Consider the following 571,354-nt stretch of genomic DNA (forward strand, 5'->3'; position numbering starts at 1 on the left):
ACAATCAAACATCGGGATTTAAGTCGTGCTGCCCATGAGCTATTGTTGACGGGCCGGCATTGGCAGTTTGAAGGGTCCTCAGTGTGGAGGTATTGTAGTTGAACCCCCATGTGACCACACGCTGACACCCACACATGCTTCAGTTACAGTGTTTAGTACATGGGACAAGTATGGAATGATTCAGTTTACTGCATAAAAATAATCCAAGTCCAAAGAAAATAGCAACACCTGCTGCTAGTAATGAATAGAAATCATAATATGAAGGCAATAAGGAAGCACAGTCTGCACACACACACACACACACACATACTCACTCGCATGTCTTTCACAATGAAAAACCTTTAACAGAGGCCTGTGGTGAGGAGGAGAGAGGGTGAACAGGCTTTTAGTTAAAAAAAATTTTTCTTTTATTTACCATTTAAAAAAGAGTGAGAGCTCCTCACTGTCAATGAAGGGATTTATTTTGGACTTTTTTAAAACTTTAAGTATAAAAAACCTGCATGGGACACATTAAAAAGGCTGGGTATTGTTTCTGTCTTTTTTTTTTATACTGGTTGGTTGGGGGGCATGTTTATCTGACGCCCAAACACTGCACGGCGGTTTACAGTACTCACAAAGTGCATTTCCTGGCTCCTATTTTTATGTAAAAGCCAGAAATGTCAAAATAAGGGTGAAAAATTGAGAAGAACATAACATGGTAAAAAACACGGCAGAGTCGGCCGGTTAGCTGGTAGAGCATGAGACTCAATTTCTTGGGGCCATGGGTTTGAGCCCCACTCTGGACGGCACCCCCTCTCATGGGCTCACCACCTGTGGGAGGTGCCGTAGGACTTTGGTGCATTGTGGACTGGGCGGGCGTTGCCCCTGTGACCTGGGCCTGGACCCAGATAAGCTGCAGATGATGACATGACAAAACATGGTGGCTCCTCCTTTACAACAGACCTCTGCTATCACAAATATTGACATACAATACAGTTTAAATACTATTCCTTATATAATAGCTGTTATAAATGATATAAACGTCTAAACATTCTCAACATTAATTAATTCCTGTGTTTCTTGAACATGGAGTGTTTGTGAAAAAGAGGGTAAATGGTGTCGTTTCTTAGGCACATCGAGGTACATTTACATTCATACAGTGCTCCACCTTTCATCCACCCTTAACAACCACTAAACGCTGAAGATAAAACACGCTATGACACGATGTAATGCCCATGCTGGATTAAAAATCTTATTTCTGTCACATAAAGAAAACATCAGCTGACAGCATGCAGGATTATATCTCAGTTTGGTGCCATCAGACAGACTGGATGTGCGTAAATACAGCTGCTAAACTCCACTACAACACACATTGTAAAAATAAAGATTGTGCTTTACATTATTTAGAGAATAAAGTTAACACCTAGCATGCGATTCAGCTAATAAAAATAACTCATAGTCCCTTTAAAATCCTGTTTTTGTGATGCACTTAGTAATATAGTGAAATCTATAATCTCTGCACTTGTGTATAGATATATAAATGGCTGCAGCAACATAAGGAAAAAAGAATAAATAATTCTTAAAAAATATCTGTGGAAAGAACAGGTGATTTAAAAGCATCAACATCCTTGGACAGCAGTGCTAAAGCTGGAAACCTTGTCATGTAAACCTCAGTATCAGTAGTTTTCTGCAACAGATGGATTTCCTTCCAAATTACAAAGTTCCTTCCAGGAAACCTTTAGAGAAGTATTAGGAAATGATGGACCTCTAAAATAAAGCATAACCAAAACCTCAGTCGCCTTCTGAAGAAGCTGCATCGCATTGAGTGTCCATAATATTCAAAAAGAAATTTTGCAGAAACTACAAAGAAAATGTCAAAATTCAAATATCAAGGAGTTGTTTTTTTTAAAAGACAGTAAAAAACATTGTGTGTACATTGTGTGCTGTGTAATATCAGAGGCACCGGATGTGGAGACCCAGTCAATCAAAGACATAAACAATCCAACACATCTACTCTCTGACTTCTAACTAATCTCAGCCTCAATCATTAGATACAATTTCACCCAAAACACACTCAGAACTGTTGCTGGTCTGCACTTGATTTGGCCAAATTCATCCCGTCGCGTGCTTGATTGCAATATTGTCATTCAAATAGAGCCATTTGCATGAGACCCCCTTATTTTTTTCCCCATTACCACCTTTAAAGAAGAAGCAGCTGAAGGTTTTCTTGGCATCCCTGAAATCCTCCTCGTCTCCAGCTCAGACTCCACCCCCGCTTCGGTCCACTGTCACCGGGCCTCTCTTCTCCAGAGTCTCCTCTGCCGTTTTCATGAGAATGGCCAGGCGGCTGTCTGACACTTGTCCCTTCTTCACGGCGCTCATCAGCTACAGAGGAAACAGCAGAGAGCGTGGAAGAGCGTTCTGGTTACAGCGGAAAAGGTTAACTTGTCAAACCAACTGCTTTCCTCTGGTAGAAATAATTATCTGTACGACACTGAAAACACCTGCTGCCACACAGTGAAACTTAGAGCTGTCTCTTCATGTTTTAGAGCTGAACTCAGTGGGGTTTTTTTTTTATTTTTAAATGAAAATGAAGATATTTCATCAGCCAGTGCTGCTGCAAGAACACATGCAGCCCTTCAGTTTCTGTAACTACACAAAACAGGTTTGACCACATCAGATTCTGGGAGTAAAACCCAAACAGGAAGATGAACTTGTCAATATTTGATCTCATCTGTGTGGTTTACTAAACATTTCAAACATTTCATTTGAGGATATCTGCAAAACTGAGCAAAGAAACAATAAATATAAGATTAAATTAATTATGGCCATTTTAAGTTTATACTTTTAGATTTTATTTGCTTCAGTGCATTGTTTTGTGTTGCATTTACAACAGATCCCTGATTTACTTTATTAATCAAATCCTTCTTTTAAACATCAGAGTTCTGATATTTTCTTTGTAGTAATTCCTCTAAATTCAACTTGTGCAATTTAAAACTACCAATGCATGAAGCCACCGAGTGCAGCTTTAACACTTTGCCATTCAGACCTAATGGCTGAAAGGCAAAACTGTTACAGAATCTGTTTCCCATCAGTGCAACACTACCTGCTTGTTGTCCCATGAGTCATCCACGTGCAGGTCAGGCGCACACACAAGCATCATAAAACACACAACACGCATGGTTAAATAATGTCTGACTTTATTGTCCAGCTATGAGCTGCAGCGCAGTGAGAGGCCACTAATGAAGACTGAATCATCGACTGTCATCAAGCTCCGTTATAATGACTCTGTGAGAAAGTAATTTAGCAGCAGACGGACGTGGAGCTCTGGACTCACTTCAGGCCTCATTACACAAGTCGCTGACAGAGGTTCTCCTCGCTCATTAGCTTCATCTACTCAAACCTGCTGGTTTAGTCTTCACACCTTCTGTTTGCAGCAACGGATGTTCACATGCTCTCACATCTCAGGTCAAGACAATGGTCTTTTTTTTTTTTTTTAACGACTCCAGGTTTGGTGACCAGATAAAACACGTACGAGGAGGAATATGTTTTTATCTTGTATTATCCAGCCTTCATGTCCTCAGTGCTGTTGTTCTGCTCGTATGAGAGGGGGCAGGCACTGACACACGTGTTAGGTATTAATAGTTCCTCTCAGTTGAAGATGCACACACTCACACCACAGTGCATACTGTGTGTGCGCTCAGAAAAATTTTACTTTCATTGTCTTCAGCATTTGTCTTTTCTTCCATTACTACATTTTGTTTTAGGAAAATACAGTTCTAGAATTAGAAACTAAACAAGGGTGCAAATAATATTTTTTTAATCAAATGCACTCTTGCTACAACTGATTAATTTAAATGGAATGAGACACTGATTTTTGTGTCATCACTCCATGTGTAAATTAGAGCTGTAATTTACATCCTCAGCTTACTGTAACACTGCCAGTGACCACTTCAAATCTCTTTTACTTTTAGCTTGAATTCTAACTTTTAATCCATTTCTAAAAACTAGAGTGGTGATTGAAAGTCGCAGATTTTACTGCAGTATTGAGGTAAAATGTATGTGCTGATCTGAATGTGTAATTATTTGTCGTCTGCGAAAGCCTTGATGTCGTAGATCACTCTTCTCTCTGAGTTATCACTGTCTGCATGTTACATACCTGCAGGAATTCATCAATTTCAACTTGTCCGTTCTTGTTGAGGTCCACCTCATTAAGGATTTCATGGAGCGCATTTTCATCAATGTGGACATTGATGCTCTGCAGAGAAGAAAAAACAAGGCCAGGGATCAATAAGATATAATGAAGACAGGTGTGTAAAGATGAAAGAAAAAAGAAAGACAGAGACCGAGAGAGAAGCCAAGAAAGAAAAGGAGAGGCGATGAAAGAACTCACTTCCAAAACTTGCTGGACATCAACAGTGGTGATGAATCCTTTGCTCTCTTTGTCAAACTTATGGAAACGTTTCTTGTATCTGTCAGACACATGAGAAGTTATTAACTGTCACCTCTTTGCATGTGATTCAACAGCATTTAGGATCAAAGATCATTTTTGGTCCCTTTATTTGATATCGATAGTAGAAATAAAGACAGATTATATTATCTGGTTGTATAATATCCACACTGGATGCTCTGTGTTGTGTTTACCTATCCACACACAGGGAATGTCTGAAACTGCAAGACCATATGGAACTCACTGAGAGCTGTTCTTAGTAAGTAATACTTGAAGGTGACTCAGATGACATTTTTACTTCTTTTATCTGGATTAAAGTGGCTGGAAGGTCGGGGGACAGAGTTCAGGTAGGTTTTAGTAAGAAAGTCAGTCTGAACCAATAAAAGTTGGGCTGGCGTCTCCAGAGGAAAGTACACTCCCGACTGAACCGATCACCAGCTCATCTGCAGGAATTCAACTTCGATCAGAAACAGAAAATGAAGGACTTGGGAATGCCGGCTAATGTTAATTACCTGACTACTTCCTGGTAGTCTAAGTTGATCTCAGTCGTCTTGGTCAGCTGCTCAGAGCGAGACCTGTAACCCATCTCATGATACAAAAACTTCCTAGCTGCTTCGAGCTCTGCCTGGAATACACATCACCATTGAGAGAGAGGAGTCAGAAAGGAGCTTATAGTGATGATATGAAATTGATTATAAAATAAAATCCTGTTGTAAAATCATACTGTCTTCCTCTCCTGACTCCAGTCTAGCTCTTTCCCCATGATCTGGACGATGCGTGGGAGGGCTTCATCGGCCGCCTGCACGTTCAAGAAGCCCAGGCGTGTTCGTCGGGCGATGACATCAATGGCGGTGCAGGCGTACTCCTTAATTGCATACAGCACCTGAGAAGGAAGACACACTCCCAAATGAAATAACAAAAAGCCTTGAGAGAGACACACACACAAACATGCTGTTTGCATGAAATCCAACTTTACCTCACTCTCAATGTAAGGAAACTCAGACACCAGCCTTTTCCCGACGATTGGCCATCTTTGCCCTGTGACCTGAGCCATCTTTGCCACGTCAAACGCCTTTCCACCGTATGTCGAGGCCAGGTGCTGTGCTACCTGTGCACAGGGAGGAAGAAAAAAAATTACAAACAAAATGACGGAAATTGTCAGAAACATCTGAAATTTACAAAAAACATTAGTACAACCCTAAAAAATATTAAACAATATTAATATATGAATAGCAAGTTTGCATTATAACCTTTTATTAAGAACTTACTCAAATAAATAGAATGAGTAGGTAGCTTTAAACTGGCTGTGGAGATCACATGATCGATTTCACCTCTTCGGAGTTAAACGATAAACGTTACAACGCCACTTTGTCAATGAGGTGTCACATGTTTACAGAACACAAGAGGTCTATTTGCTATTCAGATCGTTGTCTTGCCGATCGTGTGAAAAGGGCAAACGCTGTCCAAATATCAACAGTGACCTTTCAGGAATATTCGCGAGAACTCCAGAGTCAGTGCTGAACGCCTCTAATGAGGAGTAAGTATACTGTAGGCGCTCGGGTACACGAGTACTTTTTCTTCATGAAACAATGTCCTATTGGGTTTAATGAAAACGCTCAGGCTAATTATTGGAAAGATGGCGTGTAGCTGATGTAAATCAATGTGCCCTTACTTCATGCCATTGATAAATTGTTCAGCATACAGTGCGTTTTCACGTGTGTCCAGTCCTTTGTGTAGTAGAAATGTCAGCATTGTTACAGCAGCGGCTTTAATGTCAGCTCCATTGCCGCTGCTGGTGAAGAAGACAGTGAATGCGTCTGAGTGAGCAGGCTTTTCCAGGTTGGTTTGCAACAAGGTTCAATCCACTTACTTAACCAGAAAAACTGTGGTTCTCTGATTCCGTCCACTGAGGTTTAATGAGATGATTTGTGCCCTCAGAGCGATTCTTCCTCTGAGAACTGTCCCATTCATCCAACTACTGCTGCTCCTTCTGTGTTTCTTACCTCATTCTCCAGGCCGTAGTCCTGCACCAGGCGGATGTAGAGGGTCGGAGTCCAGCCCTTTGCCCCCTCCAGCATTAGACCAACAGTCTTGCAGGGCCCAGCTGAGAGGCCGTGGGCTTTGATGGCTGCATCCAGAGTTTCTTCAGCCATGGACCTGTAGGTAGTCCACTTCCCACCTGGACATAGACAAAACTGTGCATTAATATGAAAGGTAATCATCATCAAATTTCCAAACACTGAAAAGGAGACTTGACTGACCAGCGATGGTGACCAGTCCACTGTCACTGATGCTGACGATGTGGTTCCTGCAGATGGACTGAGTGTCTTTGGAGTTGGGGTCGGTCACCAGGGGACGGATGCCGCTCCACGCCGCCAACACGTCTCCTCTGCGTACTGCACACACAAACACACAGTCACATTTCACAGATTCACCAAAATAATAGAACCTGAGCGGAGAACTTAAAAGAGTATGAGTTGTGTATATGTGACAATAAAAACAGACTCCAGTACCTTCTACGTCAGGGCTGAGGTAGTTGCGAACCTCCCTCAGGATGAAGTTGATGTCGTCCTCCCCCGGGATTGGGTGAGCGGTCACGCTGGTGGGGGTGTCGGTCGTGCCGGCGATGGTCATCTTCTCCCAGGGCAGGAAGAAGATGACACGTCCGTCGCTTGTAGCCGGATCGAGTAGACCCATGTTGTCAGGACTGTTGGTCAGAAAAAACAAAAAGAGGAGGATTCATCATTAAAACACATACTAGTAGCAGTTTGTATTATATGTATTTTATCATTATTACCGTCTTGTGTTTGTGGCTGATATGACAGTTCAATTTTCCTGTTAAGTAGATGTTCTAAGTCTATTTTACTGAATTTGTGTCTGAGAGAAGAATCAAGGGTTGTGAGGAGGAGGAAAAAAAGGAAAAAGGAAAACTAAAAGCAGAGAACAAGTAAAGAGAAGAGAAGCAAATTAAGGAGGTGAGGAGTTAGGAAGAAAATAGGAGAAAAGACGGGGGGAGGAAGAGGAGGGGGGCGGCAGATAGTGGCAGGAGGAAGACGAGAGAAAGGGAGGAGGAGGAGAATTAGGTGGTTGGCATTTCTGCGGCTGTTCAAAGGGCTCGCGCTCCCTCGGGTTTCGCTCAATAAGCTTCGCTGAACTTTAAAAAACCCCGACTTCAACAAAACCACTCTATTGCTCTGCTGTATCTTAACCAGTATGCATGTAAGTATAGGTCAGATAATAGTTTAGCCAGCTTAGTATTTACACAGAGAAATGAGAAAACACTGAGGAATAAATATGAGCAACTTAATGCATTTGAAATCGTCTCCACAACTTAAAGGAAAAAACAAAAAGAATCATGTCTTTAAAGCACAGATTATTCATGTGTAATGTATGACAGTGTTATGCTGTACCTGTAGTAACCAGGGATGACAATGTGAACTCCAGCACTGGGCTGGCAGATGTTTGTGGTTTCCTGGTTGTCCATCTTCCTCAGCGAGTCTGTGAACGGTCCAGTGGCGTTGATCACACACTTGGCCTTCACATCGAATTCCTGTCCTGTTAAAAAGAGAGAGAAATCAACTGCATTTGGTTTTTCAGTGAAAATCATGACATTACTTGATTTACTAGACAGAAACCAAACAAATATCCCGACAGAAGTTTTTGTTAAAAATGAATCGACTGATTTTACTTCAAAGCTTCACCTCTCACTGGCCTCTTAAAATACAACAGCATCTCAAAATATTTAAATCAGTGTAAAACTAAAACCTAGAAGCCTGAACTGTTTTACCTGACATTCATTTTAAAATGACAGTTAGTCAGCCTTCTGTTTAACCCCAGATATATATTGGCCTTTCAGGTGTTACAGCGCTGAGGTAATCGCACTGCGTGCCTCACCTGTGATGACGTCCCTGCAGCGGGCGCCACGCACCTTCTCCTTGCCGGTCTGCGGATCCTTTGTCTTCAGTAGGTGAACCACCTCGGTGTAGTTGGCGATGGCGGCGCCATAACGAGAGGCAGAAAGGGCGATGGCCAGGTTCATACGGGCGTCATTGTGCTGCCCTGAGGGAGGCAGACATGTGAGACAGGGTTTTAGGCATCCAGCTGGATTTCTTACTCATTTCTTATCCACACTGATTTGCAAATATGTGCAAGATGGCTGCTGGTTGACTCAAGATGGCTGCTGGTTAGACACACTGTGCTGGCCAGCTTGAACAATCCCTCAAATATCATGAAAACAGTTTGACATCTAAGCTTTCTGTGAAGTTTTTTAACTTTACAAGGAAGTGAAGTTTAACCTTGAAGTAGCATTTTCTGCTATTTTGAAGTTTTGAGCACTTTTCATGACATGTGCTTGGCAACCAGCATTACTGGATTACCTGGAATCTCAGCAAGATACTTTTTTTTTTTCTTTCTTCTTCTTCTTCTTTCCCTCATTTTTCTATAATTATTTAAAGAAATGGCAACTAAGAAACTGGCAGAAGATGTGGAGGAAGTGAAAAAGTCTCTGAGCTTTATGTCAGAGAAACTAAGTAAGGTGGTGAAACAACAGATGGGCCTACTGGATTTAATTGAGGAAGTGCGATAACTGAACGCTGTGATCAAAGAAAAAGACAAGAAGATTGAAGAGATGGAAAGAAGAGTGGAAGATTTGGAACAATACACAAGGATGGATGATTTGGTGATATCTGGCCTTGAGACAACCCATTGTACTTATGCACGGATCATAGCAGTTGACAAAGAGGGGGAAGATGCACCAAGAGGTGAACTGCACTCACTTTAACAGCAAGTTATCCAGTTTTTTATTAGCAAGTAAACTTTAGCAAGTAAAAATATAGCTGGTTGTTACACCATATCAAAAAACCAAAGCAAAAGACCAAACATTGTCATTCGCACAAAGAGAAATGCTGAAATTGCACGACAAGCAAGAATTCGGAAGAAGGAGAGGCGAATTCAAGACACTTGGACAAGAAACTGTAAAGTAATGATAAGACTGAATGGTACACCAGAACAGGCCAAAGTTATAGTCATTAGAGACATGATAGATCTTGATCAGTATAAATAAGATTATGGTGAAGAAGGGGAGTAGTGGGAAATGTCTTTTCTGTTGTTATTGTTGTTGTTTTGTTTTTTGTTGTTGAGATAAATGAGAACAAATATTTTCAGTAGGTGATAATTGAAATTAAGGTGGAAAGATTACTTTCCACCTTAATTTCAATGGTTAGACATTAGATTACTTAAATTACTTTATATTAATTAGTTGTATTTATAGAACTCCTGGATCCTGTATCGATCAATTTAATAAGAAGATTTCTGAGTTACAGCGGGGATCGAACGTTTGGGCACCCCAGGTAAAAATTTGTATTAATGTGCATAAAACAGCCAAGGAAAGATGGAAAAATCTCCAAAAGGCATCAAATTACAGATTAGACATTCTTATAATATGTCAAAAAAAGTTAGATTTTATTTCCATCATTTACACTTTCAAAATAACAGAGAAAAAATGGCGTCTGCAAAAGTTTGGGCACCCTGCAGAGTTTGTAGCAAACACCGCCCCCTGTGGAAAGCTGAGACCTGACAGTGGCATGGATTGTTCTCAATCATCGTCTGGAAAGACCAGGTGATGTCAATCTCCAAGGTTTTAAATGCCCAGACACATCTGACCTTGCCCCAACAACCAGCACCATAGGTTCTTCTAAGCAGTTGTCTAAAAAACTAAAACTGAAAATAGTTGACGCTCACAGAGCAGGAGAAGGTTATAAGAAGATAGCAAAACGTTTTCAGATGCCAATATCCTCTGTTCAAAATGTAATTAAGAAATGGCAGTCATCAGGAACAGTGGAAGTTAAAGCAAGATCTGGAAGACCGAGAAAAATATCAGACAGAACAGCTCGCAGGATTGTGAGAAAAGCAAGTCAAAACCCACATTTGACTGCACGATAGACACTGGAGTTGTGGTACACTATTCCACTATAAAGAGAAACTAGTACAAATATGGTCTTCATGGAAGAGTCATCAGAAGAAAACCTCTTCTATGTACTCACCACAAAAAACAGCGTTTGAAGTTTGCAAAAGAACATATAGACAAGCCTGATGCGTTTTGTAAAGTTTGTAAAGTTTGTAAAGAGAAGAAAGGGCACAGAATTTAATGAAAAGAACCTCTGTCCAACTGTTAAGCATGGGGGTGGATCAGTCATGTTTTGAGGTTGTATTGCAGCCAGTGGCACAGGGAACATTTCACGAGTAGAGGGAAAAATGGATTCAATAAAATTTCAGCAAATTTTGGACGCTAACATGATGCCATCTGTGAAAAAGCTGAAGTTATAGAGAGGATGGCTTCTACAAATGGATAATGATCCTAAACACATCTTAACGAGTTGATTAAAAATAGTTACAATAAGGATTTTCCAACATACATTGTTAAAAATGACAATTTAGTTATTGAGAATAAAGAGGAGATTGTTGATGAGTTTAATGATTTTTTTGTTAATATAGGCCGGAATCTAGCAAAAGAAATTGACCCTCCAAGAGATGGAGATATTAAATTTGATAGTGACTTCAATAATTATAACTCAAGCATTGATGGAATTTGTAGAACATATATCTACAGCAATAGATAAGAAAGAGCATGCTGTGGATGTGTTTATTGATTTAAGTAAAGCATTTGATACTATCGATCACTCCCTACTTATGCAGAAATGTGAACAATATGGTATAAGAGGTGTTGCACAATGTTGGTTAAAAAGTTATTTAAGCAACAGGTTTCAATATGTAAAAATTAATAATATTGAATCACAGATGAAAAGAGTAACCTGTGGTGTTCCACAGGGTTCAGTATTGGGACCTAAGTTATTTATATAAATGATATCTGTAGAATTTCAAATATATTAAAATTTGTTATGTTTGCTGATGATACAAATTTATTTTGTTCTGGGGAGAACATGACTCAGTTATTAAAAACTATAGAAAGGGAATTGATCATGTTGAAAAAATGGTTTGATTTTAATAATGATATCACTAAATGAAAATAAAACCAAATTTATGGTGTTTGGTGGATTTAAGGCCAACTGTGACATAAAACTGAATTTAAATGGTGTTGAAATTGAAAGGGTAAATGAAACTAAGTTTCTGGGAGTGATTATAGATCAGGGGTGGGCAAACTGTTCCACAAAGGGCCAGTGTGGCTGCAGGTTTTTGTTCCAACCAATGAAGAGCACAGTTTGACCAATCAACTGTCTGAAGATTGAGATCAGTTGATTAAATGAGTCAAGTCTGGTGTGCTGCTGCTTGGTTGGAACAAAAACCTGCAGCCACACCAGACTTGACTCAGTTGATTAAATGAGTCAAGTCTGGTGTGCTGCTGCTTGGTTGGAACAAAAACCTGCAGCCACACCGGCCCTTTGTGGAACAGTTTGCCCACCCGTTATAGATCATAAACTGTGTTGGAAGCCACATATAGATTATATCAAACGTAAATTATCTAAATCAGTTGCTGTTCTTTATAAAGTAAGAGATTTGTTAAATAAGAAATGTCTGCATGTACTGTATTCTTCACTTGTTCTACCTTAAAGGTCATATTGTGCTTTAGTATGGGGAAATTCATATAAAACAAATATAGACCCAATTATTAAACTCCAGAAAAGAGCCATTAGAATAATAAACAAAGTTGGATACCAACAACCAACTAATCAATTGTTTATAGGATCCTCTATTTTGAAATTTATGGATATAGTGTATTTACAGACACTTGAAGTGCTTTTTCGGGTGGTGAAAAATAGTGTTCCTATTTCCATTCAGACTTTATTTAAATTAAGAGAAGGAAATTATCATTTAAGAGGATTGTTTATGTTTGAGACATGTAAAGTGAGAACAAATATATAATATAGATGTTTCTAATTTTTGTAGTTCTCATTTATATAGATGAGGGGGCCAGAATATTAGAAACAACCCTGGAAATGCACTGGCAATAAACATGTAGGAAGGAGCATGGCAGCAGCATAAACACACTGTAGCTGCATTTTCCAAGGAATATAAACAAACATAGCACCCTGCCAATTCAAAATGAGAGGATTAGGCCTCTACGTTTGCTGTCCTGTGTTTGGGAGAGTAAAAGAGCCTCTGCTGTTGTTGGTGGCAGCCAGATCAGCGGTAACCAAGACAGCGGGAGAAATAGCTGTTGCTCAGTCGGTCCGACGACGACGCTCTTCTGCGCTCTACACCGCCGGGAGAGAAGGTCAGATTTCGAAATGTCACGGGCGTGATTGTTCCAGACGGCATAATTGGAGAAAAGACGCCCCACCCCTCCACCATCCTGGCCCTGTCCCCCCTCAGAGCAGATGATGGTGGGGAGTGGGAGGAGGAGGAGGTGGAAATCAAACATATGCTGCTCTGCACCAAGAAAATGCTCGTCCCTTTCTCCGACCTGCAGTAAATCCAGTTTTATCTGACCACTTACATTTTACATTTGGAGAGAACAAGGTTTTAAAAATGCAACTGCATATTCAGAGTGCTGTATTAATACAGCACAAAGCATCTGCCAAGATATTACTGCCATGTAAATTAAAATGGAGAATTTCTATTTCATGAAAACAACTAATAAGAGTGAGAGTCGCATCTTTTAAACTGCAGAAAAGAACAGCACAGATTTCATTTTTGGCAAACTCATCACTCATCACACAACCTGTAGATTTTGATAAACAGAATTTTTGAATAGTTTTGAATACCATAAATAAAAGAGCCTCTGTAATTGGCATCTGATCTAAAAAAAAGAGGCTACCTGTTGTGATTGGACATGACGAGGTGATACTCAGTGAAGCCTGCAGTAACAGACACATCACCCACAGACACAAAGTTGTTATTTTCAGTGGCGGAAAGGAAGCAATGCCTGCAGCACGAATCTCCTCACACTCAGCTGGACGCTCAGCATATGTTTGGTTCTCCTCTGCACCCATCCAGGCAACACGCAACCTTTACTGCCACGGGGAGGAGAGGGCATCCTACCAGCCTGTCAACACATTTTGTTAGGGACCAGTGGACATGTGAACGCCACAGGCAAGATTTACATCTGAGGCCTTTTTCAGCAGAGGGTAATCTTTCATCTCCTGTTTAGCCTCATCACAGAGATTCTACACAATTTCTATAACATGACAATTTTATTAATTCATTTTTAATTTGCAGAATTAAAATCCTGTTCTTTTTTTAATGTTGCACAGCTTTACAGGCGCAGTGCTTGTTGATGCTGATTGTGCAACTGTCAAACTGTACGACACAGTTTTCCCATAAAAGAGAAACCACACTCACCACGCTTTAAACTCACATATATAATAATATATCATATATATATATATAGATAGATCGATAGATATAATATTATCACATACAAAATAAGTGCATCGAGAGAGGTAAAGGTTTAAAACTGTCTAAATTTCACCTCATAAACAGTTGGATTTCATTAATTTTAAAGGCTTGAAATGTTAAACTCTCCTGTATTTGAGAAGAAAAGGGGAATAATCAGAGAAAAGTCGGCTGAACTGATTTGTTTTTGATTATCTTCTATCCCTTTAATCTTCTCCTGATCCCTTTGATTTGTCTGGGAGACCCTGGCTCTTGGGAACTGCTGTGCTTTAGGAACGTTATATTTTCACAAGGACACTGAAGCATTTTGAAAACATAAAGCATGTTTTCACAGTGTTTCAAATGCTTATGTTGTTACATAAATAGCACAGAGAGGCTCCTCTGTATACTATCAGCTCTTAGCTCAAGTTCCAGTCACAGAGCTCTATTTGAGACCATGGTGTTATATTGTGCTTTTTTAGTAGTTCATACTAATGTTCTAACTGATTTCCCAGTGGTTAGAAACAAGAAGGGAAAACACTGAAAAGAAATGAAATGAATCAACAAACAATGTGTGCTTTAGATGACTGTCCATACATGGCGGTGTCTGTGTGAAAACATCCACTTTAAAGCAAAGCAAAAAAAAAAACAAAAAACAGCCGCCGCAGGCGTTAAACGACGGAGCACTGACTCACCGTCGTAGTAGACGATTGCTCCCACCAGCTTGTCCTTCTTCAGCATGGGGAACAGCTCCAACGCCTTGGTCTTACTGAGCACGTAGCTGCTTTTCAGGCACTGAGTCCCAGCCACCAAGTCGTACATCTTGATCCCTGCCCAGTAGTAAGGCAACTGCCACCATCTTGGAAGTTAACGCAGTGATTCCAGTTAGATACAAAATTAATTCATCTGCCATTTTCATCCTTTTTGGCCCATCAAATCATTTTAGGTCATCAAAAGCCACAAACACAAATTCAGAAGCTGGTGTTAATTTTCCATCCAGATAAATATGAAATAAAACTGAAGTCTTCTGCAGTTAAAAGACTAAAAGCATCATGCTAACAAAAAATAGCAATTATCACCTGCTTGTTGGTTCTGTTTTTCCCCACATGTCCTGAGCTCCCTTGTGGAATTTGTCTTACTGTATGAATCTGACACTTACTTGTAAACAGGAAGGAAGCATGATGGGTAACGGAAGTCTTCTTCAGTTAAAAGACTAAAAGCATCATGCTAACAAAAAATAGCAATTATCGCCTGCTTGTTGGTTCTGTTTTTCCCCACATGTCCAGGGCTCCCTTGTGGAATTTTTCTTACTGTATGAATCTGACACTCACTTGTAAACAGGAAGCATGATGGGTAGTGGCGCGGATAGGTGAGGTGCAATGTCCAGGAGGTTGGCTCGCTCGTGGAGGGCCTCTTTCACCATCATGTACTGTTTCAGACGCAGAATGAGAACAAAAAGATGAGGACAGAAGAAAAGCAACAAGATAAGGATGAAAAATAAAACGATGAAGATGAACCTGTTCGTAGTCTAACTGCATGATGGCCTTCTGAAGGTAACGGACTCCACCGTGGATTAGCTTGGTACTCCGGCTGCTCGTCCCCGAGGAGAAGTCGCTTCTCTCTACAAGGGCAGTCTTTAGGTCTGAGGAAAATCATACAAGATGAAGCAATATGTTTACTAGTATGTGTCTTAAAAGCTTGTAGTTATTACAAGATGTTTAACAGTTTCACAAGAGTACCAAACCACAAAAAATACTATAAATTCTCCTCTCTGCAGTATATTTATTTCTACCATCTTAGCAACTAACACTTTATAATTAAACTGGTCGTCATAGCTTCCCTCAGTCTGACAAAAGAATGAGAAAAGCTGAAATCAAATTTAGTTCCACTGACACAGACTGTGATACAGGAACGCTCTATTTATGTAAATAAACACACACAAAAAAAATAATATACAGCATGCAAGACAAATAGAGTTAGTCACCAAAAATCAGTTCGTCTCTCAGGAACGCTATTTTTGCTGCATTAGTTTTGATTAAAGTTTAGCTGTAGCAGCATCAGATGATTAGAAAGCCAGCAAGAAAGCCCACACACAGCTGTGAAGGTAACCTAGATGAGTGTATCTGTATTTTCAGTATCAGCTGAGCGTTTGTGTTTATGAGCGAGACCACTGCAAACTGATACGAGCTGGTTTTGTGCCAGCCTGCGAGGCGTTTCCCTCCTTCAATCATAACTCAATAAGGACATTTACAGAGCTTGAAACCTGCTACATCCCAGGAGAGTGATGCACTTGAAAGCAGAAAGGAGCTGTTGACAGTGAGCTTACTGCGTGTGACAGCGTCTAAGGCACATCCTGCACCCGTGGCCCCTCCTCCGACTACCAGGACGTCAAACTCCTCGGTGGTTCTCAGCGCGGAGAGCTGGGCCTGGCGAGAGGGAAGCTCGTCCGCGAAGGGAACCTTCAGCTCTGCTTCTGCTGCCACGTGGGCTAACCGAGCCTGGGTGTGACAGATACACCAACACAATGAGCACAGCACCTTTCATGACTTAACGATTACTCTGAATTCAACTGTGCCATTGTGTAGTTTTTTGTTAATTTCTATGTTAAAGTCTATTTTAAATGTTTTAAAATGATGCAGATACAGCAACACTTTCCTTGCGGTGCATTCTGAAACATTACAAGCACGCTGCATGCACATTCACAGTGTAACGTGCTTATGCATTATTCTCTTATCATAATCGCCTCATAAGATAACGTGAAGTAACAGATAATGACTTGCAATCATGTTCATACATTATGGATTTGATGTGACTGCATAATGACATTACTGTAAGACATACGCTGGTATGCCTGCTTATAATGTGCATTGCTGAGCTTTAATGGATGGAATATAATGTGTGTGCACAATAGCATAATGACCAGAAACCAGCATTGATCAGTGCCTCATGAGTGGAGACCATAATCTCAGGTAACATGGTTGTTATGAATATGGACTGAATGATGTCAGCTGATGTGACTGTGACTTCTTGATGCTTGATTGGCTAAAAGAAACTGATGCAGCCTGGATACTGATACTGAGTTATAAAATATGTGATAATTAAATATTGGCTGGTCCTTTTTTTCTTTTCTTTTAAACATTAACACATACATACACAACATTTCTGACCTTTAAAGGTCATTTCTTTGGTAATGTTCTTTTTTTTTTGCCTTTGTTGTAGCAGCAATGAGACAAAGTTTTAACTCTGCCAGCAACAATAAAAGAAAATAATATTTAATAACATCACAGCTGTTAAAGGAGTACTTTTGATATTTTAAGTATATATATAGTTACACACTGATCCAGAGGTAAGGTTTTGAATGCAGGACTTACAGGACTTACAGTAACAATGAGATTATAATGTGCTTATGATGTCTCATTTCACCTTTACAAGTGAAGTGTTGCTTAAAAAAAAAACAGCTGATATTATTGGCTATTGGTCACAAAGCAAAGCGTGATGGGGGTTACTATCTGCTGCAACATGCTGCTCACCTTTGCAAAACCCAGAAAAAGCATCTCAAACCAGATAGCAGTCTTTAAACACCATTTATACCTATTGTTTGATTAGCAAAATAATTAATTTAAAGAAATAATCACAACTCCAATAAAAAAAACAAAAAAAAAACACACAGCTCCCCTCTGATACGAGGATGTGGGATTTTACTTCTAATGAAATATTTATTCATTTTTCTATTTAGCAGTTCGGGCTAAATGATTGCATCAAGCTGCTTTGAAGCCAGCGCAGCATTTGACTTGCAAATAGCCGCAAGCGTTTGTAATTTAGGCCTGCAACCGCAAACAAGACGATGATATAATCATTGTCTATTTTTGATGATGCATACAGACAAACACCGCCACAGAATTAAGTGCCAGCGTGCCCCCTGTAATCAAGTTAAGTCAGAGAATGGCACAGCAAGGCCCATGCTAATAGCCAATCGGCCGCTGTCTTGAAAACTTCTCCAAGCCACATGCCCTTGCTAAAGGAGACAAGACGGACATTCATCTCATCAGCATTGCAATTACTGGGATTAGACGCATGCATGATTACAAACTATTGTGAAAATAATTATATTTCATCAGGGTCGACTTCTTGCTTACCAATCCATGCTTGGTTGAGAGGACGACGATGGGCAAGAGAAGACATTATCGCGCCAGGACACAAAACAGAGTTCACATTAGGTTGTACAGTCAAATAAAGTCTGGTATGTAGTTGTGTGGCATGTCTAAAATAAGCCTACGTCAGGTCAGAGGTCAGGGGAAACACAGCTGCTTCTCCATCTTAAATGAGGCCAAGCCGTGTGGTTGTTTATGGGTTTGAGCAGATGATCAGTGGCTCAGTTTTGAGAAAGTGCTGCATTCAAATACTCTAAGAATCAAGAGTTTTGGAGAGCTTTGGGATTTAAGTGTTAACATGACACAAAACTTACCATATACAGGGAATCTACCGGGTTTACCAAATTAAACAGAATGTAATTTAATATCAGCTTAACAGTCACAGTGACTGAGCACATTAATTTACTGCCATTTTTTTAATGTGTATAACAAAATATGTATGACAAAACAATACCCTTATCTAATCATTAAACACAAGCTGGACCTGGATAAGCAGCAGAAAATGGATGGATGAATGGATGGATGGATGGATGGATGGATGGATGGATGGATGGAGTTCAGGAACAATGGTACTGGGGATTTTAGAGTTTTCTATTTTCTTTTTTTTTTTTAAATCAGATACAAAAACATTTTATAATAATTAACATTGCTGTCTATGTACAGCAGGCAAGGAAAAACATTTTAGATGCCCAGAATATATCAAATGTTTTTAAATTCTACAGACTTTGCATGATAACTGGGAGAAAAACATGTCTCTTAACGCTGTGTTTGGCATTACTAGCTTTTTTTCTATACTCAGAAATTTCATAAACAAAAGGAACTTGGCTAAGAGCTTGGTTATGTGTGGCTGGGTTGCTGAGACAACCATCACTAAGAGAGGAACCCCCCCAATCAGAACAAGGGACAACTTTGACGCTACACTTATTTGCATTGTCATAGTTACATGAGAGGACTGAAATCACTTTAATGCCTCATGTCTTAACTGCTGCTGCAGCTTCAAATTTACCTTACACATACAGTATGTGAGGTTAGAATATGTCTGTGACAACAGGCTTTACATCTACTTCTCTAAAACATTTGACTTTATTACAAAAACAACCACAGCTCACAGGGCTCACAGAACAAGCTGTCCTCGATTCCTCAATTGCATTTTCTGAATATAACTCATTCTATTGGACCAGAAAGTAGAGGGAAAACATTTGGATGTGGATGCGTTTAAAAACTGCAAAAACCTTCTGGTACAAGAAAACGTGTTCATTTTATCATCACTTCTATGCAGAGCAGGACCCAGTGCATGCTGGCAACCGATATGCCTCCTGCACAGCAACTGGTAAACAATACAAAAGAAGAAAACACACACCTTGGAGACAAAAGCAAGCGCATTCCAAAATCCAGACTGAACATGCCCTGAATGTCCCTCCCTACTATGTAGACTTTTTTCCTGAGTTGCAGAAATAAAGGTATTATTTTCCAAAGTTACAGCGTGTTCAGCACGGACACAGTCTGGAGACTCAAAACGTCTTGGACATAACATACACCTGCAGGAGAGCACTAACAACAACCTCATAAGTTTTGTTAGCATATTTATATTTATACATTTGCTTGTATTTTCTGCATTTTCCCACAGTGGTGTGAGAGAAATTCTTGTTAAAATCATGTGTTTGTCTTTTACTAATATAAATAGATGTGTCATATATAATCCACATGATAATACAATGTTCAAGTTGTTGAGAACCTAAATACAAAGAAACTCATTATGAAGGAGTTTAGTCTAGAGGGGGATGGAGACCTCTTTCTATGTACATGTGTTGTGTGAATGCACACAAGAACAGGACATGCGTCTGCGGCAGTTCAAAGTCATAGCACGGTGTAAGACAAGACAAGCTTTGTATTATACTGTGTCATACCCAGAATCTAATCTTATACATAGTTTGTCTTGTCTTAAACAGCTGCCAGGGTGGAAAAGCATCTCAAGCATCATGTACAGGAGGCCCCTACAAATCAAACATTTGATGGAATGACTCTTAAAATCGACTTACCTGCGTCTTCCTGTACTCAATTAGGTGCGAGAGGCCAAAAACCGTGGCGACCGCCCCACCCCCTATGATCGCCGTCCGTTTCAGAGCCTTCCTGAATGCCATTGGCCCTGTGGAAAAAGTAAAGTGCAGTGAGGAGGCAGAGCGGGGACAGCTGGGTTATAAGACATTGACATGACAGATGATCATGTGAAAGACGCATGCAAGCTTAAGAGAAGGAGCACCACATGCAGGGTGGAGTGGGGTGGAGGGGGCACGGGTGTGGGTGTGGGTGAGGGTGAATGGGGGAGGAGGATCTAAAATGCCGCAACACTAGGACAAAAGTTCACGTGAAGAAGACATGAAGAGACGGAGGAATGGTGTCAGTGTGTGCTGGTGACTGTTTACACCTGTGGAATAAATTTCCTTTCTCAGACACAGACCTGTAAACTGTTACTGTGACAATTTTGTTAATATATCACATATTTAAGTCGACAGCTGCAACTAAACTCACACAAAACTCACAGAAAACAAGAGGAAAAACTGAAAACTCACATTCGAGAAGCTGGAATCATCAAATATTTGGCATAAATGTTTGAAAAAGGACTTGAGTCTTACTCTTTTGTGTCCTATCATTATGAAATTCATACCTTTTAGCCAGTTCATCAGACTAAATAAGCACTTAAAGGACAGCACACTCCCTCTGGTAACTTGTGATGTCATTTGTTATCATTTTTGACATTTAAAACATTTCGTAAAAACACTAACTGACAGATTAATCAATGATGAAAATGATTGTTAGTTTGCACATCTTACAAAATCATTATGTGTCCAACTATACAACATTAACACATTTCATTCACTCTGCTTTGATAATTAGCTGCTGTGTGCAATGCATGAAAATATCTAGAGATATAAAATGAATAATAATATTTTATAACAATTATTTCTACGATTATTTTGATGGAGAAACTCCAACACTCAGTCAGCCTGCCGAGTGCTGGAGTCATGAGCGTTTTGTGGGCTGGCCACACTGCTGCAGTCCAACCAAAACAGAAAGCAACATATGGTAAATACACCAAATTATTTTTATTTGGTAAATTAAAACATACATATAATATTTAGATTTGTGCAAGGACAGACTAACTACTAACTTTCTGCACAAATCTACAAATTTGCAAAGGTGGAAATAGGGAATATTTGGCTTTTTTGCCTGAAAAATGAACTAAAACCATCAAGAGACGCTGTACAACAAATAAACTCTGCAGCAAAACATGAGTATATTTGCAGTTTAGTGTTAAGCAACTGTTAGAATACAGTTTCCACATCTTCATAATGACCCTGTGTCCCATAATGAGCAGAACATGATACCAGCCCTGCCTGGCAGGGTGGAGGGCCTCAATTCCCACCGAGGGCAGCCCAAAAAAGTATTTGCATTCCCAGTGTAACACACTTTGAATAAAGGTTTCCAGGGAGTGGCATACGCTGAGGCAGATTCTAATGCATTTTAATAAAACACAGCTACAGATGGCACAAATGTCAATAACCAGTCTGGTCTAACAGATGACCTATTAAAAGTACAACACTGTTGTGTCTGCTAATATTAGCAGCAAAAATCAGTATAACACTCCTGCTGCCAACTTTTGAGCAAGTTATAAATTGTAGTATGTCGCTTAATACAACTGTTAAACTGCAACAATATGTAAAAATATTATTTACCTTAAAATTACCATAAAATGGGTAACGTCTGACCTGTTTTTTTTAACAGAAATGACCAAAACAAATGCACAGTTGGATTGTGGGATGTCTGTGCGCTCCTCATTATAAGAGCCTATCCGAAGGCAAACAGCTACTTAACCTGGTTTAGGAAAAACAGCCTCTTTTATTGCTCGCTATAAAGACGTTCAAACAAGTTCTCCACAGAACTGAAAGCACACTGTGTAATCTATCGCACCACAACTGCATACGTTAGGTGCTCAAGCTGTGAGATACAGTATGTGACCATATGACTGAAATAATTATAGCTCTCTCTCTCAGTATAATTGTGGCAGAGGGTTTCTGGAGGAGCGTTAATGTCCCTTCATGGCTGAAATAGCGTTTCAGTTCCGTCAGATCTAAATATCAAATGTTTTTGGTAGCAACCAAGATGTGAACATTGCGTTTGGCTGTGGAAACCTCTCAAGTGCCAAAAGCTGATCTGGTCAGATTAGTAATCTTGTTAATGTATTCTTTGATTGGACAGTTCTTGGTTTTAGTCTGGAGCTGCTTTAAATACGAGGTTTGACACCTGAATGTTGTGGTTTCTAGGAAGCAGTAATGGCCATTTTCACCATTCTGGCATGTTTCATAAGCTCAATGAATCAGTTAATCGAGAAAACAATGAGAATACTAATCAATAACTAATCAATAACAAAAATACTTTACCTGTAGCCCCAAGTACCTCACTCATAATAACTCGTATAAAAGAGTATTTCTCAAATTTCCATTGTTCACTTGAGAAAAAAATGAAATTACTATTAAAATAGTCTAAAATTAGCTTTATGTGTTATTCAAATCAGGAAATATCAAATCAAAGATTAAGTAAACATGATTTCTTCACAACATACACCATACATTTTCAGTCCTCTGTGTTACACATTACACATTTTGGTTGTTACCAAAGGCTCCACACAAAACCCTGGTATTAGACTTTTATATTCAGGCAAAGACAACGTTTAACATTTGAGAAATCCGCCTTCTTTTGCTAAATACAAAGAGCTTTTTGTTTTTTGTTTTATTTCTAGTATACTTTAGGAATACTCCTACCAGCACTGTTATTGAACATTTGTAACCCACACCGAGCCCTACACTGTGTACTGGCCTTCCAAACCCAACGTAATCAAAGCTGACTCAGTGGCATACCACAGGCTTTCACACTCTTTCACAGGCTGCTCATTACTGAACACCATAAAGGGCAAATATGACAATAATTAGCACAGAGGAACCTCTCTGACAGGAATCTGCTGATGGCTGTAGTTTAGCCAGCTGAACCACACGGCTGTCTAATTGTTGTGAGCGAAACTGAAGCACTGAGTGAGAAAATGTGACTTATCCCTGCTCCTGGTGATGCTGGGACACCCCCACTCCTCATTCACAGTTTGGGAGATCACAACCCAAGCCTTCACTCCGATCAGCCTACACATTATGAGTCAGCAGGTGTGGGGTGGGGTGGGGGCTTCCTGGTTGCAATGTGGGCTGGTATTTCAGACACACATGGCGAACTCCATTGACATTTTTGCTCTTTTAAAATGTATTTCCTGATGAGGGCGGGGAGCCCTGTTTGTAGTAATAACAACGATAGGATTTCTGATGCCAGGTCACTGACTAGTTATTGCTGTGTTATCTATCACCACACAAGAGGAAGTCGGTGTTATTTTAAACTGACATCTTGCTATGGATTAAAATGTCAGCTCAGTTTGGTGTGTGAGAGAAAACCGACAACAAGCTCCGTCTTAACAGTCACGAATAAGCTCTTTACGTTATAACAAGACGAGTTGCGCCTTGACAGGAAGGGCTAACGTTATGGGGACAATTTAGCTGTATATACGATTGCAAAAGAACAAAAATATGTACATTAACTGACATGTCCTTAGCCAAAACTGAGGAGAAGAGGTTATTATTTCATCGTTTTTCAGACACCAGAAAAGAAAAAACTTGCAGATGTTGCCCCGTTTTTTGGCTCTTTGCCAAAAAACACGGGGTTAAACCTTCCGTTTTCAAGATTTTAAAACGTCCAGACAACACTGTGTGATACAACAGACATTCCCACTTACAGGATTTCTTGTTTTGTGGCTGAATAAACGTCGCTCGGAGCGATGCAGGACGGCGACTGAGGACATCGGCTGTTATCCAAACCTTAGCCTGTGTTTGACAGCGACAACCAGGAAACCAAGCGACGCCGAGTGACGTCGCGGAGAGCCAATCGAAATACAGAGCTCGACTACGCTCGTCCAATTGTGTTCGAGCCGAGGCGGTGCCATGCTGTTGACGTTAGGAGAGAGCAAGCTTGCACAACGCTGGTCTCTCTTCCATCCTCTTCTTCCTCCAGAGTATTAATGAAGAGGGAGAAGTGCTACCAGCTCTCGTTTCCTCTTTCCTTCAGCCATGGATGCCCAGGCACAAACCCAGGGCCCCAAAGGGTCAAGGGGCCCCTGAGTTTCACCTGAACTTCAAGAGACAGAAAGCCTCAGAAAGAACTACAAAAAGCCTAAAAACAACTTCAAAGCTATGCAGCATCACTGCAAAGAGATACAAATCAGCCACAGAGATGTCCATAATGTCCACATAAACACAACACAACCACAACCAGATGCATGATTACTACAAAAAACAGTGACAGAGACACAGAGATGCAAAAAGACCACAAAAGATGCAGAACAACTACAAAGAGACTACAAAGCACTACCAAAGACATGAGCCACCTTTATCCAGTCACGCCCAGTGCTTCACTGTAGTTTCCCAACTACCTGGAATATTATTCCCACAGCTCACAGACTGCAGACCTGCAACTGCCTGTCCTGCTCCAACTTAGAGGCTTTATTCATTTATATCCTGTTCAAAATAAAAAGACTGGGTTTAACTTCAACTCATGGTCTCTGGCTCTGAGCTCTGCATTTTGGGTCCTAAAGACTTACTAAACATTACCAAAAACAAGAAAGAGCACAAAAAGATGCAAAATGATCACAAGGTTGCACAAAATGTGTGGCCTCTTTCAGTCTAGGATGGGGTCTTGCTCCCATTTCAGAAAGGTGTGGGGTTTTTTACATCCGTGTGCCCAGAGAGAGGAAAGGAACATTAAAGCCTTCAGCACATAAAGAAACTGACAGGTTAATATTTTTTTGTGTCTTCAGATTAAAGCTTGAAGATGACTTTGAATCTTAATACCAAGACATACTGCATTGTTAAACAGCCACAGCCCTAATAGTTTATTAAATGGCACTAAAATACTTAAAATATGAGGCAAACTGCAAGAAAGTGGGCCACGAGCATTATTTCCAGATTACATGTGGCGCTTTCTGTGCCCAGACCAGTCAATGGCCCTCACACACACGCACGCACACACTACTCCACCCCTCTGTGGCTTGTGCGTAATAGGGTTTGGCATTTGGTACGCACCGCGTAAACAAAAGCACATTGTCGGTGTCACTGGCAGTCAGTCTGCAAGCCACGAGTGGGAGAAGTGAACAGTCATTTCCTTTGCTCTCCAGACAGCGAGTGGACTTTTCTAGTCGCAGCTAAAGTTTGAACAGATCCACAAGCAGCACTTCAGCAGAGATGGGAATATTTACCACCGCCCTTCTGCGCTGGATGGAGGTTTAAGGTATTGCCTATTCAACTTTTTCCTCAACCAATTTATGAAGAAATCAATGGCTTCATGTCAGTGTAAAGCCTGCAAGGGATGATCTGGTGCTTTTTGTTTCATAACCAGAAAGATTCCGACGGGAAATCATCTGAAACGTCAGACTTTTTACGCCCTAAGGTAATAACTGATTAAAATTCAGGTCTTCATGCATCTCAATTTCATACGTCGTTTTAGACTATTCAAAATAGTTTTATAGTCGTATCTCTCTCTCAGCAAGTGAAAATTTGTGCATAACTGGGTGCGCAACTTGTTTTCAATGTACATTTCATATTAATTTCCTCAGTAAAATCATAAAGAAAACATAACACTGTTTAATGCTGGATACAAGAGACATTTTCATCTCTATTTTCAAATTTAATCACTTGTTGAAGTCAAAGAACTAAAGTGCCTCAGTGCCACAGTGATTCCAGTGTGCCTGCTGTCAACTGACTGCATTATGTCCATGTTTGCAGAGACCATGCCGTGTGTCCAGACCCAGTGCGGCTCCTCTCCACAAGGAGCCAGTCCGGCGTCCCAGAGCGCCGGCGGAGAGCGCAGCTGCGACTTCCTTACCCCGGAGTTTGTCAAATTCAGCATGGACCTCACCAACAGTGAAATCTCATCTGCAACGTCGGGCCCCAGTTTTGGCCCTTTGTCGGACACATACAGCTCCGGGTACGACGTGAAGCCCCCGTGTCTCTTCCAGATGCCAGTTCAGGGGGAGCTTCCGTGCGTCAAGGTGGAGGATGCGCACGGGTGTCCGCGGTATCAGCCGACTCAGCATCCCTCCCACCAGTCAGACGAGCTACTCTCCTCCCCGGGCTCCGTTTATTATTACCGCTCTCCCTCTCCGCACACCCCTATCACATCCAGCTTTCAAACTCCACCGGGACACATCTGGGATGACTCCGGTTCTCTGTACAATTTTCGACAAGACTATTTGGCTGCGGCGCACAGGAAAAACTCACTATCCAGATTTTCCCTGTTTTCCCTCAAACACGCGCAACACGGCGGTCAGAGCTTGTCCACCTGCCAGATGAAATTTGACGGATCTCTCCATGTGTCCATGAACCTGGACGCAACCGGAGCGCACCAGCAGCTGGACAGTCCCGGAGTTTTGGGTTCCGCCGGTTTGGGAAAGCAGCCCGGTGTGGGGTTTCCTCACCCGCTCCAGCTCGCCCACAGTCATCACTTTATGGACTACCAGACTTCCTCTGCCCCCAGCCGAGGACCGCTGAGCATGGAGGGGTTGTGCGCGGTGTGCGGAGATAACGCAGCGTGCCAGCACTATGGAGTGCGCACCTGCGAGGGCTGCAAGGGCTTTTTCAAGGTTTGTTCTCAATGAAAATATATTTAAAACTGCATGAAAAAGTTCAGTTTTAACGAGGAAATTTGCAGGAAGCTGATGGACAAACACGATGCAGGCACTAAAAAAGTTTAAACGGACTAATGCTGCATATTTCTATCTAAAAAAACTGCTTCTGACACCGCTTTCATGAAAAGTAAAATTTGAAAAGATCATTTTTTTAAAAACCATGGATATATTCACTTTATCGACATGGCCACACTCTCTCCTAATGAAACCCTAATTTCGAGTAACAGGCTATAATGTAAAAAATTCCACTGGGACCCTGACTGGCCTCTTAAAGTGGACATTATACTTCAGATGCACGTTTTGATCCCCTGACACACGCGTTTTGGGGGCGAATGCCCTGTATGGAAATGGCCACCAACGTGCCATGAATAAAAACCTTCCCATTCTTCTCTCAGAGGGAGATTCCCGGGGGCTATTCTCCAAATTATGAATGACCACGACCCTGTATTTACCCAGACTGGCCTGTCCGCCTGCTGAATGCCTTATACTGCCTACCCTGGCCCACAGGAGCAAGAGTGTTGCTGTTAATTTTCAAAAGACCATTTAAGGGTCTTTATGTGGATCCATTTCGAAAGAACCCCTCAAGATAGGTTCTCTGTGACATTATTGTGCATAAATCGCAAAGTTGCTGTTCTTCTTTTATACAGACCATTGCAGAACCCTTTCAAAAAGGTTCCTCGTGCCTATAGATAAGCTCATCTCCCACAGGCTTGTAGAAAAAGTATTTTTTGCCATATAAAGAACCATATGAGAACAGCTCTATCATGATATTAGTTCTACAGAGACCAATATTGTGATTCAGTGGTCTTTTAAGATGCACTTGTACCAAAGTGCAGCAAAGAGCATGTCCAGAAAAGGTTCTGTGTGGTATATTCAGACAGCTCCATGTGAAGATTTATATGAACATTCATTAAAATGAAATATTAGGTGTAATCTCAGCCAAGTAAGCACCAGTTTAAACTTGATCTCTTTAACACTTTAACACTCTTTAACTTGTATATTGAAAAATACCTACACTTTTCCCTGTTTTCATGCAGCGCACAGTGCAAAAAAATGCCAAGTACGTGTGTTTGGCTGCCAAAAGCTGCCCTGTGGACAAACGCAGGAGGAACCGATGCCAATATTGTCGCTTCCAGAAGTGCCTTGCTGTGGGAATGGTCAAAGAAGGTATACAGATACACCTCAAAACCAGGTTTCATATCTGACACTGGGGGTGGAAACTTATTCATTTACACAGGTGGAAAAAAAAACAAAAAACAGATCAAAACAAAAACTGAAAAGTTTCCGTTTCTCCTCATGCTCTGCAGTGGTGAGGACAGACGGTCTGAAAGGTCGAAGAGGTCGCCTGCCATCTAAACCCAAAGCTCTGTCAGACTCATCTTCTCCTGTCAGCACCCTCCTGAGTGCCCTCATCAGGGCACATGTGGAGTCAAACCCTCCACCCTCTCGCCTCGACTACTCCAAAGTAATCACACTTTACAAGCATCACTTCATTATTAGCATAAATACAAAAATAGCATAAAATACAGTAGTAAGAGATGATATTTTAATCAGTCTTACCTGATGCTGATGGTGACCTTTTCCTGCAGTTCAAGGAGAGTCCTGGAAGTCCACCAGGAGACGAAGCACAGCACGTCCGGCAGTTTTACGACCTCCTGACCAGATCGATGGAGGTGATCCGAGGGTGGGCGCAGAAGATCCCGGGCTTTACCTCCCTTCCCAAACACGACCAGGAACTCCTCTTCTACTCAGCTTTCCTGGAGCTCTTTGTTTTACGACTCTCATACAGGTAAAGAACAAACCTTTCATCACACACTGAGGTACTGGCTGCTAATAAACACAACAAAAGTCACTAATGACACGTGGGTTAGAAAACCCAGAAGGACATAGGAACTGATTGAAGACAAAGCCTTTCGTCAAAAAAATCTGTTTTTTTGTTTTTATTTACAAATGAATTTCTGTGTCTGATAAGAGACGCATGCAGAAGTCATCGAACAGGCTTCTCTGCACCAATCTTATGCATTAAAGTGTAACCAAGCAGTTTATACCTACCTCTGCCTCTCAGCTTTTTACTTTTAGCACAAGCTGTCATAACGTTTCAGATCCAATCCAGAGGAAGGGAAGCTGATCTTCTGCGACGGGTCGGTGTGGCACCGGCTCCAGTGCCTGAGGGGCTTTGGGGAATGGATTGACAGCATCGTTGAGTTCTCCGCCAACCTGCAGAGGATGAACCTGGACGTCTCCACCTTTTCCTGCATATGCACCCTCGCCCTGGTCACAGGTGAGATACTGAAAAACATTTTGTTTATGCTCACACCTCATGATTTCTATCATCCCATATCGATGCTACTTTCAAGTTCTCCAACCGGAGTCATTTCCTAGTATTTGGAAATTAGAATTGTGCATGTTTGTGGTCTGTTTGGTGTGAAATATTAAATAAACCAACCCATTACAAAAAAAAAAAATGTAGCTCAGATTTACATAGCTAAAAGTTTATGTTAAAAATCAAATTATACTTCAAGTGAAATAGCTTATTCTTGGTTGTGAACCACATTTAGTGGGTTTGAGATCATGTACTTAGTTGATTGTAATGATTTAACCACAAACTGGTGGATCAGTGATTCCCAGTCAGGGTATTTCTGCAGCTGCCATAAATTCTTGAAATGTCCAGACAGATGAAACTTTCTGTGTAAAAACAGCCTTTGAATGTGTTACTGTCTGAAGTCGCCCCCACATTATAAACCATGTTAACATGTGTTTTTGAAATCTGACTCACGGACCTGCAGAGAGGCACGGACTGAAGGAGCCGAAGAGAGTGGAGGAGCTGCAGAACAACATCGTCAAGTGCTTAAAGGACGGCGGGATGTGCGCCGACGGCGGCTCAAGCTGCTGGTCTGACCATTTGTCCAGACTCTTAGAAAAGCTGCCTGAACTCCGCACTCTGTGCATCCAAGGCCTGCAGAGGATTTTCTATTTGAAGCTGGAGGATCTGGTGCCGCCGCCTGCAATAATAGATAAGTTATTCCTTGACACATTGCCATTTTAGAGACACAAGAGAATACACAGTGATGTTAAACTACTTTTGCTTTAATCCCAGCAGTCATTCCTGACAGTTTGAGCTCTGTGCACGACATTAAAAAAAATTCAGAAACTAATATTGAGCAGTTAAAATCATATTTTCTCAAGAACAAGTGAAATCAGAGAGATCCCATTTGTTTCAACAATTGTGACTCCTCAGCCTACCTGTAATTTTCACAATATCAAACAACGTGCTTTGGAATATTTTACAAACACTTCCTGAATCTAATGAAACTGAAGCAGGTGATGGAGAATTTTTTTAAATCCTGTAGATCAGGAGAGGACCAGTTTCATTAATTGTTTCATTAATGCCTCTAATTAGATTTTTTTTTTTTTTTACAATGTGATTTAAACAGACAGTCAGGACAAAGCTGTGGACTGCAAGTGAATAAAACTAAAGATTTATCTTACACCCTTTCCTGCTTCTCAGCATTTTGATACGAGATAAGTGCGTCCCATCATGTTTAGGTTCTTTATAACAGTCTATATTAATCATATAGTGATTAATATAATATTCAGTAGACTCTCTCATGGTCTTGTGTTCTCACAGTAAATTGTCATTGTCCATGTTTTAATAAAAGTTACTGCTGCTGAAGTTTGGTTTATTTAAGGTTTGATGTGGTAAATTATTTTTGATGACAGTATCATGACTGTAAAATTATGTTTGGCTAGTTTTCTGAATATAATTTTACTAATATTTCTATCCTAAAATACCCATTTCAAGACAACTCATTATTTTACAGTGAAATTGAATATCGGTGCCTTTGCATGGAGGTTGTGTTAAATAAACTGTCAAATGTTGATTCTGTCCCAGTTTTGAGATCTGTGTTTTCACACAGAGATACAAGGTTTTTCAACAAATTGCCTGTATTTTTTATTTTATTATTATCAGTTAATTATTTTAAGCTCATAGGTTTTCTGTAAAGAGTCATTCTGTATTTTCAGGTCATTTATAACCTACTAGATATTTTCTTTTACTTTTAACTATTTAAGGATTAGCTAAACCTCCTCGTTTGACACTTTAAGTGAGTACATATAAAATAACACCAGACACTGGAAAACACAACAGTACATGTTTATCCAAGTTATAATACAAATTAGACTGTAAGACATTCACTCTAAGAAATGCAGAGTGTTTTAGAGTGTTTTTCCTAAACTAGACTGATGTGCTGGGATTTTTTTTTGGTCATTTTTAATGTTAAATGACAAAAAAAGAGTAAAAAAAAAAAAAAAAAAAAAAAACTCTGCAAAGGAAGTGCCACCATCAACATATGCACACGTATGTATGCACGTTTGAGTAAAGGTCATAGGTCACATGAATCCTCAGTATTTTACAGAGAGAAAATAATGTTTCAGAAAAGCAAACCAACTGTTCGTTATTTGGCCAGACAACAGGAAAGCGTGTGTGCGTGTGTGTGTGTGTGTGTGTGTGTGTTTCATGTCCGTTGGCTGCCTGACATTTCTGCAGCCCTTTGGTTAGATCTGGCATTAAAGAAGTCAGTTTCTGCTGCTGCTGGCAAAGATAAAGGCCACGAATTCAGCACCTGCACCGGGAAAAGTCAAACAGGGGAAATAACTACAGCTGCTGATCACTGTGGTAAATAAAACCTAAGATAACCTACGACAACAACCTCAAATGTATGTTAAATCATAATCAGGTCATTGGGGAAAAATTAAATCATTAGAAATCAGCCGAGCTGATTTGTCTGCTACAACGTTTTCTCTTCTATCTGGCAAAAAAGATAATGTTTTTTTTGTGAATTAAAAGTCTTATATAAAAATAGAATGATGTTCCCAAGGAGGTTTTAATAGGCCCGCAGATCAATAGTGGAGGCTGTTTAATGCTCCAGCGTGGCCGGCCGAGATAGAAATGAATCGATGATAATATCGGAGAAATGTCCAATTTATTCTGATGCTGATGGTGATTGACAGGTAGAGAGAAAGTGTAGCACAATATCAGACATCTCAAAGCACAACTGCAGTTCCAGCTGCTATAGCTCCTATTTATGGACATTAAAAGACTCCATTCAGTGCAGTGGTCACTACTGATACAAAACAAACTCCATAGGAATATTAAGCAAGACCTGCAGTTTTCAGAAGATTAATGCCCACCACTCTGGAATGACATATAATGGAATTAGGTGAAATGTTCGGGTGTCTGCAAAGTTTTGGCCATGCAGTGTACGTCAAGTCATTAAAGGAATGAGTTACATGCAAAGAGGAGCTTTGGCTCCCTGTACAATAGAAATATGGGAATATCACAGTGGTACCATGGGACAAAGAGCTGTTCAAGATAAAGAGGTCAGATCTCAGCTGCTGCCCAAAATACAAACATCCTCACCCCTCTGTTGTCTGTCTGTCACTCACTGTCACACAACTCAACCTGCACCACAAACAGGTTGCATTTTGGGGGCTCCCGAAGACTCCCGGCCCTCAGGCTTTGCCGGCTGCGGCCGTACAGGAGCATCGAGTATTTTTTATCTCGAGAGCACGATTTGTGGGATTTTTTTCTGAGGCTCTGACTGACGACTTTGATCTCTGCATCCATCCAGCTTCAATACAGCTTAACCGTTATCGCTGCCAGCCCAGAGACCGCGAGCATCAAGATGGGCTTATGGGCAGGGACCCCCCGCTCACTTTCAACATGTAATCCATTACAGATTATGGCAGATTACTGATCAGATGCTTCAATAGCTGTTGTAATTATACATGAATTTGTTGACAGTCAGACACATAAGACTGGACTGATCCATCTAATAAATCACTTGAAACAACAGCCAAACCAAACATGAACTTCCCAACTGAAATATTCTCATGCTGTTTATTCTGTGGTATCCTGGGGGTTTGACAGGAAATCAAATAATAATATTTCTTCATGGCAATATTTCATTTTTAAAATGAATCAATCTGCTAAATTTGCAGAGAACAGACATGTTATAGTCGTTTTATTCATGAACAGATTCTCAACTAAGTTTCCTGAAAGTTTTCTACTATATACTAATATCATTACTGTGTTACCCTGTGCAGTCAGACAAATCACATTTAATTTGACCTACATCCACACACATCTAACCACATCACAACCAGGGACGAATCACTGAAGGGGCCTAGAACCAGGGCTGAGAGGTCAGGGGGGTCCCTGGGACAGAGGCTCTGTATGAAACAACTGTCAGTGTTTCAAATGACCACAAAGAGATGCAAAACAACCAACAAAAGACAAAAAGATGGCCACAGAGATGCAAAATGATCACAAAACGTACAAAATGCCTGAAAGCAGAGGCACAACGACCATAAATAGATGCAAAACAACCACAAAAAGAAGCAAGATGTCACAAATGAGACATAAAGCAACCAAGCAGGGACACAATATGTCCAAAATAATCATGGCTGTGGGTCCTATTTACAAGGAGTGCGTATCATTTTACTTTATAATCCATTCATGATCATAACTAAAATTTTTATGTACATTAATTATTCTGAGTGACTGTAACCACAAATATCTTAATACCTAATTCAAGCAAGCTGGACTTGCACCACCATCACTCTCTAAAACAAGAAACCTGCAAGGAACAGCCACATACTCCAGTTAGACCAGTACTACACCAGCATGACTGTTTAGAAATTGTTTTAAGTAAATTTAAAACTGACTTTCTGTGTCAGAGCTTCGTTTGTTTAGGAAAGCGAGCGGATTTTGAATGAAAACAGATTAGTGTTTTGTCAGGATGAAGAGTCCACTTAACAACTCTTGCTCTAAATCTTCTTGTCATCAAAACAACAGATAATAATTGGGAGGGATTAGAGTCGGCTATTTCTGAGGGTAAATCCTTCAGGGAGCCCGAATCTCTCTCAGCGAGAAATGAAATTAGCATTCTCTGCTAACAGGACAAACAGTCGTCTAAACACTTGAATCAGTGGATTGGATTATTTCAGCCCAGAGACAAAGGACAGAATACACACAGAGGATCCCAGGTGGTGCATCAAGCACCCGAAATATCCCACTTCAGTATTTTAACCCCAGTTCTGAGCTAATTTATTAAAAGGAATTTGGTAACACTACGTGGAAGAGAGCATGTTTACTTTTTATAAAATTATGTTTGACATCAACTGGTTACTCTCTCAGTTCATCTGCTCTCTTTTCACATCACAACCAGGCCCAAACATCTTTTTTTCCTATACATTAACAGTTATGTGGACCAATCACATCAATACTGAAGACACAAAAAGTTTTGTCTGCCAGTGTTTGACTGTGTGTTTTGCAGATCAAACATTAGATTCTTGACAAAACATCACAGCCTTACACTGGACTTGAGTTTTTACAAACACACACACTTCTTCTTGCCAACTTGCAGCTTAGCACAGCAGCTAATGTCACACCCAAAATGCACAAATGCACAAATCACCTGACACAACATTTGTCTCCCAGCAAGACAACTTTATATCCATCAACAACAACAAGTTGCATCAATGTGGACGATATGGTCTTTGAAGCACTGTTCATGCATTCATGTATTATTAGTATTCAGAAGTGGCATCTCTGTGCTGCAGCAGGGTATTTTTTTGCAGCACTTTACATATTTATTACACACACTGCAGGATATTATACAGATATAAAAACACAGCAGTGTGGGTCAAAGCCGTCTTCTGCATTTGGCAACAAGTTCTCATCCATATAAAGGCTTTTACATACCTGATCCATCTTCTGCTGGGACATCCAGGCGTTGGGCATCTGTCATTTATCCTGTCCAGTCTGATGGACTTGACACCTCCATGAGAAAAACAGTCCCTCTGCGTGTGTTGCTGACTTCTGCTGTGAGAAATGTGTTTTCCCACATATAAAATGTAAATAAAATAAAAATAAAAATAAAAACATTGAGGAAAAAGAAAATTTCTGTCTCTGTCTGGCTTCAGCTTGTGTTTGGGTTCCTCACAGAGTGCAGGTGTTGCTAATCACACTAACGAAGGCTCTCCTCCCTCTCAGGGTCCCAGTGAAAAGCTTACTGTAAGAGTTTCTCTCTGAATACAACACAACAGTACAATTAAAAATAACTACACATTATACAAACTAAAAACAATCAATAAATATACTGTATCTTCACTGATTTCATAATTTTTTTAAATAACATTAAGACTCTTCAAGCCCTGGAGGACATGGATATTTCTATGAGATATTTCAGTTTTATGTGAGCGTCACACCACTGATTTAATGTACTATGTACTTTCAATGTAGACACTTGATTGGTTGAATTTAAATAATGTGTAATGTCACATGCATAAATCAGATATACAGTTTCTGAATAAGTCTACAGCAGGACACACTGTACAACACAAGCAGTAACTTTCCCATTTACAGTAAAGTTTCCTGCTGGGTTATTGATTTAGTTTTAATTTGATTAAAATAATAACATTAAACACAACATTTAAGGATACAAGGCAGCTGTGTTTGCAGTGGCAGTTTGTGCATTTGCTGTATTGCCGTATTTGTTTTATTGTTTTTTGCAAAACAGAGTTTTTCTCATCAAATTCCAACTCGAGCCACTGCAAAGAAGAACAGGGCAAAGAAAAAGCTGCAGTGAGGAGAAACAAGGGACAGAAATTGTTCACAGTCTCACCACCGAGGAAGGTGTAAAAGAAAAGTAATCTGTGTGCCTCCGTGGGGAGGAGGACGAAACACAACACTTGAAAAAGATCTCCATTATCCGTCTATCGCAAGCTATCTCTCCTTTCCAAAAAAGATGCTTAGGGGAGTGTTTGAAGAGGAATGAGCGGTTTAGGGGATGAAGCTACAGGCTCCCGAGGACTATGGAGTTTGTTTGAGGATTATGAGGGCGTTTACATTCAGGGCTGAAGGCCTGGTGCGATGAGCTTGGGCATCTGAGGGCTCCTGGATCAGCCTCACATTCCCGTAGAGAGTGATGGACAGGTAAAGTTCACAAACACTGGTGGACCAGAAACGGAAAACTTCTGTGAAGTGAAAAATTTGAGGGAGAGAATCAACCTGTTTTCCCAAATGCACAATAACTCTTCTTCTCTTGTACCAAATGTAATGATGCCTTACATCCTGCAGGCATGTACAGTAAAGTGTAGTAGTAGTTTGCACACTTCTGGCCTCAGTCTTTAAAATATACAAACAGGATGATAAATACATAAGCAGTAGTTTTCTGATGATGACAACAGATGTGAACAACACTTTGTGCAAGATCTTGTGTCACTGAGATGGGAAATATCTAAATAAAATCATAAAACATTGACACACAGTCAGAAAAACTGTGGTCCGCCTCTGTGCAGTTTCACTGTTGGAGACAATGAAAATAATGAGGGCTCCATCTAGTGGCTCTAAGCTGCATCACCATTTCAGGTGATAACAGCAATTTAATCATTGCTGAAATTCCTGAAGCAGCTGCAAATTAAACAATCGAGTCGCATAAATGGAAACAGAAAAAAATATATATGTTAACAACAATACTTTCATTAGTTCAAACCAAAAGACTGATAAGTCCTTGTGCCTGTGGTCAAAATTAAATCACACTGTCTAAGAATATCCTCAGAGGTACATCAAATTTATTTTCTTAGCTGTTTTCAATTTTTAGCCCACCACAGATAAGAAGTCCTGAACGTGGTCAGAACAAACGGAAGGCCTGACTGATATGACTGGTGTTCCTTTTATTCTGAAAAGGCCAAAAAGGAAGTCTTCTTTCACTCTAGATAAAAAAAAGGGACTTTAAAAGAACAAAGTTGCAGCTGTTGATGGCTCCACCTCCTCTCCTCCGCCCCCTGTAGTAGCTATAAAAGTGTGTGCGTCACACACTGATGGGACTTCACTCACAGAGATCTCATTATAGGTGCACTGTGAGAACCTACAAGTTTGAACCTCCTCTCCAAAAAGGACAATCAAAGCAGCAGAATGGTGAGTATTAAGTCTTTATTATGATTAATAACAATTAACCTGATATTATTCCTCTGATTACTTTTTTTTTTTTTTTTTAAAGCTAAAGTTGCAGCATTTTATGTGTTAATAGTAAAAATTAGGAGTCATTTCTGACATGTGACACAGAAAACCTTTAATAATCACAGTTTCCTCTTGTATCTGCAGACATTTTCCCCTAAAAGTGTTACAAACCCGAGCTTTTGTCCATTGTTTCAACTTTAATGATCCCCAGGCTGCTTCTGGAAAACATTCTGGCAATGCCACAGCACATAAAACAGAGCGGCGGAAAACTTTTACATGTTTGACATAGTGAAAAACATAAAGTCAGTCGGTGGAAATGTGCTACCAGGCATGTGGCTCCGGCTCCAGTAAAGGTTAACTGCTTCCATATGGGGACTGGAGGACTGTCTGTCAGGAGGGCGTGCTTGTTTGCCCGGGCTGGTTGGGAATGCTGATGTGGCTTCCAGCGGCCACTTGTGTATTTTACATTTCTATTTCTGCCGTTCACCACCGTGCTGATAAGCTGCTGCATGCCTGCAGACCTGAAGCTGCTGCTTTAGGGTCTTTTGAATACATTAACTTTACGGAAAAGCTCTGTTCAAACACAAACAGGATCAGAACAACATGCAAACTAACACGCACACGTTTCTGACGTGAAACATGAGGTGAAGCACATGATATAAATCCTTGAAGCCTTGAAGGATCAACATTTTTACAACAGCTGAAGAGTCTTAAGTCCATTCTTCAGTTTGAGTTTAAGACGCTGACTTTTCCCCTTTGACTTAGTTCCTTTATAACATGGTTGCAAACCGTGTGTTGAAACGCTTGTGGGTCATTTAGAAACGCAAAAAGCAGAAGTGAATAAAGAGAGTCCGTTAGAGAAGTTTAAAAAGTACAGTTAGTCTGAGTTTAGACAGTCAACATCTTGTGTCCTGGCTTTGTTTTATTCACATTACATTACATTTTGGTTTTATGGTTTGCGTCTGTGTGATGTGGCCCTCTGTGGCACCTCAGCTTCACTTTCACTCTGGAAAACTTGAAATTCCAAATTATTTCTCTGATTCATCGCCACTTTTCCACAGTACAATGCTCCTCTGTGTTTGCTCTCCCCTGCTGGGATCCTGACGTCAAATGTGACGTATTTCACTTTAGGACAAGATACAGGAAGTAGATAATGACCCTCCCCCAGCCCCCTACCCTCTTTCGCCCAGCATAAATTTCAGAGGCTGTTTGCCTTGTAAACAACCAGTGTGGTGTGATGCAACACCAGTGAGCAAACAGACCCCCACTCCCAGCAAACACCAGCAAACAGAAGCTTCATATTACTTTTGTAATGTTGTGGGCTATTCTCTAAGCATGTTGCATTTGCAGAGAGACTGTAGATGTTGAGCAACATTGGTTATTTTAGGAACAGTCTACAGCTTTAGCATACTGTGTCCATGATATAAGCTGCTGTCTGAGTTAAAACAGGTCAGTGGGTTAGAGCTGCCATGGGTGTGTGTGTGTGGGTCGTATGATTGAAGCCTCACTCAAAATAGCTGTCTGCTGAGCTGGCTGCCATCACCATACTTGGCAGCTCCCATGTCATTGTGACCCCTCCTCCGTCCTTAACACAAGCTTTTTTGGGGGGGTGGGGAGGCCTGGGGATCAAAGTTCAAAACAAGCCCAAAGCCACGCTGGGAGAAAGAATTCAAATCCAGCTTATTCACTGTTCAGGCTTTAAGTTGTGGGTTCTGGAGGTTAATATCTGTGGATATTAAAAAAAAAGATCAGTGGTTTAAATTTGTTTTATATCATTCAAAGAGCAGTCTTAAGGAACGTGGACATCTTGAAATAAAGTCAACATCACACTGTCTCTTTCAGTTCCTGAAAAAAAACTCACAGTGAAGCAAAAGTCAAAACATATGTCATGAGTGATTATCAAACTCACTCAGACAGAAATTTTCCCTCCAAATAATGAGCCCAAACTTGTTTCAGTCCATGCACATGCTCATCGCCTTCCTCCACCCTCCTCCACCACCCACATAATTTACAAGGAACTAGAAATACTTCAGCAGGGTGTGGGAGCACTTTGGCCTCTACAGACACTCTGACAAGACTGTGCTAATCACCACTGCCTGCTTATTTAGATCGGCGACTGCTGATTCGATGTGTCACATCCCGTTTGTAAGACTCTCAGCAAAAGTTTGCAACAGAAAACCGGAGCTCTGATCTCAGAGAAGTCAGGCTGTTGTGCAAATGATGTGACAGCACAAGAGCAACTGAGAAATCATCTGAACATTTTGACTCCACCCAGTTTTGCTTGTACTCAACTGTCATTTTCAGCAGGTCAAGACAGGTTTAAAAGCACATGTGCTGGCATTAAACTATCCAGCGAAGCGGTCTGACCCATTTGTGCTTTGAAATGTGGTGGTGTTTTTGATTTGCACGATGAATTCAGCGATAATTTTGACATTCAGCAGCTGGAAATGGGAAAGATACAGTTGAAATTGATCCTAATCTGCAGTGTGACATTAAATAACCTTAAATCTTATTGGATTTAGTCAAGAATCATAAACATTTCAAATCTAAACCTTCCTTATTTTTCCTTCTACAGCGTGAGTGTATCTCCATCCACGTTGGTCAGGCCGGTGTCCAGATGGGCAACACCTGCTGGGAGCTGTACTGCCTGGAGCACGGCATCCAGCCCGACGGCCACATGCCCAGCGCCAAGCCCAGCGGAGGCTACGACGACTCCTTCACCACCTTCTTCAGCGAGACTGGCACCGGGAAGTACGTCCCCAGAGCCATCTTTGTCGACCTGGAACCCACCGTCATCGGTGAGGAGGAAATCAAAGCATTGTCATTTATATGAACTCATATTTTAATCAAAGCTCATTTCAGGTCTGCAAAGTTTTACTGTGTCCCCACCCACCTGAGTTTAAATAAGCCAATCAAAATGTTTTTGCCTCCAACAGCTCAGTCTGCACTGTAAGTTTTTAAAGTCTGGTAAAAACTGCATGAGCATTCATCTTTTTCAGCTCTGAATTTATTGAAATATTTTTAAAAGCACTTGTCTGTGCAGCATATCTCTCCTTAGACCATTGAATCACAGAAGAAAAACTCCACACACACACACACACAATTCTCCTCATAAAGTATTAACATTCTATCTCTTCTGTCTGTTTGTTAGATGAGGTTCGGACAGGCACGTACCGCCAGCTTTTCCACCCCGAGCAGCTGATCTCAGGGAAGGAGGACGCCGCCAACAACTACGCCCGCGGCCACTACACCGTCGGAAAAGAGCACATCGATTCTGTTCTCGACAGGATCCGCAAGCTGGTAAGAAGAGCTGCAAGAGGACTTAAGTCATTATTGATGAGAGGCCGGTCTTTACAGCAGTTTCACAACATCCAGCAGATGTCATTAATCATTCTGTCTGAAGCGGAGAAAAGCCCGTCAGCTGTTGTTCAGTGATTTGTTGCTACTGTGATATGACTGAAAAGCATCATATCAAGTAAAAGAGAACAAAATTCTCGAGAATTTTTTTTTAAATAGTTGATATTCTTGATGTTATAAACCCTAATTACTAATCGGCCCTGTTGTTAAATTGTAAATTCTTCTCTCGTTCAGTCTGACCAGTGCACAGGGCTCCAAGGTTTCCTGGTCTTTCATTCCTTCGGAGGAGGAACCGGCTCAGGCTTCACCTCTCTCCTGATGGAACGTCTCTCAGTAGACTTTGGCAAGAAGTCCAAGCTGGAGTTTGCCATCTACCCGGCTCCTCAGGTGTCCACAGCTGTGGTGGAGCCCTACAACTCCATCCTGACCACTCACACCACCCTGGAGCACTCAGACTGCGCCTTCATGGTGGACAATGAGGCCATCTACGACATCTGTCGCAGGAATTTGGACATCGAGCGTCCATCTTACACCAACCTGAATCGCCTCATCAGCCAGATCGTCTCCTCCATCACTGCCTCCTTGCGCTTCGATGGTGCATTGAACGTGGATCTGACTGAGTTCCAGACCAACCTGGTGCCTTATCCTCGTATCCACTTCCCTCTGGCCACCTATGCCCCAGTGATCTCAGCTGAAAAGGCGTACCACGAGCAGCTCACCGTAGCTGAAATCACCAACTCCTGCTTTGAGCCATCCAATCAGATGGTGAAATGCGACCCTCGTCATGGCAAGTACATGGCCTGCTGCCTGCTGTACCGTGGCGACGTGGTGCCCAAAGACGTCAATGTGGCAATCAGCAACATCAAAACCAAACGCACCATCCAGTTTGTGGACTGGTGTCCCACAGGCTTCAAGGTGGGCATCAACTACCAGCCGCCCACCGTGGTTCCTGGAGGAGACCTGGCCAAGGTGCAGAGGGCCGTGTGCATGCTGAGCAACACCACCGCCATCGCCGAGGCCTGGGCTCGACTGGACCACAAGTTCGACCTGATGTACGCCAAGAGGGCCTTCGTCCACTGGTACGTCGGGGAGGGAATGGAAGAGGGAGAGTTCTCAGAGGCTAGAGAGGACATGGCCGCCCTGGAGAAGGACTACGAAGAGGTCGGCATCGACTCATACGAAGAAGATGAAGAGGGCGAGGAGTATTAAAAACAAGGGCAGAGCTGGATGAAAGAAAGTTCCCTCAGATTGCAACAAGTTTTCATCTTTTTAATATCCGACAGTCACTGAGTCGAGTCTCCTCCAGAGGCAGTCTGAGTGTTAACGTGCAGTTTAACGACTGGTATGTAAGGCCACTAATAAACACTAATGTTCCTGCCAGGCAGCAGTCCAAGCTCAATCCCATGGTGTTTGGTTTTATTGAAAAATGACTCTCCAGTGAGAGAGGATGTATCATTACCGTCTTTTCTAAATAAAGCTGTTTACACCTATTTCTCTGGATCAAACAATTCTTCATCACAACCGTACCCACAGCATTATTCCTTTAAGTATCTGATTTACAGAGCACTACTTGAAAGTTATCATGAATTAATCAATAAGTAAAGTTATTGGCTATTAATTTGCTTTTGGGTGATTTTCTTCAAAAAGTTTATTAAAAAGTCTCTTTAAATTTACAGAACAGAAACTCAGTTCATTTTTCATAAATTTTTACCAGAAACGAAACAAAATCATCTCACAGCTTTTACACATTTGGTTGAGCTGCACGCCGTCCACCACAAGATGGTAGTGTGCTGTTATTTTGAAAGGAACCTGAGCCACCACAGCGATCAGAGCGACCCCAGAACTGCAGCTTTTCTCTGATCGTTTCATCCAGAGCATCTGAGAGACTGTGACACTGAAGTCCACTGACATTTTGTATCTGCATTTAATTTCTTATTAGGATCTACAAACAGTAACCTGAAAAACAATTCTACAAGACGTAGAATGAGCAGGACCTGCTGTCTCCTCGTCTGTCCAAGAGAACTGAGTAATGTTTTATACAGCAGCTCCTCCATCTTTGAGGCCGTGGTTTTCCCACAGGTTGTGAAGAAGAGCCTTCACCTCAGCTTCATGCTTTAAAATAAAGCTTGTTTAAAACTGAGATGAATTTTTCTTTTACTACAGTAAGAAATGTAGCAAAGGCTTTTTTCTTCTTTGTAGATTTTCTGAGCAGAACCACCAGAGACTGACTTATTTCCCGGTTCAGGTCTGAACTCACAGTTTCTGAAGTTGCTGTTGGACTTTTCCCTCCCCTCCTCAGTGGATGCGGCCTCCATATTGACTCTGTAATTGCTTTGATGTAATTAAGGCTCAATTTGAGCTGAGTCTAGGCAGCGTGGACAGGGGATTTATGAAGGTCAGGAAGGACAGAGACAAAGATAAATGTTCTTTCCCTTTATATTTCATGAGTACAGCAAGATTTTTTTTTCCCTTTATGTTTTGTTCTCAGTTTGGGTGAACGTGGCTTTTTCAGAGTGCTGGCAGGGTTACACGCTGCCACACCTACGCAGCATGACAAAGGGAAATTAAAAGGTGCTGATATCAGTGTAGGGTTGGGACAGATTGCTGAATGATAGTGGTGCAAAGGGTGGAGAAAAGCTTTGCATTTTCAAGGCTGAGGAGTGGTATCACTGTTGGATGGTAGAAAAGACCCTGCACAAAAACACCCATGCACACCATGTCTTAGCAAAGTCTACAGTATGGAAAGCCTAGGATATAAGGGATTAAGCAGTATGCAGGATTTTATTAATTAGTTTGTTTAGCACACTTCATTGTCCATTGCAATGATTCTGTCCAAGTGAAATGATTTTATAAAGTGCTGTCTCCTCTGTCATGCAGTGTTTGGAGCCTTCACACCCTGCTGCTCTCAGGGACTAACAGTAACACGAATATAAAATGTTAAGAAATTATTCTCGTATTGATGGTTTTTTACTCTTTCCATTTTCTTTCCTTTGTTCACCTCAAGGTCCGAGGAATTTATGAGTTCAGGACTTGGCTGGCAACTTGTCACATTATGTTTTAACTTCTTTCTGATTAAAAAAAAAGTTTCCTTTAAAAAAGAAATATAAAAAGTACAAGTTCTTGTGCAACAGAGTCTGGTTGGAAAATTTGCTGTCAATACTGCCCTTGATTCAAAACTCAGTCCAGAAGTTAATAAACACGCAATCAACATTCAGGTGAGGAGCTGAGTGAATGAGTGAGGGTGTGTTCATCAGGTGACTGAATGTGGGGGACAGCAGAGGACACCTGAGGGACAAGCAGGGAATGGTTGTAGCCATGAAGGGAACTGTCCTTAACCTGTGGCAGATTTTAGGTGAACTTTTGGTCTTTAAACACATTGTGATTCTTCAGGATGAATGTAAAGCTCAGAAATCTCAGAAAGAACATCAGGTTGTTATTTTTCAAACTCCTCAACCACAAAATTAAGTCTCAAACATGGTTTCTTCATTCTTCTTTAATATTAAAACAGCCAAAGAAAAAAAATAAATACAACGAGCTTGTCTTTACTCAGCCCACATTCACCCCCCCTCACCGCCAGAGTTAAATCAAGTTGAACTCACAGTACAAACTCCAACAGAGACAATAACCATGACTTCACATACTGTTGCTTTGAGTGGGGCTCAGTGAGGCAACAGTGAGTTACAAAGCACAGTGGGGTGGGTTGGTTGGTGGGGGTCCGGGGGGGTTGGGGGCAGCAGCAGTGTGATATCTTAGCAGATAAACGCGGGATGATGTTGCATCAGCAGCTGCTCGGTCCGGGACGTGCGAAAAGCGCACGACGTTTCATCTCTAAGCGAACTGAGACACTGTAGCCGTATCCAAGGATACCAGAGGCGTTGGCATGGCAACCCGTTGCCAGCTCGCAGTGTCATCACCGACGGCCTCACACGCCGACTTTTCTCTCTTCGTAACTCGGGTTTCCTCGTGCTTCGTGTTGCTGTTTGCATATGGCAGGTATGAAAATGAAACCGCAGACGCTGAACACAAGTTGTCTCCTCTCCTCGGTCTAAGAGCCTCAGCAGCGCAGAGGACATTCATCACTGTGATTAAGGGCACTTGTGTGCGGCCGACAGTAATTGTCTGAATCACTCTCACACCCATAATCACAGTGAAGAGCGCTCTCAGGCTCTGTGTTGCCATAACACTTACGATGCCTTTTAGTGCAATGCTTTGTGGATAACACTATAACCTGGGAGTATTTCCAAACTGTTTGCTACAGGAGAAAGAAAATGAATAAAAAATAACAACACATTTAAGCAGCTGAATGTGCACAAACTCGGCTGCAAAGTGAAGAGCAATTGCACTTATAATAATTCACCCAGAACAGTACTCAGACAAATTTCAATTAATGACATTTTACATGAGAGATGAACACATTACAGCAGAAATTATACATCTAAAGTTATATATCACCAAGTAAACGTCAATAAACCTGTTTTCCCTTTATGATGTTCGCTTTGTTTCCAGAAAAATAGTTAATTTTAAAGAACTTTTAGGCTAAAACACAGAACAGTCAAGGCTATGAGCAGCTAGTGGGTGGTAAAGTAAGGTTACGTTGTTGCGAAGATGTATTCTTGGTAGTGTGTGTTTGTTTTCTTCCCTTGGCTTTAAAAACTGGATGAAATGCAACAGGTGAGAAAGTGTACAAGTATGCAAATTAGCCTGCGCCAGGACGAGGTGCTGATTGGTGAACCACATCTGCTGCGGCAGCTGATTGGCTCCTTCTAGATCACCGCGTCTAAGACGGTACCGCCGCGCTACAGGCAAACACTCGTCTCCATTTTGGTAGTTGTATGTTTGTTTTCATCCCTTGGCTTTAAAATCTGGATGAAATGCAACAGGTGAGAAAGTGTACAAGTATGCAAATTAGCCTGCGCCAGGACGAGGTGCTGATTGGTGAACCACATCTGCTGCGGCAGCTGATTGGCTCCTTCTAGATCACCGCGTCTAAGACGGTACCGCCGCGCTTCAGGCAAACACTCGTCTCCATTTTGGTAGTTTTGTGTTTGTTTTCATCCCTTGGCTTTAAAATCTGGATGAAATGCAACAGGTGAGAAAGTGTACAAGTATGCAAATTAGCCTGCGCCAGGACGAGGTGCTGATTGGTGAACCACATCTGCTGCGGCAGCTGATTGGCTCCTTCTAGATCACCGCGTCTAAGACGGTACCGCCGCGCTTCAGGCAAACACTCGTCTCCATTTTGGTAGTTTTATGTTTGTTTTCATCCCTTGGCTTTAAAATCTGGATGAAATGCAACAGGTGAGAAAGTGTACAAGTATGCAAATTAGCCTGCGCCAGGACGAGGTGCTGATTGGTGAACCACATCTGCTGCGGCAGCTGATTGGCTCCTTCTAGATCACCGCGTCTAAGACGGTACCGCCGCGCTTCAGGCAAACACTCGTCTCCATTTTGGTAGTTTTATGTTTGTTTTCATCCCTTGGCTTTAAAATCTGGATGAAATGCAACAGGTGAGAAAGTGTACAAGTATGCAAATTGGCCTGCGCCAGGACGAGGTGCTGATTGGTGAATCACATCTGCTGCGGCAGCTGATTGGCTCCTTCTAGATCACCGCGTCTAAGACGGTACCGCCGCGCTACAGGCAAACACTCGTCTCCATTTTGGTAGTTTTATGTTTGTTTTCATCCCTTGGCTTTAAAATCTGGATGAAATGCAACAGGAGAGAAAGTGTACAAGTATGCAAATTAGCTTGCGCAAGGACGAGGTGCTGATTGGTGAACCACATCTTCTGCGGCAGCTGATTGGCTCCTTCTAGATCACCGCGTCTAAGACGGCGCCTCCGCGCTACAGGCGAACACTCTTCTCCATTTTGGTAGTTGTATGTTTGTTTTCATCCCTTGGCTTTAAAATCTGGATGAAATGCAACAGGAGAGAAAGTGTACGAGTATGCAAATTGGCCTGCGCCAGGACGAGGTGCTGATTGGTGAACCACATCTGCTGCGGCAGCTGATTGGCTCCTTCTAGATCATGACGTGTAAGACGGCGCTGCCGCGCTACACTGGTCTCCTTTTTGTCCGGCTAGGCCGCACTCTTGTTCGGATACTTTTTGTCCTGACCAGCCGGTGGCTTTTTTTTTTTTACCTCTTTAGCCAAATTTGTTGATACCTAGAAAACATCTTGAAAGCACATTGTAAATAAAGACAATAGTTATAAACTACCAATATCACCCCCCCCCCCCCCCCCCCCTCCCAAGACAGAGCATAACATAATTAGGACATAGGTGTGGTTTAAGAGGTGCTTTTTTAAAGTATTACAAAGTGAAGTACTAAATTATAAATATCTACTTTTAGAAATAAATACCAACAACAAGGAGACAGTGTAATAAAAAAATGGAATGCAATGTTAAATTCTGCATCTATTTAGAACTATTGCTGTCTAAAGGACGGATAACTACAAATCTGCAGACTGACATGACATCTCTAAGAGTCTGTTTCAAGATGAACCAACAAAATCTGCTTTTTGGTTGGTTGCACATGTTCTACTATGATGCCTTGAACAAGTTAATCACGTTTATCCACGAGAAATGTTGACATTAGGCAACACAGTTATAGTATAGAGGATATGAAGGTACCATAAGCCTAACAATGTGCCACAGAAAAGTTTTTTCACTCAAAACAAATACTAACTTTTCCTAGTGGACGTTTTGGAAGCACAGTCACGCCTGTGCATTTTAAAAATGGTTTCATGTCCCACTGACAGGCCAGATTGTCATAATCAGGAAGTAATGCTCTGTTATGTTTTGTCTTGTGTTCCTGTGGTCTTGTGAGTTCTGCTTTTATTTTGAAATTTTATCTCCTCTTGTTTCAGGTTGCTTGCCCTTCCTCTTGTTTCCCCGCCCTAATTGTTTCCACCTGTTCCCCATTACCTTGTGTCTATATATTGTCTGCGTCTCCCTTTGTTCTGGTTCGTCTTGTCTTTAATCGAGTGAACCAGCGCCTATTCCTTGTCATTGATCTCTATGTCAGATTTTTGTGTTCTTTTGTGGCATCAAAATGAAATATTATACTTGGAGACAGAGCTTGTAATCAATATACTGGGCTGCTAAAAAAAATCAATTTAAAACCAGGCAAAAAAACCAAAAACATAATGACGGGTGATTTCAAACCATCAATAGAAAACCACCTTCCACAAGACTGTGTTGTATGTGGCAGAATCCCAAATACTGTTAACAGAAGCAGCCAGGTCTCACAAAACTTAATGATATGAGGTGCAAATGAAGCGCCCCCTACAGGTGAACACTGCATCGTGATATTTGACATTAGAGCCGAGTGTCTGAGCTTTATTCTACTGAGATGATGAGCAATGGAAACTAGTCTGATACGTTGACGAGAAGCTTGTTTTGTCCATCAAACATTGTGCTACAGGTATAAAACACACACACACACTCACTCAAATCAGTCTACCAGGGGCACAAAGGCTCATAAACACACAAACTGACACACACAGTTGTCGAACACGGTCCAGTAATAACCCTCTCACTCATCGTCCCGCTGTTGGTCGAGTAACGATGACGCATCGAGCAGACATCCTCTGAAATAACCAATTAGGGAGTGAGTCAGCTGAATCCGGCTGCGTTTTGACAGGAAGTGTCCCTCGTCTGGATAAATCTGAAGAGACGAAAGAGTAAACAACATATAAAATTCACACAAGAAAAATTTTTTTTGGGACTTTTCAGTGTTTTGTGGACAAAAATATTCCAAACAAACTCTTTCAAATACATCCTAACGTGTATAATTTCCTAGTTACTTGCTGGAAATCAGAATAATTCACAAGCTCACTGAGCTATTCCACTCAAAGTCCACTTACGTGAAATGTAAAAAGTCTCCTTTATCTGAGCGTATTATGTACCTGCATAGTGTAGTTGGCTCCGATCTTTATTAAGTGTTTGATGAGCTCTGCTGAATGCTGGAAGTGAACGTTCGCTGTGCAGGAAAAAAAAACAAAAAACAGAACAAGGTCACGTTTTAGTGCTCTGCCTCAACGAGAGGCTCTTTTTAAAAAGAGTGACGCCTGCCTTTAATGGCACACACTGTGGGTTCCAATGAAAATCACATCGTACCGTCAGCAGTCCCGTGAGCCAGAAACAGAGTTCCTCCCTGCAGACTTCTCATGCTGGGCAGGAGTTTGGACGCCTGGAAGAAGTTGTATGATATGTTAGAACAGGGCCCCTGTGATTGGTATATTAGCTTCTGTAGTTTAGTCAGGCCCCTCCAATGGGTCAGCACGTGTACATGGAAATGAAAAAAAAAAAAAACCTCAGCTCCACATTGGTGCATCTTATATTTCTCTCTGAGACAATTACCCAGGTTGCGTTTGGATTCATTGCTCAGGAGAGCGTAGCTGTGATCTCTCAGTCTCTTACTCCCATTATTCAGCTTTTCCCAGCTGGGATTCAAACTGGACGATTTTCGGGCCCCAGTCAGCCGCCGCACATCAAACGCCCACACGTTTTATAACCCATTTCTCTTTGGTCTCATTGAGTCTCTGAGGACAGGATGAGTGATGAGGCTTCAAAGATTATTGTTTGATCAGATCGTGCCACACGTCCCATCTTTGGATCTCATTTAAAGCAGGACCCCCCCAGCACCACCACCACTCGCCACCCCTCCCTCACTGTGAGAGCCACAAAAATAGCATCCTCTGGCCCAATTATAAGCAACCCACTTAGGAAGAAAAACACACTTTGACTGCAACCTTCACTTGGAGGACAATTGTGTATATTTTTTTTGTTTTAAGCCTGCACCTCTGGCATTTTCCTACTGTTCATGTTTGCGTGTTTGTCTTTTCTTCGCCGCTGTAAAAGACGAGATTTGGAGCGTTGCCTAAAATGCTGGTGGCCACGTTCTCTTCTTTATTTTTAGCGGAAAGGCGAATGTTTTGTTTGTGAAGTGAACCAAAGACGTGTGTGTGTGTGTGTGGCCTGCTTTAGAAAGCTGTGCAATGAAAGGATTCTGTGAATCTAAAACTGACATTTCACTACAAAGAGAGAAATACATTTACACTGCGTTGTAGTATTTGAATTCATAAGCTGTGCACCAGCAGCCTCTTAATTATATCTCTATTACAGTCAGTAAACGCAGAATTGATTTTATTTTCTGTTTCTACACTGAACGTTTTGAGTCTGGTCACTGGAAAAAGATTCAGTAGATGGCAAAAAATAAAAAATAAAACCAAGCTCAGCAGCAGATGGACGACTGGTAGAAACAACTCACTTGGTATCTGTTCTCCTCAGTCGAAGGCAAGCCGAAGTATCTCTCAGAAAATGCCGAGGCTGGAAGAAAGAGCAGAAAACAAAGAGGTTTGTTAAGTAGAACGAGGAAAAAGTGGAGCTTTAGGGAAGAAAACAAATGTTGGAGCTATAGTCAACAACTGAAGGGTTTCTTCTTTATACTTTTAACAAATACAGGCAGAGATTTTCCATGTTTGACAGCAGAAAAGAATCCTACACAGTAAGTATGGTGTGTTTAACATGTCTGTGTTTTCAGCTTCTAAAAAAAAAACAGACTGAATTCCTCATTATACTCTGAAACACAAGAACTAGAGGTTTTACAGACACACTTCAGTCTATTAAACTCTAATCACATGCAGTTGTAGCTCCTCAGCGACTCAGCAGCTCTAATACTGTCCCCAGAAATGAAAGCTTTTCATCCCAAAATTCAATAAGCCTGAATTCCCGAAAGCACAACCTGAGGATAATTAAAGTCACCTCACTCAGACAATACAAGCCGGACAAAGACGTCGTGAATCAGGGAAATGAGGAGGAGTCGGTGCTGCAGCAGCAGAAGTAATAAATATTTCCACGTCCGTGCGGTGTGCAGTAAAGAAGAAGATGATGTGAGGAAGTGCATTTGAATTCGACCTCTCGCTCACCGTACATGGACCAGTCAATGACCGGAGCCTGAGCCGCGGCGCATCTGATCAGCCCCTCCGTCGACTTCAGCATGGTCAGCGCGAGGAAGCCGCCGTAGTCCTGACGGAGAGACATCAAACTAGTTAGGAAAGACATAAAATGAATGTTTCATGTGGACACCTCACAGGAATGATCAAACCAGGAGAAGACTTAACACCAGGATCCTTGTTAACATGCAGACACACTCATTTCTAAATATATTAATATACACATTAAGTTTTTTTTCTCATTAATAATCTCATGGAAATCTTAAATCAGGAATATTCCCAAAGTTCACATCATTACGAATGGCCTCATAAATGATTGTGTGCATGTTAACAACTTGCTCGGAGTTGGAGGAAGCCTCATTGAGCATTTCAGCCACACGGCCGTCACACATTTATTCAGTCGGCTGAAAAATCAGGGTCTGATTAATTCACCGGCAAAAACACGAACCTCTCCGAAGACTCCCACACGGGTGCGATCGATGAACGGCAGCTTCACCAGGTATCTGAAGGAACATGGAGGGAGAGGCATGTTTATTTAATGTGAGGCATTAGCTGTGTCTGTGGACTTTGTATTAGAAAGGATCAGAGGAAGTTACACTTTCAGCTTGAATGTACAGAAAGCCACGTGACCAACACTAAGGAGGTCAAAGGTTAAAGCCACAGGGAATTACTGACAACACTCCTGAGGTGCCTCGACCGATCAGGTGTGAGAGGGATGCTGGGAAAAGAAACCAGAAAACCAGGTAGAAGGTATTTTTGAAGCAGATCACCAAGCACCATGAGTGTCATCACCCCCCACCCACCCCCAAAAAAATTCAAAGACGGCGTCTCTGAAATTCTAATGAGAAGAACTTAATCATACAGAGAAACGGGAGGAAATGGTGCAAAGGTCTGTGTTACGTACTCAAGAGCTGCTATCTGGTCCTCAGCGTCCACTGTGCCGAGGCTCTGCTGTAAAACCCTGTGATGTGAAAAAGAAAAAAAAAAAAAGAGACCACGAGGTCAGGAAGGATTAACGGAGACCTTACATGAAGAACAAAGTCTAATCCAGAGTCAGAAAAGATAAAAGCTGTAGGAATTGTCCATAACAGAAACTTCTAAAACCAAAAATAACTTTTTGTTGAATCTTTATGAATGGAATGTACATAACCTTTGCCCTCTGAACCCCGACCCTCTGCCGTCGAGTCGAGCCACGACGACCTGCTCGGATCCCACCAGCACCCAGTCCCAGTCCAGCCTGAACTCCTCCGTCACTGTCTGGTCGCCTGGAGAACTGCCACTATCAGGACAGACGGGGACAGACACTGGTTCAGGGAATAGTGTCTACAGTATTAAATGTATTACAGCTTCACCATGGAGCAGAGTATCTCTTTATTTAACTATTTTTAGTGTTATTGTTGTGTATTTTATTCTAATTCATTTTCAGTTTGCCTGATTTTCCAGTGCTGACCATATTTGACGCTGCCAGGCTTCTAAAAAACATCTATATGACTGTTTCCTGATCAGCTCCGTGTTTACGGCTGTGACAGTGAAACACAGAATACAGCCTACAGCAGTTTAACCTCAAAGAACACGGGAAAAGAGGAAAATTCTTGCATTGTATGCATAAAGAAAGGATTATAGGACATTAAAATTGTAGCTATGATGTGAAATTTTATGCTAAATTTACATTTTCTCACCTAACATCCATTTTATATTCATTTATTAGCGCTGTTGATATATAAAATGTGTTTTACGGCCTGCAGGTATGGAGGAGGGAAGCGTTTCACTTTCAGCCGTCCTCACTGAATTTGGCCTTTGAAGCTCGCACCGCTGCACCAAGTGTAAATGAAAAAAATGTAAATGTAATCAAAGTGGAACGGGTTTACATAATAAGGAGAAGGCCGTAGAGGTAGGACTCGGAGAAGTCGGGGGGATAGATGAGCTTCAGAGGCAGCTCTGTGGGAGAAGAGACAGAAACATGAGCTGGGGGAGACGGAGGAAAAAATAAATAGAAATCTGGGAAACACGCAGATGACGGACAGGTGCAAACACATTTAACACTCGTGTCATTCGCCCTCTGAGTAGCTCAATTATCTCGTGACGATCACACAGCTGTTAAGTGCAGATCATTTTGTACCAAAGTTGTCATTAGTGATCATCCGGATGTCGGTCTGAATCGTCCTTTTAGTCTCCAGCGCAGACCGCAGAGGGAGGTTGTTCTCCAAGATGAAATACGCTGTGAAGGAAGAAATCACATTTATTTAAAGTGAGTGAGCAGAATAGTGATTTATTAGCTCGAAATGAAACTTCTTTTTTGAAGACCAAGCAGAGCCTCAAACAGAGAGGAGACTGTGATTTAAAAACCAACAGTTACTGTTAATATAAGAAGGGAAACCTTAGCCTCACTGAGAAGCTTATAGGGAAGCGATGCACTGCTCTTTAACAGATGTGGGGCAGTTAACCAGACGTGCATCTACCAAACCAACTACTTACACAGAAAATTCACCTTCCTATCTCACTTGTCTACGTTTGTTTTAGGTGCTGGCACAGTGGCACATGTAAACTTCTAATTTCACATATTTGCAGCTTAGAAGTTGCTTATAATTTTTAGACGCACATTTGCATGACACAGCCTATAGTTTTGGTTAATGAGCGTCTTGTTTCTACAGTTGTCCTACAGTTATCCTGCCTCAGCCTGAAGCCAAATGCTCCAGCATGCACAGCTCATGAACACTGAGAGACATCTGAGGAGCATATCTCTTCTCATGCATTCATGTGTCCTCGTGGCGGAGCAGCAAAGGTGAGCTGCGAGGTCATGTAGGAGTAAAGACAATAGAGAGAAGGGGTCACATAAAATATTCAGAACCTCATCCAGAAACCACAGCACTGGAAGCACATTGCTGCATTTTTATTTTATACTCACCTATACACATAGTAGGCAGGCTTCCTATACATGGACCATTAAATAAATAATACTTTTCAATGTTTTAGGTTGAATGGTGGTTAAATCTCTGTTTATTTAGGTGAATAGTGTCCGATTAAAGTGTGGTAAGAAACACATTAAACTTCTTGAAATGTACAAATTACCATTGTAGTCTGGCACAGATTCACATCCAGCAGCTGCTAATGTTTTAAGAGATAATGACGCTTAATTGCTGCAAACTGTTTTCCATTTCAGAGCAGACATGAGAAGAAGCTGCCCACGCACAAACCTCCCATCAACACAAACTGGTTTCATACACTAAATATAATAAATACTCACAGTCCACGTCGTCCAAGCTTAGAAGCAGCAGAGCTGGAACTCCAGGACCTGAAAGGGAAAATATCTTTGTTGGATATTTTCTGAATTCTCAACAGGAGCTTCTGATAAACTCCCACCCTGTTATGGGCTGTGTGTTGACAGATTATTTAGGATTTAAAGCTGAAATGTTGATTCATTTTGCTGGGGGTTAGGAGGTGTTTTTTTCTAAAACCTCGGTGCCGTCATTGTGCCATCAATAAAAGCAGGGAGACTAAATCAAACAGAAAAGGCAGTAAGTTGCATATGATTTAAAGTGGGACAGAGTTACTGCTCCCAGAGTCAAAATTTAAACCCAGAGAAGCAGCATTTAATTTCTGTGAGTGATACATCAGGAGCCAGCCCACAGAAAACTTGAATTCTACTCCAACTTTCCAATTTAAAACTTGTGGCTTTGTGTTTCTTTCACATCTTGTCTAAATGTCTTTTTTGGTCTGCACTGATGCTGAAGGGTGATAATCGGAAGAAAAAGAAAAAGCTTGCATCGCCTTGTCTCCCATCATCAAAACAACTCCACCTCCTGTGGATATTTGTCCCTGAAGGCTTAAATGGTGAGCTGCTAAAATCATATTTAACCAGAATTTCCTGTGAAACTTGATTAAGATTATTTGGGAAATAGCTTGTTTACTTGAAAAAAGGGTCAAAAATCTTTTTTATCATGCAACAAAGGAAATATTATTTCATCTAGATGTTAAAAAGAGTTTTTAAGGATTCTGGATTCTGTTTTTAAAAGATCTTCTAGGTTGCCAGATATTTATTTTCCATAAAATCAGATGGTATGTTGGAAGCTGGAAGCTGATGATAACACATGAGAGGCACAGAGAAGTGGAGACTCTGTGTGTGAGACTGAGAGAAGTTTATTTTCTGCAGGATCCGGTTAATAAATTTAAAGCTTTGACCTTTACAGTGCAGGATGGCGTGCTGCGCATCGGGGCTGACGTCAGCGTCGAAAAAAGTACACTCCTCCTTCAGTCCACAGGTGAGACATCGCCGTGGAAACAGGCCAATGGTGGACACACTGTCAGAGGAAATATTTAATAATGGCTGTAGAAATAATGAACATAATACTTTTAAGACATAAAATAGCTCATCTGTGTGTATGAGTGTATTTCACCTGTGTAAGTGTCTCTGTTGTGCAGAGTCCTCTGTGCTCAGAAAGTATCTGTGGAGAAAAGCAGAGCAGCTAAAGTAGGACAAGGTCACGGATCCATTATACATCTGCCTTCTCTAGCTTCTGCACATCACAGCCGCCCAACCATAAACCCTGCGCCTCACAAAGCATGTTAAACAATACATGTTTCAAACATGTGACCTTCATTGTCTCCTTCAGCAGAACAGAATCTGTGGTTATGGTAAGAAAGTTCAAGTCAAGAAACAGAACTGAAACTTACATGATCTGGTTGTTTTCGTCGTACGCTACGATTTTTGTCACCTCCCAGTCCCCTGACGTTAAGTGGCGCACTTCGTCCTGGTCGCTTCGTAACTGGAAGAGAATCAGTTTGTAGGATTGGAAACTTGTTGAGATCTTAACATGTTAAGATGCAAAAAGAGACTCATTACATGGACATTTTCTGCGCTAAGAGACAGAGAAGGACAGAGTATGTGTAGGGTAAAGAGAAACAAAGGGAGAGTCCTTCTGGAGTCACCTTTTTGGTGAACATGGTGATGTGGTGGAAGTCTCCCTGACCTCCTTGTTTCACGGGCAGAGTGAGTAAAAACCTGCTCCTGTCCTGGGAGAACAGCGGCTCCTGTCTCTGCAGGGAGGAACACAGACTTCAGAGGTGACACTTCTACATGCATGAATGAGTCTGACTGTATTCTGCCTCAATAATAGAACATATATATATATATATATATATATATATATATATAGCTGGAGATGCACAGACACAACAGGAAGGTCATTTTATATGTGGGGCCCAGATGGAGACAGTTTGTGAGCAGAAAACTGTACCTTATTGTTGTTAAATACTGTTATGAGAAATGTCTGTATTCAGGTTTACCTGTCTGGAAATCCATGTCTCTGAGGAGTCCTCGTGCCTCTGAATGAAAGGGAAGAAAATTAAATCCGCTTTGGTTGTGAAAAGTGAAAAACATATTGAGCAGGTGTTGGATCGCTGCAGAGATTTTTACTTCCACCTGAATTTTATATGCTGCTGCAATACAAATGACTTGGACATTTGGTTTGCAAAGAATCACAGCGACATGGTTGTTTTCCAAAGAGGTGCGTGATGGATGTAGTGTCCAATCAAGCAGAAGTTATTTGCATTTAACAGTCCATGTGGCAGCTGATTGGCATCCTCAAAGTTGCAGTTTTTACTATGAAATTTTCTCTGTGTTACTGCTCTTTGCACTAAAAAGACACTTTTGCAGCCTGTTGAAGTCTCAATGTTCCACATCTTCAACAGAAAAATCCAGAGTAAGTTTATTATCTGCGTTTGTGCTCAGTCATTTGTCAGTTGCACCTCTGTTGCAACAGAGGTGGCTGCTGGGAGGCAAACACTGTGCCTGGCAGCACACATCTCTTCCTGATCTAACCGGCTTCCACCCCAATCCCACTCTTCAAGCCAAAAACACCCACCTGAAGACAGGCTCCTAAGGTGGCGTCACACACCGTCAGCAGTGAATTGTTCTGGGGCCGGTTGAGCCACCGCACAGCAAGGTGAGTATTACTGATCCACTTCACCATGGTGACGTAGAAATCTCTGCAGAGGAGATGAAGAGACAAATCAGACTGGGGATTTAGTGCACACTGAAGACTGTATTCATGTGTGTGTGTGTGTTTGTTACCGGTGTCTGAGCTGCTCAGGAGGCTGCAGCTCCTGAGTGTGTGTCGCTCCAAACAGGTTGACCACCGACAACTTGACCACAGGGTTTGTCTGACCAGCCTGAAGAGGTAAAATCGAGACAAGCAAAAAAAACAAAGGAACAAGCAAAGACACTTTCACAGGAACCTGAGGGATCATCGTTTAAACTTTATTCTTACGCTTGTATGCAGACTAATTTCACATCTTTGCATTTGATTTTATGCAGAGACTAAAAGGTTAGAGCCACTTAATTGGAATTAATTAATTGGAAGCAAACCAATTGAACACTGCTTCACTTTTACCTATAATTAGTCCTAAATTAGTTTTTTTTTTTTGGGTGTGTGTCAGGAAATTTATGCATATATCACTGACCCTTAACTGAGGAGCAGCAGCAGCAGGGTCCAGGCTTACCATAGGATACGGGTACTGTAGTCCTCGGGGGTAGGCGCTGCCAGTGAACTGGGGCAGAGACATGTTGGGCACCAGGGTGTCATCGATGGTGAGGAAAGCCAGTCGCTCTCCGTCCGGCGACCACCAGTGAGCCAAGTGTGAACGCAGAATCTCCTCTGATGAGAAAAATCAAAAATCATTTGCTTTATTTTTCTTCATGTTCTGATTCTACAATGCTCAGAGGTGCTCATGAAAGATGAACTGTGCCGTTTGTTGGTTTTATTTCACTTTTTTTGGAAGCTGTTTACACATGAGCCTCTGCAGTTAAAACCTGGTCAAAAACAGACAACTGAAGGGACAAACATCTGGCTGCTCATTTCACTGCTGAAAGAGGATTCACAGTAAGAGAATAATACTTTCCTTCACTGTTAAAACATCTGAAGTAAAAGCAAATCAAAAGAAAAGGAAAAACACACAGCTCACAGTAAATCTACAAACAGAAATTATTCTATAATGTTTCCCATCTGCCCCAGTCTGTGACTGTGATGTGCTGCTCTCTGTGCAAACTGCAGAGACCATCACCACATTACTGAATTTGTTTACACAGGGACTTAATGGATTGTAGAGGCTTGCTGTTGATTTTTCATTGCCATTCTGTTTAGTTTGTCTTGTCTGCTCTGCTGCATTTTTAATGCCGGAGACAAATCTTTGAAACATTTTAAACAGCTGAACAGAGGATACACAGTGTACCCTGCCACTGTATCCTTGACCAGAAGATCAAAGAACATTTCTCTTTTTGCCTCGTGGCTTCTGAAAGGAGAGGAGAAATCTAAAAAAAAATAAATGTTGCAACTGGAGCATAATGGAGTCTGAAGCTTTATAGACTAAGAATTTATAGACTTGTTTGCATAGAAAAACTACTTACTACATGCTGCTAACCACTACTTACTCAAACATTTAATTAAATATTGCATTTAAATCATGAAAAAACCTGCATCATTTACATGTGTGCATGATTTCATGTTGCACATTTGGTGAAACGATTCAGTGGACTGAAGCATTTATGTTCAGCGTTCTCTGACTTCTCTGAACTCACCCTCATACAACCAGTCAGCGAGTCCGTTGAAGATGACTCCTTCCATCCCAGAGGAGGTGATTCTCAGGGAGATGCTCCTCACATCTGACTGGTAGTAGATGTTATTTTCAAAGATGTAGATCTGAGGGGAAAGAAGAGAGGATGAGGGGATTAATCACAAACTCACACATACGCATAATCCTTTGTTCTTCATCACATTTTTGCTGCTGTTGTCAAACTGAAACTTTTGCTTTTGTGCGTCTGTTTCCTTCTGTTTTTCTTTTTTGATTTCCTTTCTGATGAGATTTTGTTTTTTCATATTAAAGCCCCCGGTTTATCTCACCATGCAGCAAACGTGTGTGTTTGTTCTCTCTCTTCCATCAGTGCTTTAACATTTGCATTTGCAAAATCAAACAGGATCAGCCCGACACATCCTGCATGTTCACCAATATCCTGAGTCCACCTGAGTTCATTGTCTCCGGTATGGACAGCATTTGTCCTCTTCCTGGAGATATTTGTTTTGGGGTCAAATGCTGTTGACTGCAAATAAAACATTTATCAGTTTACTTTCACCATGGTTATGATAAAACATTGGTGGCTTAGAGTGTGTGTGTGTGTGTGTGTGTAGGAAGAGACTGGAGGATGAGTGCACTGGGAGAACAGGTGTGACTCACTTTAAACACTAACACCGATTCAGATTTCCTGAATTTACAATCCACAATGTTTAGGACTGTAAAGCAGTTTGGAAACTTTGCTGTGAATCAGTTTTCCTACTTTAATATCAGCGATAATCACGATTATCACTGGAGGAGGATGCTGAGTCAGCTAGAAGCTCCATTTATTTACTAGTTTTGAAAAATGGTGATTTAGCAGTAATCCCTCAGTGTTGTTTTCAGGTAAGCTTCCCGAAAATTCTCCTCATTGCTATACAAGTAAGAAAAATAAATAAATTATGTAGGAGTTCTGTGAAAAATAGTTCAAAAACATCCAGAAATACCCAACTGAGTTTCCCAGAAAGACTTCTCGAATATAACAAGCAAGAACTTAATAACTTTCTCCATGTCCCTCATAATTAGTGCCAAACTGTGTAGGCCTTTCTTGGAAAAATCCAGCTCAATGCCAAATAAGTTTTAGGAAAGTATGAGGAAAGTTTCCATGAAATTACAGGAATCCTAAAATAAAGTTTTACTCTCACTTTCTCCCTAAAAACGTATTTAAGTTATGAAATTCTGGTGATAAAGAGCTAAAAGTTTAAGGAGTGGATAACTGACTTTTTAACCAAGCCCTGAAATGATCAAGAAAAGCAGCAGTAAAATAATAACATACTATCTCGGCTCAGCTAACGGGTCTGTTGTAGAAGTCCTCACTCATGTGTATAAGAGGCCCCCTGAGTGTAATGTAATGTAAAAATGGTCACAGTTGGAATTAGGTCAGTGGCTGAGGAGATGGACGAACACAGAAAAACAGGCACAGTATGATGTAAACAGCCCGTTCTATAAAAAAAAAACAATGGCATCAGAGCAGCAGCATCATCGCTGGATCAAATCCCTGCAGAGAGACGAAGCAGCTTGAAAGACGGCGAGCAGAGAGAAGAGATGGATCACATCAACACGCACATTTGCAAACACACTCAGCCTTACCAGCTGTTGTCCTTGTCTTCCCCATGCTGCGTGTTGGAGCACTGCGTTCTGAACCTCTGGAGGGTTTAGCTCCCAAACCTCCCTGATAGCACACACACAAACACACACACATATATATTAACAACCACCATCTGTTTGCGAACAACACCACGCACATGCATCAGGGAGCAAAACATTTAAAAACATGAATGGAAAAACAGTAGGGTAAAGGTAGACTCGCGTACCTCGTGTAGATGTTGTAAACGATATAGGACGCCGTGTATGAATATCTGTACACCTGCAATGAGAATTCAAACCATCACGTCATGCAAATATTGATCTGTGTCTGATACCTCGTGGCAATGACAGCGTCTCAAAGTCAAGAAAACAACAAGAGAGACTCACATGAGGAAACAAAGTCACTGGAGCAGCTAATAACCAACAACAGCAGGGAAACAACAAAAACAGAGCGAGAAAATGGAAACTGGGCTCACGGAAACAGACAGAGAGGAACCAACAACTTCCAGACATAAGTGAAATAGAAATACAAAAGCCTGAGTCCTGTAACGCTGCTGAAACAAAGAGGACCTAATGGACATGATGGGAAAAGGACTCAGAAGGGGGTGTACTACTGGTGCACAGATACATATACATACGGGTGTGGTGATCATCAAAGTTGTGTGAAAGAGAAAACCTCTTATTTCGTTCCCCCCAAAAATAGCTTTAAAGTTGGAACAGTCGTCTCGCTCCACGCTGTCTGACAGTATCATACAGTCTGTATTCTGTAGCAGCCTGTTGCGTCTCTCCATGAAAGCTATACAATGTTTACGCTGAATGAAATATTTAAACCCAGGACCGTGTGTGTGTGTTTGTGGCTGCACCATCCCTTCAGATTTACTGTGCATCGCTTCATACACATTTCCCCAAAGCTCAGGCTGACATATTGGGTATTTATGGAAATTTTGGGGTCTTCACTTGTATTTAAAATCAAGTTTGTTTTTTGCCTAAGCTCCCAGAGACTTCATCCATTGCTTCAACCTGTTTTCCCCACTGCCAGGTGAACTGTGCTACGTGCATCCTGCACAGCTGATTTCCCTTCACGCATGGCGGTGCGCTAACTGAGAGAAATTCAATTGAGAGCAGCTAAAAACCACAGGGTGTGGTGTTACTTGTACCTCGAGGGGGATTTCGCGTTGCCCCGGCAACAAATAAAACTGGAGTGCAATCAATTAGGCCTTAATATGCAGAAGTGGAGTGAAATGATGCTAAAGAATTAGTTTTTTTTTTTTTAAAGTGCATACTTGAATCTTTTTTTTTAATATCAAACAGTGGGATAACATCCATCCCACTCAGAGGCCCTTAAACCAAAAAGCGGTTTTGCCTTTGTCAATCACTACAGGAGTATATACTCCAGGACACACGTCCTCCTATGGTTTTTCAGCTGCTGCAGTCTTTCTAAACCTGAGCTGGGATCCATCTGTTTGCAAACAAATCTAAAAATCAATGGAAAAACCTTGACTGCAAGGCTTTGTTGCAGATGACTGAGCATTAACATGCAGAAAAGTACACTATGTACTGTGGAGTAAGTCAAAATGCACAAGAAGCACAAAACACACACACACACACACACAAAGGATAACAAACTGAAACACAACAAATAAATCCACACCTGTTCAGTGCAGGTGATGCAATTTGTTTTCAGAGGGAAACAAAGTGTGTGTGTTCATGTGTAAGTATTCATTCTTCCCCAACATTTGGCGTGAGCTTGGTCCAACTCTCAGTTATCCTAATTAGCCAAAGCATCAAAGTTGATTGTCGATTTTATTTCTATGAAGCACAAAGAAGCAGAGTTCTCATCAGAGAACAAGAGAGAAAAAATAAGAATAAAATCAAATACAAACCCATAAACCTGAAGAACAGGGCAAAAGCCTGTGTGTGTGTGTGTGTGTTTGTGTATGCAGATGAGTGAGTGACAGCCTGCCAGGAAATAAACAAAAGAGAAAAGAAAAGAACAGCTGGTAATGTTTAGGATGATCCACAGCTCCAATCACAGCCTGTGAGGTCGTGAGAAGGACGCAAATCAAAACCCACAAACAGCTCTGTGGTTGGTTTTTATTGTGATTCTGATTTGTCGTGTTGTTTTGAGAAGAAATTCTCATTTGAAACTCACCTGTTTGACATCGTAGGCGAAGAGTGCGTACTTCAGATCTGCAGAGAGCGAGTACTTTGCCACCTTGAAAGCCACCTAAAAAAAATTAAAAAAAAAAAAAAAAAGGTAGCAAATAGAACAGCCGAGAAGATTTTATTTGGTGGGGGGTCAAACCAATGGCTTCCTAAATACAAGGCCCCCTCTGCTTTTTGAGTTTGCACGCAGAGTTACCGCAGGGCCTCCAATCCTCATCAAATCCCCTTATGCAATCATTAAAACTACAAGCCAGAGCAGCGTGGAACAGCTCTGCAAAATTCCTGCTACATGGCGAGAAGGAGGCAGGAAAAGAGCCAAATAAAAGTGCTTCACAGAGAAGGTGAGGGAGGGAGGATAAAGGGCTTATCATTTTTCACAGTATATGAGTGTTGTGGAATAGCAGCCTAAAACACGATTATAATGATGCAATTAGAGAACAGCTAAATTTGGCCTGCTTTTGATTACATTTGTCATTACTGGTTGGATTTCACTGAAACAGCATTTAAAGGATAATCACATTACAAATACTGACATAATTTCATATTCCTGGTAGTAATATGTGGGAAACAACTGCAGACGATGATGGTAAATGTTCACTTGACAGCCAGAGTTAGAAAGCTTAAAAGCAAATCTGACCATTCAGTGATTTGATTGCATTACAAGAAGGCAAACGCTAATCTGAAATGATATTTGAAAAGCACCAAATCACTCTCCTCCAGGCGGGGTGAGGTGAACTGATTTGGTGACCCGAAATCCCGAGTTCGCCCACGGTGAAGACAGCTGAGCACACAGCCGCCCTCAGCAGGATATTATCGCTCTCTGATTCTGCAGGTAACAGAGTGACGAGATGCTGCCGGCAGCTTTGACATGTCTCCTGCAGCCTCTCGGGATCCAATCACAACAGAGAGAGAGACGAGAAGAGAGCAGCTCCGTCTCTCTGTTAAAGAAGAGCGCCGAGGACTGGCCAGCAGCAAGGTTAGGAAGCCTTGTCCTACATACAATGTTCTGTCTTTTATGGAATTCCTGAATTTGATTATTAAAGTGTGCACACAAGAGGCTGTGGACACGTGTGGGGCTCTGCAGTTTTAAATCTAAAACGTTAGATTTGTGGGGGGAAAAAAAACACAAATTCTATAGCAGTAAAATAAAGATAGAATAAGATAATGTTAGAATGAATGGAAACTGAAAAGACAAAAAAACAAAAGCTAACCACAAAAAAAACCTACAAACGTGCTGTTGCTCAGAATGACTTCGGTCTCGTTTGAGGCGAAGTTGAACTTGATGACGTGACCGTCCCGGTTCCTGTACACCACCTCTGAATCTGAGGGAGAAATCAGAAAAAAAAAAAAACATATGATTAGCAGAAGATGAAAACAGCCAGCAGAACCTATAAAGGTCACTGTACTGCACATAAAGAGCAACCGGAGTGAACTGCAAGGCATTAAAAAGTGACCTCACCTAATAAAAAAGCAAAGGTTAAGTTACTGTATGTGGACACCAAAGTTAGATTCAGTGTAGCCTCAGTCCTGCTGCTGCTAATTGTGCTCGTGAGACATGCACTGCAGTTTTGAAGTTGGAAATCCACCTGACAACAATTATTTAGGCACAAATAGACACAAAAACAGAGACGGAGCCCTTTGGAAAAATGTCTGCTGAGCAAAATGTCTCTCAGAAATGCATCAGAATATACTGTGACTGGGCAAATGCTGCTGTGCTCATGTTACACACTTTGGAAATGACTGTGTTTACCTGTTTCTGACTCTGTTCACTTTAACATCAAAGTGGTAATTACTATGACAAATTTACTTTTTACTTTAACTTTTTTTTTTTAAAGCTTCAACATGTCTGAGCTAAATAATACTGAGGTGTCTGAAAAGCTAAGGCTTATCTCAGTTTATCTCAGGTCTAATTAGGCAGAATAAGCAGAGACACCTGTGTGAGGGGACTCTGCATCCACAACCCTGGTCATTACCAGCCATGATTGACAACTGGCCGATAATGTAACATGTTAATGGCAAATAAATCCATGTAACACTTACTCATTGTGTTTAATTGACTGAAACTGAATGTGTGTAATAATAATAAGAAGAAGAAGAAGAGATGTGGAGTTTAATCCTGGTTTCCAGTATCTGCACTGTGACACTGGTGTATAAATGCAACATAAATTGAAAGGGCTTGATTGTCTAAATGTGCATCAAAATGACATCAATCAGCAGGAGAGGTCAGATATATGATAATGAATGTTGTTCCTGTGGGTGTTACCCCCCCTCACACACACACCCACCTCACCCCCGACCCCCTGATTTCCATTAAACAAGGGATTCAGAGACTGTCAGTTCATTAGCCACTGATCTGAACCGGACTGCCTGTCCACTGGGAACATTTGTAATTCACACAAATAGCCATCCTTGCTGGCACGTAACCACACACACACACACATTCGTGCTGTCCTGGATCTCTCGTATCACACTTAGGTCATAGCTGCACCTTCCAGACCTGCTGCCACATTAATTCACCGTGTGTGTGTGAGACGTGAAGTCTTGCAGCAGCTACTGTGGTCATTTCAAACAAAAGCAGCTTCTGCCACACACGTTCAAAGAGCCGCTGTGTCAGAAACCTGCTGGGAATCATGGAATCGAATTGATTTTACTCCTGTTGGATGAGCATAAAATTTACATACGGGCACCAGCTGATAAAACAGGCCAACTTAAGTCCAACTTAACTGTCTTTGGCCTCCACATAAAACACACACACACAGCAGATAACGACAGGAACGACACTGATGTATTACTAATCCAAGGACTAAAATCCTTGAAGTCAGTCTCCCCTGTTTCCTGTTTTGTGTCCATTCTCGCCAAACTGAACCAGGAGCAGCTGTGCCTCCACGCCCCCTCCCTCCTGATGAACTCCTGAAACTCATTTGGAATGAATTTGTGGCTGATTGCAGGGGAGGCAATCACTCACTGCTGCATGAGGAGAGACAGCTTTCAGGCGAAATATGCATTAATAAAGAAGTATAAAAAAAAAAAAAAAGTTTTAAAAATGCCTTCACATCGTTAGGTGGCTGGTGGTGAGGTTCATGTGGAGAATGCATCAAATGAAAAAAACATGACTCAAATTTTAACTGTTTAACTGGATTTAGATTCAAACTACTTTGGATTTTGGGAATTTTCACCTGCACGTGACTTCAAAATAAAAGCATCTCAAATGTCGTAGGTGCCTGTGGCTGAATAAGAGAAAATCTCTGCCCACATATAGACACATATTGGTGTATTTATCAGTAACAGATGAGTTACAGTGGATCTATAGGCGATGTATTATTGAAGAGAGGGTTCTGCTTTTGTTGTATTGTTTCTAAACATGATTTACTTACTATACATAATACAATCATAAATAACGCATCATTCATTTTGTTTTATTCATATGGGTCACCGCTAAAGATGCAACCTATTGTTTGTACAACTCTCACTAGCAATCATGTATGACAAGCCAAGCAGCGTGAAGCACTCATCCATAACACACTCTGATTGCGCACACTCACGCACACACACACACACACACACACACACGCTGGTTATGTTTCTTTCTTATATAACTACCTGGATGTTTTCTTTGGGTTAATCTTATATAAACAAGCTCTCCTTTACATTAGCCATAAATTAAACAAAAACTCCATGAATAATTCACTCATATATATTGTACATCTCAGCTGTGGCCCTATAAGCATGGAGCATATAGAAATGTCAAACTAGATATATCGTAAGCAATGAAACCATCTCCGCTGAAAGGCGATTATACGGTTCCCTTGGTAACATCAAAAATCAGCGTAGCATCCATAATGCTGATGATGATGCAAGAAAATCATTAATAAGCAGAGAGAGCAGTATAGAATACTGATGGAGCAGCTTTCTGCCTTTACACTGCGCCCCACCAAAGCCTGCAGAGACTCCACAGCGTGACATACACTATTTATCTGTTTTCTTTATTTTAAGTTCATCTCCGCCGCTGAACACGTTTATCGATGCGGCGTTTTCTCTGCTGCAGCTCTCAGACATCGCCTGTCAATCCATCAGTGTGAGCACGACTTTGACATCTTATCTCTTGGTTGATTTTCTCTGTCCAGCAGCTTTTGCTTCTAACGACCGTGTTTTTTTCTTCTTTTATTCTTAAATGTATTGACATAACAGAACAGACCCCAAAGATCTGAACCCTCACAGGGTGGTTTATGGTCTGTATTTATCAGACTTCTAGAATTACACGCAATAAAAAAGTTTATGAAGTGGCCTCCTCCTCCTTACAGCTGAGTGGAAAAGTCACACAGCGCTCAACTGATCATATGTTTGATCTATATATATCTGCCGTATCGTACCTTATGTTTTAATCAGGAATAATTAACAACAATTTAATAATGTCTAAATATAATGTCTAAACATATATTCTGCATGTTGGTAGATGAGGTTCGGAGAATTTAGGGACTTTAAATCAAATCAATGTCAGATTTATTCTTGTTTGTTTTTCATTCGAGAAATTACAAAAAAAAAGAAAGAAGAATTGATGTGACATCCGCTCAAATGTTTAAATCAAATAACAGACTCAAACTATTCTTAATAGATAAAAAAAAGGTTGGATACACCCTTTTTAGCTGTGTCTACATCATATAGGTAGGTTGGTGGAGATGGGAAACGGCCTGTGAGCGTTCACGTTATTAGAACATGTTGAAAACTATGGTCATATCATGCTTTCACGCCACCAATACTCAGGATCTAATCTATCTAATACAACAGGGTGTGAGCTCGATGACATTATTTATTTGCATTCATCCTTCATCTGTGTTTGCGCTGCCTTTCACTCAGGAGGAACGTGCTCTGTGCGGTCAGGAAACAGATTTGGCCACTGATGTGTTTGATTGTTTGGCTCTGGTTTCCTGATGGGGTTGAGATGAAATATTATCTTGATGTTATTCAGCTCTTGTTTAGCAGCCACTGAACTCAAGGAGCTGCAATCTCACATCTTAATTTTTTTTTATGTTATTTAGTTTTTTGAAGTGTTTGGACGTGACTGTGGCTTCCTGAGGGTTGGAATTTCACTGCCTCTTGCCTTGTTTCACTCAATTTATCAACAGTCTGGTGTTTCTTGAAGTACTATTATAAAAGATCTGATGTAAGTGTCCCTCGTGCTATTAAATTAGGGTGAGCAGCTATTGAAGCCTGACTTGGATGTTAGAGAAGAGAAGAGGAAATGAGTTGGTGGTGGAGGGGGGGCTGTCAAGGAAGCAATTTTCATTACAGACGTGTTTGAATTACACCCACAACACCTCCAGGAGGCCCGGCAGTAAATTCAGGCCCAGGCTCTCAGCTCCCATCACACCCAGCCGACATTAGATTTACACCACACAACATGTCAAGGCGGTAATTTCCCAACTTTATCATCCATCTCAACAAAACAGCTAATGGGACGGCTGACCCTGTTGGGCTGAAAAATTCAATATTGTGGTACTAAAAAACAACTCACTTCTCACTCTCGTAGGTGATGTAATGCAGCCTCTGTAAAACCTGAGCTGACAGCTGCCTGTGATTCTTCAGCATTATGCAGTTTGTCCATCATGTCATTCCTACTCCTTCTATCTGACCTGACTGATCTTGACTGTGCTCGTTAGATGGGTGAACACCGGGTCAGTTAAATGCATGGGTGCTTTCTCATGCCTGTATCTCGGCACTTACATAAACACATACTGCCTGTAACCTCTTCAGAAACTAAAGAAAACCCACTAAAGTCTGTGTGGCTTGGTGCAGAGCAGGTAGCGCATCTGCCTAAAAACCAAAATGACAAGTTTAAGGATGCCATAAACCTGCAGAGCTGGGTGATAATCCTTTGCGTATCATCACTTCATATACAACTAATCATGTGATCGTTGTTTGTATAAAAATACTGATTAAAGCAGCTTTAAACACCACATGCTGGATAATTTTATTTGCTGATTGTAAGCACCAACTGGCAAAGCTCAAACTAATTCGGTGGGATCAGTCGTGACGCCCGAATCACATTCAGATCAAATGTGTGTCCCCGCTTTGAGGGAGTGAAATACGGTCCTCACAAGCATATGTATACATCTGTGTGTGTGTATGTGCATTGGAGACCATCCCAACCAGAGCCCATAATGAGAAGCCACAGGCCACAGGACTAGTCATTAGTATTATCTCCCTGTGGAAGGAAAGGACACAGCAGGCGGTGGATTTCTGTTTCATATCCAGAGCAGGAAGGCCATCTCTCACTGTCTCCCTGTCCCTCCACTTCTGTCCTTGTGTCCCTCTTTCCCTCCTCTTATACCTTCTGTCACTCCCAGCAAGTCTCCATGAAGGTGTTATGGAGGTATTTAGTCACCTTCTCTTCTGAATTTAACAGTGAAGCAATAATTTAGCTGTCATGTTGTCAACAAACCGCTGCAATTTTCCTTTTTTCTGCTCAGCTCTTCCAGCCATTGCTGCTGTTTACTGTCTCCCTCTTTCTTCCTTGGATGCAAATGCAATCTGTCACGCTGTGAATGAACCAGTTAAACAACTGGGACATTTCAGATTCTCCACTTTTGGACTTGAATACGAGGAAGAACACATGGAGGAATAGCGTTTGGTCATAGATACAGCAGAGCTCATCTGTCTTACGTAACATGGGAAGACAATGTGATGAGGAGGTGTCGGCGATGTGGCCTGGAGACAAGATCAGGGAGGAGAAAGGTCAGTGAACTGAAGTGGAGGGATGTGATGGGAACAACACTGGTCGTGATCAAAATATGGTTGGAGAGCTGTGAATTTACTGCATTGACTTGGATTATTCCCCTCACATACACGCACATTCAGTAGGGAGCAAATTGGGGTTCAGACTCCTGCTCAAGGACACGTTGACAAAACCCTACAATTAATGGCCGACCCCTCCACCCCCTGAGCTACAGCTGCTGAAAAGAAGACCTCTAACAGCAGGACTGGGATCCCAATGTCCCCTGGATGTGGCGATGCACGTCCAACTTAAAGCTCTTACAGCCACTTGCATGTTTGAAGCATTAAATTCACTTACGCATATAAAAAAAACTCCTATTCTTACTGACAAATTGACTTAAAGTTAATGTTAAACAATTACTTTTATTATTTTGACAGCTAAAAATGTCAAGTATTATTATAATTATTATATTGCTTAAATCTGGTTTATCACAGGGTGGGAAGATATCTGACCCCGACTCGCTGTAGGCTGTCATGCTCTTGATTCAACATGACACTGTGAGGCCATCTGTGTTTGGACATGCAGGTCAGCAGGGGTCGCTTCAATTAGCTCATGTGTTTGTAAGGAAACGCATGAGAAAAAAAGAAAAGAAACAAAAGATCGGGAGCTGTATTCATTTACAAATAGCATAAAAAATAAAAAATAAAATTCAATAAAAAATTCAATTTAATTCAATTTATAAGTGTGTTAAAATAATAAATAAAACATTGTCCAGAGTTTTGGAGCTGCAAATGTGATCAACCTCTCTGTCAAAAGTCAAATGAAGGCATTTGTTTTTGGAACAGTAGGAATATGTTAAAAATACAAACATCAAAAGCTTTTGTATGAACCACTGTGTCTTCTTTACCTTATCTGAGTTTTTACCTGCCTGTAAAACTTCTTTAATATGAGATCATGAGGATTTCACTGTAACTGCAGACAGTTCACAGTTAGCAGCTCCTTCCAGAGACTATAGCCTCGGTGAATAAATGGTTTTGATAAATGCGGCATTATTACTGGCTGCTTCTCTTCACTGACAAATGTGTGGAGCCTATAATGAAACCTCAGGTGGAGAGATTCTCATTTTCTGCTAATGCACTTCCCACAGTGCTCTGAACTTGTTTTGTCTCCCCTGATAGGAAGATCATGTCCATCGTGTGGTTAGATGATTTTATCTGGACGGTACTGTTGTGTTATTAAGCTCACATCTTCGCCAGTCAGCATCGCCTAGCTCCAAAACAATAGAACACAAATTGTTTGATCTCATTTTTAATGATGGGAAAAATTAACCTCACAATCTTTGAATTATCTATTTGTTTCTTTTTAAGTTAATTTCTTTATTTTGTACTGTTTATCCCAATTTGTTGACCTTTATTTTGGTGAGTAAAATTCAGAATTAAATTCATCAAGCTCGGAGCAAAAATGAACCTGAACAGGTGCAGCTGTTCCCAGTGGAAAACAGGTATAAAGGTGCTAAAACACGCTGTGTTCAAACCAGCTCTCAAACAGTTTTGAATTTCTGTAGGCGACAAGAAGAAGCCAGACATGTCCGGCTGTTCCATCCACACTGAACAGCAGCTGACAAAGGAGCTCATATATTTCATTACTAGAGGATAAAAATACCAAACCGTGTCTTATCTACCTTCTGGAACTCACATACTGTCCCTCAAACTTTCACTCAAACGTCACCTCTCTGCTTTCTCGTCAAAGTCTCACCGTTTTGTTCTCCTCTGTTATATCATCATCGCACTTTCCTCACAATGTCACACTGTCCTCACCTCCTGATTCTCTTCCTGAGCTACGTCAGCTTCACCTTCATTCAATGCTCACATTGAATGCAGCGGAGGTTTCACTGTCTGACTTCTTGCCTTTATATCCCCTAGCTTGGTGTTTTTGGCTCCATTGTGTGGTGAGGTGATGTTCTTTTTTCCATGAGAATCTAATTAAAAACCATAAATTCATTTCCTGAAAAAATCATAAATGTTTGCAGACCTCCACCAAGGCCAAACGATAAGAATGTGATTTAATACCATCTTCACCATCACACTGGTCTAAGAATGATGAAAAATCAATGGTGACTGAGGAATTTCTTTCCTGATGAACTACTCACCACTGATCCAGGTGGCCTCAGGGTCATGAATGCCAAACTCTGGTTTATACAGATCTGCCACAGTCAGCCTGGATTTGCTGCTGCCAGGAACCTCCACTGGGAAAACACACAATCAAATCCAGTCTGTTTCACAGATTCATCAGTGAAGAACAAAAGGCAAAGCAAAGAGACAATCAAGAGCAAACACAATATCAAAAAGGTGCCTGAAAAGACATTTTAAGATTTGAGGTTTTCTGATTAAAGGGAGGAGAGAAGCTGGGAAACTCACTGCTAAAGAGATGCAGTAATTATACATATTCATCCGTTTACTTCTGCATGAATGCACACATGACCACTACACAACCACTGACACACACTGGAGTGGTATATTTTATGTTCCATTACATTTCATTAAAGATTTTAGTGCAGTATGCAATGCTGTCAGAATTCAGATGATTTTATTTTGTGGTATATCTATACTTCTATCAACTTTACTGTCGTGATGCTTCCCTTCATCTTAAACAGCTGACGTACCGGGTGTCAGGACGACCACAGACATGGTGATGAGTGAGCAGACCACCACGATCACCAGCAGAGAGATGGCAATGCCCTTCCAGTTCCTCTGCGGCGGGCTGACGTCCACAAACTCCTGCAAGACACGCACAGAAACACACTGATCAACACCGTCGCTCCACACTGTGATTCCACGTTCAGCCCCCACTCTCCTGGTTTCAGGTTTTGGGATTTAATCCCATTTAGACAATCAAACACTAACTCAATGAGCAGTATACAATACAGAGGTATAGTACAGACTTTAGTGTAACTGAAGGATTATGATGATAAAACCATTTTGAATGAATGTGTCAAACACTGAGGATCAGAGGCACAAATGTGCCCAGAACAATCTGCATCACATGTACTGCTGGTGAGGTGGAAACTATTTAATTAATGAAGCAAGAAAATCTGATTCACACCCACGCACACACACACCCACACACAGACACACACCCACACACAGACACACACCCACACACACACACAGCAGTGGGTAGAGTGTTCTTTGCACACCACTGGGCCATCGACTTCTCTCTGAGTATTAGTTCAACATCTCGGAGCTAATTCTCTGCATGCTACGTGTGTGCGTGTGTGTGTGTGTGTGTGTGTGTGTGTGTGTGTGTGTGTGCATGCGTGTGTGTGTGTGTGTGTGTGTGTGTGTGTGTGTGTGTGTGTGTGTGTGTGAAGTGAGCTTCGCCAGACATAGTTCACTGCAACAGTCTGTTGATCAGACTCACTTCAGTGGAGAGTAAAGCAAGCGAGGAGTTCAAGCATGTGTGTCAGTGTTTGTGTTTACGAGTGCGTTTGATTGTGTGTTTGAGAGCGAGAGGCACAGTTAAAGGCATTAAAATGCAGGAACAGATCAACAGTGTTTTTACTTTGCTCCAATGAGACTTAACAAACACATTATATACTGTTTATTTAGGAGTAAATATTTTACAAGCAATTTTAACTTGCTCAATGATCTGAAAACACCAAGGAAGGTGGAGTTTCTATTGTAAGCTGTAAAAACATCTACAGACCTAAAAAATTAATTTAAGCAATTTTACTGCAAGAAGCTGATGAAGTAAGACTGTGAGAAGTGGGTTTAACACCCAATTGAAACTCACTCGCACACTAAAAATTGTAACAACATCCTCAGAGTCCACAGAAACACAACAAACAATGGCTCCAAAACAAAAATCTATTAAAGTGCACCAAATAGAGGGTACAAAGTGGCAGATTATCTGGGCAAATGGAAAACAAGAAAGACTTAAATACAGGCGGGTGAACAAACACAAACCTGGCAACCCAGAGGAAACAGACTGTCAAGTTCTGCAAACAAGCAGAGGTCGAGAATGAGCAACGCTCTCTACTCGCTACCCTGCAGCATGTGTAAAGCCATAACACCAAGTTCTTCACCAAAATAAAACCAATGATGAAAAGCAGAGGACTGCTCACCAATTAAAGCTCATTCCTCTCAGTAAGTTCGAGGTTTTACATGCTGATATTTCAAATAATGTGTTGATTATACAGTAATCAAGGCGTCTGTAATGACTGGTTTTATGAGACTGATATTGTATGTGTGCAGATTGCAGTATGTTTGCTGATGTTTTACAGACCAAACATTTAATCGACTGATCAAGAAAATAATCTTCAGTTGCAGCTCTATATCTATATGTGTGTGATTCTCACATTCTCAGGTCTCTCCTGCAAAATGGATCCTGAATAGAGTAAATAAAGCTCAACTCTCAAACCAAAACGAAATTCAGTATTTACTGGAGGAAAATCTGACACTCCCATGGAAGCAGCAAAATGTATTAAAGCGTGCCTGAAGGAAAACCAGCAGAACAACACATGAACCTGCAGCAAGCTTCATCCAAGCATGTGCATTTATATAGTGTATTCTATATAAGGTATTATATACTTAATATTGTATTGCAATGCTTTGGTCAAAGCCTGATGGATGTGACTATGGCCTGATCTGAGTGTCCTCCTCGTGTCAGACTTTAATGCTTTGCAGCGTCCAAACAGGCAACAGTTCCTCTTCTATGAGAGATGATGACTCCGTCTGAGTCTCTGTTATGCAACTCACATCACAACAACATGAGATTACACAGCCTCAGCTCTCACACCTGCTCAAAACCGACATCAAACATCCTCTGCGAAGGATCAAAATCTGACTTCACGGAGACAGAAATCACAAGTTTGGCGAGGAGAACTGTGATCCACTGAGACTGAACTAATTCCCCCAAAACTCTCTCAGTTTACTACAAAGATTTAGAGTCCAGAGTGATAAACCCACACCCAGTTATAATCACTTCCACAGGCTGTAGTCTGCTTCACAGAGGTGGAGTGAACTCTGTGAATCTCATGCAGTTTGTACATAAAATGCAATCAACAATAAAAAAGGAATCTCCTGTCATAACCACAAAATCAGCTCAAAATTTATGTAACATGAAGGAGCAAAACAGCTCAGAGAAAAATCAACATATATGCCTTAATATTCCTGTCGCCACTGTGAGTTGTGCTTTGACCTTACTCTACTTTATTTTTGATCTTATTTTGATCTCTAGTCAATAATCCCGTAATATTCGAAGCAAGCACCAAGCAGAGCGCATCTAGTAACCACAGTTTTTCCATACGTCCTTCCAAAATATATGATGACTGTCGCCTGTCCACACAGAGCAGATTTATGTCCTCACAGCTGAAGGAACAGAAATCAATCGCTCATGATTTGCATGTACCTCATCCTGCTGCGCCTCTTTCGGTTTCTTCTTGGTCGGGTCTTTGGACGCTGTCATTGTACCCGAGCCACAGTCTCCTTTCTCAGCCTGAATCCAGCGGCTCTCCCGGTAATAACATCCAGACCTGTCGGCGCGTCAATTTAGCAGCAGGAGAGGCAAGCTGGTCGGGATCAAGACCACGACGACTTCCTGCTATGGCTTTCAAAATAAAGGCCCCTTCACTAGGTACATTAACAAGTGTTTATCTGGTAAAACCGAATTATGGAGGTTAACTTTATTAGGAACCGAGATTCTCAAATAAAGTCCATTGTTGTATTATTTTTCCTCTAGCACTGGTTTGGTTGGTTTGTTAAACCTGTTTTTAAGGACAATACTCCAGTATAAGAACTGTTTTAAACTCGCTTTATGGTTACTGAGATTCACATTTGAGAGAGCTTTTGTCATGGGCTTTTATTTTTGTAATTGATGCAAACATCCGGTGTCATTTTGCATATTTCTCATTAACTACGAGAAGTGTCCACATTTTATACCATGCAAAAATCTATCTATCTATCTATCTGCTGTGTGGATGTCTGTAGCGCTGTCCATGGTACTGAATGTGTTCAGGAGGGACTTTAGCGCTGTCCATGTGACTGAAAATCATTTCATCCTCAGTATTTTATTTATTTATTTAAAATCTGGTTGTATATTTGTTGTTTCATATGTCATTTCCCCATTAGCTAGAGAGCTCTAACAAAGTAACAGCAGATTATGTTACTGTAAAACCTATTTGGCAATAATGGATTATCCACACTCAGCAAACAGTGACCTGTTTCAGTGGGTCTGAAGGAAAATACTGTTGGTTTGTACAGGGTGGTTTACAAGAAGATTTTCCTCAAAATATGACTTTTAAATATCTCATACTATAAAAATATGTTTACAAATGTGACATAGTCTGACAGGAAGATTCAGATAATTACTTAAAGTCTTTAGACCAGTATATTAAACAGCCACATTATGACCTCCCGATTAATTAATGCTGCAGCAAGAAATTAAAGCAATCTAACACGTGAACTCAGTCATTAGTTTGACTAAAAATCATGTATGTGGTTTGATTAGCAATCTGCTTGCTGACAAATTATGCAGCACAGGCCTTGATTAAATAAAAAACGACTCAATCAACCCATTACATTCTTTGAGTAGTTTGAGCACATGTCTAATACCAAGTTGTTTACAGCAACCATATTTCTGGTTCTTTTAAATCTGTTATAGTAAAACAGTAATACACGTGTCCTTTTCCTACAGCCAACACAAAAGCAATAAAAGCAAAAACACAGAGGCTCCTATGCTAACTGTTGGTATTTATAGTTTTCTTGTGAATTAGTATTAGTAAAGCAGTGTAATATTCCCATAGGGAGTTACAGTGTTACTGCATGTAGCACTTTGTGGTATTTTTACCTCTCCTGATGTCACTCTACTATTCCTACAGTATCACTTCAGGGACTAAGAGCCCTCCTGTGATATCTAGTATTAGAATATCCCTCAGAAATAAATTATAGGATTATAGCTCTGCATGTCATCGGACCGAGGCTTCATCTGAAATCCCTTCAGAGGAGAATGAAGCGAGACAATCAAGCAGATCAGTAGCCAGCTGGCCTTTCCTGCTGCCAAGTGACTGAATGCAAACTGATAGGTGTCACAGAGAAAGCCCCCGAAGACACAAACCCCACCAGCACACACTCTACACACACTGTGCCCACTATCCCATCTAAAAATAATGACCATAACAGGAGGGAGGGGAATGAAAAAAAAGCACTCACAAATGAAGATGGAGGAGTAGATGCCAAAAGACAAACAAGCCTGCGGATATGTGTCTCCTTGTGTGTGTTTGTGCATGTATGTGTACACTTATGAGGACCACATCCTCTCTCAAAGACTGAAAAAAGCAGATTTTTCACTTGAGGTGAAGCAGCATGTCCCAGCCATTAAAGTTTGAAGACAGGAAGACAGGAAAATAAAGAACAGCATTGTTTTTTTGTTTGTATAAAATGCTGCTAGGCCTTGGAAAGCTTAATGTTTAGTTAAGTAGGGTTGTGACTGTAGCTCTTACATGCTTTTGAGAAGAATGAAAAACAAAAATTCAGCATCTTCCAGCCCTATGCACAGCATCAACATGTAGAGAAACAGTTGCTAACCTATGATTGGTCAACTTGAGGTAAAACTTTACGTTTACATGTGCAGAAAAGAGACCAAACGCTTCGTTCTACTGCCAAAAACACAGTTGTAACAGAGCAGTTCTATTCTCTCGGCCTGCAGCGAGATGACTGATTAGGTTGTCAGCTGAAATTTCTGTTGGATCTCTGCTCTGATTCACTAGCTTACCCCTCTTTATTGAAAATGTGTGACATTATTATACATGTCACTTACACACAGGTAGGCTGTGCCAGAGATTTGTAGGGACTAGATAAGCTCTGCCAGGGGTTTTACAAGTCCTTCTGGTGGGTAACAGGGCCTGATGTGAGCCAGAGATTAATTAACATCCCTTTAATGTTAGAATTAAGAGCAATACGAGTACTATGGCATCATGGGAAATGATGCCATAGTACAGGAGTAGTATAGGATCCAGTGTTTTTGGAGCTTTACCCATGTTAGAGTTTAAAAGTTATGATATCAGCAGTACTTTGGTCACTCTTTTTAAAATCTGTCACTTGCAAGTAACCAGACACAAGTTGCTATAATTCCCCCATGAGGATTTTCCAATCAGTGGTTGCCCTCTGTATGAAAGAAAGATCTTACTCTGCTATTACAGAAACTAATCCTGACTCACAGTTGTATCTAATTTCACATCTTAAGATATGAAATGCTAATTTGCTTCTTTTCCAATCAGAAAAAGGTAAGAAATCAAAAGCATTTCTTCTCTGCTGTGTGCTGTGGGAAACTGAATGAACCGTGTTAGCGCTCAGATGAAGACGGGAGGAAAGGCTTGAGGTCAACGAGCATGGAGCGAGGGAAGAAAGTGACCGCACACTGAAGAAGCAAAAGAGAGAGAAGCTGAAGATGATGGAAGTTGTGGAGGAATGGAAGATAAGAGGGGTTGCAGTGAAAGAGAAAGGGGTCAGGAACAGAGGAAGAGGGAGGAAAAGATCCTCAAAGCTGGACTCCCTTCCCTGCCCCATTAAATATTTAACAGGTGGAATCAGAGACCACATGGAAATGATCTCTTTCTCTCTGACCTCTGCTGATGTTTGGGAAGTTCACTAATGTCTCTGAGGCTGAAATCTTCTCCAGTCTTTTCAGACCACAAGCCAGTTTGTGCATCTGTGTTTATGTGTGCACATGCATTATTAGCTCTAGCATTTGTGCATGTTTGCATTCTCTTTGCATGCATATATTTGTGCACCAGCCTTCATGCCTTTTTCTGTCTAAACTGTGCAAACAATATTCACATTTCTGCTGTGCATTGAGCTGGAATCAGACTGCAGAACCAAATTATGTGTTTTACTGTCATTGTGAGTTTATTAACTGGATAGGAGATAATGCATTAAGCAAATGTTTACTGTTATATGCTGTTAGTCTTCTCATTAATCTTTTTGTGTTTGTTTTCCTGTAAAATATTAAGTAGTATTAAGAATATTTCTTTTTTGGCTGAGTCAATACCTCACAACACAAGTTTTACTAAGGCTTAACCAAACCTTATAACACCACTGGGATCAATACCAAACCAAAAAAAAAGACCAGAATATTTCCACCAGCAGCACTCAGCACTGTGCGGCTCGTGCCAGAGGCAATCAGCAGGCAACACTTTGTTTTAATGGGTCACGAGCCAAAACAGTTGAGATTCCTCCTCCTCTCTGATCTCCAAATGCTTCTGGGTTTCACTCCTGCTGTCTAATCAGGGACTGATTTACACCTGGGATGCCAGGTGAATGTAATTAACCCGCTGCCAGGATGGAAACCTGCAGGGCTCGAAGTTTGGTACCACTGATGTTTGGTGGAAAAGTGTTTTTTTGATAAGGAAACCTCCTAAGTGGGTTAATTGACTTAGAGGGTTCCGAGGCAAAGTCCTGATAAGAGCAGGTTAAAGTCACAAAATACTGAGGAAAAGTGGTTCACTGCTTCTCTTCCTCTCTGGGATACATAAAACAATCCAAAGACACGTCATCTTTTCATTAAGTAGCCTAGTCTTACTTTAATTAAACGAATTACAGTCACTTCTTAAGATTTTGTTTCTTTATAACTTTTCCTTCAGATTTCAGGGCAATCTGCAGGGAGAAGGATGTCATTTTTTTAACTATCTGCATTTGAATTGACTACGAAGAAAATATTTATGCTTCTGATGTGTATTTCAGATTATTTCTAATTACTTTTAAGTAATTGGGTCTTTCACTTAGCAGCTTGGAGGCAGAAAGTCTCCATATTTCCTTCAGTTTCTCACAAGGAAAGCAATTTTAAAAAGCGAAGGAAGACACATGACCTATTGCTTGTCATCTTTTATCTTTCCTCCATCTTCCAAGTTTGTCCTCATAGTCATACTAGTCATAAAGGAAGGAAATTTACCCAAGAACCAACCTGTAAATAATCATAAAAAAAGAAAAATGCTACACTCCGTCCTGAAAGTCTGCTCCTTGAATATTAATTTATATTTCAGTGTGTTTTGCAGCAGAAGGGGCCTTAAACCCTGAACTATGGGAATGCTTTAAATCTCCTCAAGGCCTAAATATCCATTTATAGAAATGCAAAATTGCAAACAGCACAGGCACAAAGACAGTAAGCTGCGAGTGGGAGTGTAGTGCTGCTGGCAGATGAAAGCCATGTACCTGCAAAACACATTAGTCATCTCCGTGATGATACACATGGATATTTTAATCTATACACAGGGATTTCATAAGGTTTCCAAAGCTCAGAGGTGCATAAATGAAAGATTAAACTCAAGAATAAACAAGAGATCATCTTGCAATGAGATCACACCAGCCACAACACCCATCAACATGTTGATGTTCTGACCCACGAGGACTCAGTAGTCATTAAAACATCATTACAGTACTCAGTACTCAAAACACTCAAATAAGTAAATGGACACTGGTGGATAACAAGACACAAAAACCAGCAGGCGCTGCAGAAGAAAAACTGAATCCACAACCTTGACCTAGAAAAAAGTAGGGCAAGGTTTACAGACTGACCAAGTGTGCAGCACTCATTAACCAGCGTGAGGTCCTTGCTGGGCTTTATCCAAGAGGACCTGAGAATGAGTATTTGGTCGAAACAAGCAATTTCAAGTAGAGCTGAAATGATTAATGTGCAACTATTTTGAGAATGGATTAATTGTTTCAGAGATTTTTCAGGCAAAAATAGTGAAAAACTGCCAAATATCTGCAGATTTCAGCCTCTCAAAAGGCAAGACTTTATTTCATTTACCGTATGATTGTAAAATGAATATTTGGGAATTTGGGGGGGTTGTGAACTTTTGGTCAAGCAAGACATTTAAAGATTTCCCTTTAGATTATAGTTATAGTTTTTTGAGGTTCCATAGACTAAACCACTTAAATTATCTGTAGATTAATCAGTAATGAAAATAATCATTAGTTGCAGTTGCCAGTAATGTGAAGATGTCACCCTGGCCTTTATGAAACAATTAACCTGGAAAATTAGACTTATTGTTAGTTGCAGTCATACAAAAACTATATCAAAATTTAGTCTTTTTTAAAGCGTTTTCCTAATGTCATGTGTAGACGTCCCCGGATCATAGACCATCAACCGGTGTAATGTCTCACTTCAAATCCAGGTATGTGATTACAGCGTCACAACTTGATGCTGTTTGATGCTACTTAGAAACAGCATGTAGCTCTTGTTTTGTTTATGTCAACTTCATTATTTTACCTCAGTATTTATGGGATGTGGACCATATTCTGGCTTCGTCTCTGTAGCTAAAAACAAAAGCAGTCTCAGATGAGTGTTTTCTGGTTTTCCATTGGCTAAAGTCTGCACCATATAACCCCAACATCCTGTGTTCAAATCTCAGAGAAACACACTCTGCAGCCCATTCATCACTCACACTGACAACAATAATATGAGTCCTGACACACTTTGAGTCTCAGAGGGGATGTTTCTCAGAACTCGACTCTCCCTGGAGGCAGCAGGCACTCCTGGGACTTTATGATAAAACACACAGACGTCACTACTTTTGACGAAGGTCTATCACCTCATCACAAACAACCTCATGTCAAACTGTGCATATTAGAATCATCTGATTATATACATATTACACTTTATTCATTACTGATCACCAAGATATTGAGCCGCCAGCTATGAAGGAAACATTAGGATCTTTTTTTTTTTTTTTTAAATATTCAGTCAACGCTGAAGGCAAGGCCCACATATCTTAATACTCACTTAGCACCTTCCTGAAGAACCACAGTGCTGTGGGTTCTATAAATAAAAGTATGTTGACACCTCACCTCTTGGAACCTGAGCTCTGGGTCCATCATGTTGATGTCTCTTCAGTAAAAACACTGAATTGTCAAGCGTAAAACTCAGGCAACGAGACGATCCCTCCAGCAAATCCAACTGTTTCACAAACTCAGAAGTGGGCAGTGCTGTCCAGAAACAATACAAAATGCATTTGCTGTGAACTGCAACTGAGTAAAAAACAACAATAAGCAAGTAAAAGATAGACTGCTCTCCTTCTCTTGCCACCAGCATGTCTGTCTGGCTTTTCTCCTCAGAGTAAACAGACGTCTGGCACACACACGCACACACACACAAACCCCTCTGTTCTGATTTTACTACATAAAAAATGGTGTCATTCATAAGTGAAATCAGTCAACCCAGTTTCACTTGGCATCATTAGTCTGATAATCTAATTCTGTGTAAAGGGAAATTTGTCTGGTGGTGACACCGAAGCCCGCTGAGCTGAATTGATTTGGTTTCTGTGTTAAAAAGGACAATCAGGCAAAAATGGGTTTCAAAGAACCCTGAAGGAAAAAGTCGAAAACTATCGATTTTACATATATGTCATCTTTTCTTACCTTTATTTGCTACGACAAACACACCTGCAATCACTTATTTATTGTTAAGACAGTTAACAACAGGCCTGAACTCACTTTGGACCAAAAACTGTATCTGATACTTTTTAGGCAAATACACAGCACATTAAACTGTGTGGTTTTATTGTTTTCACTACATTAAAAACAAGCTGTAACATGCAAACATGCAAATTTCTTATTTCAATGCATGATTAAATAATAGAACTTGAAAATCATTTGTATTCATTATAGTAAAATTCAACTACCGCCTCCCCCCGTACACTTGGTTGCGCCCATGCCAAGTTTGCCAGTTAGCATGGTTAGCTAGCTCAACAATTCGGTATTTTGGTTTAGAGTGTCGTTTTTTTTTTTCACTGGTGGTAATTTGACCGTTTTTTTCTTTAAATTAGGTCATTCACCTGAGGTGAACAAATGAACAAAGTTACGGCAAAAAAACCTGACGAAAAAAGTACGTAAGTAAACGCCTGAGTAGGTAACATTAGCTTATAAAGTTAGTTAGCAGCTAACCATTCCGCTAATTGTTATTGTCAGTGGAAGAAAGTAACTAATTTAAATGCATTTACTTGTACTTCACTCGAGTATTTCCATTTAACGCTGCTTTATACTCCACCACATTTCAGAGGGAGATTTTACACAGTGTATAATAAAACAAGCTTTATAAATACAATGCATTGCTAAAGATTAAATTAGTGGTTTCTAACCTTTTTGTCTTCTTACAAACAGCAGTGTGGGTTGTCTCGGTGGGTTGTCAGCAGCTTTTTTGTTCTTTCCTATCCCATTAATCAGATTTATCTGGTGTCCCTGTGTATTAAACTGTATATAAAGCAGTTCAAACTGGCTCCACCTCCAACAGCTACAACAGTAACATGCTGCTGACACACTGATGCTTCAGTATTGATTATCTAGTGATGTCACACATATCAATATATCAGCCATAGCCACTGTTCTTTACATTCTTGCTATGTAGCCAGCTAAAAAGCATAATGATGTTAAAGTAGATAAAACTAGTAATACAAGTAGAACAGTGATATTAAAATAATCATCAAGGTCAGGCTTTGTTCCTCTGGTAAAATAATGGTATCTGGTCCCATTGCAGGCAGCAAAGAGAGACAGGAAGAGGGAGAGAGATGCTGAAAGCAGTGGCCAGACACAGGACATTCTCTGGAGACACAGTTGACACAGTAATGGACTACAGGTAACAGCATCTTGTGTATGAATGACTGCGGTGACATAAACAGCAGATATCCCAAGCTTACTCAGATTAAGAGGATCTATAAAGAAGCCTTCAAAATTTCAGATAAGAAACTCAACTGAAGTGACTGGAAATATCTAGACATGATGTCTAGTCATTTATGATCTTCCATTATTATTATTCATTACAAGAATCAAAACACACCTATTGACAAAGTAGATTCAGAAACAGAAGGGTTTTTTGGGGTAACATTTTCCTTTAGCACCCATGACACTGCATGAGCTCACTGTTCAACGACCTTAAATTTGCCAGTAAGAAGATTAAAAGCTGCAAATTTCCGACATTTATAAATCAAGGCATCAGCGAGCAGCAGGAAGGTTGACAGACAGGAAGGAAAAGCCTCGAGGGGTTTCAGTCTGGGGGGGTCAAATCACAAAGTTGACTCTGCTGCAGAGCAGTTCAAAGTCAACTCAACCTGCTTAGACAGATTATAGTAAGAGGTGCAGCTGTGCTGGAGGAGACTGTTAGACTGACGCTGACTGTCACTGAGTGAAATGCTGTCTGAATCGAAGCCCATGAGCAAAGATGACTCTTTGTTATTAATTTACTTTGACGTGACGCTGCAGTTCTTTTACCTGTGTGACATTTTAGTAAAAATAAAAAAACTGAACAAAAGTTTAAAGGGCAGGTTGTAGATACAATTATTTGCTTTCTTGCCACAAGTTAGATAATAAGACTGATACCACTCTCATGTCTGTACAGTAAAAATGAATCACTGTCCAGCAGCCTGTTGGCTTAACTTATGGTTAATGGCTCATATAGCTTAACTGGGTGCTAGAAAGATAGCTTCATTTTTATTGACAGAGCAAGGCTGACCATTTTCTCCTTTTCCAGTCTTTAAACTAATATTAAAGTATGTTAAAATAAGTATAAATAATAGATACTAAATATACCGGACAAACATGAGAGTGGTATCAATCTTATCCACTAAAAAACTAAATTTCAAACTAGTTTTATAAAACAACTTGGTTTGGAGTTCATATGATCAAACATAACTGAAGCTCAAGACTTAAAACATATCTTTTAAAAAAATGTCTTTTCCACAAGAGCTCATTACAGCTTTTACATCTGCACATACACAAAGTTTTCACCTTTTTCTAACCTCCCATTTTAGCACCTGGAGAGAAACTGTGGATCACAGAGTTCATTACTGATTAAGAGAAAAGCTTTTATTAGTCAGAAACATCACAGAGCTGCTTGGCCCTTCCTTATCTCTGCCTCTCTCTCTGTGTTTTTTATTCAGCTCCATACTGGACCAACTGTGACTGGCCGACCGTAGCAATTAACTGAACATTTTGGTTCTTTTTTTTCCAGTTTTCTATGTATTTATCTTTACACTGAACTGACAAAAACCTTAGTCACAAGACTTCCACAGTAATTTTTGTTCAGAGACATTAATTAATAATGTTTAAACTAAACTCATCAATTGTGGATTAAATGCTCTGTGACAGTGCCAGGCCTACTACTGGGTGAAATGGGTTTGACTTTTCCAAAGTAACAATCATTTCAGTTGACACCCAATAAGGAGGGGGAAGGTGTCATTACTGAACAGTATGTGGCTGGCTGTGGTAGCACCCTTGGGAAGTTAAGGCATCACATAATGTTTATTTTGTGGTTAGGCAGGCAGGTTACATGTGGTGACTGAAGGTACCTGTTGTTTCCAGTGATTAATTCTAAAAGTTTCTAATGATTATTAGTTGTGTGTTTATAGCTGTTAATTGCAGCTAGAAAAAATCATAACCGATTATATAATGTCTAAAAAAGGTATTTTATTTTTATTTTCACATCCTGCAGGTGATGTTAACAAGCTGTAGCACAATAGCTGTAGGACAAATTAGTTCCCCCTACAACATTAGGAGGACACCTCATATGTGGGGTAATAGCAGTAGACTCAGTTGCTAGATTTTATACCCTTGAATTTTCTGTGTACACATCGCCTAGTCTCCAGATCTGGTGTTTGCAGCTGCTTCTGTGAAGAGAAATACAGTAGTTTTCTCCTTGTGCAAGGATGTGAGCAGTGTGTAGCCTGTGGGCTGCTGCCTTGTGAGCAGTGACCTTGGTTTGGACAATTATATTCCAGAGCAGTCTAACCTGAGATTATTCCTCGTGGTACTTGGTGCCATATGAGCTGCTGTGACTCACTGACATGAAAATAAAACACTTCAAAGTAAACAGTGGCGGGAGGATTGTGAATAAAATAAACAGTTCTTCCATTCCCTCATACATGTTCATTGCTTTATTTTTTAGGTTTTGGTTTATTATTAGGGATAACACCTTAACTCATACTCGCCTGCCTATTTTTGTATGTCTTTGTGGCATTAATATAATGCGAATACGGTCAAAATTGGGATAGAATAACAGAGAACAGGGAAATCTCTTTATATTTCTTTTCTATGACTTGTGTGAGGCTGTCCTCTAGTGACAAAAGGTGGACTTGCATTCATGTGCACCTAATTCCAAATAAACTCAGTCACTTTCTGTTGGTCTGTTACCCACATCCTGAGGGGCCAAATGGCTTTAGATTTATTCTGTGTTAATTCATTTTTTAGCAGTTTATTTAATAATATCTAATAATATATAACAATAGGGGGGGCTGTGCAAACTCCTCTTGTGTTCATTAAGTAAGGAATTAATACACATAACCAAATTAAATATGAAAAACTGGCAAATGTTAGAAAGCAACAGTGAATATTAAGTTCAGGTTATGACACAGTAATTCACAGTTTTGTTCTCTGTTCTGTCACTCTTCCTTGTTTTGAATTGATAATGTTCTTGTGCATTACATAGCTGGAAACTTGGCAGTGTGACTCTTCATCTCACACACAGCCTGGCTTTCACAAGATAACAGTGTAGGCTGTGCAAATGCAGACAGCTCTGCACTCAGCTCTGCATTTAGGATTTCTTAACAGCAAATCTTGGTTCTGCAAATTTAAAGTTGTGAATCTATTCAGGCAGCAATGACTCAAAGTGCCTTTATTATGTGACACTGTGCACTGAGGCTTCAGTATGTACTTAATAATATAGTTTAGGTATAGGGGCTTTATTGAATGAGTGGGAGATGTTAAAATTAGCCACTGAAGCTCATGTGCTTCAAGTCAACATGCGTCAACATGCTAATGACAGGTTTATGAGTATCTTCAGCGCAGTAAAGACAGTGATAATGAGCATAGGATTAGTCACCTTCCTCCACTGCTCACATGCTAATGAGCTTCTTTACTCCATGTCCATCTCCACGGTAACAGATGGCAGTGACGACACAGGGCTAATGTTAATATTCAGTGATTTGAGTGTGATTGGGAACTGCGCAGGCTGTTTAAACTCTGTTATGATGGCAGTCTGTTCACTTTCACAGGTTTTAGGGTTGGGAGTTCAGCCCAGCGCAGGTTCTGAGCTGTTGTTGCTTCCAAAAGAATAAACCATGTCAGCTGAAACCCAGCTTCTTGCTATAGAGGGATGTTTTGGTTTCAGTCTCTTACATTTTACATTTATAACTTAAACGAAAGGCTCAACAACAATTTGGAAGATGCACTTAACAGCTAGACTGGAAAAATCTAGCTGTTGTGAGTCAGTGTTTGAGTTCAGATCGGATTTATGAAAAGACAATTTCAGATGTTTTCTTATATGTACGAGCAAAAAAAGGAGCATACTTCTCGATGTCAGCAGACCGTGAAAGATGTTAACACAAGCTGAACGATAAGAATGTCTTGTCATTTTAAAGTGATGCTTGGCGCTTCTGCAACTGACTCACTGCAAACTCTAGTGTATGAACACACTCCCACTCTCCTGACCCTGTGCAAATGGGATTTGACTGATATATATATGATAAAAATGTCCTGGATTAACAAGTTACTTAGCAACAACCAGCCTGATCATTGCAGCAGAGGGAGTGATTAACATAATGATGATAAAACAGCAAAAAATTCTAAGCTGAAATATACTTCTCTAAAATGAAGTAAAACGAGCCACTGTTCAACTACAACAGAATAAATGTGCATTGATTTTAAACAGTGATTATTGTATAACTCATTAATAAAGTCAAACTCAGCAACTTGTGCCAGTTAAAATTTATATCCCCCAGCCAACTGCTTGGACATAACAGTGAATCTGGCTCAGTTACACTACGTTTATAGTCTCAGATTTCATATAAAGGCATTATATTAATATATAATAAACCCTTCAGCACGTTAGATTCACCTTTCACCTGCCTCCATCTGCACACTCTCCCTCACATACTAGAGGAAAGTAGATTATGATTATTTTAATTCAAAAGCAACAGAAGAAGCTACTGCTTCTGCTGCTGGGGAAACAATTACTAGATGACTTGTTCCCATTTATCACTGACTTGGTTATGAAAACAATCCAACCAGACTCTGTGGAACCAGCTGGACTTTGTCAAAGACTTGGCTCCACAAGAAACAAAGCTCTTGATAAACAAAATCACCATGTTAGAAGGGACATCCAAAATCTGGAGACCTTTGCTTATCATGAGTCATGCTGAGAATTAACCAGGCCAGAGGAAGTTTTCTCTCAAGTTTAAAAAAAAAAAAAAAATAGCTGGAAGCCCGAACAGATCAGACCACAAACAAAGATATGCATCAAAGCAGTGCTATTACTGAGCTGATACATGGCGAACAACGAAGACAGCCACATAGAAAATGCTGACATTTACAAACAGCTTCCTTCAAAGAGGTGTACACATCCAACAGCCAGACACCTTTAGAAATGCTGACCGATCAACACACAGAAGAACATTACCAGGGGAAACAGAGGAGTTAGAAAACCTGGAACACAACACCCAGAAAGTGTTGTCAGATATAAGTGGTGATCTAACTGATCCTGCTAAAGTCATGGAGTTGAAACTGCTGAGCAAAACAGGCACTAATGCTCCACTAGTTTAGATGAAAAAGATCTTGACAGTGAGATAAGAAAAGATGTTAGCAGTGCATACATGCATATTTATTTTCCCCAGTTAAATGTGAATCGGTTCAGATCTATGATTTCTGCTATAGCAGTGACTATATTTAGATTTCACGCCTCCAGAGCACCTTTGATTTGAGACTGCATTGAGAGAGAGATGATTGACGTGCTGTAAAGCTGTCTGCCGGATGTTTTGTCACAGATTATGAATCGAGGGTCACCACAGCTGCTCTGTTCGGCTTCGGTTTCACAGGCAGTGAATTTCCCTCAGTCGCCGTACATCCCAGCAGGTCCTGTGTGGGTGGACAGCCCGATACATCCTGTATGGAAACTTTTATATCCCTTTGAAATGTTATTCAAACCTTTCTCTTTCTCTTTCTTTGTGTTTCCTTTACTTATTCTTCATTTAATAGAGTTACAGTGATGTTTCGCAAATAGTTTTGGGATTCATCAAGGATGGACTTTGCAGTGGATTGGGACATTATCAGGGCCAAGGCTCAAATTTAGACTAATGAATCCAGAGAAAGAAGAAAGCCTGTATGTCTTCATAAGCCTGAGCAGAATTTTCATATACAACCACTGTGCCTCAAAAGGCAGCAGCTTATTTATGAAGCGCCTGAAACCAGGTGGCACATGAGGCTGGATTACTGAGCTATGATTTATGGCACAATTAAAACCACTCAGGCTAAATAATGCAAATAAAAAGCAACAAGGCATCCATGGTCATTTTTTACTGTTGCCGTGTCTCTTTGGTGATTTGTAGTGGTTGTAAAGTGAAATTTGAAGAGGACAGCTTGTGGATAAAAGGGAAAACTCAGGCTACAGGAATGCCTGTTGGAAAAATAGTATGAGCAGCATTAGATCTCATATATCTGAGGAAATACTTCTTCTTTCTGTGCATAAGTTGTACCTCTTATTGAAGCCACCTCCCGCCAGATTACTCCCGTCCTGCTGCTACAGGGCTACGGCGGCACAGGATTGTACGGGATTATACTTTGGCTGTTCGTTTCGCTGTCTGAGGGATCTGCTCGCAGCTAAGAACCGCTTTGCATAAACTGCGAGCAGTAATGAAGCTCTTTAATGTTGGAGCCTTTATTCCACTTGCTGCTGTCACTGTGTCTCGGCTTTGTCTTATCAGCCATAAAACATGAGGAGGTCACAGGAAACACACCTTCACTTTGATCATTCGGTATCTCTCACATATGGAGGACGTTCATTTTGCCAAATAAGGATTTGAATAACCTTTTATATGCTGAATAATCGCCGTACTTAAAATTCCCAGTTTTAGAAAAATCTGTACATATATATTGTTGTGTATTTTAAGACTTAAATAAGAGCTATAATTGTTGGAAACCCACACTTTATAAGCACATGTAGAAGACAATGCTGTATTTTTGTCAAACAAAAGAAGACGCGGTTTAACATGCAGACATCTACTAAACTTTTACTTTTAAACATGAAGCGCTGAATAACTAAGAATCTTTTAATCAGCTTTAAAATTCTGTATGGGATCAGTGGATGAAATGATCAAATGAATAAATAAATAAAAAAGAAATATCAATTAAAGTCAGTCTGTATCTCAAAAGAAAAAGAAAGAAAGAATGAGCACAATCCCACATCACACTCGCTGCGTTGTGGTCATTGCAGAAAAAGTTTATGTCATTCTCCCATTCTGCTTTCAAAGTGTCTGAGTGATCGTTCACTTCGAGAACGATCATCCTCATCGTCTGCCGCCACATTTTCATTTTCAGACAGTGAAACTCGCACACCATTATGTTCCTGTGACAGATCGCAGATTGCTAACAGTGTGACACTGCCTGCTATCACCTGATACCAGGAAAAACAAGAGGCACTTGGATTGATTTATGCTCAGTGTACTAGTAGTTTCTAACAGAAGTTTCCAAAAAAGAAAAAAAAATCAGTTTTATGTCATTAACATGCAGATTTATGCAGCAAGGCACATCAAAATCTGATCAGAATGAAGTCTCCACTATGAATTGTTCTTTATTTATCGTGTTCACAGCAATGATTCTACAGAGGCAGACACCAGCACAATGACATGATGTCCCCACATACCGTACACCATGGTGGCAGGACATAAAGACTGACATTACAAACCTCAGTTCCCCAAAGACTGTTCAAAGTTTTAAGAAGAAAACCTTCAGAAAATAATGATTATCAATCATCAGTAGATGATAAAAGAATTTCATCTAGCTCACAGTGAGGGATTGATATCGTTTTAATTTTCTCTCATATTTATTAGTGTGAAGCCATTTGATTGTATGATAAAGCCTCAAACAGATAAACTTGATATAACTTTAATTTAAAAGCTGCATATCCACCTTTTGAAGCTGATTAGTTATAGACAGTCATCACTGACACAGCCAGCTCTTAACTGTTAAATCCATCTGGATATATGAAAATGTTTTGAACACCTGAACTATTACTCAATATTTGAACTCTGTCAGTGGAGTTGAAGATGAGTGGTGCAGTGATGATAAAAAATGAAAAAAAAAAAAAGAAAAACATAACGGGGATAAAAAACATCATATCACATCATGAAGACATCAGTCCCACCTTGGTATCCTTGGCTGGCTGACACTCAATCTGATGAGAGACAGATGCAGTTTGATTCATCTTTGCTCCTCAGTTTCACCGAATGCTCCTTTATCTGAAACGCAGGATGTCAAAATAAAATCCCCAGCGCTGCCGTCAGTCGTAGGCTCCCAGCAGCTCAGTTTTGAAGTTTCCTGCGACTTCCCCTGGCTGACCAAAGCAGAGACTGATGCTATACTGAGAACTGAAGGCTGGAACTGCTCTCCCTCGTCGTTTGCTGAAGCTTCACCCGAGGCAACACATTTAAATACACAATTTATTTTCCCTCCTTTGTTTCTTTCTCCAGCAGAAAATGGTCTGAAAGCCACATTCAAACGCAGTCCCTCCCTCTCTCCTCTTCCCTCTATAGCAAGTATGTGCTGCTTCATATGAAGCTGACAGACAGTTCATAAACCAGGACGTTTGCCAGTGCCTCCCACATGCGAAGACGTCTCTTGATCAGAATGCAAATTTGCTCCAGGCACAGATATTGCAGGCGTTTGGTTTTGAGCTTTTACATGTAAAGCCTTTTTTCCGATGCTTCTATTCAAAGCATCTTACAGCAGGGGTTTAGTGTTTGCATGAAAAGTATTTTCACTGGAAGTGTTGCTTTCTTTGAAGGACTCGCACTGATGAATTCATGTTGAACTAAAGACTTTGACCCCTCATGAACCAGCTGCTCTTTGTTTTGAACTAGATGAGCTGAAAGATGTTTCTTTTTTCAGTTTACAAGGTAAATCCATGTTATTCAAAACCAGTAGATGTAGAAGAAGAGAAGCAGGAAGAAGGAAAGGTCTTTTTGACAATATTTATAGAAAGACACTATAAATATTGCAACTAAACTGCAATAGCAAATTCGTTTTTTAAGTATCCTGCTGCAGTTTAGTCCTGTATAAACATAATTTCTTGGAGACAGGGTTGTCCATATGGTCTTCTGCTGTACCTGCACTGAAGGCTGTGTTATAAGATGTTAAATAGTCAGAGCAAACACAGGCAGCTGATCATAGTTGGCCACCATAATTAGATTTTTGGGGAGGTGTCATAATCAGCCTTTACATGAACAGGCTGTCAGGCTGAATGATAAAGTGAAAACTAAATGGCACATCAGCGTAGGTGGGTGGAGGACATATTACCTGACGTTGTAACTGATGTAATGTAACTACACATATTTTAGCTCAGGTTTTAGTAAATATAACTGAACATGGTGATTATCAAAAAGCAGCATAGCTGTTCTCATCCCTGTTGAAAGCTCCTTAAGAATTTATGACCGACAATTATTTATTGATGTTTGAATGGTGGAACTTGAATTTTTACTATCTGGAAATTTTCCGGAGCCTTCAGTCACATTGGTGAAGAGAAAATGTCCAATAAGTTGATCTTGTGCTAAGAATTTTAGACTAGAGATGGTGCAGTGGATTTAGTATTACTTACAAAGGACTTTGAGTAGCAATAATTTGGTGTCATCAGTCATTTTGTAAGAACTAATGAGATTTATTTAAAATATTCGACATCTGTTAGCGTGATAAAACTCCACATGTGCAGATCATGAATCAGTTCCTGACGGGATATGAAAGATTTATGAATGTCACCGTAACTAAGCCTCATCTTCTTATTAATGTGTGCAAGTTAAATCTTCATCCCTCTTCCCAGATTTGTTGTTATCTGTTACAGTAAACTGTTGTCCCCATTAAAAATGTATGTCCTGGATGCATATTTGATGAGCTGTTTTCCATGCCACTAATCATATTTATTATCCAGAATATGATCGCTTTCATTGAGCAGGCATAGCTTTTAACATCAGAAACTCTCACCAGCCAAGTTTCTATTGGTTTTCCAGTCAATGGTTTCCTATCTCAGTATTACATTTAACATGACTTTTTTTCAATGGAAATTGTTTGTTCACTGCCATTTAATTCCATGCAGACTGTTTAAATTAGTAATTTAAGTAATTTTAATATTTTATGGTACCAGTGTCTTCTTCAAATTGACCATAATTCTGTGATGTTAAGATCAGAAGTAATTCCTGTACTTTTAAGGCGTTACCTTTGAGTTCTTGAGCTTCTGTTGAACACACACCACTGTACATGTGATAATAATAATGCTCATTGTCCACATTTCTCTTTGAACCAACATTATGTACTGTATTTTAATGCTTGCAAATCCAAAAAAATCCCTCTGCGTGTAAAAGCACAGTGGTCCAGACGTGAGAAAAGCCTGTTCTGCTGCAGTAATTGCTTGAGAAAAGGCAAAATTACTTAACTGCAAAGATGTCTGACCAAAAAAAGACAGAATATGTGAATGTGTAAGTATTTCTTGAAATTCCACTGGTCTTTTCCCATATTCCCTCATTTCTTTCATAGTATTTTAGTAATTTAAGAGGCAATAAACCTTTAAGAATGCCTGAAAACAACTGACATGTAGAAAAACACGTACAGAGACTACAAATCACTGTCTAACGAGGATCTGACAGATTTGGATTTTAATGAACTGTAATGGCTCTCTCCTCTAGTTTAATTGGCATATTTATCTTCATATTTTCACCATATTTATAATTCCCACTAATCACAATATTCCCAGTTTGTGCATTTATCATGAGTTTGTTATTTTCTTCTTTACGCGTTGCAAAAATAGTTAATTTCATACTGTGGTGATTTTCAGTAAATAATGAAATGTTACTAATCACAGTGGAGCATCTTTAATTAGAGCAGCTGTGCAGGAGGCGAAAAGCCCAGAGTAACCAAGACAAACCGTTTTCCAAAGACAGCGTGGAGTGTAATGAGCCTCCTGTCCAATGGGGAGGATTTACACTTAGTCATGACATGAAAAATTACTTTTGCACCTTGTTAATGTAGACGATTTCACAATAAATGCCAACACATTTATAACAATTGTGTTTTTGTTCATTACAACATAAACATTACTAGAAAAAGATGGATTTTTTTTGCAGTGTTAAGTAAAATCATTAACTCATATTTGAACATTTCCAGCCCTACACTCCTGCAATCATGTAGAATTTATTTTTTATGAATTTCTGGAGTGTAAGCAGATAAGTAAAGTTGTTTCCAAAATGCAATTTAAGTTGGACTTCAAACACCGTCATGTGTTAGTTCTTGAATTTTTTTTTTTTTTTTTTTTTGCTGAATTTCAAGGGGAATCAATTTTCTTTGGAGCACCTTTTAAGAAACAAGATTATCGCAGAGCTATAAAGATGTAAACTTTGAAAGATGATACTGGGTGTGGAAGGCCATCACAGAGTCGGATGGACTAATAAAAGAGGACATTAAAGCAAACGAGGGAGATTGTTTAGAGCTCTGTCTCCTCTCTCCTGAGTTTAATAGCACCTGTGGGTCCGCTGCCTGGTTTCAAATGCATTGGTTAAATGGAAGAATACAATAGTGTAATATTACTCCATGTCCATATGCATCAGGTTTATAAATGGACCTATATCCTGAAGGAAATCCATTTAAATGTAAGACTAAGGGTTAAACAAATAAGCATTAGACCTGTAGTGATAATTGATGGCTTGCCATGTACAGCTGCTAAACCAAGCTTAAACCATCTTCACCATATTTTCCTCTTGCATACGAAACTTGTATGAGTGAGCTATTGGCTCAAACCCCAAGCTTAACTTGCTAATTTTAGCGACACTGCAGAGGCAATGTTGCTGCCATCTGTTTAATTGGATAAGGGATTATTAGTGAAATATAAATAACCAATATTAACCCTAATAATATATATTTTTTTTTAGCAAAATTGGAATTTTGATACATATTCTTTGGGCATCTCCCTCTAACAATTTTAACATACTTATACATATTGTATGGAAGTGACCATGAGGCCGGCCTTGTTGTGTGCGACTGATTGGCAGCTCAGCTAATCGCTCATTAATCCCTTTGTGTTGTTGCCTTTGGAGTGCGGAAAACTGTGCTATTTTTACTAGAAGACAATGGAGATCATGCAGAGCTAATGTTATACTTCTGTGTATTGCACAGATGGGAAGGCAACATTAAGATAAAGAACAGGGTCTAGGTTTGTTGCATTTATTTTCATACACTGGCTACATTTAGTCATTAAAATCACAGTACAGTGTTTAAATAAAAATACTACTAGTAAACAATTTACTGTATACTTATTTTAAATATTACAGTCATTTAAACTATTGACCTTCAGGACTTCCACACAATTATACCCATGCACACATATAAAAACTGACAAATTAAAAAGGTCTATGTATGTGCAAATACACATGTACCATGCAGAACACGGCAATACGTGTTGCATTGTAGCATTTCTGATTTTATTTTACAGACATAGAGAAAGATTTCAGGAGGAAGTAATAAGGCAGAGTGTCCATAGTCTGGGTTATTGCTCCTTTGTGTTATGATGCTCAAGCTTGTAAATTATTTAGTTAGTTCATTTGGCTTTTAACACTATCCCCTTTTTGATCAACCAAAAAGAAGGACTCAACCTCCAGAGCAGCTCCACTTCGTCGGGAAAGGTTTACAGTATATGTCTCATTTCACCAGACCCGAAATACTTTCCTGTGTCCTTCTCACTTCATCATGATCTCCCTGATCCTCGAGGCCCCTGTGAGGAGTGTCTAAGTAAGGGATTTCCCGCCCCGTTTTCTCTGGGATCCTGGTTCTCGGGTAACCAGCCACGAGGTGGTGGTAGCTGGGGAGGACGAAGTGGTTGCACCCCTCCACTTGGATGTTCAAGGTCAGCAAGGTCTTCGTCTCCTTCTGCCCAATCTGAACTGCGTCTCCTGGGTGCAGGAACTGGTGCTCTCCTGTGTGCTCCAGGAGATGGAGCATGTGGGTAGGCAGAAGTGGCTGACTGCTCCCCTGCACTTCCAGACTCCTTGATGGTGTTCAACCTCCTCATAGGTACTAGAGAGCGGGACGAGGAGCGGAGCGACACACCAGAGGACTGGAGACGAGCCGAGAGACGGTCCACCTCACCACCACCTAATACAATACCAGTAATTGAACACAGTTTTAAGTTAAAACAGTATTTGGATTAGTCACCTTTTAATCACCAAATTTCACCAAACGTCATCTCTCTGTGTTTTATTCATCTAGAGAAACAAACCAGATTTCTATAAACTCACCGTGACTTCGTCTTCTGAGGGCAAAGGCAGACTCCAGATCTCCACCAGGTTGGAGGGAGTAGTACTTCTGAGACTTGGGGATATTCTGTGCTGGCTGACAGAGGAGGAAGAATGAAGGTCGATCAGGTGAGGAAAAAAAGGTTGCAACATATTTTTAATGTTCGCCAAAAAGCAAAAACCCACCATCTCATGGAAACTTCCTGCACGAAGGCTCCGCCTGATGCTCGCATGGCGGCGGATCAGAATCTCCCTGGTTCGGCTTTCGTCGGGCAGATTGTACTTGTTGGTGTATGCCATCGTCTGGAATACAGTGAGAGATATTTGTTATGAGCTGACTTGTTTTTAATACAAAAAGCTATGTTAGGATGTACATCAATATTTACACTGACAGGACCCGATAAAACCAGGGCAACAACAGACTTCATAACTGCTCCTTTAAGAATAAGTCTGTATTTTTCAAAACAAAGAACTGACCCTGCTAATAAGTGTAATCTAACTTATTCCTTCTAAAAATAACATATCTCTGCAGCTGTGGTGTTGACAGTACCTTCTGACGGATCTTGTACATGTTCTTTGACAGGATGTCGTGCATTTTCCTCACGTCAGCTGCCAGGAACTTCTTCTTGGGTCGAGACATCTCCTTCTCCATCTTCTTCTCATCACTGATTGGAGATGAGAGCAATTAACAGTGAAGGAGAGACACTAATAAAAGATAATGCTTTATTATTAATATTGATATTAAAATTGGCTGCAGTTAGGAGCTTGCCATCTGATGGAAAACAGCATCATCAGCAGGAGATAAATTAGATTTAGTATAAAGGCTTCATGCATTTAGCTGATGCGCTGACTGTTAAGCAGATACAGTTTCAGTTGTCTTACTTAAAGACTTTACCTGTTTATCAACAGAGGAGCTGAGTTAATGCAAAAATAACTTTAACTTTTGGGTTGCCAGTTGAAGCTTTTAGGTTGCAGAGTATCTGAGTCAAAAACATTTATTCATGACTTACTAACATCACTCTTAAACATGTTTTACCATGTTTTTCCACTTGACAGCAAAAAGACAGTATTTTTAATAAATAGGGCTAAAACCAGTCAGTCTGTTGAACTTACTGTAGAGAAACAATAGATGGCGCAGCACTGATGTCTCCCATAGGTGTGTCCAGTAAGTCAATGGCATTCTGCAGCTCCAGTTTCTTATACAGAGACACAATACTGGACTCAGCCCTGTTGTCTCGAAGCAGGATGCGCCTCAAAAAACGATCGTTGAATTTCTTGAACCTGGCACACAGACAAATGAATAAAGATTATTAGCATATTAAGCTTTATATTCTCTTTCTTGATCTAAATGAATGAGGAAATAAGTCTTAATCTGCAGGATGAGACCAACTGGTTCACATTAAAGGAGAAGAGATAACAAGAAACTGTTCTATAAATGAGAACTTGTTGTACTTTCAATCCAATTGCATTAAAATACATGATCACATAGACAGTGACATAGCTCCTACTTGTCTTTCCAGTAATAGTGACTCCACTGTCCACACAGGTCCTCAATACCACAAACAACATGCTCCATCACCTGACAAAACACATATATTCACAGTCCATTAAAAATTAAGTTAAAATCAGTAAATTTGACAAAACAGCAACAGATGATACTTACCCTGGTGTGAATCTCCACATTGATGGTGTTCAGGTCTTTGTTGGTCTTCCTGATGTTTAAATACTCTAGTATGGGACGGATGCTGATGCCCTGGAAAGAAGGCAGAATAAAAAACACAAGATTTTATTTCTTGTAAAAGGGGTCAGAGTGGTTGTCTTTAAAATGCCTTTTGTTGAGAATGTATAGATATAAACTGTCTAAGCCAAATTAGTATCCTTTTAACGTGTGTTTTTCATTTACTTAAATACATATATAAAAAGGCAACACGTATATTGTACTTCAATTTGTAGGACAAAGCCCACCTGTATAAAAACAGTAAAAATAATGATGGCGATTGAAGCCGTGACAAACAGGTTCCTTCTGTTGATGTTACTGGGCAATGTGAAGACCAGGGCGAAGCAGATTGCCCCTCGCAGGCCTCCATAGGCGAGTCCAAACTGGTCCTTGAAAGTGAACTGGATGGTGCGGAACGGATTGATGATCTGAGTCAACACCAGAATTCCTGCAGGACAAAAGAGACATCAGTTTCATAAACCTGTTAGAATGATCAACGTCTTGAAAATTAAAAGTGTCTGCTTTAAACAGGGGAGGAAAGAGCTTTTTCCCCTCCTGCTATCTTCCATATATATTGAGCCTCTCACCAAGTCCTCTCCAGATGAAGGCAAAGAGCAGGGTAAACAGGATGTAGGCCCAGTTCCACTCATGTTCACTTGTTATTGTAACAACACCCAGGAAGAAGAAGATGAGGGTTTCAGAGACGGTGGACAGCATCTTCACAACATGGCGAATGGTGGTGCAGGATCTCTGAGATACATTCTCCTCCACGTAGTACTTCATGGTTATGGCACATGTTATAATGCTGCATGGAGGAAAAACAACACAAGTGTGTGACTGAATGCAATTTTGATTGTCCAGTCAAAGTGAAGGATCTCAGAATCTGGATATATTGAATAATAATGTTTATTCTTTGTGTATCTGAGACCTCTGTTTCATTATCTCAGCTGGACAGTTTGCGTTTCTTCTCTACTCTTTTATTTTTAGACACACTCATGATTTTGTCACATACTTTTTCACCAACACTTTGTTACACCCTTGTGTAAGTGAATCACACCTATGTTACATGATGCCACACATGTCAGTTTGAGCTTGCCTCACACTCAGGGGGCGGATAAGTATGTGGAGGAGCAGGTTTGTACAAGTTACACAACATGAAACTACAGACATGCCAGGGAACCATTATCTCACTTTCTATAGTGAAGAACATATTTCCTAACCTAAAGGAGGTAGGAAAGAAAGCAATGAAGCATATTTCCTTGGTATTTAGAGAAGCTGAATAGATACCCTCATGGCTGTAATGTTTGGATCAGTTGCATCAAATTCAAATATTTCAAATATTTTTTCTTAAATATAACAACTGTAAAACAAGAAAATATGTTGTCAATAACTAAGATGGAGATTTTTGATATTGATACTCTTACTCAAGTAAAGGGTTTGAATACTTCTTGCATCACTGTCTGTGTCTGTGTTAGATGCTGGTTTGTGAGTATTGTCTCACTCATCTGTGTAGATTAACCTGTGTTTGTTTGTTTACACTCACGCCAAGACGCTGGAGATTGCAAACAGCTCAGCTACCAGATACGCCAGGTAGCTGTACATGAAGACGAAGAGGGGCTCGATCTGACGGACGTTGTGGGTGAAACGTGTGGTGAAAGCAGCCACGAATCCGAAAAGAAGGCCAAAAAGGACACCCCCAAACCCCACCACGAAGAACCTGGCCACTCCCAAAAACACATCACTGGATTCAACAATGGGTAAGTCTGCCAAAAAGGCAAACATGCTGTAAAGCACCTGAGGAGAGGGAGAGACAAAGACAGAATACAGAGGAGAAGTCAGCTGTTGTGTATAGGGTTTCCATTAGGGCATTCTTTTCACACTAAATAACACACAAATACACTAACAGTAAACTGGAGATCTCAGCTAGTTGTTGTCAAGCAAGTTAAACTACTCAGTCAAGACTCAAAGCAAAGGCGGGCTGATTATGGTTGATAGCCTCGTTTAACAATGAGGAACTGGCCAAACAAGACTGAGGGGAGAACTGCAGGGGCACACAGATCCAGTCTCTGTCATCCCCCCAGGCGTGGCAGGTTATTCACAAATGCACAGAACACCAGCTGCTTTTTGCTGAAGCAGTGGTAAGAAAAGAGTAATTCACTGATATAATGTTATACTGGGCATTAGCAGACCCCAGTGGGTACTGCAGACAGCATTTGCCGTAAACAAATATAAGCAAAAAAACACGGCTCAGATTGCAGCCCAGAAAATCAAATCTCTTATTAATAAGCTTTGTTTATTGTATTTTGAGGTAGGTTTGCTTGGCTCACACACAAGCAAAAAAGAAAACACATATCCCCAGTAGCTACTCACCACAGTGACAGCATCGTTGAAGAGGCCCTCTCCAAATATGACTATGTAAATCTGTTCATTGACTCCAATGTCCTCAAACACATTCAGAGCAGCCACTGGGTCCACGGCTGAAATGATGGAGGCAAACAGCAAGTTCTCCTGTGAAGTGAGTTAAGAAACACATGAAGTTCAGTCTGTCTGCCTAAATGACAAAAGTCATTTAGGCTCAGTCCATCACTTAACACTTAGTAGCTGCTGCAGTAAAGTAAATTTATTGTAGAATTGCATCACATGATCATCATCAGCAGATGGAGAATGCCCAGTTGTCTTTGAATTGTAGATGTTTGCTTAAAAGCTGAGCTTCACCTTTGACACAGCAGTTTTCAATCATGTGACATAGTGCAACATGTGATATGATTAAAAGCTCCAGAGCAGCTACTAAATTAATCTTAGGGTGAGATTGTAGTGAGTTTGCCTGAATTGTGAGTCCCAAATCACAGGGGTGGTTCACAGTATAGAGAAGCCAAAAAATAAGGTTTACTTTTCCAGACTTTGCTCTAATGTTTGAACAATTTTATGTGTTCACTGTTTAAATTATTCAAGTTAAACAAGGAAAAATTACTCTTTGTTTAAGGAGTCACAGGCCCATAGACGTGATGATTAGTTGCAAGGTAGACATTGTCTTGTTTTAAACAGTCTTGAGCCAAAAAGAATGGGAACTGTGGCCACACATGACATTACAATAGTGCCACTTTTACAAATATTACAGACCATGTATGGGTCCAAGTATCAAAATAAAAGATCAGCTTTAGAGTAAAATGTCATAATCACATGTGTAAATATCACTTGCATTGAGCCATACACATAGATATCACTTTTGATCTTTCAATCAGAAGAAGCCACTTTCTTACTGTGTCAGTTTTAATCTATGATTGGTGTGATACACACCTCCCTGTCTTTCCTGTGACTTTAACTGACCTGCAGGTTGATATCTTGCACTCCAAACACTTCAAACTGGCAAATGGCGAACAGAGAAAGCCCAATGCCAATACTGTTCCACAGAGTTCCCACCACGGCGTACCACAGCACCGTGCCAATGTTTTCAAAAAATGGCCTTGTGGGCATAAAGTAACCACTGTCGAGGACGATGGGTGGGAGCATGTAGAGGAAGAAGACATTGGAGCTGAGCACAGCGGGGGGTTCCTCTTTGACGGAGTGCATGATGGCACCGACGATGAGGCCAATTGTGATCAGGAGACAGGACTCTGGGATCCAAATGGTGATTTTATGGTAAATGTGGAAACCTGGAGAGAGGACAATGAGAAGATTGGACTCCAATCTCATGTGCTGTTATCTTAAGTAATATTGCTGCAACTGTTCTGGTTGCAAATCCTTATACAAACCCTGTTACTGCACAAATGTAAACCTAAACATGGTGGTTCATCCATACATACCAATTTTGGCAAAGGAGGCCAGCAGTACCCACAGAGTAAACTCAAAGGGGACCTGAATCCGGGGGTAGTCCATAGTAAACACAGGGAGGCTGGCCCTCTCTTCTTCTGGGAAGGCCTGAGGTGCATTGATTTGGTTGTGGAGAGGTTTCACAGTGGGGACGTTAGCTGGCGTTGAAGGTTTTGATTCCTGAGGCTCACATTTCCCACTAAAGCAGCAGAGCAAGAGGAGCAAAAGCATGCAAAAAACTCCTCTTTGAGTCCAGACTTCAGATAAAATCGAGGTCCCCATTTCCACCAGCCAGCACAGGTCTCAAGTTATTCCAATGTGAGATATACAACACTCAAAATATGAGCCACAAAGCATTGAAAAAATGTCTTTTGTGAACCTTCAGTAGGTTGTTGCAAATAAAAAAAAGTATTTTAATTTAAAAATTAGAACTAACATTTAGTTAGTCCTATAAACCTTAACTCTCTTACTCCTGTCCATGTCCAGTTTCAACTGAAGAAAGATGTCATAATGAAGTTCTTGTTTGATAAAATAGAAGAAACGAAGACCTCCTTCTAAACAGTCTTAACAGGAATTGGTCTGAGCCACAACACAATTCTGGTTTCAAGTGTCGCTGAACCTGCTTGTCAAATGTGCTTTGCTTAATGGGTGGAGCCCCTTAGGACTACATGTCCTAAATGACATGAAAAGAAAACAGCTAGACAATGTTGTTGCAAAGTTTCCATTGGTCAAATTCACCCGCTACTCTGGTTTGGTATAAATCAGTATTCAAATTAATCATAAACACAGACAGGTTTATGGGTGTGACTTAGGTTAGGGTGTTCAAAGCTGGAGCTGCAGGTTAAAACCTGCAATACCATGTAGTTTCCACATGATGGCGGTAGAAGGCAATTTAACACTGGCACTGTGGCATCCAGTTTCCACATGATGTCAGGTCAAGCACAAATAGACCTGTGCCTAGGTCAGGTTTACATGTTGTGTGTTTGGTAACAGGAGTAGCAGTTGTGGTGGAAACAGTAATGATGGTAGTGGCTCTACTAGAAGGGTATAGTGGGGTGTAGTGGAAATACAGAGGCAGCAGCTTTACTGTTAGTAAGTCTGTATGAGATTTGAGTTAACTGTTAAGCATAGTTTGATTTCAGGCAGGACAACGGATTGCAATAATTTGCATTATGGGGGTCAAAAACTAAAACTAGTAGTAAAATTAAAAGTATTGTGTTATGCAGAAAAAAAACTACTGGTGCATTAATGTGTACAAAGCTTTGTAATCCTGGTGATACTGATTTTAACGACTTTATTTTGCTGGGTAATCAGTAATGTATTAAATGTACTGGACTGATAGTATGTTCTGTGGAAGTGGGTGTGTTTGTTGTTCTTGTTTTCTGTAGTTACGTAATATTTATTTTCATTTTTTCATTGTTTAAAAACAAAAATCTGCGTAAGCTGCGTAATAGCCGGCGTGATGACGCAACCGGCGTGATACGCTGGAGGGGCTTGGCCAGCGGCAGCCGCTGCTGCGGCTACGGCAGAGTGTGATAGAGTCTGAAACAGTGCGGCAGTTTGAAGACACTCCTCACAGCTGTGTGATTTTTTTTTTTATTAATTAAACGGATATTTTATCACCACACAACACTGAATTGGTAAGTCGTGGTTACTTACAGTGGATTTTAATTCAAATGGCGCAGCATAATGACGGGTTTATGCGCTGAAGTGAGCTAACGGCTGCGGCTTTGTCAGTGTTTATCTAGCGATAAGTTTGGAAACGGAAGCGAGTTGAGTGTATTGGTAAGCAAGACAGGGTCGTCTCATATTATTGTCCCATGACTTAAAAAACAGGAAGGAAAATATAGCATTTGATTACATGAGACTAACGCCGATCCATGACAGGACGTGGGGGGTCAGCAACAAGGACAGACAGCGCACTTAAACGGGCGGAATGTTGGTTATAATTGGGGTAATGTGTCATATAATTTCAGTGATCACACATATTAAAATGTGCAAGGGGCTTCTTAAGTGTGGCAGCCGGGTCACAGCCTGAGAAACACCGCTGCCACTGGTATTACGTAACTTAGGAAACGGTGCATTTTCCTCCGAGCCTGTGTGTGAATTCAGACACACAGCTGTAATTGCTGTGTAATAGCTGGGCTTGCAAATGATGTTGCACCCACAGATCTTCCTGTGAAACACACACACACATCAAAACACACTTTGTGTTTTGGTCATTTTGCAGTGTAATGTGTGAGTGCACTGCTTTTGCTGTGAGTATATATGTGTGTGTGTGTATGTGCAGCATGTCCTGTCTGGATGCTGACTGTGGCAGTACACATGTGCTGAGTGTGTGTGTGTGAGTGTGAGTTTGCATGTTGTCCACACAGTTCACTGCAGTCTTTCTGTTGGCCACGGCTGGTTTTGAGTTTCGCTGTGCAGGAGTCAAGGTCAGCTGGACACTGACTTCTAAGAGCTGATGATGCTCTTTACGCGGAGGAGAGTGACCTGTTTGAAAATGAGGCCTTCAGGTTTTGTGTATAACCAAATTTTAAATAATGACACTGAGGATAGCTTCAGTGTTGTAAAGCTTTGCCTTTGTTCTGCTGCTGGGAAACCAACTTTATGATGTTTGCTCCATTTTTTTATGGTATGAGATATGAAGCTATGACTCTGCAAAGTTAAACCAAGTTACTTTGTGTTTTATACTGTTTATCTAATAGATAACATAGTCAACAATAATTCAAACTGTACCAACCAAAGACAAGACAAAGATCTGTTTTTAGACATTTAGAGATTTTGTAGAGAAATTTAATATCTGTCAGAAAGGGTGCACTCACCCAAACCTTTAGTTTGAAGTTCTGCATCTTTGCCTTATACCATCCAAAGCTACTTTTTTCCTGTGCTGTTTTTTCTCCCTGTAGTCTTGGAAAACCCCACTATTTCCACTTCCTCCTGCATTTACATGTAAATCATTGTTTGTCACTCTCTGTCTCCCCAGCCCAAACAGCAGTCTCGTAGGTTTAAATACAGGATGATTTTAGCAGCCAGGTTTGCAGCAGGGGAAATTCTCAAAACTGATTTGATGTGGGAACTGGCACTTTGAGAGATGAGGGGAATGTTTAAGAGGCTTTTTCTACCCTCACAACAATAGTCTTATCATGGTGTGAGGACGTTCAGGATGTACAAGGCAGCTGATAGTTGCAACTCTAACATGTCTAAAAATCTGAGATGTAAACCAAAACAGAAAATGTTCAGTTTACTATTACTGATTACAAAGAAAACCAACAAATCACATTTGAGAAGTTGGAATCTGTAATCTGTCTGTTGTTTTATGGATTAATCAGCTAATTGTTTGATTTCCAGTAACTTTGGTTGTCATTTGGTTTGTCTGAACAGGTTTCAGATGTGAGGCGAACCATATTTAGTGGCAGAATTTAGTAAAACAGGCCGCTGACACTGTCTGATCCACATTGATCAGTTGGAATTTGATTTGAAATCACACGTCCAGTGTTTTCCTCTATGTCCATCATATTTGTGTGTGTGTGTTTGTGTGTGGTGACTCATCAAACTCTCCCACTCAGCTCCAGAGGGTCGAGCAGAAGCCTGTTGATTCATCGTCATCTGTGTCTTCCTCTGTTTCTGCTTTTCTTGCTCTTCTTCATGCGACATATCACACGTACGGAGTTAGCGACAGATGTTAGCCTCTTGCTGCATCTTATTGCCCGTCTCTTTTTTATAGGTGGATGTGGAGAAGCATATAGCTTACATAATGTGGAGACTCAGGCGGATGGACATTGGACATAAACATTGTTAGGCTTTTACATTGTAAGCCCATATGTTAACACACACTCAGAGGGATGTTGTGTGTGTTTGAGTTTGATGCCTTTTTACTCACAACTCCATTTTCTCCAGTGTCTCACACAGATGCACACACCTCGTGTGCATGTATTCAGCTGTGGTGCTCTGACTAACAGTGCATAGACACACCAGTCTCCTGATGACGGGAGCTCCCATGCAACTGTCCATTTAATTATTGATGAGCACGGGGGAAAATGGAGAGGCATCAAAAAGAAGAGTGAAACCAGTGTGTGTGTGTGTGTGTGTGTGTGTGTGTGTGTGTGTGTGTGTGTGTGTGTGTGTTTGTGTGTGTGCTGCCAAAGATGGGACCACCACATGGAGCATGGCAAAAAACGTGATTTGTCTCCCTAAGGTTTCTGTGTACAAGTCAGCTCCACACTGTAAAGAAAAAAATCTGTGGCATCAGATGATTGAGTCCTGTAAAAAAAAAAATGTGATGTTGCATCAGTGCACTTTTAACGCAGATGTCTGTAAAGTGTATACAGCTATTCATACATATGTAAAACACAAAAAACTAACACAACCGTCCTGCAGTAAATCATCCTTTCGTGAAGGTTACCCATTAAAGCTGTTTTGTAGAGTTTTATAGTGTTGATTGAACCAATTTGGTCACTTTTGTATTTCGTTATAGTGACAGGTCTTATTATTTTGTCCACCCCAAAAGGGCAGGCTATATATAAGAGAAACCTCCACTAGGGATAAATACATCCCTACTGGAAGAAGTGTTTTTACTGCAGACCAGGCAGAGGAAGAGTTAATTGGCTCGAATGTTTGGGAAGCAGCGAGCTGTCAGAGAGAGAGAGAGAGAGAGGTGGAACGCACGAGGAAGAGGAGAGGGCGAGGGCTGGCTGCAGTCTCTTTGCCTCGTGACGGCGTCTGCAGCGTGAGTTTGTTTACATCCGTCGGCAGCAGACAGAGCGGAGCAGACGTCCTCGGGTATGTGTGTAAACTCAGGCTGCTATCAGCATCACCCTGAAACGCACACATTTGGACAGTGTGATTCTGGTTTAGTGCTGTGACAGTGACATCTGATCTGTGTGTGGGCATTTGGGAGAAATTGCACCATCATGCTATGATGCTAATCGGTTGTCTTTAACCAGTCGTGGTACGACTTGTTGGACTTACGCAGCATTTAATTGCAAAAGGATGCTGTGCTGAGACATGGAAGACACAGGATGGTTTCACTACCTCAGCCACTGCTATAGTGCAATATTGGTTCTAAGTAAAGGGACTTATACCATGGTTTACAGCAGGTTACACTGTCAGTGCAGTGTAAAGGCAGGTGAATGATGGAGAATTAATAAGCCGGGAGAATGTGAAAATGAATGAAGATTAATGTTATTGTACCTTCAGAGTGGCTTAAAATAGGGCTGCAGTTAATGATTATTTTAATAATCAATTTATCTGATGGGTATTTTCTCAATGAATCAATTAAATGTGTGGTTAAGAAAATGTCAGAAAATAGTGAAACATGCCAAACATCCCAGGTAACATGGTTAGAATCTGGTTAGCATCAGATATTTTCCATTAATCAACCATCAGAGTAGTTGGCCATTAGTTTTCTCTCAGTCGACTAAATGATTGATCCACTTATCTTTGCAAGTCCCTTTGTTGCAAATATGATCAAGGTGCTATCACCTCTTAACCCTTTGCCTTATTGATTTTTCTTTTTTTGCTGGTCATAAGGGAACTATGTCTGATTTAGGAGCTGCTCTCTCCACGTGACCTTTGATCTGAGATGTAAACCAAAGACTGGGAATTTCAGCCACACTGCATGTGCCCAAAAAGGCTGTGTCACACCAACCGATCAGCTTGCCAGGGCAGATATGGGCCTCATCCAGACAACAGCACAGTTGTAGTGGGATAACATCTTGCATAATTAAAGAGCATGTGCTCATACTGTTTTGTTGTTGTTGGTTTTATTTATTTATTTTTTTTGCATGTGTCTTGTTAGTGAGAGCACCCTGCAGCCCTGAGATGTTAAACACGATGCCTCAGACAAATGAGGCAGACAAATGTCCGTCCTGGCAAACAGCATCACTGTGGCACAGGTGGCTGAAACTCGATCACTGGCCTTTCATGCAAACCAGGGACAGAGATGTGAAACAGACCTGTTACACTGCATTTTTCACTGCTTTCATTTTTAAAAGCTTATTTTGTCATTTGATATAACAGCGTTTCTCTGTGTTTGAGGTTTTAGGAGAAGGATTTCAAGCCCATAAAGCAAAACAGCATATCCCTAAGCAACTGGAGAGAAACCTGTCCTGCACTTACTGTCGTCTCTAATCAGACTATGTGACTTCATGGACGTGACTCATTGGTCATAGTCACATGTTTTGTTTTGTTTTGTTTTTTTCTCCTTTCTCTCTGTCTCTTGATTCTGATGATTCAGACCACATGAGGTCATGGTGGTCTGTTTGGTGAGCAACTCAGGAATCCATAAAATCATCTTTTATTTAATTTAAGGGAGAACACGTGAAAGTGAGGTTTAATAATTTCACCCTTCAAGTGATGACACCTTGAAATAAACCGAACAGTGTGAGATTCAGGATTCATAATTAAAACCCTGGACAGAAACAACAACCAAACCATCCTCATAGTATAAAAACACAGAGTGAGCATCTTTGCAGAGATGCAGCTTGGAACTTCAAAGACAAAAGTACGTTGGTGAGATCTTTGACTTTATCAAAAGGGAAGAGATTTTGTTCCCATACATCCAAAAGGAAGCGAGAGAGAGAGATACAGCGTTTGGGACTTGTGTTCTAACAAATCCGTCTTGAACCGGCGGCTTAAACCTTTTGTTCTTCATCAGCAAGTCTTCATTGATTACTTCCTTCATATTGTGGGAACTGATGCTTGCAGTTTCTCCTCTGAGCCAGTCAAAGAGAGACTTGTAACTCGAGCCTGCCACCTCACTTCTGCTTTCAGCGTCTCTGCAAACTCTTCAAACTTGTTTTTTTTTTTTGTTTTGTTTTCTGCCTCCTGCGTCACTTCACCGCAACAGAGTAGGCCCGTCTGTTGTTTAAACCCACACTGACTCTCTTACAGCTGCACTGGAAGTGATTTAAATGTGTGAAAGTCCACCCATATCGAATGGCACCCTGCACGTTTGCTTTTGCTGTGCTTGTGACATTCCTTTTTAAGTGATAACGCTTTAGCAGATAGAACTGCACATCCTCACCTCTCGTGTCATTTTATGTTATTGGTTTTTTTTTGTTTTCAGGTTTTTAAAATAAAGTTCATGTTTCGTTTTTTTAATGTGATCTATTCATTAGATGTCTAATTATGTTCCTAGTGTGAAGTTAATGTCTCATTTTATTAAGTGATCTCCTAAACAAGATGATTTTTCACTGTACTCAAGTAAAATGATCTGTTGCATAACAATAGTGAAAGCGATTGTGACTCTTACAAGGTGGCTGCAGAGTTTCTCTTCATTGGGGAACTGAGTGGTGTGTGTGCGTCTATGCTTGTACTTCTGTCTTTATGGGGACCAATTTCAGTTTTGGACTGTGAGAGTGAGGATGTTCCAGTGGCTTTTTGAGAGCTAACACTTAGGTTTAGACTCCTTTAAGACACTTCCTGAAAAAAACAACAGGAAGTTATGCCAACTTGAGCAAGAAACACGCACACACTGAGTGAGGTTTGTACTCTTGTTCCATTTTTCTTTAGCAGTTATCAGGTGAAAAAGTATTGGGCTGTGCAGGATCTCACTTTGTCTTGCTTATACTGGAACATTACACATTGTTTGTCTGTGACTGTTTAAGCTTAGTTTGACTGAAATTGTCCGCCTGAAGACTTTCGATGCTGGTTGACTCAGTGACACGTGATTACCATGGTAACAGCAAGTGAAGTCTAAAGGGGACGGTCACAGCAGCTGCTCATAAGATCAAATTTAGCCTAGTTGTGATGTTAGTTTGCTAACTGAACTCTCTATGTATGCTCACAGATGTTTCCAGATGTTTTGCTCCTTCTTGTATTTTTTTTTTTTTTTTTTTTTTTTTGTGCATTAGCAATATTTTATTTGGTTTATATCTCATCAATATCATAGGTTTTTATTTCCAGTCAGTAAGGATAAAATCTTCTGTCATAGAATGTGTCATTTACTATTTCTGAGTCAATATCTGAATTGTTTGAGGTGAGGTTTATTAGAAATTTCTATGTGATAAATATTGTCAAGTTTAGTCATGCAAGGTCAGGAAACTGTCGTGGTGTTTGCAGGGCTGCCGTGGAAACTCTTGCCAGTAATTTTTGAAGATTGTGAGTCATTGTTTTCAAACTTAAATTCGAAAAGAAATGAGAAATAGCTGGTGGCGTGGCGAGACTCATGGCTGAGAGTGAGGGGGAGAAACTCAATATAGCTGTGTGTGTGTGTGTGTGTGTGTGTGTGTGTGTGTGTGTGTGTTTTAGGGTGTGGGCAATGCTCATTTTCATGTGAAAGGGCTACAGCTGCTCTGTCCCTCTAAAGAAATTATTCATGCTTTATTCTAATGCTGGTCCCAGGGGGTCCACACACACACACAGAGCAATGTGTGTGTGTGTGTGTGTGTGTGTGTGTGTATTATTGACCCAATTGAGCAACATTGGGTTAAATTTGTGTTTGACAGAACTGTTCTGTCTTTTCTGTTTTTTAAATTTTGGTACTGTGATAGAAAGTGAGCAACAAGCCATTTTTATTGCACAGTGAACACAGCTCATTCCCCATTTTAGTCTTATAAAGATAAAATTATGTGGACAAACAAGCATGAACAAGCTTTAAATGAACTAGACTTGAATTCAAATTTAAAACCTGTCATTTCATGTCTTTTCAGGTTGTGAACTTCTGCTGCCCTGTTTGGACGATAGTCCTCACTGAACCTGGACAAGCTCCCTCCTTCCCTTCATCCCATCCATAGACTGTGAGTAGGCACAAAATGATCCTGCGACCCAGCCTGCACCCTTTACACCCTCAAAATGTTATATTACTAGGGCTCCAGCTAATTACTCTGTTGCTAACATTTTAAAAACCCAAACCTAATGCAAGATTTGTTTGAATCATTTAGATGAGAAAGTAGTAAAAATGGTCAAAATTGTCTTTTGCACAAAAAAATGTTGTAAAAATTACAGAATCCAGAACAAAAATGTCTTTCTTGGTCTAGAGCCTGGTTTTACACCACATTTTATCAACAAGTTTTAGAAATATCCTGCTAACAAGAGACAAGATTGCAAACATAACATCCTGACATTTTAATACTATGACTGAATATTTTCTTGATGAACTTACATTGCTTTTTAAAAAATGTTATCCATTCATTTGAACGAGTATAGCTCATACATGAAAGCTGGAAACATGAGACAGATCTGTAATCAGATACTGGCTGTTTTGATGAATCATCTCTTCATATCACAACATGATGCTCTGTAAACCAGTTATGCAGGAGGAGAGATCATATTTTGACGCTCATGTCATTGAGGGTTTCTCTAATCTGGCCGTGAAAAGATAAAGAACACAGAGGTCAGACAGCTGCTGTACAGTTTCATCACGTTTGCCATGTCAGTCTGAGCACAGTGGACGCAGTGATTTGTTGGTATGAACAGACAAGGTCTTTGTATCAGAGCTGATATAGAGCTTATAGCAGGGATGAGGCTGAGTAACTTGATGAATAGATCCTTAGTCTGAACTTGACAACGTTATACCGTAGCTTGAGGATCATGGATGCAATGTAACTTCCTTGTGCATTGTGCCTGGACTTTTAAAGGTTGGTATTTGTGTAAGTTCTTGAAAGTTCTGCATAGTGTTAGTGTCCTGCAGGCACAACAGTTGGTGGCAAAAGGTTAGGAAAGGGCAAAAAATCAAAATGGTTTGCTTTGTGTTGTGTTCCAACATACAATAGATTCCTTTTCTACTTTGAGCAAAAAGTAAATTCTCCTGTAAACCTGTTTTTAATCTGAAAGCTGAAGTGAAATCAGAACTTACAGGCTTTGTTCCACAAGTAAGAAAACCTAAAATGGTAAGTTGTGTGACCTTATAAGTTTAGGTAAGGACAGTTATTCAATATTTCAATTTTCTATTTCTATTTGATATTTTTAGTAACATTTAACAAACTCCATTACCCATAACCACTGGACTAAACGTCTCAGCTCTTTCAGACACGTCTGTAATAACACTGGGGATGACATCTCAAGATGTCGTCCTGGACTCTGGGAAACTGGATTGGATTGTTTTTACTGTTTTATGACGTTTAATAGAGCAAACAATTAATGGACTGATCAACACAGAAAGTTAGTTAGTTGCAGCCCTGAACCAAACCTTGTAGCAGCTCAGTTAAGTGATGATTCCTTTATCTCTGTTGCAGAAACACTGGTATTTGTTTACACTAAAACCCCATGCATTACTTCTAACATTTTTATAATATTGTTAAATGTCAAAAAGCAAATTATAATTGCACCAATAGCTGTCAGAAGAACGTGATATCTATCTGAGAACAGAAAGTGACTGGATACATTCACACGCTTAAGCACAGAAAAAAGTGTGGTGTGATGCCTTGTCTTCAGTGTGTTAAAGGTCTCTTGGCAGAGAGGAAGCTTGAAAATGGGGTTTCACCATGTATGGTCAACTGGACTCTCACTCTCTTTTGCTCTGCCTCTCTTTCTCCCAATCTGTCTTTTCTTGGCTGTGGATGAAACTAAGACAGAAGCTTCGAACACATGGACGTACATGCAGCCAGTCTTTTCCATAGGGAGCGTTGAAGCAAACAAACAGGTTTAGAAACTTAAACCCATTTGTAGCTGCCTCCTGTCTTCACTGCCTCCAAAAAGAAAAATATGTTTTTTTCCATTTATTAAAAGCCCGCTGTAAGATCTTCATACTATATTGAATGACCTTTCATGGATCTTGTTTCCCTTTGTGCTTTTAATGATCTTGTTTTTAAAGATTTGATTTCACAGCATGCTGCAGATTTACACGGCCAAAAAAACTCTCCTCCAACCTAAACAAGTCATTCGTCATGACCTTCAAAAGATTAAAAGTTTGTTCTTGACCTTGAGAACAATTTTCCATACAAGGTGTTGGTGTGTGGCCTTCAGTTGTACTGCATGATCTACTGCAGCAGATTAAATATTCAAGTCAATAATTTAATATTGGCAAATTTTACATTAGTCCATAGAAGTTAATCCAAACAAATACTGTTTAATTTTGCAATCTCAAAATCACTTGACAGTAACTGTAAATTACAGCTGTGTCGCTGATGTAACCAGTTAAAGCTTGAAGTTGAAACCCATGTTCTTATGCTGGTGACAGCAGAGCACAGATTCAGAAAACTTGTCTTGTTGTTAATGAATCTTTAGGTCTGTTTATAACGCCAACAAACCGAAATCCACTTTGTCAATCCTGGATTGGGGTTTTATGTGTCAGGAGCTAAGGCCCGGATTTACCTAACCCTAACCCTGTAGAGCTTTTCTGTGTGTGTGTGTGTGTGTGTGTGTGTGTGTGTGTGTGTGTGTGTGTGTGTGTGTGTGTGTGTGTGTGTGTGTGTGTGTGTCTGCCCCAACTCATGTGACTCACAAACCTACACAAACTAACATGCTATGCAGGCTAAATTTGGAGCTTCCTTACACGGCAGCTTTTCATGCTCAGTGAAATTTCTGTTGAACCATTGGTTTGGAGCAGAGTTTGACTTCCTCATTTTTGCTGCTCATTTAATATATATATTTATTTATTTATTTATTTTTTAATTTTATTTTATTTGGCATCCTTGTGCTGGTTTGGCAAAAGAGTGAATTTCCAGATCTGCCAAATCCCTTAATTGAATTGAGGTGTTAATCCGTCTGTCACACACGGCACAAATGGATTTGCAAAGAATGTGAGGTGGACGTGTCTTTTTCAGGATGCATGGTGAAGTTAAACTGAGAAAGAAAAGTATTCGACGTCACTGTTGTGCGTTTATAGATTTCAGCTCTTTGGGTCACCTAAAATAAAATCAGGAAGCTAATTTCCATTAAAAGTATGAGGCTTGGAAATGGATGATGTGTAGGAACCCATTTTTGATAAGGAAAGTTGGAAGCAAGTACATGTCTTAAGCCCTCTCAAACCATGGTGTTTTTTGGCTTTGGGAGTGGAAAATGTGACTCCTGTTGGCTGAGAGACTGGAAATTTCTTTCTAGGTTTAGGAACAAAGACCAGAGATATATTGAGTCTGGTAATTTTCTTATGAGCATTACTTTTGCTTGTGTGCAATCTGAAAAGCCGATGAGGACAGCATATTTACAATTTTCATTGTTCACTACTGTTTTAGCAGGAACATGCTGCTTAAATATCAACAGTGCTTGCTCTGTGAGGTGGCTGTGTTCGCCCCAGCACACATGTGCTTGTTTTTGCCTTTAAACCCGTCGTCAAAGCTCATGTTGTGACATTAATATTGAATAATTGTACAAACAACGCGATGTTCCATCCACAGAGGACAGGTATGTCTCCTGCTCAAGAAATATTTAGCTGTGCTGCTCACCTTGTCTTGCAGTCTTAACATTTTCTGTCTTACTTATTCATCCTCCTGTTCCTGTGTCCATTATCCAAAGACAAGATAATCCCAGAAAGTACATAAAATAAAAAAAGAGCTCCATGATTAAAATGTATGGAAAGATTTTACCACTTAAAATTAAATGTCATGGATTGGACATAAAGACAAGAGGCACATGCAGACCTGCAGGAACAAGCATTTCAAGTGCACATAGATTTTCCCCCATCCAGAGAGGACTTCAGGTAGTGTTCCAGATGTTTGCTTTGACAGATGTAGGGCACGTGTATCTGAGCTGTCCAAAGTGGGGCATATCTGGCACTGCCAGGAGATCAGTGCTGTATACCGTATATGAGGAAGTAGGCCACCAACTATTAACCCAGAACCACAGTTAAAATGAGATCACTCTGTGGGCCTATTTGTAAAAGATGTAGAGTTGGTTTCAACAGACCCCCAGAAAAAAAAAACAACTTTAAACTGAGGGTTCACCTGCTCGTTTTTTTATGCTGAATAATTTAAATATTCTATAAATTACATGAGGAAAAAATCATCCTCAGTGGGTGGAACATGACTGTTGATGAGCATATTAAAGAAAATATAAAGAATTGTGTTCAGTGTAACTTTGACCTCAATCTGAATCACTGAAACACATTTTTCTGAAGTAAATAGAGCACAATTCTACCAAAATAGACCACAGAGATCTCCAGCCGTGTATTGTCTAACTAGACCACGGTGCTTCTCCATTTGAGTCCACTACCGTCCCTTGCGCTTGCTGCTTTGCTGCAAATAGGCTAATTGCTCTTTAACAAAATGGGACAGAGGAGAGACAAAACGAAAGCAGGAGAGACTGCAAGAGTGGGACAGTTTGTTTCACCTTCAGGGACACAAATCCCAAAAGATTTAGATGGGCAGAAGAAATAGAGCAAAAAACTTGTAGATTTGGGGAACACAACAGTAATGTGAGCCAGATAACAGACCTCAGGTGAAAAACACCCAATTTAAAAAAAAAATAAGGGGGGGGGGGGCATTGAAGGGGAGACAGATGGGCATCAAGAAAAGACAAACAAAGGGAATGAGGAGGAAGAGAAAAAAGTACAAAACTGCAGAGGACCTTATGAGAGACCTACAGTCTCTTAGCAACATCAACATATGGTGATACTTGCTCTTCTAGTGAGCAAGAACAGGCACATGAAATGCAAATTTGTGGGATGACACACACAGATGCAAATAAACACCTTTCTGAAGCAAGCATTAATTCTCTTAGACAAACATATACATTCCCCAGTTGAAGGATTGCTTGTTGAGAACTTGTCATGTTGCAGATACCACCACCCAAAACATAAAGTTTTTCATTTATCTAACTCCCCACGCTCTCTTCTTCTTCTCTCCATTTAGAGAGGTCAACTGCTTTCTGGAGCAGGTGTAGATTTACGCAGAAAGAGGGGCACATCACATGGGAGTGTGTGACTGCGTGTGTGAGGGTGTGTGTTCAGGCCTCCTGCCGTCGCCTGCTCTTTCCGGACAGACATGGCGGGAGGCAGAGAGCGCGGCTCCCGGACACAGAGGCCATGGTCCGTGTACCGGGCCAACACGTTCGAGCTGTCCAACGAGATGATCGGCCTGGCCCTCGCAGGTAAGGCAGAGTTTGATGCTGATAGAGGTTTAATGACAGTAAGTCAAGTAAAACAGAATCTGGCAGAAAAAAAAACATTGACAATGTCAAGCATTGTCAATGTTTGAAGTTATCCATGCTGAATTTAAAGTAGGATGTTTAAAAATATATATATTTTCATCAAATGATGAATCATTTGTTCTAAAAACATTCAGAAAACAAGGACACATTCAGTTTGACAATGACATAACAGAAAATTTTTAAAAGAAGAAATGCACAAAAATAATATACATACTTTCAAATGAATTTAGTAATTTGACACATACAGGAACTACCAGATATAAACATAGCCTGGCATTAATGTTGGCCTCTTGCAGCACCACTGAAACTAAAATTGCACACTTACTGATCAGCACCCTCTCTCTCTCTCTCTTTCACACACACGCATACACACTTTGTGTTGGCAGTGTATTACACTTGTGTGGGAGCCAATAGCCTCTACAGCCACTGAAGCCAGCGATAATGAGGCCTGAGGGCTGCTCTTCATCTGTCAACGTATCACACTGAGAGCCAGTTGATATTACTGTTACTTGAGGCTTCATAGGCTGTTTTTTTGAAAACTAATGGTGACTTGTTGATTGTTTTCCAGGAAATAGTCAGGACCCAGATGAACCTGTGCTGGAGTTCAGCGTGGGTGAGTAACACGCGCTTCCACAACAGTTTAGGCTTTTAACTGATGCTGCCATCCCGAGTAACTTGGACTCAATTTAGCAATATCTGTAATTTTAAAAGTTTATTTTTTAAAAGTTAAAATAATTAAAGGATAGCTATGGAAAAGTTGCTGGGATTTTAGCTGCATGGGGACAGTAATAAGCAAAATTATGATCGTCTAGTCACAAGGCAGTCAGTGTAATTATTAAGGCAGTCTGGCATTTGTCTGTGTTGGTGGTTTTAGGGATCAAGTTTATTACTTTTTTTTTTGCAAGTCAGTTTGAGTTCTTCCAAAACTGCTGGACGGGTTTCAGATAACCTATTTGAATGCCTCTGGGCTCTCTCAGTATTGACTGTATAACTGCGTGTGTGTTGTCCTCCAGCCTGCACAGACCTGGTGACTCCTGCTTTGGATCGAAAACCCAACAGCTTTGTAGCAGTGAGCTGCACGACACCACCACAGGCCTTCTGGACCAAACACGCCCAGACTGAAGTCATAGAGGTCAGACTCTTTCTGCTCCCAGTCACCCTCTGTTTTAAAGTCACAGTGAAATGGAAGCTAAAGCATTTCAAGCTTCCATAATCTCACGTATTTTTAAGGGATTTTATCAAATTGTTCAGGTGTTTGATTTTAATGCTCAGGAGTAGGCGTAGCTTAGCCACCACAGAGTCTCTGGTGGACCTGCAGAGGACTGTTCGCCTCCACCTGCACCTCCCTCACCCACATTGTTAGATCAGGAGGTGGAAGACAAGGGAGATGTGAATAAATTGAACTGCAAGCATGCACTTTTTGCCTACTAATGTCCAAACACACACCTCTGACCCCTCATATTTAAATCCATAAGCTAACAATCCCGGGCAGTTTGGGGTCAGCCGGATGCTTGAAATCTGATTTCATTCGATAAATTCACAGTGAGCACACACCCACGAGTGTGCAATGAGTCATCAAATTATCATTTTTAATTTTAAAAACATTTTACAGGAAAGGCCAGAGAGATGATTTCGATGTAGAAATATTCAAAAAAAGCTTTTTTGGTTTATAAAAAGAGGGAAAAAAAACAAATAACAGAGGCGAAGGATGATTTTTACTCTCTTTAATGTTTATTGTTATACATTACAGAATAATTTTTTGATTATTTTCTACTGTTACTGTTTAGTCCATTGTTTTATAAAATGTCAGAAGATTGTGAAGAATATCCTAAAGCCTAAGGTAATGTTTTCGAATCGCTTGTTTGGTCTAACGAGCAGCTAAGAACCAAAACATATGCTGTTAACTGTCATGTAAGACAAAGTCATGTCACAAAGTGATATTGATTCACCTTGTAACCGGCTCTGTCCACAGGGCACCAGTAATCCCATCTTCCTCAGCAGCATTGCCTTCTTCCAGGAGTCCAACATCAACCAGCAGACGCAGGTGAAACTGGCCATCTATGACGTCAAGGACCGCTCGCAGGGCACGGTACGATTCCAGTTAGTGTAACTTCAACAGAGACAAGCATGGTCTCATTTGGCTTTTGTCCTCTTTAGTTCACACCAGTTAAGAACAGATGCAGGAGTGGTTGTATATGAACACCAGTGTAAACAGTTGTCTGTCTCTCTCTGTCTGTCTAGATGTATATGTTGGGCTCTGCGCTTTTTCCTGTAAAGGAGTTGTTGCAGGAGAAGAGCCACAGATTACAGCTGGAACTGAGGTAACACACACACACATTTCTGCTTTAGAAAAAATATGTGATCTTGCCTACATTATGTACCAGTTGCTCTGCTTCAGTGTTAGTTAATAGTGGGCAAAAAAGACTGTGATGTACAGTTTTCACATTTGTTTTGCATTTTATAGCTAAAACGTTTAATCTTCAGACTAACTGACAGATTAACTGATAATAGAATAATTGTTAGCTGCAGCCCTAATGCATTCATTTGAAAAAAATCTGTAAAATGTGTTTCACTGGACAGATCAGCGGAGAACCAACGAGTGGGGAACATCACCATAGCTGCATGGCAGATGGAGGACAGGGCAGATCATAGGATGTCGGTCAGCCGCCTGCCAGACAGCGTCAATGGCCGGGTAAGCAGTAAGCTGATTGGCCGGTTAATTGGCCCGATGAGCTCTATTTTTCATATTGATTGTAAATAAATGAATTGAGTCCTGTGGACAGTTTAAGCCTTAAAAAAACAAAAGTATTTTCCACAACTTTAAGTCTGCTGCCCCAGTTCGACCATAATGGCCACAATAAGTCTCAAAAACAGATTTGAATTGGATTTTTACAATAAGAGACGAGGGTTCATTTACAACCACTGGCTCCATATTTATTGTTTTTAAAGGGACAGTCAAATTGGACGAAGCTTATTTAATTATTTCAGATTTTACAAGCTGTGAGTCAGATTTTTGGCACCTGATGTAGATAAAATGGTTTCATGTGAGTCTCTGAGGCTTCCTGTTTGCCTGTGTTTATGTATAGTGCTATATAAAACTCCCTCAACCTGCTTTATGTCAAAATAAACATGTCACACAGCCTTACACATGGCGGTAAAGTGGTTTATCCCTGTGGATTTTGGTTTGTGTGGGAGCTCTGTCAGCGTGGTTAGAGTGTGATGGTTAGAGTGTAAGTTTGAGAGTGGACAGAAAGGTGGAGGTGGTTGTTGCCCACCAGAGTTTACTTTCTGTGTAACGTCGGTTCATGTGTGTGTCCTGCAGACGGTGCTGCCTGTTGACGAGAGCCTCACGGAGTCGATGGGAGTCCGAATCAAGTACGCCTCGCTATGCAAAGACACCCTGCTGCGCTCAGGTATGACTCTTTTTTACTGCTGGTTTATTACATATTCATTTAAAACCATTTTTGGATCTTAACAACCTTCATCACATTTATAAATAAGCATCACAACAGTTCCATTTGTAGACATAGATACTGAGTAGATCATCTGACTTTTAGGAAACCAGGTAATCAGGTAAACAATGTGTCATTTATATACAGACAGATTTAAAGGTGACTGTAAAATCTGAGCAAGAAGAAAAAGGTAATTAAAGTAAAAACAGCAATGCTAATCTTAAATAGAAATCTCATTAACTGCTGTAAAACTTGCTTCAGATCGGCCGAACTGAACTTGACCTTTTGCTCTTCAACCATCCCTCGGTTATCAGCCTCCTCCCTCTTTGCTTTCTCCTCTTTCGTCTTCCTCCATCTCTCTTGCCCACATGGCTCCATGTTTACCGATACATCAGGTCGTGAATCTTATTATCAAGTAGAAATATATTGATTGTCACCGCTGAGTGGGAGGTATCTGTTTACCTCAGGGATAGATTGCAGATCCAGAAATAACACATGAAATGTTTGAGAGTGTACAATAACATTTGTATTATTAGAGGAGACAGAAAACTAACTAAAAACTGTCTTTACTTAGGAAAACTCAGATCAATCTAATTTCAAAACTAACTTAAGATTTCACTTCACACAGGACACAAACATAATGCAGTCCAGGCTAATTGAATTTTCTGTGGCTTCAGTTTTTGGAGGCACAATGTCCAGGATGTACCGCTTCCCCACAACTGATGGGAACCACCTACGGGTGCTGGAGCAGATGGCTGAGAGCGTCCTGTCGCTAAACATTCCCAGACAGTTTGTCAAACTGCTGCTGGAGGAGGATGCAGCCAGGTACACACATAACACACATTTAGCTTTGGTTCTTTTTGCAGCACAATTAACGGAACGGAATAGAATCGAAGTGCCACTCTGGTCACCAGTTTTTATGATAAATCAAAAGTTATTATTTCTCAAATTATTGTTAGTATTTCCTCTACGTCATAGGCTGGTAGAAGTGGATTAATAAAGCATAAAGTAGGTGTGATATTTGATAGAAGAAAAGTCTCATCCATCTCAGCAGCTCCTGGATTCAGAAAGTGTTTTGCCACTAACAATTATTTTCATTCTGCATATTATTTTCTTGAGTAGTTGACTGATTGTTTGGTCTGTAACATGCCAGAAAACTGCCTAATGCCTAACTCCCACTCTCTTGAACAACTCTTTCTCTGTCTCCAGGGTCTGTGAGCTGGAGGAGTTGGGAGAGTTATCCCCCTGCTGGGAGAACCTGCGGCGACAGATTGTCTCTCAGTACCAGACCATAATACTCACATACCAGGAAACACTGTCAGACCTTAACGACTACAGAGGTTAGTGTCCCACAGTAGTTTGCAGTTTCTATGTGGTCTCTTGTCAACTGAGTTTTAAATTAAGCTATGGCTAAGCTTCCTGTTATGTTTGTCACACACAATTATTCCCCTTTCTCCTGTTCTCTTCCCTCTCTTTCTCTGCCTACTGCACATCAGGTCCATCATTCAAAGCCAGCAACCTGAAGGCAGACAGGAAGCTGGAGTTCATGCCAACCAACCTACACGTTCAGAGGATGAGGGTACAGGATGAGCTGGGCTTCGGTGAGACACGTAGACACCAACATGCCAAAATGTTCTCCCTTTTCAGGTCATGGTTCTGGTTATTTCTTTTTACACAAATGCCTTTCTTATTCTGAAAACCTCTGGTTCCATGTGCACATTTTTCCTCCAGAACACACATATGATGTGATAACTATTGGAGCTCCAGCTGCTCACTGCCAGGGTTTTAAAAACAGCGGTCTGAGGAAACTCATCCAGAAGTTTGAGGAGGCAAAGAAGCAGTAAGTTCAGACGTCACTAGCTTGGAAAAAAAACGTGTACAAAAATGGCTGATCTAATAGAAAAAAAAAAACATTTGCATGTTTTTTTCCTCTCTCAGTCGCAGTGATATCTGCTCTTGTCTTGAATTTTATTCTTTGCTTCATTCATCATTTGACTTGTTTCAGATAATTCAAACAGGTGATTCATTTGATCCAAATGAAGTTATTTTGTGTGAAAGTTTGACCTACTTTGATTTTGGCATAAAATGAATGCATTCTTTCTTCAACGTTTGCATTGATTCTGCGGTTCGGTTTTATAGCTCCCTCTTAATTTTGTTTTTGTTACTTTTTTGATCAGCGTATATGAGGAGGGATGGTGAGTTGTTGCACTGCTTTGCTTGTTTTCATTTGTTTGTACACTGTTTGCCTCTCACTGCTTTATACCACCACAAAATATTACACGCACAAAGGTTTATGACTTAAGTGCATTGCAGACGAACAGGTGAGTAAGTTTAGGGTGAATGAATGTGATTTGCAGACACCACAGACACAACTTAGATTTTCAGTCACACGATGCATTTGTATTAACAGTGTTGTGTTTGAAAGTAACAAAACTGTATGTTGTCTAAAACCAACACACTTATGTGTGAAACCCAGATATTTTGTAACACAGCACACCAGGTCTGGTAAAATACCGCTCATTTTGTAAATTCAGGCGTTGTTATTCTTATAACATATATCTACACGTGGGAAACTGTAAAGCTGACATTAAAGCATTGATAAGAATTTCTTACATGTGCATAAAGCTCTATCTGAATTTCTAAAGTGAGTGGTATCACCTCCAGCCCTTTTTATTGAAGTTTCATCTTGTCTTTGTGTTTACCTGTAGCATTTTTCTCAAAACCAGTTCAGACCATTATTAAGAAAAGGCATGTGCATGCAAATGCTATGTTTATGTCTGTAGTATTAATAAAATTGCATTTTAATTCCATAAAAAGGCCAAGTAAGAATTCTTCCCCTCCATGGACATAAATAATTTAGAAACAGACCTTGGACAGAGGTTCCAAGACATTAGTCAGCCTTTTACATATTGATGATATAAGAGTGTCATCAGCATCAGTTATTTACCGGCAACCTGCTAAGACCTTGTGTCTTTGCTTTCTGCAGCAGCGCCCTCTCCAGCTCGCAGTCCATCGTCTACATACCCCAGGATATTGTCCGAGCCAAAGAGATCATCGCCCACATCAACACGCTGAAGACTCAGGTCAGCTACTACGCCGAGAGGCTTTCCCGAGCCGCCAAGGACCGATCGGCCAGCGGACTGGAGAGGACGCTCGCTATTCTGGCTGATAAGGTGGGAGCCTGAAACACAACAGAATGTGGAAAATCTAGGTGGAAGCAGAAACTTTGTGTAGAAGTTTGAGTTAGAGTCACTTTATATCTCAGTGGAACAACCACAATGTACATAAAGACATAACATTTTGGAAAACCTACAATAACAGCATTAAATTACTGATGGAATTCAAATCTGCGACTTTGACGCTGTGTAATTGTTGTTCAAAAACTATTTTTGTGTTGTTCTGAAGTGACATTTCTTATCAGACACTGATACCTACCCCTCTTCCTCTCAGACTCGTCAGCTGGTGACGGTGTGCGACTGTAAGCTGCTGGCTTCAGCTATTCAGGCCCTGAACGCAGCACGGCCCGAGTACATTGCCTCCAAAGCATCTCCTACCGCCGACTCAGAGCAAGTCGTCCTCCGCAACGACCAGGACACGCTGTTGGCCAAGTGGAGCGGCCGCAACAGCCGATCCTCACTGCATGTAGACTGGCATGAAGAGGAGTGGGTAAGTTAATTAGGTAGTAAAGAAATAACAAATACAACCCGAGAGGGACTGCTAAGATTACATAAATCATCATTAGCCAAAATTGTGGCGTGCTCCCTGATTTGCATAATAATGTGATTCATCTCACATCTTTTCTCGCCTCTGGTTAAAATCTGTTCCTGTGCTGATATTTCTCTAATAGCTTTTTTGCCTTTTCTTTTTTTACTGTGTCCAAATTTCTAACATCTGCACACCGTTCAAAGGACACATAGCACACAGTTCTGTACATTACCTCTCACTTTCTCTCCTCCAGGAGAAGGTTTGGTTAAATGTGGATAAATCTCTGGAGTGCATCATCCAGCGTGTTGACAAGCTGCTTCAGAAAGAGAGAAGACCCAGCGACGCCAGTCAGGACAGCACCCAGAGTGACCTGCAGAGCAGCAGCAGTAAGAAAGGTAAATGTGTTTAAATTTTAATATCAGAGGGTTTTTTTATGTTTAGACTTCAGTTTTATTTGACAGCCTTTATTTAAACAGATGGATGGTGATGCTTTGTTTTCAGCTGTACATTTACTACATCACTCACCCATAAATTTCAAAGTTGAAATCTGTTGAATTAAGTTTTTCATTTTGTTTTGCTTGCTCCCTGCTGGTTTCATTTGTTGAATTATTGACAAGCAGAATAATTTAGTGGCTAAAAATGGTGAGAAATATCCTAAATTATAAGATCTGAACAAAATGAAAATAAAGCAACGGAAAACAAAGATTAACAGCAAAATTTGTTGATGCAACATAAATAGACAGTTAGAAATGACATGATGTTTAAATGCATAGAGTAACACTGCTGTGTGTGGCTATGAAAAGGTGGCGGAAAAAGACGAGCTTTCTGGATCAACCCAGGAAGTATGTCGCAGGAATCTCCATCATTACCATCATCATCATCATCATCATCACCTCCACCACCATCCTCTTCCTCTCTGTCTGCCCTCTCCTCTGCACGTCCTCCCAGCCCTGAACAAGAATCCTGTATGTTTGTTTTATTGTTTATTTTTCTTCTGTTTCTTCTTCTCTTATCCCTCCATTGTCTATTTTCAGTTGAGTTTTCTTTTTGTTGCATAATTTTATTCAGTTGGAGAAACTTCGCTTTGACAATTGTTTCATCAGTGGAGCTGTGACTTGCTTCTCAAAGAGAGTTCCCTTTGAAGTCCTACCACAAACTGATTTTTCCTTCACCTACTCATCTGTAGCAAAATCACTCATCATCACCTGTTATGAGACAAACTGTAATGTTAAGCATTTTGTTTTGTGCGCGTTCTTTGTCACTGTCTTTTTGTTCTGTCCAAAGTCCACAGTGTTGCAGCTATAAGCAGAAAATTAGAAACAGTTGTTTTATTCTCTCCAGCTTTGCCGGTGTAAGTGCTGCTGTTACTGCTCCGTGGTTCAGCCCCTCAACCAGCGGATGGGTCTTAGAATTTGTGCTCACTGTATATGTTGTCCTGGACCAGGGTCAAATATCTATTCAACAGAAGGCCAGTTAGAATCTATCAATCCTGACTGAGGCTCTCAACTTTTAATTAGCTTTACTTCTTGTGTTTTGAGTCTCAGCTTTGGGGCTCTCCACACTGAACAAGCCTCAGCTGCACCCGACAATCTGTAACCGTCACAGCTGACAGATTGTGTTGCAGTAAAAAATAGACATGTGTAGGCAACGAGATGACATAAAACACTGGTGTTCTGTTTTCCTAGGCAGGAAATCTTGAACCCACATCCTGAGTTTCAGGGTGGGCTTATGGCTGTTTGCAAGCAAGAGCAAGCATTAGCTGGTCAGACCAGTTAGATAGCTCTGTTTAGAGCAATGAAATGGCGTTACATAACAGGCTCTTCTTCTTCATTCTTACATCTGTGTTTTGCATTGCACAAGATGGAAAAACATCCCATAACTAAATAAGAAATTGCAAAAGAGGCCACCTTTATTTTGATCACTAAAGCCAAACTGGTTTCTGAATAGATGATTCACCCTGGTCTGCAGTGTTCTGTGTGTCTCTGCTGCCCTGTGTGGCTTGCAGCGCCCGCTAATCATGCATGTTGCACCTCCATCCCCTCTTCCAGATGGAAGCCCCGGTGCTGAGGAGGCGTACCCAGGTAAGAGCTGCCTCCTCCACCCATGCTTCTCTCTCTCTACCCCACACTCTCCAGGACTCTGACTCATCAGTAACGTGGAATTTGAGCAGAGATTAAACCTAACTTGATTGTAGTATATGCCTCTTTATTAAAGAGAAACTTAAACCCCCTCTTAAACAACCACATATTCAAATAATGCTTTTGAACCATAGACCGTATTGAACCCAGAGCTCCCACAAGACGGCCACAGAAAGTGGATAGTGCCAGCATCTCCACCATATGTTAGTGAGCAGACTCTCCACAACAGAGCTCACCTTGGTTTTTAAGTCTTAATAGAGGTGGTATCACCTCATACTTAGGCTGTGTAGAGCACAGAGACAGCACAGTTTTGGGCATTGAAATTAGATGATTTTGAAGAAGACTCTTTGATTGGTTTTGATTCTACTGTGATTTCCCCTGAGGGAATCTTCAGTGTTTCGTTTCTTCTTTTCATAATGGTTTTTAGAAGTGGTTGCTTCTTATGTTCATGGGAAATTTAGGGCATCTCGAGGATAAAAGGAAGTTGGTTGGGGTTTTCCTTTTTTCCAAATTTCCTGGTAGTTTGTAAAGAAACTATGGTCTCTCTCAGTGCTTCTGCGCTCCCTGTTGCTTCTCTGTTCCATCTGTTTTCTGTTTCTGTCTTACAAAGCTCAAAGTGAAGTCACCGATTCACCTTAAATGGCATCATCCTAAATTTTGTCTAATCTCTCTAATGTATTTATGTGTCCATACCTGTGCTTTATATGCCTGTACGTGTGTTTCCCAGGCGAGTGGAGCGAGGCGTTGTACCCTCTCCTCACCACGCTCACAGAGTGCGTCGCCATGATGAGCGACAAGGCCAAAAAGTCAATGGTCTTCCTGCTGATGCAGGACAGCGCCCCGACGATAGCCATGGACCTGTCGCTGCAGTACCGCCGTGACGTCGTCTTCTGCCAGACGGTCAGCACTCACGCACAAACACACAAAGCGGCTTGACATTTACTCAGACACACTTGCTGTCACCCTCACCCACACACATTTATACCTGCATTAACTTAAGTGTTCTGTATATTTTCAGTGTTTAGCTAATGTGCTTATCCCAGAATGACTCACAGTCATGGAGTCAATAAAACATTTTGTTAAAATCTGTAAATATTGCGAACATGGGGAGAACAAAGTTCCAGCGCTTAGTGTCTTGGCAATATTTATATGGCTATTAAACTCTTGTACACTTGTGTAAAAAGTAAGGGCAAGGAAATAAAAACATAGAAGAAAGTGAGACAGAAAGAGAAGGGATTTCTTTACACCTACTCTCCTGAGCTGCCGGAACAAACCTCAAAGATGTGTCAGTTCTTTGGGCCACAGTTAAAAAGAGGATGCCCAGAGGTAGTCGAGGTAGTGGATTTCTTTTCTTGCAACTTTTCATTTTTACAGCCTCTTATTTTTGTAGTTCTGGCAAACGTTCTTATCAGTTAGAGTAAGAGGTGCATTGGCTCACAGGTTCGTAGAAGATGTTTTGGACAAGGGATCAGTTTTACAACAGCATCATGGCCATAGAGCACAAGTGTGGGACATGTTTAATCCAATCAGGTTAAACCTGTGAATCTAATCCACGTATTTAGAGGTGAAAAGCACAGACAGTTCTGTGTAGCTTTAGTTGTAAAACTCTTAGTATTTTCTTAGTATTCACTGTCGGCCAGTTACATAAAACTCTTCAACATAATGATTTAACACACGCACTGAGCTGCACAGGATTTCCTTTACACATGGATGCACAGAAACATGCATCCACTTACATAATCTCATAAGCAGTCACGCTTTACTGTGTCTAAATATAAAACCATATGTTGATTTGAATCACAGGACAATATGCAGATATAAGATTAATGCTTGTGTAAGCACATGCCATCATATCTAATGGACAAGCTTTGCCATTTTTCTAATGGATACAACTTACTCTGCAACCAATGACCATGTTGATGAGATACTTTTGTCTTATCACACACAAACACTCAGCAGAGAATACAAAGCAGCTTCCCCCTTGTTATGAACTGATGTTAATGTTGGTGTGTTAATGCAGATGTGTGTGTGTGTGTGTGTGTGTGTGTGTGTGTGCGTGTGTGTGTGTGTGTGTGTGTGCGTGTGTGTGTGTGTGTGTGTGTTGCAGCTCACCGCCCTCATCTGCGGCTTCATTATCAAGCTGAGGAACTGTCTCCGTGACAACGGATTCCTCCGACAGCTCTACACCATCGGCCTGCTGGCTCAGTTTGAGTCCCTGCTCAGTACCTACGGTACAAATACACACACATACACACTCTCTGCAGCTCTTTAAAAGTCTTTAGCAGAAGGTATTAAAAAGTCTTAAATTTAATTCTCTTATATTCTCTACATGTTCTCTTTCCTGTATGGGCAGAAATATTAGTTTTAAGATGGTTTTGTATCCGACTGCTGCTGTCGAGAGTCGTTACACATCACTAAACTAAACGTGGGATTGTTGTGACAGTGGATTATGTCGCAGTTTCAGTCAGCACAATCAGACCTGTGGCAAACACTGTCACTATTGCTGTTTACAGTAGGAAGCTCATTGACTCATAATAGACAAAACAGAGCTGAAACAGATTTATCATTTTTATGCGACAGACGTGGCATCAACTCCATTGGTTTGTGAACTTACTCTCTGATACATTTCTGCTGCTCACCCATTATAAATGTGTGTGTTTTAGGAGAGGAGCTGTCCATGTTGGAGGACATGAGCGTCGGCATCATGGATTTGCGTAATGTTACCTTTAAGGTAAAAAGACGTGATGTGCAGTAGTTTGGTTTGGCTCTGTTTTCAGCATATTAATCATTCTTCGTTGCTCACAACACAGAAGAGTCACAGTGACAACATCAGTGACACATGCAGCCCCTGGCATTAAGCAGATATTACAAAACTGAAGTTGTCATATTATTAAAAAAGTCTACATATATTTTACCTTACTCGCAGGTGACCCAGGCTACCGGCAGCTCAGCGCCCGACATGTTGCCGATCATCACCGGGAACCGGGACGGCTTCAACGTCCGTATCCCGCTGCCAGGAACCATGTTTGACGCTTTACCACGGGAGATCCAGAGTGGCATGTTGCTGAGGGTTCAGCCGGTGCACTTCAACGTCGGCATCAACGAACAGCAGACGCTGGCTGAGAAGTGCGTGAGGAGGAGAAGAAAAGATGGATTAACTGTGGCGTGTTTCAGTGCAGCCTCAGGTCGATCAGTGAACAGAGCGATGGCAGTTTTGTCTAAGAAAAACTTGTCTTTGTTTTTGTTGTTCAGGTTTGGAGACACATCTCTGCAGGAGATCATCAACTTGGAGAGTCTGAGCAGGCTAAATTCATACTATGAACAGTTCAAAGAAGTCCTGCCTGAGGACTGTAAGTACGACAGTGTGCTAATAACAGAGCAAGTTACTGGTACACTTGATTTTTTTTTCTTATAGAGGACATAGAAAGATTTATTTCCCTTCTTTTTTTCCCCCTTATCCACATTTCCCATCAACCCCCCTCCACCCCGCAGGCCTCCCGAGGTCTCGTTCTCAGACTTGTCTTCCTGAGCTGCTGAGGTTTCTGGGGCAGAACGTCCACGCCCGGAAAAACAAGAACGTGGATATCCTCTGGCAGGCTGCCGAGGTGACGTTTCTGGAACATACTGGACAGATTTTCATCCAGTGTTTACATATGTTGTCCTAAAACATGAAGCAAATTATTGTTGTAATATCTAAAAAAAAAAAGTCAGGAGTATCCTGGATTTGTATGCTAATGTCAGCAAGTCTGTGTTAATTGTATCAGTATATAAATCAGATATTAATCATATTATACAAATGTAAAAATACCCACAATTGTATGCTATTATTTTAAGGCAAAGCTGCTCTTTCCTGTTCACCCATAACTCAAACGTGTCTTCCCTCCTGATCTCAGATTTGTCGCCGGCTGAACGGGGTTCGTTTTACCAGCTGCAAAAGCGCCAAAGACCGCACGGCCATGTCGGTGACTCTGGAGCAGTGCCTGATCCTGCAGCATGAACACGGCATGGCGCCGCAGGTCTTCACGCAGGCCCTCGACTGCATGCGCAGGTAGGACGCCATCACAGTGAATGAATACAAAACACACCACTACAAATCACACCTGGGCAAAAAAACAAAGAAGCCAGCTTTTCTTTTCATCTGTACTATAAAGCCATTGATTTATTTGAGTTTTTTTAATAGCTTTAATCGATGATTTAATAGTTTAGTTAATAGTTTTAAAATGAAGGTTTTGCCCACGTGCGATTTAAAAGGTTATGCCATTGCCTGCTTTCTGAACTGAACTGGAGTTTCTGATTCGTCTCAAAGGGGATGCTTGAATATATTGAAATTCAGTTGGTTACGTACTTCACCAGACTCTTGTCAAAAAACTTGAAATTTAGTTGATAACCATTCTTTTTTGGAGACAAGAATGTGACAATGGTCTGGAGAAGAGTTACCTAACTGAAATTCAAGTGAGAGGATCTTCCTTTGATTGTGTATTTTGGGTGTTTGTTGGTTTGTCTGCGTCTTTTTTGTCTGTCCATCTGTCTGCACAACATTGTCTTGTCTGTCTTTTCTGTCTGTATGTCCAAGGCTAGCCTACGCCGTTTCAGAGTCTGAGTTGCTGGCAGAGTATTTATTTGTATTATCGAAGCACTTGACCAACCATCGTCATTATCTTTTTCTTTTCTTTAATCCCTCCTTTACTTTTCATTCATTCATGTCCAAAGTATGTCGGAGCCCCCTCCTGTTGAAAGGGGATAAAGAAAGATTTAGTTTGTCTTTACATCACAGTCACGTCAGAGTTTGAGTAAAATGCTGCCCTCTTAAAGCAAAGCAGCAGCACTTCACCACTTCAGGCTGTGCATTTTAAAAGGTTGGTTCGCCCAAATTACAAAACACTATTTCACCTCTTCTGGTATCTAGGTATCTATGTTCTGAGTTCAGTTGAATATCCTGTGTTTGGGAAAAAGACATTATGTATTAACAGAAACAAAAAACAAACAATATATGAGACAGGAAACTGTGGCTGATGAGTTTAGGTGTGCAGGGAATTTATGGTCTCAAACACAATGTTATTGATATTGATCCACAGAGTTAAATGTGATTTCCCACTAGAGGACAGTCACAGTATTTATGGCCTCTTTTAAAGTTCCTGCTACTCTCAGTAACAATATGATAAGGACGTAAATTTATATTCAAGTGTTTGTGATTTTCTGTGTCAGAACAGTTGTGTGTCCAAAGTGGAGTTTTATGTGGCTTTATGTTGTAGATATTTTGTTGTTAAGCCCGTGTAAACGATGTAATCGCACCTGTACCTGTGCTCAATAAAAGCTGCACTCCCACAGATACTCGCATGATACAATGTCTCTTCACCTTTTCCTCCCCCTTTTTCTCCTCCTCACATTTCTGCCTTTTCCCTCCCCCTCCCCACCTCATCAGCCGACGAGCATGAAAATAGCTTCTTGATCATTTTTAGAGTTTGCTTTATTTCCCCGTGGAATGGTTTTAAACTGTGATGCATGATGGGAAAAGCTTGGAGATTTTACATCCCTGCCCTCCAGACGTCCCCTTCATTACCCCTTTTTCCTTCTCATCCATAAGTAGTTGAAAATGAACAAAGTAAATGGACAATACACCCTTAAAAAACATTTTGAAGTTAAGTTTGTAACTTTTTGGCGCTTACTGCTTTCTAAGCATTTATTATTGAAAAAGGTAACACCTCTAACAGCATGCTAGCTTTCTATGCAAACTGTTTGAAGTCCCAAGTTCCTTTTACCCCTTCCATTTAAAGGATGTTTTTCCTGTGAGCGCTTGGTTTTCATTTGTCACAAGTGAAACGTTTTTCCTGTCACTTTTCCCTCCTTTCCCTTCTCCTTCTTCACCCCATGTCTTAGAGTATATAAACATGGAGAGCCATTGCTGTGTTTTCTTATCTTCTTTCCTTTTCTGATAGAAACATCTTTCTTAATTTTCTCTTTTTTCTCTCTCCTCTCTTCCTCGTTTTCCTCCTCCTCTGTTTCCCGTGACATGATTTCTGTTTGTTTGATCGGCTCATATTTGCGGGATTGATTTACTGTGGTTGGTTCGTAATTCATTTCCATTTGTTGTGACTTCAATATGATTTTTTTATTACTTTTTGAAATGTGGTTATTATTTTCCTGCCACACCATGAAATCTGTTGCCCCTCATCGTGGCTGTGGCTTCTTCATATCGTGATTTGTGGCCACGTCTCCCGTTATTTTGCCATTCCACCTCTGTGCATGCCATCTGTTTACTTTGGCTTTGGTGCGACACATGCTGCTCCTTCCCCTTTAATCTCCCTCCCTTCCTCTTCTTCTTCCTTCCTTCCTTCTTTTATCTTCCTTCTTATTTCCTCCTAACACTCTCCTTCCTCCTCCATCACCTTTTTCCCTCTCTCACTGCCCCCATACTTTTTCCTCATCTGTTTCCCTCTTCTGTGCATTTCCTAACCTCTCCCCCACCACCTCCCTTCCTCCAACTTTTTTTGCTGCTCCACACCTCCTCCTCCTGTTACTCCTCTTCTTCCTCCCACCCCCGTGGCACGGCAGCATTGGGACGAGGGAGGGGGTGATCCAGAAGAACCTAAGCGGCTTGCTGCCGGTGCGTGACTTCCGGCTGGACCCCAGCCTCCTGTACTCGCTGCCCCTGCTGGCCCTCAGCCCCAACCTCCTGGTGGTGTGGATCTTCCTCAGCGTGGCTTATTTCCTGGCCAAGCTCCGCTGCAGCTGAACGGCCACGAGCAGCTCTCTGGCAGGAGTGACTGACCGAATGTAAAACGTAACACACGTCCGTGGTTTCTGAGGAGGGGTGGGAATACTCCACACTGAGTCCTGAGGGTGTTTCTGAAACTGTGCCACTGTCCTGTGAGTGTGCATGGAATTCATGCACACTAATGCTGTACAGTATGTACACACCGTCCCACCCTGACTAAGGGCTTTTCACAACTAATGCCCCATCGATCAAGGGCCACGCCCTGCCCTTTTTTGTTTATGGACACGTTCTCATGGTTTTTTTTTTCTCTTTCCAACTTAACATGGTTGGCGAAGCCTGGAAAAGTATTATAATCAGTTACTATATCTCAGTTAAGATATGATGATTTACTTTGTGAGGCTACAGACATCATAGGTTTGACATTGAGATTATAACCACACTAAGCTGGCTAAATCTGAAAACCCAGTTTACACGTGTGCATTTTATGCAACTTTATACGTCTACTGCACCACGTCAGGGGCAAATACTGTACTTTTTACTCCTCTACATTTATCTGAAACTTACTAGTTTATTTGTAAATTATGATTTTACACACAGGCTGTGACATTAAAATGCTGCTTACCTGTTAAAGCATCAGTAATAATATTACAATAATATGATATATATAGTAATATAACACCCTGAAATCAGGCCAGTGAGTACTTATACTTTAAATACTTTCTAGTGTATTTTGCTAATAGCGCTTTCTAATGAAATCATTATTTTATGATTGTAAAGCTGTGTGACAAAATTAAATAAATAGAGGTTAAAATTATTATCCTCAAGATTTCAGCCCTGGTGGAACAGTCGCAGGTCTCTGTGATAAATTTCCTGTGACTATTTCACAATAAAAGTCATGATTAGGAAAGCAGTTCCCTCCTTCCTTTCCCATGCACACAAAAACATCAGATTGGATCTTTTAAAAAAGTGAGAAAGACCGAGATGGAGAGAAAAAGCTGTATTCAAATTCAGCCAGCTTAGTGTGAACGTAGTCCGAGTCATTTCATGTGAATAATCTTCAGATATAAACATTGTGGCCTCGCTAACAGCTGTACTGCACAGCCGCCATAAGCATGCATGTCTGGATGATTATGGCAGACAGTGTTCACGACACTGACGATGAACTCTGGGGAAACTTTGCTTCTAAACTGTACCAGTGTCAGAGAATCTCCATGTTTTTAGTATACAGCGCCCTCTAAAGGACAGATGCTGTTCCACCATTTCTGGTCTGTGTGACTGCGAGTGAGTGCTCTGCCTTATTCTTTATTGTTACAACAACAAACACTCACTGATAACAAACTAGAAAGCCGCAGTTTGTGAAACTTAGACCAGAAACCCTAACTGAGATGTGAATATGTATGAAAATAAGCAGATTATATATTCATTTTGATTTCAGGAAAGAGTTATTGTTGATAGTAGCTACCATTATGAAAAAATATCCCATTAATATTTTAAGCTTGGCACAAACAGCTGGCTCGTTTCATTTTGTGCAATACATTTAGCTTGTTTGATTTCTCATTGTCTTCCATGTGCTTTTGCACTTACCTGACAAGCTAAACTGGAGAGAGCAGAGGCTTTTATTTTGTGCCAAAATGAATCAAGTATACTTTAGCTTATATATATTTTTTCAGACAGTATTTGCTGATTTTATTTCTTTAGGTCTTCCTGCTTTTGTAGACAGTAGACAGAGCTTGTTTGCTTCTACTTCAGCCTTTGCACTTACCAGCAGATCTGGGTCTGATATTACCTCTCACTGACTGAAATTATCCAGACTTAAGCCTTTACCTGGGAGTTTGAACAGACAGTATTAGTATTAGGAATACAAGAATAATTAAGAAAATTATTCAGTCTAATCAATTATCTGTTTTCCACTATATCACATCAGTGGATAATTGATAATAAGTATCTTAAAATGCTGATGCAATGTATTTATAGCAGGTATATAATGAAGTGAACTCATATAAAAACCTCAGCCAGACTAAGATGATTATACCAGGTGCAGTTCAATGAAAACTTGGGTGCATAAATGTTATATTCCTTTATTTGCTGCATACAAGGCGCCTCTGCACCCTCCTTTTCATGTGGCTAAGAGCGTTTTAAATACCTTGCATTCCTTTACATAAGCAACAGAGCAGAAAGCCCAGGGATCAGGCCTCGTGACATGCGTGATCCATTTCACTCATTTCTTAAAGATAAGGAACTGTGTGATTGAAGGGAAATATGTGCATTTTCCTGTGTAGCAAGTTGTAGCAGAAAAAAAACCACCTTCAGCTTTATATTTGCACACTGTGTCTGCTAATCTTGTATGCACTGTAGTCATGTAAAGTGTTAACGTGTCGGGAGCAAGCGTTGTTTGTGTGACCCTGCGTGCAGAACAGTATTAACGCAGGAAAAATAATATGTGACGTCCTCATGGAAAAATGGGGAGAAATACCTCTCGACTTGTCCTTTAAATTTAAAGACCGTTTCCACATCACTCACTTTTTTTAACACCAGAAACCCCTGGGCTGTTCTGTCCTGACTGAGGTTTAAGTTCAGTTCATTTGTAAAATCAGTGACAAGTCACTTAGTTTTAACTCCCCGAGGCCGAGTGTTTGCTCTCACCCTCACTGAGAGCAGCCAACAACGGCACACTGGGTTTTTTTCTGGGGGGAGGCTGGGGGGCACTTTAATTGATCCCAGTGTGCCTCATCAGATACAGTAAGTCGGTAACTCAACCCACATCTGCTCTGCAGCTTTCATGCCAATGCAGTGAAGATTAGCTCTGTCTTGCCAATTGACAAAGTTAAATCTTTGTGTTTTCTAGGATGCAGTTTCTAATTGGCTGATGTTGGAATGTATTACTGTAGGATATTCAGGGGAAATGAGTTTGATTATGCAGTGTAGTGCTGAATTTATCTGTACCTGTTTACATTCATCCAGATGTTGACAAACACAAAGACAAACTGGTACAGATGCAGTTATTGTAGTTAATATTAGCTTTACAGAGTGGAGTGGTGTAGAGCGGAAAAACAGATGTTACTGATGGACCATGTGACGAGTTGACTTAGTTTGTAGTTAAGCTGTAAGATGAGTGAATGAATGTGTCCATGTTTGTGCCAAAGGCGTCAGTCAGGTGTTTATCAGGTGAATTCAGGTGTGTGGGATCTGTGTTTGCGAAAAGAGATCAAATCAGAATACATGTGATGTGTTTGTCTGAATTCAGTCCTCTACAGTGTAGTTTCTGTGTCCTAGAAAGGAGAGAAATACACTAGAAAATGAGTTCAGTTTCTCTTGTTTCAGTCGTTTTAAAGCCACAATCCTGGAATATAATCTGACTGAATTATTATTTTTATTTTATCATTATTTTTGTCTATAAAATGGTGAGATGATGGTGTTCAGTGATGCTGTACGTATGCAAACACTTCTTACTTCTCATTGTTGTATTTTTGTGGTAAACAGTGTTAAAGCTCACAGTCGTATTTCCCAGCTACTGTCACCACCTGTACTGCTTCATACCAACTGATTAGGAATATTGTGTACGTGTTGACACTGTTTAGAGCTACCTCTGTGAGACAGAAGTTACAGCATATTACAGAACCTAGAGTTTATTTTAAAATATTATTAATACAAAATGCATAATCACTGAGCAGCAGGGATGTGAGAAAGTGGTAGTTTTCTGTAAAACGTGTTCAAGAATAAGTCCCAGTGAATTAATATTTTCAACTTCAGATGCACTTCTGATTAATGCCCCATACTTTAACATGTAGTTACACTAAAGTGCTTCCTAAAAAACCTTCTATCATTGACCTTATAGAGAAACATCTCAGTTTTGCCAATTTTTTTCTTCCTTTATTTTTTTTATTCTTAGGAATCCAGATGTATCAGAGAATATATTTGTACCGCTGTACATAAATTGTATTTAAATGCTTGTATTGCCTAAATGCTATTGTCTTAAGTTATTCCAAAGCAGATATATAAATAATCTATAAAATATGATTACTATGCTTGTGCCATAACTGTCATGCTGTCGTCACTTTATATCACAGCATGTGTCTGTGTGGTTACTGTAATATGCACATTTATGTGTTTTTGTTTATCGCAACTATTAACTGTTAATTTAATTACATATTAGTGACATAATAACAGTTTGCAGTTACTTTTAAACCCCTGTTAAAACTTAAATGACAGGATAAATATGATGTAAACTGGTTATTTGTAATATTTGAATTAAAAACTAACAACAAACTGTTATTATGTTAAAAGGAGGTTATTGCATTTACATGTGTAACCTGACCTGAGGAGTTTCCTTTCAGTGTTGACCAAACCGATGGATTTTGGAGTCAAATATCACATTTTTGGTTTCTGTGTTTCTTTTCCACATTTATTTACAATCAGTGCTTTTCTACTGAGACTCAGCAGCAGTTTAATGTCTAAAGCTTTAGCCGCGCTGTGTCCCATGCTACGTGTTGCACTAAATGTACCACAAACCCAAGAGAACCTCCAGTCAGTGAGTCCTGAAAGCCGCTGTCCTCCTGTAATAAATGTTTTCTGCCTCCAACTGCAGAACATAAACAGATCCCAGTGATACTTTGTGGTCTTTAAAGTTCATTTGATTTTGTGCTGGAGACAAAAAAAATCGCTCTTTCTCTCATGTTTTTTTTAATTTATGCTTTGAAAAGAAGAACAAGGCTCTTTTCTTTAACTTAAACTGGTTTAGATTCTCACCGGTTATATGTCAGTGTCAATGTGTGTGTTTGTGTGTATGTCGTTGCATGTTTGCATAATTGTTCTTTGCACTGACCATATCTCTGGTTGTTCCTCATTCAGTCTAAAGCAGCCTGAAGATATCTTTGAACCTCCACTGATCATCAGTTAGAGACGCAACAACACCACCAGTAGCACTCAGTCTGTCTGCCAGTCATTTTAAAATCTGTCTGTGAACATCCTCCCCCTCTGTCTCCTCCTCCCTCCCCCTCTGTCTCCTCCTCCCTCTTCCTCTGTCTCCTCAGTGAGGGCTGCAGACGAGAAAACACAGTGAAGAACGTCGGATGCCGAAAGTACGCGTTCAACTCGCTGCAGCTCAAAGCCTTCCCCAAACACTACCGACCACCTGACGGCACCTACGGCAAAGTCGAAACCTGATTGGACTGCAGAGAGCTGTAGACCAGGATGTTTGGATATTATTGGACTACTGTGTTTTAGGAAGACCAAGATCAGACAGGGGACAATCAAGACACTGTTCACAAACAGAATCTGTTTTATTTGACCATCAGGTCACCTGGTTACTGTTTCAGGTTTTAGATTTGAGTTGTTTGGACGTGTACTCAGTGATTCTGTGTCACACTAAACCCACAGATTTCAACAAGCTTATTATAATTACTGATTTTCGGTGCTGTATTAGTTGCTTATGTCATATTATGCATAACATGCTGAATATGAGAATATGTTTCCAGGTAGCTAAATGGCAAGCTCCTGAGTTTTTTTTTTTTTGTTTTTTTACAAAAATGTGCATAACCAGCACAGCCTCATTCAATCAAGCACTGATATAATCAATATTAACCACACAAACATTTATATTTATGTTCTTTTATCCCCTGTCGACCCACAGTATTAGGACAGATGTGTTTTCACATTATGCCTTTCATGTATCTATGCAGTTAGGTTGTCCTCTACTTTGCATTAAATATTTAGGCTCATCAAAACTGAAAAAAAACTGTTCACCATAATGAACTGACCCTTACCAGCTTTAGAGCAGCTGACCCTGACCACTGACCTCCTCATGGTGACTGGAAAGGAAAATTGAAGTAAAATTTAGAACAATGTCAAAACTTTTCTCAAAAGGAGGCGAGAAGATGGAGAACAAGCAGTCAAATTTAAAATCAAAGGATAAAGTTGGCTGATCACAGTTGGAGAAAGTAAATCTCTCAGCACAGTGAGACATAACGAAATCAGAAAAAAGTAAATATGAATATGAAATATGTTTCTATGCAGTTTGTTTTCATACTTATTTTTGATTTTAAAGAACATCTGCAAACTGTAGACACATTTCTACTTGAAAATGTCAGATTGAGACAAGTGTTGTGGACCTTTTCCTTCACTGAGCAAACAAGACTATCAAACTGCCACGTTAATCTGCAATGACCTGTCTGTACCACAAGGGGGAGATATTTCACTGTAAAGCCACTTTGCAGCTGTTTGTACTTCACATTTCAGCAGTTCACCACCTCATGTGACATATTTTTGAGTATAATGCTTCTTACTGTGACATGAACTACACTGTCAGAATCACTGCTGATGGAAAGCCCACTGCAGTCCACATTTATAACTGTATGTACATGTTCCACTGAGGGAGGATGAGGTATTTTGTTCTGTCAGCATATCGTGTAGAACATTTGCCATTTTATTTTAAGACTGCAGTAGTTTCCGTTCTCACACACTGAAGGAGATCTGTGAAGGTTTTAATGTTGCTGTGTATTATAACTTGTCTATCTGACACTGAAATAAATATAAAATGGGTTTGTGTTTGGTTTTTTGTTGTTTTCAAATTATAAATATTTAAATATAGATAAACCTACTGAGTAAAAATTAAACCCTTTTATAAGGGCAGAAAAGTTGCAATAGAAGATTTAGCACCACATGGTCAAAAGTATATGGACATTCATGGCAGTGTGACGGTGATCATCCTGAACGACACCGGAAACACACCTCAGAGTTCAGTCCTCATCAGTTACACCTGAGCTTTTAACAGCGCGACAGGTCAAACTGTCTTCGCTGGAGAATAATCACTGAGAGAGCAGAGCTGATTCTCACACTCAAGTAAGTACCTTTATTTCCGGTTGCTGATATTTATTCTTTATTCTTTATTCTTTATTTACGCAGCGCGCACAGTTCGCTTTTCTCGGCCGAAAGCGAATATTGTTCGCCCAGCCTCTTGGCGGCGCCAGTGGTTCGTTCATCGTGTGCGACAGGCGAAGGAGAAGGGTGGGTGGGGAAAGAAGTCAAGAAGCACCAGAAACAGTGCAAAAAATATTAACTTTAATTATATTAATTATATTTTAATTTGTTTTAGTTCGCAAAATGTCAGAAAATAATCAGTAACGTTTTCAAATGACTTGTGTTTTTGGATCAACAGCCTAAAACTCAGATCTTTCCTATTTAATCCACAGTCATACAAAACAAAGCATCAGAGCTTTACATTTATGAAGCTGTAATTGTAAAATGTTTGCTTTTATTTTGCTATTTTTTTTCAATAGTTACCAAAACTGTTGCCAATATCTTTTCACCTTTAAAAATGCTGCAGTTTAAGTTTAGCTTCTCAGTTTTTGAATTGGCCTGAAAGCAAAAGCAGCAGGGGTGTCCACGTACTTTTGGCCACACAGTTACTGTACGGTAACAGGTGCAAGATAATCAGAGAAACATCCGGTTCCTCTGTCTAATTTTTAAATTAGATTTTAGTTTTTTCTTTTGCACAGAGTGAGAGCTCTGCTCATGCATCAGTGGGGTCATCTAATGCTGCTCATCATCTTTTCCTCCTCACTGTACCACAAAATGACTAAAAGACTCACAACTGCTGTTTTAAAAAATTCTGTAATCATGACAAACATCATAATTCTTATCATCCTTCAGCAAACAAATTGACCTTATTCACACTAAAAAACAACAACAACACAGTTTATGTGTGTTTAAATTTCCGTCATGTCACATGAAAACCTGAACAAATTGTGTGAAATTCACTCCAACACATCTAAGGGAAACCCAAACAGCTCTCAGAATGAACTGCTGCTGTGTTGTGAATGGGTATATATTGTGTGGAAGGCAGCACTAGCAGACAGTCCTCGGACACGGTGGTTCAAAGAAGCTTCACCAGCATGAACACGATTTTCTTCATCAGCCAAATCGTTGGCATCGTCCCCATCTCTGCTGTCCTGCTCTTCGTCCTGGCCAAGCTGGTTTCCCGCCGCCCCAGCAGCCATTTGCAGGACGGCTACGGCTACGCTGTGCTGATAACAGGCTGTGACAGCGGCTTTGGACACCAGCTGGCTCAGTGTTTGGACCACAAAGGGTTTGTGGTCTTCGCTGGGTGTTTGTCTCCAGAAGGAGCCGGAGCCCAGAGCCTGGCCAGACAGAGCTCCAGTAATCTGAAAATCCTCAAACTGGACGTCACCAGTGATGAAGAGGTGCAGCAGGCAAAGAAGACGGTCCAGGACAACCTGCCAGAGAAAGGTGAGAGTTTAGCACAGTGGGGAAAAAAACAACTTTTATTATTATTTCTAAACTTTTTTTTTTCCTGGTGTAAAAGTTAAATATCTTAATTTTGCAAAACTAAGAGAGTAAGTATCTCAAAACTTAGACTTATCACATAAATGTGACTCACAATGTGAAAACTCTGACTTAGAGTGAAATTCTTTCAGTTTAACATTTCATACAGCGTCTGAAGAAATAATTGTTGACTCAGATATTTGAAATTGCTTGATCACATTGGATGCAAACTGAAATATTTCATCCTGGCTGCTTGTTTAAAGTGCTCATTAAATCACATGTAACACCATCTGTGTAATGCATACATAGCCTTCATGTTCTTTAAAGTTCCGTCTTCTCTTCCTGGAGAATGACCTGTGACCTTTATGCTTCCTCAGGGCTGTGGGCCGTCGTGAATAACGCTGGGATCTCAGACTGGGCCGAGATCGAGTGGAGCACCATCGAAGATTTCCGCAAAATGGTCGACATCAACCTGTTTGGCTGCATCAGGACCTCCATTGCATTTCTGCCTCTGGTTCGTGCTGCTAAAGGTAAGAAAACGTGAAACTCTCTGCTCTATAACCTCACTCTCTCACTGCAGTGGATGAAAATACAGTTTTGTTTTTTCTGGCTGCCACAGGTCGGATGGTTTATGTTTCAAGCATCTTTGCCTTCTTCAACTGCCTGAACATGGGAGCGTACAGTGTGTCAAAGAGGGGTCTGGAGGCGTTTGCGGATTGCTTGAGGGTTGAAATGGCCAGTTTTGATGTGAAGGTACAGTGATTCCGGAAAAACCACACACAAACAAATCCTGTGACACTGTGAAGCATGAGGCGTGACACAGTGGGAATTCTGCGGTAGATAAAATGAGACGCCTGCGGGCGAATGGGAAGGAAACTAACTTTCAGAGTTTGCAGGCTTGTTTTTTAATTTATTTTATTAAGTATAAAATCCGCATGAGTTTTATTATAACAACACTGTGCAGAGCTGAGTGTGCTATGTCATTGCTGCGCTCACACTAAGACTGAAAACAAGCCTTTCTTTGTCCTAAGATGATAAAATCATTTCTTTGAATCTCAGACAAATGCAGCATCCAGCTTATAAGTTTCCCTTTTTCAGGTCAGCATCATCCAGCCGGGTAACTTCGGCCGAGCCACCAACATCCTGAAGATGAAAACAGGTTCAGACATCTGGGAGAAACTAGATGACGAGCGGAAACACATGTTCAACCGACAGTACATCGACCTGGCCAACGACTACTTCAATTCAACGTGCAAGGCGGGATTCAAGGACGCCGACATGGTCATCAGGGCCATGCTGCACGCAGTCACATCACCTCAGCCGAACTACAGATACCTGCTGGTCTCTGCGATGGACAGGTTTTTCTTCCAGCTCTTCCCTTTTCTCCCCACCTTCCTCACTGACGCTGTGTTTTCTCTCAGCCCCATTTTCACTAAAAGAAAGGAAATGCTTTACGCTATGTAGGACAGAGGTTTGTTCAGAGTGAGGGACGGTGTCTCTCTGTTGGAATAAAAGTTAGATTTTTGTCATGAATCATTATTTTATCTTTATTTCTTATCATTTACTTATTTATGTACTTATTCTGTTATTATTGCTTTTGTACACTCTCTGCAAATGCAAATGTTCTTCCCTCAATTATTAAATAAAGAAAAAATAATTGACATATATATAATAAAAATGTGTGTGTGTGTACCTGTATAGTCATATACATATATGCCCTGTAGTTGCCAATAAATTAAATAATGATAGAAATTAAATCATAAATAAAAACAATAAAATATTTAACAGATGCCAAGAAAAAATGAAAATAGTGAATACATTAATAGATAAATACATAGATGCATTTTTCAACAAATAGATCAACAAAATCCTCAAAAACAAAATACAGTCTTTGTATCAGGCCTATATAACATCTGCAAACTTCCCCCATTTTAATATTTCATGGTTAAAGCAGCTATAATTGATCAATAAGTATTTAATAAAGGGATCAGTCTTTAGTGATGAAACTACAGAGGACAGTCGCTCACTTCTTCTGAGTAGGTTACGTTTTGGTAAAGATTTGAGAGTCTGGGGTGAGCTGAGGTTTTGGTAATAACACTTATCAGAACATCTTTCACTTCCTGGAAAGCAATAAAACAACAACAAAAAAGAAGAAACTACGCATTGAAGCTCTTGTGATGAAAAGCTGAATTCATAAGAACTAAAACATAGATGTTGAAGTTAGCACTCTGAGGTTAGCAGCCGCAGCTTCACTTGGCCTGGAATGACCAACAGCTTTCTCACTGTGCTGTTCAGTCAAAGAGCTAAACATGACAGAAACAATTAGTTGATGATCAATATAGTTGATATAACAGGGGTTTAATAAACGATGGAGACATGTCACAGACTCACAGCCGTTTTTTAGGAAATGAAAAATAACTATTTAATGCAAACAGTGGTCTTTTTGAGAGGTGTTTTTCTCACCATCTACATATGCAGAAAATACACAGCTGGAACTGTTTGTGTGACTGCAGATCTTAAAGACAGCAGACATTATAAGACATACAGATTTGATTCCATGCTGCTTTTGTCCACTTCTGTCCTCTATGACACTCTTGACTTTTTTGCTTTTACAGGGGTCACTCAAATGAACACGACTCCTGATGCTCGGCTTGTGGCAACACTGATGCTAGCTCATGAGGGCGGTTTCAAGTAGTCAACATTGGACAACATCCTGGTCTGATTCACCTCTGATGTCCTCACTGAGCTCGCTGGAAGATGAGTCACACTCCACTGAAACCCTCGGAGGCCTGAGTTCTCTGAGAACAACCAGCATGTTTGTTGATGTGAGTATTTGGATTATTCTTGTCACCACTTTCACTCACAAGCTCGGTGTATGACAAGCTGATGATGAAGAGCAAGCAGAGAAGTGCGATGATGTGCATTTATCTCGGATTTGTCTCTTTCATGGAAGAACTGAACAGGGAATTAGACTTTTTGAATCCGACAGTGTGAGTTAAATAACAAAGCATTAACTCATAGCTTTGTAATCACTGTCTAAAATCTAATCTGAAAACTTGACAAATTGTGAAATTTACAGCAGAGTGGAAAATCACTTAATGTCCACGACGTCCCGTGTTCATGAGGTAATTTCTTGTTTCTGCTGGATTCAACCAAAACCTGGGTCATGTGAACAACCAGGGCTTTATAGAAAATGCACTGACATTTATCTCCACGGTGATAAATTAAATGTGGCAACAGTGTGAAAGTCAGACAACAGGCAGCTGACACAGACCGTGTTGTGTATCTGGAGGATTTTAAGTTTTGTCTCCGTTGCAGCCAAACATGTTCATCAGTTCCACGTTTTGAAGAGATAAAAGCATGAATGACCTTCTTCAGCCACCTTCTTCTTCTCAAACGAGATAAACGACCTGATTTAGGTGAATAATACTGTTTGTCTCAGCTGAATAAAACCAAATTCATGACTTTAGTCATCTGAGCATGAAATAATAAGTCAAAGTCAAAGAGGATTTTCATTTTTATCACACAACTGGCAGAAATGTTTGGCCAGACATCAAATAATACGAGTTAGTCAAGATGACTGGATGATTCCTTGTTCTGAGGCTTTTATGTGAGTTAAAAGGACAAACTGAGAGTGATGCAGTGGTTTTAGTGATGTATGATGCTGCTGCACCCAGCTGGTAAGAAAATTAATTGCTTTTAATACAATTTAAAGGCTTAGTTCGCCAAAATGTCCCTATCCCTAAACCCTATCCCTAAGTGTGTGTCTCTGAAATTGTTACCTCCAACCGCAAAACTATGGAACACAATTTTACCTCAGTGTCTTTTTATTAGTTTTCCATTTTCAGTTCAGTTAGACATCACAGGACTTTTAAATTTAAAACACGATGAGGACAGAGCATGAAAGAACCACCTCACTACAACTCACTGCGTTCGCCTTCATTGATGGATGGTACGAGAGGTCAAATAAAAGAGATCACAGTGGTGGGATTAAGTCACCACGTTTATAAGAAGTGCTGTGTTCTTGACCTGAATATATCAGGTTGAAATTCATGGAGAAGACATGATAGTGAGGACCAGACAGAAACTATAAAATCTTATGACTGACAGCTACTTTAATTCAGCGTAACTATCAGTAATACTTACATGTTAATGGACTATTTCTTCTCTCTCGTCCTTCCACATCTTCTTTCGTTTTCAGGATTTCGCATGTTCAAGTGTCTCTGATCACTCTTCAGATAAAAAGTCACAATTTGACTCCTTTATGTGACATAAATGTATTTTTTAGACAGTGTGGAAGTTCTCTGACCTTGCCTTTAATAACACAAGGACTAGTTACATCAGATTCTTCATCCCTTTTCATTGTCAGTCTTCTTTTCTCTTTTGTGAATATTTGCTGATGGACTTTGACGCTACCTGTTAGCAGACCAGTATCACAAGAGGCAAATTCGGACTCGTCTCAAAAAAATTGACACGTTCTGCAGGAATTAAGAGACACACACACACACCATGCGACAGGATGTGGAAGCTTTCAAAATGACATAAAGGAAGTTTAATCCACTTATTTTAAAATAGTTTCATTCTAAATAAGTTTTAATAGTTTTTGTTGTGCATCTTGAAGACTGTATTCAATTCATTGTATTCAAGTGTCATCTTATTTTAAATTATCATCATATTTGTGAAATTTCAAAAACAGAAGGAAATTAAGGTTAAAAAAATAAATTCTTCCTTCCTAGGAAACTTAGGAGACATCTTTCCAAACTCACACAACATGCCAGTCCACCTTCTCTGAATCATTTAATCATTTTATTCATGCTTTTGTTTGTTTTGTCTTTCAGTCTGGATCTAAATCATCCCAGAGAGCCACGGAGGCAGGAAGAGTCCCACTGTCCCCAGCAAGCACACGATAATGAACATCCACAGGAAGATCCGGTCTACAACCATGGCGACATACTTCCAGTCCTCCTTCACCTGCAGAGACAACAAGAACAGGAGACTCTAAATGTCCCAGATATTTACAAAACAGTCCAAACTTCATTCATTCATCTTTCTGATCAACAAAAAGGGGCCACACTCGCCGAAAAGTCTGCATCCTCTGCTCTCAGATGCTCTGCGATGTAGGTGACCCCCTCCAGGGCGGATACCACTGCTGGAGACAGAACAGAGACCGACGGGCTCTGGAACGAGCCACGCTCCACAGGAGGGGCATCCCAGTCCAAGCTGAGCCTGGAGTGTCTCTGTGGCAGGAGGGAGTATCCAAGAGATGGAGGGGGTGGAGGAGAGAGGGGAGAAACCCTCGGCCGACCAGCGATCTTCAAACCAAACCTCGCCAGGTCGTCCGTGTTCGGGTGATGATCGCAGTTGTGAATTTCATCTCCGGCATCCAAGGAGTCCAGCTGGTGGCTGGTGTGGCAACCGCCGTCATCCTGGTAACCATGGAGATCGATGTCTGACTCCTCGGTGATCCAGGTGGACGTGATGTGGGAGGGGCAAGGAGTCTGCACAGGGAGGAGCTTATCAGTCAGGTGGCGCCTCCTGAGAAAACAAAGAGAGTTTGGCAGTGAGTGGCATATTTTTCAATGTGAATCTCAGTTTTCATTGCTTTTTGTCCACAGCACTACACCTGTCAGTGACCATGCACAATGATTCTTACCTGACAGGCCTGAGACCGTGAAGTGGACGCTTCATGCACAACCAGCGTGGCACCGCTGAGAGGAAGAGCCTCCGGACCCATCGAGGCATGGTGTGAGTCGCTGACGAGCGGTGGTGCACGTTCAGCACGAACACGGTGATGACGATGGACAGCGTGACGAAGATCATGGTGAAGAGCAGGTACTCCCCTATCAGAGGTATGACCAGCGACGTGGACGGGATGATCTCTGTGATCAGCAGCAGGAAGACGGTGAGCGACAGCAGCACGGAGATGCACAGGGTGATTTTCTCGCCGCAGTCCGACGGCAGGTAGAAAACCAGGACGGTCAGGCAGGAGATGAGGAGGCAGGGGATGATGAGGTTGATGGTGTAGAACAAGGGGAGGCGGCGGATGACAAAGTAGTAGGTGATGTCCGGGTAGATCTCATGGCAGCAGTCGTATTTCTTGGTGTTGTATGTGCCCACGGCGTTGACAATCGCCCACTCGCCACTCTCCCAGTAATCCTAGAAAATAGATTTCTTTATTTAAAGCCATGTAAGTGATGTGGTTCTGGGGATGGCCCTGTTGGTCAGTCCACCTCTGTGGTCCAGACTAAAACATCACAACAACTGTCTGATGAGAGTCTTTGGAGTCAGGTCATTATTTAGCTGATATCTTGTAGCCTGATTCTGGCATCTGAGTCTGCAGCTCATGCTCAGAGGAAGGGTCAGAGGATTACTGAAGTCATGAGGCCTGATTCTCCAGGAACCACGAACGTCTGTGCCAAATTTCATAGAAATCGGTTCAGGTGGTGTTAAGGTATTTAGACCAAAGTGGTGTGACTTTGGCAGCCCTAAACCGGCTACAGGTTCACTGGTGAAGAGCAGAAAACACAAACCCTCAGCATCTAAAACCTGACAAACCTCTCCAGGTTCAGGCATTTCCTCTCTCCTGCTGATCTGAAAAAAACTAATCCACGCATTTTGTTTCCTCAGAGCTTAATGCTGCAATGCAACAAGATGCTGAGAAATATTCTGTTAATTAAAAAGTGAGCAGCCAGAGTCTTTAGTTGGCATCCTGCAGCAAAACAAAACGTTGAAACAGAGCAAGTGTGAACCGTAGATAAGAGAAGGTAAAGAGGCAGAGCTGGCGGTAAGTGGCAAATCACAACAGAACAGAGATTTGTGACGAAATGGCACAAACTCAGAATAAAAATCAAAACAGAGGCAGACGGAGGAGCAAACGGTCCAACTCCCACATCCCTCCGTTCTCACCTTCAGGTCCACGGTGTTCTCAAAGGGCTCCAGGTCGATCTTGGCTCGGTCGTATGTCCAGGAGCCGAACTTCATCTTGCAGCTCTGCTGGTCGAAGGGGAAGAAGGTGACGTCGATGGAGCAGGACGACTTGTAGATGGCCGGCGGCACCCAGCGGACACGACCTGTGTGAAACAGCTGGGCTTTGGTCATGTGGGTGACGGCGAACTCTCCGTCTGCACTGGAAAAAGAAGAAGGTGAGGGGCAAGAAAGTTGAGTAAAAGTTGGAAAGGAGGAGTGAGAACTGACAAGAAAGAAAGAAAGACAGAGGACACCGACACTGGAGTATTACAGGGAGAAAAAGGACAAATTTCTCTGTATATGAAATGTATACAAAGATATTTTATTCAACAAGGTTCCCCAGTTTCCCGTCTCATTAAGTTTCAAACTCAAAAGGTGAATCAATAAACCTGGAGCTATGCCCATTTACAGAGGCGGCGTTAAATAATTGATCACTGAATGTTTGAGACACTCGGTTCATGATGCAAGCTCATTTAAACAAATGCTGGAGGAGGAGAAAGTTTCATCTCCTTCCAGACAAAATTTCAGAATTAATGCTTCCTGGAGCCCTGAAGGGAGGAAACGAGACTTTGACTAAAAAAAAAATCGGGATGATGCAAGATCTGTGTGCAGCCGCAACACAACCAGGGTCATTTATTCAACAGGATAATTTGCATGTTTCGCCAATTGGTATTCAGGAATATGCAGAAATGCTGTGGGTCTCATCACGCTGTAAGAGACCTTCCCTCCTTAGATGCTCTTCAGCCGATGAGCACGTTGTTATGGATCAAGCAGGTAATTGATCACTACAGATAATTTGCAGCTCCACCTACAGAAATTCAAAATCATCTCCGTGGAGAGTGGAGTGTACGCGTCCTTGGTCGCCTGTGCAGGCTCCTGGATTTGTGTGTGCACTGAAAAACATCTTGAAAAGTGACAGTTTGCAGTTTTTCAGGGAAAAGTCAAGTTAGAATAAATGAAAAAGATACTTAAAGTCCCTTCAAGGTCTCTTTACTTCTTCCTTTTTCTGCTGATGATTTTGTGTTGTGTGCGTCGCCTAAACACTTAAACGCCTAAACTTTGTGTAACAGAACTGAAGGAAGCAAACATGAGTTTGATATGACAACCCAAAAAACTACAATTATAAGAAGTCTTTTTGTACTTGTTGTACAGAACGATGTCGGGCACCCAGATGAGCTCAGAGGGAACTCTGATGGACGTCACGTTGTCAAAGTCAGAGGGACTCCACTGCAGCTTGTAATCCGTCCACTCCTGTCAGGACATACATTGAGACAGATTTAAGACACAAGTCTTGTTTAAAACCACTTTTAAATTTGTTTTTATTTCTTCTCAGTGAACATAGGCCAAATCAGCAGATGATGAATATTAGTACAAGCAACTTTAACTCAGCATTCAAGGACTGAGATTTGTCTCTTCCTCACCTGTTTCAGCCACACGTTGGTCGTCATCATCTGATTTTTCTCATCCTAAAAGCCAAGAATTTAGAAAAACAGCTGATAAGTGTTTTGTGGACCTCTGGTGTTTTTAGTTTACGACCTTCCAAACATTTCTAGTGTTTGTTCCTACCACGTCTATCAGCTGTGCGATCGAGAGGCCGAACTTGACGATGACCACGTCGGTGACGTTTCGTGCCGGACGCGTCCACTTGCTGTATCCACCAAACAAGCTCCTGAAGAGCTCGTCCTCAGTGTGGACACGAGTCCAGTCTTCAGCCAGCACTAAGAAGGAGAGAAAGAGGAGGAGAATGAAGGAGAGGTCAGACGGAGGTCACAAGACGATAAACAACATGTCAGTGTCATTTTATTCAATTTAGTTTTTTATTTTAACCTTAATTTAATCGAAACTATTAGAGATACTAAACTTCACTCTTTGGTGTGAATTATTATAAGGACCTGTTATATTTGAATATGTGACACAGGTGAGACAAAAAGGCTCCAAAGGCTGTTAAAGGCTCTCAGGTGAAAAAGCCTTTACAGGTGAGAGAGCTGCTGTATCCACTCTCTGGAAAGAAGCAATTACCTGAATTTTATTATTCATTAAAATGTTCTGGATTCAGACAGTACACGGAGGATGTGATCTACTGCACTTTGTTTTAATTTTATCTTACAGTCAGAGATAATTGAACTCTGTGTAAAAAACCAACATGAATCCAGGTTTTCCGGCAGCCATCGTTCTGTAGAGGCGTCATTTCATGCTTGGAGTAAAGCTCCTTAATTCCTGATGTCTGACCTTCAGTGCTGGATGTGATTTGGTCTCTTGCAGGTTAAATGAACACTGGTGGAAGAAGCTGCGTGTGGTAAAATGTCTCCTTTTTCTCTTCGCTTTAAGACCATCAACCTCTCCCTCACTCTGCCTCTCCCTCTGTCTGTCTCTGAGCTCACAGCTTTGAACTCTGGCGAGCGATCTGGCATCACCAGCAAGCAATTTAGGATTAGCCAGTGCAGGAAACAGTGAGCCAAGAGCGCAAACTGTGCAAATGTATGTGTTATGCCAGTTTTTGTGATTATATTGGTTATTTATAACCGACAAAATGATGTGTTCAGGTGAGGCTCTGCCAGTGGAGGAGAGACAGATAACACGTTGTGGGATTATACTTCAGTTTATTCAGCATTGAGACTTTTTCTCAACACTCATGTCTGCAGACAAACTCCAGGTTTCATTATAGTTACAAGCAATTTATTTTGTTTAAACCCTGACAGGATGAATTTACTCCTAATTATCATCAAGCTGTTCTGTCCCACCAAGGACAGAAAAGTATAGGATTCCTCCAAGAATATGTTATGTCTAATTCTCATACTACAGGAGGTAAAAATGCCATAAAGTCAAGTCCCCAGTATTATATAGCACCTCATCCTATGAGAGATCAGCATGATTCATGGTGCTCAGTGAGTGAAGTAAGTAAAAACAGTTGGTATTGTGGGCATTTCAATGAACTGTTCTCGTTTTACCGGAGACATTCAGTGGCATGATGGACATGTGATTTGGCCTTTGACTCAAACTGAGACTGTCCATCCCATTTCAGAGACATTCATCCTCTTTAAGTATTTTTTAAGCTTTTAATCAATCACTGTGTTAAATGTGACTGTGTTTCATAGGAAACTGAACTATACCAAGATTCATCAAGTCACTGTAAAAACTCACCATTCAGTGTTTAACTACACGCCTCAAGTACCACACTGAATGGTGTTAATTAATCATATTATAGCAAAAATAAGGATAAAAAACAACTTAAAATATTATAAAGTCGCTCCAGAAGCACTATCAGATGGCAGTGCTTTTCTGTTCAAAGTTTAAAATGAACAAATCTAACTGATGGAAAGGCACAGAGAAGAGATTAATGTTGCTGCCTCACTCACCGCAGCTGACGAGGATCCAGCAGCAGAGCAGCGGGGTCGGATCTCCTCTCCGCTCCATCTGGAACTAACACAAACCGGAGTCCAGCGTTGCTCCGGTGAAGCTCAGGCTGAGGCAGAAGTACCGAGCCTTTGTTCCCCCACCGATCACCTCCACACTCTGTCTGCTCCGCTCTGCTTCAAGCAGCCTCAGACCCCCCACAGCCCTGTCTCCTTGCATCAGCATCACATCACAGGCGCTTCTGAAATAATCATAATAATAATAGTAATAAGAATACAAAACAACATATTACTTAGCAGGGACATGAATATTCATTGTACATCAGTGATAATGAAATGAGTGCAAAAATCATGCCAGATACACAACAACAACAACAACAACAACAACAATGCCGCCTTGTCAGTACTTTGTTGTATATTACCTTGTAATTATGAGAGTCCAACATTTCCTCTTTTTTTGTGAATAAAATAAAACAAATGTCAATAGAACCATTTTCTTTCCTGAAACCAGAACAAGATCCAAACTAACTGGAGAGACCAAACACACACAGACACACACACACACACACACAACCAAGGTCGATAGTCTCTCACTTTCAGTCAGGTGGTGTACCATACACTCCTCTGACCCCAACTGCCTTTCTCTATTTTGTATGAAGTAGCGTCTGCAGTGTGAATACATCATTACAGTCAGACATGCAAAGTGCTCAAATCAGCAGATTAAAGTGCTCGGTGAGTGGAAATGACACCAGCCAAGTAGAAAAGTGAACTGGAAGAGCTGGAGGAAGTTAAAATATAAAGTTTGACTCAGAGCTCACTGCCATCCTGGGTCCTTTTAAGGACAGATACTGTTGAGGACACAGAGGACCTGTGGTCAATACTTTTTTTCTTGGACATTTGGGGGTAAGGATGGTCTTAGGATATATATTGAAATTTTATAACAGCATTCAGGACTAAACCAAGTCAAAAGGCAGCCAGAGCCAGACTAAGACTAAAGCTAATCATGGCTGTGCCCCATGTCTGACTACATGAGATATGGGAGACGATCTGTGTGCCCGCTCTTTGATTTAACCTTCAGACCCCAATTTAAAGCTGAGGCTGCAGGTTTAAAGTTAAAGAGCAGAGGAGACACATTTTTCCTTATATTTCTTATAGACATTGTACTGTGCATACACATCTTTGGAAAAAAAGCACAAAGCATTTTTGTTTTTTGATTGATTTTATATGACTAAATCTAACTGTGCACAGACCTACAGTTTCACTCCTTTCTAGGAAACATTTCAAACAAATCTCTGCCATTAAAGTTGTTTCCCACATTAGCACGGATTGGTTTTTACTTGTCATGCTGTGGAACAGAGCAATCGACTCATTCAATGACTTTAAAAGTTGCACAATTTCATTTATAAACAGAAATACGCCTTCGCTCTCTGTCTATTCTGAGTCCTCTCGGAATCCGTCGAACTCCAGCTGAGAGGCACCTGAGAGCGAGAAAAAACTGAGAGGTCTCACTCTGATAATATTTTGGTGTACCGTCTCGAGAAAAATGCGTTAATGATTCATATTTTAGAGAAAATTTCCACAACTTAAGTACAACATATAAGGCGAGTCTTATATTTTTGGCTAATTTTGTAGGCAGGTCTTCTTGAGGACCTTCTTGAAATGTTAATAGGTTTGTTATTTTAGTTTGTTGTGAGTGTTTAATCAAAATTTTTTTGTGTGTTTAATCTGTCCATGTCTAAAAATAATGACATATATATAATATAATAATGACAAAATTCTCACCAGGCTTACACACATTTCAAGTGCACAGTGAGTGAGTATTTGATGCGTAGTATGACTTTAAGGCACGTCCTCATACTCGCTGCTGAGTCAGATCTCTTGCCTCGTAGACGATCTTCGTCGTTAGCAGCGCCTCTCCGTGTCAACATCAGGAGATGAGCAACAACAACCAGCGGCATTTAGCTGCGAAACAACGCAACAGACGTGTGTGTTACTCATCTGTGTGAGTGAGCATCTCAAAGAGCGGTGAGTGGAAACAGCTGGTGAGAAAGATCAGGTTATTATTTCCAAGGAAAGACAGAAGAGACACCTGTGATTGGGGCTAGCTTAGTTAGCTGGATTGATTAGCTGATGTTAGCTAGCAGGATTAACATTAGTATTTACCACCTGTCAGAGGTTTCATGTAGTAAATGCAGGTTTTTGAGAGTGTGTTTTGGGTGTCAGCTGGTTAACGAGGAGTAGAAGGAGTCTGAGAAGGGAGGGAATAGCTTAAACCCACGAAAATGAAACCACAGCTGCTTTCCCTCTGACATTTCACATGGTTTCCTTATCTGTGCAGTGAGTTGTTGGGGTTTACTCCTGGGTTTTTCCCTGCAATTCGTGCTTTGTTTGCACAACAAGATGTGTTTGCCGGCTCCCAGCTAATGAGGCGTGTTTTGTTTGTGTTGTAGGTTTGCATTCAGGAGACAGCAGCACCGTCAGCCCAGAGTCTGACCTGCAGATGGAGTAACAAACCCCCACTCATGGAAACCCAGAGGAAGAGGTAGGTCTCTCCAAAGTCCTCCTAAAGAGGATTATTTTGCTCCACTCAATTGCTGCTTCTACTCTGGGTGCCTGGATGTGATCACCATGTGACATCGCCTACGGATGGGCTGGTTCACACTTCTGCTTTCACCCACAAAACATCTGTTGTTCAGATGAAATGCTGCTCCAGACTGAGAGAAGTGTGTGTGTGTGTGTGGGGGGGGGTGTGGGGGGGGGGGGGGGCTGAAACACCGGCTCAGGCCAAATCCTGAGGACCTGCCGGCAGTTTGGCAACTTCTGCCAGCCACGCCTCCTCACCTCTAATCCCTTTCTCTTTCAGATTGAGTCGCCTTTTTATTGGATGTTTTTCTGCACTTTCACTTTCGTCCTGTCCAGCATTTGGACGGAGTGTTAGGCAATTCATTTATTACCTCACAGACAGAAATCTGCAGCTATTTCTGAGTCTCATATGGTGGTAAACAGAATACATTTGGGTTTTGGACAGTTGGGTGTATAAAATAAGAAATTTGAACATTATAAATTTAATTTTCTCTTTTTTCAGAATCCTATGTCCTGTCTTTAATTTAGACAGTTTTAGAATTAGTCTGCATTAATCCTCATTTGTCATTTGATAGTTCATCAAAGGTCAAGGGTCACACTGTTCAGATTTTTTTTTCTTGTTGTCAACAAAACCTACTATGAATTGATCCTACTAATGATTAATCTCCCAGCTCTGGGGATGACGGCGGTGGCGAGCGAGGCCTGCTCCACACCTGGAAGGGCTACTCCTGCAGTGTCACCCCAGAGAAGCTGCTCCTGCCCCGGTCGGTCCTTCAGGTCGCCCTGGGCACACGACATGGAGTTCTGCTGGTGGAAGGTAAAACTTTTTATTGATTGTTTTGGGTATTTTTATTAAACATATACATATATACCTAATAATCACTTGATTAATCACAGCCTTCAATCAAAATCAAATCTGCATTGACTTGGTTAAAGAGTATTACTGTTGTGTGGTGACAAAATAGTTCCCTCTAAATGTCAGCTTTTCTGGAACTGAAAACACGAAACCAGATGTGAGAAAACTGCCATGTTCCTCTTTGTGGTGTTTTTACTTCCAACGCAGGAGGTCAGGTGTACAGTTTTGGGGAGCTGTCGTGGAAACAGAGTCAGGTCCCTGAGCCGGTGAGACCCACCCTGGAGAGTGCTCTCAGCGGGCAGCGTGTGGTCACTGTTGCAGCTGGAAGTTTCCACAGTGGGGCGGTGACAGAGGATGGTGGCGTTCACATGTGGGGGGACAATGGTGCGGGACAGTGTGGCCTGTCGGGCCTCAACATCGTCCCCAACCCGACTCCGGTGGCCCTGGTGGACTCTGATACTTCCCCCCCTCAGACGGTGCCGGTGCTGGAGCTGGCCTGTGGGAAGCAGCACACCCTGGCTCTGTCTGTCCAGCGGGAGGTGTGGGCCTGGGGCAGCGGTTGCCAGATGGGCCTCAACGCCACCAACTTTCCTGTGTGGAAACCGCAGAAGGTCGAACACTTAGCAGGAAGGTATGTACTTCAGGTGGCCTGTGGAGCTTCTCACAGCTTGGCTCTGGTTCGCTGCCTGGGCCCCCAGGATGTCCACCGGCCCCCTGTGGACAAATGCAGACAGTGTAACCAGCTGCTGTACACCATGACAGACAAAGAGGACCACGTCATCATCTCTGACAGTCATTACTGCCCCCTTGGTGTGGAGCTGACTGAGGACGAGGGGCGGCTGGAGGCACCTGCCCCCACCCAAGGACTCAAAACATCCCCATCTGAGCCAGTCCTCCCCTCCCATTTCTCCACCTCAAACTCTGACTCCCCAGCACCTTCTAAAAGTGCTGACCCCACCCCCAACCAGGACGTGGAGAAAGGGGAATCAGCCTTGGCTAACGGAGTGCTGCCGGGCTCAGACTCTGACCCCACGGCTCAGTCCAAATGTGGCAGTGGCGCCGTATCTGTGGTCAAGAGTTCACTCTATCCGGACGAGCAGGCTGTCAAAGACTACCTGAAGAAACTGTCAGACAACACACAGGCGGAGGCAAAGACAACTGCTGGAGGTCTGCACGCTCTGCTGGTGAGTTTCCCTGTTCTATGGCATAATAATGAGAAAAAAATACTTTTGATCTGTATGGAGATGTCAGCATCATTTTAATATTTGACCTGTGAGTTTAAACCTGATTCTTCTGTTTCTTGTCCAGCCTTCAGCCGGAGGACTCACCTCCACCCCGAGCTCCACACTCAACAACCTGGTGGCCTCCTGCGCCTCCGCAGTGGGCGAGCGGGTGGCCTCCACCTACGAGGCCTTGTCCCTCAAAAGGATGATGAACTTCTACCTGCCCTCAGGGGTGTCGAGGTCAGGCGGGCAGGCGGGACTTACCGGTGCTGGCGCGGGCGATAACACCGCTGAGCGTGTCCGCCAGGAGGACTCCATGCAGGGCAAGAAGAGCTCCAGCACAGGGGACATCCGCGAGGAGGAGGCCGAGGGTCTGCGGCGCCGCCTCTCGCTGCCAGGACTCCTCTCACAGGGTAGATACGCTGTTCACCTCTTATCCTCCTCCTATGCCCTGCTGCGTAAGTACACCTTGCGCATGCACAGGTCGATGTGTGCATGTGTGTGCACGTGCGTCGGCTTCAGGCTTCACCATCCAGCTTGTGGGCACTGCAAAGGCTTGTCAGTGTGGCATGCTCTGTGCACAGCTGAGTCTGTCACATTTTGTGTGCGTCATATGCAGGTGTCAAACAGCTCGTCACAGAACTGTAATCCAAATAAACAGTAAAATCTGCGAGGTTTTCGTTCTATTTCACAGCAGCTAGAAGCTTAAAACAGCACAATAACTGATCAATAGCTGAGGCAAAAACTGACAATGAGTTAGGACTGATAGAGTTAAGTATTTTTTTGTGTGTGCAGCTGACTTCTCTCTGCTATTTTAGTCAGCGTAATTAAACATAATGAAAAATAGCTCTTGAGTCCACACAAGAACACGACTCACAGCACACTTACGTGTGTTAAGGCCGACTGGAGAGTCATAATCCTCCTAAAGGAACCGACAAGTCACTGTCAAGTCATTTCTTCATTTTCAGTCTCTCAAAACTGATCCAGCAAACTGTGACGCAGGGCTCAAGCTCCGTGTCCTACTTTGTGCTTGTGAGTGCCAGTTGGAGCCAGGTTAGCCTGACTGAATGGTCGCCTTTGTGTAATTAAAAACACAGAGGAATGCAGATTGATTTTTTTTTTTTAAGCCTCCAACTTTGTTAATGTGCCTCCAGTGGGGCAGGGAGAAGGGACAGAAAAAGCATATCTATGCTACGTTTCAGCTGTCTGACAGGCTTTTTCAGTGATGACGAGCATTGGATGGCACAGAAGGATTTAGCAGATTTAACAGAGCAGAATGACGGTTTTGGGTGTTAATAATGAGAGAGAAGGGAGCTACTGTAGGTGCATTATGGGATTGGTGTGTAACCCCGAACAGAAAAAAAAGCAGGCGTAGAAAATGAATACGTGGATGGAGTTTCCCCCATCTAACATCATATCTGTCATTCCTCACAGACGACCCGAGATCATTTGCTCTGCATTTCATCAGCTCGTTTTGAACTGACCTCTTGAGGGTTTTCTGAATGTCGGGTTTCGAGGCTGAAAGATCAGGTTTGATGAGGAAACTGGGAGACGAATCGTGAAAACTCACACGCAAGAAAAACTCCCCAAAAAAATCATTGGGTTAGACACATGAAGAGCCACCATCAGCCAAAATCAAATCCAGCTAAGAAATTACAGCCTGGATAATGACCATGTTTAGGTCTTTAAACACACTATGGTTTATTTTCCCTGGATTCTCTGAATTCATCGGTGGATATTAGCAGCTGTAGCTGTGAGAAGTCTGGCTGCTGTTATTAATAAAGGCTGGATATTAATTCTCGCCCAGTGTCCCCCAGATTTTCCATGTCTGTGTCCTCTGGGTCACCAGATGGCTCCCTCCTGGAGGCCATGGAGATATGTGTGTTAGTGCTTTCATGCATGCTCAAGACAGTAAATTAGCTGTTGTGTCCATCAGATATTTAGTTTCCAGCAATGGAAAAAGAACAAGATTTTTTTTGTTGTGCACAAGCTCAAAGAATGACTTAGCCTGCTATTTTCTAAAAAAAAATATATTTTTTTAAATTTAATTTAAGTTCTGTTCCTTATTTTACCCCAGGTTTGTGAACCACTGGTCCAAGTGACACTGATCCAAATTTACAAAAGCAAAACTGTGATTTAAATATATTTCTTCTCATTAGGAATTATGTTATGATGCAGTAACATCAGATCCAGTAGGCCTCTCATCCGTGTTCCCAGCCACTCTGTCCTTTCCCTGATCAGTGTTTGTTCTGTCTGCTGGCTGCAGGCCTCCCCTGGTTGTTTGTCTGCTGTGTGACAGCATGTGTTTGACATGACCTGGCTGATGTGATCTGATCTGAAAGTCGCTGCTGTCTCTGTGCAGGCGTTTGCTATGTTTTGGATTACATTCATTGATTTGTGCTGGACTTTGGACATATTCACTCTCGCTTAGATAGTTTCCGTGGCTTAATGAAGACGTTCTTTAAAGAGACAGGAGCAGGTGAAATTCAGCATTCAGTAATTTGTTCATGAGGTGACAAAGTCTTAGGCCAGTTAAGTATCTTTGCAGTGAAGAGAAAAAAAGGAAGAGACATTGAAGAAATCCTGTTTTATCTTTTCTGTATTCACAGTGTCCCCCCGGCTGCTGAGGAAAGCCGGTCGTCCCAGGATGCGTGCCGTTGCCCTCACCCCCCTGGGAGGGGCGGTCCCCGAGGCCCAGGAGGTGCTGCCCACCCTGCAGACGGAGGTGTGGAGCTGGGGCCACGGCGAGCACGGACAGCTGGGACATGGAGACAACCTGGCCAGGTAGGGATGCAGCCTGTTAGCAAAGCTATGACAGTACATCTGTACATGTGTGCTATTAGTTTCTGACAGTAGTGTGATGTGTCAGATTACAGCCGCTGTGCATCAAGAGTCTGAATAATAAGGAGGTGGTGCGGGTGGCGGCCGGCGCTCATCATTCCCTCGCTGTGACCGCTCAGTCTCAGGTCAGTCAGTAGCTTCAGTCCTTCTCCGTTCGTTTACCTGTCCAGCTTAACTCTTTACTACATATGTAGTACCCAGGTTCATAAGTCCTTCTGTCTTCCAGGTGTTTTCATGGGGCAGAAACAGCTCTGGGCAGCTCGGACACATGGAGTCACCCAGCACCGTCCCCCGCCTCGCAAAGGTGAGGAACCCACCTCCTGTACAGCCGTACTCACACACATAAGCCCTGAAGTTTGTGGGGTTTTTTTTTTTTTTCCTCATCTGAGCTTTTTGCCTCCTGGTCCAGCTGTCGGAGGGCATCCGGGTGTGGGACGTGAGTGCTGGAGAGAGACACAGCCTCCTGCTCGCAGACGGAGACTGCATCCAGCCCATCATTTACTACAGTGGGCAGCAGGTGAAAGACGGGGAGGAAGAGAGCCAGACCAAGGAGCTGGCTCGGCCGGAAGAAGGAGAGGAAGAGCAGGAGCGGGCAGGAGGCTACACCCCTCAGCCTGTACTGCTTCCCTTCTGCATGAACGTAAGGGCGAAGATGAACAGGATCCACAGTGTTTGCCTGTGTAAATTTGGATAGTAAACTTTCAGCACCAACACTTTCTTTGAGAAGTATTAAGAATTCCATCAAGATCCATTAACATAGTTTAAAATTCTCAAAATTTTCATTTAAATCACAAATAGTCTGATTGAAGAATAAACAAATAAGATTATTTATCTGATCAGACATTCAGTGTGCCCGTGTTGTTCCATGTGTTTTCCAGCTGGGTTATGTCAGCAGCGTGTTCGCAGGCGGCCGGCGGTGCGTGGCGCTCTCAGACAGGAACGTGATGGGCTTCATCGCCAGCCTCCACGAGCTGGCCGCAGCCGAGAGGAAGTTCTACTGCAAGCTGTGTAACGTCAAGACACAGATAATACGCCCCCTGCTGGAGCTGGGTAAGAGTGACACAAAGGGAGGTCCCAAAAGTTTAATTTCTGGATCAAAAGACACAGGAGCCATTTTTATCATTTGTTTTCACTTTAGCTTCTGCTGATTTTTTTCTGCTCGTGTTCCGTCCTTCTCCAGAGTCTCTGAGCTCGGCCCTCGGCCCGGTGACCCTCGGGCTCCTGCAGACTCTCGCGGGTAATTTCAGCCTCCTGTGTCACCTGACCGGGCAGCACGCCGCCAGCCTCACCGCTAACCTGCGCCGTGGGCGTGATGTCAAAAGTCTGCTCATCCTTGACCACGCCAGCATCTTCCTCGACTCTTATAATGAGTACGTCTTCACTATTGTGACTCATTTGATTACTTGCAGGACTTAAAACAATAAATTCACACCCATAAAATGAATTTACACAATACTAATACTAATTACTTCTCTGTTTATGTCAAGGTACTGCAGCTCGCTGGGCAACTTCCAGGTGATGGGAGGTATCCAGGCCCTGACCAAGCCCTCGCTGTGAGTCCACACAAATCCACAGAACACAAAAAAACAGTTGTTGGTTTGAATATTTAATAACTAGTAATGCTTTTTCTTTGAAGAGATTTCTTTGGGAAGAGTCCTGAGCTGCTCCAGAGGCTGTCAGAGTGCAGCGAGGAGAACCCCGCCATGGCCGACCTCCTGGCGGCGATCTTCTACCTCCCAACTCACCACCTTCACGAATACGGCCGGCTGCTGCTCAAGCTGGCCACCTGCTTCGAAGTGGTAGGGGAAACGAACACAAACAGCAGTCACACATTTCTCAGTGTTACACTGATTCATTTTAGTGCCAAATTAAAGTTCAGGAGCTTTTCTAAGAATTCAGTTAAATCCCATTCATTTTTTTAAGGGAATTATTAGGGAACATGGGACCTGTTAAACAAACAGTGGTTTTAAATCATTAAAAGTTTGTGAAAATGTCTTTAAAAGCCTTGAAAAATGTTTGGATTGTGAGCTTTAATTTTCCTCTGTGTGTATATTTGCTTTGGTACAATTAACAGAATCTGACTCTGTTTGAAAAACCACATTACACATTTCATGGTAAATCTTTTCCGTGTGTTGTCAGTCCACCAGTGACTACCAGAAGCTGCAGGACAGCTGCTCCAAGTTCGAAGCCTCGGTCCTCCAGCTGAAGAGAAAAAGAAAGGAGGCTGAGTACACGTTTCACTTCTGGAAGAGCTTCCCTGGCAAAATGACGGTAAACTCGCTGAGTGTATGTGTTTCTTGTTGTTACCACCAACTTAATCCTTCACATTGATTCCTCGAGGTGTCACGTGATGTCACATATGGCTGAATGGTGTCATTGTGCGTCGTCAGGACTCTCTCAGGAAGCCTCACCGCCGGCTGATCTGCGAGAGCAGCAACAAGGCTCTGACCCTGCAGAACGCCGGGCGGTTCTCCGTCAACTGGTTCATCCTTTTCAACGACGCTTTGGTCCACGCGCAGGTCAGCTCCACTCACACTCTTTTGCTTCTTTTGGCTCTTTCACCTGTTTTTTTTTTTTTTTGTTGTTTTTTTTAAATCCGCCATATTTGAGACACTGTAACCTGGTGTGTTTCAAGCATTTGTGTGTGTGCTTGCCTTTCGTGCTGTCAGGGCGTGGCGCCTTGTAAAAATCTTGTAAGTATGCAGTCAGAAGCAAATGTCAGCAGAGCGACCCCGACTCTCCCCCTGTCCCACTCTTCTTCTTCTTCATTATGTGTGTGTGTGTGACAGGCTTAGGGCTCTGTGTCATAAGATTCAGCCATGTTGGAGCTGTTTCACATTTTCACACATGACAAACACTTCGACACACACACACACACAGGAACCTGTAAATGAGGTGAAGTCATAAAATCTGAGATAAGTATGAATGATGCTGAGCTAATGATGGCTGAAGTATCTGCAGATATTTAGGATTTGGTTCATTTCCTTGTAAAGAAAACTTTAAGCAACAGCAGCACATCAGTCAGCCGATACAAAGTCACGCTGTGAAGCCAGATTTTGATAAAACCCACTTTTTTTTTTTTTTCAGCTTTTGTAGAAAAGTTTCCAGAGACATCAAGTACATCAAGGAAAGTGTTTAAGATATATAAGATATGATACTGCCAGATGGCGGAGAATAAGATGATTTCATTCATTCAACTTTGTCTCAGAGGGTTTTAATCTGTATAATATATAAGAGTAAAACTAAACAAGGACAGAGACAAAATTTCAGTTTCATGTTTGAACAACATGCAGCATCCACTCAGATTTTCCCAGTGATACGCAGCCCTATCCCTGCCTTCACTGTCTGCCTGCTCTCTACCTCTGTGAGACTGCACCAGAGGATGAACTGGCTAAAACCAAGGCTCAGTTGTTTTTGTGTTTTACTGATCTTATTCCTCCTTTTGCCACGTTGCCGTTGGCGGTTTGAAATCCAAAACATGCCGAAACCTTTGATAAATGTTTCATCCACCGTCTTCTCAGAGTATTTGTTCCCTGTTAAAGCCTTGGTTCACATGTAAACAGAGGTCGGACCACTGAGTTTGAAAGGATAGAATAAACAGTCTGCAGGAAATCCACTTCAGCTGAAACACCTGTTCTATCCTTTCAGATTCTATACCTGCCAACAGCTTCTGGTTCACTTCTCTGAAGCAGTTTCCCTCCTGCTTTCCCTGCTTGTCTCCCTTTTCTCTCAGTTTCCTCTGTGTGTTTTCGTCCCTGCCCGTTCCTCCCTCTCTCCTGTAGTCTGCATCTATCCTGTGGTTGTCCTGCACATTTCTGTCCCCCTGCTTCCTGACTGTGTGACTGTGTGTGAAATTGCTGCTGTGTACAGTCACTGAAAAGAACAATTGAAGAAAACAAATTTAAGGTTTGTCATAGAAAATAAAGTTGACGCTGAGCCTCAATGACAGTGTCTCCATCAGTTTATAGACCTGTGTTCTGTTTAATATCCAAGTGCAGTTGTATTATTCGTAGCATTGTTCCCGTCCAGTCTTTCTAAGTATTTCTTCTTGTGTACTTAGAGCAGCATGTGGTTAGATGTTTTATGAAAATAACAATGTTCCCTTCCCTTTCTAAACACTTATCCTTTCTTTCTCTTCTCCTCTCTGGTAATCTCTCTGTCCTCCTCCCTCCATCTCTTCCCCTTTTCATGCTTGTGCCTTTCTTTTTTTTTTTCCCCCTTGTCTTTCCCTTTCTCCTCAACCAGTTCTCCACCCATCACGTCTTCCCTTTGGCCACGCTGTGGGTGGAGCCCATCCCAGAGGAGAACACTGGCATGTGAGTCTCAGTTGTCTCCATCTCCGTCCAGATCGTGAAACGTTTAAGGATTGGAGAAAACCTTATAAATATTTTGGAAAATAGGACATCTCAGTTTTATCTATAATGTGTATTTTATTTGTTTAAAGCCGCAAATCACTGTGTTTTATACATTTGTATTTGTTCCCAGTTTAAAACTGTGTAAATGTGTTTGCTTGCATGTGTGCGTAGATACGGTTTAAAGGTGATCACACCAGAGGAGACCTTCACCCTGCTGGCCTTATCTCCCATGGAGAAGGTAGAGCATCTTTAAAAGCTACTGACTGCACGTCCATCACTGGCCTGAATTACACTTTAAAGGTATGTGTGAATTTGTTCCCAGGCCAAGTGGCTTCGCTCCATCAACCAGGCGGTGGACCAGGCCCTGAGTGGGACCGGGCAGGACACGTCATCTGTCAGCTCGGGGTCAGGGCAAAAGTTGGAGCCTCCGATCTCCAGGACGGCCTCCTACACTTTTTATAAGGACGGACGTCTGAAAGAGGCCAAGTACGAAGGCCGCTGGCTCGCTGGAAAACCCAACGGCAGGTAGGACACACACACTGCCTGTCTGCATTTTGAGAGAGCATTTTAAATATTAATGTTGATATAACTTATGATTGGGATTCATTATGTTTCTCAGGGGAGTGTTAAAATGGCCTGATGGGCGAATGTACACAGGGGAGTTTAAGAACGGACTGGAGGATGGGTGAGTGCTGGCTGTTAAACCTGAAAGCTCTGATTCTTTCATTATCTTTGATAAGTGTTTTTAAAGCTTCTGTCCTTTGCATGTTTGTATGTGTTTGTGTAGCTTTGGTGAATTTGTGGCTCCCAATAAAACACTCAACAAGAACGATTACTATCAAGGCTACTGGAAAGAAGGCAAGATGCACGGCCTGGGGACATACAGGTGAGTGTCGCGTGGGTGTGTGTGTGAGCAGTTTACCTACATGTACTGAAGCCCACTCTCCTCAGAATTAACGTCCTCCGTCTGCCCGCCAGGTATGCCAGCGGTGAAGTTTACGATGGATCCTTCCAGGACGGCATGCGACACGGCCACGGGATGCTGCGCAGTGGCAAGCTCAACACCTCCTCCCCCAGTGTCTTCATCGGCCAGTGGCAGCAGGACAAGAAGAGCGGCTATGGCGTCTTTGACGATATCACAAAGTACGCTCGCTGCCACTGTCAGACTTGTGCTTCCTCTTTCATAAGAGGATGTAAGTTAGAGCTGTTTGTCTGGTTTTTTTTTTTCTCAGAGGGGAAAAGTACATGGGCATGTGGCAGGACCACCTGCGGCAGGGCACCGGGATCGTCGTCACGCAGTTTGGCCTGTACTATGAAGGCGCCTTCAAGGATAATAAGATGATGGTGAGAAGTACTTTTCTACTTCTAAACAGATTCTTTTTGGTTCTGTCAAGTCCTCAAATTCCCCAGCACTGACTTTTATTTTGTTGTTATTTAGTCAGGGTTTTAGAACAGACAGGGAGATTGAAATAATGGTTATGTGTGAAAGTGTCTAGAACATTTGGAACTAAAGTGGTAAACAATGCTGTCCTTTTCAGGGCACAGGGATCCTTCTGTCGGAGGACGACACGGCGTATGAGGGGGAATTCTCTGACGACTGGACCCTTAACGGGAAGGTGACTGATAAACATTAGGGGCAAAATAATGCTAATTGATACTGGCAGTAAAATGTACATGAGTGTAGTTTAATGCACTGACTGGCTGTTCCTCAGGGTGTGCTGACCATGGCGAACGGTGACTACCTGGAGGGCTCCTTTGGTGGTGAATGGGGCTCCGGCCTCAAGGTGACGGGGTCCTACTTCAAACCACACCTGTTCGACGCCGACAAGGACAAGACCCGTGTTGTGTAAGCTCACAGAGTGTCTGAAATTATTATTATTATAACTTTATTTATCTGGTCTTGTTATAGTTTATATATTTTGTGTGTGATGTTGCAGGAAGCTTGGGCGTCTGTGTGTGTGCGCGGAGGATAAGTGGCAGGCGGTGTTTGACGAGTGCTGGAGTCAGCTGGGCTGCGAGGCGCCGGACCAGGGAGAAAACTGGAAGGCCTGGGAGAACATCGCCGTGGCCCTCACCACCAGCCGACGACAGATCCAGGACAGGTACGCACAATATGTACAATATGTACACACATCCATACATTAAGTACGATCAGATTCCATCTATGAATAATGGCCACAATATCTTAGTTAAGACGCTGATGAATCTTTGAATCACTAAGTATTTCACTGACTGAATATATGAATATGTTTGTGTGTGTGTGTGTGTGTGTGTGTGTGTGTGTGTGTGTGTGTGTTGCAGTCCGGAGATGTTGTCTCGGACTCACAGCAAAACCCTGGAGAGTCTAGAGGTCATCCCGCAGCATGTAGGACCCATCACTATGGAGAGATATCACACCATCCGCCTCTACCTCCTCAAGGTGAGTCCGCCCACCACTCCCCACCTTCACGGAAAGCGTGTTCATTATTGGGGATAGTAAAAATATTCCCTCCCCACCCTAGGCATGTGACACCCCCCTCCACCCACTGGGCCGGCTGTTGGAGACACTGGTGGCGGTCTACAGGATGACCTACGTGGGCGTTGGAGCCAACCGGCGACTGCTGCATCAGGCCGTCAACGAGATCAAGTCTTATCTCAACCGCATCTTCCAGATTGTCAGGTACTTTACATACGGTACAAACACCTGCTGCTTGTAGGTTACTGTCATTTAATGATGTTTTAATATATATTTTTTAAATTCTTCGTAGGTTTCTGTTCCCAGACCTGCCAGAAGAGGGCGGTCTAATTCCAGAGCCGACCACCAACATGCAGGACACGAAGGAGCCAGACTCGGCTGATGCCCCGCCGGAGTCTCCCAAACCTGGGTAAAAACTGAGCACTGCCCCTCTGAAGCTTTGGTTGGGTATCATCAGGTGCCACTTGGTCACATTAACCTCTCCTGTGTGTCCTGTCCACTCAGCCGTGTGGTGAGCAGCTCGGCTCTGCTGCTTCCTGTCCTGCTGCCTCGTCTCTACCCACCGCTCTTCACCCTCTACGCCCTGGACAAAGAGAGAGAAGACGACGTGTACTGGGAGTGTGTCCTCCGCCTCAACAAGCAGCCAGACCTCGCCCTCCTCGCCTTCCTGGGCGTCCAGCAGTACGTCACACACTGGGATTCATTTCATTTTTTGCATGGAAATCCTAAACAGTTACTTCCTCTGTTTTTTTTCTTTCCTCCCTCAGAAAGTTCTGGCCTGTTTCCATTCCTGACTCCACACTTGCACTGGGGGAGAAGCAGCAGGTACATTCACTTTATTTTTATCTTAAGCACAAAAAAAAAGGCTGGGACAGAAAACAAATACAATCTAGGAAGTCCAGTTTTACAAACTGTAAGACAAGATTTTATATGAGGTACTGCACTGTTTAAAGTTGTAAATAGTGGCTGTCCTGGCCTGTGTGTGTGTCCTCCAGGTCCTCTCCAGCACCAAGGACGCCTGCTTTGCCTCTGCAGTGGAAACACTGCAGCAGATCAGGTACAGCACCTGTAGGACAAATTAAATGTTTATTCTAGTCTTCAGTGCTAATGTGGTTTTTCATCTTAAATAAACCGCACCGTGTTTGTTAAACTGCAGTTTGCACCGAATATGAACCAGTTTTTCATTTGCGGAAACAAAGGAACAGACCCTCGGTTTGTATCAGGAAAAACAGTTTGAGATACAGCCAGAAAATTCTACAAATATATGAACAAACAAAATAAAGAAGTTAAATTCTAATTGAATTTAAAACACTCGAGTAATGCTTGCTTACTCAAGATCTTTGTTCCTTGTACTTTGCGTGTTTGCAGCACGACGTTCACCCCGTCTGACAAGCTGCAGGTGATCCAGCTCACCTTTGAGGAGATCACACAGGAGGTTCAGTCACTGCTGAAGCAGGACTTCCTGTGGTCCATGGACGACCTCTTCCCCGTCTTCCTCTACGTTGTGCTGCGAGCTCGGTCAGTCCCAAACCCAGAGAGCATATTGTTTTGTTGTAGCTGTCAATAGTGTAATCTAACAATTAATCCGTTATTATTTTCAGTATCTTGTGACATTTACTGGACATTTGATTTCCCCCTTTAGTATCAGGAACCTGGGGTCAGAGGTCAGCCTGATCGAGGACCTGATGGACCCCTGCGTCCAACATGGCGAGCATGGAATCATGTTCACCACGCTCAAGGTAACACACAGCAAAGCCTTATCTCACGTGTCCCACAGTTTCCCATCATTTCTTAGAAGGGAGCTGATACGTAACCGTACATTCTTATTCCTGGAGAGGATTATGGGAAAATGGAGACAGTGTTCAGTTACACTGACACCAATTAATCACTTTTTAGTTGTAGCACAAAATTTGGAACGTGTCTGCAGGCAAGTGGACTCTTATTCTGAAAGTCTACATGACTTGCAACGCACCTCCAGCTTTAAGGTGAAGTCTAAAATAAGATTATCCAGTCACTTCCTGTTTGAATTTTATTGACTGCACTGGCCTGTCGTATGTCTTATCCACCTGCAGGCCTGCTACTACCAGATCCAGCATGAGAAGATCACTTAAAGAGGCCTTACATCCTCAGTGATCTGCATGCTGCTGTCCCACCTGCCCCTCCCCACAGCCAATCGCAGGCCCACGACCAGCCAGGCTTCAGGATGACGGATGTGTGCAGTGGCCAATGGGAAGTGGAGGATCATACGAACAGGTTCCCGACAGCTCCATCTTCTGCTGTTACAGAGATGGGATCACCTCTCCCTCTCTGACACACACACACACACATATACCAACTCTCTGCGGAGCGTTTTGCAGTTTTAGTGACCTTTACCAACCTCTTATCTACGAATCATTAAGGTACATGTGAAGATTGTTTTACTGTCGGAGATAAACCACTTCATTCCGTCCAATGTGAAATGACGAAAGACTGACTGACTGTGGGGAATCCTGATGTGGGCGGTGCTGGAAAAAACAAATGAATTTATATCGTCATTCGCTCTTTCAATGGTTAACTGGGAAAGAGTAAGAAGTTTATACCAGTGTTTGTTTTTGTTTGTTTGTTGGTGTTGGTGCCAATGGGATACACGGTTTTCTGCTCACAGTCTGCGTACTGAGAGATGCCAGAGCTCATTTTCTTCCTTCAGACGAGTCCGATTTTCAGCATGAAAAACAACTTTTTGTGGGAGATTAATAGATTATTTGCTGAAACATGAAGTTTTTTTTTTTACTCACCTGACACCTACATGAAGACACCGACATAACAAAGAAGGACATCGTCTCCTAAAAGCACGTGGCTTTTAGGAGAACTCGACAGAACATTTTATTTAATGTCTTTATCATCTGAGTTAACTGTTTGTTTACAGCCAGCTCAGTTCAGTGTCTGATCCACTGCATGGGATGTTGCAGTCCTGAATGGTTGCCATAGAAAAGCTCAGGGAAGCAATTTAGCTTTCACATGTTCATTAAAGCAGTGAGTAGATTTGAATGAAGGAGGAATGAAGGTTTGATGCTGTATTTATATAAGAAATCATGCACAGCATGCAGTGGGTAAATGTAAACTGACTTGACTACAGCTCTAAATGACACTAATGCTTCATTCTCCTGTTGCACCAGCTGGTAGTTGAATACGGTTCAAAGCAGTTGGCAGCCAACCAGCTCCTCCAGTTTTCCTTTTCAAGAAGAGGCGTTGCTGGGAGACGAGTAAAACGCAGCGCTGACAGTTTCTATCAGACTGATCATCACCATGACTTGTTTCTGAAGATCCAGTTACACAAATGTGAAATGACGGGACTGTTGAACACAAGCTTTGGCTGGATTATTGACTTGAAAGCACACACGTTTTCCAAATGCACACTTTGACTGTTCTGGTAGACGGTTAGCTTCCTGACTTTAAGAGAAGGCACAGGTCAAAGGTCAGTCACTGTCCCTCTAATGCAAAACCAGGCTGAGAAAAAATACAGTGAAAAGAAATGTTCAGTCTCCTTACAAATCTTTTTACAAATAGAATTTTTCCCCCAGCTGCAGGTGACGTGTCAGCAGAGAGGCCGGCAATCAGCTTAATGCAAACACTGTTATTATAGATGTGATGTCCAAAGCTGATTCTCTGCTCTGTCTGTTAATACTGACTGTTCTTTTTTTAAACCATTTACAGCACTAACTGTCAGACATTGTTGCTTATTTGAGATTTGTGAATTGCGTCACACGCCAGTTTATAAAAAGAGCTTAAGAGAGGATTCAGAGGATGACCCAGCCTTTTTTTTTTTTTTTTTTTCAATATCATGGCTTTTGTTTTCTCAGACGGTTTAACAATAGAAAAGCCTTCAGATCACAGGCCCCTTTTTGAAGGGAGTAAATTTAAGTGAAGCTGCAGGACTTTTGAAAATCTAGCTCCAGAAAATCTGTGTTAAATGGTTTGAATTTACATCCAGACCGTAAAGCTGCTGCTGTTACCTACAGCTTTGCTCTTCTGAACTTACACTGGTATAAGGGTGAAGTTGGATAAATTTTGTGTGGACAAATAGTTAAATTTTTACAGATGAATTTAACAGAAAAACTGAAACAAAAACAGTGAAATAATCTTTTCAGCTGTTGTAAAATGCAGGTAATTTGCAGCAGCTACTTTTGTAGTAAACTCCTTAGAGTATAACTATTTTCAATCAGGCCACTCTTGTAGTTTTGTGACTGAAAAACAGACGTATTAACACTCTTCAGTCACAGAGTGTGAGCTTCTGTCACTGCGGAGACCTTATGTGCCTGACGCTCAAAAACAGTGAAGCAATATTGTCTTTGTAACACAGAAGTTCAAACATGGATGCACTGTACGCAAGAAAAAAAAACATTCCCCAGGTTTGACATGATTTTGTGAGTTGTTTTGTTTGTTTGCATCTGACCTCTTCAGTATTTTGTGTAGATGTTGATGTGTCTGACACAATCTGAATGGTTTCTGCTGCCACTTACAACGAAGGACAAACCAGTATTTTCAGCAGACGACACAAATGACTTGTAAATCCAACCACTAATGTAGAACGGGACATTTATTGTGATGGTCGCACTCTAACTGAGTCCCTGACATGAAGTGTTATTTTCAGTCCAAACTGACCAGTTATGTAGTTAATATAAACTGAAGAAAACCTGGTGACAACTGACTGGTTAATGTCCTGACCTCAGCAGCTGTGTTGTGTTTAAAAATAACTGTTGTATCAATGGAGTTTGGTGTTTCCGGATTGACATTTTGTGTTTCAGCTGGCTGACATGGCGCCCACCTGTGTGTCTTTTATGTCAAATGAATTGTACCTTTTAAATGATAACAAAGGGCAATAAACTCATTTGATGGACATTGCTAACTAATCTGCTCTGACATTTTTGTTGTAATGCAAAAACAATGCAGAATTTTTAATTGCAGATGGGATTTTTTTTTTTTTACAGGTCAGTAGAAGCCTCTCAAATGTCAGAGGTGCTGTGGCACCAATAAACCATCTATTTTTGAGGCTTGAGTTTGGTGAGAATTAACCAACAAACACAAACCTTTTTGTCAAGTGCAAAGGGATAATCCCAGTGTTTGGGGAACAATACAGCATCTTAGGATTTTGTTTTCGGATGGAGGGAGGGGAGAGTTTGTTGAATTTCCTTGTCATTGAATTAGATTACCAATCAGGAGATTATCCCCATTCCTGACAGATTTTTGGGTTTGAGTAAGGAGACTAAAAGATTGCTTATCAGAGCATCATGTCCACTCTTCATTAACTCATTAACACATTAGCAGATCTTTTAATTACTCACTAAAGGCTTCTTCAACCTTTGTAACTCCTTCTGGCTTTTTTCCTGTCAATTTAATTACACTCTAAATGTTCTGTTCTCACCCTGAGAACTGAAATCATGAAGCACTTTACTAAACTGTGAAGACAAAATGCACAGCATGCAGTGGGTAAACATATGATCTTGAAGCCTTTCTCTGGTTTTCTGAAGTAACACCTAAATTTTCTCCCTTTTTCTCAGTCCTTTGCCTCTTCTCCCTGCAGCTCCTCCTGCGTGCCGCTAAAAGCTGAAAGAGTTAAGAAGATTTGGCAGCTCTGCGGCAACCAGCCAGCCGGTGAGAGAGGAACTGGCTTCCGGTGGCCAGAGGCAGGCGGCTCACTTGCCCGGGATTAAGTGGGATCGGGAGAGATTACAGCCCTCTCTCTCTCTCGTTCCCTGTAGCTCGATGAAAGCCTAGTGCTCCGTCCGGTGCCCTGGGAATATTTTCCCACCATATTTACATGTTCCTGTACCCATAACTGTGCTAAGACCTGCAGGAGCTGGAGGATAAAGGCTTGTGGCTTCCCTAAGGCCTTCAACGTGGAGGTAAGATGCATCAAATTACTTTTAAAAAAAAGAGCTAGAGAGAGAGAGGGCTTGGAGGAAGGCCAGAGGGATCATCCTCTTCCTCCTCTTTAACTACAGAAATTTCTCAGATGGGTGTTTACCTCTTGAGTAGCTGCATCTGTTCCAATCACTTTTTTTTTAAATAGGTATTTTTTGCTCAAATACAACAAACCTGTCATCTTATCATAGTTTTTACAGTCCTGGTCAGGGATATAAAGTAAAACCTGCTTAAACATAGTTTATTAACGTGTTTATCCCCTGTTTTGGTCTTTAATGTCAAATAGACCAGATGCAGGTAAAAATAGCTTCACAGCTGAAATATTTCCTGAAAATATATCAAATATTTGTTGATGAAAGTGTTTGCTGTCCTGTGACGGCTCACCAGCCCGAGATCATGCTTCACACATCTCTGTATTTACATCACTGTTGCTCTTCCAAGTTGCCGTAAAGTGTGCCATTAACCCCTGACCCCATTCGCACTAACGACTGGTGGAGTAGTGACTGCACCTCTACACTACCTGATCCCTCTGCACGCTCACGACTGGGTGGATTACCAGCAAAGGACAGTGGACAAGTGAAGCCACAGAGGGGGCCGAGAAGTCTCTGGTTCACTGCACGTCAGTCGGTTTTGGTAGTTTGACTGAGTGAAAGTGTGTTAAGGCTTTTGCACCTTTAAAGTATCAACTAAAGCAACTCACACTGTGCTCTCATGGGGCGTACTCCTGAATAAAGTTGTGTTGGATCAAATTACCAAACATTAACTGACACAAATCAGTGCTGTAATGCTGTAGCCCAGCAACAGGTGACCCTCATCACACACTCATGTTTCAGTGTTCCTGTATTTTTTAGGGTATTAATCAAACCTTTAAGCCAAGGCTTTGTTGGGTTTCCTTCACTTTTCCAGGATTTTTCCTGTCCTGGTGAGCGGTCGGCGAGGGGTCGGGGTGAGAGGTCAGAGGTCAGGAGTCCAGTGACCATGAGGCAGGCGGTGGAGGCTCAGGTGTTAAACCCCCACTGTGAACTTGGAGAACACGGTCAGTATTAGCACCATTAGTGCAAATGAAATTTCTAACTTTGAAGAGTTGATGATTTATTGTGAAGACTGAAGCACTTTGGGATTATTTTGGGAGTTTTTCTGAAACAATCATTGTCTTTCTTTCCTCTGATAATAATCCATTAGTGTGTGTCTGTGTGTCGTAGGCCTGCGTCAGATCCTGACGGATGTGATTGAGGAGGTGCAGCAGTCTGTAAATCAGGACATTGATGGAGCAGAGATTCTCCACAGTTTGCTGAACGCGCCCTGGCTGCAGTCACTGCTCAAGGTCTGCAAACTCTCTCCTCTACCAGAACTGAAAGTTTACTTTTGTTCATTAATTTGGCTTCTTGCAAAATGTTGACATCAATAATCAACTTGACACCAGCTCCACCATAACATACTGTTTATTTTTTGTTTAATTCATTCTCTTTCTGCTGTTGAAACATAGTTGTCATGCAAGCTTGGCAGCAAAATTACTGTCAGATAAAGTTTTTGGGAGCTAAAGTTACTTAAGTTACTTAACTACTTGCTGGAAATACTATTATATTAGATTCTGACATTTTAATGATCTGATATCACTGTTTTCAGGTTTATGAGTGTCTTCAGAGGTACCTGAGGGATTCCCCAGCTCCGGCTCTGGAATACGCTTCAGGACTCTCACTTCAAGTTACACTTTGTTTCATAATATTAAACGGTCTTTCTCACAATCAGTTTGTATAGGTCTTTTTTTTTTTAAATGGTGAATATGTGGTTTCCTGTCTGTGTAGCTGCTGATCGACATCAGAGCGTTACCAGGCTGCTCTGAAGAGGCCAAAGAGCTCTACCGCCTCCTGCGGCAGCCTCACCTGCAGGTAAGAGACCATGTCTGGGTTTGTGTGTTTATTCTTTGTATTTCTATACCATGTACAAACACATGGTTTTTTTTGTGTCTGAAATAAAGCATGCCATGTGTGTTTGGCACAGTTTGTGATGAAAAATCTGCCTGATCTTCCTGTTTTGCAGGCTCTTCTCTCGGCTCATGATACGGTGGCCCAGAGGGACTATGAGCCAGTGCTGCCGCCGATGCCCGAAGATCTGCCTGACGATGAGGAGGCCACCAGGATTGTGTGCCTGGTCAAAAACAAACAGCCTCTGGTGAGCTGCACAGCTAATGCCTCCTGATTACTCATTTACAGTTTAAGCATTGTTAAATTATAAAAACTGCAAATGAAGTTTGGTGTGCACAGTTTTTTAATAATTCAGAAGACCTTCTTTAGGCCCGAGATGACTGACAAACCTTTGCAGATTCAGTATTTAGGCTCTACGTGACCTGGACATGAGGCCACATTTTGATGGGATCACCCCTTTCTATGTATGAATTTTAGTTTTTAATCCCTCTTGACAAAAAAAAGGTTTGTAGGGATTAGGGAAACCCATCAGACAAACCTCACAGAGCATAAAAAATGGCATCAGAACATGAAGTAATACAACAAAAAAACTAAATTGTTTGGTCGAGCTTTCCTTTCGAGGTAACCACAGTCAAGAAAGTTCTGATTCACAGATATTATGCTCAATATTTGTATTATTTCTTTGATAGAAATCGTTCTAATGAAAATTGGTTTGGGTGAACTGACCCTTTAAGCTTCCCGTAGTCTTTAGAAAGAGTTGAATATTTTATCTGAATGATGTGTGAAGGAAGAAGAAGTTTTGTCTGTAAGTAACAGCACATACATTTCAGTGCATAAACTGGTCCACAGTGGGGTTGCTTTTTTTCCACTACTGTCTAAGCAGATGCTCATGGGTATTTTAATATGCAGGCTTTTTTTTGCTAAATATAAATCAAACAGCTGACTGCATCCAGCAGAGACCAGATGTTTGAACTTTATAATCTCTCATTTGTTTAATTGTCTGTGTATGCTACAGATGATTTCCTAACAGCAGAGCCTCCTGGGAGAGAAGGATTTTTAAGAAGAACAAAATGGTTTGGAGACATCTGACACTCATTTAATATCAGTCTCTGCAAAATACTTAATATACTTAGTTCTTTTAACAGGAAGTACAGTGGACATTCTTCGTCTCCAGTTGCTGTGTTGAACACTTCCTCTACCTTTGAGTGACTCTCTTGTCTCACAGCTTTACAACCACCAGAGAGTCGGGCTGCCGCTGCCTGGTTCTTCCCCTCCCTGTGCGAAAAGCTCCAGAGAGGGGCTTCACAGTCACTGGAACACCCTGAGGCGCCTGACCCGGCAGGGGCCTCACCGACATGGCGCCTCTGGAGTCCAGAGCCTGGATGTCAAGGACTCATTGTGGTGTAGCGTTCGGAGAGGCAGCTACCCTCCGACTGAGACACTGTGCCACTCAGCAGGGGCTCGGCCGTATCCTGCACCTCAAGATAAGCCGATGAGAAACTGTCAGGTGTGCTGTGGCAAAACCATGAGCCAGTGTAGAGTTTGTTACACCAACCTGCTCTGGGAGCAAAGTCTGAACCGCTCTGCGCCTTCGGTCTACAGCTCTGTTCTGATTGGTAAGAAAACATCTGGGCCTCGTGTCGCGGCAACAATCGACTGTAGAAGTTAGAAACTATTCTAAAGTTTAAAGAGCGAGAGCAGACACGTGCTGCTTAACGCTGGGTTTTTCTTGGTGCTGAAGATGATACTGAACACACTTAAAAGTAATTTCACTTATTGATAGTGGCTAAAATCAATATTTTAAAAAAGAAAATAGATTAAAAAATTAAAGAAAACAACAAAACGTGTATAAAACGTAGTTTTAAGTTCGATCACTTCTGAAAGCACCTTCAGTTACAGCCTCTGCGTCAGTATAAGATGCTTTTATCAACGCTCATCATCTGTCATTCACCCTCTTCATCCATCCTTCATCACATCTGCTCGTGGTTTTTCATGGATTAATAATGTCTGTTTTCTCATTGGAGACAACATCGTAGAAGAGCTAGACAGCGGAAACGAGGATGAAACAGGAGAATCTGCTGACGCTCCATCCCTGCGTCCCACATCCCAGCGTTGGACCGTGTCTCCTCCATGCCTCACTGTGCCCTACTACTCTAACACAGATGATCGCTTCCGGCCAGGCATGTCTCCACCACTCCGAAACAAAAGCCCTCGCATCCGCACAGCTCCCCCCAGCCCCATGCGCCCTCGCCGCTTAGTGGATATGCCCCCCGTGCCGCCTGTGGAGCTCGCCAAGCAGGAGAGTCTGGACGAGCTGAGGACGACTGTGCAGCTGGCTGCCAGCTCCATGGAGAACAGCACCAAGGACATAAAGATCCTGGGGGAGAAGATGGCAGCCGCCACTGAACGCATGTCAGAGACGGTGCAGGACAACTCGCATGCCTTAGTCCTCCTCACTCAGGTGGTGGACCGGCTGCAGGCGTTCCTCACCACCACCAGGACTGAGATTAACGCCCCAAATCCTGCAGTCGATGAGCAAGACGGCACACCCAAGAGAAGCCAAACTCCAAAGATTCGAGGGCAGCGTCCATCTTTGACACACCAGTCCAAATGTTCCTTTCCCTCACTTCTTTCCTCCACCTCCTCCTCCAGCTCCCTCAGCACCTCCCTTGATACTCCCTCCACCTCCCAGGGCACCGGCTGTCTGTCTGTATCCTGCCGCGGATCACCTCGAACTGCCCAAAAAAACAAAAACACCCCTTTGCCACAGAAGAAGCACGTCCATGCTGATCTCCAAGCGTCCAAGCATCCTCTAACCAACGGTCTGGTGGATGAGTCCAAGGAGACATCCAACACTGTGAAAAGAGGTCGCTCAAACCAGAGGAAGAAGAGAAAGAAGGCAACATGAGAGGTGCCGAAAAGTGTCCAAGAAAATGGACTTCTTGGGTCCTTTGAAGGCGTCTCCACAGAGTGGCTGACCTGCAAACGTGCACAGCGGTAGTTCACATTTCAGGTGTTTTTCGTTCATCATGTTGTTGTTGTTTCTGTAGGAGAGGGACCATCTCATTCTTTCACTCCACATTTCCATTCTTTCCTATCACCAGCGATGTCTCTCGTCTGGAGCCTTCATTTCAAGAACTCCCCCAGTATTCATGTGGAGCTTGACTTTCACCTGTGTCACTGTTTTGTTTGTGCCTGGATTGTCATGAATTAAACTTTCCAAACTCTTTTTCCATTTCACACCCAAGTGTTTACATCCTGTTGCTGCCTCCCCACTGACTCCATCAACCTTCTTCTTCTTCAGTTTATTTATTCAGTGCTTTCGTGTTTTTTTGTTCTAGGGAGCAACTATAAAGAGAAACGAGATCACGGGGGAGATTTTTGTTGCGCGGGTGATTCACGGAGGGCTGGCTGATCGAAGTGGTGAGTGTTTTCTACCTCAAGCTTGAAGTGTGAAACTACACTTGAAAACCTTAGTTTTAGTTTCCTTTGTGTTTACCAGTGTGTGTGTGTGTGTGTAGGTCTGCTTCATGCAGGGGACAGGATCATAGAGGTGAATGGTTTTCCTGTGGATGGGATGGAGCCTGAGCAAGTTATTCAAGTTGTGGTGAGTTGTGTGTGCTTTAAAATGCACATTATCTTCTGTGAACCATGTATATCTGCTAATGAATCTATGTTTTTTCTGTACACACAATCAGCAAGCGAGGTCGCAAGGCACCATCATGTTTAAGGTTGTTCCCATCACAGAAAGGCCAGTCCACAACCAGACGATGGTAAATCATCATATACACCTCCCAGATTGTTTTGCCTCATATTTCTGCCTAAAAACTCCAACATACTGGTGCTGTAAACAAACCTGTCTTGTGTTAGCTCTACGTGCGGGCCATGGCTGACTACAGCCCTCAGCAGGACCCGGCCATCCCCTGCGCCGATGCCGGTATGAGCTTCAGAAAAGGCGACGTCCTGGAGATCGTGGACCAGACGGATGGCCTTTGGTGGCAGGCCAAGAAACTGCCCAGCAACACGGCCTGTGCCGGCCTCATCCCGTCCACCAACCTGCTCAAACGGTCAGGAGAGAGTCAAGTTTGTCAATATCTTTTCTAATTTTCAGATTTCTGACACTTCATCAACCTTAACTGATTATTTGAGAAAGTAATCATCAGAAATGTAAGCATGTTGCAGTACGTGTTATGATGTGGCTTCATTTAAACCTGAATCTGCATGTGGGAACAGGAAGCAGAGGGAGTTCTGGTGGTCTCAGCCTTATCAGCCACACGCCTGCATTCAGACCTGTAAGTCAGACCCAGATTTTCTTTAACTCAAACTTTGAATAAAAGTCCAAACAGTTTGAGAAGTGACAGTCCCTGTACAGCCTGGTTTCACAGTCGGGTTTTCATTGTATTTTACTCCACGCTTACTGAAGTGAGCACTGTAGAGGAAGGTAAGGACAGATTACACTTCATGATTTAGGCAAAACTAGAACCCACACATGTATTTTTATATGTTAAAGAGATAACAGTTTATTTTTCCTCCACAGAGGAGGACATGATGGCCATCGATGAGAAATGTGTTGAAGCAGGTAAAGCCTCACCTGTCGTGCTCTTTTAATCTCTTATACACAAACTTATTGTACGTCTTTGCCGCTTTGTGATTAATTTCCCCTGCGTGTTTTTCTTTCTGACAGATGAGGAGGCATTTGAATCTGGTAGGTAAGTCTTTGTTGATTTAATCTGTTCTGATTCTGACTTGTTAAAAATGCAGAGCGTCCCTCTGTTTGCTGCCCTTCATCTGAAGCTTCTTCTGTTCTTTCTCTCCCAAACCTTTCTGCTGTGCGATGGAAATGTTAGAGGAGCTCAGGGAAGGTAAGAAAACCATGGTTTTACAATCATAGATCAGTGATTCTGCATCTCTTTTCCCTCTGATGTAGTAAATTGCAACGTCTTGTGAATATTCCCTAAGTTGCTGTGTATTTAATTACTATGAAACTGATTATTCTTCAGTGAATCATGCAGCTCCTCAATATTTTCTTTTTTTTTTCTCTCTGTGCTTCTCTTCATGTCAAATCAGAGGAGGATGACTTCAGTAGCAACATTGAAGGGATGTATTTAGGTAAGTCTTCAAACATAAATATCACATCAGATCCTTTATGTTTTATTAAAAGGTTTCTGCGTATGTATCATGGATCAGATGATGATTCTTTTTTTTTTTTCTCTCAGCGGGTTTCAGGCGCAGCATGCGTCTGTGTAGGCGCCGTTCTCACAGCACCACCCAGCCCTCCTGCCACACCCGCTGTCCCAGCAGCTGCTACAGCGCCCTCAACAGCCCCTACGAGGAGGTGGTGCGCTACCAGCGCCACCCACAGGACACACACCGCCTCATCGCCCTCTTAGGTACATTAATCATTTGAGTTTGGTGGTTTTAAGAGTCTTATTTTGGACAAGGAAAATAAAACATTACAGATGCTTAGAAATTAGCTTTAGGGCGACATTAAATTAGTTTAACTCATAAAACATGACTTATATTTCTAACCAAACATGTTTATACATGAGAAATTACCGTTTCATCCATCAAACTGCAAATCAAAAATGAATAAAAGTTTGAGATGTTTCCTGTTTTTGCTCAGGCCCATCTGGTGTGGGTGTGAATGAACTTCGGAGGCGCTTGATTGAAATGAATCCCAACATCTTCCAGGGAGCTTTACCTTGTATGTATCATCCAATTATTATCATTATCATCCAACAAATTTACACTGAAATAAATGGTCAACAAAAGTATTTTTGTCTGTCTCTAAGAGAAACAACACATTTTGTTTTACAAACTGTGAATAAAAATCTTCTTTTCTACTTGATCAGACACCACGAGAGCACCCAAAGCATACGAGGAGTCTGGGAGAGAATATTCCTTCACCAGCCGAGAAATCTTCGACAACATGGTTTATAACAACAGGTACGACTGATTGATTTTATGATTTTCAAAAGGCAAAATGTTCATTTACTAAATCTAACAACTTATTTCTGAGCATTTTCCTTATTCCTCCCGTCTGTAAGATGATCAGAGTTTAGAATAGAGTTTATAATGCTGATTTGATTTTGAAAAAAATCTTGATGGACTTTTAACTTTTAATCTGAGCTTTAAAGAAATAAACCGACGACATTCAACAGGTTTCTGGAGTACGGGGAGTATAAAGGGAATCTGTACGGCACCAGCATCGACTCTGTGAAGGACGTGTTAAACAGCGGAAAGATCTGCATCATTGACATCGAGCCAAACGTAAATACAACATGGAGATTCAAGTTTTAAAGTCTCTTTCCCAAACTTATGTTTATCCATTTAAAAACTAATGACATTATCATTATCTGTTATGTATAAATTCACTGATGTTTTGTGCTTCATGCCACTTTTATAACATGGTTTTATTTCTCTGTTTAGGCCATTCAGGCAGTGAGGACCCATGAACTGAGGGCCTACATCATCTACGTGAAGCCGCCTTCTCTGGAACGCCTCAGGGAGACCAGACAGGATTCCTACATCACCACCAACTACTACGTCAACCGACCGTTCAAAGTAAACTGTCCCATGGCCACATTTTATCTTTCTGGTCTCTTATAGGTCTGGTCTTCATACATCAGGCTGCGATTGCCTCTGTCACATTTGAACAGTATTTCTAAGCAGGGTGAAGCTGGAGTCTGATTTTTGTGTCCTCCAACAGAGTGAAGACTTCCAGGAGATGGAAGAAGCAGCCCGGAAGCTTGAGTCCCACTATTGCCAGTTTTTTGACCAGGTGATCATCAATGATGAGCTGCAAGACTCCTGCGTCCAGCTGCTGACAGCGGTAAGGAAGGCGCAGGATGAGCCACAGTGGGTCCCTGCCAGCTGGATACGACCCACCTCCGAATCGTAAGGGAGGACGGAGGAGAAAACAAGGGGACAACACAGATGTGACCCCTTTTTATTCAGGCAGCAAGTTTTGGAAACTGAAAGTCTGGAATATCATCCCAAAAAGCTTTACGTTGAAATCAGTTTGTTTAATGTCTAATACTGAATGTTTTAGGGGAGTAGGGCATGAAAAAAATCCAAATATCTTGATCTTGGTGTTTCTGGCGGGCTTCGTCCGGTTCTTAAGTCGTTTCAAATCCCCAAAGACGAAGGATGAAGCTGGACTCAAGCCCAAAGAAACTCTGGCAGTTTGTCACCACTTTATTTTCTTATAACTAGTAGTAAGACTGCTTTGTTTTTAGACAAATATAGTAATTCTACAACCAGGGGCGCCTTCCTCCAGTGTGTTTTTGGAACTACAGGATGTTTAGATTATAGTGAGAGAGTTCTTTTTGAAAAGGTAGATTCCTGCTTTGCATGTGGCTTTAATTTTAACAAAACAGGTTAATTTCTTGCCCTGCTCCCCACTCTTGTAACACAGACCTACAATAAATAATGTTATCTTTTTCTAATTGATGTTTACATATTAGAAAGAAAGCTGTTTTTTTTTTTCAATCTTGTTAAATTTTGTCATTTCTATCATTTCTTTGTGTTTTACAATAGCTAACATGTGTCACTGCATGCCAAAAAGTTGTTCAAGATTTACAAAAAATTAACAAGATGCTGTGTTGAGCAAACTCTTGCAATAATAACACTTTGTGTCCTTATTTCATTCAAACAATGGGATGAAAACCACGTTTTTCAGGGTGAGATGCAACTAAAGTGCAAAGCAAAGCAATGACATTTTAATATTTGTACATGTCTGTCACATTAATAAACCAATTCTCATAGTAATTTGTTTCACATTCATTTATTAACCCGATTTGTCACCTTGCCTGTTCTCGCTATGTATGGGACCTTTTATTTTGATGACACCGGAAGTCTTGCGTGCTACTCGTAAATACGTCCGGGTAGCAGCTCTCTGCTCGCAGAGCGTAGGTAAAATAACAACCAAAGGAACAGTTTATTCACTTGTGAACGGTTTCATCCTTTAAACACACTTTTAAACTAAGGATGAATCAGTCTTTGTCCTGGATGAATATTTGAAGGCGCAGTTTTAGAGAATTTCGGAGAAATGGATCCGGGAGGCTCGAAGGTAAACAACATGTCAGAAATAACGGAAACGTTTAAGTGGCTATAAGACTCACAATAAATGTAATCTCTGTGGCAATGTTTCAGAATCAGTCAAGCTTACAGTTGTTATAGTTCACTGTACTGTTGGTGTGAACTACATTATTGGTTTAAACTAAAGCTAGCGAACAGTTAATGGCCTCGGGAATCTCTGTGATAACATTATACGTTTATACATTTAAATAGAAACACCAACTGGAAAGTTATTTGTTAATATCGCTAATAATCAATATTTTTGTCATTGTAGAAAATGCGATCCAGGGAGCTCCCGCCTCTTCCACAGGTTAGTCAGTCAGATCCAGGTGACCTTAGTTCCTTACCCTTATTTATTACATCTGTACCACAATAAGGCAACTTAACATTTGTGAAACTGTAATCAGGAAATATTTGGAGGTTTTACTAAATAAATGAGAGAATAAACAAATTTAGTCAATAAGAATATGTTGTTTTGCAATTGAGTAAATAAATAATTATAGCACAATTTGGATTTCAGACATATTATAGCATAAAAACATAAACTAATGCTGCAACAGTGAGTCATTCAACAATTTTAATAATAAATGAATTGTTTAAGTAATTTAACCATCAGAAATATCAATCATGTGAAGACTTTTACTCCTTGATTGTCAACAAACAAACCTAAACAGAAGTAGAATTGAGTTTTAGTGACAGTGTAGTTCACTTTGCACAGCTCTGAGCGTCGTCAGAAATATCAAACCAGACTCCACAGACGCACTTCCTTGGCTTTTCAAACAAATAGATGCATAAATAAACACACTGCCTCTGCTCCAAGAGTTTGAAAAAAGATTTGACCTCTGCCCTGAGTAATCCTCGGTCCTGGCAGATGTATGAACACAGATTTAGCCGAGGATTTAACAGCCAGGATGTTATGTGTGGCTTCACTCCGCTCTTATTGATTCTTGGGTGAAATGGCCAGAAAGACGACGGCAAGGTTTTGATCTTGCATGTTCTATCTGACTTTACGCTTTAACTTCAAATAAAACATGTACAATGCAATATTAAAATCCAGACCAGCTCAGCTGTTATGTAAGTGTCCATGACTTAAGAAGCTTCTCAGCAGCTTCCCAGTCACGTCACCGTGTTCATGCTCTTTGTAGATAATTTAGTTTCGTTATCAGGCCTTTGAAAATGAACATTAACAAATAAAGAAGAAAACTGACTTGTGCTTCTCCTTTTGTCTCAAGCGAGGCCAGCGAACGCTTCCCACAATGGTGAGGTAGGTAAATGTTTTTATTTATAACACTGACTGATATCATTTTGTTTTTATCTTTTGCTGAACAGTCAAACCAAGTTTTCTCTTTTTTTCTTCTCTTTTTTTTGTTGTATGCAATGAAACATGAAGTCAAGACACAGCTGGTGAGTCAGGATTTGTACAGAAGAAGTTGTTGATAATGTTTATCATATATTCTCCTCATTTTCGTCCTGAAGCTTTTTAATTTAACTTTTCTTTTGTTTATCTTCTTGTGCAGGAGAAATGCCAGCAACAAAACACAAGAAGAAGAGGGTGAGAAAGGAGACAAATGAAGTCGATGATATGGACGGTATGTGTGGAGAATTAGACCCATCAACATAAATCAGTTTTCAGATTTGCTACTCCCACTTTTTTTTAACCCCATTTCCTCCCACCTCTCAGAATAAAGTGTCAGCACTCAGTCTTCTTAATTCCACCTTCCATTTTTAGATCAGGGGATGGAGATGGGAGGCCTGGGCAGCAGGAGGGCCTCTGAGGTCAGAGAGCAACTTTCCCTTGAACCCACAACTGAATCTGCTCCACAGAGGAGGAAGAAGAAAAAGAAAACTGCCACTATAGGTAAAACCAGACAACACACTCCTCCTGTGTTTGTTGCTTTTCTGCATTGTAGAGCCACTGACCCTCACATGCTGTAGTTTCATCCGGATAAAAACAACAGGTATCTGTGTAATGTAACCAGTGCTAATGTGTAACTTCATGGTTGTGTCGGGGTTTCAGATCTTGAAGATGATCAAGCTGATCTAGTAAATGGAGATACAGCAGATCAGACGACTGATGGAGAAGAAGTGGTCAAAAAACCTAAAAAGAAAAAGTAAGAAACACAGAAAATAATGACAGTAAATTTTAGGAATAGTTATGGAATCTGGTGCATCTTTCTCTGTAACCTCTATTTTTGTAATTTCAGGAAGTCAAAAGTCGTTGAATCGCAGCTTCCTGATGAGTTGGATGTAGAAGAGGATGATATTATCACTGACACCCCTCCTGCTATCCCCCAGCATTCCCTGTTCTCGGCCCCTCAGGGTCAGAGCCAGCCGGTCGGGAAGGTCTTTGTCGAGAGGAACAGTGAGTAGCGAAGGAGGAAGATGAAGTGTTCAAGCCTTTTACGTGTCCATGTGGACATTCTAACTTAAACGTGCGTGTCTTCCCATGCAGAGCGTTTCCAGGCAGCGGAGCGCTCAGACTGGAGGAAGACCAGTGACCAGATGGATAACCTGACGGACTTCCAGCACATGCAGCCGCTCTGGACCACCAGAGACGTTTCTATTAGAGTGCACGCAGGTTTCAGGTGAAGGAAAAGTGCCTCTTTATACAAAACAGTGTATACATGGACACATTGTCCCCCCTTTTTTAACGTCTTTCCTCTCTTCTGTATCTGGTTCAGGGTGTTCGGTCTGTACTGTCACGGCTTCCTGGCGGGCTACGCTGTGTGGAACATCGTGGTGGTTTATATGTTGGCCGGGCAGCACCTCACCTCTCTGTCCAACCTGCTGGAGCAGTACCACAGCCTGGCTTACCCCTCGCAGTCCCTGCTCTACATGCTGCTGGCCATCAGCACTGTGGCCGCCTTCGACAGGTGAGGAGCGACTAGATCAGTGTAGTTAAAGAAACCGGGGCTCATTCTCGCTAATGCTCAGTTTGAAGAACATTCCCAGATAGATACATTACTTAACATTACGCTTCCTGTTAGTCAATCAGTCGTCTGTGTATATTAAACCTCCTCTGCTTCTCAGAGTGAATCTGGCCAAAGGTTCCATGGCTCTGCGGGAGTTCATCACGCTGGACCCCGTCGCTCTCGCCTCATTCTGTGAGTCCACACTGTTTTTATTATCCAGTGACGTGAAAGTCCACAAATCAAACAAAGGTTGTTGAGGGTTAAACAGATGGTGTCTGTTTGGTTCCAGGTCACACTCTTTGTGTATTTTTCTCCCTTCTGCAGTGTATTTCTCAGCGTTGGTCCTCTGCTTGAGTCAGCAGATGACCAGCGATAGAATCAACCTGTACCCATCCCTCAACACGACGTTGTGGTGAGCTCACTCAAGCTATTTCATGTTAGGTTTCTATCTTATCACGAAGCCTGGATATGAAACCTGAAACCTTTTCTGCTCTAGGCCACCAGGGTCAGAGCACCAGATTCTCCACCCATGGGTAACAGTCAACCTGGTGGTGGCTCTGCTTGTTGGCCTGGCCTGGATCTTCATTGCCACCCAACCTGAGACAGACTATACTGAGGGTGAGAGAATAATCTGTGCTTATTTGGGGGTTTGCTTCAAAGGAAAATCCTAAAACAACTGAACATGAAAAGGTAAATTTTATTGTCTTGTCCTTCCTCCTCAGGTTATCTGATGGCCATGGAGATTGAGCCGCCCAAACCAGAGGACAAATCAGAAATGACCGCCTGATAAAAATGGCTGTCTATCGGCTCTGACACTACAGCTTTGTTGTCATTTTGCACATATTTTTGAGCTGTGTTTTGGCAGTGAACTCTGAATGTGTTTTACTGTGTATTATTTTTGTATTTTTGAAATGTGAATGTGCTCGTTTCTTTTTTAAATACAGGGTTTTACCAACAAATCCAGCAATGTGTTTTTATTTCATTAAGAGGGAATTCAATAGTATCACCGGGTAAACCAGATAAACTCAGCATACTCAGGTTCCCACCTTTATAGTATATTTATTAGGTGCAATAATTACATGTAGAGTGGAATGAGCAGCAGTGGAAGAGGTATTAAACTCGTTTTCAAGTAAAACTAACAATACCACAATATAAAAATTACTCCATTACTCTTGCTTAATAAAAGTACAGAAATATTGGCAAGTTGTTCTAAATAATGGAGTAAAGCTGTTCCATAAAATCTTAGTAAATTATTTATTAACCATTCATAAAGACAGAAATAACACTAATCGATGAAACCCCTTTCGATTAGTTTCCTCTGCCTTCCGTTCAGACCATGTAGTCGAACACAGAACAGCTTCTTGCCCCTGCTGTCTCTGTTGACGTGGAGACGGTGGCTGTGAATGGGTTTGGGTGGAAATCTCCAGATATTCATGAGTAAAAGTTTGTAAAATAGGGCTGTTAAAAACGAGCAGACATGCTGGACTTTGCCATCTTTGCTGTCACGTTTGTCATCATTTTAGTCGGCGCTGTTCTCTACTTGTACCCGGTATGTCACTGCAAGTTTCAAGTTAGCTTTAAGTTAGCTACTTAGCTGGTTACCTAGTTAAATTATTACGCCAGTTTCCTCCAGTAAATCTCTTGATTTAATGCTGCCTTGCTCTTTGACAGGGGGAAACATCTCGTATAACCCCATTTAAGAGATACACTGAATCGTTGCTATCTTTTCCTTATTCCGTTATTCATTTTAGTACACCAAACAGGAATCTCTTTCACTGAAATGCAACTTTAAGAGTTCACGGTGGGCGGCAGCGAGCTCTAATCTACTTACCTAAATTAGCTACTAAAGTGAAAAAATAAAATCAAATGCCACAGAGTGCACCAGTTTAATGCCGATTATATCCGAAGGCTCCAATAATTGATCTAGGGACCGTGGATGGTGTCTTACAATGTGTGTGATTGCCACTAAGCAAAGAAGCTTTAAATTGGCATATTTTTCAAAGTGATTCCATATGAATGAATGGAACACGAACTTATGGGTGCTATCTGGTTTTAGGTCAACCATAGCCGATCTGTCAGCTTATTGGAGAAGACAATTAGTGCATGAACGGATATGTAGATAGTACACATGTGCATATATACTATCATAAATCGTGTTTACAATATATTGCTTATTTTACTGACATTAACAGCACAGTCCCATTTGTAACCATATTTTCAGTCATCCAGAAGAGCCTCTGGCATCCCAGGTCTCAACCCTACAGATGAGAAGTAAGTCAATGTATTTAACTATCTTTACAGCTACTGTTAACTTTCATTCTGTGAAAGGATTAATTCATATACCCCAGTTAACCACCCTCCTCTTTCTAGATTTGTGCGGTTGACAGACAGACAAGAAAGTGACCAAATGTGCTTAAATAGCTGTTCATATTAGTTTCACATTCATGGCTTTTTGCTCTCTCAGGGATGGGAACCTGCAGGACATCGTGAACAGAGGCAGTCTGCACGAGTTCCTGGTCAGTCTGCATCAGGAGTTCGGGTCTGTGGCATCATTCTGGTTCGGCGGTCGGCCGGTGGTCAGCCTGGGCTCTGTGAGCCAGCTACAGCAACACATCAACCCCAACCACACCAGTGAGTCCACCAGCATGAAGGAGTTAAAATGAGAGTTTTTGCTACTTGTGATAACTATAATAATAATACTAGAGTAATAGATTTTGATGCTTGACATTTTGTACTGCTGATCCCCTTCAACAGAGTATCCGATGCCAAACAAAAACAAACTGGACTCTTTCTCTTTGCTCCTCAGCTGACTCCTTTGAGACGATGCTCAAGTCGTTGCTAGGTTACCAGTCAGGGATGGGAGGCGGGGCCAGTGAGACCATGATGAGAAAAAAGGTGTACGAGAGTGCTGTCAACAATACACTGAAGACCAACTTCCCTCTTGTGCTCAAGGTGTGTACCTCTGTTGAAAAGACAGTAACAGTAACACTACCCATTCATCTATAATGTATAGAAGTTTTAGGCATTATGAGATGTACCCTCTGTAATCGACTGCTGTTTCCCAGCTGGTGGAGGAGCTGGTTGGGAAGTGGAAGTCGTTCCCAGAGGCTCAGCACATCCCACTGTGTGCCCACCAGCTGGGTTTGGCCATGAAGACCGTCACCCAGCTTGCCCTGGGTGAGCGCTTCAGAGACGACACGGAGGTCATTTCCTTCCGCAAGAACCATGACGCGGTGAGGCGGTCTGCCTTAAACACCTTAAAGATCACACCATTTATTTTTCTCATCTTCTAACTCACGTTGATGCCAGCAGATCTGGTCAGAGATCGGGAAAGGCTACTTGGATGGCTCCCTGGAGAAGAGCTCCAGCAGAAAAGGACATTATGAGAAGGGTGAGTGAGGTTTTCATTATTTGTTTTTTTTTGTGCAGAGTGAGCTTACGTCAACTGCTCTGCGTTATTGAAGGATGAGTGGAAACACTGAACTACTGTGTGGCATTATTTTCTGAGTCTAGTTTTTGTCTTGGTCTTTGTGTTTGTTCCATTTCTCCCCCTCACACCTGCTGTGTGTTGACATGTGGGAGCAGCAGTGGGCTTCTGGTATTGTTCAGCTGTGGAGAAACAGGAGGAAAAGTTTACAGAGGCTTAGATATGATCTGTGTGTAAAGCTGCTTGACAGACAGCAGAGACAGAGTCTGAGAACAGAAAAAGACGTGTCCAACACATGCAGTGTCATCACCTTACTCTGTGAAAAGCCACTGTTTTTGGAGGCTTTTATTGATTTCTCTGCCAAGGACAGTTGTTCCAGGCACTCGGCTGAAGGACTGGAAACAAGATGGATGCTTGAAATGCAGACTTTTTAACCTGTAATCTCAGTATGGATCTTTATTTCTGTTCAGCTCTGTCAGAGATGGAGTCTGTGCTTCTGTCAGTGGCTAAGGAGAGAAAAGCCCAGAGGAAGCAGACGGTGTTTGTCGACGCTCTGCTTCAGTCCAGCCTCACAGAGCGACAGGTGAGTGCTTGATGAAATCTCCTAATCTGGTTTAACGAAATGAAAGATAACGAAAGATCCTCACTATTCCCACAAAGGTCTAAAGAAGTACAGAAATTCATTTTCTTTTTTTAATTTCAGATCATGGAGGATTGCATGGTTTTCACTTTGGCCGGATGCGTCATCACTGCCAACTGTAAGTGCCAACTATCAAAACAGTTCAGATCAGATCTCTCAATCAACTAATCGATTAATAACCGAATTAGGGCATAAGTGTCTACTGAAGCGTTCTAGACTAAAAATGCTCCTTTTTCATGGGATTCTCTAAACTTTCAATGTCAAATGTTGTGATGTGGCAGTGTGTATCTGGGCACTTCACTTCCTGTCCACCTCAGAGGAAGTTCAGGAAAAGCTGTACCAGGAGCTGGAGGACGTTTTGGGTTCGGATCCAGTTTCCCTGGACAAGATCCCTCAGCTTAGGTAAGATCTTTGGACCTCAGACTAGACTAGACATCTGACATTGGACCAGTTTTAGTGATGGATGGATGATTCATACAGTCACTGTGTTTCAAATTTCAAACATTTAAAGGTTGTAAGTGCTTCACCACTGATTCAACCTGAACATTTAATGTTCTTGTTACACAAAGGAGACAGATACACAGCAACACTCATGAAGACGTGGTTGGTGTGTTTGATAAACTTGATCTTATTAAATTTCTGTCCTTGAATAGATACTGCCAGCAGGTCCTCAACGAGACGGTGAGGACTGCCAAGCTGACCCCCGTCGCGGCTCGGCTTCAGGAAGTGGAGGGCAAAGTCGACCAACATGTCATCCCCAAAGAGGTGTCTGGTTTCCAGCTGTCTGTTTATTTCTGTTCAGCTCTTTGTTACCTTATTGCAGCCAGACAAGTGGACAGTTTAGTTTTTATTAGGTTTGAGAAGCCTTGAGAAAGGAAACAATAACCATACAGAAAAAGATATCAATATCAATATTGAGGAAAGTGTATGTACTATGTTGTTGCTGTCATATTTCAGACTCTGGTGATCTACGCTTTAGGAGTAGTCCTGCAAGATTCTGACACCTGGAGCACCCCATACAGGTGTGCTTTACATGTGAACATTGACTGTTTAAACAGAATAACAGCATCACAGGTTTAAAATATTGATCAGTCCTGTGCCTGACATGGTGGTTACTGTGACATCCTTCAGGTTTGACCCAGATCGATTTGAGGAGGAATCAGCCAGGAAGAGCTTCTGTCTGCTCGGCTTCTCTGGGAATCAAACATGCCCAGAGCTCAGGTAAAGATTTAACATTAAAACACAAACCGAACGATGAGAGCATTTCCTGCAAACTTCAGTGATTCACAAATGACTGTATTTGCTCTCTCTGACAGGTTCGCCTACACCGTAGCCACTGTCCTGCTCAGCTCTTTGGTGCGGCAGCTGAAGCTTCACAAGTTGAAAGGACAAGTCATTGAGGTCAGATCTGAGCTGGTGTCCTCACCTAAGGACGAAACCTGGATCACTGTCAGCAGAAGAGGCTAGAACTAGTCCTTAAAACCACTGGAGACCGAAGAGCTGAGTCCTGACTCGTAATGGAATAAATTTAACAACATTGATTAAAGAAATAACCAGCAAAGTATCTGTTTGAAAATCCAATCTGTCAGAGAAACATCATTTTTTCAGCCCATGACTCACGTTACCTCCTGTCTTTAGAAAAAGCACTACGGTAGTTGAGACTTGTGGGAGTTAAACTCTTACTTTGTGTCTTTCTTAAAGGCTTTTTCTTAACTGCCCCGGTTGTTTTTCTGGTCCTTTTTCAGCTGAAGAGCATTATTACCTTGTCTGTCCACAGGTTAAATTTGACTTATTGAAAGACTCCATCTGTTACAGGAGGAAAACTCATAACATTAATATTCTACGATGTAGAGAAAAAAAAAACTTCTCGCCAGAAGTGTTTCTATAATTCTTAGAACAACTGCCTTAAGTCCGTGTTTCAAATGACACAGGGCTTGTTTGTATATTAAAACAGGCCAAATGGTGTTTAGACATTTCATTCCTTTTTTGTAAAGACATCTTATATTATGATTAAATATGTATGAAGATTCTGTGTGACTCTATGTCCTTCCTTTCATTTTATTTTGTGTGTCACTGCTTCACTAACAGGCAGATCTAAAATAATTCAGTTTTAAATTGTGTGCTGCATCAGATCTTTTAAATGTTTCCTGCCTACACATGGAAATATTTAACAAAATTAAATTAGGCCTGAAACTAATGATTGTTTTCATTATAATTTTTTTATTATTATTAGATTAATAGTTTATCTGGGTATAAATGAAAACAATTCAAGTTAATCGCATTATGGAAAAACAAATCGTGGAGTCTGAAGCTTTTTGGAGGCATCAGGGCAGTTGGCTGCTGCTCTGTAACTGCATTAAAGAGGGAACACCCATGGGAGATAAATGAAGTCTCTTTTTTTATTGCAAATATTTCATTCACTGATTTGGTGTGGATCTACAATATTCCTGAACTCAAAGCTAATAAAAATATAACAAGAATAAACATATTACAAGCAGTTTCTCCAGTATTTTGCAAACCCCATAGTCTCAAACGTGTTTAAACAGTGGTGAATCTGTTTTAATGCGTTTCTCTTCTAAACATTATTAATTTTGGGAACCCCTGCTCTCCGCCAGCTGCTGGGAGAATCCCTGCAGTACCGCACACGGCCGCGGTGGCGCCAGTGAGCTCCCCCACACATTCACACTGCTCCGCTAAAGATGTGAAAATGGCGGAGCTACAAATGCTTCTGGAAGAGGAGATTCCAGCAGGACGAAGCGCACTATTAGACAGTTTTACCAATTTGGAAAGGGTCGCGGAGTACTGCGAGAGCAACTATGTCCAGGTAGGCTGTCGCCTGTGTGGAGGAGAAAAACGGTGTGGTTTTTGTGTTGGCGACACCACGGAGGGGCGAACTGATGCTGGGCTAGCTGTTGCTAACGCTGGCGATGTGGTTAGCTATCTTCGGCTAAAGCTAAAACAACACGCTGTCAGAGTATTTTGTTCACATAACTATCACATGATTTGTCATTCCCCAAGCTGTGTTCGTGCCAAGAGGCATCAGCGGTGTTTTGGGGGCGTATTCCCATCGACATAACGGTGTGTGTGTGACTTGTACATCCACGGTGGGCTACAGCGTTAGCCAGGTAGCTCGCTAGCCAGCTGCTCGGCATCACCCACGGTCTAAATAACCAAACAGGCACCGTGAAAATCAATTTCTCTGCTCTCCGTGGGATCAATCACTGTCGCTACAGCAGCCAGCTGATCAGGGTCCGGCCGGAGATGTAGGACGCGATATCAAGCCAGAGTAATCTCCGATGAGCTTTGGTTGACAGAAGATAAACCACTGATTTATGATGTTGCATTCTTAATGCTGCAGCCATATAAATACACTGAAATTGTGCCTATAACCCATTAAAATGCTGAAGTTAAAGGCTTTTTAGCTATGATGGCTTATTTCCTTTCATACCTTGAGCTTGAGGTTAAAAAGGACAGTGTAATGTTGCATTTCTGTGTCAGCATCTTTAAAAATTGTTGATTTGCTCAGCTTTTTTGCCTTAATGTGTGTATGAGAGGAGTCGATCAGCCCCATTCATACCCTTTATTTGTGATATGCTGCAGGTGTGATCTCACTTTTTCAGCGGTTTTGTGTATCTGAGCTTTCTCTCATCTCAGACTTTACAGGCCAGGTTTGATAGGTGTGAAATTTGGGACCACAGTGTTTGCCAGAAGAGGTTTTGACAAGGTGTGATACTGAAATCTGACATCCTTGATGAACAGGGCTGATCAGGTCTGACAGGTTAACCTGTGAGGGAGGAGGAGGTGGCGGCCGTGGCCCTCGGATGTTGGCAGCTTGCTGTCTGGCAGGCTGCCCTGGTTTCTTCTCACCCTGCAAGGTTTACTCAGCTGCTGTCAGATGGGTATTACACTAATAGATTAGTTAGACAGAAGGAGTCATCGGGGGGATAGTCAGTGGGATGCTTCATCTCTCCTTCTCAGCTCAAATTCACATCTTTGCCCTGCCATGGCTGTCTCTAAATCTTGTAAAATAAGTCATGTAGGCATGGACACTTGTTGAATTTGTGCTTGAAGAGTGCTTAATTTTACATTTTTTAAAGCTTTGGCTAGGATACTATACTTCTTTGTTTTTTCCCCACCTGTAATCCACATGCTACAGGTGTGTGAACTAAAACTTAAACTCAAATCAACTTAGTTTTATTAATGTAGCCTAATGTCACAAATTTGCGTCAGAGGGCTTTACATTCTGTACAGATTTCAATGCCTTTTAACTTAAGACTCTTGATTCAGAAAATTAGTCTGATGCTCAGGGTGTTAGTACTTTTTTTGTGATATGTTGAACTGTATGCTAATGTTTTTTTAAAATTACAAGTCCCATATTTTCTCGCTAATTTCCTGGAAACTTAAGTCATAATTTTCTAAAGAAACCTTGCATTTAGTTGTTAATTATGAGTCTATTTCCAAGAAAGGCCTTTGCATTTTGGGACTAATTAGAAGTGTTACATGTATTGAGTAAGAAAATTATGGAGTAGGTAATTGAAAATAATCATAATTTATAAGCAGATGTTTGTATCCATCTGTCTTTCTTAGAAAGACAAAAAAAAGAACAGAAAATATTTCCTTTCTGCCTTCTGGGCAGAAGCTACAGCTACACACCTGACTTTTGCCACGTAACTTGTTTGTCCTCATATTTTGGCAATGCTGCAACCTCCACACTCCTCTTAAATGATGCTGTTTGTTTGCAGACTGCCTGATGATTTGTTAGAATGGATTTCACTTCGTGATTCCTCTGAATCTTGTATCACAACAAGATATAAATGTGTGTGTTTTCAAATAAAAGGGAACTGACATGTAACCACTGAGGATGCTGCTGTTTCAACTAGTGGGACACCCCTGCCCGTTGGGTATATTGTGCTGTTTCTTATTATGACTTTTACAGTTTTGTGTTGTCTTATACCAGTTTAACTATAAATGTCAGAGCGGGCATCAGCATTACTCAGCATCAGCTTACAGCTTTATGGTTAAAAACAGCATAACACAGACTGAGTTACGCTGTACAAACATTTGACAAAGCAGAAATCAAATGAAATCAATCAATCAATATCCAATCATGACCCAAAGGCTGCTGTGTGCTGAGTGTGTTTATGCTCCGTCAAGTAATCAGTTTGCTGCTATGCTATGCATACAAAAAGAAGGGACAACTGTTTTGAAAACAGATGATTAATGGTTTTGTTTTAAGGTTGCAACTGTTATATTCATTATTAAGTGCTCTACTTATTATTATCCACATTAGTAGATTAAGACATGAGAAAATAGTGAAAAAATTTCCTTCAGTTTCCCCAGATGATGAGCCTTTATGCATCTTTGTAAAATAAGGAGTGAGGTACTCTGTAAGTATTCTCCTCAGTTTCTAAATTAATTATATTTTGGTTTATTATTACTATTATTATGTTATTTATTTTGATTATTGACTAATCACCTTGGCTGTAAAATATAAAAAAAAAACAGTGAAAGAACGAAGAGAAAGAATTTTGTGACATTTTTGTTTGAAAAATGACCAACGATAAAATGACAAATAAGTTGCTTTCAATTTTAAAAATTAAGTACTTGTAGCCTGTTACAACCCAAACCTGCATGCAGTGCTACAGGCCACAGTGTCAGCAAGGAGCACCGTTTCCCAGCAGAAACATTAGCTGATTCATCTGCCCTTTGATGTTCCTGTTGATGTGCCCACGCTGAGCCCACGGCCCGACCAGCAGCCTCACAAGACTCCTTTTACTCTGGCTGCAGCTGTATTTATTACCTGCGACTCACTTCCAGGCCATTAAGGTTTTTTTTTTCTAACTTCACTGAAATGCTTCTTCTTGGCACTGAAACGTTGAAGCAGCAGTTTCCCTTCATGTTGATGCCACAAATTGCACATTACACGCAGACACCCTGCGTGCGATGTTTACATTGAACATCTGATATTGCAGTGTCACAGCAAAGCAAGAAAGTGGTTTTAACTTATTTAACATCCTGTCAAAAGTACTTTAGGCCAGTTTAGAGCTGCAAAGATTAAACTGTTAGTTGATTATTAACTTTTCAGTCATTTTTCAAGCAAAAAAGTTTAAAAAACATCAGTTTCAGCTCCTCAGATGTGAAGATTGCTGCTTTTCTGTATTATATACAATAATAAACTGTATATCTTCGGGTTCTGGACTGGTTGTGAGATTAAAAAAAGAAAATTAAAAGCGTCACCTTGTTCTCGGGTGAAATTACCATAGACTGCTCTTTATTATTTTCTTATATCTCATAAATAAAACAGCAATTATGAAAGTGGTGTAGTTTCAGCTTTAGGACTGATACACATACGCTTGACATGGGTCGCTGTTTTTCATGAAATGTAAATGCTTAAAATACTTGACCAAATCAGAAGCTGCTGTGTTATTCGACTGACTGTTAAACTGTCACCTGTTTGCCATTATTACTGTTGGCAGTGCTGTTATAGTAACTTTCAGTTTTGCCTCTAATTTCACAATATCACAAAAAATAAGAATGTTGGCAATATCCATGCTGAGATTTATTTTACCCACAGTGTTAATCGGTAGCATGTGTTTTTTACTGCGTCTTAACGGGCAACAGAAAACATTTCAACACGTAATAAAGTTTTTATGTTGAAATCACTTATCTTCATTGCATTATGCCTGCATTACAGGACACACTGATTAGAGATGGATGTCATTCTTCTCACTTGTCCTTTCTCTTTTTCAGTCTCCAGACAAGCAGAGGGCGCTGGAGGAGACCAAGAACTATACCACCCAGTCTCTGGCCAGCGTAGCCTACCTGATCAACACGCTGGCCAACAATGTCCTGCAGATGCTGGACATCCAGGCCTCACAGCTCCGCCGCATGGAGTCCTCCATCAACCACATCTCACAGGTCAGGAGCTGACTCACAGAACTGAACACCAAGAATAACGATTACCCCACCTTTCCTAAAGACATTATGGTTTAGCCATCTTAAATAACTGTTAACACAGTGGTCAAGGTGACAACAGGCCTTGGCTTGTGAGTCAAAAATAAATGATGAAATTAACAAGAATGTCTTGTCCTTTGCTTCTTGTCCTCAGACGGTGGACATCCACAAAGAGAAGGTAGCCCGGCGGGAGATTGGCATCCTCACCACCAACAAGAACACATCCCGCACACACAAGATCATCGCCCCAGCCAATCCAGAGAGGCCCGTGCGCTACATCCGCAAGCCCATTGACTACAGCCTGTTAGACGACATGGGCCACGGAGTGAAGGTGGTCATTTCCTTCTTTTCCCCTGTATTTTACCAAATAGGTTTAATTGTGTGGAAGAATCACTGCTGCCAATCCCCCAGAAAGGTCTTAATTAAGTTCATTTGACTTTTAGTGAAACAAATGTGTTTGCACCAGGGTGGATAGGAAGATTACAAGTAGTAAATTTGGGCAGTAGTGAAATAAATAGGAAAAGGACTTTTAGAGGTCAAGCAATCTCTACTTGGTTTCTGTGACAAGTAATGTTAGAAAAAAATCAATGACTCAGGCTTCACACCACGATGGGAAACTAATATCACCCAGGACATAAACTCTGCTAAACACACTGCATCTTCTGTTGTTGGAAATCCTTCACCTGCTTCTGCTAACAGGTTCCTGTCCTGGTAATGATTTTATTTAATAAAAAGGTAAAAGTGATTTTGCAAAGCTACTTTCCCACTGACTTTGGGAACAAAGACGAGCTTGTTCCCCCTCAAATCAAAGGCCAAGCTTCAACCTTACAAGGGTCTCAAAGAACAAATTCCTTCAATCTCAACACTGAGCCATTGTTGCTTGAATCTTACCATCTTGGCTCTATGTACCACATGCATGAGTAATTGTTGTTTTTCCTCTCTTCCTTCACACACTAATCCCCTGGTTTCTTCTCTTTCTCTCTTTCTGCTTGCCTAATTTTATCTTAATAATCAACCGTAGTGGTTGCAAAGGTTTAAGGTAAGATTTTTAAAGTAAGAGCCTCAAACAAGGGAGGTGGTTTTGTGTTTTTTGAATGAGTTGTTTTGTTTTGAAGTGCTGTGGGAGCAGTCTGTCTTTATGTATTTATCTTTTTGGTTTTTACATTTTGTTAAATGTTCTAGGAGCATGTTTGCTGTTAAAGGAATTGTTTGGCATTTCATGAACTACCCTTATTTACTTTCTTGTCAAGGATGAAGGGAGAAGATCGATACCACTTCTCATTTCTGTCTCTTCAGTATGACACTGGTTAGCTTAGCAAACCGTCTCCTGGCTCCAACTTTATATTAAACTAATAGATGTGAGAGGTATTGATCTTCTCATCTAGCTTGGCAAGATGTGAACTTCTCCTTTTAAAGTACTGTGGTTAACCAACACATATCCTCACTCATGTCTTCCTGCCATAGGCCAGCGCCCAGAACATGAAGGCTGGAGGAGGCGGTCTCCCTCGCACCAACCCCCCCACACAGAAGCCCCCCAGCCCGCCCATGACAGGCAAAGGGACCCTTGGGTATGTAAACTGTGCCGGCGTCTTGATGCGTGTTCAGATGGAGGCCGAGTTGTGTCCGTCAGAGGCTGAATGTGTGTTTGTGGCTTTGGGAGAGAAACCACGAGCCCCTCAGATGGGCCTGGTTGCTCCCAGTTTCATCATCGCCCCTTCACCTCTTTGTTTAATTAGTGTCCTTGGGGTGGTTTAAAATGCATTTCAGTGCCAGTTCTCATCACAGTGGTACTCTTTGTTTTTTGGTCTGTGCTGGGAAGACTGGATCGGGCGTCTCCCTTTTTTAAAAAAATTGTTTAATTTTCCCATTTTCTCTTCATGGAGCAGAAATCTTTACATCAAGCATAAACCTCCTCCCTGAGAATACTAACCATGTAGCCACCATTCTGCTCTGGGTGAATGCTAAAACATTTACAAAAATAAAGGGTTTATGAAACTCCAAACTGTCAAATTTCAGCATGTAGTTTGATTAAAATTTAAAACAAGGCATGTAATTGGGTCTGGAAAGTCCCTTCTGTTGTGACTGAGCCAGGGTTTTAGCAGAATGTTTTACAGGTGCTGAGCTCTCAGATCTCCCAGTCTTCAATCTTTTATTAGCATTTGTCGAATGCCAGGGCACAGGAGGAACTTTATCACACAGTCTACAGTCAGAAATTCTACTCCTCTCGCTGGCGGTGCGAATCAGGGTGGCAAATTATCTACAGCTATCAGTCAGATGGTGTTAAGTTTTTACTTCACTGAAAGAAAATATTATTATACAAGATAACAAAAGGCAGGAAACCAACACTTTGTAGGAGCTTGAAGCAGAGAATTTTTGATATTTTTAGATTTAATTTATTATTTTTATACATTTGACTAATATGTTTTTACTGTATTTGTGTTGTTTATGAAGTTTTAGTATTTTTACAGAAGTTTTCTGTATTCTGTCCAGGCTATAATCTGGATACAAACTCTTGACTGGCCACGGTAGTTAAAGGAGACAGAATACTGCCATGTGACCAATAGCGTGTGGTCATTTCCCACCCTGATTGTGTGTGTGGAATAAGGGTAGAGTTTAAATGTTGTTTTTATATTTTGTCTGTAAGAACTCATGATCCCAGAGCTGTAGAGGTTTTTGATGTTTTTTCTGTTCTGTGTCTGACTGTTGAAGGTATCTCTTATCCCACAGGGACTCTGCTAGTGCAGCACATCAATGTTGTGTTCTTGTCACCCTTGGGACCTTCCTGGGCGTCAAGTTCTGTTTGTGTTTCTCTGTGTTTGTGGGGAAAAAATGTGTGTGTGTCAGCCCCCTCTCCATCACCTCCAGAATTGTCTGTCTCTGAGTCCTCTGAGGGTGATTTGTGTGTTCGGGGGTGTGTGTCGGTGTTTGTGTCCCTGTCCCTTCAAGACGCATGCCGATCAACCACAGCTCCAACCTTCCATGATGCACCTTCTGCCGCAGCCTGTGGCTTCGGACGGACATCTTATTCGTGATTTTAATTTATCGTTTCTCTTCTGTTATTCAACTTCCTCTTCGTTTGTTTTTCAATTTTACTTTCAGTTGTGTGTTTTTGACCCAGCCCGCCCACTCCTGGCTGCCCCATATTCCTCATAGCAACGTTTTGCCATAGCAACAGTGCTCAGAGATGGGTCACCCCACTGTGTCAGCTGGGAAATTTACATGCCAGTACATCTTTTCAGGCCCAGATCAATAAATCTCAGGGTTATATTTTTCGCCCCCTTTTCGAAAACCGAGGACGTCATTAGCATAGCGCTGCTGTTGGGTTAAAAATCACTTTCTGCGTTTTTATTTAATGAATTTGCAGGTTTCTAGTTCAGAATATGTAGGCAGGGATTCACCGTCTTCCTCAGGGACACTGGCAGAACAGATGGGAATTTAATTCAGTCGATCTAACGCCCTTTTCCATTACTTTAGGCTCCTTAAAAAATCTTTTATGTCATTTCAGGATCATTTGCACATAGCGTTTGCTGTCTTGTCTTGTTGTTTTCAGGGCAAAACACATTTATCTTATCCGGAAAATTGTCATTTGGATTTCTATCTGGCAAAGGGCTCACTTTTATCTGCTCCCTACATGTAAAAGTTTAGCTTTTCAGCCCCAGATTGTCTCTTTGCCAGGGACAGAAGCATCTCAAGTAACTTAAGTGAGGGATGTGGCCTCCGTCGTCTTTATATCTTGAAATACATTTTGTCATTTGGATTTATGGACGTAGCCTTCTGTTGTCTTACAAGTCTTTGGAAAGCAGAAATAAGAACAGAGATGGCAAAGCTGTGTTTGAGGTCCTTTAGAAACAGTGTCCACCAGAGAGCTCTGAGTTTTATTGTCCAAAATCCCTCAGCACATATCTTGGCCACAGTCCTTTAATAAAAATAAATGAGGGAATGAAACAAATAGTAATAAACGTACGAGCTCAGAGCGTGTTACTTTGTCCCTGGCCCTTTGAGTGTATTAGATAAAAGACATTTCTTTCAGTATACTAGACCAGGGACACAGTGCACGTTATGGAAGTGGGGTTTTTAGGTGACAGCAGTGATTGCGTTTCGTCCTGACTTCGCCTCTGCAGTTTGTCCGACAACACCTGTGGACCCCAGCCGACCCCGATGTTCCACCACCTGTCATACCCCATTTTTTAAGTTTGCACTTGTTTGTTTCTTGCTCTCCTCCTACTCCTCCCCCCTCCCCTACACTTCTCTGTGGATGCCCCCTCCTTCCTCCTCCTCCCTCGACTCCTGTCCTCCTGACCCTCTCGCAGGCGCCACTCCCCCTATAGGACGCTTGAGCCGGTGCGTCCACCCGTTGTCCCTAACGACTACGTCTCAAGCCCGACGCGCAACATGGCGCACCCCCAGCAGAGCCCTGCACGCACTGCATCCGTTAATCAGAGGAACCGCACGTACAGGTACCCCCCTCCCCCTTCCCAGCATGCCTCTCTACACTTATTAAACAAGCCCCCTTTTTCCTCTACCTCCTCCCCTTTCTTCTTCTCCTCTCCTACACGTAAAAATGCGAGCCAGCATCTGAACATCTTTCCCGCTCTTCCTCTCTGAAATGACTCATCGTGGACAGTGTAATCACCTTTACTCCCCCTTTTTTTTTTTTTTTTTTTAATTCCACCTAAACTCACATTTTTGACCTCTTCCTAACAGTGCCAGCTCTTAGGGAAAGCCCAGATTGGCATTTTATTTGGAAATCCCTCACCTGTATGCTCTCCTCGCTGCTCAGATAAGGACAAAGAAATGAGGACGAGGTAGAGATCCAGAGCTGTATTTAGCACGGCTAGACGCAGGTTCCTATGGTAATAGTCATTAAATAGGCAGCGACGCCCCCACAGTCCTGTCAGCCCAGTGTCAGCTCATCTTCCAAGATGATGCTCTTTCATCCCAAACATGGAGAGATATTCATAGATTTCCCTGTCTGCTGTGAGAGAAGTAAAAGCATGGGGTTAAACGTTGGGGAGGGGAGGAGGGGGTGGGTTTCGTCATTGCGCCCCATCTGTTGGCCAAATGTTTTTAATATTTCTGGTCTGGAAATAGACAAGATAACTTTCCCTGACTCTCCTCTCAGCACGAGTATTTATCCGCACCGCTCCATCCACAGCATATTTTCTTCATCTCTCAGCCATGCGCTCTCTTCTGTGTAACAGAAAGTCTGCCCCATGTGTCTCGATGCTTCCTGCTTTTATAGCGTGTCATATCTTTGTCTTTGTCTTGTGTCGCTGCTGCGTCACCTGTGTCATGTGACCTTGGTGAGGCTTCTAGCTGCTTTTTTATCACTGTGACATTTCAAAGGCATAACGGCTCACGCTAACACATCAGTGCTCATGAGGGTGCCACGTTGTTAATCTGAGTTATCGAGAAGAAAGGAAACAGGTTAGGACTTCGAGATCCTGAACACACTGTACCTGAGCTCAGTCATTCCAGGCTGGTTGCACATCTGTAGTTGTGCAGCTGGAATACAAGGCAGGAGAAGAGAGATGAATGCCACTCATATGGTGTAAAACTAAACTTAGCTGCATTAAAGTAGATAATTTCCTTAATACTTCAGCCTGTTTTCACCACAGCAGCTTATTCAGGGGCCCAGGAGCTCAGGAAGCTTACCTGCATAAATTACATTTCCCTGCCAAAGTTCCTGGTGCCAAAAATTTGCCTGCTCTTTGTGATGGCCCTGGAATGATCAAGCAGAGTTTGCAATGTCTGATGTTGCCTCAATGGGACTTTAATTTCATAAATTCAGTTCCTGAGTGTTGTTCCTGGGGCTCCATGGTCCCTGTCCCTGAAACTGTTTGGTGGAAAAGGGCTATGTATTTCAGGTACCGACCTTTTTTAAAAAGATGTGTAGTATTGGATTTAGTGTAGTCTAAGAAGAGCTAGGGCAGAGGTGCAGCTTCTGCTAGAAGGCTGAATGTGTGACTGCGTGACAGTGTGTGTGTGTGTCTGAGTGCTCGAGCTCTGACGTGTTTGCTGCCCTACCACCAGCAGTGGGAGCAGCGGAGGCAGCCACCCCAGCAGCAGTCGCAGCAGCAGCCGAGAGAACAGCGGCAGTGGCAGCGTGGGCGTGCCCATCGCTGTGCCGACCCCAGCCCCGCCCACTGCCTTCCCAGGTAACGCCTGCTTCCTCTTTCCTCTGTCAGCAGATGACTGCAGGATAAATGAGTGCCTGAAACCAACTAACCTTACTAATCTTTGTTCAGTATTCAGGAGTGCTGCATACTCTAGGTCTCAAATTCAATGTTTCTTAGTCAAATGAGAATGTGTGGAACCCTGGATCTGCTGCAGTCCTTTCCTCCCTTCTCACTTTTATCTTGTCTTGACCTCCCTCACTTATCTTTCCTCTCCCTCCTTATTTATTTATTTTTTTACCTCTTCAATGCCCTCACCTTTGACCCCTCAGGTTCAGCCCCTCCCCAATCCAACCCAGCTAAACCTCCCCCCAACACCGCCACCTCTGCCACTACCCCTGGGCCACCCACCTCTGCCCTAGACAGCCCCCCACAGGCCCCAAACCCCCCTGTAGAGATCCCGCCTGTACCCCCACCCCCTCCCCAGCTACCCGCCTCTGTGGCCCCCACTGGCACGGGCCCCGCTACTTACGGCAACCCTGCACAAGGTGAGTGTGACCCGGTGGGAAAAGCTCACCCGTTCCTCTGCACACCCTCCATCCCGCCTCCCCTGCCATGCATCCTCCTGCTTGGAGACCCAGATGTTGTTCATCCACCAGCATGTCATCACCCAGGATATTCAGTGGTATTGTCTGACAGCTTGTAACGCTTGTTTATCATCCCTGCTCAGATTTGGATCAAGCTTCAAATTAAGCTTTAAGTGTAGTAAAGAGTAAGTGTTGAATACCAAGTCATATCTAAGTCAGTAGTAGCAGTAAAATTTATATTGATATTTATCCAGATTCAGTAATCTAGAAATCTTTTGAAAGGAACCTCATGGAGTTTTTCACCACTGGTTGCACCATGGAACAGCATGTTTTAAGGGTGGATCCCTGCCATTCATCTCCTGACAGGCTGTTCCACTGAGTGACAGACGGTGGCGGTAACGTGCCAAGTTATGTAGCAGTGTGGCAGCAAAGGGAAGGAAAACAAAGACTGTAAACCAGTGAACATGGATGTAAACAATTCTGGTTTTAAAATATTCAAGAAATCGGCTATGCAATTGTTTCTTTGTCATACATACATACATATATACTTTTTTAAATGATTATTGCAAGAACCCAAATCTGTCAAATCTGTCAGATGTCAAAGGAAAATCCTCAGCAACTAAGTCTCGTTTCGCCACCTATCCTTTCCCTCCAAACAGCTGAGCACTGAATCTGAGCACTGAATCAGAAATCCAGCTCTAAAGGTCACTGTGGAGAACTTCACCTCCGAATGTTTATCAAAACTGTCCGGACCATCAGAAGTCTGGATAACGTACAGCAACAAGTCTGGTTTATGTGCAGCTCTTCTGCTTCTTCCTCAGGCTGTGCAATTTCCCTCTGCTGCTGGATTCTCCGCTCTCCATTCTTCACAGCATCTCATCAGCTGCCTGTGTCTGTGTTGATGATGATGATGTTCTGATCTATAATGCATGAGCTGTGTGGTGAATTCTTTGTTTCATGTGTATTTATTTGGCCTTTTCTTTGTGTGTAAGTTCTGTGGCTGCTGGGTTATTGTAATTATCAGTTAATGTGCAGTGCTGCTCCGCAGAATAGAAAATTAACACAATTTACCAAATGTTAATATTGATGCATTATGGAAATTGAAAGATTAATCTGCTGGTGTGTTATATTTAACCCATACAGTCATTGAGTCATTGAAATATCTTCTGTTAACTTATCATTTCCAATATCTAGATGGTTTTTTGGCATCTTCTTCTCAATATTTTGGCTTAGACCCAGACTTAATCACATTTTATCAACAGTGTATGTGATTAGAAGAAGTTAGAGAAATCATTAATAGTTTTAGAAATAGAAGAGGGTTTCAGATGCACAGCTAGAGGAATGCAGAAGTGGATTCTGGCAAAGCTGGTTTGTTGTAAAAATTTTAACAATTTCATGCATTAAGAGGCTTTGTTTCCTCAGACAGTTTCATTCACAGCCGTAAAATATAAAGAGGCATCTCCTATGAGTCACTGAGTCAGACCTGATTAGTCCAGCACCTTCCATTGATTGTTTTACACGTTACTGCCAAGGCTAATAATAACACAGTATGAATAGAAGCAGTAAAGCTGTTGGAGAACAGTGCACATGAAGGCAAATAAATTTAACAGTTAATCACTTACAAAGTTTAAAGGTTATCGTCAACTGACTTTTCCAAGCACTGCTTTAGTAGCTTAGCTTGAAACTATTATTCATAACCAAAGGCCGTTTTTTTTTTATGATCATTATCAAATATGCCTATAAAAGACACACATGGGAGGATTATTTTTTGTAAGAGAACCATAAATCATCCTCTTCAAAATTAAAGTAGAAAGTAGCATTAAGTGTAAACACAGAATGGGAAGAAAAACCAAAGCTTTCCTGCTGTGGAATGACTGTTTGCTGCCCCCTGGTGTTCTCTCACAGGTGCTCCTCAGTTCTACAGCATGAACCGCCCGGTGCAGCAGCCCCAAAACCCGCAGGTGGGTGGCTCCCTGCCGTACCGCCGACCCTCGTCTGTCACCGGTCAGCCCAACATGGCCCACAACCAGAGCCAGCTCAATGGAGGACCGCATTTCGCCCAGAACCAAGGTATGTGTGAGTGCAAGAGTGCAGGAATGCAGGACTGTAATAAGGTTTTAAATACACCTGGCTTTATGTGCCATATGAAACACTGCAAACTGCTGAAACAGTCAGAGTTAAAGTACTGTTCCTGACCAGAAGAGGAACTAATCGTGAAACCGAGAGATCTCTTATGTCTCTATCTGGGTGCTGCTCAGGTGCCAGTGTTAGAGCTGCACACACAGAAGTACCAAAAAAAATAAATGTTTGTGTTTTCTCCTTTGTTTCAAGCTTAATCTCATCGTCTGTTTAATGTCCACAATTTAAATGAGCTGTCTCTGATCCAGAGCAGAGTCCAGCTCCTCTGAAGACCTTTAGATTTCAGAGGGAGTCTGACTCTGCTGTCTTGCATCTGCATCTTTTGATAAGATCTGTTTGATTTTTGTGGTTTGTCACTTTCCGTTATAACTTCACCTCTGTACCAGCTCTCTGTCTTCACACCTCTTTGTGGTCTTTGATCCTTCATCTGTGTCTTGAACTGTCTGCTTAGTGCCATGCTTTTACTGAAATCTCAGTTTGTATTAAAATGATATCTGTGGTACGTTCTTAAGTTATTTTCTAAAATTTTCTAAATTCATCAGTCAATATTTTGACTTCTTCTTTTTTTGAATGGTTATGAAAGTCGTTGTCAGTTGCAGCCCTAGTCAAGAACTGCCTGCCTGACTGTACTGTAGCAACAGGTGGGAGGAAAAATGAGTAGTTATGGACGTCTCAGGTCTGTGCTGTGGTAAAATTGCCCGCATCCTGTAACTGTTGCAGTCATTCTCTGCATTTCTTATTCCTGTTCTGTAACTCCCTTCTGAGCTTTTCTTGTGTATGCTAACCTCATTTTCTCATGTCTTTGCTGTTCTTATTTCTGACACACCTCCCGTCCTCCTACGTCTCTGTGTATTGATTTTGTTGGGTGGTAGCAGGCCCGCTCGCGCCCCCTCCCCCCTCCATGCAGATCACCCCTCAGCTGCCTCTGATGGGCTTTGTGGCCCGAGTTCAGGAGACTAGTAAGTGGCTTTTAGCTCCTCGCTCCCTCTGCATGACCACCGTTTGTTTTAAGTCCTCTGCCCAGCACTTACCGTCAGTGGTCCGTCCTCTTTTGGTGGAATGTTTTCTTACTGGAGTAAACGAGCGATCAACCACCAGCATCAGCTTGGACAGCGAGCTGCTGTCACCACATTCAGGTTTCAGATGGTTTTCTTTTCTTTGATCTTAAATTATTAAGTGTGAGACGAATGGAGACATTATAATTTCACCTAGTTCCTCACCGTGGCCACAGAGTGTTGCCACACTTATTCTTCATGTAGTGTTTCCAGCTGATGGTGATTAACCGCTCGTTAACTGTAAGATGTGTGTAAATAAGAGTGTAAAGATTGACTGAGCAATGAGACATGTTTGCGTTTGTTCATGAGCATGATGTGTCTGTAATTTTTTTTTTGTGTGTGTGTCCTCTCTCTGATTTATCCTGCACGTTGCATCAGTGTGTGCACCGCTGGCTGCACTGTTCTTAGAGTTCAGCATCAGTAAAGCACGATGGTTATAAAGTTTTCCTTTCTATGATGAGTAAAATGCACAGTACTGAGCATGTAAGCGTGTCCAGCATGAGCTGTCTGTTCTCTAATGCATGGTCATTTCCAATCCGTCACCTGTGTCCTTGACTAATTCAGTCGTCTTCATGCTCCAACTCTCCTCTAATTGGCATTCATTTCCTACCTGCCTGCCTAAAAACGACTTGTAGTCTCAGATGTGCCGCCCCCACCTCCGCCTGCCGACGAGCCGGTGTTTGAGGAGCCTACACCTCCTCCTCCGCCGCCAGAGGACTACGAGGATGAAGAGGACGAAGAGGAGTCGGCGGTGGTGGAGTACAGCGACCCCTACGCCGAGGAGGACCCACCCTGGGCCCCACGCAACTACCTGGAGAAAGGTCTGCCATCACTGGGGGGACTTACATATAAAATTTGCAGCTAATTGCAATTTGTTATTGTCAAGTCATTTTGGAAAACACAAAGTCACAAAAAATATACACTATACTAATGGACTCCTTCTCTCATTTTCCCTCAGTGGTCGCCATCTACGACTACACCCGCGACAAAGAAGACGAGCTTTCGTTCCAGGAGGGCGCCATCATCTACGTGATAAAGAAGAACGATGACGGCTGGTTCGAGGGCGTGATGAACGGGACCACGGGCCTCTTCCCCGGAAACTACGTCGAGTCCATCATGCACTACGCCGACTGAACAGTCCCCCCCTCCTCTGAGCGGAAGAGGAGCGGGAGGAGCGTTTGTTGGGGAAGGGAATGGGGAGGGAGGGGAGCCAAGGGTTAAAGGTCAAAGACTTTAATCAGAGTATAATCACCTCCGGGCGAACAGAGAAAAGAGAGGTGGGGGGGAGGGGAGGCAGTTTTTAAAGGAGTTGCAACGTGACAAACTGATGCCCAGTCATTCTCTCGACATAGTCGCCATTGTAAAACAACCACTACTCTAGATATATCCTTCCCTGTAATATTTCTTTCTTTGTTTCTTTATTTGACTGAGGACTGGACGGTGATGGATTTATTGTCTTTTGAGAGTTTTGTGTTACATTATGAGGCCACTACATTGATTTTGCTTCTTTTTTTTCTTTTTTTTTTTGGTTACCATTTTGCCCTTATTTTAAACAATATTTATTTGGATTTTTGTAGTGGGATAAATGGTGAGCAGGTAGATGGGGCTGCTGAGAGGGATTTAGTCTGGATTTCCATGTCGCAGCCTCGGAGAAAGGGCTGGAGGAGAATGTCTTCATGTGTGGATATTCTCCTTAACACTCCAGAGACATTTTAGAGAATAATACACCTCTCTATATATAAAGTATAATGCAACAACAATATCCTCGGTGGGAAAAAAAATAGTAGTTTCTGTACTTGACAAAACTTTTAGTTGGGTACCTCAGCAGGGAGTGTGCCAAAGCTGACATTTACTAAGATAAGCACATCAAATGTCTTACAGTGACACACACAAAGCTAGATTAAAGTGGGTCAGAGAAGACGTCTGAAAGCAAAGAGGAAGTCCCAAGAGTGCTTTAAATCCAGACCCCCCCCCCCCCTTTTTTTTTTTTTTCCAAGGTTTATTTAATTATCTGAAATGTTTTTGCGCCGCGCAAGTCTGAGGTTGAACTTGAAGAGGCGAGTTGAGACACTACACGCTTCACTTTGCTGGCCAGTGTGCGTTTATCGGGGGAAGGAATCGTCATTCAGCCCTCAAACGAGAGAGGAAAGCGAGAGATCCTCGGTTGCACAGTGACCTGGATTTTGAAGTCTTACTCTGCAGCTCCTGTCATGAATACAGGAAGAAATATATTAGCTCAACTGGCGCACCAGTCGTTTGCAGTGTTCATGTGCATTCGAGATGAAGATCTTTTTTTTTTCTTTTTCTCCAAACGTTTTTGGTGTTGTACCAAGGGGTCCAGAATCGAGTTTTGCTTGCAGAGTGGCAGACTGCATGTTTCAACGAGGAAAAAAAAAAACTTTTCTTTTCTGCTCTACTGACGATTAATGTCTTAATATTTTTAAATATGGTGTGGTTTGGTTTTTTGATATTCACCCACAACGACAACAATGCATTTAGGTCATTTCTAAGATGCTTGTGCCATATTGAAGTGTGTGTTGCTGTTCAGAGGTCATCACTTCATTTGCAATAAATTGGCCAGAGTTGGGTGGATTGTCGTTGAACTTCAAATCTTTATTTTTTTTCTTTCATCAGTTTTCCCGAGTTATTTTAAATCAAAAGCACATACATTTGTAGTAAAAAAGGTGTAGAAGAAGAAATAATCTAAATGTGAGATGTATTATGTCCTCGAAACAGGACTTACTGAATATGAAAAGAAGCCAGCTGTTGTGTTGAAATGGTTTTAACCGTCGCAAGCCCCCGATACTTCTTAACGGCGTCAGTTTAGGCATCGTTCGTCCTCCGTACAGTTTCCAATATGCTTGGCTGTTGGGTGTTTGCGAGGGCTCAGTGCTTGTACTTATGTCAGAATCTTTATTTTCTATTAAAAAAAAAAAAAGAAATAATAACAAGTGGGTCTGTATGTGAGTCTTGCATGCCATTGTTCTTATCTGTACTGGTGTCCCAAAAACCTTCGTGGCGAGATCACCCATTCTTTAAAAGACGAGCAGCCCTGCAGCTCTGACCAGGTACCACCAGCCTCATCCAAAGAGACTGTACGACTTTACTTCAAGCCCACGTCCGAGGAGTCTGTCTCTGACCTGTGGGGGAGGATGGAGGGGAGGGACTCGGCTTCCTCCCCCCCTCGACAGTAGCTGTCATTGCGTCAGTGGTGAAAAATCCTTGTGTGTAAGCTGCTAGTGAATCCTGCGGACAAAGAAACCCAACGGGCTCGAGGGAGATGAATGAATGAATGATGATAAATGTAACACTAAATATTAATTGCAAAGCTTGACTCTTGTTTTTTAACACTCACAGGATGACACTGAAAAAAAAAAAAATCCCAAATAAGGCCATTGGTCTGCAGGATTCACAGCCCCTGGAGTCACAGACGTCCCTCGGGATGTCAAGTTTAACAGTCCATAATGCCATTGTGTTGCACAGTTAAAGTTGAATTGCAGAAGTATCATATTTGTAAAATCATGAGAACAAAGACAATAAAATTATTAAGATTTATGGTGTAGTTATGTCTTGGTTCTTCTTTTTATGTGTTGACGCCATGTATAAATTATTGGGAATATTAATCCAGAAAATTCAGAGGTGTCTGTTGTGTCTTTCTGAGGCTGATAAAGCTGTTTGAGTCCAACAAGATTAAAATTCAGGCTGGTTTTCAGGATTCTTTTATATTTGGCTTCATGTGTGTGTATATATATATATATGTGTGTGTGTGTGTGTGTGTGTGTGTGTGTATGTATATGTATATGTACATATAGTCTGAGAGTTCAGTGCCATGCTTGAAAGGTTATTTCTAAGTGTTAAAGAGCAGTGGTTTCCTACTTTTCTATTCAGTGAAATATATGACATTATTAGATGAGACATCTTCTAATGTGTATCTAATCTGTCATAAATATACACTCAAACTACAACATTTAAAATGTACAAGTGAGCAAATGTAATTCTTTCTTTTTCATCATCAAGACTCAAAGGGGCTCCAGCACCTCCTTCAGGATCATTCACCTTAATTTTATGTATCGCGATGATAGAGGAGGATAGGACTTTTCTTTTCCTTTCGCCTTTTATTACTTTCGTTTTTGACCGCGGCGCATTTTCACCTTAAAACAGCTTTCAAAGTTTCTGTATCCGTTAAATGCTTTTAAATAGCAAGAGCAGAATCGTTGTTGTTGTTGTTGTTGTTGTTGTTGTTGTTTTCGTGTAGTTTTTTTTTAATTTACTGGCGATGTCTTGGTCGAAGACTCTCTTATTTTTCATCGTCGTCATCGTGTCAGGAAGTATAACGCCATCCAGCTCAGGTAGGTTTAAATAATACTAATTTTATTATATGTACTGTATATGTAGTGTATATGTAAGATGTAGCCTGTCTGTACAGAATTTAAATTATATTTTTTGCATTTATAGTTTTAATCCACATGGAACACACCCAATTACCAAAGTACGATCGCACTGCGAGAACAACGAATTTAATGCATTATTATTATTATTATTATTATTATTATTATTATTCGTAGTAGTAGTAGTAGTATTGATCCTATCAGAAAAGTGAAGAGCTGCCAGTCAGCAGTTTTCTAATTCAAATGAACATGTGACGTAGATAAGGTTGGTGTAGATTTAGAGGTCATTCATCAGTATTCAAAGCATTTCAACTGTTATTTGTCCTCCAGATAAACAATAGAATGTAATTAACTGCTTTAACTTGGGTACCCTGCTTAAACACAGTGTTGAGGTACAACAGAGGACACAGCACTTGTCTGGTTGTTATTTTGTAGATGGACCACTCTACAAGCAAGTGGGTGACACAGCTGTCCTCTCACCGGGTGTTGTGACGAACCCCATCACCAACATATTCTGGAAACATGGATCCAGCATCGCCGTGGAGTGGACCAGTAACAACATTGAATCCTACGGGCAATTCAGAGGTACTCTGGACGTCCTTCACCTCAGATTCAATGAGACTGAATGTTTGTATAAAACAGCATCTTTAGACAAAAGCCCGTAAACTCATTAAGAAACAACAATCCTTTAATTAGTCCTTGATTTAGTCTTGAAGACAGAGAGAAACTAACTGTTGCTTGCTGGTTTTTGGTGACAAATATTCTGGAGAACTAGACGACAACTAAAGCTTTGAAGTTAAATCTAACCGTCTCTGTTCATGTTCTTAGGACGTGGCTCTGTGAATAGTTTAAGTGGAGAGCTGACGATCACAGGACTGACTAAAGAAGACAGCGGCAGCTACACATCAGAGATCAACTTCAGTGTCACCAGCGAGATTGAACTTCAGGTCATCGGTGAGTAAGTTGTATGAAGTCTGGTAAACACAGAGGCTGTTTGTGTTTCCCCTGAACACAAATGAAATGTGACTGTTTTTTTTTTTAACCAGCTCCCGTGTCTACACCCAATGTCTCAACACGGTGTGACAAAGAGAAGACCCACTGTGTTTTCACCTGTGAAGGCGGCACCTCAGAGGCTGAACCCATCACATATACGTGGAAATCAGGTGACATGCACTGGGATGGAACCAAGGAGCACAGTATAACCAAGGTACAGAGGTGACAGTGGAGTTTGTGGATGAATCTTGCAGCAAAGCTGACTGGTGGATGAGCCTTTAGCTAATACTGTTTCACTCAATTTGTAGACAGAGAAGGAGCCTTGGTTCAGCTGTACACTGCACAACCCCATCAGCAACAAAAGCAGTGAAGAAGTCGAAAACCCCTTCATCTCCAGTGAGTTGTCTCACCAACAGATGTGTAGTTTGACAGCACACTAAATGTCAGATGTACAGTTGAGTTGATTTAATATGCTGAGAGCAGCATTTACAATGTAAAAAACACTGTACCTCAGAGTGTATTATCACACATAAGATCAGCCAACAACACTGGAATATATTGGTAGTTTTATTTATTTATTTGTTTGTTTCCTTTTAGGTGACTGGAACCTGTTATACCTCTGGTTCATACCAGCAGTAGTATTACTACTGATGATTGCATGTATCATCTTCTTTGTCATGCGCAAACGCAGAAGAGGTAAGTAGCTATGAAAGACTATATTTGTAGATTTTTTAGGTTTGGTATATCACTGTAAATCTGACTCCAGCTGAGACTCAAAGAATGAATGATTGACAATTTTTGTATCTTACTGTGTCAAACCCCTTTGGAATGTGAGGGAGGTGGAGGAAAGGCAAGTCAAGGATTTTTTGATATGTTGCTCAAATATAAAGAAAAGTAAAAAAAAAATATGAATATGTAAAATACAAGTTCAGAGCTAAGCAGTTTTAGTCCAACCACAAACCACTTTATGTGTTACCCATACACGTTACTCAAGTTTGAGTTCCTTCCTGTCACTGTTTGGTAACCTGCCTCTGTAATGCTAAAACAATGACTGTGGCCTGACTGAGCCCCATTCCTTCCAGTGTAATCACAGCAGGGTGTGTCTGAGCCCAGTGCTGCAACAACTGTGCCCTTAATGTAAAACAAGCCAGAATTACAACGCAAAGTTTGTTTTTTTTTGGCCATGAGTTTTATCAGTTTTGCAGCAGCTGAACTCCAAACAAATTATCTGTAGCACTTCATTTAAAATGAACATTATTAACAAAACCATCTTGTGGATTTTTTAGTTGCAGTTCCAGACCATTTTGAAACAGAAGAGTGTGCAAGATGCTTTGTGGTCGTGACTGTTTTTTTTATTATTTGACAGGGAACTTACTAGTGATGGGGAATGGCCAGGTATATTCCAGCCAGGACCATGGAAACCAGGACCTTCCATTAGTTGCGTTCTCTAATGCCAACAGTGTAACTGGTAAGCAAAACATTATTGACACCAAATAAAAGTGATGGTCAGAGCCATGAAACCAGATTGTAAAACAAGTTTTCTTTTTGTGTAGCCATTTTGAAATAGGATTTAGAAAATAGAATAATTGACATATAGACAAAACAACTTATCGATAATAAAAATAATCATTAGTTGCAGCTCCAGACCAGTTTGAAAGGGAAGAGTGTGGAAGATGCTTTGCGGTTGTGACTGTTTTTTTAATTATTTGACAGGGACATCACAAAAGATGGAGAATGGCCAGGGAATACCCAACCAGGACCAACCAGTGCATAATCAGGTGCCGGCTGACCCAGGAAACCAGGCTGCTTCACATGAGCTGAACAATGTAACTGGTAAGTAAAACATAATGTGTGATGCTCACTATTTTCTGACATTTTCTCATTTTCTGACATTTTGTAGACAAAGCAAATTATCAATAATGAAAATAGGTGTGGAAGATGCTTTGTGGTCTTGAGTGTTCTTTTATTTTTTTTACAGAGACAACACCAATGATGCAGGAGAGCCAGGAAGCACCCAACCAGGTCCAGCTGGTGGACAATCCAGCAGCAGCTCCACACGATGACCAAGGAATAACAACCCAGGATCCAACATTGGTTGTGTCCGACAATGCCGACAATGACATGAGTGAGTAAAATAAAAGGGATGGTCAGAGCCATGAAACCAGATCGTAAAACAAGTTTTTTTTGTGTGTGACCATTTTGAAAAAGGATTTGTGATTAGCTGATGCACAGAAAATGAATCTGCAAGTTTTTTCAATAATAGAATAAAAACATTTTATAGACAAAACAACTTAACAATAATAAAAATAATCAGTAGTTGCAGCTCGGACTGTTGACTGTTCTTTTACTATTTTACAGAGACAACACCAAAGATGGAGACGAGCCAGGAAGCACTCGACCAGGACCAGCTGGTCAATAATCAGGTACCAGCTGACCCAGGAAACCAGGCTGTGTCCCATGAGCTGAACAATGTAACTGGTAAGTAAAACATAATGTGTGATGCTCACTATTTTCTGACATTTTGTAGACAAAGCAATTTATCATCATGAAAATAGATGCTTTGACTGTTCTTTTATTATTTTACAGAGACAACACCAAAGATGCAGACGAGCCAGGAAGCACTCGACCAGGACCAGCTGGTGGACAGTCCAGCAGCAGCTCCACACGATGAACAAGGAATAACAACCCAGGATCCAACACTGGTTGTGTCCGACTATGCCAACAATGACATGAGTGAGTAAAATGTTGTCATACTCAGCGGCATGTGTTGTGAAATAGTGGTGTCTGTTAAAACTGTACTTGTCAGACTGTTATTGTTTTGTGAAATAATCTTGTTATCACTGTGACAGAAGAGTCAGCACTGTTGATGTCAAGTGGCCAAGAACCATCCAACCAGGACCCACCGGTGGATAATCAGGAAGCAGAGCCACAAGAGCAGGAGCAGAGCTGATGTACTTTTGTGTCTGCTTACGTGAGTGTGCCGAAGGCCCTCAGGGGCTTCATCACTGCTGTGTCTTCCGCCATACAAAAGCTGTGATAGGTGCTAACTGTACCAAATGACTGCTGCAGTTTTTTTCAAGCAGAGTAATGGGTATTATTAATGAGAGTACTGAATGTAAACCAGTGTTTTTAGGCTGCTGACCTGTGTTTGGTCTCTGTTTCTGTATGAATGTTAGGGCGTTCCTGTTTGGAGGTACAAAATACACGAGGCTAACTCACCAGCTACTGACATTTCACATTTTGGAAAAGCAGGTTTAAAATCTGTGGCAGTGCTTTTGTTTTTGTAAGAGACATTTGGAAAGAGACAGACCATGAAACAGAGAGAGTGAAGGACACACTGAGTGAAACACAAATGAGAGGTTTCCCCCAAAGTTACTGTATCAGAGCTCAGTTCAGCAACACACGACAAGATTTTTATACAGCTTCACATCTCTGTTATAATACTGTGTAGTGCTTTTGAATTTCTAATATCAATACTACACATGAGCATTTGGTGGGATGGTTTATGCACATCCTTGTTACTTCACTGAACTGGCTGTTGTATATTTTTAGTATCAGGTTGTGCTGAAAGCAACAGTTTGAATATTATAATTAATGGTGCAAAATGAACTCTGAGATGAGATGCACTGATCGATGGCTACAAAGATCATTGTGGCATTTATTAATTTAGGATGGTTGTTACAACCAAGATATTTTTCAGTCAGAATACTCTATATATTTTTATTTATTAATACTTGTCTTGCTCTGGTTCAAACTCAACAGCGTATAAAACCAAGAAAGCTTCTAACAAGCCAAAAGGGAGAAACATAAAATGGACTTTCTCTCTACGTCAAGCAAGGCTACAAATGCCAGTGGATGAACAGCTAATTCATTTTTTTTTTTAATTAGCGTGCTTCATAAAATTATAGGCATTTTGTTTTTTTATTTTGCATTTTGTTTTGTTTCTGTATCTGCCAATGCCCTGCCATTCCCTATCTGTCCAGCAGAGGTCCTCACACACTGTTAATGAAGCAGCTGTGCCCACATCAGTGCTCCCCTGTGTGAGCACAGACGACACATTGAAACTAGAAGGATGTTTGTACTGTTTATTTGTAAGCATACAAGAACTTTTTGCTGTCTGAGCTTTGATTTGTTTTGATGAATTAGATGTGACTGCACATTCCTGTTTGAAAGGATGCTGGACTTCGACAAACACTAATGCTGTGTCTTAAATTCATACTATGCACTGACTATGTTTCCTTCAGGGACCACGAGTCCAGTGCAGTTTGGAAGAACACTGATTTAGTTGCAAGGACAATTCAGGTTGTTCAAATGTATCACAGCTGCAATTATAACACAACAAAAGCGACACCACACCCACAATACAGGTGTCCCATAGGTTACTGTCACAGTATCACTCGGTACACTATCATATAACATCAGGACTGAAGCTGTTCTACATGTTTGTACTGTGAAATCACCTGTGACACTGTGATACACTGTTCTGTGTAGCAGCTGGTTAGAGAAATGAATTATAAATTATTTTTTATTGTATTTGCCTGGATGTATTAATGTATATTTTGGATAAATAAGATATTATAATAAATAGGTAATAAATTTCATAAGTGGATGTTGGATGGATGTTTTCATGGATCAAAGTGTTTGTGACCATTTGGAAATCTACTTCCTGCCATCAAGGTGGAATAGTTACTGTCACCTGGCAGCTGTTGGTGGACAGAGACACACACCCTCATATTCTTCTGGTTGCAGGTGAGCGAGAGGAACAAGCTTATGTTGTGCGTTCAGACAAAAATGACAGATGTTTGCAGAGAGCTGCACTCATTTACAGGTCGCTACATAAGTGCTACCTTCAAGATGAGTCTTCCTGAGCTTTGACAGCCGAGAGCAGGAGAGAAGATGGATGGAATTTAAATTTGAAGTGTGTGAATGAGGAGGTGGGGGGAGGTGGTCTTTACAACAACACATGCCCTGAGAGAGAATACAGAAATGACAGAGCAGCGGTGGTGAAATCACAGTGAAGAGTGGACTTATCTTTACGTGTGCAGACAGGATTGACACTGAGATGAGAAGCTGGGATACCACAGGGAGAGAGATGTGTCAAAGGGATTTTTCTATTCAGTCGTATGGCTCATGACTTGGGGAGGACATGTTCTAACAAACCCTATCACACTGCACTGACACTCACTTTCCTTCTGCCCACTGAGCTATGACAAACAGACGCTTCTTGGCTTTTTTGGGGTTTGAAATCTTCATGGCTAAAACTCTAAACTTTGTCTGGATTTCATGCAGAAAGACTGAGCAGCTTTATGTAAGAAACAAGGATTTGTGGGTTAACTAACATGTATGACCCTTCAGTGTATGTGTTATGTGCAGATAGGTGGTGGTGGATCGTTATGGGGCATCTGTCATCATGAGGAGCCTTTCTCTCTTTAAGGAATGCAGTTTTTAGTCCGGACCACAGACAGGTGCCACACTGCAGGCAACATGTCTGAACAGAGACTCAGTCGAACACATGGAAAACTTTTTGATCCTCAGATGGAGATTTTCTGACTGTTTTACTGTCATAGGACTGCTCTGACTTTATTTTTTCCAAGATCAAAAATCTCTACAGGACCTGAGGATGTGAGCTTTTACACAAGTGCTGTATTTACAAGCACTTAAACTTTCATTTTGTGCTACTTCATACAACTTTCCTGCATTTCAGAAGTCACCAGAGAAGAGGAGGAGAAGAAGAAGAGAAGTTACATGTTTGGGGCTGTAATTATCTGAATAAAGGCCGTCATTTCCCCTTTCTGTGGGCCAGTTTGTCAGGGTGGGATGCTGCTGGGTCAGTGGTTAAAACTCTGTCCTGGTTTGGTTCCCACTGGGAAACACTTTCCCGTCAGATGATAGAAATGGGCTTTTTGGTTGATTTGCAAACTTTTGGTCTCTTTCAAAAGTACTGAAGCACCAAACTTTGTTTTTCTAGTTCTGTCAGCTGCCACACAAGAGCTCATAGATTAGACATAGTTTCACAGCTTTGTGGAGCCTGAGGGGAAGATTTTAGAAGCTTCAGAAAACTTATGAGAAATGTGGTCTTCAAGCCTCAAGGCTCTACTGTAAATCCACTGAAGGCAGATGTGTCAAGCAATAGTTTGAGTTCTACTGGATTAAAAAGAGATGCTTTCAAAATAAAGGTAACTTCATGTGCTGCTAGTTTACAATCTAAAATGATGTATCATAATTTAGTAGTTTACAGATTTGAAACAATGAAGTTGAGTAACATCAATCATTTAGAAAAATAATAATAATAAAATATAAAATATAAATAAGAGTTTCAGGGCCCAGTTGGACTTGTGGAACTTTTACTTTGAAAAACGCTCATGCAGGAAGTTGTTGTTTGATTACTTCCCACTTGACACCTGTCGCCTTGGCACAAAGCTATGCGTAAAGGTGCGCACATCCATCGCAGGTAGGGAAGAGACCGGTGGAGTTGTCCTCACAGCGACTTCTTTTTCTCCAGAAGCTGCCGAATCTGTCCGCTGGAAATGAAAACTCCTCCTCTGACCCTCTGAAAGGATTTTAAGTCTTTTTACTTTTCCCAAAATCAGCAGTTTCGTCAAGGATGCGTCGACGCGACAGGTGGTCGATAATGCGCCTGCAGACCTGCATCTTCAGCCTGTTGCTGGTCTCGCAGACAAAGACACAGCGAAGAGGTAAATGGATGTTTCATGCTTTATTTAATCTGTGCAGCGTGGTTCCTCCTGTTTATTCAGCTTTGTGTTTAAAAGACAAAATCCCAACAAAACCTTAAGTTCCTGCAGAAGTTTTGTACAAAACGTGGAGAAAATAAAACAATTTTTCTTTTTGACAATGCTCTAAAGCTTTTGTATTTTTTAAGCAGTTTATTGTCTTTAATTGGCTCCACAGCACATTGTACCTTTGAAAATTCCCCATACATTCATTTAAAATTTAAATTCTGGCATTTTCATGGACTTTCTCTGAATAATGATCTGGCTGTGAGCTGACACATGATCTCAAAGCTTGGTTTTACAGGCTGGAATGAGGCTGTGGTTGACATGAATGTCTGGACTTGTCTGTTGGGAATTATGAACAACTCACAGCATCTCCTCACTGTCAGAGGCTGCTCTGTCCTTTATTGTCTGGTTCAGGTTTGTTTGGCTTGGAAAATGCACTGAAGTCAGAAGGATGTAGTGTCTGTATCCATCCCTCCATTGTGTCACTGACATGTTCTTCTTATTATGATCTCAGGTGTTTTGTATTTCTTGTATTTGCTGCCTTTGTCTGGTGTTGTGTTGTGATTGAGCTTCAGGTTTACTCACAAAGCTCATTCACCTTGGTTGTTTGACATTTCTTTGTGGTAATTTGCAACTCTTGCAGCTCATTTTGTGTCTCTTTGTAGTCGTCTTTTGTCTCTACGGTCGTTTGTCTCTTAATAGTTGTGGTCATTTTGCGTCTCCTTGTAGTTTTGCATCTCTTTGTGGTCATTTTGTGTCTGTTTGTGGTCATTTTGTCATGAACAGTTAAGGCCACTTGCAGGTGAGGATTGCTACTTGTGCCAATGCGTGTTGGTGTGTCGTAGTGCAGCGCAGTAGGTTGAGTGTGCGTTGCTGTGTGCGCGTGCAGGGCAATGATTTGTGGTTTGCTCAGAGTTTCCCTTCTTCAGGGCTCGTCGGTCCCTCCCAGAGAAACAGATGCAGTTCATTTTACCTGACTGTGGTTTCCCTCCTCTGCTGTCTGCAGCCTCAGACACACACACACACACACACACTCTACACACTCTACACAAAATACACAAACACTATGCTGACATTTAGGCATGTTCACACATTCATGTAGAGACATAGTACTGTAAATGCAGAAGTGCTTCTACAAGCTTGATACAAGTATTCAGGCCTGTGCTCTGTGTGTGTATAAAAGAAGCTTGTCTTTTGTTGTTCTGGTGATTTGTCTTGTTTCTGTTGACACTGAGATATTTACGGTGCAGAAGAAGAAGAAGAAGCTTTTTTTATGCAATTAAACATCAGATTTTAGCATCAGACTCTCAGAACTGCAGAGCGAAGATTTTTCTCTATACTCGGCTGCTGCTCTCAGGTTAAAGTCTTACCTTTAAACTCAAAGGTACTAAATCAGAAGCACCTCACATCAGCAGAGTTTAAATGCTTATTACCACACGTGCACATCACTATATCACCACCACTGCAATACATTTCCTTTGGTTTTGTGTCTGAACGTAAAGATTCATTCATGCAGTGATGATCTGGTTTGTTTTGTGACCCCTCAGGTACCCCTCACTTGACCCATAGGAAAGGTCCTGAACCCCAGAGTGGGCACCACTGCTCAGGACTGCATTATTTATATTTATATTTATAGTAATAACAGTATATTCATTACTTTGCCATTAAATCAAAGTTTAGAGCTGTGTAAGGTGCAATCTAAAAATGTGATGTTTATTTTAAGAGTTTTACTCACTGACCAAAGTGTCTGTAAAATACTGGTTTGAAAGGCTTTCTGGGAAATGTAGGAGATCTTTAACTGAAGCAGAAGAGGATGAAGTGAATCTACCAAATAAGGAAACAGCAAAACTCCTGTTAAACTGCGAGCGTCACAAACTATAATTTACTGTCTCTCAGTGTCTGAGGATCTGAGGGTGGATTGTTCCTCGAAGCAAATCTTCAGAATTTACATCCTCTTTGTTTTCTTTGTCCGCATTTAGCAGCTGTATCACTGCTCAGATTTACTGTAGCTGTGTTTACATGGCGTGTGAGCTCAGTTTCCCCTGGGTGGCCAAACAGCCCCGTTTCCATTACATATGATCCTATGTTTTATCAAAGGAGACAGCAAATGGGGCATATAAAACCTGTGTGCTGTAGTGTCTGTACACATAACTGTGAGCTGTACCTGCAGGATGTAAGAGGACTGTAATACAGAGGATCTCATGGGATAATTAGAGCAGGGGGAAAGTTTCAGGCTGTTTATTTCACCTGATTTTACACTTTCTTTCCTGAATGCAGCTGCTTCAGCCTGTCTGAACACGAGGCCCGTTTCTGTCGTCAAAAATGTCTACGTTGCATTTTACGGGGGAAATTTGCCGGCTGATATTTTCTAGCTGTTGATGCCTCGAGCCCATTACATGCAGCCATGTGTTGAACCTTAAAGCCTGCATCAGTGTGGAAAAGTCACCTGTGTATATACATTTGTGTTAGAGCTGCAGGCTAAGTTAAAGATACGTACTTCACATGCCTTCTTGTGCACAGAGAGGCAGGATTATGAATTTATATCTTCGAACATTTCTTTGAAAAGCATGTTTCACCTTCTGAATCTGAAAATGAATCTCTTTATCGACTCTAATTTCCCTTCTTGGGATTAATAGAGTTAATATATTAAGCAAAAAAAATTCAAACATTTACTTGTCAGCTGTCAACACTTCAAAGCATGGTGATGGCATTTAATAGACTAAATGGTGACAGATTAATTGACAGAAATAATCATTAGTTGTTGGTTTAGTTTTTCCCACGAAAGGCTGCGGAGGACATCAAGACGGATCAGGGTTAAATCACTGTTTGATTGTTATCAATTGGGATGAGAGAGACGCAGGGGGGACATTTATTTACATAAAAACAAAACAGGTCTTTACTTTAAGTCGCTGTGGTCTCTTGGAATGTAATTCATGAAAACCTCACTCTGTGGTTTCTTCTCATCTGAAACACTAATTACAGTGTAAACCTGCTTGCTGCAGCGAAGCCGTGATGAAGACTCACTGTTTGGGTTTGGCAGGAAAACATGTCTGAATCAGCTGCTTGAGATCTGATAACATGACGCACAGGTTACATATATACACCTGTACCTCTCTATAGTGTAGTTTACCTCTTATGAAATGGGTTTTTACACAGAGATGCTGCATGTTACATAATTCCTGTCTCACTGATCATTAATATATCTAATCTGTACTCACTGCATTTCTTGAATTATTGTTACATATATTTACTTATCTCATCTTGACTTGATTTTATCTCGATTTGTCTTTATTGATTTTGTTTTGACTTATCTTGACTTATAGTTCCTTATAGATTGAATTATCTCCGCTTATTTTCACTTATGTTGACCTAGCTTGACTATCTCATCTCGACCGAGCTTGACTTGCCTTATTATCTGGATTTGGTTTTTGTATTTTTTAACTTATCTCAACCTTTCTTGTTACTTATCTTGACACATCGTAACTTTTTTTGACCATAGATTTATCCATCAGAGACGGAGTTGCTGTGTCTTCAGGCTGAATAAACAGTCTGTCTCCCGCCCTCTTGGCTTCTTATAACAAAGCTCGTCCTTATTCTCTACATAGCCTCAAGGACATTTCTCCGGCGTGGTTAACTCCCATTTTTATGTGTAATTACAGCTTTTATCCAGTGTGCGACTCAAATTCAGGAGCTCTGACTCAGCCTGGCCCCTTCAGACTGATTAGACCTGATTAGACCTGCAGACAGTAACAAATGAAACACCAAAGCTCTTTACTGTGGCGTGCAAATGATGATGCCTTCCTATGGAAGACTTTAAAAGCCCCATAAAGGCAGCTGTGGGTGTTTTCTACCTGTACCCGTCTTTTTAAAGTTGACAGCGGAAGTGTGGCGGTGTAGGTATGATCTCACGCTGAGGGGTGAGAGGATGTTTTGCTTTCCATCTTCCATCTTTCTACGCAGCTTATCTGACGTGCCATCTAAACTGGCCGGCCAGAGGGTGCTCTCTGTTTTCCCAGCTGCGGTGCTGGTGGCTTTGAGGTGGTGAGGCGGTGATAACGGTGGCTGTGGTGTGCGTCTCCCACCTGCTCATCTCTTTCAGCAGTTATCGTCCACAGACAGCACGTGAGGATTCAGCTGGATTTCTAGATGTAGGAATCAAACTCAGATTTCTGATTCCAGCCAGCCCGCTTCCTGTCTTGTGAGGGGCCCTTAAGCAAGACATTTAATACCTCCACGCTGACTGTAAGTCTGTGTGGCTAATGACATCAGCTGAAAACATACAGTAAACCTGCACGATTGTTGTTTTTCCTGATGGTAATGACGCCTTTGGTGATAAGCAGACAGTGAATGGGCAGGTGTGCACTCAAGTTTTGATACTCGCTCAGCAAACTGGAGTGAAAAGACACTGTTTTTCCTCTATTTCAGTTTGGTGTAAACTGTGGCGTCATATATTTGATCCAAACCAGCTGCTGCTTTTACAAAACATTAAATAAACCCTCTTACAAATGTATTGTTCCAAAGCATGAAGGATACTACTACTTTTGCAGACAGCATGCTGTTTACTGAAGTCGAGCTGTCAAGTGTGCAACAGGATTTTTAAAATTCTGTAAATCTGTAATCTGGTTAATTTTAAGGAAAGAAACGAAGGAGAATTCAGCAGCGTCACTTTGTTTATCAGCGTCCGTGTGATATAACACCACAGGTCTGTGGAGGCCAAAGAGGCAGTTGTTAGCAAAGAGATATACTGAAGTCCAAGCATCGGTCTGAGGCTGGTTTCACATAAAAGACTTTAAGTTTCCTCCACACACTTGAACGCACAAGCACAGGCTGTGATAGCGAGGAGAAAAGCTTTTTGTTCCCTACAGAAAAGACATTAATCAGTAGCTTTATGTTGAGGCTCACTAATTTCTAACTGACATAAAAAGTTTACTGGCTGTGAAGCTGCTTCACAGTGACAGTGTTTGTGTGTGTGCAGCCTGAACTGCCCTCAACCCGAACCAGGGGTGACTCTCATGGGGACTCCATTGTCATCTTTTCCATTTAGGCAGCGATATGTTTTGCATGGCACATTCCTTGAGTCTTGAAAAGCTCGGGGAGAGCGACGTGAGGAAGAAGAGCTTTGAATCATTTCCACCGTGGAGGCCAAACAGACTCTCTGCCCGTATCATCCAGAGGGGCAGGACCGGCTGCCAAGACAGAGGCCGCGAGCCTCTTAAGACTGATTCACGCTGCTGTAAATCAGCCAAGAGGTCACACGGACAAAGACGACGCTCGGAGGCAGGTCCTCACGTTGGTGTTGGTCAGAGTTTTACTGACACACAGATTTACTGTGCAGAGACTGATGACTGAACCTCACTTGAGCGTGAAGTTGGTTTACGGTTGTTTGTTGTGCTTTGCATTCCAGGATCAGGTCAGATCAGGGATACAAGGGAAGCTGATGAGAGTTGTTGTCTTAATACACCTTCTGATCTTCAACATGTCTTTGTGTGTGTAATGAGCATGATCACACATTGTAGGATATTTGATATCAAAGTCATCTCAAAGAAGTAGAGATGAAGTTGAGTTTAATGGTTTTAAACCAAAGCAAAGTGTCTGTGTTTGTAAAATTTCACTGCTGCTCACAGTTACGCTTTATGAAGAGGAGCAGATCATCAGATAGGCACAAAATCCGCCTGGTTTGTAGGGTTTAACCATAGTTTAAACAGAATTTTGAAACCAGTTATTTGAAAGTGAAAGAAAGTGTTGACAAATGTATTAGGTGTTTGTTCGGTCTGACACGTGACCCACAAGGATTTTCTGCTTATTTCTTCTTACAAAGAATCAACTATTGAATATTTCTCAACGCTTGTCAAAAGTTTAGATTGATTACACCCTGCTTGTGGAGAAGGGTTCACACCAACTCCAGAACATTTTCCTCTCTTCTCTTTTGCAGGATGCATGAAATCCGACCTGATGAGGCTTTGATTTGTGTCTTGACGTCATGTTTTTGAGCAATGTTGAGTTGTTAACTTTCTTTTGTTCACTGACACAGTAGCTGCTCTAGATGAGTCTCTGTGGTTTTTGGTGAGACAGAGTGCGGTTTGCCCTTTTATGACTCACTGTAAGCATTTCTGGGGTAATGAACAGGATTTGCCCTCGAGTGCAGAATCTGGGCTGCAGGAATTTAAACTTTCCCGCAGAGCAGAGGCCTCAAGTTACGAGGCCTTTGCACTTGACTTGAATGTCACGTCCCTTCAAGTTCATGCTGCAAAAATGTACCTCTGACAGGTGAGATCAGCAGAGGGCAGATGGAACAGAGGATCATGTATGTTAAACAGTTTTAATTTTGTTAACGCAGAACAGAAATTAACTTTAAACACTGAGAAAGCTCCATAATTGCTTTAATTTTCTGCCGTCAGTCAGTCCATCAGAGGAGGCGTCTTCATCTCTTTGTGGAACAAAACTTTTCATTTATTTTGGCTTTTTCTTACATTTAGAAGAAGCTACCATGTTCACCACCACTCACCCGTTTTTTTCTTTTTCTTTTTCTTTTTATTATTACTGCTACAACAAATGCCCTCATTCAGCGATGAGGATTCTCCACACAAGGAACCGACTGTCTTATCTTCAAGCTCCCGTGTTGCGAAATGAATTGAGCATTGACGCTCGATAAGGGACCGGCTTGAGAGGTCTCACACCCTCTCGTCTGAAAATGCCCTGCTTTTGTCCATGCCAAAAACCCACTTCAACATACCGCAGGGTGTAAAGATGGAGGAGGGTGGAGTGTCATGGGTGTTGATTTCTGCAGAGCTTCTGCCAAGATGCCCCACAGGGGACTTTTTTTTTTTTCCTTTTGCTTCTTCGCTTTGAAGAATGTGAGTTATTTGGTAACTGTAAAGCACAGCAGGTTTAAATAAAAACGACAGGAAGATTTAGGTTGTAAAACTGTGAGAAATAAACTATATCACACATTTAAACTCATATGTCATTACAGATTTGGTTTGTTACAGATTTATTTTTTGTTTTGTGTCCTTTAGTTTGTCTCAGTAGTTTTACATACGTTCAGACAGCAGGTGGCAGCATTTCATTAAAATTTTATTTTTTGAGTATCTACCTTTTTACAGTGAAATAAATGCAGTAACTTATAGCAGCTCTGACCCCTGTAGCCTCTGTGCTGCTGCTGCCATCTGCTGATTCATGTGAGTACTGTGAGTATAAGAATGGATAACTGCATCGCCAAAAGTATGTGGACACCGTGCAAGACAAAAAAGCACCAGAAATCATTGTTTCACAGCCAAACCGTTTAGAATTTTAGTGTGGTTTGGCCACTTTTGAGAGCATGTGTGTTCACTCACCAGTATTTTGTGGTTAAAAACAAAGATCTGAGCATGTGAACTGCCCTCTGGGAAACAGAAACATGCTACACCAATTAAACACAGGGATGGTGAAGCTGCTGGGCCTGAGAAACCCCAGAAGGGACAAATACACGCTTGCTCTTGTGATCCCAGATCTGTATTTCTATTTCATAAAAAATGGAAAATGAGAAGAAGAGTGGCAGGAGGCTTTGATGTCCCATCATTGAGATAAAAAAGTTATATGAGGCAAAGGATGTGAAAATGTTTTGGTGATTAATGGCTCTGTTAACCTTCAAGCTGGTGGTCTGTGCAATTACTGTCTTTGCGCAGCAGTTGTAAAGATGTAAATGCAACCAATCACAGTCTGAGTTTCAGCTGGTGACAGGTATGAACTCTGTACGTCCTCCTCACCACGTCCCACACAGACACAATCCCATATATGGAGATTTAACCAGTTCAAACAGAAAAACCTTAACGAGAAAACTCTTTAAACAAAAAACGCTAAAGTCATTTCTCTGTGTTTTGCGTTTGGCCTGACAAATTCAGACACTCATAAGTCTCCTGACGGTCTCTCAGCTCGGGAGGAATCTTGTTGCCATGGCGATTAGTTGAGGTTGGGGGAGATTTAGATGCTCCACTGGTAATTTAGCACAGCTGCAACTTATACACTGCCTCTCTTATTTCACCTCTTTTCTCTTTCTCTCCTCCACTAACATCCTACAATCTATCAATCTTTCTATCCGTCCTCTGCATGGCCATAAGCATCATAAAGGAAAGTTTGTTATTTTTGGAAAATATGCTAACTCACTGTCTTGCTACAAGTTAGATTACCAGTTTAATATCTGTCTGTACAGCAAAGAGGTGGTTAGTTTATCTCAGCACAAAGACTGGAAACAGGGGGAAATAGCTAGCCTTTCTGTGTTTGAAGCTGCATCCCGGTAAATCTCCCTACAGGATCCCACATGTTATATTATCTGATCTTATTATTCCTTTAATAGTACATGCTTTCTTTAGAAGATTTCCAGAAACGATCATTTTAAAAAGGAGCAAAAAACATCCTGAGGGCTTCCTTCCAAAATAAAATCAACATGTTCAGGCCATGCATATTTTCCAGGGGTTGCTGAAAGGCATTCTGGGTAATTTAAGGACTCATTAACTAAAGCAGGTTGCGAGAAATATTTTCTTTAAGTAGACAGATTCCCACTGGAGCTCTAATACGCATCTGTAGCTCACTAGACGCCCCTGCAATGTGCTTTGTGTAACTGCATATGTAAATGTTGGTGTGTAGTACTGCAAATGGAAAGCACCAGGTGACTTCATAAACTGACATTCACTGACTCACTGAAGCATAATAGTGTGGCGTGTTTACTTACCCTGCTCATGGCCCTGTGCAGGTCAGAGCGGCTGACAGCTGATAGTGATGAAAGGTGTTGGAAACACCAGAGGGAGGTTAACATGTATGTGGGAGAGTCTGCAGGGCATCTATGGTGATATATGGACGAGTGTGTCGAAACACGAACACGACATCTAGGAACATAATGTGTAAAAGAAAAAGTCCTCCCAGAGTTTTAATATTCAAAGTCCAGATATCTGTTAAAAATATAATTTGGTTAAAACTAGCTTCCTTTATAATACATGTGCAATGTAATACAATGCAAATGGAGCACCAGTTATCATTCATTAACAAGCTTTGACAATAAGGAGCATCTCACATCTGTGACAGCTGATGTTCACATACTCCCCAAAGCGTCCACACTGGTCCCCGGACGGAGAGACAGCTCCTTCTTTTCACTCCGTCCTGCTCAGCGTCTGGCTGAATGTGCCGAGCACATATGCTGACAGCGGTAGCCGAGTTGTGTGAATGCACGAATTATCAGAATGTGGCAGTTTCCAAAGCTGCGAATGTCGTGCAGCGTGGGTGTGGGAGGTCTGAGGACTGGAATGTGTAACAGCTGGATGTCCTAGCTTGGCAGATGCGACGGGTAGCTGGATGATGGGGGCACTCAGGGCCGTGTGGAGGAGGAGGCCTGGGAGAAGAGGGGTGTGTGGTAGAGAGAGGGGGGGGTGCTTCTCTCCCTTATCGCCCATCTGTGAGAACCTGGAAGTGGTACATTTTCCGAGGATTTTCTGCGATGAGGCAATGGAGTCGGTTCCCGGGGGGAAAAGCTTAAGACATCGATCCAATGAGACACGCCCTCGCTGGCTGCCTCACTTTCTCAGCTGCTATCTTTCATTCATCCCTCACACTGCTGCTGCTCTTCTCTCCAGCAGGCCCCATGTTCATTTATTCACACTTGTGTTTGCCCTGTTGCTTTTTGGATTCATCACCAAACTATTAATCACCGCAAAACACATCACAAAGCACCAGAAAGTTGAGTCTGCAGCAGTGTAGTCGCACACAATATCACTGTCTAGGTTTTTCCTCTATTTGAAACAAGGCAATAAATCAGACATGTCAGCATTGTGTAACTGAACACCACATTTGTTTTGCTGTTTTGTGAAACAGTAAAGTAAATCATTTTTCATTTGGATGTCACTCAGTTTAAAGCTGATACTCTCACAGCGTCATCACAACCTGCCAGCTGACCTAAAGTATTCCTTTATGTATGTAACTGTATTACTGACTCACCGGTTGGTCAAATGTTGATACAACAATGTGCAGAAATAGCTGAAGCTGTGCTGCAGTGACACTTGTGACACTTCTACCTGTGTGGATTCGTTAACTAAAAGGCTGAAGTAAACTTTGTGCTGTTCTGTAAATACTTTTGCTCAAGGACACTTCTTCTGAACTTGAGGTTCTTGCCCACTTCGATGCGCATGACAGCTTGGATTTTAGACACTCAACACAATGGGAACAAAACCTGTTTATTATGGTCAAAACATATTTGAGAACTCCATATTTTTTGGAGGTTATTTCTGTGCAGGATGGGTGTGTCGTTGTGGTAACAGGAACGCTTGCATGCTTTTTCTCCATGCAGCAGAAATGGTCTTAGTTACTGACTCATTTACTCACACAGGGGAGGGGTTTTAGTGTGTGTTGGGGCAACTCAGCATCACTATTACAAGCCTGCCTCCACACATGGGTCTCCCCCTGTCCATGTAAGTGCTTTTGCATGAGGGAGTTTGCAGCAGCCGTGTGCTGGGAGCTCTAGAGGGAGGGTCTGCAGAGTTTATATGTCTCTGCTTAAACTCAGTGGATGCTCAGTGGTCCTTGAACAGTTTGGATCTAACTGCTGACCTGGCTGGCTAACAGGTGGTGCTTTGGGGAAACAGTGAGAGCACTGTGTGGAGTGCTGCTGCACGCTAAGACTCTTTGAGGACTGTTGCAGGAGCCAGCAGCATGTTGAGGATCCAGACATGGTTGCTTCTCTTGGTTCTCTGTGCTGGGAGCTTGGATGCCTGGTTCTGGTCTTCAGTTCCCCACACAGAAATCCCAACAAAGGCAACGGCAACCGAGACAAGGGCAACAGACACAATGGCAACTGAGACAGCGGCAACAGGTACAGCTGCTACACAGACAGCAGCAACAGAGACAGGGGTAAAAGAGACAATGGCAACAGAGACAGCGGCAACAGATGCAGCTGCAACACAGACAGCGGCAACAGAGACAGTTGCAGCAGAGACAGCTGCAACAGGGACAGCGGCAAAAGAGACACCTCCAACAGAGACAGGGACAACAGAGACAACGGCAGCAGAGACAATGGCAACAAAGACAGCTACAACAGAGGCAGCTGCAACAGAGACAGCAGCGACAGGGACAGCAGGAACAGGGACAGCAGGGACAGCAGGAACAGGGACAGCAGCAACAGAAACACCGCCAACAGAAACACCGCCAACAGAGACAGAGGCAACAGAGACAGGGGCAACAGAGAAAATATCAACAGAGACACCAGCAGCAGAGACATTGGCAGCAGAAACAACAGCAGCAGAGACAATGACAACAGAGACAGCAGCAACAGAGAAACCAGCAACAGAGACAATGGCAACAGTAACAACAGGTGCTGCCACAACACCCAATAGCACAAAGAAGAGGGAGGAGGGAGAGGAGGAAGACAACTTGTCTGGGGTTGGGGAAGAAATCATCCTCGGGGCCACAGTAATCCGTAAGTTTGTCGAGGCGTGGGACGTGACCCCGACTCCCGGGACTACTAACGGAGGCCTGACAGAGAAGGTGGAGAGAATTAGCCCTAACACACCGGGTAATACAGATAGGTTGAGAGGGGAGAGGGTGGAGGAGGGGTCTGGTGTTTGGGCAGGGGATGGATCTGGTTCAGGATCAGGGTCCACAGCTGATCTTGAGACAGATGTAGAATCAGTGATGGTCTTGAGAAGTGTTAAAGTCCTGCCTAGCAATTTAACCGGTGATGCTTTTAAAATGAATGGGACTCATGAGGATGTTCTGGATTCAAAGGTAACTCCCCCTGATAGTCGCATCAATGCTTCGGACTCACCTTGTCTCCCTGTGCCCTCTGATTGGCCCATTTGCTCGGGCAAACAGTCAAGGTTTTTCATGCTGCCCAACTTTTTCAACCACACATCTGTGGAAGAGGTGGGGGCGGTCCTACATGAGTGGGCGTGGTTGACGAGGGCAGGGTGTCACTACGGCGCAGAGTGGTTCCTCTGCCTCCTGCTGACTCCCAGGTGCCTTTCACCCCCTGCTCCCCTGCACGTGCCCTGTCGCAGCTTCTGCCACGTTCTGCAGGACAGCTGCTGGACGTCCATGGAAAATGGGCGCCTCCCGGTGGAGTGTCACCTCCTGCCTGAAAGAGCGCAGGAGCCTGGGCGTCCGGCATGCGTGTCAGTTAGTAACTGGAAAGGTAACCCCGGCGGGTTAGAATGTATCCTGTGTGGTGATACATTTTGAATCCGATGTCATGTCACTTTTCGTGGTTGACGTTTAAACGTTAGTCTGTGTGTGTTCGTGCAGAGCTGTTGATGCCATTTTGGACATCTTTCCCCATCACATGATTCACTTGAAACATGATTTTGCATGTTTTTGCCATTTAAAAAAAAAAAATTGCAAACAAATACTTGCCATATATGCAACACAGCATATATCCACCACTGTGCAGTAGGACTTACCATTATACCCACCTAAAAATAGCCAGAGACACATTAAAGTGCACATGTTGCTAAGCAGAAATACAAAGAATATTTTCTGTGCACGGGAGACTTTTGTTCCCTGACGTTAGCCTTGAGGGCAATGTCTCCTCCCCTCCACTGCCTTCAGGCAAACTCAGGGAATAAAAGTCTGTTTCCTTGCTGGTGTTCCAGGGGAAAAATGGCCTCTGGTGTCGTACTGTTATAATATATTATCGGATTATTATTACTGATGCATTCATTAATATCACTGTGCAGACTGATTTGGTTACTGCACAGATAAGTTAACAGACAAAAATAAAAAATATCAGTATTTGCGGTTGCCAGTAATGTAAAGCACAAACAGTCTGCAATTAATGGTTAAAACATGCAAAAACACTTGGTGTGGTTGTTGTTGCTGCTCCTGTTGTGGCGTCACTTTCTGTCCAAAGCACGTCTACAGAAGGTTCATTAGCACGAAAGCGCATGACGCAATGCCTGAGTTCACGTCACTGTCCCAGGATGCATGCCACTTTTCATGTGATTGTCTCGTCACGGTGCAAAACTGCATTTGCAAAAGCCCTGTTTCTGTGTGATAAGTCAGCAATGGTCAGCAACGTTACGTTACAGGTTCTTTGAAAATAGTTTTTTCAGAAACATTTCCCTGGGAATAAACACTTAAGATAGGAAATGCTGCAGAGACCCCTGTCCAGAATTTTAGTGCCATCGTAAACTTTGCAATATGGATTTGTCTTTTGGGGGTTAGCAGTATGAACTTTGCTACATTAAACTGTCTTTATCTTGTGTTTTCCCACAAGAATTTTTAAAGTGTTCTAGGTTTAAGTGGGAGACAGTTCTGTTACTTATGTGCCATGTAGGCTTTTTTGTTTGGATGACCTTTAAACTCAGACATAAACTGTGCTTAAAGCTAAAATTTGGAAGGAACTCAGCCATAGAAAATACAGAAGTCTGTGAAATAAATGAATATTTTACTTCCACAGTGGAGTCTTACAGCTGAAGTACTGTACATGGTGTAGAAGTTTGTTTTTCCATGAATAATTATTATCAAAATCTCTTTACATTTGCTGCTCATGCAGTACAGGATATGAAATGTCACTGTGCTTGTCATTGGGAGCAATGAGACGTCTCAGCTTTTCTCAACCCTGGACTACAGTAACTTTGCTACGTGTTTTAAATTTTCAAAGGACATTTAAGGCTCTTATAATATTGTATTTATGCTTTATTCTCTTGGCAGGACAAGGCAATCAGTGGTTTCCCACCTGCAGCATCAGTGTGGTCAGGCAATAATCACTCTGTGGCTCTCATCACATCCTACTCTTGCATGCTGGTCACCATTTCTGTCCTGGGTTATCTCGCTGTCATCATATTTCACGATTTCTGATCAACCGGCCTGGAATTTTGTGCGGATTTAGAGGCGAGCGGGGGACTTAGTATCTAGGATCCCAAAGAGGGAAACAATTGGCCCATCTGTGGTTGGGAGGGAGGGCTGAGGATGGCATTCATGATCACAGCTGTGGGTGGGAAAGTGGTCTGTTCGGTAGAAAGAGTGTGGCAATTGTGTGCTTGGTTTGGGAGAAAGGGCAACGGTCTTGCACTCTGTAACAAGAGAGCCTTGTGACCGGGATGAGACGGGGCGGCTCAAGTCTCTGCCAGAGGTCAGAGGGCACAGCCAGTCGCCTCCACTCTCCAAAACCAGTTACACTTGATGGGTGGTAATTAACTGTTCGGCCAACTATTAGAAGATGTGCAGAAAGACACAAGAGTGGGACAAAATGTGAGAGAGACCTTTATGCCGAAGGGGAATTACCCACTCTGTTCTTCAAAAACACTGCATGGCGTCACTTTAATCACTTTAATTTCTATTATTTTCATTAATCAGTGTCTAAAAAAAGACCCTGAGTCTTTTCTGTTTGCCTGAGATGAACTCTTTTTCAGTTAGTGGTGAACTGGGTTCTGCTCTTGCAGCAGCAGCAGCAGCAGCAGCAGTGGTGGAAAACAGCGAGAGAGGAAGTGAAAGCACCAATTTTACATAAACGTTCAGTTAAACATCTCAGCTCTGGCTGGGCTGCATACGTTTACCCAGTTATGTTGTATAATGCAGATAAGTCTATGTATGTGATTCTGCAGCAAAGCAGAAGATCAAGGTCAAAAAGATAATAGTTTCAAAGTGTAGTTTTTAAGGGTGGAGAACATTAAATATAAAGAATTAAAAAGGAGATAAAAGTTAAACATTCACGTGTTGCGTAGCTTCTGGTGTCTCTCACAAATCGGTGGTATTTGTGCAGCACACGTTTCTGGTTTCTTGGACCGCAGCCAAGAAACCATGACTATGTCAAATTTTGATGCTCTATGAAAAGCGAATCCATCTGATGTCATCTGATCTCAAAGAGTCGCTTTCTCCTCACTGATCCCCCATCAGTCAGCCTTCGTTGGCTCTCAGCCCTCAGCTTATTCAAACGTGGATTAAAGTCTGACTGTGTGGCAGCTGCGTGGCCTCTGTCTGAAGTGTTAACTGATGCCTCCCTGCTTCTCAGACGTGTAAAGTCCAGTTGGTTTGGTCCCAGGAGGACAGAGCTACAACCGTGGGAGCTGATGGATGAAGCCACCGGCTTAATTAACAGTGGGCATCTCTTGTTGTTGTAAATACTGAGTGTCTCCCCTTCCTGAAAGAAACACTGAGTTTAAAGGCTAAACATTTTTTTCCTGTCTTGTTTTAAGGTGAAGTGTCAGACTGTCTGAACTGTAGGAATACCTCAGATTTACACAGTTAAATTAGTTTGTTATTGCAGTGCTTTCTTTTCCAAATAAGGGCTGCAGCTTTCAGATGGAGGTACAGTAAGCTCTAGTTGAGCCATTCTTTAATGGTGGTGTAATGTTCCTGAACATTTCTGCATGCAACAAACTAAACTGACTAAAAAGTCTGACATGCCTTTCATGTAATTACACATGAGGAATGAGTTGGTTTTGTCCAAAAGGGCATTTCAGGGCAACCAGAGGAGGACGGTTGTTGCAGCTGCAACAATTTTAGTTTCTTTAATTCCAGGCTTTTGTATGAGAAGCTCACAAATAGCAACCCAATACTTTTCCTCGTGTTAATAAGTAATTTGTTTCTACCTGAAGGGAGAAATGCCAGTGTTAATATTCTTGCAGGGTTTGGTTTTGAGATTTAACCCGATGAGTCAGTTGTGTTTGTATCTGCTGTGATAAAATCTGGCCTATTGTAGATTTTTAAAGAAACCCTATGTGTTTTTTATGTTTAGCTTAGTCTCCAGTGAAACAGCTTTTTTCGTCCCTGGGGGAGACGCTCTACCCTCCTAAACCTCTGGAGGAGTCCATTAGTTCCACAACGACATTTCAGCCTGTTTTAACTGGCATGTTGAGTCCGTGCAGGCTTTTGGGACTGATTCTCTGTCTTCCTGCTTCATCCTATTAGTGTCCCTCATGGTCCACTTTCCCATGGACATCTGACACGCATTTCCTTCCTGCCTCCGTCTGTTCATCTGTCTTTCTCTGCCTCTCTTCAATGACAGTATCTTTTTTTTTTCTTCACATAGTAAAACAGGCAGTGAATTTTCTCCAGGGTTACATGTCGGAAAATACAGACATGGCACTTCAGTAATGCTCTGTAACAGAATTTTTTGCCAGTGCCTTCAGGGCTGAGAAACATTGCATGTTTTTCTTCCGTTCAATGGATCCTGTTAACACAAAGAAATGGAGTCAGAGAGGAGACAGAAGCAGACATGTGGGTTAACACGATGATGGTTTGCAGGCAAAGTTCCCACGTGTGGGTGTCATGCCAGCTTCCATCTGTCCTCTGGATAACAGCTGATCATGGACTTGAGCTTTTAATGGTCAGTATTTGTGGTAGAAATAGTGATATTCATAAGCAGTAATAGTAATGTAAAATTTATTTTCTTCCAGTTTGATGTGGACACAGCGCTCACAGCTCCGACCTCAGCCCCATCCAACACCTTTAGGATGAACTGGAACAGTGACAGCATCAGTGTTGAGCAAATCCCTGCAGCTGGGGTCCAAACTCGAGTGGAAAACCTGAAACCAGTAGAGCGGAGGCTGTTATAGGCGCAGATTAATGGCTGTAGTGTGCAAGTTCTTTTGTAGTGAGCTGGGAAAAGCATTTCTCTTTGTGCACCAGGGAACTGTGATGTTGAAACAGGAAAAGGCCAAACTGCAAAACTGCTGCCAGAAAATTTAAAGCCTGAATATTGTCTAAAATAATGAATACAGTAGTGATCCTCAGCCTTCTCAGCTTGTGACCCCATAAAAGAGGAGCTTTGCTGATTTTGCACATCAAAGTGTGAAATCAGGTGTTGGGGAGTACTGCTGGGAACTGAAGTCTGAGAGATGTCACCTGGGTCAGCATCGTTTGGGTCTGAAGTTTGAAAAAGAAAAAAATCAGAGTGTGGAGACGGAGAGAAGTGAGATATCACATCTCTGGTTCTGCCGCATTGATTCTGATCCTTTTTTAAGCTGTTCGTCGTGAATCTGAATCGGTGGAGTTCTCTTTTAAGATCAAGATATTTTTTCTCCTTGTTCATCACCAGCTGTGACCAGTTCAACCACAAAACAATTTATTTGTTTTATTTTTAGTTGCCTGAAGAGTTCCGGTCATTTGCTAAAAAAATAATAACGATTACGGGACAGTCTAAATAAAATAAACACAAGATAATTTTGTGTGCAGAACGCTTTTTCCTGGTCCCTCTCCTCTTAATGTTCTATCCCTAAGCTTGATATTGTGACCCCTTGTGCAGCCCCAAGGTTGGGAAACGCTGGTACATTCCTTGTTCTTGCTTTGCTGATGGTTCACAGGAAAAACAGAATTAAATTCAGAGCCTGAGACTGAGATTGAAACTCTGATAAAGAAATTAGTAAAGTGTGTGTAATTGTTATGTTATGGTCATGTAGCCACAGCGTTGCTGGTTTAAAAGAATAGTTGGCAGACATTGTTCATGTTCATCGGGAGACCTGTGGTCGGACTGGACGGCTTCCAGATGTGAACGCGGACGAAACTGAAACAGAACTTGGCCTGAGAAAGTAATGTTCAAGGAAGCTTCCTTGAATAAAAAGTTGGAAACAAACTCACATGAAGTTAAAAAATATATATATATATACATACATAATCTGACCCACCTGATTCATGTAACAGCTGCAGCAGCTGTGTCAGTGTGAGATTAACCAAGAGCAGGTGCCCTCAGTGGGAAGCTGACCACCCGCCGTGCCCTGATCGAGCTCCAACTGGACGCAGTTCTCGCAGGATCCAGGCTTAGCTGGAGCTGTGCAGGTCGAGACAACATAACACCCACCATTCATGAAAAAGGGACTGTGTACATGAGTGTTTGTGTGTGAGAACATGTGTTTGGGATTACTCCCTGCCAGCGTTGGGCTGGCGAGTGCAGATGTGCAGTTGGTTATGAACTGGCTGTCCCATAAACAGCTTTCCAGGACGGACTGTTGCTCAACATAATGTGACTTTCCTCTCAGCAGGTAGAAGGTGAGCAACACACACCACAGTCAAGGACTGGAAACATTACTCAGCCGTGCATTTCACGAATCGTTAAGAGCATTACAGAGAAAGTTTTCTGGTTCAGGTTTGGTGAAATATTTCAGTAAATTGTTTTATTAGATGCCAACTACATTGAGTTTAGCAGCTAATTGGCCTTATTTTCTGTTTCATACCTGACTAGTACAATAACTAAGCCACTATTGTACATTTATTTTTTTTATCTTACAGGCGTCTCCCAGTTAAGCTGGTCTGTCTTTGAGTTATCGTTTCCTTTACACTTAACTAAGCGCCATTCAGTACTTTCACATCATTTAGGAACTTGGGAAACCCCTGCGACCGCTGACCTCTGTGACCCTTTAATGCACAGATTGTACTTTTTGGTCAGCTCCTCTCATGAATCTGCGATGACAGGCCGCCCTCAGGAGATCGCCGTGTCGAAGTGTCTGCAGGGCCAAAACGCTTTCTCCCTTGTGAATGGCAATTTATGAGAACGCGGTCATACGTCTCACGGCTGCTGCTTCTTTCCCTTTGGGCTATTTTAGACTATGGGAACTAAAATATCAGCGATTTTTCCATTAATTTGACCCTTTCCTCTGATCTCACACACACTGTAACATAAATGAAGAAACATTATAAAGCTGTCACCAGTTAAACCACCTAGTTGGTCAGTAGTTGCTTGATTTAAAGACTTTTTCCAGCTTTACCAAATGGACACACTGGAAAGTGATCGTTCATTTGGACAGAAAACAAGTGCACACGTTCTCATCTCAAAGGCATTCATGGTGCTCGTGTTTGCACGTGCAAAAAGTCATGAATGAAAAACAAGAGTTCAAATCCTGCTTGCTTTCTCACTCCTGCACACCTGGTCAATCGCTGCATGAAGTGGAAAACTGTCAGACGTAGCCCCCCCCCCCCACCGCCTGCAGATGTACAGGGTGTTCCTATAGACTGGTAAAGCACTCTGGTTAGTTTGCCATTCAAATTTTTTGCTCTTCAACACTAAAAAAAACTGTTTAAAAGATTTCCTTTCCAAAGAACTTGTGATTTGCTGATCATTTCTGGGCTTCAAACAGACTCTGACTCTGTGGAACTCGTGCTGCCTTCAGGTGCATCTCATCAGCTCCTTCCTCTGACTCAGAAATGCAACCTTTTATGCAGATATCTTAGATCCTTTTGGAGGAAATAATAAACAACTAAACCAAACAACAACAACATATTTGGCACAATTTCTCACTCATTTAATCTATGCATTGAATTATTGTGTTTTCAGCTGCACTTGAAGGCAGAGTGTGTCTGGTTTCTCTCTTAAAAGTATGTCCACTTACCTTCAGACTCTAAATCTTAATTTCCTGTCTCTCTCATCTTGCAGAGGAGAATGGTGTCTCCTTGCTCCAGCTCATTGGAGACCCTACACCTAGTGAGATCACCAGGGGCTACGGTCCGAGGGGTGAGGCCACCTACGTATTCACCTCTGCGGCGGTGTCGGGCCAGCCGGCTCTGACCCACGTCCCCAACCCTTTCTACCGCCACTTCTCCCTCCTCTTCCACCTCAAGCCCTCCACTCCCGACGCCTCCGTCCTCTTCTCCATCACTGACGGGAACCAGAGGTTCATGTACGTTGGTGTCAAGCTCAGTGCAGTGAAGTTTGGCCGTCAGAAGGTGCAGTTCTTCTACACCGAGCCGGACTCTGAGGCTTCGTACGAGGCAGCCAGCTTTGACGTGCCGAGCCTGGTGGACACCTGGAGTCGCTTCTCTCTGTCTGTCTTTGAGGAGCAGGTGACTTTCTACCAGGGCTGCGACTCTGAGCCACAGGTGGTGAAGTTTGAGCGTTCCCCGGACCCCATGGAGCTTGACGCGGGAGCTGGGATCTTTGTGGCTCAGGGAGGAGGAGCTGACACTGACAAGTTCCAGGTAACGTCTGAATTAAAAGTAAATGTAAAAATAAAGCGTTGAACCCCTTAAACTGAACACTTTTGTGTGTTATTATGCCAGCAGAGGAAGTATCATGACTAAACAACTGTGGCTGAACCCGCAATTAGATCCACCTGCTAAAAAGAAATGTTTTTTTATTATAAAAACCCCTAAAATAATAATTTTTCTGAAATGAAATATAGCTGCAAAAGTATTTTTGCACAAGTGCTACAATCTACAAGTGCAGAAATACATTTCTGCTGTGTGACTTAACATACACTGTACATGCATTGATCCCTTTTGCAAAAATGCCTTTTAAGACACTAGAGTTTGGAATGAAAGTCCATTTTCTAACCATAAACTCCAGAGTACCAACAGAGGAAATGCTCAAGTGCTGAAGAGATGATTGCTCATCACAAAATGAATGAAAAACAGCAATGAATCCTCCTCCAAATGTCACCCACGGGACCTGGAGAGTAATACACTGTGTGCTAAAAGAGCAGGTGTGTGAGTGCGTGAGTGAGTATTTGTGTGTGGAAGTCTGAGCTGTTCGTGGGGTCAGATCCCTCTTTAATATTTCCCTGTGGCACCTCATGGCAGGTTTGTGTCTGGGTCACTGGCAACAGGAAGGGCAGGCTTAACCCTCCTCTTCCTTGTAAATGTATTACTTGACTTCTTTCACCTTTGACCTCTGACCTCTTAGCTTGCACCCAGTCAGTGACCCAGGTGAACACATGTGACGGTCACATGGCTTTTGAAGTGGAAAGTGGAGAAGAAATGGATGTAATTTATGTGAAAATTTGAAACTCTAAATTTGTTTAAAGACGTCTTAAATCATGTCCCATGTTTAGCTGCATCCTTGGACGTTTTCTGCCTAATTCATCCAAAAAAAAGTGTTTTTAAAGGGCACAAACTGGTCTCTGTTGTAATATTTTCACTTGTCAAGCGTTGTAAAGTCCACCTGGACTCCAAGCTGTCTGTATCATGTTTAAGAGCCAAAATACATGCTGTTGCATATGATTTAAGATCATCCAAAGACAGAGTGGCAAAGGCAGCTGACACAATATTTCATTTCTCTCACATTTTCCATGTCTCTGGAAGTTTCAGAGGAAGCTAAATTCCTGCCTGACAAATAATGAATCTTGTCATCACGGTGAGATAAAATGCTTTGTGTGTGCTGTGTGTGCGTTTTCAGGGGGAGATCGCAGAGCTGAAAGTAGTGGGAAACCCTCGGGCGGCTGAGCGTCTGTGTGACGACGAGGACGACTCTGATGCTGTGAGTGTTCATGTTTGAATATTTTAGTCAAAGTGTCACAATAGGTTTGTGTAACATCTTTTTCTGGTTGTGTCTCAGGCCTCTGGTGACTTTGGCAGTGGTGAAGGCGAGAGGAGACTGACGGGACAAACTGTGAGTGTCCGTTTGTTTCCTCATTTGTACACAGCCAACTGCTTTTTGGGACTTTTCAAATTAAAAATCTGCTCAGTATAACCCTATCCAGACATTAGATGTGAGTCAGCTCACAGCAGCTTTGAAGTTGTTTTGTTGATCTTATTTTCTCCACTGACTTTGCACATAAAGCACATCAGATCAAAAGAATAAAACTGGACTGCAACACTGAATAAATATAATATTAATACTATTAGCAACTTCTCTGCAAAAAATACTTTTTGGATTCTTCCAAAATTTATGTCAAGTCCAAGTTACAGCTGCTCTGCTCTGTTGTATTCTGTTTCCAGGTCACCCCCGCACCGTCCCGTCCAGTACCTGAACCCCCGCTGATATCCTCACAAGGAGAAAAGCTCAAGGAAACAGGTAAAATAACTTACATGTGCAAATCCTCAGCGTGTGCCTGCAAAGGTGCTCCTCACACTAAACACACTGTGGACAATGTGATGTAGGTTTTTAATCATGCAGCAGCTGCAGCCAAAGAAACGTCGTTAGAATCTCTTTGCTTTTATCCAGAAATATGTGCATAGAGGTTCTTGTCTGGACCTGAGAGTGTGATAAGTTTTGCTGCAGGGTTTCAGTCTGTAACAGGAAAGTAACTGGAAACTCTTTAGCTCCCTCAGGTGGAAGATTAAAGTAGAGCAGTTTTGGTTTTGTACTGTTACTGAGCATTGAAAAAATGGCTCACAAACTGATAGTGAAATGTATAATAAACATATTAGATAGTCCCATGTAGTCTTTCTTCTTTCGTCACCTCTTCATAAAAATTCAGACAGAAACGAGGCTCTACATTCCCCCGCTCTGCAAGCCAGCACTTGCAGGCCTCGTGCAGCCGCTGAGCAGCAGGTAAAGTTGTGTTTGTGTTGACTTCAGACATCAGGTATAAGCAGCCGTCGGTGGACTACAGCCGGTCTGGATCACCAGGCCCACGAGGTGGGTCACAGGGGGCATTTAGTGCAGATTAAGATTAGGATGATGTCCTAATCAACATGTGGCCATCCTATCACAGCATAGAATGAGCGCGCTGACTCCTGCGGCTGATCTCTCTTTATGTTGAGGTGGCTGTGAGCTGTGAGCATGTTGGTGGAGGTTTGTTGACGTCCTGTTGCTCATTCTATGCTGTGTCCACCTAAGTTGTATCTGTGGGACACACACAGAGTGACTGGAGAGGACCCAGTTACAAGGGAGAGTTATGAATAATGCAACAGCGCCCTCAGCAGAGCAGATGGTCACACTGCTCCTGCTGACCAAAATGATCAAACCTTCACTTCAGATCTGATAAGAAAACCATCTGTTCTTTAATACTCTCTCTTTCTAATTCTAATCATCACTCTTTGACCTTTTATTCCTTCTCATAAAAAGATCTTTTGCATTTTCAGTTTCAGTTTGGTGAAGGTGGTGGAACTGATGGTGATTTTGCTGATCATCACTGGATCAGTGTGACCTGATCTATGTACAATCAGAACAATAAATGGTTTTAGTTTAGTTCATGTTGCCTCACCTGATCGGTGCTGATTACTATCCTCTGTGGTTTACTGAAGCTTGGCTCAGCATGAAGTAAGGTGCTTTAAAGTGAAGTTCCTAACTTGCTAACACATTTCATGTGGGTCCTCCTTCAGGTCCTGGTGGTGCTAAAGGTGAGAAAGGTGACAGAGGAGAGAAAGGCACAAAGGGGGACAGAGGCCCCGCAGGGCCGAAGGGAGATTCAGGGTCCACCTCTGGCTTTGGTGTGTCCTCTCAGGGTGGGGAACGAGGACAGAAGGTAAATGGGTCTGTGTGTGTGTTATTCAGCTACACAACACAGATAAGTGACCTATGACTGGCACAGTAATTTGTCTTTTTGTATTTTTTTCAGGGTGAGAAAGGTTCAAAGGTACGTTCACTAAGAATCCAGAATTGTAATTTTAAACTAATTTATCCGAGCTATAAAATTAGAGACAGTTTTCAAGACTCAATATATAAATGATTTTTTCCCTATGTTTTTCCCTCCTCATCAGGGCAGCTCTGGCTTTGGGTACCCTGGCAATAAAGGAGAACGAGGAGCTTCAGGGCCGCCCGGGCCCCCCGGTCCTCCTGGCCCTGCAGCTGAAGTGGTCCGACTCGGGGATGGCTCTGTTGTACAGCAAGTGGCTGGACCCCCTGGACCTCCCGGACCGGCTGGGTTGGATGGTGCTGCAGGACCTCCAGGAACTGATGGGGAGCCTGTGAGTCACTTTGCTCACACATGTTGAATGTTTTTGGTTTTATTTTTAGATCCTTGTTCCTCACTGAGTGTTGATTGCCTTTCAGGGTGACCCAGGAGAGGATGGAAAAACTGTAAGTTGCTTAGTTTTTATTCAAAAAGTTGAAATAATTTTATAAAAAACTGAATCAGTCATGTGCTTTTCTGGATAATTTGAAAAACTCCTGTTTTCAGGGTCCTCCTGGGCCACGAGGTTCCCCAGGAAGTCCAGGAACACCTGGTGCCAAAGGCCAAAAGGTGTAGTACAGAGTAGATAATGATGCAGTATTATATCATATCACAAGGCTTTATTTGGCCTGATAATGTGTGGCCTGAATCTTTGCAGGGTGAGCTTGGAGAGGGTCAACCAGGACCCAGAGGCCCCCCAGGTCCACCAGGACCTCCTGGACCTGGCACTGGTGATCGCCCAGTATGTCCACACTTGCTTTTCTTTCAGTATTTAAGTTTTCAAGACATATTTGTCACTGTATTATATTGAATTATCTTTTGACAGACGTTTGTTGACATGGAGGGTTCAGGATTCCCAGACCTGGACAAAATCCGGGTATGCTGATTGTCAGTAAAATTTAACTGGGATTTAATTTGAAAAGTTGAGCTCCTACACAATGCAGCCATTTTATGATTTGATATCCAGGGTGCCCGCGGTCCTCCTGGTCCCCCAGGTCCTCCTGGTCCTCCTGGGATCCCTGGTACTTCAGTGGCACTGGGAACCAGTGGTCCTATAGCCTTTGGACCTCCTGGACCACCTGGACTAGACGGAGTTCCTGGTCTACCAGTGAGTATTTTCACTTTGTTTGACTGTGACTCAGTTTTGTGTGGTGTATGATTTTTGGTGTATGATGTAGAACCAAAACATTTAGTTGATTAATCAATTAGTTGCTCAACCAAAAATGTATTTGATTTTTCTGATAAATAGAAAAATCATCCGATTAATCAATAATCAGAGTAATTGTTTAGAATATTTAGAATATTCGTTATTATTTTTTTCAGGATTGTGATGAGTAAATAAAAACTGATTGTTATCCTGTCTGCTGTTTCAGGGCCCTCCTGGTCCTCCTGGTGCACCTGGTCAACCTGGACTCAGAGGAGAGAAGGTGAGAATGCACAGATGGACATGGAAATCCATTTAATTGTTGTTGAGATGTTTGCTAACAAGGCTAATACTCATGTCTAATGTCCTCTTCATTGTTTTTTTCCTGTTATCTGTTTTTGCTCCAGGGTGACTGTGGTGAGCTCGGGCTTCCAGGAGCAGCTGGTGAAAAGGTGAGTTATATCTGAACTTTTATTTGTGGCTTGTCTTTAAAGACATGAATGTGTTGAATCAAGGACAAATTTGTGGCGGGTGCATCCAGATAGATTCTCTCCTCCATTGTTTGTCGCCTTCCTCTAGCAAGATACACAAGGCACCGGCTTTTTCCCCGGCCTGTTCTCTTACTTTACTCCATCCTCTACGGTGTGTAATGGGTCGCAGGTACTGGGGGGTCTCCGCTTTGGTGATTTCCTTTCCTTTTTCCAAGTTTTTATCAGTTTTCATTTCACATTTTAACATGTTTTTTCCACCAAATGATTCCAGTTTCTGACATTTTAACACACGTCCTTTAACAGTTATGTTTTCCTAACCTTACAGTGGCATGAGGACAAAGACTTTTCCTGTCCATATGACATCTTATTTTATCTAATAATATTTAGAGATCGCTTCACTCAGCTTAACCTCTGGTTTTCTAGCTCTGCATGTGTCTCTTGCACACCACCTTTTTCAGCATCATCCTTTTTTCCCCTCACATCTGATTCTGCTGCGGCTGCACTGAAGCTATTTCTTTTACACAGGTATCTCTCACTAAGCCAAAACATCCACATTTTTTCCCTGCCCACTTCAGGGTTCTCAGGGTGATCCAGGACAGACAGGTCAACCAGGGCAGACTGGGCTTGCGGGGCTTCCAGGTCCCATGGGACCAGTTGGTCCTCCAGGACCCCCTGGACCACCGGGGCCACCTTACCGCATTGGCTACGTGAGTAGAAGCTTCTTCAAAATCTGGATCATTAGGTGAAAATGCAGCTGTTGGTTGTTTTCCAATATTTAAATAATAAGAAAATAAATTATAAGAAAAAAAACTATAAGAAGTATCAACAAAATGTAAAGTTTATGGTGAAAAGACGACTAATTTTCTCCTTACAGGGTGACCAGGATGGATATGAGGTGATCAATGGCTTACCTGGCCCACCTGGACCACAGGTACCCATCAACCCCTACATGACATTCCTGTCCTTTTCTTCACAGTGCATGTTACTATCTCATGTTATCCTGTGTCATGTCTTCCAGGGTCCACCTGGTATTGCAGGTCTACCAGTAAGTACTACAAAGAGTTTGTATGGCTTTGTGTTGTTTGAATGCAGTTGTTAGTGTCAAAGTCGTTCTTCTGGAGTCCATAAAAAAATCTACAAATCTGTTGGGATAATCGCTCAAAATGTTAGTATAGAACAGTGCTGTTGAAGTTTCATTAGTAATGTATTAATTATGAATTCTAGGGTAAGCCAGGTTTGCCAGGCATCCATGGAGACAAAGGAGCAGAGGGACCAAGAGGAGCACCTGGGCTCTCAGGCGTGGACGGGTTCCCTGGACAGCCCGTATGTAGCTGGATAAACTGGGCTTTGTTGCTCATTTGCTTCATAAATACCAAATAATATGCAAACAGTACAACACTACAGTTTTAAGACCAGACTGTTTATTTTCATGGCAATAATAATCTCTTGTGTTCAATGTTTAGGGCCAAAAGGGAGAAAGAGGAGCGAAAGGAGAGGTGGTGAGTTTCATGGAAAAGAAAAACAAAACATAAAGATTATATGTCTTGTAATATTCCAATATATTTATTTTTTTTTTTACGTCTCTAAATAATGTTTAATGCAACAGATGTACATGTATATATATTTATTATGTTAAAAACGCCTCATTATAATGCCACTACCACTTACTCTGACCTGAGAGCGAAAACATACTGTATAACAGCATCAACAGACACTGAGCATTATATTAAATTATAAATTCAAATTGAGTCTGATGGGAATGTCATTTGTTTTTTGGTATTTGGCTGTTAATAAACATATTCTCTCAGTCAGTGTGTGTTTTTAGCTCTTCTTAAGGATGATTTTGTGTCTCTTTGTGTTGCAGGGTCTACCAGGCCGAGATGGTGGACCACCTGGCCCCCCAGGCCCTCCCGGACCTCCGGGACAGATCATCTACCAGACAACACGTGACGTGAGTCACAGGCCCAGTCATTAACAAGGAGAGATGCTCTGATCCTTTAAAATATCTAAATACGTAAATCAAAATAACCCACACCTGACAGTTTGCCACTTGTTTGTTCATTCACTAAATCACTCATTCAAGCTCTGAGTTACTGTTTGAGTTACTCATGTTCACTAACCGTCACTAGCTTGCTTGATCGTTTGTTCACCTCTGTACTAATTGACCTAACTTTGTCTTGCTGTAGTATAACGACATAAATTGGAACGAAGGGTATCAGGTGAGTGGACATACCCTGCGGTCCTCGAACCGAACCTCACTATAAACCTTACTAAACTAAAATCTGAAGTTTTTAACATGAAAAGAACATTTTATCTTTTTTTTTTTTTTTTTTAATACCTTATTATTCTTTCTTCTTTAGAGAGGACCTGGTACTCCAGGTAAAGCAGGATTCCCAGTATGTATATTGCTATCACCATCAAACACTTAAGCATGAAAAAATCCAGTTAATGCAGAAAAATGCAAGTGAGTGATGTGTTGTGTTTTGATTTAGGGGCCCAGTGGACCAAAAGGAGATAAAGGAGATGCAGGTCCTCCAGGATATGCACCTAAGGTGGGATAATGCACCTTTAAATAAATTATTAATTAATAGATGTGCCAACTTTGTTTTCCTTTTATCTTATCAGCCGTTTTTCAGTAAACTTTTGTGTTAAAATGTTGTTTTTGTTCAGGGAGAGAAAGGAGAGCCTGGCATCATCATGGGGCCTGATGGGAGACCTATGTATCTGGGTGGCCTGGCAGGACGGCCGGTAAAAACCTGTTTTGTGTTTATGAAGTACCAGATGACCGTTTATTAGGATTTATTCACCATTTTTTGCATCACACCTCAAATTATATGACATCCAACACGATTTCATTGCCTAAAATGTTAGTGTTTACAGTTTCTATTTGTTCACAGGGTGATATGGGACCCCCTGGCCCTGTGGGACCTCCTGTGCGTACCACTTTATTATTATTACATAACCTAACAATATCCCATCAGTATAATAAAACCGTATGACCTTTTATTTATTTATTTTTCTCCAGGGTTTGAATGGTCTTGCAGGCCAGAAGGGAGAGATTGGGCTTCCAGGCCGACCGGTAAGTAGGTTACTTGCAAATGTCAAACTACATTTTTATGTCAAGTCAGTTTAAAATGGTACAAACAAGTCCACACAAGGAAGTCAAGACCTTTTTGTATTATACTCTGTTAATATTTTATGTTGAAGAACTTGATGAATATGATTGTGAATGCGGTGTGTGTTTTGCTGTAGGGTCGGCCGGGACTGAACGGCGTCAAAGGAGAGAAGGGAGATTCAGGCAGTGGATCTGGATATGGATACCCTGTGAGTATCACAGATTTTGGCTTATTTTTCCTTTCGGGGGAAGTCATCAAAACCTAAACACGCATATACACACAGTGATCAATATTCATTGTGTCCCAGGGTCCTCCAGGTCCACCCGGTCCACCAGGACCCCCTGGACCTCCTGCTCCCATCGATAGACTCAGAGTGAGTCGAGATATGAAATATTTATCATGGTGTTGTAACAGTTGCGTGTCCTGTTAAATTAGAAAGAAAGGACAAGGTGGAATAGAAATGGGATAAAAATAATTGATTGATGCTTCATACAAAGTTACTCACAGTTATTATGGACGTGACCTTTGTGTTTTCTTTTCAGGGATTTGAGGATTATGCCAGATATTACCCCGGTGAGATGCACTTCACATTATGAATGTTGTCTGAAAATACACTTACTCACTTTCCTACCATTAGTTGGATGAGAAGACTGATTCAGGACACAGACACGAGAGTGGCATCAAACTTATCATCTAACCCTCAGGAAGAACGCAAGCTACACCTGTAAAGGTAAAACTGCTCATGTTTGATTTAATACAAAGTTGTTTTTCCCTTCGTTTATAGCTGTCAAAGGAGAGAAAGGGGACCGTGGACCACCAGGGACCATCCAAATTACAGGTAGCTCCACGTTATCTGTGCACATAAATGCTTAAAAAGCTCAGAGGAAATGTTTTATATTTTCAGCATTTAGTCGATTTTAAAGCAAGGCATTTTTTTTCTGATCCAGGTGTCGGCTCAGCCTATGACTTTTACACTTTAAAGGTAATCCTCCTAAACTTTATAGACTTTCAAATCCTAGTTTATAGTTCAGTTATTTATATCATTAAGACTTTTGTTTGTCTTTCTTGACGTTTATGTGTCCAGAATGAGTTGAAAGGTGAAGTGGGCAGTCCTGGATTGAAAGGAGAGAAAGGAGAACCAGGAGGAGGGTATTATGACCCCCGCTACGGAGGGAGTGGAGCCCCAGGCGTGCCTGGACCTCCGGTAAGATCACAGTGTCATAAATATAATGCAACTTCAGGATTTATCAGCTCCATCTTAAAATATGTTATTCTACATAAAGAAAATCACACTCTGTCCTCTTTTGTATCCTTGTTGCATCAGGGACCTAAAGGTGACTCCATCATTGGCCCACCAGGCCCTCAGGGGCCACCTGGTCCACCAGGAAGAGGCTATGATGGGCAGCCTGGACCACCGGGGCCACCTGGACCTCCTGGACCCTCTCTGCCTGGAGCTTACAGAGGCACACAGAGTGAGTTGTAATCATTAACGCACACAAATATTCAAGATTAAGTCTGAATTTAGTCTTGTTTGAGCTCATATCACTGTCTTTGAATGACAGCTATCAGCATTCCTGGGCCACCGGGACCACCGGGAGCACCTGGACTACCTGGACTCTCCTCTGGGGTGAGAAAACCTTTGACACATCTAAAAGAGCTGTATTTGCAGCTCCAAGACAAAAACCACCAAAGCAAAGACACTGTAAAAAGTCTAGATAGTTTAGTCCCACCCTGAGACTCCAGGAGGACTCTGGGCCAAGGTCTTAATACACCTCTCCTGGACTTTGGTTAATGACTCATGACTTCTTGTCCAGTTAGATAAACAACAAGTAATTGTGAATTAATCATTAATCTCAGGAAACAGACAACTCATTACAACAGTTCCGCTGTGAAGCCAGGGTTTTGCATCAAACGTCCCGATGGACAGATTTCCCGTCAAACAGCTTTTGGGTTGCCAGATTAGTGTTTGTCCTCAGCAGGACACTGCATCCATTTAGTGTGCGTTTAACTGTTTGATATATCAGATAGAACATACCATCCAGTGGAGCCTTTGACCTCTGACCTTCTCAACTGAAATCGATTTATCAACAGCTGCAGACTTTATGATTATTATAAAATGTTAAAATAAATTATTTATCAACATTAATAATTTCAGATCACTTACTAACCTTTGGAGTGTTCTTATTAGACCATGAGGAACCATCCATTACTTTACTCAAAAACAGAATCTATCCAATAGTAGATGGACCAAAACGCCACTAGCATGGTTAACAGCAAAATCAGAAAGGCATCGATCCTTGTGTTTTTGTGTTTGTAGGTAACAGTGCTGAGGTCTTATGATACCATGACAGCCACGGCTAGAAGACAACCTGAGGGCTCTCTGGTGTACATTATAGACCAAACAGATCTCTACTTACGGGTCCGAGATGGAGTTCGACAAGTCCAGGTAAATATTTTTAACTTTATTATGAACATTAATCAGCCAGAATGACACAGAAATACTTGAATAGTTTGGTTTTCTATCTGTATTAATGCAGCTGTATCCCTTCTTTTTCAGCTCGGGGGATACATTGCTTTGCCCAGTGAGGATGTAAGTGTAATTTTTCCTTTTTTCTCTTCTCCTGCACATAGAACTCGTCCTGTTTTAATACCTGATCATGCACATCATTTGCAGGGTAATGAGGTTGCAGCTGTGGAGCCCCCACCGGTCGTCCCCTACTCCCCAGACCAACGCTCCAACACTGACTCCCGAAGCCCACCTGACAGCGGGTCACAACCTAACGTGCATCATACAACACGCAACCCTGATCCCAGATATCCAACTCACCCTGACCCCCGGTATCACCCTGATCCCCGATATCACCCTGATCCCCGATATCACCCTGATCCACGATATCAGCCGGATCCGCGGTACCCGGCACCGACAGATCCGAGGTTTCCAAGTTACGCAGACCGAATAAACCAACCAGATGATAGGTATTATGTCCATACCACCCAGGAACGCCCCGCGTACCCGGATACTCCCTATGCAGTCACCCCTCAGCGAAGACCACCTCGTCCTGTGCCCCAGACTCCAGTCCACCATCACACTTCAGGCCCAGGGGTATGAGAGGCCACTTTTAAACTTTCATACTCACATCTAAAGCTGAACTTGGTTTCTTCACAGAAGTGCATCATGTTACCAGGTATGTTGGTGTTTCCACAGCTCCACCTGATTGCCCTGAACAGCCCTCAGACCGGCTCCATGCGGGGCATCCGCGGTGCAGACTTCCTGTGCTTCACCCAGGCTCAGGCCATCGGGATGAAGGGAACTTTCCGAGCCTTCCTGTCGTCCAGACTCCAGGATCTCCACAGCATCGTCCGCAAGGCAGACAGAGACCGTGTGCCAATAGTCAACCTGAAGGTACTTAACATAAGGTTTTCAACCATTTAAAGGCATCGTTTAACATTTTAACAAACACTGAGTATTCCATTTTAAATGAAGGAAAATAACTTAATCACACAACAAATTGTCACTTGTGGTTTGTCAGGATGAGGTTCTGTTTGACAGCTGGGATGCCATCTTCAATAATGGCAGAATGAAGGACAATGTACCGATTTATTCCTTCGATGGCAAGAATGTTCTCAGTGACAGCACGTGGTGAGCAAAAATCCTGGATGTACAGATGAACAATATTCATATATACACTTTCATTCCAGGACATGTTGCAAAACTTTTTGCTTACTGTTCTGAAAACAAAGCAGCAAAAATTACACAATAAAAATATTGGAAAAGTCACAAAAACATCATCTTTACATTCTACCTTTTCTCTGTCATCCCAGGCCGGAGAAGATGACGTGGCACGGGTCGACCAGCACCGGTCAGCAGCACGTCGACAGCTACTGCGAGGCATGGCGCGTCGGCGACCGGGCGCTGAGTGGCATGGCGTCGTCGCTGCAGAGCGGCAGTCTGCTCCAGCAGAGCTCCAGCAGCTGCTCCAGCTCTTACGTCGTGCTCTGCATCGAGAACAGCTACATTGGCCAGACTAAGAGATAGACACACACATAAACACACACACAACACTGGACAAAAAGGAAATCCGAAAGCGGTCAGCCAAGCTTTTGTCCACACACACTCTTTTCTATCTTTGCACCGTATGTGGTGCTTTGTAAATACATTTTTTGTTTCTAATTGATAAATTAGTTTGTGTTTGTTAGCCCTTCTTATGTGGTGCTATACAGGATTATCCCACATGTTGAACCTAAACTAAGCTCAGGTGACATACAGTAACACACCCTCTGGCAGCCATATTATTAGTCTAAACCTTTTAAGGCAACAGTGTCCTTAAAAGCCGACTGTGTTTCCAAAGGTGCAGCTTTGTTGGCCTTTCTTTGGTGTTTGTGACTTGTCAGCTACGATGTTGATAGAAATATTGAAATTACCATGCTTGGTGTCAGCAAAGCCAAGGTTTTATTTGCCTAGGTCATTTTTTTTGTCTCTGCTTTTCACAGTATTGAAAATTCAATTTATAGAATTTAACAGTTTATTTTCTATCTACAGAACACAGACTGATCCAATGTTTTCATAAGGACTATTTCTTTGGTAGAAAGCTGTTAACACTGTGGTGAATGGATTGTCCAAAGTAACAAGGCCTTTTACGTATTATCATTACATTTGAGTCAGTGCCTGAGTGCCTGAAAATCAGTGTTAATAACCATTTAAACAAGGTTTCCTGTGATTTAAATGTCATACTTCCTTTTTATATACAGTGTTTGGCAGAGCTGGAGTGAAAAGTGGAGTGATTGAAATACTTTTGTTTAGCTTCTTTTCCTTTCCACTGATGTTGACGCTGTAACCCACAGCGCTTGAGTAACGGCCTCTTAATTTTGCGACTGCCTTACATGAGAAGATATTTTCAGGTCGTATTTTTAGCAATAACAAAGGGATATTTATTTTTTATAAACTATGCTTTGTCTAGTTTAGCTCTAATGTGTGATGTGAATGCTTTCACAGACAATAATAACATTTCCAAATATATCCAGAAAATGCAAAGCCTACACAAAGAAATTTAATATGTGTTGTAATCCTTAAAGAAATTTAGGGATGAGTTTCCCTCTGACATAAAGTCCGTGCACATAGTGAGCTAATAAAATGTCTGTACAGGTATCTGGAAAAGATTCAGCCATAAATGTTTTGTGCACTGTTGCTTGTTAATTGTTTTGCTTTTTATTTGAGAGCAGTACAGTAAATGCACTGCAGCTCACTGGCGTCTCCGGCGGAGAGGACACAGACACTGGGGTGAAACCTAAGTGTCATTCATCAGTTTCATGTACTAACAGAGCCGTAACTAATGCAGTAAGTTGTGTATTACTCCTGCAGATTGTAATCTGTCTCCTTTGTTATGTGAGCAACATTTCTGAAATGCTGCATCTTACTGAATAAATGTGTGGAAATTGTGAGTTCCGGTCTCGGGTGATGGTGTGGTGCTTGTCTTAAACTGATCTGTCATTCCACATCAAGATTAGCAAAACCAAGTTAAACATATCTACAAGGTGCTATTTGCTGCAATGATGGGCAATTACAGTATTAACACAAAATCTCAGAAAAGGGGTTTGGACAAAAGATGTTTTGACAGTTCTCTGTGTGTTTTTGTCCCTCTGTGTGGGACACGTTCCTACAGAAGTGTTTTCCTGAGTGAGTAAGTTGTAATAGTCTGTTGCTGGAGTGTTTCATTTAGCTTCTTTATCTGCCAAGATCCAGATAAGGAGCAGTGACTCAAAAACACATGTCCCTGTGTGAGACAGCAGCCCTGGTAATGTCATGTGACTCAGAAACAACAATTGTCTTCCAGGAACATAAGTGTTTTCCCTGCAGGATGCATTTAGAGCCACCACAAGAGCTACATCAATATTCTGAGCCTTTCTGCTGTTAAAAACACTCGTAGTGCAACAAGGCAAAAGTTCAAATCAATGTATTTTGTAACTCCTATTTTTATTCTTTGTCTTACTTAAGCATGTTCAGTTCCATAATTCGGAGGCAGGAAACAGGAAGTATAATTGCCATGGAGACAGTTACTCTGGTTACAGCAGATATGTTTCTACATTTTTACAAATTAGCACCATTAAAAGTACACTGAATTATCTATTAGCAGTTCCAGTTGATGTTGAACACATGGATATACATATATATACCAAATTAACTTTCAGTTAATTACTCATCAGACGCTTCAGCTGTAGGATTCACAGTAAGTGTAAGTGCATCTTATTTTCAGCTGGAGGGCAGAGCCTGGAAATCTGCCTCTGTTCTGCAAAACCCTGCTGTGACCCAAATCCCACTTAACTTAAATGCACTTTGTGCTGATGTTACACTTGAGGAAAGGTCACCAGAGCCATGAGCAATCGTCTTCTGCAATGAGAAACAACAGAAATGCTCAAACTGTTCGATGAGTCATTGCAAATAATAGGAAGAAAGAGGCAGCAAGATGGAGAAGGTAATGAAAGAGGAAGCTCAGAGTGAGGAGTGCAGGATTGCTGAAAATAATTAGCTGTTTTCAAGAATTAAAAATACAGAAGAAACAACTCTGAAAGCAGAAAGCATCAGTGCTGTGTTGAAAAAATGTATTTTAGAAAAGAAGAGGGTTTTAACCACTTCTCTGTGCATGTATATTTTTTTAAATGGAAAATGAAGAAATCTGAAGGCACAGTGTTAATATGAGCACTGATGGCAGGTACAATTTGTGTCATACTGATTTGCAATAAGATCATTTGAACACTGTAATTCAGCTTTTGTCACTGGTCTCGTGTCTTATTGCTTTTTTTGTTCTCCTGTCACAGTGAAACTCTAAATGACACTTTCAGTTTCACCTTTCTGACTCACAGCTCCTCCTCCAAAACTTTTTTTTTCTGTTTGCCCTGAGTACAGCCTTCAGGCAGACCTTACCCTTCAGACTACCTACAAACACAGGGATCAACATGCTCTAACCAACACCCCCCCCCCCCCCCCCCCCCCCCCCCAAACTTCTATCTATATTTTTAATAGATGTGATTACTATTAGAGTAGTAAGACGCGTCAGTCTCGGGGTTAGACCAGGATACATCCTTATTGGATGCCTGCATTGTCAGCTCAGGGCGCCAGCCTGAATGAAATCACTCCAGATAAAGTTGAAACACCTGGGTGTGTCGCTGGAAACTGCGTTGAGTTTTCCGAAAAGGTCTGATAGCGTTGTTTGACAGACAGGCGGACTGACTCTAAGCTGAAGCTTCACTTCAGTTTGGCGCAGATGTTTTCACCATGGAAAAGGTACTGAAGCAGTCTCCTTTCTTTTTATTGTAATTAAAGTGTCCCGGTTACTGAGCACTGACAGTAAATTCTGCACTATTAATGCCATTAGCTGCCTGTGTGCTTTCATTCAGCATCTTTTGACGAACAAGTGTAATAATTGTTATTTTATTTTTAGGATATTATTACTCATGATTTAGTTTGTTGCCAAAACAGACGTGACCAAAGTGACCAAGCGTTTGTCTTGAGTCATCGTCTCTTGCTGCCAGACTTGTTAGAGCAGTTTAACTTTCAGTCTGACTGATGCAGTGTTTTTTGTTATGTTTGTGTAAAGGTGTGAGCTCTACTATGGATTTGCCTGAAGAGTTAGATGAGGGAATCCTCCCCTCAAAAATCTCTCCGTTTGATGAACATGACTGGACCAAAGCTGAGAGGTGAGCAGCAGTTGCATCATTTTGCCTACACATACCTGTATATGCAGTCCACCTCCCAGTATTTTACATATAGATCACATTCTAGGTAAAGGTAAAGGTAAAGGTCAGAACTCATCCCGTCCCTGATTCCCCTCTTTTAGGTGATTTAAAATTTTCAATTTTCCAACAGAACTTTATCCAGGACCTTGAGCTGTTAGTCTTAGTCTGACTTTCCCATCGTGAATCTTTCTTGAAAAAGTAAAAACTTTGTTGTGTTGAAGCCCAGAGCAGCAGCAGCAGGAGGAGGAGGAGAGACCAGTCTGCTCTGTACCCAGCTGTGTGTCCATGAAGAGTAACCACTCCCTGGAGATACCTCTTGCTTTTAAAAGACATCCTCCTGAAGCAGAGTAAGTCAGTGCATGATGTTAGCATTAACAAAGCAATTTATAGGGTGAAACTGCATTTCTTTGTCCATTATTTGCCTCTGTTAGGATCCAGGAGAAGAGACCCAGCTGTGTGTCTGTGAAGAGTGACCAGTCCATGGGTTGCATTGCAGAGTTAAAAGATGGACTCCACTCCGCTCGTCAGAGGTAAGCCTGAGATGATTTGAACCATTGTTTCACACAGTCTTTATTATGAAAAGTAAAAGCTGTGTTTGTGTTACGTTAAAGACCAGAGTCTCCTGCACCCAGCTGTGTGTCCATGATGGACAACCAGTCAATCGAGCCACCTCTTGCTTTTAAAAGACAGCACTCTTCTGAAAAAGAGTAAGTCAACATGTAACTATGTAATGTCTGCATTAACAAAGCAAAGAACAAGACATGTATTACTGATAACATTACAGGTCAAAGACTCCCCAAAGTGTCTTGAAGCACTTCTTTAACTCCTCATACTTCTCTTAAATGAATCTTTATAATCTGTCCTCTCTTTAATGTGAAGAATTTTTTAAGTGTGTTAAAAAAAATAGGAGTCACAAGATAAGTGGGAGGGCTCACGAGATAAATAACAGGAAAGGAAGGAAGAAGCCTGGTCACAGCCTGTTTGCAGACTGTGACAAGTGGTCCTGAACAGACATACCCCCCCCCCAAAAAAAAAGTTGGAAAACCAGCACTGTATCCACAGGAAGTAAAACAAGAAGTAAACCAGCATGAAAATGAATATCCTGTATACTGGTTCTCCTTCACAGACTACTACAGATGAGTTCAGGAGTTCACAGCGGTCAGTCTGCCCTGGAACATGAGACAGACATGGACTCCGTATTTATGGTGTGTACACATACAAGCACATTCAAAGCAGGCTTTCACTGTATGACAGATGGAGCATTTTCTTTGAGTTTACATTGAAAGTTTGTTTGTAAATCACTGTTTTCCAGCTACTGGAGGAAAACATCGTTAGCTTCATAAAGAAGGAGCTGAAGAGGATGCAGGGGGTTTTAAGTTCAGAGTGTTCGGATGACGAGGTGATGATGGGCGAGGAGGACGAGGATACGAGGAGCTGCAGAGGGGCGTTTCTGAAAATCGCACTTCTCTTCCTGAGGAGAATGAAGCACGAGGGACTGGCTGAGTCTCTGCAGAGCAGTAAGAAGTTTGTTACAGCTGTTACAGGGTGGAAAAGGGGAATAAGTGGGTGCAATGAAAGCTGATATTTGCATAACTGCAGTACATGTGCATTAATTCACAGAAACTTGACTACTGTTTGGAGGAGGCTTTTAGCAAATGGTTTTATATGCAGTTGACATTTGTGGTACAATCAGCTTTTGTTAATTTTTGCTCATGCAGAGTCTCCTGCCACGTGCCAGGGTAAACTCAAATCGAGTTTAAAGCAGAAGTTCCAGTGTTTGTTTGAGGGGATTGATAAAACAGGGAACCCAGTCCTTCTGAATGAGATCTACACGGAGCTCTACATCACCGAGGGAGGGAGTGGAGAGGTCAATGACGAACACGAAGTCCGACAGATTGAAACAGCATCCAGGAAACCAGCCAGACCAGAAACAACCATCAGATGTGAAGACATCTTCCAGACCGTGCCAGGGAAAGCTCGACCGTGCAGGACAGTGATGACAAAGGGGGTCGCCGGCATCGGGAAAACGGTCTTAACACAGAAGTTGACTCTGGACTGGGCTGAAGGCAAAGCCAACCAGGACATACAGTTCACATTTCCATTCACCTTCCGAGAGCTGAATTTGCTGAAAGGCAAGAAGTACAGCTTGGTGAAACTTGTTCATCACTTCTTTGGTGAGACCAAAGAAGCAGGACTCTGCAGGTTTGACAAGTTCCAGGTTCTGTTCATCTTTGATGGTCTGGATGAGTGTCGGCTTCCTCTGGATTTCCACGACGCTGAGATCCTGACTGATGTTACAGAGTCTGCCTCAGTGGATGTGCTGCTGACAAACCTCATCAGAGGGAAACTGCTTCCCTCCTCTCGCCTCTGGATAACCACACGACCTGCAGCAGCCAATCAGATCCCTCCTGAGTGCATTGACATGGTGACAGAGGTCAGAGGGTTCACTGACCCACAGAAGGAGGAGTACTTCAGGAAGAGGTTCAGGGATGAGGAGCAGGCCAGCAGGATCATCTCCCACATCAAGACTTCACGAAGCCTCCACATCATGTGCCACATCCCGGTCTTCTGCTGGATCACCGCTACAGTTCTGGAGGATGTGTTGAAAACCAGAGAGGGAGGGGGGCTGCCCAAGACCCTGACTGAGATGTACATCCACTTCTTGGTGGTTCAAGCCAAATTGTGGAGCGTGAAGTATTACGTAGGAGCTGATCCACACTGGAATCCAGGGAGCAGAGAGATGGTTTTGTCTCTGGGAAAACTGGCTTTTGAGCAGCTGCAGAAAGGAAACCTGATCTTCTACGAATCAGACCTGACAGAGTGCGGCATCGATATCACAGCAGCCTCAGTGTACTCAGGAGTATTCACACAGATCTTTAAAGAGGAGAGAGGGTTTTACGAGGAGAGGGTCTACTGTTTTGTTCATCTGAGCATTCAGGAGTTTCTGGCTGCCCTTTATGTCTTCCTGACTTTCATTAACTCTGGCGTCAATCAGCTGTCTCAACCAAAAACCTGGTGGTCTAATCTGATAAGAGACAAATCTAAACTGTCATATCTCTTCCAAAGTGCTGTGGACAAGGCTTTACAGAGTCCAAATGGGCACCTGGATTTGTTCCTTCGCTTCCTCCTGGGCCTTTCGTTACAGACAAATCAGACACTTCTAGGAGGGTTAATGACACAGACAGGATGCAGCTCGCACACCAATCGGGAAACAGTCGAGTACGTCAAGAGCGTGATCAGGAAAAATCTGTCCCCGGAGAGAAGCATCAATCTGTTTCACTGTCTGAATGAGCTGAATGATCGTTCTCTAGTGGAAGAGATCCAGCAGTACGTGAGTTCAGGAAGTCTCCTCGCCGCCAGCCTCTCTCCTGCTCAGTGGTCAGCCCTGGTCTTCATCTTGCTGTCTTCAGATAAAGAGCTGGATGTGTTTGACCTGAAGAAATACTCAGCTTCGGAGGAGGGTCTGCTGAAGCTGCTGCCAGTGGTCAAAGCTTCGAATAAGTCTCTGTAAGTACATGGAAAATCACCCAAATTTAATACATTAACCTGTTAATCCTGAAGAGCAAAGTAATAATAAGGATAGTATTTCTCAAATGATAATATTTGCAATGAACATGAATCTTTTGTGCAGGTGAGATATTATGTGTATTTAATTTAAATGTATTTAATTTATTTTTTTTTCTTGAGGCTGAGCGGTTGTAACCTGTCAGAAAAAAGCGGCGGGGGTCTGGCATCGGTTCTCAGCTCCCAGTCTTCCAGTCTGAGAGATCTCGATCTGACGAACAACAATCTGAAGGACTCAGGAGTCAAGCTGCTTAGTGCTGGATTAGAGGATCCACAGTGTAGGCTGGAAAAGCTGAGGTTAGATCATATAAAGTAAAATTTCTCATCTCTGTGTTGTGGTGTGTATCAGTCAAACCTCCTCCTTTGTTCGAATAGTGATTTGCTCTGAAAAGCTGAATCTGTAACATAATGAAAAATGTCTCTGTTTGTTTTTCCAGGCTGAACCAAAATAACCTGACTGAGAAATGCTGTCAGGAGTTCTCAGCAGTCCTCAGCACCAAGTCCTCTGGTCTGCGAGACCTAGACTTGAGTTATAATGACCTGCAGGACTCTGGAGTGAAGCTCCTCTGTGCTGGACTGGAAAGTCCATGCTGTGCTTTGGAAACACTCAGGTCAGGATAAATTATCAGTGGCATAACGTTCACATTTATTTTTAAAGAAATTGTTTTTTTTTTATATTCAACATGTGATTTGACCGTTTGAAATTCTTCTTCAGGCTGGTCGGCTGTAATCTGTCAGAGAGAAGTCGTGATGCTTTGGCTTCACGTCTCAGATCCTCTAGTCTGAGAGAGCTGGACCTGAGTAACAACGACCTGCAGGATTCAGGAGCGATGCTCTTCTCTGCTGAACAGGAGAATCAGCACTGCAGACTGGAAACTCTGAGGTAAGACCACATGTTGACACCCTTGTTTAATCCAAAATTATTTGTGCTCCTATGGTTCCTGCTTTGATCTCACAAAATGTTGTATTTTGATAAGGTTTGAATTCTTGTAAATTTAGGTTAAATAGGTTTAAAGACTGAGGAGTAACTGAATCCATACTTCTATCAACACTTGAAAGACAAAGATATATTTTTAATCATTTTATCAGGTTGATCCAAACCAGGCTCACAGAAAAATGCTGCCAGCACTTCTCATCATTTCTCAGCTCTGAGTCTTCACGTCTGAGAGACCTGGACCTGAGTAACAACGACCTGCAGGATTCAGGAGTGAAATTACTTTTTACTGGACTGGCAAGTCCACACTGCACGCTCCAAACTCTCAGGTGAGTCTCAGGACTCACGTGAGTCATATTCTGTCCATTGATAAAACACTTTTTATGTTTTTTATTATATAAATTCTTCTGGTTTCTATTGTATTTCTTCAATTCCACTAAGTAAGCAACTTATCAAACACCCTAAATATAATATAAAGGTTAATGTTTCTGTCTCTTTGTCAGATTAAATCAAACCAACCTCACAGAGAAATGCTGCCAGGAGATTTCATCAGTTCTCAGCTCGCAGTCCTCCCATCTGAGAGACCTGGACCTGAGTAACAATGACCTGCAGGATTCAGGAGTGGAGGTGCTGTCTGCCGGAATGCGAAGTCCACACTGCTCTCTGTCAAGTCTCAGGTCAGGATTTAGCAGATTGTGAAGTGTTACACTGCATTTTTTGGCCTGTTAATGAAATCAGTCACCCGTATCATTTCTTGATACGAGTGACTGACATTTCTTTTTCTTTGCTGCAGCAAATCACACTAAACTGAGATTTAATTCTGTACTCAAAGCTCCACTACCACTTCCACTTCTTTGCATATTTCTTAAATCACTGCTACTTTTAAAATCATTACCTAACACTTTCTAATAAATCAGACTAAAAATAAGCAAGCGTATTCACATTTCCATCAAAACCTTTAGTTAGATTTGTTCTCAGTTAAATGTTTTTATCCAGTGAGTAAGTTTACTGATTGAAATCCTTCAGGATGAGTGGCTGTAAGTTATCAGAAAGAAGCTGTGAAGCTCTGAACTTAGTTCTCAGCTCCCGGTCGTCTAATCTGAGAGAACTGGATCTTAAAAACAACGACCTGAAGGACTCAGGAGTGAAAGTGCTGTTTGCTGAACTGAGGAATCCACAATGTACACTGGAAACTCTAAGGTCAGATTTTATTTTAATAATTACACTAATCTGTCTTGTGTGTTTGTGGTTAGATAGAAGCTTTTTGCATCAATCAAAACCTTTTTTAGATTTTTTTTTTTGCTAAAATACTGTAATATTCTTGTAGAGTGTAAATGCTGAGCAGTGCATGTGTAAGATGAGATTCATCTCTTGATATTGTGTTTTTATTTATATAGTTTATAATTTAAAACATATTTTTGCATAGATGAGGGAGCTACACAATGATATGCACATTGCTTGTAGTTAATGTAGTTAATCCATTAGTGGAGTTATTCTCTGCAGGACAGTTAGGTGATGTATTAACAAAGCTTTTACTTTTATCCATGACTGAAAGTAGTTGTAATGCAGGAACTATCTGGTTACAGTTAACGCTAACACAAACCATGTTTGAGCTTTGAAACTTTTGTCCTGACTTTCTTAACCCTTTTTTTCTTTTCACTGCTAAAACACCACATACATAATGTTTTCCTTTTTTTTTTTAGGTTGGATCACACCAGGCTCACAGAGAAATGCTGTCAGAATGTCTCATCAGTTCTAAGCACCAAGTCGTCCAGGCTGAGAGACCTGGACCTGAGCAACAATGACCTGAAGGATTCAGGAGTGAAACTGCTCGCTGCTGGACTGAGGAGTCCAAACTGTAGACTGAAAACATTCAGGTAAGCAACAGTCTTTATTATCATTTACACCTGTGCTTTTCCTGCTATTACAAATCAGAATGTCCACTGTGATTCAGGTCTATAGAACCTGCAGGTTTTGCAGCTGCAGCCACACATCAGCCATCTTTGAAACCAGTGGGCTGAAACACGTAAAGAGAAAATTGTTTTAATCTGGGCTTATTTTATTTTTTACAAAACTCCTTATTTTGTGTTTGCGTAGGTTGTCCGGTTGTTTGATCACAGAGGAAGGCTGCATTTCTTTGGCCTCAGCTCTGAGCACAAACCCCTCCCACCTGAAAGAGCTGGACCTGAGCTACAATCATCTGGGAGAATCAGGAGTGAAGGTGCTTTCTGCTGGGCTGAAGGATCGAAGATGGAGCCTGGACTCTCTCAGGTATCAGGGGAAAAAGAGAAAGATATCATAAACGGTGTTTATGAAGGTTAATTGTCTCCATGCTGATATGACTTTGTTTCCTTTCTTCCAGTGTGGATCATAGTGGTGTTCAGTGGTTGAAATCTGGTCTGGCAAAGTGTAAGTGTGCAAACTGAATATTTAATCCATTAATGTGACATCAGTTCAGTCCAAACCTGCAGATCTGCTTCTACTCATGTTGTTTTCTCCCCATCAGATGTCTGTGAACTCACACTGGACCCAAACACAGCACACAAAAACGTCCTCCTGACCGAGAACAACAGAAAAGTGATGCTGGCGATAGAGAAGCAGCCGTATCCTGATCACCCTGACAGGTTCGACTGGTGCTACCAGCTGCTGTGCACAGCTGGCCTGGCTGGTCGCTGTTACTGGGAGGTGGACTGGGAAGAAGGGGTTGATATTGGAGTGACTTACAGAGGACTGAGACGGAGGGGAGCTCGTGATGGCAGTAGACTCGGGTGGAATGAAAAGTCATGGAGTTTGGAGTTGACTGATAAATGTTACTACGCCTGGCACAATAACATAAGGACAGCTCTTCTCACTAATCCCCACACTGCCTCTAACAGAGTCGGTGTGTTTCTGGACTGGCCTGCTGGCACGTTGTCCTTCTACAGCGTCTCATCTGGCTCACTAAATCACCTGTACACCTTCTACTGTGCATTCACTGAACCTCTCTTACCTGGATTCGGGTTCTTATCACTGGAGTCTTCAGTGTCCTTGTGTTAGAAACTGGATGGAGACTCACCTTCTTATTTATCTTATTTATTTAGGAAACACAACTTGGAATACCTTGATACAGCTCGAAGTGGAGACTCTCAGGACTCTCATCAACTCCAAGAAGAATTACCCTCACCTTACCTTTTAATACCTTTTTATTTTAATATCAGAGCCTGTGTTTAAGGTAATTATTAATATTTCATGGAGCTCAGACAGTAGGGATCATGTTCTTTTTCTTTTTTAATATTGTATATCTGCCAAACAAATCAGATTTTATAGCTGAACTACAAACTGGGTTTACAGCTTCCTGTGCTTTCTTATAATATAGAATAAATATTAAGGTTAACTCTAATCTCTTTTGATACCCTATGATTACCAATATCTTGAAACAAAGAGAGCTGCAAAAAGAGTTTAAAAATAAGGGATCAGAATGTATGAAAATTATTTATTTACATAATGTATTTCAAATGACAAAATCTTCATTAACATCCAGTAAAATGAAACAAAAACCTATGTACAATACCAAAGTGCACAAGGATATGTGAATACAAAATATTTCACATTATCAGATGCATCTGTTGGTGTGCAGTGTGCTGTCTCTGACAACACGTTCACAGTTTAAAGGGACAGTTATTGAGTGACTTTTTTTTAAATGCAGAAAACAGTTAAAGGTGTTTTTGTGTGTTTGATCTCACACACCGCCCTCACCAGTTTGGTTGCTGTGGCAACTTCCAGTGGCATCTCCCGGTGTCCTGCAGACAGGACGGGCAGAGAGCGTGCTGGGTCCGCGCAGCAGTTTGTAGTTCAGGCCGATCACAAGCGAGCAGAACTGACTGACGCCCACAAAGTCGCAGCAGACGATGTTGACTCCGTCGTCCTCAGGCCCCGGTCTCTGCTCGCTCACCCACCCGAGCAGCAGTGAGAGAGCCTTCGTCGTCATCTTCCTCATGTTCTGGAAGGGATGGAGGAGGATGTACGGAGCGTCTTCCGTCAGGTTCAGGCCGCTGACGTAAAAATCAGCTGGAAAACAAAAGCAGATAGTTAATTTAGTGAAAGTTACAGACTAATGATCATAAAACCAGAAGTTAAATAAAAAGTCTGTACACCAGTGAGACCTGTAATCGTACTGCACTTAAATACAGTCTCATTTATTTCCATTTTATGCCACTTTTTAATTTGTTAGCTAAAGATTTGAGCTCTTCTTCTACCACTGCCTACCTGGTCTTCCTCTGCGCCTCTGCTCCTCCAGGTATGCGATCACCTTCTTTGGGTCTGGGCTGTCAGCGTACCTGGGGACAGAGCGCCGCCATGAGGCCAATCAGGCTGATGTTTAAATTATTTTTCTATTTGATTAACAGACAGAATTCTGTGTTGTGGAAGTTAGTGTAGAACATAAATGAGCCAGTCTCAAAGCGTGGAATATGGTGCAGTGTAAAATGGTTCCACTGTGTACTTACCAGTAAGGTATTCCAGTCCACAGCTCTGGGTGCTGCAGCACCACTTGCTGGTTTCCATAGGAAACAATGACCTGCTGACCTCTAGACCAACAGGAACGCAGAGTGGGAGTCTCCTGCTCCTATATAGTAGGAAGTAGTAAAATAGTATAGTAGTATAATAGGAACATCTGTCAAGACCAGCAAATTTTGCTTGAATGACTCCAGTAATATCTTTTTTTTACCTGTGGGGAGCAGAGTTTTTCTCTGAATAGCATGTTGATGTACTCCACAAGGCAGGTGTGATCTTTGTCAGTCAGAGATTCAAAATGTGAGCAGGAAATCATTACAATCTCTTTAGGATGAGCGTCCAGCCAGGTAGCCAGTTCATCCAGAGCCTCCTGCATAAAGACAAATATTCTTATAACTAAAAACTGCTGTAAATCAAGCTCGTACTCTGCTCTGTTGAGTTTTGATGAGTGTAGTTTCAATGGTTAATACTGTTTATTGCCTCAGATTTTTGCATTCAGTGTAATTTGTGTTACCTTGACAGTGATCAGTGTGTAGATGCCGTGGGCAAAAAATAACTGTCTGCCTCCAGCTGACTTCCTGGCGATCCGCAGGTCCAAGAAACGAATACCGAGATCACATTGATCACTGAGGACTGATTGCTACACAGACATATTGAGAAGGTGAGTCTTTGTAAATATACAAAGATGAAAAAAATGTGCAACTATAGACAGCAATAGCAACTTTTTTTCTTGTCTTTCTCAGGCCAGATTGACTAATTTGCAGAGGATGCTCAGAGTTCGGCTGCACCTCTCCTGGCCCCTAAATTGGGCTCCGGCTTGCGGTATGTGTGTGCTCCTTTACCTGTGTGGTGGCCCAGCGGTAAATACAGGGGCGAGTACAGCAGGGAAGCAGCCTGTCAATCACTCTGAGGAGGTAGGGCTGTGATCTCAGCACAGGAGAGGAGACATCCAGACAGAAAGACATGCTGTCGTGGCTCCCTGGAAAGATGGGACAGACAGATGTGAGTGTCCATTTACTTTTGGCCATGCAGTGTGCAGGGCAGGAGTCACACAGGCAGGCAGACACAGAAAAGCTAAAAATATAGATTTTTATTGCCAATTTAACAGGAAATAATATATAAATATATTAAAACAAAATACTAAAACGTGTGTTTATAGTCAAGATTGTTTGTTGAGATTATCCCAGTTTACCCTGGCGTTAGTTTTACCGGGTATGGCCAGGTTCCACAGCGGGACATCCAGCAGCTCCTCCGGCAGACAGGACATCCAGTCCGTGTTCTCTCCGCGCTGTTCGTCCTCCATGTTCTACCGCTGAGATATTTCGCTGTCTTTGCTGTTATCTCATTACGGACGTTTAACATGCTCCTTTTCCTTATTTTGAATTCAAATGCCGTTTGTTTACAAAGTCTTCCGGACATAAAACTTCCGCTAGCGTCGATAAAAAATAACACTTCCCCTTTCCCCTTTTTGTACTTTCAAAATAAAACCGGATAAACAAAAGGGCTTGTTTTCAAAACAAAAGACGCGTTCACAAAGAAATAAAAGCTAAATGTTTGTTGTCATTAAATCTTCCATCCTGTGGGTGATGTTCTTTGTTGGTATATTATGCCAAAAGCAGCTCCAGTTGTACCATACCATATTTAGGGTTGTTTCAGTCAGTTTACTGTGAAAATTAAATAAGATGATAAGAATATACAGCAAATAATTGTGAGAAAAGTTTTAACAAAATCTTTACTGATGGAAAAGTGATGGATGTTTTAACCCCACCCCCCCACTAACCTCCTGCTTTACAAATGTTTACTTGTTGACTTGCGGATGTTAGCAAGCATACCCCAATTAAACAAACTAGATTTAATTCAGTTGACTCAATTGTGATCCGAGGATCCTCACCCAGTGTGACCCCAAGCTGCTCCGTGTGCACCACATTTCCAAAGACATGAATTAAAGCTCACATGGAGCGCTCACACACTGTCAATTTGAAAAATTAAAAAAATATTCACAAACATTTGCTTTCAATGAACTGACCTTGTTGATAATTTACAATGATAATAATTGACAATTTATCCCATAATCTAATCCTGATTATTGTCTATCTCATGACACTGGCTTTTTAGGATGTTGTATTTCAATTTATCAAAGTGTTTTTCTTGAGTCTACTTTTGTTTACCCAAGTTCTCAAAAAATTATGAAGGCCTGAAAAATTAAACAAACAAAACAATAAGTAGAAACACTATACAGTAAATATAAATTAAAACTCTATTAGAACGAGTGCAACATCCAAGAGCAGTGTACGTAATTGTTTTTTTTATATACATTAATATGATATTTGTGCAAGAAACTGATTTCAAGCAGAGATAAAAGTATATAATGTAATAAATGGCAATATACTGTAACGAAACACCGTAATAAAATAAATTATCAAATTCATAGAAAAAGTTAGAAGATCAATATTTATAAAATGCATATGTGTTTTACTTTGCATATATATAATCTGAATTAATAGGACTATATAAATATAGTATATGTAGATATATAAGTGTTAGACTGACAAGGAAAAGTAGCAGAGCCCTGCTGCACCATCTCCCTCTGCATGATCCCCATTACTGAAGCTGTACTATTAGATTATCCTAATATATTTACACACTGTGTGTTGGTGCATTGTTGTGTAAAGTAAAATGCATACAAAACACTAAAATTGTGTTGCTTTATTTTTGTCCAAGTGTTAAATTTGGACCAACATGATTCAACAGAAAATCTAATTCTCCATAAACCACAGTAAAGTCTTTACTTATGACTCAGTTGAAAGTATTTTCTCTCTTTGGCCTTGTAAAAAAGCAGCGCACACACTGGTGCTCATTGGAGTCACACATAGACAGATCAATCCAGCTTGAATGTCTTAGCCGCAAAAAAATAAGGCTAAGGACAAACGAGTGGCTGCTGTTTAACACTTATATGACATGACGTTTCTCTGAACCATTAAAGGGAAGAGTTCAGCTCTCTCCACCAGCCAGGTTCAAATCAGGCTTCAGTTGCAGAACTGCTCCTGTACAATAGCAGAGGAGCATATTTTTCATGATGTAACCTAATTAAACCTTTATCTAATCAGAAAATCTTGTTAGAATGGAAAGCCTCCTTATTTGAAGAGATACTGATCGAGAAGGCACCTGATGAAAGGTATGGAGACGGAGATGTACGAGCAGAGCAGTCATATAACATCATCATATAACATCGTCACATGAACCCCGTAGTGATAGAATGGCAAGGTGAAGAAAGTGGGTCCCATTAAATTCAAATTAAATCATACTCAGTCATACTCTTCTGTTTATTTAAGGAAAGTCTCTAGCATGAGCCACGAGAATAGAAAAGGTAGCATGTGAACATCGTTTTAGATTTGATCCATTTTCATACCACAGCTAATTCTAACAACAATGTGAAAACAGTGTGTTTCCCAAGGAACACACCTAGATCTCTTCGTCTCTGTCTTCTTTCAGTTGGCAAATATAACCATGTGAATAACATCCAAAAAACAGGTTACAGAGTAGGACAGTCTGGTTACTCAGCTGGTTAAAATGCTGTAGTGCTGTATGTATTATGAACTATGTACTTTAAAATCCCAACAAGGGCACCTTACCCTAACCCTAATTCAATGTAGGCATAGACATACAATCAGTCTCAGATCCAGACATTTATCTGAACATCATCTTTTCAATTCAAATAAATAAAATTTTCTGTCAGAATAATGCACCATCGAAATTAGTAGATCATGTGGATTTTATAGTGTTGTTATGTGGTATTGGGCACCATCAGTGTCTCCCTGCGTTATCATATTAGCTGCTATGAGTGTCCTCCAGTCCAATTCCTGTGAAGTTATTACAGCCCTGAGTCATTACTCTAGCGTTGAACCAGAGCCGGCAACAGAAGCAAAAACACCACAGATTTACTGTCTACAATGTGGTGCCAGACGTGGTTCAGACAGTCTGACAGCACTGGGTGACTTTATAAGTAAAAGTCAATCGCATCTCATCAAACCATTTAATATTAGGTAGACACGCAAATACTATCTGTTTATCTATCTATATCAAGTTCATATGTCACATGTAGCATTTAATTTGGCAGGTTTCATTAGAAGTTTGCTGCACAAAACAAGGTTTCTCAGTAAGATCATATCATTTTGATACAGTAAGTCTCCACTGGTTTATTCTTAGTTTGAGCACATTGGATAAACTGAATCATGGTTTATGCCATGCACCAGCAGATTATGTTTCTTTATCATGTTACAGCATTATGTTTTCAGGTTCATCCATCTGTCCTGTTATGGAGCTGCTGAAGTTGAAGCTTTCCGTTTTTCTGAATGCTTCTAGGACTTCTCATCCATCTGCTGATGAGATCATGTGATATGGTCAAAAGCTGTTAAAACAAATGAGTAAGAGGACCTTGAGCTGAACTGAGCCAACATGGACAAAAAGTCCTCAGAATGATGGAAAGTTTTAACATCATCAAGTCCATGATAACTGAGCAAACTCTGTATCAAACTACAGTACGTCTGCTGTGTATAAATTCCACATACTTAATGTACTAATGTGGTAATGCAGAGAGGACGCATGACCCGCTTTCAGTCATAATATAATGAGAAATTTACAGGAGGGGAAAAGAGCAGGGGAGCTGACCCTTCATCCTGGCAAACACTGTGAAAATCCATTCCTCGCATTTAGTGTCCATCTATGTGACAGTCCATATGGAGGACTAAACACAGTCTCTCTCTTGGTTCAGGACCCCCAGTGAGTCTACGGTGAACCCAGGACATGAGGCTGAAGGGGAGGGTGATGGATTCATAATTAGATTGATGTCTTCCACTTAAGTGTCGGGAGATTTATGTCCCGCTTCATTTCATTTAGGGTGATTGATTTACTGCTGCAGCTACCTTTAGCTTTCTCACTATCACAGTTCTCATACTGTTACAACATTAGTTTGAGGCCTTCTACCATAAACATTGTGCGTTTAATAATTAATTCCACTAATGTCTCAGGCCATGAGAAAGCAACTCATGACCAGGATCCACAGGGCTGTCCATGTTACACACACTGAGTGTATCAGTGCTGTCATTCATTTTCTAGAAGCATGTATTTTATTTTTTGGTGTAATGCTGTTAGCCAGAGTTTATAGTTTTGTTTTGTTTCTGTATAAATGGGCATTGTCAGTGACTAATGAGCCACTGAACTAAAACTCTATAAACTAATTTACAGTATCTAGAAGCATTGTTAAATTCTTCTAACTGTAGGTTCATAATTACCTTAACTGAGCCCTATTGTTAAGCAATCACTTTAGTGAACTTGTGATCTGCCTTTTATGCCAAGGCTGAGCAGTCAGACACAATAAACTCAGTAAACTGAGAGGACCACAGATCCCTGACAGTGGACCCATTCACACCAGGCGAGGGTTCTTCTCAGGTCTTTATTTCAAAGAAATGTTTTTGTTGTTGTTTGTTCCCTTTTTTTAAAAAAAATTTCCGTCTCCTCTTTTTAACTGGAGTTGATCAGATTATTTGTCCTCATCATACGGTTTTCTAAATTCTTGTTGAGTCAGCTGCTGTGTTTGCCAGGCCTTCATTTCGAGGGACTTTCTTCATGGGGCACAAATCTGGATAATCAAAGCCTAAATGACATAACAAAATGGAATACTAGAAAGCACCTGGAAAGCACATACCTCTGCCAGTCTTTAGAAAGTTTCCATCAGCACAGGAATCCAGGTCTGCACTGGATTCTGAAATAGCTGGTTTTGGCTGTTGGATCATTTTATACATATCTAAATAATGTCTGGGAATCTAAGATCTTTACTAGCTCTTCATGGACAAACTACACAGCATTTCAAGCGAGTCACACCCATGGTTACTGTATTATTGCCTTTAAAAGTTGAGCAGTACATCCATCATCCGGAGACGACAGATAGCTCTTTAGAAATGATAGATTCATCTCGCAACAACAAGTCCTGTAAAAATTACTTTAAAATTACTCTAAGCTGTAATACAAGGATGCTATGGATTCGGTTGGGTCACTGTTGGGTGTGGTCAGAAGTTTCCTGGGTAACCACATCCAACAGTACAGCCTTGAAACAGACAGAAGGTCTTGATTTTACTGACCTTCTGCTGCTGTTAAAGCTAAAGTGTTTTATAAATGGATGGACTAAAAATACCTAAAAACCAATCGCTAATTCTTCAGTTACTGGCAAACAGATTTCACTGAACTTGGTTAAAACATGTTTAAAATCCTCATAAATTATAGATGAGACTTGGGATTTCTAGACTAAATGAGATATGCGTGCCTTACACCTGATTTCCCTTTTCTGTGAGGTGTTTTGTTTTGTTTTGTTTTTTTTTTTTGCACACAGACGTTGTATTCATCTTCATGATCTGTGTCCATTATGAGTGAGAGCGTGTTCAAGAGTTCCACATTTCACCGCGGGATTTGTCGCTTTTTAGCTTGAATTTATAGCAGTCTGAATATAACCTGACCTGCCCACTCTGGTCACACCACCGCCTCCACCTTCCTGCCCCAGTGTGGGTCACATTCTGCTCTAATTTTATAAAGCAGATGGACTACAGCGCTTGACAGACACTGCTGGTATCAGTCTGCAAGAGGGCTCCTGACAGGTAACAACTCCTTTACTTATTTTCTTTACTGTCTTGTCTTTAGTCTTATTTTCTGCTGTCTTGGCCCAATGTTCTTTGTTTTTCACCTCTTTATTTCTGGTTTTCTCTCTTATTTTCCGGTCATTCATAATTATTTCACAGAACTTTGAGGATTTTGTGATGGGTAGAGAAGCTTTATAAAAGGAGTATAGAGGGATGCTGAGGCATGATAGTGGAGTATAGGGGGAAGAGAGGGTTTACAGTGGAGCACAGAGTGGTTATGGGGGTTTATAGGGAAGTATAGACGGTCTGTAGAAGGTTTAGGGAGGAGTATAGAGGGCACAGATGGTTTATACACAAAAAAGATTTATAGAGGAGTGCGTATAGGGGGTACAGAGGAGTACAAAAGATTTAAGGATGGGTTAAGGCTGGTAAATGAATAACAAGGCGTATAAGACAGTCAGGTCGGTGTGATCAGTGTAAAATGTCTTTGCTGTACCATTAGATTTCCCACCTTCCTTGTCACTAGTTGATATATTTTCCTCCCAGTTCAGTTCTCCTTTAATAGTAAGTTGGACATTGTAGTGTTGTTTACAACATATTTTGTATCCTAAAAGAGAAAATAATGCTTAAATACGTTGAGTGTAGTCCAGGTTTGTGGAGTTTGAGAGGTTTTTTATTTGGAGCAGCTCAGTCACGTCTTCTGAAAAGGAGGAAAGTGGATGGCAGAGGGGAAGAGATGATTTCCTCATTAAAATGTGCAAGCACATGCTTACACTGTTCTGTCCAAACTTTAATGTCCCAGATTAAGATGAAAGTCATTTATAAAATACCTGCCAATGAATTAAATCACCAGCTGATATGTTCAGAGCGTCTGTAAATGAATTAGCAGTGACTGACAAGAGACAAATGTGAGTACTCTGACTGTGCTGCATTTGATCACATGTCTGGTCAAAAGCAGCCTTTGTGTTTTGGCTAATACACTTTATTCAATTACTCTCAAAATACTTTCTTCTAAAAATCCTGATGCTGTAGAATACATGATAATGCAAATATCTTTCCTTCTTTTCTTCTCGTATGTTGCCTCTTCTTTGATGGATTGTTCCCTTTACAACATCTTTTTTTTAATTGTTATTTTTCCCCTCATTGCTTTTCCCCTCTTCCATTTAACCGTCCTTGGTCATGGTCTTACTCAGAACATCTGTTTGCTGCTTGGTGCCGTTAATTAAGTGGAATCTAGGTTAATTTAGACCTCATCAACCTTTAGATTCAAACCTTTGGAGCCAGTAAATCAGATTTAAAAGTCACATCATGTCCATTAATAATAAAAAAGTGGAAGGCATTTTCTCTGCAGTGTGTGCCCATTTGGAGTCTGTTTGTCACATTCCTCTGCCTAATTTGTTGTTTGTAGTACTCACTTAAGTCTCCAGGAATCTCAGAAGGGCTGAATTCTGTACCTGGTACTTGGTCATGATGGCATGATGTAATTTATTGGTCCATGTGATCCTGATATGGTACTGTAGTGCGTTTGTAGAAAAAGTCAGGTCTCCAATTACAGAAATCTAAGTTTCAAATTTTGCATAGTGACTGAATTTGTGAACAGCTCCCATATTTTGGGAATTTCTGACTCCAGTTTCATCTTTATGGCACTGTGTCTTTATCCCACAGGAAGGAAGACTCGGAGAGGACACTTTAATCAACATGGCTGAGCGCTATGAGTGCACAGATTGTAAGAACTCCCTATATGGGCTGAAATACATCCTGAGGGAGGAAAGCCCATATTGCATTAAGTGCTATGAGGCGCTTTTCTCCCACAACTGTGAAGTGTGCCAGAAGCTCATTGGCTGCACCAGCAAGGTAAACTAAATTAACTTCTTCTTTGACACTATTAAATGATGAATGAAATGATTAATTTTTTTTGACAGAAAAGTGTCCAAGGGTTCATTGATCAGTCCACCACTTTCTGAAATAGCTCTACAGTTATTGTACAGATTACCATTATTATTATTATTATTATTATTATTATTATTATTATTATTATTATTATTATTATTGCGCACAGTCTAAACAGTCCTCCTCTCATTTCCAACCAAACCAAACATTCTCTCCTTTCATTTACTCCTCAGGATCTGTCGTACAAGGACCGCCACTGGCACAGCGAATGCTTCCTCTGCATCAAGTGCAGCCGATCTCTGGTGGAACGGCCCTTTGCCACCAAGGACGACATGCTGATGTGCACCGACTGCTACAGCAACGAGTACTCTGCCAAGTGCCATGCATGCCTGAAGACCATCATGCCAGGTGAGGAGGGCTGACACAGACAACTTGTGAGGTTAACATCTTACTTAACATCATAAAATTACCATTAGCTGTAAATGTGTTAAGCTGAGCTGCGAGTAGACACAAAAACCCAGGTATACAATGGCTTTTTTCTGCAGAAAGACATCAAAATTGATGACATAATATAAATGTAATGAGTGAAGTTGTGAAAAGCACTGATAAGCTTACATGTTATTATTGTTGGAGGGCTGTTAAAGTAATTATAGCTTTAGTGAGTTGGAGATTTGTCAGTGTGAGAACTCCTATCTCGCTCTTCCTTCTCTTTCCCTCACTGTCCTCACACATTCTCTCTGCCTCCTCCACCCACCAGGCTCTAAAAAGATGGAGCATAGGGGCAACAGTTGGCATGAGAATTGTTTCACCTGCAACCGTTGCCAGCAGCCCATCGGCACCAGGAGCTTTGTCCAGAAGGATGCGAACAACTACTGCCTGCCCTGCTATGAGAAGCAGTTTGCTCTGCAGTGCGTCCAGTGCAAGAAGGTAAAACACTTCACTGACTGTGATTTACATTCACTTTTCTTACCATTTACAAGAAGCTCTGGTTGCTTGGATGCTTTTTAACATTTATCTCCAGCTACTATCAATTAAAGGAGATCATAAATCAATATTTTTTTTTTACAAATGCTGATTTTTTTGTTGTTTAACGTCTGTAAGGTCCCAGAGAGGTCACTGATGAGCAATTCCTCCATTTTTCAGATAATAACAAGATCAATATTCTGTTAGAGAGATACTTAAAAGCCAAGTTAACCTCTTGAACCATGATGTTTGCCTTGGACGTTCCCTGGGCGGCTTTAAGGTTAAAGACAAGATGTGATGCTGATGCTGAGTGAAATATCCAAGTCCAAGAGGTCATGTTTTTCACAGCTGCACAAGTCTATTAAATAGACATATTCTAGATGTGTTGTACATAATTTGATTTGAATTTGAAGACACGCAGTGATGGAGGCAAGAAGGCTGTTTTATGGTATGTAACAGTTATGGGCAGGAAACAGATGGTAAAGCAGGCAAGAATCGGAGGCGTCTTTTTGAGCTGAGAGGTGAGACAGCAGTCATCTGGCTCGCCTGTGACTAAGTCAGCAACAAACAGCAGAAATACCAGAGAAATTAAGCAGTTTGAAGGTATGCATTCATGCATTCAGGCTCTGCATCTTTAAATGAGCTCTGTGTGGCATTTTAACAGCAGCAGTCTTTACTGAATCCTCAGTTAGAGCTTCCAGAGTACTAGAAGGATCCATGATTTATTTTTACATGTATGTGATGTGGATAATATATGATCCAAACTTCTGTTTCCCTTTCACTCTCAGCCAATCACCACTGGAGGAGTGACCTACCGCGACCAGCCCTGGCATAAGGAGTGCTTCGTTTGCATCGGCTGCAAGCAGCAGTTGGCCGGCCAGCGGTTCACCTCTCGGGACGACTTCGCCTACTGCCTCGACTGCTTCTGCAACCTGTTTGCCAAGAAATGTGCTTACTGCACCACCCCTATCAGCGGTAAAGGTCACCCTAATGTTGTATCAGGAAAACTGCCCTTCAAAACTAATTTATACACATCCTCTGAATTGCAAGTTGGGCAGGAAGACAAAAATCTAAAAAGTAAACTGAGCTGTGATCCTTTAAAACCTCTGTCAGTTGGAACAGAGACTGTAATGTCTGAATTTTGCAGTAAATATCAATAGGAAGCTCAATAATGCCATTGTTTAATGGCAAATACTTACAGTCATAGGACCTTCATCTGAAACTAATTATAGGCAAAATGTTTGTACGTGATTAAAACAAGGTAAAAACAACACAAGATCTAAACTGCATGTAACAGGAGTAACCACAGTATAAATGACACGTTTAACGTGCACTGAACCTTTCCCAGATCATATGCTTTCCCCTGCATCCCGTGTATCCAATCACCATCAATTACAGGGTTATTACATTACAGAGATCATGAGACTGTTAGGGACAAGCTCATTTTGTTGCCTTTGTAGAGTAGATCACAATGCCTCTGCTTTGTTGCTTTTGTCGCAGGTCTTGGGGGTAGCAAGTACATCTCCTTTGAGCAGCGCCAGTGGCACAACAACTGCTTCAACTGCAAACGGTGCTGCGTGTCTCTGGTTGGCCGAGGTTTCCTGACGTGCAAAGACGACATCCTCTGCCCCGACTGCGGCAAAGAATTCTGAGCGATCTCCAAAGCTGGAAAAGAGTTTTTCAAAGCCGGCTTCCAGTTAAAGAGCACTGGTAATGTCCTCCTAACTCAACCTTCATTGCATTATTTGCATCATTTATTGGTTTCTTACTCATTAACCTGTTCTTACTGCTAAGCTGCTTTCTGCATGCGCTGATGATACTTTTTTAAATAAATGAGTTGAAACCTTCATTCCAATATATAGTTTTATTTGTTTCTTAGATACATTACCATTTGGAAAGTGTGTCAGTGAATCAGTTCCTTTAATGATAAGAAACAGTCACTTTTTTTATTGTACATCCCCTTTTTGGAATGAAAGTCTGTGTGTGGCATCAAAATAACCATGATATATATGTTTTAGAGCTTATGAAGAGCATGTGAAGTTGTTTTCATGGATGTGATGACAATTAATCGTAACAGAGTTAATATAATATAATCTTACTAATACTGTTTGTTGCAATTACATAAATTCTATTTAATGAAATCTAAATCTGTTATGCACAATAAAGATTGTTTGATTTGATGGATTCGCGACTGCCTCAGTGATTTGTCATGGAAACAATAGCCTATTGGTGTGTTGGAGATTATTGAAGAAAACTGTGCATTTGAACAATCACATGTTGTTGGATAAAATACTCTTGTTGTTGGTAAAACTATGAATACTGTAACACAAAATAATTACACATGCAAATGACAACTGTGCCTGAGCATCACTGATGGTTGAAAAAGGTCTGTGATTGGCTCTCATGGTTTTTACTGTGGTAAAAAGTAAAAACCACTGTAAAAATACTCTAATTACAAGTAAAAGTATTTAAGTATAATCAGGAAAATGTAAGTATCAAGAGAAAAAGTACAATATTCCCCTGTCAGTAGTAATGGAGTATAAGTACAAAGCACCATAACATAGAAATAAATAAAGTACAGATAAAATTTGTACGCTAGTAAATCCAAAGATCGTCTCCTTCTGCAGTAAGAGCACGGATATCAGAACGAGCTCTCACTCTGTACCATTTCGAGATCTCATCTCCGTCCTTTCCTGTCAAGAATCGCGTGGACGGCAGAAACGCTTGCAACACGCCTACAAATAAAACGTCAGGCGTCGTTGTACATAGACGATCTTTGGTTAGCGTACCGGATGTCGGCTGCAGGTGCCACAGGAAGTGTGTGTGTCCATCCTTGGCTGCATACTGAGAAGAAGCTAAAATTGCAACAGCCTACTCAATAATTACATCAAGAGACAAAAAACAGATATTGTAAGGTACATGGTTGATTTTCTGTATTATCGTTTGCTGTTTACCTTAAAAGTAGCATTGTTGCATCGCAGAATAAGGTTAGCGCTGGAAAGCTACGGCTGCAGCTAGCTAGGCGGCTAACTAAATTAGCCAGGCTTTGTTAGCGACATTGTTAAGCAAAACTGTGCCATCGAAAGCACAAGAAAAAGATGCTTGTAGCGTGATTCTTGAAAGTGGGTGTTTGCGTAAATAAATGGAGATAATGTAAATAGTCAAAATAAAACTTTGTACTTGTCGGCATGCACGAACCCTCTGCAGAGTGGGGATACGTTTTGTTAAATGTTTGCAAAAATGAGCCGCTGTGGCTGCAGTTGTTGGTTAAAATAAATTGCAAGACTTGTTTTGATTTTCTTTAATTGTTTTAACAGCGTCCTAATCGCTACTGTGTCGATAAAAGAGCGCAGACAGGCCGCTGGATTTTAAATGGGGAAACATAAAACCAATCTCCATTAGAGAAATTGATTCTTTCAGACGACGTTACTGTCAGTTAAACGTACACTTCGTGATTAACAGGATTTTCTCTGTTTTGTTAAAGTTTTTGGTCTTTTTGGTAAATTCGGCACACATAATATCTACTCAGCAATAAATTATTTTTAAAAATCTCAGTTTACAGTGGTTTTAGTCTGCTGCCCCTCTTTGTGCATTCTGATGGAAGGTGATGAGTGAGGAAAAATATGGGAAAGACATCCCCTGAAAAGTTTAATTTATTTTTTGCAGCAAGTTGTGTGTGTCTGCAGCTGAAATGAGCACCGCTGTCCCCAACCATCGAAGGACCAAGCCTGGAGGTAAGTCTTGGCACCTGATGGCATCTTTTTAAATGCTTAGATGTCTTTTAAGTCTTTCCGAGACACCATGCAAAAATTGACAAAAATGTTATGAAAAATTCAGCCACAGCAAATACTTTCACTTATTTATGCATTATTTATCCATCACCTGCAGTACACTTAAATACACAAAGCAAAACTATTCAGAATGTGAAATCTATTAGAACCACCAGCTATAGCAATAAAATAAGAAAGCATAGCTTGAGGTGAGACAGCTTCTGGCCCACATACTAAACTGTAGGGTATGTGCCAAGGAACCATTGCTCTCCTTGCAAGTGGAGCCTCATACTTTTGCAAAGCAAGCGGATGTAATTCTCATTTCATTGCAGGCATAAAGCCCGGGGCTGTGACCAGTGGTGTGACTGGACCGACCTCTCAGATCCCCGGTCTGTCCCAGAGCGCTGATGAAAGCGTTCCAGTGGAGAGGATCAGTGGACGGCGAGTTGGGATATTTGAGACAGACTCGGACTACGTCAAACTCGCAAAGCAGGGAGGACACAAAGGTAAAGAATACTGCAAACCTTAAATGTGTAGTTGTGCACACCGAATCTCCTGCAATAAAAAGTTCAATCTCAATGTGTCGTCCCCACCCTCCTCTGCAGGGCTGTTGAGTCACGACGTTGATGTTGACGATAAACCGAGGAAACCCTACAATCCATCCAACTGGTTTGGAGGTGATGACCCAGAGAGGTAAGAGGACTGGGTACACACTCAAATAAGAATTCTACTGGGCTGAAGATGCATCACCACGTTGAGATGTTGGGTTTGTGTGCGATTCAGAACCCTGTAGAACCACACACTGACCACACATTTAACCTGGAGCCTATTTTTCATTATACTGATAAATTTAGTTTTTAGTGTCAGTGGATTGTGAGTTAAGTTTCTGTAAAGTATGCCTGTTCAATCAAAATGAGGTGTCATAAAGGGGAAAAAATATATCTCTGGGTTTGATTTGAATACCTCTTTCATTTTTTCACCAGCCGACTTGAGTTATAGGATAAAACACAACTTGCAAAAACGCTTCTTGATGCTCCTGAGTGCCGCGTAGAGCACAGACGTAACAGCCTAAATTTCCCGCTGTGTGATGAGTCTCGAGCAGTTATTTCACATCGCATGTCACCGTGGTTTTCTGCTTACAGTGGAAGCAAAGCAACGTCTCCCAACGGCCAGGCGAAGGGGGCCTGCAGGCCTCTGGCTGCACCGTTTGGCACTGATAACAGTTCATCCTGGGAAAGAGAGGCTGATAGCTTTTCCCAGGGTAAAGATAAGGTGAATGGACCAAAATAGTCACCCCCAACATGGACGCCATCCCGATGTCTTCCATCTTTTACTTTTTCAAATTTAAGCCGTCATCTCTCATTTTATTTTCCCACAATTTTGCTCCATTGCTGCGTTTGCATTTTAGTTGGACTTCATTTTGGTTTAATTTTCTGCCATTGCTTTGGCTGAGTGAGAATTCCACAGTAAGCACAGGCTGGTGCTTTGAAAGGTAAATCCTTACTTTCAAAAAAAAAACATCTTTTTTTTTTGTTTTTTTGCTGTGGCAGTCTAATGAATGTAAAATGTAAAATATTTTTTGAGATAGTACTGTAACAAGCTACAACTGAGATTAAAATGAACTTTCTTTTGTAGGAGAGTGTCTAAGTTGACTCGAGTTAAGTCAGGGCATATGAATTTATATTGTTTGCTGTTGCTGGTTTGGTTCAAGCCGGTTTTTGTTCATGACAGTTTCATTTTCATTGCATGACTAATTTCACCCATTTCATCTTCTGCGTTATCACCCAGACCTGTTTCACTTATTTAACCTGCGTATTTGACAGTACAGACTCAGTCTTTAATTCTGCCGCATAGAAATCAGAAATATCTACATGTTCATTTCTTATTTAATCGTATAGGTTTGGAATCAGTTCAGATTGTGTCTGTGATTAAGAGCTGTGTATAAACAGATGTTTTGGTAACTTCTCCATCAAACAGATGTCTCCTGATGGTGTTGCCAGTCAGTTGGAAGGTTTGTCCATGACAGGCAAATACAAGAGAACGTGAGTAAATCTCTTGTTTTCCATCTCTGAAGAATTTTATATCCCCACTTTGTTTACATCTGTCTTTATGTTATTTGGTCACCTAAAATCAGAGGGCAATGTAAAAAAAAAGGATAATTTAGTAAATTCAGGGTTTTCCAGGGGTTTTATGTGATTATGTCAAATGAATTCCATAGTGATGGTTCTGTCTCCTGTCAACTCCTCAGGTCTTATGATAAGAAGGCCCCTCCTGTCAGCATGTCCAAGCTGCTGAGTCATGGTTATGTGGAGGACCGTAAGAAGTCTCCTAATGATGATGATGCCTCAAGTACGACGCAAGGATTGGTTACAAATTCATTAAGATGCAGAGTCCAGTTGCCAGTTTCTCTTACGCTGCTCATAAGCTTTTTCTCAACACCTAAAATCATGTTCCAACTTTTTATCTTTGTTTCAAACATTGATGTTTACTCTGTTTTATAGGTGTGACCTCAGAACAGACTAGCACCATCGCGACGGAGGATGTGGACGATCTGGAGTAGTCCGTTCAGGTTCTCGTCTGGAGGGAAAGGGGGTCATCCTAACACTGGTTCATGGTGTCACAAATCCACGAACACGCCGCTCCGCCCCTCTCGGATTCACTCGCATTTATTGTACATCCACTGACTCTTAGGTTTTGTACTCATGTTTATGCAAAAGGTACTGTTCTCTATTTATTTGCTTTAATTTGTAAAAAGAGTTCACGCAGATTTTGTTGATTAATAGTGTCGGTGCTCCCTGTATTTTTTTGTTATTTCTCTGTTGTCTTTTCTCGATTTGAAAGACGAGTTGTGTGCAGGGCGGGAAACTAACATTTTAGGTTCTGGTATTTTAGTTAGTTTGATTTTTAGAACCCAAAACTAGAGACAGCCTTAGCAGCTAAGTCTAAAATTCACCTGCATCTGACTTGTCGCTGGGGTTAGTTTCCCTCCCTGGTTGTATGAAGATCGAGTTAGTGAATTTTAAAAGTGTTTGTGCTAATGAATTGTGGTTCCAGTGACGTGAAACAGTATTTGTTTTGATCAAGGGCTCCTGCTCTCTGAAGGGATGTTAGAGGTTTGTGTGTTTTTCGGCTGCGGGGGCAGATACGATCATTCGTTGAGACAGCTACCCTGCAGCTGTGACCGCATGCCAAAGTGCATACTGATGGCCACAGCCGCCGTGGTTTGTTTGGTTAAAAAGGGGCCAAAAATGGTTTTTAGGTTGCTACTCTGCAAAAGGTTTCTCTTCTCCTCTGTTCCTCACACAATTCTGTTGTTTTTTGAATCGCTGAAATAGTCACGTAGCATCATTTTACTGTGCAAAGTGCATTTTTATGAAGGCTGTTAGTGCAGTAATCAGAATAAAAGCCCATTCAGAAGAAAAGAGCCTCATCTGAAAAAACCCACAGCAGAAGAAATTTCTCAGTTACTGTAACTCGAGTGACATTTGCCGCCTTCCAGAAGAACAGTAGCAGGTGTCGCAAATTCAATTTTCTAGTCACTGCTTATTAAGTAGGAAGCTCATCAGTAAATCAATAACAGTGCCAAGTGTTTGATGCTGGTCCAGATATGTCAGAAGCTTGCTAATGATAGAGCAAAATTTGGTGTATTCTGCATGTTAAAGCCTTGGAGTCTCCTTCAGCCTAATATCGCCAAACTCACGAGCAACAACAGATAAAACATTGTGGGGAAATTGTAGGAGAGAGGCCACCTTCTGCAGACTGACAGCCCCAAAGTCAATTCCGGTGTAATTCCCTGTGAAGATTAAGGCAGGCCAGGTTTTAAAAAAGTGAGTTCTGAACATGCCAACCAAGCAGTTTTTCCCTGCCCATGCAGTGTTTTGACTTTGTAGACATAAGTAGGAGACGTTAGTGTTAGTGCACAGCCTGGTCGCACCAAACCGTCCATCTCATGACGTGTGTTTCTCGGCATGATGGGAGTTTATTCCGTTCAGATCAGAGAAATGGTTACTGCTGCATCATTTTAGCACACAAAAACCTGACAACCAGACCTGGAAACGGTGAAAACAACATTTTTAGCTCAAATTTAGATAAATTGATCATTTTAATTGGTTAATTGGTCTATTTATTTAATGCCACTTATCCAAGTCCAGGTTTCTTAATGTAATTAATTATATCGCCAGGATAATAATAATAATAATGCGATATAAAGATATATATGATATTGTTCTTCCTGTTCCTGTAACTTCTTTAAGTTTAATTGGAGCTCTGCTGTGTTGCAGAGGGCTCACGAAGTTGACCTCACTGCTCACAAACAGCAGCAGAAACGTCTCCGTCTCTTCTTCCCTTGCTCGCTTATGTGGTTGCGACATTAGTTAAAGATGGATTTCTTTGACATTTGATTGACAGTTTGGCCTTAAGCCATTTAACGGCTGTAATTTTTTAGCCGTAACTGTGAACCTGACTGTGACAGTAGAAACCTAATCCTACAGAGACATTTATCTGCTGAGGAAAATGCTCTTAAAATGAAACAGGATGTGAATGATGAGTTTGGCTCCAACGGTAAGATTTAAGCTCCGGGTTTGTCCCAATAAACACAACAGATTCATCACCTGCGTGTCAAAATGATGCAGCGCTAACAGACTCTGGTTTGAAAAGAAACTCTTACAAGAGGTGTGTCATGTTCAACACAACTGTCCGGTTGTCACTTTACTCATCACAGCATAATTAAGCAGTGATGCATAATTTATGTGGTATTTCAAAGTGTTGTTCCAAAACTAGACGCTTTATTGTGTTTAGTGACACTGGATCTTATTTTGCAGTACAAGGAATAGCGAATGTATCATCTTTTGATATTGTTTGCTTTGAAGAACGGGTTTATTTCTATGAACTGTTAAATATTCAGGTACAGTATTTAGATTTAAAAGTAGTGTTTCGTCGAGTTTCTTCCTCCTCTCGTTATCAGTTTACAGACCACTCATAGGAACCTTTTAGTGGCTTAACTTTGCAGAGTCCTCCCGTGACGTCATGTCACTTGTATGTCCCCCTCTTGCTTTTTATCTGCAAGTGGTATTAGTTCATTTTAAATGCAAATGTATCAGAGGAGAGTGAAGAAGGCAGCTTTTAAACTGAAGATCCCTCAAGTGTTTGTAGTGAGGAGAAATCCACCTGACACAACTCAATGTAAGACACTGCTTATCTTGATGACTGCACACAGACTCTTAATTATCATTTAAATAAATGGGCATGTGCATGTAAATGTCTACTGTGTTTTTTTTCTTTAACATGTCGGTACAGCTTGAACACTTTGAAATGACTGAATTTCTAGAAAGTACAGTCTCTAGATGCAGATCCCAGGTTGTTTTGCAAAAAAAAAAAAAAAAAAAATCAGAGTTTGACGCTGAGTACAGTCACATCCCACTCATATCACCCTAAATAATGAGCTTACTTTTGTCTTAACAAGGTTCAGAGCAATGTGATTTTCTTCTAATTACCATATTTACATTAATTCATTTTCAATCAGACTAAATGAACTGATGTGAAAACCCATTATCAAAGCGCTTCCTCTCCTTTTATTCTCTAAATCTGAAGGTTTTTACAGTTAAACCACCTTAGGGCTTCAAAAGCATTTGAATGAAACTGAGGTGTGTAAACTTAATGACAGCTATAGCTGTTGTTCTGTTGCCTTAAAGGGACAATTCACCCAAATGACTTCCCAGATACATCCCCTTAGCAGTACAAGTAGTTTTGGTTTTAGTTTCCCGTGTCTTTCCATTTATTTCACCATGGCTCTAAAAAAAATTAACTTTACGACAATTTGCTTGAAAAAGGAAATGCAATATTTTTCTAAGTGCTACATTACATTTGCATGGTCGTGCAGCTGAAAATTCAAATAGATTTGAGGAAGTCCATTCCCACGAGGAATAAAAAAAAGACTGAAGGAAAAATGAAGACTGAAAAAGTTTAAAATATTCATGGAGTGGGTGAAAATTACTGATTATTTAAAATCTTGGTGGAAATGGGCTTCCATAATTCATACTGAAGCACTGCTTTAACTTTACTCTTACATTTTCTTTTGGGAATCCCATAAGGACCCGTCAGGCCTTTACATACACTACATATGTAGCGGAGAACACACACACACACGCACACATTCACACACATGCACGCACATGCACGCACACGGTGCCCGCTGCAGGCTGCACCCTTCCTCTCCAGCAGCTCTGTTTGCACGGAGCTGCCGCGCTGCATCTCACTGCACACGGCTTCTGCAGCTCCGACACTAACGCCTGCAACGGTGCAACGGCGCCTGATCGATTCCTGAATCGGAAAATAATCCATAGCCGCATGGTGACGTCACGCCGCTGATCGGTAATAGTGGCTGGGCGGGTTGGTTGGTGGGTGGGTGGTTGGTTGGGTGCCGCGCGGACGCCAGGGGTAGAAGGGTGCATTGGGATAAAAAAAGAAAAAGAAAGAAAGACAGAAAGAAAATTCAATCAAGTATAATATATTGCACGAGGAGTGTGTGGACGTGCACGGGACTGTTGGCTGTTTGTTTTGTTTATTTGTCGCGTTGGCGCGTGGGAAATGTAGAAGCTGTCACGGCCGCCTGTAGGAGGAGGAGGATGGATGCGTAACAGGACGGATCCAGCCAGCTGTGGCCTGCTTCTAACAGCAACATCTGGCCGGTGAGTCGCACTGACAGCCGCAGCCGCTTGCAGGCGGGCGGGCAGCTCGGCTTGTGTGAACCAGGCACGGAAACGGGGGAGGGAGCCTCGGTGCGAGTGCAGCCGCGCTCCCCGGTCTCCTGTCCGGCGAGTCGGTGTGACCTCGTCCTTGGCTGCCGGATGGTGGTGGAGTGATTGATGTGCGCGTTTGACTGACGGGCTGCGTGTGACATTAGATGAAGGTTCATCACAGAAAGCTCAGGCTGTAACGTGGAAAAGAAAAACCATGAACGTGACATGTTGTTAAATGCCTTCTGTGCAGGGAGCATGCAAACCTGCAAATGCAATGCATAACCTTTAAGGTAAAACTATTGCAACTGCTTTTATGGGGAAATGTGCAATTACATGCGTCAGTGAAGGTTTAAATCCCCACTTGATAGCCTCATAATACCACAGCAGATTAAATATACACACGCATATAAATAAATAAATAAATAAATAAATAAGGGAAAGCACAATAATCTTATTATTGAGCCTCATTATGATTCTCTACAGAAATTGATACTACAGGTGCATAAAAAGCCACAATCACACTGAGCTTCCACAGGAGTATTGTAGGAATATTAAAGTGATATGGTAAGGTCACCATGAATTCACTATGATTCCCCTACAAGGATATTAGAGAGGTTTAAAAAAACAGAATAGCTCACAGCTTAAGGTCAAAGTGAATCCCCTGCAGGATTATTATAGTAGGTAAAACACAATATGGTCCCTGTAAACTCACACTTGGACACACTTAGAGGCTCCCAGGGGGTATGACAGTGATTTTCTGTTCATTGTTTCTCCTCCTTGTCCACATCCTGACCGGCTTGTAGTCCTTCTGCAGGGTCAGAGAGGAGGGCGCCTCAACAGCCAGCCGGCTCTGGACTATAGCGGGGAGGTGGAGGCGATGGAGGAGGGGGATGCAGAGGGGGAAGGGCCCATGGCGGTCAGAGAGGGGGTGAGCAATCATGGCCTCCCGCTGGACATCAGCAGCGGCAGCAGCACCACTACCACCACCACCACCACCACCACCACCAACCTCCTGGCTTCTGTCAAAGAGCAGGTAAGGAGGCAGGAGAGTTTTTTTTTCCAACCTCCTGGTCATTACACACTCAAGAGCTCATATCTTATCCTCTTTGGATGAAAGATCTTTTCCCCAGGATGTAATCCATGAGTCCTCTTCACACTGGACTACAATTGTATGCGTACCTTTGACCATGTGGTAGCTTTTTGCGTGTCTGTAGTAATGTACAGTTTCTTTGTGCTCATTTTGTGTCTGTTTATAGTCATTTTCTTCTCTTTGTGGCTGTTTTGTGTTTCGTTATGGTCATTTGTTTGTCCTTTTAGTGGTGTTTTGTCTCTTTGTGGTTGTTAAGTTGACTTGCAGCCACTGGTCCAGGGGCCCCTTGGCCTGTACCCAACAGGCCTGTTCAGTAAACCATCCATGATGCCTATCACCTTCTGACACTGGTCAGGCATGGCCTGACAGATTTCAGGGGGGATTGTTTCAAAATGAGAAAGAAATGTTAAGGCTGTCCGTCCTGAGCTTCGTGAATTTGTACCCAAAATTCTTATTAATAATTTCCACTAGGACCTCCATAATTCTCTACTCTATTCACACAGGAGTAAATGTATTAGATAACTCCAGTGTGCGATTAAATGTTGTGTAGAACTTGTGGACCTGTCAGATTTTCACTATTTTAAAAACAGAGACAATAATTATTCCAGATCTCTTGAGGTCACCAGGTAATGTTTATCCAGTTTGAATGGAGCTGTATGTGGACTGACAGCACTGTTATAAAAGTGTGAATTTGTTCCCGTTTGCTTTGCTTGTTTATCACACATTTCAGCTACACTTTCTGTCTTCTGGTGCTGACTAAACTGAAGCATCTCCTCAGATATTCTGCTGTCGTATTTCACTTTTTCTCCCCGTGCTTTTGTCTTTTTGTCGTTCTTGTTATCACTGCTCGGCCAGTGTGACAGCAGTTTTGCCAGTTGTCTCTGGGTACATGATGCAAAGTTTAATTAATGCCTCAGAAGCGCAGACACATTTTGATTTGAGTTCAGAACGTTGATATGAACTGACATCCAGAGATGTTGCCGTCCGATTTTCTGCCACTGACTTTTTGCTATTGACACTCATTGAAAAACAGATCTGTGTTACATGTTAATGGGGGCAAATTCACAGTAGAGACACTTGCAGCTGCAGTGAGAACGCAGCCTCCGTTCACCCGTCTGTCTCCCTTCTCCGCTGTTATTTTTATGCTTCTCTCTATCCCATCAACTTGGGAGTCTGTCTGTTCCCCTGCTCTTAATTATGCCTGGACAGTGGCCATGTTCTCAGCTCAGTCCCTCAGTGTGTGTCTCTGAATCAGGCACACTGCTATTTAAAGGCTTATGATGTCCAAGAAAAGAAAATCTGTTCTTACTTTTAATCTGCAATTTCTTTGGAAACTAACAGACAAAAAATGTGGGCTGCAGACTGCTCTGATGTCTCAACTGATGTGGAGTTAAGGAAAAGGTTGTTTCAGCTTCCTTGATGTTGCTTTGGTTTTCGTTGAACACAGCGGGAGCAGCGCTGTCACCCCTCGATCATACTTAGTGCCTCAAAAGCTCCTCTTGCTGCTGAAAAGTCATTCATTTCACATGAGAGAGTGCATGACTGCTTCAGTGTTTTCCTGCAGATGCATTGTTGTGCAGTGCAGGAGATGCATGTGTTGCATATATTTCTTGTTGTTTTATTTCTATATTAGTTGTGTGACATCTTTATGATGAAAACACTCAAAGCTGTATGGGAAATTGATGTTGCATTAACTGAAGCTCAGGATTATCGAATGGAAAAGTATTAAGTATTAAGGTATGATAGCTTGTTCGCTTGTTGCTCTGCAGTTAGAAACACCACATCAGAAAAGGTTAGTAAATCTGTAAGGCAGTGATAAATGATCTGATGTGTCCTTTAGTTATGAGGACTCAGAGGAAGAGGTGAGTCAGGCAGTCATAATGTGTCTGCTCCAGAGTAAAGGGCTGATTTCTTGATTTCTCTAATCAGGTGGTGCATGCTGATATCAGGACAACAAGAAATGGGTGATTAACAGCTAACGAAGTACATGCATACAGAACGTCTGCATTCTGAACTTGGAAGTTGCCAGAGAGCAAACATTTTATCATGTAGCTTGTCTCAGACCGTTGAACAGGCTGCTACCAGGAAATATAATCAAGTTGCTTTACATTTCTCTGTGTTGGGATGCAGGCGGCAGCTCTGCTGAAGCGTCAAATCTACCGCCTGCAGTTCCTCCACAGAAATGTCAAATTAGACGTGCTAAATGGAGCACATCAGTTATTGCCTTCCATTGTGTTCAGGCCCTGATGCTTTTCCACTTTGCTCTCATTTAGCCCATTAAAAGTAGGAGAGTGATAGACGTGAGCAGGGAAATACCAGAGCTGGAGATGTGTGGCAACTTGGAAACCTAAAACCTACACAGTGCCAGTGCCCTGTTTAATTTTGTCACTTCTTGAGCAAACATGGTGAGATTGATTAGATGTTGAGACAACATCCTGCAGCAACGTTGCTCCAAAAGGAAAGCTGAGACGTCTGTAGCTGCTATCTGCATCGTTCTGTGAAATCAAAACTGAAATATGTCCCTGATAGCAGATCACTTCACAGGGCTGTCGTATTAGAATATTTTACCATGCCAAAGCACGGTATTTTAAGATTTTGTGCTTGTTTGGGTTGACTTTGAAATTGACCTCCAACTACAAATGAACATTCTTGCTCAGTAGCTTTGGCCAGCAATGATACTCCCCCTCAAAAAAACATTTGTAGACAGTACGAGTATTTCCACTGCAGCAGTAAATGAGCCGCAAAATAGAAACCAAACCATCACATTTTTCTTCCATTTGGCTGAAAGCACCTGCCAGGTAAATATTTGACATCTAAGGAATAGTTTGACAAAATGCTTATTTGATTGTTGTGGATAGTTGACTTCAAATGAGAAGTTTGATATCAGTCTCATATCTGTCTGTTCGATCTACAGCAAGCAGTCAGTTAGCTTAGCTTAACACAAAGATGGTTGCTTGGATTTAACAGATGCTACAGCAGACAACGTGCAGAGACTCCAGGAAGTCACTGCTCTAATCTGAGGAATAGTCTGGCACGTAAACCCCTTGTAAAATGAGAAATTGTCTTGTTTACACTTTGTTTGTTTTTTTCCTGTGCCACATTTCTCAAAATGTCCAACTGTTTGACAGTATGAGACATATCTTATCTCGGCTTGTTGCAGCAGTTCACAGAAGTACAATGTTCGAATGCTGAGTGAAATACTTAAGACACCATTTTATGGCTGCTGCATTATATCAGATGCAAATATTCTAGATGCATTGGTCATCATTTTATGGACATTTCTCTGTAATTTGTAATTCTGACAGATTTCATATCTTTGGAAACTTTGTGATTCTGGACACAGTTCAAAATAAAACTTTGCGCATATATTATATAATTGTCATGTAGGTCAGTTTTTTATTCTCTTTAGGGAAACAAAGCAGCTTTATCTTTCATTATTTATAAATTGTAGGGCATCTTGTCCGTCAAAATGTTATCAGATATTCATCGGAGGGCTGGATTCTCCATGGCTGACAGTAGTTGTTGTGCAGGGCAGCTCCCAGGTGTAAAAGCAGGGTTCCACTGTATGAATGTGAAGCATGCTGCTGAAAAAGAACATGCATGCTCAGCAGAACCCTTCCCGGGATGGAGGGAGGTAAACGAAAAGCTCAATAAAATAACAACAACTGGGCCACGGCAGCGCTCTGTGCCCTTGGATTGATTCTGACGATTAGAGCCGCAAACACCACACGTGTCGTCAAAGCAAATATACAGAATGGCCGATCTCGCTGTGGATGATTGATGGTCCTGCGTGGCTGCTTTTCCCACCGAACGTTTGCCTCGTATTTGAGTTGCAGGGTCACAGTCTGAATCTATGGGTTAAATCAGCTCTGTCAATCCAGTTATACCTCTGCCCGGCGCTGCCCTGCCCCTGATGATATCCGAGGCACAAAACTGTTGCTGTTTGACATCTGCCTGAATCTGAATGCATGCTCTCTGTCAGATTTTTGGAAAGGCAGAGCTCATGATGGCCTGTTGTTGCAGTCTGCTTTGTTGACTCGATCATGGATGCCCGGGGCTGCTTGTCACGTTAGCGGTCTGCAGCAGAGTCACTGTGGCGGAAGAGGAAGCTTATTTCTCTTGATCCACAGTGCGGAAATCAAAGAAGAACATCCACCCTGGGATACTGTTTCAGATCTCATCAGTCTGTGGTTCAGGTCTCATCAGTCGCATTTCCAGGAGTTGTTTACTCTCTTAGTGAACCCACTTTGCCTCCACCTGCCTCATCTAGTTAGTGACTTCCACTGTCTCACAGAATGCCTTTTGACAGCCCTCAGAGAACGAGCACAACTTGTTGCTTGCCATGGAAGGTGGGCGTTTGGGTGTATAAAGAGACTGAAAGTGTTTTAATCCATCTATGGGTTACATGTGTAGGTGGAGAGAGCAAGAGAGATGGAAATACAAAAGCAGGATGCACGGCATTCTGATCTATTGAGGCTACTGTGGGTGTAGCAACTGGTATCTGAGCTTTCCTCTGATGATTTCTCCACGTATGATTGTTGAACTTTGGTGCAAGATGGTGCCCTAGGAAGAAATACAGAAGACATTCACAATGAATGTCGCTGAAAAATTACCAGCTGTGTCAGACATCTCACTACGTCATCGACAACGTGATGTCAGTGTAAGAGAAATGTTTGTCCAAGCAGCAAAATGGGCCTGAGCTTACTGAGCTGCCTTTTTACAAAAGTCTTTAAGAATGAATTCTCACTTTAAGGTGGTGAGTTATAGCGAGAGCAGCAAAGTGTCGCAGCAGCAGAACTAGGCCGAACATTTCACGGATATCACAGATGCAGTCTGGATAAACTAAACTCCCGAGTTGTGATTAGATACGGCGAAAAGACGCAGTGGTCTGTGGTCGGTGTCACTCGATAAGAGACAGAAAAATGCTTTGTGACGGCACACAATAAGCCGTGCTGAATTGTCCGGTAGCCCCCAGCTGGTACGAGACATTGCCTGGCACAGCTTTGCATCGGCCTGGCAGAGCTAGGCATGTTTCCAGACATCACGAGGTGACGGGCTTAGGGCGCCGAAGTGGCTCTGTTGGTCCCCTGAGGCGTGCTGTAACGTGGAAAGACTGAAACAAGGAAGGCTGTGTGTTCCTGTCCTGTCTCTGTGCTGCTCTGAAGTGATGTAAGGAGATGCAGGCGCCGAAGAGGGCAGAGTCAGCAGTGACGCTGTGAGAGAGTAGATTCAGCACGTTTAAGCACCGTGTTGTTTGAATGGCAAACTGTTGTGTCCCTGACATGAGTCAGTGTGTCAATAACACATCTGACAATTCAAACTTTAGGTGAGGTCTTGTTGCTTAACTTATTTTTCACCATTGTGTGTCTTAATTTTTTGTCTGGAACCATCAGTTTGGCATTTTTTCTTAAAAAGACAATTTGAATATCTTAATAATTGCAATAACATAAAGATCCTAGAGATGTTTCAATATATTTTTATCTTGGAACAATGTCCAGACCATTCAAACAGCTATAATCTAGTATAATCTGGACTCAAAGTCCTTGGCTGTAAGTCTTTTTCTGCAGTTTCACAATTAATTAAAACATTTTGTGCAGCCGCCTCAGAGCCATATCAGCCCTACACGCGGACAAACATCTCTCCAATTAACTCAGAAATAATTGCTGCAGAAAAATCAACACTTATTAACACAGCAAAATTAGCTCTGTGTACCAAATTTTCTCATGGGAGTCATTAAAGTTTCATGCAGTCTGAGCTAAAGTGATATTGTATAGACGGTCCCGTGTTCCTATGCGCCTGGCACACTTCATTAAGGTGTCAAACTATGTCTGAATTAATGCCTTTTAAAACAGCTTATTTCAGTGGGTTCATCTTGATTTCAGAGGCACTGAAATCAGGCCAGTTTACTTTGTTTTTGCCGTCCGCTGCTGTAGTATGCAGACGCCTTCAGCCTATAGCGGATGAGACGCAAGCTACGGGGCCGACATGATGATACCGTTAACTATATCACTGTACACCATCGGACTGAAGAGACTGTCAAGGCTCCATGCATCACATGGCCAGAACTGACCCAAATACAAAAGAGCTTTTATCAAGAGACGTAAACAGATGAAAAGCTGCCAGCATGGATTTAAGTGTCTTTTGTAGTTTTTAAGGGATTATGATATGAAAGACTTTCACCCTACTGTACTAGAAAAAGAAATGGAGTAGATCGATCTGCATTTATTTATCTCTATTTTGTAGGTTCTAGACTAAATCTACAGTACGTTATGTAGTTGGCTGATCAGCTTTTAAACTAATTATCAATTGTAAATCTGTTTGTCCAGAGTTTCATGATTCTATTCTGTTCCTACAAAAAAATCATCATCATTATTTTAGGTCAAAAAAGTATTTACAAACCCTGATTCATGGCATTTAATTAGCATCAAAGCCATACATGTAAAGATTAAGTCTGCACATTTGTGTGACATGCAGGTGCTTTTATTTGTTTTTGTTTTTGTGTGCAGGTTTTCAGACTAATTAAACACCATATGGAGGTGGAATGTGTGTGGCTCAGCTGAGCCACGGGTGAAGCCGGAGCTCCTCCAGGGTGGGGCGCTGCTCTGGGACTTTACTCAGACACATTTGCAAGAAATTCAGGCAATCTAGAGAGGAAAGATGATGGTGACAGCTACAGTGATCCACCAGAATGTGAACAAAAATGAACACATATGTGTCTGCTGACTGGGCTGTGTTATTTTCCTACTCTGGGACAGTCCACTTCTGATTTTCAACTCGTTTCTGATGAACTTGGTGGTCTCAAATGATGTTTCTTCATGGAGGGTTTCAAACAGGACCACTCCCAGCTGCCACACTGTGGTGGGTCCGGCTCTGTAGGTCCAGCGGCTGTACCACTCAGGAGGGATGTGATTAGGGGTACCTAGAATACACAGGCATCATGATAAGACACTGAAGATGAGGAGAAGCTTTGTTTAAATGTAAAATTCCCAGGTTGGTTAATCAGAATAGAAATCGGACATCTTACCATAGAAAAGGCGGAAAAACGATCGTTTCTTGACAAAGCAGCTCAGTCCGAAGTCAATGAGGCGAACACGCGGGACATTTGAGCCTGTCTCAATCAGGATATTCTCAATCTTGATGTCCCGGTGAAAGATATGCTTGTTTTGCAGCTCTATGGCTGCATCAACTAGCTGTTTCAGGATGGTCTGGGACAGAGACAGAACGAGAGTGATGAGGGACTCTGGGCTAACTGTAAGGCTGTGGTTCTAGGTTCTGCCTTGTTATTCCACTGTGTTTTAGAAACCAGAATGTTGAGTCCTGCATTCATTTCTCTTTGTATACTGGATTATCTAAAGTATAAGTGCTCATTTTGAATGAGTTTTAATTTGAATTTTGCTCAACAGTGTTAAATTCTGGAGCCTTCAAGGTCCTGAAAGATAATTTTTTGAATTTTATCTGTACAACTCATAAGTGGATTATAAATCAAAACCCAAAGTAACTAGTAACTATAGTTTGAACACACACACGCACATTGACGAGGATCCCCAAGCAGCTTACCTTAGCCTCCTCCTCCTGCAGGGAGCCTCCATTGACCTCTTTGTGCTTGAGGAGGTCCTCAGCTGGGACTGGTCTCTCCAGCACCAGGATCAGCTCCTGGTCGAGGTCATACCAGTCCAGTAGGGACACAGGTGCTGACGTCCCCACTGATCCAGTTGTTCTGGCTGCCAGTTTCAACATAATGGCCACCTCCACAGAGAGCTTTCTCCCGTTCTGGTCCTGAATCGTCACAACAAAGTGGAGGATGAGGGAGGGAAGCTCCATAGAAACCCATAATCATCCATAACACATTCAGTACGTGAGTGTGGTGATATAAACAGGCTTCAGCCGGAGTCAGTGTTGGTCACTCACCACGTGTTTGCAGAAGATTTTGTCCACTGGTACGTGTTTGATGGCTACCTACAAGACACATACACAAGTTTGATTCGGAACACGTTCTGACCATATTGTGTGTGTGTGTGTGTAAATCTTACTGGTAAATTGTCTGCTTTGCGGTAGCCGGCAAACACAGATGCACAGCCTCCTTGGCCGAGAGGATTCTCTTCTTTGTATTTGGCCTCAAATTCAGCTGCACAGACACACACGTGTGTTGTTTTACTACAGTTATGAGCATCAATTACCCTAGACCTTAGCTCTATTAATCACGTCCTACTGACCTCTTTGTTCATCTAATGACACTTCCTTCTTTGTGTCCTCCAGTTCCAGTCTCCTCCTCTTCCTTATTTGTTCTGCATCACCAGCGGCCTTCTTCTTCTTCTTCTTCCCACTCCTGTTTCTCACATCCTCCACAGAGGTGCTGGAGCCTTCAAAAGGGCTGCCGCCGCTGCTCTCTACAGATGAGAAAAAAATAAATAAATCAGAGGAGCCTCAGCTTGTTGACAGTCAAAGGCACAAATGTGGACAATAAGTTATCCAGTGTAAATTTAAAAAACAGGCTGTCATTCAGTGTCTTTTCTGATCTGCCGTCTCTAAGGATAAATTTTAGCAAGAAAGTGAGTGAGAGGCTCTTGAGAGGAAAGAAAAAAATCCAAAGAAAGTGGCCTGTAGCGTGTCTGATGGATTGTCCATATAAACCAGGAGACTGGTTTGGGAAATAGATGTTGCTCTTGAATTTTTTAAATGTCATTTGTCAGTGTTGTGAGCACCAAAAATTGAACTCTATTCATGTCCATTGTGTTGGGGGTGAACACAAAAACATCTCAGAGACAGATTTCACAAAACTAGACAATAAAATCTAAACCTAGATCCCACGAACCACGTCTCCTCAGACTCAGACCAGTACCCCAGTTTCTGTGCTCTCTGTAATAATGAATGAACTTAATCTAACCCTCGTGTAAACTGATGATAACTGTAATTTCACATCATCAGCCTACCTCTGCCAGTGTCCATCGAGCAGGACACTGACTCCTTGTCAGACTTTTTCTTTAGTGTCTTCTTCAATGGTCTCTTTTCGTCCTCTCTGACTTTTCTCTTCCCACCTCTGTCCCTGCCATCCTCCTCTGAGCTGTTAGAGGGTCCGGCCACCTCAGAGACCCTTCTCCTTCGTCGTTGGGTTTTCTTTTCAGGACTGGCCTTTCGATTATTTCTGCGAGTCCTGACAATCTCTGCAGGCGAGGCACTCTGTTGTGCCTCGCTGCTACTGCGATCTACAAATTAGAAAAACACAGTGCATCGATTTGTCACGAACCGTTGTCACTAGCTGTATGAAATTGTCTTTTTTCATCATCTCAAAGTGCAGACCTCAGATCACAGACGCATTATCAGGGTGAGAAAAAGGGCTCAACAGCAGGAATCAGAGGTCTGTCTCAAGGCACAGACTGAAATCGTGCCCGCTTTACCTGACAAGATCATTAACATGAGTGAGTGCAGGTTTTTGTCTGGGTCTGCCTCTTACCAGGATTTCTCCTGAGGGCCCGAGCACGGCGAGTCTTAATCTCTCTCTCAGAGTCCTGGTCCATAATGATGCTAGAGAAGTTTCAAGCGCAAAAATTCAACGTTAACTCTTGAATGCTGATGCAACAGCCGTGTGTTTGAGTGAGTTTGTACTCAGGGGCTTGGTGAACGGAACACGGAACGCGGTGACATCTGTCCGGAACGCGGTGAATGTTCTGGAGTTTGTTTAAAACAAAACGTGTGCTTGAACTATCTGTACAGGTTTGGGTTATGGTTTGGCTCTTTCTCAGCCTGGCTGAGTTTTCTGACTATGAAAATGCCCTCAGGTTGTTTTTATGAGCTCTTCATACTGATCTAAAAGTCAAACTCTTTAAAGAACGAACCAACTGAGTCTAGTGAACACATCAACCTTATCAGACCTTTCACTTTAACTTTATTAACTTTATTTCCTGAACTATTTCACAACAAGGTTTCCTGGGAAGCCGAGTGTTTTCCAGCCGGGTTGTTTTATATTTAGATGTTATTTTCAGACAGCTAATTCTCCAGTGGACCTCCATGATGACACCAGCTGTAGTCCCTCGAAGATTTATGAAGCAGCTGGGAAGCCTCAGTGTTATGTAACGGAATACAAATGAGGGAATGCCACAACTACCATCCATTCAGCCCACAGTCGGCAAACATCTGCTCTGCTTTCACACCCTTGAGCAAGGCATTAGACCCCTGCCAGCTCTGTGGGCTTTAATAACAGGCATATTTTACTGTTGTAGTGTTTGGGTTTTCAAAATTGCTGTATGTACGCTCTGATGGCTAAATCTCATGCATATTTTGATACTGATATCACATTGTTTCTGTGCCTGATCATATTTTGGAAATGTACAAACAAGTAAAACTAGTTCAAATTGTCTTTTTAATGCATCATAATCATGAAAGAGTTGGGTTTGCAGGAGAAAATTGGGAGAACATTTGGCCCATTTACCAGTGACTGATTTAAAACAGCATCTGATTGAGTGAATGTACAGTACGTGTGTTCGTTCAGGTGGTACAGACTGAGAAGAGAGACCAGGGCCAGAGAAACAGGCAGGCCTGAACCTCTTTAAGTGTGTGGAATCATATTATCTTTACTTGAGGCTGTAATGGGTTTTGAATATTGTTATGCACGGTCTTAAATCTGTTATGTACTGTCTTAAATTGTGTGTGTGTGTCTCGTATTTGATTTAAACTGCCATCCATAGTCCCTCAAAAGTTCAAGTTTGACTTTGAAACTTTCAGCATGTGCTGTCATCCCCATATGGACCCAAAGCTGCTGTTTGTGTTTATCAGTAAGAAGCATGCTGGATTGTTTCCCTTCAGTCTTCTTCTAAATACACACAACAGACACAAACATGAATGTAAAGCTAAAAATTGTCTTCCTGGTGGGCAAAATGATGGAGATTAAGAGCTAAAGAGGACACGTTCAGTTCTTTTGTGTAACTTTAATTATAGAAGTAGGAAAATCCGATGGTTGAAAACTGATAAACTGATAAACTTGATGGTTGAAATAGCAAAACGAGGAGGAGGTCAGAGCTGCTTATATACCCCTATACTAAATATACTGTGGCCTTGAAATCTATGTTGTGTCAATCGTCAGTGCTTTGTCCTTAAATTCTTAAAATGTGTATCGTTACATCATTGAAAGCTGAAGTATATTAAATGGTTGTGGACACAGTTTTAGTGTTTTAAATCTCAAATCCACTTTAACAGGTTTAAAAAAAAGCTGCAGTCCCTCAGCGAGCTCACAGCCGGTGAGAAATCAGTCAAGTCATGCAGACTGAATACAAAATGGGTTTTACATTTAATTCTAACTGGCATCAAATAGGTGTTAGAAAGGAGGCTTAAATTGCTGTGTCATGGAGGATGTCGGGTTATAATCACTGCTGTAAATGTCTTGCCGTAGGAGCTCCAGTTTGAGCGGCTGACGCGGGAGCTGGAGGAGGAGCGGCAGATCGTGGCGAGCCAGCTGGAGAGGTGCATGCTGGGAGCGGAGTCGCCAGCAGAGAACAGTAGCAGGTAGATTTGATGGCATGATGCCCCATTCTGGTGTACGTGGTTACATGTTTCTTGGATTAAATCACAAACAATGGGCTTTAGATTACTGATACACCAAGAGATTCTTTTGGTATCAGATTTATTGTTGCAATAAAAACCACATCATGTCCTGGGAGTGTTTTCATGGGGCTGTAGTCAGACTTGACACTTGGCACCAAAATTTCCAGCCTTTCCAAAACCAGAAGTAGGAGAGCAAACTGCAAGGAGCAAATCAAACAGTGTGTTTGTGCTCTAGCAAAGCACCTAAAGCAGGAACCTAACTGAGCATCACTGACAAATGCTGGGGAGCATTTCATACCACATTAATTTGTAGGGTTAGGGTTACAGGACGTGTTTAGGAAAAAAAACCAAAACCTTTTTCTCGACAGCGATTGCACTGTGCAGGATTTCCCCTCCAGCCGGTCCTGGATGATACTGTTTAGCCCAACGTTTGTGTCCAGCTTCTTATTGGATTTGGAGAAGTTTGCACTACACAATCTCCGGCCAAACTCGTTATCCAGATTCTGCTCGTTCTCATCCTGAAAGCCTTTTCTCTTGTAATGTAAAACAATTGTTGGAGCAGGGCTCCAACAATTAGTTGATTAATTGATTAGCCGATCCGCTGAAAAATAATCAGCACTTAAATTTGCCCCTCCAGGAACTTTTTTTTTTGTTTTTATTTTTTATGCAGCAGCAGGAGTGACACAGCATTTCTCAACACACGTGATGTCCTGTGGTTTAAATGTGGGTAATTTTCAGAAAAATCAGAAGGAGCTCAGATTAAATTCTGATTGAAAAAAAAAGAGTTTTTCTTGAAATGATGTTGTTGATACTGTGTTGTTGTTGTTTTTGATGATTTATGGCCTCAGTTACTTTCCCTGCTGTCCAAATGGAAGCTTGTGTGACCAGTTCAGCTGATTGTTGTTGTTACTTGGATTTACAGTTGGCTGTAAATCATGCATGGCTGCAGACTCCTCTGTCAAACCACATAATGGTAATGTTTGTATTCATGAGCAATGTTGTTCAGCTAGTTGACAGTCATATTGTGCTGTCACAAGCAGCATACATCACTCTGAACACAAACAGAAACCTTCAGATCCGCAAAAACACTGAATTTGGAACTGAGCCTAACCCTGTGTGCATAAAGAGGGACTTCGCATCTATACAGCTACATTTATTCCTCAGATCAGTAGATATGTTTAATAATCAATATCACAATATCTAATCAGCTTTGATTTTGGTCATAGTCTTGCAGATAATAGATCATTTTTCTGTCCAGGTAAAAAGATTTTCAGTAGGACTGGTTTGTTTCCAGCTGCAGGTGTTTTCTTAGCCCAGATAACACAGTAACAAGGCCGTGCTTTAGGTTACATAACATGTCCGTCTCCAGCTGGGATCAATGGACTTTCATTTTTTTTATCAGTTTCATAAGTGAATTGACTTTCACACAATAATGACGGACGCTTCATTCTCTTCAAGTTGCTTGTAAATTGAAAGTGAATGAATGTTTTTTCAGGCAAAAGATTCCTGAGATGTATCTATATATCATTTTCTTCTACAGTAAAAACACTGTCTGGTTTCCTCCCTGGTCTGATTGAATATATAATATTCGACTGTGACTCTGATTTGATTTACGTCTCTCTCGCTCTCGCCTCTCCTCCATTTCCTCCTCTTCCTTCTGCTCTGCCGAAGCTCATCTGAGAAGTCGTTTGCATGGAGATCTCCAGGTATGATTTCTCACTTTCAACCTTTCGTGTTTTATTATGAAAAACTATTTTTGAAAAGATAACGTAGCTGAAGGATTGCTGCTTTGAGTTTCAAAACCACATCTGACAGTGTAAAGTGTTGCCATCTCGCACTGGAAACAAAAGGTCTCCAGTAAAGCTCTGTAGAGTTTTATTTTCATGCCAGTAATCGTTTTTTCAAATGGTAAACACTACAGCATGAAATAAGATAAAATCCATAACCATTTAGGCACAAAAGAAATCTTTTTTCCCGATGTAGAAATCCATTTTAACCTCCAAAGGGTTGAAAATTGCCAGAATGCAGCACCGACCGGTCAAGCAAAACAAAACAATGTTTCTGCCTGTACATACAGGCTATGAATTTACTATTCTGTCACAGATCCCTCTCCTCTGTTTCCTGACCCATTCTTCACTGTCGGCTCTCCAATTTAACGAAAGCACTGTTATAAATTGCTGCATTTTTATTTTGGGCATCAAAGAATCAATACATTTCATTTCTTAGATTAAGAGGATCCTGCCTGCAGAGGTGATGACTTCGCCACTCTTTGTTTTTATATTTTGTGTTACCACTTTTCCCCCCCTGTCAGTATCTACATCTACACACAAATGTTTGACTAACAGTCTCTCCAGGACTTGCTGTATGTTTTAACTATGTGAGAGATGCTTCAACAGGCGGAGAGTCACAGGCCGGGGCCATGGAGGCGTCTGGTCGCCACCTGGATGCAGAGGAGGGACTCTACCTGCCTGAACCGGACCGCGCCTCCCTGCATGACAGTGAGGGTCTGTTAAATGTACACACCACATGGTCTGAACAAAATGACTCAGGTTTATGATTTCAGAAGCACAAAGTGCAGAAAAAGAATAAGATAATTTTGTGATTTTTAGCAGAGATGTAAACGGGAGGTGCGGACACACGACTCGAGTCAGACGTGAATTGTGAATCGTAGGATTTTCAAACAAGTCAAATATGACTTGTTGTCAAATATGACCCTGAATACTTGGCCTCAAATCTTACATATGTCTGAACCTCCATCACAAATCCCTCAGGTTCCACTTGTAATTAACACTACAGTAGGAAGCTGATGTGCACGTTTTTCCAGGCTGATTTATTTCATAAATTATGCAGTATATAAAACATAGTGGCATTTTGAAAAGAACCTCGTCTGGCCACCTCTTCAGATCAGTTTCAATCACCCATAATATAAAGTCTGTCTCCACTCTGCTGTCTGAATCTAATTCTTCATTCTTATTCCTCTTGTTGGAAAAGCTTCCCATATATTCACACCTGCGAGCTCTGCAGTACAACCACAGCCTGTCGCTGCTGGACATTAGGCATCTTCACTGGAGCGGGTAACATTTCGGTCCATCAAGCTTCCTCCAAGCTTGTGTTAAACCACAAAAGATGGGAGGCTGATAGAGCGGAGCGAGGATGCAGCTGGTGCAGCTCTGAATTTTTATCTGTGCAGGAGATTTTCTGTTTTTATCTTTTGGGCATTTCTTGGACCGTATTACAGAGAAAGATGCAAAATAGTGTTCAGATAGTGTTTTTGTTTTTTGTGCAAAATCCAATCAACCTTCCTCTTTGTACAATAAATTTCAACATCATTAGTAAACAAATAATTTCCAAGTAGCTGTTTGAAATGTTAAAAACAAATTTGCCTTTGGTCTTATTTGTATTCCTTACAGTTGGAGTTGTCTGATAGCGTATAAAAATATCCCACACATGCTTCCTCCTCCTTAGCCTATAGGGGAAAGTAGGCCAGCATTACTGAAGCTGCACACTATATGCAGATTGTTCCAGGAGCAGCATAAAGGCTTAATGCAGATACCCATGTGTATGTATTTATATGCATAATGCCTTTTAACAAGTTGAAAGCCAAGTGAGATAATATGCAAATCACTAAGCCACAGCGACTGATGCCATGGTGGTTGCACAGATCAGTTTGATCACACCTCAAACTGCTTTAACATTTCAGAAGAAGCACTGGGTGGTATTAATGAGTGTGCAGTGTTTCCTCACCCTCTTATCTGCCTTTCCTCCCAGGCTCAGGGGGTCACTCGGCCCAGATGACCTCATATTCAGATAGCGGCTACCAGGACAGCAGTGTTAGCTACTACAGCAACCAGAATGTGGTGCGCTCCGAGCCCCGGGCCTCCATATCAAGAAGCCCGAGAGCTGAGGGTCAAGCCTCTGGGCAGGTAGGCCTGATCTCCAGTGGGTTACACCATGAGTCATTTTGATTTTCTTTATCTGAGTGCACAGACACTTATGTATTTCCACAAGTCGGAAAGTTTACATATAAAAATGTTCTTGTGAAGATCAATTTGAAATTTGAAGCTCATTGTCCATTTAGCAGCTGTTCTCGAGCTTTTGATCATATCGCATGATCCTCATCGCCAGATGGAGGTGTCACCTTTCCCAAACAGAGATTGTCCAATCATACATTAGTCCTTAAAATGCTCAGGGGAGGAATCTACAGTTTGAAGACAGAGAAAACTCCAGCTACTGATGAAGATCACATAACATGATCAAAAGCTCTAGAACATCTGCTTCTTTGGACCTTGAGGTGAGACTGTTTTCTCAAATGAGAAATGGCATTTTACCTGATGTCACCTGAAATATTTGGGTGTTTTTTTTTTTTTTTTTTTTGCTGTGAACAATAATCATCTTCATCCCTGGAGTGATGACAGCTAGTAGAGGCTCTATAATTGCCGCTGCGAATGATGAAGAACATCATCTAAACCCTTCCAATCAAATCGAGTCTTACCTTGAAATTGTTCAGTCTCAGACACTATCAGCTCCTTTCTTTGTGGCTAATAATTATACGCTCTTCGCATGACAGTGGAAGCAGGCATGACCGATAATGGTAAGCCCATTTGAATTTTCTCTTGATTTATTCCAAACCCAGCAGCCTCGCTGGATGGGCTTACATGTCTTGGCTCTTCATTTTCCTACGAGGCGTTCGAGGCTTCAATGGATTAAGGCGGCACAGATTGGCATCCAGTTGGCTGAGTCTGTAATTGAGGGACATTTTACATTTGGTAATAAGGAGGAAAAAGTAAATGTTTGTCCCCATAAATATGAAATATTCTGTCAAATCTTCCCTGAAATGTAATATATTTACTACTTGCAGAGCTCGGCCTACAGCATAATGAATTTAGACGTTTATTCAAAGGCACGCACATTCAGTTACTTAGACAAATGAAAGAGATAACGATGCCCATCATCAGACGTGATAAAGCATCCTGCCTCAGAGTGTCAGGCTACTGGTAATTGGCAAGTATATTTGCGAATGCAGTGTGTGGACTGTAATGTTCATTTTTCAGGTATTTATTCAGAAAACAGAAGTGTTGAGGTGATTAATTGTCAACAGTGTTATGGATATTACACTTGACATTTTTGTTGTTTTGGGCCTGGAGTGCACACCGATGCCAGGAATCATGTGAATGCAAATTAAAAATGAGTAAAATGTCATTAAATGTCATTTAATAATGTTGTTGAAGGACCTTTCAGATATTTTAAATTTATTTTGTAAAGTTGAAGCACAAAGTTCTTTGATATTATAATTATCTCATGTCACAGAGGAAGTATAAGAATGCTGAATAATATATTGATTAGTTTTATAGATAACGATAACTGTTCTAATAATAACAGAAAATACTGATAAACAGATGTGCAGAGAATTATGAAGCATTTATATTTCGAACCTTTAATACACCTCTTAAGGTAGAGGTATATATTTTCTTTGAATTGTTTTACAGTTGTGTTCCAATTGTGTATATATTCCAAACTGCCATTTATCATTGATTTTTCTTTTATTTTCACTTCATGGTGTGATGGTCATTTTGCTTGGTTCTCTCTGTTGTTGCTGTGCTTTCTGTCTCCAGGGCCACAGACAAAATTGGGAGCTTAATCATCGTCATGGAACACACCTGGGCCCAGTGTGCCCCATGCATCGAAGCAGCAGTCAGTCTTAGGGGTAGAGCTCCTCACATCACATCATGCAATCAGCACATTTTCACACAATCACTCTCTACACTACTGACTTTACAGACTCTTTAACTTTGTTTGTTTTTGTTAATTTAGTTATTAATTAATTACTTTGTTTTTATTGTTTTTATCAGTGCTTCCTCCATTTCTGTTGCAGCCTGAGAGCTGGGCTGTAACAAATGGGGCCTCGTCCATTTTTTTTTTGTTTTGTTTTTTGGTCTTTGTAGTGCTCCTGGTAACTTGGAGTGGCTGATTTGTTTCCAGTGTTTTCTCGTGGCTTCTGTAGGTGGAGTTGGTGATTTGGGAGGTGAGTAATCAGTGGAACTTGTCTCTGGTATGTCGGTGCCACGTGTCTATAGTTTGTAGTGGAGTCGTAGAAAGGAAAGACAGGGAGAGGGAGACACTTGTGGACAGGTATATTCTGTTTTTAGTACGTATAGGTTGTCGATATTGTGGGTTTTGTGTTTTGACACTGTAGGTTTTTGTGGGTTGAGGAGTATCTGTTTCCCTGCCAGAAAGCAGATACTGTGCTGATTTTGTTGCAGAGGTTAGTACAGGTTGTCCATTGCACGTCTCATTTTGTTTATTGGAGCTTTCTCCCTGGTAATAGTGTGTTTTGTTCTCCTTGTGGCTGGAGGATTTTTTTTGAAAGAGTTTTTGGAGTGCTGTAGTTGAGAGCAGCTGTGGAAAATTGCAGTGCATTTTGAAATGGACGTTGGTGATGAGGTGTATGAAGGAGAATATAAAAGCAATTTTGAAGGCTAACTTGTTTAAGGATGGAGTTTTCAGAATTTGAGTGGAGTTTCCAGATGCACTCTGTCTTGTCGTCCCAGACAAGCCCCATTTGTCACAGCCTGCAACAAAAATGTGAAAATGTCCTGGAAAAACAAAGAAAAGGAAACAAAACCACAGAGTTTTGCTTGGTGAGATCTTCCCCCCAAGACTGGCTGCTGCTCTGGCCCAGGTGTGTCCCACGCCACTGATAAAGCTCCCAAGAAGAAGGACCATCACAATAATCATAAGAGCATTTTGTTGGATATGAAACACATGTTTAATTGTGTACATAATTATGATTTAATGGTATTTGCATGAACATAATGATTGCACAATGAATGCATTTTATGAAGCTTTAAAAACAACAGATGCCTCATTATCACACAATAGGTACATTTATAGTATCTGGACGCTCTAATTTTTCTCCCATCTTCTTCTCAGGCGTCCAGCAGGGTGTTGCGGAGGATGGCCTCCCTCCCCTCCAGGAGCCAGTCTCCTGGCTGTGGCACCGCCGGCACCGTCTCACCCTCCCGCATCTCCCTGCGAACATCCCAAGGCAGCACCTACGACTCACCCATCCTCTCTGAGCCCAAACCTCTGGCTGCTGTGTTCCCTGGCACCACCATGCCACCCTCCTGCCCATCACCTACGTCCCCGACCAGCGGGACGCAGGTCCTGGGTGGTGGCAGTGGGGGTGGTGGAGGAGGGTTAGGAGGAGGTGGTGGGCGGCTGGGGTCCACGCTCTCTCTGGTGGAGGGGAGATGTTTGTCGGGGTCACCGCTGCGTTCGGGGATGACGGCGGTGCCGCAGCACTACGGCTCCACGCTGCCCAGACAGAGCCAGCCGCTGGCGTACGGAGCTGATCCATACGGCCTGTACCAGAGGAGCGCACTGCCCCGCCCCGACAGCCTCATAGGTGAGTCTGACGTCCAATTAAACATCACCTCTCTGCTGTTTACCATGAAAAGGTCAGGTTATATTACATTTCTTTTAATTGCACAAATTCAGTGTATCCAACAGTTTGAGCTCGTTTAATACTGTAATGCTTTGTTATTAGGTTAGGTTTATACAGAATCCTCATTGAACCCAATCAGAAATATAAAGACTGAAATTATAAAGTCGTCTTCATTATAATTCAGTTACTGTCCCCTGAAGGGAAAGTGGTTTGCAGTAAGTCATATGACACATTAAATTCAACTGCATAATGAAACTGTTAGAGCTGCGTTAGGCTCTAACATCCACGTGAGAATAAATGTGCATTAATGAATACATTCTTCAATTAGAGCTGTGGAAGACGATAAAATGAACAGTTTACCTTTGGTGTGAATTGTGTGAGAAGTGAACCTCTGGGATTTTCACATTTAAGCATCCTGGTAATGATGGCTTGATATTATATTACACACAGGCATGGAAGGCTCATGAATTCATACTGAGTGAAAGGTGCAGTCTTCCAGTGCTCCAGCTCTTGAATCAGTAAAAGTGTTAAAGGTGAGAAATGTCAGTTTGAAGGGGTCAAAATCCAACCAGGTCAAAATCTCACATTCATTTCTCTTTTAGGAATTTGCGGTAAAAGATGATCTGAATATGTGTTACCGAGGAGGTGTGTGTGTGTGTGCATGTATATGTGTGTGTGTTAAATGTTTTCAGCAAACCTTCTTCTAAATAAACAAAGCCACGCTCCACAGCCCCAACACCATTTCCTCTGTTGATTTAATAACCCTTCCCTTTTGTCCGTGGAAAGTTGACTGAGCGGTGCTGATTTAATATTGTAGCACACAACATTTTTACTGAGCAGGAACTCCGCAGAGTTTCCCGTATCTTTGTGAAGCAGTGAGAATCATTAAATAAAGCTGCATGTTGAACAAAATAACTTTCAGGCAAACTGCAAGCTCGGCAGGTGATTATATCTCGAATCCAGGCTTAGGGAGCTCATTTCATGGACTTTTTAGTGGAATTATCTTACTGCACTGGCAGATAATGCTGCTGGGTTTGGTAGAATTTTATTTGATGCACGACAGTATGAAAAATAATCTTTGACGGGGGCAGGATTTCATTTGTACCCAGGTAGATGTTTTGAACTCAGACTTAATTTTAATCTTGTTGGTGGCTGTGGTTGATGTGCAGCAGTGTAAAGGAAAATAAGCCAGAAGAAGATCACAGTAAGTAGGTATGTTTACATGGAGCTTAATATTCAGATTAGAATTGGTTTAAAAGCCCAAACAGAAAAAAACAGGCTCCAAACTGATTGGAATTTCAGTCGGTTGCAGGGGGGCAGTTTAAACCTTTTCGTCTCAACTGATCAGAAGAAAAACTGTAAACGATTTAACTTGATTCGTTTCAGGCTGCGTTCTTTCTGCACATGAACAGTTGACCCAAAACCTTCAGTTAGAATGAAAAAAGCAGCGAGTGAAACATAAAAAAAATTTCACATCTACAGAATGAAAGAGCACAATGCAGTGGATCACAGCTGAGAAGTGCTTCCATTAGAATTTCTCTCTCTAAAAGCAGTTTAGCAAATTGATGGCTGAGGGAATGAACCATGTTAGTATCTATTGGTCTTAGTATGATGCAGTCGATAGGAAACAATAGGAAGCAGCAGTGGGGCGAGGAGGGGAGTTTACAGACCATTTACACAGAGCAGTTTCCTTTAGAGATAGTTCATGCTACTGAATCGTGACTCCATAATAATACATTTAAATGTAGGTATAAGAAACTGATAAACTATATATATAAACACCATCCAGCCACATCAATAAATACTTAAAATAGAGTGTTTGTATTCTGCTTATAAATGCTGAGTATATAGCAGTTGTTACTTCAGATTATCACTGAGTAATAAACTGAGTAATGTGTTTTAAATAATTTAGTTGCTGTTAACTGCTTTCACAATGATTTATCACTCAAGCTGCTTTATTCATGTCTCTTTCTTTCTTTGTTTTTGCCCTCAGTGTGAATGTGTACCATACCCAGCACTTGGCTGGAGCAGCTTGGTACAGTATGCAGCTGGGGCAGAGCCCTGGTCCTGAATTACTGCAGCTTGCCTCATTTTCTTTCATGCAATGTAACGAGGACCTGACTGACGCCTGAGTCACCTCCAGGTGAATTCAATTCAGCTAACGAGCTGGTGAGACTGAGAAGCAGCAGGGCTGCAGCATTAATGCTTTACTGTGCCCTGTTCCAGCCAATGCATGTAGGGAGAGATTACAACTCTAACCTTTAGGGCTGTAAATAAGTTTAGGTTCATTACTGATGTTTTGATTATTTAATTGTTTATTAATTATGACCCAAAGTGACTGTAAAACAGGAACTGACACACCGGCAAGAATGCTTATTTATGTTGTATGTCTGTAATTTCTTTAAATGTTTTTGTACCAAATTTTTGAATGAAGTTTGGTGGACTGTTCCTTGGAGACATGGCTCCATACAACTGTGTATTCACTGCACTGAAATTAGTCAGTTTTCAACATTTACTCACTGGTTGTTTGAACACTCAGATTTTTTTTATGGTTAAAAAAACAAAAAACAAAGTAAAGATCCATAAGTGATACTAGCATGATAGCAGCAGAGCTAAACTTGAGGTGCATAATAATGATTTTATAAGAATAGTGATGGTGACGAGATGACTGACATCCCTGGAGATGAAACCTTTGACTTTGTGCTTTGCTGATTGGTTAAGGCGGCTGAGGCTGGCTGAGAAACTTGAGAAGGGATTATTTCTGTGCTGCTGCCAGCCTGTGCAGTGTGCCTGGCTTACAGATGCTTTTGAGGACTCGTAGGAGAAAATTAAAAAAAAGAAAAGAAATTTAAACCCTGTAGCTTTGACCCGGATGTGTTAAACACTGCCATCAGGGTCTTGTTGATGTCAAATTATGACCTCTTCCTCTCCTCTCCGTCCTCTCTTATTGACTGGTCATCAACTTTCTCCCTGCACGCTGCTGTGTAGCTGGTGGAGGGTTTATTGTTGTAGAAGTGCTGCTGATGCTGCAGCGACGCAGATTTATTCCTCTGTCCTGCCCTCTGTCACTTTACTAAGCCGCTCCCACTGACCCATATAGGGGTGTTTCTATCACAAAGCCCCCATGGAGCATCAGCATGTGATTATCAGCTGACGCCACTGGAAGGCTTTATTATGCTGCGATCACTGTGTGCCTGTTTTGATTTAGTCCATTTTCATGTGACACATGTCCACGTGTGTTTCTCTGCAAACAGCGTGTGTGTGTGTGTGTGTGTGCATTGAGAGCGTTTGTGATGTGCATATGCATTTATGCACCTTTTGTGTTGTGCATGTGTGAAAAGAGGATGGTGGAAGGATTGGGTGTGTGTGTGTGTGTGTGTGTGGGAGGCCGAGTCATTGAACTAAATAAAATGCCTCCTCTTCTCTAGCTCAGTGATTTTCATCCTGCAGCGCTGTTAAGTGGCCTAATACGTCGCCTAAGTGCTTATTCCCAGTTATCCTGCAGATCCAATATAATCCCAGATTACATGAGGCAGATAAGCAATAGATGTATATACAAGATTAGGCTATTACTGATCAGCTGCATTCATTGCTTAGGTAGTGAAACCTGGTAAGCAGCCAAAACACAAACATAAGCTGTGAGATGAGCTTTTTTTTTTTTTTTTTGTGAAATCGATTTAAAAATTGTCACCAGCGTGGACGAGGCTTCGAACTGGGGTTGAATTTCAAGTTGAAACAGAGCAGAAGCAATAGAAGAGAGTAGAAAACCAAGGGGTGCTTCTGGAGTTGACAAGCAGACAGAGAAGTCAAAGGCTAGTGTTGTTCTTTCCACGTCCTTGAGTATGCGAGGGGCCTAATGGCCTCTAAATTTCATCACGAGATGGTGTACACGTGTCTCTGTGTGGACGACTATATATAATTAACAATTAAATAACATCCAGTTTAAACTACCACTGTCATGAATGAGTTTGATTCAAACCCACTAGAATCATGAGTCTCTTTCAGTCTGGCACATTTCAGGCATTTTGTGGCTTAAGTGTTGTTGTCCTTCGCCGCAGAGGAGCCCTTGAGAAAGACACTTAGGTCCAGATTCAACAAGACTGTGTCACAACAAGTGCACATTTTTTTTATTTTCCTCCAGAGTAGTGTTCTTGGTGGTAAGAGGCTGGAGTTTCAGTCTTGTTGACAAAAAAAAAATTATGTAAATCAAGAAAAGAGAACTGCAGAAGCAAATAGCTCCATCATCACCAGCTCTAAGTGCAGATTGTGTGTTTCAGCTGTTAGACTGATCCGCCGAGGCTGCCCCCCCACCGTGCCCTAAAGCCCCTTTATAATTGGAGCGCTCTTTGAACTGATCTGCTCTGAGATTGGAGGATGGAAAAACCCTCTGCTCTGCTTGTTTGACTTGCTGATGACGGCGCCTGCAGCAGGTTCAGAGTGACCGGAGTCTTCATGCATTTTATAAGCACAACAACAGTTGGGATGAGTTGGCGTTATGAAAGTCAGTGTTTGGCACGGTCTGGATTTGCATGGCCTCACCTACCCATGACAAGCACGTGGGCCAAATAATGAGATGTACACATGATTTATGTATAACCGTGACGAGCAGAGAGAGGCTTTGCTCGGTAGTTACTGATGTTACTCAGCTTTCTTTCACAGTGAATTGTTATTGGGTCATTCTGCTGATAAGGCTCGCAGTCACCAGTCGGCCTGCACAAACATGGTTGCCGTTTGCTGTTCCAATCAAGAGCCTGACACAAGAAGCAGGCGTCCCATCATGACTGCAAGAACATTGCATAATTTCATGTGTGCAGTGTTTTGGAAAAAGGTGGTTGCATCAGATTGCACAGTGTAACAGGCCAGGTCTTTTAAAGAGTAACTGTACAAACTACTCCATTTTCTGTATTAGTAATTTATAGCAACACTTCAGTATTTCCTTTCATTTTTATGTTTGAAAAGTGCACTGTAAATATTTGTGTGCTCTCTTGTATCTGCAGGGCTCCACAGCTCATATGCCGGTCATGCGGGGCAGATAGATCCAGAGCTGAGGGCGGCGTTGTCTCCAGACTGCCACATGACGCCCGTGTTCGATGAACGCTCCTTCCACAGCCCGCTGTACCACAGCCCCACCCACGACCCCCAGGGCTCTCTTTACAGGGCAAGCACAGGTACTGCGCAAACACAAACACAACATGTGACTATTACTCCTTGAAACTTTTTTTAGCTGGTTTATCATCACAGAGAATTACTCAAACAACCCAATTTTTCACAGCAGCGACCCCCTCAGGAGCCGCGGTCCCCAGGTTGAGAAGCCGCGCCCAGTTTCACATCTGCTTAGAAGATTATTTCTCTAAAATCTGTGGCGGAAATCGCGGTTTACAGGCACAGGAACTGTTGTTATTATCACTCCCTGAGGTCAGAACTTAATTAGGCTGAAACCTTTCATGTACTCTGCTGCTTCTTAATTGAAGCCTTTGTAGAATGATTTCAAGCTGAAGGCTCTGAGGAGTTTGATAGTGGATCTAAGGAGCCATTTTAGTGTCGTTTAGTCATGATTTAAACAGGTTTGGCCTGTGAGAGCTCACTGCTTTTCAACTACTCCTACTGTGTGTTTATCCACTTATATAACGTGGTGTTACTTTCCCGTGTGTGACCTTGAATCTGTTTTGATCTTTTAGATTGATATAAACTTTCTCTGGTCATGATGCAGTTGTTTTTAGACTTCATTAATTAAATATTTGCAAATCATGTGGTGCTTTTGTTTCCTTAGGTATGGGGACTCTCCCTCGGACCACAAGCCATTGCGGCACGCTGCCATACCAAAGAAGCAGCTATGGGCTGAGCTCTGCAGGTCTGTACGCCAACTCCTACAGGGTCTCCGGCGAGCCCGTCTACTCCCACCGGCACTCCGGACTGGTGGACCGCATCGCTACACGCACCCCGTCCATCGAGAGCATACACAAGGACCCCAGGTAGTCACATGGTCCCAGGTCATCCCAGAGGTGTTGGACAGGGTTGAGGTCATAGGTCATAAAGTTCTTTCACACCACAGTGAAAACTTATGAAATGGTTTCAGATTTAAGTCTTGGAAGGAAGCTGAGGGTTAAGGTGGAAAGTGAACAAACCCTGTTGAAAGTTTTCTCTTTTCCTCCCCTCAGGGAGTTTGCTTGGCGCGACCCTGAGCTGCCAGAGGTCATCCACATGCTGCAGCATCACTTCCCTTCTGTCCAGGCTAACGCCGCCGCCTACCTGCAGCACCTGTGTTACGGAGACAACAGGGTCAAGGTGGAGGTAAGGTGACGGCACACGCTGGGCAGCTGTCTGGGTAAAAATAACAAGACAGACGTCACAGTCGTGACTCACTCCTCAGGTGGAAGGAGGTGCTGCCACGTTTAAAGGTTTCACTCCCAACCAGAGACAGTACACTGAGAATGAATACAGCCATGGTGGCTTCAAATATGTTTATTCAGTCTTTGCAGAGTGCAGTCGATAATTACAGAAAGATAAAACAGAAGGACCAGAGAGGACATGTAGATGTTGTTTTTTTTATGTGCAGTGTAAAATTAATTGTTTTGAACAGAAATACCAGTAATTTAGAATTTCACTTCAATAATGTAACAAGCAAAACATGTTAAAAAATTATAGTTTTTCATGTTTGAAGATTTGCTCAAACACAAAACTCTACAATAGCAGAAAAGAGATGATGCTTTCTTATGCCTGAAAACATTTGACTATTGATCGACTGATGAAGTGTTGCTCTCTTACATTGCCTCAGATATCTCCCGTCATATCCATGCACTGTCTCTAAAAGTGTATTCTCAGTTTACTGGGTCTGAAATTTGACTTGACGTGTTGAGATCCTCGCTGCCAAACTCTGAGCCAAAGCACCATCTGCTCCAGCAAAACTTTAAGTAACGTTGGAGCCAAATGTGTCGGCGCTCCGACACACTGAAACGCTGCATGCTCTCTCTTTGCTCTGCTTCCCGTGCAATAAATGACTCCAACACAATGGTGCAGCTTCACACGAGAGCCATTTTAGTGCCGTTTGGTTTGTCTGGTGATGAGCTTTTAATTAGCCTTTGGAGCGTCCTGGACACACGCCTGCTCATTTAGCCAGAAACAAATGTTTTCAGTGACGGTTTGAAGAGAGAATCAGAGAGAAACAGGGAGCATCTGCAGCTCTCCTGAGACGGCTTTATATCGAAGTGACGCAGGAAAGTTTTGAACACACCACAGTGACGCTCTGCATGTTTCACTCCAAGTTTCACACCGGAATATTAATGAAAATCACTGCTACATAAAATTAGTGCAGGGTTTTTCTTTTCTTTGCAATTTAAATTGATTGATTTTTACTTTTTTGCAAAGTAACATCTCAAACTGGATAAAAGCTTTATCAGTTTGCTATAATAGTTTGGTTTTTCATGACGTCCATCATTTTGAAATAGTTTTTACATATGTTGGACATTTAAATTGAATTGATGTGTGAAATTAAAAACAATTAACAGGCAACATTATAAAATAACTTTAAACATTTGTAAAAAAAACTCTCTATTCTATTTGCTTATTATTTATTTCCTTGAATTTATTGATCACTGTTTAAAAACAGTTACATTTATTCCATATGTGTGTTGAGTTTGATTTTCTGACGCTGAAGGTGACCTCCTGTGAATTTAAAGCGTCAGAGTCACAGTATAATTTGTGACAGTGACACTTATCCCTTTGAATTTGAAAGACATAAATCCAAAACTCAGACTGCACAGAAAATACACTTTTTTTCATCTCCCTCTCATGATTGAATTTTTTTTCTCTGTGATCTGAAATTGGAGGAGGGAAAGCTCTTTGCTTTGCATGTCAACCTGCAGCTGACCTTGTACTCATACAGGCTGTACTGATGATGATGACTGGAGGCTTTAAAGAGCAATTTAACACCGGCCTAAAACGTTGCGTTTCGTCCCTCTCTGTGCTTCGTCCCTCGTCTGCAGGTGTGTCACCTGGGAGGGATCCAGCACCTGGTGGACCTGTTGGATCACAAGGTGGCAGAGGTTCAGAAGAGCGCCTGCGGGGCCCTGAGGAACCTGGTGTACGGCAAGGCCACCGACAACAACAAGGTGGCGCTGAGGAACTGCGGCGGCGTGCCCGCCCTGCTGCGCCTCCTCAGGAAAACAACCGACAATGAAGTTCGCGAGCTGGTCACTGGTACGTCTGGTCTGGTTTATTCAAAGGTTACAACAATCAAAGTTATGTTTTCATGCAGTGTTACAAAAAGCATCATGTGTGTCTTTGAAATCTTGCAACTGAGTTGAATACATTTCCTGTCAAACATTTGCAAAGCTGATTTTTAAATGTTTTTTAAAACTCATTTGTTTACATCCTTGTTTCTTCATTTGGATCAAAATGCTTGTAGTAATCAATGATCATAAAACATGGGTAGGGTAATTCCCTTTCAGGTCAGGTCCATCTTTTTTTTTTTTTTTTTTTTTTGTTAGGGGTAAATTCAGGCGAAAGCAGCATCAACATGAACAGAAACAGTTTCCAAATGCAAAACATGACACATTAAAATCCCGCTGCGACGTGTGTGGGCATTTGCCTGCTAGCGAGGTTTGTTGGCTTCCTGGCCAGCCGGCCAGCTTGCTGGCTGAGTGTCGGTGTGTGTCGCCGTCTGACTGGCTGGCAGTGTATTAATCTGTGTTTCGGCTGTTCTGTGGGAGGTGAGAGCGGCAGCGGCTTAAACACTCAGCGCGCAGTGTTGACAGAGCAGATCTCGGCACAGTCCTCGGGACAGATGCTAAGATAATGTGCTTTGGAAACAGGATGCCGCTGACAGCTCTGCAGCCACACCACACATACTGTTTAATACCAGGAGATATGAAGCTGCTAGACTGCTCAGATTCTCAAGAAAAACACAGAGAGGCCTCATTCTGTTATAAAGCTGTGGGAAAGTTTCTATTTTTACAGCTCAGGTCAGGATTGGGACTAGAAAAGCTGCACTTCATTCTTTGGCGGGCTTAAATGACTGCAGCATGTCCACTTCCTTTTTCTCTTTTCATCTTGGAAAAAAAACAAAACTCTGATCTACCACATCCCTGCAGAACACACTACTTAATATTCAGAAATATATCTGCAAATAAACAAACACAACTATTTTAAAAGATAAACCAAAAAGCAGAGAGCCCTTATAACAGAACTCAGAACATGAAATAAATGTTCAAGAAAGAAAACAATTGGGTTTTAAGATTTATTTATTTATCTCCTTGTTTATTTATTATGTATGTATGTTATTTGACTGTTAACCCGTCTTTATTGGTTCCCTTCACTTGTAGGTGTCCTGTGGAACCTCTCCTCGTGCGACGCGGTGAAGATGACCATCATCCGCGACGCTCTGACCACACTGACCAACACGGTCGTCATCCCCCACTCGGGGTGGAGCAGCATCTCGCACCGCGAAGAACACAAAGTCAAGTTCCAGTCCTCCCTGCTGCTGCGCAACACCACCGGCTGTCTGAGGTGAGGAATTAATCAAACGCACCCCTCACTGATGAGAGTTTCATTTTTCTCAAAATGAATATATATCATTTTAGAAAAGAACTCTCCAATTATCAATGCCGCCATTATTCTAGTTATTTATCAAAGTAAACAACAAGCTTTGATGAGCATGTTTATGCATGTTAATCACCACCCTGCTGCACATTTACACAACTCTTTACGCTCAGATTTCTCCCAAAACCACATAAATCCATTCTCATTTCATAATGAAAATAGATTTAACAAACTGTTTTGTCTCCTAAGCCTGTTGAGTTACCAGGCGTGCCGTTAGCTCATTAAATTGATTCTCGTTTTGAAATGCAAGGATGGCTTTTGGATTTATTGGTCGTCTGTGTTGCTGTTTTTCTGTCTGCTTTTCATCTTAATGATTCTGTAGAAGCACAACACATAATCATGGCTGTATAATCCATCAATAAGTGGCTCTGTAATGGAGATTTCATTCAGGCGTGAAGTCTTCAGTATGCAGTTGACCACACTGGCCTAAAGAGGCAAATACCAGCAAAGTGTGTTAGTGTCTGTTTGAAAAGTCAAAGCTCAGGATGAAGGTTTTGATTTATCATGTGCACATTTTAGTGTAAATACAGCTGACAGGACAAAAGCTAAACTCAAAGTCTCCCAGTTCTTGGATCATGTTATTTGAAATAGAAGCTCCTTTAATCCCATATGACGCAGTTCACCACAGCTCAAGATAAGAACGCACAGCCTCAGTATGTTTAGTAAATAACTGTGGGAAGATTACAGTTGCATATGAAATCCAAAACTCAGCATCAAATGTCACATCTAAGAAAGTAAACCCAGCAAATGTTGGACATTTTTGTATGGAAAGTGACTCAAAGCACGAGGTGGAGGAAGTCCACAGAGGAGAGGGAAGCTTCCCCAGAGAGAGCCCAGCTGCAGAATGAGGGAGGCTGTGTACAGCAGAGAACACCTGGCCCAGGTGTAGCTCGATGCAGCTGAGGACTCTCCATTCAAAAGACAACGGGGACACCTAGTGCCCGGGAGGAGGGGTCATCACAAGTGGCAGAAACAATTGATTATCAGCATAGCTGCAGATGAATTTTCTTGCCACTGACTAAATGATTGACCCACTAATCTCATAATCCTATATGACCTGTAGTCCACATGCAGTGTTGTAGCTTTGCTTTCAAAAGAAAAAAACTGCCAAGTACAGCTTGAAAACAGCATCTACTGAGTGACTTTGGGCTCTGATTGGCTCTGAGCTCCTCTAAATCAGATGAATGAAACCTGCTGAGTGGAGACTCCCCAGTTAAATCCTGTGTGAGTGGATCGGTGCCATTGTTCTTTAGTGTCAGGAGCCAGGAGTCCAGGTGTGTTTCCTGAAGTAGGTCTGAAACTAAAAAGAAAGAAACAACTTTTAATTTTAACAACTCAAACAAAATCACATTTGATCGTGACGATACACAATTCTGAGATCAGCGATTTCCTCTGATAGAGCAGCTTCAAGTGACTCTCAACCACATCTCTGTACACAGACGCCTCTGGCATTTCTCCCCCCTCAGACAGACTGAGGCTGTAGATTGATGGTATAGAAATGCATTGTGGGAGCACAGTGCTGTTGTGCAGTCTTCTCATGTCAGCTCTCCATTAGCAGCAGCTGAAGGTTCCTATTGGAGGATCAGCTCCCTCCTTTACTGTATCTAGGCAGGTTTTAAGCCACCCTGTGGGGGAATCCACACACTGCATCTCAAGTCTCAGCTCATGTGTGGCTCTGTGTGTGTGTATGCGTGTGCGTGCATGTGCGTGTGCTTTTACATGTGAGAGGAACCTGAGCTCAGCAGGGGAGGAGGCGAGGAGTCAGCTGCGTTGCTGTGAAGGTCTGATTGACTCACTGCTCCACGTCCTCAAAGCCTGCGTCAACACCTCAGACTACGACAGCAAGGTTCATCAAAAACACACATGTACACACACTCATGTTTTAATCACAGTTTAATCCACAGAGACTTTTAACCTTAATCTAAATCTAACACAGCCTCAACCGCAGTCTTAACCCTGAACTGTAATAAAGGTAATGAGTCTCCATCATGTGAACAGTGTCATGAAAGCCCCGTGTGAGCCATATTTACAGAATACTGTTAATGTGCATGGTTTTCTTGCAGTTACTTCTCTAAAAAAAAAAAAAAAAAAAATCTGTTACTGGATCTACTGTTCCTGCTATTACAGGGTATTGAGGTATTAACTATTACCAGGCCTAAAGTCAAAGATCTCTGTGTGCACAGTTATATTCACACACACTTTCACTAGCTACAGAAACAGGTCAAACCATCATTGGCACTTACAGATCATGTGATTTATATTTGTCTGTGGAATCACATGGTCTGGTAGTTCGTCCTGTGACTAAACCTTTGTCACCTCTTGCACATCATCTAAACTGACTCATTTTGCATATGAAGAGTCTCTTTCTACATTTTCTACTTTCTAATCAGACAAGTTCGACACATAGTGTTTTTAAGTTCTATGTATGATTGATAAAATGCAGGTTTGGCATCAAATTTGCTGTGTTTGCATTAAAATTCTCAGAGCACCTTCAGGTTTCACAGAGGATAAACAATTTAGAAAATGCATAGGCTTTCCTATAGGGCCACCCACAGGGCAAAAAGTCAGCTTGGTGCACTACAAGACATTTGTTGGGAATTTTCAACCTTACTGATCATGGTGACTTATTTCCTTTCCTCCAGTGCCACCTTCAGGCGCAAACTTCAGTGTGCTGATTGCACAGATATTAAGACTTTTGTATTTCTCCTCAGATTGTGGAGAACAGCGTCTGCACCCTGAGGAACCTCTCGTACCGGCTGGAGGTGGAGATGCCCTCCTCTCGTCTCCTCAGCAACCAGGAGCTGGACACTCTGCTGGGCTTCTCCTTTCCTGCCAAGGAGCTGGACTACCTCTGCTGGGGCAAGAGGAGGCGCGGCAGAAAGCGGGGCGGCTGGCCTGACGACAAGGTGCGAACACAGAGGGTGGTTATTTGGTTAGCTACTGATTTTATCTGCACAGATAAGCACAGACGTCTGTTAACATATTCTGCTTGTTGATTGGTGCAGTGGGACGACATGGGACCTATCCCCGGCTTCTCCCAGCCCCTGAGAGGAGCAGAGCTGCTGTGGCACCCGATGGTGGTGAAGCCGTACCTCAACCTGCTGGCTGAAAGCTCCAACCCCGCCACGCTGGAGGGTGCTGCTGGGTCACTGCAAAACCTCTCTGCTGGAAACTGGAAGGTAGACCTCCTCTGTGTTTAACACAAGCAAGGCCAAGCCAAGGACGTCACTCACTTTATAAACAGACAAACTGTAGACTTTCCTGATTTCGTATTTGATTTAATCTTGAACCTTGAAATGGAGTTGCATTGTTTTTTTAAATGTAAAGTTACTCTTGGTTTTTTACCAGTTTTTTTACCTAACATTCAACACGCCTCCTTCACAAATTCAAAAAATGCATTTGATCCCTGAGACTCTCCTCAACCTCCATTCAACTGCTGACACTCACACCCTCCCTTCTGTGGAAATGAGCACCATAAAATGGGACCAGGATCAATAGATGTAGTAATGTGATAGTAGGATCCTGTCACTTATATTCTGACTGGGACTCTGTGTGTTTGTGTGCGCGCAGTTCTCGGCATACATCCGAGCAGCGGTGCGTAAGGAGAAAGGTCTGCCCATCCTGGTCGAGCTGCTGAGGATGGACAACGACCGGGTCGTGTGCTCTGTCGCCACTGCTCTCCGCAACATGGCCCTGGACAGCCGCAACAAGGAGCTGATAGGTCCAAACACACACACACACACACACACACACACACACACACACACACACACACACACACACACACACACACACATACACACACATACACAGATTGAACCCAGCTCGACTGAGAAACAAACTGAGAAAAGATCATCTTCACACGTCAGTCAGGAGCATCAACAGCTTGTTCAAAATAGGTTTCTATATTAGACTCAAATCCATTCATATCAATCAGGCTCAATTTTGACAGTGTGATAAGACATCGCCCTCTTGTGGACAACAGTTGTGTAGATTGTGAAACAACCCAACAACAAATCATGGAAAACATTCACACAGAGCAAACAAACAAGATGTAACTGAGGACAATGCTAAACACCTGCATTTATAAACTGAACAGAGACAGAATAAAATTAAAAAAATTAAAGCCTAAAATGAACAACACAGGACAAACTGACCAGTCAGCCTGCAGTCCTGCACACCTGCTCCCCATTCCAGTGACTCTGTAGGATGCACCTTTACAAAAAATATATTTTCTTTTAGCTTTTCACAGTGTCTGTACAGCTGTGCTTAAAATATGTCTGTCAGTCCAAATCAAGTCTGTGTTCTGTCTCTCTTCCTGCAGGAAAGTACGCCATGCGGGACCTGGTGAATCGACTGCCCGGTGGCAGTCCATCAGTGCTGTCGGACGATACGGTGGCGTCCATCTGCTGCACGCTGCACGAGGTCACCTGCCGCAACATGGAGAACGCCAAAGCTTTAGCCGACAGTGGGGGCATCGAGAAGCTGGTGGACATCAGCAAAGGACGAGGGAAAGGGTACGAACATGCAGAAGAAGCTTATGTTTCTGTTTTTGGTTATAAGACGAGACAGCAGCAGTTTTAATTTATCAGAGATCAAAATGCAGTAGTTATAGAATCACCCTTTTCATCAGGTATTTTTAAGTATTTCACTGGTTTTACACTTTGATGTTGTGGTGTTTCAGGTATTCAATGAAGGTTGTGAAGGCAGCAGCTCAGGTGTTGAACACACTGTGGCAGTACAGGGAGCTGAGGAGCCTCTACAAGCAGGTCAGAGAAGTCGCCTTATTTCAGAGTTTTAAGGAATTAAGAAGCTAAGAGTTTGCAGGCTGTGATAATAGTCCATCAGTACTTCTAATATTTTTGAATCATGACACACAGTAAGTCTAAATTAACTTGGCAGAGCAATTAGAGCGTCAGATTTGTCACAGTATAATTAAAACTCATTACTTCTGATGTAAACTTTGTGCAGGATGGATGGAACTACACCCACTTCATCACTCCCGTCTCCACTCTGGAGCGAGACCGCTACCGCTCACAGCCGACCCTGCCCACCAGCCCTCTGCAGATGTCCCCTGTCATCCAATCAGGTGAGTATATCTCCCCCTAGCAAACACATCTGTGACGATAATGTTTGACGAGATCCTGAAAAATTCAGGTGTTGTTTTTGTTGTTTTTACTCAGGTGGTAGTGCGACATCCTCACCGGCGATGCTCGGGATAAGAGGGCACGGTTCAAACTATCAGAGGGCGCAGTCATCTATGCAACTTGACACTTATTATGGAGACAACAGTTTACACAAACGGCAGTACACAGGTTGGTGTGATTCGCTTGTACACCCTCAGGATTCTGTGAATGGGCTGTGCTTATGTTTTTCTTCTGTCTTTGCTGTTGAATTTTTCACTTCAGGGTCAGAGAAGAAAACCCCGTATTTCATTGGGACATATTCTTCACAGTCAGGAGAGGATTTGAGAAGATCCCAGGTGAGAACAAGAAAAATTTAGCTGCTTTGTTGCATTAAAGTTTTGAATCTTGACTTCCAGAATTTCTTCTGTGTTCCTCTCCCAGCACCCAGAGCCATTCTACGACGAACCCGACAGGAAGAACTACAACAGCTACAGAATGTACCTGTCGTCCCCACAAGGCTACGGAGAGGAGCACTACGAGGACGAGCCGGTCCACCTGACCCCATCCTCCCCCGACGGCTACGCCAGCCAGTCACTCCGATTCAAAGCCAACACCAACTACGTGGACTTCTACTCCACCACACGGAGGCCTTCAAACAGGGCGAACAAGTTCACCGGCTCCCCTGACTCCTGGGTGTAGATACAAGACGGACACTGCGTACGTCGAGCTTTGCCGTTTTGGCAATCTGTCCCCGTGAGTGTTTGTGTGTGGGGAGTGCACATGGGTGGGTGTGCTGTATGGTTGCGTGACAGGGTGAGGATGCATGTGAATGGGTGTGCATCTGTGTTGAAGCTGTGCTGAATGACCAGGGCTCAGTTTGCTACTTGCATCTTTTGACTAAGTTAGAACAAGTGCTTAGTAATGCACATAAATACAAACTGTTCCTTTAATTTTGGCCTGTGTTCCACAAAAAAGAAAAATATATAGATGTCAAGTTTAAAGCTTAAATTGAAAAATTATAAACAAAGTCCAGACTGAATTAGTTCAGAATTAGTTCCTCCAGCTTTTTATCTCAGCTCTGAATGTTTGCTTAACATCAGTGGAGATAAACACACATTCATTCTCATTTTCTTTTTCCAAATTCAGTTAAAATATGTGTGAAATTTCAGTGGAAACATGATTAAACTGAGATGATGTTGTCATCCATGACAGTGGTGCTGTAGACTGAAGGTCATTCACACTCATGTGACTCTAACAACTGTCACACGACCACCAGGTGGCCTCGCAGCCCACATGTAAACTTACTGACTCTCAGGTGTGAATGACCCTACAGAGGTTTCCAGTTTGACTTTGACATAAAATTTTCAAACATTTTTCTTTTGTTGTGACACTGTGTGGAAAAGATTGGAAAATTAAAAATTGCTCTCAAACCTTTTCAGCTCTATCTGCATTATTCTGGACAGGGGTTCAGCATCTTTTCTGCTGTAACTGAGCAGCACAAAGATGAGCATAGTCAAAAGATGCTTTTTGGGAAAAAAAAGAAACCCAGCCCTGAATTTGTTGTTTACCAGAGTGTTTGTTAACGTCAACTGATTTCATTTTTCCTTGCAGTAAAAGTGTGCAGTGTGTTGGCTTTATAACATAAATATCGTCCGCCAGCATCATCTTGAATGCGAGAGAAAAAGAACCTATTGAAGGTGAGGATCCTGTAAAGAAAAAAAAAAAAAGCCACACCTGGGCCAAATACTATTTACCAGTAATTCTTGGCACTTTCTGCAGTAAATTAAAACCCAGTTAATGCTGCTCCAAACACTATATGTCACTCTAAAAATTAATTTCAAATATTATTTGACCAAGGTTTGGAGGAGAGAAACTTACTGATGAGCATCCTCACTCTGGGAAACCTTTAAAGACTCAGAGAACCGGGGTTACATCTGTGACCCTTTTCTGTAATGTTGGCCAAAAGTGCAGTATATCATCAAGTATGTGAAATATGTGACTAAAACGTGAAAATCTATTTGTACAGATACAATGGTTTAAACGTCCTGTTTCATTGTTGTATTCAATATGTAGAACTTTATATGTGATTGTGTGGAGAAGATTTTTCTATTATTTATTGATTATTTTTTATTAATTTTCTTGTGACCTGACCAAAATACCCCATCTGTCTGTTCTGTCCAAAACTGATGATGATAATGATAATGTGCAATGTTACAGAGGGAAATATATGTATAGGGATTAAAGATTATATCATGACGATATCCGAAAGTCGCGTCTTTCATCTTATTTTGAAAAAAAAAAGACAAAAATGATAATTAAATAGATAATTGATATATCTTTATTAGCTTTAAAGCATCTGTTTTAGGTATATTCAGGGATATGATGCCACAGCCAAAACAAACAAAGGGAAATTAAATTTAAAAAAAAGCTGACTCAGTTTACATCATGATGAATTAAATGCATTGTATACAACTTGCCCCGGTTTGTCCTCCCTGAGCATGCCTTTTACACAAGCTCTAGTCCATGCAGTTAACATTCATGTATTCATCATGTAGAGCGTGAGCTGCAGCTGCCCTGCTCAGTCAAAACAACCACGATCAAATGTCAAATGAAGAGGCTGGTAATCAGGCTCAGAGCCGTGATATTCTTTGGCAACATCTGGAGCAACCGAAGCAACTATTCTGAAGCTCTGTTGCCTAAAAAGCTGCCCAGTGTCATCACCGCTCTCAGCAGCTGAACAGATCGGAGGAAACATCCACTGAGATAATGAATGTACATTCAAAAACATGCTCCACTGGCAGCACAGACTAAGATACCTCTGATCAGATGGCAAAGGGATCTCACTAATTACAATCAGTCTTAGAATTTTGTGTAATTTATATGTAAATATATGTAGGTATAAGTGAATTTCATAATTTAAAATTTGTCTGCTTTAGTTTCTGTTTTTGTTGGAATGAGAGAAATGCATTATTCTGACTCCATCTCTTTCTTTTTAAGGATTCTGACTTGCTGATCAGGAACTTGACAGAGGAAGTGCAGAACATTACAAGACTCCTACATCCTGAAATGTTAAGGGGGGGAAAAAAAACGTAACAAACCAGACCATAAAGTACTGCTGTCTTAGTTCAAGGAACATCTGATTGGTTGGTCAGTGTCCCTGCAGCTCTGCAGGACGAAATGTCCTAAAATTTCAATCCTGGAACTTAAATACTGAAAGTTAAATGACAAAAAAAAAAATCAGCAGAAAAAATTGTGATTGTCAGAGGCATCTTCAGTGGGGGAGAAATACATGGACCGGTGCTGCTAGTGCAATTTCAGCTGAGAGTTTACATCAAAATGTCAATTATAAATCTACAGGTCTGTCTGCTCTGCCTGACTCTTCAAGCTTCAAGCTGTACAAACGTAAGTCATAATCATAAACAGAATGATGCAACAAGTCACCTGCTAACTCACGTTGTAATCCTCAGGGCCTCATTTCTAAATGCTGCGCTTTGTTCTGTTTCATAGTTCTGAATACAAATGAAATCATGTCTAATCAGGAGCGTGATTTAGGATAGAAACACAACATGTTATAAACGAGGCCTTCGATATCTACATTCAGCAAATGCATTGTATTTACATCAGTATATGCACTATGGATGTTTGGATTCTCTGAGCGGTGACAGTCTGTGGTGATGGCCTCCCGCTGGTGCTCCAACAGGAGGGGTGGGTCTTGTGTTTCCAGGTGGGGGTGGTTGGCATGCTTTAATGGTCTGTCTGCAGGAAGAACCAAAAAAAAAAGCTTCAAATTATTACAGTCCAAAAATTTCCAGTCAGTCAATAATAAAGACATAAAAACAAAAAAAAAAAAACATTAGAAAGATTCAGAAAAATCACAGCAACGAAAGCTTTTAAAGACTCATTTGAACTCACAGGGTTAAACTTGCTGTTGTGGTTTCAGTTGTTGTGGATGTAGATGCCTCCAGTTCTGATGCAGCTGCTGATGGGGGATGACAGTGGATGGTGGCCTGGGCGGATGGGTTTTGCTGAGATAGATTTAAAAAAAAGCAAACGGTTATTTGAGCTCTTTTATATCATATGTTCAGTAAATACAGGATGTGGGGGGAAAAACTCTCACCGATCTGAGCAGAGCACCCCCTCCTGGCCATGTTCTTGGCTCGCACGGCTTCTTTGATGCGGTCAACCTCCTGCTGGTAGCGCTTGCGGTCCCTCATGGCGTTCTCCTTGGCTTCCTTCAGGGCGTTCTCCAGGGCTTTGACTCGCTCGGCTGTTGCACGAAGACGCTTCTCCAGCTTGGGCAGCTCGCAGCGAAGGTCTGCGTTGTCTCGAACCAGCTGAGGACAGTAGTAAAAAGTAACTGAGTACATTTACTTACAATATAATTTGCTGCTTACGCTTATATGCATCAGTAATAATAGGAGGACTATATAGTATATGTTAATGGCTTTACCTGCTTGTGGACCTTGGTGAGCTGCTCCAGGTTATTCTCCAGGAAGGAGATCTTGTGTTTCTGGGCAATGTTGCCAAGTCCCTCCTCACAGTCCAGCTCTGCACTCTACCAAAAACAGACAGAGCACAGGTTTGGTGTGAAACTGACATTTTCAGAGATGTGACACCAACTGAACAACAATCAACAACCAGAGGGAGGTGATGTACTTTCTTAACCCGTGCAGTGAGGTCCTGAACGAAGAGTTTGCGGAGGTTGTGCAGAGTCTGCAGCTCTTTGGCCTGAGAGAAGAAGAAGAAAAGGATTAACAAAAGGTACAAATGAGATCTTCACTCCTTTAGATGCTCTCCCTACTCTGTTCTATTAGTCCCTTGCTCTTCTTGTCTAGCAGTAAAATTCCAGCTGGTCGTGGTTTTCTGCTTTTATCTCTCCAGAAACTCAGGGGGAGGATCAAACCCACGGTCTCCGAACTTCCACGCAGTCCATTAAAAGCCTGAGCCAATTGGCCACACACTTCTCACATTATCCAGTCTTCACAATTCACTGAGCCTCAGACACACTTCTCAGAGTCATTGGGTGGCAAGTACAAGATACACTGAAGTACACAATCCATAGATGCTGACACACCAGAGTCTCCTCCAGCCCCTTCAGATCTTCTCTGGCCTGCTCCTGCTGTTCGTTCAGCAGCCTGGACAGAAAAAAGACCCAGGATCAGATCCTCATCAACAACAGTGCCAGAGACAACAAACGTAAATATAAACTGGTACCTACATGACTTTCTGCAGCTTTGCATCCTTCTCCTGCTCTTCAGCCCTCAGTTTGTCATAGTCTGACATGAGCCTTGCCTGCTCCAGTAACAGACCCTGGTTTAGACTGAGAGAGAATCAGAAGCAGCAATAAATGAAAACGCTGTTTGACCTAATCTGATGCAATCAAACAGTCATGTCTGTCCACACATTATAGTATTATTACTATAGTAAGATAAAAGACTCAAATACATGTATTTCTATGTCTTGATGATGCAAAGTTTTTTTTAAACTTGTGCATAGTGTATATTATGTGTTCACGCTTTTGTAACATTTCTATGTTTCTGTATGTGAGTGTAGTGATGTTTCCTCACTCAGTCAGTTCGTCCAGCATCCTCTGCTTAGCCTCAATCTCATCTCGGAGGCGGCTGAGCTGTTTCTGATGAGCCTCCCTGTGGTTCTCCAGCTGCTCCTCCAGTGTGTCCTGGAGTACAAGACAAAAAAAAACAAAAAAAAAAAACACATTAGTGACGCAGTTGTTTACTGTAAATATCAAACTAACATAATTGGACTGTGGCAGATTCCTGCTGTGAACAGACGGTGGTGTTTTTAGGTCACCTTGATCTCCTTGCCTCCATCCAGTCTGCTGATGTCCTCCTTCTCGGGCCCCAGCAACTCGTGTCTTTTCTCTGAGAGACAACAAAGACAGATTAGTGCGTTATCTAATTCAGTTGTCTTCTGGTTTTCTGGCAGTCTGTGGGGTACCTCGTCATGTGTACTGACCCTGTGCCTGCAGTTTGGCAAGCTCCTCAGTCAGAGCATCCTGACTGTCCTCCAGCTGCCTCTTCTTCTGCTCCATGTTCTGCATGTAGTCGGTCAGAGACTTGATCTTGGCCTGGTGCTGCACACAGAGTTTGGTCATTTATCCAGAACGACTTTCAGTAAGTGTAACAGGCTCATATTGGCCGTTGACGTGATAGTTACCTGGGAGATGAGCAGCTGACAGGACGCCAGCTCCTTCTCGTTGGCCTGGATCTTGCGGTGGGCGTCAGCCTGAGCGCTCTCCAGCTGCTTGCTGCGGTTGACCAGGGACTTGATGTCGGACTTCATCTTGCTGATGTAGAGGCGAGCGACGGTGAACTCCTCCTCCACTGCTGAGCCGTTCCCCTTTGTCTCTAAAGACTGAGGGGGTGGAGCGGTCACAGGGCAGAGGTTAGGGTGTGAGTGTAGGAGATGCATGAGCATATATGTGTGTGTGTATATATACAGGTGTGTGTATCTGTCCTCACCGCCTTGACATCACTGGTGCCGATGATGGCACCGATGTCACTGAGGTCTCGCAGCAGCAGGTTGAGGACCTCGGCGGCTCTCTTCCTCTGCAGGCCGTTCAGCTCCTGCAACTGACTCAGCTCCCTCTGCACCGCCAACAGCAACGCCTGTCGACAACACACACACACATGCATCAGTGACAAATTCCAATACAAGATCAATACAAGAATTTTCAGATCTGATTAAAAACCCGCTGACCCACCGTCTTGTGCTGCAGCTCCTCAGTCAGCTGCAGGTTGGTTTGGTCTCGCTCCTCCACCTCTTGGCTCTTCTGGTCGTAGTTGACGGCCAGCTCCTCCAAAGCCTGCAGCACCTCCTGCACCTCCTCCTTGGCCAGCTCGTTCTCCGTCTGCAGCCGGCACAGCTCCTCCTGGATCTTCTCGTAGTCGCGTCGCGTTGATGCCAGCAGCTGGGAGGATGGAGGGCGTCGGTAAATGTACGCAAAACCAAGTATATGTATACAGTAACATACGCACATTGACTCGTGCATATATGCAGACAGATGTAGATGACAAACCTCTTCTTGATCCATCATCTGCTCTTTGAGCTTCTCGGCCAGCTGACTGTGTTGGTTTATCTCATCATCCTGTAGAAATATATTTCATAAGAGCAGAACTATTAAAGTGGACAGTCTTGTTAAGCTTTCATTTCAATAAAGTTTTTTTTAATAAGGTGTGGAGGAGGAACATCAGCCTCTTCCTCAGGCTCACCTTGTCGTCCAGCTGTTTGTACAGGTTGCTGATGTCCTCCTCGTACTTGCTCTGTTCCTCGCCGGACACTGCGACGCCTCCTCTGGCCGGCGGAAGGTTGTCGATGATGGGAGTGTTGTCGTACGGCTCGATGCTCTTCTGATCCTTCGAGCTCTGCTCCTCCTCAGGAACATTCTCCCCTGTAATATCACTCATCTGTTAGATCACGTACTCATCCATTCATTCAATACACAAATAGATTAATCAGCGAATCAGTTCTGCTTGGTTTCTTTGCTCCTGGAGAAATTATGAACGTGTTAAGGGGGTCTTGTGGTTATGTGATGTAAAACACAACCATGAGTGTGTGCACGGCCTGTTAGCAGCCATGTGAATTCAGCAGATAAAGAACTGGAGTTTGAATAATTACTGGCTTTTCAATTGAGGTTTGCTCCAGTTCTCCAGGAGGACAGACTGAAAAGGTGAAGCGCTGCTCTGTTTAAATGGTTCGGCACAGAGCCAGCGGCTGACTCACGTCAGAAACACTGCATCAGCACATAGTGTGTGTGTTCCAGAGTGTGTGTGTGTGTGCGTGTGTGTAGACCTCCCTGTGTGTGTTCACTACATAAACGTGTGAGGAGCGTAGGCCTTAGAGGCTGCAGATGAGCTGATTTGTTGCTAAGGAGGGGGAGTGTTATCGGCATCCGCAAGGGAATTAAAGAATAAAAAGCAATGGCCAGAGAGAGGGAGAGTGGAGGGTAGAGAGACAATAACGCAAAAAGGGAAATGGAAAGAGAGGGAGAGAGGCGGGGTTTCAGTGGAAATGCAACAGAGATGGAAAAAGGGGTGAGGATGCTGTGAAGGAGACACTGCAGTCTCAGAAGAGAGTGAAGAAGTGTGGCACAGAAACAGTATAAGGGAGTGTGTTTAAATATCATGTAAACATATATGAACATTGTTATGTGACTGATGTCATGACGCTGAGGTTCAAAGTTTTTTTTTAAACTTGTTTTCAGTCACGTTGCCATGGAGATTGTGAATTGAGCTCTTCTATTTACAGTGTGCACACATGGAGGTTCGTAAATTCACCTTTCCTCCAGCGGCTGAGTTCAGCCTCCAGCCTCTGGATGACGTTTTTCAGGCTCTTGTTCTTCTCTTTCTCCTTCTCGTATTTCTTCTTCCACTCTTCGGCCGTCAGCTCCAGGTTCACGGACACCGTGTTCTTGATGGTCTTGGCCCTAAACAGTCACAGGACAGAGCATAGTGAGGTTTGCTTGGAAGCTGCACACCCACAGTCCACAGCTGTCTTCATGGATTGTGCCTGATTAGACCTCTACTGCCATGGACAGTACGGTTTAAATGGACATAAACCGTGTGACATGTACTTTTCCTCCAGATTAACTCCAGCCCTCCAGATCTTTTCTCTAATGATGCAAATCTCATTTTAGATCGAAACCCTTCATTTCCTCTCTGTTTCTCCTCAGCAGAGGGCAGATGGCTGCACAGTGCTCGCTCATCAGTACCTAGTTTTACAGCTGGGTGTTTCTCCGTGCAGGAAATGTGGGATGCTCTTGCAGATGTGGATCCCCTTTCCAGATGTACTTTTATAAAACTACGACACAGTATCATCACAGAATAACAGAACAGATTAGGGACAGGGACGAGGACCGAGGACCAGTTCTCAGTCATAGAAACAGAAACAAAAACGAGGTGTGGTGGATTTCATCACAAGGACTGGATGAACCCAGATGCACAGTGGGAAGCTCAGAGCCATCTGGCTGCTAGTTTTCACTGCTAACGTCAGCCATAGTCCTAATGAGTCACCATTTACCTTCACACACACATACACACACACCCACACAAATCTCCATGGTGCTTTGCCTCACTGTTGATTTGCTTCTGTTTCAATGAGAAAAAAAAAACTTGTTACTGTACAAGGAGTAGCTGCTCTACTTGCTCTACATTTGGACCTAAATAAGGAGATAAGTGGGCGTCATCTTATATTAAAGGACTAGAAAATATGTTTATAGTGAGTCTTTCAGAGTTAATCCACCTGAAAAGTGTCCTATTAGTCCACTTTAAGTTGCATGATGTTTCTGGAGGCTGGTGTCACATATAGATATAGAAATCAGTTCATGTCGAGTGAAAACGTGTTGAGGAGCTGAAGTTTCAGGTACCTCTGCCCAAACATGAGCGTGGACTTGGTCTCTGCTTCATTGTAGACAGACGGCGAACAGCAGATGATGATGGTGGTTCGACAGTTTCCTCCCAGAGAGTCCTGCAGGATCCGGGTCATCTTACTGTCTCTGTACGGTACGTGGGTTTTCTGAAAAAATGAATTCATCTCTGTTTTATGACAACATGCTACCGCGCGTGGTGCTGATTTTTCTTAAAATTTCTACCACAGTTATTTGAATATGGGATGGTACAATCATGATTAACGTACTGTTCCCTCTGCCAGAGCGGAGATGACGTTTCCCAGCGCAGACAGAGATTTGTTGATGTTCTTCGCCTCATCCAGCACCGCTCCCTCAGCTCCTGTCTTACTGACCTGTTCAAACAGCCACCTCACAGCTTTTACATCAACTTTTTAAAAAATAAAACTCAGCAGTAAGAACCTTTAATGAAACATTAACTCCATCTCTCTAATCTCACTCAGACTGACCTTCTCGCTGCCGGCCAGGTCGACCAGGTAGAGCTTCCCCGACAGCTTCTTCTCCGTCTCAACGTTTTCCTGCTTGATGTTGATGAGGAAGATGCTGTGGCTGCGAGAGCTGTGCTCATTCATGTCTGGAAAATGATTTAAAATAATTACAGGTGATCTACAGCAACAAAATGTCATGGTGCTCCATCCGATACAACAACAAACAGACTAACAGTGCCACCTAAAATGATACGTACTCGTCACCGCCACGTGCCGATTGGCTTTGCCCACATCAATAACATCCAACACCTCCTCTGGACTGGACACAAAGCGCTCAGTACAACCCTGACAGAGACAGAGAGAGAGAGAGAACTTCAGTTGCATGTAGACTTGTTACTGCTCTTGGACATTTTCTTTTTTTTTTTGGGTCTGACCCGTCAGTAGGACTCTTCATTAACGGTGATGTTAATAACGATAGGCAGCAAATGTAAAGTCACAGGAGCAAGAGAGGAAGTGGACGTTGAGTTGAACTGCTTTGTTGACTGAGTTGTTCATATTTTCCACAGGCCATAGTGAATCATTGTGATGAATGAAAACCACAATTAGATCACAGTGGTACCATCACTGTGTAATCTCATCTGTTGCTGATTAGCAGTCAGGAAGAGAGTCTGTGTGTTTCAGATAGCACAGTCTTCATCTGCAAGAAAAAGATATTGATTTTCTAATACCGACCTTGACGTAGGGAACTCTGTTTTTGTCTTCATGTACGGCGAGATTCGTCTTCGACACTTGGAACAGAACAGAGATCCCTCAGGTCACATGCTAAAACAGGCAATGCAATGATATTCCAAAATATTCCAATAATCACTGAGATTGATCTTAAACATTGATTTCTTACCATCGAGCAGGTCTCTGATCTTGTCCAAGTAGATTTCGAAATAAGAGACCTGCACAGAGAAACAGATCAGTAGACCTTAATGTGATTAGAAAAGAGCAATAATTATATCATTTACATTATTCTAGCCTTGACTTTTATTCTGTTGATATTCAGGTGATACAGACTGTTCTGTCATTATTACAGATGAAGCAGCTTTTTGCATGCTTGGGTTAATTGTGCAACTTTTTTTTTTTTTTACCTTGATGTGAAACTCGAGGTTCTCGTCCATGGAGTAGATGTGGTCAAAGATGTCGTGGGCAATGCGAGGGATGATTCCCATCAGCTGGGGGTCGTGCAGTTTGCCCTGAACACAGCAGTGGATACTAACATTTTAACACAAAATGTACATTTCCAAATACCAAATGCAGGGAAACTCTCAATTGGATGTGATCTGATGTAACGATGAAGCTATGAAGTGTGTGAAAAACTATTATGTCAAGCTCTGAAGTTACTTAAAAAGGTGAACATCAAGAGTTCAAACGTGGAATTAAAACTTAATGTAAAGACAGGGACTCAGAGATCCTTCATCACAGAATTAAAAAGAGGCTTTAGGCTGCGGTCTTGGTGGATTAATCTACCAGCTGAAGTCATTTGCAGAATGATGCAGGCCTGATCTCCTCTGAATGAATTCTACTTTCTCTACTCGAAATCTGTGAATTTCACTCAAACAAACAGTGAACATGGACGTCAGTGCCTCGCCGAAAGGCTCGGCTGTCTGCAGGAACCGAACCTTCCTGATCCCAGACGGTCTCCGCTATCAGGCTTTTAAATTCTCCAACCTCAGGCACTGTTAGACCCTGAGGGGATTTCATGTTTGGAGTAAGTCTGTTACACAATGCTCGCTGTGCTCTAATCCTCTGACGCGAGATGGAAACTCAACACAAAGGTCACTGTAGATTGATTGACAACAAAATACAGTATACAAAAATAAAATGTGGAAGCGGCATAACTGCTGACAATTTGAGGGCTGCTATATCAGATATTTCTGATAATAGACTTCAGCATTTTTGAAATTCTGAGGCAGTAATTCCAGGTTGTAATTTTATTTTTGAAAAAGTTAGAGGTACGGTACTGAACTGAATAATCCTCTCACCTCCATGGTGTGTGTCTTCCCAGAGGACGTCTGTCCGTAGGCGAAGATGGTCCCATTGTAACCGCCCAGCACATCTGGAATGACAGAAAAACAGTGAAGTGAAAAAGTGAAGGATAAAAAATGGAGGACAGATTTAATTGTTTCGTCCATTTACCTTTAACTATCTGTTTGGCACACTGGTCGTACACTTGCTCCTGTGACGTGTTTGGAGGCAGCACACGGTCGAAAGCATACGGTTTACCCTGTTTCAGACCAACACAGGACACGTCAACAACAGCAACAGAGATGTGACAGCATTTTCACAGATGCGAGCCTGTCACAATCAGAAAATATTGATAAACTCGATCAATCCAAGCACATAATGCTTGTTTCTATCATGGAGGTGTTTTAAATTGGGGATCCTGAGCTGTAAATGCTCTGATCTTTTCAGTCTGACCATCCATCACTCCCCCTGCCCTTGTCCAACTACTGACTCTTTGTCTCAGGGGTAAAAGCCTCAGTGCTGTGAAAAGCAGCTCTCAGCATTTGGAAGCGGCAACAGCAGCACTCTCGCTCTCACTGAACCCCAAAACGAAGCAGAGAAACCACTGACACAGACAGTATCAGACCGTACAGCCTCAGTTGAGATCCTCTGTAATGTGTTTCTGCAGTTTGATTGATGGCAGGAGGCAGTGACGCGTGAGGGGCAGCTGATTGAGAGGGGGTTGGCCTGGATATATGGACCAATTAAATGAGATAAGATTCATTTAATTTTTAATAAATCATCTGAACTTTCTGACATAAAATAAAATATCAATCTGTCTGTTTTAGCTCCACCCATCTGGACTTCCAAGGGGTAGAAAACAAACACTGGCTTGTCAGTGCACACACATGTACCCTGCAAATTATTTATGTGTATGGTTTCACACTGTGGATAAGCACAGAATTGATGTGACCTACTCTAAGTTTCTGCTGCCTCCTGAATCAGCACATTTCTAATGGTGAGTCAGTGTGACTATAACCTTTGACCCCTCTAAATTATTTCCCCCTTTAGGTGTCTCAAGGAGGAATCGAAGCCTGTTCCTCTGCAGCAAGTCTCTCTGGATCAATGTTAATATATAAGGCTTGAACTAAATCTACAATGAGGTGAATCTAAGATGATAGTTTCTTTTTTCTCCACATATGTTTGTGTTAAAGTTTGATTTTGTTTGTGTGATTACATTTACATGCATTGCAGCTGAGTTTTTTTCCTGACTGGCTCCTAAAGAATCACTAAGATTATCTCCAGTGGAGCCAATGGAAGATTTTCTAGACTAAGATTTTCTAGTTTCTAACTTATCTCAATTAGATGTACATGATATGTAAACACATAATAATCAGTTTTGTTTGCTTATGTTATTGTCTCCACCATCAGACGCTGTATCTGTGCAATTTGTATGAAATTATTCGTATAATAATATAATATTCCTCTGAAATCTACTCTAATATTACAGGCTTACTGCGCACTTGGCATCTCCAGACTCCCTGCAGAGCTCCGGGGGACGTTCCTCCTCCAAAACTCTGCAGTGTTTGTATTTTCAGCTCCACACACCAGGATCAACCAGCATCAACATCACAACAACAACAATGAGCGGACACACTTGCCGTTATGACCACGGTGTCGTCGTCTTTGAATTTGGGGATGTAGATGTCCCCTCTGGTGATTTCGGCCTCGTTCAGGGGCCTGAAGCGGCACATCACTCTCACCCCGCACTCCGCTGCATCCACCATGGCTGCTGCTGCTGCTGGCACTGTTTACACCGCCCCTCCAAATAATGCAGGTACAAACAAACAACGGGGTAGAAAACAGCTTTGGATCAGTCTGTTTAAGGCAGGGTGGTGCCTAAAGTGAGGTTCGGGGACCTCCAGCGGGGCCTTGATGATTATCCCTGCGTCCCGGGCCAGCTGAGAGTTCTGAATTTAATAAAACAGCAACTCAAATCATTATTGGCAAACAAACCGTTTCCAGGGGGTAACACGTCGGGCTTACTGGTTTTCTCACCGCGCAAAAGTTTAGAAACCTCCAATGCGCAACGCGTCCTTCATTCAAGCCGAATTTCTCCGTGTCTCCTCGGCTGCGCCATGGCCAAACCGGATCAACCGCAGCGCTGCGTCCCGACGTGGAGCTCAGACGTCGGTGTGCGGGCCTCCACTGTGCAGCGGTGACGCCGACAACCGTGCAGACTGATGCGTGTCTGAGTGTGTTAGCGGCCGAGGCACGTTCGGGAGCTGCTGCCCGGTCTGCAGAGGTAGAGCCCGTAGAGGATGCGCAGAGACACCCGCATCGTCCTGACTCGTAACGAATGCGCGCTGCGGGCACGACGCCGCTGCGCGCTCCCGTGCCCTGCATCAGTACCACCATCACCGAGCAACTCGTATGGACGCGCACATACATAGATACATCAGTCTGATGCATCTGTGTTCATAAACTGTACAAAACATTACAAAAAACAAATAAGGACAGATAGTATAACGTTACCTCTGAGCTGTGTCCCACAGGCTGTGCAGTTTAACCGTATCGCATGTTGGTAATATTTTAATCGTTTTATTTCCGACTGGACTAACAAATGCAAAGGCAGTCCTCAGTTTGCATCGACATGTTATCCATGAAGTGCCCTGCCATGTTTCGTTTTGAGGCTCAAAGTTGTTTCTTAACTAAGCAGCTGCTCAGAAGGTTCAAGTCAGGTCACATGATCATCATCAGCCAATGGGGTTTTTCCCATGGATGGAAACAGGTCCTTAAAATTAAAAGTGAGTTTATAGTGGCGCTTGGTTAGCTCAGTTGGTAGAGCACGAGACTCAATCTCTCGAGGTCGTGGGATTGAGTCCCCCTCCGGACAGCACCACCGCCCATGGGCTCACCACCTGTGGGAGGTGCCGTAGAACTTCGGTGCATTGTAGACTGGGCTGATGATGATGACATGATGCAATAGTTTTCTGAAAACTAGATGTAATTTTGCTTTAGGTGAAAACAGCTGGGTGACAAAAACACACTTTTATAGACTGAATATTCAGTATTTTGTATATTTTGATCAATGAGCACAGGATCAAACTGTACAGTTCACTATCCAGTAATTCTTTATTTTTTTATTTGCTGATGTGTTTTTATTTCACATTTCCAACCATTATCTTAGTCCAACCTGTATCCTCCATAATCCCTGTTGCTCTCCTATTAGCCCACAAGAGGGCAGTATGCAACAAGAAATCCTGGTTTTAAAATGATCCACTCTACACTTGGCTCAGGTCATGATGAATCACATGTTTAATTCAACGAATCAGCTTTTTGAACTTAGAATAAAAAAATTAAAAAAAACCTGGGAAGAGTGAAGAAACAATCAGGAAACAAGAAACATAAAAACACGTTACACGCCGGATTATTCAAGTAAGAGTGACCATGTTTTTAATATCTTAAACATCTGTGCAACATTGTTCAAAATGTTACATCACTGCATGACCTGTAATGTTTCACAATATTTACAAAAAATGCTGCTTACATCAAACCATTAAAAAAAGTCCAAACAATCTCAAAATAATGGACTCTGACAAACTATCCCTAGCCCACATTAATGCAAAAAGAAAAATAAACAAGAGCAATCAAGTGCACATCATACTTCACGCAAGTCTATTTTTTTGTAAAGTATATATTAGTGAGAAAATATATACTTAATTACAAGTTGAAAAAATAAAATACTGACAAGGAAAGGGTGGAAGAGGGAGAGGGAAATGAGATTCAAAGAGCAGGAAACAAAAGTTCACCAGCAGGAAAAAATAAAAATAAAAATCACACTCACGTCTCAACACACACACAATCACAGGCAGGAGGAGGAAAAATAGACTGCACAGACCATCTCAAACACAAAAATAAAAAAAATGCTTTGAACTCTTGACCACAAATAACGTGAAACTGATAGAACAGATCCATAACACATGGGTTCCCAACACGAGACCGGGTTCCTGCATGTCATTGCACAAAAAACTGGGGGAAGAGAGGCAGAATGAACTTTACCGAAAGAGCTCACGTGTTCTCCACACCGAACGTCACATTTTGAAACAGGCCGGAGGATTTCCTTGCCACAGATTACAGTAAAAAAGAAAACTCAACTCTGAGGTTCTCAAAAGTGTGCAGGCAGAAAAAAACTGGGACATTTTAAAAAAGGGTGGATGTCAGCCGGATTTTTAACGGGACATTCTCAAACCGGCGCTGATTTTCACTTCAAAATCTTCAGATTTGCATCGTGAAAAAACCACATTTGGTTGAGCTGACACCAATGTCTGATATTTATCAATTAATACTGATATTTTTTTGATGTTACTAGACTTTGTTGCTACAAATTCCAGACAGAAACTGAGCTTTTTTTCAAAATGTCCTTGAGTTTTTCAGTGAGCACATGACAAATAAGGTCAGAAATGTTTGGAAATTAGTGAGATCTCATCAGAAAATACAGTACAAAAAAAAGTGTGTACACATGAATAAAGTCAGAGCTGATGAAACTGTTTACTTAGCTGTAATCCACACTTTGACTTTCTCAGTGGGTACATTATAAAACTACGGAAATTAATGGGCCACAAATCAGAGGAAAACTTTGTCTGGGATCATAAAACTTGTGTGCACATCCAGAAGTTGTGGATATGTTTTAACAGTAGTGTTTTCATGTTTCACTGAGTGAGACAAAGGGAAGAATCTCTGTATAAAGTAGTGTACTATTTGGTTTTAAGGTTATCAGTGTTGTTTGCACATGAGGAACATCAGTTCCTTGATTTTCGACTGGAAAGTTAAAGTAATGACATCTTAGCAGAGCTTGATTTTGGAGGTTTGGTGTGTGCATCACATATTTTGATAACGGTGGATTAACTCAGTACAAATTAAAATGAAATCTGCAGCTGTTGTGTTTTAACAGTTGAGGCAAAGAAAAAGAAAAAAGTCAAGCTACAAATAAATTACTACTTCATGGCTCTTCACGTTAGGACATCTGAAAGCGATGAATGTTGTTAGGAAAAGTAACAGATTACACATCAGAGGAGACGCTGACATTTTGAAAACAGGCAACAAATTACAGTCAAGTTGTTGAAGGTGTGTACAAAAGAACAGGTTTCAAACAATCAGAGATGCAGTGTTTCTAAACGGTTGATCTTTTGGTATATTGCACTTGATAACTGTAGTGATTGAAGGCTGCTGCTGCTGATTTTGATCTGGAGCACCTGTGCACGTGTGTGTGTGTGTGTACTTGTAGATCTATCTTTGTGAGGACCAACTGCAGCACAGACCTTATGGAGTGAGGACCTTCAGTTCAGATGGTTAAGGTTAGGGAACGAATTATGTCAATGAATGTCCTCACAAAGATAAAAGTAGAAGTGTGTGTGTTTCACATGAGTTAATCCAGAGTTCCCTATACTGTGCATCACAGTTGATTTTTTTAGACTGATCAAGCGATGGTGCTGCGGTTCGGCTTGAGAGTTTCGTGGTAGTTTGTAGTGTTCAAACTGCATTTATTACCAACACAAACGCCGCCCGACTTCTCAGACGGTGCATATTCATAAATAGCATGGTCTTTTTCTTTAACTAACAAATCCATGACACAATCTGTAACAAAAACAAGTAGCTCCGAAAGGCATAAACTGTAAAAAAAAAAAAAAAGTGTTATCTGTAATGCTCACTTCTTAAATAAAAGGGAACATTTGTAATGGACTATGAATACATGAACTATCCACTTGTTAAAAAAAAAACAAACAAAACAAAAAAACATACATATACACATATAAGGCTTGAGTTCTCAACTCTTGGTAGTATTATTGCCATCTAGCATATTTGTAAAGCTTAAAATAAATATGGAGTACTGTACATAAATAATTTACATCAATAAGCAAAACCAACAAACAAAAGAAAAAAAAAAAAAACACAAGGCCCCTAAATGCGAGAAATGCTTTCACTGCTCTTGAAAACCGAGTTAGTGTTCTTTTTAATAATCTAAACTCTGCCTCTGAGGTTGGTTACTCTACCTAAAGCTATAGTTGTGGCAAAAATGACGACAGTCATGGAAAAAAAAACAACCAAAAAAAAAAACACTGTACAAACAAGCACTAGAACATAATCACAACAACCAAATTCCTCAATGCAGCCTGTGATTCTTGGTTGTAGGTGAAGGAAAAATCCACTCTTAGTAGTGATTTCATGTTTGCATGTTGTTGTTTTTTTGTAGTTTTTGGGTAACAGTTTTCTTAAACGCCATGTAAACAAACCCGGTCTCAGGAACCAGAGTATGAGAGTAGAGAAACCTGATTTCCACAGCTATAGCTTCTCCTATAGAAAGTCAGTTTCTTGCCATGTAAAACCGGGTTTCCAATCAGCAGCTAATCACATGCACCTGTGACAGGGACTTCAGACTTCAGACAAAGACTTGCAGGGACAGGGACTTACAGGGACTTACAGGGACAGGGACAGCGGTGTGAGGTGGAAAGGAGATAAAACGTGTAGCAGTGTGTCCTCATTTAAAATAATTCCACCCAAAGCGAACTAGCTCCCAGAGGTCTAAATGAGATAGTGTCCACCCCTTCAAATGTCATCTGGAAGAAACTGGAACCAGAGTAAGTAGAGCAATTTTCTTATGTTTTTTTAAATTGACAATTTTTTTATGATTATGAGAGTAGCTGCAGATTATTTTTCTATCAACCTACTAATGGTAGTTTTGTATGACGTCCACTGTGAGTTGTACAAACTGCCTGAGGGTGGATTTTTCCTTCTAATAACAGCAGGTAACCAACTTTGCGAGGTGCGATGATTGGTAAACCAAAAAAAATCACCTGCCAACCAGACTTTTCATTCTGAAGCACAAAAACTGGATCTCCAGATATCATGATTTTCCCGTCATGGTTACTGGTGGACCAGATGAATATTTACCAACATTGGTCTGGCCGGTGGTCATTTCCCACCCTGCATAGGGGAACATTGAACACTTTCTGCTGGTAAAGTTCATTCTGTTTTGTTTTTTTTTTTGTCCTTTTTGTTTTTTCCAATACAAATGAACACTTAACTGGTGTGAAGTGGCTTTCGTAATGGAGAACTTATATACTCATGCCTGTTCCACTGCTGCTCCCTTAAAAAAACAAGAAAACAAAAAAAAAAAAGAACAAAAAAAAAAAAAAACAGCACGTCTTACAGTTCATCATATAAAAGCTTTAGGCTGTATTCTTATTTATCCTATGCATGCGGCCATATGCAACCGCATTTCTGAATAGAAACCAAGACATTGGTACACTTCTTCTGCTTTGTTTTTGTACAATAAAAGATAAAATGTGCATTAGGTACGCTTGTACATGACATTGTACAATATTTACATACATTTCTTAATAGCATGAAATTTCAGGATTATCTATATACATATTGAAAATGTATCAGAAATATTTGGACTGTCTATTTTTCTTAAATATGTAAGGTAATGCTTGTAGCGTTTTTTTTTTTATTTTACTATCTTATACTAGAAAAAAATAGTTAATTCAGTGAGCTGTAGACAAATTGCAACCATTTTGATGTTTTTCTCTATTTTTTTCTTGTTTTGTTTCCTACAGTTAAAACTGTATTGGTGATTGGAATTTCCAGCACCTTCTGTGGTCAGTCATTAGGTCAAGTTGATATCATGGAACAACGATGTACCACTGAAAGTCCATGTGTAGCACCTGTTAGAGAGCTCAGATCGCATCAAGGCTGAACGGACAAAGTCTCCCAAGGCTTTGAGGACGTTCTTGGGCCGACACATTCAATGTTATCTGGATATTTTCCTCCTCTTAGGCTTGGGGAGCTTCACTTGACGATCCCTCGATGGGATCTGATGGCAGATGGACAGAAAGACGGGTTATGGAGATGGCTGGATAGGTAGGTGGAGTGAAAGCAATGCTTCATGATGGAAAAAGTGATTTAATCAATTTCACACAGAGATCAATAAAGGTGAAAATACTCACCGTGCCTGACATCTTATCCAGCTCACTCATGGCCTCGTGGATAGCAGCTTCCAAGTGATTATTCAGTTTCCCTGGTCTGTTGGACAACATTTACATTTACATTTAAGCTGGTGCAGCCAAGCAGGAATTCAGCTGTTTTTGCTCTTGGACATTTGGTTGCTGCAGGAACCAAGACTATGTATCAGGACCTCTAGGTTACTGACAGGTCTGCCAAGCTCTAGTTTTCTGCAGTAAGAGCGACAGATTACAGGGATAGGTTTGCTTTGTTTTCTTAGCCTTTCCAAAACCAAAAAATTACAAGAGCAAATGTGTAATGAACAGAGAAACCTGTGTGTTCAGCTGCTGTGTTTGCATGCTTGGCTAACTGGCTCATGACCTACAATAGCAACCAACATCCAAAGCCAAGAGTTAATATATCATGAGTAACTACATGGGGTATAGTAAAAGTGTTTATTGGAGAATCAGTATAATATATTGGGCAGGTTTACTTACTTCAGGCCTCTTTTGGCGGCTCGGTCCAGTGCTTCCAAATCGTGAGTTAGTGTTTTTAGCTTCTCCGGCTCCACCTGTACGTACACGAGAGAAATCATGTGAGCGCATTCAGGACTGTTCAGTAGCACATTAAGAACTTCCCACCAACTAAAATGATGCTGAATTTGGACTGTAGTTTATCAGTTTGTCATGTCTACCAGTTAATTTGGCAGTCATCGTAAGTCAGACCTTTTCTATTCTGAAATTCTGACTTGGCAGGTAAAATGATGCCAGTGTTTTCAGCATTTTGGAATCCATCTGCTGCTATGGCCAGTGGACAAATTATCTTACAAACCATCCTACACTGGAAAATAATTTGCTGTAATCCAAGAATCTATAAAACTTTTAAATGAGGCTTTATAGTGAACATTGCTGGCTGGTAAATTTGTGAAGTGTACCAGCCACTGAAATCTGCTGTCCTATTTTGTCCGAAAATTCAAGTTGGCTGGTAAAATGATGACAGGTGGTCACAGACTGGTTTCTCACCTTGGCCTGCTCCCGCAGCTGCATAGCAGCGCTGTGCACTTGTTCGTCCCCAGCCAGCTTGGCAGGCCACGGTGGGAAGCCCTTCAGCTGGCCCCAGACCAGCTCCCCCATGTTGAAGGTCCTGGACCGGTAGTGAAGCAGCTCTGAGGAGGGAGAGTCCGGCTGCCGCAGGTCCTCCTCACTGCTCAGGCTCTTTGTGTCCGAGGGGCTGGGCGCCATACCGTTGAAGTGGCCGTTGTAGTGGCTGTAGTCTTTGGCTGTGGCCAGGGGTCCCTCCAGGCTAGTGGAGGAGCTGGGCGACTGGTCGTCCCCCGTCAGCTCCTGCCGTGGAGGGCCCAGAACCTCTCCGTAACCCCGGGTGTTGAAGTGGGGGGTGGCGCCGTTGATATGGGCGCAGCGTTCCACTGTCTGCTCCAGACGCTCCTTGTAGTTTGCAGGTGTCCGGCTGCAGTTGTTGAAGCGATAGCCATCATCGAGAAAGGCTTTATCGTGGGTCATAGACAGGCTGTGATCGTTGGACCCCTCAGTGGGGCAGGGTGGGGCGGGTGCCAAGCTGGCGGGTCGTTCCATGCAGGGACTACTCCTCACCTGGGTAGAACACTCCAGAAACTCCTCGCCACCCCAGGCGCTGTTGTTGCTGTGAGAGTCAAAGCTTCCCCCGTGCTGCGTCTCCCCGTCCCACTGCCCCCTGGGAGTCCCACGGCCAGGAGAACGGAAGTATTCATTGGCCTCAGGACCATCTGGAGTTCTCTTCCCCGGATCCATGTTCTTCTGACCCCGCCCTGGCCTCACCTGCCTTGGCCTGGTTTGCTGGGGTAACACCTCCCCTTCCTGGTGCCCGTGCAGGACTGCACTTACTGCTTGGGGGAGGTTGACAGGCTCCCCTATGGAGGCAGTGAAGGCACTCATGGCGCTGAGAGCAGGCACGGGACTTGCCTGTGTGGTCCCACTCACTGTGGTGGTTATGGTAACATGCATGCCCTTGCTGGCGGCGTCTACCACAGCTCTGTAGATGGCGTCCACCGACTCTGGGCCTCCACCGGGGCCCCTGTCAGAGCCAGGTGTACCCGCTGGAAGCCCCTCTCCCTGGGGCTGCTGCCCCTCCCCGAACTGTTGGTGTGGCAACATCCCCTGCTGTGGACACAACAACAAAGTCACAACATGATGGAAAAATGTTTTTATGGATCTATTTGAAACGCTACAGAGATAAAACAGTAACTCATCATCCCACCTGGTAGTTCTGGTAGAGGCAGGCCATGGAGCCAGCGTTGGAAATGTTGCTGTCTGTGTAGGGTGGGTTGTCAGAAAAGTGCTGCTGGCCCTGGTATCCTGGGTGGGAGGCCACCCCCTGCTGCATGCCCTGGTGGACCTGCTGCTGGTACATCTGACCTCCACTGGTGCTGACATGTGACTGCAGGCCTCCCACACCACAGCCGAGGGACGAAGGGTTTCCTGCAAAACCATCGACACATACAAGTCAAATGGACGTCAGTGGTCCCTGCTTCTTACCCCACAGATAGTGCAGGGAATAAGGTCTGACATTACAATGATCAGAATATTAGGTATTTCATTAACCGTGCTCTTGGAGCATCACATCAATGAGCAATTTCCACTTCGGCTTTTGGAAGTAGTACACTGTATACAAACAAAAATACCATAATAATCTTGTTGCGCGGATGCAAACTATTTGGACCAAACAAATTCAACACTTTAAAAGAAAAAGTTGCACATTAACAATCTGTTGCACACAAAACTAGCACACAGACACACTGTGTGGTACGGACAGACTTGTTAGCAAAACACATAAGGACAAAACACAAACAAAATATATCAAGGCCACAAACGTATCAATGAACGAAGAGAAAGCCCAGCAGCAATGTTATGCAGACAAAGCCCAAGCAGATACAAAATCTGAGGCCTAATGCTGCGTGTGTGTGTGTGTGTGTGGATGAGTGGCGACTGGAGCAGCTGGTGCGATGCTACGTAGCTGAAGGGCAGCTGTGTGTGTTCTCCATTTTTTTTCTCCTCTTGTCTTTCTTCCCCTCTCTCTCCTCTCTAACGCTGAGAGCCACGACTCGGCCAACCCCCTCCCCCTTCCTCCCCACATCCTCCGCTACTGCTATGATATAGTGACGGCTGTTGCCGAGGGAGGTTGCCATGGGAACCGAGTGATGATTGGTGGTGCTGTCCGCTGCCAGGAAGCTTGTTGGGGGAGTTGGGTGGGCGGATGAGGGGGGTTACGAGGGTCGGGTGGTGTGATTCTAGCCTGCTGGGGGATGGGGGGGCAGTCAGCTGGGTGGCAGGGGGTCTGGGGGGGTTTACAATGAACTTTGGAGTATTTGTTGATGGCAAGAGTGGAGGGGGGGTGGTGTTCAAAGCTTGCTAGCTGTCTAGAAGCAGATGCTTAGAGGCTAATGCAAAGAAGTCACTCACTAGGCCACTTTCAAAGAGCTTTCAGCGCTCTTAAGATCCCTAACATGTCATCCAAATTAGCTTCAAGCACAGGAAAATCTACGCTGCTACTCAGCAGCATAACATCTGCCATTTGGTGACAAAATATTCTTTTATCCAAAGAGCCTCTGAGTGCTTATGTGCTTTTGCCACCAGGGACCCTGGATGAACTTTTTCAGGAGCTAAGTTAATTTGCTTTATTGGTCATTTGTGAGATTCTAATTTTTTTTAAATGCCCTGATGAGCTTTGAACCACTAGAGGCACTGCAGTAATGTTTTGCTGATGGGGTTCCCTAACTGTTTGTATTACCTGTTGTACAATCGTGACACAAGGATGGTCATGAATGAGCACATTTATTCCAACAGTAGAGGCTGGTAACAGCTACCGGCAGTAATGTACTGTAAATGGTAAATAAAGAAGGAGCAGAAGACTGCAAATCAGTGTAAACTATGCAGGTTTTAACTAAAGCTGAAAATGAGGTAAGAAATACATTCAATATGTTTTCAGGCCTTAATGATATTATGCATTTCTGTTAAAAATACTGAATGTAAACACAAAAACATGCTTGTTTCCAAAGACAACTCTGGGTAGCTTTAATCTCCAAAAAAGTCAAAGTATTTAGCTTATAATGTTTATTCAAAGGAGACAAATTTTCCCAGTTGTGAGGATTTATATGGCAGATGTTTGGCATTTCACTCAAATGGTTGTCTATAACCCAACCAAGCCAACAGTGGGAAGTAGCAGTAACAAATTCTATGGCTCCAAGTGTCATGATCGGCCCCCGCAGTGACTCTTTTGTAGACTCTGGTTTGGTGTGTTTGTTTCCTGTTAAGTATTTCTTGTTTTATTTTGAAGTTATGTTGGTTGTATATTTGTTCTGGTGTTGCTTCCTGTCTTTGTGTATCTTTCCCTCCTTTGTGATTGTCTGCCTCGTCCTGATGTGTTTCACCTGTTGCCAGTTACCTCTTGTGTTTTCCTGTCTCCTTGTCAGTCTGTGTTCGATGCCCCATGTTTCTTTGGCTTTGCCTCCTTCATTTTTTCACTTAAGAATTCTTAGTTTACTTTGGGTTTGTGTTTCTGTTCTTTTCAAAGGAGTTCCTAAGTTGTTCTTCAAGTTTATGTTCTGTATGATTTTCCCAGCATGGATGTTAGTTAGTTTTTGTTCCTGGCTGTATGGTCTCTGGTTTCTCCTTCGGTCTACCTGTATGCCAGTTCTTTTTGTTATTTAAAAATTCCTAAGTAATCAGCCTGCCTGAGTGTCTGCGTTTGGGTCCTCTTCCCTGTGTTCCTGGCCTCCTCATAACATCAAGAGGATTAGCCTTTCAAAATTTGCAGAAATGTGCAGAAAAATTAGAGGCTACATAAGCCTGAGTAATAAAAAAAGACCTAACAAGCAACAGGAGGACACAACAGGTTGACTCTCTTCCTTCTCAGAGTTTAACGCCATATGTTGTTGAGTTAGACATGCCTGCATGATGGTTTGACTATAATAAGGACTATAATGTTGCCTTGGTTGTATTTACAAACAGCTTTAGACACATCCTTCTTTGTTTCATTTTTTAACTTAATAAAAAATGGCGTTACATTAACAGGGTCCATTTTTTTAGTTTTACATCACATATGCACATATAAGGATCTGGAATATGTTTAATTCCAGCACTGAATGTAGAAAAAAATACAACTACAAACCTAAAATATGCAGATTAAAATGACTGTTGCTGGAGTCACTACGAGGATGTGAAAAATGTAAATGTTAAAACTATAAATGCAACGAAGGGGTTTTTTTTCCCCTCCCATCCCTACCCCAGTGGCACCAAACGTCATGCTCTACCTCCTGGCCCACACAGGAACACCTGAATTTCTATGACTTAGGCGAAATACAGAATAACAAGGCACCTGGTGATAAGAACAGGTGGCCTGCAGCAGACCTCGGTGATATCTCCATTATAAACCATATGAGGACACACAGACGCATGATGAATACATAAACTCATCGCTCAGTCCCACAGCAGGCAGGGAAGGGGGGGGGGGGAAAAAGATCTAGGTCTTTTCAGTGGTTTCAAAACAAACGCTAACACCAATGTGCGTGTACACACACACCAAAACAGAAAAAAACATATAGTCACACACAAAGTCATTCATATGCACACAAATAAACAGAACACCACACACTGTAACACACAAGTAGTCACAGACATACACACACAGTCATTGAAATACACACACAGGCCAAAACCCTCATCAAAGGCTTCACTCTGGTCTCTATTCAGGGTCCATCGTTACTATAGCGACCAGCTAGCTGGGAGAAGCTCTTAAGAGCGCCCTATCTGGGCTGCTTCCCTTAAAGCGTGATGCAGATCCCATTTCCATCTTCTTACACCATTGACTGATGCTAGCATACAAATAAAACAAAGAGAAACACTGGCTGACTGACAATTAGCTGAGCTCCCAAAGATGAGGGGCCTGCTCATTAACTCAAAGATACTGGGGGAGCCAGACTGTCTAGGCTCAGGGCCTATCACCTAAATCCTTTAGTTTTGGTTCACTCATAACCATAGAAACCACATCTTCATCCAACCAGTAGCTTATCACAAAGGAGGGAGGGGGGATACACACTCATTAACTGCACAGGACATCAACACTGTCCTCCAGCCAGAGGGTGGTCAATCACTCTGAAATGTCACCAAACCAACTATCATTTTTAGGATTATCTCTACAAATGGGGCCAGTGGCATTATTAAAGTAACTGTTTAGTATTTAAATCTACTATTTGAGAAGATTATCATTAATAATCTAACTTTTACCATCTTATTTCTTGCACTGCAATTTCAGCAATTGATAATTTTGGGTACAAGTCACCATCATGACTGTAATCACTGGCATGTCTCACATTAAAACCCGAATTATTTTAGCCATGAAACTTCTATGTCAGAAAATAGACTAAATCAGTTTCACCACAGTAACGCACACGACACGAAACACATTAATGCTTCACGTCTCAAACTATTTAACAGTGTATGTACATGTTATTGTTGTGCCCATTTTGCTTGAAATTAAAATCCTATCATCCCTGAGTAACTGGTAAGGTGACTGCTATTGATTGTAATGATAGTATTTTTATTTTTAGCCCTGTCATCATTATATCTTTGGCCACATCAGCAGAACTGATGCATTGCAGAGCTGGCATCTCACCTGTATCTGAAATGGTCTGTGTACAGCTTCCATCACCACCTCCATGTGGCATCACCACCATGTTAGTCCGCCCCATACCATGAAGAAGGTTCTGCTGTGAGGGATGAGGGCCAGGATGGGATAGCGGTGGGGGGTTAGTGTTGGAGCGTCCCAGCGGCATGCCATCAGGGCCCACTGGTCCACTGCCTGGCCCCATAGGCCCACAGTTACTCATGGAGGAGGCTTGCATTTGGGCCATCATGTCAGGGAATTGGCCTGGACGAGAGCCCAGATGGCCCGCAGAGATGTCCAAGTTCTGGCAGTGCTGCATGGCATCTCCTGGACCCCGCAGTCTCTGCTGAGCAAGGAGGTTCTGCTGAGGGCCACCAGGGACCATGCCTGTGCTGTCGTTGTAGTGCAGCTGTGCAGCTCCTTGAGGACCCTGCCCTGGGCCAGGGCTAAGACCTGGACGATGGCTGTTTCCAGCCAGGTTGTGGGAGCTCTGGCTGCTCATGGACTGGAGAAGCTGGGCCATGGAGGTGTTTGGGGGAAGGTTTCCAAGTCGGCCCACTTTTCGCAGCTGCTCAGTGGCACTAGGCCCTGGCATGTGTGGTCCTCCCATGCCTGATTTGTTAAGCATGTTGTAGACCATGTTGTTACTTGTGTCGTGGTTTACAGCAGCGCTGCCCGACGACTGCTTCCGTTTGCGCATGGGGTCCCTCTGCTGGGCCATGAGCTTGTCTCTAAGAGCCGCCCGACCGCTCTGACCCTCAGGAGTGTTGAGCAGCATGGTGGAGTTTGGCGGGAGCATGGGGTTTAAAGTGCTGTGTCCCTCCATGCCTCGAGGGCCACTCATGGAGCCAGGGTGCCCACCACCCCCACCATTACCTCCACCACCAGCCCCCATGCCTGCCATACCAACTCCACCACCAGCCATGCCAGCAGTGCTATTGCCAGCAGCGCTGAGTTTGTTTTGATTTGCTAGCTGTGCTTTGGCTGCAGCTGACAAGAGACTGCTGGCGGGGAAGGAAGCGGCATTCTGTTGGTTGAGGATCTGGTTGAGGGGCATCCCCAGGAGTCCTGGGTGGCCCTTCTGGGAAGCGCTGGGGGTTGCCAGAGAAGAGGATGATGAGGAGGACGAGGTGGGTGAGTACATGGGGTTGCCGTGCTGCTGGGTGCCAATGGAGTTTCCCATCCCAGGCAGGAGCTGGGAGTCTTTGTACTGGTGAAGTGGGTCTGTTTTGTTGGTGGAGGGGCTGGAGGGCATGGCTGGCCTGGGAGATCCCATAGCCGACCTGGGGGAACGAGGAGGGACCTTCATGGTGCTGCATGGGGCCTGGTGCCCAGAGGGCATTGCAAAGTTCCCATGATCAGAGGAGGTGGAGGAGGAGCGTGAACGGTGAGGGGAGGCCTCTATTCTCCCAAGGGCAGGCCCGGCCATGTGGACAGGGGAAGTGACAGGGGAGGGGGACATGGAGGAAGCCGGACCACCCTGTTGAGTCCTCTGAACATGGCCCCCATGCCCCACAGGCCCAGGCTTCACTGTGGGTAAAGGTAAGTTGCTTGGCAAGGGAACAATGGCGGGAGGGGGTATGTTTACATTCATCATTGGTACCTGAGAGTGGATGTTAGGCTGGAAGTTGGAGGGGTTTGGGGCATTGGCGGGTGGCTGGCTAACTGGTTTGCTGGGGATGGGGTCCAGGATGCCTAAGGGGTCTTTTTCGGAGGTCAACTGCCTTTTCTGAAGGGCACAGGATGGTGGTATAGATGGAGGGGGTGGCACAGGATGAACAGGGGGCTGTGTTTTATGGTGAAATGCTGCACGGGGCATATCCATACCAGGGGGGAAGTTCCCCCGTGGCATGTTCATGTTCATGACAGGGCTTTTGGCAGTGGCCGTCGGGGAGAGGGGCGTGCTAGTCCTCCCTGTCATGGCGCAGGATGGCTGGCCCGCAGGGGAGCCATGGAGCATCACACTGGGTGGGGAAAGAGGCGTCCTAGTATTCCCATGGATGGAGGCTGAGCCGGGACTGCCAGCTCCTGGAAAACCACAAGGATTGGTCCTTGGAAAGCCCTCAGGGCTGGCCAGAGTGTCTGCACTGGGAGACTGTGAGCCATCTCCATACAGCTTAGCACTGGAGGGAGGTGGGCTCAGCATGCCTCCATACCCAGCTCGGTAAGGAGATTTCGGGCCTGGCTCCCCACTGCCCAGCCTCTGTGCCCTGGGGTACCCAGAGTAGAGATCGGGCTGGTGGGCTCCACCCATCTCCTGGGGCGGATACAGCCTCTGCTGCTGTTGTCCAGCTGCCATCATCATCTTGAAAGGACTCTTGCAGTCGGGCCCAACAGCATTGGGCAGGCCATCGTGGGGTTTAGTCCTTATTGCTCGTTGATTCGTGGAATGCACGGCAACCACAGATGACGTACCTTGAGGCCAAACAAAGCAGGACAGTCAGTATCTACAGTGGCCACAGTGGCTGGCGACCCAAAAAAATGACCAAAAATGTACTTTACCAAAGTGCTCGGTCTACCAAACTGTAACATTTCAGCAATGTTTGGCTGGTTGCTGGTGTTTCCTTCAGCAGAAACACATACTGAGCTACTGCAGAAAGGAGCACCAGAAACAGAGCTAAACTCTTGATGTTTTACTCTGTGTGTCTGAGGCCAGCGATCAAACATTGATTTTTGAATTCAACTGTGTTGAAACAACTGTATTTGCATGTACTTGTACCTCCCCCTGGGCTGGTCAGCGTCAGAGGTGGGTGCGTCTCCATGCTCTTGTGCAGCGTGGCCACAGCCAGAAGTTTCCTCTTGTGAATGCAGAGTTTGGTGACGTCTTCATCTGCTTTCACATCCTCCGCTGTCCTCTGCTTGACAGCTGCCCCTGGGTCGAAGTTGAACACCTGAGAAACGACAAGTTATCTGTAGTTTTTAAATACACTCCACATTTTTTTGTTTTTTTTCTAAAATTAAATTGACAACAATCAAATTGACTTTATTATTGTCAATAATAAAGTCACAGTTGCTTTGTCAATTTTGTTTCTTTGCATTTGTTTTGGGTAGTACAATGCACAGAACTGCCCTCTATTGTCAATAATTTTGAATTTTAAAAAATGATCCGTGTGGTCAGATGAGCCAGATGACTCCAAAGACCATAACATAATTCATGGCATCTGACGGCACACGTGGCTTTTGTGATAGTAATATTATAATAATGAAGGTGGGATATCCAGCAATCATGAATTCTGGACCTACAGGGACGCTGCAGGTCCAGGACAGGGGTGGCATGGCTCAGTTATAAAGCCAGAAAGACATATGTTCCTTATACTTGTCAAAGAGCGCAGACTGAGCACTGAGCATTAATGAGCACTGAGCATAATGCATTAATGTTTATAAAAACATTAATGCTCAGTGACTCTTTTGTGGACTCTTCTGTTTAGTATTTCCTGTTTTATTTTGTAGTTATGTTCCTTATGCATCTGTTGTGGTGTTACTTCCTGTCTTTGTGCTGTTTTTTTCCCCTCCTTTGTGATTGTCTGCCCCTCCCTGATGTGTTTCACCTGTTCCCAATTACCTCTTGTGTTCCCCTGTCTCCCTGTCAGTTTCTTATGGACTTGCCTCCTTTGCTGCTTTTGTTCATGTAAGAGTTCCTGAGTTCCCTTCAAGATGTTCTTTGAGTTTTTTCCCCACATGGATGTTTTTGGTTGTCCTAAGTTTTGTTCCTGGATGCATGGACTCAGGTTCCTCCATCCATCAGCTTGTAAGCATTATTTTTTGATTATTAAAATCACTGCAGTGAATCGAATGAGCGTCTGCATTAAGGTCCTTTCCTTGTGTCCCTGGGCCCCCATCACAACAGTCTTAGGACAGTTAAGAATTTCTTAGTTTATCCACAAGTGTCACAGAATGCGCCCCATATATAGAGAGAAAGAAAAAGGGTCAAACCATTAAAAGTATTAAACCATTACATTAAACTGATGTTTTGAAAGTTTTTGAAATCACTATTCTCCATTGAAAGAAGAAAATTTAAGGGCCATGTAGAGGAAAGGAGGGAGGAGAATGTTTGGAGATTGGTGGGATTTACATTTGCTTTATTAAAACATCAGTTATAGAGCAGAGAAGCCAACATTTTCACAGATGAGATGATATCAGCCTGATAATGGTCCGATCTGACAGACAGGGTGTGTTGGGACAAATTTAGCTCCAAGAAGGATAATCGGTCAGATTACTGCATGTAATGTGATACAGTGGATGCTTCAAAACACACCGACATTTGTAGATTGGTCCTTCACAGAGATCAGCGGAAGTGGTCAGTGTGAATTTATTTCATACATCCCGAGCATATGAAATGGGAGTGGAGAAGTGGATTAGGCTGCAGAAGAGGTTTGAGAGCTTTCTCTGGACATTTGAATACTTTTTTCCCACTTTGAAAACTGGTCACTATTGGAATTCATTGAAACTGACATTAATTCAAGCACAACCGCAGCCACAGTCCTCCGTGAAGGACAAAACTACAAACTTTTTTCAGACACCTTTCAAGCTGACAGGGGTGACTTTTTGATACTCAAAGGACCATTTCAACAAAAACAAAAGCCTCACTTCAACAATAGCCTGTCAGAAGTTGTTTTCACCTTGGTTTGACTAAAGTGACACCATTTCCTCCTCACAGACATGTTTGCTTCCTCCCCATTCCTCCCTCCATCCCCTTCCCTCGTTTCTAGCTGCGGTCATGAATGTCAAATATGTAATGTGTCCTATCTTGAGGCCAAGACACGTCAAGAGCTAATTGTACGCTCTGAATTAAAGTATCATGTAGTCTGCAGAGGCATTTAGCTAACACTCATTCTCTGTGTCTTTGAGCAAGTGCAAATTTCTTCATCACCAACATCATCACATCTGCTCAGGACGCCAGTCAGTTTTTTACAAGCAATTACCAAATGAAACAAACAGCTAAATGGCCTTTAATTGTTGCAAAATAAATTAAATGTCAGAATTAACAAACCTTAAAATTGCACAAGGCTTTTGGATTGTTAAATGTTTTCCCATGTGTTCCCTTTGTATTAAAATGGATCAATCAAACGTGTGGCGTAGTGTGAAACTCACGCCGAGTATGCGGAATAAGACCGAGAGGTCAAAACTCCTGCACAAGCAAGCATGTAGTGTCTTCAGTGACCTTTACTTCTCCTCCAAGAGCAACTGGGAGGAAAATATACTAAAGAAAGAAAAAATAATCTTCTCCTTACAATGTGACTGTTAGGTCAACCTGAAAAAACAGGGACCGGATCAGACACACGATCCCCCAAACCTAAACCGAAATCCTGCTTGACGTCATCCGCTCTTGTATGCTTAAAATGACATGAGTGAACAGCTGATTAATCAAGCTTGTTAGAAAAACGATGACCAAAAGTGACATGTCAGGCACAGAAATACACATGCACATTTAGATTTGATTGACTGTTTTTTAATCTGTTTGGGTATTTTTGGGTAAACTGTATTTTTATTTCATTTGCAGATTGTGACTTCTGGAGCCACGTTAAGAGGCAGCAAACAAAAAAAAAAATTACCTTGTGGAGGATGAGTGGGCACTCTAGGCCGCATTTGCAGGTTCCATCTGTCAGCAGGTAGGTCTTCACCTGCTCCAAGCTGGACAGCACTGAGCCACTGGGACTGCACATAGAAAACAACATTAGGCTGAGGGCAGGCTTCAGCTGGTGTAGCTCCAGAGTAAAAATACTGCTGTCATATGTCGCAGCACTTATTTGCATTGTTTGAAATGGGCTGTTGAATATCATTAAATATTTTTTGGGATTGAAGCTCCTGAAAACTGATAATGTTTTGCATTTAACTGAACATTTTTATGTGGAATTATGTGAATACGTAGTGCTCCCACAATTTTATCGCTGACTCACAAGAAGCCACTGAAATGCTCCGCTGACAGACGTACAAATGATTTTTTTTTTTAGGTGTGTTAGCAGCTCCTTGAGGCAGCTTCTGCTGCAGGTTTTAAAGGCTTGCAACCATGAAATCAAACACTAATACCCTCCCACTCCACAGTGCTACGACACAGTGAAATTCTTTTATCCTTGTGAAATTAAAAAGTAGAAATTAGGAATATGATCAGCACGTCACAGCTGCAGCAAAGTAGTTTTAACCCTTGAGAAATGAAAAGCTTTGTGCCAAAAAGTTGGGGGAAAACTTGAAAAATACCTCCAGTGGTACATTTCAAACTTGCCACCGATGAACGAAGAACAGTATGTACCACTGGTTGTTTCCATCAAACACATACACTGGTAAGTTGACAAAACATCCAGTGTGTGAATCATCGGCCACAGCGGCTGCGAAAATATCTACTGTGGGGATCTGTAGCTGCACATCCCTGAAGCAAATGCGCACTTTAAATGTAAAAGAACATGAGCAAATACGTGTGTGCGGTGACAGTATCAGGCCACGGTCACAGAAGCAGACAGGATTCTTTCCAACACCCAAAATAAACCTGACACCAGCCAACTGCTTTAGTTCATTGTGGCTGGTAAATACACGTGCTGGTGTTCATGTGCCGGGAAGGACACCAACTTCCAGTCTACATGACACAGTGACTGGTAAAGGATCCAACTCGTTAGCCAAAGTCCCAGTCTCATTCTGTAGACCAAATTTTTAACATCATCATTTGTTTAGGCCCTATTATATATGTGGATAAGAACAATTCAATAATCACAATTTTTTAAATCAGTGTTTACTGTCTCTGTGTCTCAGTAGCATACCTTTTTGCTGTCACGCATCTGATGGTTTGATGAAGTTGAATATATTTTCCTACCTTATGTATATGACCCCTCCGCTGTGCTCCGCCTTACGCTGCCAGCCAATGGGGACCTGGACAGGGACGGCCTGCCTCTCATCTCCCGCCTCACAGTCCTTTCCTCCATTCATTGCTCCACTGGTTTTACGCTCGACACCTCAGAGGTATATATATCAGACATCAACCAGTGTCTTCGCAATGCACGTCATGTTCGTCTTCCAAAGCCGTGGTGGAGGTGGTGGTGGTGGGAGGGTTGAGGAGATGGGTGGGGCTGCAGGATTATGCTTCAGCGTGGGACTCTGCTCTCAGGTGGAGCTGATGGGGTGGTGGATGAACGGGTGGTTGGGTAGGGTGAGGCACGCTCACGGCAGACCCTACCCTTTGAGCTGCTTCATGGCTACGGTGCTAAATTGCGCATGGACTGCCATTACTGCATCTTGTCATTCAGAGCCATCCGACTCGGGAAGAGGTCGGCTGAAGGGGTGACGATCAGGAGTCGCTGTGCGCTGTGCTTTCACAGGAAAGTCCTACTTTACTAGTTTTTTTACCATTTGTCTTTTAGCTACCCAGAATCCAGTCCCTCAGTCGGACAAGTAGAATACGTTCAACATAACGGTTCCCAAACGCAGTTGGGTAGTGGTATTCCCATGGTTCCTGTGAGGGCAGAACAGAAGAGGAATTAATGGTCAGTGAGATCCAGTTTCTTTGCAAGAGTGTAATGATTTAATCAGAGCCCTCTCTTATGACTCTATCTATGACTCTATGAGTCTATCTCTCCCCATGACTATGATCTGTAATGCAGAGCTGCAACAAACAGAACCGATCGGCAGATTAAATGATAACGGAAATAACTGTTAGTTGAAGCCTGAGTCATAAAGATGTCTCTTTTTCCAGATAGGTCTATATCACAGATTGGCTTTCAAATGTATAAGTATTTAAAAACAACCAAACTCAGTTCATCAAAATGGTTCATCCGGTATCTCCTCCAGTAATGACCTGATTAAGTGGATCAGGTATCAGCCACGATAAGACCAATTCACATTAAAGTCATCTTTTTTATCAGTGTCATTATAGATCATCGTCATGGGGAGCCAGAGTCAGATTTTAGTGCCACGTCAAACTCTGGCCTCACGTCACCTTGAATAAAAATGATTTCAGTGAGTGCCTTGCAGTGCAGTAAATGCAGATTTAAAAACAGTACTACACAATCAGTATTCAGTATCAGCGGATCCTCACGGTTGAGGAACGGGTATTGAGAGTGAAAACGTTGGATCGGTGGGCCCTGCAGAACACTAAGGATGCACTCATCCTTTTTTTTTCCTTTTTCAGTTCCGATTTCAGTGAAAACATCAGCGATTTGCTGAACTGATATTCACTGTAAGATGAAGTATTAGTAAGTAGTAGAATGTACTTGTGTTGTTTTTACTTTCCCTTCTATGGCTTCTGCAGCTGCAGCACAGCCCCCCATGGGGAGCAAAACGAGTGAGGACAGGGTTAATGAATGTCACAGAGCAGTATCAAAATATTGAATAGTGATTAAAGCCCTACACTTCAGCACCGTAGAATCTCCATGGTTTAGGTTTGATAGTTAATTACCATAGTTTCTATTAGAGTCAGTGTCATGCTTGTCTGGTAATTGGCCCCTACATTACAAGTAAAATGACCAATTTTGTTATTAATGTGATTAAAAGAGGCCAGATTCTTAAATATCCAGTTACATCTTTTTTTACACAAAACAGTTGAAATAAGTTTTAGATTTTAAACTAACACACCTTCATTTTCCACCAAACAAACTACAATATTTGATAAGCAGACTTGGAACAGGATCCAGGTTCCATAAAATGCTATCGGACCCTAATCGGCTTAATAAGGTCAGTACAAAAACTGATACCGATCCAGTGTATCGGACAAGTAGAAGTAAATCCAAACCAATTTAGAGAAGACACACACACGTTGGGTGAAGATATTAACTCAGTCTCCTGGCTGGTGTTTATTCGTTCATGGTTGTCTGCAGTTCAATTACTCGTGATGCTTGGGGTGTTTGTTTTACAATAAACCAGGAATCGAAACTGGACCAGGATTTATATAGCCAACAGATCACAGAAAACGCCTTAATTGCTCACCAAATAACAATTCTACACATCTGCTCAGGATGTCCCTTCCTATATCTTTTTTTTTATCTCATGGTACAAATATTCCAGGTTTACAGGTAAAACTTGTTATAACCTATTTAAACATCAGGACTGTGTCATAAAGAAACGTTATCTCGTCAAAACATGACTCTACAGAAAGACAACAAAAAATATCCATTTGATTTTTTTTTCCACGGTTTTATTGGCAGTTTTCCCTCTCTCTCAGACACGAGAAGAAGCCCATCAAAGCTGGTAAATCAGGCTGAATTCAGTCTGTGAGTGATGGAGCTCCATGTAAAGCCTCCTCTCAGCCGCCAGTGCTGCTGACTCATAACTGCCCTGTGAGCTGCTGAGACCAAACCCAGCGACACCACCACAGAGGAAGAGAGGCAAGGAGGGTACTGCTAACCGTGGCACAGTAAAAATGAGGCAGCAGCTGAATGTCTACTGTTTATCTGGAAATACGCAGCAGCAAACATCATCTCAGGAGAGGTGCGTAGTGTCCTATCAGAGAAACCACCACATCGTTAAAATCTAATTTCCCACAACTCCATGTTTGGAAAATGCAGAGGTAACAGAGAAAACATCATTTCTATTGTTGCGTTCACACTGGAGGGGAAAGAACAAATAATTTCCCCAACAAGTGCTTAGTGCAGCGTCTGCGTTTGAGGATGTCTGAACTGTGACAAATGTTTCACCTCTATCTTTAAGGTTTCTGTTTGGTATTTTGTCTTTTTTTTTGTTTGGTTTTATCAGCAACAAAGACAGGAGGGACAGATAGAGAGTGGATTAATGTACAGCAAAAGTCCTGGACCAGCTTCAAACTGCAGACATTTTGATGAAAAATGGCGGTGCTTTGCCAAACGTTTTCATCGTAAGCTTTGGCAAAGCCTGCGCTCCCTGAATCTGCCACCTTGCTAATGTGAAAGCATGAATTTAAATCTCAACTTTTACCATTTTTAAGCGCCCATCTCTACCTGCTATTGCCCGAATCGTGACTTAACAACTACCATGTCCAAATTACATACGGCACTTACTAATCTCTAACCTTTTACTGCAGGCTGAGATTTTTTAAGATTACGCTTTTGGCCTTTTCGCATTTATTGTTCATAGAAAGAAGAAAAGGACAGAGAGGAGCAGAGAGGTGGTTAAAGTCAGGACGTTGCGCATACATGAGGAGAAATGCAGAATGAATTCAGTTATTACTGCATATGCACGGACCACCATTATTCCACACTGCAAAGTGAATGAAAAAATATAATTAAAACACAACGTGGGCTGATCACATACAATAAATCTGTCTAGTGTTGCAGGGGCGCCATCAATGCATGAACTCTGATGCTGAACTATAAATCAAAAGCTATGCCCCGGGTCTTTCTTCAAATGAAATCCATGCATCCTCTTTAAGGTTAATATTCCCAATACAACAAATACACTGGCTATGTTTGGTGAACTGGTGAATCTAGAGCATGTGGACTTATTTTTTGGCAGATTAAGACAATCAAAAGATGATATATATCGCCCTCGCAGGAACACAAGGCATCTTGTGTCATGCAAATTGTCTGTTATGTGTCTAAATGCAGAATTTCTTCATGATGCCTAGTTGCAATGGCACCAGCAATATGAAATTTGATTAACTGACAGCCTGTCCCTGAACAATCTGCTACACAGAATTAAACACCTCACATGCAGAGCTCCGCTTCAGCTTTTCAAGAGACAGTAAGTAGGTAAACTGCTGTTAAGGACATGTGATACGCAGACCAATACTACTAACTGCGAATCTGGAGATGGATGAAAACTAAAAAAAAAAAAAAGTCTGGTGAACAGACGATTTTGCTTGAAGCTTGGTGAGTTCATGTCACTAACACAGTACGTACTTGTGGATCACGTATGAGTTTGGTTAGGTGCCAAAAAGGCATAACAGCAATTAGAGGAGATATAATCATTTCAAGACACTGTGCACTCACTGCTATGATGAAGAAGAAGGGAAACAGTGAAATGTCATCAACTATTGTGCAGCAGTTGAATATGATTTCAGTCCTTCTGTGGCATTTTAGTGCCTGAGTCTGAGGATAAATTGGTTTGGAAATAACCAAAAACCCACCCCCTAACCCTAACCCTGAATTAAAATGTTCCCCTCATTGTTGTTGTTCCTATTGCCACTACAATTGACGTTGGGCCGAAATGCCCTTAGTAAATGACAAAGGAGAGTAGCATGGAGCCTGACAACGTCACAGCAGAGTACCTGAAGTCATTTTGTGGCACGTAGGAAGATAAATCTGATCTCTTTGATAAGGTGAAAGTTGAAAAGTGAAAACAGACAATAAAATTCAAAATTATTTCACGTTTTTCTCCCCAACATAACACAGAGGAAAAGATGCAGCAACACTGGAAACATATTTTGGGGGGAAAGAACCAGTTTTGGCACAAAGCGACCTTGCATGTGATGGGAATTCAACACAGCTTGGACTGAATCCAGCTGCAAACTTCATACAAGCAGTGTGGAAGAAGATGAGGACTCGGAGAAAAAGTTAATGCAGAAAAAGACATAAATACAGGCACTGGAGAGTTACAGCAATGCGGTCTCAGAAAGAAAGAAAAAAAATGTTTTAGATAAGAAATCGCATCAAAATGACAAGTGGAACCAAAGCCAAAGGTTCCTGAGTAACTGAATTTGCAGTCCATTAAGGATGGCGGCTTATGTAAATGAAAATGTTCTATCCTAGTGTCCAGATTTTAAAGAATTTGATCAGACAAAGTAGCTTGTGCGCATTTCATTACATGCTCAAGATGTAGTTTTCTTTCCTTTATGATCTTGCATCATTAAAGTGGTTCTTTTTGTGATATCTGCCGTGTTTTGTTATCTTAACAGTGAAATGAATGCATCATAGCAGTTGCTTATTACTGTAGTGATCACAGGAGGTGCATGTCTGATATTTACTTTGCTTTTAACAAATGTCTGTCCAACCCACAATCACTTCTGTCCTTACTCACCTAACCCTGCACCAATGGGAAGCCTTAATTCTTCACTGAGTGCCAAATGAAGAAAGCCGATTAAAAGTGATAGTGAACACTGCGAGGACAGTAATTTTCAGACTTGTAGAATCAAGGTAACACAATCTCAGTCCAGTACAACCTTAAAAGACAGAAATAAATATGTGTTGACCCTGAACATGCCTCAGAGCTGTGCTGTCTTAATGTGATTTAAAGTCTGGTTAATTTTTCATACACTAAACACTATCCATATACAGATAAAGAATGTATTTAGAGCAAGCTGACATAGACAGGAGGCAGGCTACACCAATAATAAGAAATTATCACAGGTGCATTCAACAAACCATTTATAGTCAGATTTTTGAAAGTTTGATTTTTATAAGAGGACTGATATTACACAGAAAATCTAAATGTGTGTACAGGCAAATTAGAGGCTTGTGATGCTGTTACCATCACCTTGAATACAGATAGTGTTTGGGAGGTTTATTGTTTATTATGTATAAAGTACGTTTTTCCAAAAGGTATACAAAGGCAGCTGGACTTGCTTGAGGTTCTTGAAGACATTTCACCTCTCATCCAAGAGGCTTCTTTAGTCCTAATTGACTGGTGGGGAATCCAGGTGTGTGTGGTCGTTAACACCTTCAGAGTCACATGTGACTCGTCTTCTGGAACCTCAAGCAAGTCTAGTTGGCTTTGCACACCCTTTGGAAATACCATGCCCTGGATGACTGAGACTCTTCATACATGCAAAGTAAGGTTTTCCATCATGTATTAATAGTCACAAATGTCTCTGACTACTTATGAGCATGTATTGTAATGCATTATATGCATTTACATCTGCATTTAGAGCTGTGCACTTATGATCAGATCTCTAAAAGTGCATTCAGTGTTAAATGAACAGGGTCTGACGTTTGTTGTCAAATAAAGCTAGTGTTAAGAACAGGTAGCAAAGCATGTACAGTTTGTGGAGCATGATAAGGAATAGGGCACAAACTGTGCAAACCCAAAAAACCCAAAAAGGTAAAGCAGACTATTCTGGTCTTCTCTCACTAAACATCTTGATATCTAACACTGCTGTTTTAGTACCTGGCTAGATTAAAGCCATTAATTCTCAGCCAAGCGTTTAAATCTTGCTGTAACCCCATGGAGTTGGCTAACGCTAGCTTTAGGGGTAAATTAGCCATATTGTCCTGCAGCAGCCTTCAAAGTTGACAGCTACACAAGTTGGCTTGCTGGATGACAGGACCTCTTCACCAAAGCTGGAGAAGATGACAACAAGCCTGTGCACATAACCAAAGCAACCTTAGGTGCCTGAGCGTTAGATAATAGCTAATTAGCTTGGTGAACATTAGCCAGGCTGCTCATCAGCTGTGTCAAGTGTTGCTTTATTAACGTTTTTAGCGACAGCCCTGTGGCGTCAAAGGTTGTTTAGTTTGTCACCGGGCGAGACGTGCAGCTTAAGCTCCATCGTCTGCGGGCCTCGGCGTTAAAAACTGGCCGTGTCAACAAGCGAGATCAGTCCTGTCTGACTGGGCTTTTTGATGCATTGGACACAGCATCTGAACTAGCTGGGGGTTAGCATGCCAAGCGTCAGCTGTCTAGCTACCGTTAGTTAGCTAGCCAGCTAGCTTGTTGTAACGAAAATGAATTAGAGGCCAGCTCGGGTACGCTAATCACATTTTAGCATTTTATTGATGAACCGTAACTGGGACCGCGCACGCTGCGGACCCGCAGCCCAGATCCCGATCTCAAACTGTCGAAGTAAAAAGCAGCTAGGCCCGCGTTGGGGTTTCGAGCCAAGGGGCCAGGCAAGGCCAGGGCCAGGCCGAGTTAGCACGGGTTAGCTTAGCATGCTAGCTAACAGCCGTGCAAACCCGTTGCGTTCGCAGAGAGAGAGAGCGAAGAAGAAGAAGAAGAAGAGAGAGAGAGAGAGACCCTTTTCAGGCACTAACGTTTCTGTCTGCGCCAAATCAATCCGTAAACTGTCCCGTATTACACGGGCATCCCTGCGGATGCATACCGGTGCTGAAACAGTGAAACGAGTGAGCAACGGCGCGTTTCTGACCTTAGGAAAAATAAGAATAAGAAGCATACCCATTAGTTCTCTTGCCTCTGCTGGTTCTCCTACACTGGGATATTGGAAATGATGGAGAGCCGCACTGCCCATGCGCCGAGCAGGAGCAGCCAGCAGATGGGAGAGATGATGCACGTTTTCATCCAGGGCTCAGTTACACACAAACTCTGCATGGCCAAAGTTAGGAATAAAAATCATCAAATGAATAAGAGAAAAGTAGATATGTGCAGTGGTGGAGGAAATATCCAGATCATTAAGCATATTAAAGTATTCAAAGTAAATGTACTAAAAAAGTACTTACTATGTATTTACTATCACTGTTTTAGTGTGTAAACAGCATATTACTGTGGTGGAGGTCATTTTTAACTATTTTGCCAAGGATATTATTGTCATTTCATTTAAATGTTGGTATTTTCCCCTGATAAAATGACCACTGATTATTTAAAACAGTTGCTGGTTAATCTTCTGTTAATCAGAAAATAAAATGAAGTGATGAGATGCGGATGTGTGGGGAATGTGGTGGGTGAACAAGGCACAACCAAAGAGGCCAGAGGGCTGTCACAAATAACATCTCATTCATGCTGAACCTTAAATAATTTCTGCATAAATTAAAGGCTTCACACAAAAATCCACTAAAGGAATTATGAGTTATGTAGTAATTACTCAAGCGTCTACACTTTGTGTAAATCTAAACTCAAACATATCTGACCATAAAACTCCTCTTCAGTGTTGTTACTATTTGTAAAATCTCAGCAATAAGTTGATTTAGTGTTTCTTAAGTTTGGGGTTTTTGTTTTACAGATGACTGAGCTTCTGGTGACGTCAGCTGTCCAGGTTTTCATGTAATGTCTTTTCAACCAGTGCAAGTAAGTCACACTTATATGATTTTTTTTGTCTGGGGTCTGCATAACAGACAGATACAGGCCAAACAAGATGAAGGACATCCCTTAATGATTGTTAAGTCTTTTCATTATAACATAATAATAAAATATAACATACTTTGTCAAAAATAAAAAGTGATACTGAGAGTGGTGGACTACCCACTCATCTCAGGCTATTTTCTGCTCTGCACCTGTTAAATTTAATGGTTTCTAGAAACCATTTGCAGTATGAAAGAAAAGGAAAAACATTTGAAAAGGAAGTAGTATTTGGAAAATAGTATAAACTGTATCTAAATCATGCAAAACCACCAGTGTGGTTATTCAAAATGCAAAATATAAACCTCAGAATTAAATACAATAAAAAGTAGTGAGCAGAAATTTTACCTTATGAAATAATAAATCAAAATAAATACATATTCATTGTCAGGGTTAGAAGAAACCCCCCTCCCATAAATAATTACATGAAATTCACTAATAATAATCCCATTAACAGAAAAAGACATATTTTGCTAATAGCTTGGAGGTATTGTGTCACACTTAATGAGGTATACTGTGTTAACAAGATTATTCCACTATTAGCTGCAAATTATTGCAATGTTAATAATTAATTACGCTAATTGGAAGGTTTCACATGAAAACTTTTCACCGGCTGTATCACCTCTGGTCTCTTTAGTGTTTCATCAACCATAACAACACAGTGCTAAATATCTGAAATGTATGAACAAGATAAATGGGGAAAAAACACAGTTCTTCACAGGAATACCACAGTGATATTATTGGAGATAAATGCACAAACAAACAAATAAGATATAAAAAGACAACCAACAAACCAACAGTAACTGAGTAATGTGCTCTTGAGTAAGCCACTGTTGTTTTGTGTTTATTTCCCCATTAAGACTGTATTGAAGTGAATGAAAATCTGAAATTATAAAACATAATGTTACAGGAGTGAAAACAGATGCTCAGAAATATAATTTCTCTGGATAAATAGGACATAAGAGCCTAAAAAACAAGGAGTTCGGTGATCTGGAGTGAAAAAGAGATGCAGCTCGAGGTGCAAATGCTTGAATTTTGTCTGAAGGTCAAACCTGAGGAGATGTTCAATTAATTCAGTGTGTGGCTGCTGTAAAAGGGCCGCTTCATGTATTTTTAAGGGCAAACACAGAGCAGAATGTGTGAGGAGAGAGTCGTATTTTAGAATAATGTGACAGGCTAAACGTGAGCGGAGACTGGGAGACGATTTGTGGGGTATCTGGTGGTTTATTGTGCTTTTTTTCATCAGTCAACCAAAAGCCACAGGAAGCGTTTAAGTATCTCCAGAGCTTCTCCATCACTGTGAACGAGGAAAAGATGTTGTTATGCAGGCAACCCTCAAGACATTCACATGAACCATCCCTCCTAATTTTATCACAATCAGAGCGGTGGTGGCAATTATGGCCTTACAGATTAAAAAAAAAAATTCAATTTATGATTACATATAATTGCCACCATTAGGGCAATTAGTTTTATTTTTTGAAATGTTATGCATCACATCTCCAAATTTAGCCAGAATGACACAGATGTTTTCTGTGTTGTTTCTGTGATCATGTTTCTGTTTTGTCTCTCCAAAGAAAGTAAAAGAGATGGGGGGCTGGGATATATCTGCTAAAATTCAAATTCTGAACATCTGAACTATAGACAATAATAGCAACAATAATAATATTTACTAAAACCACTGATGAAGTGGTGATAAGATATATCAGGCTTTGGAGACACACACAGTTCTTATTAGTGGGATATATTAATCCTTTAATTAATTAATCCATTAATTTGTTGACAATAAGAAAAACAGAGTAGGCTCATACTTTAAGGAGGAGAGACATAATGATGTTCAGTTTTCCCTGACCGTCTGTTGTACATATGTGTAACACCTAACGAAACACAAAACAGCAGCAAAAAAAAAAAAAAAAAAAGAATAAATAAATAAATTATAAATGCAGTAATATTCAGTCTGTAGCAGCAGCTACAACTTTATTTGCCTGTAGGTGGTGGCATTAACACATCTACATCTGCAAGTTTAAATTACAGCTCCATTATTATTATTATTTTATTTTTATTATTATTATTATTATTATTATTATTATTATTATTATTACTATTATGTATACAACACATCTTCTATGTGATGGTGAATTTCTTTTCTATTCAGTTATATTCCGGGTCTGAGCCAATCACAGCCGGAGTTCAAGTCAACGCAGGAAGTCGTCATAGCTGACGGACCAGTATTCCCGCGAAGCTTGAGACCTCTCAGTAAGTGAATTACCGTTTTCTGTAGTTGTTATAATCTCATGTGTATACATTGCTAGGTGTACTAACGTTATTGCAATTTACGTAATATGAGTAGATTTACCTCGATAGTACAAAGGTTGCGCCCCGATGACTTCACATCAGCGTGGAGAGAAAGTGAGACCAGACCCCATTCTTAAATAATCACAGATTATTGCGTCCTTGCTCGCTGGCAAATATTAATACAGTCTTGAATATAACCTGTGACCGTCCCCGAATGATTACGAATCACCTTATAATTCGGCATACATACCATCCGCTAAAACGTCAGGGATTGTATTATATTGTATAGATTCCAGCTGTTTTATAAACAGATCTACGGGGCCGTCTTTGACAGTTATTAAAGTGGAAATTGCATGCACATAAATGTTTCTTGATGCATTAGCCATATGCCGAATTGAATGGTAGTTTGTACCAATAAATGACAACCCTGAATTAATGTCACAGCGTAAATGCACACACGTAAAAAGCGAGATCATGTGTTGTTTTGACGAATACTGAACCGGAGTTGGGCGGAAATTTGTTTTTCGTCATATTTTGCTGCTGCTGTGCAGAATAAAAGCCGCATTAAAGTAGTTACCATTTTCTCTGGACATTTTTCAAGACCCTGTAGCACATTGTGGGAACCACTAAGATTATGGTCATGCATTTTAACCAATGAACAACATGTTTTGCTGTTTAGAGTCACACCATCATGAGTAAAAGGAAGGTGAAGGATGCTCATCTACCTGTAGGAGAATGCATCACACAGGTGTGTAGGAACCACTGTTTATCCTCTGTTGACAATTATTTACACACTGAAAAGCTACTGGATGACAACACAATATACTAATAATTTCATGATGTGTAACTGTAAGGTCTTTATACACCTTCATTTACAGGTGCAGACGATTTTAAGGGAGCGTCTTTGCCATCAGCAGCTTCCTGACAAGCCGGAGGGAATAGAAGCTCAGCACAAGTAGGTTTATTTCATCGATGCTGGTGAGACAATCTGAAACCTGAATGTTGCCTCTAAAAATTTAAGTGTGTTATTCAACACAGGAAGAATGAGGAAGGAAAAGTTTGAGCAGAAAAGGCTGTGGTGTAGTTAAAAGAGGCAAGATGAAGAGAAGATTCACATAAGGTTCATAGAAGCTGTAGTAGGACTGTCATCTATATTAAAGAGACACTGTGGAGCTCAGTGTGAGTTTCAGTGACCCAGTTCAGTCTTACCTGGCTGACAGCGCTGTCCCAGTTTGGAGGTTGGAAAAGCTCCCAGCCGACTTAGATACAACACAAGCATCCCAGGTGTTTTTCAGGTAATGAAGTCCACCTCCAACACCGGGGATTCTATCATTTGTACTCATTAAATAATGCAGCCAGTTTATTTACTCTTCAGAAAAAGAGACAGTGTTGTCAAACTGAGCTTAATACTCTGATTAATTTTATATTTTGCACCTGGAGGAGCATTGTGGGTATTGTAGTCAAAAACTGTGTCTTTTCAGACACCTCCTGGAGCTGCTGAAGCGGACGGCCATCCACGGGGAGAGTAACTCAGTGCTAATCGTCGGTCCCAGAGGAGTGGGAAAAACAATGGTGAGCCTCCGCAGCCAGCTTGAAATGGGCCTCTGGGTAAAAAAAAACGGTTGAAAAGATGATGAATTGTGTGGAAGCGCGTTTAAATCCTGGGAGGTTTGTAACGTCTGATGGTTGTTTGGTCTGCGTTTGTGTTTTTGCGTCTGCAGCTGCTCAGGTGTGTGTTGAGAGACCTGCTGGAGGAAAAAGAAGCACAGAAAAACCTGCTGCAGGTTCATCTCAACGGTACAGACTCTGGCTCCTCACCGTGCCCACACAAGAAGAGTTCATGCAGGAATCAGAAATAAACTTCCATATTTCCATTTAAGCTACTAAAATGATTTATTTATTTACATTTCTTGCCTGTTTGCTGTAGGTCTCCTGCAGACTGACGACAAAATAGCACTAAAAGAAATCACACGGCAGCTCCACCTAGAAAACGTTGTCGGTGACAAAGTGTTTGTAAGTAAGAGTTTTATCGGCAGTTTGTCTGTAATAATATAGTAAATTTGTCATAAAAACTGGTTTCTGTGTAATTTCAGGGCAGTTTTGCAGAAAACCTTGCATTCCTGCTGGAGGCACTGAAGAAAGGTGAGAAAATGCTGCAATTTAGGAAATTTAGCTCTGATCTTTGCATTGTTGAGTAAATTAGCCAAATTCAGCAGCATCAAAGACAATAAAAGTAGAGTTTGATATCAGAGTGTGACAGATGGTGTTTTTTTATTTTTTTGGTCCCGTTCAGGTGATCGCAGCAGCAGCCAGCCGGTGCTGTTCATCCTGGATGAGTTTGACCTGTTTGCCCACCATAAGAACCAGACTCTGCTCTACAACCTGTTCGACGTCTCCCAGTCTGCCCAGGCGCCCATCGCTGTGGTCGGCATCACCTGCAGACTGGTGGGCCTCAGAATCTGCTTTTCATTTTCCATCAACTCAAAAAAAAAAAATATCTAAATAATTTCTTATGGCTCACTTTCATTCAGGATGTTCTGGAGCTGCTGGAGAAGCGGGTAAAGTCGAGGTTTTCCCACCGTCAGATCCACCTGCTGAGCAGCCTGACGTTCGCTCAGTACCTGGAGCGGGTCCAGTCCCAGCTCAGCCTGCCTGACGATTTCCCTGACACCAAGTTCGCTCAGGACTGGAACGATAGTATCAAGGTGAACCGAGGAGCTGATCTCAGCTCAGTTTAAACATCGCAGAATCAAACTTTCAAACAAAATATTCTCTTCTTCTTTTTGTTTCTCCAGACTTTGTGTAAAGACAAATCAGTCGAGGAGGTTTTACAGAGACACTTCAACTCCAGCAAAGATGTCCGCTCACTTCACATGCTGCTGGTGAGAGCAACACACATGTTGTAAAATATCACCTGCCATTTGTTGTTCATTGTTACATTTTAGCTGTATTAACTTTTATTTAAGATGCTGTGCCTGAGTCGTGTCTCTGTAGCCAAACCTGCCATCAAACCTGCCGACCTGCTGGAGGCCAGCAGGCTGTGTTTTGCCGACGCCAAGGCGAACATGCTCCATGGTAAACTCAACGTGAAAAGAGAAATCTCTTTAGAGACACAATCCAGAAAGTTTACATCACTTATATTCTTGTTTCTCTTTCTGTTTTCAGGTCTGTCCATCTTGGAGCTGTGCCTGATCATCGCCATGAAACACCTCAACGACGTCTACGACGGAGAGCCGTTTAATCTCCAGATGGTTCACAACGGTACGACCGGGCGCTTCACCTAGTTTTTGGTTTGTCATAAAACACGGCAGGAAAAGTGAAGATTATGAGTTTTTTCTCATGTGTTCTATCATTCAGAGTTTAAGAAGTTCCTGCAGAGGAAGTCAAACTCCATGTACAACTTCGAGCAGCCTGTCATCATGAAGGTGTGTATAAAGCCTTTATCTCAAATCTTTTCTTCATTTAAAGAGACTTACAGTCACTGACACCAAATCTACTTTATAATTTGAGGTTTTAAGAGTCTAGTAATATTTAATATACTGTTTCAGAAGCTCCCCAGCTCTGATAGGAAGAAACATTGTCAATGTTGATATATTTGATATGAAAATGGCCAAATTCAAAGACGTTTACTGACACCAACACTTTCCCAAGCAACTCCTTCACTCACTCCTCCTGCCTGTGATCACCCTCAGGCCTTCGAGCACCTGCAGCAGCTGGAGCTGATCCGACCGGTCGACGGCTCCTCGGCCAAAACTCAGAGTGAGTACCAGCTGATGAGACTCATGCTGGACCACAGTCAGATCATGGAGGCCCTGCAGAAGTATCCACAGTGCCCCACTGAAGTCAAGCAGTGGGGGATGTCGGCATTCGGCTAGGACTCCACGTGCATTTGGACTTTATGTGGTCGTTGTGTGAGAGAAAATGTAAAATTATACCTGGCTGCTTGCAACCAGGATTAACATATTTTTTTCTAAATGAATTGTCTGTTTATCAGCAAAATCCTGACTGTCAAAGCAGGACAGATTCACATGTTGTACTTAAGTTTGAAATGGAAAAAAATCATAATTTGGTGATTAAATTTACAAGAATTTGGCTTCAAGTATTTGTACTGTTTGTGAAATAAATGATCGAAATAAGTGATCGAAAATCTTCTTGCCTAAATGTCCTCTCAGACTTCCCCTTCAAAAACACTGGAAAGTGCTGGAGTGTGGACAGACAGGTACCAGGCCTGTGTCACACTTCACCTGCTGAATGCTGCCATCTAGTGGTGTATTTCTGCAGCAAACACTAGTCTGATCAAGGATACAAAGACCCTCATTAGATAAAAGACAGCAGTTGTGATTTGCAGCTCTAAAAAGTTTGTTATCCTGCAGAAGTATTCATTCATGATCACAGGACATATGATGGGGTAGGCCTTTAAAAAGAACAGATTAAATCATACATTTTTTTTTCTCTTCCACCAATGAAAACACTGAACATACTGTACATATATACAGTAAACAGGTCTATTAATAACACAGAGTGCACCTGGCCATTTATAGGACTGTAAGGTGAAACAGGCTTCAGTTTGCTGCCATGTTTCACACTCTTTAGTTCTGCTATTTTTTTAAATGAACTTCTTAAAGTTAATTCTTTAGAATTACTGTTATAATTTGTTTTGGTGCACTTCAGTGGTAAAGGTCAAATCTCTTCTGACCTCAGGTGGACTTGATCTTGTAAGTACTTACTAGGAAACTATTCAACATATATGTATAATAGTTTCCCTAAATTTTCCCTAAATTAATTCCAATTTACAAAAGCCTTTCAGGAAAATTCCAACCAAATTATAACAACATGACCAACCTGTCAAATTAAAGGCTTCTAACATTTAAATGCAGCTGGCAAATAAATAAGAAACACAGTCAGAGCATGTCATTCAGTCAGTGAACAAAAGGAAAACGTCAACATTCACAATCTAAAAACACATTTATTTACATCACGTGGATCTCTTCAGCTGATAAAAACCATGGCTGGCTAACATTAGCCGTGAGTCACAACGCTGATCGGGGATCAGTTTTGTCTCCTCTCTGATAATGTGTCCAGGGTTTCTGAAAGTTTTCTTCTGCTATAATACTTTACAAAGGGAATTCTCTTTTCTCTAAGCCCCCCTTGTCCCTTCACTGGGAGGTCAAAGGTCAGAGGTCAGGGTGAGGACCCTGGAGCTGGTAAAAACTCACTCAGTAGGATTTCTTTTCTTGGACTTCCCTCTCATTTTCCAGTTTTAAATTCCAGGCCTCAGTTTCTTGTCCTATCTTCACATTTTTGCCAGTAACATAAAAGGTACAGTCACATGTATCAGGAGTAAAGAAACAGACACTTTTGTTTTAAACACAACCCACCAAAAAAAAAAAAAAAAAAAAAAAAATCAGATTTATCAGTTTCTTCCAGCCTTGAAAACCAGAAACCCTGTGAGCATCATTATCATGAGAGGCTGCGTTGGCAGATCCTGGATCAGCGCTGCAACTCCAGAGCCTTGAGAAATGTGGGGTCAAAAATGCTTGTAGTGTTTCTGTTTTTTGTTTTTTTTTCCTGTTTTTTTTTTTTTTGTAGAAATTTCAGGCCTTGCAACCAGACTTATCTTGCTGCCAAGACAGTCTCGGCAGCGAGGTCAGTGGAGTTCAATGTTTCCTCTAAAATTCTTACCAACAGTGGGAAAAAGCAGGAGATTAAGATGCTGGAATGAAATACCTGTAGTGGATGATTGTATTATCACATATGGAGTATTGCAACTGCTCTTTAAGAGCTTAAGGGGTTCTTCAAAATGCAACCATTAGGGGACACTATCAGGTTCCTGGAGGAACGCCCTGGGCTGAGCATTTGCCGTTCATTAAATGTCTTCTGCTGATGAACCCTTAAGTGCTTTCTTGCCTTCCTTAATTACACCAACGAGCCTCTAGCTTTTAGCTTACACAAAGCTCAACTGAAAGTTATTTTTTCGCATAGCGATGGACAGTTTTTATGCAGCCAGGCCAAACCCCCCCCCCCCCCCCCTCGCCCCCCACGTCCACCCCCACCCCTCGCTGCTGAGTCAAAACACAAGAAAAGTAATATATGAATGTAGAGGAAACGCTGAAGTTCAACACGCACTTATAAAGATTCAGCTCAGAGTATATAGTTGATACAGGTATTTATGTTCTCATGTCTGTACAGATCCTAGACTGCTTAAAATAGTGGGGGCAACAAGACACAAATGTTTCACTGGTAGTTTATATGCACAGAAATGTGAGGTGCTGGGCTGGAGGAAGTCGAGATAGAAAAACGTAAAGCCTGCACGCTGGAGGAACCCATTCATACGCCTTCAAATGACACTGTTCAGATTTAACATTTGGTTGAGTCAGAACCGGTTTGCTAAGAAAGTCAAGTCCTGAGGGAACCAAAGAGATGAAGCTCTTTGATGAGGTTCTTCGATTGGTTGGGATGCAGGTTCAGATGAAGATAAACAGCCAGCAATTTATTTTAAATAGACTTAAATTTTCTTTTAAGGCTGAGGAGCATAGGAAGAGGGTCACTGTGGAAATTTAGCTGCTGCATCGAGATTCAAAGAAGGGCCACAGCAATGGGAAGGACAGCAGCAGAGGTTGTAATTTTTTTTTGTTTGTTTTTTTTGTTAACAATAAAGGTTCGATCCTGCTGGTTCATTGCCCTTAAAGCAGGTAAACACGAGGTGTATGAATGGATCTCCGAGTGAGTTGGTTTTACTAGTTTCTACGGCGACAGGGCACAATCACACGAAACCAGCCAAACGCAAAGCCCTCTAAAGTTACACAGGGCCGGGCTCAATCCATCAAAGTACACACAATACTGGAATCCAGGAGTCTGAAGAACATTCATTCTCGGTCGTTTGTCCATAGACTGAATAGAAAGAAGCACATTACAGTTTATATCTTTTCTTTTTGAATTAATGAAAGTATTTCCTGAATTACAACCAAACACCCACCCCCAACCCCAACCCACCCCCCCTCCCTCCCACCTACCCCCGCCCCCCCCCCCCCCCCCCCCCCCCCGACAACAACCATAAATCGTGCCAACTCTTACAACTTTATTCTGAGTTGCACCTGAGCTCTGATCCCCAAAACCTCAGGCCTGTAAATTAAAAAATAAATACAACATATCAATATGCAAGGTCACGGATTTAAAAAAAAAAATTAAAATGCTACAAGTTATTTGTGTGTGTGTGTGTGTATTGAAAGTCACTCCTGCAGCTGATCCTACAGAAGTGTAGGGTAGTTTGCGGCACTGGTTGCATATAACTCGCTAGAACTTAGAAAAGCATAGTACTGAATCCCTGAATGGTATTTGTCGGTTTGGGTCGGTTTCTCAGGCGCAGTTTAAACTCAAGCTGTCAAACGCAACATCTTCCACCATCGACCTACAGTACTGGGATGTGACCGCCAGCCAAACACCGGCATGTGTGGTTTCTTTTTTTACTTTTTTTTTTTTTTGCTGTGGCTGATAGGTTTGTGGACTCTACCAGCCACTTTGGCAGGTAACCAACCAACATTTGGAGGCGGTTTTTCAAATCCACTTGGCTGCTAAAATACTGGTACGTTTTGCATTTGAGGGCACAAACTTACAGGGGAAAAAAAAAAAAAGGGTAATACTGGTGTTTTTCCTTTACAGTTGTGCCAGTCAGAGCATGTTGAGACGTCAAAGGATGTGTTTCCTTTCCAATAAGAAGCCTTCTGCTGTTGTTCAGCCTTGTACAGTAATGTCAGACTTTCACAGAACGAGATAATACGTCACAGTAAAAATGAGGAAACTTCTTTTTTTAGCCTTAATTTGCTTCTGTCAGTCATCTCAAACTTATGAGGAGAAACTGGAACTTTACCCCACTTCAAGAGCTCGGGAATTTGAATCCCTTTTCTACTGGAGGAACCTGGTTACGATTTTGGTTTATTTGCCATGCTTTCTACCCCGAAGAAATCCCTGTGAGTGAGGTAGTACTTATTGAAGGGCTGTGGGGTTTGCAGTACTGATCGTCCCTGACTGTTCAAGCATCATAAGGACCTTAGACGGCTGTTTTTGAATAGCAGTTAATTTAAAAACAGCAGCAGCAAAAGGAAGCGATATCGATGCAAATATCGTACTCGTGCTACAGTAAGTAAATAAGATGATGGCTTCAACTTCCTGCAGGTTTGCTGTGTTGTTGCAATAGTCTTATCATGTGCTGAAACAGTATCGCAAACTTGTCTGTCCTGTGCTCCTGATTTACTGAATGGAGGTGTAGCAGGAAGCAAATACACTCTCAAGGAAGTTAAAGAGTTTCTGAACTCTGAGAATACTTTTAGTTCCTATTTTTTTTTTTTTTTTTGGTGGAAGATGTTAGAAAACTGACATAAATACAGCATGTACCACAGAATCGATGGCGTGTATGTAAGCGTTCAAAACAAACATAGCTCAGTTATAGCTCAGTTTTTGGGAGGATTTGATTTGACTTCCCTCTCCAGAAATTATCATTAATCAGTTTTATTTATTTATTTACTTGTCTCTTTATTTCCTCAAGCACTGTAGTGCAGTGTTAAAATGCACAGCGTGCTATAAAGAGAGCATAATTACGTGTTGTTCAGAATGTGAAATGGTTCGGTACAAAGTTTCTTCATGTTTTAACTATTTCCAACTGCACCGCTTGATTTTAAACAGCGTGCTGTGAAACCGTCCCAAAGCTTGAGGAGAGACTGCAGGTCTGCCGGCACCAGTGTTCAATGTCCCTCAGAGGAAATAAAGACTCAAAAATGTCATTGCTACCTTCACAACAATGACAGATACATCCGTTTTGCCTGACATCTACAAGAGTAACTAACATGGATACGTAGAAATGGCACCAGGATGAAAGAGAGAGGGAGAGAGAGGTTCCTCGTCTAACTTTTTTTTTCTTTTTCTTTTTTTTTTTTTTAGCCGTGCAATTGTTTGGTTAGTGTCAGCAGGATTTCAGCCCTGTATGAGGAACATAAAACTGCACCTAACGAGCAGAATATGTTTTTCTTTCTTTTTTTTTTTTTTTCAATCACACATATTTTGTGAAAACTGTTCAATCTGTGAAAGTAGGTTGTGTCAAAAATCCAAAGAAAGACATTGAGTTGTCCAGGACTACAAAAGTCTGATCAGTTTCTCAAAAAGTTCAGGGAAACAACTCAACCCCAGATGTCCACCACCTGTCTGTCCCGTTCAAAACATCAACACAAGCATTTGAAATCTCAAAAAAGGTCGGTGTTAACACTGAAAACAGCAGAGAGACGAGTTAACTAGTTGATCAGAGTCAGAGTTGGAACTTGTTTGGCTTGCTTGTGGAGACGGTGAACACATGGAGATGGTGAACATATGGGGAAACAACTAGTGGAAACACTGGTGAACTAACTAGGTCTCAGAGTTCAATCTGGACCAGGTGTTTGGGTCTACAGGGACTGTTCTTCAGACTTAGGACTAAGTAAACACCCATATAAGGATGGGTGAGATTCAGCTAAGTTCTAAAGACAGATCAGAGGAGTGCCGTCTCATTAGCATTAAGATTACATTTGGACTCCTAATGTCCTAACGATGGCTGAGACACTGGTTTTGAGTAATGACAACACGGCTAAACCCTTACAGGTGGAGACGAGGCAAGAAAGTGACAGAGAAAGTGTAAGAGAGGAAGTACTCCAGTCCAAGACAGGTGAGGATGAGGAGGAAGACGAGGCGGAGGATGAGAGGAGGTGGTGAGTAGCAAAGATTCCTGAGGTGTATCAAAAGAGAGCAGAAACTCTTGATAGTAATCCAAAAAAGATGTGTGCAATCAAATCAAAAGCAAGCTGGCTCAGCTAAATACAGGTACAATTCCAAAATAGGGCCGGGTACCCCCCCGGAAACTTCCTCCAAACTGCACTTCAAATCTGATACCTTTCCAAAATTAAACGTGTTGGATGATTTATTTTGTTAATCTTTTTTTTGTTTTGTTTTGTTTTTCTAAACAGAATCAGACCACACACAATTGATTTCACAAAATGAACAGAACGAGAAGATTATGCTCCAGGAGTCTGACTGTCCTGAAGCGTTTTAACACCTTGTGATTTGGTACTGATACCAAATATCAAAAGTATCATTAGTTGGTACCCAGCGCTAATCCAGACAGATATAAATACATATAGTTTATATATCCAGATCTCACGGCCAAAATTAGGCTTGTCAGCGATAGATATCATTACTCCGTTGACAGTTGACACGGCAAACCAAAAACGGAAAAAAAAAAAAAATCACTTTAAACGACAACTTCATCATGGGGGGGATGTTTTTTTTTTCTTTTCCAAAATCAGAACAAAATCTCAAAGAGAAAAAAAATTAAAAAATAAAAATAAAAACAAACTAACAGAAGGAGAAAGTTATTATTCAGTCAAACATCAAAGTGGAGCAAAACTAAAACGTGAGACTGAGAAAGGGGAGGAAAAAGGGTGCAACACTTGTGTTTACGGTGTGTATGGCCATGTATGTCGAGGCTTTACTGACTACATTACCCATGAGCGTCATGGCTGACAGCAGATTGTTTGGATGTCGTGAAGAGCCAAGGTTGTGGAAAGTGTGAGCTATGACTGTGAACAGGGAGAGGGACTAATTTAGACTGTATCCATCTGAACTGAGGTATACCTGGTTGAAGGAGGTTTATGGTTTTTTTTTTTATCGTCGTAATGCTTGAAAATGGACCCCCCCCCCCCTCCCCCCTTCCCCCTCACCCCTTTAAAATAAGCTTGATTACCAAGTTGTCTGGGTCCATAATACACTATGTACAGCAGCATTACACTATAAACATTCAGAAGCCGTTGCTTATTGGCAGAACGATAGTCGTTTCTTCAAAAAAAAAAAAAAAAACGAGAAAAAAAACACACAAGAAAACAGCAAATGTATTGAGAGCCGGGTACTTGTCTTTTTTTCTTCTTTTTCGTTTTTTTTCTTTTTTCTTTTCTTTTTTTTTTTACACTAAAATGCACTGAGAGTTCTGTGAAATTCCTCTGCAAGATCTTCTCTCTCTGTAGAAAACCGAGCAGAACAGGTTGCCCTCCTATGTGTATGTATGTATATAAAAACAAGACATGATAAAAGTGTTGAGTGTCGTCGTCCCAGCATGTCAGCACTGTCGCTCCGTGACGTCATTTGTCGTCGTAAATATCCTGAATTGTTTGCTCGGGGTGAGAGAGCTTCGACCGTTAAAATGTTAAAATCCTTAGGCACACATATCAAAATGAGGTGGATATAAACTGATGTGGTGAGGTGGGCGCAGGGTGTTTCCTGAACGTGAGTAGCGGCCCGCACTTAAAGGAACAAAACAAACAGAAAGAAAAAAAAAAACAAAAACGGAAAATGTAAAGAAAGAAAGACAGGAAAAAAAAAAACCACTACGCCAACCAACCAGGGTCGGCTGTTCATCCCCTCGTGTTGATCCGTGTTTCTGCAAGCTCATCCGGTGTCGTCTGATTGGCCGATCATAAGCTGGACTCCTTGGGCTGGAGGTCCACATTGGTCACCATGGTGACAACGGTGACAATCTCCTCGGGGCCGATGATGGGGGCTTGGCGCTGCATTTGACCGATGCGCTCCTCGACGCAGCCGGCGGACAGGCGAGCCTCGGCCTCGTGGTCCCAGCAGTCCTCAATGGTTTCGCAGAGCATGGCCAGACCCTGAGGGGGGAGAGGACCAGCGTTACGGCCTGTCAGAGCTGCTCTGATGAGTTTATGGTTCTATTTGCTTGGTCTGGGCTTTAAAGGGTCCAATATTTTCTAGAGATACTCAGAACAAATAAGCAAAATGACACTCTTTCTGTTTTGTTTCTGTCAGACTTTATAATTCTAAGAAAATCTGACTACTGAAGCAATGTCGTTAACAACTTTAAATACTGTGTTGGTTTTGTTGTTAGGTTTTCTCCTGTATTTTGATAATCCCAGTGTCTTTACTGAGTATATTTTGGCACCAAATGTGGTACAAGTTCTTCTGTGAATCAAACCTGTGACTATTCAGACTTAACAACTTCTCATTGCTCACCGTGTGTTTCTGCCAGCAGTCTCGCAGGCAGGGCCGCAGTTTCTTATGCACGACAACCTCCTGCATGTCCTCCAGAGATGGATGCTGACCCACCTCCTCCTCAAATGGGAGCATGTACTCATCCACTGGGCCTGTTCACAGAACCAAAGTTGAAATGAATCTGGAATAACATGGCACAGTGGCAACAACAACCTGGCTGCAGCATTTACTCATTGACGCATCAGTCTCAGTCTCACCGTCGGCGGCTGTGCATCGCGACGCCAGCTCCCAGAGGACGAGGCCGAAGGCGTACATGTCGATACGCAGGAAGGAGTCACGCTGGAAGTTGATGGCTCCCTCCAGGACTTCAGGAGCCATGTAGCGCCTCGTTCCCACCTGCGTGTTCAAAGGGAATGGTTCAAGAGGTCAAAGGTCAGCGCCAGGACAGAAACATGGATAGAAAATCAAGCATGAGCAGCGAGGAAGGAGAAAGCCATGACACAGCTCACAGATGGGCTGAGACGGCGGAATGTGATGCTCATCATCGAGGGCTGTTGTTGCTGAGGTGGCAGATCAACATCAAACCAACAACAGTTACAACAAATCAGTTCAAATGACACGATTTCAGCATTTTTTTTTTTTCAAACCATTACAAATCTTCAAACTCAAGCAAAGTCATGGGACTGAACCCTGAAGGAACATCTCTGCGTCATACAGAAACCAACTCTTTCATAAACTAGAAAGTAAAAACTCTAAGCAATTGTGCTTTAGCCACATTATCATCGTTTTGATTGTTCTGTATAACTTCCTTTTTTATTTGCTACAGGGAACAGGAGGTGCTTCACTTCCTGTTCAGATCCTGCCACATGTCAGTGCTGGCTACAGTCCAAAGCCATCCTCTGCTTCATGGTTATACATAGCATCCTCTGTAAGTTGCATTGTTTATTAGAAGTTTTCAGTCTAGCTGACCCTGCATCAGGTGCAGGGTCCGCCATGCTCCGTTCATGGGGGCAACGCTTAGTGAGGACAGAAGAGGCGCTGTCAGATAATGGTGGCTTAGTTACCACTTTATTTGTTGGTTTGAGAAGCCAGTGCTGACCTAAAGATGCAGGAAACACAGTGAAGAGGTGGATGAGTGGTTAATATTTTAATCTTTAACTGTAAACTGTACCTGTCCGTGCGTGTCTCCTGCTGATTTTCCAGCCTCGAACTTCAGGGCAAGGCCAAAGTCAGCAATGCAGGCTGTCAGGTTATTCTTCAACAGCACATTCTTACTCTTAATGTCCCTAAGAAGCAAAAAGAAACAAGGAAAACAGCTTCAGTCGAACAGATCACCCAGTGTAAAACTCCTGTGATCCAAATATCTTGTTAGAAGCTGATACATTCACAGATATTTTGTCAGCATACCTGTGAGCAATGGAGGGCTTGTGTCCGTCCTTGTGTCCCGGGATGTCTTCATGGAGGTAGGCCAGGCCACGGGCAGCTGTTTGGGCGATGTGGCAGAGCTCGTTCCAGGACACAACGTTGGCCTTCAGGTAGTCTGTGAGAGAGCCCTGGAGAGGGAAAGAGTGAGGAAAGACAAGGTCAGTGTGTAGAAATGCTGGTACAGCCAGACAGTTAATAGTAACTGCATAAACAGAAAATCCATACCGCCACTCGAAAAAATCTGCCTTCTAAATCATATGAATCACTGTCGAGTGAACAACAATAACACATTCGTCCTTTTCCAAATGAAAGGTTAAATTCATAACCGCTAAAATGAACCATTGCTCAATTTTCTGCGACTGTTACAGCACCGTTATTTTTCAAATGAAGCGAATGATTCAAAAAGCTTTCCCTCCGAAGGCCGTAAAGAAAGTATTAACTTCAACATTTACTTGTAATACATTTCGCTTTCCTCCAAAACTTTATGATGACGAAGGATAAAACGAATGAACGAAGGTGCCAAGACAGAAGAGTCCCTGCAGTTATTTAAATATTTAATAGTTTTTCAAGGTGAAATTACAGAATCAACACATCCAGAAATGTGGGTGATGTCACGAAGCATACTGGATACTATAAGAACAAAAACAGTGCTAAATCATAGTATAGTGATGTCTATACTTGTAATGATTCCCACCTCTATGGAGCATGCTACGTTTCCATGGTAACAGCAATACCCCTGAATGGGTGGAAATTCATCTAAAGCTTGTGGGTAGTATTGTACTTCACAAGGGACGCAGCAGTAAAAGAATTTCTGTTCAACGGCTTCCACAGGAACAGCTCTGTGAAGTTTGGCTTGATTGTGCAGAGCAATATAGAGAATTTAGGGATGATTATAAAAGAGAAGGAATTCAGATTCGCCCTCCGGAGCTTTAAATTCCAGCTCAGGGTGATCAAAATGAAATTTACCACCTACTCGGTGCCCCCTTAAAACCACAGTGAAGTCCTTTTCGTCACCTCTGTCACCGAGCCAACCTCCGGCACGTTTACTGTTCATGGTGAATAATCGAGCTTTGATAAATGCTGTTCATTTAGCTACTCATTGTTGTGGTGTTTGATCACGGTTCCTTAATCTCTGTTTAACAAGAAAAGGTTTGCTGAGCACACAAACTCTTTATCAGCCAAGACTTGCTTAAATTTCTGATTCGCTTTTGTAGTATTTTCCTTTGCAGAGATAATGTACATCTTTGTATGCGTGGCTGCTGAGCCTCTTCAGATACTGGTCACATCTGGAAACATGTATTTATGTTAAATATTGCAGTGGAGAAAAACAGAAATATAATCAGAGATTTGCTTCCAGGAAGAAATACAAGGCCAATACTTCAACCTCAGTGTTCAAGCTGCATCTGTTTACTTCCTTATCCTTTATACACCATCTTTGTTCTTACATAATGTATGTCATTACGATACAAGGTCACTTCTGGCAAGTGCCCACACAGATGTAGTTTAACTGAGTGACCACCAGAGGGCAGGCAGCTCCAACAGATGTAGAAAAGAACATTCAGTCTGATCACTTGTCCTGTTTTTGGAGAAATATGCCAGTGTGTGTTCATACCTGCATTGTGCATTTAGTATTTTCAGTGCAGTGTTTATTTCTTTTCAATTATGAAAATGCAAGAAGCAAATCAGGCCACATCCCTTTGAAAGACACTCGCTGGCAGCTATTAATATCTACGTACTGTGCAAAAATATGAGAAGATTCAAATACAGGGACTTTTGGAAGGGGCTTGTATCCTTTGAGACGAGCCACTGCATGCTACAGATACTTTGAGTCCTAGCACACGGGGCTGCTTCAATGCATCAAACGTCGAAACATAAATCAGCTGTCAAGCTCAACTCTGCAATCACTGTTCCAGCTGTGTTACACAAGCTAAGGCTCAGTGCAGACCGAGGTGTCACCCATTCTGACACCTGCGCAGGAAGAAAAAGCTCTTTGTAGGTCAAAGTTTAAGTTATGAATCCTCTGAAGACTTACAAAATAATTACATGTTTCTGATAACTTCTCGGTAGTATGACATTTCTTCAAACTCCTTTAAATCAATTTTCTTCAGTGTTGCTTGCACTTGGAGAGCTTCTACAAATCAGAGTAGCACTTTTAGACCCACTCCAGGGTTAAGTGGCTTAATGTAAGAGTTGTATTGCTGGGTTAAAGCTTCCCCGCCACGCCCACTACCTTTAATTTTTCAACCTTTATTCACAGAGGGAAGGTTTCTGAGGCACGCACATTCAAATTCTCGGGCCAGGCTGGGAAATTCGAGCAAGTGAAGCGTACAAGAATCGCTCTCCACTTCGTCTGTAATGACCCCCAAAACACAGAGGCACTTAAAGCCCCGAATGCAACAAAGACTGTGGTTGAGTGGGTGCGTGAAGCACGACATGGCTAACAAAGCTCAAGTCTACCTTCTCTGGGTAAACAAGATGTAAAAAAAGGGGGGAAAAAATCCAAGCATGAAGTATATTGTAATTGTGGATTAGCTCTTAAGGCACCATAGAGAATCAATACAATGTGAGGGTTTCATGCATGTGTTTTTTTTTTTTTTTACAACTTTGTTAGCTGCCTGATCTGGAAGGTTTTTAGATCTGAGTGCAATAGATCTGAGACGCTAAACTACAACCAGTATATCACTGTGTTTGCATGAGCACACACGGAAAAACGCAGCGATGCTGTGATACGGACACAAACAACCTGGTTAGTTGAAGAAATCTGCTGGGAAATCAGAGAATTTGTTTACATTTGCTGTAGTAAACAGTTACAGCAAAATACGCCTTTACATGCAGCTGCTCCGTAATCAGATTTCTCCGCTAAGATATTTTTGAACCAAGTCAGGCCTTTTTATTTTTTATTTTTTATGTTTTCTGTCGGACCTGTGCCAGTTTCTTCTTACTATGTGAATGTGTCTGGATCTTGCAAATAACCTACTGTTCATCTGTGGAAACTTGTACTAATTTGGTCCATGTTTTGGTTAAACATTAGATTTAATTATTACCCCTCTGCACTGTTGTTACAGTGATACTTTCCCTGTCTAATGTCTCTGTCAGTTGCATCAGGACTTTTTTCTTTAACCACTATTTTATTAACTTTACTTGCATGTACTATTTAGGAAGAGTTTATTGGAAAATCTAAAGAATCTAAAGCCTACAACACTCACAGTCAGTGTGAGAGAAGCCTTTACCATATTAGCTGTTGCTTTAGCCTGATAGGCAGCTACATCCACCAATGTAAAATTGGCAAATACAGTTATTAATTTAGTTAAGGAATATATTACTTTCAGAATAAACTATATCAGAAAATTCAATAAAATTAGCTGTTTGCTGGTGGTATATCTCCATCCCTGACAGCGTACCTTGTCGTGGTAGGCGGTGATGAGCCACAGCTCCAGGTCCAGGTTGTTATTCCTCTTCTCCACGCCAATAAAGTGGAGGATGTTGTCGTGCTTCATGCCGCTCACGCTGTAGATCTCATACTCGTTCTGCCAAGACAGTTTGTCCTACACAGGAGCAGAGAGACAGATACAGATGTTATTTCTTTTCTCGAGTCGCCAGATTAACAACAGTAACAAATATAGCTTGTGTAAGAAAAGTATGGTAGATGACAAGTAGTGTTAAGAATAATTAATTGTAACACAAACTCATCACCGGCTGGAAAAAAATACAGTAATTCAATCAGCAAACTCAAACCTTTCTTTATGTTTTCTACCTGAATAGGAAAGATCTTAACAGCCACATATTCGTTCAGTAGCTGGGCCTTCCACACGCATCCGAAGCGCCCCCTGGCCTTCACCTCGATCAGCTGCAGCGGTTTGTGTCCCAAAACAGGGGACGGGGGTGAGGGCCCAGGATCCTGCAGAGAGAGGGTGGACAAGAAAAAAAAAAAAGACAGAGGACAGTGTTATTCTTTATTCTTTTCTTTTCTTTTTTTTTGCAGAGCATTAAAATAGCATTGGCTTACACTGAAGGTGACCGTGCTTTTGGCTCAGTGACAACGTGCCTGAGGAGCTCAGCCCAACAGAATCAATATCATCTTCACATCTTAAATCACATATTACAACTTACATTTATAGACTCGCTTTTATGTGATGATGCTCTCCAATTATGTTTTGCCAACATACTGTTTTTAGCCCTTATTTTTTACGCTGTGGTGCCTTATTGTTTTCTTTTTTCCAAACTTGGTTTATTTATTTTATGGGTTTGTTGTTTGCTTCATTTGACTGTTAAAGCACTTTCAAAAGTCAAGCTTAGGAAGTGCTGTGTGTTTGAGTTTAGTATCATTATTACAGTGAAGTTTTTTTGGCAGTGAGGACGCAGCATACCAAGCACGGCTTGGATTCATTCATTTTAAATTCAATTAAACCCCTCAGGGTTACATTTGCTTGAGCTTACAGAAGCGGGATTGTAACTGGAAGGTTGCCAGTTTGAGTCCAGTGAGCCTGCAGGCAGCCCCTCACTGAACAGGTGTACAGTTCCTACACACATTCCCAGATACATACGAGGACTCAGACCCCAATGATTAACTCCAGTTATTTGTTCAGTTGTTCTTTGGAATGTGTTGATCAACTAGAAATGGATCCTGTGTAGTTGATTTATGCATTAGTTGGACCTATTTTCATATTTTCATCATGTTTTTGTTTGATATGCTTTTTAGTTTGTTACTGGTCTCTCTCTCTCTCACTGAGCTGATTGGTTGATGAGGGCCTGGTGTGTTCAATCAGCCTCGCTGGGGCAAACCAAATGGACTGAGGAGAGAGGGGGAGGCTGGAGGGAGTTGGGTTATGTTTGGTTTATTGTTTTTTGTTTTGGGGTGTGGTAAACTAGTCAAATAAAGTCAAATGTAAACATTAATATGTTCTTTGTGGAACTGATTGAGAACTGTGTAAAGTAAAGATGAACTACTGTGCATAATAATGGCAGCTTTCTTGTAGGCACCACCCCTTCTGTATTCACAATGGTTGGTGTCTGTGTCTTTATGTAGTGGGTGGATGTGAGTTTGTTTGTGGGTGCTGGGTGTGTGCAGGGGGAATCTCTGTCGCTCTGTGCTGCTGTGTGTTTGTCTGTAAAGTAACATCAATGGGGATAGATTCAAAACCATGACTACATGAGGGGCAAAGCAGGCTTCAGCATGAATGAATATGAAAGAGGGCAAGCTGAATCACTGATTAAAACGAACAAATGGTTAACTAAAAACACTCAGGAGCCATCGTGTCTGACCCTGGTAGGTCAAACCCGATGCGTGCGCAGTGTGTCATGCTAATCCCACACACACAGAAGTTAAAGCAAGGAGGCCAAGTGTTCCAAACTTAAAGTATGTTAAACACAGCTGGTGATCGGGATTAAGCTGATCACTTTCACATGTGACTTCGCAGTGAGGGAGTCACATTTCCAAAGGATAAAATGTGGAGGAGAAAGACTAGCACATGACTGATGGCCTTGATGAAACCAGATATGCTGCTGTAAAATCTCGACTTTACTTCCGTGCCTCTGTATCACTGTTGTCAGTTTAAAAGGGGGGGGGGGGGAGAAAAGCTTTCTCCCTCCAACGCAAGCGATGTTCATGTTTTTACTTGAACTGAAGGCTTACAAGGTGCTTGATAAGCCGGAGCAAGTTTCAAGACCCTGAGGCCCACAGGATCCACTCAAACACAGAGATAATATATCAAAAGTGCACGCTTGTCAATCCGAGCGTGCTTTTCTCACTTCCCATAAAATGCCTCCTTTTCAGTTACAAGCTTTGCTTCTGATATAAGTGACAGAGATCATTTAATGAATGGAAACAACACTCACACCAATGAGCTCTCTTTGGTGGTTTGGGGACTTAAAGGTGCATTTCAGCACACAGAGATTACCTCTGCTTTAATTTACTGTTTCGGGCACTCAGCCTTTCTTTAAGACAAACACTGGTCATATCCAGGTGTTCGCACTGTGAGAAATGAGCTGAAGCGGTGCTACCAGGAAAAGTGGAAAAGCATTTAACTGCAGGAGCAGTAAAAAAAAAAAAAAAAAAAAGAGAGGGAGAAGTGGCTTCAGCTTTTACTGCCTGTCCTGACAAGATTATTGGAGCCACAGAGGCAAACTGTATATCATTTAGTAGCATTTATGGGTTTGATTTTTATCAAGTGGAAATTTTATACCTGGTCTTGAACGCTGGCCTTCAGTGCACATATAAAGAAGATAATACTGAAAAGAGAAGTGTCTTGGATACACTTTTTAAAAAAGTATTATTCTTGTTATTTAAGGAAAAAAAATCTATAAGTTTGATAAGTCATAAATTCTTATTTAAGAAGGACAAAAAATAAGGATTTTGATATAAAAACAGGAGAATATAAAACAAACTTTTGTGGATTGCTCTCATGACACAGTTCATTTAAATAATTCAGCATTCTGCATAATATTAGTGTCCTTGTACTGGATTTTATCTAGTCTGATCTGTTATTGAGACTGTAGTAGTACACATTATTGTAATAAAACTGAAATCTTATCTTTGTATAAATAAAGGAAAAAGTATTTGTTTTTTGGGTGTAAATACGGAGCAGGCCGTCCATTTGGACAGCGGAAGGGGGGAATGGAGACTTCGAGTGGGAACTGGTGTGTTTACTTAGAGCCTTTTCCCTCTAACAGAGAGCTGCGAGGCAGACCTGCTGTCTCGACGCTCTGCTTTCACACCAAATGCCAGCCAAATGATGGGGAAAATTACCCACGATGGTGCTGAGGTTGGATTACAGAGCAGCCCAAACGGTCCCAAGTTGGCACCTTGAAAAACATCTTCAGGAACACATTGTGCTAACGGAAATAATGAATTTATAGCATAGTTTCACAGCAATGTTTCACTACATCTGTTTTCAATGCGGTTTTATGTATATGAGAATATGCAATGGGGGATTTTGAACGAAGAGCAGAGAGGAGGTCAAGTTTAATTACTTACTAACCTTAGCTGGCATTTTAAAATAGATTTTTCTTGTTTTCTCTCGCCTGATATCTTCTTCATATTTCAGCTGTCATTTTGGTAGTTAACCATTCAGACAGCAAAGAACTAGAACAGCTAGAAATATGAAGGAAAACATTTGAGTTTGCCAAACTATTTATCCAAACACTGCTCCACACATTTAGGAAACAAGCCTTTTCTCTTGCTCTCTCCCTCTCTCTCTCTTCTTCACGTGTTTCTCCGTGTTCCCAAAATAGTCACATCCAGGGAAGGTGAGATGAGAATTTGCACATTTTGGGTCTTTGTTCCACAAGCGTGACAGTGCAACATGCTTAAAATTCCTGATTACCAACACTATAAGTAACAAATACAAAGGAGTGCACAACAATAAACTGTGACCCGACAACAGACATAAAGGGCAGTTGAATGACAAGGAAATACAAGAATGACCAGAATGTTATGAAATATGCAGTCTGTGAATGTGAGTACTTATCCATGGCAATGGGGGACTCCCTGTGTTCCATTACTGTCCCAGAAATGTGACCAAAAACAATTTGAGTACATTTACTGAGTTTGTTGTCCGAGGCGATTATTATTCTGATCATGATTTGTTGAGAAAATGAGGGTATTATCCAATTATTCTGTCTTATCCACCAACGCCAGCAGCGTTATGTATCAGTTTATTAATTTGTCTGCATTTCTATACAAATTCCTCTATTCTGATGATGATTCTTGGGGGGGGGGGGGGGGGGCAGCCAGAGACTGGGCACACCCCAGACAGGTCACCACTCCATCACAGGGCTGATACAGAGACGAACAAATGTTCACGCCCACATTCACACCCATGGGCAATTTAGAGTTGCCAATTAATCTTTAGACTGTGGGTGGAATATTATGGGGCATGAGGAGAACATGCAAACTTCAAACATGAAGGCCCAAACTCAAACCCAGACCCTCCTGTCTGTGATCAGAAATGTATCATCTAAGGATCATTTTACTGTGAAAGTTGGAAGGAAAAGTTTTTTGTTTTTACTAGTGATAAAAGTGATTTATATCCAGTTTGAGCCAGGAAATAACGGAAAGGTTCAAGTCAAGTTTCTGTATTTGCCTCAGTGATTAAAATCACTCTGATTCCGGGAACGATGTGGTTAAGATATGACTAATGGCTGCAATGTGTTATCTTTTCCTGTTCTGTCTCCACTGCGTCGTGTTACAATGAAAGTCATCAGTGTGTCTGCAAAATCTCACCAAGACAAATTCCTGTGCGTCTACTGAGTTTGGTGAAATATGTGATACTGACTCTGATCATGATGTGCATGGGAAAAAAAAAAACAAAAGATCTGAAGGACTCTGTCTCGCTCAACACACCAGTGCTGTTCAAAGGTACACTGCCGGTCATCATTAAGCCAAATACCAAGGTGAATTCTTGCACAGTTACTATGCCTGGCAACAGACATGACTGACTTTGACCATGATGCTGAAGTGAATGGACTGATGGGTTTGTGGGTGATGGTCTGATCCTCAATATCAGAACTGCTTCATGTTACAATGCGAGTCATCATACTTCTGCTGGCATTTGAGATAATTCGGATGATGTTTTGGCCTTATTGCGGGACTCGTGTCTTTCTTTGTGCCTGCATTGTTTCTGGAAAATCTCGTCTGTTTTCCGGGCTTCGGTCTGATGAGGCGGCCCAGCTCGGCCGGGCTGGGCCTCCCTCGGGAGTCACTGGATCCCTTGTCCGATCACAGGGCGCCGCGGCCTCAAACAGGGGCGCATTACACTTAGTCAGCAGACCACAGGAAACAGGAAAACAGAATCTGCTGCTTCACGCCGTTCTTCCCAACCCTCAACCATCTCCCATGGCCTAATCGGGTTACACCTTCATCTATTACATCCGAACAGGTCTATAGCCCTGGTTTGGTTTGTCCTGGGTTTAGGAGCAGCTACATATACAGAGATATAACAGAATTCAACTGTCAAGTTTAATTTTTAGACATTAAAGTTCAACGGGCAGCTACTCTGGACTTAGGCCTCCAAAACTCATATCTTCAGGTCACATCTTGTTGATATGACCATAAATCTTGAGGTCACAGCAAACACAAAAAGCTCCCTCAGAGAGTCTGGGTTTTATTTTGAGAGCTACCTTCTCTTTTTCACATTAGAATTTTCAGTGATGTCTGCAGCCATACTTCTATTCCAATTTGATCAATTTTGAGCCAAAGTACATTTGCAGAGGCTTATGCTCCTCTTGTATTTAAGTAATTTACACTCTCTGACTTGAAAAACGTTCCAGGTAAGTGGCAATGCTCCTACTTATGCAAAATGTATCTGCACTCCTCCTCAGTCTGCATGTAAAATGGAAAAGCATTCTGCAGTTTCAGCTTCAAACACCTCGTGCTTTGTGTCTCTGCATGGGAAACATGGTGAGAGCCATAGGTCTGAGCAGATACCATTCTGGAAAGTGGGTCACATCACACACAATAAGTTACATAAACATCACAGATGGACATTCATACAAAAAAAAAAGGGGGCTGCATTCGGAGCCACGTTGGCCACTTTCCACCATGCACAATACATTTTCAGCAGGGAACACAAAGACATCCATCCATGCAATAAACCCAGGCAGAAAAAAAAAAACAACAACAACAACAGACAGAAAGAAATGTGTTACGAACTGAGTAAACAAGACGCTGTCGAAAGAGCAAAGAGAAGAACAAAATGGTGGTCTGAGATTGAGGTGGAGAATTCATACCAAGCTCTGAACCCAAAAAGGGGGGAAAACTAATAGTGTTTCAACTTCAGTTAAACTGCTCTTACCTCCACCATAATGTGAAAGGCGTGCTTGTTGAAAAGGAACATAAGAAGCAAACAGAGAAATTATTGCTATTTTCTGTCAGTTAGTGGATGAAATAGAGGCAGATGAAAGGTAGGAGATGAGCGGTCCTCCCTGAACAACCTTTAGCTCCCCCTCGTAGTCCAGACCAGGGTTTCCAAAGCTATGGTTTAGGACACATGAAGGGCCCACAGGTCTGTCTGTTAATAAGCATGGCACCAAAGGCAAGATGGTTCATATTATCAACTTAAATTATGCTCTTAAGGAAAACAACTGAAAATGAACTGAACAATATGTAAAAGGGAAAAAAAACAAAACAAAACTGTTTCTAGGTCACAGTAAAACCAAACACACATAAATGCAAAGTTCACAATCACAGCACCCTGAGGACAGATGCATGAAACTGTTCCAATGTACCCACAAAAATCATGTCGGACAGAGAAATGTTGGGTAAAGAGAGTGAATGTAAGCCCCTCAGCTGAGGAGATTAACACATAGCTCAGACTGTACAAACTCAGACACAGAAAATATGTCTCTCAACTGAGGCTAATGTTTAGCCCCCCCACCCTTTCTTTTTTATATAACTGACACATTTTTGATACCTTACTCAAGAAATTCATTTTATATATAACCAAAGAGACTAAAAGCTCCAATATAAAAAAAGTCAAATAATCAATATTTAGTCAACATTTCAATAGAAATCAGGAGCTATGTGATCACAGAATATGTGGTATAAACACATTTCTGTCCATATCAAAAAGGTTTTTTGATACCCAGCCATATGGAAGGTAAACATAATGTTATGGGAAGGCAGCAAATTAAAGTCCCTCGCTGAGGAGCTTTACCGCATAGCTCTGGATGTAAAAACTCTCTTTAACAACACGTGCCAGAATAATTTGGGAGCAATCAAAGTTTTGAAAAAAAAACCCAAAAAACTGCAGAGTTTCGGGGGCCGCTTGATTATATTTGGAGTCCACCGGAATTCCTTGGGGAATTCTTTGGAAAGCTGAACCCAGAAAAACAAGATGTACTGTACGCAGCTTCATAATAAAGCAAGTGAGGAGACTTTGGTCAGAATCGATCTGTAAGATGGATAAAGATGAGAAAATAGGGTCCAGGACAAAAAAACGTTTAAGTGCTCCAGGCCTCTCCGTGTGAAAGCTGTGGGTCTGTGTACTCAGACAGAATCAATTCCAGTTTGCCTCCACTTCGCACTGTGGTGTGAATAATGGAGGCTTGGTGGCAAATATGCAGTCCATGATGGACCACGATCATAACGACATAATGACAGTGTGCAATAAAGTTACTTTGCTGCAAATAATTGTCTGTATATCACACTGGATTTGAGCTTTTTCGTAGGGATTGTTAAAAAGTCTGTGAAGTGAGCATGTGTGCAACAGAATCCAACATAAACCAGCCCTCTTCTTTACGAACGCCACCCAGGTCCCCCACCTCCACCCAGGACCCCCACCTCCACCCTGACAGCTATATGAGACAGTACAGCAGTGGCTCTTTCCACTCGTCTGGTTTTCTGTCTTTCTTTCTTTCTTCAGCGCCTTTCCATCATAAAATTAGAGAGCCGCGATAATGGATCCATTAATGATCATTAAATGGGAACAATTACTCTTGCGTCATGAAGACAGCATGTTTCATTACCTTGCAAAGAGAACCCGTTCACCACAGAGAAAGATGTGACTAAACTCGGTGGTACAGCACAGTTACAGTATGAACCTCTTTATCTTTATGTGGTTTTACTCATAAGCAGAGATCAGTTCTGTGTATACGTTATGTGTTTGTCTCCGGCTCTGTTCAGACTGCTGCTACTTGTTGATGAAATAATCACATTCCTACTCCTTTTAATTAGAGATTTAGATTAAATGTGCACAGTGTGATTCAGAGCTCTGCCGTTTTGAAAACACCCAGCATTGTAGCTGGATCATGGACAGAGTTAGGGAACAGGGGGGAAAAAAAATAATCTATTACTACCAGCAACCTATGATGAACAATTACAATGACTGCCCGTACACACAGGGCGCTTTAAAATCGAACTAGCAACAGGTGTGGGCAATTTGTTACTGTCAAATTAAAAATACATGACTAAGTATAGAGCATTATGCTTTGATGAATGCAGCATTGTAGAGAAACAAGCATGATAAAGCACGCAAAGTGTTTAAACGACACTAACACAGTGAACTGCAAGAAGCTGTCCACAATTTAAGTGCCTTTGGACTTACAGTCCAGGAAAAAGACCTGAAATGCCTTCTTTATAAATTCTGATTTCATCGGGCAGGTGTTCCACGGCCTAACACAGTAACCTGTGGTCAGACAGAAGGTGTTTGTGTTGCGTTTTTTTTTCTCTCAACAGTCTAAGAATCGCTAGAAGCTGTCCTCTATGACTTTGCAAGAGTGAGCTGTTTTGAGTGATTGTCAGAGTCACCTCTGCTTTTTTTTTTTTTTTTTTAAATACAGCCTGTGGTGCAACACATTCTTCAACAACCCCCCCCCCCCCCCCCCCCCCCCCCCTCCCCACCACCCCCCACCCCACCCCAAAAAAAAAATAAAAAAGAAGATAGAAATAAATCCTTCCACATCTCCCCTCCCGCTGCATCCATCTATCTCCTCTCAATGGCTTTCTCCATCTTCTGTATTGAAAAACCAGGTTTAATCAATTACAAAGAAAGTTATGGAAGCCAGTGCTTGCAAATGCATCTGTTTGTTTTAGCTTCCTTCAAGTAGCAGGTGGGTGGGGTTTACTGCATCACCTGCTTCTGGAAAAGCATATGAGCTGACATTTAAAAATATTCCTGTACAAATGACCACCTTCTCCTCTCCTGTCTTTGTGTACCTACTCATGCGTGCGCTAACACACTTCTGCACAGATGCACATGCGATGATACACACGCAGCAGGAACTTCATTTGTTCCATCCTGGCTATTTTATTTCATTTTATTCCCCTTGTGATTTTAGCAATCTTTTAGCTGTTCTTTTTTTTTTTTTTCTCCCACTGTATCATCATTCGTCATCTGATCCACTCTTCTTTGGTCATGATCTTGTTTTGTTTTATGTTGTTTATTTATTCATTTATGTGTTTCCAGGTAAGATGTTTCATAAGCCTCTCAGCGGTGTTGTTTTTCCAATGCACATTAGCATTTGTTTCCTGATTGTTTTTGTCAGTGTCTTATCTCTTCCCTGCTTTGCTTTGGCGCTGTGCAAATATAATAACTAAGTTGAGAGAATTGCATGTCTCTCCTCATTCCCTCCCCCGCACTCACCACCCACCCACCCACTCACCCACTCACCCACTCACCCACCACCACCACCATCCTCTGAGGCAAAGCTGCGAGCATCTCTGTGTTTAGTTTTGTTTGCCTATATAAAGCCTCATCAATAATGCAGAGGCCCCTGACTCCTCTTCCATACAGTGGAAGCTGTGCATGGGCTTTCTTTTTCCCCCGGCTGCCGAGCAGCACAGAATATAGCTGTACTGCTGTCGTGTTAAAACCGCCTCTGAGTCATTAAAACTAAATTAATCAGGAATTTGGAGAAACAGCCTTACTCTTTATAACTCCCCCTACAAGAATGGAGATTTGTGAAATGTTTAAAAGGTTTACAGAGGCGATGAAACTGGCAGATTCAAGTGAAGGCTGTGAAAAAAAAAAAATACTAAGCACCAATGGAAAAGTACAGCAGGATAGGATGGTGTGAGTAAGCGAGGAGCAATGAAAGGTGAATGAGTGCACGATCAAATGTGGATCAACACTCTATTTTGCCAACAATTATTTTAACCTGAACAGCACAAGATGTGCTTGCAGTGTACGTGTGACTAAAAGCTTCTCTGAAACAATATGAACTATCCCAATTAAATTCATCTCCTGGCATGCTAGTGTGGCGCATTAAAAGCAAGTCTGAGACGTGGTTGAGAGACTAAGGGAAAAGGAAAAAGACATAAGCAGGGCTACTCTTATCCCTCTATACAACTTTCAAAGAAGAAACCGAAAAAGCAATCATCCCGACGTAAACTCTCCGTGCAGTGTGTCCGTTCTGGTTGACCGTAGCTCTGTCCCTCTGCTGTACAGGGCAGCAAAGGCCAAGGCTGTTTCAGCCCACTGAGATCAGTGTTGAAGTTGAAGGTTGGTTAAATAGAGAGGGCAGAGCAGTGTTTCTAATGTGTCATACTGCAAACTTCAGACAATACAAGAGTCGTTCTATAGGAGAAACTAATGGGCATTGATTCATGTCGGAAATAAGTATCAACAAAATCGACCAAAGCTGAGTCAGACACTTTCTGCAATAAATTATCTTAGATCTTTTTAACCTGCTTGTTGTATGTAGTGTTCAGTTCATGGCAGTACTTCAGCACACACCACTCTGTATTTTATACAGGTAACTGTGGACAATTTGGGTTATTGTTATGATTGTGTTGGGACACAATGGTCAACATGGCTGAACAGGCAAGAAGAGTATAGGACTCTGTGTTTAACCTTGAAGGTTTGAGAGACCGTTTTATCTGCTTTTCATTTTCTCATCCTGGTACTTACATGTGTGGGGACGAGGGCAGCTGGGTAGGCCAGTTTGTGATGTCTCCACATCCAGAAAGAGAAGAGGACAACGGCAGCCAGGCCTATGATGGGAACCAGGGAGTAAAGGAGAGTGCTGAAGAGCTGGGGCTTCTGGGAAAATGGGTTGGAGGTGGCTGTGGGGAGAGGAAACGGAGAGAGGGCAGTGGAAAGAAGAGGAAAACTTAATAAGACAGGACTCAGAACTGGCTTATTTGATCTGCATGGCAACAAAAGTTAGAGCAATGAAATATCAAAAATTATGGACAAATTATGGTCGGAGAGAGAGGAACAGAGAGGAAAAAAGAAAATGAAGAGAAAGATGGAGAGAAAAGAGAGAAAACAGCATGCCTGATTGGCCTGACATTGTGCTACATCATCTCTAAGTGCAGCACTAACCCTGCTTACAGCTTACTGCCACTGTGCTTAGGGAGCATATCAATGTACGCACACACACACACACATACACACACACATATATATATGCACACACACACGCAGCAGGATTAACAAATCCATCTCGTGACATAACGTAATCCGCCTGCCAAAAATAACAGAGCTCTGAACTGTGTCCGACCCCTGCAAGAGTCGCTTGGTGACGCCTGCTGGCTCAGCCTGTCCTACCATCACAAGGTGTGACAGTCTGATTCGGCAGTGCTGTCAAAGCGCCGACGCTCGGACGCCAAACGCCACTGCCATCCTCGGGGGTTAGGGGCGGAAGAGAGGGAGTGAGGAAAGGAAGGGGAAAGGGCCGGTGGGGCTGCACCAGCTGCATGATGGGACTCTCAGGGCGTTTGTCAGAGAGATTTTGGGAAAAGTTTTTCTCTACAGGGTGTCTGCAGGTTTCAGAAAGTCACATTTAAAGGAATACAAAGAGACAGAGTGGCCTGTTGGACAATTTAGCCGTAAAGTGACGAGTGAAAGGACATTAGAATCTCCAGTGGTGGTTCAATCCTCACCAAAAATACTAAGTACTGGTCAACACAGCAACACTGCAAGAGTCCCATTACTTTCTAGGACAATTAATGACTGTGCTAATTGTTTATATCAGTTGTTTTTTTCAAACTGCAACGTGCAACTCCAGAAAAAAAATCAACTCAAGCTGCGGCTGAAATACTGTGGAATACTGCTGTGCGTGTGCGTGTGTGCATGTTGGTCTGTACATACTGTAGGCGGTCGAATGGTGGGGGTCGCTCTGTGGGGGCGCTTCAGGGGCGTACAGGAACCTCTCGTTGCACATGTTGCCTTCACAGCAGCAGAAGAAAACGTCGGGACTCTCCTTCCTCTCCACACACTCGTTACTGCAGAGGACATGGAGGTGGAAATTAAAAACAAACACACTCAAACTCACAAACCAATCCTCTTTTTCCTCTGCGCACGCTGCAAAGGACGTGAAAGCAATTTATTTTTTAAAGTGTGAGTGAATACACACACGCGAACAAACACATCATGTGCATTTGCACACAGATAAAACACACTTTGTGCACAATTGAAGTGGCATGTGCTCACACACGTCTCCGTGCACTCACTCCAGAAGATATGATGTTTTCTAAAAAGCAGGAAAACACACACACAAACACACTTGGACCGTATACACAACTACACACAAACATACACTCCTCTCCTTCCTCCCCATTCCCTCGCTGCCGCAGAAAGACATGAAAGAAAAACATTATAAAATAACTCCTACACATGCCAATATACAGACATGCAAACAAACACACAGGTACACTAACAATCACACACACACACACACACACACATACACACACTCACTCTCTCCTTCACACTCACACAGTCATCAGATAAAAGCCAAAGGAAGTGGCAGCCGCCCTCGACTTGCTCTGGACTCTCCAGGGAGGCGAGGCGGCGCCGTCTGAGCAGAGGTACCCAAACTGTGCGGGCTGCAGAATCTACAGCAACTTCATCGCCCAGGAATCAAAGGAAAACACAAGCAGAACTGGCTCAAACCAGCATCTGATGCCAGGTTGATGTTCTAGCGAGGAACAAACTATAATAATATCATCTATTAATATCTGCTCACTGTTCTGGGTTTGGACGCTTGGTTGCACTGCACACATCAGACTGAATCCACATTCAGTGGAGATTCAGGCAGCATTTTAAATTTCATCTGTCTGTCGGTAATTAAAATTGTAGCCTTGTGCGAGTCATTCAGATGGGGGAGCACACAGAGGGACAAAAACTGTGCTCATGGTGATTTCAAATGTATTTACAGCCGAGCCTCCTTCGTGATGTGCCGGCTTTGTCCTGTTTGAGAGACCTGTGCTGCTGCTTTGTGTCCAAAATCAATGTTCAGGGTTTGGGAAGGACGTGTGCCATAATTAAAGAGAAAGTGCGAGGATGGATGAATACACTGATAGTCTTTGATTTGCTTCTTTTTTTATTTTTCTTCGTGGTCTTTTATCTCCCAAACTGGGATTTTAGACCAGGGTTCAGTTTATTATTCAGCTGGTTCTTGGTTGCAAATTTTTGATCTAAGTGTGTTGAAATGACACGTGTTGACAGTGTTAAAGGGTATTTGCAGGATATTTCCTCTGTTAGCCAGCTACCTGTCGTAGCAGTTGACGTCGTCCAGCCAGCAGCCTTGCTTGACGATCTCCACGGTGCCGGAGGCGTTCTTCCACGTGGCAAAGCAGTGCCGTCGCTTGTCTTTCTCGCCGTAGCAGGGTTCGATGCCGCTGCGGTTGGTGCGCTCCTTCTCCCAGCTGGAGTTGTAGTACACGCACTCCTGAGTCTCCGAGCGTCCTAGGATGGCACCTGGAGAGGACAAAGAGGACATGCTTTAAAAATGTGCTGTTAATAAAGCATCCACGCATTTGTGACTTTTCCTGGGGGAGATAAAAGTTAAAAAGAACAATTTTTCTATAAAACGTTTTGCAAGGTAAACCCTCAAAAACGTGCGAAAGCGGCTTTTAAATTTGGGGATTTATAAACTTTACAAGAGGCCGGGAGATGAAAAGGTTTTCCTGCTCCAACACTGAGAAAGAAGCTAATTTAGTTTTGTATCAAAAGGACATTTCTTTACAGCCTCGATGTATGAGATATGGTGAAGTTGTAAAATATTTATTTATAATAAAACCTACTTCTGTGGGACTTAGTTTTTTGTTTTTTTTTAATTCCCCAGTTCCCCAGTGCTTCAGAGTCAATACACCAATGAAAAATGAAAGCTTTTTTAAGATGAACAATAAAAATCAGCCAGGCATGACTGACAAAAACAAGGTTATAGAGGAACACACACGCAGAACGGAGCGACATAAATCCTCTTCACAAACACAACAGAGGCAAGCCAATCAACATCCCTCCCCGCCAAAATAAAGGAGACTCTGATTTCCTGCAGATGGACGCAGGCAGCAGGTTTTCGCAAACCGATATCCGGAGAAATGACTCCATGACAGCTTGTCAGTTTAGCGTTGCTGCTGCCGCTTCTCATCACCTGTCAGAGAGTTAGTCCAGTTTAGACTGCTGACAAGACTGAAGATAGTCAGCCTCTGTTTGCTTGCTTCCTGGCGCTGCAAACCAAACAGCTCAGACACACAGGAAACCAGGATTGCTTCCTATGAATCTTTTTGTTTGTGCTCTAACGGCACACTAAGTAGGACTTTTGCCGCACCAAGATGTTCGTGTTGACTCTCAGCCATCCATGTGCATAATCCAGAGCTCAAATTTCATTTGTTTTTTTTTTTTTTTCCTTTTCACAAAGATATTTCTGCTGAGCTGCACACTTAACAGCCAGCTTACTCCTCTCCACGAACGAGAACATGTGACTTAACTTGTTTGCGAGAGAAGACAGCTCATCATGCCCTGGAAAAGGAAAGAAGTGCATGTGGAGGTCAAATGGCTATGAACTTCCTCAGGCTGTTGACTTGAGTGGAAAAAAAGCCGAATCACGCACTGTGCTGGATGCCTGGAGCCTTAATCATACAATGACATACATATGTCTTTTTCTATATTCAGCAAATATGTAAATGCACATGATTCCTGACTAATCTGTGTCAGCTGGAGTTCATGCTCTATGATGCAGTTCCATAATGATTTTAATATTCTTCTCAGTGTTTTGGAGTTAAATGCTGTAGTTTGGGTTCTCATTCGTGATTACTGAGATTTGTGGCTTATTGTGCATCTATTTATAAGCTGTCAGATGAAAACATTTGAGAAACCCCCCCAGGGCAGAGGTATCAGAGCAGTTAGTGGACCTGTTTTCATTTGTTTATTCTACTTTAATTCCCATTTTTTTAATTTGTCCGTCCTGCTGGGATTTGCACTCTTTACCAGCTTTTATTTACTGTTGCTAAAGAGCCCCATAATTTAACGCAGAATAATGCTCCTATTTATGTGATCATTACCCACTCTCCTTTGCCAGTGAAATAACACTGTAGAGGAGAAGTGTCCTGTCCGCCCTGACTGTGTCTCCAGTCACAGTAGCTTCCAGAAATTAGGGCTTAGCTTGCATAATGGAGGTTAACTTCAGGAAGATCATGTATTTTTCAATAAAATGGCTGCTTAAGTCAATCCAGCTAATGCCAAACCAGGCCCTGGAAAGCGCCGCGGGTCTCTTTTCAACGACATTAACAGCTGCAGATGGAAGCGAGAGGAGAGTGGCTACTTCACTGGCAGCCGAGGTCACCATGCCTCTAAGCAGCGCTGACGGCATTTTCTCTCGTCAAATCCATTTCCCACGAAGCCCCAAACTATTTCGCATCAACAGGTGCAGCCCGTGAACTGTGGTCTGTGTGATCGAGTGCAAATGGCTGAAGCAAAGGCAGAGAAGAGAAAAATAGTCTGGACTGATGAATGAGTGGCGCCTGGGAAAAGTCGAAGTATGTTGAAAATGCAGAAATTAATTGGTTTAAAAAAAACAAAGCCCGGATATTTACAGCGAAATGCGTGCGAATACATGAAGCAAAGGCAAACGCACAAGTAAACAGACCCACAAAGCTATACCATATCTGCTTGTGGGGAAAAAAAGTTAGGGTTTGCCTGAACATGAGCATAAATAAAGCCACAAGGAGGATTACATCATCTGAAACGTGTTTCATGTGGTCTTGATTTCGTTCCCTCCTACAGACTCCCCCTGAAAATTCATTTAATGCAAACAAATCACCCTCTAGATTTGTTTTTAAGTGCACATTTTGCTTATGGAAATAAACATATTTTACAACACCGACTGCATCAAAATTGAGGTGCGAGCAAATTACGTGAGTTCAACTCGCTGCCTGCAAAAATCAAGCCAAGGAAAGGAAGGAAAATTAACTGGGTTTTTTTTTTCCTCTCTCAGCACAAACTACTGCCAAGATGCCCTTTAGCAAGACACTCAAATCTGCAGAGATTAGGTGTGAAGAAGAGTTGTTGAAAAGATAGGTCTTCCTGTCAGAACCATGAACCGTCTGCATGAAGTACAGCAAGAAGAAAAAAAAAAAAAAACACCCTTAAGAAAATCATGCAATACATACTGTATTGAACTCAAGTGCTTGGTATGAACCTTATGATATCCCATCATGCCTTTAGGGTGTTGTTTGCCTCCAGTAAAGTTCCAACCACATCTGGAGGTTGGGAAAATAAAGATGTTTTGCTCTGACCGCCAATGAACGATGGGTAATAAAAAAAAGTGGGTAGAAAAATCACCTAAAGGCAACAAGATACAAGGAAACAGATTCGATCCTGTCCTCAAATAACCAGTTCAGTGTAATACTGCAGTACAATTATGTATACTATGAATCAGTCTGAAAATGAGGTGCAGAATCCCTGGCAGTGTTTGGTGTGTTTATCCACTCCATCAAGCCCTTTAGCAGTTTAAGTGTCTGCTGTGTGGTGCCTGGTTTCCATTCTTTCTATTCTTCCTGGATGGGGATGAATGCTTCGTTCCCTTCACCAGCCCTCGTGGGAGCCGAAGGCGCAAATGATGGAGAGGTATGCGGAGGTAAAACGGAAGGTTAGCTCATTAGCCACTTCGTGGTGTATCAGCCATGCTAGCGCTGATCCCCACAGACGCTGCGCCGAGGTGCTCGGCATACGCATTTCCATTTTATTGAGAGTGATTTACAGTGCCGAAGGAGGATAAGCCCGAGTTCCTGGATCAACTTCATTACAAGCAACTGGGGATAATGAGTGTGCAGTACACAGAAAACAGGTGAAACAAATGCTGTAGATTTATGTTGCCAGAGACTGGATGAAAGATAAAACAAAACAAAGATGAAGTTACAAAAAAACACGCCATAAGTGCTGGATAATCTAGATTCTAGATCTGAGGAGCTGGGAACCAACAAATTACAGTGATGAATCTATCGTTAAAAGAGCTGCAGATTAATTTTTTGCCAATCAACTAATTGTTTAATAGTCTAATTGCTGCTCTAGCTTTGAGATGAGTTGGTTTCTGCTATCACATTTATGATGTCCTCTGAGCAAAGCACTGAATCAGCCTTGTTTTAAGGACCAGAAAATGCTCTAAATCATATAAAGTACGTGCACTAAGACCAACTTAACCTTCTGTGAATTGACAGTGAACTGATGTATTTCTAAATATGACGGTGCTCAAATTTAAAAAAAGCGAGACAAAAAGTCTGTCGTCTTTTGTTCTTCAGCCAAAGCGAGCTGCAACACCTCAACAGCTCCATTGATAACGCCTCCATTCAAGTATTACACCGTGTGAGAAAGAGCTGCGAGCCATGTGAACTGCAAATACAGAGCTCTGTTGTAAATACAGCCGTTAAGAGCTCAAATCAATCACTGCTCTGAAATGAGGTGACAGTACAGGCCGGCTGCCTATGGCGTCGTGTGCCAAAGGTGGGCAAGAGCTGCCTGGCAGTATGGCGGATATGAAGGATATAAAGCAGAGAAATCAATCTTCTGACTAAGTCGCAGCTCAGAGTTCACTAAAGCGGATAATGTCACCGAGTGCAGAGCCTACACAAGCAATTGTGCAAGGACATACAATAGGGCTTCCACCCACAAGCACACATCCAGGCAATAAAGAGAGAAGCCTCTTTGTCTCCAAAAGATATTTCACGCATGGAAATGTCAAACATGAGTGGCAGAGGCTCACTTTGTGTGCCGTAATAAGGTTTGCTGGAGAGAGAAAGTTCGAGAAAGAAAGACGGCATTGGGCGACGACAGCCACGTTGTGTATGCAAGGTCGTTTGCTTAATAATGACGCTAGTAACATATATTTAATTCATTAAGCACTAAAGGGAAATGTCAGTGTCAAAATAAAAGAACGAGAGCCGGTGAAACAAAAGAGGAAAAGCAAGGAAACAAAGGAGGGAGGGAAAATAAAGGGGCTAAGAGCAGTGGTATGCTATTTGCTCTTAATCAACATGTCTAGTTAATTGATAATAACGGCCGCTTGCGAGGCCACGTTGGAAGGTCAGCTCATGCAAGGGTAAACAGGCAGAGAAAAACATCTATCTTAACTTCATATGGAGTCCATGCAGACCTGCATCTCTGTGAGAAACTCCCAGCAACACACCAAAGACTTTTTGTGACATTTAATTGATCATCTCCCAACAAAAAGAAAGGACTGCCCGTCCTTTACCTCATCAAGATGAATATTTACAAGTCTCCCAACTGAAGGACAATCGGTCAAATCACTGCAACACCTAACAGAATGCATGTTTCCCCCCCCCCCTCTACACAATTTCCTTTCCTCTTGTGAAAACAAATGACCACAAAGCATTTCATGGAAGCTCCTTTCTCTTTTCCAGTCATACAAGAGATTTATCAAGGTTAACCGCGACCTACTTTAGCTGCGGATATTTAAGCAATGCCTCCCCTGCAAAACGTCTACACTCTCGACCCACTTCTCAATCCACTGGGGCTTTTTGAAAAACTGCTTCTCACCCCTCCTCACCCCTCACTAGCTGCCTGGTGGCTCTGAAAATTCACCCTGACATTTTAAATTTTGCATTTCGGCATTTAGCCGACGCTCTCAAACAAAGAGATTAAGCTCCCGATTCCTATAGCACCAAACTTAAAAGAAGTAAACTGTAAGCGTGCAAGATATTCCTGCGACTACAGAACGACCAGATAAGGCTACTAGACGGGATTTTTAAAGAACAATTACACTGCAAACAGGGGATGCGACTCACTTGAGAGCGTGTAATATGAAGATGGAAAAGATGGTGAACTTGGCACAGATGCTGCGACTGCAGGAGGTTACTGATTATCTGCAGGCTCTGAAAATTCAATCTCTTGTCTCACAGCCAGGAGGTCACGTTAGGTAGAGCCAATTCAGAGAACCTGAATCTGAGAGTTACAGTGGAGGCCCTGACACCGGGAGCAGGGAGACGCAGAGGGAGATGCTATCCCCTCTGATAGCGAGGTGTACTGTGATAGACCTCGAGGCTGACAAACAGCCAACTTGCTGCTGGCCCGAGTTCACCTGAAGCTACAAGACGACATGAGATCCACGAAACTCAGGCTGTGGCAGCACTGCTATGTACAATTAAACCACGGCAACAAAAGAAGCTACACAAGTTGTTGTTAAGACTGAAAACTCCACTGCATTTAAAAAAAAAAGACGAAATATGATCCAGGAAGTCTGGTGTATGTAACACATCCATGAGTTTGGAGGTTTATCAGCAATTTACAGAACCGTGAGACAGGATCTTACACACCTGGAAAGACAATCATCTTTATCCTTTCAATAACTGGAAGGTAAACAGTAGAATTACGCTGTTTACACTGAAATGTATTCTACCAGAAGTGCTAACGTTTGCAGCATAACCCTGCTTTTATACTATATTACAGCCTTACAACCAAAAGTTGCAAAATGATTTAATATACTGAGAGATACAGGTTGGAAACATCTCAAAGAGCATTTAACCTTGTACGCCTCTCAAAGAACTGAAATATTTCCTTTTTAAAGATTTAAGTCCCAAGATACAGAGTTTGGATTTTAGGAAGCCGAATCTTTCCTGCACAGATGCACAGATAAGCAGGGCGTTGAGACGCTGCAATTTTGGTGGTTTCCATTATTTCTTTGACCCACCATATTTATCCAGTGGTGAAATATGACCATAACAACTTTCTTCTCTGAGCATTTCTTTTTATGAGACAACAAGTACCCCGAGCTGAGTCTTACTCAGATGACATGCACTCTGTCAACCACCACTTCTATCTAAAATACAAGCCAGGCTTCCAAAGAGGAAACAAAAATCACAAGGGAGAACTACATCAGATTCTGTGTATTGGCACATGTCTCTTTATTCGCCAAGTGGGAGGGTTGCAAGGTAGGAGCTACGCAGCAGAGATGGTTCTGGTCTGATCCGCGGCCAGGCCAGTGAGGTGCATGCTGGGTGGGAAATGACCACCAACCACCTGCCAAATGTTGGAGAAATTTCGACTAAGCCACTTTGGCAGGTAGCCAGCCAACGCCCGGGGGTTTTGTTCTCTCTACCAAAGCTGGCTGGTGAAACAGATAAAGTGTCTGATTAATTTAGGAGTCCTTGAGCTTGTGTGGCAGGAAAGCAGGAACAGTTTTGTTCCTCTGAGTTTTAACAGCAACACTAACTGTAAGGAGAGGAACAACAACATCTGCCAAACAGGCTATCTTATAAATGTAAATAAATAAATAAATGTATACTTGGCTCCTCTCCATCACCAGCTGTATTAACACCACCACGATTCAACCCACGTCATGTTGGGAGAAAGCTTTGCAATTAGCTTTTTCCTTTTCTCTTTCCACCACATGGGAAGTAATGCCTTCACGTTTCTGGTTTCACTGACAGGTGATCTCTGAGTTGCGCGGTGCGGAAACGGCACAGCGTTGAGTGCTTATCTGCACAGACGCAGAAAAAATTAAAGAAATTAAAGAAGAAAGAGGAAAAAAATTAGCACAGAGTTTATCATCGGTCAATAATCCCATTAAAATGTGACATTTCAGACTCAAGAACTGTCCATCGGGCATGTTTTGCCTGACAACTGCTGAGGAATACAGGAACTAATATCCAATTTCCTCTGTGTGGCTGGTCACAGGGGCAGGCTGTGCTGCACTCTGCTCTGTAGCCTCATAATGAAGTGGCATTTTGGCGGGCCAGGCCTGCACTCGGCACTGCGTGCACTGAAGTAGGTAAACAACTCATTCATCAAGGCTTTTTTGTGTGCCTGCCAGGAGTGGGGATTGTTCGTTATGATGGAATTTGTTCTAAGGATCAACTTATCATTTGAGTCCGGGCAGACGTGGAATAGATTTGAGGTGATGTATGGGTGTTTGGGGCGCTGGTTTGTGTGGGAAAATGTGTGACCGGCGCTAAAAAACAAACGCGGGTGATGATTTTTTCGAATAGTGTTGAATAAAGAAGTTAGGCTAAGGCCAGGGGTCAAAACGCTGTCTGCAGAGCCGGCCTCCTGGCTTGCCAGCGAGGCTTGTTGTTGCTGCTGATGCAATCTGACACTCCTCCCCCACATAACTGACTCAAGACACAACTAAATACAGCTTTTGCATGTGTGAATAACCACATACATTTCACAGAAAACTTCTAATCCCAGTGGTGTTAACACCCATTGAAAAAAGCAGTGGTAACGTCTTTAAGAAAAAGTCCTCCATCCTACGTATATATATTATGCTGCAGTCGCTGTGCAGCAGAGCAGCTGAATGAGGAAGAGGTTCTGAGTGTGTATCAGAGAGACATGGAAGGAAGGAAAGAGAAAGATTTGATGTGGCTTCGAGGTCAAGCTGGGTTCAGGCAACAAACTTTTTAAGCCGTCAGGTCTGGATTGTGCTCCGGCCCTAAACAAATCAGGCTGAACTTTCAGGCCTATACTGTGCTCTTCCTCCTGAGGTGGTTTATGAAATAGGTGATACTATTTTTCTAGGTATGAAAACATAAACGCTACACACGTCTTTCCGTACTTTTCCTGCAGGACTGGGCCAACTGGTTTTATTTAAACAGATAAGAGCGTTGAGAGAAAAGAGTGATCAGGTACATCAGTGGGATCAGGTACATCATTTTAATGAACTAAATGTAGCTGTAACTCTCTACATCCGACTCCTCTCTTTGTATTACCGCCATCAATCCCTTCTCCCCGACTCGAAAACATGGGCACTGCTGGTTAGAAATGCAGCCCACCGCTTGCCTTTAGGGCAGCTCCTGGCCCGTTTGGATAAAGATTTTTTTTTTTTTTTTTTTACACCATTTATAGCTTTTTGACCATCACAGGCATTAGGCACCAGAGGCAGCATGGGAGACCACTGGCCTACGGCGAGGTTATCACCTGAGCGAATACTGTGCACTGTTTTAGAGCCTGGTGATGGATTTCCAAGTCCCACTGCACAAAGTTTATTAAGCAGTCAGCCTCGGTGTTTAATCAGTATTTCTGTGATGTGAGAGAACTTTATCATCCTCGTGTATCTGATGGTAATAATCATAAAAACGATTATAGAAAAGATGCAGGGAAAAGATGAGAGTATTTACTGAGCCCAGAGACAAATGAGTTTTGCTCTTCAGTGAAATTATGTATTTTAGAGGAAAATGTGGCAAAGTTTTAGAATTATATTAATTCCATATTTTCCCCAGCAGCTGTGGTAATCTTGTTGCTGTAGCTGAATGAACAGAGAGGTAGCAGCCTAGTCGGTGAACAGAGACACTCAGAGCCAGACGCTATTTTACAGAACACAGTCATTTTACAGAGGAGCCTGGGTCTCGCTGGAGTGCTACGTTAATGCTCAATCAGACGGTGTCGTGACATGGCAGGGGTGGTCAGGTTGGCTCGGGTGAGCTGGTCACAAAGACTGCACTCTTTCCACGGGCGGGAGGAGGGGGACATGGTGAGGGGGGGTGTATGAGGCAGGGGGTGGGGGGGGCATTAAAAACCACCGCACTCAGCAACTGAATCCAATCCCTTTAATCCTCACTGGTATGCCCGAGCCACAAACGCCCATTGGTCTCCGCCTCAATTAGCACTGATGGAGCCGGTTGGCGGACAGGTCAGGAGAGCGCCGGGGTCTCTTGCCGTGAATCTAGCCCACATACTAGCGTAGCCCCGTGTCCCCTCTGTGTAATGGGCTGCACTCGGCCATCGCATACCGTACATTCTTTACAGGACAAGCAATTTAAAACGCCTCGTTATCTCTCGCAGGGTACTGTAGAAGGATCTGTAAAAACCCCCTATGCCTCCGCCACCCCATCCTACCCCCCCACCCCGACCCCATCCCCTCTGTGCTTGAATTGTTTGGATTTATTTGAAGGGTGTGTTAAGTGCCACTTGGGCTTAAAGCTGAACTGTGTATTGAATTTGCAGTGATATTGCAATATCACAAAGCCTGCAGCATGGGCATTTCAATTCATTTTTATAAAACAAGCAATCAATGAGTGAAGAACGCAGGAGGAAGGAGGGAGGGAAACACAGAGAGAGGGAGAGAGAGAGGGAGACTGGCAGACAAGCCATTATATATATGAGGAGATTGGTCCTTTGAGAGTCCAGTCCAGTTCAGCGAGAGAGATTTTCCATAAGCCACTGCTGCAAAGCTATTGAATGTGCTTCAAGCACCCATTGCAAGGTAATGCAGACACTGAAATGCGCTATGGCAATTCATACTGCAAATACCATTCCTGTCAAGGTAATCAAAATGTGATATTGTGTTCGCCGTCTGCAGCTTTGCTTACGCTACACGCCAAAAGAGGAGAGAAAGTCCTGGAGAGGCGAAAGTGTACAGAAATACACTGTGTGGTCAAGGTTAGCCCACACCAGATCACAGGCTGCTGCTGATGTGTGTAACTAATGCACCGCCCCGCTCTGAGTCATCTCACGTGGCCCAAGACATGTTGTCTGCCGTTCAATTATGTCCACTGTTTGCACTCCCCAGCTCCACATTTGTACAAGACAAACCAATAAACGCTGGGAGTCAATAAATCTGCCCCCCCCCCCCCCCCCCCCCCCCCCCCCCCTCCCTCCCTCCCTCCCTCCCTCCACACTTTCATCCATCCAGCCATCCGACGACCTCGCTGACTCCTGGCTCATCTTTATATTTAGTGTAAACTAATGACACATACCAGTCACGAGGCATGATAGCCAAAATAAAGCACCAACACTTGTGTATTTTTAATTGAGATTAAATTACAGGTGCAGTAAGCTAAGAATTTGACTCCCCACGATGCAGAGAATAATCATAATGCTTCTGCTGCAGTTTATAGTTTTGTTTATCAATACCAGCGATGATGACTCAGTGATTACCGGGCACAGCGGAGATTTCAAAACTCTCTTTCCAGTTAAGACTGCTCAGGAAGAAAAACTTGTCAAGTGCTAAAGAGTTTCAAGACTGAACACATCTCCTCTCCACATCACTGGCATTTCAAGTGGAGGCTGGTGCTACAAGTGAGCCAACAATGTCAAAGTCAGCCACGAGAAGTAAAATTCCTCACAGCCAAGGTGAAAAAAAAACGCAGGAACAAGCACTTTTATTATTCAGTTTATCAGATTGCTCAGATATTTCGGATCTGCCAGCTTATTCCTCTTTGAGTTTCTGTGAATGTATTATTGGTGCTGATTAAAGAACAGTAAATGTCAGGCCAAAGACCGGTCGGTGTTTTTGCAGTTCACATGATTTCTGCTCAGTGCATCCTAAATGACATATGAGGTTTATTAGATAGCAACGCAAAGTGACAGCAACAATAACGGCAGCACGATGAACCCACAATATGACGAGCGAACAGCGTTCACCCCCGGCCCGCCGAGTCCCCGAGACACCATTACCCTTTAGTGGTTTTGGTGATAAGAGGTCAGAGCGACCTTCATGACAGGGAGGAATCTTGGCAAGAGTTGGATGAAGACGAAGAAGAAGAGGAGGAGGAGGAGGAGGAAGGAGGGAGCGTAAAGCAGGCGAGCACCCTTGAGAGAGCCTGAAACAAGAGCATGATGAATGTACAGCTCGCAGTTTTTAATCAAGGATCAAAGCAGGGCCTCTCCGTCTGAGCAGCCAGCCTGTCTAGACTGAAACTCTCCCAAGCACATAAAGCAACATCTGCAGGATGCATTAATTACAGTAAAGGACCATTCTGGACTGTTCTCTGGGGTACCGACACATCAAGAGGCCGGGGCTAAGTTAAAATAGTCCTGTTTATATGTGTATATATCCAAAAAGTTACTTCAGTGTATCTACATTTTGAGACTCTTAAAGCTGAGGTTCATCACAGAATAGCTCAAAAATACAGGCTCTACACTGAAGGTGATGTTTTTTTTTTCCAGCCTGGACTTATCCTCTTCCCTATCGTTTGTTTTAATTTGAGTCAGTAATGGTTACAGGGGCAATTCATCGACTTCCCATTATAGAGGTACGCACGGTCTGCATTTACATTTTAGGCTTTTAGCTGATGCTCTTATCCGGAATGACTTACAATAAGCTGAGCAAGTGGGGTTTTTGCTCAAGGACGCGCTGACAGGACGAATACCTGTAGCAGATGTCAAACATGCGACCTTTTGGTTACGGGGTGGACGCCGTGGCCTCTCGTCAGCCCCGGCGACCTATCTGTCTCCTACGACTGCACGATTAATCAAGCAAAGCCACAGATCACAGAAACAGGATGCTTTGTTCCATTAAAGCACATGTAAAGCCACATCATTTCAGTGTTGATTGGGTTCATTTATGTCCACTGGATCCATAATGAACACGACTATAAAGAAAAAAAAAAAAATCTTCTCCAAATAATGGAGTCTGATTATCATGTGATTAATAACAATTACAATATCAAGCGGAATCCTAGTTTTAGCCAGGGGACAGTGCCGCTCAAACCGTCTTCCTTCCAAGCCTACACCTCTGCTTCCTCTAAGGAGGTGAAAGCTGAATTAAATATGTATGTTATTTTAGTCCCTTCACTGCTTCCACACTGCTGTTATAAAAAGACTCAGAGCTTTACAGCATTTGCAAATTAATCCTTTGCATTCGCTTTGACCTGCTTGCAGTATCTAAGATTCACTGCATCACATGGTATCAGCCCCAAAAAAAAAAAAAAAAAAAGTACACTAAACTGGTTTTCAAACGATTTCCTCTGATTACTTAACCTCTGTTGTGCCCCCCCGTGCACTGTCCTGTGTGGCAATACTGAGCCCAGTGATACCAGGAGCAGGTTGAAACAAATCTGCTGCTGCTGAAGAAAATCCCCTCGATGGCAGTGATGTTGTTTTGATGATTGGTAATTGTAGTGAAAGTTTAGGCAGTCATTTATGTGGTGAGTGTGTTTTTCAGAAGCCTTAGGCCTCCAAAGCCTGTTAAAAACACCACTGTTCTAGATTTTAAAAAGTTTCCCTGCCACGCTTTCCACGAATGATAAACACAATCAATTAAGCCACTAGGAATTGATTTACTTCCTATGTAATTCAGTAACCACAGAAACTTAGCCAACATGTAAACAAGCTGAGCAATGATCTTTCTAAAGGTCATATGTGCTGCTGTTTATCCTGTCTGTTGTCATTTAGTTTGATCAGAGCCTCGTGCAAAACAATGGACATTAAGTTAAAATTTACCAATTCACCGCAATTTCCTTTAGCATTAGAAAGTTTTGGCCTATAGTTGGCGTTGATGGTAAGCTCCAAGTCCTTTTTTTTTTAGATTATTACCAGCTTCCACCATAAAAACACAACTTTAACTCAAAAAAACTGCAATTTCCTCAAAGCCAGTGCCAAAACTGTGTGCATGATTGTTCGCTTCGGTTCAGCACCAAAATGCACACACACACACACACAAAAAAAAAAAAACGTTCATGCTGCTTGCAGTGTGTGCAAAGCACAAAACACCTGGCCATGGTCTAAATTTAACCAGTGCTCTGATCAGTGGAGGGTCATGATTTCCCCAGCTGGACCCAGGAACACGCCATTTTACCTCCATGAGCACGGACTGGTGCCACGCTTCGTGTTTGGGATGTTGAAGCACAGAATGATACACGGCCCTGGAAGGAAGCGGTCTGGCTAGTTGGACCCGATGGGAAATCGAGGCTACATCTGGCCTTAACAAATACACCTGTGCTTTTGGAGCCTAATGCATAATGCAAGAGACCATATTAGAAATAGATGGGGGGGAAAAAATGGGACAGAGCTGGTAGTCAGCCTCTGACCACTCTAGGAAACACCCAAAACACTGCAGCAGAAGGGTACAGGGTGGTTAGTGAGACAGGTTTAGTCACAGTCCAAACTGTTTGAATATATACATTTATAAAAAAAATATATATATATGTTTTCTGGGATTTTGGCAAAATTTCCTACAGATTTTACGCGTCGGAGTGAATTTAAATATACATTTTTGAAAAAAAGAAATCAGTCACAGGAACAGAAATATGGAAAAGACTGCATTTATTTTTAATTTTTTTAAACTGACTGGTGAATATTTCACAAATTGGAAGCATTTCTGGTGCTGTTCTGTTTGTTTTAACCACCAGCTCAGTGCATTTATCATAATTTTTAACTACTTACTGAGTAAATGATCTGCTCAGCCAGCCAGAGTGAACATTAGTCACTGCAATTTGTCTTTATTTAACTTTCAGATTTTAATATTTGAATTTTATTATTTCTTCTTCTGTTTACTAATGATTAACTGTCTTTCACCTTGTCTGAAAGACTACATTGTACTGAATTGCACTGAATTCCTCTAATGATTAACTGAATAAACAGAAACAAGATCTTAGCTCCTGTCCCAATTTTACAAGTATAGACTTCTAATATCTTGCACATCTAATATCTTAGATATCTTCACATTTTAACATCAAAAAGATATTTAATGATTTGAGGTGAGGTGTCTTCCAAAGCAGAGCTCCATCATTATGTGATCAAATGATAAAACTGACGCAACCCCTGGAAAATAATCTCATAATTAATTGCACGCTGGAGGGAAAAGTCTCTTATCTCTTTAAATCCTCTACAGGAAGGTCAGAGGTCACGGTCAACTACAAAACACCGAGCCTGGAGCTGTAAGAGATTTAGCGTCCTGCTAAAAGGAACCTCCAGAGGCAGGAGCGCTTGATGGCAGAGAGGTTTAATCCGGTGGCAGATAGATTAACCAATTCACCCAGTGAATGCAACTGGTAAATGTTAGTTTTCCCCCAGTTCAGCTGGACAGAGCACAGAGACTGATGATGGACAAGAGCTCAGATACTGTTTCAAGTTGAGTTTGATGCGTAGCAGAGATGAAACTGAATCATCAGATCTGTTGTGCTGCTGAGGATTTAAAAAACAAAAAAACAAAAAAACAGAGCCGCTTCATCCTCGCCATATTGATGTAACCTTACACTGGCATGCAAGAGGATCAACGTCTGTGTGAAACTGCTGCAGTGTAGAAAACAGGAGGCCAAATGTGATGGCAGAGCACGAGACTCGACTTATCCATCTATCGGCCTCAGAGGTGGAAACGCGCTGAAACCCAAACAGCCATTTTCCCGAAATCATCTGCCGAACATGACTTTTACACCGGGGTATGACCTGCACCGCCGGTGATTGATTACTTGAATTGAATTCACATCATGTCAGAAGAGGAGGACAAACAGGACAGAGCCTTGTTGCTTCAACTTAGACCCATTTACACTCATTAACTCATTAGAGAAAATGTGACCGTCATAAGGTCAAATGGTCACATGACAAGTAAATATTGCTGTTATCAGCCATTTAAAAAAAAAACCACACACACAGCAGATATTGCTTGTTGCTAAAAAGCATTGCTGGCTTTGGCAGCGTGGACACGACCCATCATTTGGGTTATTATTTGATGCACATGTCGACACGGTTTCCTGACACCACCGAACAGGAAACACTGTGGCTGAAAAATTCACCACGTCTAATATTTAATCACTCCTAACTTTCTCTCAGCACAGTAAATATTTACCGATTTGCAGCTGAAGCTCCCATGGGATCTAAGGCAGAGGTCACCTTTCAAACGGATGACCCGGGGGCCGACGTGCGCCTGCTGCAGCGTCACATTATCGGGTCCTTGCAAGTAAAATGCCACTTTTCCAGTTCAGCACAGGGGTGTTTTCAAACTCAACACTCTGGCAGACAACCTTGACCCGCCATGTGTTACAGCAGCACTCAGACATGCAAGTGTGGATCAAAAACACCGGGCAGCTGCTGAATGTAACATTAAACCTGCTCAAACTTCACATTTATGCCTCCTCTTCCAAAATAAGAACACTGAATAATAAACAAAGGAAGTCACGCCTGCTTTTAAGGCTTAATTAAACAATTCCCAAATCCTGCAAAGGGAATCTCATGAACTGCATATAGCATGCTAATAATAATGCTAATGACTGAAGCTGCTCATTAGCAAAAATACTGAACAGTTGCTGGGCACAATTTCTCAAAACATTTTATAATTAAAGCTGCAACCAGCAATAAATTGTATTATTCACTCTGCCAAATGCTTTGTAAAGTTACTGTTTGGTCCCTAAGGTGTTAAAAAATAGTGATAAATAAAAAGCTAATCATTTAAATATGATTTATTTCTACCACTGTAAACTGAATGTGCAGAGTTTCTCACTGCTGGACAAAGCTTCTCTCATTCCTGTCAATGAGTTGCATCATTTCATTACTTCCCATCTGGTGAAATGTTCAAATCTAACACCAAAATCAAAAGACGGTGCCACTTCAGTTGTCATTAGCCAAAGACAGAGAGGATCGTCTTTGAATAAAAATCAAAGTTAACTTAGATTTTTTTTTTTTTTTTTTTTTTTTTTTTTTTTGTGGCATGTTGCAATAGGCCTCATCAAATAAAACCACTCTGGGCTAAGTGCCCTGCCCTTATCAGAGGTTTCTTGGTGTCGCCTTGAGCTGTGCCAATTCAACTTGGATTTCATAGAGGATTATTATTCCTCCTCGAGTAGGAACCATTCATTCCCCACTTCAGACAGTAATGAGCAAGTGGAATAATCATCTGCTGCACTGTGCAATACAGACGGCACCTGGCTTACACTCTAACCAACCCCAACTATTACCGTATTTGAGAAGCCTTTTAATTTCTACTCAAACGTTCAAAGACACCCCAGGGCGTGCTGCTAAAGGACTATTCCGCTGTGGCTTGAGATTTTATTTCACCCTTTCCATTCCTTAAGTCTTAATTGCTTTTATTATTAAAGGTACGCTGGACACTTTAAAAGCCGGGTCATTCGCTGCCATTTACTTGCAACCAGTGCAAGAAAAAACAAACACAAAACACAACGGAAACAGTCAGCGATAACGTTTCAACAGGAAAAATCCTGCCTCTGGGTCAGATTTTTGTTGTCTTTTACAAATGAATCTTTGAGCCCAAACGATTTCTGTGGTTATGCTAAGCTCTGCATCGTGTCAACACAGCACAGTCAAACCAACAGATAAAGTGATAAACAAAGTGAAACTATTGCTGCCTGCAAGGTCATTGCTGTTAGCAGCAGGAACGTGTTGGTATTTTGGGCGTGAGGGAAGCTAAGAGCACTGGTTTACTATTTGTCACCTTTCTGTCATGCAATGAAGTATATCACCACAAATTCAGGTATCATGACACTTGTCTCAAGTTCCCAGTGGCGCTAACACTTTGTTGTCCCATTTGACACAGTGCCTGGTCATAAATGTGGAAATTTTGTTACTATGTGAAGCTAGACTGTGTCTTTTCAGAGGTGGAACAGGTTCACCCAGGCCTTGAGGCCCTCTGAAGCATTCATTTTCATGGGCTGGATCCTGCGGAATATTGAGCCCAGGAAAAAATAAAATAAAATCTTACAATCTCTGTAATTAAATCCAAAACAGTGATTTAAAACATTACAAGCTTCAAATTGATGCCCTCTTTTCTGTTTTTTTTTACACCGATGTTTGGATAGGATTTCTTTCCAAATATTTAGTCTAGTGAAAACGTCCAATGTGTGCTGGCACGAAGAAAGCAGGATGAAAACGCCTCTCGATGTCATAAACCGGTATGAGCAGATCTACCAATCACAGAGGAACTGACGTTTGAGTCCGCCCACATCCAAGTAACCAATATGCTGTGCAAGAAAAATAGCACTTCTGGGTTGACCCTTTTCTCCTTACTAACACTCCACTGACCTCACTGACATTCATTATGCATTCACCCTTGGGAAAAGAGAACATATAATGGATGTTCACCAACTCCAGGGCTGGAAGTTGCTTTGCTGCGAAGAGATTTTCGTGTTGCAGTGTTTTAATACTGACTCAATGTGCTGAAAACAGGGTTAAAGCCACCTAGACCTAGACCTTTTCAGCCAATGTATTCTTTTATCAGTGAGCTACATTTTCAGTAGCCATGGCATGACTGTAGATAAAAGCATTTCAAGGACTTCTGAGCCTGATTATATATATAATATATATAAAAATATAATATATATAATTTCTATATACAAATATCTGTGGTGCTCCCAGTTTGGGTTTTTTGATATTAATCACTGTTTATTTACACTCCACAAGTTTGGCCAGTGTACTTCATATCAACACCATGTTATATTATGTTATGTTATGTTATGTTATGTTATGTTATGTTAGATTTGACTTGGTAATTAATTACATAACTGCCTACACAACTCATGAGATAACAGTGTCCCTTCTATTCTGTGATTATAGATCCCACTAGGAGCTCCTCAAGGGCCCCTTGAAGTCCCCCAGGCCCCAGTCTTGGGCTCACTACTGACATCTGCAACATGCACAATGCACATCCACACATGGAGGAAAGAGGATGCACAGAAAGGACTAATAATGATGAGGCAGAATGGGAGAGTGGGATTTTTTTTCCCCCCCTTCCCACAGGATTGCATTGCATTGCACTGCACTGCATTCTCCACAAATAACAACAAGCTATGCATTGCATTCTGCAGAGGTAACAATAAGCATTGCACTGAATTCTCCACAGCTGACAATAAGCCATGCATAACCCCCTTCACACAGACCTGAAGAGCAGGAGATAAGGAAAACGGCGAAGGCCAGTTTGGTGGCGTCTCCCATTTTCCATCCGAATCTGATCCTCTGACCAGAAAGAGAATAAAAATTTAAAAAAATAAAAAACAAAAACAAACCCCCCCCAAAAAAAATCTCAAAACCGTTGAGTCAAATTAAATGTCTTGCTGCTCCAAGGAGCACTGTCTCTGCAAAAAGGACATCTTTGAAATGTCGAGATTGAGAAATAAATCCAAAATATCCCAGGTAATGCAAGCCTCACTAGTCCAAAAAAAGAAGAGGGGAGGAAGAGGAGAAGGATGAAGAAGAGGAGGGGATGGTCGGTGGTATTTCCAGGTTTACAGACAAGCAATGGAGGGCGACTTGTTGGCATTCAAGCCGGGGCTGTCATGTACCTGACAGGTCTGCAGCATTGTTATGAACAGACGTGTTCACCTATGCCTTTTGGCTTTAAACCTGTTACTTTCAGACCAGCGGAGCGCAGAGCCGAGCCACAGCCGGACAGGGCTAACATCCATCGGACTGGAAATCAAGCGCACTCCGCTCTCCAATCAAACTTCTCCTCAGTAAGCTCCGTCGCATAGCTATAAAATGTCAAATCAGTGTTTAAAGAAAGCAATTCCACACTCCGATCATGAAAACAAGAGGTTTGAAACGTTTATTGCTGTTGTTATATTCCGCGTCGAGATCTCAGTTTCGTCTGACAGTCCGGCGGGGCTGCCCGGCCACAACCAGAGCCCCGTCCGCTCCAGCAGAGAAACAACCGATTACGAGGCTCCCCCCGATGTGATAGCCCTCTCCAAAGTGGGCCAAACAGCCTTCCCCCTTCAAAACGAATATAATGAACAAGTGGAAACACTATCATAGAATAGCAATAGCCGCTAAAGCTGCCGTTAATCCGTATAGCTAACGCAGCTATCCAGTTTAGGACGAGCTGGTTTTTCCAAGTCCGTCTCCTCGTCGCCTCCTCTTGTCGGGACAATTTCAAGATGGCGTCACTGGCCCACGGCAAGTCACCCAAACTGACATGTAAAGCTTCCGGTAACACATTTCAGAATAAAATGTTACAACGGAACATGGGATGAGGCGTTTGAAGTTCTTCTAAGAAATAAATTAAGCAAACAGAAGGAAGTGTAGGACAGAGAGCTAATGTATATGGAGGGTGAGTTTCTCTGAGGTCAGCATTTAGTAACAGCTTTATTACTTGCAACCATACAAGTCTTCAGGAGGGAGATATCACTTTTAGACTAACCTTCACAAATAACTCCAACATACAGAGAAAAATGACCCATCAATAGTAAAGCCCAGGATTTTTCATACTGAGTATCCCACTTTGTCCCAGGCCCAAAATCCCAAAGATGTTCAGTGTAGTAACATGTATGACAAAGCAAAGCTCATATTTGAGGAGCTAGAAGCAGCTTATCAAAACAGTGACAAATCTTCTGTCGACCAACTAATCAATTAATTGACTAGTCGTTACAAGTATAGTTTAGGCCCTGTGTCAATTTCTAGTTGTATGACCTCTGTTATGTAAGTTTACAGTATAGTAATAATATATAATAAGACCCTGGCAGCAAATTTCTGAATCTGGCCACAGTACTAGGAATCTTATTTTGCATTACCATGTGAGCCTGTGAGCCTTATGCAGGAATAAAACACTCTAGTCAGGTATTACTTAAATATGTTTGTGTTTGGTCTTTCCAGTTTTGCTCTTCTAATGTTTTGTTGACATTTTTGGGTGTGCTCTCATTTTGAAAGCACCATTCTTCAACTTCCCTCACTTATCCAGCTCACTCTGGCCAACTTGATGAAACTGCTTTACGAGCTGGGGATTGTTTTTGTTAGGGAGGCGCGCTCGTTTTCTATCCCAACGTGTGGCTTTGAAAAAATAGGGGGGCGGCCAGTGATTTGTTTCAAAATAAGAAATAACAAAAACATTTTTACCTTGTAATGTTATCACATCCAGGTCAAGGCTATAAAGGCTATTGTCTGCAACAATCTGCGTGTTGGTGTGTTCAGTTTATCTTGCATTATTATGCATATGTGCAATTTTCTGTTCAAAATATTCAGCAAATAAAAAGAAAAACCATACATGAAATCTGAACAGCATCTATTGCAAATTACAATGATGTTTCAAGAGGTATAAACCATAAAACATATGTTATTTTAAATCTACAATATGTTTATAACACACTGCCCACCACTCCATGTAGGTCAACACATCTTGCACCTACATATAGCCTCATGCTGTGGTATGTGCTACTATACGGTCACAGATCAGATTTCAACATGGGTTGAGTGTTCAGTAATAAATGCTGAGAATACCATGAAGTACAGATATAGGCTTGGCCCATTCCCAAATCTGTGTGACACTAATCTCTCTAATAGCCTGGAGCAGATCTCCAACCATAAGCGCTGCTAAACGATTAGGAGGTCAAAGGTCTCAGGGGATTTCTCTGCCAAGCTGGAAGCTGAGTCACCTGTTCTATATTGGAGTGTTGGCTTTCATCTTCAGCAAAACACACAGTCCTGTACATAGCTTAATGGTTAGAAGCTTGAGGCACTAACACGGGGCAGGTGAGGAGTTCAGTTCCTGTAGATGTTATTCCCCTGGCAGCGATTTTGAACTTTCATCACAAATGAACTCTCTCCAGAAAGAGCAAGTACAGCCCGGCTCTGTCCTGGAAATGTGTGGGATGTTTATCATTGCACAGATTACTCACTGAAAAAAAAAAAAAAAGAAACATGCCTCAAAATGCTGGTTTCTGATTATGTATCAGGACGCTGCACGCATAGTTATGTTCACCAGAGCACTGCATGATCAGATTACACTTCACTGTTAGATTCCTTTGTCTTGCGTCACAAAACAATTAACTAATTCAATTACAGGAATTTAAGGTGAACCCTGCACGAACTCTTGCTTTAACAATAGCAGCATGATCACCTTAGACTTCGCCTGCAGGATTTGTGCAGGTACACGAACATCAAGTTTTGGAGAGGTTTTTTTTTTTAAAGGTAATATTTTAGCATCTATGTTAAGAAATTCTTTATTACATCTTAAACAGAAAATAATCAGTTAAAAATACAAACAAAGGTTTTTAACTATAACACCTTCATGAATCTCATCACATGTGGGTGTGTGTTATTTCTGAAGTTATACAGTGGACTTCTCTGGTTTATCTGGAGCTGCAGGCAGCCCCTCACTAAACAGGTGCACAGTTCCTATACACACATTCTTACATATGAGGACTCAGACCCCAATGATTAACTCCAGTTATTTGTTCAGTTGTTCTTTTGAATGTGTTGATCAACTAGAAATGGATCCTGTGTAGTTGATTTATGCATTAGTTGGACCTATTTTCATATTTACATCATGCTTTTGTTTGATATGCTTTCTAGTTGCTGATCTCTCTCTCTCTCTCTCTCTCTCTCTCTCTCTCTCTCTCTCTCTCTCTCTCTCTCTCTCTCACTCTGTCTCTCTCTCACTGAGCTGATTGGTTGATGAGGGCCTGGTGTGTTCAATCAGCCTTGCTGGGGCAAACCAAATGGACTGAGGAGAGGGGGGGAGGATGGAGGGAGTTGGGTTATGTTTGGTTTATTGTTTTTTTTTTTGTTGTTTTGGGAGTTGTTAAAGTAGTCTGAGTAAAATATAAATATTAATATGGTCTTTCTGGAACTGAGAACTGTGTAAAGTTAAAGATGAACTATTATGCATAATAATGACAGCCTTATTGTAGGCACCACCCCTTCTGTGTTTATAATGGTTGGTGTTGGTGTCTTTATGTAGTGGGTGGATGTGAATTTGTTTGTGGGTGCTGGGTGTGTGCAGGGGGAATCTATGTTGCTCTGTGCTGCTGTGTGTTTGTTTGTAGCATGTCAGTAAAAGACAGAGCCCTGCCAAAAAAGCTGAATGCTGTTCTTCAGCTTCCTGCTGGACGTACAGCTCAGTGGCTGAGTTTAGTAACATTTCACCATCCAAACCTTACAGGAATAAACCCAGGTAGTTATCCTGAAAAGAAACAGCCAACATGTGAAGCTAACACAAAACTGAATTATTAGTATTTCCAACATGGTGCTAAGATGGTAATGAGAGATGCATAAGAAAGATAGAAATTTAAAAGAAAGATGAAAACAATGAAGAATAGCAATGACATCTGTTAAAAAATCAGACCAAAGTTCTTACACACACTCATGTGGACAGGAAGGCCTGTCATATATCCAGATTATTTCTCTACAACAACAAGTGCATGGCTTTCTTAAAAAAAAAAAAAAAAAAAAAAAAAAGGAACAAAGTGCCTTAAAATAAGAGGAACATGTACATTAGTAAGCATTCAGCCATGACAAAGGGATGACTTGCATTGTGCTCATGTGGATAGGGCAGGTTGGGTTGTGTGTCTGTCTTCCTTTGAGTGGGGAAGACCTACAGTTCTGGTCCTGGAGATTTACCGCCCAGCTAATCCCATTACTCAACTATCAGATGCCAAATCCCCTCTAATGGCATTACACGTGCCAGAATTATGTATGATGCTTGCTAATGAGAGTTCAGCAGATATACCTTACTGGAACCAGTGGCCCTTGCGCAGAGAGTAGCCCCATGGCTCTGCGGCTTAATGGACTCAGTATTGAGTGTCGAGGGAAGTCAAATTTATCGACAAAGTGCTTTTAACAAAAAGCAGGTTGCTCGCAAAGTGCATTGCAGAGGAACAAAGGATGTAAATACATCTGAAACTGTGAGCAAACGTGTCGAAATCCTAAGAGTCGAGAGCGGAGATGGTGTGGGTCTGTAATGCGTGGATGTGCGTGTGACAATGAGAGCTGCATGACAACACCAAGGGCAAGAGGACACTTTAAGATGCAAGCATGAATGATGAATAGAAGGATGGAGTTTCCCATACAAACCTCAAATCAGGCTGTTGCTGCCATGTCTTCTGCTACTGTAGCAGCTTCATTCCAAAAGGTTGATATGTCCACTTTATAAAAAAAAAAGGTTTTTAGAAATACTCAGTGTTGTTTGGATGTGCAGTGTATCAGCTGAGGGTATCAGTATTCAGACCCTTTGTTTAGGTAACAGTAACAATACTGCAACACATATTATAATGCTGAATTATTATATTATGTATGGAGTCGTGTGTAAGAAACATTTTTTGGAACCTGGCATCAGCAAGGTTCAGGGAAAAGCCACAGGAGCATCAGAGAGGTGCAGAGCTGATGCTGGGTGATGAGGACTGATGTTCCAGTTCCTCTCAGAGGTGTTGAATGGGGCTGAGGTCAGGGCTCTGTGCAGTTCTTTCATACCACACTGGGAAAACCACTTGTTTGCTGACCTGCTTTTGTGCACACAAGAGCATTGTCATGAAACAGGAAAGGGCCTTTTCCAAACTGTTGATGCAAAACCTTTGTATACTGTTGTATACAGATTTACTTTCTTTGGGACAAAGGAGCTGAGACCAGGAAAAGAACGTAGACAGATGTCCTCACATACTCTTGGCCATACAGTGTTACGCTCTACTTCCTACACTCGTGTAATCACCTGAAATAGAGCGCTAAACTTGCCAAAAGCTTAAAATTGACTTTATGGAGATTCCTCTTGTCACAGGAGCACTAAATGGACTTAACCACTGAGATTAAAAGGCTGTTTTGCAAACATATAAAACATGCAGCCGAGCGCAGGAGCAAAAATAGAATCAAAGTCACATTAAAGAGACAGGGGAGTAACACAGTGAAGTTAGTTCAGAGTCAAACCAGCAGCCTCCTTTTGGGCCCAAACTGTTTAAATCTTTCTCGAGATTCTTCAGCATAACTCTAAAACTCAGCAAGAGAGCAATTCTACATCGTGCTCCTCTGAGAGCGGGCGTCACATGAGGAGCCCCTCTTGTCTAATTTAACGCTTGTGATTAGAAACAATGCAATCAGCAGGTAGTTCAGTGGCTGGGCAGCCTGGCAGGTATCTCGGCTGTACCTATGCAGAGGCTCTCCTGCTAAAATCAAAGCCTCTACTTTTGCTCTTAAAGCGCCCAGGAAAATGATTTATACTCCTGCTTTCGGCTTGTCGCGATGCCACTCTGAGCGATTTATCTTGTCTTGGCTCTGGCTCTCTGTGCCAGGAGCCGGCCAACCTCCCCCTCCCTCCTTTCTGTTGTTTCAGCATGAATGATCTTTTCCATTGACAGCTTTGTTCATCCCTGCAGGCAGATCTGCACCTGTAACCAAAGCCCGGTGGATACCGGCCTAATTACCGTTCTCATCTGGCACCCAGCTGCCTTCCTTGTCCTCGCACGAACCCGTACAGCAAACCAGAGAAGAGGAGGTATTAGTGAGTTAAAAATGAGCCTTCGTCGCCGGAGCTGCTGTGTGAAAAACCACGTAACTCTGAAGCAGCGCAGACAAAGCTGACTAGAAAGGGTTTTGGGGTTTTTTTGGGACGCATTCCAATCAGCTGGGGAAGAAAAGAACACACTAAATCTGCAGCGAGATCATCAATCGTTTCACGACAGTTCACGCTTATGTCATGGAGACAGGTATCGCTGACTTCTTAATCCCCAGCGTGCCTGCCGTGATCTGTAACAGCTACTGTTTTTACACCCAGACATGCAAGAGCTGTCAGCGGCAGAGCCTCAAAACATCAGGCTGCAACGACTGACTGCAGAGAGAAAGGCGCCGCTTGTGCCCCGAAGGTTGATGGGTTCACGCACAAAAACAGAAAATCAGGAGGCGGGGGAGAGTGATTTCACCGGTTGAATTCCAGTATGACTGCATGCAACTCTATGTGAGGCATGTGGGCTCTGAAAAAATGAGCATGCAACCTTCTCTGGTTGAATAAAGGTCAAATCAACATTCTTTCCTGTACTGGAGTGAATATTTCTATTCTGTGTGGTCCTATTGAACCACACCAGATGATGACGCACACAGCACAGACGCACATTGTATGGTATAAACTCTGCGAAGGACAAACTTATTGTGAGGCTTAAAGCTCCAGCATCAAATGCTTTTCATTAGTTCTGTTCAGAGGTCAATGCTGTGTGCGCTCGTACCAAGGCCTGCCGCTGCAGCATTTATATGCAAATCTTGACCTTTGCCAAGCTGTTAGATGAATACTGTACATCTCCTTCTTTTTTAGGCCTCATTCTTACCCACTAAACAGTTGTTTGCAATCAGATTTGCAGAATTTCCTTCCCGGATTATGTTTCTGTGAAGTCATTTCAAGTTACCAAGCAGGGGGAAGATCCTCTGAGCCCTGATCAGCCACTCAGAAAATGGAGTTTGATGTTTTGAGGCTGAGTTTAGGATCAGTCGCCAAGCGGCCGAACGCTGTTGAACTGAATCACCTCTCCTGAAACATGACTTGTTCTCTTCTTTATTTTCCTCTCTGGAGGGATTTGGCGGGTGACGCGGTGCTGACAGCTCTAAATTTAATATGCAGCGGCCCAAAAATACGCGTCGGCATGACCAGGCTAGTTTGAAAATAACACCACGTTAAAGCTGAGGCGGTCCATGCTCCGAGCATGACGTGACTCTTATGCAATCGCACAATGAGACCACGATATTTGGGGAATGTAACTCAATACCCCAAAACCTTTATAGACAAGCTGTTGCCAACGTTTAGGAGGGCAACTGTGCAGGCAACATGCACGGATGAAGGGCCATTTCCAAAACACGAGGGGTGCAGGTTTCTTTGAGGGTGAAACCACAGTTTTAAACTGATTTAGACAACAGATAACTTTTTATTATGGACAAAGTATTTGAGACACTCAGTCAATATTTGTGCCCCTTTGTTTAAATAAATGATCCTAAGACAACAAAAGCAGGCTGCTTTTGTATTTGAATGATATCCAGGTCGTCAGAAATAAACTGTTTGAAAAGTAAAATCGGTTTCAGACTTTTCAGAGAGGAAACTGCATGACCAGTGAAGGGATATATTTCAATTCTGTGTTCTCTGTCAACTATTTCCTGATGTTACGCTTGTTCGCAAGGTCACACAAGGTCAGAGTGGGAACATATGAAATCATTATGAGGATGACTGACCCTCCTGGTCCCACCTCAGGCCGACCGAAACTCCTCTTGTGAAACGTGTTTCTGTTCTCTGCCACAGAAGCGTTTTCTAAAACTGGATAATGTGACATGACGCTGCCACGGTTGTAGACCGCGTCATGTTGGGTTTCATTTCAGAGGTCAACACGTTCATTGTAGTATTTTGGACTTGTTTCTTGTTGTTTTAGACGTTGATGACAGGACAAGAGGAGCTGCTGGACGATGCATGTCAGCATACGCAGGAAGTTTTTTTTATTGGGTGTGGATATTATGTTGGATAAGGTGAACGATTAATGAAGTTACTAACTTTGTTTACTTCATAGTCAGTGAAAAACATTTTCAGAGCATCTTGATTTGTTGCATTTTTTCTTGATATAGAAAAAATGGAACAAAAAATTCATCATCTAGTTCTTTATGACTTTAAACTCACTCTTATCAAATCTGATGGCAACTTTCTAATAAAGCTTATTAATGCATAGAAAATATAATAAAAAATTAGGTTTTAGAAGTTTAGACATTAGTCTGAAAAGTTTCCTTGTGTCCAAACTATTTTGGGGTATGATGCTGTTATTTACCACCACACTTAATGTTAGAGTAGTAATGTAAACAGTGAACAAGTGGTCTCTCAACCAGAATACAGTGTGTGTAGTTGCTGTGTTACAGAAAGTTGGTCATCAGCCTGGACTTCGCATCCACTTGTCATGAGAAACTCAGCGAACACATGTTTACACGACTAAAAGGGGAGATGAATTACTGCCTCCTGTTTGTGTCCAATCAGACAGTGTGGAGACCTATTCAAAGTGTTGTCGCTGGCTTAATCCCTGCAGTGTGTGTGTGTGTGTGTGTGTGAGAGTGTGTGGTCATAGATAATAGTTCTGGCCTTCCTGAACACTGTGACAGCACTCAACAGCTGTACAAGGCTCTGCCAAGAGCCGCCTCTCTCTCTCTCTGTTTCTGTTTTTGTCTCTTGCTCTTTTTCCATCTCTCTCTCCCTTTCTCTTTTCCCCTTTCTTTCTTTCTTTCTTTCTTTCTTTTTTCCTCATCTTCTGAATTACAAGCAGATTTTAAAAAAAGCATAAAGAGGAATTACTGGATAGCTGTGTCTCTGTCAGCTACTTAACCCCGTTAATCTTTATATTTGCCTAAAACCATCCAATAAAGCACAAGTCCATTAAAAAATGAAACGAGTCCATGAGAAAAATGCACAGAATCTTTCCAAAATTCATTTCTGTTGGATAATGCAAATGTTGGCTACACTTTGGTGCTTTTACATAAGACAGAAACAAATGCCAGCAAATACTCAGCAGAGCTCTGCACCAGCCTAAAACTGAGATTAATACCTGGCCTGCAGACAGGTTTTAAAACCCAACCTGTCCAATCACGAATGGACAAAGAGGAGGCACAGTCGGAGAGGGAGAGAGAGAAAGTTCTCGCAGCAAAACAGTTTGAATTGGAATACTTTGTTCTTTGTTGGGACCTGATAGGTTTGGATAAAGTCGCAGATGGTTGTGCAATCATCACAAAGGCTTTGATATATCATTCACAACAAGTATGATCATTTCTGGGGAGTCAGAGTGGACAGATTTGTCATGAGATGTTCAGACTGAAAATGGCACTTTGTTATAAAAAAAACAAAACAAAAACACACACACACAAATTGCTGCATTGCTGAGGACAGACTTTTCTGTTTTATAAGACTGGAAAGTTATCACAGCGTCCTTTGACAGACTGATCATGCAGTGTGTTGCCAGATGACGTCGGTTTGCATTGTGGCAAAAGTGATGACAGAGTCAACTCTGTTGCCGGACGATGCCGGACGTGTTTTCATAGTGGAGCCCTGTGAGCCAGGACCTCGGGTGTGCCAATGCAGTGGTCTCACTGAAATGCTTTGGTTGTACCCTGCCACAAACAACCTACACATAACACTCTCATCCAAATATTCATAAAAAAAAAAAAAGAGAAGAAAATTCTCATTCCGCATTATACAAATACATGTGAGGGTGTCGTGTCCAGCCCCCGCAGTGACTCTGCTGTGGACTCTGGTTCGGTTTCTTTGTTTTCTGTTTAGTATTTCCTGCTTTATTTTGAAGTTACGTTCCTCGTGCATCTGCTCTGGTGTTGCTTCCTGTCTTTGTCTTTTTTCCCTCCTTTGTGATGATCTGCCCCGCCCTGATGTGTTTCACCTGTTCCCAATTACCTCTTGTGTATTTAAGTCTCTGTGTTCTGACCTCTGTGGTGGTTTGTGTGTCTGTTCCTCCATATTTCTGCTGCGTTGTCTCCTTCTTTGTTTTGTCCACTTTATGAGTTCTTAGCCTGAGAGTCTGCTTTTGTATCCTAATGTCTTGTGTTCCTGTCCTCCGTTAAACAGAGGGATGAGGTTTTTTGTCACATAACCTCAAGTTCGGGCTGTTTGTCAGCCCTGATAATGATGAACTGGATTATTTCTCAGTCTGACATGTTTCTGACTGAAATTTTGATATTTGCTCAATAGCTATGATTAGAATTCTAATTTTATGAGGAACAAAAACTCTTCTAAATAAAGTTTCTGTCTTGACATTGACACAATATAATCTTTCTGTCTCTTTCCCTTCTTTGCGCACTTTCTTTTTTTTTTGTCTTCCTCTATCGTCTGCCTCAATCTTTCCCTCCCTGGATAAAACATTGCTGTTATCCTGCAGCAGATGGCCGTGCTCTGCCACCCCCTCTCCCACAACGCACTGGGGCCCCATGTGGGAGTTAAACACAGGCGATAACATGGCCTCTGTATACACATACGTCTCACCTGTACTACTATATACAGTCACATTTACATATCAGTGCTTGCTGTGGTGGATTGTTAATCATAAGAAAAACTGACTCTGCACTGAACCATTTGTTTTTGTGTCCAAGAGGAAACTTCAGTTCTTTCTTTCAACAACTTCCAAAAATAGGAGATGCTCCCATGCTAAGAATGTTAGTGACTTGATCTCTGTTGTGAATACAAACACAGCCACAGCATTAGTCAAATATCTTTATGGTCCCACAGCCTGATTACTGAGTAAATCCCATGAGTTCATGTTGTGTTTTTATGCATTCATGCCTTATTTTAAGCAGCAAAGTCAGTAAAGTGTCTATGTGACTGTTAATTGTTTTGTAACCTGAGATTTTTCTTTTGACCCTTGAGTCAAAATGAGTGGATTAAAAATTTATCCTTTAAGTTGTTTATCAAGCAAACACAACAATTCTCAGGATTCAGCTTCTAACATGTGAGAAGTCGTCGCTTTTCTCCATCTTGTTTAACTCAGACCTGATTATCTTTGGACTTTCGGTCAGACGAAACAAGAATTACAAGATTAATCGACTAATCTGAAAAACAATCAAGTGATTAAAACACAAGGAAAATAATCGTTAGGTGCAGCTCTAGTTTCCACAGAATCTGGTGGAATCACTTTACTGTTTCTTGTGAGACTTTAAAATCCTGCATGAGTGCTACTGTACTTTGTGAGCTAAAGTCTCCAGCTTCTCATTTGACTGCACTGCCATAAGGATTTTCTTGTGTTAGGAGGAGTAGCTTTACCTTGTTTTGGAACCAGACTCCGCGCTCGGCATTTTTCTGTCACAGCAGAGGAGGTGAACGAAGGGAGGGAAGGCGAGAGGGCGGGCATTTCTCAGTCCTGAGGCAGTGACATCAGCGGTGCCTTTGGTGCCACTTATCTCTGCAGGATCTCCCAGCTGCCCTGGCATTTCCTCAAACAGTTACACACTGTAAAACTGAAAAGATTCAGGGAACCTTTTCAGAGGTTTTCACAAGAGAAACCTCAGAGAGTTCATGAGGAGTGTTGATTTTTTTATGGCACAATTTGCTCCTGGACAGGGTAATGATGATCACTGAGGATCCATGCATGTAAAAACTGTGTGCAGGAATGTTTCTGGTTTTAAAAAGAAACCTTGTACAGCAGCTTGTTTTGAATGTCAGTAGGTCCATAGTTTTTAGAGTGTGGTCTCCCGCACTGATTCATTTATTTCCCACATTTCCACTGGTGTACATGTTGTTATGGTTGGGTGAAAACTTCTTATCTCAACCTTGTCACCCACTGCACTTTACTTTGTGTTTATGTACAAGTCCGGGGGTTTTTAAAGGTCTTATGAAAACTAAGGGCAGTTGGAAAATCTTATCATTCAAGGAAAGTTACAGGGAAATGATCAAAGGTTCTCTAAAGAGTAAAAATAAAATTCACACACCTGATGAATGAGACGAGGCAGCTGGAGAAAACAGACACCGTTTTACAAAATAATAGTTGATAATTACCAACATGTCTCGAAACATAAGGACGTGGAAGTGACAGCACATCACCATCATCTGTTATTCTCACTGCTGATTGTAAGGAGCCGAAGAAGGTTCAGTTTATTCCCACTTTAACAAGGAAACTGCAGCCACTGGGTGTCGGCAATGAACATCATCATAAAGCTCATGATCCTTTATTATATTTTCTTCTCAGGTGACAATCCACAGACAGAGGATAATATTTGTTTCTGGATATGTCAAACAAAGGAGTACAGGAGAGAGAAAATACTGATGCCCATCCGGTTTGTGTCACATCTGTTTATCTCTAAAATGCCGTAACAGGCTATTGAAGTAGATGCATCGTCGTATTCAGATTTTATGTCCACATAAATGCTCTCAGAGGGAATAAGGTGTTAAGTTTGCAGTTTGCCTGGAAATCAGCAGAACAGTTGTTGCATCAACAACCTGCAGCCTGTGATGGCATGAATCAGAAAGGAACAACACATTCGCTTGACTGAAATGATAAAGTAAATATTTTATCTGTGCTGTTTCATGCATTTCCTATCTATCTATGCTTGAGGTCTCTTGGTAAATTTAGATGCCTAAAACTACTTTGTCACGGTGAAAGATCATAATGCAAAGAAGAGTTGATGCAGTCACAGACATCCACCCTGACGGCTTTTCTACGATGTTTTGCAGCAGTATAATATCACACTACATTTGCCACATATAGAGGAAAGTCACATGGGGAAATGCTTCAGTTAAAACAACAACTGTGTCCTTAACTCTGGGATCAGATTACACAAAATGCATCATTTTCCCAGATAGTCTCTCTGCGAGAAGAGGTGATTACAGTTCCCGCTGTGACTTGGCCGACTGACATGTCAGACGAGTAGAGCCCTGGTCAACCGTAACTTCCTCAGAGTGTGCAGGTCTTTCACGACTTGCACAACACGCAGAGATGAAGGATTAGAGACAGACTTCTGGGATCAAGAATATAGGGTCACTTTGTAAACACCGTCAAACTAGTTTAAGCTTGTTTTCTGTCCCTGTCTTCTAGAAATGATGTTTATATACAATGAATTTGCATAAGCAAGGAAATGCAATAGCGAAATTTCTAGGAAACATGGTCGACAAAGTCAGTCCAAAAAATCCTGGCATGCTGGAGCCTTCTGTCTTAACCTAATGAGGGGGCTTAGATGCAGACTCAGTTGTGGCACTGGGGCATTATCAGGCTAACGTCATGTGATCTGATCGTGGCTTAATAGTGATGTGAGAGCTGCTGACAACAGCGGCGAACATCCTCGGATAGTTTGGATCAAAGAGGCAGAGTCTGGTGAGGAAAAGGGAAGCTGTGCTCTGAAGGAGTGCGGCTCTTCCAAAGATTTCTCCCTGGTTTTTAGCCAAGAACCTTGTCTCTGTTTCCATGTTCGCTAAACCCCAACTGAACTCGTGAGCCCACATTCCATTCCCTCAGAAAACAGGCGAGGCGGAGCAGGCAGGGAGAGATGATTGTGTGCGACAAATTGCCTGTATTGAAGTTATTTGCTTCGTTTAGAGAGCTTGTGAGGATACATCACAGGAGGAGAATTTAATAGGGACACACAAACTACCTCTGTTTGTTTCTCATTTACTCTTGTTTACTTCCTTTGGCTTGTTTACTGTTTGACACTCTGACACTTTAAATGCGTATTTTGATTCCAGCAAATTATGATTAATGCAGCGTCGAAGCTTTTGGAGCTTTAACTCGGTTTAAGTTTGACCTTTGAATGAAAATAATGACACTTGAAGACTCTGCCTCACGTCCCTGTTTATCTCTTCATTAGTGTCACAAACAAAAACAAACTTCTGAAAGCACACGAGCACACAGTGAAATTTCAAAAGCCAACTCTGAACTTCACACATGTGCACACACATACAGTGATGAACTTTAGCGAGCCAGCTATGCACAGTAAGACAATTCCAACCCCTCACACACTCACACGGCGCTGCCAGCACAGCTTGCCATTAGCCCGGGGTTGGCCGACTCCAGACGATGTTTCCAATCTCTCGCACCATCTGCTCCTCGCCTCGCCGCTATCGAAAGGAGGAAGAGTGCAGCTTCCTCTTCCTCCTCCTCGTCCTTCCTACGAGGCTGGCCATCTTGTGTGGAGGTGTGAAAGCTCTGGGACTTGAAACCTCCTGAAAATTTTCGTGATAGTAATGTGTTTGCTCGCGTAAACTTCTTTACCATGTTCCACCGAAAAGGTCACCATCCTCAGAGATCTTTTTTTTTTTTTTTTTTTAACCAGTGTTTGATTGAAATGACTCATTACTCTTTAGTTTTCGATCTTGTTTCTAATTTTTTTTCAGTAGCAGCAGCCTCTCAGTGGCACGACAACACTCTAAAACCAAAAGCAGACGACTCACTCGATCAATGAAAAACTAAAGACAGGACACTAAAAACAAAGTACCATTAACATAAAAGATATCTGCAGGTAATAGCCTAATAACATCAATAACAATTGCCATTAATTTCCAGGAAATGATGACTTTGATGGATTTTATTCCTCTTGCAGGAATGATGAGAATAGCTTTCAAACTGTCAGTATTCACCTGTCACCTGCTGACAGATGTAGGTTTCAACATTGCCAGCAGGCATGAAAAATGTGCATGTTGCACAGCTCAGGACAGACAGCAAATCTTTACTAAATCTAAATACATTTATATTTATTTGCTGTTCAGATTTCATGCGGCTCCATCAGTGGAAGGCCTCGGCATCCATCTTCTCCCGCTTCAAGGTTGAGGACTGAGAAATGAGATGGATGCCTTCGGCGGAATATAGAGCAGAGGACATGATGCATCATGTCAAGAGCTGACAGAAATACTACATGAATCACATGTGGTGATATTACACAATGTACCGCAGTTCCTTTTCTTTCTCTTTACTCTTTTCACACTGCTTCGCTGACGTAAGATTGCTTTCATGTGGCTTTATCAGTGTCTCCTTCAGTCCTCTTTAGGGATAATTATTTTCATTTAATGTCCAGAGATTGTGGGGTTGGTTGCGGGTGTATTTCTTTAACGTGTTATGTAAAATCTTTGGCGAGGACAAGTGTCTGCTGATAAGAATGAAAATCCACCTGTCGGCAGTATAATGAGTAATTTGTTTTCCTTTTTCTTCTTCTCCTGGATGTTTAGCTTCTGTCTTTATGCTCTGAAAAAATGAAGGCGACAGTGGAAGCTATCGAAGACAATTTTGAAGCACATTTAGCACAAACTTCAAGGACAATCTCTTTTGTTATATATCATCAGGGTGTGACGTTCAAATGGAGCTTTGTTCTTGCAGTGAAGTGTAATTTATTTTGTTCACCTTCCTTAAACTTTTAAATCGGTTAGTGGTTCCCTACATCCCACAATACCCCAAGGCAAACCTTCACAGGGCATCAACCTGTTTAAACACCGAAACTGTCCATCTATACTGCCATCCATCTATTTTCCTGGCCAAATGTCCCCCTTCCCCCAGTAACTTCCTCCACCTCCTGCTCGGGGATAAGTGGTCGCTCCCAGGCCAGCTGGGAGTTGTAATCCCTCCAGCAGGTCCTGGCTCTGCCCTGGACTCTTGGTCCTCACAGCCGGTAAAGGCCAGAACGAGCAGCCAGGAAGCAGAGAAACAAACTGATGGTTTGGAAATGGTTCTTTGTCTCGCATCAAATCGCGCTGCGCTCTTACTTGTTTGTAAGCTGTGACAGGTAAAAATTAAAAGCCATGAAACACAGACAGTTGCAGCCATTTCCCAAAGCATCACTTGTGTTTAGGGGACAGTTTAATAAAGATACAGTACGGGGTTAGTCTGCAGGGTGAGGCCACTCATGACAAAGAAAAACACATTTGCAAGAACCCAATGTTATGCACCCTGATGCCAGGTTTCTACAAAATCTGTGGACTTACAAATAACAGATTAAAAGATAAATACACAGAGCTGATGCAGTGTAAGCCAAGAAATCCTGATTTAGATCAGATTACAGATCACCATCAGAAAAGATTTTGTTTTAACAAATTCAACTTCATGTCTAAAACTGCTTTGTCTGTGAGTCCGGCACGGCCGGTGGCTCAGTGCACTACAACACCCATGAGCCATGGCTGCCGTTGCCATGGAGAGAAAGCCAGTCAGCTGCTGTGCAAATCAGAGCTGTAATGCATTCAAAATACTTTGTGGTTGAGATCATGAAAAAAAAAGGCACCTTTGTGGCTGAATTAATCCAAAACTGACCCAGAGTCAGACAGAAGTTTCACTTAAGCTGCAGCTTTTGTTGTCAGTTTTCTTAACAGCGTAACACAAAGCGATTAAAAGGGAAGTTACAGACCAAACAGAGCCTTTGGGCACATCATTACATCATATTCTCACTATTATCAGTGTCTTTTCCTGGTAAAATGCCTCTGTCACCATTCAGCTCTTCCAGAAGTCAGGAGGCTACAGTTCAGTCACTTCTGTTTTAGTTTGAAAAGAGTCTTAATATCTTAGAATTCATAGTCAAGGATACAGCTATGTGCCATGTGAATAATTTATAAATGCAGACCTCTCTTTCTCGCTTTCTTTTTGCTGCTCTTTCAACCTATTTTCCTCTCTTTCTCCTCTTTTAATAAATGGAGACCTCTCTGCCCTTTTCCTTAGCGCTCTTCTTTTTTCGAGTTAATTATTGCTCTTTCTTCTTGGATGTGGCTCTCTCTCACGTTTCTGCTGCTTTTGTCGAGCTCATTTTTCTCCTTTTGTTGATGGAGGCAGACTTCTATCTCATTTGTCCTTCTTTGCAAACCCCTCGTTTTTCCTTCTGTCAGGCTCGTTTTCTTTCTGTCTTCATTGACGTGTGCTTCTATCTTTCATCTTCACCCTCTCTCCTTGATACAGTACAGTACAGTACAGTGTGTATTTTCCTCTCTTGTCATCCTGTTTACTTCTTCTTTCTTGTATTTCCAAATTCACCTTCTTCCATCTTTATTTCTAGATGCAGACCCACCGTGTTTTTATCTGCATTTTCTTTTCTTCATCTCTGAGTTGCTCACAAAACTGTCAACATGGTCGACCACTTCCAACAGACTGTGGTAATAACTGGTTTGGTGAATTATGTAGTTAGTGCTGTAGAAAGCAGATCCACAAAATCCAACAATTCAGCAACTTATGAAACACATTATATCATTGCAGAAATTGTCACCAAACAATTAACTTTTAAATGTCTCGTTTAGCTCACAGTGAGTCCAGAATGTGTGAGTCTCTGGTGAAGCGGAGACTGCCAAGAAATTTCAGCTTGTGTAAATCAAAACTTCCGCGTTGGTACAAATACAGTTTTTGCTAATTAGCTCTGCTTTTCTCTGCCCACAGTTAAAGCTGAAATCTGTAGCTTTCTGTGCACAGTCGCCCTTTAAAAGCACTTAAATGTGACTGAAGTGACATTTGAGAAAGGCCTGTTTGTCTGAATCAGTCAAATCTGCACCGGTGTGATACTACAAGGCTCATGCTGCTGGTTTCAGTGCATGGAAACACACACGAACACACACACCGTGTAAAACTTCCAGTGTGCTGGCTCTGCTCTGAGCAGATTTTTACCAGGACAGGTGCCAGCACACATGCTGATCAACATTTCTCAATAGCGCTTCCAACCACAGTAAATGTGACAGTTTTTGTGTGTTCAACAAACAGATGATGTGTTAATTAAAAACACTGCAGCTACTAGCTTTAAAGTGATGAGGAGGCAATGTGAGTACTGGAAATGAAATTGTGAGGCGAGGAAGTGCCATATAATGAACCGCAATCACAAAATGGAAGAGGTTCATTATTCAGATAGGTATTTCATTGAATTGGTAAAAATAATAGTGGATTAAACACAGAGTGGCAAACTGCTAGCTGGTCCAAGAAGGTGCTTTTTGCCTCCAGAGCTTTCAGGGTGTCAAGCGTCTTTCAGAGAGGATTACCAAACATGAAAGCAGCAGGAGTCAAAGACAACAGGTGAAACTGGACTTGTACTGCTGAGCAAACACAAACTGACAGTACATACAAACAGCAGCACAACAGCAAGATGAGGGGAACAGGAATGTGCTCATCTGAATGAAACTGTGTGGAAAATGTGAAACAGAGAATCATGTCAATTTTAAGCAATATTTAGAGATATCTATCCATGCATCCATGCATCCATCCATCCTCTGCTTCTCCACAGCAATTGCTGCATAGCATGGTTCTGCAGGAGGCTTTTGCTTCCTCTGACTGGGATAGATGATAAGAGGCGCCAGCCTGTCTTTAGGGCTTTAAGGCTTCCACAAATCTTTCTCTTCTCTTCCTTTGAAATAAGACACCATCCCTCCTCCGACTGCAGACCACCAGCAATCACTTGCCGAGGTGTCGGGGACCCCTGATGGGCAAACAGAGGGGGCCGCAGACCTTCGGGGTGTCAGGTTCGAATGAAAGCTCATCATGGATGGTGCCGGCAAAATGCAGAGGGACGTAAAGGGAGTTTCTTTTAAATAATCGTCTCATTTTCAGGTTTGCAGGGAGCGTGCATGTGGTGGGGGCAGCATGATGTAAAGGAAAGTAAGAAATGCTTTGAGGACAGTGGCATGATGAAACGGGGGAAAACAAGTGAAACAAATCTGAGGAGTGTTGTTGAGGGTACATTCCTCGATGTTATCAAAATGAAGTTGTTGTGCACTGATGAAAATGGTGTGTTTTATAAATAGCTGCTGGTGTTCAGGACACGACTGCTGCTCCCCTGAGATTCTGTTTTTGCTGCAGGATCAGGTGAAGCACTGACAGGTGTGTGTGTGTGTGTGTGTAGTGCACACAGACATACACATATGAAGTATACACACACTGAAACAGCCACTTTTGCCTTTGCTGCCTCTGGTGATGATAATCTCAGCTGTCGTGTTGTGTCTCACTGTACATTCAGAGTGGACTGCAATAAATCTGTTTCTCCACTTTAATTTATCTGGGTTACACTGAAAATAGCAAGCGACAAACTTTAAATATAGAAATCAGAACTTAAAATATTTTCCAGTTTAGACACTTTCAGTGACAAGAACTTAATGCAGAGACCTACACAATGACGATACAATGATGGGGAATTAAAGTACGTTTGTGGTGCTGATGGTGTGAAAAAATTACGTTTAGATAAAGGTGAAAATCGTTAAATTTCCCTGCCAGGATTTGAAAGTAACCTACAAAGTAAAAGCTGTTCTTCAAAGAACCTTCAGAACTTGTTGAGGATCCTGAGACGGTTTCTTGGGGAACTTCTTCACGCTCTTCCGTGAACCTCTGGGCTCTGCAAAGAACCTTTGAACAAACCCTGAAATCTTATAGAAGCAATCTTCAGATTCTCAAGGATAAACTCGTGGCTTGTGGAGGGGAGCAATTCCACCAGTATAAGCTCCTCAAAGGGAAAATCGATTCTCAGCCCCCCCGCTTCAGCTCGTCTGGAGACCTTTTTTCTTTTTTGTTGTTCGGCAGCAGCAACACAAACCTCAGAGTTTGGAGGGTGTTGCTGTGATAATCAATTTCAGCTTCCTATAGCGGAGCAGAGACTAATGAGGAACACATCTGCAGCACCATAGGGATCACTTTTATTAATACTATCGTGTCTCCCAGCCTTTCCAGAACGCACAGCTTGGCCATGCATCAGCACTTACTCAGGTAAAGTTGTTAGATACAGCAGAAGAAATCATTTGACTCTTTCTCCTCCTTTGTTTTCAAGCTCTCTCTCTCTCTTCACAGCTCTGCATTGCTGCTGTTGGGTGAGAACCTGAAATCTCCAATATTTCTTACTTTATTTATATATTTATTTATTTTATATAGCATTGCACTGATTAAGCTTCTTCAACAGGAAATGAGAAGAGAGGATAATTAAAAAAATAATGGTGTAACATTCTCAGCCCACAGAGAAGAATCTGAGCTTTCAGTTGTTAAAATACAAATTAAATCTTTAATTAAACATTGGAAATACACAGACGTGAAAGTATTATCTCATCAGCCAGCAGGGGAGAAAAAAAATAACTTATTTTGTTGTTCCTTTCTGCCTTTTTTCTTATCTTTGTGACTGTTTTATCTCACAATATCAAATAGATTTTCTCTCTTCTTCCTCCTCATTTTCTCTCTCTCAGTTTTTCTCTCTCTCCCATGTCTTCCTCTTAGCCCCTTTGTCTCTGTCACCTCCCTCTCTTTATTCATCTGCACTCAGTTTTTTTGTCTCTTTTTCAGTTAGGCTACCTTGAATGTTTTAAGCCTTGTACTATTTTTGTTCCATTTTTCTCTGTTGAAATCAGTGGATGCAAAGAGCACAGCAGAACATGCTAATTATGGCAGCAATGTAAGGAGAACTCAGACAGATCGTCACGATTCTCTGAAAAAGGACCCAGGAGCACGACTCAGGAGGCAAATGTAAAAGTAAAGAGTCTCAGATCAGGACAGTGGTAATCTAATCTGCATCAAGTCTCTCTTTACATTTTCACAGCAGCTTTACAACTTTGTCACACAAAGTTATGCAGGAAAAATCTCTACAACTCAAAAAAAACAGCTTAGATTAGGATCAGCATCAGAAAACTATTCACACCAGAAACAAACAAGATTTATTTTATTTTATTATGTTTTTTTCTTTCCCAGGGGTTGAAATGTGCACATCTGATTATTTTTATTCTCTTTTATTTCTTTATGCAAAATAATGTTCCCTTTTCATTTCCTCCCTCTTTTGTTTCCTGTTTCTTGGGTTTTTCTGCCTCTTCTCTTCTTTCCCCAAATACCAAACTCTCCCCTTCCTCCTCATTCTTCATTTATCTGCCTCCTTTCCTCTCTTTCTCTGTCTCTCTCTCCTCCTCTTGTTCTTTCACCTTTAAGTGTCTCATTAATAATGCTTCAGCTCTACCTCTCCCAGAACGTTCATTATCGCGGCGGCTGCAACACCTACGCCACTGTGATCAATCCAAATTAAAAACTCAAAGTCAACTTAAAATAGAAAGAGTCGGCCGTTGGACGAGTGTGGAGGGATTTGCTTCCCTCGGTGGCCTTGGGAGGAGAAATGCTGCGTGTGTTTTGATTTTTTCATTGTTGTTGTTATTGTTTTCATTTATTTCTTGCTTGGCACTTGGAAAAGAAAGCAACAGTAAATGAAATTAAGTGTCAGTGTTTGCATCAAGACACTCAGATGTGTCTATGTGTCTGGGTGGGTGTGTTGCGGTGGTGTGGTGGTGCATGCAAATAGACCTACATTGAAAATCATGCTGCTATATGCATTAACGGATACACATTGAGCACAGAAATGCACACACACACACACACACACACACACACACTCACACACACACAGAGCGGACTCCTGCTTTGACAGTGATGAAGTGGAGAGTGTGTTGGAGCCAGGCAGAGAGGAGTGATGAACACGGCCGCTGAGACAAGAGGAAACCACCTGGGGGAAGTGTGTGTCTGTGTGTGTGTGTCTGTGTGGAGAGGATAGTGCATGAAGGGAAGATACCAAAGTCTATAATGTGTGCAGGCAGTTTTTATTTTAAATAATTTAGGAATTTGTCTGTTTATTTATCATGAATATTAAACATGAGGGGAAAATCAGATTTAAAAAAAGCAAACAAACAAAATGCTGGGAGCTGACAGTCTCTCCCTCCCTCCCAGTGTTTCTCCTGTCCTCCCCTCTCCAGTGTCTCTTGTTTGTCCCCACGTTTGTCAGTTTTCCTGTCCAGGCCTGGGCGTGGCTGACCTACTTTCAGTTTCCCGCCAAATCTCCTACTCACCTTTGTGCAATCACCTCATCAGACACACCCTCAGGCTGCAGCAGATATATACACCGGTCCCTCTGTCCACCTTTTTGCTAGACTGAGGTAAATGAGCCATTTTCAAAAAGAAAATGTGTGTGTGTGTGTGTGTGCAAAGGGGAGGGTGAATGCATTATACTTAAAAGTAATGTATGTGCATGCGTGTGTGGAAATCCTTCCAGGAAAGGACAGATTGAATGCAGTATGTACTCTGTGTGTGTGTGTGTGTGTTCCTGCAGACAGATAATGTGTTTGAGAAGTCCAGCGTCTTTCTGACTGGCTGCAGCTCTCAGCGTGGAGCCGACTGATGGAGCGAGTACCAGTAACTCAGTACTTTTCCTCTTGTTAGTTGTGAAGGAGTAATTTTTGCACATTTGCATTTTTAAAGACTCAACAGTCTGTGATCTTCTGATAGTGAATTTCTCAGTCTGACTTTATTTGTAGTTTGATGTAATGTGTTTGCAGAGTCTATAAGAAGCTGCAGAGACTTTTCAGAGGAAGATTTAGATTTAAATTCCTGTTTTCAAGATTTTTTTTTGTTGCTTTTGTGTTCAGAACTTCTCTCAGATTTCTGCCTTCGCTTTGGGACCAACATCTGTACAAGGTTTTAGGAGGGAAGCTTCATACTCTGTTGATCTTACACTCCCCACATGAGCATACCAGGTATCTGACTGAAGAACAGGAGATATAGAGATCAATTTCTATAATACACAAGAGCAGCAAATAGACCTGAATCCAATCCAGCTACACAAGAAGGATTTTGGTTTTGAGAAAAGGGATCAGATCATGCTGGGAAATCTTGAAAATCCCTAACTGAAACAGAAGTAGAACCTAACACAGGCTGAGGGGAAGTTGTCTGCGAGGTCGATTATACCACTTCATTACAGTGTACTTCACAGATGAAGCGATAACGAGCTCCAGCAGCATCAGAAAGTATTCTTCATGTTAAAAAGCTGGTTATCCAAGGGTTGCAGGTTGAACCGTCAGGCGCCAGAACACCGGCTTCGCCCTCCACAACAACCCCCCCTCATCTGCCTGGAGTGCCCTCGGCGCTCGGCCAGCATTAATTGTGTTTGGAGTCGTCTCCAACCTAAAGAGCAGCGCAGCAGTCTGCCTCGCAGCACCCAGACTTCTCGCTCCCTCTGTTTCTTTTTGTCTCTCTTATGTAATTAAGCAAATGTGGTTACCATGAAATGACTCCCTGAGCTCTCAAAATAGGAAGGAGGTGTTAATCGAGGAAATGTACATAAGCCGCCTGTGGAGAAAGTGCTGCAGAGAATAGGATTAACACATCAAAACGGCATTGTGGAGGCCATAACACCTCATCTGCAGATGTTTTTTTATTTCTCCACAGGATGAAGATAAGGTTCCTGTTCTTTTTTTTTTTTTTCCTCACTGACATCCATGTGGTTGATGTGTTTGACATTACACAACGAGGTTTAAAGGGCATTTAACCTTTCACAAGGAGAAAGAAAGCGCCTGCACAGCAGTTACATGGTGTCAGATCCATGGCTGCCTGAAGCTTTGATGGGACTGGTTTTTAAGTGCTACGTGTGAGGGCAAAGCAACAAGAGCTCATAAAACAAAAACACGCAATCATTCCTTCACCATCATAGAATGACAACAGCATAACGCAGCATTTCCCCCTCATAGCACACAGAAGTGGTTGGTTAACAGGTCATTTTAATGCAGACTGCCACTAATTTTACAATCAACACAAAATGTTGCTTTGCTGTTTGTCTGAGTGCCTCGCATCATGTCTGCAGAAAAAAGGACAGGTGGAGGAAGAGGAAGATGGCAAAGATGGCTGCACAGGAGGTGTGTGCACATATGTGTATAACACGCTCATGCTATACAAGGCAGTGTTTAAATAATCCGTGACTGCATGACTATTATGACATTTTCACTGGTATTAATTTACATTGAAAGTAGCTGTAGAAATAAATGATCAGAGCTTCCATTATTCAAAGCTCAGGGCTCATATGCACTGAAGTAACTGTCATCTTTCTGCAGTAACCTGATTTTTTAAATGTCACGTAAACAAGTTTTGGTAACTGGTGCATTTTTTTAAAAAAGTATTATTTTTAATGTCTGGCTTTATTGACCATTCGTGAGTGGTAACAGCTGACACAAGGAGCGAGATGTCGCAGCAGAAATTCACATGTTTTACAGAGGTCATGAGTTTTATTCCTGCGTCTATGTAGCCATGATGATAAAAGCTTTTAGAAGCATTTCTCATGGAGAATATAAATAAGTTGATTTGTACAGCTGAACAGCCTGTAGACGTGCCAGTGTAGCTCTAAATAAGTTACACACTTTTTCCTTAAAAAGCGTGTCGTTTGATTTGGAGTGAAACTCACAGACTGCAAACCAGGCACCATATTAACCCCCCCCCCCCCCCCCCCCCCCCCCCTCGTGTGATATCTAACCTCCCTCCTTCCTCCCTGCTGTGAATGTTATGCATCATTGCTGAGAAACATATCTCATGTGTCCTTGCAGCTCTCAGCCTCAGACTTTTCATTTCCATTTCCATGCGTCCCGCCGCCCTCTGGGAAGGACCTTGTTATCTGACAAGCCAGCGCGGAGGATGACACGCAAACCCATGTACTTAACGGTGAGCACACAGGAGGGCCGGGAGGCTGCTTCACCTACTGTATTTCAGCAGCTTTATTACAGTTCCGTTTCCCTTTTTTGATTTCTATTTCAGCCTTTAATTTCCAGGTCTGGCGATGCATTTACTTTTTGATTTTCAGAGTACAGCTGAACTCTTGAACTTTTCAAAAATGAGTTTATTGTGGCCTAATTTAACTGTGTGGCAATTTTTAGCATCTCCATGGTTCAAAATAATGCTCCTGCCGAGGGCCACAGAGTGTTTGTTAGTCAGTGGAGCGAGTTTTGAAATTGTGGAGATGATGGTGGATGGAGGTTTTGCTTTTTTGTGACGTGTGCCTAATGACAAATGTTAAATGTATCTTCTCCCTCATAAATCATTTGCAGGAACTTTTTCTGTTGCTGAAACTTGCACTGATGTACAGTCTTCTTCTTCTCTTTCATCACTCTGCACTGAGCTGAATGCGGATCACACCTCTTTCATTCTTCCTTTCTCGTGTTTATGCATCTTCTGGTGGAACATGTGATGCAAACAATATGAGGACTCATTCATCACAGAAAAAATTCTCTACAGCAGCAAAAACTCCGCAGGGTATCTGTGAAATGCAACACATCGTGCAGATGCATTGTGGTCATGTGTTATTTCTGTGAATGTCACTGGAAAGTGGCAGCTAAAAGAACATGGATTCACACAAAAAGCACATGTGCGTATGTGACATATAAAATATGTGAGGATTTTTTCTTTACATCCCTGGATAAATGTAAATATTACTCACCACCGGTGATAAAAGCATTAACTAAAGTAGTGGCAAACAGATGAATATTGGCACAAAATGATGAATAAGCCTGACTTGAAGCTGTGATTGTGTGTTCGATCAGGTCCATTTGTGGAGGTTCTGAGGGAGTGGGGGGCGGGGGGGTGGCTTTAGCTCGGTGCTACAGATCGATGTTTGCTGGAGTGTCTGAAAGCACAGGGATCCTTTTGTTGGCTAAAGAAGCTTCTCGCTCTCTCTCAGCCTTTCATCTTTCATTTGGGCTCGGGGCATTGATTGAGCGAGCAGGGAGCCATTGACATCAAACCTGGCCACTGTCTTTTATTCCCTCCAGTTTCACTGAAGCAAGGATTTACAGGTACTCCAGTTGTTGGGTTGCCAAGCTACAATGCAGGATTTACTTCAAAAGGCAGGATTATCTATCATATATGTCAGAGAGAAAATGTCCTTCAGCAAATGTGAAAGGAGGATTTATGGCTGCGAGCATCAATGGGCAGTTTTTAAGAATGAAAATTCAGCAAGCTGGTGTAAGACAAAAGTTGCAGGTTCAAATCCTTGATTGTATCTTTGAATGAAACTGCTTATTTGTGCCCTTGAGCAAGGCTTTTAATCTTTGAGTGTCAAACAGTAGCAGGGTGTGACTGCTGGAGATGAACATATGACTGAGATGTGGTGTGAGAGCTTCTGGAGACTTTTCCTCTTCAAATGAAGCAGAATTATGCAAAAACCTGCAAATCACTGAGCAACCTCTTCATGAAAATTACAGCAGCAGCATCTGAATCTGAAAGAGCCTCTCTCCAAGTGAGTTTTAACTTTAAACAAATGTATTTTGCTTTATATTCTCATCTACAAAGCCCTCAGTCCCTTTAATTGTTTAATCAAAGCACCTATTCCCTCCATCAGCAGCTTTTTGTTTGCTTGCGATTCCTTTAATTTTTTTTTCTGCCTGGTAAATTAAGGCTGAAAATGCCCTTTAAACCAGTTTGAGTGATGTACTGGTCTGAAACTCACCTGGCTTAATGTTAACTACTTTAAAACAACAAACTATCCTGAAAGCTGATTTCAAAGCAATAACCGATTGATCTAAACACAAAATAGAGAAGAGAGAAAGATGCTGTTCGCTTCATACAAATGATCCATCACTCCACATGACAAGTCACTTCAGCTAAGAGCATCAGCTTCATTTAAATATAAAGAGATTCAAGGTCATTATGAACAAACATGTTGCTCTGTCAGCAGCTTCGGAATCAAAAATCCTTCTCCAGATGTTTACTTTGACACACTATCAACTTGATGAATTTGTTTGCATTCACATCTCCATTAGGCGCTGGGGTTAAACTTAAACCAATCAACTTGCTCCATTAATTGTCAGCCTTATTGCAGGATTGATTATAATTAGACTTGCTTGATGGGAAGTTAATATCCGTCAATTATGCAAGAGACAACGGAATAACAAAGATGAAACACCGCTCAACGTTATTCCCCTGCTGATGATTTTTTTTTTTTTTTTTTTTTTTTTGGGAGTGGAGGATGACAGAGACTCCAGGCTGGCCTCAATCTGTCTTCAAGAAGAAATAGATGTGAATATTAAATACTTTTTTAAAAACAAAACTGTATCTCTCCGGGGAGGGTTACCTTAACAATGTGTGCTCTTCTTCTTATAAAATATCTTACATTCACGCTCGGAGCAGCGAGTGTTAAACATCATAACATACCATTTTTGTCCAAAAAAAAAAAAAAAAAAAGTTTTTCAATATACCTTAAATTTCTGTGATGTCTTCAATAAAATTGTTTTCTAAGCGCTATAGAAAACAGACAGAGAGGATAAACCTTGAAGATTTTAGTTATCGTTATGCTCCAGGTTTAAGGAAGAGCTTCTGTACTGTCAGCTAATGAGAATAAAAATAATGATTCACACTTACTCTGCATTTGAAGAAGAAGTCACGGACAAGTGTAATTGCTTTAAGGAGGGAGATTATTGTGGCAGGCTTCTTCATGATTTCAAAAAAGACAAAGAGCCACGGTTCACCCCAAGCTTCACCCTGAGGATCTTCACTGACGCACAAGACAAGTCATCACACGGAGTTCGAGGCGACAGGAAGTTCAACTCCTTTTCTAAAAGTTTACATTTTCCTCATTCACGCATCAATTTGAGACTTTCATCAAGTTGTCATGGATTTAAATGCTTTCTTAACACGAATGCAAAAGCTAGAGAAAGATGTTTTTGAATTACTGTGTTCATACAGGTTTCAGTGTTCCCCCATCTTCAGTTTAAAACGCAGAAGTTTAGCAGTGGTTCCCAACCTGAGGTTCAGACCCCTCCAAATGGGTCAAAGGAAAAGTCTGAGGGGGCTTCGCTATACAAATCATGACAACATCCCTAACAGGTAAAAAGGCCAAAATGTAGAGTGGAGTCTCCTTTAAAATTGTTTGACCAAGTGAGGACTTCAGAGCAAAACCGACTCCTGGGACACAGTTTTTCTGTGTGCTACTGTTATGCTGCGTTCAAAATCAATTTCCACAAGCCACAGTGTGAAAACGCCTGTGGTCGACTTAATACACTGCAAAATATGGCGATAAGCATGGGGCATTCACAGCGAGCCGGCGGGTCGGGCCGATTACACCCTGCAGACCACAAGACAACAACACCGGCAGATCATCTCTGCACTTCAGTGTGCAGCTGCAAACACACACTTTATATCACAACGCTGCGTGGACGCTCCGTTTTGTGTGATTGATTTTTAATAATTTTCTTTTGCAGGGACATTTTACGAGCGCCCTAAGGCTGTTTGCTCCTTTCTGAAGCTCTCATTTTTCCTTCTTTATTTCCTTTTCAGTGGTTTAATCTGAGTTTACACAACAGTGTCAGGAAGAATCTCATCAGAGAGGTCAAAGGTCGGCTCAGCAGAACCGTGATACAGTATGATGGCTGAAATGAGGTGAGAGGAAAACTGCTTGGCCTGATGGCGGAAACACACACACACCTCAGTGTGTTTTACACACACTCTCCGTTGGCTGGCTTTGTGTGTGTGTGTGTGAGTGTGTGTTGGCCACAAATATAGCAGTGGGATTCCTTCCCTCTGGCCAGCCCGAGTACTGAGATGAAAAAACACTTCACCAGGGGAAAGTGTGTGTGTGTGTGTGTGTGTGTGTATCTTTGTGAGGTCCAATTAGAGTTTGTGGACGTAAGTGAGTATGTTTTGTGAGCTCTTATACAAAAGGTTTGTTGAGGGTTAGGGGTTTAGGTACCTCTCAGGTATAAAGCTATGCTCCTAACATGTTTGTATGAAATGGTAGATTCAGAATCATGAAAGACTTTGTGTGTTTATTGAGTCTTCATGTGATTGTGTCCTTGTTTTAGGTCATTATAATTGTCTTTCTGCTGTTCTGTTTAGTCTAATGATTTTTTTAGTTAGTCGTCATATAATGTTGTTTTGCAGTGGTTGCATACTATTGTTTAGTTATTGTCGTGTGTCTTGTGAATGGTGCATCTGCATATTGACTGACTCAAACTGAAAATGACACTGAGCTTCTATAAATCCATATAAGTCACCTGGTTATGTATTTTCTCTTTCAGACTGGTGTCCCTGTAAGTCCCGCCCTCTTCCTCCTCCACCTCCTTCTCAGTTGGTCAAAGTTCCAGCCTCCAGCTGTCATTTTGAGCTGTCATCTGTCAAGTGCCTCAGGTAACCGGTGTCCTTAAAGCCCCTAAATTTAATCTGACACATCAGTGTGTTTCTTAACATTCAGCCTCTTCGTCCTTCCTTTGCCTCCAGGTTGTTGTTGGCAAAGCCCGAAGGAGCTGGTTTACACCCTGAAACATCAGAGTGAAAACTGAAAAGTCAAATTCAAGCAAAAAACAAGGGGCTTAGGCTGAAAATGTGTTGAATTATTAATCACGTTAATGTCATAAAAGATGTATATTGCAGATTTTAGGTATAGTTATGTTTTGTTTCTCTAAAAATGGACATATAGATGTCCACATTTGGCATCTGCACTTATATTTCCCTGATTCCAACAGGCTTCAACCTTGAGCCACAGCCAAAAGCCAGACAGGCGCCACACACCAACACACACACACACACTCAACACCGCTGGTCTGAGGCCAGCTTCCAGCACTCCCTGTTTGTGCCAGCGCTGTCATCGCTGCTCCAAACACGCTGCTTGATAACGCCGGAGAGAGACAGAGAGAGCTCCTGCCAACACGGTATCTGATCTAACTATGGCTTCATGCTATTAAACCACAGTGATCGTCTTATGTAGAAACCTGGCTCGGGTGTTAGAGCGAAGGTGGGGGTGGGCATGTAAGTCATTGGGTTATTTGATTAGGCTCCGCCCATCACAGATGCTTCTTTGATTTAGGCCTGCAGCACCTCCAGAAGGCTCAGCAGTGATTTTTATTATTTCAGTTAATAGTCTGTGACGATTTAAACAAGCTTTTTTCTTTACAGCACTGGAAAATATTCAAAGAATAAAGGACGAGAGGAAAATACAATCAGGTCCTAATGGTTTTTGATGGCCTTTAATATCGGATTTTCTTTATTTGAGGAAACATATAATATCAATATTCAGACAACTGAGCTTTAAATTGAAACATTTTCAGAACATGTTGCTTCTGTAATTTGGTTTGTGTTGAGTAATGTGCCACGTTTAGTATTAAAGAGACATAACGCAGAGAGGAACCATTAAAATGCATAATACTTTTGGATATTAGGGGGAAAAGAGAAAAGAAAAGAGAAAGTGAAACTGAATCAACCCAAACTCCAAAGATGTCCCTGTCCCGCCCATGCTGTTTGATTGACAGTTCACTCTTGGTGTGATGCTTTAAAACGCAGCCTGATAGAATTTAAAACAAATTGCTAAAGTAGATTTTAAATCAAGGTCTCACAATCGAAATACATTGCCTGGAATGTCTAATCCTGGTGGCTGGACAGCAAACTGTTCATTTCAAGGATGAGGCTGTGTTACCCCCTCGATCTGCATCTAACCTTAATTTTTGCTGTTCTCACTCCTTCGATTCTCCTGCTCCAGCTTTCCCCAGAGTCATTAAAGTTTTATCCCATCGATATTTGCACGTTCCTGAATGTTTGACAGGGGAGATACAGATGTTTTGCTGCTGATGTTGAAGTGTATGTTCAGTTAAAGTGCAAACACACACACAGACTGTAATTTGGTTGACTCTAATTCCAGGCTCTGACTCTCTCTCGTGAACACAATGTACTTTCTTAAAGGGCGAGTGATGCTAATCATATCAGTGTGTGTGTGTGTGTATTTGTGGGTGGGTGTGTGTGGGTGTGTGTGTGTGTTTCTGTGTGCGTGCAGCAGATGAGCGGTAAGCGATGCCCAGTTCATCTTCTCCTGACTGAAAGGATAAGTAAAACGAGGACACAACTTGGCCGCTGTTGGTGCCGCAGCTGGCTTCGACAACACTCTCTGTCAGGTTAAACAAGGTCAGAGGTCTATCTGTCCATCTATTTATCCATCTATCTGTCTATCTATCTATCTATCTATTTATCTACGGTGTTTAAATTCTCCTCCTCTGGTCTGTTTCCATCAGTTCATCTTATATGGAATAAATAGTGGGTTCATGTTGGGTAAAAGGGCTGAACACACACACACACACACGCACACACACACACACACACTCATACGCATACTCACAGAGGTTGAAGCAAAGCGAGGCTGACAGCTTTACAGCCCCTCTTGTGTACAAACAGCATCCCGAAGCACCAGTGACCTCGAGAGCTGCATTTCATTTTTAGATATTGCCATTGTTGCTGCTGCTTCTTCAAAAGAAAGACCACATTTCCCATCAGCCCCACTGATGTTTTTTTTTCTCTGCTACCATGAAGAGGAAAAACATTTTAAAAGAGACGCTTTCTCGCATCAGACTTCCACCAGAAAATTGGAAATCTTCATGTCGAGTATTTGTACAGATCAGTGCCACAGTTAAACGATACTCAAGGGCTTTTGAAAAGAGATGATGGTGAAGGATACTGCATCTGTGTGCACTTTTGTTGATTTGTGTGCATAAAAAACTATTAAACAATTTAGATTTTTGCTAGAAAGATGGTCCTAACTGTCCTACAGTCCTTTAAGGGCGGAAACTACAATTCAGTGAATTTAATTCTTTCATTCAGTTCACTTTTAAGATGAGAACTCACTTACTGTGACTTGGTTAGTTTATCTGGGACCAACTTTTATTCAATGTAAATGTGTATAACAGCAAGCAACAAAACTACAACCAAAACGCAAACAAGTGGATTTTTGTCTGAGATTTAATCAGATGATTGATGGTTTGAATCCCTTCTGTTTTTGGAAGCTGTGTCCTACCTGAGCCTGGTGATGTGAACATGTTTGTTGCCTTAGCTGATGCTGCTTTTTGCTTTACAATTTAAGACGAATGTTCTTATTGAAGGTTTTATTTTTGGCTTTTTGCCCTTATTTTGTCAGCGTGGAGAAAGACCAGGGCACCCTGCTAAACTAAATTTCTAAGGGTACTTATTTTTTGCTATGACAAGAAAGTTTAATCTAATATAATCTGATCTGACAATGGTGCTTTTAGTCAACAGTGAGGGGAGCTCGAAAGCTAAAAGCTTCAGATTTGGTCAGTGACAATGGGGACTCAGCTTGAGGATTTTGTGTTAACATGTAGTTTCTTTATGAAAAGAAAACCTCTAGACTCTCTAGATAGTGTCAAAAAAGAGCCTCTAGAGTCTAGAGGCTCTTTTTTTGACACTTTGTGCTTGAAAGTTTTCCTGGACTTTTCAGTCACTACAAGAAGACGGAGAACTTAAGTCAAAAAATGTTTAAAAATTGAAAATCTTCAGGTACTAGGGCCAACAAATGTGCACGGCTGAATGAAAACTAGTGACGTGAAGTGGTTTATTAACCAAGTTTCCTGAGTTGAGAACCTGCAGAACATCTACAAAGTTTTTATTCTGCATTGTTGCTCAAGATACCTGTTAATGCTTTATTATAAGAGAGGTGCCATTCATGACACACACACACACATCACAGTGGAAGGTTTGGGGATTTGAACTGAACATTCCTCGACCTTGTGACCGCCCTTGCGTCCCCCCTCTCTCAAGGTAAGATCCAGCCTGTGTCACTCTGATCCAGTTCCCACATTGTATACTGTGTGACTGACGCTGCTCTGAAAGAGAGCAGCCGATTGGCCCGTGGTGATGTAATGTACCTGATGAATGCATCCGGCTCCTCCTCCTCCTCCTCTTCCTCCTCGTCCAGGCAGCCGGCCAGGCAGCATGAGCTCATATGTCCTTGGGAAAAAAAAGGGCGGGGGGGGGGGGCATCTTTCATTCTTAAGTAGCCCCTTGACAAATGAAATGGGACTGAGCCACTTTTTTTTCATAACACTTCAGAGAATAAGAGCAGAGCTCTGTTAGACTGCATTTCATCTATGAACTGGGTGTTTAGTGAGGCTCATACTGAAAGCAGCAGTAGGAATAAAGTTGTTATTCCTCCACCAGCATCATCTGTGAGCAGCAATGATGGAAAACAGTGAAGTATTAAAGCAAAAGTACAACTAGAAAATCCCAAACTTACCAGTTGTGTCTTTGTGTCTGCCTACTGTTTCACTTTCTACACTTTTTTCACTGCCTTAGTTAGTTCACCTGGTTTTCACATCCATTTCCACATTTATTTCGATAAAATCCTGGAACAAGTGAAACATCCCCGCACATTGGCACAGTTTTCTGCTCTGGGATTTATGAAAAATAAGGATGAATATGCACCTGTACGACCGTGACCTGGAGGACTGAGACTCTCCAGACATACAGTGGATAAATTTCATTTGCAAGGAACTTTTTCAGACACTCCTCTGCTCATTTAAACATTCATTCAACCTGTTGACCTTGACACTGAAGACAGATATTGAATGATGAATTTATAATATTTTTTCCCCCAAATAGTTTTGATAAATTATTAATAGGAGTCACACTGATGCAGCACTGCTTGCCTAGACTGAATACTGCCCATAAATTCTTAAAGATGTTATAATTCTGTTGTCCTATACAAATGAGAGTAAAATACTTGAGGTACAATATTTTGTTAAACACTGACATCTGTTGGTTGAATATTTCAACTTCATCCAAACACAGATCACAGATCATGCTGAACATTGATGCATATTTCAGCTTAGTCACATTTACTGTAACATCTACTGTTACTGAGACGTGCAATTATCTGTCCACACTTACACATTTAAAGCTGGTGGACACTGTCTTTTTAAAATTCATGTAAATTAATGAGTATTTTGATATAATGCAAAAATCTTGACTGGAGGTCAGGTTCTGTGAGATGAAATACCGCCCCCTTGTGGTCAAATGAAACTTAACCAGCAGCTGGGAGTAGTTTTTTCACGTGATCCTTTACTTGTGATTAAAATGTTGTGTTTAGATCAGATATATTAAATTCTGATTATAAAAATATAAATATAAATATATTTTAAAAATATAATCAGATTCTGAGATCTGTGTTTACCGGTTGAAGATGTGATTTACAGAACAGACGGACTATGTAGGTCAAAGACTAAACTAAACTAAGCTTTAAGGAGGTGAAACCACCTCCAAAACAGTCATATAATTATATTATACATATTGAGCACTCCGTAGTCCTTAATATAATATATATTTCCATCATGTGTGGAGTGAAACAACAGGGTAAAAAGAAGGATAATTAATACACGCTGTACTGTTCCCAAAAAGTAGCTAACAACACATTTACACAGGTAATTAACTTTTTATTTTCCTTCTTTAATTAAACAGTGTCTCAGGACCTTAATTTTCGGACCAATCACAGCTCAGCTCTGTGACACTCTGTTGACTCTGGAAACGACGAAGGTGTGCGGACCTGCTAATTAGCAGCAGAGCAACGAAAATCCGACAGGAAATCAAGTGTATTTTTGGTCGAATTAATGTATCGAATGATCGTTTACCGTCGTAGAACAGCCTTTTTTTTTATTGAGACGCACAGGATGTGGAGTTTGGTGAGTTGTTTTATATTGTTTTCGTCCCTCGAAGTGCTTAGAAATACCTGGAAACTGTGCTATGGCCAGTACTCCAGTAAGTGTGTGTTCCTGTCCACCGCCACGATCAAGGTGAACCTTAACCTTGTCAAAAACATGAACTGAATGTCTTTATGGGGACATTAAAATACAAATATATTTGCAGAAAGCCACATTTGACAAGCTGATGTTGGAAACTGTTGGACTTATTTCTTTTATAAGCAGTTATCAACAAACTGAAACTCACACTGATTTAACTGAGGCAAACATCTGTTATGGTTTTATGGTTCTCAACTACAAAGAGATAAAAGTCAATATGTGAAAAACTATATTCACCTTAAATTTCATTCCATTGGGATTTTTTCTTTTCACCTGTCTAACTTTTACTAAATGTTCTTGATGTGAAGTTATTGAGTGATCTAATCTGACTTGTACTTGATATTCTGCAGCACTGTCATCTTTGCAGTCACATCTTTCAGTGGTTGGTTCTTTGAGCTTCTTAGCCGGAGGCTTAGGAGAAATATCTTGCACAAACTCGTGACAAGGCGTGTGATGGATGGGACGCAGAGGAAACTGATTGAGCGTCTCATATGGAAGTTGATCTCTCTATCCGTCTCTCTCTTTTTGCAGTTGGATTGTGGTGAAAATGAGCTCTGATGTGTCGCAGCCTCGCTCCGCTGCACAAACCATTTCTTAACTCCGCAGAGGAGCCATGAGCAGGTAGTCCAGAGCTGCTCACAGGTAATTGCACTTCCAGTTCACACTTCATGGTAAGAGTATAGCAGTGTGTTGTCAAAAGCAAAAAAGAAAACAACATAATCATCAAGTTATATTTTCAGTTTAAATAAAGATTTTACACATTTAGTTGTAGTAAAGGATGATTCTGAGGTTTTTTTGATGGTCTTTCCTGGTTTGGCTGTGGTTTCTGTTGTTTCTGATTATATTTCAGTCAGAAACCTACGTCCAGCGTCAGTTTGCAACATAGTCCACGAGGGCAGGTTGTATTTAAAAATAAATTTGTTCCTAAGCTGTTTGCAGTGTTCTCCTGCTTTTGCTGTTAGGTGAGGGTTAGGGTGCGAGCAAATTTTCCATCCAGGTGTAGAGCAAATTTTAACTGAATAATTTTTATGCATTTCCATCCAGGAAACAGTGCACCTAACGTTACCTGAGGGCGAGCTCGCTGTTTCACTGCTGCGGGTCACAGAATCTGAAGGGTCACAGAACACGGTGCGGCACCGGCGGCGGGCTGAGGCCGAGCGCTGGCCCTTCTCCACTTATCAGAAATAACACAAGGTAGTATTCTAACATTTGTACGGTGTGTATTTAAACAGAAAGCCCTTCGCTGTGTGCACCCTCCTGCAGTTATTGCGTTTTGCAGTTAAATGTCAAAAGAGACAAATTAAATAGAGAATACAAATGAAAGATTTGACGAGGGATTTGTCGTCTGTGGAGTCGAACAAATCCAGGTATTTGACTGACTGGGAATCGACTGTCGGTTCCTCGGCGGGATAAGTACGCCCTACCTGGGAATTTATCTTGTTAACAATGATTTCCTGATCACAAGGCAAATCATCCTCTTTGTTATTCAGTAGTGTAACTGATACAGTATCTATTTGTTTAAAGGGGGAAGCCGAGACTAAGTGAGATGTCGGATTTGAGCTCCACATTATACATGTAATAACAGTTTAAGGATACAATCCATCACTGCTGTCCTGTGTCACATCAGCCAGTGGAGGAGGAGGAGAGAGAGAGAGAGAGAGAGAAAAAAGTTGATCCGTCTCTCTGGGTCATCGTTTTTCAGCTTATTAGATGACAAATAATTGGTCATTCATCAATAACAATAGATGAAAGCTGGAATGATTTATTGCCTTTATAACAAAAATTGGGCTGGTCCTGTGATGATGATGGAGCTCCACGGTCAGTCAAGCGGAAAGAAGACAGGGAATGTAGGGAGGTAGGGAAAAAAAATGAGAGGAAGGGAGAAAAGGAAGGAAGAGGATGAGGAAAAGGGAACAGAAAAGGAAGGAGAGGAAGAAAGGCGAGGGAGGGGGAGGGGGCTAGGAAAGGTGCAGCCGGATGGAAAAGGAAGAGGAATAAGGAAAAAGAAGAAAATGAAAAGGAAGGAGAGTGGGAATAAAATAAAGAAAGAAAAAAGAGGGATAAGGCAGGGAGGAGGGAAGAAAGGGCAAGGAAAGAAGAGGGAAGGAGAAAAATAAGGATCAGGAGAGAAAGAGGGAGGAAGGAAGCAAGAAGAATGAGGAGGCACAGAAGAATGAGAGAGAAGAAAGAACAAAACGTACCCTTCAGTGCAGCCTGTAAATCCTCCTGTGTGGTGTCGTAAATCTGAATTATATGTCCTGAGATTGTGATGCAACTTGTGGAATTTCACATTATAGCTCCAGTTCTGTCGTTCTCCTGAAGATCTTCTCCTCCTCCCTTTCCTGCCTGTTTCTCAGTCAGACACACATTTCTCCAATAACCAGATCCTTAGAAAACTAGATCCTCACAAGCTACATTATACCTCTTCCACTTACTTAGTTCCGGCTGCTCTGCCATTGACCACCTATCAAGTCATGATGGATCGCTCTAACCTGATAATCCTGCACAGTTGCAAGATGTGAACACGCTGCAATCCTTCTATCGATCGCTTCAGTGAACCACAGATCCCTGCCTGATTACCACCTTGCTGTGATAATGACAGAGGCCTCTCCATCTCCTGCTATCAGAGCTGGTCCTCCTGGACTGTTCTGGACAGGGTCTGGGATCAGAGCGGGGTGATAAACTGAAAATATAAGGGTATTAGTGTTAACAGTCTCTGGCTAACTTAATTCTGCTCATGTTAGAACGAGCTTGTGCTTTCCAAAGCGGTCGGTTGTCATCCATCCATGTGAATCTTTCCTTCCTTGCTTTCCTTCTTTATTATTTTAAAAAACCAAGCAATTCAGGATTCAGTTTAAATGTTTAGAGGAAAATAATTGCAGGATTCTGCTGAACAATATGTGTGCCTTGTATGCTTGTCCGTACTTTGGCTAGTAACCACCAATCATTTGATCAGTTTAGGGCAAATTTTTCTTTAAAAATCCAAAAATAAGATACCGAGCCATTTGGGTAAATTAAGAAAAGAAGAATGAGTCAAGTTGTGAGAGCATTTCTTGCACTTTCCATGACGATCAGCCGTCAGACTATGTGCTGGGATATGGCATGCTGTCCAGTATATTCTGTAGCAGCCTTTTTAACAAGCTCTTTTTTCTTTTTAAAAGAAACTTTAATTTTACTGGTAAAACAGTAAACACACATTTTAATCTGCAGGATACCTGGATGCACGGCTGCTGACGGACAGACTGGAGTGAGCCCGCCCAGCTGATGGAGCTCCTCACCTGCACGTAAGTCACCTGACGGTTTTTGACTGTTATCTACTGAGAAGACCCTGAACACACACTTCAGGCTGACTGGTAGTGATAGAAGTCTCATGTGGTGTAGACCTTTTCTTTTATAATACGCTGTTGCCAGTTCAACTGTACCAAAATTTTATTTTATTTATTTTATTTTATTTCAATCTGGAGCATGTATTCATAGACTGCTGAAGTTACTAGGCCACTTCTTCCTTGCAAAAGTTGGTAAGACATATTTAGTTTGGCCGTTAATTTGTCAAAGTAATTAATGGAAAGTGGAGGAGTGAAAGAGCCTCGGCCCGTCTCAGAGCTTTCCCTCATCACCGTCATGGCAGCTACTTCATCCGAGCTGAGCGCCGAGCCAGCTAATGTGTCGCAGTTATCAAAAGTCATAATCTCTGTATTTCTCTGGCCGGTGGCCGAGCTGGCAGGTCTTCAGTCACAGAACAAACTGGATCCGCGAGCTGCCAAAGCATCCCAATCAATAGATCCAGTTACAGTAAGAGGCTGTTTACCTCGTCATCTCGGGAGGAATTACAGCCAAGCTCGCTCAGTCGCTCTCTCGTTGCATTCTGGGAAAGCTGACAGACACTGGGAGCTCTGTGGTGGAGGGTTGTTGGACGTGACGGTAGGAGTCCAGTGTTGAGGAGGAGTGATGGAGGATTGTTTTATAGCCATGGCAAGAGGCAGATGCCAAATCGTGCAGCCTGAGAGGTTTTGTTTGCCGTCCTTTCTTACTTCCTTCCCTCGCTCTGCGTTCCATTTAGCTTGTTTATCCCCTTTCTTTGTAGTTTCATAGGTAGTTTGATCCTTCTTTCCCGGATGCTCATATGCATCTTTGTGAACTTAATTACAGAACAGGACAGCTTTAAGACAAAAAACCTTTCCACCTTTCTTCTCTCCTCCCGCCCTCGTTCCCTCACTCCTTCCCTCCTCTGCCCTTGCCTCCCCTGCCCCCTGTGTCATTTGGACTTCCTTGCAGATCACGGTCTCCTCTCTTCTGCTTCTCTGACTTCTGTAATTCTGTTCACTCTCCCCTTCCTGAGTAATTGAAGTAATTTCCCACCTTGGCTATGATGAATGTGTCCCGCGCTCCCGCCGTGCCCTTCTACTTTAGCCGGCCTAATTAAAGAAAACATTCCATGATTGCCTATTTTTCCTCGAGCGTGACAACCTATTATTCTCCCCAGCACCTGATTAGAGAGTTATTATGCTTAGATTTAGATTGATTTAACCGGGCAGCCTAATAAAAGACTACTTGGTGTTTGATTTAAAGTGGGGGAATTGCAGGTTTTGGAGCCAGTCACGGTGTGTAATTGTTATTACTGGTTCATGATATGAGCGGAGTGGCGGAGAGGGGAGTTCTCGAAATTGAATTAGAAAATTAGAAGGTCACTTTGCGAACAACAGGTGACATTTTGGGACATTCTTGGCGCGATAGAGCTGTCAGGAGGAGGGACGTTCAGGCACAGATTTGTCCGGAATGATAAATCGCATCCATCATGGCCCGCAGAAACTGACATATTTCTATCAAAGCAAGATTAATCTCTCCATCAACCGCAGCAGCGCGGCTCATCATCATCCACAAGAATTGTTTGCAAAATGGGTAAATTGACTGGTGTTTGTGTTGTGGTGCTCTGCTCTGGGCTGGTGTACTGTCTCAATAAAAGTCAAATGAGGAGGATACAGTCACATGACCCAGCTGCTCAAGTGGTTTTTGAAATAATTACAGTTCTGGTGGCAAACCTGGCGTCTTTTAATCATAATGAATGATTTCTTAGGCCGTGTGAGGCAAAATGCAGGTTTGTACTGAGACCTTTTTGTAGATGTTTCATTGTAGTTTCAATGATTTGATGTTTCTTACTCCTTTTCAGCAGGAGACTGTGATTGTACTGTAAAGGCAGCATTGAATGAAACCACCTGAACTCACATCCTCTATAATTTCTTTGAATTCAGGCCTTGTTTTGAACCAGGAGAGTGTTTAGGACCTGTCAGAAAAAATAGGCTTTCCTTCAAACAGCACGCAGGCCCAACAACGCTTAAAAGTCAAAGCTGGTATTGGTGTTTTCATCAAAGGTCGAGCCCTTTGTGTGTGAGTCCAGTTTTCTGCAAAGACAACATGAAAACTGACAAAATGTAGTTGTTCGTAAAATGAGATATTTTCAATATGTTTTGACTTTACACTGAACATGGCGTCATAAAACCACTGTCATCTTTTAGATATTAAAAGCGTTGAGACATTTTTTAAAGTGATCTGCTGGACAAAATATTATTTCAGGTAATAGGTTACTGTTTATAAGAATCTTCAGACCCTGTTCTTTTGTGTGTGTGTTTAAGGCTTCAACATGTTATTGTATTTATATAATAAATATATTTCCGGTACTACATAAGAGGTCAGGGTCAGCTACACGTCAGCAAATCCACAACTGAAAAGTTTTCAGCATCTCGCCTAAAACTGGCCCTGACACTGAAAGTATATGACTGGTACCTACTTAAGCTAACATCTGTTTCGGACACCCCAACGCTGAATGATGGCGAGTCCTCTCCATGGCCTCGCTCACATCTAGTTAGCATAACTGCGCTTACTGACGCGGCTGAGCAGCATTTTGATAAATGGCACGATTAGAGGTAAAATGAACAATTTGACTGGGGCCACACCACGCAAGCACAGGGGCTTTATACTCGCTGTCGCAGGGCCGGAGCCAGTCCATCTTTCATGTCTGAAATCCGACAGTGTCACAGTGAGCTCGGTGTAAGTCGTCTTTGACATGTATTCACTGTTGGGATTATTGGCAGTCACTTCTTCAATGTCACCATGAGTAATGGCCACATACTGTAGTGCAGCTCGTGACTGCGTGCATAGATTGATATATGAATAGATAAAAAGACTGATGGCTTGATTCATAGATATTGTAGGTGAATTCATAAATTAAAATAGATTAAGTAAAAGTATGTTTGAAATGGATTAATTTTATGGAAATTGTGCCGTCAAGTAAATTCATTGATTAGTTTTTGAGACGTCTTGGTAATTGAAACCAAAGAAAACAAACCTCGAAGTTGAAGTTGAAAGTCAAATTTGTCAGTGACTAAGTTTGAAATTGTTTATGACATGGAATAAAATATGATACCTGTGGAAATTAGCTTAGGGTTGGTTCATGAGGGTTTTCTACATGTATACTGCTCTGGTTCATCAGACCCTTAATGTCTTTGCTGCACAGATGATGAGACATAACACTGACCTTTGTAGCCCTTCACTGTCTGCAGATCTACGGTTGCGTCTTTGTGTCGTTGCCAGTTGTGCAGAAAGACCTGGTCATATTCCCCCACAGTTTATTTGTTACATTGGTTATTAAAGCTGTCTTCCGTCTGGCAACAGAATGAATGGGAAGAGGTGACGGCCAGTAAATTGTGCAGAGATAGATCCTCTATTTGTCCAGTCATGCAGCAAATATAGACCTGAAGTGGCACAGCATGAGTGGAGTGAGATATGGAAGGAAGGAGGGAGGATGGTAGGGAAATGAGGAAAAGGATGTGTGAAAGGGGGGAGGGAAAGGAGACAAGGAAAGAGGAATGAGAAGGGGGGCAAGCAAAGCAGATGGTGATGCAGGAGAAGGGGGAGGAGGGATGGAAGAGGAGGAGGATGAAAAAAGTTTAGAGAGCGAGAAGGAAGAAAATGAAGGAGAGCACATTTCATACACTAAAGCAATAATTGTGTTTTATATAATTTGAAGGTAGTCAAGACAAGCGTTTTATCTTCTGGAAGTTTGTTTCAGCTCTGGGCTGCATAATTACTAAATGCTGCTGCTTCATGTCTAGTTTTAGCTCCGGCAGCAGTTTGTAGACTGAAAGTGAAAATGGTTCATCTGGTAAAACACAGTCACAGATGCATTTTGGGCCTGAATTATTGAGAGATGTATGGACAAGCAGCAGTAGCTTTTAAACTCTAATCAGAGAGATGTGATTGGATGGAGAAAAAAAGTGATAAAGGGATGTAACCGAGAGCTGGGAAAGGAGGATGGTGCAGAAAGAAACGAAAAAGGGGAGAGTGGAGCGAAGAGGAGCGGTGAGAGGAAGGCGAGATGAGGAGTAGAAGGAGCAGAGGAGAAGAACAAATTAAATGGTGTATAGAGAATGCAGGAAAGAAATTAGAGTAATTGACATCGGAGCAAAACAGAGAAAGAGAAATCATGTTTGCATGATGTTTATTAAGTCTTGGATAAATGAGATGTTGCAGCAGCAGCGGGCTGGACGATAAAGCTAAACATTAAAAATAAAGAGATGATTTCTTTTAAAGGATTAATAGCACTCTGAAGTCATTGATGATCGCTCACTGAAGACTTCATTATTCCAATTAATGGGCCCCTCTGCTACTTGACCTGACCGTCAAAATTAGTGGCAAGGAACCTTTAAGTCAGATGGATGAACTGCCACAGCCTCGCTGCCTAATTGGCAGCCACAATCAAGAGCGAATATGTATCAGGAGAAGAAGAGGAGGCTGAATATATTAGCAGAAGAAGAAGAAGAAGAAAAATGAGGCTATGAGAAACATGGCAGCGCCAACTGTCTGGATGTCAGCGGTGGAAAAATGGTCATGGGAGGGAGAGGTGGAGGGGAAAAGTGATTAAGAAATCAAAGAGATTATTTTCGAGGAGTTGACCAGAACATGGCGTACATGCATCTCAGTGGTGGAGGGTGTATGGTTTTGTTAAAACTCACTTGGTCCAGTCAGTTGTGTAAAATATTTCAGACACCAAAGTTAATCCAGGCCTGGAAAGATGATCTCTGCTTCGATCTCTTTGGAATATATATTTGAAATAATATTGAAAGAATTGTTGGCGTGTCCACAGATCCTGGTGTGAGTGTCTGTGTTCATACATACAGACGATGACTGTCAGAGACACGGCTCACACTCGGCTCACATCAGCGGCAGAGATTGTATATAAAAATATTACAAACATACTTTTTGCTGTGACAGTCAGATTCCCTGCTCTGTCTGAAGTGATGTGTGGGCGTAGAGTCGATACGACCGGAGTGGGTGGTGCATTCAGGGGCCCTCTGGGAGGGGGGTGGGGGGGTTCCACAGAGCAGAGATGAACAGGGCCCAGGTGAGTCGTGCTTGTTTCCCACAGATGCAGACATAACGGATGGCCTCTCCGTGCCCTCCCATTGATTTTCTCTTTCGGGAGAGAGGAGCGAAGAAAGGGGATAAAAAATGGCAGCCCACTCTCCCTCTCATGCATCAAGCAAGTCGGGCATAAAATAGTCCGTTTGGATGGGTGATCATGAACTGGCAGCAACGGGGAAGTTTACCAGAGCTAAATGGATGCTCAGACTCCCCTTTTTATCTGCTTCCCACCTCACGTTACTGCCGTAATTTATGGTAATAATATCCTTTGAAATGGCGGAGGGAAAAGAATCAGAAGAGAAATGAGCATCCTCGCAGCGTGTTTACATTGCTCCTGCGATTGTGGGAAACAGGAGTTTGAGCGCTGTAGGGGGGGAAACTGTATCTCCGCGGTCTGACGGGGAAAAGGTGATTCATCTGAGGTTTTTCACAGTTTCAGTGAGCTTTAGTGTTCGGTGGAGCCATTGCTCAAGTCAATCCAAATGCTCACAGGCCCTCTCCTTCTTCCCGGCATGGCTTGTGTTGTACACCGTGTTGCTTCTGTTGCTTACTCTATTTACATGCCGGTAGTGTGGTCTCTGTGGCGGCGTATGTGCGTTTGTGAATCATTTTAAGGCCTCAGAAATTCCTCATTACAGGTTTTCTTACTTCTATATCTTGTTGTGTTTAGTACTGTATTTTTTTCTCTCTCTTATGTAAAGCTCTTTAAAATTGCACAGTACTTCTGATGAGCTTGTGCAACTGCAGGCATTTTTCTACAAGAAAAAAAAAAAAAACTCAATATGTTAAAAGTTCAGTCGATAACTTTTCATACCTTCAGCTGTTTCAAGGTGATTGAGACTCTGGTAGAAGCCGATAGGTGATAGAACATGTAGGCTTCTTGTACTGTGTGCAGCCCACACATTGCACAAAAGTCACCTGAATGTGCGCACATCGCCTGTGTTTAACTATAAATACATGTTCTGTAACAGTACAGCTTGTGTGTGATAAGATTGTGAAGCTTCTCTTTAAACTCAAAATGTTCTTATGTTTATTTAACCCACAGTGTCTCATATACTGTATGTTACACATGAGATGTGTATGGTTCTATAATCATACAGTGTCTTTGTAGCATGTTGCCAGCAAACACAGCTCCTGACAGCAGACAGAGAGCCAGTTAAGGGCGTTTACATCCCGGCCATCAGGAGTTTGAGATGGCTCATTAGCCTCTAGCGTGTAGATAAAGCTCCAAATTGACAAGTGCAAAGTATGAGCTGCTTCTTCAGTTTGGGAGAACAGCAGGAGGAGGAGCTGAAGTCCAGGGGATTGATGGTCCCCACATCTTCGCCCGTCTACTTTTGAACTCCCAGCAGTCCAGAGACTCGGGGCTGGTTGTTCCTTACCCAGGTGGCTGCTCGCACAGACAGACCGCCATCATCCACATGACTGTTTACAGGCATGTGCTTTAACAGTAACCGCTCCATTGCCATGGTGATTAATGAGCTTGTCAAAAACCTAACCCCTCCTTAGATTTTATTTTTATTTAACCCACACCCACTTTTTTTTTTTAAAAAACCTTTTTCCAAAATGTGGCATCTAAGTAATTTATTCTAATTATGCACACCGCCTACTTCTGTGCTGTGTTCCCCAACACCCAGCTCCCCCCACCCTGCTCTCCTTAAACCTTTTGGTGCAGATTAACGTAACAAAAAGTCTATTAATTAATGTTTTGTGGCTTTTAATTTCTGGCAAGGATGCCGTCTTGATGCAGCTGCCTGTTGAGGCCCGTCACTGTTGAACCCTTGCCAGGGAAGTGCAGATGTAATTCTGTTATCTCTTGCTTAGTCGTTTACGCAAATTAATTTGAACAATTAGCCCTCTACCGGCCTTTCATGAATCATGCAAGAGAAGCTGCCAAAAAATTAATTCTCAAAGATTTCCATTTCAAAATGAGAGCGCTCCCGTTTTGGGAATAAAACGTTACACCTGCTCTGGTAGAAAATTTAACAGATGAAGGGACTTTAAAAAATAAAAAAAAAATCCTTTCTTGGATGCAGTGTGAATATGTCTAATCAGTGGAGTTAGACTGAATGATGAACCTTAGATAATGTGCTCTGTAAGTTTCAAAGGTTTGAGGCTGATGAGCTTCTGAAATCACCTTTGATTCGGTGCTTTATGTGGTCTTTACAATAGGGAGGTTTATCACCAGGTACTTAGCAGATCTCAAAGATAAAGATAAATACTTAAAAAAAAGAAATAATTAAAAGCAGGCAACAATGTGTCCCAGAGTTTCCATTATACTAATTAAAATAGCTGCTAACCTTAAAGGATTTTCATTAGTCTGGGTTTTAGTGGAGAGGTTTACTGTCCCACAGTGGTCTCAGTACTTTATACGAGACTTTTCTACTCTAATAGAAAGGCAGTTCTGGAGTGTTCGTTTGAATAGTTACACTTTGCATGAAAAAAAAATCTGAATTCCTGCACAACATGAGCTTTTGTCATGTAAATGTGGCATAAAAGCAAAAGAAATAATAATGCCAGCTTTTACTGTTTAAGTACAGTATTTCAAAACTCTTTCCAAATCATTCATAACAAGGTTGCCATCATTTTTCAACTTACCTATGATTTTGCAGCATTGTTGACCCCTGATTCAAATCGACTTAATAAATTCTGCCTGCAAAACAAAGAAATAAATCCATGTCAGGTGCAAACTCCTTGACATGGTGAATTAAAAGAGAGTAATGTCTGTGTGTTTAAACTTTAAACTGACCAGAGATTTGTTTTCAGTTGTGTAACATTATCTGTGACAGAAGAATTAATGATACTTAATATTCTTAATATATCTCTCACAAAGAAGTAGAAAGCATTCATGTATAAATCTTCAGTTTAAAACTTATTTAACTAGAACTTTTTTGGTAAGAGAATAAGACAGTTGAAGTGCAGAGTACCAGATTTTTTAACTGTGAAATCCTGGAAACACATTAGAACACGTCCAGCACAAAGAATAAATACAGATGAGGGTTATCTCCAGTGACTGACTGCTCGCTGCTAATGGCTCCACATTTTCGATTTTGTTCTGCAATGGATGTGACTTCAGATGCACTGAAAAGAATATGCATCATTGATGTAAAAAAAAATACTAATATATACTATAATATACAAGAACACTACAAAGTTACTCAGTTACAGGGAGACAAAGAGCTCATGATGATTAAGATGATTTTATTTTGAAGCAGTTGGTGCTTTTCCTTTGGGGGCCAGCAGGGGGCGGTTTCCCCCCACTCCTGAGCTGCAGTCATCTTTCCACTCAGATCCTCTCCTGGCTGCAGTAGAAACAGGTCTTTTTTGGACATGGAGCCACTGTGTGTGTGTGTGTGTGTGTGTGTGTGTGTGTGTGTGTGTGTGTGTGTGTGTGTATGTGTGTGTGTGTGTGTGGTTAATGGCTGCCTTTCAAGCTGTCAGCTGTAACGAGCTGATTGCAAACGGAAATTGAGGTTTGAAATGTAACTGAATAGGCAGATTCTTACTTTCACTGAAGCGAGGGAGTGGAGGGAGGACAGGAGGGTGGGCAAGACGACACCCCAGCATCCTCCTCTGCATTATCTTTAAACACCGGACTAGCCATGTTTTTTTTTTTTTTTTCTTAAAAAGAAGCCATTAAGCAACAATAAGTGGAATCCATACTATCTGCTCAATAATGACATGTAATTTTGTGACAGTTATGTTCTTACGCAAATGTATGGGGCAAGGTTTCTCCCCTGTAAGTGCCCGCTAACTCAATTGTGCTTGTGTATTTCTTCAGCTCCGTGTTTAATGTCCATTAAGAGTTAAGAGACGGTGACTGAGGAATGTAATGGTGTCCTGTAGCACTGCAAAAGCCGGTGTTGGTTTTTTTTTGTTTTTTTTCCCTCTTACAGATTTTTTAAAAGGACAATTTACTGAAAAACCTTGACTTGTTAATTGAATCATCAATTACACAACATCCGCTTAACTTTTTCAGGGTTATTCAATTAATAATTAAGTGCAGTTTTGCTTACAAAAAAAAGCTAATTGTTTAGGTAGGATGGATAACTTGAGTAAAATGCCCTTTTATATGCCTGAACCAGTGGCCTGCATCCCGCACAGTTTAATTATGTAGCCTCTGTTTAAAGGAAATGGTTTTTTTTCAGGCAGTAACTTAGTGCTGGTTGATAATTACTGATAATTACCAGATCATTTTCATGTTAAAGTGATGCAGAAAATGACAAGGATTCAGTCCTGCGGTCCAGACTCATGTGTGGTTAAAGCCAGAATGAAACTGAATTTGAGAACTATCTGCTGTGAGCTGGGAGTCAGACCACTGCAAAACAGGCTCCAGTTTAATGTTAGTCTGGGAAACATGAATACTCTCTGACCTTAGTAACTGATCACCAGACTGTTTAATGGCCTAAAAGCCAATTTTGCCTAAGACTATGTGCTGGAGGTCAGAGGTGAGTAGAAAGTTTTCATGGCAGCCTGAAGTCCCTCAGTGACAGTTCAATTTTCCCATAAAATCTGGATCCTCAGAAACCTGAAGCTGCTTCTCTCTCAGTGCCATTAAAGTCCCAGAAGCGTTCAGTGACACGAGGAGAAGGAGGAGCCTGTTCTCTTAAAGATAACACAGTTACTCAGTGTAATGTTTGTCTTTGGAGACTTATTTCATGTTGGTTATGGCACTAGAGACACCACAGAAGTCATAGATGGGAAAGCCATTTTAGTGGACAGATGTTTGCTTATGAAACTTAGAAAACAGTTAAGATAATATGTGAATGTATTGTCATTGCTGGGTGTAAACCTTGCAGTTAATTTGCTCGGTATGTTGTGCTGTTTCATGTTCTAAATTTGAGGATTAGATGTGAATGTGGAAGTGTACGGGCTGTAAAAGAGGAACAGCTCTTTGGATGATAAAAACCTTTCAAAACCAACAGCACAATCTGAAAAATGAATGAAGGCTGTGGCTTTAAGACATACAAGGTTTTCATGAATGCAGCACAGAGAGTACTTCTTTTTTTTTTTTTTTTTTTTAAGTACTGGTGGCCCCTTTGGGAATTCAGCCCATAACCCTGACAGTGTTAGTTCTGAGCTCTGTTCAGAGAGCTCCACAGAGAATTCAACTACTGGGCTTAGACTAATAAAGTGAAACTGATATCAGGCTTTTTATTTAATATCAGAAAGCACCAAGTCAGTTTGATCTGATGCTGCATCGTTCAAGAAAGCAATCAGAAAACAAATAAGGAAATGCTGACAGGATGTTTCACTAAATAATTAATTTAATTGTAAACAATCATATAGATTTATGGGACTAAAAAGGCAGTAGTATATCAAAGAATTTATTTCTGTTTTAGTTCAAAATTTCATTAGTGCATCTCAGGAGGTTTGTATAAACATTGTTCATCAGCAGGTTTACAACACATTTCACCATAGGTGAAGTTTGCCAGGAATCAGAATTATGTGAACAGAAGAGTGAAAACTCTTAGTGTCCCAGTGATGGTTACACAGCAGCAGTCAGTCTCAGCGGCTAACATCCAGGTAGAGCAGCTGTTACTGTGCCATCATCTAATCATTAACATACACAACACGGCTCAGGCTCTTCTCATTGACTGTAATCACCTTAATGTAAAAAGCTGATGAAGTTGCCAAGGCGCAGAGAGCTCTGTCTCAGACCTTTTCTCTTTTTTTTTTTTTTTTTTTTTTTAAATGTGTGTTTTTGTAATGGCGCTGTCATAACCGCTCTGCTCCGTCTGGGCCTAAGTGAATCTGAGGCGCCATCTTTTAAACGAGGCTAACAAATGAACACGTTTTCCCCCCATCAAACGGCTCCTGACAGTGATGCATGGGCTTCCAGATGAGCTCTGAAAAACTGATGGATCTGCGACGGTACAAGCGCTTAGATAAACTAATGCATGTAATTACGTTTTCCATTCCCACTCCATTGCGAGGCATCTTATTACAATATCATTAGTTGAAATGGTCGGCAAAAAAAAAATGATATAGTTTGCAAATTTCTTTCTTTTTCTTTCTTTCTGTCTCTCTTTTTTTTTTTGCCGCGTGGAGTAATTACTGGAAGTTGATTTCTTTGACTAGAATAAAAACGAATTCAATTTGTTTGCTTCTCGGGAAGACATTATCGGGTGTTGGTAATTGTTGGTCTTACTCACCGCTGTTGAGGATAAGGAGAGCATGGAGATGGGGAGAGATGCCCTGTGAACCACATACAACTAATAGATTTTCATTGGGTGTGAGTCAGATGTATCAGTCCTGATTCTTGTCCCGTTCCAGGTCTCATCATATGACCTGTCTGACCTGTTAGCACAGGCTTTGTGATTACATTTCACTGTGTTGTAACTGTATTGCCTGGCTGAGCCATGTTTCTGGAGGCTGCACTGGTGCACGATGCATGTGAAACTGAGAGGGTTGGAAAAAAATGACAATCGATTGTCAAAACTGTTGATTCATACTCTGCTGCTAATGACTTGATGGTCTCAGCTGCAGTAGTCTGTGCTGCAGATGAGATGTTCAAAGGTCCTCTCTGCTTTCTGGTAACACAGATCTGACCTGTGGCTCCAGATGGGCCTGGCCCAGTTTGAGTCCAGTTGTGTTGCCGTAGGTCTTGCTTGTGTGCCAAAACAATGATGTGTTGTTTCTCTCTTCAGCAGCATCATGCTGTGTTGCCGTTCATTACCTGTTTGGGAGATTTCAGATGGGGTCCAATCATCCTTGGTGCCAGGTTTCACTGACCTCAGGTCCCTTTTAGATTCATTTATGCTTGTCCAGTTTGGTTCAGTTTTCCAACCAACTTTCTGAAATAATTGTTGAAGTTGAATTCTAAAACTACACTGGAAGATTCCCCGTCCATATATATTTTGAATTGGTTCCAATTCGCATGCTTGATGTTGCTTGTGTGTGTGTGTGTGTGTGTGTGTGTGAGCATGTATACACCCAAGTTTCTGCACATTTTTATCTCATTCACTCAGGGGTGTGTAATGTTCTTTCAGTCCATCACAGTCAATGCTATAGCTGTAGCAAGACAGTGTGTGTGTGTGTGTGTGTATGTGTTTATGCATGCATATTGCATCTCTCACTTGCTGTCTCGCTCTAATAAATACTCTCTCTCTCCGTATTGGAGTGGGCTATGCAACAGCTGTGAGGTGTGTGTGAGTGGTGGGGCTATTTTTTGCATCCATGTACATGCGAGTGTGTCTGTGTGTACTTGTTAGGCTTGGGTTGTGTCTGTATGTTTAAACATACATAGTGCTACTCACCAAGTATGTAATGTTCTTGCTCCGTGCAGCAGCAGGCCAGTGTGTGTGTGTGTTTGTACTGTATGTGCGTACTGCTCTCTCACTTGCTCGGTCTGTGAGTGTGTGTGATGTTGTGGAGGAGCGAGGGCTCATGTTGGGAGCAGCAGTGGAGCTCATTAGGGGAGTACCAGGGGAACACGGCCGCTGCAACCCCCATCTCCCAGCGCTCCTCTCCGGGCCGCCGCACCGCCTGGCTGGGCCCTCAGCCGCAGCCCTTCATCTGCACACATCACACTGAGGACTTCTGCACAGCACAGTGGCAATATGCTGTCATATGCTGGGTGACGGCTACACTTCACACCAGTGTCAGGCTGTTTTTTTTAGTGCTGATTCTGGCTGGTTTTATGCTGTTTGAGAAGAAAATCTTATCTTTGGTAGTTTTGAGCAATGAGCAAAGTGTTTTTTTTTAAATTGAAGCAAGATGCAAATCTGAGTATTAATCTGTCAGTTTATTTTCTTGATTTGTGACTTCTTAAAATTAATGTTTTTTTCCTGACAACAGCCCAAAACCTGAAAAATAGTATATTTATAATGATACAAAACAGACAAGAGCAGGAAATTTATGAAGCTAAAATCAGAGAATACGAGGAATTTTTGCTTGACAAATGACTGAATTGACTATTTGATTAATAATTACTTCAAAAAGAAGGGATTGCCCAGCAGCAGAGATTTCAGTGGTGGACTCTTAACTTTGACAGCAGGTGTGTGGAGTTCGGATGCAGGGAACATTTCATTTTCAGAGAATGCTTCCCATGAATTAACATTAAACCGTTGTTAATGTTTATCTAACGTCACCCTCATATAGGTCACGTGTCTGGTTTCTTCTGCTGCAACATGAATCTTTAATTATGGAAACAGATATTTTTCTTATCCACATCACACAGTTTCTGTAGCAGCCTCACTGAGCAGTTCACCCTCAGCACTGTGTGTGTTAGGGATGCAGCTGATGTTTGTTAAGAGGCAAGTGGATTATTTTATTCTTATTGTTCTTATTTTTTAAATTTATGCTAAAATTAATTTTTATCATTTGCAAAAGTGATGGAAGGAGGCATGTGAGGAAATTAGGTCACCAAGGCGATGGCTGTCGCAGAGAAAAACAGGACATGGAAAAAAAAAATTAATACAAATTCAGCACCACAGCATGTTCCCGATAATATTTTAGCGGAGTAATGCAGCGCAGCATGAAATCAGCAAAATATTATCACTGTATACCGATATCAGAAGTCCATCACTGCTTCATCTTCTTATCCATCTCATGAGCCTGATGCAGATTGTCATTGTCATTTTGCGATAACATTTGTGAGTCGATGCCATTGGCTGCGAGTAGTATGATGAAGCTGTGTTTCATTTGGATATTCATTAGCTCAACAAATAAATCAGGGCAGCTTGGTCATTTTCCCCCTCTGCTTCACATCATTGGACATCTGAACATAGACAGGACAGAGTATACACTCTGCTGATGCAGGGGCCAGAGGTGAGGAACAGTATCCCATCAAAAATAAACTGATGGAGTCTAAAAGCAAAAGAGTAAATCTGTAAGATCTAATGTTCATTTACTAAAAAAATGAAATGCTTCATGAAGAATGACAAAATATTTTAAGAGCTGACCTCCAGCGTCCTCTTGAGATGCGATTAAAAAAACGGTGTTAGAAATAAAAACAACTGCGATATGTTATGAACTGAGCTGGAAGCTCTGCCTCTCTCTCTGCTTGACAAATGAGACTTTCATTGGACAATTATCGTTTTCGGGATCGCAAACGTGCGAACAGAATTTGTCACTGTCACTTTGTGTGTTTAAGGGCATATTAATCAAGTGATTAATTGCCAGATATTACCCACTGAACACGGCCTGTGTTCCCATTCAAGTGCTACTTTGCCTTTGAGCGTGATTGGTTAATGATTACGTTTTGGGTTTTGTTTGCAGAAGGCTGAATAGATTTGTTTAATGTTTACTGGCATGTCTGAGGGCAGCTCCACGTGCATTTTGACAATTTTTGATATGAAAGATGAAGACTGGAGGATATTTTCATTTCCTGGGCTGAAAACTAAGAGCAGCATTATGTGTTGACAGGATTTCCTCTCTTCGTTTAGATGGATCCACATTTTCAGGATCTGCATTTGCCATTACAGTTAGGGAGAGTTAATATCTTCTCAGTATTGTGATACTGTAAATTTCTGTCAGCGAACATCAAAGTAAAAGCCTGAATGTCGTGCGGTTTTAATTTTAGCCACAGACGACAGAGAGCTATATGTTGCCATGGTCATTTGAATCTGTGGCGTAGTGCAGCACAGACTCAGATGTCAGTCACAGCCTCGCCTGCTAGTTTGGGGACATTTGATCCCTCATAACAGCGAATACGCTGCTTAAGGGCTTCGTCTTGCTCGGGCATTAATTGTACATCTTTAAAAATAGCTCTGGAACACCAGCGTTAATCAGCTTTTTGATATTTCAAATTGAATCACAATTTTTTTTTAAATCATTGATGGAGCAGGTCCATGCAGAAGAGGATAAACTTTAAAATAAAATAAATAACAGCACATTTCTGGATTTTTTCTCTAATAAGTGACTAAAAAAATTTAATTATTTGGCTTATTTATAGACACTGTAACATAATAATGTGCAGTAGTTTTAGAAAAACAAAATCAAATCTTGCTCAGTGGAAATCAGACTCTCACTGAGTTACATGAGTTCAGATTTACTGTTAGTTGGACATGTCCCCTGCAACATGTCCACATTTGTTTGATTTAATAATGTACAGTAAAACATGTTGTGCTGTAGAATCAGTGGCATTAACCTGCAGACATTTAATGTGTAGTTCCAGGTTGCGTGGTTGGATTTTGAAATTTCATCAGTGCCGTAATTAAACACTAGAGGGAGCTAAGCTAATGTATGATGAGAGCATTTGCAGCAGGCCTTCCTGAGCACGCAGACTCTCTCTCTATCTCTGTCTCTCTCTCTCTCTCTGTCTTTTTCACACATATGTCAACACACACTTTGTTTCCTCTGCTCCAGTTCAAAAAACAATTCTAATTGTGCCTCTTTGCTCTCCTCCAACTCTGCGAAAGACACGTACGTCTTCTCTCAACCTCCAGTCTTAGATGCACAATTTAGTTTTGACAAATATGATGTTTCAGTTAAATTGTTAATGGTGCTACAGGACTCTGCAAGCCAGACATCAAAGGGCATACATTAATACATACCGCTCATGTTATTTCTTGTTCTGTTTAGTCTCCTGGGGAGAGGAATACTCTATGAGAGAGTCTAAGAGATCCTTTTTTTTCCTACTTCTTGCCGTTAATAAACCCTGATGTTTCTTTTCCTAAAGGTAAAGCACCTCGGCACGCAAATGAGGAGTTGAGTCGAAAAAATGAGGGATCTGAAAATGAGGGGGCCGAGCCAGATGATCCGCCGACGTTAAGAGGCGTGCTTTGAAGAAAATTCCATCAAAGGAAAAACAATAAGCGAAGCAGTGTGTGTGCGGAAAGCTGGTGTTAAATACCTAGTGTTGTTCAGAAATACTTAAAATCTCAATTGGCTCTGTTAACTGGCATCTGGAGAACAATGAGTTGGATCTGTTAGGGGGTTTATAAAAGGCTTTTAGCGTTTCCGTCTCTTTCCATATGCTGTTGCGTGATTGCTTTGCATCTTCATATTAGGCTGCACACCTTGTTTCCTCCTGCCGTGGCTGGATAACGAACGTAGGGGTAAACGCGTTTGAGTGTGGTTTCTGATGTTTGAACAGTGCAAGGCATGCTTGATTTACAGTGCGTCTGGCAGCTTCAAGAGAGGACGCACGACTCGTGAGACGGGAATGAAGTGCTTCTCACATCTATCTCAACATATTCCTGCATATTTATTATACTTCACAGTTACAAATAGAGATACAATAGGTACTAATGGCCTTAAAATGGTCTTAGTCTGCAAGTGATGCAGACCTGGGCCTGGATCTGCATTGGAAGATACACAACAGTCTCTTTATAGTTATGAATGTACAATGTACAAATGTAGAAAAATGCAGTTTAAAAATAAAATGCAAACCTTTCCTTTGCCACTGGAAAAGCAGCTTAAAGGTGATGAAAAATTGTGACTTCTCTTGGTTCGGTCTGTTTTTACGAAGCGACTCATCAGCACTGCGAAGAGAAAAGCTCGCTGCCTCTTGTTTAGCAGATGTGTGGAGGAGCTGAAGACATGTTCATTTCTGACATTTTCCCCAACCTGCTGTGACACAAATAGACTCACTGTCACATGATGTATAGTCAACGGTACATCAGGGACCAGGGGAAACCAGGGAAAATGGTTGTCAACTAAGAAGAGCAGTAGGCTTTTATAAGGCTGTGTGAGAAATTTATAGGTGTGTTATGATATTATGTGACTCTTCAAAACTCTTTTTAAACCCAGATGAAATTTTTTTTTTTTTAGATTTAGCAGAGCAGGTGACCCCCTGGGGTTCTTTATTTCCTTTGAAATTAAGAATTGATTTTCCAAAATGATTTTAAAAAAGGAAAATCACAGAATAACGTTCCTCATATCTACAAATTACAACATTTCAGATGTGTGGTTTTTAATTTAAGAGCTAAAATATGTCTCCATTATTTTCTCCATTATTTGACCCATGTCTGTTAGATAAGTGTTGTTTGAGGTAAAAAGGCCCATCCTTGTCTGTCCCATCTTCATCTTCTGAGGTCAGCAACAACCTCGAGGCTGTATCATCACCTCCACTCACCGCTGCGCTTACAAACGTCTCGCCAACGAACCCGCCAACCGTCTTAAGCGTCTCTTAACCAGGTGAGACACGGACGACTTCCCCTCGCAACCTTTACATCCTCTTCATGACAGGAGAAGGGCTTTGTGTGCTCGCCTCGATCATGTTTGGCATTTTGGCTGTGAAGTCTCGGACCTCACTACAGCGCCACGGGCCGTTACCCGTCAGGTCTGAGACACCGTTGACATTGACGGGAGCGGGAAGGGGCCAGGTAGAGGTGGACCTGTCAGCGCTGATTTGTCAGGCCTTCACTCACTGCCTCTTAGGCGCCAAGAGAGGTATAGCTGCAGTTTCGTTGAAGTCTGCACTTAGTCATACACCCATCGACGGTCATTTGTCTCCTCTGCGCTGTCTAAACAAGAGATAGTGTCTTGAAGAGTGAATTTATTGCTGTCTAGGTGGATCACGTTCAGTAGAAAAATACTTTAGGATGTTAAGGTGGAGGAATAGAACTATGGTTTCTGTAACTGTGCATGGTGAGGGCCCATTTTCAGCTGCATGTTGTTTAATAGGTTTTGACTATTGTAATATTTTTATAGACCATATATTTATATTTTGAAATAGTTGGGTTTTCAACTCAAGATCACCCTGTGCTTCAGCTGAACCCGCACTTTGCTCGTCTCTAGCTGATGAGTAGATTTTAAATTTGACTGAATGCCATTATTGTGTGTCCTCCAAGAGACATGTTTCTTTGCATGTTATTTTTAACTGCACAATTAAAATTCACGGTGGTGGAAATGCACGTCGTAAATGGGAGAGGACAAAAAAAAAAAGTTGATTTGAATGGAGGTGACACTGGTTGCTGTTTGAATTGCGCTCTTTAAATCTTGATTTGAGTCCATGTTTGACTTGAGAAAATAATTTTGGCAAACGGGGTGAATCTGCAGAGTCTCGTGAGAACGGGATGCTCTGCTGTGGCAGCAGCATCACTTTGTGATATTTGGCTGTGATGGAGTAAAATCTTTGTGATCAAGATGTTCAAGTAAAGTTGTTGGATGAGTTCAGAAACTTCAAACAAACAAAAACAGTTTAGTGTGTGACACATCTTGGAAAACAAATGTCTAGGCAGGCATGTATCTGCATTTTTTTCGGTGTTGCGGTCTGTTTAAACTACTCTGGGATCTGCGCTGTAACCTTTTTTAGCCATTCAGCCCTTCCCTCCCTCTCCTGCCTCTTGATTTCCCCAAAGTGCTGTGTTTTATGTGTGCTTTTCTTTGGAGTCGGGGGAGCTGGCAAGGTCGGGAAGAGCAGAGACGAGCGTCCGAGACGTGGGAGAATGAAATGAGGTGGCTGTTTATTCTCCCCGCCAAAGCCACATACCTTTTTAGAGTGGCTTTGGAGCACGGCCTAAAACAACACCAGAGGCCATGTACACAAATTACACGTCTCACACTGAGATGAAGGCTGGATGGAAGGATGGGAGGATGGAAGAGTGTAGTTCCCAGTAAAAAATAATAGCGGTGAGATATATATTTTTATACGTAGATGTTCCTAGTGCCTCTAAGATCCGTAACTGCTTGGAAAGATTATGAAACAAATGTGCCATATGAGCTTTTTTCCCCCCCTTTTATTTCTTTGTCCCATCCATTTTTTACTATCTTTGGGCAGAGTTCATCTTGAGGCCGCGCAAGATTATACAACATCAAGTTAAGAGCTCGTGTTTCATCTTACAGAAGGAATGAATGGTGACTATGATAGATTACAGCTAGGAAGAATTGTCCTAATTGAAATGAATATCATAATTTTTCTCTCACGGTATTTTTCTTGTCTGCCCTCAAAACCAGACAAATAAGAGTGGACCCACATTGTGTTAACACTGTAGTAATAACAGGGGTATCAGTAATAAATGCTGAACTGGGGTTTTGTGGTTTTGAGATCTTTAGGGGAAAATTAACCGCCAGCATGAAATGACAGGGGTAACTGATCCAAAAGAAATATTTAAAACTCAACCTTTATGTTACATTCAAATCTTTTAACTCATTATGTATGCTTTTCTGTAATTTGATCTGGTATCTGTAGTAAATCGGGATCAAAATCTTGCGTCACGATTCCTCTCGCTTCAGTTTTTCTCTAGCGTGAATATTCAGCTGGCACCAGACGCCGTGCGGGCTTTCTGTTTGGGAGCTTCCTCATAAACGTCTCGCTGTGTTTGCTTATGTCAAGGGAAACGCAAAGATGTCCTGTAGTGTTTACCTTCCCTGAGCTGTGTACGAGGCCGTCCTTTTTCTTCTGTAACCCCGTTATTAATTTGTGTCTGACTTATTTATTATTAGGCTTGTCTAAGCACTTTATCTCTGTGTGAAAACTGCTGTACCAATAAAAATGTATTATCATTGTCATTATTCTTGTTTACTTTGCGCTTAAGTAACCTCAGGAAAAGGGACAATTCCTGGAGTGTTAACCGACATTAATCTGCTACACTCTGCTGTGTGAGCTGCCCCCCCCCCCCATGTGACTGAATGCCTGGACCTGTCCCGGGGCTGATGGGGGCAGGAAGGGGTCAGTGTGAGGCAGGAAATGGGGGTTCCAAGGCGCCACGCTGATGATGACCAGCGGCCTGGAAAGCGTACGCCCATCCATCACAACAGTCCCTATCTTCTGAGCCGAGACAACCCGGCTCAGGGTGTGAATCGATGTCCACAGTGTGTGCGAGTTTGTGTTGGGGTGTTGTGAAGTCAACGCTGCCAATTGCTGTAATTATAGCTTTTGCGATTCCAGTTCAGAGAGACAGGGGAAGAGAGTCCTTTGCTGGTTGGTAATTGTGTGTGAAAAGGTGGAAAAGTAGGGTGGGTGATATCATCCTGCGTCGGAGAGATGAGACTCAATATTCCCTGTGAGTAAGTGTGTGTGTATGTGTGTGTAGGCTCAGTATTGTTTGGCAGGCAAACACTACATTAGTGGTGCTGTGGGCTTTGACACACCCCAGCTGCACTCCGTGTGAGAACGCAGGTTTGTGACTATTTTGGATTTTCCATCCAGCCTGTGGTACGCTGAGACATAATCACGTAGCCATAGCAGAGCCCTGGTTATTTATTCTTTTCACCGACAAATATGCATAATCAAACACACACGCAGGAACATTTAAAGTTTTACAAAGACAGGGAAACATGGAGCTACAAGAACAACAAGGGGGGAGGCGGGTGGGGGAGGGATGCCCAGACCCGTGCACAACTGCCCATGGGCCGTGCAGAGGCGGCCTCAGCTGCTGGCTGGTCGAGCAGGCCGGATGCTCTCTGAGGCTATGCAGATGTTGGGACCCTGCAGCTACATTAACGCACCTCTTAACCCCCCTCCCCCACTCTGATCCAGCTCCCATCTCGCTCTGCCACATGTACGCACACCCTCATTTCAAAACAGGAACATTTCTGCTGTTGGTTTGAGAGATGGCTGTACGTTAGAGTTCTGTTTTCTGGAAGGAAAACACACTGTTTGTTTTTGAAGCCCCAGATACGCAGCTCTTGGTCAGTTTCTCAGCCTAACACCTGTGAGTCATCGTGATGAGCTGTCATGATTTCTCCTGTCTCTGATCTTTCTTGGCTTCATGCTTTTGCTGTATTGTTTTGGCTCTGACTTCCTGCTCTGTGAGCACTAGCTTCACCTTGATGGCATGATGATGGAAACTGTATGTAGGGCTGCACCTACCAACCATTTATTTTCTTACTTAATGTACTAATCATTTAGTCTATGAAATTGATTCATCAATTACGGCCCTGGAATGCTCTGAATCCCATTGGTGCTCGCTCAGATGTGAGCACAGGGTCAGAAAATAAAATTCTTGTCTCATTTTTTTATAGTTTAGCAGAGTGAAACACTCACACCTCAGCTGTATAGTTAATTATTAGATATTGGTTTTTAACTATTTTGTCCTCATGCACAGAGGTCACATGTATGCAGGCAGGGAAATGTGTATTTATGTCCTTGTGAACCAAATGAAGGCAACTCAGACTACAGAAAAAAAAAAAAATGCTGTCTGCCCAAGTGGGGCGTGAGGCAGAGGAAAAGCACCAGGGCGGGCAAACAGCCATGAAATCCCTGATGCTCCCTGCCAGTGTGGAGATAGGCCCCGCCAACTGCCCAAATCCAGAGCAAGTCCTCATTCCTCCAAAGCGGGGAGCGCCGCTAAAGCCTCTCCCAATGTCAAGTGGCATTTATTAAATACACTGAGAGGAGAATGTTTTCACGCGAGTGTCCCCGGTGATCTGTGTGGTCCAAGCAGGAGTGCCAAACCCAGAGCTGCTGTCTTTCTCCCCGTCTTAGTCGCTTCTTCTTCTTCTTCTTGCTGGTTTTGACGCCAGTCCAGATTCCTGGTAATCCCTCGCAGGCCTGCCCGAGTCTCAGGTACACCTTGCGAGCAAACAAAACGTCTGATAACGCGTGCGGCTGACGGCGACGATAAATAGGCCAATAGCGGACACAATACCTCTGGGAGATCCATTCAGCTCTTCCAATGAGACGTTTCATGCCACACTCTGAGGACTTGAGAGGATTTGGGTGCAAATCACATTTTGTTATTTTTCTCTCCTCTTTTGTGCGCTGTAATGTTTTGGCGAGGGGGGGGGGGGGGGGGGGCACGGGTAGAGTAGGGTGGCATCTTACACAGCCGCCCAGTGGAATCATGGGTGGTAAATCTTTCCCGCTAGAAATGCGGCAGTTAAAAACGAGTGGAGGGGTTCTCCTCAGAGGCCTCAGATTAGTTCTAGTTTTTACATGTTAGGGCTGTATGGTGCTGTGACGGCCCCGGGAAGTCACCGGATCTTATTTTCTGTTCTGCCGCAATCTGCCAGCGCAGATGATACTGGCTACAGAGCCCAAGTCAAACGCTTATTGTTCATTTTGGCTACAGCTGTCCAGCAATCCCAAGAACATGGGAGTTCATATCCAAGGATAATCTGTTTTTTTTTTTTTTCATTTGCTGGCGATGTTTAATGCCTTGTCTCTGGTGTATCCTAGCTTTTGGTCAAAGAATAGAACTGGTGGAAAAAGAGGGAGGGTTATAGAGAGAGAAGAGAGAAAGCGAGCTTAGGAATACAGCAGCCCCTAATCCTTGGGTGACCACTGGCGAGGCCCAGATGAGCGCTTACATTAAGGCGACTGGAATAGTTTTCAAAACTACCGGGGCCGCCCTTTTGTCTTTTCAATGCGCCGAAGCACATTAAGCAGAGAGCTGGAGACGAGGCGGGGCGACATGAGAAGCTACATTTATCAGTTCACAGTTTCAGAGGATATTGCAAATCAATTTATTAGATTATGAGGCCTGCTTTGAGCTCTGCTTTTTCTCCCCCCCTCTATCCTCTGCCTTCAAACGTAATATTTTAAAGGAAACTCTATTTCCAGATTATAGAGCACTTTATCGCAGAACAAGGAAGTATAAATTCTGGCCCAGACATCCTAAATCCTATTTTCTCTCTCTTTCTCTTACAGTAATGTGTCTTCATCTTCTCAAGGACATTGACATAATGGAGTTTGTTATGCTTTGTTCTGTATTGCCCAATTTAACCTCTCAGATGTGGATTCCTGTAAAAACACAAATTAACCACCAGAACAAATGCCAGCATTTATATCACAACAGAAAAACAAGTTCTATGTGAGATTTATATTTAAAAAAAAACAACTTTGTGCAGGGCATCTGCATCTGACGGTCTGGTCTCTTCAGTGTTAAACTTTTTCTATATGCATTAACTATCATTTTAAAAATCCTGGGAAAAAACAGAATTGGCCAGCACGTTTCCACTGATGACGGTTTGTGCATCAGTCAAGTCCACATGAAATATAAAGCGTAAGAACACGCAGCCGCAATTAATCTTCTCACAAGTGATCCAATTATCCAATTGAAGCTGCAATTTATGAACGCTGGGCTTGTTATGTGCTAAGATAAAGCTTGGACTTCTCCAAGACCAATGAGACGATTTCTTAAATGGTATTATCCGTGTTTGGAGACTGTTTCTTGCTGGGGATTTTTTTTTTTCTCACTGTGCGTTTCAAAGCCGCTCGCGCATCCCTGCTATGAAAAAGATAATTCACGATGGTAATCAGTGTTCCTTAATTCTGCGCCTCTCGTGTTGGGCTGACTTAGGATAAGACCCTTGAGGAGAGGCCCCTCTCTCCGCTGACGGACGTCCCGTTTTTTTTTTTGGATCACGATTCATCTAATGCTGAGAATTAATGGGACTGATGGCTCAAAACCGGTTGATGGTGTGAGCCGTCATATCCAGTGCCAGACAGTTTTAAAAGTTAATGTATGTTACTCCTGAGGGCGAGCTGAATCCAATCAGTGATATAATAATAACTCTGAGCTAGAGAGTAGAAAACATGAGTTTTCAGGTACTGTACCATGTAGCAGATTTTTCCTTTCCTCAGTAATTTAGCTATATTTGCAGTTATTTAGGTACTTGTGCATTTTTCTCTTACACTTTGTAACCTTTTTTTTTTCGTTCTCTTCTTTAAATGCTTGTCCTACAATCTGTCTTCTTACATATTATTCAGTATCGACAGAGCACTCAAATTCTCTACTCAGGCAAAAGTGTTGCATTATTTCTAATATTATTTATAGATATAAATACAGATTTACATTACTAATGATGGCTGGGAATACGTCCTACTTTAACAGAATAGTGCATCATTTTTTATAAACTTATACCTAACTAGAAAGTATAGCTGTTAGATTAAGTAAAAGGTATAACATTTAGGTCTAAAATGAAAAATAATTTTCCCACCCCTGTGTAAATATTTTGCCTGAAGGCAGCAGTTGAATTAAAACCTGAAATAAAACATCTAGAATCCTGATTGTGTTGTCTAACATAAGTCAGCATTTTAGTCCACAGCCACTGTACTTTATTAAAGACTGTGGATAGCACGATAGAGATTTTTCAATCCGAGGTAATCATCACTAACAGATGTATTAACTGTGTTTTAGTGTTGCTTTCCAGGCTTTAGGATACACTGCATATTAGCTTTGCAGCCCAGGCTCATCAAACAGCGGCTGGTTTGTGTGTACCTGTCACATTTTGTCCTATTAAAACCAAAAGACCTGCAGAAGAAAGACAGTTCCTGTCTGTAAAAAGCTGTCCCCTGCTGCTACTGTTTATCCAAAACACTGGTGTTTTACTTTTGCTAATGGACTGGGACTCAAATCAAATCTGACCCTTCTTCAAATGAGAGCAAGCATTACCAAAAACAATAATATGATAATTCATTTTTTTTTCTCTCTCTTGCTAAATGGCAGCACAGAGCCAGACTCCATTTGATGAAATCTCTTTATTCAAGAACAAGAGAATTAGGATGAAACTAACAAAGAGATGTTGATGACATGGCTTTGAATGCCTTCAGACTACAGGATGTTCAGATGCTTTAAGGTGGATTGTATTGATGCGAAGTTTTCATTCATTTAAATGCTGTTTTTTGAAGATGTCATCCATGCATGTTCCACATTTACCTCGAGTATTAGTGAGGTCTAAATTCTGATAAATTCAGTCACATTGATCTCTCAGATTCCTTGTGATTTTTAGTCGTTTCTAATGTGATCAGTCTTACCAGATGGTGTGCAGTGACACAGAGAGTATTTGTGAATTGTGTCATTGTTTGTGGATTTTCTTTGTAAAAAACATAAGATGTAATCTGAACCAGAAATGTGACTGTTACGTAGTCCTTATAAAACTAATCCTGTGGAACAAACTCTCTGTAGTTTCAGCCACAGTGTGTTTGATTTGCCATTTTATTTTTAAGGTTTTCTATTTTCCTCCTTGTCATAAAAATAAGACCGGCAGTACGAGCTGTAGTGGAAGATTTGAAACCGTTTTTGGGGATAAAATAAAACCAGAATGTGCCAATTAACAAGTCACAACCGCTTCACTGTGCTTGTGATTTCAGATAATTTTTCTTTTATTGAAATTCAGAAAGTGGGAAAGGAAAAAAAAAGATATCCTCAAATACTACTAGTTAGGCATAGGACTTTTGCAATTTATTAAAACAAGAGAAAAAAATCCTGTAGTCTCTCAGCATCTTCAGCAGAAGAGAAAAAAAAAATGTTGAGTAGGGTGTTTTGAACTGATCAGCAGGTAGAAGAAACAACCCACACAGAGCCGCCGTCTGTTACTCCGCTGAGAGCGCACAGAGACAAACTGAGCGGCAGTGTTAATAACCTCATCCATCATCAGCACACCTCACCTCTGACAGAGAGAACCAAACCAGCACTGTGCATGCAGCGACCTTTAGCACTGCTTCATTGGCTTGAATCATAGAGGGAACAGAGGTGTGTTGATATATACCTGGATAGATACAGTATGACACACAGGAGATTCTGTGTCAGACAAGAACAATCACTTACAGTAAATAATCATTTGAATAAAAATAAAAAAAAATATGCAGATCAAACTGAGTCTTGCTGACTTCAAGCATTTTAGACCAGTCTTTTAAACAAAGTATTTTTTCCCTGATATTTGAAGTGCTATTAGTAGGTGCACAGAACTAAAAAATTTCCTCTTTTCTCTGTTTGTGACCTTTTACCTTCCTAGCAGTTTGTTAGTTTTGCTCCAAATGTAAGTGTAAAAATGTATGATACTAAAAATATTAAAGATTTAGGGCACGCTTTTAAACATAGCAGGAGGGGAAGAGATGAAAAATTGGAATATGAAAAGGAGTGAAGCTACATATTTTTGTCTTTTAAGCTTTTTTTTAGAATAGAAAGAATTATGTGTAGAATAACATCATCACTCCACCTTTCTGTTCACTCATTAAGCTTTCTATCAGTGTAGGTGTTAAATCTGTTGTGTGTTAGTTATGTGCAGTAGATATTGATTCAACTGCTTTTGTTTCCTGTGGCAGGAAGCAGTTGTGTATCATTATACTTTATTTAAATCCTGTGACTATGTTAAAACACAGTTTAGAAGTCTAAGAGCTTCAGGTTTCATCAGGAACCCCAACACGTTCTTGAAACTCTGCTCTCAACTGTCCACCTTAAAGGGAAGTGTGTGGGGGGGGGGGAGAAGACGGGGGGGAAACGCAGAGGAAAGTAAAAAGAAAAAACAAAAAGGAAGCAAAGCTGATGAAAAGGACGTTATTAGCTTGGTCGCGGTCGGAGCCCATTTGCGTCCATTTGCATCTGGGCTGAAACCTGCAGCTGAGAGCATCTCGGCGATGTGTAATGACCGGTTGTCACAACAACACGGGAGGTGGCCCCGCCGGCAAAATGACGGCCCTGTCACTCCTCCGCAAAGACAAAACGCTGGCAACCTGTAATTCCCCTCCCAGTGCTGCTTCCTTCCTGCCTGTTGCCTGGTTAAATGGCACTTTTGAAGGAAGTAAATCTACAAAGTTGTGTTTAATAACATTGCCAGAGCCAAATGTTTGACGGGGTGAGGTGTGTTTGTGGGGGGCGTAGAGCGAGAGGCTCATGGGGTTAAGAGGGATTTGTCATTTGTTTGTGCTCGCAGGCCCTAATCTGTTCATTGAAACGGCCCATCTTTTCAGCTAGCCGTGCTCAAAGTAAATGAAAAACAATTATACAGTGCGTGAAGAGGAAGCAAGGCAAGGTGGGATGCCACTGGCTTAATGTGTGTGTGTGTTGGGGGGGGATGATGCTGGATCCCCTCTGGTAGTGTTCATCTACCCTTAATGTGCCTTTTCAACTTTTTTTTTTTTTTTTTATAAAACCACTCAGGCTTTTAAAACGTGAGCTGAGGGAACTAGTTCATGCTTATGCGCTACATGTGTCTCTTTCTTTAATTTAGAATTTGTATTCAAAACTACATTAATATTCAAGACGTTTTAGTAGTCATCAGAAGTTGAGATGTAGTTTTAATGAGTCATTTGCTATATACTTCCCACCTTTGACTTTCTATCAGACCAGACAAAAGGAATTAACTGTTATTTTTAATATTACAAATATATAGTGATTTACATGTAAATCTGCTGCTCGAGCACAGGTACTCTGTCACGTATGCTCTTCAAACGAACCATTTCACCCCTCCCTGTCCGTTCAGCTGTTGGCTTCAAAGTCACTTTAACGATTCTCGAAAAGAAAAGTGAAACTCCAGAATAGATTTTGCGTCGTCTGTAATGAGTCAAACACCAGAGTTGAATCGCTTGGGTTGCAGCCTCCTGTCTCTGCAGATGTGAAGTGAAGTGACACATTGATATGCAGGGAGAAAAGAAAGGAAAAAAACAACCCCACTAAACACTAAAACTCACAACCAAAGGCCTCCCCAAAAGGCAAACACATAACTAAACCTGTGCGAGGAAGAAGCAGCGGGGAAATTAGCGACAAAGCATTATAATTTGTCACTGATGCATAAATCTTGCTGACGTGCTCAGTCACTTTAATGGTGCCGCGGCTGCTCGGTGGAAGGCTGTGCAAACTTGCGCAGTTGCAGAAAAACAGAAAAACTATATGTTCGAACATCACCTTATTTGCATAATTTACCAAAAGCCAATGAGGCAGCTCAAGGAGTGCGGGTGATAGTAATAAGTGTTTGGGAAAGGCAGAAAGATCACTAATGGTTTGCCTATGGGGATTTCTCCACGCCATGGGGGAGGAAAATGAGAAATATTTTTCAAACAGCGGGGGTAAAGGTTTTAAAACTAGGAGCACATGGGGAGATAAAGATGTTCCTGCCACGGGGTGCTACGCGGGAAAAATGCAACGGCGAGGATGACAAAAAGAATGCCCCCGTAATTTCGGCATTAAGAGGTAATAATCATGTTTCACCGATGATATTAAAAACGGTAACCCGCAAAGCCGGGGTAAAATAGATAAATATATAAATAAAAGTGGAGGGGGAGAGAGGGGGAGGAAAGAGGAGTGGGCCCATCAGGTAGAGGAGGTAATGAGGTGGTGGGTGGGTGGGGGGGAAGGGAGGAGGGGCTGGGCTCTCATCACTAACTCTGTGTGAGAGTAAACAAAGAGTGAGGAGAGGTGGGGGGAGAAAGAGTTCGGAGATCACGACCGAGCTGTAGATCTGCGGCTCCCCTGCCGAGCGCCGTTGTAGAGGAAGAAGAAGTAGAAGGCCTCATCTGGCTGATGTATGCTTTATGTGAGATGACTTAGCACACACGCAATGTACATCCAGACATGTAGAGAGGGAGATTTTCACCGTGTATGTACTGTACGCCGTGCGCACTAAGGCCTTCTGTGATAATGACGGTACAGTGGCGGCCTGTGGCCTGTTATAATGAGCTCGTAGGGGCGATAGTGGCAGTTTTTGGGGATGTATGGCCATGCAGGAGGGGTGGAAACACAGGGAACGTGGTCACGTGATCACCCCCAGCCTCAGTGTATGACACCATCACCATACAAATGACCAAAAATATGAATTCAGATATACATAAGTGTTTACAGAGCATGAGAAAATAAAGTTGCCAGTGACTTTAAAGCTAAAATACATATAAAATATATATATTTTATATATAAATGAGTTTTTTTTACAAGCTTTCTATAGCTGCCTATAAACTTTTAATTTACAGATGCACCACAACAACATTCTGTGAAAACAGACAGTAAAAAGTGTCAGGATTTTTCCAACATGGAGGCGTGTTCTCTCTCACCACCGATGGCCACTCTCCAAATATCTCATGATAAGCTACTTGATTCGATTTTCAACACGGATGTCCCGGTTCTTGCAGGCCCGACGCTACACATCAACCCTGCGTGTGTAACAAACAGCAAAGACAAACGCACAAACAGTGCATTCAGAACTACAGCACTGACTTCTGAATAACATTCTCTGAATGTGTTTGTCTCATGTGCTGAGGACGAGAGCTGCAGCGAGAGCTCGGTGAATGTCAGCGGACGCCTGCCTTCAACTTCCCATGAAGAAAACGATAAGCAGGGAGCCGGTTGAGACGGTCGGTCGGCACAGTACATTGTGATAATGACATTTGGGGAGGGATAGTGTTGCAAAGCTGTTAAGCTCTTTCATTGCACCAAGAAGATTAGTCGACGAGATGGGGCTGAATGACAGCGAAGGTAGCGTCCCCAGCCTCGCCTGCCGAGGACTTGGCATGCAGAGGTCCGTTAAAAGCCAAGCGCTCACTTTACACCGAGGACCAATTGTCCTTCACTCGCAAAGTATCGCAAACCCCCACAAAGCAAGGGCGTTCTGTTGTTTGTGTGTCTTTCATGTAGCTGTTGATGGAGCTGGATTTACCACTGATTTCTACTTTTGTGCTTGTTTTTTTACCTTTTATTTACTTTATTCTTGCTCTTTTGTGGATGACTTTGACTGAATTATCTGAGTTTGTTGCCTTTGTGAAGCTTGTGTTTTCCCATCATGCCAGTGTGCAGAGGTTTGCATACCGCTCGTGTCTGGTGAGGCCCGCTTGGTGCGGCTGTATTTAGTTTATCTACTCACCCAACCCTCTCTCAAACCCCAGTTGGTTACAGAGTCACCACATTAGGCCTTGTTTGACCGCACCAAAGCAAGAAGCGGGAACTCTGGACAGCTTGTCCTATTATCTGGGACACTGGCCTGCCGTGCCTTTAACTCTTTGTCACATTGCCTATTCCCATTATAAGCCTTTGGGGAGCAGGGGGCCGCCCGTCTGCATCCTGAGTCTATGTGTGTATACATCGTCGTGTGTGTGTTGGTCTGTGGTTTTAACCCAAGTTTCCCTACAGGCTTCTGGAAGCACTTTGTCCATCTCTTGATGTACTGTGTCTCGGTCCTTCTCCCTCCGCCCACGCAGGAGTCATTTTTATTTATTATCTCCTCTGACAGCAGAGGGAATGACGGGGAGTCGGAGAAAGCGTTTTGTCAGTTCTTAAGTGTCTGACAATCCGAATGAAGTTTAGCATGTGAAGAACAAGAGGGCGTCCTATTTTTTTATTTATTTTCTCGCTGATAGAAAGATGGGAAGGGCCACAGAGAGAAGCAGAGAGAGAGAGATGGAAATGACAGAAGGAGCGACGGTCGCTGAACCCACCAGTGTATTAAAGAAGTCTCCTCTCTGTCATCGAGAAAGCCGCGGTGTCGCGGTGATGTGCGGGGAGGTTACGGAGAGGCTGGAGGATCGCGCGCTGACCTCCCATCACGTGCCCCCCACGTTCCCCTGGTGGTCGCAGCCCCGGGAAAACGCCAGCATACGCAGTGCTGAAACATAGTGACAGGAAAGTCATCTCAAGAGGGGATCAGCCTCAAACACGGTGACTCCTGGCCTGTCAGCCACAGCTTCGACAGCGCCCCCCCCCCCCCCCCCTCCCTCCCTTCTCCGTTCCCTGATCTTGTCATCAATTTTGTCAAATAAGGGTGTACAGTAGGACTGTCTGGGTGAAAGATTTGAGAATTGGGTGGTGTGGTTTAGCTGCATCACCTGGGGATCAATTTGCTGTGCTGCAACTATGAGTTGATTTAGCAACTGACATAAAACATAATAATTTTGATAACGAGTGAAACATTTTGAATTAATATGTCAACAAATAATTCCAGATATTTAAGGAATTATCTTTTTATTCTTTTTTACACATTGATAATTTTTGAGGTTTTAGACTGAAGATCTCACAATGGACCTCAGGACTGTGGTTCTCTGACTAATAGAAACAATCTTCATGTTGCAGGAAACAGTGAATAGGCTGAGTTTTACAGTAACAAAAGACCTGGTGTGTGTGTGGCTTTACCTCTGGCTTTAAGCTAAAAAGCCGGTCGACTGATGTGTTAATTTATTTATTTGGATTCTCTTTGAGCCCAAGGCTGGTCTTCGAGGAGTCCAAGAGTCTTAAAGGTGGTTGTGTTTGTTTGTCTAGAGGACACATTTGGCTGCGAGGACACATCTGTCCAGGGTGATGTTTAGTCACAGTCTCTGCCTGAATTCCCAGGTGTGAGCTCACACTGAGGGCTGAGGCCCGAGTGTCGTCATGACGCTGCAGTGTTCATCTTCAAACCAGCATGTTGTTTTCAGTGTGGAGGGTACAGGGAGAGAGGAGAGATTATGTGATGTAAGTTGTGTTGAGGTGATTTAAGATTTTAATTTGACGTAAAGAATTTTATTCCCCGCTTTGTGTTGTTTATGTCTTGTCATCAAGCCACTACAGGACTGGTTTTCTTTGCTCTTGGGAGGTTGATGTTGTGATTTTCTGTAGATTGATTGCACACACAATCGCAACATACTGTTGTTGTCAGGTGGATAGAATCTCTGAAATGTCAACATTTCCTTAAGCTTTACTATCAAAATTATATAATTGATTTTGAAATGTTTGAAAGGATGGAAGGGTTTCTCTCATCTTACTGCTGCTCATGTAAAACGGGAGATTTTACCTTTATTGCAACAACATGTAAGGGTGCATATGTACAAGTAAACACATGCAATACATCTTCACACACAAACACTCACACACTCACATGCACAGAGTCATATGAGCAGACTTGGCTTCACTCAGCCTCAGCCGTTACATAAATGCAGCCTTCTCTGTTGTAATTTGTGGCCTCAGTGGGTTTTTTGTGTTTTTTTTTTCCTTTTTTTTTTTTTTAATGTGATGTTTATCCCTGCAAACACAGCAAACAGATTCTGTGAGAGCAACGACAGCCGTGAAAAGCATCGGCGAGCACAGCAGGTACTCCTGAGCTCCGCTGTAACAAATACCTCTTAAAGACTCTTATTTAAATGCCCCATCTGCTTTGACAGGTGCTGTTTGAAATCTAACCCCACGGGGGACAACCTTGTAACTTTTTACGCTCCTCTTTGTAACCGCACGCGGAAAAACAACGGGGAGTGATCTCTTTTGTCAACCCGTCCCACTTTGAAAAAACTATACTGTAGAAAAGGACCGTGTGTGTGTGTGTTTGTTTGTGTGTGCGGTGAGGGGGGGTTGATGCTGATGCCTTCGAAAACTTTAACTCAAAGATTTCTCTCCATGTGGTGACTTTCCACTCTCTCCATCAACACCACACACACACACACTCGACAGAGTATAATAGTGAAGATCACTTCTTTCTGTTTATGTTTGTATGTTTGTCTTTTCTCCTGTAAAACCCTGATTTGATAAACGCGACTCGCCCGTTGGATTATGACTAATAAACCAGTCCTACCTGCTTTCCTCTGCTTTCTCCACGAAGATGAATTACCCATTTAATAAATAATGACACGCAGAGCGCAATGACAATTACCTGACTTATTTTTCATTTGGGGAAGGGGGGGAGGGAGGGAGGGCTGGATGGAAGACACCTTACGCTGTCACGGATGGCAGAGCGTAAACTGCACGCTTTAAGCTTTAATTACCTTGTTGTTTTTGTCCCTCCGTCACTCTGGCCCCTGCACTCAATCATACTTCTGCCAAAGCCACGGCTCCACTCCAGAGACCCCTCATACACCGTCCCCCCATCCCACCCTTCCCCCTCAGTCCACTGCAACACATTAAGAAGAGATTAATAAACAACATTAATATCTTTTTTTTTTCCCTTTTGTCCCTCTCTTGTCCTGATTTTTTTTCTCCCCCTTTTGTTCTCCAAAATTACGCCTTTTCTTTTATTAAATCTCCTTGTCGGTCCTTGTCGTCAGGCTTTGTTCGCTGTTAAAGGTTCACCAAAAAGCATTGCATTTAATTGCCCGCCACCCTTGATTGCAAGCTTGTCTGTGTGTGCATGTGTGTGTGAGTGTGCAAGAGAGGCCGCTGCCATTAGAGCCTCCTGAAGGATAATTGCTATCAGTGTAATGATCACAGTGCTTTCATGTATCGGGCTCCTCCATCTCGCAGATATGTGCCATTAAGAGCAAGGTTGTCTTTGTTGCAGCTCAAGCTTGGACATAGGCCAACCCCACCCCACCCCCCTACATCCCCACCGCCACCACACACACACACAGGAACACACTGTTGAAGCTTACATATTTCTAATATGTCAAGATATTCTCCTTCAGGGGGTGGAGGGGTGGGTGAGCCGAGAAAACAGAGACCAGAGTTCTGTTTTATCTCATCAGTGAAACAGGCCTGTGACATCAAGGTAACATAAATAATTTATGGAGTCATTGTCGAGCCGTCATCCGCAGCTGAAAACCTATTACCGCTGAGAATTAAAATCAATTCAACGATGGCGCGGGAAAGTAACTCCTGAGCCAGGTAGCACCCACTTCCCAAACAGATTCTGGCGTGGCGGCGCTGCCGTGGCGAAGAAGTGACACCGTTGAACTTCACATGAGAGAGGGAAGTCTTAATTGTATTATTTCCCAACATTAAGAATGCAAGAGCTCTCAGAGAAAACAAAAGCAAGCAAGGAGGAGAAAAAAGCACTAGCCAGACATCTTGGCATCTGTTACCATTAATTTACTGCTCACTGCTTTCAATGTGATTTCCTCCCATATGTTTCAGATGTGTCTTTGCCTTCAACCCCTGAAAACAAACGGCTTTTTCTCTGAATTATTCACTCCAGCTAACCCCCCCCCTTTCCCCAAGCACACACATACGCACCCATACACATAGACACATGCAGAACTACACACTCGTAAAAGCACCATAAACAATTCATCCGCGGCTTTATCATTAAAAGATGTCACACTGACTTTTCATGAGAGATACTCTTGGATTTTGGTCCACATGTTGGGTTTAGTCTTGTAAAGAAAAAAGAAAGGCACATGCAGACACTGACACACTCATATAAACACACATTACAGTGACAAACACACTTTGTAAACACACAAACATTTAAGGACCTTGACAATACCTGTACATCCTGACACACACACACCGGCTCGCTAAGGCATAATAATGCACTTCAACACGTAACTTTGACACACTTAAATGCGCATAAATACACAACACTGACGTAAGCGCACACACGAAAACACCATCTTCAAATGTAAAGACTTGGCAGGATGCGATTTTTTTTTCAGGACATTGTAGCTGTTTCCATTTCCCATCAGATAAGCCTCAGGTGTGTCTTCTTACGCCCTAATATGTTTAGTCTGAGCTCACCCTTGAACACAATCTACTCCGATGGCTCACAATGAGGCAGGAACCGTCCCTGGTAGCCTTTGGCTGATAACAGGCTCCACTGTAATGGCTCTCCATTGTTGTGAAAACACAATGCTGTTTTGGCCGTGCCACTCTGACAGCGTCGCAGGCCGAGCCTGACCTGCCTTTGAAGTTTCCTTTCGGTCTCAGATGCCCTCTCGTGCCACCAGCTCTGACTGAGTGATGGATGACGCAGATCAGCAGAGGTCGCAGAGAGTGAAATACGGATTTCAGTCCTTATACATGGACGGCAGTATTTGGTCAGGATGCATATTATTTCAGTCGAGTTAAGTCGTATCTCCTCTTAACTTTCTTTTCTGTATGTTTCATTGGTGCAGAAGCTTAGAAGTCAACAATGTTTATACTTTCACTTAAAGAAAGTGATTATGTAGAGCTTCTCTCTTGTTTTTTTCTTTTTTTATAGCAACCCAGAGTGCTTTAATATGGCCAGATTTTCTCTCTGTTCACTGTTAACAGTTTGAAAACATTAATGAGCTGCTAGAAAGTGTCGCGCTTTGCTGGTATTTCAGGGGAGTCTAACAGAATCTGCATATTCGTCTTAATCTTCAGCAGCAAATTCTAATCTGTTTTCACCTGTTTGTCATGATTAGTTTTCCGTGTTGGACTCATTTAATTCAAAGGATAACAACGCACCAGTGTAGTGTTTATCTTTTTCCAATTTCTGAGTCAAAATCACACAAGTTTGTCACAGTCTGAAACTGTGCTGCGCTCCCACTGTGTGATTTGCTACAGGTTTGCTCAGAGTCATATACCCCTGCTGTTTTCAAAAATACATTAGAAAGAGCTCACAGACACACGGCCTTACAGGCCGACTGCTAATGAGCTCGGCCATCATCACTGCGTCTCTGAAAAACAGGTTGTGTATCTGCACCGGCTCCGCATCTCAGCTCACTACAACTTTTTGCAACTTGAGGTAATTGCATAGAATGTGCAGGCCTTCAGTCTGAAGAAACCATGCGTTGAATGTAAAGCATTGAAAGTGTGAGTCGTTCATGATGGGCTAGACTAAAAGGACCAGAGCAGGCTTGTAGGAAAAGTGGAAGAGACAGAAGTTTGATATTGAGAGTGATCGGAGACACCGCTCCCTTTAATCTGATCATCCTGCTTCACAATCCAGATCCTAATTTGCTTAAACTTAACTAACAAAACAAAAACAGTTGTGTGTGTTTTTTTTTGTTGCTGAAGAAGTCAGTGCTTGTGCTTTGGTTGAAGGATCTTGTGGAATGCGAAATCTTTTTAAGACTCTTGTTAGTGTAGCAAAACTGAAAATTGACTGTCAAACTTTCCAGGATGATAATGGGATGTGGATGATGCTCTTCAAATAGTGTCACCAGACAGATATCAACACAACTGCCAAATCCAACCAAAACACACACAAGCATCTTTGTTGGTGAAGCGGGACTTTCCAGGCGCTCTTGTCTTGGCGAGTGGTTGGTCATGGGGATAGCTCTATCAGCCATGAAATACGGCCAGTGAGAACAGGCGGTGGGTTGTACTGGGACAGAGTACAAGAGAAATACTGTTCGGTTTCTAGTTTACTTTAGTTTGTTGCTACACGAATAAAACACAAATAATGCGAGCTGATAACTGATTGCGTTACAGTAATTTAGAAACATGAAATAGAGAAACACATGACTAATTCGATCAGGTAAAAGCAAACCTCACAAGGAGAACAGAGGAAAATAATATTTATTACCAAGACGGACAGACTCTGACACAAAAACACACACTGTGTCTTTAAAGGAAAAAAATAATAAGACAGTAAGTCATCACAAGTCCTCTAGTTTTACTGTGCTAGTCCAGATTATTCTTGAGTTTATTGTTTTTTTTTTTTTTTTATCCTAAGCTAGTCTTTGGGGAATTAATGCATAAAAAAATGCGTGTTACTGTCAGGTTCATTCTAAGTTAGCAGTCTCATCTGTTGTGTTGTAATCTATTCTCTTTTAACCGTACACTTAGTAGAGTGTGTTTGTTGTCAGTAGTTGGACTGTGCAGTCAGTACATTTTGAAGTTTCCGTCTCCACAGACAGTCCGAGACAAATTGTCCCCAGTGTCTCTGACTTTCATCCAGACAGCCCTAATGGGAAAAATATACTTTTTTTTCTTGCTCTTTGTCTTTTTTTTTTTTTTTTTTACTGCGAGTGCCACCGATGTGACAGGCAGAGACGTCCGGGGGGCAGATGATGTCATTTATTGATAAGCTGACGGCCTATCCGCCAAGAAGGGCCATGTCACTGTTCTTTGCCACGACTTATCCACCCATTTACCGTCACTGCTCACAGCCTTATCAAACAAATGGAGATGTAAAAAGAAATGAACAAACAGAGTACAGATCTGATTTTCTTCGATTGGAAACAGAGCGTTTTCGTTGCTGTGAGTCATCGCACACGGCCCACTTCCTTTTGATCTACGGCACAGAAATGATACAAATTGCATTTTGCCCCTGTGAAATACAATAAGCGGTTGGCGTGATGGAGAACATATTCATTTATTAGCGTGGAGCTTTAAGCGAAGGGCTCCCATCCTTATCTGAAGAGACTGATCAGCTTCCTTTTTGATAAAAACCAAAAAGGGGAGAAGCACCGGCAGCGGCGGCGATCCCTCCGCGATTTACAGGCGCGCTGATTCCATCGAGATGTGGTTTAACTCAGAAAGTAAGATTGAGGAAATAGAAAGACATACAAATATATTTATAGAAATATTTGAAATACACAGACAGGCATTTCCTATTGAGCATAAGTGATATCAGATTCAGTTTGTCCAAACTAGAAGTAAGTATTTTTTTCCGTTAGTATGCCGTTTTAAGTTTAAAAGAGAAATAAGCTTAATGATGCACTCTGTTATAAGGTATAGTAGCTATAAATGTGTTAAACTAACTTGGTTTTATATTCTAAAGCAGCAGCAGACTAACTGCTGTCTGATATATTTTGCAAAGAGCAGGAGTTTGTTGACAGTTGTGGCCATCACCCCAACTTTTACACGTGTCCCCACAGCGCTTTGAACGTTTCCCATTTGCTAATCACAGACGCATTTAAAGATGCAGTCAATTATTTCCCCTACTTTTTATCGCTTTGTTTGTCTGAGATCATTAATTACAAACACATCAGAGAGGCGTTGAGAGAAAACTCCTCACTGACCCGGAACATCTTTCCTCCCTGCCTTGGTCAGTGAATGGTGTTTGCAGCAGAAGAGAGGTTTTGGCCTAAACTTTCGACCCTCGTGGCTGCAATTTGATCCAGAACACGTCTGGATGCCAGAGGTCGTTCAGGGGTCACAGCCTTCTGTAAACCGCTGTGGCCTTTGGACTTCAGCGGTAGAAATTCAGTGTGTTAATGAGGGTTTATGGTATGAAGGATTGAGATGAATGAATGTGCTTTGGATGCACTTGACTCCCGAGAGAGAGGTTATTTGAAGGGTGTCATTCACATAGCATGGCCACTTTGGAGGCCATATCATTATCCACCATTCCACATACATTATTATGTTTAGATGTGTATGTAAGTGGTCAAATAGCATTTTATAACATGAAGGTATCTGGCTGGCTTTACCATCCCCACACTAAGCTGTCACCTGACTTGAATCACACAGAGTCTCTTGAGTTGCACGAGGATGACATCAGTACTACTATTTGGTTCCCACCGGGGCACAAGCTTTCTGAAATCTGATTGTGATTCTCTTCGGATGTTTGAAAACAGGTACTCGCCATAAACAAGACCAGATTTAAACAAATATGGCTGCGCTGTCAAAAGCAGCACCCAAAACAGACGCCCTGTCTGTTGTGTGAACAATGACCTCATCCACTCAGAGAAGATGTTGTTGGATAGATGGATGGATAGACAGAGAAGTGATTGCATGCTTGCTTTGACCCAAGGTAAATATAATGTGACAGGGCAGGGTTTCCCTGGAGATTGTGTAATTGTATTTCCACATTGGCGCGTCAAAGTTGAGCAGATTCCCCTGAAGCGTCCGCAGACAGATGGGCAGTGCTGCATATTTTAAAGGTGACAAAACTCAATCCCACAACGTTGTACAGAATTTTTCTTTTTCTCTCTGAGATCGGCACCTCCCTTCCCCCTCTCAACTTCTTACAGCATCCCTGCACTTCATGGTTCCTCCACCTGGAGCCTGGACAGTGACTGTGTGTGTTGTGTAGATCCCTCTTTTGTTCATCATTAAAATGCTTTTGAGGAAACCGGTGCACAGTGAAGTTTACTTTGTGTGTGATACAGTAGCTTTTAATGCAGCAGCTGAGGCACACTGTACACAGCCAGGAGGCCAGCATTACAACAATGCAGGATCAGCATTCTTAGAAATTGTGATTTATACCCTTTAATTTAATCATTTCAGATGCCATTGAGATGCCAGATCTCATTTATAAAGAAGATATATGAGACATTAATGAACACTTAAGATGCTTTGCGTCAGGATCTGAGATAAGAGGGAAGGGGAGTCTGCACAACAGCTTTTTACAGCATCGATCCTCACAAACGTCAGTTTTAAAAAGACAGAAAAAAGGAAAAAGTGACAGGAAATGAAGTTTTAAAGCGTTTTTTTATCCATCAGGTAGAGGAGGAGGTTTAACATCTGTTTTTGAAAACAAGGAACGGTTAGAAGAACACATTGAAGAGATGATAACCACTGAAGACAGAATTAGCTGGAATATTTAGCACTTTTAAGAATCTGTATTTGAAGGAAGGTTGAATCTTTAGGATGATTTATTTTTCCTATATTCTTAAATGAATGCGAGATCACCATCTTTGTGTGTGCGTGTGTGTGTGTGTGTGTGGTGTGCGCGGAGGTACATTGACTCGAGGCTAGAGCGGCTGTTTCACCTCTGCCTCCACCGTACACTCGACTTATTTGATTTCTTTTCAGTTTTGGAAGTGGTCTGAAGGGAATCCATTTTGACAGAAAACCCTGTAATTAAGTGTATTGGTCTGCCCTCTCGCTAAGCTAATGGCTTTATTTTGACAGTGTTAATTGTCATAATTGTCAGAATGGTACCTCTGACACTCGGCTCGGAGATGTCGGCGAGGAATTGTTACGCGTTGATGAAAGCGTTGTCATACATACTTCATCTCAACAAGCTAATGCGGCCTGCGTCTTGCCTCTCCCCGTCGAGCCTTATGGGACGCTGCAGCATCGGCTTTCTAATTGCCTCTAATGAAACACCAGCGAGGGAGGTGATCTACTCCTATTTAGATCTTAGTCTTTAAAGAGAGACGGAGAGACAGATGGAAAGGAATAGACGGAGAGAGAAGAGATGGAGGGAGTGAATGAGCACACCCTGATGTTGAGGCAGAGGGGAAAATGGACAGAGAATAAAGTAGAAGAAATGGAGAAAGAAGGGCCGAGAGAAAATGAGGGGTATCAAGGGGGAAGGAGGCCTTTTTAGATACATCTTCATAACGAATGCATGCTAATTAAGGCTTAACCCCCCTCTCAAGCTAGTGTTGTGAAACTTGACACAGTGATATGATTTCACAGTGAAGTGCTGCAGGGCTGCCTGGATGTTTTTGCATGTTGTTAGTTTTGGAAGTGGGTTACTATTGTAATGGAGACGTTAGGACAGCAGATGGTGCTGTGGACGGCCCTGCCTGGCCTCAGTGTTTCACATCACAGTACACAGCAGTTTCTGCCTCCTCTTTCTCAAATGTTTACTCCAGTGTGTGTGTTACCTGCTCTGTCAAAACGCTTCTTTAGTAATTAAAAAAAAAAAAAAAAAAAAAACTGGCAAGAAAGTATGAAGAAAGCAGCCGAAGAAACAGAAATGCAATTATTGATTTGATCCCTTAATGAGGAAAGAAATTAAGATAATGCAAATGTGAAGCTTAGATTTTCATAAATGAATTTTAGATCTTTTTGTCTAAGAAGAAGGGTAGTCGAGATGTTTAATGTTCATTTTCGAGGCTCTGATTTGTGAAAAAATGAAAAATCTTCAGCCAAAATAGCAGTGTAATATTAAAGCGTGGTAGTTAAATGCCTAAAAAAAAGATATTTAGTGGGAATTTGATTAAAGAATAACATCAAAGTGGCTAGAACTCACATGTCAGCTGAGGCAGGCTGTCAACAAAAAAACATTTCACCCTTCATTGTGTGCTCTTGTAGGTTTTATTGTTTTTGCTTGTACCTGTACCTGTCAAGCAGTTCAGTCAGACACTGAGTTTCACTTCTTTGACTTTTTGAATAATTCTCAAGCTCTGAAAAGGGGGAAAAAATAGAATATTTTACAGGACAAAAAGAAAAGATTAGAGAAAAGTCTGAATAGTAATTACATACACAGAATTCAGAATTTCCTTATTTCCCTCCCTGGTAATTATCTTGCGACCTCCAGGTAGGGAAGCTTCGCTTTAGAAAGAATTTAATAATGAGCTCGGAGTTATGATCTCTGTCTTGATATGTTGAAATGGCTCAACAAACAGCCACAGAGGTGGATACCAAAACCCAGAACCCAGAGGAAGAGTCGTCTCTGACTTCACTGCAATAATCCAAGTGCAATTATTGCAGCAGCCTGCAACAACAACAACAACAACAACAGGGTCACAGAACAGATAATATGCACTGGAAGTTCAAAGGCAACGATTTAGATGAAACTGCGTGTGTGTGTGCTGGTAAACAGCAGCCGGATTATCCGGAGGAGGAAAATGGAAGCAGAGGCGAAACGAGACGTAGATGGAGAGTGGTTCCTGGGAGAGCTCCTCTCTCCTCAGCTCAGGTCCAGATAAGAGAATTATGGCACGACAAGGAGAGTTGACAGAGCCCGCTAAGTCTGTTTATTAGCAAGCACACTTCATTAGAAGCCAAGATCAGGTTGATAACCGCCCCTCCCCCTCCTCCTGTTAGCGAGTAAATAAGCAGCGGTCCTCCTTCGTGGCTCTACTTTTCGGTTTTTGGAAACCGTCTCTCTCCAACCTGGGTGAGATTCATAATCGCTCTTTAAATGGCGACAAAGTGTCAAGAGCAGCAGGAGAAAGGCTAAAGGGAACAAAAAAAAATGCACCACTAAGGGTTTTTTTTTTTTTTTTGGGAAAGATTGATAAATATGGTGGAATCTCAATTAGGCGTCGGGCACGAACGCAGATATTAAAAATTTGGTCAAGAATCTAATTAGCTGGAGGTAATTAAACAGTCTCACACAGGGTCATTAATCTTTCCCGTGGACCTTTGATGTTTTGCATACTGTCTTGCAAGTCATTAATAAAATTCATAACGCTTTTCTTTGTGGTGTTTTATCATGGCCGTTTCTTTTTTCCCCCCTTTCTTTTTTTTCCCCTTCTTATCCCCCCTTCCCTGTATCCTCCCTCCTCCTCCTTCCACTCTTCCTGTAAGAGAGCCCAGTGCAAGTGTCAACACATCACAAGGGCCTCTCCTCTTGAGTTAATTTACTTTTTGCCCATATTACATTTTAAAGTTGCACGCACTGTGACCCCTCCCACCCCACCATGCCTCAGCCACCCCCACCTCCCCCCCCAACCACCACCACCACCAACACTCTTCTTTTTCTTTCCCTTTTTTTTCTTTTTTTTTGTGAGAGCACAATTACAGCGGCAGATCAAATTAAATTCTTCTGCAAGCACAGCTCATTTGGAGTGTAAAACATTCCTCGGCAGTGTGCAGCCGAGTGTGCGGCGTGTCAGCGCCTCGCAAGAAGGGAAGAGAAGAAAACAGAATTGTGTGGCCATTGTGTCCTCCGTAATTAAATCCCCACAATCAGTCCATCTTAAATCAGTCACGCCGTAAATATGAAAAGGGGCCGGGATGAGCTTGAGTACTTACTTGGCCGTCGACACAGCAGGGTAATATATGTTATGTAAATGTGTCGGAGATTATAACACCGGCGACTGACACGGCAACAGCACCCACGTAAATATGATGCTTAAAAAAGTGTGTGTGTGTGTGTGTGTGTGTGTGTGTGTGTGTGTGCACATGTTGTGTGTCTGAATAGGTACAAATGTGTGTGTTTTGGGGAAAAAAGCGCATTTGTGTTTTCATATATAGACAAACTGTTATAGACAAACAAATGTGTGTATGCATGCATAGTGTGAATTATTTGAGTAAATATGTATATATATGAGGATGTATGTATATATGTATATATGAGGACCAAGTGTGTGTATGTGTGTGAGAAAGGGTTTGTGCGTGTGGCTGAGGGTGTGTTTATATATGCACCCTGTGTGTAACTGTGTCAAGGTGCACACACATGAACAAGTGTGTGTGTATATATCTATATGTGTGTTTCTGCTTCCTATAGCTTCCTGTATGGTTGTTAACATATTTGTGTGATGAAAGTAGTCTGCACTATATTTATCTTTGTGTGTCTGTGTGTGTGCATGTGTGGGTAGACACTTGCATAGTGTGTGTGTGTGTGTGTGCAGGAGGAGGCAGTGAGTGAGTGACATTAATGCACAGCTATCATGGTGTTGCTGAACCCCAGGAGGCCACGTTTCAAACACTGACAGCTGAGAGTCGCTCTGAACAAAACAAGATGCATTAGTTAGTCTGCTGAGTAAAACAAACCCAAATACCAGATTTTACATTTTATTTTTTTCATTTATTTATTTCTACAGGCTCTGGAAATTACAGTTTCTATCAACGAAATTATCTCAGGTTTTAGAAAATCCTTTTTTTTATGTGATGACAGACACTTCGACATGCACTCTCCTGAAAATAAGTCTTTTTAGAGCAGGGCTTTAAAAATAATTTCAGTCTCATGTTTTTTCCTTGTAATTGCACCCACACCTATGTTATTACTCTAAATTGGCTTGTATTCAAATAATGACGGCGACAGAAATAATTACTGGGTTTTTGACTGGATCGAAACGACTCCTCAACAATCTGCTGCTCCGAGTTTTTCTAATAAACCAAAATACTCTTCTCATTCACATATGACTTCTAACTCTGCTGTCCTTTTGTTTAGTGTTGAGCTGCTGTCGCTGAAAATGAACAATTCCGCCAAGTGCGTAAAATTAAAAGCCGACAAGGACAGGAGAGGATTTTTGCCCTTTAAGCTGCTGGAATGCTTTTACTGTGAAACATCTGACAGGAAGTGTTGAATTACATCGACGGTGGCATGGGATTATCCTTTTGTTGTGTAACAAGGTGGTGAGGACACAACAGGGTGATATATGTATGTGTATAAATGTGTGTGTGTGTGTGTGTGCGCATGTGGTATATATATAGAGATATATATTTTTACATATGAGGAATTTAGAAATGAAGTCCTGTCTGTACTTTATACTCTGTTGCCAGTTTATTAGATTTACACACTTGTAGTCTTTTACAACAGTCATGCAATAAATCCTTCTTTTATAAAGGTTATAATGGTTATAGGTTATTGTTAAAACTGTCTTAGGGAGGTGTTCATTCAATTTTATGATCGTTTTAGAGGCTGTAGTTTGTGGTGATGCTTAAATTTATTGTTATATCAAACGATCCCATTTAAGCTTTGAATTATTTTGATAACAGAAAGAAACTAAGCATTAGTTTGTTAAAAGTTTGGATCCTTATGGTGATCTCCTGTTCACATGCTCTGAACTAATAGTGGATGTTCACTAGAAGATGCTTTGACAAGATTTGGCCCCAATTAAGCCTCTGTGCACAAATTTAGCAGATGGAGGGGGGCAACACTTTCATATTCATATTATACTTTGGCTCAGAGGTTTCTCTCTCATTGCCCCAGTCAAGAGAAATTTAGATGAGATGGCAAACTGTGCGCCTAATTAGCTGAGGAATTCTGCGAAAAATATATCTGCGTCCATCCCTCACGTCCAAACACAGAAGAGGATTCACATAATATTTATCAACTTTTTACTAGGATGTGAGCAGAAAAGTCAGAAAGAATAAACTTTCATCAGCTTCTATATGTTTTTTTCTTTTTTTTTACTTCTTAAATACAGACTTTCTCTGCAGGAGTTTGAAGCTTTACCCTTTTTGTTTGTTTAAATATTATATTTGTTTTATATTTGTTAGCTGTTTTTTTTTAATGTTTCAGAAGCAAAACAACTTATTTTATTTTTCAGCTCTTAAATATCCAATAACCTATAGGAAATAGTGTCAGGTGGACAGTTATTTATAACAAGGATCAAGAATCTGAGTTAATAAAACCCCAAATAAATTTTTATATTCACATCAAAGTAATATAAAATGACAGTTTCAGGGTGTGCTGCATTTAGCCGTTCCAAAATCTTGCAACACTTAATTATTTTTTCCATTTTTCCTGATGTGACGTGAAAGCTGTGTTAGCTTTTCAGTGGTTTTATGCCTCCATAGGCTTCAGGACAAAGCGAGTGGCTCTGAAATGGCACTCAGGGAAACGCTGTACCCAAATTATTTGACATTACACAAATTCAAGTAATTACGTCTTAAGTGCAAATGCCTTTGTAATATCTTGTTGCTTTAGAAGCTAAAGAAATGTTTGGGTGATGCAGCTGTCACACACTTATAATTATCATCACCACATCAAAGTTTCAGACCAACAACAACAACAAAAAATCTGTCTGTCCCTGTATATTCTGTTTTCGGTCTGTATTGAATATCTGAGTGTGAATGGCCATAGTTCACTCCCTCCTCTCCTTCCTCAGTCCTGTTTTCAGTAGAGGTGAAGAAGAACAGAATAAAAGCAGCTCCATTTCTTTTTGTGCTCTAAAGAAAAAAAAAAGAAAAAGTAATACTACTTTCTGTGTTTCTTGCTGGATATTTTTAGTTCAGGCAGAAGGAAAAGGTCCGTTTACCATGCATTCTAAGACACGCTCAGACTTTTGGCACGTATCGTACAGCATTGCATGTTATTCATTACCTCAGCGATGCCTTGATGTGATTATGTTACTTTTCCCTGTTTTAAGTGAGAGGTAAGGCATTGTTGTTCCACATGCTGCAGCTGTAGCACAGTCACACTGTGGGTTTGTTACGTCCTTTAACCGCTTAGTTTGTGTTAAACACACCTCTGAAGTATGAGGGAATCATTTGCATGCTGTAGATGCTGTCTTTGTACAAATTATTCAGACGTCTTCTGCTGCTGATCTGAACCTAGGCTGGTAATATGTATTGACTCAATCAGTGCAGGTAAACATACAGTAGCTCAAACAGTAATGTACGGAGCAGTTTGTTTTTTCAGCAAACTGATTAATCGTTAATAAGAAGTGGGAGAAAATGAAGCTGGACTTTCAAGTCATTTTTCCAGCACATCAAACCTGCAGTCGCTCATTTAAATAAATAAATATACATTTTTATATTTATATTTATAGTAGCTGTGCACTGACAGACACATGACATGCACACACTCAGTGACACAGAAAGCCCTGCCCGAGCCAAAGGAATGACAGTGAAATACCGAGCCCTCCGATGAGCAGACAGTGATGCCTTGCATGCCAGCTCCTCCTCTTCCTCCTCCCAGCTCCCAGTCGCAGAGGTCATACGAGGAGCAGCTGGGCATGGGAGAAACACTCCAGTCTGCAGCCATTATGTCATTTCCTGTTCTGTTTCCTGTCGACCTCAGCTGCCAAAAGAGAGAGAGGGAAAGAGAAAAAAAAATCCCCTTAATGGGCAATTTCCACAGGGCAAACAGGGGAAACCAAGAGGGAGCATTTAAAACTTCTTTATACTGAGGGAACAAAAAATGACGGTGGTGGGAAAAGGGCAGCGACGAGAGTGACCCGGCATCTGGTACCAAAAAAAAAAAAGTCAAAGGTAAAAAAAAAAAAAGGCCAAACCTTATTTCTCATACAGTATCTCGCCGTTTGATTTTCTCTGTAGTGAGATAATCTGAAAAGCGTCTCCTTTCATCCTCACTTGTACCTTTTTAACCAGCTGGTATTTATGTGGAAAACACTGTCACCACCACCCCACCCCACCCACCCGAGGCCCATCTCTGTGTCATCCTCCTTGCTTTCTGGAGATGGGAAAATGAAGTGGTGTACTGCTAAATATAAACTGGCAAACACAGGGGCGGTGGCGGCAGTCCTCAAAGGCACATTTCATACGGTGGCGGTGGGGGGTGGGGGTGCTGAGGGAGGTATTCGCTTACCTGATAAAACGCCGATTGTCTCCCCTGAGAGCGTATGCAGATAAAATTATGTTGAGTGGGAGCACAATGGTAGAGGTGCTTATGTTAATCCTGACACTTCTTAAAAAAAAAAAAAAAAAAAAGCGGCAAATAAGATAAGCTCCTGCCTCAAGGTAAAGAGCAAGGAGTAGGAAGGAAGGAGGGAGGCCCCTGCCACCAGTGCCGCCATATGAACGATTCCTCCTCCTTCAGCCAATTCCTCCTTCACCGAATTCCCGTCCAAGTTTGTATGAGAGCATTTATTTGCATAATTCACACCTACTCTCCACATTGCCCCCCCCCCCCCCCCAAACAAATAATATCCTCCTCCTGTCCCTGCAGGAACAGGGAACACGCTCGCAGGTTGGACCTGTAGTTTTAAAAATATATCTCCGAGGAAGGAATTACCTCACTGGGGGTAAACATCAGTGGGTGCAGCTTATGATGCGGTCCTTATAATGTTAGACTGAAGCCCAGTGATGCAGGAGCAGAGGGAGCAGGATTCAAACCGATAAATCTATCATCCATTAAATTTTAATTTAACCAATAGCATTTCTGGCTCCAGAGCAGCTTTGTCTCTTAGTAGTTAAATTAAAACCCTTTTATTTCCCCTTATATAACTTTTAGATTGCTAAAATCATCTCATTTCACACCTTATGACAGTTTTTATGTAGAAGCTTGTTCCAGCTCTTCATTAAACCTATGTTTAACTTTACATTAGAAGGATCAAACTTAAGGCTCCATGTTTTTTTTTCTGGTTGCACCTTTCAATAAAATATTTTAGATGTTTTATGCATCATTTTATACACATTTCTCCAAAATGCAGCCTGAAATGTTTGGCATCTTTAGGACCGACATAACATCCGAAAAGGAGTTGAATGCAGGGAGCACGGTTTTTCAGATGTAATGACGAACTTTAATAAAGAATATTGGCTTTATTCTGGAAGATGGACAGACGACTGACCTATTGGACACAGAATGCAACCTTTAGTAGCCAATATGCTCGGCTTCATTTTATTATCTTCCCCCTTTCTCACTAAAGTTTTATAAAATCTGAGACTAAAATGCAGGAGGTATTTGCAGCTTCATTCATGCAGGATGAACTGAGCCACTAATGTGTCTCCAGCCTTTGACTGGAACATTAACAGAAATCCTTGAAAGACTTTGACGTTTCTGTGATCTTCTCCTCACCTTGTTTGTGAGCCTCTTGAATGTGTTATGTAACAGTTGGGGGATAATTTGTTTTGTGCTTTGAGACTCCTGACGCCCGTGTTTTTGTTTCTTCCTTTGCTGTTATGTTTTAGGGAACCCAGGAGAGCTGCTCTACAGGGATCGACGGTAACTAACTGCGGTGGTGGCAGCAGCCCGGCAGGTATTTTCCCACACAAAGACTGTTTGTTTTGTTTCACATGGACTATTTTTGTCTGTCTATCTTTGTTTCTTTCTGCTTTGATTTCTTTCTCTGTGTTTAATGGCAACTTTTTTTTCTTTTTCATTTAGTATTCCTGTTTGTTTGCTTTTGTCATAATTTCCTTTTATTCTTTCTGCAATTTTTTCCCCTGCATTTCTGTCTTTCTTTCCCTTCTCTCTTCCTCCTGTTTTAATAAGATGGGTTGGAGGGGGATTTTATTATTATTTTGTTTTTAGCTCCGCCAACGGTCTTGTAACTAGCATAATTAAATGTGCTTGTTAACAATGGCAGCTAATGAGGAATACAACGGTATTAACAATAGAAGCTGATTAGACAAAGACAGGCTGATAAAGCTGAGCGGAGAGAGCTCACAGTTGGGATTTCTCTACCTGAAGACACCTGTCCTCTGACGTCTTTCACCACGCAGAGATGAAAATACTCAGAGCATAATTGTTATAATTGTAGCCAAGTCATCAAATCCTTTATCTCTTAGAGGTAAGAGTAAAGGCAAGGTGCTTTTTTTTTTTTACTTGGCAGCTTTGTGGCAGTTAATCATGGTTTTATCTAAATTATTCTTAACTTGTCTGTCTTTTAATGTGGCACTCATAACGCAGTCACAGCTCCGCATGTGCATGCACTGATGCAGTAAAACAAGTATTTCTTTTTCTTTTTTTTTTTTCTTCTTCAGCCTCTGAAAATGAATCATGTTTGTGACACAAATCAAGACGTGAGTCACTGGAATACATGTCAGAATCGGCCCACGAGTATTATTTTCTCCACATGTCACATGCAGTCTGGAGTTATCTCACTTGAATCACTCACTCCATCTTATTTTAAATCTATATTCATCCAGAGAAAGTCTCTTTTCTCTTTCACATTCATATTGCTTCTGTATTTACACCTGGGAGCTGCCCAGTACAACCACGGCCCTCTGCTGCTGGGCACTGGGAGTGGAACTGGAGCAATTTGGGAGCATTCAAGCATTTAGCAACAGGCCTGCACTGTATTGATATGTTTGACATGGACAGCATATTATCCTGGAAGTGAAAAATGCTGCCCTGTAAACACAGACAACAGCAACTACACGTGTAGTGAAATTGAAAAAGCAAATTTGGCTTGTGCTTGTGTGCAGGTTGGTCCTCTGTCGTGTTGAGCTGCAGTTATGGGTGTGATTTCACATGCTGAAGGCCTTTTAGCCTTAAATGGTGGACATACATTACAGTTGGGATAAGGATGGCTGATTTAAGGTTGGGTGTCATGACTGATTGGGCCGAGTTAGACTGAGTCTGTTCCAGTTTGGACCAGCTGGTGCTGAGAGTTGGAAGATATAATCACAGTTTGTGGCTTTTAATGATTCTAATATTTTTGCCTTCTGATCCAGTTCAGGGATGCAAGCTAAGATCAAAGATGAATCTATCGAACAGTTTCCTTTCAGTTAATGGATTTAATCAATCATAACATGTCACAATATAACGACAGATAAGAGAGTCTGAGCTGTAAATGTTCTTGTTCGAGAAAGAGGATCTTTGGCATTTTTGGTTTATAAACAACTTGAAATGATTGTTACTTCATGTCAATCAACTGATTAATTGACCTGGATCTCGTGAGTGCTTGATCCAGTTGCAGCCAGTCAAGATTATTTGAAGCATGTTTGCTTTTTTACATCTGGGATTAGGACTGTTTCATTGGTGGTAGTTGGAAAATAAAACCCTCCAAAACGGGCGAGAAAATGAAAAAAAAAAAGAGTGTCTATAGATCTGTGTGCCATGAATTACAAATGTTACTTCACTCATGGACTTTTTATGGATGAGTGATGAAGACTCTGTCCATAGAATCCAAACCAACAATAAGTTTGCCAGTGCTCTGTTAACAAGCCGAATGCTAAAATATGAACCTTTACACTGAAAAGCCGTATCATGACTTTGATGCCAGTGACCAAACTTCCACAAAGTCAGTGTAATCCTTTAACATCAGTATGCAGAAAAAGTCTGTTTCAAGTCTAGTTTTTGGTGTTTTAATCATAGTAGGTATTATTGTGGATTTGAGCCCAGGAGCTGTTGTGAAGCAAAGCGAGAAAACCACTTAAATTCTATTATGTCGCAGTTTGTCCCTGCTGTGTATGTTAAACTTAAAAAAAAAAAGAAGTAAAGTGCACCATAGAGGTTATTTACACCCCATTTTTTTTCCCCCTCCCTGATATGGAGAGCAGAGACCTTTTGAGTGATACAATAGTGCATTTACACGGAGGAACAGCAACCTGACACACCGTAAAGTACTTCTGAAAAGCCCTCAAAATACACAGAGAGTCGGCGGGGAAATGAAGGAGGCTACAGATAAGAGTCGACTTGTAAAACATAATTATATTTCCGTCGCCGGGGTGCGCAGCCGTTGAAAGGAATGCATTTAACCTGTGATTCATGCATGGCAAGAAGTTGTCGAGCGAAAAAAAAGAACACCAGTTAAATTGTGGAGGTAAGAAGCCTTGAATAAAGTGTAACTAAGGTCATACCATCTTATGAGAATAATTTGATTCGGTGCTAGTCTTCTCTCCTGCAGGCATTTTCTACAGGGAAAAGGATTATATCTCTCTACTTTTTTTTTCTGCTCCCAAAGGCTGGGGAAAGGTCTTGTGGTATTAAAATCCTGAGAGCAGGTTTGGGCCTGAATAACTCCAGAAAGTAAAAGGAAAAGGTTGAACTGTCGACTTTTTTTTTTTTGGTACCACAGCTCTCCAAACCTTTTCCTGCTTATTTTTTACCATTCACTTGATTGAAACAGAAATCATTCATTCAAAATTGCTCCCCCAAAGAGGTCAATTTCCTGTTGGCTCTTGTTTAAATTAATTCACAAAGGGTTCACTGGACTTGGGAGGAAAGTACAGATGAGTATCAACACTTTTTTTTTTTCTTTCCAGAAGCTGAAAACATTTTTGCGGTAAAAAGTAAAAACAAGTGCAGCATGTTTTATCAGATAAAAGAAACTGAGTTTGTCATGTAGATGTGAATTTTATCTTCTCCTTGCTGTATATATTGCTTACCTCCTCGGTTTCCGTCTATTTTAGTGCGACAGTAAACAGAAGTGTTGTTTGGCTGGCAGCAAAGGGAGAGTTTTCCCAGGCACTGACTGATATTCTGCTGCTGAGTGGGAAATCACATCCGGTTCCTCTCGTGCTGGCAGGATATCAAAGCAGAGAGGCATTAATACACATTCCTGCCTTTTCCTTTTACCTAATGTATTTTTGATAACAAGATTCTTGATAAATTTCCATACCTATAGTTCATCTGTCACACATTATTAGTAACTTTAACCCTTGGGCTCCTTCTGTTTGGTCTCTTTATTAATATGCTTAAGACAGACATCAGCCTCACCTTTATATTATTGCCTTGATATTATTTACCAGCTACACTTACCTGTGACAGCAACTTTGCTTTGTTGTTATAATGTTGTTGCCTGTTGTCAGTTTTGTCCATGCAGGGTAAAGTGTAGTGGTGATGCAGGAGGAACGCAGGACATTTGACATTTCCATATGCTGTTCTTTGTGGATCTTGTGAATTGGGGAACGGCTCTGCTTTTTTTTCTGTCTCTCTCTTGCGATGATAAACTGCAGGAATTAGAAGTAACCGCACCTAAAACGGAAACCTAAAAAAGCCTTCAGTTTGCTGTCAGCCTTACAGATTAGTTTTTTAATTAGTTTGAATCTTTACATTTCAGATATCTTTTTTTAGGGAGTAAAAAACTTTTAGGGAGTAAAGAATCGATTTTACAGGCAGGTTTTGAGGTTATTGTCAGGTACTACATCACAGCTGGACTTGATTTTGAGCCACCCCTCTCCAACAAATGTCGAAGCCCTTCCAATCAGGCAGATTTACAGTACTTGAACTGATACTCCATCTGGATCGCCTCCACTAAGCAGGTTGGCATCATTTGAATCAGGGGAGCTGCTACTGTCTGCCAATCTTCATACATTAGGAGAACTTGTTATTCAAATTTATTCAGACTTATTTTATTACTTAAAATACATGTACACCAGGAATAAAGCACATTGTTCTAAGTGTGAGGGAAAGATATTAAAACGCAGTCCAGAAGTGAATATTGGGAGACCTTTGAAGTACATTTTAGATCTGTCACTCTGTCCTGAAGAGATATTATTGGCACTGTCTGGTACAATATCTCTGGGCTAGATGTGAAAGATCAGAGCGATATCTAGCCTTGCGGGATTTTCCAACCCCATCGGGACTTCAAATCGAGGTTAACCTCTATAGCTGTCACCTTCATCTGTCCCACCCCCCCACACACACACACTTTCTCTCCACCTCCTCCTCTTCCTCTTCCCAGTGCTCTGAACTCTTCCTGTCAGAGAGTTTCTGCTTAAACTGCAGAGTGCCACCCAAGTTGGCCAAAGTGCACTCGCAGTCGGATCAAAGTCGTTTATTCTTTGGCTTGGCGGCGTGCGAAAGGTGATAACATTGCTGTGCGAGTCCTCCGGCGCTTTGCTCTGCGGTCTGGGCAGCGCTGTTTGCCCCACACCAGCTTCCCTGCCTAGAGACAGAGGAGGCATCCTAAGCCTGAGCGCTGCATTTCTTTTCTCCAAATTGTAATTAAAAGGGAATAATTATTTCTCAGCGGTCGCAGTCCAAACAAACAGACTGACAGCTCTCTTGTTTTTTTGTTTTTTTTTTTTGATGCAGTGAAGGCCCACAGTTGATATCTCCCTGGTGGCTTTGTTTTTTTTCAGTGGCTTTCTGAAGCTGCCACTTCTTGGTTTTATTATCTTTGTCTCCAGCCCTGGCCCTTCGTCCCTGTGCTGGTGCTGTTGGCACTGGCCTCGCCCCTGCCATCCCTCTGTTCAACGCTCAACTTTTTCCCCCCCACATGAAAGTGGCTGCCCGCTGAGAGACCTGACCACGTGGCCTGGTCTGTACCTTTCTCTCCCAAAGTTTCCTGACCTAATTAGCGCCGAATTAAATCGGACAGGATGCATTCATTATTAATTTCCCGGGTTGGGGGTTGTGGGTTGTGGGTCTTGAAATAGACATTGGACATAGAGAGTGTGTCAGAGATGTGAGGCTGAATTAGAAGCTCTCTGGCGTCGACTCTCCCTCCCTGTCTTGGTCTTCATTTGAATGCAGTGCACAGTGTTAGCAAAGCAACGCTGAAAGACAATGCAAGTTAATCAACGCACTTTGCATGCGACTGTGTTCTCTTTCTGTGTCTCTCTCTCTCTCTCTCTGCAGCTTTGAATGTGCAGCTTGCCAAAAAAAAAAAAAACCCTCTCATCTCCACGTGAAACTGCATGTCCTGTTTCATGTCTGTCTTCTCCTGCTGTTGTTAACCTAAAACCTTCTTTTTCTGGATGACGTCTTTCAACAGCAAGGACACGTCTCGGTAGAGGAGCTGACCTAACATAAACAAAGATATATAAATAAATCAGTTCAGTTATTTACTTGATATTCATGAATATTCATGTGTGTCTCATACACATTTGTTAAATAAGGTTTACTTGAGACTCCTCAACAAGCTGGATGCTGTGTACTGTAAACAAAACTCCTCTAACCAGTATTTTTATATAACAATAGATCAAATGAGTACATGTATCTGAAGGTGGTTGCTTGTACTGATGAGTTATTACCCGGCTCTGCAGTTCTCCACGGATTGTTTTTGGTTTTTTAGTTAAAAGGAGATTGAATATTGGACTTATATTAGTCCTATGAACACAACTCCGAGTTATTAACTGATTCAAAGATAATATATTGTCAGTGTTGTGTTGACAGTTTTGTTTTGGTGCCACTGTGAGGCCAGAAAATCAGGAAGTGCAGGTTTAGGAAAGTGTCCAAGCAGAGATTTTGATACTGAAAAGACATGATGACAGTGACACTTAATCTTGAGCTTCTTCTTTCATTAAAGTAATGAAAATATTTTCCCTATTTTACTTCAGTTGGCATTTAGTTTTTGTTCCTCTTGCACTTGGACTTTGGGTTGTCTTAAAGTTGAGATACTTTTAAAGAAAGATACTCACTTTACAAGTCTAAAAACTTTGAGTTTGGTCAAGGTGTCCTGGTTTTTAATAATTCTGCTCAAAGCAGGTCTGGTTACAGGTCGAATCCTCTCCATGAAGATGATTACTGATCTAAAATTTGCAGCTGCAGCGATGTCCTGAAGTACTGCGTTCTCTTTGATCAGAGTGAAGTGTCTAGAAATCAGTTTTCTAGACACATCGGCTCCACTGGTGAGAACAGAGCGGTGGTGAGGCTGGTTGAGTCCAGCTCTGGTTTTTGACAGCGCTGCAGACTCTGGCGAGCTGCAGGTCCTTCGTCTGAAGATCAGTGGTGGGCTTGTGAAACGCCGCCAGCGACTGCCTCCTGTGGTCGACGAGAAGAGAACTGTTGACTTCCCAAGTGGTGTTTCTCTGTGATCCATGGGGGTGGGAGGTAGTGGTGGGGGGGAGATTGTTGAAGGATTATCTTTTGGTGCAAAAGGTAGAAACAGTGTACGCATCAAAACAGATTATCTATGAAGAAAAATGTGTTAAGAAAGTGTTTTGTGCCTTGCAAAATGCCCAGCTAATAGAAGAATTAACAATTTTAAGAAGTGTGGTCAGACTGGTGATCTGCATCTGATCGTGTGTGTGAGTGTGTTTTGAGGAATTTTGAGGAACAAAAATACAAACCAGACGTCAAGCAGAGGAGGAGAGCGAAGGTCAAGCGAGCTTTGGCAGACTGTGGGCTAAACTAATTAAAAGCTCTTGAGTTTGGACTGAAATACAAATGTAAATGACTGCACACTGGGGTACATTTAGACTTTGGAGACATGTATAATTGATTGGACTTGACTTTGTAGTGCACGGTGCAGCCAGTGACTTCCGTAATAGAGGAAACAACAGTTCTGTAAAGCGATAATCAGCAAAACAAGATCCTTGTTTTATTCATCTCCTTTTCATTTTAGAAGCTAACTGCTAATTGCTGCAGTATCTATCAATCAATCAAATCTAATAACTGAGCAGATACTTTGAGTTTGTGTGGCACTTTTAATTGTTGTTTACCGTGAGGACCAAGGTTTTCTACTACTCCTCCTTTCCTCTTCTCCATCTCTCAAAGTACACACAAAAATATACAATATTTATTTGTCTATTTTGTTGTGTTCAGATGTAAAAATTTCTCTGTTTTGTGACATTACAGAGGTTTTGAGTTTAGTTAAAGACATTAATCCACACTGTCGTGAATGGTCAGTTGCTAATTTTTAAGCATATCTTTGTGTGTCTGTGTTAAGGAGGGACTTCAGCAGCATTTTCTGTTTCCTAGTAAGGCATTTTCTCTGTTCTTGTTTCCTCTGTGCCACTGACCCATATTATCCCAAAAAAGGAGTGATCTGAGTACAAAGCCCAAAAATCTGGTTAAAACACTTTTGCTACAAGCGCAACACAGATTCTGACTCAGAACAAGATTTATAACATTTTTCAAAATTGACTCATTTGATTTGATTAAATAATAAATAACCTAATTTACCGTTCCGCTGAATCCCTTTTAGCCGGGGCTTTTACTGTCTGGAATGCCCCAAGAAATGGTGTGAAAAGCACCACTGCACAAAGCAAACCTGAACGCTAATGTGTGTCGAACACCAGTGCACATTTTTGCCCGACCGTTGCGCGAGTTATCTGGAAAACTGCCCGTACAGATCAAAGCAGCAGAGGTGTCACACAGGCTGAGAGGTAAAAGATTTTCCAAGTCGTCAAATCAGAGTTGGATTCAAACATGGTACACATTCTGAGAAGAGAAAAACAGAGAGAGAGTGAGAGAGAGAGAGACACAGGGAGCGATATGTAAAAGAGAAGAGATCAACCGTACAGTCATGTCATAGCCCAAGGCAAAGAGCTGCAGATGTAACAAAGACAGGGCCCGCGATTGTCAAGAGGCATGGATAATGATAGCTTTGCATGTAGGGTACAAGGCAAACATCAAGGCCATGCACATCGCAGTGCAGGACTTTAAAGGCTGTGGCAAGAAAGGGGGCCATGGGAACGAAGATGGCCCCAATATGGCCCCCAGTGGCTCCCCCTCTGATGGCAGGGGCAGGTAACTTGGAACAAAGCAAATTGGACGGGTACAGTGTGGAGCCAGTGTCAGGGCTTGTCTCTCTCTTTTTTTTTTTTTATTGTGAGGCTTTTTGTGTTGAAAAGTTTTCTTCTTCTTCTTCTCTTTTGTTTGTTTGATCCTCCCCGTGCTATCACGCCGGCTCCTTCTGAGTGGACTGAGCGGGTGGATGCTCTGCTGCTTGCAACACTGCAAACGAGCACCACAATGTAGAAATGTATATATTTCAAATTTTACCAGGACAGGGCCCACGTCCTTTTACCAGTAAGTCCTCCATATGAAACAATATGCTTTTAAAATATGTAGTTTGTTGCTGCTTCGATAAACAACACATATGAGCATTTTCTCATCTGATGCCCCTATGCAGGAAGAAAATAAGCCAAACTTGTACAATGACCTGTACTAGAAGTTTGCCTTTATATAGTACAGTCTGAAATGATCAAAATTATGACGAAGATTAGCAATTAGGTGATAAGACAAAGAGTAAATATCTGAGCCAGAATTTTGTTCCAAGTTTCAGTACTTAGAACATCTCAGCCGTCGTACTATGGACACATTTTCAATGTTACTTTTTAAAATAATGCGCAACAGTATCCAACTACAGGTCTGTGAAGCTTTAATTTTATTGGTTTTGTTTAATACTGCCTGGAATTTATGGGATTATTTGAGTACTGAGTTGCTTTTATAAAAATTGGGACCTGCTAAATGAGTAATTTGAAAAAGAGATTTTTGTCTAATGGCAGCGATATATTTCTGTTGATTGCACTAACTCAATAAATGACACAGGATACAATATGACTGGATTTATTCAAAATAGAACAGTTTTTCATTGCACATTTGGCCCAGGAAATATGTTTGCTCTCTTCACAGTTGGTGCATTGCTCGCTATATCATAGACTTCAGGAGCAATTAATGAAATTATGATAGAGAGCTGGAGTTAGTTCAGGCAAGCGTGCAGCATTTCCCCTCTGAGTATTTATGTCTTGAGTTTGTGTGTATTTTGGTAAAGAGTGCAACTTTTCACTTGGCGGGACTCCTCTTAATGACCGTTGGCTGCCAAATGTTTCTTCAGAAGCCATAAACATCATTTTTTCCACAGCCTGTTCCTTGAATATGCACAACAAAAATAACCATCAAAACTTTATTCTGTGTCCAATCCAATTATGAATACTTTGAAAAGTCCATCAGTAATTGCCAGACACTGCACTCTTCAGTCAGGGCTGCTGAAGGGCAAACAACAGCTTTCTCAACACTTATAGGCAGAAAAGTATGATTTGCTCAGGGGGTCTGGGGATGATACTGTACAGTATGTGACCCCGGACACGAAACAGTACAATTACAGTGTTGGTACAGACTGCTGTACAAATCTCGTCATTGGCCTCTGGCAGTTTGTTTGTATTGTATTTTAGTGAACAGAGAGGTCGTCTGTTGACGCTGATCCTGAATCAGACTTTTTTAAATTGGAAGCAGTGGTCAGATGTGTAGAGGAAGGCTTTAAATGCGTTATTCTACGCTTTGCATTATGTGTGAATCATGAAACACAGTTTGTAGTTGTTTTTTTTTTTTTTTTTTTAAATGACCAAAAGACCAAGAAAGGCGAAAATATCTAACCTCATTAAGCACGCACTTACTTGAGGTTAAAAATGTGGGAAAATGAGAGTTGTTGGTTGTTTCAGTAGCATTTAAATGACTTTATTTCAACATGCAGTTTGGACCTGATTCACACTGAAGTATCTAGTGTTCTACCTTCAGTAGTTACAACTGGGATGAGATAATGGACATGTGATTATGTTTACATGAAAGTCTTGCTGTGCTTGTGTTGGAGCTGCAGCATCCCGTCTTTTAATATGTATGCAGGTATAAGAGGTTGTACTTAGGGGTGGGGGTGTGTGAAATCCCCTCAGAGACCACAACAGTCACGACAAAGGCTTCTAAGCCCAGTGCCACTGCAACCCACCGCTTCTTTCCTCCCTCATCAGTAGGGGGACGAAGGCTTCAGCCAGCAGGGGGTGGGTCCAGCGTGACGCCGAGTATGGGTGCCTGTTCGCCCTCGGGCCAGTAGTTGATCTGGCTACTGATGGTTAAAGCTCGAGCGACGACTGAGGCCTTGTCGGCTAGACGGAGTCCTGACGAGATGTCTGAGTCGACAGGAATTGGCCTCACACATGTCTCGTTCAAAGGTTAAGCATGCTATTATGGGCGTCTCACTGAATGCAGCGACTGCACGCCGGGCCGATGGCCTGTGGTGTTTTCTCCATGATTAGACTGGCCCGTCAGACTGGCCCACTCATGAATCTTTGAGAGCTGAATGCCAAAGAGGTTGTTAGTAGAGGCTGAATCTCAGAGCATAATGTGTTTCAGTCACTTTATAGGAAGCAGGTCCAAAAAAGAGCCGAGTCTGTCTCTGATCAGTGTTTTCATGAGTGTTCATTAAAGAAATTAAATAAATTCTTATGGCTTTAATGAGTAGAATACTGGGTTGTTTTAGTGTCATAACTGCTGAGCAGATGATTTTTTTTTCTCTGTAGTGATGTGAACAAATTCCAAACATGGCACTTTAAAGATTCCAGTGGCTCAGTGATTTCCCATGAGGCTACAGTATGTGCCCGTCCACGGCAGAGGAGCCACGTTTTCTCTTCTCCTTTAAAGTCACACTAGGCAGTGTTACACTTTCGTAACCTGAACATGAGAGTAGAAGAAGAATACTGCTGTGATTTTTGAATGTTTGAAAGGCTTGAAATAATTTGACATCTGGACCTAACTGTGTTCTCAGTTACTGGTCATTGATGTTGCTCTGACTTGCAAAGATGGTGGGAATCATGTTCTGAGTCTGAATTTTAACTTGGCTTTTATTGTGATGTATTACTGGGTGTTATTGTTATTCTTATTATTGTTATTCTTATTATTATTTTCACACTACTTGATATACTGTCCTGGTTTCAATAAAGTTGAGCACCATGAAGTGCCATTATCATCTATGCTGCATTCTCCAAACTGCGATGTTGACTCATCGTGGGTTTTGGCCTCTGTGTCCAGATCGGCAGCAGACGGCTTCAGTCATCTCAGCCCTGGGCCAAATTAAAATCGAAACACTTAATTACTCAGAGCGTTTGCTTCAGGCTGTCTGGATACCCAAATTGTTTGCATCTCTGACACATTGCTACTCAAGTCAGGCAGTCTTAATAAATGTATTTGGAAGCCTTTCAGATTGTATTCGGAGCCAGGTCTGGCTTATAAACTTGTGCCCAGCAGTTAAAACTGGCATTGTTTTGTCCATATTCTTATTTATCACATTTTGAGTCTCACTGAAATGACAGATGAGCTTTTTCTGATTTACATATCCCATAACTCCCAGCGTATACATGCTGGATGCAGCATTTCAGTTTGTCTTACACAGAGTTCCTCATCAGCCTTCTGCAGCTGAATGACTAAATGTGACTAAATGAGTTGCCATTTAAATATCATTCATGTATAGTGACCCCTGTTTTTCGCCTTTTTCATACAATGATATCAATTGAAAATGCAAAATAAACAGGTAAATGTAGTAGATTGTCTAAAGTTCATTCACCAAATTAAACTAAATTATTTCATGTTTTATAATTTCTCACCTGCGTGCCACAGCAGCCTCAGGTCCTGCACTTTCACTGTCTCCACACACATCATCGTGCATGATATAAGCCTCTCAGTGTTGGTGTCTTTCTGAGGGGGCACAGAGACTCATTTTCTACAAGAGCCTCAATTTCTTGCCTTTCCAAACCGGCTCAAGTATTTGGAAAGGTGATTGGTTACGGCTGTGAAGTGCCTGCCTGGAGCCAGTGAGCCCTTGTTGATTTGAGACAAAATGCTATATAATGAGCGGCATCAGAACAAGGAAAGTTGCGCCGTAGCTAAGGGAGAGTTTACTTATGTGGGACTCCTCGGCTGATGAAAGTGAGAAGCCTCTACACCCTGAATTTGTGACAGGACCCCTTGAAAGCGAGAGCCCTTGTTTATCAATTTGCTTTTAACATCACAAAGATGAGACGACGTGCATTGCAGAGGAGTAGTTTGTTTTATCTCGCTTCAAAGCTCTCCCATCACAACCCACCACACTTTTTTTTTTATTGCTTTTCTCCCTCTTCCACTTCAAGTGCGAAGTAAAGGTTTGCGTAAACATATGCAGAGCATCGCCCCCTTTGAGACAGAACAAGTTGTTGGATTCATGTCTGTACGTCTGATTCTTTATCCTGTCTCTCGCCTTTCTTTCCCTCTCTTTTGAAAGAAACATCCCTCAAGGCTTGTGTACACACTGAATAAGCCTGTTTTGACAAAGCAAGGTGGAAAGCAACGTATGTAACAAGCTGTTCACTCGTTCTCCCCGTCTCTCCTTCTTCTCTCTCGGCAGCTCTGTACTTTTTGAGAGGCCTTTTCTTTCTCTGTCTTGACAGGGACAGCTCCCTGCCCATTTGATGTCGGCTTGACGGTCAAGGATAATGGTGCGTCATGGGACCGTTGTCATCCCTGTCAATAGGATGGCCGAGGGGGAGGGGAGGGCCCCTGTGAAGCTACCTTTTTTTTTTTTTGTAGCAGTGAAAGAACTGCTGCATTGTCTTCTCCAGACATTCGTGCTGGTCACTTAGGTCACTTTATTTCAGCTTGATGCGTCCTTGCGGTGGCATCACGCACAAACCTGATTTTCTGACATGCCACCCTCGAATAACTTGTCTTCTTTTGATAATCCCAGCTCTTCTTCTTCTCTTCCTATGAGCTTCTATGCACGACAAACTTCCTCACTCCTTTTCCATCCCCTCCACATACACACACACACACACACACACACATACACTCATACACACACTTTCTCTTCTTAGTTTTTGCATTCACGTCTTCTCAATGTCAAACAAAGCCTTGAAAACTACTGATCATTTTTTTCTTTTTTTTTTTTTTTGTTTGGATTGAATCTAACAAGGATCCTTTTCTCTTTGATGTAATTAAGCTCCTGAGGCTTGATCTGGGCGTCAGAGTTAATTTTTTCCCGAGCATCGCGGGGAGCTATCAGAAGACTTCAGATGTCAGGCACTCTTTCAAGCTTCACGGCACCTCGTTTTTCCTCCACCTCGCATAAAAGATGGGGGGGGGGGGTGGAGGAAGGGAAGGAGGGAGGGTGGAAAAACAAACGGACTAGCCTGATGTGGTGAAATCCCCCCCCCTCACACCCCCCTCGCTGTCCAATACCTCCATAACCACCCTTCCCTGGTCTAATAGTCCTCCTTATCTCGACGGCAGGATCCCCCAGGCCCCTTTTTGTGCAGCCATAAAAATTGCCCACCTGTAGCCTGAGGACAGGAGGTTGGGGAGGGGGGGGGGGGGACTCAAGGATGGTCTTTGCTGTGTTTTCTTTTAATGGGAGCTGGTTTCTGTTGAGCGAGCAACCTGTGTCACTTCCACCTCCCCCATTGCTAATGACGTGTCAGAGGACACCCACAGCGAGGCGCCCTCGTTTTTACGTTCCAGCAAGACATGGCTGTCCGTTGCCACTGCTGAAATTATTGACGGCAATTTGTATATATGGTTCGGTAGTCACAGGCAAGGAAGTGGCCTTCAGGGAGGTGCAAGGCCCTCGCAGGAGTTGGTAAAAGATGGAGGCGAGGCTCTGTGTTTCCTCGCCTAAAGCTCCCAGTGTGTGCAGCAGAATAATCAACCCGGGTCAGTTTCATATGAGCAAAGTAACTGTCTGCCCATTTGAAGGACTGATCTGTATTTGCTACCGTGACTGGCTATTGTCCTCTGTAAATTGAGTCAAAGTTCAAGGGGGTGGATTAGGTTTGCGGCTTGATGGCTGTGGGAAGGAAAAGAAGAGGGAAAGACAGGAAAAAGGCTTAGAGACAACTATGATTTGTCTTTTAGCTTCAGTGTTTAAAGTCACATCCCCCTCACTCTCTCCCTCAACTTAGCTGAGCCCGACCCTTGGCTGACAGACTCTCAGCCTGTGTTCAAAGTGTAATCTTCAACCTCTAGGTAGCGCCGCTCAAGCTTGAAAACAAAATCTCCATAAGAGAGAGAGGAGGTGGAGGAAGACAGAGGAAGGGGGTGGGAGGGGGGTTGCGGGGGGGGGGTGGAATAAAGGCACATTAGACAGACAGTTCCTCTCAATTGCTGAAACAATAAGCCCTATTTATCGCCCATTTGAAAAAGGTTTGACGTGGCGCTGAAACAGAGGGGGCTTTCATCTCCCTGGCATATTAAACTGTCACAGTGCTTAACTTTAAATTAAGGTGACACGCCAGTGACTTGGGGATGTCACTAATAGTGCAATGGTGACCTGCTAATAGAAGTACGATATGACACGTTTGCTTTAACTAAAACCTCTGCTGTCAGATTACGCCAGTGACATCTTAAACTTTTCATACATTAACGTGACACTTGGAACAAATGCAATTTGGCGTTGAGAGCGGGACAAAAGAAGGCGTGTGATTCAGAGCATCATGAATGGTATTGTCATGAGGTGTCTTGGGATAAAAGGATGACATTTTCTTGTATTAGGTAAATGTAATAAATCACACATGTGGTAAGCGCCATGTGAGAGGAACGTGCCCTTGTTTGCAAAATGTCTGTAAGAGGTTTACATGAATGCTGGTGCAGAGTTTGAGTTTAGCGAGTGGAGAGGTGAACCTGTCATTTCACTGAAGCTGAGAAAGTGTTTCTATATGTGTAAATATGTAGGTTTTCAGGTACGTATTTTCCACTTGGTCAGATAGTAAGGGAACTGTTTCTCTGGTGTGCTTTTTTTGTGTTGATCCCAAAGACAATAGTCATTTTCCTTTGCTGTGCTGCAGAAGAAAGATAGTTTGGCCTCGAGTCAAAAGGCTGTAACCTTGGATTAGTTTGCTTGTTAATATTTTTCCGTTGTTTAATGTGTTGCATAACATTTTTTTCACTTGCCAGTGCTGTCAAGGATGTCATTGTAGTGATTAGTCTTATTGTTACAGGATGGCATTGCTATGATTTGCAGTATGTACACTGATGTATGGAAAAAGCTCAAAAACTGTGTAGTAATGCAGAAATATATCCAGTATGATCACCGTTTTTACTCATGGTAACAGGAGGCACACTGTTTAGCAGCTGTTCAGTTCATCTTATTTCATGAGTCCTGGTTAAGTGATCCTGGATAAATTAAACATGTTGTCATTGGTTAGACACTGTATTCTCACTAATCCATTACTGGTTTGTGGCTATGGAAGATGTATTTTTAGAGGCTATGGTTTCTTTCCATGAGGCTGGAAGCCACTGAACATTGTAGGACTTGTCTTGTACCAAGCTGATTGCCTGGCTGATTTACTTTAAAGACCTGTCTCCGTCCTCTGAACTGACTGATGTCCTTCGCAACACTCTCTGTCTCTTTTAAATGATCTTCACAAACAGGGACGATTTTGGTCGCCTGTGATTTGAATTGACTTCAGTGAAGTCCCCTCAGTTTCAGAGACAGGCCCCTGATTAGAGCCCTGACGCTGACTCAACAATCTACATTTCCAATTAACTGAAGGAGGCCTGGGACGACATGGGCCGCTACCCTGTTCCCCACAAACACACACACACACACAGTTTTTTTCTCTCTTACACAGAGAAATACACATACAGTGCACTTACAACTGCATACATCTGTATTTACATCCATGTGAGCCAAACAGGAATGCACATACACACACACACCCTTCAGCCATCTAACCTAGTCACGAAACTTCAGCCACACATCCACAATGCCTGGGGTCAGCGAAACAATCAGGAGAAAAGATTTCAGAGCAGTCGGTTTATTGTGTACTTTTACAGTTTGGAGCTTTCCATTGACCTAAATAAACAGGAAGCATCCAGAAATACCAAGAAGTCAAAAATCAGTAAAGATAATCACCTCTCAGCAACAATGGAGACTTTGTGAAATGCACAATTTAATACATAAATATTTGATGGAGGAGAGGGCGTGGGTGTGTTTACGGGGCTATGTGGAAAAAAGAAAACCTTTTTAAAATGATTTCATGTTGACTGTGTTATGTGAAACACAAACGCGTTTACACAGAGTATGTATGAGCTCACTGATGAGGTGGATTCAGGTAAAAGCCTCTAACTGTTATTGATTTCTTTTTCAGATCTGAGTGTTGACACACGATAGAGGTGGATTAATTAGAGGAGAATTTGTAAGTAGAACAAATGAGTGAAACAGGCTGTAACTCCATAAACTGCAAAGCTGCCCTTAAATGTTGTACTAAAATCATGCAGTTATTACACTTTGCTCATCCTGTTTAATACACCTCCATACAAAGTGACATGAATTTCTACCTGGATACATGTGTAAAAATCTCAGCGGGCTCATCCTCCTGCTTAGCATCAGGGCTAATTGGAGAGAGGGGGAGGTTAGAGGAAGAAAAAAAAACAGTAAAATCCCCTAATTCCTGGATTATAATTTAAAATATTCCAAAATGCTAATCAGGGAATTGCAACCAACAAAGGGATAATAAGACGGTCATCCAATTACTGGCATTTTCTCCCCCTGTTTGGAGGGGCCTGGGCAGACCTGGAGCCTGAGCGCGCCTCGGCTTCCTTTTTAACTGAAGACAGAGCGACGCTGCTCAAGCTGTGAGCAAACACGGGAGCTGCGGCTAGGCCCTCCCTGCGTCTGCCTGTCTCACAAATATGTTAATTAGGGTCCAGATATTCACACACTTAATTAGCCGGGGCCTAGGTTGTTTCATTTTGATTGGGGGGAGAAAGAGAAAGGGAGAAAGACAGGGTGAAAAAGAAAATAAAAAGGAGAGAAAGGGGGTTTACTTTTCAATGGCGAATTTAAATATGGCCTCAAGGTGATGAGGAGGTATTGTTAACTACTGTACTCAAATGAACTTTTCTCCCCCCTTTTCCTACGGCAGGAGGGAAAATCCAGCGTGGCCGAGATTAGGCTGTCATTTGCCAGCGAGCGTTTTCATTTGGAACATGAAGTGATTGTGCTAATTGAAGTGGCATTCATTACATTAACATATTATATGTCGAAAATGAGATGAGGCCGGCCCCTGTACCTACACACTGCACCGGAGAAGATACTGAAGCTGGGGTTAGAGGATGGAGGGTTGGTGGGGGGGGGGAGCGTTGTTCAGCGTTCTAAGAAAATTGCACGCCGGCTTCCACAATAGGCATCATTAGACATGAAATTAGAAATTTTTCGGGATGAACTGTTCACATAAAGGACTGCAGGGATCTGACACAAGCGCCTTGACGTGTACGATTTAGCAAACGTCTCCAAACGTGTCCTTGCCAAATGTGTGCTCAGCCGTAATGGAGCACAATATCAGCTTTTGGCCTGTGGTCAGAGGGCTACTGTATGGCTGCAGCGGGGAGAAATAAAAGATTTGAATCAGTGTCATGAGAAAATTAGTGTTTATAAGTGAAAGGAAATAAGTATAAGGAAAAAAGTTTGCCCTGTGAAGGCCCCTCTGCTGCCCTGACTCTAAAATAAGCTTTTAGAAAAACAAAATTCAATTAGACAAAATGCTTAACAGTGAATCTCTGTTCCGCCCACTCTTAGCTGAAAATGCCAGAGAGAAGAAATTAATTTCTACATTTGTGCTTTCAATTTTCTTATTTAGCTTCAATAGGGGGCAGTCCATTATTCAAGTCGTCTCAAAGGCATTTTCTTTCACACCCGGCCCAAATATCACTTACACACAGCAATATTATATTGCTCATGTAAATCTCTCTTTTCTTCCTTAAAAAAAAAAAAAAAAAAAAGAAAGCAGCTTGGCATATTTATTGGTGAGTCGTGCTGAGCCTCTACCCCCCTCCAAGATACCACCACCACCACCAAACCCCACCCCACCCCACCCCACCCCATCTCCCACCGCCCCCGAATCCCTCACACAAATACAATGACCCAAATACAGAAGGAGGGATGGAGGGTCTAGACGTGGTTTTCTAAAGGGGATCCTCTCTGCCCTGTGGCTCAATATCAGCCTCAGGTATTTAACATAAACATATTCCTGTCCCTTCTCAGTCTCCCAGGAAAGATGCAGTATATATCTGAGTGTCACTCATATTAGATATGTTGTTGTTCTTTTGCTTTTTGTTCAAGTCTGATTTTGTAGAGGGAGCACATTTCACACAGCGGTGTAAACCGAATTGTAATTTTTAAAAATTGATTCAAGAAAAAAAAAACCTGTTAAACCCTCATGTGAATTAGTTGGTGAGTTCATGTAGATGAAATATATTTTTTATGAAATGTATGTTTTTGACCCACAAAGCTCCACTAAAACACCTGCAGTCACGCCTATTTACATTTCTAGAGGTACCTAAGACATTAGTGCTCCTGTAACTTGCAGCGCAGCCACTGTACAAACCCTTTAATGTGCAACCAAACCACAGTACTGTATGTACTGTAATGCTGCTCTGCACTCCAAGCTGTATCTGACCCCGTGGCAGACATCCACTACCATCCAAGTTGCGAGAAGCACTCAGAGATTCCCTGAATTTTTAGAGAAATTTGACATTGGTCCAAAACCAATCCCCTGGCTTTGAGAGTATGTAAAACATGTTCTTTTTTCCCTCTTTTCTTTACCTACAGCTGACTGGAGCACCAGCTGGTGGCGAGCAGCCAAGACTGCAAGGCATTTGCTTTTACTTGTAGGCTAACTGCACTGCTGAACTGCTTTGGGATTTACTCTGCATTATAGAAATGGACTGCAGTATAGATTATTAACAGGATGAGTGTGTGGGCGCGCAAGCTAGGGCCCCGTTTTCTTGGAGTTTGGGTTGTACTTGCTTGTTTCATCCTTTTTTTTTCCCCTCTCTTTTTTTGTTTTCATTTGCATCTTGTTCATCTCTTGTTATCTGCAGAGTATTCAGTGACAAACCTGATTGTTTAAAGAACTTCAATGATACATTTAATTTATATATGCATAAATTACTGTCTGTCCTTAAAGGTTCTTTCAGAAAAACTTATCAATGACTCCAGTGGCTGTAAAGTGAACTGCTTCCTGTTGCTCATGCTCTGTAGGGAGGTGCGAGCGAGCGTCTACTAATTTACTCAACACACACAGAAACCCATATATGGTATTGTTATTGCTGATATGCGTCACAAAGCTGAAATATTCATGACTAATTCTGGACAGACCACATTCAGAGTGAAACAGTTTTTTGTTAATTAATTTTCATTCAGTTTATTTGTTTTTTTAGTTTTGTAAGCCTCTGAAATCAGTTTGATTTTAACAGCTATAGACAATATTGATAATACTTTGTCACATAAGACAGTGGGAAAAGGGAAGAATTGAAACAGTCAGTTCTGTGTTTTGGCATCATTTAATTTTCACTCTTAACTTTTGAAGTCTGAATCGGGCCATAATAAGGATGAATGTTGGCATCAGTCTCGAGTTACCGCTGTATCTGCACTGTGAGCTTAAGAGCTCAACTGTAATGAATTCAACTGTTAAAAAAAAAAAAAACAGGAATAACAACAGAAGATATGGCAGCTGCTGTATGGTAAGTTAGACTTCAAAGATTGTGCAACTTGGCAAAAAAAGAAGAGCAGGGCTTCAGCTGAAAAGTCTAAGAAAACCAGGGAAACTGGACACATTTATTCCTTCGTTAATGGAAAATGTAGGTGCAGATGTGAGAGAAGAGCTCACCTCTTTTCCTCCATCTTTGGAATATGCATGTGATATGATTGGGTGGGATTTGTGTCCATCAGCACCAGTCAGGAATGGAGTGTGCTCGTCTCCCCTCCTGTCAAACAGCAAGTGTATTTATACTTTGATAGGGCAAAATAGAGCAAGAAGGAAGGGGAAAAAAATCTCCTGTCAGCTATTCTTACATAAAATATTAGAATTCTCATTGTTATGAAGACTTGCGCTGAGAAAGCCTAAGCCTCTTGACTTATGAATTTTAAAAGTATCCGAAGAACTGAGAGAGGGGAGCCTTTTTTCCCTACTGACCTTAATCTTAAATAGGTCTCAGAGACAGGTAGAGTGATAAATGGACTAAAGTGATTCCGTCTGAAAAGAGTAGGAGCTAAGCCCACTTTTTCAGAGGGCTTGCATGGGCTCTTATCGCTGGCGGGAGACAAACAGCTCCAAACTCCAGGTTCCAGAGGAGCGTTTGGGCGCGCAGTGCCAGCTGGGCTAATGCATAGATTAGTTTACAAGTTTGGCTCCAATGCCAATTGGATTAAGCCTCATCATGCTGGGGGTATTTCCACATTGTTTGACAGTCTACATACGGTCAGCATCAGGCACAGAGCACGGCTGTGATGGACTTATGCTAAATCCTTTCTTTTTGTGTGTTTATCTAAACACATTGTGACCGACAGTGTCAGCAGGGTTGAGCAGTTTTTATTCATGACGTGTTGTGCTTACTGTGTGGGGCTTTAGAGTGTCACCTTCAGCTCCCGTCGTCAGTGCCAGGAAGTGATTGTAACCTTTTATTCCTTAGATAGGGCCCATCTTTTGCCCTCGGGCTATGTCTTTAATATCAGGGCTCTTGTCACCCGAATCCCCCAGTTCAAAAAAGACCCGTGTCAAGATCAAAATATCACTGACAGAGGCCGTATCTAATGCCTCTACACTGAGCTATAATCAGAGTAATCACTTTGAACTAGTTCACAGAAAGACGCTTTATTTTCCAAAGCAAAATTGGTTTGGTCTCCTTTAAGACTCTGAAGTTTATTTGATTAAGACTGGAGCAGAGCATGAGAAATCAAGGAGGGGGACTTCAGTGGCATTCCTCAGTAATATTTATACCAATCCCTTGGCTTGTAAATCATTTATGCACTTTCCCACTCACGTTTGACTCCAAACCTCAGAGTCAAGCGCGAATTAGGTCTCGTAATAATAAACTAACCTCCTGCTCGGGCATTGTCTCTTGTCAGATCAGAGGAGGAGGGTCAAGAGCAACTGGACCTCTAGGGCACCCCAGGGACTACCCCAAAACCCCTAACAGCTCTGCGGTGGGACTGCTGCAGAGGCCTTTAATTGTTATTTCAGCGCCCCCCCTCCCACCGCAGTGTCCGGGCAAACAGACTGGTCCTGATAGCTTTGTAATGAGAGGCAGTGTCCGGAGGGAGCAGGCTAGTGACTTCCAAATACATTGCCCTTGTTAGCAATGTTTGGCGCATTGCTCCGTTGTTACAGATGTCGGTAATAGAGCGCTAATAGAGATCCATTACCCTTAGGTTGGTTGTCTGTGTGTGTGTATGTGTGTATGTGTGTGTGTGTGCTTGTGTGTGTGTGGGGAGGGAGCATAGAGTCTCATAAGATTACTACACTCGTGGCTGACCTCTGCCTCTCTCTAAAACTGATTATTTCATTTGATCAAGCCCAAAGGTGGTGGCGGGTCCGGCACCGGGTTGATAAAGACAGCGATTCCATTATCCTCCGCCGTTGTTTGAGATTCAGGATTATAAGTCAGCTGTGTAATGGAAAATATTAGTAGAGAGCAAGCAGGGAAGGAGTGGAGAACAATAGAATAACAAATTGCATGTTGCCCTCAGGACAGAAGGTAGACAGAAACATTAAATTAATGAGCCCAGAAGAACTTTGTCACAAATGAATCGTGTAAATACATTGATCTTCTCTCTTCTCCAGTCTATTTTCTTCCTTTCCTTTGCTGTTTTTTCCCTCCCTCCTTGCCAGCCTAATGATTTCTTCCCCTACCATTTTTACATTGCAGAGGAAAGGAAAAAACCTGTTCTGTTTTTCACCGGCGCTGCCTCTCGGTAAACACTCTTCCTTCTTATCTGCACGCTGCCTTCTCCTTAGGCTATGGAGCAGATTTTTCATTTAGCTAAAAGCTCGGTAAGAGGTCTATGAGAATGATAATCCTACCACGGGCCGCAGCTGGCGTTTCCACGGCGCGGATGATTAGTCGGGAACGTTTTGCATTCGACCTGGAGAAATTCTCTCAGTGGGAAGTTAGCATCCGCTTACTGTCTTTTTCGGCGGGGCCCCACTCATGGCCCTCACCCCTCCCTCTCTATCTGCACACACACACACACACTCTCTTCAGAGGAGGCTTTTATAATGGATGATGAGGGAAAAATGTAGCATTTACCTCCCTCTCTTCCTCCTCTCCAAATACCATCACTTCTGTCATTGTGCATGACACTCAGTGACCTTCGTCAAATATATTTCTAATTGCTTTTGACATTGAATTGGCACCCCTCTGGTCCAGAGGGCCCCCTTTCGAGTCTCCCAGAGTGATGCAGGATATCCCACTTTCTGCAGGTATGGAGAGGGATCCCCTCAGATGGAATTAAGGCGGTGAACAGGAGGAACAGGTCGTGAATGCACTTATCTCATTTGTCTGACAGGTTTAAACGTTTATTAAAGGCCTCAGCCCTAATTCCCTCAAGCAGGTGTAAGCTTCCGTTGAGGTGTGAATTATATCCAATCGAGCAGATACGCTCATAATATGATGAATGCGAGCTAAGCTTTTCCAGGTGGAAATTGAATAACTCATGGTTTCTGGGCATAATCCATCCATGCATTGTCAAATACAAATAGGAGGGAAGCATCGTTTTCTCTGTTTTCAGCTTCCGTTGCCTTTGTGCAGAAACACTTATCCATGGCAAACTGTAGTAACGGCATTCCACACCTCTTGAATTATATAAATACAAGTGCAGGAAATCTAGACTGTGTATGGTTTTCAATGTAACATGGAAGGGGGGGGGCAGTGCAGCTCTGTTTGTTCATGGGAGAGTAACATAAATGTCGTTTGGCCTCAAACCCCCCAAAACCCTGTCTGCATTAGAGCCATTTGAAGATACATTGAAGGAACACATGGAGCTTTTTGCACTTTTGGTGCCCCAGGTCACATCACAACAGGCCCACAGTGGATGGACAATGTTCACCGATGCAACAAACACAAATGGGTATTTGCTTTCCTCTGAGCGTCATCTGCCACCTGGCTTTAGTTATGAATACACACATGATTATTCCTGAGAGAATTCTTATAAACCATATGGAAGCAAAGCATAAGTCCCAAATTTCAGTCAAGATTCCTTGATAAATCTTTGAATTTGAACGGAATGATTTCCCTAAATTTCTACTAGACAGCAGTCAAATAGTTTAATTATGGACACAGCAGTACAGCCACATTAGCCTGTGGTGAAATAATAACAAATATTTATACCCGATCAACACTTATGCCAAAGGACAATCAAAACAGCTCAGTAAAATGCTTCTTCTGTGTCTGCTTCTGCTGCCTTCTTGAGGTCATAGTCTTCCCTTCGCTCCAAAAATACATACAGTAAAAATAGAGACAAACAGCTGCATTGAAAAATGTTGTCCATTATCTGGTACGACTCTTACGGCACCATCTTTTCGCGTGCCACAAACGCCCCATTGTTTAAATCCGAATGTGTGGAGATCATTGTTCGTGCTCGCCCTCTAACTCTGCTCCAAGGCTGGCTTTGACTTACAGTTCACATTAATAGAAAAAGGAGAAAATAGTCCCATTATTTGCAATAATTAGCTGCATAATAGTAAATTGTGATACACAATGTTAAAGTTTGTCAGGACGGCAGTTGGTCTCTGAGCTGTTTTTGTTTTCACTGGAAAAAACTACAGCATCTGTCGTTTCTTCAGATATTTCATATTGACCTGTAATTATTACGGTTTCTGCCAAGCGACCTCTTGTGGTCATACAAAATAATGACTGCTCTTACAGCGCAGATCCTCAGGTCGTCCTGTGGAGGAGGCTTGGGTGGGACCGATGGATGTTCAAAGCATGCGACTTTGACTCTGGAGATGAGGAGGCTTCACTGAGGTGGAAGTCAGACTCTAATTTAATAACGGTCCCTTAATGTATGTTTGTGAATTGTAAAATTAATTTTCAAAACTTCCTTTGGGTGAATTAGTATTTTTAAACCGGTAAAGGCGGTTATGACCCAGAGTCTGTGCTATATATATATAATTATACACACACCTCTGAGTCCAAATGACTTGTGACCGTGTAACAAATGTTTAACTTCAGGGGGAAATTCTGAGGAGTTTCCCCCAATACTGTAGCTCCATTGTCATCCTTGGTTTAAAAAAAAAAAAAAAAAAAAAGAGAGAGAAAAACATGTTGGATGAACACAATCATGTGACCAGAAGTAATGACAACCATGACCCATTTGCGCGATGATAATTAGCCATCCACAGCCACAGGGTGCTGACCTCTAAGCAGGGATGAAAACAAACCCAGCGGTTTGAAGCTCTCTTTGTCAAGCAGGAGAACATACTGACATTTGTGTCATGCTAAGGACACTCTGCGTTGTGTAATATGTTTAAAAATATTGCGTTTACATATATATTAAGTGCTGTGTGCAGTTGTGGGTGAGTAGTTTTCAGTGTCTCGATTTCTGACCTTGACAAATTTCAAATCATCGCACCAATAAGTTTCCACAAGCTGAAACAAAATCAACCTTAAGGGCCCTTTGTGATCAGATTTTTCTTTCATCGCGCTCTTGATACAATAAAACAACATAAGGAGAACATTACTTCTACTTTCTGATTGCGGCATCGTTTCAGCTCTCCTCCAGGCAATGTGGGGACACGCGACAGAAGATAAAGACTTCTGTCCTGCCCTGCTTCAGTTTTAGCTGCAGTTGTGTAATCTGTTTATTTCTCCATCTGATGTAAATGAGTTCTTCTTCATAAAGTCACACGAACTCTGAACCTATCAGATTTAAAGTCACTACACCAGCAGCTCCCCATTTACAATGATGATAGAGACCTTAACAGGCGTGTGTGATCCTTGACTCTTATCAAATTTAGAATCGTTATATTGAAATTGTATCATAATAGAGTGAAACAGCAGATTAGAAAAAAGTAATTTAATTTTTTCATTTGAACATTTTTTTTCCAAACCCTCAGGCAACATATCTGATAAATGGTAACGCAGACCTCTCAAAACACAATTTAGTCCATGAAAGATTGAACTACATAAAGAGGCATCATTTTTATTTATATGCATTTATGATCAAACATTTTAATGCAGAGATTGTTAAACTCTTTATTTTTTTTAATTGGAATAAGTTTTTATTACTAAACTCGTTCCAGTATTGTAAGTTTAAGTAAACTAAATTATAAAATCTTTAAAATGGTCCTAGATCATTTTTTTTGTAAACAAACTTAAAGTCAAACATAATGGAAACACACGTCCCCCAGTTTTCGTTCCTGCATCAACTTGAACCTCAAGTTGCGGCGAAAAAAATCTTGGAGTCACGTCTTGAGTGAGAAGAAGAGAGACGAGATTAGAAACAGAGAACCTGGCGCCGCGTCCATGAGCCGTAAGCACCCGAGCTCGGCTTCCTCCGCCGCTGTCTGCGCTGTAAGTCAGTTGAGTATCACACCTACCAGGCAGATCGAAAATTCAAACACCGAGTGCCAAGATCTTTATGTGGATTCCCTACTTCCAAATAGCTTAGGATTATTCTCTGTCTAAGCTAATACCTGGTGAGGAAGTAAAGCCTGAAGGATGGGATTATTTAATATGGCATTTTTAATGTGTGACACACTAATCACATCTCAGAACAGGAATACTTCAACCATTTAACTTTCGTCAAGGGAGGAGAGAGGGTTTTGGTGGGGGGGGGGGGGGGGGGGGGGTAAGCCTTCAAAAGAGACCCCCCTTCTCTCCATCCTTCCACCATACTGCACCTCACGCTGCAGAAACCTGCTGCAAACCGCGATGACAATGACACATTGTCGTGCCTCAGAGGGGGAAACGAGGGAGGGAAGACGACAGAGACGGAGTAACCTCGAGTGCGTGAGCGAGGGAAGTTTTTATTCTGACTGTTGTGGTGAAACAGGGCCGCCACGGCGACGCAGGGAGTCTTTCCTAAGCATTACACATCAATCCCCGGGCCTAGACGGCAGACAGAATTACTCCTCTGTGTACCGATAATGATTTCACAATCCTCACATACCGGCGTCTGAATCTCTCACGGATTTGCAGGATAAAGCCGAGTTTTCTCTCGGATTCCAAAGTTTAACAAGGTGAAGTAGACGAGCTCCGATTTGACCACTCTGAGCCGGTGGGGAAAGTTAATGCGTGCTCAAACACTGCTGCACGCTTGACAGGCGACTTCAGAAACAGGAGTCGGAGAAGAGTGATTTGACAGGGAGGGAACGGGTGAGGAGGGTTCAGACCCACTCGTCTCTTTGTCTCCATCATCTGTCTGTGATCATTAATGGTTAAACATCTGAAGCGTTGCTATTATATCAGCATGGAAAGTTATTAAACGCACACACACACACTCCCTGCCCTTGTGTCTCTCTGTCTTTAAGGATCGCGCTCTGATAGTGGTGAGGAAATCAATGAAGGGCCTGAGAGCAGCCGGTCTGGCAGACTTGACACGCAACAGAGGAAGGTAAATTATTGGAACTTTAATTACTTTGATCCGTCATGCATTGTAGCATTGTGTCAGGGAAGTCAATGCCATGACAGACGCCGAACAAAGGCCAGCGCCGCATTTTCATAACATCTTCACTCCCTTTTCCTAATGCCTGATTAAAGCCGGGGTGTCGAGGACCAAAAGCCCCCAGCCCCTGTTTTCTTTTTTTTTTTCCTCTTTCCTCCCTCTTCTCTGCCTCTATGCACTGATTTAGAAACTCATTTTGAAAGCTCTGTTTACCCAACTCATTACTGAAGTCAGGGATTGAATGCTGGTCTATTATGGGCCTCTGCACCACGGCTTTACAAACAAGCACAATGCACTGTGCTATCACCATTATCACATTGTATGACCGTAATGTATCGCGCTGTTTTCTACCCATAAATATAAGTCCATGTTTTCAGCTAAATTAAGAAGGATTTGCCTCCACAATGAAGCCTGTCCTTTTCTGAGTGGCCGCACAAGAAAACAATGACAAAAAACCCCACAAAGTAAATGAGCGAGAGTGAGAAATTCCTCTTTTTTTTTTATCATCAAAGGGTGTACAAAATTGCTCCTTTTTTCCCTATTTCATGAATATTCTGCCACTTAGCGTTGGGATGAATCTGCAGGATTGTTCTTGGAGCTGATAAATGGCCAGCATGTGTGGTAATTTAGAAGCGTGCATTAATCTCCAATCGTGGCCTAAGAAGGGAATAAATAGGAAGCAGAGAAAAAAAAGTAATTGATATCTAGAAAATGGGCAGAGCCCTCTTAAAAAAATAAATAAATAAAAAAGTTCTGCAGATATAAGTAAGGCGATCATCTGCGTTATTAATTGCACAAACTGCAATATGTGAGCTGAACAGGAGAGAAAAGTGCTTTATTTGAATCATTCATTCATGCGTTAAGGACAATTAAGTAAAACTGTTGTTTGTGTAGAAACTGAAGGGAATAGCTCAGAGAAATTGTCAGCTGCCATCAAGAAAGGAATTCTGCTCTTGACTGGAGTCTTAATTCATTAGCGGATCAGGGATTTGTTAACTTCAGTCCTAATCATCCGCAGAGTATTCCACTGATGGTTTATATTTCCGTCTGCGAGTCATTTGTATTTCATTGTATTCTGCAGTTCAGGATAATCCTGCACAATGTGACCAAATGTGCTTTGAGACACTTTCTCAGTTGTAGAGGACGGTGAGGACATTAGCTGTCACTTCGGCTCGTGTGATGTGTCCACGTTGACGTACTGCAGGCGGACAGGCATGCACTGACACTGGCTGACTGCCACAGACATGGATGCATTTGTATACAGATACTTTCTATGCTCAGAAGCAACGTGCAGGGACTGATTTTCTCACTTAACCAGGACCAAACCTTTAACCAAACTGTTGGACCGTCTCCTTGACTGAAATAGTTTTTATTGTCCTTTTATTGTCCTGTAGCTAAAATTACTACTTGAACTTCACTTGAGTACTTCCTTTACTGTATTTTTGCTTTTCATAATATGTATGTACTTGTACCTATACTGTACATTACATACACATTATACACAAACATATATATATATATATATATATATATATATATATATATATATATATATATATATATGTACGACAGTATGCGGACATCTGAATCCACATGCGTCCTTTCCTGAAAGTAAAGAAGTCACTTTTCCTGTTGAGAAAGTTTTGAGCCGAAGCTGTCGCTTCAGTGTGAAGCGAACATTAGCTCTCTGTGTAAAACTTAAAATGTTAAGACCCTCAGAAAGAGGGGGAAAAAATCATACTTCTCTCTTAATTTGTATTGATGGCCTGGAAGAAACCAGCATGCTTTGCAGTTCTGTAAGGGGGAAGATGTTTAAGTGGAGATTAATTCAAATTTCTGCTTGCTCAGTACTTGTAAAACTAAAGCAATTTATATTCCTTCTCTTAACGATCCCCCCTTTCTCTGATTGCGGTAATGTAATCTAATTGTAATTATGATACTATCTGAATCATGCAGACCTTAACATGATTGGAGCTACTCATTGCATTAAAAACTAATTTTTGAGTAATGATGAAAGGAGCACTGGAAAATGTGGAAGTATTACATTTTTTCTTTATCTCTGTTTTGTGGGGGGATCTTGTTCTCTTAGTTCCCCCCCCCCCCCACTTCCCCCCTGCCTACAGTCATAGTTCTGGTATAAATGACAAGGAGGAGTGGATCCGAAGAGTGGTGGGAGGAGGTGTGTGTGTGTGTGTGTGTTGGGGGGGTGATGGGAAATGGACCACCCCAATTAAACGTATCAGGCTCATCAATGGCTGCAGGATAGCAGCGTACCACTGCGAACAAGTTCACTGTCATCCCACGAGGTTTAGCTTATCATAGCATGTGCCTCCTACGCCATGCATCACCCCTCTTCCACCCAACACCCCACTCACCTCACCCAAAGAGGGGAGGAGGGAGGAAGTGTTTCCGGCTGGAGTGATAAGACTGAAGTAAAACAGTTGTACGAGCTGTGGAAACAGCCGTGCTGGTGAGACAGGCTCGGAGACGCAGGGACAGTGCTGTTGCTTTAATCTGGAGGTTTGAGATGCAGAGATACGTGAGAACTGTTGAAAGCTGACAAAAAGTATCAGTTGCTGAAATGCCTTGATCTACTGGAAGGATTAGATTATTATTTGAACTCTGACTTACAGTAGTATTGGTTGTATCGGCTTCAACAGACAGTAAATGCAGTGAACTACTGCTGAACCAGTGCTGATGACAGCATGGCAGCACTTTGGCATCACTTTAGCACTAACGGGATGAGGAAGGTGCTGCACCTGCAAGCCACGTTAACTGTAAACACCAGGGTTAAGGATCATTTTTATCAGAATATGACTCTGGTAAAATCTCATTTGAGGGGCCAGGAAACCCAGGAGTGTGGACCGCGAGCCTATTCACTGTGGCGACATGCAGACAGGAGGCTGAGGTGAGGGAGCAGGAGAGAGGGTGGGAAGGGCAGATAACCCGACAGCTTTCACACTCCTGAAGGTAAAGCACTTAATGTATGAAATGAAGTGGTAATGCAGAGGTGGCTGGGCAGGCGGCAGGCGCTAATGGGCATCGAGACACTTTGAAAGTCTCTGTCGCTGAGAGGGGCTCCTTAAATCATACACAGGAAGATCATTTACCTGCAGCTTGTGCATCCCAAAAGTGGAGGACAGCAGCGAAATCTCAGCTTCCACAGCTGGCACTGTTGCTGGATCTATTAGTAAAGTCAAACAGGTCAAGGCATCAGTCTCCCTCTTACACAGACCGAATGCATTTGAAACCAAATTTCAAGGCGCTGCAACTGCAGCTGTAGAGAATGTTTTCTGGGCCCAGACAGCTCAGGTACCCTGTAAGTCTGTCAGTTTGACGGTTTGACGGTTGTGTACTCAGAAATTATACCTGCTCTGTTTCTTAAGATAACTCAGGTTCTGTGTCGAGTGATCAGTCGAGTCACTAGTCAACGTGGTGTTGTCTCTTGTGATGCTTGAAAGTAAATTATGGCTCACATCTTCATATTGGTGTTGGTGTTGGTGGCGTGTAAAGACTCTCATAGTGTCAACCACGGAATTGTAGACACTTGGCAAAGCTTCATTATATATATACATATATATTATACATATGTATATATATATATATTTTTTTCTGTGCTGCTTTAAAATCTAAAAACAATTTGTATTTTATGTGCATATGTAAAATATCACCTGAGTGGCACCTTACTGCAGCTTCCCTGCCATGAATACAGTCACGAGTTCCTTTGCCAACTATCTTTAACATGGCTGAAGTACATGTGATTCTGCCCCCTTTTACACCCCCCCCCCCCCAACCCTGAAAATCCATCTGTGCATGTATTTTTTTTTTCTCTTCATATTAACGCACAGCCACACTCAGTTCGTTCAGCCATGGCAAACATGCACAGATCTCCGGCTATTCCTCTTCTCCTGATGCCTCGCTTTGCCTCCTTGGTGCCACCTGGGTGCTCTTGTGGCTCCGAGGCGAAGATGTGCAAGACGTGTGTTTGTCAGAGTTTGTCTGCTGAGGGCATGAGCCATATTTTCATAGAAAGATGGAAAGACTTGAAGCAAACACACAGGCTGCCTTGTGTTTTATAATTATGTCAGAGGAGGTAAAAAAACAAGTATGAAACCTCACATTTTTAAAGCGTCACCTTATCAGGAACTGACAAAGTTTATTAAAGGAAATTGCAAAAGTTTTTAAAGTCCAGGCATCATCAGATTTTCTTAGTCCGTGAACCACCGTGTAATCAAGAATATGCAAGTACCCAAATTATTATATATATATTAAAAAAGCTGATCCTTTTAAACACAACCAAGTTTTTATGTTTCCCTCTGCAGGAAGACACAGTTCAACTCATAGAAAGTAAAAAATTAAATTGGGAGAAAATTAAATTGGTTCCTCACAGTAATTAAAAAAGACATTTGTTTAGACATTTGATTTTAGTGTTAGTGCAGTTGTCTGTGCAGTACGGTTTTCATATTGTCTTATTTTCTTATATTTTTATTTATATTAGGGGAAAACTATTATTAAAAAAGACAAAGACAGTAAATAGGTAATTTTGGAGTGTCTGTGCTCCATTTGATATTTTTTAATCCCATTTTCCCCATGTAAAAACATGTTCAAAATAATTAGGTAAATTCCAGATAGAGGTAAAATTAAAAACAACGTATAATAATAAGTCTCATCAATATGGAAATTAATCAGAATTGAAGATATGAAGCTTTTCTTGCCATTCAAAGTTTATTTCTATGGAGAACATGAAAAACATTAACCACGTTCTTCACACCTTCTTAGCTAAAAGGTCATGTTTATTTATCATTTTCCAGGTAAAAACAACTTAATACTCCTTGACCACTTTTGTTGTCGCGGCCCAATTTAACTCCTGCAGAGCAGAGAAATTGACAGTGATAATCTCACGTGCACATGGATCAAACCTCTGAATGTATCTGAGAAAAAGGCTTTGAAGTGACCGGTCTAAAGGTCCCATTTCATAGTGATTGGAGGTGTGTCATCCTGTCCTTAACATATGGACCTTAACATAATCTCCTGTCACCGTGAAGGAGCTTCCATTTCGTGAATGAGTCGAATTCAGACAACGGTGCCTGAGCCGTAGGTGTAATTTACTGATGATACCAATCTGAGCTCATTGTATTTCCTTAAGTACCCGGGAATTAGTTTCCGAGGAGCTGTGCAGGGAGGTTTTATTCAGCGTGGAAGGGTCACAGGAGAGCCAGAGCCTTGATGAGACGGGATGATCAGGTTCTGTCTCTCTTAAGTCTCAAGGGTTTCCTCTCTTCTCAGTATTAAAGACTCCCTGATTGGACTCTGGACACCCTGCAGATGTTACCAGCTGGCAAAAAGGGAAGTCACGTGAGCTCTCATCGTGCCTCGCTAGTCGCTTTAAAACTGCTAATAAACGTAGGCGCACACATGCACACCATTACATATGTTCAGGCAGAGAGATGCAAAGGAATCTGCATATGCGCAGCCCAATTATTTCATCCCTCACCAAAGGGTACAATGATTAGAAGAATCTAAACATCACTTTGCATGAAAAAACAATATTTGCAAAAGGAAAATGACATGAGAGGGGCTTTGAGGAAACATGTTTGTACTTTCTTCGGGCAGGAAGGCCAGTGATGAAATGAAAACAATTAAAAGTGAGTTTGGGGGGCCCACGAGTCAATTAATTTCACCCTGGCAGAGCAGTCAGGAGGCCACGCAGGAGGAGAGGTGGGATTGAAGGGAAAGAACCCACTGGTCTCTTAACAACAGCATCCCCCCCTCCTCCTTCCCAGCACTCCACCTCCTCCTCCTCCTCAACATGTCAGAAACCTTTGCCCCCCTCCGGCTCCAGGAGGCGCAGGGAAAGTTTCCCTAGGTGTCTTTTACACCGCCGCTGCCTTGTGATTGGCTGAGGGCGTCCACTGGCTGTCAACCATCTCCCTTAAGGGAACCTGGCAGATCTCACGGAGAAGAAAAAACACAGAAGGGGTGGGAAAAAAAAATTAATTTTAAGCTCACATGCCCCACTGGGTGCCAAAGCCACTTCGGGGATACTGAAGGATGCCTGAGCTGACAGGATCTGACTTCCAGAGGTAGAGAGGTGACAAACTCTATCACGGGTAGAGGGCAGCGCAGAGGCCTGGGAGGGCTAACCTGTTCTCAGGGATGGCTGACCTGCCGGCGTATTGAACCTATCTATCTCTCAACACTGCCATAGGTACCATAGGGGAATCTGAAAGCGAAGGGGAGGAAGGGGAGGTGAAGAAAGTTGTTACTGAAAAGAGAGACGGTAGCATGGCGAGGGGGAAAAAAAAAAAAGTGGCAGAATTCAGGGGTGTAAATGATGAATTACTTTTCATCAAGTGAAGGGAAACATACTCCGGAACAATCCAGAAAACGGAGCAGGGAGACTCTGACCTCGTGCTTCAGAGCAGCCAATATCTTCATTCAAGAAGACAACCATGAAATTACACAGAAAATGGGATTGTCATGAGCGGGCCCTTGAAAATCTTGGTGTACAGTCATTACGGCGCGGGAAAGAGCCTTCATCCACACATCATACCCCGTAAGAGAAGGGAAGCAGGGTGTGTATCCGCAGGGACAGCTGCTAGAAATGAGAAGGTCAGGGTTAGTTTAATGAAAAGAATGATTCTATGTTTCCCTGTTTCATACCTTGAAATACTCTACATACAGTATGTGTGGCATTAAACTCCCCTTTATTGTGTTTGTAGATGTCCGCATGCATCCTGGAAGGAGCGTTAACAAATGTTGGCGAGGCGGTGTAATTAAAGGGAGACGGTTGTTTCTCTCACATATGAGAAATCACACGCCCAAAAAAAAAAAAAAAAAAAAAAAAAAAAAACGGTTTCATGAACAGATGCACGCACAGCGAACACGGCGCCTAATGAGCAATCAAATAATAATTAGGAAAACCAAAGCAGAGGAAAAAGAGCGAGGCTTTGAATACAAGATGTTCAGGTTAACCTCTGAAATAACTTAGAAAAGGAAGTTTGGAACACAGTGTTTTACCATATGTGTAAATCAGTGACCTTAATGTACACGTGTCAAGTGTATTTAAATGTAGGGCACGGGCTTGTTGAGGCACCTGACAACAGTGACTACATGTGACTGTATCTGCGTAGTTGTTTGACATGTTCATACTAATATATTACCGTCATTACAAACTATAAAATAACTGTAAAATCCGCACGGGAGGCATTTAAAACCCAGTTAATTAACTCCTCGTTAATTCAGACAGAATATAGAACTTAATTTACATGACAAATAAATTATTCTTTTATTAGGATTTACTTTGTATTTTTTTTTTTTTTTTGCTGAAGTGACCTGAAAAGAGTGAATGGCCCCTGTTCACATCAGGCAAACAAAACGTTTTAACGCAGTAAATACTTTTTAAATATCAATTATTAGCAAGCAAGTGACCGTCTCTGATCATATGGAGGACTCCTCCAGACCACAGCTGACTTCAGCAAGTCTGTAAACCCTGATGTAAAATCATGTTTTCTCTACAAATTGTATTTATTCATTAAAAGTTTCCCACCGTGGAGTTTCAGAGGGTTCTCGGGCTTGACAAGATGGAACAGTAGTCAAATTTAAATCTGCTCTATAAAATTATTAAAACAGAAATATCAGTATTGGCCTTGAAAACTTGTACCAGCCAGACTTTAATAGATTTTAATAATGCATTTTATAAATGCATGGGAATTTTCCGGGGGTCCTTACAAACAGTGCCCGTGGACAATGTGAGATATGTGGCATATGAATCACTCTGAAGTTATACATTTAGGACAAGGGATGCATTGTTTCCACTGTGAATGTCGTTTTTCATAGAAGTATGTGGAAAAAGTTGAGGAGAATCCTGTTTACGATAGAAAAGTGGAAACTGGTGGAGTTAGGTCGGGGGCGGGGGGGGTGGGGAGGTTGTAGAAGTGGGTGGCTATCTCCAAATTCTTCCCCCTGAATGCCGGCTGTACTCTCAAAGCACAGAATTAACGAGACGAAGAAAAAATAGGACTCTGTGGCGGAGAAGCGATGTGTCCGTGGAAAGTATTTTGAAGGATCTGTAATTTTCAAAGTGCTCTGCATTTAAATGTCCCTTTTATTCCTAAACAGCCTTAAGACACTTTTCAAACTGCTCGATTCACATAATTAGATGGGGCCGACAGATGACTCTCTCACTGTGCCACACAACCATTAGAAAAGGGGTCATTCTCTTTGCAGAATGGCTACTGTTCTCACTTGTCATTAATTTGCCACTTCAAAGCAGCAAGAGCATGTGACACCACCGACAAATGAAATAAGTTACACTTATCTCAGTCACCATTACAGCTGCAAACTTTTCAACTCCAATCACACTCTCACTTTTTAACAGTCTTTTCAAAGCGCGCTTATGTCGCCCAGTTTAAGTTGGCATGTCAGGAAAAAAAAAAAAAAAAGCAGTGCCCTGAAAAATCTAAAACTCGCATCGTCTTCTCTGCTGAGTCTCCACTGGATGGAGTTCGTGAGTGGGTAAATTCATTCTCTTGCCAGCAGAAGTACTGGCAGCACACCTTAAACATACCATGTTCCAATTTCACTGTGATATTAGACGTTTCTAAACATTTCCAAGGTGGATTTTTGTCAGGTCGACTGAAAAACACCTCCTCAGTCTTTAAAAATTGTAGCTGTCGGATTCAAAATTAAATAAATTTCCTCTCCAAATTGTAGCATTTCAGGAAGTAGGGGATATTTTTGCAGCTTAATGAAGACCACGTAAAAACCTTTATTTAAGTCAAAAGGTCAAAATGACAAAAACTGGATTAATGAGGGGAGTTTTACGCACACAGTAGAACGTATAAGACATTTTCCCTGAGCTAATGTTGGATGTCAGAGTTAATAAAGTGTAGTGGCATTCACAGTACATTTACTCCTAAAGACAACTCTGATTAATATTGTCAAAATCTGTTTTCATAGTATGGATTCAGTACCTTTCGCTAAATAAAAAGAGAGTACCATACTTTGCTTCACTTTACATTACTGTCCCTTCAGGGAAAACTCCCCCTGCAGCAGCCATTAAAAATACAACAGTAGATGTACTTCAAACAACTCATGAGATGAAGCTATCTGCATATGTTAGGTCTCTGCAGATGTTTTGCAGTACTTGTCACCATATTATAAATTTTCCTCAAGTAAAGTATTGCTGTATATTTATCTTACACTCATGTGTATAACAAATATGTGGACAGCATATGCTAATAATTAAACTGTGTTATATTCTGCATTATGTTACACAAGCATGATTAATTTGTTTCAATATTTCAGCTCAGTAAATGTACTGCCATGTCAGTATATTAGATAATTATATATAGAAAATGCTCTTTTATTACATAAAGATCCAAACGTGAAAAGACGAATGATAACTTCGTTCAGATCCAGTAAACTCAGCAGTATCTTCGTACCTTTAACAGGAAACTCATCAGTTCATTTCTTTGTTTGGTTCGGTGTCTTAGTTTAGGCCTCTTGGAGTCGTAATTTGTAAAATGTGTGTGCAGTACAATGTCTTTCTGTCCTGCAGAGCAGTTTATCAGTATCCCTTCCTCTTGTCTTTACACATAGCTCTTTGTTAGTGGACTGCTGCCCCACCGAGGCCCAAGTTTCAGTCCCGCCAAGGTTTCCTCTTTTTCCGAAATGTTTGAAACGCTATCAAAGAGTTGGCGTCTTCATCAAAGAGGTAAACTTTAAAGGGTTCCACCTTTGCCGGTGCCTCCACCTCCCCCACTTCTTCCTTTAATCTGGCAGGGGTTTGGCAGTCAAAGGTAAATAAGTGTGAAATGGGACATGTGTTTTCCATCCTTTCCCTTTGTCACACATGTTCTCCTCTCTCCATGATTAACATTCCACCTACTCCAGGTCCCCTTTCTTGGCGATCTGTGAGCCTCGCGCAGGCCGGCCTGCCAAAACACTCCCTGGCCACCTGGAATTACAGAACTTTCAAAGCCTACACTTCCTGTCCATCTGAAATCCATTGAGCCTATCAGAAGCCCCCCCAAGTGTAGGATGACAAGATTCTGGCATATATATTTATTCTGGAAGACTTTGCTCTCTCTGATCGTCTGTTTATTGGTCTTCGTCAGACAGTGGTAATTATTTGAATAATAAGCCAACAAAGATGAATCCTCCTTGAGTTTTAAGCTGCTGCTCTGATCGGTGCCAGCAGCAACGTCTTGAGAATATCATGAGACAGGAAATAAAACAGGGGCAAAAGGATAAACAAATTTTTTAAAATTACCCAGTTCTTGAGTCACATGAAGAAGAATAAGGTCTTTTTTTCACCCTTGTCTAAAATAAGCAATATTCCTTCGCTGTGTTTTCAGGCACAGGATGGAAGAGCAGACTGCTCGAGATTTCCCTCGCTGTCAGCAGCCGCCAAGTGAGTACAGGCCTGCCTTGGGGGCCCCGAGGTTGGCAGCCGCATGCCAGTTGTTTTGTTTACCTTCCACTCGGTGTCCAAGAGACGTGTTGTCAGAGGTCTTTAGCAAAACCAATCTCCTAATTCTACTGGTGCCTGTGTTTGCTTGGCGTGGCAGTCACAGTTGGGCCTGTCTAAATAACTTCAGATGTCCACACAAAGCATTTGACGGACATGGATTGTGTTTCGTGGTGAAAGGGTTTGATTTTGAAATGGCACTGATGAGGTTATTACTGCTCCGCGGGCTGCCGGCTGACAGCAGAGTGGTCCGATTTGGCGTCTGCTGTCCTCTGTGACGTCTTTAAGTTTTCACGCAGCGTTTGCAGGGTGTGCTGTGAGTCTTCTGATACCAGTGAGGTGATGGAGGGCACGGAGGAAGGTCACTACGCTCATGTAGCAGTTTTCCAAATCTGTTCCATGTGAGGGGGGGGGAAAAAGCTGTGTCTATTTGAATTGTTGCTTTTTCCTGAGAATTACTTTCAAAGCTTGAATGAGAAGTTTAGCACGTTTGTCATTCTTTATCCTAAAACACTGGAAGCTGTCAGAGAAAATGTATGTTACATAACTGCTTTTTTAAAGCACCTTAATCATATTATATTCTTGAGCTATCATGTGTTTTGTTAGAGTGGAGTGTTTTATTTTTTTATGGTAAATCTCTTAGTTTGGAACAAAGCTGCTCACATGTCCTTGAAAAGGATTCAGGAGCCGCTCGGGCCATTATTTTAAATCACAGCCATGTTCTCTTCCATTCGTTTGGAAGGGATCTGCTGTTCTCCCGTCCCCGAGAGCTTACCTCCATATTTTGAGTCCTTGTACCTTGGCAGGCGGGTCCAACCATATGGCAGAACTAAGTGTCGATTATCAACCAATCTCATATATCACACACATACTCGATAAAGCCGGATATTCATCACTCGTGTAGCACTTTGGGGTTTTTTTTTTCCACTGTTAAGTAGTGACAGATGAATAGTCTACCTACAGCTTCACTGATCCAGAAATATCAAATGTGTTTTAGGGCTGTGCCAATAGTCTGTCTTTTTGTCATTGAATCTCAGATGTTACGTGCAGGTTGCAGAATTATTGCATTTGACACATTTCTCATAATTTTCAGTTCATTATTTTGATCTTTGGGTGATTTTAAAAAAAATAAACTGAGAAGATCAAGAAAAAAAAAAAATAGCATACAGTTTTTAAAATGAAATTTTTCTGGCCAGTCAAAGATTTAAATACCTGCTAGTGTCGCGTAGTGGGAACTATTACTTTACAAGGATTTTCTTAGAATAAAAATAACTAAGATAAATTCTTAAAATGTATATTCAAAATCCTACAAGTGAGATGACAGGAGCAGGTAAGAGGAGGTGTTGCTGTTTGCAGATGTTAATCATCCCATGTTTCCAAATATAATCTAAAATATGCAACAGCCTCAGCATGTAGATTAGAGCATATATTATCATATGTCATGTCATGATGATCAAAAAGCTTCATGAGTAACATAAATATGATGATTACCTATGTGCCTGTCTTTGTACAGCAGCAGAAAGGCTGCCATTGCGCTTCAGTCATTAATGCAGCACTTAATTAGTCATAATTTTATACAACTAATTTACTCAGGACGCATTAAATAAACATAGATGTCTAATTAGAATATTGTGTTAAACTTGTTGGATCGAGCGCAGGCGTGTACACACCGACGCGCACGCACACACAAGCGTCGGTTCATTATCAAGCAAATACCTTAGCTACTGATAGTGCCTTCAGCGTAATAGAGTGAGAGTGATTTGCATTCACAAATACTCCTGTGCTGTGTATGTATGCATTTCATACATTAACAGTACAAGTGTAGAATAAGCTCCTAATTCCTGGATCAGCAAGAAAGTAAATAATATGGTGAAGGATCAGGGGTTAAAGCCACAGTACCGGGACAGTAGATGCTTGGTTATTTTTGTCTCTTTTAGCTGTGTGAAAACTTAAGAAAATAACGGAAATGAAGAACATTCTGTACAATATACAGTATTTCAACTTACAGAAAATAAGAGGTTGCAGTACCAAAATACCAATGGTACGTCAGCCTACACATAAATCCTTAAAAACCAGTTCAAAGGATCCTTATCAAATATATTTATGTTAATACATAGCACATAAAGATATCAGCCTCAAAGATTTAGTAGCAGTCAGGCTCAGCTATTCATCCCAGTTAGCCATTGTAACAACAAGAGGTATGTTTACTGGGATCCAGATTAATGTGTTTACAATACTGAAATGAAAATGTTACACACAACGTCTACAATCAGCATCAGTGTCACGTATGATATGATGCCAGTTGCTATGTATAAAAGTAGTAGTGCAAAGAACAGTGCCACACTTGCTAAGAAGAATGTGTACTCACTGACACATACATTCAGAGGCTCCCATCCACCTTGAGTGAGTGTGGTGTTTTGCAGCCTGCAGCAGTCATCAGCAGGCAGCAGCCGGCAGGCTGTGGTGCAGGCGAGCAGTAGGACAGTGCATTAATGAAATGTTAATGGCTGAATTAAGACCAAAATAACCAATCTAGCCTGGACTCCTGCGTGAGTCCATTAGCATCAGCGCACCATGCTGTGGCAAACGACAACACTGCCCCCCCCCATCACCACCACAGCCTCTATCCAGGGCAAGGGAGCATGGGGCTGGGGGCCCATGCAGGTAGATGGCATTGGAGGGTGGGAGGGAGGCAGAGACTGCTCTCCATCTGCCTGACCTCTGCATGGTTGCTGCTGGGAGAGCATCACAAATGATTTACAAATGAAACCGGCTGGGCGAAGCACAACTGGGCGACCTGCTCTGTGATAGATGAACGACATCAAGAACAATTTCCATGTTGTTTTTGAAGGTGGACTTTGTTTGTCGGCGGTGAATCATATGCAGTAACTAAAATCTGCATTACCCATCCACTTCTCCTCTTCTTTGCATTCCATTAAGGCCTACGTTTTGAGGTGTACTGATGAATGAGTTTGTTTGTGTAGAGGAAAGAACAAAGCAGAGTGAATAAACACTTGAATATCTCTATTAGGAACATCTGAGCTGATGAAACTTGCCTCTTAAAGTGGGTCCTAAATTAAAAAATCTGCTTTGAAGGCTTGAAATATCTGTTTACAGTGACAGCGACCTTTGGATGCTGTCCCTTTAAGAATCAACCAAGAGGTCAGTGCTGTCCCCCATCTGTCTAAATGAATGTAGCTCAAGATCACTCGGGTCTGATCTTGATTTGGATTTTATTTAATTACAAGTATATGAATGCATGTCTTGCTTTGCAGTAATGCTGTTATTCTACATCATGGAAAGTGTAATTGAGACCACACAGGGCATTACAGGGCAACATTATGGCTGAGGAGCTGAGTGATGGGTCTGTGCGTGACGCGCCGTTCCCTGTTTCTTAATTAGAAACTTGGATCACAATGTCGCTCCAAGAATCACACTAGCATGTTTCGTTTACATCTTGTAAGGAGGGACAAGGGGTGGGGGGTGTCATGGATGGCCCTCGAGCTCCCACATACCAAAGTACGTCAATAAATCTGCTGACAAATGTCCACAGATACTTCATGAAAAAATCTGAGGAAGATAAATTAGAGCTCTTAACCTGGTAATGTCCTCTAATTGGGGGAAGCTGTAATTGGTTTAAGCATTAATCAGATTTGAGCCGGTCGTGGTTAAGTGTTGTGCGAATGCGAGGTTTCCTGTCAAAGTATGAAAAGAGTTTTTGTTGGAAATAAATGTGTTTGTGCCGCTGGGAGCCTCTGGAGCACATTATGTGATCATGATGACCCTTAGATTCGATGACCAAATATGCACTTAGTGGTTGTAATGCTTGTACGGTGCGCTTTGTGGGAAATCTGTCTCTCTAAACATGTTCAGGGAGGGGCTTTCATTCTTGTGAGAGGTTGTTCCAACTTATATATTATGCTGATTTTATTGACATTGCTTTTAGTAATTTGAATAATGAGTAAATGTAGTGGCAGATTGGAAAATCCGTTACAATAATCTCTTTAAAGTGAATTGGCAAAACCAAATAACCCCAAATTCAAGTTATATGACATCAAAAGCGAACTCAATTAGCAAATTACTGTACGTAGATTATCTCGTTAGCCTGGTGTGGGTTTCAGGTGCACGATCAGCAGAGCAGGTTGAGTTGGAAGGCAGCTCTAATACTTGATTATCGAAATCTCTGAAATCTTTTTCTCTAGTTATATTTTAACCACCATTCTTCGCTGCTTGAAATCACCAGTGAGCTTACATCTGCCCTCAGAACTGTTGGTTCTCTGGCTCTGCTCACAGAGGTTTAAGTCAACCAATGAGATAATTTCCGCCAGCAGAGCAGCTCTGCCTCTGAAGAACGTTTGCATAATTAAAACTCTGATGTACAGTGTCTCGTCTTGGCTGGATGGTGACATATAGTACAGTACGTTCTTTTGGGGATCAGACTTGTGAAAGACACAACCCACTCCTCGACTGTCTTAGAATGTTCTGGGAGATTGTCTTAAAGCAAATGTCATTTTGGACAAAAGAGGGAGGGAGTTTTTTTTTTTTTTTTTTTTTTTTTGCATAATGCAGAGAGCATGGAGATTTGAAGGGAGCGTTCACTGCTCTTGAAATTCACAGCGGTGACTGCCAGCAATGCACAGTGGAATAATAGATGTAACATCACCATGGCTTTCAGAAAACAAGACCCGGGGAGGGGTGAGGGAGTCGAAGGGGGAAAAAAAAAAATCATATAGATGGAAAAAAAAAAGGTTGTCACCTTCACCTTGCGTACTTGTCATTCGCCCAGCGTCAGGTCATTAAATTCACATTAGGTCTCTCTGAGGGACCTTCGGATGCTGTTAGTGCACCTAAATCTGTGTGGCAGTTAAAAGAATCACAACTTCCTCCTCTCCGCGATGGGGGAAAACACACACATAAAAGCAGCTACGCGGCACTTTGCATTCTGACACTGGATCATTATGGTCTCTCCTGTCTGTGTTTTTACTTTTTCTGGGGTCGATAATGGAGACCAGGGGCACTGGAGAGACGTTGGCCATGTCCATTTGTCCATCCCCTGGAGGACAGAGCTGGATCTGAGTCAAAGTTTTAGATCACTTCCACTAAGATGGCATTAACTCCAGGCTGCATGAATCATTTATTAACAGAAACCTGCGATGCCCGTTTCAAATGTCAGATCACGTTAGGCCCATGTCCCTGGATTATTCAAGGCATTAAAAAAAAAAGTATTTTGTCATATGGAGCGTTTACCTCATTACACAAAAGGTGGGGGGAAAAAAATCTGTGCTGCTCTTCGAAGGTGCACGAGCCAGGAAGAAGTCCTAAAAATGGAAAATAATCAGCTACATGACAGCATACAGCTCTTAAAAACTAATAATCAATAGTCAGTGTAGGGGTTTATATACAGTCTATCAACATTTATTGTTCGTACTCATCAGTGGATGCCTGTGACCTATGTGTTTATTCATGCATGCAAACCAAATTTCCTTTTATTATTAGATTAATAGAAAAAATGAAAAAAAAAGCGGTGTTTTCAAAACATTTGTCATCACCCGGTTTTGGAGGCAGACTGGGTTTGACCTAAAGGCACATTTCAGAAAAAAAAACAAACAAAAAAACAAAACTTTCTGTCCATGGACCAGGGGTAATTACCAGTTTTCCACATCAAGATCGGTTTCACTTGGTGTATTACTCAGCCTGGACAACAGTTGCATAATGTCTTCTGTGGCTCTGGAGGAGTCTGTGAAGACAACGCTGCTGTCGTCAGCTTGGGTTCAGAGTGGGCCTGTTTGAAATCACTGTCACAGCATTAAAACACATATTTGAAGATATATCACAATATAGAAAATTGATTTTACTGAAATGATCATTATTATTAACTGAAAGCTTGCATTACAATTTGGTAGCATGGACTTTGAGAGTATGTAGGAATTTAGCAGACTGTGAGGGTGTCTTAAATGTTCAGTATAAAACTCAAGTTAAACTAGTCCTATAGCTGTACTAGCCTGCTGCATTCTAGGTAAAGTAGCAGTGACCAACAGCATGAGTGCTGTGAACATGACCGTTGTCATTTCTCTGATATGTTAAGCTGAGTCCCTGTTATCTCATCAGTCATTACTGGCCCCACCCACTAAGCTTGACTCCAGCCAATGAGATTAAATCTTTTGTGAGAACAGATATTTGTAAAAGTAAAAATTCTGCCAGATCATAAATAGCGAAGCCTTGCCTTTTTATTTCAAAGAAAATCTGAATCATGCTCTTTTATGTTTTCACAAGCACGGATTCAAAACTGAGAGACAGCTACACAGTTATTTAGGGGAAGCGGCTGGGTGGCGACAATGACCTTCGACATGTTTGTCTAGCCACGTCTGACATTGGCCACCCCATTTGCCTGCATATTATTGTTTATGAACAGGAGCTGGGGGTTGGGGTGGGGTGGGGGGGTTTATAGGTTGGTGGTGGACGGACAGCTGCTGTGTTTGGCTGTTGACCAGAGGCCTAATAACTACGGCATGAGCGGGATATTACCTGTGAGCAGCTGCCATCCAGTCGCATGATACTGTTCCTAACAATAACCGTTGAGATGTGAATGGAGTCACTAATAATGATTTGAGCTGCTCAGCATCCTCAGACTAAACTTGTTTGAACTTGAGTTTGTAGCTTGTGGTCACATCCTGTCTGTGGATGGACAGAAGCTTTGGTAGACAGATAAAGAATAAAAATAATCATATTGTCTGTTATATTGTAGTTTGGTGCAGAAGTCATTGTGAAGAAGCTCTGGACTCAGAAAATCTAAACTTTGTGGCAGTTTCTAACTTGAGACAGATAAGACTTGATGCTTTTACTTTGCTTTTCAAACACTTCTCTCTGCTGCTGGTTGTGTCAAACGCTCATTGTATTGGTTTATCCCTTTTGCTTCTCATTTCTCATCTTTACACATGAGTTGATAGCAGCAGCTCGATCCCCTCCCACCCTCCTACCCCACCCGCAACCCCCCCCCCCTCCCAACCTTCAGCCCGCGTCCCGCGTGCGAGACAGCTGTGAAAACAGTGTGGAATCTGTTCAACCGGCAGAGAAACCGGCTCGTTTTTGTATCTTCCCATTTTAACCAGATTTTCCAGGGATATTAGAGGAAACAAAAGATGTGATGTCCCAGTGTTCCACCGTTCAAAGCTCCACCCGATAACTTTGATGCGAGATTCGCTCAGAATAAAGGGAGAGGGGGGAACATTTTGGATGGCTTCCTTACGTTTAAAGTGAGGTGACACTTAAGTGGTCCATAAATTTGCATTTGTTATTGCAGTCTTTAGCATACATAATAAGAAGAAACCACCACCCCCCTCAAGATGTGAAGATCTGAAAGTGAAAAGATTGAGCGCTTTTCACGATGAGACTCATTCCACATGGCTCTGACGGAAAGAAAAAAAAGAGAAAAAAAACTTTTCAGCTCACTCAACAGTTTTATGTTACTTTCCCTTTTACCTCTATCACAAAAAAAAGGCATAAATTCTGCCAGCGCGCAACATCTGTACAAACAAATGTAAGGCATCTGTCACGGTGACATTGATACACAGGCATACTGATAAGTTTCATAACAGAAAATGACACAGCATGCTATAAGACCAATAGGATCTCACACACTGTAAAAAGAGAGATTGTACATTACAGCTGCTGCACTCAAAAGCAGTTTGGAAGATAGTGTCCACGTCCAGCAACTGGCGCATACAGCTCTGTTTTATTTTATGTAAGCGCACCAGTGTCACCAGTTGAAATTCCTCGCAATTTATCACAGCAGGTGAATAATGTGATTAAGTCGATGATTTGTAGTAAACCAGCAGTCACTCCGCGATAAAGAGCCCTCCTTAAATCAGCAAGAATTGAAAAAAGATGTCAAAATACAGTGCTCCCTCTTCGCCGGTGGATGGGCATCGGCCTCATTTTATTCCAGCCCATGTATAAAACACAATGTGGGAATAGGTTTGACTGATCTATCCCATCTAATATGCGACTTTCTCTCCTTCTTTTTTTTTTTTGCTCATAAGTTGCAAATGGCTTCATTAAAACAAAAGCACGACCATAGGGAGCACATAAAACATGCTGGCGCTACCTAATATGGTATTTATGACCAGAGCTAAATGTAGAGTGAATTAAACTTTAAAGGATTGCAGTCAGGTAGACTCGCCGACGTTTGTGGAGGAATGTCCATTAACAAGATGAAAGAAGAGGGGTGTGTGAATGTGTGTGTGTGTTGCAGGGGAGTGTGTTATTCCCCCATGGCTGCCGGTGGAACGTCAGCTACTCAGCTAGACGGCTGGCTGGACCTAGACACCTCACAACCGCACGTGAAATGAAAAATCGACTGACAGGGTCGCTAAGGAGCCCCAGCTTCCTGTATTTACAGAAATAATTAAAACGTAATATCATCAAAAGTGACTTCTCCCACCTCCCTCAATCCCTCTCTCCACCCCTTCACCGCTGACTCTCCTTTTACTCGCTGCCGCTGAGAAGTTTCATCTTCTGGAGAAAATAAACCAATTAACAGCTGATGTCGAGATGCGGCGAACAAAATTTTATGCCGACCGAGGCGTGATGTAGAATGCTTATTAGAGAACAGGTTCAGGTCTAAATAATCACCAGACGTGCGTGGAACCAATTCTACATTCATCAGCTCCTGGATTTCCCAGCGGGGAAATACACCGGAGCAAAGGCCTTGTCAGCTGCTGTGGATGCTTCCACCTCAGCCTGACTGACCCGCTTGGTGCCGGGATCAGAGCATGATTGGAACAGGCCAGGCGCCGTTTGGTCTTTGGTTGGTTCGCTCGTGTTTTGTATAGACATGTTATGGTAGACGTCAGAGAAGCATCAACCAGCTGCAGGCCGGTTTGCTGATTTTCTAACTTCAGTGGCTGTGTTGATGCGTGAATGCAGGACATTGCTCAGCAGATCTCTTACTTACAGAAAGTCTGTGCTACAGCTGCACTTAAACGTTAACAGATGGCGTTTTTAACGTCAACACAGTTTGTTTCACATCACTACCTCTGTTTTTTCTTTCAACAACTTTTCCATAATTTTTTGAACTTTTTCAGGGAGACATTTGAGATCGGCTTGCACAGCACTTTGCTCACGTCACTGCATTGATACACAGCATAATGAAGGCGAGTCGTTGGTTCTTCAAATCTGCACGAAGCATCTTGGCTTGTTATGAAACAGTCAGTAAACCTCTATGGCTGTTTTATACCAAACAGAAAAAGCCTAAAGACAGAGGCAATGTGTTGATGTTATTTAATGTTATTTTTTACATGAAATAGTTGAACAAAAATTACATTATTTTTTGGTATAATATTTTTCTTTTTTCTGGGTTAGTTAATCTCCAAAGAACTTTAAGATGAACTTTCTGGCCTTGACTTAGATTCTTCTGGTATGTTACCATCATGTTAGTTATGCAGACTAGTTTTCTCTTTTTGTTTTTTTTAGTATTTAAAAATATATACACTGGGTTCTGGATGGAGTTTATAGTAATTTGTAGTGTCTTGTAAGCCTGTGTGAGTCGACCATGTTGCATAACACAATAATAAAAAACTTTGTCATTATTTTTGTCATCAGCAGAGAAGATTTAGGATTCAAGTCATAACTTCCTCTGCAGGGATTTCCTTAAAGTGACCACTGTGACAGCAGAATTTAATCTGGGCCAGACAGGGAAAGTCTCCATTATCTTAATGTTAGGCACACTTTGTGTTTTAAGCTTAGGAGGCGGGTGCATTTTTGCAAGTATGTAAATATGTTTCCCAGAGCAGTTTCATGCTGATATTAAATTATTTATGATCTGACTTCATATTGTGTATTTATATTTGTGTAGTGTCAGGCTGATATAGGGTGAGTCAAAATAAGGTCTAAAGAAACTAAACAAATTATTCTCTTGAAAACATATTCATATATTCTTCTTTTTCTTCTTTATATTAGTGTTTGTTTGCCTTACGGCGATTACCGACTCAAGTTCAAAGTTGACCCAGTTTCTGATTTACCAGTACAGATGTGATCAGTGTAGAAAACCCACTCAGTCCTGCGAGTGTGTGCAGAGATCCTGCTGCGTTTTTGAAATATTCACAAACAAAATAGGGAAAAAAAAAAACAATCTATTGTTGTTTTAGCTGTTAAAAGTTTAATGCGTTGACCTGTTGAGTAGTTAGTTGAGGGACATTAAAGTTTTGGATTAGTGTTTCGTAAAGCGGCTCTGTCTTTGTGAAGAACTGTCTGCAGTAACAGTGTAGGATGATTGCAAGGTGAATGCATGAATGCATGACCTTGCCTACCCACTACACCATGTGTCTCTCCATTTTGTCCCCTCACTCTTGTCAAAAGCATCATATTTTATAGATTGAAGTCACATCTTGTGATATTGCGTTTGGGATACACAGGTAAGAGTGTAAATATTTGAAATGGCCACAGGGATCATGCATCTTAGATAGCTGTGTGATATGCACAGCTGTAATGGCTTACATCCTCCCTCTCTCCCCGCGAGGCTCGCCCACCTTTTTAACGTTTTAGCTCACAGATGGGCGAAAAAGGTTCCCTTGCTTTCACGTGACCTCTGTTGAATGTAAAAATTTGTGACACAAAGTGGCGTGGTTTCATATTTGTTTAGCGGTGACAGGCTCAACGCGCCAGCGTAATGGCACGGCTCCGGTAGCCAGATCACCGGAGGCGCTGCATCAGGGGACAACCTGGGATCACCGTGCTGCTGATTTATGCATGAACCATGTGCTCGCTTTGCCGAGACAGACGGAGCCGACGTTAACAGAGGAGACGTTCGGACGGGAAGACATCCTCTTTTTAGTGATGTAGGGGGAATGGAGACAACAGGGATGGGTGGAGGCCTTAACAAAGAAATTACATATTCTGATGTCGTATTCATACCAGCTACCTGTCTGTTTGAGCCATCTGTCATGTGAAATGAGGAACATGGGGAAAACAGAAGGGGCAACAACCCATTAAAGCAAAGTTAACATCCAGCTGCATGAAATTGTCACTCTGTCGGGGCCTAAATGTTGGCGTTTCACTTGAATAAAGCTCAGATGCAGTTGAAATCACATGCAAAAAAAAGAAGATCCAGTTTTGCAGTTTGACGGATCAGTTGGCCATTTTGCAGTTTTTCCTTTGAAACCAGACATTAAGTTCTCCATGGTGTCTCTTTCTCTGTCTCTGTCTGTCTCAGACAAACCTCTTGAATTATACAGCGTGTCCTCAGAGCACAGACATCTCTCACTTCGCTTTGGATTAGTCAGCAATCTTATTTTTCAATTTACCAGAAATTTGGATTTGTTTCAGATCAGTCAGCGTGTAAATAAGCTTAAACTGTAACTTTATTTTGATAAACCTGTTGTTTGGATGCTGTCTAGCCTCATCATTGACGCGTCTCACTTGTGGCTGCCTGCAGGTCTGACCTTATTTTAAATGAACAAACACAAAACAACTGAGAACAACAAAGCAAAAAGGTTTGTTTTGGCCTCTGATGCCTGTGACATGTCGTTCGTGTTTGCAGCCAGTGTCCTCATACTTAATGTATGAGCTATCAGCTGAGTGCCCATCCCAGGTGACTGTAACATACTATGACATGCCGACAGCACAAACAGATTGCAGGGCACTTGAACCATACTGCGTTAATACTGAGCGCATGATGTTTTAGGTCATAATTCCAACTGCACGTCACATGGTGGTTTAATAGCCAAGGGTCTGCTTCCCCTGCCTCCTCAGACCATAGAAACCAAGGAATTTTTTTTTTTTTTTGTCACTTGGTCATAAACAAAATTTATAACCCTGTTTGATTTATGTGTTTATAAATGTTATACATGTACCCAAACATTTTCTGTCCTTAAAATACATTTTAACTCAAATGTATAAATTGGTTTAATTCAATAAGTATTTGTCCCAATAATATTCCAACCATGTTTTTTTTTGTATTTTTGTGCTGCACAGACCCTTTAGTTCACATCTGGATGGATCTCAGATTGTACCATTAACATATAAAATATGGAAATAATGACAAGGGCAGATGTAGACTTACCTAAATCTTATCCCATACTGCAAGTATTAACTTCCACCAGGAATTATTTCCCCTCAGTGTCTGAGATGTTCCTCTGTAAGTTATTTCTATAGGAAACAGGGCTACTCATGCCAAATTAAACCTTGTAATTTTTTTTTTTTTTTTCCCATCCATGCTCACTCGTGCAGTATTAATTCAAACACAAGAAATCTGCCTGGAAATCTAAACCCTTTGAGCATCCCTAACCCTGTTTATCTTGACAGTGCTCTCCTTAAGCAGGCCGTGTATCCATATTTGAAGGCACCACCGGCTGCGTAGGTAAAGATGGGAATTTGTAGTGACAAGGGGAGGGCATCAGCACAACAGAGGTACCTAAGGAAAGAGACAACCTCTTCCAGCGAAGGCAAATGAGCCTTGTCAGCCGGCAGTTGGTGCAGTAATTATAAAGGGTGCGTTGAATTTCCCAGGGATTCCAGGAGAATGGCATAATGGAGGAAGCACTAAGAATTTATAAGCCAAGCTAGGGGGAAATAAGAAAGGAAAATCTAACATTCACTGAAGTCTGCCTTTACAAAAAAAACAAAAACAAAAACAAAGTTGTTTGTGATATTTAAGCTCCAAGTATCTTAGGTCATTGTGCTGCTAGTAAAACAGACTTGCTGATTCTGTGAAACCGCGGCAGAAATGGCTGCTGTTGTCCTAAATTACCAGTTAAGCTGTCGCACCTCAGTCATTTGGTGGATAGCAGGTGCACTTGGTTGTCTAAGGCAGAGACTCAACTTAAAGAAGCTGATGCTGGGCTCCTTGTATTATTGCCAGGCATTACCTTGACAGAGAGCTGGAAATCTGGAATGAGAACACTTGATGTGAATGAGTACCATTGGTGTTGGTTTCAGTGACTTTTGTAAGTGCATCTCTGAGGTTTATTTTGCTTTATGATACTTAACATAACTTTGATAAGGCTTGGAATATTGATACTGCTGAAAATGTTTACGTCATGACATATAAGGAATCAAGATGTCAGTGCACAGCGTGCTCTGGCTTTGGGAGCAGGGATTTGTTAGCGATTATGTCATGTTTTAATAAAGACAGTGCAATCGTCATGAGGCACATGCATGTACATAACAATTACTACTGCAAAAATATGAAAAAAAAACCCCCACCTGCACATCACTGTCTCATTAGAGCCGTTGTCATGTCAGTGTAGAATAAAAGAAAGAATTTGCTTGTGTCTGGAAGCTCAGCAGTTACATTACATTATGTTCATTTAGCAAACACTTTGATCCAGACTGACTTGCAGCAATAAGCACATTCAGCTGTATTGAACAGTGATTGAATACCTGAAGCATTCAGTTTTAGTGGACTGAGGCAGCACCCAGCTGTGTTGTTATATTGCAGCATTTAAATTATTAATCGTCAGTACGTTGTGGTGAGGGTCTGACTTTGCTGTAAACCTTCCTGGGGTCAGTCTGTAAAACCTGCATCAAGGAGCTTTTAAATGAATTTCAGCTGTGTGTGGCTTTGACTGGGAAATTTTACTGTCCCACAATGATCCTAATGCTGTTTTAGAGGCTTTTCCACCTTGATGAGAGTAATCTGAGGGGAAAACACTGGATCCTTGGACTTTCTTAGTAAGTTAATCCAAAAGATTTAGGTAGTGGAGAGGTAGTGCACATTAGGACATTTCGTAATAACTCCAGCAGTATTTGCTTTGAGGCAAGCAGGGTAAACACAGATCTAACACTAGGTATCTCCAGCTCCTCCTACACATATTTCCCCAGGCCATCCCTGTGAGCGTGTTTTTACTCAAATATACCTTGTTAAAAAAATAGTTAAAATTTAATTAAAAGGAAACTGGTTGTTTACCTAGTTGCGAAAATTCCAGATGGATCTGAAGCATTTTCTTCTGGGTTGTTGTTTCTCTGTAGATTGATGTGGAGTTTGTGTTTATTTACCCTGCGGAAATATTCATGTATATTTAAGTCTGACAGTTACATCTGTTCAGGTATGCACCGCCTCGAGCAGCATCCGCAAAACTGCCTCCTGCTCGCTCTGCGTCCCCTCGCTGTGCTGCAAACCTTTGCATTTTCGCGTCTCTCTCCATTCACCTCTGGACCTCGCTGGCCCAGCCCACCCTCCCCGGTGTGATCCCTGCGACCCCCATCACTTCAGAGAAAACAGATGTAAACCTCATCCTCCCCATCCGTGTCTCGGGGACACACCGAAGCTCACCGCCGACTCTGAGGTCCCTCAGCGACAACTGTCCTGATTTCGAGTGACATCAGAGTCAGTCCTCAGTCACTCTGATGCTGTCAAGGAGTCGGTTGAGATGAACTGATGGCGGATGGCCTATTTATACCCCAGTCACCTGATCTCTCAGTGCCCCACAGGCCAGGAATATTAAATTGACAGCAGCATATTCTGAAATGTGTGATTGCCCTCGAGCCTGCAGATACTCAGGGTTATCTGCTTTTTATTTTTAACTTACCTTGATAAACACATGAAGGACTCTCTTGTAGCTCACAGGCCAAAGCAGTAACACTGGTCAGGTTGACAGTTTAATTCCCTCTGGAGTCGCGTGTATTACATGTCATGATTTATAGTTTGGTTGCATATAAGGAATTTGCATGTATTTGTAAAATAAGTGCCATTAATAATTAAATTAAATTTGAAAGTTTGAAGTTCCATCATCTCCTGTTTGCGTATTTCTTATCTATCCATTTATTCTTTGATTCATCAGTTCACTCAATAACTCATTCATTTATCACTGACTAGATTCCTTTTATCTGTCCTTCTTGCCTCCTACCACACTCATTCCTTCATTCTTTAGTCCACCTACTAATTCATGACAAGCCAGTCAGCCCAGTATGAGTTCTCATTCCTCCCTCTTTTGCTTTCTTTCAGAATATTAGTCATCTATTTATTCATCCATCCATCTATTTTACTTTAACCAGTGGGTGGTTTTCAGGAAGCCCTGCAGCCTTGGACCTTTCCCTCCAAACACAGGGGAGGTGTTGACCGACGTTGGACAGATTGGCTGGGCAGTGGAGAAACTGAATTGCTGTAATCACATTTACTTGGCCCTTATCTGCATGTTTGACATTTTGTCTCAGCGGTCCAACGACCAAAGTGTAGGTCGAGCTGAACCACGAGCTGTCAAAACTCCGCTCGGCCCGTGCCATGTTAAACACCCAACATCTGGGCCCGCCGTAAACACTCGGCCCCTCATAATCAGCCCCACATGTGACCATGCTCAGGCAGCACGTGCTCCCATCCAGCGCCTGGACGTAAGGGGAAACTGTCAGGTCCATCAGAGCCTCCGTCTCGCGTGAAACGGATACAGCATCAGGATTACGATTTGATAAATATTTGAACTTCAGCTCTCCACCTATTATAATTAAGGCAGGTTTGAAATGGGCCCCCTGTGTTTGATCTCCACGCCATCCTGATACGGAGCTTAAGATGGGACATTTATTTAATAACAGCTGCACCGCAAAACTCCAGCAGCTGGCAGTTAAAAGAAAACCCCTCCCTTGGATACTGTTACACTCCTAGATATCATCAATCTGTGATTTCAATGCATTCCAGGAGTTACTCTGTGATGAAGTGGTTTAACTTACATTTCTGGGGATCCCACATTCCCTTAAACTGCCTCCTCTAATTGTGCTTCAGTTAGTTATCCTACATTTCCCAGTATAACTTAAGACAGGATCTAAAGTTGGGGTGTGACCTTGTTGCTTGGATACAGATAGTTAGCCAAGTGGTTCATGAATTTTGGCCACAGAATCTGCCCCGCGTTAAAGCCCCTCATACTCACAGCCCAGGCTTTGTTGTGGCTGCGTTGGTTTCCATTTCTTGCCCCTGTGGATGCAGAGGCGGATCACTCCACCTCCTTTGTTGTGGCTTTTTGTGTATAATTGTTGAGAGAGTGACACCAACATCAGACTTGTACTGTAAAATACGATAAACACTATTTGACTATTTGAAAAGTGCTCCACAACTTGGTATATACCTGACTGAACTCTGCTGCTTGGTATGCATGCAACTTGCCACACAACCCCTCCGTGTCTCCAACCCCCCTCAGGTTCGGGGCAGATGTTCTCAATACGGAGATCAATGAGGGGTTCATTTCACTGTCTTTGTTCCCTTCTGTTCACTGCAACGCCCATACTACTCGCAATAATTCAAGAAAGTAACACAAATGGCGTGCACAGGGCCATGTGGCGCCCCTGACGCACAGACTGACAGAGAAACAGGAGTCAGGAGAGTGAGACTGAAATAGTGAAAGGATCAGAGAGAGGGAGGGAAAGATGTTCAAACCCTAATTTTAAACCATAACCCTGAAACAAAGTCTTAACATTTGAATGAAAGAAAATTTCCTCAATTTTAAAGTCATAAACTCAAATCAGTCCCTATATAGAAATGTGATATATGAATTGATGTGTCTGCCCTCTCTCCACTGAATCAGCTGAGGATAATCTGTGCTGCTGCTGCTTTACTGCAGCCCTCCCCTTTTCATTCCTACTTAACCTGTTTCATGCTGAAAAGATGTGTTGTGTATGATTTTGACCCTGTCCTTAGTCTTATCTGTATCCTTGTTTTCTTTGTGCTGCTCTGTTATTATTTGCTGTTGTAACGCTCCAGTTTTCACACAGGGCTCATTTAAAGTTTCATTTTATCTGATGAAAGATGTGTTACCACGCTGACATGCTCTGAAGCTCTGTGTATCAGCGCCTGTCGACCCAGGTGTGTGCGTCTGTGGATGTGTGCGTTGTGTTGGGGCTCCTCTTTCAGCCCAAACCTATACATCATCCCCGGTGACGACATCTTCCGAGCACCGGACCGACTCGAGCTGGCCCCCGGGGGTCAATCTCTTAAATGAGATTTCAGCACCACTCACCCGTGCTCTTGTCCTCTCACCTTTTGCCAGGAGAACGGGAATGACCTCTGACCGCGGGATCTGTGAGCAGCCACCGTCTTTTCTCCGAGCGGCGACCCCTCAGCTGTAGCCGACCGTGCCTAAGCCGGGAAGACAGAGTGAGGAGGTGAGGCCTTGGTGTGTGGAAGAGCACAGAGGTGTGAAATGAAGAGTTCACTTCCAAAAAAGAGATGTCCATGTTTTAGAAGAAGGGTACCTTCTCTTACAAAAACATTTCAGGTTTCTTAATTCTTCGCTGAGCAACAAAAAGATGAAAAGAGAGATAAAATAGATTCATCTGTAGGACAGAACTTTAAAAACTAAACTAAAATTAGACCAGGACTTGATCCTCTGATGTTTTATATGTCCTGAATGAAGAACTGGCTCATAAATGATAGATAAATGGATAGGTAGTATATCTTGGCAGGTGTATTAACGATTCCTCACAGATCATGTATTCCTTACAGCTTATAGCTGAACATGATTTTAGTTTCTGCACAAAAAAAAAAACATTACTACATTTATAAAATCGTGCACAGAATGGTTCTTGTATAATGAGGTTATTAAGCCCCTTGTTGGTCCTCTCTTACAGCCCACAGTCTGCTGGCCTTGCTGCTGTTCCAGCTTTCTGTTCAAGCTGCTATAAAGGTAAGAGTGAAGAACTTGAACAGCAGTACAAAGTCATGTCAGGTTTATTTATACAGCCCAAACCGATCACAGATTTACCTCAGAGAACTTTACAGCTGCCATTTTTTTTCTTTATTGCTATTTTGAGGGGTTGTGGTGAATAATCAGCAGTTGGTCTGCATTTTTTTTTGTTTTTTTTTTCACCGTTGTCTTAACTAAGAGCTTCTCTGAGCTTTGCTTATCAAAAGAAGACCATAGTCATTAAGAAGTAGTAATGGGGGCATAAAATCCAGGTGATAGTTTTTTCCTCTAATTCGAATGATTGTGTTTTACAGTGAAAATCGAAACAAAACCAATAAGCCTGCTGTGTTTCGACTTCCACCGTCGTGTTCCTTTTTGATAAGCTGCACTGGAGTTTGCATTGAATTTATTGTATGGTAACACTGAATTGAAAACAGTTTACAATAAGTTACAGTGTGCTAGATAATGTTAAGGCTCCAAGGCGGATAAAGTAGAAGACCACAGTATTTCCCAGAGGCCGGCCTGAGCGTACACACTGTACTATATACATAGGACTACAAGTGCTGCATACACACAGACAGAGTATAGAACGGCCTTTAATGTGCATATGTGCAGTAGTGTGTTTCTTTCTTCCTGACATCTTGCAAGTGCTGTATGTATGTCATTAATTGAGTCTCCAGCTCCCTGGAGTGGTTAGCTCTACTTGCACTGGGAAGATAGAGGGGGAGATGCTCTTTGTGTGTGAGTGTATGTGTGTGTGTGTGCTCTCCATACGTACACACACGATCCCTGATCGCCTGATGATTATGCTTGATCAGTGTCAAACACAAACTACTGCAGCGGGTTCTTTGAAAAGGAATATATTGTGTATTCAGGCTTTTTCAGACCCTTAGTGGTGCTTTTACAGAACATGGTGATTTATACAATTCACCCAGATCTAAGAAATATAATCTTTTTGTTTTTTTTCTTTGGTGATTGAAGCAACACAGGCTGCATATCCATCTTAATTTTTAAGAAACAAAAACAAAAAAAAAAAAATCAAAGTTTAAGGGGGAAAAAAAACACCTCTGGTGTTTTGTTCAGAGAGAAAAGATGAAATCAAATTTTGTTTGCAGAGAGGTTTAACGCATGCAGTAAAACATGTACAATCACAGCACACACACCACCTGGGAAACATAAGCTGATAAGACTAGACAGGGAGTCAATATCTCGTTATAGAGCAATAAAAACTCAATCATCAGTGCAAAAATTAAAGTACTGGAATGTACACAAGGAGCTACATGAGATCATTTTTAAATTAAGCCATAAATGACCACTTAGTTCTTGTACTTTTACATGTAGGTACTGTGTTGCTCAGCTGCATAGTGGAGCCCAAACTGTTTTTTAGAGACATGTTGGTTTAGTTTATTACCAGTGGATAGAGTCGAAAGTGGTTTTCCAGACTCTTGCTTGGAACCGTCACTTATCCAAGTCCAGGTTGCAGTGGCAGCAGCCGAGACATGTTTCTCCACAGGCACGTCCACTCGTTGCCTCTGGGAGATCCTGAGGTGGTCCACAGACAGATGGGATATATAATCCCTCCAGTATGTTCTTGGTCTCCCCCCCGTTTGTACAAGTCCAGAATACACAGCCTGTCTAGGAGGCATCCTATTGAGAAATTGTCCTCTGAGGTCCTTCTAGATGTTCAGGGTCTTCACCCTGTCCCTAAGGTCAGCCCGACTACTTTCAGCTGCTTCAAATTGAGACTCATTTCTGACTTCAGCATGGTCTCAGACCCAGAAGGGCTCATTCTGATCTTATCTCCATCACCCTCATCTGCAAACTACCCCACTGCATTGCATGCTGCAGGTTTTGTGCTGATAAAGTCAACAGAATTACATGTGCAAAGAGCAATATTGTGAAAATATAAATGAAAAAAAGTACAACCTCATGAACCTTCTGACGTCATGAATACTGAGGTCTCCACAGGCCACCAAATTAACACGTGCACAGGCTGGTGTTCTCACTTAGTGAGAAGCAAAACAATGTCTTTGGCTCCACCCTCAGAGGTTTTGGTTAGCTCGTTGGATAAATTACTTCTCTAAACCAGTTCTGCGTCACATAAATAAGTGCATCAATTGGTTAAAATGCAGAACTGTAGCTCACACCACCCTCTAAGGAGTAGTATGAGAAAGCGGTGAAAGACATGAGCTTTCCTCACCACTTGCCTAATTTTTCTCGACTCCAGTCTCTGAATAATTGACTTCATTGACAGCCAGGTTGGTTTAACAGAAGGGAAAGAGACAAAATAAGGGCTCGTTTTATTTGTTTTCCAGGGGCATTCAAGCTGGTCCAGGGCCCAATCAGGGGAGTGTTTCTCGTGGCGGGGCGGCCCTCACTGCTGAGCTGAACGCGATAGGGGTAAATATTTGTATCTCAGCGGTGGACGAACTGTGCTGAGGTCAGTCGTCTGGAATCCCCTGGTTGTTTAGAGACCGCTGTTGTTACAGTTGGGCTTTTTCGGGTAAAAAAAAAAAAAAAAAAGGAGGCATGAGAGAGACAGAGTGAGAGTGCTAGACTCCCCAAGGGAGAAAACTGAGCACTCACACTAAAACAAAAAAGAGAGGGCAAAAGAAGTGTGAAGTCTGGGAAGAGAAGTACTCATCTGCTGCATGCCAGAGAAACCAAGGTAGTGGTGTTTGCACTAATGACTCCTTTATATAGTGAGTGTCATATATCAAATATCAAAAGACATGTAACATAAACTTTCTTTCAAGCATCACACTGAAATCTAGTAAAAGTCATATCAATAGACAAGTATGCATGAAGTCTTTATTCTGTCGGAATGCAGTGGGGAGTTTCAGAGTCTCATGATGGCCTCAATCGTGTTCCTACCCCGACAAGAACAACATTCATCGGGGAACGCTGGTGTATGTGTCTTACTAATGACTCCAGCACACTTTTATGATCATAAGGTGAGCCAAGGCTGAAGCCTACGAAAGAAATCACCTCAACCGACTCTCCCTCGCTCGTAGCAAATGCAGCTGCAGCCGGGCTGTTTGATGAAAACGAATCAGTGCGACTAGTTCTGCCTTGTAGGGATAGAGAAGTGAGCGACATTAGCGGTGGTGTCATGTTTGATTGGGGTTTATTACCGCTGCCTGTATTGTTCCTGTTCGTCAACAGACTCCCAGGTAATGTGGTGATAATCGTTGCGGAAGCCTCCATCTGCTCATTTAGGGGAGGGGGGGGAGGTGGGGAGCTGCCCTCGTTTCAAATCCATTTTCCCAGGTGCTGATGGGAGGCCGCGGGGTGGAAGGGGTGGATGTTGGGAGGGGAGGGGGGAGAGCAGTGTAGAGCCCTCTGTTTCATTTACTCCGGAGTGTCGGTGCGCTCGGCAACCAGGTTGTCTCTGCTTGTACCAGCTAATGGTTCAACCCCAGCTGGCTTCAGTTGGGAGCTGGGCTCTTGAGTAATACATTTTGTACTTTGGCTTGCTACCAAGCGTACGGCATTTTGGTTCTGCACGCTACGCTGAGTTTATCGCTCAGGTGTTCGGAGCAAGCTCCATAAAATCCATAAACAACTGGGTCGTTGCAGCTCCAGGATGTCATTCGAGGCAGTGGGGTCAAGGTGTGGCGTATTGAGGAGTGGGTCTGGAGCCAGCCAGCGGTGAAGGGCCCGTCTCTGGCTTTGACTGTTTGTGAGAGGCAATTCTCCTCGCTTGTAATTACACGTCTTTAATTGATAACGCGGAAAAACTGCATTGATTTGGTGTCAGCTGAAGGAGCGCGCCGGCCCGGCCTCTAATTACTTCTCAGTTCTGCAATGTCAGGTTCAGTTTCTGCCGTCACATCTGCAGCGAGGATGCAGCTGACGTGATCACACCTGAACAGTTTGCTCCTCCGGCCGCTGCGTGTAACTGACTGGAATGAGAAAATCAGCAACATGCCATTGTATGTAGGGGATGTGCAGGAATTTGTGGTGATGTAGTCAAGCTTTCATCTGCCCTGCTGAAGTGTCCTTGAGCAAAATGCTGCTTCGGGTATTGCTGTTGTGTTTTTGACCACTAACCTCTCTGTGGAGGAGGGGACAGCTCAGTTCTGAAGGAGATTAGAAAAGTGAGGTTTATTAAAGGAGCTGTGATTGTGTCCTGCTTATTCATACCTCTGGTCAGATTTGAGCCACGTGCTGCTTCTTAATGATTATACATTCTTTCAGAGTTGTACAGGAAAACTGGATGGATCCAAATGATACGTGGTGAGGAAAAGAGCAGAGCCTTTTGGAGCCAGTTGGACTTCTTTTTGTCAGGATTTAAGTAGATTTGAACAGTTAAGTTCAGTGTGGTGTTGTGGAGTCCAGACAGAGGGATGTAAAAAGAACAAAAAAAGAAAACAAACAGATTAAAAGAACAGGAAGTGGACCCCGGCTTCATGGCCTGTTGGTCTCCCTTTTCCCTCCTGCCTGTCAGGCTTTTAGTCAAGCTATCACTGTAAATTTCCTCTTGGACTAAATCAAGGCAAGAGGAACCGAAGGCTTGTTATCCGATTCTGCATAATGCCACTAATTTCTGGAAGTGTACGAGTGCTGTTGCTGAGGTGATGACGGAGCAGGACCAACTGGTTTCACATGGGGCTTCCTGAACAGCTAAATGGCTTTAAGGTGGAGGATAACCAGAGTTCAGGACTTTTTTCTTTTTTTTTAAAGCTCTTAATGTCCTGGGAAAGTCAGTGGAGCTCTCTCTCTCTCTCTCTCTCTCTCTCTCTCTCTCTCTCTCTCTCTCTCTCTCTCTCTCTCTCGGTTTTTAGCAATGTTCTGTGTCTCATTTGTAATGTTATGTAGAGCAGTTAAGGTGGGTTCAGTGCCATGCTTATAGTAAAGGCACAAAAGCTGCAGAAAATAGCTGAGAAAATATTCTTTCACTCATGTTTCACAGCTTTCAGTATTAAATCTGCTTCTTCCCCTGTATGGACACAACCATGTGCTGTGTTTACATTGTGACCAGGCTTAATTTTTGACTAAATTAACTAAAGTTACAAATACAAAAACATTCTTCTTCGTAGATTAACAATAATTTAAAAGTCAAACTGTTAAAAAGAACACAAACATGTGATATCTGCTTGGCAACACAAGCAAACAACTCAAAAACTGTTGTGAGATTCTGGTTGTGATTCTTACTGTGTATTGTTGTACTCTAATTGGTGCAAGGCAAATCATACTATTGCTTTTTTTTTTGCAATGAGACCCTACCCACTTGAAACAAGTGAGAGGAGCACAGAGAAAACAAATACAGAACTCCCTCATGTGAGGAGGGAGATGTAACGAGTACTGTTCTAACTGGCAGAGCGCAGCGTCGTCACGTAGGACCTCACCGCTAGAAGCTGATTGAAAATACAGGTTTTCACTTCAGCGCGTGAGTCTGGATTCCTGGTCACATCCAGAACCAATGAAGCAAAAACAAGCAACATTTAAATGATGACTGAAAGCAAAACTCCAGGCTTTAGGGCTTTATAAGGCTTTTAAGGTCCAACACCTTGGTGACTTGAGGAGTGAAAACAAGCATATATATGTACATCTGGAGAAACTTGACTAGAAATACCTCTGCAACAATTCATGTTAACATTACAGTGCAGACTCTAAATGATATTTACATGCATGGTGTCAAAATTCAACTAAAATGTGCCCCTGAGAACACGCAGCACTGACACTTGTGCATGTGTGTATTACCCACTCTCAGCTGTGTATGTGAGCGTCTGCTTTGGAAGGCGTGTGCTAATAGAGAGATCCTGTCTGTTGCTCGACACAAACAATGATGCTTAAAAGCGATTTAATGTGGTTTTAATTAGATCTTAATTGCATTACCTGATCTTAACGAACCTCGAGAGGGAAAGCAGGATGATGCTGTGATGTTCATGCTGTTATTTATTTATTTTTTCCTGTAAACTGTAATCTGCATTAACATGATGTTTAGCAGAATTTAGAAGACGTGGAAAAAGAGAACCAGCTCTGTCCATCTTCTGCAGAGAGTTATTATTCATTGCAGCAGCTGGAAAAGAATTAGTGCTTGTTCTCCAGTGAAAGGGAGAGAGAGCTTGGATTTATGTGTGTGTGTGTATTTGTGAGTTGGTATGTGCATGTGTGCATGAGAGAGGAAAGAAAAAACAATGGGTGGAGGTTATAGTGGATGAACAATACATTTGTGTGCGTAATAGATAATGTGTACGTGAACGTCTGTATGTCCATGATGAACGTTAGAATGTCTCAGTGTGTGTGTGGGTTCTTGTGAGAGAGTGAGTGTGAGAGCATGCATGTTACAAAGCAAATAAGCATTTTTGTGTCAGAGTGAGAGAGAGGGAGAGGGGAATGTGTGTGTGTGTCTGTGAGGGTGTGTGTGTGTGGTAGGGAAGGAGAGGGACAGAGTGCAAGTTTGTTTGCCAGTGTGTGTGTGTTTACGTGAGAGAGGCAGAAACACTGTGAGTGTGTGTGTGTTTGTGTGTGTGAGTGTGTGTGTTTGTGTGTGTGTGTGAGTGTGAGTGTGAGTGTGATTGTGAGAGAGTGTGAGATCTTTCGGCCTGTAGATGGAGCTACACTCTGCACTTCTCTCTCTCTCCCTTTCTGATCTTCCATCTGCACACAATGAATGCATTGTTCTCTCCACCCATGCCGCCCCCTCTCTCTCTCTCTCTCTCTCTCACACACACACACACATACACACACACACACACACACACACACTTCTCTCTCTCTCCTCCAACAGATTTGGTATTTATGTTAATGTACACCTCTGTGGATCTCTTGCCTCCCAGTGGTTAGGTACCTTGTTGATATGTGGCTTTGCTTGTGTGTGTGTGTCTGTGTGTGTGTGTGTGTGTACATGTATGTGTGTTGTGTATGGATATGAGCTCGAGAGGGAAGCTGGAGGGGTTGAGGAGGATTTAGGGAGTCAGAGGACAATTCCTGAGACTTTTCTTTCCCTCCAGAAACCAAAGAGAGGAAGGAAAAAAAAATCCTGGCACTGGATGGACAACTGAGCTGTTAATAAAAAGCTTTAATGCTTTCAGATGATGTTGTCGTCTCTCAGAGACCTAACATATCTGTGACGGCACAGAGTGTCAGTGTGCTGTGTTAGTGTTAGTATTCTTTCTGCTGTATGTTTTGGATCAGAAAATTCATTTATGCATGTCGTAAAGGGAGGGTTTGCTTCTGGTTCAGTTAGGATCTGGTCCAAAAGTGTAGCCATAGGCAGAGCATCGAAGTCGTGCTTGCATTAACTGACTGGCATTGGTTGTTATTCCCACCTGTGTGGACATCAGCTGACTGTTGCTCATGTCGGTGTACAGTCCGACCTTTGTGACCTGATGCTGTGATGAAGTTTATTTGTTGATTTAACAAAGATTTAATGACGTTCATGTATGTCGGTGAAGGATTTGAATATTCAGGCCTTGTGTCCCTCCCACCGCCGCAGCTTGTGCTAGGCTGACCGGTGAATGTGCTCAGCAGTCTGCTCTGTCCTTAAGGTTTTGTCTGTCTCACTCTGCAACTTAAAGAGATCGGTTCCTTAGGTTTCTGACATATGAAACCCAGCCTGTCATTGGTACGCTGCAGAACCAAGGTGGAAATACTCAACCATGACTCTGGCTTCTTATTTTGCTCATTATATGTCTTGTATCAGATAATAAAACACCATATGGACATGTTAACAAGGTCAAAAACTTGATTTAGCGTTTTCCACTGACAGCGATAAAATGATCATGTGATATTTAAAATGATAAAGTTGCTCATGTCGTCAAGAAAATACCTTTTTCTCTCAGTAATTGGTCATTTGTTGTCAATAATAGCTCAGAATACTCTTCTCTCTTGTCCCCTTTGTCCTCATCATCCACAGCTTTACATATGATATCATAATATTTTAGGATAATATCATGGCTCAGTATAAAAAAATGTCACATGCATTACAGCGCTGGTTATTCTCGCCACTCAAACGGTGTGTGAAATAGAGCCACAGTCAGGTCATTGTTGATTCCCACCTCTAATAGAATAATCAATCTTGCTTTTGGCAAGTCTGTGGGATTAATTATAAAGGACTAAAAACGTTTACCAGCTAAGCACAGCGCCGCACGCACCGTCTACCTGCCTCGCCATGCTCACTTTGCGTCCTCCGTACGCCGCGTCTTCCGTGAGAAGCTGCTCAACCCAGCGTGAATTGATTATCTACACGCTTATCTGCAGACAACAACCACCACCCCACCATCCCTCTGTATCCCTCCACCTTTAAAACAATAGTATCTTTCCAGTTTGTCAGTCACAGATTTATTTCATGTAGAACACTCACAGAAGGAGGATTAACAGTATCTACTTATACGCTTGTGATAAACTCTTATCTCCTGCCTTCCCCAGAGCACTCTGTGGGTGCACGTTGACCTGTTTTCCTCCTCTTCTTCTTCTTTTTTTCCTGTCTCTTCTCCTTTCTCTGCTCTGTACCTCAGTGATTTAATCATTTAACCATGTATAATCTGGGCCTTCTCCAAATTTGCTGAGTCCTCCTGCAGCGGGCACGTTCCTCTCTGAGCAGTTTGGTGTTTAAGAGCTGCAGTAAGTTTATGTATGTGAAAAGGTGAGAAGGAGGTGAGGCAGTAATGGATGGATTTCATGGAGAAATTAGTCTGAAAGGACAAACAGTGAGAATGAAGTGCGGCCTAATTAGGCGTCGGTTTATAAACGTGTCAGCGCAGAGAGTTTTTCTGATTTAGCAGGTACAGTTCATCAGAATACACAGATGACAAGAGGCAGAGGAAAGGATATAAACATGGCCTGTACGTGTGAATATCTGCATGTGCTTCTGCTCATACTGTATGTGTGTGTTCATGGTTTACATCCAGCAGGTAAACTTTAGGCAGCTGCAGCATCCTGTACACTCAGCAGAGGTTTACACAGCATAAACGCATCACTTCCTCCTCATTTAGCGTGATGTAAACTGACCGTATACCCACCAGGACACCAGCCTTCATCCTGTAAAAGCAGGAAATGTGACATTACCTTTGGCCCTGCGCTCTCTGGGTGGCACTGCCATGACGTGGCCCGGGGATTAGCCAGATGACAGTTTGTATCCATTAGGGTTACAGTTTGGTCATAATGTAAAGTATTCACATCCTCTTACGGGCTCTTAAAAGGCCTTTTTTTTTTTCTTCTGTCACAGGTTCACCTGGGTGAAATACTGAAGTGTTTCTAAATATTCCGAGCGTTTGCTTACTCCTGCTTAGAGTGGGCGGTTCTGCAGTTCCAGGAGAATACCACTGTCATGTAGAGTTACAGACCATTTACTTCTGTTTGTGTCTCATTTACATTTCCTCCAGTGTTTTTCTTGCAATGCTTGCTGTATGTAATTAGATTTTTAACATATACATGTTTTTGTCTTTTTGTAAGCTAAAAAAAAAAAAAAAATCACCATGCAAAATCTCGCTACAAAAAAATAAGCAGGACTGTCAGTGTTTTATAAAACCACCTACGTGGCTGTTCCTGCTCAGTTCAGATCTAGTTAGGTTTTCGGTGATTCAAGCACTGAAGTAAAGTTACCAACAATCACCATCATGGTTAAAGGGAGAGCAGCTTTGTTCAGAGATGGTGCATCCACCACCTCAGCTTTAACACCTTTATTTCTCACTGCTCTTTAACAGCAGTTGCCAACCTGGTTCCAAAGTGAAGCAGTGGCTCTGAGTAGGTTTTAGAGACCAGAAGAGGTGAGAATGTCCACTTTTCAACAATAAAGAGCAAAAATTAGAGAAAAAATGAACGTGATTCATGTAGCAGAGATGTCTTGTTAATCATAATGCAACCTCTTTGATTTATATTGATGCTCTATATCACACTGAAGGTAAACACAGGGTCATTTTAAACCGATCAGACATTAAATGCTGTCATGTTTCTGGAGAGTCTCATTAGCAAAGATATTTGGTGTAGTTTGGTGCAGCCACAGAAACTCTTTAATGCAACATAAAGTAGCACCAGCCTTTTACAGTACTTCTGCTTCGTGAATCTTCACTTCACTCTTGACTATATGAATAATTTCAGGTATGGAGATGATTTTTTTCCTCAGTTTTTTGAACTCATTACACCAGTTTTTGATGATTAGAGAAAGCGTGGTGCATGAATAGTATTAGCATTAGGTTGTAGGTTTTCATTTGGAGCCCTGGAGTCTCAGTGTGGTTGTAAAGGTTTTGTGAAAGAGTCTTTGTTGGAATTATTCTGAATGTATTTTCAGTGCATTTCTCTAATTTTCTAAATTATTTTGAGGCTCTGTTGTCTCTGTGACTTCTGTGCAGCTGCAGGTTGTTTTTTTTTTTAACCGACTTTATACTTAGAGCTCAGTTTGTACTGAACATATGATAATTGTTGAACAAGAGCCAACTGTAGTGCTTACGAAAATGGGCTTTGACCTCAGAGGGGTCAGTATGTAAATGCTTGAGAGAAACCTGCCTGTATTTTTAGTTGTGATGGATTCGTTTATTTTCCATGCACAAGACAAACTCTAAAGGAAATATATGCAAATACATTATAAAAACCGCCCTGGATGGAAATATGTAAATATAATATATTCTGAGCCGGGGCTTTAAGTTGAAGCCTTCACCACACACACCACAGTGTGTGAGGGGAGAAATACACCTCTTGTATCTTAAGAGTGTGGGTAGCAAAGGATGCATGTAACCTCATTCCACATCCGACACTCAGTGACAAATACATAGTTTGGGGCAAATTTCCATTTCATGTTCGACTACACCGCACATCTCAAATTAAGAGCGCAGCATTATCATCGACAAGGAAATACATCGCGTTAATATTCTCGCTTCACAGTTGCCAAAGAATTAGTTCAGATCTTCGCATAAATTAACGGTGGCACAGTTTAAAAATCGGTAGCTCAAGGCCATGCTCTCAGAACAAGGCAGTGAGTGCCGTGCCTTAATTCACCATTTGTTTTGATGTCTGCATTTGAAGAGTTTGTTTCCAGAACGTTATATATGCATTTTTATGGACGGGGGGGGGGGAAAAAAAAAAGAAATCTCATTACCTGAAGCTCATCACGCTGTATCTCTAGTAATGCAGAGAATCACGTCTGGAGAGCGTTCAACCAAGAACTGAAGTTAACTGCTAGTTTTCTCTTATTTTTGCGTTATCAATCATCTGAAGGTGTCTCTGTCAACAGATTCATAATATCTACGACTTCAAAACACCCTTTTACAGACGAGAGTTTACTTTGTGCTTTCAGTGACTTCAGGGGAGGAGTGTGAAGAAGAAGGAGAAGCAGGAGAGTGTCAGTTTTTTTTCTTCGTTATCTGATTTTGTGACATTTTCGAATTGAATCACAAATTGATTTAATTCTGCTGGTGAGGATAAACAAATGTAGGGGATTAGATTAAGCACAGGAAGACGGTGTTGGTGGCACAACAATAAACAATCGTTTATGTAGCCAGAGAAACACTGTGTGCCTTAGATCATCTCCATCTAGCAGTTATCAAAACAGCTACTACCAAAAGACAGACGACGTAGACTGGTGAAGAAACTTAGTATAAATTAATTAATAAATTAATTTGTAGCATAAAGATATCAATATTTATTCCTTGACTGGGGTTACTGCGGCACTAGACTCCTTTTTTTTCCTCCACACACTTCAGACAGTTTTAGCCTGTCAGAGTAAACTGACGCTGCTCTGCATCCCCCCACAGTGCACTAAACCTTGACCTCTTTACTGTGTTTGTAGTTGTTTCCTTTTTAAGGAAATTACGATTAATTTTTCATTTGATTTGAAGCCACTTTAAATGAGAGTATCATTTCCTATCACTGCCTCACAGGTGAAAGGCGGGGGAAAAAATACTGTTACAGCTTCTTTTCATTTATAGTTTCAGTACCTGTCATGCAGCGCTGGTTTCCCCTCACTCACTGTCGGCGTTCAATGTCAGGGGAAGTGCTCTCTCTGGGCCAGCACAGAGGTTTCTCTTCCTGTTGCATTGTATTCAGTCCTTGACGAGACCTGTTCGTATTACTGAGCTCCACGTCTCTCTGAATCCATTTCCTGTCCAGAGAAAACCTTGAGTATTGTTGAGTTAGCAAGAGTTGGGTGTTTTTTAGTGTGTGCATGTGTGTGTGTGTGTGTGTGTGTGTGTGAGTGTGTGATGGGCTGTCAAGGCCTCTCGGTTCATTACTGTAACTGGACGAGATGTCAGGGGACTCATTTTGTTTTCTTACTTTTGTCTCTGTCCAGAGAAGTTAGATTAAACCTGCTGGGCTTCAGAGCAGCTCAGTCAGAGCTCTTCGAGTCTCAGACAGACTTCCAGGATCAGGAATGTCACCGATCACGGTGTCGCAAGTGTCACAGAGAATGTCGTAGACTGTCAAACCGGGCCGAGAGGGGACAAATAAATTCAGGCTGTCAGACGCAGATGCAGCTGTTGAGTCGATTTTGGATATGATTGCGGGTCAGTTCCTGTTGACGTTTGGCAAATAAAATCATTTAATTCTTGCTTGTCTGCAAAATCAGTGCTAACTTGGTTGTCCCCCGCTTTGACCCACTACACAAGTCTGAGACTCTCAATCTAATCCTGGTCCTGTAAGTCTGCACACCATTAACCTTGCTCCATCTGTTGAGGCTCACTGTGCCCATAATGATTATTTGCAGTGTTAGTATTCTACAACGTTGTGTAATATTAACATTATGCAACCGTTAAAACATCCTGCACGAGTACAGTGACTACACGGTGGCCGTTGTATCGATGTCAAACCAAGAGATTTCTCAATTGAAAGGTGCTTCCTGTGTGTGTGTGTGTGTGTCTGTGTATGTGTATGTGTGTGAGTGTGAGTGTGTGTGAGTGTACACAGCTACCTGTAAAAAATAAAATAAAATTTGGCAACAGCTAGTCAGTTATATTTGCCTGCCTGCTAAACCAGGAGGTTTTCAAGAATTGTGGATTTGCCTGCTAAATTAATATTCTAGATGTTTTTGGATCTTGGTAATGATTAGTCCGTGTGTGTGTGTGTGTGTGTGTGTGTGTGTGTGTGTGTTCTTTACTCCGTCTTTAGTTTTAAAGAGCTGGTTATCTGTACTTGTAAAATTCAAATTTTGGTTTCAGGTTAAGGAATAAATGGAGTAAATGAAAGGTCCACACACATACTGAGAGCAGAGTGTGTATGTGTGTGTGTGTGTGTGTCTGCACCTCTCTGGCCTTCCTGTGGCTGTCAGTGAATAACCAACCGCCAAGCCGACACACCACGACCAACATGTCAGGTGCTGTTACATCACACACACACACACTGGCACACAAACGTGCAGACACACACACACACACATAAATTTGTGCTGTGAAACCGCTACCAAAAAGGTAATCAGCCACAAATCTGATTGCTCCCTTCAGCTGTTTTACACTGACCAGACGCCTCGAATCACACCGTCCAATCTGCTGCAGGTCAGACGGGCAGACAGATGGAGGGAGGGAGGGAGGAAAGGAGGAGAAGTGGAGGAAGGATAGTTTTCTTTCTTTCCTCTGCCATTCTCAGTTTCTGAGTCTATTGATGATTCCTGTAATTATTTTTAAGTTAAAACTACAATTTCAATTTGAAATCGGACCTTTTTGTATCTGTTGTGTTGAAAATAGCTGTAGGTGGTTTGTAGTTTGTAGTAATTCCTCAGAGCAGACATTTCATCCTTTCATTAACTTGTTAACTGCCACAAGTTGTGGGTACCACAATGTCTGTTTATTAGATATAGATGACATTCAGTGTAGACAAAGCACAGTGGGGGTTAAAAAGAAGAAAAAAGAGTAACACGCGTCATGTGTGTCTGTTATCATTGCTTAAGTTGATCGAGCCTCCGCAAAAACTATTTCTTTTTAATTATCTCAACTTTTCTCCCCAAGCTGTTCGCCTGTCAGCAACTTTAGCTTCAGCCTCATGCTCTGCTGAACATCCCTCCATCCCTCAGCAGCAACTTAAACTTGGCCGAGGCCTCGAACTTCTCTCCGAGGGGGTTGACAGCACTTCATTTCTCCCTGCCCCAGTTTTGGCTGGAGTTAAACTCCCTCCTGGGCCGAACAAGAAGGAGTCAAACAAAAAGAAACTCTAAATAAACAAGCCAAGTTTTTTTTTTTACTTTTTGTGTAGGTGCTTATGACAACTTGGATGAATCAGTGTTTATATATACATTTCTTTTTTCATTTTTTTATGAAAAATAAAAATAAATTCATCAGAAAGCAGCAACTTATTTCCCAGAAACAATGCTGACACGAAAATCTTGGCTGAAGAGACTTTTCACAGACTCAGTGGCACCGAGTGATCAACTTAAACATCTTAAGGCATCTGTGGTTTCCAGACAGGCATCTAAGCAGCAGCCTTTTCCTGCAGCATTAATAGAAATGTTGAGTGGCTCTTTGATCTTTTCCAAGAAGAGAAGGTTTAATTTCTTTGCTATTAAAAGCTCTATTCTTTGTATTTTAGAGGCGCAGACTGAACGACGACTTCTCGTCCTGATTTGAGATGCAGATGTGTATAATTTCATGAGAGCAGCTTTTCTTCTACTACTTCTTCTTCTATTTCCTCTCTGCTTGAGGGGAAATAGAGGAAGAAACCGCATGTTAAGCTCAGCACCTGTCACCCAGTCCTCCCACCTGTTGGGACTTTGTGACATTTTAGCATCTTCAGGCATTGTCATCGCCTAATCACTCCCTTCAAAGGTGTAACTTGAGGGAAGGGGTGTGTTGTCTAGAGCCGAGAGAGGTGGGCTCCATGGGCGGTGTCTCTGTCAAACGGACAGGTCTTTCCGTGACGAGCTCCGCCTCCGTCCCAGCGGTTTAACATAGGACGTTTGATCAGCTTTTTGTCACTGCGTCAAAGGCGGGGTGGGGGGCAGTGGGGGGAGGGGGTAAGGTAGGGTGTGGTGGAAAATTATAGAAGTGTCACCCCTCTCCCGTCGCTGTTCATTCAGGAGCGATCCTCAATTTGAGCGGTCGGGGCACATTTTCATGCAAATAATGGCGTCGCAATTTTTTCCCCGGCGTTTCCCTAATAGCTTCTTACAAATGATGTGCCATTACAAGGAGGTTTATTTAAACAAATTTAATACGTCTTTAATCAACCCTCGCCGAGCGCCTTTCAAAAGGTCACACACCACATCAGGACGGGCTCGATGTAAGCCCCCCCCTTCGCCCCTCACATCACAGTATTAGCTCAAGGATGGAGGGGAGGAGGACGACAAGAAGGGCGGAGGAAAAAGAGAATTATTTCACGGACAACTCATTTTAAGCAAATCTTTATTTACATTTTTATTCAGTTATTAAATTTTGTTTCATAGTGTGGCAGGAAGGGCGGGGTCTCCCCTCCTTTCACCTCCACTCGCACACAGACTCATTTGCTTATGAAGTCATCTAATCTGAGAGCAGGAGAGCGTGTGTGAACCTTTACTGTCACGTCTGACACGGCAGGGCCTCTGATCTTTTGCGGCGTGTACGGAGACACAGATACAAAGATGTGCGCTCCACTTACGCTGCGTACAATAAATGTATGGAGGAGCAGTTTAGTATCGTTTACGTGTAGTACATAAAAGCATCATGCACATAATATTTTAATATATTTGCTCTCATTTTAGAGCCAGTAACAAAAAGCGCAAGTACTGGCAAGTACTGTTGAAGTGAATTTTCTGGCTGTGTTTGCAGGCACACAAGCATTACTGCATCCAACTTAAAGTTTGCTTTGGTGCTAATTTTAAACAACAAAACACCTTATTGTCAGCAGTAAACAGTAAGGCAGAAAAGTACTGCTAAACACTATCAAACAGAAATGTGAGTCTTTACTTTAAAGTCTCCTTGAGATTAAATTCTCCTATAACACATTATTATATGTGGTTTTGAAAACTAACGGCATGTTATTTGTTGTAGGAAATGACACATGCTGCACTTAACAGATCCCACTGAATCACTTGTCCTTGTTGTCCTGCATTCTCTTAACTCCTGATCTGTTGTTGTTTCATTACCGCTGCCACACGCGTGAACCCGAGCAAAGTCAATAAACAAACCCATTTGAATTTGTACAACAGCCAGAGCCCGCACCGTGCTCCTGAGGTGGAGATATTTCAATATGTAAGATTGGGAGTGTGTCGTATTACCTCGGCGTTATGTGCTGTGACCCAGAAGGTGAACGGTGCCTCCGAGCTCCGCCCCCGCCGCACTTTGCATACGTGTATTTAACATGCCGGTAAATTATTAGCACTCCTCACCGCACAAACACCAAATCCTCTCTGTGCTCGGCTTGTTAATCCAAGGGTGAAGAGTGTATGTTTTCATCAATGCATGCGTGATATACTTTCTTTAACTGTCCATATAACGTCTGCATTTTACAGTTGGTAAATATGAGAGTCACTCTATGTGGAGATCTGTTGTTTGACAGCGTCTGAGTCATCAATACTCTATTACTGAATGCCAAGTGTGAAGATTCATCTCTGTTTGTAACAGCAATAGCATTATAGCATGGCCAAACCATACACCTCAATATAATCAAATCCCACATGGCTGTTTTGGGGATAAAGTTATTCCGGGGACTCTCTATGTGTCGGATCATAGCGGCCGTGCTGAGCAGAGCATCTTAATTTTTTGGGGGTGTTAACCCTTTCTGCGCTAATGCCTTTTTCTCAGGGTGGCATTTACACAAAATGAATTGCTTGCTTAGACACAGCTAACTAAATAAAAGACAGCGGGGGCTGATACTATGAAAAATGGATTTTCATTACTGTTTCATTGATTCTAGTAAATAAGGGCCCCGAGCCTGCACGGCAAAGGCTGCAAAACGGTAATAATTTAATCTAAGGTGACACAGACCAAAATGTATGTGGACAAAAAAATCATCCCTGAATATTAAACAAGGGCCCCGAGACAAGAGAGAGGAGGGGGGAGAAAGTGTTTGCAGGCGCATTTAAATGTATGCAGATTGCCGTCCAACCTATTTAAAAACAAGAATTAGGTATTCCTGTCATAAATCACGTTTGCCGCTACGGATATGCCTTGTTATGTCGGTGTTTAACGGAAACCTGAAAGGTTAAAGTACTTGGTGCATTAAATTGTACAAGGATAATTAATACTTTTCTCCTGGCTATTTATAAAATATGGAAAATAGAGTCAGCTGAACTGTGACAACGCACTCGTTTGAGGAGGAAGGCAAAACAGAAAGGAAATGAACACACATTCAGACACACAGGATATCACAGCACAGAAAAAACAAATACCTCCCAGGCTGTACATCGGCGGGCCCTTTTTAATGTTCATCCTGTTTTAAACAGGTAAAAGAGAGAGAGTGGTAGACATCTCAATTGACTTATAGTGCAATTCAATGGGCGCTCAGCCCCTGAGGGTCTCAGCAACCTGACCAAATAATCTCTGCTTTGTTACAGAGGTTATGCCCTCAAGCTAAACTGCTCCCTGACTACACTGATGTGTGTTCTTCTTGCGTATGTGTCTGTGTTAGTGTAGAGTGTCACTAATTAGTGACTGTTGGCAGTAAACTAGTGCAAACTCCCTAATTTGACAAGTCTATTCCAGAGGTGTTGACCTCTCACTCACACCGGTGGCAGCTCCGTCAAAGCTGGCACCTCGGGGAGCGAGGTGTCGCGTCTACCTGGCTCTGTCGCACCTTTCCTGACACACTGTCAAGGTTTGACTCATGCCTCGGGTGTCAAAACGACTGTCTGTGTACTTTGGAGTGCATCAGCACCCACTTTAGAGAGCCAATGTGCGAATGCAAACGGTCGCCGTGTAGTTGTTACGTAAAAAAAATACAAAACAGCGGGTCATTTGGCAAACAGGGCCCTCTGTGTGAGCAAAAGGCAACTTGACAAGTGTCCGGGCCCATTACGCTGTGTTAGTCTATTCACTGACTTGTGCTCCAGTGGCTATTATGTGCGCCTTTAACATGCACCGAGACGATCGTGTCAAGTCGGGGAGATAATAGCCTCAACATACAAAAGCACAACATCTGGAGCGAAAGGGAAGACTGCACTGAACCATAGCCAAGGTCCACTTTATGTGAGTAAAGGTATCAGCTTAATCACCTGGATTATTTAGGTTACATGCTTGGTGCGCAATTGTTTAAGCTCACACTTTTATCTCCTCCCCATCTCACTGTATCACTGAAGGTGTTCAGGTTTCACTGGAAGAATGCTGTTAATTCTTCTGCCTCAGGAACATCTTTACAATCTGCACCCGTGACAACACAACTGCTTTGTTTGTTTGCCATGCAGGCAGGCATTTTGCACTCCTTCCCTAACCGGATGCGGTGCTTAGTCACTAGCCGACCTCTCAAACTGTGTTCATTACAGCACAAAAGGGATAAGAGAGGAATAGTTAAAGCGATGACGGCACCGCACTCTGAGCAATGTTTCAGTGAACCGTCAAAGCCACTCAGATCTGTCCCCGTTCCCTCCCTCGCCACAACCACCGCTGACCTTTTCCACATTTGCCGACGTCTGCGCGCCACTCTTCGTCTGTATCATTCTGATTAGGCCGAGTCGCTATTGAGACACCGCATTTAGACGGACACTGATTCCTCTGCCTTCTCTGTTCAGGCAGGAGGAAACAAAATGGAAAAAATGTTCGTAAAGTGAAATGGAAAAGGACCAAAAAAAACATTTACCCACCAAACTGAACCGTGCCAAGCCTGATTCAGGGTGCCTAATGAGGAAGGGATCCAGGATAACACTCACTGGCTCTGCTCCAGTTCACATAAACACACCATCTTACAGAAGTGCATGCAGGCTCTCACGTACATTCATACAAACAGGCCCACACATACAGTGTGCACACATTTGCGACACACAAGTTAGGCTGGTTCCTTGGCAGGAATGGGAATTTAAAATCCGTGAACTCAGGCTCAACCCATGCAGGTGTTTTCACTTATTCTGCCCATTTAGACCTCCTCACCCTGACCCTGACCCGCATGGATATATCTGCAGATTTAAAAAGATACGCACATTATCTGTTTCCTGCCCTAATTTTTAATTTGTTACACTAAAATATACCAATTTTGAGTCCTTTAATTTTGTCAATCAAACTGAAAAGTCTGCAAATTTGTTGACTTTCCTCACCCAGATGTTACCAGATGAAATAAGCTTTTGACCCAGCAACCCTCCGGTCACAGCTCTCCCTCCTCTTGAAGCCACTTCAGCTCAGTGCAAAGTGCTCTCCCAGTGTAAATCATGTCAAAACAGCTGAGTCAATTTCTGTGTCTTTGTGAACACTCTCATACTCAGGAGATCATTTCACATTCAGGTCACTCCTTCTGTGGGTAAAGTGTGTTCCTGAAGTTAATAAAATATTTTCCGTTTGCTTGCGACAATTAGCGCAAGATAAACACAAGCCAAATTGTTCTTATTTCTGCTAATGGAGCTAGCCTCTGGCCACGCTATAATTATTCCTATTAGCAAATTAAGTCTTTACCTTCCCTTCCTCCTCTTTTTTTTTTTTTCGAGCAGTGGAAATTACTTGAAAATGAACACAGATTTGTCTGTTAAGCTTCCGAGTGTCCAGATACAGGGTCTAAAAGTGATACATGCACTTTATCAAACTGCAGGTTGCAGTTTTAAGTCTGTTGAGCCAATTATTAATTATTATACAGTTATATAACCAATGTGCTTTACAGGAGGAACATTTATTTACATCTATTTGTGATTACTGTAGCTGGATACCAGTTTTTTTTTTGTTTTGTTTTTTTAGACAGGATTTTTTAAAATGTATTTTTAAATCTAAAATAACACCAGCTCTATCCAGCTTATAGTATAGACCCATTTAAGTTAGATCAACATAATCTTTTCTACTTTAAGGCTGTAACACAAAATCTCTGTTGTAGAGTTTGTGCCTGAGTCACAAAGTGTTGTGTGCACTGACCAAGTGGTGGACAACAGTGTCCCCCCACATGACACCCAGCTCTTTAACCACAGTGGTTGCTCTTTACCTACTGGTCTGTAGGTACGTAGAACACGTCCAACATGGAGTCCAATTTCTTTGTGGTTTGTGGTGTAATTGCATAAGAAAGGAGCCCAAACTCCCTCCCAGGCCCCAGGTATCCTCTTATGTCACAACCGCTGGGAAGTCTGCCAACCACCAGCCTTACATTGAGCAACCTCAGCACGTACAGTGGGGCATCACACCTTCCTCAAAACGGTTGTGTCTATTCAAAGCAAGAGTGGAAACACCTTTCCTTGATTTACATGACATGTTCAGCACTTTCTCACTCGTAGGTGAGTGCGACAAAGGCTTCGTTTCCTCCCGATGTTTTAAAAAGAGGTAGTGGTGCTAAATGTGTGCACTCGTGTGGTTAGCAGGTATTGTGACTTCAGCCTTGTCACTTTACAGCCAGAGGTGGAAGCAACGTCTTTATTTACTCTGCGATACACAAATAGTACATCTGCATTCTTCTTTTACTGAACACATCACATTATTCACATCACAGAGGTCCGCTTGTCCTTGATACTGTGAACCTAATGACACGTCTTGAGGCAGTTTACAAACTTAGTGCTTTGGACTTTTAATTTTTATTGACTATGTGAAAAATATCCACGACAAATGAGCACAAGTGTCTAGATTTTCTGAAATCATAATCACGGTGGTATGCCTTTGAAAGCATGACACTGCCTGGGGTTTTACCCTCTGTGCTGAGCCCACTTACTCCGTGTTGACCCACTTGGGTCCTCCGTATATCACAGATCAGTGTAGAAATCACCGGAGCCGGAGCTCCTGATTCCACACGGATAAGAATTTTTCTGAGAAGCTTCCTTGTGACTCCACTGCGAGGGGCAGAGCTATCTAGGGCACTGAGGATGTGGTCCAAGTCTGGGAGAGAAAAATACTATGCTGTTTCATCTGTGTGATTCAAAAAGCCTGTGTGATGAAAATTTAAAAGTAATTTCTCATGTACATATTAAACTTACATCAGCAAATTCTGTCTTTTTCACAATGACGCCGCCGCTACCAGCAGTGCCTGCCAATGATTAATTGACTCTTCCCTCGGATGAAAAACAATCGGTTTGTCTGTTGTCTGGATGTTCGCTGTAATTGGTGATTGGCAGCCGAAGGACATCAGGATAAAATACGTGATAACAATGAAGAGGAGGACGTGCAACTGCTGATAGTTTAACAGATGTAAAATTGGTGTAACAATGTCCTGACATTAAAAAAAAAAAATAAGAGGGTTAGATGCAGTAATGTGAACAAAACATAACATTTGAACTGAGAATGTTAGTTTTGCTTGTCAGCAGTGTGTAATAATAACACTAGTAATAGTTTAAAAGGAATGGAGTCATTTCCCCCACTGGTAGGGATCTCCACCACCTATTTTGTTTTCCCTGGATTGACTAAGGTTAGTGTCACATGTGGTGCTGTTGGATGACCTGACTCTAGTTGGGAAATTACCCAAATGCTTATACATTTTGGCTGCAGTTGGCAAGTGTGCCAGCCTTTCCAGCTGCTTTGGCAGAACACTAAGCATCATTTGGACGGACCGCTCTGAATCTCGTTGGCTTGAGAAATAGCAGAAGGGGTTGCTGATCTCTGGAAATGACCAGTTAATGTTTGGAGAGGTGAGCTTCCTGCCCTGCTTGAGAAGGGAACAGTGTCGTGTTGGCAGTCAGATGAGTTTTCATATTGTTTGGTTTCAGAGTCAGCGAGTTGAGTGGTGGACTGTGTCATTATCTACTGGGTAAATGTAGATTTCCCCCCCAAAACAGGCCTAAGCCACTTTGTCACACCAGTTAAATGCATTTACTGCTGATACACACTAAATCTTTAGCCCAGTGACCTCCAGCAGTCTGCGATAAGATGCTGTGGTCTTTGTGAAATGAGATTTCTTTTCCCACATTATCATCCCATCATCCATTTTCAACAGTTTAGCAGTTCTTTACAGAAGAACTTATAACTAACCACACATGTTCCTTTAGAAATGCCTGATTTGAGAGAATGTGTCATTAGTTTTAGGAGTTGTAGAATCACATTAAACGTCCTGAATTTTGCATTTTCCTAAGTGGTTGTGCTTTTGTTTGTAATCTTGAACAATTACAGTGCAACCATCTACAAGATGCAAATTTGCTGCATAAGTTTCCATCACTTCTAAGGCCTTGTTTCAAACATAGATCACAGTCACTTGTAACTTCTTCTTTTTTCCTGACATCCATTTCAGTCCCTCTAACTCTAGATAAGTATGTTTTACATTATCTTGTGTTCACGCTAGTGAGAACACATGAAGAAGCACTTCGCTGTGTGTGTCCTCACACCCTTAATCCTGTTCTGGGGTCGTTTCCTGTTTTTTCAGGTTGTTTTCACTCCTCTGAAACTCTGCTGCAGTTTGCTTGGAAGAGGAGAAACATCCACATTTTCAGGCGTCTCGGTGCCTTTGTGTTCTTGTTCTCACCTGGCCAAACAAACAAAACGCAACGCAAAGCATAAAGCACTTCAAGCATGCTTGGTGTGGTAAACGTGTAACTTTGTACTGATATTACAAAGACAAAGTGGACTGCAGATGTATAAAACCTGGCTCCAGTCCCACATTAACATTGCCTTTCTGTTGATAGATTGTCTCTGGCTGCATGTTCAGTGCGTTAAGAGTCCTCCCGCCGTTGGTGGAGAGACACCTGCGTGATTGATGCATGCTATTTAGCAGCGGGAAAGAACAAGTGCACCTCCGCTCCAGGGAGCGTTCGCCAGCACCTTGTACCGGACAGCTGTGGGTGGCCAGAGGGAGACGGAGAGAGGAAGTGGGGAACAGAGAGCGAAAGAGTCAGGAGAGAGGCAAAATGAAAGAGAAAAGGTAAAAAATTTCAGGGAGACAGAAGAGAGCAAGAAAAAGAGACTGAAACAGAAAAACGAAGAGATGAAATGGAAAAAAGAGAGTCGATGTGAGAGAACAAGAGCAAGCGACCTACATCTGTTACTCATTATCCTCCTGGCCCCCTCTCTGGTAATCGCTCCATCTGACATAACTCACAGCAGACCTCACTTTGACTACAGATGGGAGTCAATGGGAGGAGGGGGGGTAAAAGTTATTCAAGGCAAAGATGCAAAAGGTATGACTGGTCTCTCACAGTGAACGCAAAAAAAAAAAAAAATAGGAAGCAGAAAATCCCCTCTGCCCCCCGCGGCACTGTACCATTAAAGGGAAATTCCAGTTTCATACAACACTGGACTTTTTTTTTTTTGTCTCATTTTTGGACATTATTCCTTTCAGTGATAATAATGTTGCACTCACCATGTTAATTGCTGAAATCTGGCCACGCTGCAGCATTGCTAAACAGAAGTCTGACTGGGCAGGAAACATAAGCAGCCAGACAATCAGACAGGTTCGAAATAAACCCGCTTGGTTTGCCAAATTTTATTTAGAAGAGAAAGCAAAGAACAATGGTCAAATTATTACCCAGATCGGATCAGTTTTACCTCCTGTCCAATCATCTGCTTGTGTGTCCTACCTGTTGGACTTTGTTGTTGCATTTGTAGTTGTCAATTACTCAATGGGGCTGATGTTATCATAAGCAGAGAAAGAATAAGACCAAATTCATAAGAAACTGGAAGCATCCTTTAAAGAATACACTGTAGTAACAGCACTCTGTGGCTGACCTCAACCTCTGACATGTCTTTGAAGTGGAAGGGCAGCAAAAAAAATAAATAAATAGATAAATAAATTTCCTCAAAATAAGTTTGCCCCATAAAAATAAGAAAATACATGTATGCAAATAGGAAAAGGGAGGCAAACAGTGTGTTATTATAATCAGATTCTCCTCAGTATCTTGCAGGTCATTGAATTCTTGAGGATGTGCAGAGGCTGTTGAGGCCTCTGCCTGCACTTAATCACGATGTCTTGAAATGAGATCTGTAGTCGCCGCAAGGAGCCCCAGGGAGCTGGCGGCCCACTTGTAGATTCGGGAAGGTCAGGCCCCTATTGTGCTCCTCGATGGTCAAGTGCTCTTTTTTAATCACGGAGCTGCTCTCACTCGGAGTATTGCAATCATACAGACACCCGAGTTCAGTTGTCAGAGTGGCTGGCCGTAACAGCTTTTGAATATGCAAGGTGTTTTTCTGTGTAATTAAGTTGCTGACACTGTGGAAGCAGGTGTGGCATTTGGCAGGTTAGTTCAGCTTTCAACACCCGTGACCATGACTCCACTCTGCAGTTTGCATCCGAATATATCCCAGCTCGGATGGTCGTCATGGAGGAATGGTATTACTGTTGATAAGGAAAAAATCAAAATGATCATGTTCCTGTGTCTGCTCAGTGACTCCTTTGAAAAGCTAAATTCACTTTGTGTGTTCAGCTTTTTGTTGCTGGAACAGAGAAGCAAAGGCACCAGTTAAGATCAGTGAGTTTGCTTTTTCAGTTTTCTTTCTGTATGCAAAGGGCTAAAGTCCCCTTTGAAACTTTGGTTTGTAACATCCTTACTTTTTCATCCCAGCTCCTGAGAGAGGACACAAAGGCAACAATTAGTGGTCCACACATTCACAGAGACAGACCACTACACACACAGACCCATACACAAAGCAAATGGGAGGCTGATTTTGAGATGATTGGCCCACCTAGGCAAAGAACTTCAGGACATATTACATTTGTTAGTCTTTGTCGTTTTCTGGCTCTAATCTTTGCAGATGTATGTCTCCGGTTTCTACCACGGTCCCAGGCTCCTGAGACAGCCCAGAACTGTGTGAGCCGGGTTTCTGAAGGTGTATTTTGAAGCCGCTGTTGCCAGAGGGCGAAGGGAACAGGCAGAA

At 41.9% G+C, this 571,354-nt stretch overlaps 23 protein-coding genes across 52 annotated transcripts; 15 read left to right on the forward strand and 8 right to left on the reverse strand.

The window, feature by feature from the left end:
• Positions 1-2,166: 2,166 nt before the first annotated feature.
• On the reverse strand, positions 2,167-23,839 carry gpd2 (glycerol-3-phosphate dehydrogenase 2 (mitochondrial)). 2 transcript variants are annotated; one of them, XM_041032599.1, is made up of 18 exons: positions 23,738-23,839; positions 19,950-20,056; positions 17,896-17,904; positions 16,086-16,257; positions 15,277-15,401; positions 15,091-15,188; positions 14,455-14,618; positions 8,324-8,488; positions 7,840-7,984; positions 6,943-7,136; positions 6,691-6,825; positions 6,433-6,608; positions 5,406-5,537; positions 5,154-5,312; positions 4,942-5,054; positions 4,373-4,451; positions 4,139-4,237; positions 2,167-2,364 (listed from the first exon to the last, which is right to left on the reverse strand). In XM_041032599.1, the coding sequence occupies exons 2-18, from the start codon at positions 20,049-20,051 to the stop codon at positions 2,239-2,241; spliced, it is 2,193 nt and encodes a 730-aa protein (XP_040888533.1). In that variant the 5' UTR covers positions 20,052-20,056; positions 23,738-23,839; the 3' UTR covers positions 2,167-2,238. The 2 variants fall into 2 exon arrangements, with proteins under 2 accessions (XP_040888533.1, XP_040888534.1); XM_041032600.1 differs by lacking the exon at positions 17,896-17,904.
• Positions 23,840-25,426: 1,587 nt separating this feature from the next.
• Positions 25,427-29,726, forward strand: LOC121178072 (nuclear receptor subfamily 4 group A member 2-like). Its single transcript, XM_041032576.1, has 7 exons — positions 25,427-25,443; positions 25,779-26,635; positions 27,718-27,847; positions 27,988-28,145; positions 28,270-28,469; positions 28,783-28,961; positions 29,467-29,726. The coding sequence occupies exons 2-7, from the start codon at positions 25,784-25,786 to the stop codon at positions 29,724-29,726; spliced, it is 1,779 nt and encodes a 592-aa protein (XP_040888510.1). The 5' UTR covers positions 25,427-25,443; positions 25,779-25,783.
• A 6,841-nt stretch (positions 29,727-36,567) lies between these two features.
• Positions 36,568-41,551, forward strand: LOC121177743 (tubulin alpha chain-like). The gene is made up of 4 exons (XM_041032066.1): positions 36,568-36,662; positions 39,280-39,502; positions 39,856-40,004; positions 40,296-41,551. Exons 1-4 carry the CDS (start codon positions 36,660-36,662, stop codon positions 41,268-41,270), a joined length of 1,350 nt encoding a protein of 449 aa, XP_040888000.1. The 5' UTR covers positions 36,568-36,659; the 3' UTR covers positions 41,271-41,551.
• Positions 41,552-47,534: 5,983 nt separating this feature from the next.
• Positions 47,535-73,573, reverse strand: LOC121177741 (inactive dipeptidyl peptidase 10-like). Its single transcript, XM_041032065.1, has 27 exons — positions 73,492-73,573; positions 70,745-70,859; positions 70,232-70,327; positions 62,598-62,692; positions 61,357-61,431; positions 59,432-59,484; positions 59,208-59,289; positions 57,589-57,709; positions 56,514-56,668; positions 56,086-56,183; positions 55,877-56,000; positions 55,299-55,337; positions 54,942-55,049; positions 54,687-54,778; positions 54,410-54,457; positions 54,195-54,313; positions 53,260-53,307; positions 52,135-52,233; positions 51,884-51,953; positions 51,166-51,294; positions 50,920-50,976; positions 50,464-50,518; positions 49,989-50,088; positions 49,331-49,389; positions 48,178-48,250; positions 47,967-48,040; positions 47,535-47,725 (listed from the first exon to the last, which is right to left on the reverse strand). The coding sequence occupies exons 1-27, from the start codon at positions 73,546-73,548 to the stop codon at positions 47,594-47,596; spliced, it is 2,373 nt and encodes a 790-aa protein (XP_040887999.1). The 5' UTR covers positions 73,549-73,573; the 3' UTR covers positions 47,535-47,593.
• Positions 73,574-93,326: 19,753 nt separating this feature from the next.
• LOC121178240 (sodium/hydrogen exchanger 2-like) lies at positions 93,327-100,193 on the reverse strand. The gene is made up of 13 exons (XM_041032801.1): positions 99,905-100,193; positions 99,429-99,754; positions 98,472-98,609; positions 97,645-97,895; positions 96,689-96,906; positions 96,350-96,549; positions 96,048-96,137; positions 95,893-95,963; positions 95,498-95,665; positions 94,935-95,049; positions 94,571-94,687; positions 94,388-94,481; positions 93,327-94,244 (listed from the first exon to the last, which is right to left on the reverse strand). Exons 1-13 carry the CDS (start codon positions 100,191-100,193, stop codon positions 93,838-93,840), a joined length of 2,484 nt encoding a protein of 827 aa, XP_040888735.1. The 3' UTR covers positions 93,327-93,837.
• A 1,241-nt stretch (positions 100,194-101,434) lies between these two features.
• Positions 101,435-136,486, forward strand: LOC121177815 (inositol polyphosphate-4-phosphatase type I A-like). Of its 5 annotated transcripts, none has more exons than XM_041032160.1 (26): positions 101,435-101,551; positions 108,566-108,652; positions 113,642-113,879; positions 114,508-114,552; positions 114,953-115,071; positions 115,912-116,028; positions 116,181-116,260; positions 116,520-116,631; positions 117,262-117,352; positions 118,069-118,216; positions 118,601-118,731; positions 118,888-118,992; positions 119,123-119,231; positions 120,378-120,564; positions 120,842-121,057; positions 121,350-121,491; positions 121,900-122,061; positions 123,145-123,177; positions 123,962-124,134; positions 125,342-125,465; positions 125,898-125,965; positions 126,161-126,360; positions 126,487-126,584; positions 126,727-126,839; positions 127,128-127,282; positions 134,980-136,486. In XM_041032160.1, the coding sequence occupies exons 3-26, from the start codon at positions 113,774-113,776 to the stop codon at positions 135,110-135,112; spliced, it is 2,967 nt and encodes a 988-aa protein (XP_040888094.1). In that variant the 5' UTR covers positions 101,435-101,551; positions 108,566-108,652; positions 113,642-113,773; the 3' UTR covers positions 135,113-136,486. The 5 variants fall into 5 exon arrangements, with proteins under 5 accessions (XP_040888094.1, XP_040888096.1, XP_040888098.1 ...); XM_041032162.1 differs by having other exon boundaries at positions 120,381-120,564; XM_041032164.1 differs by lacking the exon at positions 134,980-136,486 and adding an exon at positions 129,787-130,493.
• A 1,287-nt stretch (positions 136,487-137,773) lies between these two features.
• zgc:113142 (uncharacterized protein LOC503524 homolog) lies at positions 137,774-139,693 on the forward strand. Its single transcript, XM_041032803.1, has 4 exons — positions 137,774-138,193; positions 138,607-138,759; positions 138,849-138,982; positions 139,328-139,693. Exons 1-4 carry the CDS (start codon positions 137,839-137,841, stop codon positions 139,691-139,693), a joined length of 1,008 nt encoding a protein of 335 aa, XP_040888737.1. The 5' UTR covers positions 137,774-137,838.
• A 3,381-nt stretch (positions 139,694-143,074) lies between these two features.
• On the reverse strand, positions 143,075-148,670 carry LOC121177993 (neuronal acetylcholine receptor subunit alpha-2-like). Its single transcript, XM_041032458.1, has 8 exons — positions 148,552-148,670; positions 146,762-146,913; positions 146,617-146,661; positions 146,337-146,446; positions 145,136-145,355; positions 143,883-144,385; positions 143,308-143,764; positions 143,075-143,200 (listed from the first exon to the last, which is right to left on the reverse strand). Exons 1-8 carry the CDS (start codon positions 148,607-148,609, stop codon positions 143,075-143,077), a joined length of 1,671 nt encoding a protein of 556 aa, XP_040888392.1. The 5' UTR covers positions 148,610-148,670.
• Positions 148,671-150,454: 1,784 nt separating this feature from the next.
• Positions 150,455-167,746, forward strand: als2b (alsin Rho guanine nucleotide exchange factor ALS2 b). 3 transcript variants are annotated; one of them, XM_041032425.1, is made up of 34 exons: positions 150,455-150,573; positions 150,999-151,090; positions 151,803-151,948; positions 152,195-153,171; positions 153,296-153,668; positions 155,820-155,994; positions 156,080-156,176; positions 156,278-156,355; positions 156,461-156,691; positions 156,930-157,101; positions 157,232-157,421; positions 157,539-157,604; positions 157,688-157,850; positions 158,191-158,322; positions 158,442-158,570; positions 160,297-160,367; positions 160,578-160,644; positions 160,729-160,931; positions 161,026-161,091; positions 161,194-161,292; positions 161,385-161,549; positions 161,639-161,750; positions 161,945-162,022; positions 162,119-162,252; positions 162,344-162,508; positions 162,708-162,825; positions 162,908-163,065; positions 163,154-163,270; positions 163,366-163,542; positions 163,629-163,686; positions 163,857-163,918; positions 164,230-164,379; positions 164,504-164,600; positions 164,934-167,746. In XM_041032425.1, exons 2-34 carry the CDS (start codon positions 151,071-151,073, stop codon positions 164,970-164,972), a joined length of 5,085 nt encoding a protein of 1,694 aa, XP_040888359.1. In that variant the 5' UTR covers positions 150,455-150,573; positions 150,999-151,070; the 3' UTR covers positions 164,973-167,746. The 3 variants fall into 3 exon arrangements, with proteins under 3 accessions (XP_040888359.1, XP_040888360.1, XP_040888361.1); XM_041032426.1 differs by having other exon boundaries at positions 153,296-153,623; positions 158,191-158,337; XM_041032427.1 differs by having other exon boundaries at positions 153,296-153,623.
• A 790-nt stretch (positions 167,747-168,536) lies between these two features.
• Positions 168,537-178,396, forward strand: LOC121177974 (MAGUK p55 subfamily member 4-like). The gene is made up of 22 exons (XM_041032428.1): positions 168,537-168,743; positions 169,669-169,798; positions 169,965-170,086; positions 170,389-170,466; positions 170,568-170,651; positions 170,803-170,934; positions 174,029-174,110; positions 174,209-174,294; positions 174,386-174,460; positions 174,558-174,754; positions 174,921-174,979; positions 175,111-175,128; positions 175,225-175,266; positions 175,372-175,392; positions 175,535-175,549; positions 175,755-175,796; positions 175,904-176,077; positions 176,311-176,391; positions 176,540-176,633; positions 176,849-176,957; positions 177,117-177,251; positions 177,397-178,396. The coding sequence occupies exons 2-22, from the start codon at positions 169,741-169,743 to the stop codon at positions 177,586-177,588; spliced, it is 1,896 nt and encodes a 631-aa protein (XP_040888362.1). The 5' UTR covers positions 168,537-168,743; positions 169,669-169,740; the 3' UTR covers positions 177,589-178,396.
• Positions 178,397-178,562: 166 nt separating this feature from the next.
• On the forward strand, positions 178,563-182,631 carry LOC121178063 (transmembrane protein 237A-like). Its single transcript, XM_041032566.1, has 14 exons — positions 178,563-178,758; positions 179,041-179,076; positions 179,999-180,030; positions 180,157-180,170; positions 180,284-180,355; positions 180,496-180,624; positions 180,784-180,877; positions 180,971-181,128; positions 181,219-181,351; positions 181,448-181,639; positions 181,797-181,870; positions 182,003-182,090; positions 182,175-182,296; positions 182,401-182,631. Exons 1-14 carry the CDS (start codon positions 178,738-178,740, stop codon positions 182,463-182,465), a joined length of 1,230 nt encoding a protein of 409 aa, XP_040888500.1. The 5' UTR covers positions 178,563-178,737; the 3' UTR covers positions 182,466-182,631.
• A 416-nt stretch (positions 182,632-183,047) lies between these two features.
• LOC121178056 (cytochrome P450 20A1) lies at positions 183,048-187,775 on the forward strand. The gene is made up of 13 exons (XM_041032554.1): positions 183,048-183,227; positions 183,900-183,949; positions 184,143-184,309; positions 184,485-184,630; positions 184,744-184,911; positions 184,991-185,069; positions 185,576-185,688; positions 185,809-185,863; positions 186,027-186,147; positions 186,399-186,510; positions 186,703-186,767; positions 186,877-186,966; positions 187,062-187,775. The coding sequence occupies exons 1-13, from the start codon at positions 183,156-183,158 to the stop codon at positions 187,210-187,212; spliced, it is 1,389 nt and encodes a 462-aa protein (XP_040888488.1). The 5' UTR covers positions 183,048-183,155; the 3' UTR covers positions 187,213-187,775.
• A 655-nt stretch (positions 187,776-188,430) lies between these two features.
• abi2b (abl-interactor 2b) lies at positions 188,431-206,151 on the forward strand. Of its 10 annotated transcripts, none has more exons than XM_041032707.1 (10): positions 188,431-188,569; positions 192,496-192,663; positions 192,854-193,030; positions 194,164-194,267; positions 197,010-197,156; positions 198,736-198,857; positions 201,308-201,472; positions 202,417-202,500; positions 203,232-203,417; positions 203,555-206,151. In XM_041032707.1, exons 1-10 carry the CDS (start codon positions 188,453-188,455, stop codon positions 203,728-203,730), a joined length of 1,446 nt encoding a protein of 481 aa, XP_040888641.1. In that variant the 5' UTR covers positions 188,431-188,452; the 3' UTR covers positions 203,731-206,151. The 10 variants fall into 10 exon arrangements, with proteins under 10 accessions (XP_040888641.1, XP_040888638.1, XP_040888639.1 ...); XM_041032704.1 differs by having other exon boundaries at positions 198,733-198,857; positions 202,414-202,500; positions 203,555-206,002; XM_041032705.1 differs by having other exon boundaries at positions 198,733-198,857; positions 203,555-206,002.
• Positions 206,152-206,686: 535 nt separating this feature from the next.
• On the forward strand, positions 206,687-212,578 carry LOC121178173. Of its 4 annotated transcripts, none has more exons than XM_041032715.1 (12): positions 206,687-206,945; positions 207,420-207,569; positions 207,813-207,938; positions 208,031-208,191; positions 208,286-208,373; positions 208,575-208,673; positions 209,344-209,445; positions 209,691-209,810; positions 209,956-210,102; positions 210,336-210,455; positions 210,564-210,710; positions 210,830-212,578. In XM_041032715.1, exons 1-12 carry the CDS (start codon positions 206,873-206,875, stop codon positions 210,925-210,927), a joined length of 1,431 nt encoding a protein of 476 aa, XP_040888649.1. In that variant the 5' UTR covers positions 206,687-206,872; the 3' UTR covers positions 210,928-212,578. The 4 variants fall into 4 exon arrangements, with proteins under 4 accessions (XP_040888649.1, XP_040888650.1, XP_040888651.1 ...); XM_041032714.1 differs by having other exon boundaries at positions 206,689-206,945; positions 210,827-212,578; XM_041032716.1 differs by lacking the exon at positions 210,336-210,455 and having other exon boundaries at positions 210,827-212,578.
• Positions 212,579-214,411: 1,833 nt separating this feature from the next.
• Positions 214,412-248,126, forward strand: LOC121178028 (collagen alpha-1(XVIII) chain-like). Of its 8 annotated transcripts, none has more exons than XM_041032518.1 (43): positions 214,412-214,672; positions 234,039-234,580; positions 235,776-235,856; positions 235,935-235,988; positions 236,318-236,393; positions 236,901-236,960; positions 237,647-237,789; positions 237,883-237,900; positions 238,025-238,231; positions 238,317-238,343; positions 238,444-238,506; positions 238,595-238,678; positions 238,763-238,813; positions 238,904-239,044; positions 239,310-239,363; positions 239,488-239,532; positions 239,660-239,722; positions 240,147-240,278; positions 240,446-240,502; positions 240,590-240,616; positions 240,796-240,894; positions 241,035-241,070; positions 241,436-241,522; positions 241,758-241,790; positions 241,932-241,967; positions 242,064-242,123; positions 242,242-242,319; positions 242,469-242,504; positions 242,597-242,650; positions 242,824-242,895; positions 242,995-243,060; positions 243,230-243,260; positions 243,472-243,525; positions 243,635-243,669; positions 243,772-243,891; positions 244,012-244,159; positions 244,250-244,314; positions 245,005-245,133; positions 245,245-245,277; positions 245,362-245,790; positions 245,893-246,090; positions 246,218-246,327; positions 246,510-248,126. In XM_041032518.1, exons 1-43 carry the CDS (start codon positions 214,582-214,584, stop codon positions 246,721-246,723), a joined length of 4,239 nt encoding a protein of 1,412 aa, XP_040888452.1. In that variant the 5' UTR covers positions 214,412-214,581; the 3' UTR covers positions 246,724-248,126. The 8 variants fall into 8 exon arrangements, with proteins under 8 accessions (XP_040888452.1, XP_040888445.1, XP_040888446.1 ...); XM_041032511.1 differs by lacking the exon at positions 214,412-214,672 and adding an exon at positions 225,129-226,865; XM_041032516.1 differs by lacking the exon at positions 214,412-214,672 and adding an exon at positions 225,132-226,151.
• Positions 248,127-249,685: 1,559 nt separating this feature from the next.
• LOC121178030 (NACHT, LRR and PYD domains-containing protein 12-like) lies at positions 249,686-258,299 on the forward strand. The gene is made up of 18 exons (XM_041032520.1): positions 249,686-249,966; positions 250,280-250,379; positions 250,640-250,765; positions 250,850-250,948; positions 251,030-251,125; positions 251,545-251,623; positions 251,731-251,935; positions 252,137-253,925; positions 254,106-254,279; positions 254,420-254,593; positions 254,698-254,865; positions 255,072-255,245; positions 255,420-255,593; positions 255,943-256,116; positions 256,620-256,793; positions 257,014-257,187; positions 257,279-257,325; positions 257,423-258,299. Exons 2-18 carry the CDS (start codon positions 250,294-250,296, stop codon positions 257,950-257,952), a joined length of 4,443 nt encoding a protein of 1,480 aa, XP_040888454.1. The 5' UTR covers positions 249,686-249,966; positions 250,280-250,293; the 3' UTR covers positions 257,953-258,299.
• Positions 258,300-258,374: 75 nt separating this feature from the next.
• Positions 258,375-260,862, reverse strand: LOC121178031 (PI-PLC X domain-containing protein 1-like). 2 transcript variants are annotated; one of them, XM_041032522.1, is made up of 7 exons: positions 260,617-260,862; positions 260,250-260,386; positions 259,922-260,044; positions 259,622-259,777; positions 259,401-259,519; positions 259,162-259,232; positions 258,375-258,963 (listed from the first exon to the last, which is right to left on the reverse strand). In XM_041032522.1, the coding sequence occupies exons 1-7, from the start codon at positions 260,708-260,710 to the stop codon at positions 258,635-258,637; spliced, it is 1,029 nt and encodes a 342-aa protein (XP_040888456.1). In that variant the 5' UTR covers positions 260,711-260,862; the 3' UTR covers positions 258,375-258,634. The 2 variants fall into 2 exon arrangements, with proteins under 2 accessions (XP_040888456.1, XP_040888455.1); XM_041032521.1 differs by having other exon boundaries at positions 259,922-260,047.
• A 6,863-nt stretch (positions 260,863-267,725) lies between these two features.
• On the forward strand, positions 267,726-270,541 carry LOC121178033 (four and a half LIM domains protein 2-like). Its single transcript, XM_041032523.1, has 5 exons — positions 267,726-267,890; positions 268,160-268,334; positions 268,684-268,853; positions 269,678-269,864; positions 270,390-270,541. The coding sequence occupies exons 1-5, from the start codon at positions 267,735-267,737 to the stop codon at positions 270,539-270,541; spliced, it is 840 nt and encodes a 279-aa protein (XP_040888457.1). The 5' UTR covers positions 267,726-267,734.
• Positions 270,542-273,285: 2,744 nt separating this feature from the next.
• LOC121177966 (plakophilin-4-like) lies at positions 273,286-315,948 on the forward strand. Its single transcript, XM_041032419.1, has 22 exons — positions 273,286-273,352; positions 280,211-280,429; positions 291,870-291,982; positions 293,693-293,727; positions 294,418-294,525; positions 295,790-295,944; positions 298,952-299,426; positions 304,463-304,633; positions 305,236-305,437; positions 305,624-305,756; positions 307,448-307,661; positions 308,786-308,969; positions 310,791-310,908; positions 311,774-311,968; positions 312,068-312,241; positions 312,633-312,783; positions 313,387-313,579; positions 313,747-313,831; positions 314,034-314,151; positions 314,246-314,377; positions 314,471-314,544; positions 314,630-315,948. The coding sequence occupies exons 2-22, from the start codon at positions 280,274-280,276 to the stop codon at positions 314,885-314,887; spliced, it is 3,444 nt and encodes a 1,147-aa protein (XP_040888353.1). The 5' UTR covers positions 273,286-273,352; positions 280,211-280,273; the 3' UTR covers positions 314,888-315,948.
• Positions 315,949-318,124: 2,176 nt separating this feature from the next.
• Positions 318,125-327,819, reverse strand: LOC121178023 (kinesin heavy chain-like). Of its 2 annotated transcripts, none has more exons than XM_041032496.1 (25): positions 327,694-327,819; positions 326,225-326,312; positions 326,071-326,144; positions 325,177-325,281; positions 324,939-324,987; positions 324,773-324,828; positions 324,298-324,385; positions 324,062-324,186; positions 323,843-323,947; positions 323,574-323,722; positions 322,486-322,634; positions 321,421-321,599; positions 321,228-321,296; positions 320,913-321,119; positions 320,671-320,817; positions 320,366-320,554; positions 320,165-320,282; positions 320,000-320,070; positions 319,756-319,865; positions 319,407-319,508; positions 319,263-319,323; positions 318,845-318,916; positions 318,639-318,743; positions 318,306-318,522; positions 318,125-318,213 (listed from the first exon to the last, which is right to left on the reverse strand). In XM_041032496.1, exons 1-25 carry the CDS (start codon positions 327,817-327,819, stop codon positions 318,125-318,127), a joined length of 2,850 nt encoding a protein of 949 aa, XP_040888430.1. The 2 variants fall into 2 exon arrangements, with proteins under 2 accessions (XP_040888430.1, XP_040888429.1); XM_041032495.1 differs by having other exon boundaries at positions 320,366-320,563.
• Positions 327,820-332,918: 5,099 nt separating this feature from the next.
• Positions 332,919-354,744, reverse strand: LOC121178160 (methyl-CpG-binding domain protein 5-like). Its single transcript, XM_041032688.1, has 10 exons — positions 354,698-354,744; positions 347,496-348,131; positions 346,246-346,348; positions 343,413-343,584; positions 340,703-343,108; positions 336,290-336,510; positions 335,059-336,192; positions 334,534-334,607; positions 334,042-334,117; positions 332,919-333,908 (listed from the first exon to the last, which is right to left on the reverse strand). The coding sequence occupies exons 2-10, from the start codon at positions 347,606-347,608 to the stop codon at positions 333,846-333,848; spliced, it is 4,362 nt and encodes a 1,453-aa protein (XP_040888622.1). The 5' UTR covers positions 347,609-348,131; positions 354,698-354,744; the 3' UTR covers positions 332,919-333,845.
• Positions 353,281-362,026, forward strand: orc4 (origin recognition complex, subunit 4). Of its 2 annotated transcripts, none has more exons than XM_041032689.1 (16): positions 353,281-353,354; positions 355,479-355,543; positions 357,747-357,847; positions 358,566-358,634; positions 358,765-358,841; positions 359,368-359,458; positions 359,608-359,683; positions 359,814-359,899; positions 359,980-360,028; positions 360,180-360,331; positions 360,418-360,591; positions 360,682-360,768; positions 360,853-360,961; positions 361,052-361,147; positions 361,244-361,311; positions 361,579-362,026. In XM_041032689.1, the coding sequence occupies exons 4-16, from the start codon at positions 358,578-358,580 to the stop codon at positions 361,759-361,761; spliced, it is 1,305 nt and encodes a 434-aa protein (XP_040888623.1). In that variant the 5' UTR covers positions 353,281-353,354; positions 355,479-355,543; positions 357,747-357,847; positions 358,566-358,577; the 3' UTR covers positions 361,762-362,026. The 2 variants fall into 2 exon arrangements, with proteins under 2 accessions (XP_040888623.1, XP_040888624.1); XM_041032690.1 differs by lacking the exon at positions 353,281-353,354 and adding an exon at positions 353,563-353,623.
• Positions 362,027-368,814: 6,788 nt separating this feature from the next.
• LOC121178066 (activin receptor type-2A) lies at positions 368,815-407,534 on the reverse strand. The gene is made up of 11 exons (XM_041032570.1): positions 406,554-407,534; positions 388,266-388,473; positions 386,863-386,996; positions 385,678-385,832; positions 375,087-375,230; positions 374,734-374,877; positions 371,315-371,460; positions 371,079-371,193; positions 370,165-370,303; positions 369,929-370,059; positions 368,815-369,567 (listed from the first exon to the last, which is right to left on the reverse strand). The coding sequence occupies exons 1-11, from the start codon at positions 406,606-406,608 to the stop codon at positions 369,373-369,375; spliced, it is 1,566 nt and encodes a 521-aa protein (XP_040888504.1). The 5' UTR covers positions 406,609-407,534; the 3' UTR covers positions 368,815-369,372.
• Positions 407,535-571,354: the final 163,820 nt, after the last annotated feature.

Source organism: Toxotes jaculatrix, chromosome 24 (genome assembly GCF_017976425.1).
Source record: "Toxotes jaculatrix isolate fToxJac2 chromosome 24, fToxJac2.pri, whole genome shotgun sequence".
In the NCBI taxonomy this organism is placed as follows: domain Eukaryota; kingdom Metazoa; phylum Chordata; class Actinopteri; family Toxotidae; genus Toxotes; species Toxotes jaculatrix.

What these genes read in the sequence shown, in the direction of transcription:
- LOC121178028 (XM_041032511.1), top strand. Translation starts at nt 225,389, where the DNA reads ATGTTGAGGATCCAGACATGGTTGCTTCTCTTGGTTCTCTGTGCTGGG. An exon ending in CAGGAGAGGATGGAAAAACT is followed by an intron (nt 238,344 to 238,443) that starts GTAAGTTGCTTA and finishes TCCTGTTTTCAG; the next exon opens with GGTCCTCCTGGGCCACGAGG. An exon ending in CAGGAGCAGCTGGTGAAAAG is followed by an intron (nt 239,533 to 239,659) that starts GTGAGTTATATC and finishes GCCTTCCTCTAG; the next exon opens with CAAGATACACAAGGCACCGG.
- LOC121178173 (XM_041032714.1), top strand. Translation starts at nt 206,873, where the DNA reads ATGTCTTGGTCGAAGACTCTCTTATTTTTCATCGTCGTCATCGTGTCA. An exon ending in AGGAGCACAGTATAACCAAG is followed by an intron (nt 208,192 to 208,285) that starts GTACAGAGGTGA and finishes CTCAATTTGTAG; the next exon opens with ACAGAGAAGGAGCCTTGGTT. An exon ending in CAATGCCGACAATGACATGA is followed by an intron (nt 210,103 to 210,335) that starts GTGAGTAAAATA and finishes ACTATTTTACAG; the next exon opens with AGACAACACCAAAGATGGAG.
- LOC121178033 (XM_041032523.1), top strand. Translation starts at nt 267,735, where the DNA reads ATGGCTGAGCGCTATGAGTGCACAGATTGTAAGAACTCCCTATATGGG. An exon ending in AGTGCGTCCAGTGCAAGAAG is followed by an intron (nt 268,854 to 269,677) that starts GTAAAACACTTC and finishes TTTCACTCTCAG; the next exon opens with CCAATCACCACTGGAGGAGT. An exon ending in CTGCACCACCCCTATCAGCG is followed by an intron (nt 269,865 to 270,389) that starts GTAAAGGTCACC and finishes CTTTTGTCGCAG; the next exon opens with GTCTTGGGGGTAGCAAGTAC.
- LOC121177966 (XM_041032419.1), top strand. Translation starts at nt 280,274, where the DNA reads ATGGAGGAGGGGGATGCAGAGGGGGAAGGGCCCATGGCGGTCAGAGAG. An exon ending in TCTTTACAGGGCAAGCACAG is followed by an intron (nt 304,634 to 305,235) that starts GTACTGCGCAAA and finishes TTGTTTCCTTAG; the next exon opens with GTATGGGGACTCTCCCTCGG. An exon ending in AACACCACCGGCTGTCTGAG is followed by an intron (nt 308,970 to 310,790) that starts GTGAGGAATTAA and finishes TACATGTGAGAG; the next exon opens with GAACCTGAGCTCAGCAGGGG.
- LOC121178023 (XM_041032495.1), bottom strand. Translation starts at nt 327,819, where the DNA reads ATGGTGGATGCAGCGGAGTGCGGGGTGAGAGTGATGTGCCGCTTCAGG. An exon ending in ACAGAGTTCCCTACGTCAAG is followed by an intron (nt 324,386 to 324,772) that starts GTCGGTATTAGA and finishes TGTCTCTGTCAG; the next exon opens with GGTTGTACTGAGCGCTTTGT. An exon ending in ATGCTGGACGAACTGACTGA is followed by an intron (nt 319,509 to 319,755) that starts GTGAGGAAACAT and finishes ATTCTCTCTCAG; the next exon opens with TCTAAACCAGGGTCTGTTAC.
- LOC121178072 (XM_041032576.1), top strand. Translation starts at nt 25,784, where the DNA reads ATGCCGTGTGTCCAGACCCAGTGCGGCTCCTCTCCACAAGGAGCCAGT. An exon ending in GCTGCAAGGGCTTTTTCAAG is followed by an intron (nt 26,636 to 27,717) that starts GTTTGTTCTCAA and finishes GTTTTCATGCAG; the next exon opens with CGCACAGTGCAAAAAAATGC. An exon ending in GTTTTACGACTCTCATACAG is followed by an intron (nt 28,470 to 28,782) that starts GTAAAGAACAAA and finishes ATAACGTTTCAG; the next exon opens with ATCCAATCCAGAGGAAGGGA.
- LOC121178160 (XM_041032688.1), bottom strand. Translation starts at nt 347,608, where the DNA reads ATGAATGGAGGAAAGGACTGTGAGGCGGGAGATGAGAGGCAGGCCGTC. An exon ending in GCTGACCAGCCCAGGGGGAG is followed by an intron (nt 343,109 to 343,412) that starts GTACAAGTACAT and finishes TTTGGCCTCAAG; the next exon opens with GTACGTCATCTGTGGTTGCC. An exon ending in GCCGCCAAAAGAGGCCTGAA is followed by an intron (nt 334,118 to 334,533) that starts GTAAGTAAACCT and finishes GTTGTCCAACAG; the next exon opens with ACCAGGGAAACTGAATAATC.
- LOC121177993 (XM_041032458.1), bottom strand. Translation starts at nt 148,609, where the DNA reads ATGGAGCGGAGAGGAGATCCGACCCCGCTGCTCTGCTGCTGGATCCTC. An exon ending in TCGCACAGCTGATAGACGTG is followed by an intron (nt 146,662 to 146,761) that starts GTAGGAACAAAC and finishes CTTGGCTTTTAG; the next exon opens with GATGAGAAAAATCAGATGAT. An exon ending in GACATCGTTCTGTACAACAA is followed by an intron (nt 145,356 to 146,336) that starts GTACAAAAAGAC and finishes TTCTTTTTCCAG; the next exon opens with TGCAGACGGAGAGTTCGCCG.
- gpd2 (XM_041032599.1), bottom strand. Translation starts at nt 20,051, where the DNA reads ATGGCATTCAGGAAGGCTCTGAAACGGACGGCGATCATAGGGGGTGGG. An exon ending in ATCATGCTTCCTGTTTACAA is followed by an intron (nt 14,619 to 15,090) that starts GTGAGTGTCAGA and finishes TTAACTTCCAAG; the next exon opens with ATGGTGGCAGTTGCCTTACT. An exon ending in GGAGTCAGGAGAGGAAGACA is followed by an intron (nt 5,055 to 5,153) that starts GTATGATTTTAC and finishes TGTGTATTCCAG; the next exon opens with GCAGAGCTCGAAGCAGCTAG.
- LOC121178030 (XM_041032520.1), top strand. Translation starts at nt 250,294, where the DNA reads ATGGATTTGCCTGAAGAGTTAGATGAGGGAATCCTCCCCTCAAAAATC. An exon ending in AGACATCCTCCTGAAGCAGA is followed by an intron (nt 250,766 to 250,849) that starts GTAAGTCAGTGC and finishes TGCCTCTGTTAG; the next exon opens with GATCCAGGAGAAGAGACCCA. An exon ending in GAAATCTGGTCTGGCAAAGT is followed by an intron (nt 257,326 to 257,422) that starts GTAAGTGTGCAA and finishes TCTCCCCATCAG; the next exon opens with ATGTCTGTGAACTCACACTG.
- LOC121177743 (XM_041032066.1), top strand. An exon ending in CCTGGAACCCACCGTCATCG is followed by an intron (nt 39,503 to 39,855) that starts GTGAGGAGGAAA and finishes TCTGTTTGTTAG; the next exon opens with ATGAGGTTCGGACAGGCACG. An exon ending in TCGACAGGATCCGCAAGCTG is followed by an intron (nt 40,005 to 40,295) that starts GTAAGAAGAGCT and finishes TCTCTCGTTCAG; the next exon opens with TCTGACCAGTGCACAGGGCT.
- abi2b (XM_041032704.1), top strand. Translation starts at nt 188,453, where the DNA reads ATGGCGGAGCTACAAATGCTTCTGGAAGAGGAGATTCCAGCAGGACGA. An exon ending in ACAGGCAAAGGGACCCTTGG is followed by an intron (nt 194,268 to 197,009) that starts GTATGTAAACTG and finishes ACCCTCTCGCAG; the next exon opens with GCGCCACTCCCCCTATAGGA. An exon ending in GCATTTCGCCCAGAACCAAG is followed by an intron (nt 201,473 to 202,413) that starts GTATGTGTGAGT and finishes GTTGGGTGGTAG; the next exon opens with CAGGCCCGCTCGCGCCCCCT.
- LOC121177974 (XM_041032428.1), top strand. Translation starts at nt 169,741, where the DNA reads ATGAGGCAGGCGGTGGAGGCTCAGGTGTTAAACCCCCACTGTGAACTT. An exon ending in TCAAAAACAAACAGCCTCTG is followed by an intron (nt 170,935 to 174,028) that starts GTGAGCTGCACA and finishes TTTTTGTTCTAG; the next exon opens with GGAGCAACTATAAAGAGAAA. An exon ending in AACATGGTTTATAACAACAG is followed by an intron (nt 176,634 to 176,848) that starts GTACGACTGATT and finishes GACATTCAACAG; the next exon opens with GTTTCTGGAGTACGGGGAGT.
- LOC121177815 (XM_041032164.1), top strand. Translation starts at nt 113,774, where the DNA reads ATGGCGGGAGGCAGAGAGCGCGGCTCCCGGACACAGAGGCCATGGTCC. An exon ending in GATCGGCCTGGCCCTCGCAG is followed by an intron (nt 113,880 to 114,507) that starts GTAAGGCAGAGT and finishes ATTGTTTTCCAG; the next exon opens with GAAATAGTCAGGACCCAGAT. An exon ending in TTTGAGGAGGCAAAGAAGCA is followed by an intron (nt 119,232 to 120,377) that starts GTAAGTTCAGAC and finishes TGCTTTCTGCAG; the next exon opens with CAGCGCCCTCTCCAGCTCGC.
- als2b (XM_041032425.1), top strand. Translation starts at nt 151,071, where the DNA reads ATGGAAACCCAGAGGAAGAG. An exon ending in TGCTTCCCTTCTGCATGAAC is followed by an intron (nt 156,692 to 156,929) that starts GTAAGGGCGAAG and finishes TGTGTTTTCCAG; the next exon opens with CTGGGTTATGTCAGCAGCGT. An exon ending in CCTTATCTCCCATGGAGAAG is followed by an intron (nt 160,645 to 160,728) that starts GTAGAGCATCTT and finishes ATTTGTTCCCAG; the next exon opens with GCCAAGTGGCTTCGCTCCAT.
- LOC121178031 (XM_041032521.1), bottom strand. Translation starts at nt 260,710, where the DNA reads ATGGAGGACGAACAGCGCGGAGAGAACACGGACTGGATGTCCTGTCTG. An exon ending in GTGGAACCTGGCCATACCCG is followed by an intron (nt 260,387 to 260,616) that starts GTAAAACTAACG and finishes CCATCTTTCCAG; the next exon opens with GGAGCCACGACAGCATGTCT. An exon ending in TGGACTGGAATACCTTACTG is followed by an intron (nt 259,233 to 259,400) that starts GTAAGTACACAG and finishes CTCTGTCCCCAG; the next exon opens with GTACGCTGACAGCCCAGACC.
- LOC121178063 (XM_041032566.1), top strand. Translation starts at nt 178,738, where the DNA reads ATGGATCCGGGAGGCTCGAAG. An exon ending in TGGATCCGGGAGGCTCGAAG is followed by an intron (nt 178,759 to 179,040) that starts GTAAACAACATG and finishes TTGTCATTGTAG; the next exon opens with AAAATGCGATCCAGGGAGCT. An exon ending in TGAGACAGACTATACTGAGG is followed by an intron (nt 182,297 to 182,400) that starts GTGAGAGAATAA and finishes CTTCCTCCTCAG; the next exon opens with GTTATCTGATGGCCATGGAG.
- zgc:113142 (XM_041032803.1), top strand. Translation starts at nt 137,839, where the DNA reads ATGAACACGATTTTCTTCATCAGCCAAATCGTTGGCATCGTCCCCATC. An exon ending in GGACAACCTGCCAGAGAAAG is followed by an intron (nt 138,194 to 138,606) that starts GTGAGAGTTTAG and finishes ATGCTTCCTCAG; the next exon opens with GGCTGTGGGCCGTCGTGAAT. An exon ending in TCTGGTTCGTGCTGCTAAAG is followed by an intron (nt 138,760 to 138,848) that starts GTAAGAAAACGT and finishes TGGCTGCCACAG; the next exon opens with GTCGGATGGTTTATGTTTCA.
- LOC121178240 (XM_041032801.1), bottom strand. Translation starts at nt 100,193, where the DNA reads ATGGGGACCTCGATTTTATCTGAAGTCTGGACTCAAAGAGGAGTTTTT. An exon ending in CCATCTATTGTTTCTCTACA is followed by an intron (nt 95,050 to 95,497) that starts GTAAGTTCAACA and finishes ATCTCCAATCAG; the next exon opens with TGATGAGAAGAAGATGGAGA. An exon ending in TGTACAAGATCCGTCAGAAG is followed by an intron (nt 94,688 to 94,934) that starts GTACTGTCAACA and finishes ACTGTATTCCAG; the next exon opens with ACGATGGCATACACCAACAA.
- LOC121178066 (XM_041032570.1), bottom strand. Translation starts at nt 406,608, where the DNA reads ATGGGAGACGCCACCAAACTGGCCTTCGCCGTTTTCCTTATCTCCTGC. An exon ending in CTGCCCTCGTCCCCACACAT is followed by an intron (nt 375,231 to 385,677) that starts GTAAGTACCAGG and finishes CTCTCTCTGCAG; the next exon opens with GATCCTGGGCCCTCACCCCC. An exon ending in TTAAGATCTTTCCTATTCAG is followed by an intron (nt 374,878 to 375,086) that starts GTAGAAAACATA and finishes GCTCCTGTGTAG; the next exon opens with GACAAACTGTCTTGGCAGAA.
- orc4 (XM_041032689.1), top strand. Translation starts at nt 358,578, where the DNA reads ATGAGTAAAAGGAAGGTGAAGGATGCTCATCTACCTGTAGGAGAATGC. An exon ending in TCGGCATCACCTGCAGACTG is followed by an intron (nt 360,332 to 360,417) that starts GTGGGCCTCAGA and finishes ACTTTCATTCAG; the next exon opens with GATGTTCTGGAGCTGCTGGA. An exon ending in TCTCCAGATGGTTCACAACG is followed by an intron (nt 361,148 to 361,243) that starts GTACGACCGGGC and finishes TCTATCATTCAG; the next exon opens with AGTTTAAGAAGTTCCTGCAG.
- LOC121178056 (XM_041032554.1), top strand. Translation starts at nt 183,156, where the DNA reads ATGCTGGACTTTGCCATCTTTGCTGTCACGTTTGTCATCATTTTAGTC. An exon ending in CCAGCCTCACAGAGCGACAG is followed by an intron (nt 185,689 to 185,808) that starts GTGAGTGCTTGA and finishes TTTTAATTTCAG; the next exon opens with ATCATGGAGGATTGCATGGT. An exon ending in GACAAGATCCCTCAGCTTAG is followed by an intron (nt 186,148 to 186,398) that starts GTAAGATCTTTG and finishes GTCCTTGAATAG; the next exon opens with ATACTGCCAGCAGGTCCTCA.
- LOC121177741 (XM_041032065.1), bottom strand. Translation starts at nt 73,548, where the DNA reads ATGACAGCGTCCAAAGACCCGACCAAGAAGAAACCGAAAGAGGCGCAG. An exon ending in TGTGGTCGTCCTGACACCCG is followed by an intron (nt 70,328 to 70,744) that starts GTACGTCAGCTG and finishes GTGTTTTCCCAG; the next exon opens with TGGAGGTTCCTGGCAGCAGC. An exon ending in TTCTGAGCAACAGCACGTTT is followed by an intron (nt 61,432 to 62,597) that starts GTAGGTTTTTTT and finishes AATTTTTTTTAG; the next exon opens with GTGGCTTTCAAGGTGGCAAA.